At 44.3% G+C, this 544,854-nt stretch overlaps 6 protein-coding genes and 1 long non-coding RNA gene across 24 annotated transcripts; 5 read left to right on the top strand and 2 right to left on the bottom strand.

The window, feature by feature from the left end:
* Window positions 1-1,852: 1,852 nt before the first annotated feature.
* SEC22B (SEC22 homolog B, vesicle trafficking protein) lies at window positions 1,853-9,044 on the bottom strand. The gene is made up of 5 exons (XM_053397291.1): window positions 8,894-9,044; window positions 8,205-8,314; window positions 7,871-8,031; window positions 6,898-7,044; window positions 1,853-3,302 (listed from the first exon to the last, which is right to left on the bottom strand). Exons 1-5 carry the CDS (start codon window positions 8,966-8,968, stop codon window positions 3,148-3,150), a joined length of 648 nt encoding a protein of 215 aa, XP_053253266.1. The 5' UTR covers window positions 8,969-9,044; the 3' UTR covers window positions 1,853-3,147.
* Window positions 9,045-11,678: 2,634 nt separating this feature from the next.
* PACS2 (phosphofurin acidic cluster sorting protein 2) lies at window positions 11,679-57,940 on the top strand. Of its 6 annotated transcripts, none has more exons than XM_053397274.1 (25): window positions 11,679-11,827; window positions 13,515-13,602; window positions 15,467-15,556; window positions 16,959-17,084; window positions 17,345-17,507; window positions 18,071-18,144; window positions 18,823-18,879; window positions 21,710-21,769; window positions 25,144-25,301; window positions 26,195-26,285; window positions 26,992-27,066; window positions 28,875-28,993; window positions 31,730-31,862; window positions 32,850-32,954; window positions 35,331-35,437; window positions 39,784-39,938; window positions 41,282-41,392; window positions 42,462-42,570; window positions 44,513-44,545; window positions 49,621-49,663; window positions 50,670-50,712; window positions 54,083-54,218; window positions 54,899-55,125; window positions 56,526-56,639; window positions 57,615-57,940. In XM_053397274.1, exons 1-25 carry the CDS (start codon window positions 11,694-11,696, stop codon window positions 57,725-57,727), a joined length of 2,664 nt encoding a protein of 887 aa, XP_053253249.1. In that variant the 5' UTR covers window positions 11,679-11,693; the 3' UTR covers window positions 57,728-57,940. The 6 variants fall into 6 exon arrangements, with proteins under 6 accessions (XP_053253249.1, XP_053253248.1, XP_053253253.1 ...); XM_053397273.1 differs by having other exon boundaries at window positions 18,823-18,903; XM_053397278.1 differs by lacking the exon at window positions 44,513-44,545.
* Window positions 57,941-67,013: 9,073 nt separating this feature from the next.
* MTA1 (metastasis associated 1) lies at window positions 67,014-132,636 on the top strand. 6 transcript variants are annotated; one of them, XR_008331636.1, is made up of 20 exons: window positions 67,014-67,244; window positions 81,201-81,268; window positions 83,136-83,229; window positions 88,363-88,489; window positions 88,624-88,687; window positions 90,769-90,886; window positions 93,111-93,213; window positions 98,516-98,615; window positions 99,499-99,687; window positions 101,921-101,995; window positions 104,109-104,167; window positions 107,784-107,899; window positions 110,811-110,962; window positions 111,098-111,287; window positions 112,117-112,206; window positions 112,931-113,083; window positions 115,159-115,194; window positions 121,876-121,945; window positions 122,065-122,096; window positions 130,064-130,216. XR_008331636.1 is itself a non-coding variant. In XM_053397279.1 (20 exons), exons 1-20 carry the CDS (start codon window positions 67,217-67,219, stop codon window positions 132,170-132,172), a joined length of 2,085 nt encoding a protein of 694 aa, XP_053253254.1. In that variant the 5' UTR covers window positions 67,014-67,216; the 3' UTR covers window positions 132,173-132,636. The 6 variants fall into 6 exon arrangements, 5 of the variants coding, with proteins under 5 accessions (XP_053253254.1, XP_053253258.1, XP_053253259.1 ...); XM_053397279.1 differs by lacking the exon at window positions 121,876-121,945 and adding an exon at window positions 132,034-132,636 and having other exon boundaries at window positions 130,064-130,215; XM_053397283.1 differs by lacking the exons at window positions 121,876-121,945; window positions 122,065-122,096 and adding an exon at window positions 132,034-132,073 and having other exon boundaries at window positions 130,064-130,215.
* LOC128417989 (uncharacterized) lies at window positions 103,035-103,360 on the top strand. The gene is made up of 2 exons (XR_008331637.1): window positions 103,035-103,080; window positions 103,174-103,360. It is a non-coding gene; the product is annotated as an uncharacterized LOC128417989 (long non-coding RNA).
* A 26,326-nt stretch (window positions 132,637-158,962) lies between the features above and the next one.
* Window positions 158,963-439,615, top strand: ENOX1 (ecto-NOX disulfide-thiol exchanger 1). 5 transcript variants are annotated; one of them, XM_053397287.1, is made up of 17 exons: window positions 158,965-159,081; window positions 236,096-236,199; window positions 301,310-301,392; window positions 331,705-331,819; window positions 332,299-332,433; window positions 354,040-354,213; window positions 355,345-355,551; window positions 361,299-361,532; window positions 368,901-369,113; window positions 380,504-380,610; window positions 389,666-389,786; window positions 411,572-411,756; window positions 420,668-420,775; window positions 426,211-426,270; window positions 433,566-433,668; window positions 435,450-435,535; window positions 438,721-439,615. In XM_053397287.1, exons 4-17 carry the CDS (start codon window positions 331,810-331,812, stop codon window positions 438,850-438,852), a joined length of 1,875 nt encoding a protein of 624 aa, XP_053253262.1. In that variant the 5' UTR covers window positions 158,965-159,081; window positions 236,096-236,199; window positions 301,310-301,392; window positions 331,705-331,809; the 3' UTR covers window positions 438,853-439,615. The 5 variants fall into 5 exon arrangements, with proteins under 5 accessions (XP_053253264.1, XP_053253262.1, XP_053253260.1 ...); XM_053397285.1 differs by having other exon boundaries at window positions 332,296-332,433; XM_053397286.1 differs by lacking the exon at window positions 236,096-236,199 and having other exon boundaries at window positions 332,296-332,433.
* Window positions 439,616-459,191: 19,576 nt separating this feature from the next.
* On the bottom strand, window positions 459,192-478,345 carry DNAJC15 (DnaJ heat shock protein family (Hsp40) member C15). Of its 2 annotated transcripts, none has more exons than XM_053397271.1 (6): window positions 478,160-478,345; window positions 469,536-469,587; window positions 468,826-468,899; window positions 466,919-466,995; window positions 463,961-464,031; window positions 459,192-459,442 (listed from the first exon to the last, which is right to left on the bottom strand). In XM_053397271.1, exons 1-6 carry the CDS (start codon window positions 478,253-478,255, stop codon window positions 459,372-459,374), a joined length of 441 nt encoding a protein of 146 aa, XP_053253246.1. In that variant the 5' UTR covers window positions 478,256-478,345; the 3' UTR covers window positions 459,192-459,371. The 2 variants fall into 2 exon arrangements, with proteins under 2 accessions (XP_053253246.1, XP_053253247.1); XM_053397272.1 differs by lacking the exon at window positions 478,160-478,345 and adding an exon at window positions 477,719-477,742.
* Window positions 478,346-479,117: 772 nt separating this feature from the next.
* EPSTI1 (epithelial stromal interaction 1) lies at window positions 479,118-516,408 on the top strand. 3 transcript variants are annotated; one of them, XM_053397267.1, is made up of 12 exons: window positions 479,118-479,311; window positions 494,157-494,215; window positions 495,689-495,772; window positions 497,955-498,028; window positions 498,533-498,616; window positions 500,204-500,277; window positions 507,073-507,166; window positions 507,328-507,411; window positions 508,673-508,746; window positions 509,800-509,902; window positions 513,495-513,543; window positions 515,979-516,408. In XM_053397267.1, exons 1-11 carry the CDS (start codon window positions 479,133-479,135, stop codon window positions 513,510-513,512), a joined length of 927 nt encoding a protein of 308 aa, XP_053253242.1. In that variant the 5' UTR covers window positions 479,118-479,132; the 3' UTR covers window positions 513,513-513,543; window positions 515,979-516,408. The 3 variants fall into 3 exon arrangements, with proteins under 3 accessions (XP_053253242.1, XP_053253244.1, XP_053253243.1); XM_053397269.1 differs by having other exon boundaries at window positions 479,266-479,483; XM_053397268.1 differs by lacking the exon at window positions 479,118-479,311 and adding an exon at window positions 485,115-485,309.
* The last annotated feature ends 28,446 nt before the right edge of the window (window positions 516,409-544,854 follow it).

Raw genomic sequence — 544,854 nt, 5'->3', positions numbered from 1 at the left:
TGCGCGCTCGCAGCTCTCTGCCCCTACCTGGCTCACTCACTCTATCTCACTGCAGTGCTGGCTGTGAGAATCCGATCCGAGCTGCCGGGTCGCCGCCCACTGTGGAGGGGGACCTGCCCTGGCCTGCTCTAAAGGGGATCTATGGGGACCCTGGCCTGCTCTATAGGGGGATCTATGGGGGCCCTGCTGTAAAGGGGGATCTATAAGAACCCTGCTCTAAATGGGATCTATGCAGTGGCGTAGCGTGGGGGGTGCAGGGGGGGCCGGCCGCACCGGGCGCAACATCTGGGGGTTAGGGCAAATCCACGGGTTAGGGGGCGCAAATTACTTGCCTTGCCCCGGGTGCTGACAACCCACGCTACGCCACTGGCTGGCAGCTACACTGGCCAATCTGAAGGCACACTGAATTTCCTCTGCAGCCATGGCATCGCAGCCATGGACAGCAAGGCTGGCGAGCACATTGCGGGGCTTCATCCGGAGCTTGGTGCACCTGATGGCCCCGCGCCCGGGAAAGCTCTCCCAGAAACGAGAGGCGCTGCCACCGCCATCAGCTCCCAACTGCTGCCAGGAAGTAGGAAAGCAGGGGGAGGGGAAGAGAGAAGCCCCCCCTCTGCCGGTGTGTGTGTGTGTGTGTGTGCACATGTGCCTGTGTGCAGTCCAACCTGCCAGAAGATTTGAGGGGCAGTGAGCTGGCCTGCTGGTAGAAAAAGTTTGCTGACCCCTGGTCTTAGGGACTCCACTCGATTTGTGAAGGGCTTGTTCCTTAGCCTTTTCTTCTTCCAAAGATGTCCCGCCAGGCATCTGGCACGGATTTTTACTCTCCAATGCTCTCTCACAAATATGTATAGCCACAAAGCAGAAGAGGTTTAGTACCAGTTTGCGTTCTCCTAGATGGGCGAGCTTCTCAGGTATGGGGGTGTTAGGGGAGGGTTAGTACCTCTGGTGGGGAATACGCTGTGCTCCTTCTGGGGTAGTTTGTCCACCTTTGGTCTGTACCCTGCACTCACCTCTCACCCCTAGAGGCTGTGAGCATGCAACAGCGGCCACACCTTGGGAACAGCTTCGACTGGCCATCTAAAGCAGGTGAGGGTAGCTGATGGGTCCCAAACCCTCAGTGACTTAGGGACATCCCCTGCATGCAAAGACAGGCTCCAGAAGAATGAGTGGACCAGACCAACAGTGGGTCCAACGGTCAAGAAGGTGGTTACTGCACTGTGCTGTAGAGTGAAATGAGAGGCAGATGGGGCTTCTCAGTGAAAATGTAGTATAGGGAAATAAGCATCCCCTCCCTCTATTCATCCAAGTCATTTATAAAGATGTTGAACAGCACAGGGCCAAAGGCAGAGTCCTATGACACCCTACTTGAGATTCTTCTTCCATTGATGCAGTCGTGAATGAGGGATGTTTGGGAATCCATCTAACCGTGGTATTATTCAAATTACATTTTACTAGCTTGTCAGCAAGGATATCCCAGGAGACTTTGGCTTGTTCTCAACAAAGTCATTGCATGAATGGAATTCATTCTACTCATACAATGGAATTCCCCCTCTCTATTCTCCCCCTGCATGCATATATGCAGTCAGTCAGTCAGTCAGTCAGTCAATCAATCAATCAATCAATCAATCAGTCAATCAATCCACATACATACATACATACACACACACATGGCCTGGAGCAGGTTTGGGGATGGAGCAGGGAGGGTGAATTCCATTACTTCAGACATGTAAGTACTTTAGCTGGATCCAATGTCCACTACAATATTCCCATGAGCTACCAAACTACTATCAAAAAAGGGTGGTTATATGTATCTGCTTGAGCTTCAAAACTTCAAATTAAAAATTGTTCGATAAAATGCTGTGAATTCACCTTTTATTTTTAAGAGAGAGCTGTAATAATGCGCTTGCCAATTGAAATAAATAAAACCAATTTTCTTGTCATTATCTCTGATGGAAACATAGTATGTGGTGTTCTGCTCTTCAACTCCTTTTCTCTTCCCCTTGCAAATACTCAGGCAGGCTGCCTGAGAACACATGGGAGATTAGTTCTACTATCTCCTTATTTGAGATTCGCTCTTAAGACACATCTGAAAATACTTTTCACACTGCATGATAGCATCCCTCTGAGTCAACAGTCCTCAGACACAGATACCAGAGTTCAGGACACTAACAGTATCTGCTCCACAGCTTTGCTATACAGAAGTGGGAAATAGACAAAGATACAGTGTAGAAGAGACTGACAAAGGAGCTTAATTTTTCAAAGCACAGACTGTCAAGAATTCAGGAAGAGACCTGCTCTTCTTCAGCCCTTTCGTGTGCCACGAGATCCAAATAGTAGGTTGTCTTACAGACTGCACAAAGCAAAAGAAATAGTGACATTTGTGGGAGAGAGGAAAAACCCAACAAGCAGGAGACGCCAAGCCCCTCCCTGTAAAATATGCAGAGAATGTGGAACTTGCTGTTGGTTTTAAAAACATAGATTTATCTGAAATGAAAATGAATTACGTGCTTGTAATTTAATTCTGTGACAACTATTTCAACATTATACTTAGGACTTAATGAAGTCTGCTGAAGCAGAATTTCTTATCTACTTTCTAAATCAATGGTGTAATGATTCAATATATCTAACAATAATGAAGTCTACTGAAGGAGAATTTCCTATCTGTTTAAGAAATTAATGGTGTAATGTCAGTATGTCGGAAGTACAGTAAAGACTCAGCCTTTAAACAGGAATTTCTGCACAAGTAGCAAGATCCAGACCCTTAAGAAAATATTACTAGCACCAGGAATGTTCATTAGAGTCCCTTTACTATGAGGGCTGGGATCATTTACAGGGAGAGGGGGGTGTCTACTGCAGCATCAACGCGAAAGCTGAGAATCAGCCTGATAAGCCAACTCAGGACTTCCCTCTCACATTAGGGATGGAAATCGTGCTGCTAGTGGGATGGACAAATTTCATGTCTTCTAAGTGCAAAAGAAAATCCAGGAAGTTTTGACATTTGGGAATTAAGATTCACCGGAAAGTAGCAGCAATTCTCACTATACAGTCATCCCATTTGGGGCTTCTAATGTACATTCCGGTCATCTTGGCATCTTGCAACTATGCATTTGCTGTGTTACTAGCTGTCCCTCTTTGGTGCCTGGAAACCCCTCAAAGCCACCAGAACCTCACATAGACAATCAACATGATAAAGAACACGGCAACAGCAGCGAGCTTGGCATAGGTGGAACGCATGTTCAAATATTTTGCATCCTGGCGATATTTCTTCGACAAACTGGACAGATTGTTTGCCTTGGAATCCAAAGCTGTTTCAAAAGAACAAATAATAAGACACTTTAGTATTTGTAGGTGTGCAGTTATGTATTTATATCGCATTGCCATATATTCATGATATGTTTCAAATTAAAGGCCCAAACCTACTGGCTTCAGTCTGACCTAAGAGCAGACTTTTTCATTTTCCTTGCTGGAAAAAATTACAGGAGGATGACAGTTTCTGTCTAGCACCCAGTGTCTATTATCTGCTGTTAATCAAAAAGTTTGCTTTTCATTATAGAAAGTGGCTTACATTTATTCCAGCAGCCACCCTTCCTCTGAAAAGTCTTTCTGGAGGGATGTGGGAAGAACGTAGGAGGGGACATGGGGGGGGGCTGCCCATAGTCAGGTTTGGATTCTAAGGTAAGTAAAGGAAGTTCACAAAAGGGATGTGTCTTCTCCCATCCTTCCTCTATTGATTTGAAGGAGGCTCCCACCCCACTTTCTGCAAAGGTTTTCAGAGGGGTCACAAGCAGCTGCAAGTGGGGAATGGGAGGGAAACTGCCCTTCCATTTATTCCCGTAGGTTAATGTATCTTAGGACCCAAGCAAGAGTTTATTAAAAACTTCTCATTGGTTTCTAGAACTCTGACGTTGTGGCGATAAGGTGGTGGAAGTACTAGCTGAGAAACTGAGGCGCTGCCTGGGAAGTCATGGAATCCAGAAGCTGCTATGGGCAGGATGAATGAGGACTGAGCGAAACCATCTTCCCCTGCAACTTTTGAACTGTGTTACAGCAAAGATATCGTCGATATGTGATGTGTATGTTTCTTTCAAAAGTGTCCCAATCAATAGCTAATACTGTTAGTCACTGTTCTGAGTTTATTATTCCCCACCAGCTCTGGTGTATCATTTTTAACGTGTAAACTGAATGCAAACTGTGCATCCTAAACTCATGTCAGAAGCATGCAAATCTGCATTCTTTCTCTGCAATGCAACCCTCTGAATAAACCAGTCAAGTTTTTTTCTGAATCAATGGATGTCTGCCTATGTAGTTTTTTCAACTCTGGCTCCGGCCTGGTGGAACGCTCTGTCTCATGACACCAGGGCCCTGCAGGATCTGATTTCTTTCCGCAGGGCCTGTAAGACAGAGTTGTTCTGCCTGGCCTTTGGCTTGGAGCCAATTTGATTCCCTCCCTCCCTCCCTCTCTTTCTTTTTTCTTTTCCTTCTCCTCCTGCAATGAGGCTACATTTTAATATTTTAATGTTCCATTATTTTAATGTTGTATTTTAATTTTGTTTTTAAGTTGTAATCATTCTTCTTGTTTTTATTATTGCTTGTAAGCCGCTCTGAGCCCGGCCTTGGCTGGGGAGGGCGGGGTATAAATAAAAAAATTATTATTATTATTATTATTATTATTATTATTATTATTATTATGTAACAGCCTATGCATCTGACATTTATGAGGACCTCAGGCTGCTCCCTACCCTTTCTGAAACTGCTTGCAAACAATGCCCCCTCACAGACTTTCAGTTCTTGTATTCTGTGGGATACATGTCCCAAATATTTATATACCAAGATCTAACTACTGCCAATAACTCATCACCTGCTCATGGCCTCCCCTGCTGCCGCCACCACCCAGCCCCTTCTTTCCCTGTGCCCTTGGAAGCAAGCCCCACTTCTCCATTAAAGAGAAGCTGGACACACATATTATGGGCACAGCAAGTGGAAGAACAGTTTGTCAGACTTTCAACAACTGCCCTGAATTCTACAATAATGTACCTCCCACATTTTGGGTCTGGGGTGGGACATGTAATGGCAAACTGCATAAGTTCACATCTAAACTGCTCAGTTGCTGCTCAAACAAAAGAGGAAGCAAGAAATTTTGAAAAGTATGAAGCAAAAGCTACAGAGGTAGAGAAGCAGAAGCTACAGAGGTGGAGCTCCATCACAGAGAAGAAAGGTGCTATACCATTTGCCCAAGTGATGGGTCTACGCAACCACTGCCAAGTTAGGCATGGTTCCAGGCCAGGTTCCATTGCTGAAGCAATGAGGTATGAAGATACCTACCATACACAAGCCAGCTTTTTCAACATACAATTGAGATGGACATTCTGCCTGCTTTGGCTTTAGGGCAAAAATCAGAAAAGGCAGATCTCTGTTCTGAGGATCTTATAATTTAAGCATGATGAGCAAAAGAAAAAAAGATGAAGAATGGGATATGCAATGGTAACAAGCTAAAGAAGATACATATATTTAGGCCTAATTGAACTGGGAATAAGGGATGAGCAATATGACGAAGGATTTGGAAACCAAGCCTTATGAAGAATGGTTGAGGGAGCTGGGTAGGTTTAGCCTGCAAAAGAGGAGACTGAGGAGATAGGATAGCCATTTTCAAATAACTAAAGAACTGCCACATGGAAGATGGAGCAAGCTTGTTTTCTCCTGCTCCAAAGGGTAGGCCCTGAACAAGAAAGGAGATTCTGACTAAACATCAGGAAGAGCTTTCTGATGGGAAGAGCTGTTTGCCAGTGGAACCCACCTCGAAGGGTGGTGGACTCTCCTTCACTGGATGTTTTTAAGCAGATGTTGGATGGCCATCTGTCATGGATGTTTTAGCTGATATTCCTGAACTGCAGGGGGTTGGACTAGATGACCCTCAGGGTCCCCTCCAATTCTATGATTCTATGATTTAAAGATAAAGAAATAAGTAGTAACACCCAGGTGTTATGGGGGAGAGTTCAAGGTACAAGGGATTGTGAAAGAACAGAAGAGTAGGAGACTTTAAGATGCTATAAGAGTGCAGTCAAGTTTGGGGAAGATCATAGGGCACAACATGTCATTGACTAAGGGCTTAACACTAGTACAGGGCAAAGCTGTAGGGTGATTTAATTCTAAGGAAAAGAATAAAGATCTGTTGAATGGGGAAGGAGATGAGAAACCAGAGCAGAGATGACTGCTGGAGCACCACTAACAGAGTTTTGGGGAACAGGGGTCAACAGGTTTTTGCCTGGCCAAGGCTGGAAATTGTCATGCTTGCTATGGTGCATGACATGATAGAAATGATTCCTAGTATTCTACTACACACTTCAAGCAAGTTTCCAGGGGACTTAATAAAGCAAAGCAAATCAGAATAAAAGCAGTTAACATATACAGATAATGCTGTAGAAGCAGGAAAAAATATGTAAGAGCAGCATAAAATCATGAGTAAATATAAAACAAGTATAAACAAACATTTATGAAGCCTGGATATATTAAAAAGTGTTCACATTTATTTATTTTATTTATGTCCCACCCTTTACCAAAAAATCACAGCGCAAGCCACAAAATGGGGGGGGGGGAGCCTACATAAAAAATTGAATATTTATGACATGACATCAAAGCAACATCAGAGCTGGAACACATTCCATCTTAGAGCACCACAAGGGAGAAAGTAGCCACTTACTGCAATTCCAATGGTGTGGGCCCCCGTAATAAAGCATCTGTTGAATATCTTAATGTAGGGAAAGCGCATGTGCAGACAGGGTGTGTTATATTGCACAAAGCAGCTTGCCACAGCTTCCCCCGTTCCTACTGCATAGGCTACAATCGCACCTGATCATCCCATAAAAAGGCAGAGCAGTCTTGTGCGTGCAACAGTCACCGTACCTGAAAGTGCCTCGCCTCGTTGTAGAACTTCTTCAATGTTAGCTACCATGATTCTCTGTACATCCTGCAACTCTGTGTTGATGGAGCCAAGGTTTCTTCTTGCACGACTGTCAATATATAGTTTCTTGGTTTTCTGGATATAAGTATCTGAAACAAGAGGTAGCTGCTCATGAATTAGTCTCTCTTCCCTTCAGTGTCCAACAGCTAATTTATGTCTTTTATTTATCAGTTCCACACATGTGGCCAGTCTTGGTTGTCCATCAATTGTCCTTTTTGGTGGCAATTTTCATTGTGACAGTGGCATTCAGGGAGAGGAGGTTTAACCCTTGTATTCACAATCATGGTCCTAATGAAAATTGGCTCCCCAAGACTGTTAGCTCCATTGGCATGCTTTAGAGCATTTTCTTCTAAAGGTAATAATAGGGTGGGATGGGAATTGTCACTGTGGTAACAGTTGGGAAAGGTTAAATCTACTCTCCCTGTGCATTGAGATACTTATGAAAATTGGAACTCACATTCACCTATTGCTAAATAGGTGTTTTTGTGTAACACAGGTGTGCAACTTAATGATGGTTGCAGCATCACATGTAATAATAGTCCATAATTTTCCTATCAAGGTTGAGCAACCATGGTGGCAAGCATTCAGAAACTCTCACTGGTCCTAAGTACAAGAGTGTTTATAAGAGATGACACAGATCACCCAAGAACAAAGAATGTCAGAGTCCACTGTATTTGTGTGAGAGAAAGGGATATTTGCATAATCTGACCTGATATTCTGTAAAGATTCTGGGAGGATCCAGTCTCCGGGGTCTTTTTAGAGGACAGCAATTATTATTTTTTAAAGGACTGTGCTAATGCAAGAAACTTTCCAGGAGGGAGAACTAGGGATGGCACAAGGAGAAGCCGCCGTGAGGACTACTAAAGGAACCTTGCAGGCAGGCCTTTGCCTGATGAGGAAGGGGAAGAACCTCACCAAACTCAATGAAAGAATAGGGCCTGGACACCGTTGGGACCTTCTTTCCATGCTGCTCATCGAATTCTGAGTGCAAATCTTCCAGGTATGCAAAGGCCAGCTTTTTGGGGAAGGCAGCTTCACACAACACCAGGTAACACACCCCTCTCTCAATGATGTAACTGCAAAAGAAGAGGCAACAGGTCGGATGTTAGCTTGACAGCAAACCAACTTCCATCTTTCCCAAATTTTCCCTAAAGACACAGAGCAATCATCTTCTCTAGCAACCCCTAATCCAGCATATGGTCTACAACTCTCTACTGAGCCTTTGCACCGGAGTCTTTGTTGTACTTACTGAAAAGTCATGGCTCCTGCTTCCAAGGTGCACCTGGTCGGAGACTGTTCATTGAGCTTCCGGAACAGCTGTTTGGCTTGGCTCTGGTACTGCTGCAGGTCTCTACCAGACTACAAAACAACACAAATCTTTAATGCAAAGCTCCAACAGGCTGACAAAGCACTGGCCTTTGCTCAGAGCAAAGTGTCAGTCACTGAGCCAATAGGAACTGGGTCAAGAATAACCAAACCCAAATGCTTTCCCTTCTGCTGCTGCTACTAGACTGTTTCCTTTATACAACAATATAAAAGGCACCCAGCTGGACCCCCGAAATTTCAGCTCAGGATTCCCAGCCCCCACAATGTGTTCTTCTAAGAAAGCAAAATATTCAGAGAGGAGAAGGAAGGCAGGCGGGCTGTCACTGCCTGCCTCATCTCTTAGATGGGGAGTGGGGGCGGGCTCTTGCGGTGGGGGGTGGGAAGAGAAGCAGATTCATCCGGCCCTGGAGGGCCATTCTCGGCCGGGCCCGCTCGGCAACCGCGGACCTCCCAGGCAGGCCTGGCGGGGAGCCCCGAGTCCGACATCTCCAGCGGACCGACGGAGGCGGCGCCTTTGGAGCCAGGATCGCGAGGCCTCCTGCTTCCGAGTAGCCGCGCCCGGAGTCCCGGGAGCAGGAGGTGGAGGCCTGGCTTGGCCTGGCCGCCGCTCACCTGCTCGTCTTCCTGCATGGACGCGGCCAGAGGAAGCCCGTCGGCCACCCGCGCGATGACGGTGAGGAGCACCATGGCCGCCTGCCTCGCACCCGCGGCTGCCGCTGCGCCACGGCCCACACAGCGGAGCTGGCCGGAAGGCGAAAGGGAACTTCCGGGTTCGTGGGGGGAAATGCTCCGGCCCACTTCCGTTCCAGTGGGTTTAAAGGCCCGGGCGGAACGCCGCGCCCCCGGAGCTCGGGTTCCGCTGCTGCCCTCCCGCTTCCCTGTGGCCGTCGGCTTCTCCGTGGCGCCGGGGAAAGGACGGCGCGCACGGCCCACAGCGCTCTGCGTGGGGAGCCGCGGAACTCCCTGCTGCAGCAGCGCGGGGCTGGGCTGGGAAGCGGCCGGAGGGAGCAGCCGAAAGCAGGCGGGTCGCGGGGAGGGAGCATAGCTGTCAATTTACAGATTTGAAAATAAGGGACCAGCAGCCAAAATAAGGGGTTTTGCTTGGCTTATACAGAAATCCGCCACTGATGGAGCCATGCTGCTTTGGCTGCCACTGACTGTGTTTTGCAGGGGGTTGGACTAGATGATCCTAAGGGTCTACAACTCCGACCAAAGAAGAGTGGCAGACAAAACTGATGAACGACGTCGAGATGGCAAAGCTTACAGGCAGAATTAGAAACCGGGAAGAGGACCTCTTTAATAAAGAATGGGGCAAGTTTATCATTTAGTTGAAAAGCCATTGCCAAGCGTTACATACATTGGTAGGATTGACAGAAAACTTGTAGTAAAAATTTGAACTATGGATGGACAAAGGATTTATAAAAATAGAGTTATGAAAGGGATGCAGAGGGGGAAATCACTACATTAAGATGCTGCACTGGTTGGAGGGGATGCTGTGCAGCACGTAGGGGCTGCCGTCGTCCTGGCGCGAGGAGTTCCATCGGCACTTCCCCGCCCAAGAGAGAGGGAGAGAGAGAGACTCTCGCCCACGCCGCCCGCGAGCCCGGCATGAGGCGGTTGCGGCGCTGATGCGGCCGCTGAAGCACTGCCCTTCTGCGTCCCTCCCCATCCCCTCCTCTTCCTCCTCCCTCAGGCCACCTCCTCAGCCGCCGCCGCCGCCACCGGCTTCCCCTGGTAGCGCTGCGGAAGTCTCGCAAGAGAGGGGCTGCCTGCCCGCCCGCCGCCACCCGTCTCCTCCACCCTTGAGGGGGAAAAGGGAGAGACGGAGACATGGCAGCTCGTGTGCACGCTCTCTCACAGTGGAGGACCCTGAGCCGCTGCTTCCCTCCTGAGCCGGGCGAGCATGAAACCCGGGAAATTCAAGGGACATCATCAATAAGCGACAGCAGCGGGACACGGCACTGGGATAAGGGAGTTTCCCGCCAAATAAGGGACGGTTGACAGCTATGGGAGGGAGGCGGCTCGGCAAGCGGCGGGGACGAGGCGCCTGTAACCCGCCTGGGGTGTCTGCCAGGGGAAAAGGCGGCGTACAAATAAAGATGTGCTTTGAGCAGACATAAGCCGAGGGGCCCTTTGCTCCGGCCAAAGGGCCACTCAGACCAGCCTCCTGTCCGCTGAGCAGATGCCCCAAGTGGGGAACCCTCGAGCATAGCTGTCAACGTTTCCGTTTTTTTAAAGGGAAATCCCCTTATTCCAAATAGGATTCCTCGCAAGAAAAGGGAAAAGCTGACAGCTGTGCCCTTGAGCAGGATCCGGGCGGGAGAGCGACCCTCGCCTCCTTGGACTCCAGCAAGCCGTCTTCGGAAGCACCTCCAATAAAGGCAGGGCGCAGCCTCCGTCGGGGCTGGCAGCCGCCCACAGGCCTCTCTCGCCACCGCCGCCACGAAGCTGTCGGACCCTCTCCGAAAGCCACCTGGGGGAAACTTGAAGGAAGAATCGGCGCTCCCTCCAGGGAACCGCGCTGGCCACTTTTAAAGGGCGCAAAAGACACGTCGTGGGTGTTTAGCACTTCGCAGGTGCGTGCAGTGGAGAGGATGAACGGGAAACCCGCTTCCTCCTTGGACAGGAGGCAGCAAAGAGTTGGCATTTTTGCTGCAAAAATCGGATGCATGCAAAGAATTCCGTTTCAGCAAGATCCGGCGCTCGGTGGTGCAGAGTTGCGCTCGCTTTTCCTAGATGGAAGAGGCAGCCCTTGGCTGAACCTTCACGCGGCGCTTAAAACTCGCGCATGTCTTTGGAAAACCGTTAAAAGGATATGCAATGAAATTCAACCAAGGGGAAGCGAGGAAGCCACTTAACAATGTTAATAAGTGTAATTTTTAACAAGGCTATGATTTATGTTTGTTTGTCTTATGTGTTTGTTTATAATGTTGTGAAAACCAATAATTTTTTTTGGAAAAAAATAAATAAAACTTGCGGGTGTGTTTTCCAGTTTAGAGTGCTTTTATGTTTTTATTTGTTTTGCACGACATACAATACGGGGAAGCCAAGGAAGCCGGGCACCTGAGCTCCCCGAGTGCAAAACCAAAGGCAGCATCGGGGCGGCGTTTGCGACTCCCTTCCTGCATCCCTCAAGGGCATCTCGCAGGGGAGCGAGATCCAGCAGCAGCAGCAGCAGTCCCTCTGCTCCTCTGGCACTGCGGCGGAACCAGCGCCGCCGCCCGCCTCCCTCCCTCCCTCCCTCCCGTCTCGGAGGGGGCTCTCTTGTGACGTCACCCTCCCGGCGCCCCTCCCCCCGCGGCCGGTCACGCGCGTCCCGGGCGAAGGTCCGCGGCTGCTGCGCCGGCGCGGAAGGGCCGTGGCGGCCGGAGAGGCGAGCCGCTCGCTGCATCCCCCCGGCCAGGACCCAGCCATGGCGGCCGAAGCGCGCGGGCGTCCGGGCAGCCCCCCGGGCGGGGTGGTGGCGGCGCCGCCGGGCGGCCCGCTGCCCATGAACCTGTTCGCGGCCTGGGAGGTGGACGGCTCCGGCCCCAGCTGCGTCCCCAGGTGAGTCCCGCCTCCCCGGCCCTCGCCCCGTCGGGGCTCCGCCTTCCGGGATGCTCGCGGGCCGGCGCGGTGGTCGTGTGAACGCAGCCGGGCGCGGCGCCTTACGGGGATCCCCTGGGGGAAAAGCCCGGGACTGGCAGCCTGGGGCTTTGAAGCCTTCCTGGCTCTTTGCATTTCAAGGCAAACTGCTGCTGACACCGGCAGAGGCCTCCTTCGGAAAGCAAAGAGCCCTTTTTGTCCGGCTGCAGAAGGGAGAACGAGGCTTGCTCTGGCCTCCCCCGCTGCTGCCATTTATATAGCGAAAAAAGGCAGCATGTCAGCAGCTGCGTTCACGGCAGTTCAGGTGACATGTAGTTTGGCCCGCAGACCAAGAGCGAGGCGCGCTCTCCTGCTGCTGCCGCCTTTCTGGCTGCTCTCCGGTCTGTGCATGGGGAAGATCTCCCGGTGCGGCAATAGGAAACTACCCTTGATTGCTTTGAAACTGGTATGAAATTCGACTGTCCCCCTGGAGGTCCCTGAAGCAGCTCATTTCAAACTTAGCTCCTCCTCTTTGGGAAAATGCACCTTTTCCTTTTTCCCCCAAAATTTTTTTTATTGGTTTTCACAACATTATAAACAAACAAATAAGACAAACAAACATAAATCATAACCTTATTGAAAATTAAAATAACCTTGTTAAGTGACTTCCTCGCTTCCCCTTGGTTGAATTTCATTGCATATCCTTTTAGCGGTTTTCCAAATCACAGTTCTTGTAAAATTTAACTTAAACATTAACATCCTTAGATCTTCGCATTATGAAATTAAACATATTAATTCGACACTTAACATAAATCATGGGGAAATGCACCTTTTGAGGAGATGCACCATCAGGGACAACCCGCTCTATGGCTACCTCCGGCATCGCCGTTGGTGACCACAGCGAGTGCTGCTTCTCTGCCTCTCGCTTCTGGAAGGACTGGCCTCCTGTCATGGTCCTTATTGCTCCTCTCCTTTCTCATCTAGATGGTGAGTGAGGTTCGGTTCGTGTGACTAAGCCATCATTGTCAGCTAGCCAAAAATAGTGGCCATTCATAATAGAGGTGACCCAGGTGACATAGTGCTTGTTGTTGTTGTTGTTGTTTAGTCGTTTAGTCGTGTCCGACTCTTCGTGACCCCATGGACCAGAGCACGCCAGGCACCTCTGTCCTCCACTACCTCCCGCAGTTTGGTCAATCTCATGCTGGTAACCTCGAAAACACTATCCAACCATCTCGTCCTCTGTCGCCCCCTTCTCCTTGTGCCCTCCATCTTTCCCAGCATCAGTGTCTTTCATGGTTCTTACATTCCAGGTTCCTTGGACATTAAAAAAAAAACCTTCTGGAAAAAAATACCTTTCTGAGTCAATAAGCCTAGCAGGCATGGAACAAGAAGGGATCAGGACCTGGTTGAGGAAGCAGGGATAAATGGATGATAGAGAAATCTGTGCTTTTTAGCTCTTTCAGAAACAGTCTAGAGTTAGGGGTGGTCAGTGCAGTAACCCTGTTTGCTGATGATATTAAATCGTGAAATTGATTTTTAATTTTGGCCCAATTCCCCAATCCCTAAGTTATTATCCCTAAGTTATATAACTCAGTTATTTTCCCTAAGTTATCCCTAAGTTATTTCCCTAAGTTATTATCACAGGTTTTGTTTCGTTTTTAATTTGCAGGTTGTGCAGCTTGACTTTGAAGAAACTGATTGTATTGAAAGAATTGGATAAAGATCTCATTTCTGTGGTAATTGCAGTCAAAATGCAGGTAATGCAAGCCTCGCTAGGTATAATAGGCTAATGAGGTGCTTTACAATTCAGCTTGCTAATATACTATTTATTGGGAGTTGTGTTATTTATTAGTGAGAAAAAATGGTTTCATTAATATAGGTAAAGGTAAAGGGACGCCTGACCATTAGGTCCAGTCATGACCTACTCTGGGGTTGCGGCACTCATCTCACTTTATTGGCCGAGGGAGCCGGCGTACAGCTTCCGGGTCATGTGGCCAGCATGACTAAGACGCTTCTGGCGAACCAGAGCAGTGCATGGAAACACCATTTACCTTCCCGCCGGAGCGGTACCTATTTATCTACTTGCACTTTGATGTGCTTTCGAACTGCTAGGTTGGCAGGAGCAGGGACCGAGCAACGGGAGCTCACCCTGTCGCGGGGATTCGAACCGCCGACCTTCTGATCGGCAAGTCCTAGACTCTGTGGTTTAACCCACAGCGCCAATCACATACCCCATGGTATATTCATTAATATACCGTGCTACAAATTGGGTACTGAGAAATCTATTGATACAGAATTGATGCTAATTTATATCATTGCCTTTTGGAAATTGTACATCTTAATTCTTGAAACAAAGTTGTTCACATAATCTTCACTAGGTGTTATGCCGTTCATGAACGGAACGATCAGGAACGTCTTTACCCGGGAGTGCAAGAGGTGCGGGGCACCCACTGCCAAAGCTCTTAACTATCTACCTGTTATGAAATAATAAATAATTTTGATCAAACTAGAAAAATAAAATACATATATACCTAGGTATTACCGAAATGTATACCTACTGTTTCACTAAAGGACTTTCAACTTTGTGTGCTCACTTACCAAAGACGTGTCGCACCAGTGGTGGTGTTTGTCATTCACAACGGTGGCGCTTCTCAGACTCAACGAGGGCGCTTTTCATTCTCAACGGCGCCGTGCACGCAAAATTAACTAAATTTGGGGGCGCTGGGCGGATCTTTGCACCCCACCAGCACATATGCTAAAGACAGCCCTGGTGACGCTGTGGTCTAAACCACTGAGCCTCTTGGGCAGGCATAGGCATGTTTTGGGACTACAACTCCCATGATCCCTAGTTAACAGGACCAGTGGTCAGGGATGATGGGAATTGCAGTCCCAAAAGCATCTAGAGGGCTGAGTTTGCCTATGCCTGCTCTTGGGATTGCGGATCGGAAGGTCAGCGGTTCGAATCCCCGCGGTGGGGTGCGCTCCCGTTGCTCTGTCCCAGCTCCTGCCAACCTAGCAGTTCGAAAGCATGCCAGTGCAAGTAGCCAAGTTACAGGGAACCAGGCAGAGGGCCTTCTCGGTAGTGGCACCCGTCCTGTGGAACACCCTCCCACCAGATGTCAAAGAGAACAACAACTACCAGACTTTTAGAAGACATCTGAAGGCAACTCTCTTTAGGGAAGCTTTTAATGTTTGATGCATTACTGTATTTTAATATTTTGTTGGAAGCCGCCCAGAGTGGCTGGGGAAGCCCAGCCAGATGGGTGGGGTATTATTATTATTATTAATAATAATAATAATAGTAGTAGTAGATAAATAGGTACCACTGTTGTGGGAAGGTAAATGGTGTTTCTGTGTGCTCTGGCCCTCGATAGCCCAGTAATTGCATTAAGTTGGACATTAGTCTGTGGGAAGAGTGGGGGGGGGGTCAGTGCCTCTGCAGCTGTTGTGGGTCTCCTTCAGAAGCCCAAGCCAGTATGGCGAATAGTCACGGACAGTGGAAGAGGTCATCAAACAACAGCTGGAAGCCGCCGTTGCCCTTCCCTGGTCTGTAGTGACACTTTCTACAAATCTGTAATTATTGACTAACAATAGCTGATCTGTTTTCCTTTTTCTGTGCAGGGTTCAAAACGAATATTGCGGTCTCATGAAATTATGCTGCATTCTAGTGGGCACGTAGAAACAGAACTTGCTCTGAGCTTTTCCCTGCAGGTAATATAGGAATCCTTAATATTTCCCTCCTGCCCCTTACTGTAAGCAACTTAATTTAGGACATATTTTTAAAAACCGAAATGAAAAAAAGACTCGTTGCTTCATCTGATTTCCCACGGCATTGTAGAGGTGGAAGAGACTAGAAGCTTGCCTTGGGATAGGTAGGGTGTTGTGGAAGAATTAAGAGCAGGGGTTCCAGCAGGCTAAAATCCAGACAAATATTCGAATAGGCAACCCTTCCAAACAGCCTACCAGTTTAAGAATAATAATAATAACTAGCAGTGGCAAAGTTTTTATCGGTGGTTGCAAGATCAAATGAGCCCTATATTCTAAACAAAATGCTTGTTAGATAAGGAAGGGTGGGATGTAAATGTAATTAATAAATTAGTGAACTAATTTATCATCCAGTCTGATCAGGATACAAAGTACTCTGTCTATAGGAGAGTGGGATCCACTTTTTTTATTTCTTTATAGGTGGAGAACCAGCTTTCATTTATGGCTGCTGATTCATCTCCCAACCTCTTCCATCAAATTTCTGTGCAGTATTATTTAGCAGCACTATATCCCAGTAGCTGTGGTTCGATATGGTACAAAACCAGCCAATAAAAGTAACAATATGTTGCTTTTTCAAGAGATTCTGTGTTTTAGGCTTGTTCCTTGCCCAATTCTTCTTTCTGTGAAGTCTAGTAAAGTCTAGTGTCATTCATCTCAGGGTTCTTAGAGGCCACTTGACAGAAGGTGCTTCCTTGAGAAGGTGACGTTAATATCCTCCTGTTTATGCAGCCTAGGACCCTCGTACTTATGAGACTGCCTCTCCTGGTATGTCCCGCAGAGGACCCTAAGGTCCATGAATAATAATAGCTTGAAGGTCCCGGGCCCTAAGGAAGCCAGACTATCCTCCTCCAGGGCCAGGGCTTTTTCAGTGCCGACTCTGACCCGGTGGAATGCTCTGTCTCATGAGACCAGGGCCCTGCAGGACTTGATCTCCTTCCACAGGGCCTGTAAGACAGAGCTATTCCACCTGGGCTTCAATTTGAATTAGCCTGATCCTCTCTTCCCTTTTCCCTTTCCTCTTCTATGAAGAAACCCTTTCTGGGACCCCACATTTAAATTCTTCCCTGGTTTCCTTGCTGACCCTAGTAGGACCAACTTGGCCAATTAGCCCTAGTATGACCCCTGAATTTTAGAATTTTATTGATATTGATGCTGCATTTTATGTTGTATTTTATGCTGTTTTATACTGTTTTTAAGTCACATTTTAATCAATGGTTTTATTTGCTGTTAGCCGCCCTGAGCCCAGTTTTTAAACTGGGAAGGGCGGGGTATAAATAAATTATTATTATTATTATTATTATTATTATTATTATTATTACTATTAAACCTTTACATGTTTTATTTGCAGTATCCTCATTTCTTGAAAAGAGAAGGCAACAAACTTCAGATCATGCTGCAGAGGAGGAAACGGTATAAAAACAGAACAATTCTGGGCTACAAAACTTTGGCAATGGGATCTGTGAACATGGTGGAGGTAGGTGCCTCTCTGTATAGGTCACTAATATAAAGGGTGTTAACATACTTTTTTCTGGTCTTCTGTAAGGTTGCATTGCAAAAGCATTGCTAAGGTTCTTTCAGATGTTGTGTTTATCTCTGACCGATAGCGGACTTGTAGGGACTTGGGGACTTGGGCCGTAAAAGCCAACCCCAGTTTTCTGACGACAAACATAAAGTGGGTAAGAAATAGGGTGTTAACTTGTAAGCACGCTCTCTCTCAGACATTGTGTCTTGTAGGTGTTGCAGCACCCGAAAGAAGGAGGCCAAGTTTTGAACCTTTTCAGCAGCATCAAGGAAACTGCCGTCAAAGTAGCAGAGATCTGGATCTTCTCACTGTCCAGCCAACCAATAGACCAAGAAGATAGTGCTATACACATGAGCCAGAAAATCAAGTCTGCAGGTATCTCCAGAACTGTAAAAGTCCATGCTAATATCCATCTTTTCCGCTTTCTGTTAAACAATATTTCTTTTAAGTCAAGATGTCTCAGAATCTTTCATTTCTTTTCCCCACAAAAAGTCCAAGATAGGTTCCATAATTGTTATTGTTATTGCTTAATGTCAACCATATTTTTTCTTTGGACTTCCTCTTTTGTATTTGCAATTGTATCCCAATCTCCTTCTCTAGGACCTTCCATTTTCAAGAGAGAGTATCATAACTTTAGTAGCATCATTCTCTGAATTCAGTCCAAATTGTACGCAGACTGCTTTCACTCTGCTAGAACTGAGTAAAGGCCAGGATCGAAGTTTCCCCAAAACTTCCCCCCCCCCAACTCTTGCAGTTCCTGACTTTGCCGTCTTCAGATGGTTTTAATAAGAAGATTAAAACCAGAAGACTAGAAAACAGCAACTGTGAAATTGCCATAACGGCCCTTGCAGTTTTCTTCCTGGTTTGCCTTTAAACCAATGTGCAGTTGTTTTTAGTAAGAGCATAATCCAATTGCTTCTGTATTCTTCTTCTTTCAGACAACTATTCCGAAGAGGAATATGAAAGCTTCTCTTCAGAACAAGAAGCCAGTGATGATGCAGTTCAGGGACAGGTATTGTCTAAGCAAATAAGCCCTTTGTAATTATCTTAAAATTCATAAATGCAAGGGAGTGGACCTGATTATTTCATTCATTCATTTTATTCAAAACATTTAGCCACTTCATAGCCTACTAGAGCAGCTTCAAAGAGAAACTGAAGGACTTATTAGGATTTCCCAGCCCACAAGATGTTGGATCCAAATGGTTTTCTTATGACTTGGGGAAATTTTTCTTGTCCCTCGTTGCTGGCAATCCTTTGAAATCCCTAGTCCACTCCTTCAGTTGGTCATTGATGCTGCTTGATGGTTGATTCTGAGGAAGTTGATCCTCTGAACCACCCTCAAAGAAGCAACCTGGAACAGGGTCTCCAATAAAGATCTGAAGGTCTTGCTAGGTTCCTCCGGTCAATATCCAGAAGATATCGAGGTGCTGAGCTTTAAAGGGGTTTATGTCAAAACCAGCACTTTGAATTGGGCTCGTAGCTGCCGCTGGTGTGGTAACAGAATTAGTGTTGTAGGATCTGTTTGCCTTAAATCTGTTAACAGTTGGGACAGCTTAGTGTATGTTTGCATACATTTTAATTAATTAAAAAACCGCTTGCAAGGCATTCCATCTGCCTTGATGTTGTAACACCCCTATTCCCCTCATTTGACCTTTGTTGATGATCATAACAAACGTTTCTTTTTCTTCAGGATTTGGACGATGATGAGTATGAGTTGGGGAAACCAAAGAAGCAGTGGAGATCGATAGTAAGAACAGCATCCATAACCAGGGTTGGTGGAAATTAATTTTACTAACATTGATGTGGATTGGGACCAAGTGTCTGCCCAGAATGAAAGAGTGGACTAGATATGGCATGAGGTTTGGACGAATACAAAGCCACAGTAGTTGTATTCATATTTTTGTTTTGTCATGCTTTGTTGTGAACCGCTTTGAGTGTAATGCATACAGAACAGAATTATCACAAGTAATAAGCAGCTAAAAGTGACTCGGGTGGTTACATGCAAGGCAGGGGAGTAATGTAAGCAGAGGAAACCTTTGTTTTGGTGGACTGAGATTGCCTTTTTGTTCTGACCTTCTTCCAAGGAGCCCAAGAGGGCATACAAAAATTGCCCCCTCTCATTTGATCTGCCATTGCCTTGAAGGGGGGCTAGGTCGGAGCGATTGACCCAAGGTCATTTGGGGTGCTTCATAGCCAAGTCTGATAATTTGAGGCACATGTCGTGTCCTGCTTTAATAATAATAATAATAATAATAATAATAATAATAATAATAATAATAAATAAAAAAATTCTTGTTTAGGTTTCCCCAGCCACTCTGGGCAGCTTCCAACAAAATATTAAAATACAATAGTCTATAAAACATTAAAAGCTTCCCTGAACGGGGCTGTCTTCAGATGTGTTCTAAAAGTCTGGTAGTTGTTTTTCTCTTTGACATCTGGTGGGAGGGCGTTCCACAGGGCGGGAGCCACTACCGAGAAGGCCCTCTGCCTGGTTCCCTGTAACTTGGCTTCTCGCAGCGAGGGAACCGCCAGAAGGCCCTCGGTACTGGGGTAGCACAGCTACGCCTCTGGAAATTTTTATTAAACATGAGCCTGATTCAGTAATAGCTTCCTCCTTCCGAAGAGTATGGAGATAACAAGGTGTCTATAGGGCACATTCAGGGGAGCATTCAGCGTTCCAAACAAGCGTTTTTGAGCTTAGGTCAGTGGGCTTGATGAGACTTGGCTCACACTTTGACACATCTGGATACATGCACCAGGGAGACAACACACTACTGGCTTGTGCCCTGGATTTGAAGCACAGACCTCCAGCCTGGAAAAACAAAACAAAAACATGACTGTTCTCACAGGCTAGAGTTTCTTCTGCAACCATGCTACTTCTGGTACCTTAAGACTGGATCTTGGACTTGGGGGAAAGAGAAATCCCCCATGATGTATTTGATTAATATCTGTTCCTACAGCCGAGTGGCTTAGGGCAGGGCCGGATTTAGGTTTGATGAGGCCCTCAGCTACTGAAGGTAATGGAGCCCTTTATATGTCCAGCTGTCCTTTGTCAACAACAAATTGTCGCTTTTTTGTGTTGAATATATGCTATATGGTAATTTATGGACCTAATAGGTATCTAAAGCCATTTGCACATAACAAATAGGAGCCTACACAACACAAAACACTGTTGCTGTATGTAGGTTTTATTTTATTTGTTTTTTATCTTATATTTTGGAAATGTACATCCAGTTTTTTTCATTTAATTTTTTTGGGGGGCCCCAAGAGAGTGGGGCCCTAAGCTATAGCTTGTTTTGCTTATACGTAAATCCGGCACTGGCTTAGGGAGCTGTTGTGTTGCATTTGCTGTATGGGTTCAAGTTAGGATCTCCTTCTTTTATGCCTTTGACATAAGTCCTGCCTCTTGCTTCCCAACTACATTCTATCTATACCAAGAGCCACAAGTGTTTCTGTACTCTGTATATGCCTCTGGCTGCCCTTGTTGCATGGCCCCCCCCCCCGGAGGCTTGACAAGAGTATTTCTCACCCAGGTACATCTTAAATCTTTGTCCCTGGCGGGATTTGTGTTCTTTATACAGGGCCCCTGGCAAGGGAGCTGTGTGGCTGATCCATTGTGTTGAATCCTCTTCCTCCTCCCATACACATTGCTAGCAGGCTAGCATTTATATTTATGTGCACTCCAATTGTTTTGGAATTTATTTATTGATTATTTGGGGTAGACACTCAGACATCTAGAGGGATAACTTAGTGCCATGTCCCCATGCAAAAATACAACCTATATTCTTCAGACATCATCTATGTGCCATGGATTGCAGATTTTGTTGTAGAGTCAGTTTGTGGAAAACCGTGTTCTGATGAAAAAGACTCTGTTTTCTGTAATTACTTTGTTTTTAATCCTGTGTTAAGAGTCAAAAAAAAACAAAAAAAGTTAAAGATTTGTGTTAATGGAGCTGGCTTTGGATGAAATGCAGAGCTAACTGTTCCTAACAAACTAATACAACATTAGACCTCTGTTAGACATTTCTAGTGGCAAAGAGTTCTAGGGTTGAATATACGTGATTGGAGATCAGGAGTGAGAAGAGCTCATTGGCTTCTCGGCAAAAAAGTGAAAAAAAGAGTTACTTATCAGGAATTATTTAATCCTATTCCACTAAAACTGCAAAGTGAATGGTGGAATCCAAGCACAAACAAATAGCAAAACAAGGGAGATTGTGCTAGACCTCTGTGGGCTTGTCCTCAGGCCTCCAGGGCAATGAGTGGCCAGCTATGTCATTGCACTAGAGGAATATGAGACATCTCTGCCAACACAGAGACATCAGTTTGCACGCTCTTTCCAGTATGGATCTGGAACTGGCTGTCCTAGCTGAACCGGAAATTCTGGCCCAATTCCTAGTTGGGATGGAATTTAAACAGTCCCTCAGATGAATGAGCAACAGCCGTGGCCTGCCTTTTGTAAGCTATTTGCACTTATTGACTGAGAATAAATGGTGCATGGTTTGTCGTGGCGCTGTGCTTCGACACACAGAGATTGTGTGCTTTAGTGTTGTATTGATTGCAGTCATTTACCTTTACAGCAGCAAAACTTCAAGCAAAAAGTAGTGGCCCTCTTGAGACGATTTAAAGTATCTGACGAGGTAAGCTGTCTGTCGTTGCTGTCTCCAGCAACTTCCTTAAATTCTGCATGGGTTTTGCATTATCCATCAGGCTAAGGGCACTTTCGTCAGAAACGCAGAACCTCTTTTCGCAGCAGGGATTGGAAACCATTATCATCTCAAGGGCTGAATTTCTTCTTGGGGACCGTGATGGGCAGGGATGGAGGCAAAAGCAAATGCCGCGACAGATGTGACTCTTGTTTTTGCACAATAGGCTGCATTCAGCTGGGCATTTCTGCGCACACCCCCATGCATTCATCCTTCATTCCAGCCAAGGAATGGAACTTGAGGAAGCTGTGCCGTGTGACCTGGGCAAAGTTCCAAGTGCCAGATAAAGAGGCTTTAGTCTCTGGGGCTGAGGTTCTGCACTCCCGAGGTTTTACACCAAGGCAAATGGTGTAAATGTACCCCCTAGTTTACCTGTCTGATTTTAATGATCTGGCAAATACTGTCTTTTGCATATGAAACTTTGTTAGCCTTCTACAAGTGCATTAATGTCATTGCCGAAACTGAATGGTCTGAGTAACCTTCTGTACTTAGGTCTCTTCTAAACTGCAATAGGATAACAGGGGAAACTTAAGAGCACAAAAACATTATTTTTGTATAATGTGAGTGATCAGTGTTTTTGAAACATTCAGCCACTTATAAATTATTTTTAATAAATAAAATATAATGGCCGAGGTGCCATTTACCAACTTACTGTTTCATGTGAAAGCACCTTAATTCTTTTATGAACTTTAGCAGTCTCCCTGTCCTGCTTTCTTGGTAGGGGTGAACTTGACTTCCATTGAAATCAATGAAACATCATGATAGATCTGTCCCATTGATTTCAGTGGGACCTGAGTCCAGGTAACGTAGCCTGGCTCTCGCCTCTGTTTCTGTAAAATGTCCTAAGTTATTTTGCCTGAAATTTACGCGGGTACCAATGCATGCGCGTCTCTGCCCCTGTATGTCTAATAAGGTAGAATCTGTCACACACATCCTTCTATTTTGCGAATTTTATAGTGAAGAGCGAGTTCAACTTATTTTGCCGCTTTTATCAAAATTTATACCCCTACAACATTATTTGGAATCCTCCCCCGAAATTCTACGAAAATACCTTCTGGAAGATTCCTCAAGCTCAATATCATATGAGGTGGCCAAATTTTGCACTTTAGTAATCAGGAAGCGTAAATCTCCTCTGTTGAATGGCACACTGTGAAGTTCCCTTGTGTAATCCTTTTTCTTTTTCTTTTCTGATGTTGTTGTTGATTTCTTTTTGTTTGATCTTGTGGTGTTTAGTGTCACTGGCTTTTGCCGTAATAAAACTTGAACTTGTTATTTTGCCTGTATCTCGCACAACAAAATATGGCCCCTGGTAACTTCTGAAAGTAACTTCTGCCCAGTCTTCTGCCTCTCATAAAAAACAACCCTGTTATTTGTAACACTTGCTTAAGGCAGAACTTGTTTTCTTGCCCAACAGATATGCCCGATGTACTTACCAAGACAACAAAGTAATTTGTGCAATTACCTGAGGGCGGGGATCATATAAAACAAAGAATAAACCTTTGGAGCAAAAATTCTTTTGAAAACGATGATGCCATTTCCTGCAAAATAAGTTTGGGCAGTGTACAGATATTAAAAAGGACAACAATCAATATCATTGTAAACTTGGAAAATGAATTATAAAACCCGTTCCTGCATATAGTTACACAATTTGTGCTTGGAGAACAGTATCTCCCTGGTACTTCGCAAGCTGTATCAAGATTGCACAAGCAAATGATCACATCTTGGTGGCAACGCCAGTTTTGTTTCATTTAGCTTCTTAGACTCACAAAAAATGTCTCTATACCCACTTACCACTCAAACAGAATTTATTCTGACAGTGCAAAGGCTGCAGCCATCACCTCAAATGTGAACTTTGAAATAGGCTGTCTGGAATTGCCAATAGATCAGAGGGTATCCAGTTTTATTAGGAAAGGTGCCATTTGTAATCTGAAAGGTTTTTCTACGGACACCACCAAATGGACACCAAGTGGGGATCTCATTATGTTCCCACTTCAATTAAGGCACAAAAAATGTCTCCACTTCTGGAGGCTTCTGTGTTGCCTCTTAAGTGACATTTTGCCTCCTGCTGAAAGGTAAAACAATCATGCAACGCGACACAAAGAACAATAAAAAGGGCAAGAAACAGATACCAAAACTCACAGTAAAACATAGCCAGCATGGTGTCCTAGTGTCTCCTCTCGCAGGAATACAGATGGAATCTTCTCCAGTGGACACTGGGAGACCATCAAGGCCTGGGCAAGAGCTGGCTCACTGACAGGAAAGAATGATTTGCTGGACAACATGCCTTCACTGTTGTACTTCTGAAAACTCCCCATATGAGGGGTCTAAATCTCACAGGGAGCCTATACCACTTTTAAATCGTTATACACAATGCTTTGTTCCTAGAAAAAAGGTGCTGATATTCTGGGCAGTTGCCTTGGCTGAAAAATTTCCTCCAGGCCAGGAAAAACAATTACATGTAAGACAATTACATGTTTTATTGGAACTTCATTAAGATCTTGGCATACAGTTATTCCATGATGCATGATAATTAAATGACTTGCTGCAATGCCATACCTTTTTTCTGTGCTCTCAGTACCTTACTGCCTGGATTTGGGAAGGAAGCATTGGGCTCCAGGATCCTGTCAGAGCCTCGTGCCTACTTCCCCAAGCCTGGGAAGTGTTTGACCGGCTTAGGGAAGGAGGTGCGAAGCTCTGCCGGGGTCTGAGAGCCCTCCCACCAATCAGACGGTTGGCGGTTCGAATCGCCATGACAGGGTGAGCTCCATTGCTTGGTCCCTGCTCCTGCCAACCTAGCAGTTCAAAAGCACGAAGTGCAAGTAGATCAATAGGTACCGCTCCAGCGGGAAGGTAAACAGCGTTTCTGTGTGCTGCTCTGGTTCGCCAGAAGCAGCTTAGTCATGCTGGCCACATGACCCAGAAGCTGTACGCCGGCTCCCTCGGCCAATAAAGTGAGATGAGCACCGCAACCCCAGAGTCGTCCGCGACTGGACCCAATGGTCAGGGGTCCCTTTACCTTTACTATGCATGCTTTTAAATAAATAAATATAAGTGGAGAAGGCTCCCTGCTGCAGAAGATCAGCACCAACATGAGAAAAGCAGTTGAGCTGAGCAACGAGAATGCAACAGAGAGGCAGAACTTGGTCTCTTCATACAGTTCTAATTTTGTGTGTATGGACTTGTGCAGAGGGCCTAGATATAAATACTTGAGTGCAGTTAATGACCGAGATGCTATTTGCATTTCAAGGGAAGCCTCCATTTATGCTGCTGATAACACACTTTTATGCTGCTTGTGCTTTTCTGTCTAGGTTTTGGATTCTGAGCAGGATCCAGCTGACCATGTCCCAGAAGTAGAAGAAGACCTAGACCTTCTCTATGATACACTTGATATAGAAAACCCTAGTGACAGCGGCCCTGACATGGAAGATGATGACAGTGTCCTCAGTACTCCTAAGCCAAAGCTAAAGTAAGAAGAGATTTTGATGGCAGCTTCTCGAACCGACAGTCTGTTAGGATGAGAGATGCTGGGGCAGCTCTGGGGGAAAATAATAATAATAATAATAATAATAATAATAATAATAATAATAATATTTATTATTTATACCCCACCCATCTGGCTGAGTTTCCCCAGCCACTCTGGGCGGCTCCCAATCAAGTATTAAAAACAATACAGCGTTAAATATTAAAAACTTCCCTGAACAGGGCTGCCTTCAGATGTCTTTTAAAGCTAGGATAGCTGCTTATTTCCTTCACATCTGCTGGGAGGGCGTTCCACAAGGCGGGCGCCACTACCGAGAAGGCCCTCTGCCTGGTTCCCTGTAACCTTACTTCTCGCAATGAGGGAACCGCCAGAAGGCCCTTGGTGCTGGATCTCAGTGTCTGGGCTGAACCATGGGGGTGGAGACGCTCCTTCAGGTATACAGGACCGAGGCCGTTTAGGACTTTAAAGGTCAGCACCAACACTTTGAATTGTGCTCGGAAATGTACTGGGAGCCAATGCAGATCTCTCAGGACCGGTGTTATGTGGTCCCGGCGGCCACTCCCAGTCACCAGCCTAGCTTCCGCATTCTGGATTAATTGCAGTTTCCGGGTCACCTTCAAAGGTAGTCCCACGTAGAGCGCATTGCAGTAGTCCAAGCGAAAGGGGGGTGGACTGTGTTTTGGTACCTGCCTGCTTGGTCAAACGGCTATTTGGGCAGCAGTTTTGCACATGAGGGAGGGAGAGATCTTGGGAAGGATTGACAGCAGCCTCTCACATTTTGGCACACGGTTTCTAGAGGTTTCTATAGCATTGGCCATGTTTTGGAGCTCCTAGCATAAAACAACAACATTACGATGTCCTTTGTTTTCTTGCTATAGACCTTACTTTGAAGGAATGTCACATTCAAGCTCTCAAGCAGAAATTGGAAGCCTCCACAGCGTCAGAAACCAGAGAGAGCCACCCAGTCCTGTAAGTGCATGAAATAAGTGCATAAAAATAATTGAAATCAACTGATAATCACAAATGCATTGCCATTTCTTAGTAAAGGGGTTGTGAGTCAAGTATGGCAGTTTTATACAGTGGATGCTCGGGTTGCGAATGTGATCCGTGCGGGAGGCACGTTCGCAACCTGCAGCGTTTGCAACCTGCAACGCCACACCTGCGCACGCGCAGGTTGCGATTCGGTGCTTCTGCGCATGCGCAAAGCGCAATTTAGTGTTTCTGCGCATACGTGAGCGCCGAAACCCGGAAGTAACCCGTTCCAGTACCTCCAGGTTCGGCGTGGTGCGCAACCCCAAAACGCGCAACCTGAAGTGTCTGTAAGCCAAGGTATGACTGTAAATCTATGGATTTGCCTTAACCAGAGATACTTGCTGTTTGAAGGGGGTTTCACCCAAGGGGAATTGTGAATGGTAGTTCTATCTGGAGAAGATAATTCTCTGCTGCTTTTCACTCATGTTTGACAGACCATGCTATAGAACTGCATTGTTCAACAGAAAATGCAGCATTTTATGGGGAAAATGTGGATTATTCCATTTCAGTCATATTCTCTAGCAAGAACTTGCTCCTGGGTAGTGTTTGTTTGCAATGTTGCTGTAATGCTACCTCAGGACTAGCCAGTCTCAGGAGCAGTGTGGTGTGTGCTCCTTGTTTTACTCACTCTTGTACAAAACAGGTTGAAGTGCCTGAAGAGGACAAGAATATTGGAAGCAGACAACCAGCAGACAGCGTCTCTGACACCGTGTCTTATGTAAGTGCAATTGCCTTTTTATCATTCAGGCAGGGATCGCTAGAGTGAAATGCAGAAAGATTTTACAGCCATATAGAACTTCAGGGTCATTTGGCAAAACGGATAACAACTTCTGTTCTAATCTTTCTGTTTTTAGGGGATTCGTTTTGAATTGGTGCCTGTTTTTTTGTTTTTGTTTTTTTTAAAATCTCTGCCCAAGTATACTGCATTTTCTCCTTTCTTGGAATCTCTGTTTTTGGAAACCTTACATCCTTTATAGGCCACAATTTGAATATTTAAAAAAGAACAACCACTATCAGCCTAAAGCCCAGGTACACATTCCATTCAGGTGTTTGGTAGATAGTCAGCTGGGAACTGGGATGGTGTGTCTATTTTACGTAGGAAAGGTTTGTTGGAGATAGAAGCGTTTTGATGGAGATGTTTTTAATGGACCTTTGAGAGGTGATTGCACTGTTGAGCTATGGGTAGAAGGTTGTTTTTACTGTTTTTAACTTGAGTGTTTTAAATTCAGGGTTGGTATTGTTTTACTTGAAAAATGCACCTGGGGTAAGAGTTGCTGAGGAGGGGGGGCAACTGATGTAGTTCAGGGCAGGGGGGAGGCAAGGTTTAGAAATTGGGGCAAGCCAGGTTATATGTAGGGCTGCCTCTGAAGATGGTTCAGAAACATCGGCTGGTGCTGAATTCGGCGGCCAGGTTGCTCACCAGGGCAAGACAGTTTGAGAATATTACACCAGTCCTGGTCCGGCCGCACTGGCTGCTGATTGGTTTCTGTGCCCAATTCAAAGTGCTGGTTTTGACCTATAAGGTCTTGAGTGGCTCAGGGCCGCAATACCTCAAGGACCTCCTCTTCTCCTTATAAACCGACCCAGACTCTGATCATCATCTGAGGCCCTTCTTCATGTGCCTCCTCCATGAGAAGTCTAGAAGGTGGCAACACAAGGACAGGCCTTTTCTGTGGTGGCTCCCCCTCTGCCCTCTCTGGGGAGGCTTGCCTGCCAACCTTCACTGTACATCTTTAGGCGCCAGATGTAAACGTTCCTCATCTACCAGGCCTTTGGCTGATTAACACCCTACGGCCTTTTAAATGTGTGTGGGAGCGGGGGGTTATTATTTTGTTTTTTGACTATTTATTTTTGCTTTTCTCCTGTATTTTTATCTTGTGAATTGCCCTGAGATCTTTGGATTAAGGGCGGTACATAAATTTTACTCCTGCTATGACTACTGCTACTACTGCTAGTAGATGGGAATGGAGTGGGGTTGGTTTATGGGGTTAGAAAGAGGAAGTAAAATGTGCCATTGAGAATGCTTTGACCTGCTGAGAGTGGAGGTATGTATGAGCTTTGTGGGTGGGTTGATTTGGGTTGAGGCAGGAAGAGGTGGAAAGTAGTGAGAATGTGAAGTAGAGATCTGGCTGAGTAATGTTTGGTACATTTGGGTTCTGCTGGGTATAGCAGCAGCTGCAGAGAGTTTGTTATCCAGTGCCCAGCTTGTCAAATACCATGTGCCTTTGCAACACTGGAGACCTGGGATAGAATGAGGTCTCTGTTGGCGTATAGACTACAGCAGAAACATAGGCCAAAGTGGCTGTTTTACAGTTCACATTGAAGCCAGGCCAACTGGGGGCTTCATAGAATCTATGCTACTATTTGGGATAGATCCATAGCTAATGGATTGCTTGATGTTTTGCACTGGTCTGGCTATGGTCATGGACTGACTTTTATTTATTGGCACTTTTTATTATTATACATGCTGGCAGAGCACAAAGGCTTTCACAGAACATCCACTCCAATGTAATTTGTTGTCTGCAGGAAAATAAACAACAAGAAGACGTAGAAACTGAACTCTTTCCCCTGGATAGCTTCATGGGAAAGGCTCCACTAATTGGCAGGATGACAAAGACAGAATCTCTCATAATTCCTTCCAGCAGGTAACCTGTCTATAAGCTGCAACATCAGCTCCGAAACTTACCTTGTTTGTAAATATGCAACTTGAGACAGATGAGCTTTTAACTTGTGGCATCTGAACATCGTTTTGCATGCTTTCAGTCCCCATGTTTTGTTCCAGAATTCATGCACCTTGGTGACCATTCCACTTTCTTACCCAATTTTTTAAAAATGTGACTCCAAGTAAGCTTGCAAAATAATATTTAATAGCACCACCAGTATAGTGATTAATTAAAGAGACAAAAGTTATACCTAAACAATGAAATGGACATGGCAGAAATATACTGACAGTTGAGCATCCGCAAACTGAGTTGTGGCACTTTCCTTTTTCTTTCAGTATTGAGATTTGTGGAGCTATCAATGATTTATACCTCAGCTGAAACTCTTTCATTTGTTCCAGTTCCTTCCGCAAGTAATACAGGGTGTTCCAAATCTGTAGAGCAAATTGTGGGGTTGCCAACAGTGAGGAGGAAGAGGAGGAGAGGAAGAGAAAGTCCTGTTGTTTAAGCAGGAGGACACCATAGGATGTCACCGCTTGTGCTTTTCTAAAATTTGACCCCACCAAACTACTGCATTCCTAATTCTGATGCACCTTGGCTGATAGATTGACTTATCCAGGTAGACATAGATTTTTCCTAATGAGGTAGCCACTTCTGAGAAGACTCTGGGGACACCTCTCACAAGGCACTTTGTTTGAGGTCTTTTCCTATGCTCTGAAGGCATGTTAGCCACTGCCTTTTTCCATTAGAGGTTCATTTTGTTATAAAGAGAGATGTTTCCTTTTGGTAGTGGTGCCCCAGTTATGGAGTGCCCCCCTCCCAAGGTGTCAGGCAAAGACTTCTTTATTCACTTCGAATTCCCTAATTCAAAACAGTTTTACTTTCTAAAACATTTTTACTTAAGTATCTGAACTGTGAGGGACGCAGGTGGCACTGTGGGTTAAACCACAGAGCCTAGGACTTGCCGATCAGAAGGTCGGCAGTTCGAATCCCCGCAACAGGATGAACTCCCGTTGCTTGGTCCCTGCTCCTGCCAACTTAGCAGTTCAAAAGCACGTCAAAGTGCAAGTAGATAAATAGGTACCGCTCCGGTAGGAAGGTAAACGGCGTTTCCGTGTGCTGCTCTGGTTCGCCAGAAGCGGCTTAGTCATGCTGGCCACATGACCCGGAAGCTGTACGCCGGCTCCCTCGGCCAGTAAAGCGAGATGAGCGCCGCAATCCCAGAGTCGGTCACGACTGGACCTAATGGTCAGGGGTCCCTTTACCTTTATTTGAACTGTAACTTTAAAAGAGACTTTGGCTGATCAATGTTTTTAGTTTTGTCCTTATCTTATGATAATAGAATCATGGAATTGTAGAGTTGGAAGGTGTGGTGGTTTGAGTATGCTGTTCGCAATAAGCACTCTCTGCTCGCTCAGAGAGATATTTACAGTTCTTTATTTTACATATGTACAAGCAGCACAGTACAATCATACATCCGAATCCTCCGGTTCAGATTTGGGGAGTGGTCTTCTCCTGCTTCTCCTCCAACAAAGGAGGCGGGGGAGCTTCATGGGACGTCTCTGATCCTTGCGCTTTAACCCTCTCCTTTCCTATGCCAAAGGCATAGGCTCCTGAGCTTCCTGTGCGGTGCTGGGGCTCTGCTTCAGCATCGGAGAGCCTTGCCTCCTCCTGGCTCTCCCCCTCTTCCCCTTCTGTCATTTCCCAACCATTTCCTTCTGACTGTTCCCACTCTGACTCTTCTTCTCTCCCCCCCCCCGACTCTAAGGCGTCCCTTGGCCTGTGACAGAAGGGACCCCAGGGGAACATCTAGTCCAACGCCCTGCAATGTAGGAATCTCAGCTAAAGCATCCATGACAGATGGCCATCCGACCTCTGCTTAGAAGCCTCCAAGGAAGGAGAGTCCACAATCTCTCAAGGGAGCCCATTCCATGGTCAAACAGCTCTTACTGTCAGAAAGTTCTTCCTGATGTTTAGTCAGAATCTCCTTTCTTGTAACTTGAAGCCATGGGTTCGAGTCCAACCTTCCGGAGCAGGAGAACATGTGCTTGCTCCATTTTCCATGTGACAGCCCTTTAGATATTTGAAAATGGCTATCATACCTCCTCTCCGTCTCCTCTTTACCAGGCTATATATGCCCAGTTCCCTAAATTGTTACTCATTTAGATTTATAGCAATATTTGTGTGGTTGTGTTTAATTTGGAAATGGTTTTTTTAAATATGCTGTTGTTGATTTGTTAGCTGCTTTGTGCTTCATTCAGTTACAGTGGTACCTCGGGTTAAGAACTTAATTCGTTCCAGAGGTCCGTTCTTAACCTGAAAAGGTTCTTAACCTGAAGCGTGCTTTCACTAATGGGGCCTCCCACTGCCGCTGTGCCGCTGGCGCGCGATTTCCGTTCTTATCCTGGGGCAAAGTTCTTAACCTGGAGCAACCACTTCCTGGTTAGTGGAGTTTGTAACCTGAAGCGTCTGTAACCCGAAGCGTCTGTAACCCGAAGTGTCTGTAACACGAAGCATCTGTAACCTGATGTACCACTGTATTAGGCAGGATAGAGTTTTAAAAGATAAATAAAAAAAAATGCACTTTAATCTGCTGGTAAGTTAAAAAACCAACAACCAACATTGATATTTCCTGCTGGCCCAGGAAAGTTGTAATACAGTGAGCAGCATGTGTGCCGTTTTGGTTTTCTTGATAAAGGTCCCCATGTTCTCCTTTGGCAGATCGGAAGCGAAGCATATGGGACGCAGAGGGAGAAGCACATCTCTGAAGGAAAGGCAGCCGGCGAAGCAGCAGAATGAGAGAGCCAACAGCCTGGACAACGAACGCTCTCCAGGAACCAGGCATCGCTTGCAGGTGAAATGGGCTGTTCAGTGCCAAGGGGGCATCCTCCTTCGCATGTATGGTGCTTCTGGGGGCATGCTGCGAAACCATCTCAAAGCTTTGTCATAATTTTGGAGGGGATCCCAAATTTTGGGGTTTGGAGTTAGTAACAGCTCCCATCATGTGCACCAGAACGTGCAATAAAGATTCTCTATTTTTTAGGAATATTTTATATATATATATATATGTGTGTGTGTGTTTTATATATATATGTGTGTGTGTATATATTTTATATATGTATAAAATGTGTGTATATGTTTTATATATATATATATATATGTGTATATATATATATGTGTGTGTGTGTGTATGTATGTATGTATATATGCTCAACACACAACAAAAGAGACAAAATAAACCAGAATGAAAGTACCACCAGTCTCACCTTACAGAGAGAAATAATTAATATTATAAAATCATTAAACTGTTTTTAGCTGGGGCAATCAGAATAAGAATAAGATCCACTATTTGACTACTGATTCAAAACCCTAAAATGTATTTTATATAATAAACTTTTTGTTTCTGTTCTTTTGTATATTGTACTGTTGTTTTATTGCTATGGCCGATGGCTGACGCAAATAAAGATTCATTCATTGCTTCCTTCCTTCATTCAAAAGAGGCTATATGAGATCTAAATGGAACCCCAGCCAGTAACTCATATTTTGGACCAGCTGAAGTTTCCAAGTCATCTTCAATAATCCCTTGATCCTCAGCAAGTCAGGAATTGGCAACTCTATGGACAAGTGGCAAAACAGTGTGCTTAGACGTTTAAGTCAAGCCAATTATTTTGGGTTCGCTTCATATTTGACATCACTTCATAGATGTCCTAGCTTAATGGGCTGAAGAAAAACACATAAGATTGTGGGAGTGATTTAGACTGAACATTTATTTAAATAGCTGGGTAATAGATCTTGTTCCAATAAATCAGGAATCTTAAGGGCTGCTTTCATTTATTTACAGATCCCTAGGAAAACTGTGTACGACCAGTTGAATCACATCTTGATCTCAGATGATCAGCTGCCAGAAAATATCATTCTGATTAATACCTCCGACTGGCAAGGACAGGTAAGGAGATTTGTAGTGATAAGTACACGGTCATTTTAGCTTAAACCACAAAGGGCCACCTGCAGACAGACCCCTAAATCAGGCATACGCAAACTCTGGCCCTCCAGATGTTTTGGAACTACAATTCTCATCATCCCTAGCTAGCAGGACCCAGTAGTCAGGGATGATGGGAATTGTAGTCTCAAAACATCTGGAGGGCCGGAGTTTGCCTATGCCTGCCCTAAATGTTCCAGTCCCCAGATCATTTGGTTGCATCCTAGATTTGTATGAGGGCTTTGCAATACTGGCAATTTTACTTTCAGTCCCTTGCGAAATAGAATTTCCCCGTTTCATGCTGCCGAATTTGTCCCTTCTGGTTAGTCACCGAAGTTCTTGTTGCAATTTTTTGGTTCCATGCGCATCAGTACATTTACAGGGCAATCCTAACCATTCCTACTCAGAAGCAAGCCCTTCTGAATTCAGTAGATATTACTCTCAGGTAAGTGGGGTTAGGATTGCAGCTGCACATTCGTTGAACTTAATTTACCACCCATGTGTTGCCCATTCGTGGCGCTTCTATTGCAGCACTTCTAAGGCAGGCACCTCGGATGTTCACTATCCCGAGTAGTCTGGTGGTTTTGCCAACTTGGGTGCTTTACTGCTCACTAGATCATTTATGCACAAATTTAATAGTACCAGTCACAAATTTGGTCCGCCCAAGCTGGGTTTGGTTCATTATGTAAAAAGTACTTTACATATTTTTTTTGGTCACAAAATTTGCATCCGCTTTTGGACAGTGTTCAAACCCACGGAGGGTCCCGAACCTGGAATCGCAGGGAAATCTGATTTCAGTAGGTGTGAAACTTATCTAGCTCTCACCAAATGAAGAAACTTCAGGAACATAACACAAAGGAAGACTCTCAACCGGGGTCAGCAACCATTTTCAGCCGTGGGCCAGTCCACCATCCCTCAGACCATGTGGGAGGCCGGACTATATTTTTTTTTTTGGGGGGGGGAAACGAACGAATTCCTATGCCCCACAAATAACCCAGAGATGCATTTTAAATAAAAGGACACATTCTACTTGTTATGTACTCACCCTGGGCCAGCAGGGGGATACTGTAGATAGTTTTCACTCAGGTCCACATATGCAAATAAGGGATTGAAAGTGACGTTCAGTGATTGGATAGTTCCAGAAAATGGTTACTATTGCGTTGTAGTGGAGCTCTATATAAGCAGGCTGGCTGAACCCATCAATTCAGTTCTGTTCTGGCCTCTGAATAAACAAGAGCTGTTTGAAGAATCGCTGTGTTGTCTGATATGTTCACCCACAACTTAACACTACTCATGTAAAAACCACGCTGATTCCCAGACCATCCGCGGGCCGGATTGAGAAGGCGATTGGGCCGCACCCGGCCCACAGGCCTTAGGTTGCCTCTCCCTGCTCTCAACAATAATAGGGCAGAGATAGTCACTGATATTCTTTAATCGTTAATAAGTATAAAAACATTAAAGTCAGATTTGCTCGCTCACCTGAACTATAATGCACTTAACTGCTTGGTTCTCTGTGCTACGTTGCCCCTCCCCCCCCACACCTGGACACAATTTTGAAATACAGAGCTGTGCTTTGAAATAAAGTTACGGGGCATTCTTGTCCTCACAACATATTTTGCTGCGCTTAACAGATACCCCCACTCAATGGCATCCAGTGTTTCTTCTTTCGCAGAGTTCCTTAGAGCTAGGACCCAAAGCAGTGGATTCAAATTACAAGAAACATTGGCGGGGGGGGAGGAATTCCTGACAGTAAGAGCTGTTTCACAGTGGAACTCTCCTTCCTTGGAGGCTTTTAGGCAGAGCTTGGATGGCCACCTATTAGGGATTATTTAGTTGTGGTGTAGTGGTTAAGAGCGGTAGTCTCATAATCTGGTGAACCGGGTTCGCGTCTCCGCTCCTCCACATGCAGCTGCTGGATAACCTTGGGCCAGTCACACTTCTCTGAAGTCTCTCAGCCCCACTCACCTCACAGAGTGTTTGTTATAGGAGAGGAAGGGAAAGGAGAATGTTAGCCGCTTTGAGACTCCTTCGGGTAGTGATAAAGCGGGATACCAAATCCAAACTCTTCCTCTTCTAAATTACCCCAGGGTCCCTTCCAACTCTACAGTTCTTGGATTCCAGGAGACCTTAACGAACCCCAACAATTTTCTCAAGCTAGTTTGCTTGAAGGATTGTTGGCCACTGCGGCCATGTTTGAATCAATTTATGTTAATAAAATACAGTGTAAATTGCCTGGGGTGTTTTTAAAAAAGGACAGTGCAGAGATAACTAAAATAAATCAACAATGCATTAAAAATATATATAGAAGGTCCTTTTTTTTACAGACTTGTATATCATTCTCAGTTTCTTTCAGATATCTTGCAAAAGCATGGCCTTCCAATCGTCTGCACGTGCTCCTCTGCAGATATCCAGGCAGCTTTCAGCACCATTGTCTCTAGAATACAGAGATAGTAAGTTCTTTTTTTTAAAAAAAAAAAGATGTGTGTGTGTGTGCATGTGTATTTATATACATCCTCCCTCCCTCCAGATATACACACCCCCTGCCAAGGCCTTCTGCTGTGTCCCAGACTATTGTGCATGGCCCCCCCAGAGCTGCCCTAAGTTTTATTGCCGGTAAAAAATAAGGCCACAAATCTTGTCCCTAATGAGAATTTGAGTTGACTTTCCCTGATGAAGTCTAGCAAGAGAGATGTTTTTTTCTAAAACCACTTCACTATTTTACCAATATGTTTAAGTTGACAAGCGAAAGTTTTTACAATGCGTCTGTCTGAGACATAAAACTGACTTTTCTATAAAGGCAGATGGGTGAAGCCAACCGCAGATGTTTAGGGAGGGAAGGCGAGGCTCAGGAGAGATTCTGCAGTTGACACTATCACCAAGGCAGCTCTCTTTAAACGTCCATAAAAATGGCAAAAGTAGTTTCCCCCCCAAATAGGTTTCGTCTTAAACAATTGCAGACGCGGCAAATAAAGAGCTAACTTGTAATATATCAGTGGTTCAGTGCTCATTTCTTCTCTTTCCAAAATAGATTTTATCTTCAACAATTGCAAACGTAATAAAGAGTCCACTTGCAGTAGTCCTTATATCACCATCCTGTTCATTGTTTTATCAGCGGAGATGCTGGCAGATAACCGTGTCATAGAGGGATGCTCACTGAGGAAGCTGGGCACTCAAAATAATGAATGACCCAGCCTCCCTACAAACTGAAAGACAGATGAAACACATTCCCATAAATTTGCTAGCTATAAGCACCAGGCTGTGTGGCACCCCACTGCTTTTACTGCTTGAATCCAAAATTACTTCTCTCAGTATCCATTTTCTGTGTTGCCCTCTGGAGGAATGCATCCCCCCCTTTTAATTGTTTGTATTTCCATATAAAGAGCCTGAAACTTGGTTTAAAACATGCCGTTGTAAGCTAATGTCCTCCCCAGTAGCTTCCTAATCTCCTGGTGAGATACCATTATGTATTGAGTTGAAGCCTGCTTGTAACATCTGTATAAAGACAACTCTTGATAGATGGCTGTTTTCTGGGACGAGCGTAAGTGGCAAGCTGAGCTTCCGCAGCACATAACCCCCAACAGCCCCAACACATCCTTTGCTGTCACAGCAAACTGTGGCCGTGGCACAGGCACTTTCGTGGCCATCCCACCCAGAATGACTTGCTCTGAGAAAGGCCCCTTTAGCTTCTTCCAAACCAAAGAGCCTAGGACTTGCTGATCAGAAGGTTGGCGGTTCGAATCCCCGCGACGGGGTGAGCTCCCGTTGCTCGGTCCCTGCTCCTGCCCACCTAGCAGTTCGAGAGCACATCAAAATGCAAGTAGATAAATAGGTACCGCTCCGGTGGGAAGGTAAAAGGCGTTTCCGTGCGCTGCTCTGGTTCGCCAGAAGTGGCTTAGTCATGTTGGCCACATGACCCGGAAGCTGTACGCTGGCTCCCTCGGCCAATAAAGCGAGACGAGCGCCGCAACCCCAGAGTTGGCCACGACTGGACCTTATGGTCAGGGGCCCCTTTACCTTTACCTAGATCAAAGGAGGGAGGGGGCACAGGGTTCATTGGCAGGGGTGCATTGCCGCCCTTCCAGCAACAAAGAAGCAGAAAACTCAAAGTTTTCATTTCTACACTGCCACCACTGCCATGAAGAGGAAAGGTGGCAGAGGCAGGAGGAGATGAAGGGGGTGTGGCTCAGTGTCACGGCTTTGGGAAAGTGTTGCATTCCAAAAGCAAGGAAGGATCGGACTCTGATTAATAAAATACACACGAGGCTTGGCCAGCAAGACTCTGGGAGGCAGTGTGATTAATAATCCTCCGTCCACCCCTTGGCCCAGGTCGTTTTATTCACAAAAGAACTTTTTACACAGTGTTCATAAGAACCAATCAGATGTCCTCTGAGCATTTAAAAAACCCCCACGTGGGACAAAGTCAGATCACAAGAAATCCTCTTAACTACAAAGAAACTATTTCCTACTTGAGCATGCATACATAGTTCAGAGTAAATAAAATAGAAATCAAGGAGGAAGGAGGAATGCTTTTAGCAAACTCCGGAGGTCATAAACAGCAGTAAACAGGAGAAGGAAGGACAGGTAGTATTTACCATCTCCCTGTGAACTCTCTTCTTGGCCCTTAGATTAACAAACTAAAGAAAGGTACAGTGGTACCTCAGGTTAAGTACTTAATTCGTTCCGGAGGTCTGTTCTTAACCTGAAACTGTTCTTAACCTGAAGCACCACTTTAGCTAATGGGGCCTCCTGCTGCTGCTGCCGCGCCGCCGGAGCACGATTTCTGTTCTCATCCTGAAGCAAAGTTCTTAACCTGAAGCACCATTTCTGGGTTAGCAGAGTCTGTAACCTGAAGCATAGGTAACCTGAAGCTTATGTAACCTGAGGTACCAATGTACATCAAAGAAGCTACCTTCTATCTTTATGGCCCAGGATGCCTGGTGAAGCAACCGGCAACTGGTCTGTGTTTAGAATGCTTATACGTGCCTGTCAGGCGTAGAGAAAGCAAATGGCAGAGGTGCAGAGGTTTGTGGGAATTGATCAGAAATTGTTGTCAATCAATCAAACCCAGTCACCGCAATGCTTTCATTGCCGACACAATGGCTTGCTCCATATTTAATAATTCCTCATAGTAATCCCACCTGACCCCCCCAGGAAAGCTGTTCCTCCCCTGGTTGCAGCAACAGCAGAGAAAAGAATGTAGAGTCCTTTTTAATGAGTTTATTCATTCAGAATAGTGAGAGACAAAATAAGGTGGTAAGCCTGGACAATGGCGTTGCTCCAACTGGGCTCCTCCTCCCTCCTTCCTAGCAACAGCATCTCCCCTTATAGAGGCCGTTCGTGGCCATATGTCTCTGATTTCTTCCTTCTGGAACTCTTAACAAACGCCGCATTCTGGGAGAAGGGGGGTTAGAAATACTCTCCAGTGATAACGTGTCAGCTGGCTGCCCTGCCTCTGTCTCCCCGCCCTTCTTCTAACACTTCCCAACTCTTTGGTTCATCTGTCTCTGAGCTGTGACTTTCCTCCAACCCCTCAACCCCCTGCTGTAAATCAAAGCTGCATTCCTCTTCTGCAGTGCCAGGACAAGGAGTGTGTGTGTGTGTGTGTGTGTGTTTGTGTGTGCCCCATGCCTCCTCCGTCTCCCGCTCTTGAGTCCATTCCCTGAAACTCAGGCAGTGCGACCGCTTGTTAGATTTTTGTTATGCCACTGGGCAGTTTTTAGAGTCACAAGACTCTGTTTACATTCCAGACTGTTGGAAGTCTCACGTTAGACGGATGTTGATGTTACTGGTTTCCTGTTTCTTTGTTCCAGTTGTTCACTGACTCTCACAGAGAGCAGATGCATATTCTTTTCTGTCCTGCGTAGTTAGAAAGAAACGTAGCGATGTAGCATATATTTCTCGCCCTTCTGCTGTTTGGATACTCTGCGTAATGGGGAAGCGTGCCTGAAGCCTCATTAAAGGCTTAGGTCGTTAACCACTGTCAGAGGAGAGCCTCGATGGATTTCGAAGTACGTCGTGGAGGAGAGCCATTTGAGCTCGGTCGCAACGGAAGCTCCAACACCGCTTAGGCCACCCTTGGCTGTAACTCGGTCAATGCTCTGTATGCAAAAGGTCCCAGGTTCAATCTGAAACCCCAGAGAGTCACCGGTGAGCTGGAAGGATCGGTTTTGTAACCTGGTCTAAGGGAGGTTCCTAATACTGGCAATTACATAGGAAGCCTCCTTAGGAGAAGTCAGCCCATTGGTCCATCCCGGCAGTGGCTCTCCAGGGTTTCAATCCAATGATATTTCCGACCCTACCTGGAGGTGCCAGGGGTAGAATTTGGAACCTTCTGCATGCAAAGCACTGATGGTGCCGAAGGTGACTTGCATACAAAATTAAGATTGTTGTGGACTGTCTGATTAATCATAACTTTCTTACAGTTGGAACAAAAACATAGCAAAAAGAAGCAAGCAAACCAAAAAAACAGCAAGCATGCCACTGTTCCTATCTTTTTAAACAAACCTCCTGTCCTTTGACTAAAGAAAATGGGAGTCACGTGAATGATTCTCTTCTGGTTCATAAGCTGCGTTCTCAGGCTGATGTAACTCACTTTCTAAGAGACCAAAGCACAAATTTGGAAGCCCCTTGTTTAAATCTGCGCTCTGGTAGGAAGTCACTGAGTGCCTACTTGCTTTCAGTCTTGACCTTCTGTCATGAGTATGTACTTACAGTTAGGTTAATAATGTACGTGGTACAAAATACCCATCAATCTCTGGATTTTATTTAAAAGCAGTAATGTTCCCTCTCTCTTCAGCTGCAACTGCAATTCTCAGCCTCCCAATCCAATTAAAATTGCAATTGCGGGAGCCCAGAATTACCTCAGTGCTGTGCTGAGGCTCTTTGTAGAACAACTGTCTCACAAAACCCCAGACTGGCTCAGCTACATGAGATTTCTTATCATACCAGTAGGTAAGCAAGCTTTTCTGTCCTTTCTTCTTCCTTTGAATTAACCTCTTTCTCACTGCATCACAACACAGGAACTGTTTGTCTGTTCAAGTTGTGTTGTCTGCTCTGGTTATAATGCTCTTGTACAGGGTTGCTGGATATTAAATATAGCAATGGCAGCCTCTAGAATACCAGCACTTTCCTATCACTCCCTTTCCAAACTTTGTGGCAGAATGAGAAGGATAGCTAGCAGTCAGAGCTTCAGCTGGAGTGGAGGTTATTTATAGTTCCTTCCAGTGTGCATTGCAAATTGGAACTGAATCTAAGCAAGACAGACGTGCTATAAGTGGACTGTTCCAGTGTGCAGGAGTTGGCAGAATGACCTGTTCTTAATGGGGCCACACACCTCTTGAAGGGACAGGTCCATAGTCTGGCATGCTCCTGGAACCATGATTGTTCCTTGAGGGCCAGCTGGCCTCAGTGGTTAGGAGTGCCTGTGCTGATGTGCCAACCACTGCCATTTCTGCATAGGGATAGCCTGGGCTTGGTTACTTGGGCTGTGCTAACATCTAAGCTGGACTACTGTAATTCACTTTACATGGATCTGCCCTTGACGACATCTGGAAATTGCAGCTAGTGGAATCTCAATAGGGGCAACAGGCCGCAAGCATATAATGCTGTACAGTGGTGCCCCGCAAGACGAATGCCTCGCAAGACGGAAAACCCGCTAGACGAAAGGGTTTTCCGTTTTGGAGGTGCTTCGCAAAACGAATTTCCTATGGGCTTGCTTCGCAAGACGAAAATGTCTTGCGAGTTCCTGCAGGGTTTTTTTCTCCCCCCCCCCTTTTCCCAAGCCGCCAAGCTGCTTATCAGCTGACCCGCTAAGCCGCTTATCAGCTGATCCGCTAAGCCGCTAATAGCGCTAATCCGCTAAGCCGCTAATGGGCTTGCTTCGCAAGACGAAAAAACCGCTAGACGAAGAGAATCGCGGAACAGATTCTTTTCGTCTTGCGAGGCACCACTGTAGTAATCTGACGTCTCCCAACACCAGGGAAGATTTTTATTATGTAACAAAGTTGTATATAATAAGGAGAGTCCTGCTTTATTTCCTACCTTTGTTTCTACCGCCTTGTTTGTGACCACTTACTTTCCATTTTAAAAACACTAAGAATGTCTCACAACCCAGAAGAGGAAGAAGAAACTGAATTTCAGCGGCTTTTCACAATTTTGAGCACATCTTCACCCTGAAGGCAATAAGTTGGGATTTCCTTTCTTCTGAGCACTAAAGGGGTATAGACGTAATATATTCTGGACTGCTAATGTGCATCTGCCATACAGAACGGATTTATTTTTTGTGTTATTTACAGGTTGTCATCCGGTGGCAAAGTATCTGGGTTCCGTTGATTGTCAGTATAACTACTTCTTCCAAGATTTGTCCTGGAAAGATTTATTTAACAGACTTGAAGCACAAAATGCTGGTAAGGCTGTCTTAATACTTATTTGCATAAGGTTGCCTGAATTGATAACTTTGAAAAAGAATAATTGTTTACTGGAGGGCATTGCCGCTAATACCTGCTGTGTCCCATTAGTGGCAATGCCCTCCGGTGCCTCTGGAAAAGAGGAAATTTCCTTGCCACAAATTTCTATCTCCAGAGGATGCCAGAGGGCATTTCCTCCCTTCATGTTCTGGGGGTGCTTCTTTCCTGTCTATGCCAGTTGATGATGGGTGGTCCTCCATGGTTCTGCAGTTTTTTTGTTTCAGTTGCAGCATTTGGAGGGAAGCTGCCTTCTGCTGCCAAGGGGGTCTGGGCAGCGAAGAAGCAGCATTGCCTACTGAGCCTACTCATTAGTGGCAATGCCCTAAGGCATCCTCTGAAAACAGAATCTCACAGTAAGGCAATTTTTGTGCTTTGCTTTCTGAGTCTTCTACCTTCCCAGTTTCCAATGTCCGTTCGTAACAGCACTGGAGGCATCAAAGATACGCTGCTTCCTTCCCATAATTCCACAGCTTTCCACAAATTCGGTTTGATTCTCCTTGAGATGCAGAATATTGTATTCAGCTGTTGAATTTTACTTTTAGAGTCTAATAGTATCTCAAGTCCTCACACCTGGAGCTGGGAGAAGGTAGCCGTGGTTGGTATCTTCCATTCTACCCTGTTAAATTCGGGTAACAGATGCCATGTCACGGCACTCTTAAGCTGGTACAGAGAAAATAAGGCTGTTGGAGGTGACGTGGCCATATTATTTTAAAAAGTAAATGTGAAAAAGAGCTTTATTTGAGGAAAAAATGCTCTATGGATGTGTTGTATACAAAGATCAAAACAGTCATCGCCATGATGCCCTCCTTATGACTCTGACTGGTTGTTGTTGGAAACAGAAAAGTTGGGAGTAGGTAGATTCAGCAAGCAGTTCTTGCTACTCTGGGCTCCTTCGGGAGGAAGGGTGGGGTATCAATTGGGTGGATGAATGGATGGATGGACTTGCAGTTCCTTCCAAATGCATGGCAAATGGTCGTTGTGCTTCTTTTTCTCTCTCTCTCTGTTTCAGTCCAGGAATCACCTGATATTGTCTCCAGAATAACTCAGTACCTAGTGGGAGCAAACTGTGCCCACCAGTTGCCCATTGCAGAAGCCATGTTGACATACAAGCAGAAAAGGTACATTTTTATGAAAAAGCAACTTCTCCTTGGTAGCCAGGAAATCCGGGCAGCTGGACGACATTTTCCAAGTCGGATAAGCCAGTCAATAGCACTTTTGATAATAATCAATTCAAAGCAAAGTACTGCTTGCGGAAATATTTGTACTTTGAATGCAGCCCAAGTGATGTTACAGAAAGGCAGCTAGGTCCTTTTACAGTGGTACCTCGGGTTACAGACGCTTCAGGTTACAGACGCTTCAGGTTGCAGACTCCGCTAACCCAGAAATAGTACCTCGGGTTAAGAACTTTGCTTCAGGAAGAGAACAGAAATCCCGCGGCAGCAGCAGGAGGCCCCATTAGCTAAAGTGGTACCTTAGGTTAAGAACAGTTTCAGATTAAGAACGTACCTTCGGAATGAATTAACCTGAGGTACCAATGTATTGGCTTGGTAGTGTGGGAATCTCAGCATCGCCATTTTGTGCCATCTGTATAACATGAAGAGCTTTTCAGCTGCGCGACGCATGTGATTCCAGGCTTCTCATGTTACTTTAACAACACTGGAAGGTGCAGCGCTGCTGGATGTAACTATATTACACAGCCTCAAAAATTAGAGAAGCTTCACTTCCTTGGAAATTGATAGCATGCCTCCCCGCCCCCCAAACAAAGAGTAAAGCTTAACATAAGGGGGGGGGAAAGAATCCAAAAAGCCTGGTGTAGAAAATCAAAGGCAACAAGCATTGCATTACAGGGTTTAGACTCAATGGCCCTAGGAGTCCCTTAAAATCTACACAATTCTACGATTCCATAAGCACATCAGACAATGCAAATCCATTCAGGATTGTCTAACGTTTGAAAAGGTGAATTATCATTGCTACCTTTAACTTCTGGCGGTTCCCTCACGAGAAGTGAGGTTACAGGGCCTCCTCGGTAGTGGCGCCCGCCCTGTGGAATGCCCTCCCATCAGATGTCAAGGAAATAAGCAGCTATCCTATTATTAAAAGACATCTGAAGGCATCCCTGTTTAGGGAAGTTTTTAATGTTTAATGCTGTATTGTGTTTTTAATATTCGATTGGGAGCAGAGTGGCTGGGGAAACTCAGCCAGATGGGTGGGGTATAAATAATAAATTATTATTATTTATGATCTAAAAACGGTTTAGTAGTTAACGCAATTGGGAAAGGTGCTTGCCTACCAAAGGTCTGACCGCAGTCTCTCTCATCTATCCAAAAGCTGGCCATTCCTGCTTGTCCTTATCAAGGTGGGAGGTGCCTATCACTCAGCAGAATGGGACTTGCAGCAGTGCTGAGTTTCCCCACACTACCATGATCATGTGAGATGGGACCACATGAGAGTAGCTGACACTGCAGCTTCTCTCCACGCACTGCCCCCCCCCCGAAAGAACTGGGTTCATGTCAGAATGGGGAGGACCAGCAACATGGCAGCTTCTTCTCCAACGTGGCCCAAGGCGGCTGTCAGAGGCTTAATGCTGTCCAGCTGTCCAGCTGGCTCCCAGCCAGTTCCAAACTATTTGATTTATTTGACAAAGTTCAAATGTACATCTCCAGCGTTTCAATTAGCGCCCTTCCCCTTGTTGCGCAGTTGCCGCCTCTAAACTTTCTTCCTTTTCCGCACCCAGCATGGAAGTCTGCGAAAACTCCTCCCCTGACTTCCTCTGTGTACAGAATGACTTATTCCAGGTTTATCCTTCTCCCCCTCTACGTCAGACCCACTGTCAGACGATAAGCTGCTGATAATCTCTTTAGGCTCTCTATAACTGCTGGTTTCTGTCCTTTCATCTTTTCCCGTTTTCCTCTCCCTGACAGCGGCTGCCATAGCAGTGGAAAGTTAAGGAGGGTTGGCTCTGCTGTGGGCTTTCAACCCACTGGGATCCAGGGTTAACGTTTTATTTGTCTCCAAAAGTATAGTAATTTATTTATTTTTCTTTTGATTGCTTCTGAAAAGGAAAAAGAACTTTCATTTTGAATTTAATATAAGGTACTTGTCTGTCTAGATCACTCTCTTGTTATCCTATACATATTTTTTCCTTTGCTGGTCTTTCACCACCTTCATGGTATTTATAAGGCTGGAATGTTCAATTTGTATTATATATATATATATATACACGCAATTTGCTGCTTTTGACATTATTTGAAGAGGCAGAATACATTGTCCAAAAGAATCAAGAGTAAAGGCATTTACTCAAGAATGACCTCTACAAATACAGAACAGATGGTTGCCGTAAAGTTTGTATAGGTCATTCCGTAAGTTAGTGCTAACGCACTTCAATGCTGGCTGGCTGGTTATTTAGCTCAGCAAGTTCTGAAATAGCCCATACAACTTTTTTCCAATTCACATACCCCCTCCCTCTCTGCATATGCTATAGCAATTACGGTAAGGAGGCTGGTATGGCTAGGACCGTTCTGCATGCTGCTTAGCTTGCCCTCTTTGTTCTACATAAGGTGTTTGGAAGTTGCATTTCTCTGGAAAGCAGTGGCCATGGAAACTCCAAAATCATCAGCTCCTTGTCTCATTGGTGGACATTAGCCTAAATGCTGGGGATGAAGAGGTTGGCACCTGCTTATTTTTTGCTTTAGGAATTGCTATGCTATTATCCTGTAGTAATAATGGTTTTGTTTCATCTTCACTTTAGCAATATTAAATTGATTTGTTTCCCCCCCCCCCAATTTTTTTATTGATTTTCACAAAATTATAAACACACTAACAAACAAAAATCATAACCTTATTAAAACTAATCTTGTTAACATTGTTAAGTGACTTCCTCGTATCCCCCTGGTTGAATTTCAATGCATATCATTTTAACGGTTTTCCAAATCCAAATTTCTTATAAACTTAACTTAATCACTTAACATCATTCTTTCTTCCCAATTCAGCATTAAACATGTTAATTCATCACATTACTTATTTAGATCCTAAGCCTAACTGGTAATTGCAAGCTTTTTCCGATTAATTTAACTTAACGTATTTAACTAAATAATCATTAAATTTCGTCCATTCTTCCTGGTACTCCTCCTCGTTCTGGTTGCGGACTCTTCCGGTCAGGTCGGCTAGCTCCGAAAAGTCCATCATCTTCATCTGCCATTCCTCTACTGTTGGTACTTCTTGCGTTTTCCACTTCTTAGCTAGTAAAATTCGAGCAGCAGTTGTGGCATACAAAAATAATTTAACATCTTTCTTGGGCAATTCCAAACCTGTTATTCCAAGAAGAAAGGCCTCTGGTTTCTTAATAAATGTATATTTCAACATTTTTTTCAATTCATTATAAATCTTTTCCCAGAAGTCTTTCACCTTGGGGCAGGTCCACCACGTGATAAAAAAGTTCCTTCTTTTTCTTTACATTTCCAACATAGATTATCACAGTTATGATAAATCTTTGCTAGTTTAACCAGAGTCAAATACCATCTATACATCATTTTCATTATATTTTCCTTTAACATTGTACATGCAGTGAACTTGACCCCTTTCTTCCACAATCTTCCCCAATTCTCAAACATTATGTTGTGTCCTACATCTCTTACCCAATCTATCATCACTGATTTAACTTGTTCATCCTTTGTATGCCACTCCAACAGTAACTTATACATTTTAGACAGATTTTTAACTTTAGTATCCAACAACTCCGTCTCCAACTTAGATTTTTCAGAAGCAAAACCATTTTTCTTATCTAGTTTATACAATTCATTAATCTGGTAGTAATGTAACCAATTTAACTTATCTTTAACTTGATCAAATCGTTTTAGCTTGTATCCTTCTTTATCCTCCAATAATAAATCTGAATATCTCAACCATTTGGTATCCATATTTAACTTTTTCTGCGCCTTCGCCTCCATTGGTGAAAGCCATCTGGGCGTCTTCCTTTCTAAAAGATCTTTATATTTTATCCAAACATTGTACAACGATTTCCTAATTACATGATTTTTAAATGCATTATGGGCCTTTACCTTATCATACCATAAATATGCATGCCATCCAAATACATTATCAAATCCCTCCAGATCTAAGCAATATTAAATTGATTTGGAAGAGAGATAGAATTTTCCCAAATACCTTTCACAATTGGACTTTATCCATCCCTTTTTGGTATACATTCAGAACTCCAGAAACAAGAATGAAGCCTGGGAAATCTTTCTGTTGGAAAATTCCAGCTTGTATTGGCTTGAATGGTTTTTTTTTTGGAAGTCCGTATTATTAGGCAACGAAAGCAAATGTGGAAATGAAAAAAAGCAAAGTCTTGAAAAAGGTGGGGACATAGTCACTGTAGACAAATCTGGAGCTGTCATGGGGCATTTATTCATATTAAACGGACCATAAATGGAACATTATTCTGTTCCAGTTCAGTTAAATGATCCGAATGACTCCATGATAGTAAGTGTGCTCACATTGCCGCATCAAAATATTTATATATAGAGGGAAAACACCACCCTCCATGTTATTGTATTTATTAATGTCCTAGCAGATACGCTAGGTTTTTTTCTTGCCCCAAGTAAAGTCTATCAGTGGTTTTGGACACGCTATAATTACTTAGGTCCATTTTGAGTAGAATATTTTTAAAAAGGAATAATATTTTTGGAAGTGTCGTGATCTTATCTGTTGCCGTCTTTCCCATCCATGCTTTCCATAGAAATGTAATTTCAACGAGTGTGGATACGACTGTGTTTGTGTGTCACACTCAGAGCGTAACAGTCCCAAATAAGCCACTCTGTTAGTAATAGTATGTGAAGCAAAGTTGGTGCAATTTTACTAGTTCAGGATTATGTAAGGACTTGGTACAAAAATGATAGCCATTTCAAAGAATGTTAGGGTGTATTAAGAATGATTTCACAGGGCCTTGTTTTCTGCCCCAAGCAACTGCTGTATCTGAGCTGAGCTCTCTCATGAGCACTTTAATTTCTCTTTAGACCTTCCCTTTTCCTTTGGGGCTTTCCCAATTTCTTATGTGGCCAAAGGCAAGCAACTTCAAATCTACATGGGCCTTGAACCGAACTAGTGCAAGGGCAGAAAATTCTACAAGACAGCAATAAACTGGGAGTAGGCCAGTGAGACTCAGTAGAACTTCCTTCCAGAACTTCCTTCTGAGTAACTCTGCATAGGATTACTCCGCCAGTGTATTTGGGATTTTCAGTTTCTTTTATTGCATTCTTTCAGTCAGCCTTAATGACCTGAGGGATTGAAAAAGAGAAACATTTTTAGAGTTCTTTAGTACATCAGTATATGTGAACGCTTTCCCAAGCAGTTTCCCAACAATCTCTGTGCTGCTGACTGACCATAGCTGCCAACTTTTCCTTTTTTAAAATTCCCTTATTCTGAATAGGATTCCTCGCAAGAAAAGGGAAAAGTTGACAGCTATGTGACTGACTCAAATCCCTGCCTCCTTTCCTTCCTTCTCCATTCTTGGTCATGGCAAAAACCAACCAAAACACTGTTGCATGAACTGCGCATGTGTTATGCGGAAGCTTCCTTCTGTCTGTTTGGGAGTACTGTATATGGTGATGAGTTCAGGTGCTTGGAAGAGGAAGAGTCCCTGGAAAATCTAATGTGGCATTTTAATACTTTTGAGTTAATTCCGCTTGAAATCCAACCAACCTACTTCCTTGGGTTCGGTCCATTTCAGCATCTGATAAATTGGACTCTTAAGGCCCTAAGATGAATTTTTTAGTTTTCCAGACTGTCATCCCTATGTAGGGACTCAAATGCTCTGAACTATGCTTAAGTTTGAAAGCAGAGGCACTAGTGAGGGTATAGGAGACTCCAAGTAAAAATGAAGAAAGATGAAGAAATTTCCTTGGATAATTCAGCCATTTGAGCAGGATTTGAGTACAAGCGTCCAGCAACTGGCATTCAGAAGCACACCGTCTCCAAATGTTCAAAACTTACATTTCACACTTCACTTCCTTCCTTTTTGTCATAATATGTTGTTGATCCCAAGTGAAAGGCTTTCTCACTGGCTTGGTTTGACAATATACCCCCTGCTTCTCAAAAACGCTTCATTTGGAACAAACCTTTGGTTGCAGTGAAAGAAGCCATTTTGAGCATGTGTTGGTTTGCCCCTGACTGGAGCAAACTCTGGCAGTTCTTTCACAACCTGGCAGTAAAAGCTATCCATTATAAAAAAAAGTGATGAATGGGAGTGTAAGCTTTAGATAAATATGCTGTGCACTTGCTGCAATTTTTAAAAGCTGCCTTAAGTGGAGATACATGATCTGGACACATGGACTGGATGGGAATTTTGTGTTATTAGGTTACCTGAAGGATTGCCTCTCCTCATATAAACCTTTCCAGACTCTTATGTTCATTCTCCGAGGCCCTTCTTTGTGTGCCTCCTCCACATGATGTCTGGAAGGTGGCAACACGAGACAGGGCCTTTTCTGTAGTGGCTCCCCACTTGTGGAATGAATGCTTTCCCCAGGAAGGCTCGCTGGGCACCTTCATTATTTATATTTTAGGTACCTGGGGAAAATGTTCCTCTTCATCCAGGACTTGGGCTGATTAATATTCTACAGCCTTTAAAATGTGTCTGTGGGAAGGTTTGGGGTGGGGTTCTTTCTTCTCTTGTTTTTCTTTCAAAACTTGTGTTTTTATATTTTATTTTACTCTGTAAACTGCCCTGAGATCTTGTGATAAAGGGCAGTATATGAATATAATAAGTAAAATACAATAAAATAAGTAAATGGTACCTAGTTTTACATCGCGAAATGCATAATATTTGCAATTCAACATAATCTGCATATACTGTTAGTCACCTCTTTTATATATTATTTGAATAAATTCTCTCTTTATGTTAAATCATGTTGCTCTAACTACGCAAGTGTCAAAGTAAGGACAAGTGTGCTGTTTTTATGAGTGTAGGGTGTGTCTGCGCATGCTTGTGTGCACATGTCCGTGTGCCGGCTAAATTTCATTCTGCATGGGTTTGCAGCAGAAGAATTATTCTGGGCGTATAGAGAAGTCTATGCTTGCATGTTTTTTTGCAACCACTGCATGCTTGATAGTAACAATAAGAAAATTTCCAGCTTCTGGCTTTTGAAATGATCATGATTCTCTGATCTTTTTAGCCCAGATGAAGAATCTGCTCAGAAGTTCATCCCTTTTGTTGGAGTGAGTAGTATTTTTTTCCATTAAGAACTCTGACAAATTTTCATCCCCAAATATTTTCATGGTGAAAAGTGTGCTTTCAGAGATTAGAACAAACACCCCCAAATCCCAGTCTTTCATTTTTCCACATTTTTTTATGCCACATTTTTTACGTCCACAATCTGTGGCAGCAGCACAATTTTTAACAAATCCGAAGATGACGTTTTCCTTCTCAATCATAGATCATGTTAGTTGATATCCTGATGTTGTGGAGCTACATAGTCAATCATACAGTGGTACCTTGGGTTACATACGCTTCAGGTTACATCCGCTTCAGGTTACAGACTCCCCTAACCCAGAAATAGTCCTTCAGGTTAAGAACTTTGCTTCAGGATGAGAACAGAAATTGTGCTCCGGCGGTGCGGCAGCAGCAGGAGGCCCCATTAGCTAAAGTGGTGCTTCAGGTAAAGAACAGTTTCAGGTTAAGTATGGACCTCTGGAACGAATTAAGTACTTAACCCGAGGTACCACTGTATTTGGTATATTATGCAACCAAAGCTCTTTTGCCCTCACTCTGAAACTCTGATCCAGTTCTACATGCACATGCACACATTGAACCTTGCGTCCCATTAAGAGCAATTGCAATATTTCCTTGGATACTTCAGGTCTGATCCTTCCCATTTACTGTACTATGCTCTGACCTCAGCACTGGTAACCAAATTTATTTTACTTTTTTATTTATTGAATTCGTATACTGCCCTTCACCTGAAGATTGCAACACTGAAATTCAAAATGAAAACACAAAATACAGAATAAAACAAAAACAAACCGGTAGTATCCCACCTCCCACAAAACAGTTAACTTTAGCCTGATTAGCAAGTCAGTGGGGGCACATTTCCCACCCCCAAAACACTTCTCTTTTGAGTTCCCCTCAGCAACAAAGTCAGCTGCTTTTCAATGGGTACAGGGAACTGATTAAACTGCCATTGCAGAGCTAATAATTCTATGTAAAATGTTTTTCTTCCTCCAGGTGGTAAAAGTTGGAATAGTTGAACAGTCCTCTGCAACTTCAGGTAATAAAAACTTTTAACGATGTTGTAATTTCTCACTAAAGCATGGCATGGACGTTGGAGGCCGGTAATCTGACTATAGTCCAAGCGATCTGAAATATACTTGGAGTCGAGAGTGGATTTCATGCTCTTTATTCAGCTCATAGCGGTGAGGAGGAATGGAAGTTCCCCCACAATATCTGTTTTATATGCATTGTTTACACAATGGGCTGCACGTGATTGGCTAATTCCAGGATTCTCCTGTAGGCCAATCAGGTTGTGGATTCACTTCCACCTGGAGCTGGATTGGGTGGCTCCTGCGGACCAATCAGACTGCTGCATTTTGTATCCTATTCAACTCAATACATAACACGATGCCAGATGTCTGTTTTTCAATTGTATTTTATAATAGTGCCCCAACAGAAGTATATTGTCCAAATCAAGGGAAGCAATAGTCTTGGCTCTGTTCTGCGACCAGTTCTGAGCAGCACAGTTGAAGAAGGATCTTGACAAGCTGGAAGGTGTGCAGATGCGGGAGTTCTACTGCCTTGGCAAGAGGATCCTTGGTCCCCATCAGAGCATCACATCTCCCTCCCTAAGCCGGGCAAAAGCTTCCCGGGCTTTGGGAAGGAGGCACCAGGCTTTAATGCTTTAATACTCTAATTTACCTTGAACATTTAGGGGACTAGCGTAGTCTCCCTAGTCCACTGACCTCACTCCATTGCATGCTCACAAGGTCTTTCAGCTTCCGAGCACAATTCAAAGTGTTGGTGCTGACCTTTAAAGCCCTAAACGGCCTCGGTCCTGTATACCTGAAGGAGCGTCTCCACCCCCATCGTTCAGCCCGGACACTGCGATCCAGCGCCGAGGGCCTTCTGGCGGTTCCCTTACTGCAAGAAGCCAAGTTACAGGGAACCAGGCAGAGGGCCTTCTCGGTAGTGGCGCCCTCCCTGTGGAACGCCCTCCCACCAGATGTCAAAGAGAACAACAACTACCAGACTTTTAGAAGACACCTGTTCAGGGAAGCTTTTAAAGTTTGATGTATTATGGTATTTTAATATTTTGTTGGAAGCCACCCAGAGTGGCTGGGTAAGCCCAGCCAGATGGGTGGGATATAAACAATAAATTATTATTATTATTATTATTATTATTATTATTATTATTATTATTATTATTATTAAAATAGGTGACCCCTCACCATTAGGTCCAGTCGTGACCGACTCTGGGATAGTCCTTTGCTACAGGTTGATGCTGTTGTCTGGCAGTATCATTTTTTTATCCACATGGCTCTCCGTAGACCCCTGACTAACTTCCTCTCAGCAGTAGCCGTCCCCCTCAGACCCTGTGCTGATGCAGAGCACACAGCAAAACATACACAAAAGCAAAGCCTCCAAACAGCTCAGGCAAGCAAGCATCTCTTCTCCAAAAGACTCAAGCTCACTCTTCCACTAATCCCTCACAAACATCCTCAAGGAAATCAAAATGAATGGAGGCTGAATGCTCACTGCCACAGAACCACCCTGAAAACCAATCAGAAGGAATGCTCAATAAAGACAATATAATTTAACCTCCATGTCAGCTTTGTGTGAGCAAATTGGGATCAAAGCTCTGGAGGAGCCCCTACATCAGCAAAGCTAAATCAGGGATTTCTTACCATTTATCTCATTCCTTTGGAAAAATACACTAACCTGACTTGTGAGTAATTTGGGAGGGTATAACTTCATTTTCATTATAAGCTTTCTTATTCACATTAGTTTTCTTTCCCCCTCTCTCGGTGTGTTGTAATATGTGTACTTCAACTTCAATCGAATATTGAAAAGATATTCATAAAAGGATTGTGGAAAATTACAAAATTTACATTTTTAAATAAATTGCTACTCCATTTTTCTACTTCTCCCAGCCTGATCTAGATCCTCTGAATTCTTCTGCCATTGTCAATATTACAGTATTACTACTACGACTATCATCACTCATAATAATAAAGTATAATATTATATACTAATTACTTAATAAGTGCCTAACATTTTCTAAGTGCTTAGCTAATATTAAGATAGCTCATTCTCACAAGCTTATTTTATAACAGGCATGATAGCAAAAGGAGAGAGGAGAAAAAAGTGAGCACCGCAGCAGCTTCATCTTCCCTGGCCCAGAGAAAGGAGGATGGGCTCTCCTTGAGGGGTGGGCTGCAGGGTAACTGGTGGCTGAAGCCAGCTGCTCTTTCTGAGGCAGAAGGGTCCTCTCCTGCTCGTCCTTCTCTGGCTGAGGGACGGGGCAGTGCTGGCTTCCACCTTTCTGCGATGTGTCATTTTATTTGCTCCTTTGTAATATCTTAAAGCCATGGTTTTCCCGGTAGTGATGTATGGAAGTGAGAGCTGGACCATAAAGAAGGCTGATCGCCGAAGAATGGATGCTTTTGAATTATGGTGCTGGAGGAGACTCTTGAGAGTCCCATGGACTGCAAGAAGATCAAACGCATCCATTCTTAAGGAAATTAGCCCTGAGTGCTCACTGGAAGGACAGATCCTGAAGCAGAGGCTTCAATACTTTGGCCACCTCATGAGAAGAGAAGACTCCCTAGAAAAGACCCTGATGTTGGGAAAGATGGAGGGCACAAGGAGAAGGGGACGACAGAGGATGAGATGGTTGGACAGTGTTCTCGAAGCTACAAACATGAGTCTGACCACACTGCGGGAGGCAGTGGAAGACAGGAGTGCCTGGCATGCTCTGGTCCATGGGGTCACGAAGAGTCGGACACAACTATATGACGAAACAACAACAATATCTGTTACTCAGCTGGTAGCACCTCAGAATCTTAATCTCATGGTTGTGGGTCCAAGCCTCACATTGGGCAAAAAGATTCCTGTTTTGCAGGGGCTAAATTATCCTTCCAATATTACAATTCCGTTCCTCTACGAAGACAAAGGAAATTAGTATCTCAGTAACTTTTATCTATATTTCCCCCTCCATTTTGCTTTAGAACCTTCCTCGTCGTTATTCCACTTGTATTTTATTCCCCATTTTTAAAAATTAAACTCATGTTCCTCCTTGTAATAGTTCCAGGTGATTGATCTGCAATGACTGTAACCATAACTGATGCAGTCCTCAGTTTTGCCTCTAGGAAAGTAAGCCGGGCTACTAATTGCACCTACTTACCGTGGCCGGATCCTTCCCTTAGGTCTGCCAGGCACAGAGGTTTTCCATGCTACTTTTATTCTAACTTTTGTCTTTGGAGGGGCCGAAGCTTTGTTTCTCTGCATCTCTTGTTCTGCTGATATGTCCGTCGCATCTCACCTGCCTTCTTTCCATCTATCCTGTAAAGGTCATTGTTTCCCATATGATGCTTAAAGTGGTCTTTGTTGTCTGCAGACTAACCATTTGAATCCTGTTTTTAAAGGTGACTCGGATGATGCTGCACCCTGCAGTTCAAGTGTCCTTTCCTCAACCCCACCTTCTGTGTCTCCTGCTGTGAAGGAATCTTCTCCCACCCCACCCTCCTCCCCATCGGTCACAGGCACCTTGGCTTCCTCCAGGTAAAACACCTTCTCCCCTTTTCTCTCTCTTCTATTACGAAATACGGAAGAAGAAGTAAAACCCCTTTATATGAGGACCTTGAATTGCCAGTTTATCCTCGTGATTTGCTCATATTCTGTTTCATCTCAGCCTATTCAACACCTTTCTGAAAATTAAATCCCCCCCCCAAAGCATTTAGTTGGAATCTGTTTTTAAACAAAGTTGAAATTACATAAATAGATCTGTCCTGTTAAGTTCTATTTAAGATGGTCTACATATTAGATAGGAAGTGGTCCAACTGAACAATATGCTATATGTTGCTTCTTACACTGTTTTTGAAGACAGATGTGTACCTGCAAGTCACACTCAGTTCTGAAGAGGCCTCAAACTCTGATTCCAAGGTGCCTCAGGCCAAAGACACACCTGGCACAAGATTCTTGAGGAGGCTCTAATATTGAGTTGTCATTTGGGTCTCAAGTTACATTATCTATTTTCAAATATGTGTGCCTGAGTTCTTTATAGTTACGTGAGAAGTCTTTTGACTGCAGCCGTGCAACCAAGACACTTGAAAGGTAGATCACAGTGTCAAATACTAAGCACTGTTCCAAGAATGCTTTTCAATTGGTATCCGTATTTCTCACCTGGGCTCTCAGGGACTGTCACAGCTTACAAATGATAGTATTTTCCTAACGTATTTCAGCTGTGGCCTTGGTATGGAACTGATGGGTCTTCAGGTGGATTACTGGATTGCAACTCATCCTACGGAGAAGAGGAGAGACTCCGAAAAAAAGGACCCCTCTTCTGCCAAAAACACTCTGAAATGCACTTTTCGGTCTCTCCAGGTCAGCCGGCTGCCTACGAGTGGGGATGCCATTTCCACTCCAACGATGTCAATGACGGTTGTCACAAAGGAAAAGAACAAAAAAGGTGCAGAAAAGGGATGCTTCTTGGCTATTGCGACATATGTTCTATTGCTTAACACTAGCATTTTTCAGTAGTGAAATATTCCTGGAGGTCGAACTCACCGACTTTGTTAGTGTGTGAGATACATTTACTTGCACTAGAGTTTCCAATTAATTTTAGCGTGCCTTTCTGTCTTGCGAGGCTGTTCTGGCTGCTCTAAATCTAGCTCAAGCTAGGACCAGTTACTTCACATGTGGAAACTGATAATAGTGTAAACTTCATTTTCTCATGTTGGAGTGGCATGTTAGCATTTGTATCTACCGTCCAATGAGCATAGGAATTCACCTTGAGCTTTTCCCCTGTGGTTAAGAGTGGAAATAGAGCTACAGTGAATTTGTACTGTCATTCCCTCCTTTAAAAATAGTATAAACAAGACATTACAGGTGCTTGGGTAATTGTGGCCAACTGGCACACCAGCCTTACCTGGAGGAAGGAGCTTTGTGCCACACTTCAGTGCTGTAGACATCATGCTTTAAGAGCTCGAACCTTTAGGACAGGAGTGGAAAACCCTTTCAAATCCAGGGACCACATCTTTTTTTCTGGCCACACCCTGTGGGCCAAATTTGACAGGTGGGTGATAGGGGGAAGTACAAGTTGAATGTGAAAGGAGAACAGGAGAAGATGCAGGTGATGGGTAAACATACTTTGAGAGGCACAAGGGTAGGTGGGAAGGAAAAATATAAAAGAAAAACCCTCTGCTTAGAGCAGGCATAGCCAAACTCGGCCCTCCAGATGTTTTGGGACTACAATTCCCATCCTCCCTGACCACTGGTCCTGCTAGCTAGGGATCATGGGAGTTGTAGTCCCAAAACATCTGGAGGGCTGAGTTTGCCTATGCCTGGCTTAGAGCTTCTGGATCAGTGGATTTTGTCTCAAATGTGGGCTGGGGAGGTCACAATATCTCCAGAGCCAGCGTAGATATCAATAGAAAATGTCAATAATTATACCAAACTCTGCCACCATTTTGTGACTGGCTTTGCCCCTGTAGCACCATTATGTGACTGGTGGGCTTCAGCAATTTTCAGCCATCTCAAGTGGGCCCTGCCGGTAGAAAGTTTGAGATGCCCTAGCAGAAACCAGATCTGTCCAGGCACCTCTCCACTTGGCGTGCAATGAGCATGCACACGACTGCTGGTGCGTGTGCCATTTTTGATGCCGAAAGGGGGCAGGGTGGACTGGACTTGGGCATGTCCTGCTGGTGCATGCGGCGGCCAGGAATGGAGCCCCCATGTAAGCAGGGATTCCTTTGTACTGTAAAAGTTCCCGTTAATTCCCAGCCTTCTGGAACTTAAGATGTTCACTCAGGACAGAGGACACCGAAAGATGGTGCTGCTGTGTTTACATATCTGCTTCATTTCCTCTAGTGATGTTTCTGCCTAAGAAAGTGAAAGACAAAGACTTTGATTCTAAGAGTCAGTGCATAGAGGGGATCAGCCGGTTGATTTGCACAGCGAAGCATCAGCAGACTATGTTGCAGGGTAAGTGCACGTTATCCAGTGCTACGACTGCCAGTCTGCTTTTGGACATCCTCCTTAGTTCATTCTTTATCTCTTGTGTTTACGGGTTTAGTTCCTTTGCAGAGCAAGCTAGAATGAAGTTCAGCTTTAGGCCCAGATTCTCCGACCAAATCCAGAACACCCCCATTTGAAGAGAAGGGGTCATCACTTGCCTCTTTCCTCCTTGTGCCTGTGATTGTTTTCACACAGTCTGTATTAGTGTTTCCCAACCTTTTTATGGCCGTGGCCCCAGGTGGTGCTGTGGTCTAAACCACTGAGCCTCTTGGGCTTGTTGATCGGAAGGTTGGCGGTTTGAATCCCCACGATAGGGTGAGCTCCCGTTGCTCGGTCCCTGCTCCTGCCAACTTAGCAGTTCAAAAGCATGCCAGTGCAAGTAGATAAATAGGGACCACTGTGGCGGGAAGGTAAACGGCATTTCCGTGTGCTCTGGCACTCGTGACCCGTTGCACCAGAAGCGGTTTAGTCATGCTGGCCACATGACCTGGAAAGCTGTCTGTGGACAAATGCCAGCTCCCTCAGCCTGAAAGCGAGCTCCCGTTGCTCGGTCCCTGCTCCTGCCAACCTAGCAGTTCGAAATCACGTCAAAGTGAAAGTAGATAAATAGGTACCATTCCGGCGGGAAGGTAAACAGTGTTTCTGTGCGCTGCTCTGGTTTCATCAGAAGTGGCTTAGTCATGCTGGCCACATGACCCGGAAAAACTGTCTGCAGACAAACATAGGCTCCCTCGACCAGTAAAGCGAGATGAGCGCCGCAACCCCAGAGTCTTAACTGTCAGGAGTCCTTTACCTTTTTAGGGAAGGGTTTTTGCAATGTATCTGGATGAATTTTGATGCATTTATTTTTATGGCAAGGAGAAATTGCTGGGGTGTAAGTTGAAACCAGGTCCCCAAGCACCTCTGTCCTAATCACCTTTCTTTGTTTATCTCCTGCTGCAGTGCTTATTGATGGAGTGGAGTGGAACGACGTGAAGTTCTTCCAGCTAGCAGCACAGTGGTCTTCCCATGTCAAGCATTTTCCCATCTGCATATTTGGGCATTCCAAATCCTAACAGAGCAGGAATTATGGGACAGTTCTGCAAGCCACAACACATGAGTACCAGCTGTTTGTGCTCTCTTACTTACGTGCTTGGATAACAGCTCAGATACGCTTCTGTTTGTTCTTCTGTTGTCTGCAAGGGAAGGATAGTACTTAAAACCTCAGCAATTCAATATTAAGTCTAGCCAGCCATCTAAGATACTTGCAAGAGCCCTTAATAATTATTTTTTAAACCCAAGAGTAACTTGCTTATTAACGTAGAACCCGATTAGATGGAGAGTGGGAGCATGCTTGTGAAATTTTCCAAATTCAGCTGGAGAGTAACTTCCAGGGTGCCCTTCCTTAGCACTCATCCAGCCTCCCTTCGCCCAAATTACTCCCTGCATTCAACACAACTTCTCCATCTAGGACCTCTGATCTACGCCTCCTCATCACCACTGCTTGTCACCATGATCATTATGAGTACCAGAATTAAAATCCCTGATAGACCTAGGCAATTTCATTTTTCCCAAGGGAAAAGAAAGAGAAGGTGTGAGGGTGTGTGTGTCAGATTTTCCTCACTTTCTCTTACCAGCAACACCCCCCTCCCCCAGTAGCATCAGAAGGTCCAGTTTCATTGAAAGCAGGAGAAATTTCAGAGGAATGCTGGACTGAATGGGTGGAAAGGAAGAATTGGGGCAACTTGGAAGCTAAATAATGGGTATCAGATTGGCTGATAAAATCATCCAAGTTACTTTTTATTTCTGGGGAAATCACTTGTATCTCTTCTGAACCAATCCAATATGAGGGTGCCCATTTTGACAACTTTTTTGTGTTAAAATAAATGCTAACCCCTAAATTTTACATAGAAGCAAAATTGTTAAAATCATTCTCTCTTTGTCCCAGAATGGACAGCCTGCCACAATTGATTGCAAATTGCTGCTCATGCAAGTGACAGACCTTCTAACTGTGATTATGTAATCTGATTCCCCCCACCCCCAAACTCGTGGCTATCTGGCTTGTGGTAGAGCACTTTTCGAAACATAAATTATGAACGTTATTTAGAAATGTAGTACTGCCTATATCAGCAATATTTAAAAGCCGCCCAATTTCCGTCTGGGAACTTCCGATGCAATTACCAGCATGTAGAATACCAGTTTGGGGCTCGGTGTGTCTAGCAATTTGCACTTACTAATGTTGACCCGTTAATGTGAGATAATGTTTGCAAACATTATGTTGTCACGAAAGAGAAGAAAAGAGAGTGCCCGGGAGACAGAGCTGGTGCTCAGCATGGTGAATAGGACTTATTTCAGCACTATAGCAATGTCTGCACCTACAGAATAGCACAGTCCTGCAGATACTCCACACTAGTTCCTTATCCTCTTGCAGAATTTTGGCCATATTCCCCCTTCCCTCTAGGACCGCCTACAAGACTTTCTTTGTGCACACCATTAAACTAGAGTGCATAGATCACTTTGGAGAATGTGCCCCAAATGTCCTTCCACTGTTCCCTGCTTCTGGTGGCAAATGAGTTTTGAGCTCCCAATGAGATACTTCTGTCTGTGGTGTTGGGCAGGTGGCAGGGAAAGATACTATTGCAGGGGCCTAAGTCTTTGCAAAAAGGGACGCGGGTGGCGCTGTGGGTTAAACCACAGAGCCTAGGGCTTGCCGATCAGAAGGTCGGCAGTTCGAATCCCCACAACGGGGTGAGCTCCCGTTGCTCAGTCCCTGCTCGTGCCAACCTAGCAGTTCGAAAGCACGTCAAAGTGCAAGTAGATAAATAGGTACTGCTCTGGCAGGAAGGTAAACGGCGTTTCCATGCGCTGCTCTGGTTCGCCAGAAGCGGCTTAGTCATGCTGGCCACATGACCCGGAAGCTGTACGCCGGCTCCCTTGGCCAATAAAGCGAGATGAGCACCACAACCTGAGAGTCGTCCGCGACTGGATCTAACGGTCAGGGGTCCCTTTACCTTTACCTTTAAGTCTTGGCAAGAAAGGTCTTCCCCCAAACACTGGTGTGTTTCTGTGTGTTGGGCAGAGGGGTGATAAAATTATTGTACTACAGACAAGTACCCAGATCATAGGAAGATTTCTGTGAGATTTTCCTTGGCCACAAAGTCTCCACAGTTTCATTTTATCATTTGATCCATTTCCTTACTGTTCAAAGTTGGGTCTGCAAGTTGTTCAGTATCGGCCCAACTCTGTATAGCCCTGAATCACCCAGAAAAGGAGCCAAAAGACAAAATTGTTGGTAGAGCCCAGCAATAATGAGTAGCCAGGCAGATGAACCATCTGAAAACTTCCAGAAGGTTTGGGTGCCTTGTCAGTTCTCTCTTCCCTTGCCCCCAGGCTGCAGGTTTGGGCTCATTTGGCATAACTTTCATAATAATAATAATAATAATAATAATAATAATAATAATAATAATAATTTATTATTTATACCCCGCCCATCTGGCTGGGCCTCCCCAGCCACTCTGGGCGGCTTCCATAAAAACCCAAAATACAGTAAAATATCACACGTTAAAAACTTCCCTGAACAGGGCTGCCTTAAGATGTCTTCTGAATGTCAGGTAGTTGTTTATCGCTTTGACATCTGATGGGAGGGCGTTCCACAGGGCGGGTGCCACTACCGAGAAGGCCCTTTGCCTGGTTCCCTGTAGCTTTGCTTCTCGCAATGAGGGAACCGCCAGAAGGCCCTCAGCGCTGGACCTCAGCGTCCGGGCAGAATGATGGGGGTGGAGACGCTCCTTCAAGTATACTGGACCGAGGCCGTTTAGGGCTTTAAAGGTCAGCACCAACACTTTGAATTATGCTTGGAAACGTACTGGGAGCCAATGTAGGTCTTTCAAGACCAGTGTTATATGGTCTCGGCGGCCGCCCCCAGTCACCAGTCTAGCTGCCGCATTCTGGATTAGTTGTAGTTTCCGAGTCACTTTCAAAGGTAGCCCCACGTAGAGCGCATTGCAGTAGTCCAAGCGGGAGATAACCAGAGCATGCACCACTCTGGGGAGACAGTCTGCAGGCAGGTAGGGTCTCAGCCTGCGTACCAGATGGAGCTGGTAAACAGCTGCCCTGGACACAGATTTGACCTGTGCCTCCATGGACAGCTGTGAGTCCAAAATGACTCCCAGGCTGCGCACCTGGTCCTTCAGGGGCACAGTTACCCCATTCAGGACAAACAATAATTCTGTTGAAGATCCCTGCAATGCCACTCTTGTATGGTGTGCTGATGTGTGTGTGTCCTGAGATGTCTGCTACAGGCATATGTTCAATTTATTTATTTTTTATTTCTCTTATTGTTTGTTCTTATTTTTGGAAGGTGAGGAACCTAAGGCTTGGGGACTGCGTATGGCCCTCCAGTCCAGTCTAGTTCTTGGGCCTTTCCCTGGGCCAACCCCTTTCCCCAGACTGCACCCCTCGCTTATCTCTCCTGGAATATTTTTGCCCCATTGGAATGTGTCCTCGAACTCTGCCAGGGTGGGAGAGGTGTGTGGAGGGGGGGGCATCTGTAGAAATTGGCCGGCTGTACAGTTGCATCTGTTGCTTTCTCCATCTCTGGCCCCACTCACTGCGATATGTGGCCCCCCAGAAGGCTGCCCCTAAGGAAAGGTAGCCCTCAAGCTGAAAAAAGTGTTCCCCACTCGTTCTTTACACGATTGCTTCAATTTGTGCTGCACTTTGGGAATGTGGCACGGCCTTTCCATAAAGTTTTGTGAGAGAGCAACCCTTGACTTTTCTTAGAAGGCAAGTCCAATCCAAGGTGATTTAAGCTTGCTGCTTGCTCTAAGATAGATTCCAGCATTGCCTTGGGGAAAATGAACACAAGCACACACACATTTCTGATTGGACAAAGCAGCCCTTTAAAGGAAGTTGCTTGGTTTCCTCCTTCGGTCCTCCTTCATGCTTGTCCAACCACAATGATAAAAGCACATTTCATATTCTGTGTCTACTTCACCAAGCTCTGGACTGGCCAGCAGTGGTTGAAATATTCTTTGCTATAAATGGGTGTAATTAAATTTTCTATCCATTATACATAGAGACTAATTCCAGTGTGTCTAGGACAGGGGTCAGCAAACTTTTTCAACAGGGGGCCGGTCCACTGTCCCTCAGACCATGTGGGGGGCCGGACTGTATTTTGAAAAAAAAAAAATGAACGAATTCCTATGCCCCACAAATAACCTAGAGGTGCATTTTTAAATAAAAGCACACATTCTACTCATGTAAAAACACCAGGCAGGCCCCACAAATAACCCAGAGATGTGTTTTAAATAAAAGGGCACATTCTACTCATGGAAAAACATGCTGATTCACGGGCTGGATTGAGAAGGCGATTGGGCCGGATCTGGCCCCCGGGCCTTAGTTTGCCTACCCCGGTCTAGGACTTCCACACACCTCGTGGCAACTATTTTGTGCTCCTATTGGGTGGATTTTGACTTGCTCACACACTTCAGAAGCCACCAACAGCAATGTGTTTTATCACATTTACAATAAAGTACTAGGCCTGGATTGCTTTATGCTATATCCATGCTATGAGACAATGTGACTTTGTCCTGAGTTAACTGCTCAAACAGTTGCAAACTGAGGTGTTGGTAGCAATAGCGTTGTATCATAGATGCCTCTCTTGCCATGTTTGGTTTGAGGCACTCGGGAAAGTTTGTAACCAGAAAACATCAGAACTGGTAATGGTTGCTTTTCTTAAGGAAAAGAACTTTGTTCTTAAAAACAGATGCTGTTGGAGGTCTTCGGGGCTACTCTCTTGCACCTCGAGTTCTTCCATCTGAAGCCGTGTGTACTCTCATTGACTCCGCCACCAGTGTGCTCCCACTGCTGGTTTGTGAATCCATGAACACACGTTAGCCACAACTGGCATCTATGCTATAGTTTATTGAGAAATACTGTGTTTTGATGTGTTTCCCGCCAAACCAGCTTCCATCAGATTTGAAAATGTAAGTCATACGAAGATATCCACACATCCTCTCTGCCCACTGGGAACCTGGGTGCGCACCAATCTGTACTGATGTGTTCAACAATTTGCAAATGCAATTTGAAACACAGTCAGGGGGTGGGGAAACCCCCCTTACATCTACAACTGATGGTGGATATGTTACTAAAGAAACTATTGCTTGTTGCCTAAAATTAATGTTACTGAATATTTTTGATGATACCAATGTAAATATAGTCAAAATAATTGGTCTTATATATGAACTTGGAAGCACAAATAGTAATAGCAACTGGATGGAAAACAGCCCAATATCTTATATGGGACTCTTTGTACCATTCGCTCTGGAATATAGCTATAATGGAGAAAATCATGCATAATTTGACAACAAGGACTAAAAACTATAGACACTTTTTATATGATTTACCAGTCCTTTATGACATATACAGTGAAACCATCATTTTCAAAACCACCTTGGCAAAACTGGACTAGACTTGATGATCTGATAAAGTTGATAGTCATTACTTGGACTTCGTTATTTTAATTCATGTTCGACTACGCATTCTACGTGCCTGCTTTATTTTTAATCTTTTAATTTTTGTCTGTTATAATTGTTTCTGTTTTATATATATATTGTAAAATGAAATAATAATAAAAACTTTATCCCCCCCCAAATGATGGTAGATTTGACTGTAATAAAGGCTGTGTAGATATTACCAGCTTAAAACGCAGAGGGATCACCCCCCCACGGTAAATTTCAAATCACATTTGTTGTTTAGATATCAGCATAGTTTGATGTGCTTCCATGTTGCCCATTGTATTTTCACGCTACATCCAGCTGGTTTCTCCACCCCTGCAACCCACCCACCATTTTCATTCATGAAGCTGTCATCTGTGCATGCACACAGGTTGACGTTAGCCATGTAAGACCACCCACCTGTAAGAAAGGCAGTGTGTAAATGTACACACCTCAGCTTGTTTTCAATTCAGATTAAAACTGGTTTGGCAGGAAATGCATCAAACTGCTGTATTTCTCGATATATCTCTTGCATTTCATAGCCGTTTGGCCCCACTGATTACTGGATAAAATTATGAACATGTTACCCATTTAGTTCCTATTTTCAAATCACCCCTTTTTCTCAAAACTGCTACTCAAGCAGTAGCTTATCAGTCCTTTGAGCAAGAATAGGAAGTGGAGTCTAATGATGGAGGGACCTTAGATCTGGCAACTTAGCTCAGTGCTTCTTTCAGTAAGCAAGCAGTTTGTGGATAGTGTTTGTGCAGAGTGACCTTTCAGACAAGGAAAAATGAAGGAATGTTGTCCATTTATATGTATTTTTAACAGTCCATCTCTTTCATTATACGGTTAGTTTGTTTTTAAATCAATACTGTAAGTGTACATAGCCTTTTTGGAATAAACTGCAATGTACACTACTTTGTGAAATATTTTATGGTACTAATGCCATACTAATAAAATTGGATTGGAAAGCACATACCTATCCTGTCTCTTGCTTTGCAATGACACCCCTCCCGCTTTCTGCCTCAATGACATTTGGATCTTGTATGTCAATATTTGGGTGAAAATTTAAATATTTTAGTTAGTACTAAAGGAGCGCGCACACACAACTAATAGAAAAGAATATATGGAGATAGTTTCCATTTCTGCATCACTATCTGCTTCCTTCAGTTTAGGTGCTGCATGATCCAAAACTGCCAACATTTCATCAATTTGGTCTGAAGCTTCTAGGTATTCCTCATTTCTTTTTTCCAACATATTCCTCTGTCTCATTTTCTTCATCTTCATCAAACATTGATCTGATCATTTTTAATTGTTCAGCCATCAACTGTTTAACTATACCAACCATCACTGGTTGATCCAAAAGTACATTTGTCATATGGGATGCTTTTAATATTCTGGATATTATTAGCCACTCAATCCACCTTGATGTTTCCCCCTTAAAATCACAGGTGCGGTTGCGCTCTCTCAGAACAGACAAATTCCTTTCTCATGGTTAAGGATGGTTGCTTAACTTTTGATTTCACCTGTTCTTTAGTGGCAGGAAACAAAAACAAAAGGATTAAAGATGAAAGAGTTTCTATCTGTTTTATTTTTTTTTAAAGAATATTTATTAAATTTTCCAATTTTTTAAACAAACAAACAAAAACAGAACAAACAAAAACATTAAAAAAGACATAAAGTTCATAAATCATACTTTTAAATAACAAATTTCTCAGACCTCCTCATACTTCTCCTCCTTGTATCCCAGTTAAGGTTATTTGTTCAGCAAATCCTTCATTTAAAGCATTACAGCTAATAACATTACCTTATTTTTCAAACCCTTTTTCCCCATCTATGTTCCTTTATATCATTACAGCTAGAAACCACTCGAGTTTCTATCTGTTTTAATCTTTCTTGTCCACTATAAATCAAGCCTTCTGCTTTGCTTTAGACACTTTAACAATTAGTTTCCTTTCTATTTTCTCAACAGCAGCAGCACACGGGCCAGTGTTTCCGTATCACCATTTCTGCATGGACATGTTTGATTATGAAATGGGGTTCCCTGACTGCTGAAGGAAGCACCTTCAGTTGTGCACTCAAGAAAACTCTTCCATCTTTAGAATTGTTAGATCCTGTAGATAAGATGGCATAGTTTGAGGGGGACTACTTTGAAAAGGGTCATACAAGGGATGTAGTTTTTTCATTGCAGGAAAGCATACTGTTGCCCACCACCCCAATCTCTGAGCTGTGAGATTCCAGGGGTTCCAGGTGCCCACCCACCCAATGTTCAATTTCCTAGGAATGAAGGGCAGTGGAGACTGTAGTGCCTTTAGGATATGTGGCTTACTTACACACATATGCACATCCTGAGCCTACGCTGGAAGGGCTCACAGCTTTAACTCCCCATATGGTCTTGCTTCTCCCATAGTCATACCTCGTTACGTTCGGTTCAGGTTACATCTTTTCAGGTTGCGTCCCGCGGTGACCCAGAAGGAACGGGTTACTTCCGGGTTTCGCCACTCGTGCATGCGCAGAAGTGGCAAATCGTGACCTGCACACACGCAGACGCGGGTTGCGTTCTGCTCATGTGAACGGGGCTCCGGAACGGATCCTGTTCGCAACCAGAGGTACCACTGTATATGCACAGCTTCGGATTGCAGCGGAAATCATGCATGGCTCTTCGTCTCAGGCTTCTGCCTGCCTCCTGCTTTTAGCCCAGCTCATCCACACCTCAGCTCTGGCCTTTGTCCTCCTAACTACCAGCCTCCTAACTACCACCCACCCATTTGCCCCCCAGCACAAAGCATCCTCCTTTCTTAGACTAAGGGTCCCGTAAAGTCACCCAGAAAAGTGGCTCCTTTGCCAATGGAATCCTTCCCCACCCCAGCCCAAACTCACCACCTTACATTTATGTATTGCACCCCACTGCTTTCCTGTGAATCAAGCACAACTTGAGAGACAAGGCTCGATGCCTAAATGCAGACCAAATGGAACACTTTTAATACCCAACGGTGTAATTTTTTAATATGCAAGTCGTCTGTTTTTTAAGCTTTTTGTACACCGCTTAGAGATGTTGTAAACATATTAAGCAGTATAGAAATTAAATAATCAAATAGCTAAGTGTCACGATCCAGGCTGTTTTTGGAAAACAGAGGTAAGGCAAGTGCTTTTTTTCCTGGAGGGACGCAGGGGTACGCACACCCCTAAACATTTTGTTAATCTATTAAAACAAAAAAATTTTTTTCCTTCCAGTAGCACCTTAAAGACCAACTAAGTTAGTTCTTGGTATGAGCTTTCGTGTGCATGCACACTTCTTCAGATACATGTACATGCATGCACATGAAAGCTCATACCAAGAACTAACTTAGTTGGTCTTTAAGGTGCTACTGGAAGGAAAAAAAATTTTTGTTTTGACTATGGCAGACCAACACGGCTACCTATCTGTAACTTAATCTATTAAGTTTGGCCTCATTGAGGGGCAATATTTCAATATGAGTAGGAAAATGAGAATAACCCTAAACATTTTTTAAAGAAAAAAACCCCTGGGCGAGGCCATCTTGGAAACATCAAGCAATCTTCCAAAACACATCCTGGTTCCAAGGACATTTGCCTAGGCCCTCGGGAGCGTGCATGGGGTTTCCATGGGCCTCAGCCCACCTCAGGACCCCATAAGTAACTGAGAGAGGGGGAGGCTTGGCCTTCGAAAGTGGCCTTTTGCCGGGGAAGACCCTCGAGCGGCAAGGGGCCGGCCACGAACCCTTTCCCCCCGGGAAGACGCCCTTCCCACGGCATGAGGACCGGGAAGGGTGGCTGGGGGCAACCGAAGGCGCCCCGCGGGGCGACATTCCTGGTCTCTTGGCAGCGAAGCGCCTTCCCGAGCCGGCCTGGCGGGGAGGGCCTGGCGGCGTCGGCGGGCTCCTCCCAGGCCCCTTCCCCCTCCTCCCGACTGGTCTCCTCCCTCTTCCCCGGTCTCCATTTTCCAGAGGATCCGGCGCCGACGGCAGCGCAAGCAGCCGAGGCAGCGGCGGCACCGGCAGCAGCGGAGGCTTCAGCATCACCGTCGGCGCCTGCCGGGCCTTCCCCGCTATGGCTGCCAACATGTACCGCGTCGGAGGTGAGGCCGGCGCCTTGCTCCCCCGACTCTCGCGCCGGGGCCTGGCGGGCGCGCCCTCGAGGGAGGCCGGCGGCGGGGTGGGGGGCTTCCCGAGGCGAGGCCCGAGATGCTGCCGCGAAGGGAACCGAGGGAGAGGCAGCCAGAGGGGGCGCCGGCTCCTCGCTTGCATCCCCCGGGCCGGTGCGAGGGATTGGGAGCTCCGCCACCCCGGGGAGAGCGGGGAAGGAAACGCTGCCTGCCCGCGCTGGTTGTCCTTTCTGGGTAGGGTCCGTGTCAAGCCGAGAGAGGGAAGGTGAAGAAATGCGGGGAGTAGGTCCAGAAGGACCTGGCTCCGTCTTCCCTGGGCATCGCCTGCAAGAGGGGCCAGCAGGCGACCGGCAAGCTGCAAGGCAACCCCACTGGCTCCTTCTTGGCTCCCTCGCCTGCCAACCTGCCCTTGCAGAGCTCCAGACCCCCCAGTCCATAATATAGGTAAAAGGTAAAGGGACCCCTGACCATTAGGTCCAGTCGTAACCGACTCTGGGGTTGTGGCACTCATCTCGCTTTATTGGCCGAGGGAGCCGGCGTACAGCTTCCAGGTCATGTGGCCAGCATGGCTAAGCCGCTTCTGGCAAACCAGAGCAGCGCACGGAAACGCCGTTTACCTTCCCGCCGGAGCGGTACCTATTGATATACTTGCACTTTGATGTGCTTTCGAAGTGCTAGGTTGGCAGGGACCGAGCAATGGGAGCTCACCCCGCCACGGGGATTCGAACCGCCAACCTTCTGATCGGCAAGCCCTAGGCTCTGTGGTTTAAATACGTTTCAGGATAAGTATTTTCGGGTTTCGCTCCGCGGTGACCCGGAAGTAACGGAGCGTGTTACTTCCGGGTTTCACCACTCGCGCATGTGCAGACAGTCAAAATGACCTCATGCGCAGAAGCGGCGAAACGTGACACACGTCGCGTCTTATGTTCCGTTCGGGATGCGCACGGGGCTCCAGAACGGATCCCGTTCGCATCCTGAGGTACCACTGTATTGTGCTCGGGGTGAGATGGCATGGGAGACAGAGGCAGCTGCTCTTCGCAACCCGCCAACTTGCCTGCTTTCCTAGGCGTGCTTCTTCTTTGGTGATCACTCGTGGTCGTCCATAAACACGGTTTTAACAATGAGTCCGTAAGTGACTGTGGAGGGCAGTTCTGGATCCACATGTCCTTCCACAGTTGGGGACATTGGTTTCCGGGCAGGAGTTGATCACGGTGAGGGTTTGCCAAGCGTGCTTTCCTCTTAGCACGTTTCACCCTTGTGTCCTGAGTTCGAGTGTCTTCAAAGCTCGTGACACCTTTGGTAAAGGTCCAGCGAAGTTGATGTTGAAGTGCAGGCAGCCTTTGCCCTGCACCTGTGGCCCTTGGAGGAGGTTGGGTGAGGTGCAGAGTTGGTAGCGTTGTGCATGACCCCCAGAGCAGGGGGCCCAAAGCAAAGGGCTCACACAAGTGCAGCCTTGGGGAGGGGGGGGGTACTACACATTAGCAACAAGTTTCCTGCACCCACACGAATATACCAGACATCGTTGACGCCCTGTTTCATTTTTCCACATATGCGTGGGCGTTGTAGACAAGGGTATCTGACTAGCAGTGGGAGCCTAAGCAAGGCTCCTCAAAAACTAGTCCTGTTGAATTCAATGGGGTTTTCTCCCAGGTAAGTGGGGTTCAGATTGCAGCATCAGTCACACACTGTGTAGATCCACTGTAGATAAACAGGGTTAAATTACACACATCAAAAGTCCATTGATTTTTATGGGTCTGCTCTGTGTATGAGTTAGTCCAGGGGTCTGCAACCTGCGGCTCCGGAGCCGCATGTGGCTCTTTTACACCTTTGCCGCGGCTCCAGGGCAGATACTAGCAAGGGGAGGAGGCGCATTGTGCGCCCCGACACTCCCCACTGTGGCGGGCGCTGTACTGGCATGTACGCTGGTCACTGTTTTGAAGGGGAGTGAAGAACACACACACACAAAAAGGTAACTTGCTAATTTAACGTTTATTTCTATGAGGAGGAGTAATTCTGAGGGGTCAAACAAAGAAATAATAAAAAAGTGACAAAAAAGTTATTTTTATAATGACGAGTTTTGTGGCTCCCAGTTTTTTTTTCTTCGGAAACGGGTCCAAGTGGCTCTTTTTGTCTTGAAGGTTGCAGACCCCTGAGTTAGTCAGATAACATCCAGGGCCTTTTTTGTAGTGGGACCAAGGCAGGGATTGCCCTGCAAGAAGCTGGCCATATTGCTGCTCACCTATTTAGGTAGTGCTTTAGAAATTAGAATTTTGACTGCTGCTGGCTTCTACATCAAGGTATTCAACTAAGTTTTACTGAGAGCAGATCCACTGAAATGGCCATGACTAATTTGGATCCATTAATTTCAATGTATCTACTCAGAGTAAAAGTTAGTTTACCTGGCTTGAGAGCACTACATGTGAAAAGGATCTAGGAGTCTTGGTTGACCACAAACTTGACATGAGCCAACAGTGTGACGCGGCAGCTAAAAAAGCCAATGCAATTCTGGGCTGCATCAATAGGAGTATAGCATCTAGATCAAGGGAAGTAATAGTGCCACTGTATTCTGCTCTGGTCAGACCTCACCTGGAGTACTGTGTCCAGTTCTGGGCACCACAGTTCAAGAAGGACATTGACAAACTGGAACGTGTCCAGAGGAGGGCAACCAAAATGGTCAAAGGCCTGGAAACGATGCCTTATGAGGAACGGCTAAGGGAGCTGGGCATGTTTAGCCTGGAGAAGAGGAGGTTAAGGGGTGATATGATAGCCATGTTCAAATATATAAAAGGATGTCACATAGAGGAGGGAGAAAGGTTGTTTTCTGCTGCTCCAGAGAAGCGGACACGGAGCAATGGATCCAAACTACAAGAAAGAAGATTCCACCTAAACATTAGGAAGAACTTCCTGACAGTAAGAGCTGTTCGACAGTGGAATTTGCTGCCAAGGAGTGTGGTGGAGTCTCCTTCTTTGGAGGTCTTTAAGCAGAGGCTTGACAACCATATGTCAGGAGTGCTCTGATGGTGTTTCCTGCTTGGCAGGGGGTTGGACTCGATGGCCCTTGTGGTCTCTTCCAACTCTATGATTCTATGATTCTATGATTCTATGATTCTACCTTTTGCTTTGATTAGTTATTAGCGGTTTGTTAAATTTTATACTTTTTTCTCTTTAGAAAACTGTGTTTTAAAAGATTTTTTAAAGAAATGTCATTTCCCTAGTTAGAGAATATCTATTTGAAGGAGTGTGAGAGATCAACCTGTTGTTAGCATAAGAGTTTTCCTGTAATACATACTGGAGGCAGACCCTGACTTGAAATTGTTTTGGGATGCAGCCAGAACATTGACTTTTGAGACCTGCTTTATGGCCCAGTGTCTGTTGAGACGCTTGCTTTTTTGCAGTCAGGTAGAGAAAGCAAAGTAGGTGTGGCTGGAACTCTTATCCTGCTTTTGTCTTCTTTCATTCCTTTCATATTATCTGCTTTCATTCTGTTCTGACAATCTGTTGCATTTGTTTATTTGTTTGTTTAGTATTTATATGCCACTTAATCATTAGCATCTCTAAGCGGTGTACATAAAATTACAAAAAAGTGTGTTGGTTTTATGGTAATTGTTGAGGGTGTATGAGTGGGAATGCTGCTGAACTGTGATTCTTTAATTTTATTCATTTACATCCTGCCTCACTACCAGCATGGCTCACAGTTAGGTTTGTCATATTCTAGTTCTCCAGATCCTGGCAGCTTGATTTATATATTATGTAAATCAAGTGAGGAGTTGGGAAATTATGCTGATTTTCTACTCCAGAGTACTCCTTCCAAACTTGTTTTATAACAAGGAAACAGATCATTTGGCTTATTTTTGGATATATCTTGCAGGTGAGAACGAGGGCTGGGCGATAGCTGGCTTTCAACATTGCGATATATCACCACCCAAACATTGTTTTTTAGTGATATATCACAATGTCTGAAACATGGAACTGTGTATGGTGTGTGTGAAGTTTGGGCGAAGGAGCAGTCATTGGAGAACATGTGGGTGGTGTGGTGGAGATCCTGCGAAGAAGCAGTCAAGGAGATTAACAGGTATGGGCTATGTGTACTGTGGATTCCTCCCCTTGCTTGCGTTTGGAGGGCAAACTCCTTCCACTCCTCCTTAGACAGAAGAAATCCAACTTCACTGCCTTCATTGCATCTCCTAGGAGCCACCCACTGGAGCTGTTCTGTATGATCCAGAGGTTGATTACTCCTGACTAGGGGGGTGAACCTCTGGAGCACACGGTAACTAGCTGTAACTGAATGGCTAAACATTTCAATGATAAAGTTGCTCGGTTCTGCAGTGATTTAGATGCTGCTATTGTAACAGTACCAGCTGAGATGTCCAATGCAATGTCGAGTCTGGTGTTGTGGGATCATTTCAGTTGATGTGGGCTGAAGATGTGGACAGAATACTTTAAGTGATGTGCTTGATCACCTGCTCATCAGATCCTTTTCCAATCTGGTTTATTAAAGCTACCCAGGGTCAGGTGGCTGAATTGGAGACTGCTGCTCAGCTATCCCACCCTAGACCCAACAGAGTAACAACTATAGACCAGTCGCCAACACCCCTTTCTTGGCAAAGGTGGTGGAGAGGGTAGTTGCAGAGCAACATCAGGTATTCCTGGAAGAGACTGATTATCTCCACCCCAATCGTTCTACCTGGACACTGAGGTCCAGTGCCGAGGGCCTTCTCGGTAGTGGCACCTACCCTGTGGAACGCCCTCCCACCAGATGTCAAAGAGAACAACAACTACCAGACTTTTAGAAGACATCTGAAGGCAGCCCTGTTTAGGGAAGCTTTTAATGTTTGATGGATTACTGTATTTTAGTATTTTGTTGGAAGCTGCCCAGAGTGGCTGGGGAAGCCCAGCCAGATGGGCAGGGTATAAATAATAAATTATTATTGTTATTATTATTTATTATTGGCATTCTGGGTTCAAACCTGGTTTTGGAACTGAAACAGCCTTGGATGACCTTTATCGTGAGAGGGACAAGGGGAGTGCGACCCTATTACTTCTGCTTGATCTCTCAGTGACTTTTGATACCATCAACCATGGTATCCTCCTGCATTGGCTTAGTGAGATGAATATCTGAGGCACTCTTTTACAGTAGTTCTGTCCCTGTCTTCAAGGCGGTTTCCAGAGAGGTGCATTGGTGAGTGTTCCTTGGCCCCCTGGCATTTGTGCTGTGGGGTTCTGTAGGGTACTGTTTTCTTTCCAGAGCTATTTAATATCTGTATGAAGCTGTTGCGTGTAGTCCTTAGGAGTTTTGGAGGGAGGTGTCACCAGTATGCTGATGACATGCAACTCTACTTCTCCGTAACAACCACATCAGGAGACACTGTGGAAGCTTTGGGCCGGTGTCTGGACGCAGTGATGGACTGGATGAGGACCAATGAACTGTGCTTGAATCTTGGGAAGACAGGCTCTTTGGGTGGGTGGTTCCCATGTTTGGACAATTGGCAAGTTACCTGTTTTGGATGAAGTTGCACTCCCTCTGAAGAAGCAAGTGCATAGCTTGGGGGTACTCCTGTAGACATCTTTGTCACTAAAGGCCCAAGTGTCCTCTGTGGTTAGGAGATCTTTTACCAGCTTCCTGTGGTTCACCCAACTATGGCCGTTCCTGGACAGGGATGGTCTGACCACTGTAGCTCATACATTGGTAGCCTCCAGGCTAGATTACTGTAATGATGTCTGTGTAGGGTTACTCTTGGGTCTGGTTTGGAATGCTGCAGCCAGAATGCTGTTGGGACTTTTGGTCAAGAACGTGTGACACCATTGTTAAAAAAGCTGCATGGGATGCCCATGTGTTGCCAAGCCAGGTCCAGGGTTCTTGTTTTGATTTTCAAAGCCTTGGACAACTTGGGCCCAGAATATGTTAGGGATCTCCTGAACCTTTATATTCCAGGTTGACCACGGAGATCACCTGTAGGAGCATCTTGGGTGAAGTGGTGAGGCTCATTTGACAACGAGAAATCAAGTCTTTGGTCCATTTCTGTGGAATGCCCTGCCAGTATAGATTCAGTGGGCACCTTCTGTGCCAGTTCATGTCTGCTGAAAACTTTTCTGTTCCTCCAGTCCTATGCTGGCAGTTAAGAGCACCCCCCCATGGTCTATTTAATTTCTTTTACTTTTAAACTTCTCTTTTTAACTTCTTATGAAGCTATTGTTTGGTTTCATGTTTTTATACTGTTGTAAACTGCTGTGATATATTTTTTATGATACAGCAGTATATAAATATTTAAATAAATAAATAAATACTATAAATAAAACTTTTAAGCGCGAGGCAAAAACATTCCTCTTCTCCCAGGCCTTAGGTAATTAAACAAACTATGGCCTTTTAAACTGTGTGATTTTGTGTATGCGTATGAGGGTTATTGCTTTGCTTGCTATTATGTTACACATTTTTGTGTTTCTACACTGTAAACCGCCCTGTGATTCCCAATTGAAACTTGATATATAAATTTAATAAATAATAATAAAATGATATACTGGTGAAATCACCCCATGTAAATTGTTGCCATTAAGAGGAATGCAGATGAATAAAGTTCAGGATTCCCCGACAAATGTGTTTACTGCAGAGTAATTGTAGCATGTGTTTTATTTATTCAGGTGCTTCTGCCCTGGTCTTCAAAGCTAAAAGCCTTCACAAGGTGACTTTGAATATTAAGCTACTATAAATGCAATGCAAAGCAATAAAAATTCAGGATAGAAAACAATTGCAGTAAAAACAGCTGTTTAAAATAGAAAAAGAAGACAGCCAAAAGGTCTTTTGAAGACCATACTTAAAAACCACGAGGGAGGGGGCTTTGACAGATCTGCTGTAGAGTGAGTTCCACAATAGCAGTGCTACCACCAAGAAGGTCCTGCCTTCAGTGTATCTCCCCAGTCCCTGTTTTTGTCCTTCAAACTTTCAGAGACATCCTAACATTTTCTTGATGACATTTTTCTTTGTGTTGCAATGACAGCTTGTGGAGTAGACCAGGTGCAAGAGCAAGCACTTAAAAGTCTCTTCTCTCATGTTCAGTTACTTCAGCTGAGATGTGCATTTTTTGATGTGTGTTCCACAAGAACAAGGCAATCACCTCACCTTCCTCCAAGCATTTGGCAGAGCTATACTCCTATATGATCACTGCAGATGGTGACAGCAGCCACGAAATTAAAAGACGCCTGCTTCTTGGGAGAAAAGCAATGACAAACCTAGACAGCATCTTAAAAAGTAGAGACATTACCTTGCCAACAAAGGTCCGTATAGTAAAAGCTATGGTTTTCCCAGTAGTGATGTATGGAAGTGAAAGGTGGACCATAAAGAAGGCTGATCGCCAAAGGATTGATGCTTTTGAATTATGGTGCTGGAGGAGACTCTTGAGAGTCCCATGGACTGCAAGAAGATCAAACCTCTCCATTCTGAAGGGAATCAGCCCTGAGTGCTCACTGGAAGGACAGATCCTGAAGCTGAGGCTCCAATACTTTGGCCACCTCATGAAAAGAGAAGACTCCCTGGAAAAAATGTTGGGAAAGATGGAGGGCACAAGGAGAAGGGGACGACAGAGGACGAGATGGTTGGACAGTGTTCTCGAAGCTACCAGCATGAGTTTGACCAAACTGCGGGAGGCAGTGGAGGACAGAGGTGCCTGGCGTGCTCTGGTCCAGGGGGTCACGAAGAGTCGGACACAACTAAACGACTAAACAACAACAACATACTCCTATATAGTTGGAAGATGTAGTGGCTGGGGAAACCCAGTCAGATGGGCGGGGAAGAAGAAGAAGAAGAAGAAGAAGAAGAAGAAGAAGAAGAAGAAGAAGAAGAAGGCCTCAATTGGCTGATTTCAAAGCTGCACCCCTATCTGGACAGGGATAACCTAACTTCCGTTGTCTATGCTCTGGATTACTGCAACACATTAGAAGTGGGACTGTCTCTGAAGATGGTTCAGAAACTTCACCTGGTGCAGAATTCAATGACCAGGTTGCTCCCAGGGCAAGACGGTTTGAGCATATTACACCAAACCTGGCCTGACTCTGATTCCAAGCCCAATTCAAAGTGCTGGTTTTGATCTATAAAGCCTTAAATGGCTCAGCACTGGAATACCTCAAGGACTGCTATAAACCAAACTGGACTCTGCAATCATCATCTGAGACCTTTCTTTCTCCTCCTCCACAAGAGGTCCAGAACGTGGACATGAGAATGGGCCTTTTGTGTGGTGGCTTTCTGTTTATGGAATGCTCTCCCAGGGAGACTCATCTGGTGCTTTTGTTATGTAACTTTAGACACCAGGCACAAATATTCCTCCTCTCCCAGACCTTTGGATGATAGTGAGGAAGTAGAAGAACAGGTGAATTCTGGTATATAGAACTCTATAACTAGTATTTGAGTTTACTTTTTTCTTACTCCCACCCCATCCTTTTTTCCTTTTATGTAGTGTCTTTTGGATTGTAAGATTGAGGACAGGGGCTTTTTTATTAATCCGTAAGATGCTCTGGGAAACTTCTCAGATGTGGAGTGGGATAAAAATGCTTTAAATAGATAAGTAAAATAAAGTTCCTTTGTCTAAGATTTGTAAGGTGACTGTAATACTTTGAACAAAGAGGGGAGTGCATTTAGAATTAGTAGTTAGAATTTATACACTCTTTTGTTCTACTTAGGCATGTAATTTTCAACACTCAATATTCTGATAAAGTTTTATGTCAATTTGTAATAAATTTCTTTTTATTGCTATCTGTGATGAATATGTCAGATTATTCTTTGTAGACGGCTTAGAGGCTTTCTCTCAAGTAAGTGGTATATAAATTTGGTTAAATAACTTTATATCCATGACCGGTAATACAGTTCTGACAGTATTATTATCCCCATATTGCAGGTGTGGGGCTGACCGGTTGACAGACAGCTAGACATTTTCCGCAGAAAGTCACCTTACGCATCAAAGGCAAGATTTCATGTGGATGTCTGTGGATCTTTTATCTTGCTCCCAGAGACAGCCAGGCAGCCCCTGTTTCAAAAGAACACTTCACTCAGTACATATAAATTGAAAACTTTATTTACTCTCACAGCTAACACCACCATAAACACCACATTTATAAGTAATGATTCCTGATTTCTTTCTAACTTTCCAGCACTAGACAGATTTAAATTTTTGGTCTCTCTCCAGTCCTTTCTGTGAGGACAATCGCTTTACAGCACGCTAATGGTCTGGTCAGGAACAAATTGACAGAATTTCAGCTACCCACTGTCTTCTGATTTCCTTTGTGCTCAGATTCCTGCATTTACCTGAGAGAATTCCATAGGAGTTACTTCTGAGTAGGTGCAGTTAGGATTGCAGCTTTGGTCCATTTGTTGACCTGTCTACTCTAGCAGAACATGGGTTATCTTGAGAGCGTTTTGTATGATGAGGTTGCAGGTACAAGAGAGCATTCCAATGGTTGAATCTGGAAGTTTAAGCCTTGATAGTGTGTCAGGCCTAGCCGCAGCCATTGTCATATCTTTCTCTGAAGGTTTATCTGCAACTGGTGTAACCTCTCTGTATCTTGTACATGTACAAGATCTCTTGAAGAAGATTTATTGCTCAGATAAGCCTTGGCGTCCAGCCCGCTTCGGCTGCGCAGCTACCAGCCAGGCCTCCGGACTTCAAAGGGCCACATTCCGATGCTCTGAGCAAACGCAGAGTTAAGCAGCGGTCAGAGAAAGCTGCAAACTCAAGTGCTTTCTTCAGTGTGCTTAAATAAATTCCACTTAGGATATTAGCAGCTAGAAGCAGTTTTTATTTACAGCAGACTATCCATTGTCGAACAGCATCGTGAAAACACGTCCACTCTCCTCAAAAGCGAAAGTAGAGAAAAAGAACAAAGGCTGGAGAGTCTCGGAAATGACGCAGAATCTCCCCCCTCCCAAATTGTAGGCAGGGCGTACACTCTGAGCTGTTTAACCCTGTAAGCTCAGGTTCTCCTCCCATCTCTTTCCCCTGCCACGGGGGGCAGGAAAGAGGGCGTGTGTTCTTCTCACACTGAGAAGGATCGCCTATTGCGACCTAGCCTGGATCTTGCTGGGGAATGCAGCCAGGGAGGTCAACAGGAGAGCAAGCTGGTTGCCTGGGAGAGTTGCAGTTTCTCCTGATATGGGCTTGATTTCCGACAGTTTTGAGTCCAGGATCCGTTCCGGAGCCCTAGACACTCAACGAAAGGGATGTTCAACAAAGCGCTGCTCTGCGCGCACACGCGGAACAGTTTGTGCTTCTGCGCATGCGCGAAGTGCGATTTAGTGCTTCTGCACATGCGCGAGCGGCAAACCTGGAAGTAACCTGTTCTGGTATTTCTGGATTTGCTGCGGACGTTCGCTGAAATGGACAGTCGACGGGGTGAAGGTTCGTAGAGGTATTACTGTATCTAAAACGCACAAAGTTAAATAAGTTCATACTGTAGTAACAAGTTTTTTTTATGGATCAGCACTCCCGGAGGAAATTAATTTAGAAAAATTAATTTAAACTTCTCCATTTCTCTTATGGCTAATTCTGTATAAAACCACAAGCTATATCATCAACATCATTTTATTTGTATGTCGCCTTTCCATAGTTAAAACAATGCTCAAGGCGACTTACAACATGACAAGATTTACATAATTACCAACATAACAAAAATCATAAACAGTAAACAAAACACATCAAAAGGTACGCAACCAAATGGAAAACAATTTCCACATAAATCATAACATCTAAAACTAAAAATACATCTAAAACCATATAAGCATGGCATGCACAGCAAACAAACACAGCAACTTCTTTATTCAGGGATCTCCTCATACACTACAGTGTAGAGGATTTCTTCAACAGCTGCACTTAGACTCACCTATTTGTTGCTTGCTTGCAGGGCTGTCCCAAAACATTTTGCTGCCTGAGGCAAAGGACAAGATGGCAACTCTCCCATTCTAGTCACAAAAGCTGACCTGACTGGTAGCTGAACATGACTTCAACACTGACAACACTACTGCATGATTTCCCCCCCTGTTTTCCCCCCCCCAAACAGCTTTGGGGAAAAACTGGGGAAAAAACTGCCCCCCCCCAGTTTTTTCCAGGCCTTCCCATCTCTAACTGCACCTAAGGGCAGTTTCAGATGTAGCAGCAGAGGCCACCTACCACACAAAGATTGGGGGGGAGGGCTTCCTGTTGATATATGCTACCTGAGGTGGTTGCCTCATTTTGCCTAAGGATAGGGCTGTGACACTGATTGCCTGGTTTTGGAAGCTTTTGGGACTTACTGATGCATAAGTGACCAAAATGAGCTAAATGATTTAGAATGGAATAATGAAAGCATTATAGTCAAACAGCAGGTTGGACATCTGAAGGGGTGTGCAGCTTTTTGAAACCTTTTGGGCACCTAGCACATCACAGTGGTACCTCGCAAGACGAATGCCTCGCAAGACGAAAAACGCGCAAGACGAAAGGGTTTTTCGTTTTTTGCGATGCTTCGCAAGACGATTTTCCCTATGGGCTTGCTTCGCAAGACGAAAACGTCTTGCGAGTTTGTTCCCTTTTTTCTTAAAGCCGCTTGAAGAGGCGCAGTTGCGATGGACCGTGCTTCGCAAGACGAAAAACATCGCAAGACGAAAAGACTTGCGGAACGAATTAATTTCGTCTTGCGAGGCACCACTGTATTTTCTTAATCTACCATTGTGTTCTACAGCATTCCTATCTCCTGCTTAAATTGTTCTGTTGTCCTTTATTATTTACTGTTTGAAAGAATGCTTAAGGCACTTGCGTGTAAACCTCCCCACCCTGGTAACTTTTCATTGCATGTTAGTTTTCTTAATGTAATCTTTGTGGCAATTTGTAAACTTTTGATACCCCTTAGTATGTGGCAGTGTTAGATATTTGCACACTGCAGGCATGTTCTGTGCAGTTTGTCCTGCAATTGAATACATGCCAGTGGTTTTGATGTCTATTATAGCCAGTTTCCATGGAATTATAGCATTGACCCTTAGGCTCTTGGGCATTACGGTCACAGGTGAATGTTTTCTTGTAACTTGGATGCATGAGCTGCCACTAGGCATGTGGCATGTCTTTACATCAGATATGTAATGAGACTTAAAAAAATGATGACCTATTCCTTTTTTTAAAGGCCCTTTTATTACAAATTGATATACCGTATTTTTCCGTGTATAAGACTAGGTTGTTAACCAAAAAGTTGGGTTTAAAATTGGGGCTCGTCTTACACACTGGTAGTGCTGAGGGGTGTTTTCTTAATTTGGAGTCCCCCCAAATGTACATGGGGGCGTCTTATACACGGAAAAATATGTCTGGCTTACTGTTCATGGTTTGTTTAAACCAGGGTTGAGGAACCAGTGAGGAGGGGAGAAATAAAGTTGTCTTTTGAAAACATTGCAAGTAGCTGTTGTTTGCAAAATACACCTTTTGCAAACAGCTTTCAAAAATTCGCTCCACCCCTGTAAAATGGGGCGATGGGACAATTTTTGCCAAAGGGAGAAGTCTGGTGTGCAGGCAATGCTTTCAAAGGGCAGTCTTCTTTTGAAGCCTGATCTTGCTGGCATCTCAAAGAGACAGATTCACAAAGGCTTTGGGGAGTCTCTCACACCAACTCCATACCACCCTGCCTTTGAGATGGCAGTGGGATTAGTTTTAAAAGGGAAACAGGCGAGGAGCTCACTGTATTCTCAAAGGTTGGCAGAACCCTTCAGGAGTTCCCTCCCTTCTCTTTTAAATCTCCCCTCTCCCCATAATCTTTGTTCACAAACTACTGTATTTTTCCATGTATAAGACTAGGTCCCCCTCCCCAAATATGTCAAAACTCAGTGGGCGTCTTATACACGGATAGTGCCTAGGATGGACTGGCGATTGGTTGTTGCCCCCAAAATATGGGGCGTCTTATGCGTGGGGGCATCTTATAGATGGAAAAATATGGTAATTTAATCTCTCACCTTTCGATCCATTCCTGGAATCATCCTCTAAAACCCACACATCTGTATGGGTTATTATTATTTATTATAAGTATTTTTATATGGTCTGTCAATGATATTCCCATAGCAGTATGCAAAAGCAATCTGCAGCAGGTTTTTTATTTATTAAAAAAATGATTTATGCTGAGTTGTTCTCTGCCAACAATGGTTTTTGACCTGGCAAATGGGCAAAAGTGTCCGTCTGAGTGAGAAGGGTGGAATTTTGAGCCCTCCTTTGCTGTCAAAGCATTCATGCAGACTGGCTGCTGTTTCTCTTAAGTGATTTCGCTGCCTAACTATTGTGGGAGGACCAGAAGTGGGCAGGTCCAAGCTAAGTTGCCTGTAGACCAGAATTGATGAGGGCGGGAGCAATTTGGGGAGGATTAAACCACAGAGCCTAGGACTTGCCGATCAGAAGGTCGGCAGTTCGAATCCCCACAATGGGGTGAGCTCCCGTTGCTCGGTCCCTGCTCCTGCCAACCTAGCAGTTCGAAAGCACGTCAAAGTGCAAGTAGATAAATAGGTACCGCTCCGGTGGGAAGGTAAACGGCGTTTCCGTGCGCTGCTCTGGTTCGCCAGAAGCGGCTTAGTCATGCTGGCCACATGACCCAGAAGCTGTACGCCGGCTCCCTCGGCCAATAAAGCGAGATGAGCGCCGCAACCCCAGAGTCGGTCACGACTGGACCTAATGGTCAGGGGTCCCTTTACCTTTACCTTTATGGGCTGGAATGGATTTGATGTGTCATTACTGCCTGAGCCCATGGGGAGTGAGTGATGCATAAGTATTGGGAGTGGGGATGATATCACTGCATTTGATGATGGCACAAACAAGTGATCTTTAAAGGTGGTGTGAATGTGTGTCGCTGGGAGGGGGTGGGTAAAAAAAATGTAGTCATTTTTTCTTATTTATAAGCTTTAGGTGTCTAAAACTTGTACTTCAAGATTGGTTTTTCCCCCCTCCCCAGATTATGTCTACTTTGAAAACTCTTCAAGTAATCCATATTTGATAAGGAGAATAGAAGAACTCAATAAGGTAAAAAATATATCAGTGCACTCAGTGACTTTTGAAGGTATTGGCGGTACTTGCTAGTTCTGCTAACAGTTTTTATAATTTTCAGCTAACTCTCAATTACCTTTTTGTAAAGTGATAGAATTAAGAAAAATATTGAAATAGGGGGTCAGCACATGGAAGGAAGAAGCAGGCAAACTGTCCCTAACCCATCCCCACTAATCCCCCTGGCTCACCACCCACTATTCTGCCACATAGCACAAAACTTCCAGATAAAAACCTGGCAAACCAAAGGCTTATGCCGCCTAGCAGACTTTTACAAAAATAACAAACCCACATTGACACAAGAAATACAAGACAAACTAGGAGACACCCAGACACCCTGGCCAACACACCACCAATTACATGCCTTTTTAAACAATACAGTAGTGCAGTGGTGTCCAAACTTTTTTCAAAGAGGGCCAGATTTGATGAAATGAAGGGCCATGGGGGCCAACCAAAGTTGTTAACCTTTTTTTAGGATTGAAGTTGTTGAGGTTTTTTTGGGGATTTTACCCTAGGAAATAAACTGCCACAGGGGCTGGATTAAACTGACCGGCAGGCTGGATTAGGCCCCCAAAACGGACTTTGGACATACCTGCAGTAGTGAAGTCAGCATCAGCTAGACCCATGACAATCTTTGAAAACCTCCTCCTAGCAGCAAAGGGACACGGCAAGGGGATGGTATCCACAATATACAAAATACTGCTCCAAAATCCCACAAAACCCATCGACATAATCAAAAAACAATGGGAGGATGACATAGACCCCACCCAATGGACTAGAATGTGGTCTAAACCTCCCTTTAAATCTATCTCGGCTAAAAGGAAAGAACTCAGATTGTACCTAACACAAGGGAAACTAGTGCTGATATGCTCAGGAGCCTCACCAAAATGCTGGAGAGGTTGTGCCTCCACAGCACATACCTCCCCATGTGGTGGGATTGTCCTGAAATCCAAAATCTTCTGGACATCAGTCATGCAAGGAATATGCAAATAACTTTGTGGCTGCTTTGGGGGTATGCATTGACTTATTTTGAAGTGTCTGCCACATTTAAAAATGTTTCCCATTCATTTCACTTGGACATGCTGCTCAGTGTCCCTTATAGGAATATGAACAGCTATAGCTGTATATGATTATACTTGGGCATTAAGATAATGTAATAGAATTTTAAAATTAAGTATGAAATAATTGCATAAATATAAAAAGTCCATAGTGCCGACTCAGATATATGACAAAAGCTTGCTTTAAGTAAATCCTGTTCATAGACAGTCCTATAAATAGCCCTGTACAATGGTATACATAGTATAAATATTATATCAATTTCATTGAAAACTGGCCATTTGTGTGATTCTTAGTGCCTTTTATAATTTCATAATGATTAATCGAAATGAGTAATTGAAGCAACCAAAACAAGAGGTTACCGGACAGCATGGATAACTGTAGGAAGGCTATAACTGTCTAGATCAGGTTGAAGTTAATGTGTCTGATTTCCCCCAGAGCTGATCTCTAGGTTTTTATTCGAAAATTGACTTAAGATCTATAGTAGCAGAATATAGTTTGATGTTTAGAATATTACATCGGATCTTTTTTCTTCACTCACTAATGATTGTGTGTACTAATATGCAAAGAAAAATAATCAAAATGAAATCATTTGGTTGCTAAGTACATTATAAATTGAGTATTATAAAATTTGCATTCTGCTTCATTTTGGTTTTTAGTATTGGTGTTCTGTGGTGTAGTTAGTAATAAAGCATTTATATACCTACCATTTAAGCCACATTTAAATACCTACCCTTTAAGCTTCTCACCTGAAATTAAATTTTTATTATTATTTTGCTCCCTATGACAGACAGCCAATGGAAACGTAGAAGCAAAAGTGGTGTGTTTCTATAGACGGAGGGACATCTCAAGCACATTAATTGTACTGGCTGACAAACATGCAAGTAAGCTTTCTATATTATTAACTTAAATGATAAACTGTTGACTTAGTTTTAAATAACATGCTAAAGGGAGCTGCTGGGTGGAACGCAGTGTTGTGCTCTTCCAATTGTTTTGTCTGCACAAATGTTTAAGCATGCCAGACAGAATGATTCCCCCCTCCCCACTCCTTGTGTACCATCCTGGGGTGAAGGGAAGTTCTCTTTCTGCACATAAGTTCTTTTACTGCACATAACTGTGGCTTTATGTGAATGGGAAGTATTGCTTCTTTTCTCTGGCATTCTGGGAAGTCTCGCTTATATTCTTTTCTCTGTTTCTGCACACACTGTACAAACTTGTTCCAAACACCAAGACATTCCTTCCTTCCTTGCTCAGTTCATCTTAAGTTCATGATGACCTGTTCTCAATGCATAGCTGACCACATCTACAGAACTTGATTATTATATTCTTTCATGTTATGATCAATCATTAGTAATTGTTTTATGCTATATCAATCTTTAGTTATAATTAATTAGGAGGTTCCATGGTTGCCTAGTCCCAACCTCGTTTCCCAGCCTTTAATCTATCGATGATTAATGTTCACATGTAATTCCCACCTCTCACATGTAATTCCCGCCTTGTACTTATGTTAACCAATCAGCAACAAGTTTCTTTGTGTTTGTATCAACCAATCAGCCACAAGCACACCTGTGGCAATGCTTGTTAATACTCAATAAAAGTGAGACGCCTGGGGCTTGCCCAGTCAGACGCCTCATGTGACACCTACCTCTCGTCTGCCGTGTTTTTCATTCCTACACTGGGGGGTCTCTCAGAGACTCTGAGATTACATCCACAAGCTCCCTTGGGTGCAGCTCATTAGGCCTTGGAGATTTGAATTCATTTAAAGTAGCTGGGTGTTCCCTTCCCACCTCTATTCCTGTCTTGGGCTGCAGCTCCTTCCTTCCATCATTTATTCTGTTATCACCAGATGGGCATTGCTTTCCTTTTGGGTGAAGACAGAGGCAAAGTAGGTGTTGAGCAGTTATCTGTTACCCAATAGCATTTCTTCACCTTTTCCACTACAGAGGACCTGCTACTTGCTTGTTTTTCATCCTGCTTCAAACATAGCTGAAGAAACCTTTGTTTTTAACTTCTGTTGCAAGTCAGAGTTCATTCTGAGCTTTGGCCTGCCTGACATTCCCCCTGCAACTGTTGGCTACTTGCATATACTCCTCCTTTGTGATTTTTCCTTTCTTCCATTTCTTATAGATGCCATTCTTAACTCTCAGCTCATCTGTAAACTCCTTATGCAGCCACACCAGTTTTCTAGATGCCTTCCACTTTTCTTTCTTGTTGGATTTTTTTGCCTTTTTGCCTTCAATATTTCACCTTTAATAAATCCCCATCCAGCTTGGACTTCCTTCTCTTTGAGTATTTCCGACTATGGGATCTCACCCAGTAGTTCCTTAAGCTTTCTGAAATCGGCCTTAAAGTCCAGAGTGCATATCAAACTACCCTCAGCTTTCCCTTGGCTTTGTATAATGAGACCCAGGAGAACATGATCACTTTCTCCCAAGGCTTCCAGCACTTCCTCTTCATCAATCAGTTCTTCTCTGTTGATGAGGACCAGGTCCAAGATAGATGATCGCCTTGTTGCTTCTTCAACCCTCGGGAAATGAAATTGTCAGTGAGACAATGGAGGAATTTGTCAGACCCTACATTCTTGGCAGAGTTGAGTTCCAACAGATCATGGGGAAGTTGAAGTCTCCCATTACTAACATGTATCTCCTTTTTGAATGCTTGGTAATCTGCTCTAGGAAGACATCATCCAAACCTTCAGTCTGTCTTGGTGGTCTATAGCAGACACCTACAGTAATGTCACTGTTGTTTCTCTCTTCTGAAATGTTCACCATTATGCTCTCAGTCTGCCTTCCATGCTCCAAGTCTTGGATCTCTTCACATCCTTTACATATAATGCTACTCCTCCCTTCCTGTTTGGTCTATTCCTTTTGATAGGTTATACCCATCTCAATTTCCATATTCCTGCTAAACTGACGGGACTTGCTTCTGAGTAAACTTGCATGGGGTTAGACTGTGCATGTATAGATCTGTTACAGTGTCTACATGTCTGACAGCTTGGTGCCACAGCAGCTGCAATGAAGCTGTAGGCAACTATTATGCTTTCAATAAGTCCTAGAAAAAGTGGTGAAATAGGATTTCTGTTGAAAGTGGTTGGGCTCTAGGCCTTAGCAGCTGCTTGATTATGTCAACATCTGATGCCTCCTCTGGTGTAGTGAATGACATCAACCTTTTGGGCATGTCCTAGCCCAGTAACCATGAGACCAAGGTGGTTCACAAATTATGCAGTGAGTTCACTAATTCTGTTTTCTTTGCATCCTGTGATGGGATGATGAGCTGCTTGTGCGTAAAATTCCTAGTCCCTCAGAGTTTGGCTAAGTCCACAAACCTCTGTCTGTGACGGAGCTCCTTAAGCATGGCTCCGTCAGTCGCTTGTAGCATCAGACAGTGGGCGTTTACGGAACTTCTTCCAGCATAAAAGTTCCTTAACGGAAACGCGTCTTCTGGACTCTCGGCGTGACAGTTTCCGGCGAGGAGTGGGTGTCCCTATGGGAGGTCCTGAAACCTCCCCACTGTTTTCGCTTGAAGTGTCTCTGAGCCCTCCCTCCGACTCACTTTCCCTTGGAGCTCCTCCTCTCCCCCTGCTGGTCCCCTCCTCAGCTGATAAGTCTCTCTCAGCCTCTGTGAGCCCTTTCACCTCCTGTTTCTCCGATGGCAGTTCCCTGACATCCACCTCCCCTCCAGGGCCCCCTTCACCACCTCCCCTCCCCTCCTCTGCGGGAGGCGAGGGAGCAAAACCCCTGAAAGAACCTCCCTCCTCTTCCGAAGTCTCGAACACTTCCCTCCACCGGTTGCTGTTTCTGGTTTCTAAGTACTCCTCCTCATCGGAGTCTATTCCTTCTTCCAACTCCGATTCCCTGAATCCTTCCAGTTCCTCTTCCTCGTCGGTGGTGCCAAAGTACTCCCTCCGGAACCTCGCTACTGACTGAGGTTTCCTGGGGAACCTTTGGTGGAACGTTTCGATCAAGATCTCGTCATTGACCTCCTCTGCCGTCACCCAGGCGTTTTCCGACTCCGGTTCCCCTTCCCACGCGACCAAATACTCCACCTGATTACCTTTCCACCTGGAGTCGATGATTTCCGCCACATGGTTGCTGCTTTCCCTTTCTTCTAAGACTGGCCCCCGTGTGGAGACCCCTTCACCTTCCCCCCTATACGGTGACAATAATGACCTGTGGAATACTGGGTGCAGTTTCATGTGGTTCGGTAACCGGAGTCTGAAAGCCACTGGGTTGACCTGTTGAATGACCTCAAATGGTCCCAATCTTTTGGGTCTCAATTTCTTGCAACCCCCCTTGAACGGCAACCCTTGGGTTGACAGCCACACCTGACTCCCCACCCTAATGGTTTCACCTTCCCTTCTGCTCTTGTCTGCCTGCCTCTTATATTCTTCTTTGGCCCTTTCTAAGTTGAGTTGGAGTTGACGATGGATCGCTTCCATTTCTTCTACAAAATGTTCGGCGGCCGGGACACTCCATCTCTCCCCTCCTCCCCCTGGAAACGCCCTGGGGTGGCACCCATAATTAGCCAAAAAGGGGCTCATCCCGGTGGACACATTCTCCGCATTATTGTAGGCAAATTCCGCTAGCGCCAACTTTTCGACCCAATCGTTCTCTCTGTCATTGACATAACACCTCAGGTATTGTTGGAGGATACCGTTTGCTCTCTCCGCCTGCCCGTTGGTCTCAGGGTGCCTGGCAGTCGAAAAATTGACCTCTACGTGCAGCAAGCTCATGAGCTTCCTCCAGAACCTGGACGTGAACTGTTTCCCTCAGTCTGAGACCACCCTCAAGGGGGCGCCATGCAGCCTAAAAATATGTTCTACAAACAATTTAGCTGTCTCTTCCGCCGTGACTGCATGTGAGCAAGCTACAAAGTGGCCCATCTTAGTTAACAGGTCTACTACGACCAGTATGGCGGTTTTCCCCTTGGATTTCGGCAGATCAGTCATAAAATCTATCGATACCGCCTCCCACGGTCGTTCTGGTGTGGGTAACGGTTCTAATAACCCCGCTGGTGCCCGCCTTTCTCCTTTGGCTCTCTGGCATTGGTCACACCCTCTTACATACTCCCGTACATCCTCCCTCACCTTGGGCCACCAAAATTCCCTGGTAACCAACCACATGGTCTTGTGTTGCCCAAAATGCCCCGCTGTGGGGTTGTCGTGCAGCTGTTTGAGTACTCTCCCTCTCAATTCCCCTTCGGGTATATATAGTGCCCCTTTGTAATACAATGCCCCGTTTCTTTCTTCAAAACCTCTGGGGTCTTCTCCCTCTCTCCTTAAACCTCTGAGCTTATTCTGGGCGTATTCATCATTCACCGTTCCCTCTACCAGTTCCCTTTGCCCCACCCAGGCCGCCCCACACACCCAGCGGTCCTCTGGGATGATATGTCTCTCTTCGGGTGCTCCCCCCCCTCCAAATATTCAGGTTTGCGTGAGAGAGCATCCGCTCTGACGTTTTCTGGACCTGGCACATAGCAAATTTCAAAATGGAATTTGGAGAACTCCTGTGCCCACCTCACTTGTCGTTGGTTGAGCACTCGTGCCGTTCTCCAATACTCTAAATTCTTGTGGTCCGTGCACACTTGCACCTTATGTTGTGCACCAATTAGTAAGTGTCTCCATCTCTGGAACGCTTCGTGAATGGCGAGTAGTTCTCGGTCATATACGGTGTAGTTCCTCTCGGATTTGTTTAGCTTACGCTCCTCTCCCCCTGCTGGTCCCCTCCTCAGCTGATAAGTCTCTCTCAGCCTCTGTGAGCCCTTTCACCTCCTGTTTCTCCGATGGCAGTTCCCTGACACATCCCTAGCGTGCACATGCAAATCATGACCTGAAGCAGGATATAACAGGGTTGCATCTTTAAAAAAAATAAAGTTGGCTATATAGCAGTGTTCTGTTACAAGAATGATCTGATGCTATGCTGGGTAGTTAAATTTAAATGTAAAAATTTCATCTGGCAGTGCATTGAAGTACTATTTCAACCATCTTCACAGATTAATGTTATTTCATCTTCAACTAGGAGAAATGGAAGAAGAGATGGAAAACCCAGAAAAGATTGATTTACCAGAGAAACAGAAACATCAACTGCGACACCGAGAACTGTTTCTCTCACGTCAATTGGAATCCTTACCAGCCACTCATATTAGGTGTGGACTGAATAATTAAGTAGAATTTTCGTGTAATGATTTTTAATAAACCTAAGAACATATTTGTATTTTACGTAATGCAGGCATTCCAAATGCCCTTTTTTCTCATCTTATTTTTCTTCCTTTTTTTTTAGAGGGAAATGCAGTGTTACACTCTTAAATGAAACAGAATCCCTTAAATCCTATCTGGAACGTGAGGTAGGCACACATATACGAAACTGAAAATATTCAAGTTGTTTTGCCACACTTGCTTAGAGCAGTTGTCCGATGTTTTTTCAAAGGTAAAGGACCCTTGACAGTTAAGCCCAGTTGCGAACGACTCTGGGGTTGCGGTGCTCATCTCACTTTACTGGCCAAGGGAGCTGAAGGTTGTCCGCAAACAGTTTTCCTGGGTCATGTGGCCAGCATGACTAAGCCACTTCTGGTGAAACCAGAGCAGTGCATAGAAATGCCGTTTACCTTCCTGCCAGAATGGTACCTATTGATCTACTTGAACTTTGACGTGCTTTCGAACTGCTAGGTTGGCAGGAGCTGGGACCAAGCAACAGGAGCTCACCCTGTCGTGGGGATTTGAACCGCCAACCTTCTGATCAGCAAGCCCTAGGCTCAGGACCAAATGGCATGATCCACCTTCCTCCTTGATTTCCTGGTTCGTAGCACTTTGCTGTGGCATCCAAACTGCACCAACTGTGGCGTGTGCAAATCATAGCTTGCCTCTAAACCAGAGTTAGAAACAATGGTTTGAAGGTGGCTTCTGCCTTTCTAAAAAAGCAAACCATAGTTTGTTCGATTCAGATGTAATGGCAAACCGTGGTTTGTTTCAAACCAGGAAGTTGTGGCGGAGCACAATGTGCAGTGGCTTCTGGGAGCACAATGACCAAGTCATGCTCTACAATAATGCTTTGAAGTGGGACAATATTATCACCATCTTGGGATCATACTATGAAGAACTACCACCTAAATCACAGGTGGGCATGGTTGGGACTAAAGTTCTCTATTTAGTGTATTTCACTTTTTTGTAAAATATACAATTCTAAGATACTACTTTCGTCTTTTCTGAGGCTTCAGGAGCTGTGACGGGGCTTCTGTAAACGTTTAGACTCCCATGCAGTTTGTTTCGGCATAACTTCTTAGTGCTGCATATGAAGGCAATTCTTTAAATAGTATATTTGGCAATTCATGAACATCTCTGGTATATTTGGTATATTCATAAACATCTCTTAGAAATCAGTCTGCAAATGGAGTGATGTGGTCTCCTAGGTACGTTAACTTAAAGGTGAGGCTTCATGAGGGAGGAAGTTCTCTTAAGATGAAAAAGTGAGCAAGGTTGACGCCTTGTCTAGAAGTGAGAGGGATTTTTCCATAACACAAAGTGGAAATACGAAGTGATCAGAGGTAGGGGACACAATGTAGAAGGGACAGAGTTAAGGAGCAAATGAGAGGTTGTCTGCAAAACTGAATAAGGATCTTTAGTGCCAAGTGCAAAACGAGTGCCAAAATGTCATGGCAAATCCTAACCTGAAGAAATGGAAAAGAACAAGCTGTTGATTAGGTGCCAAATAGAAGTGTGTGCCTATGTTGGCAAATGGAGCAAGTCTCGAAGTGTTTGTATCCTACTGCTTCTCCCCATAAATGAGAGTCAATTTAATTCATTGATGATAGTAGCTAGGCATGCTTGCCCAAGCATGCTTTGCACAACCACCCGTAGACTGAAGTTTGAGGAACCAAGTAATGGAGAAGCAAGCTCAGGGGAGCCAGCAGGACTGTGTAACCCCACAATATTCTGCAATTTTTCTGCCATTAAGTGCCAGCAATCTGTTACATTTCGCGTCGAGTAGAGCTCATCGTTTTTGGTCAAATGATTTTCTGGTGCCTAGCAAATCTAAACTCCTCCTGTCAACACTCTTATCTCATTCACCCATTGAGATTGCACAGCTATATCTAGCTGACTCCAAAAAGGAACAGGTAGCATTTCTGAGAATGCTATCTTGGAGAGCCTGGATTGGAACATCCTGCCTAGCAACTTAAATTTTACTTTCACAATACACACCTGCATTTCCCAATGTATTTGGTGCACATTGCTGTCTCCTTCCTAAAATGATAATTTGTAAAAGGTAATTTTAATTTTTTTCATGAGTACATACTTTATATGCATTTGATTTCTCACCACCAGGTTTTCTGTTCCCATTTGCTGGTGCAAAAATTGTTAGGCGTGGCTCTATACTCATGATTCAAGTTGTTGGGAATGCTATAATTTTTACTTCCCTTCCTGTCCCCAGGACTTCTTTTTTTATTCACTAGTATACGATCCACAGCAGAAGACTCTTCTAGCTGATAAAGGAGAAATCAGAGTTGGAAACAAATACCAGGCCGATGTAACAGACTTACTGAAAGAAGGTAATTTCATTTCTGATTTCTGCATGAATCCATAAAGAATTCATGTTGTGTTGTAGAAGGTTTTGGAAACTGTTGGGTTCTAAGGTTTTTGTTTGAGGAACTGCAGAATGCTTTCACAGCCTCTATATCAAATGATGTGTTACACTAACTAGTCCTTTCATGCTGTCTAAACGTGCATAGGTTCTGTAATGGTAATTGATCTTGGTTTACCTCTGTTAAAATATTTTTATAGTGTTTTTCTAAAATGTTTCACAGCAGCTTCCAGCATTTTAAAATAATTCCAGAATAAGAAACACAGACATTTAAAATTCAAATTCAACTTTACACTAAGCTTAAATCTGAAAAATTCAGAATAAATTATATGGAACACTCTTAAAAAAAACACTTTTGGACTGGAGGACATTCAGTTAATAGGATGGCACCTCCCACTGGACAGGATATGCAGCTCTTCCGGGGGAGGAGCCATCCCACCCTCCAGATCTTCCCTCCCTCTAGTCAGGTCAGTTGGGTCCTATGTTCTAGGCCAGGGGTTGGCAACCTGCGGCTCCGGAGCCGCATGTGGCTCTTTTACACCTTTGCTGCGGCTCCGGGGCGGATACTAGCGAGGGGAGGAGGCGCGTTGTGCGCCCCGACACTCCCCACTGTGGCGGGCGCTGTACTGGCTGTGACGTCACATGGGGGCGGTGCGTGCGTTAGTCACGCACCGTCCCGACGTCACCTTCCTGCCCGCCCGCCCGCTACATTGTAAGGGGCATGTACGCTGGTCACTGCATTGAAAGGGGGCATGTACACTGGTCACTGTTTTGAAGGGGAGTGAAGAACACACACACCCAAAAAGGTAACTTGTTAATTTAATGTTTATTTCTATGAGGAGGAGTAATTCTGAGGGGTCAAACAAATAATAAAAAAGTGACAAAAAAGTTATTTTTATAATGACGAGTTTTGCGGCTCCCAGTTTTTTTTTCTTCGGAAACGGGTCCAAGTGGCTCTTTTTGTCTTAAAGGTTGCAGACCCCTGTTCTAGGCAGAACTTAGCATTTGTTCACTCTTTGAAATGGTTTTTGTTTTGTTTTTACCCTTTTTCTGCCTTGCCTTAAATCCTCTTCTGTGTATGTCATTTATCTGTCTTGATCTAAATAAATAATAATATAATACAGCCATACCTCGGGTTAAAGTTGCTTCGGGATAAGTATTTTCGGGTTGCGCGCTGCAGTGACCTGCAAGTAACGGAGTGCGTTACTTCCAGGTTTTGCTGCTCGCCCATGCGCAGATGGTCAAAATGACGTCACGCGCATGCACGGAAACGGCAAATCGCAACATGCACAGACGCAGGTTGCGTTTGCTTCTGGATGTGAACGGGGCTCTGGAATGGATCCCGTTCGCGTCCAGAGGTACCACTGTAATAATAATATCATCATTGTTAGGTTAAAGAAAGGTGTCCTTTCTTTAGCTTCCTTTTCCTGTAAGTCTGCAAATCTTGTGGCTTTCTTTTTCTTTTTCCTGGCACCTTTTACCAGCATGAGACTTTCTGGTGGCACCTAGCACCCGGGGCTCACAGGCAATGGAGCTATCACAGAGAGTTCGCTAACTCAGCCTTCCTGCCAAGAGGGTTCTTTTGACTTCTCCCCTCTTGTGTTATTAGCCAGCAGTTTTTGTGAATGAGGGGAGGACATGACACATCACAGTCTTAAATTCATCTCTGCTACACAAGAGGGGACGAGAGAGACAAATCAGTAACACTCCGGCACTCTCCCTCTCGGAGAACTTTACTATTCTGCAAAGTTCATTGCTCCAATGCTTGCCTTTGTTGTCGTTCTCCTTGTCAGGCTGGAGTGGGATCTCATTTAAGAGATCAGCAGGTGTGATCAGCTTTTTGTGTGTGTGTGGGAGCTGCCATGTTTTGTTCACTTTGAGCAGGAGATACCTAATGGTTCTGTATTTCCAAAGCTTCTGTATACATGTGAATTAAGTGGCTTCTTTGGGGAAATGGGGCTGGCATATGAAGTGCTGAATGGTTGGATGTGTACTTTTCACTCATGTTATTCTGCGGGAAGTAAACTCTTCTTGGCAATACTACAAAAGAGACAACCGTAGCATTTTTCACCATTGAATGTTAAATGTTTTCTGTAGTTTCCAAGATTTGTGGAAGGCAAACTCCTCATCAGTACGCTATTTGTTTTGCCAGATTGCCTAGATAAACCCTTTTTTTATTTGAATTTGTTTAGGTGAAGATGATGGCAGAGACCAATCAAAACTTGAAACAAAAGTTTGGGAAGCATTTAATCCACTAATAGACAAACAGATAGATCAGTTCCTTGTAGTAGCACGGTAAGGAGAAAAACATCACAATTTGCGTCTTAATCTGGTTATTCCCCCGCTTTCTGATTATACTGTTCCCCTAAACAAATGCTTGCTGTTTGTCAAACAAAATGTTTTGTTTGCCGTTGCATCATTATGGTAATTATAATCTTAATGTTTATATACCATTGTTTTGGGATTGAGTCATTCATTAGCAATGATTCGGTTTGCTAGTAAAGCAGATAATTCACTGATCTCTTCCACTGTGTCCCCAAATGTTCAGTAAGTTTGCACAAGGGCTGTCTGCATACTAAGGCCATGTCCTGATCGTTGATGATATAGTCAACATTAATAATGTCTTCATTGCAAGCTTTTTGGAAGTTGTTACTGAGTTTAAAATGTATGGCTTGTAGCACTTGCATGCATCAGATTGGGTGGTGCGGATACTGCCCACATGGAGGAATTAATATAGGTATAGTGGTAGGTAACAAACATTGCAAATGATACTTGACTGAAGGAAGCAAGTTTTCATTCTTCAGCTTGCTGCTGTTCTAAAACCGTTTGTGAATGGAAATCCTCACAATAGCAAATATTTGCTCTGACCTTTCCTGATTCCATTGATTTGAAAGACTGATAGTGGTTTTTCTGTATCCTTCATGCAAGTGTGAACATTCAGTTAGCAATAGTTTTCAGGTGTGTGGCATATGAAATAATTAGAAGGAAAGGAGATGGGAGCTGCAGTCAGGCCTGAGACAAGGAAGTAGCATATAGATGTAAAGCAAGATGTTTGGAGAACTGTCTTGAGGGCATTCATCTGATACAGCTCTCCTGTCCCTTGTTGTTGAGTTCTGTCATTGGCTTTATAGAGCATTGTCCTTGTATGGCATGAGATTGATATGTGCTTTGAAGAGCTTGGGCATCATGAGCATCACAGAGTTCCTTGGAGGAAAACAAACAAATGTTAGCAAATGGTACTTGGACAGAAAAGTGTATTCATCAGTTGCTAGTACCTTTTTTGGATTCCCTGATGGCAATTCAACTTGCTCTAGGCATAGGCCTCTAGTAAGGTTTAAACATGCGACAGGTGCCTTATTCCACATTTAGGCACTGATTTTGTATATTCTCACTTCTTAAACTGTGATTTTCTTCAGGTTTCAAGCTCATGAAAACGAATTTCATCAACTTGGGGGAGAACTAAATGTGCATATGAGGTTACATGAGATAAATAAGCAGAGGTCCTCCTTTTTCCTCTGGTAGTGGTAAACAAAAAGGTCAAGGTGTACATCCTGTACAGAACTCATTGCCACAAGCAGTGAATGTCAGAGAAGTCATTTTGCCACTCCAGCAAGTAGTGTGTATAAGCCATCATACTGGAAGACAAGATGACGGTTTTGAATTAAAATTTTGGTCAATATTTCAATCCGCCACCCGGGTTAGAAACCAATGTTGTATGAACTAAGGTGATAGTCATACTGGATTCAAAGAATTTATGGTCACGTTACACAATTCTTCATTATTACATAACCAAAAGATGTGCAAAATTGCTACATCAGTTGTGTTCTGTTTTCAGATTACTTTGACATGAAAACCTCAGATGGAGCTGATAAAAGACTCACACTTAAGCAAATGTTTCGGTGGAGCTGCTGGCAGCATGGAGTCCAGCAAAGCAGAGGAGGTAACGACTTGTAATCTACGAACCTACATCAAAACATAAATATGCCTGCTAGAAATGTGCAGGTAGGCAATCATTTAACACAGGACAGTTGCTGAATTTGGCACATTTCTGGCATTCCGATTCTCATGCTAGTTATTCATCCCTGATAAAGCACAGAGTATATTGACTTCACTCGTGCGTTCTTCCTCAAGTTATGGAAGCAGTATGAAAATCAATGGGAGATGCAGCAAGAGTTCTTTAGCCGCATTCCTTCTTGTTTTGCAGACATCATTTCTAAATGCAACAGCTTTGTTGCATTGATTCATTGTTCGATAGCATCAGAATCTCATTCTTTGCTTGGACTGAGCAGCCACACAATGAAGTTATCAAAATATGCCATGCATAGTGGTGCAATACTACTTTCAAAATATCGGTGTAATCTCTTCTGAAAAGAATAGAAGTTTGGAAGTGGCAGAGATCTGACCAATCTCACACAATACAATACAGGCAACACCCAATTTGTGCGGGGGTTGCGTTCCAGGTCATTGTGTGCAGTGGCAGAGACTTACAACCCACCCCATTCTGGTCCCGCCCCCTTTTCCTGCCACTTCTGGGTTTGCGGTGATGCGCATGTGCACGGTTGCGCATGCTTTGAACGCGCTCAAAACGGTTGTTGCCTGTACAATGCCGGATTAGTCACTATGGCACTGCTGTTGTCTGAGGCAGTTGTTTCATATCATACAATGGCTGCCCAAGTGGGATTCCAGCTGGATGACTGTGAGAGTGTTTGTTTTGAGCTCATTTGATATATATATATATTTAAAATGTTGCAATTGACTCAGCAGTCCTAACGGCTGGGTATTGAGCATATTTGCCTTATCTTCTTTTAAATTAACACAAAAGGGTTTTATTTTGTTGGGAGCTGTCCAGAGTGGCATATAAATAACCGACATTAATTAATTAAAATTAATCTCTATTAACTGCAAGATACAAGTTTCTGGCTGGGAGTCCATAGTCGTGCAGAGACTTTTGGAGTTTTAAGTTGTGAAAACCAATATAGCACCCGGATATTCATCATCTCAATAACTTTTCTGGCTTACCCTGAGGATGAGCTAAGCACCTAGATTTTGAATAAAATAGGTAAGGGTCCACCCTCTCTTCCACCCTGAAGTAAGAGGACATTGAAGGACAGAGCGGAAGAGCCTGAGGCTATGAGAAAAGCACTTCAGAGAAGCCCTCTGTGTGTATAACCTGGAGTCGCGGGTCTTACTATACAAGGGTACAAGAAACAGGGAGCACCACTTGTATCTGAAAATGTTTCACATGTTAGACAATGAAGACAAAATAAAATTACGAGCTTCCTCCCCTGAGGGATGAAGTAGCTGGCAATGAACGTACACCTCAATCTTTAGCCGCCAGTCTTGTCTATATTGACTACAGGGGTGCAGCGCAAGAGGCTAATTGGGGATAATGTGTCATTAATCTGGCCACGGAGATGGCTTTGGCTGAAAACGCACCAGCTACTGGTAGGATGCAAGCAGTGGAGCGAAGGGAGCTATTAGATGATCTCATGTTAAAACAGGTGAATGAGCTGGCAAAGTGCCATACTCAAGAGAATGAGACTTCCCTACCTAGAGTGGATCAGAGGGAGGAGAAAGACATTCACTTACTAATTCAATGGACCAAGTATATCACAAAGGAAGAGGAAGCATAAGAATGTATTCAATATACTGGATGAAAATTCTAGAAGAGTGTCAAAAGCCTGTAAGGAAGTGTGGCACCAAAAAAAGGAATAAAGTCTCTATATATGGTCAACATACCTCTGTCTCTCCCCCAGCAAAAGTTGATAAGGAAACGGCAATGCAAGATCCCTGGTTTGGTGTTTGAAAAGGGCATAGAATTGAGAACTATCTCAACCGCTGTCACAGCCGTCAAGTCTACAATATTACTCTGATTGGGATTTACAGCTAATATGTCAAAATAGGGCTTTTGTATCTACCCAAAACAAAGTGAGCTGCTCTCCCAGAGTGAACAGAATCTTGTCTAATCGATATATCACAACCAGCAATCACTGGCTTATATATGACTATCCAAGTGGTGGTGTTCTGCTTGCACAACTTTCCTATTTCTCACAGTTTGGAAGATTAGTAGCAGAAGAATTGTATTTATTTGGTGCTTAAACAGTGGTTGCCGTGAAGCGTTTGCTTTTCAAGGGATGTCTAACACCTTCATCTTTCAAGTACATTGTTCAGACTGTACAGACTTTCAGTGTAAAATAGCCCCGTTAGCTCACGTCTTCTTGCACAATCTCCACATGCAGATAAAAACATACAACTTCTACTTCTTCCTCCTGCCTTGTTTAGGATGATAATGTGCCTCAGCAGCTATTAGATCTCATTCTTCTCTGTCAACTGGTATTGCACTGAATGATTAAAATGACTCATATTCAAATGACATTTTAAACTGAGCTGCTGGAGGTAGCTAGATATGCTTGTGCTTTTTTCACTTGATGATGAAGAAAGGGTTTCACTTTCAACTTGTATCTTGTATGAATTTCTTAGTGATCTCTAAATGTGCGTAAAATAATTGTAGCAAAACCACTGGCCATTGAGGCTTCTGGAATGTTGCACTGTTGGATTAAAACACTGTGAAAGTTGATGGAAAATACATTTATGGGAAGTGTTGATTTCAGCAGCTGTCCTTTGTTAAACAGATTCCTAGTTTTCATTAGTACAATTCCAGCAGGTATGCTGAGGCTGGTGGTTGACTGTGAGCGTACTTCACTGACACCATTATGCATGTTGTAGATTCTGAGTCGTAGCTCCCACGGTTCACTGGACTCAGCGATGCTACATGACACATGGCGTTTGCTTAAGAGTGGTGAGGGCAAGTTTTGTATTGACAACCTGCATTTCAATGTTTTCCTTCTGAGGGAATCTCAAATAGAATAAAGTTGATGTAGCAAATTTCCATCCTTTTGGGGTATGCAAAAATGAATAATAAAAAACATTTGCAGCAGCCATCTGTGAACCCAGTATAGCTGTGGTGATGGACACGATGGGTCTTCTTGGTTCCTACAATGTTGACTTTGTCATCTAAATAAGTTCCTAACCTGATGAGGGAGTGAGCTGAAACATGGCATTTGTGACATCTGTCTTAGATTCCGGTACACACACTACCTATTTCCCCCTGATAAAGGTAGACAGTTTTCTGCGATGACAAAATTGAGAGGGGGTGGGCAATGGTCACTACTATGTCTGGGGAAACTGTGTATTATCATTGAAGTCAATGAAAATGTAACAAAAATGCTTTTTTTCCTCGTACAAATAAATGATACATACCAAATTGTTTTTGAAAGTGCTTGCTGTAAACTTGGCCAGGGCACAGCCTGACTCCCTCCCTCGGCAATCTTCGCGGAGCTCTGGCCCAATGGTGGCCAGTGGCTTGAATTTAATTAATTTTATAATGAATGATTTTAGAGTATTGTTTGTGTTGTACTTTTGTATTGTTTTATTGTTGTTAGCCGCCCTGAGCCCAGCTTCGGCTGGGGAGGGCGGGATATAAATAAAATTTATTATTATTATTATTATTATTATTATTATTATTATTATTATTACTTTCTTCGCTTTGTGTGTGTTTTCTTGCACGGAAAGACAACCTTCTCTTCATTTTTTTTAGCTCTGTGGGTACATTTGCTCGCGCTCTAGACTGCAGCAGTTCTGTTCGGCAGCCAAGCTTACACATGAGTGCTGCGGCAGCATCTAGGGATATCACACTGGTAAGAATTTAAGAAAATAAATCCTAATGCTGGATTTTCAGTTAAAAGTAATACCTCTATAGCATAATGGCAAAAAGAGAGTAATGTATCAGATTGAAAACACTGGAAGAGTCCTGAAGCATTTTACATTGGTGTCGTTTGTGTGCTTAAGAGACAGTTCAGTTAGGAGCCAATTGGAGCTGTGAATCTATAACAAACAAAAAAAATCTAGGATGTACATGGTAAATTTTAAGCTCGTGATCATTTACAATGCTTAATTAAATGATTTGTATGACTGATGTGGAGTTTATTAATTGGGAAGGGGTTTCCTGTACCAGTTCAACAGAATTTAACCCCTACTCATTGGTGTTCACCGGGTGGTTAAATCCTGTCCAGTTGGGCAGTTCAGTGCAAACCATTGAACCACTGCTCCAGTGAAGGTTTCTTCCTTAGTTTAAGCAATACCTTGCCCATGTTAAAACAAGGGGGGGGGAGCTTTGTTTTAGCAGCAACTTTGGAGTCCTGACCAGATGTCATTGTGACATTGGGTGATTTCCCCACCCACCTGTCAAAATTTGGCCTGGTAAGGATTTGGCCTGTGGAGCCAAAAATATTCCTCATGCCAGCATTAGAGGATGATGATGATGATGATGATGATGATGATGATAATAATAATAATATATTCCTTCCAGTAGCATTACCCTGCCCATCTGTCGGGGTTTTCCCAGCTACTCTGGGTGGCTTACAGCATATATAAAAACATAATAAAACATCAAACAGCCCCCTGATATGTATCAGTCCCCTAGTTTCATTCATAGCTTTTTATTTTGAAATGTGTTGCATTTTTTTATGTATTGGGAACTTCTTCTTTTTTTACACTTTGTATTTGGTTTGTTTTATGTAGTTCCATGCCATGGATACTTTGCACAAAAACATCTATGACATTTCCAAGGCAATTTCTGCCCTTGTGCCCCAGGGTGGGCCTGTCTTGTGCAGGGATGAGATGGAGGAATGGTCTGCTTCTGAGGCAAATCTCTTTGAAGAAGCCCTTGAAAAATATGGAAAGGATTTTACTGATATTCAGCAAGATTTTGTAAGTAGGCAAACGGCATTGCACATCTAGAAAATCACGACAGCATTCTCCAGTTAAAGAAATTAGGGCAGTATTCATCTAAAGAAGTGTGTAAGCAGAACATCTTCCATTTGTGCAGTGGCAAATTCGCTTCCCCATGTGTCCCATGCCATTTCCAAATTGCTGCTATAGTTTAGGGATACTGAGTTACATGCTTGGGGGATAAGCCGAATGCTGTGGACGTAGCGCATCTTGATTTAAGTAAGGCTTTTGACAACGTCTCCCATGATATTCTTGCAAGGAAGTTGGTAAAATGTGAGCTTGACAATGTAACCCTTAGGTAGATTTGTAGCTGGTTGACTGACTTAACCCAAAGACTACTCATTAATGGTTCATCCTCATCCTGAAAAAAAGTTAGAAGTAGGGTGCTGCAGGGTTCTGTCCTGGGTCCATTGTTGTTCAACGTCTTTATAAATGACTTGAAGGAAGGATTTGAGGGGCTGCTCATCGAATTTGCAGATGACACCAGACTGGGAGGGGTAGTTAATGTCACAGAAGACAGAATCATAATTCAAAATTACCTTAACAGATTGGAGAACTAGGCCCAAACTAACAGAATGAGTTTCACTAGGGACAAATGTAAGCGTCTGCACTTAGGAAGGAAGAATCAGCTGTACAAATATAAGATGGAAGACTCCTGGCTTACCAGTAGTACATATGAAAAGGATATAGGGACCACAAGCTTAGCATGAGTCAACAGTGTGATGCAGCAGCAAAGAAAGCTAATGCCATTCTAGGCTGCATCAACAGAAGTCTAGTGTCCAGATCAAGGGAAGTAATAATACCACTCTATTCTCCCTTGGTCAGACCACACTTGAGATACTGTGTCCAATTCTGAGCACCACAATTTAACTCAGAGAATCCTAAAATCCCCCTGCAATGCAGGAATCTCAACTAAAGCATCCATGACAACCTCTGTTTAGAAACCTCCAAAGAAGGAGAAGTTTGTCTCACCATCTTCTGGAAGGTGTGCAGAGGAGGGCGGCCAAGATGATCAAGGGTCTGGAAACAGTTGAAGGAGCTGGATATGTTTTGCCTAGAAAAGAGGAGATTGAGAGGAGGTATGAGAGCCATCCTCAAATATCTAAAGGGCTGTCACATGGAAGATGGAGCTAGTTTGTTTTCTCCTGCTCTGGAGGGTAGGACTCCGACCAATGGCTTCAAGGTACAAGAAACGACTGAACATCAGGAAAAACTTTCTGACAGTAAGAAGAAGAAGAAGAAGAAGAAGAAGAAGAAGAAGAAGAAGAAGAAGAAGAGGAGGAGGAGTTTGGATTTGATATCCCGCTTTATCACTACCCGAAGGAGTCTCAAAGCAGCTAACATTCTCCTTTCCCTTCCTCCCCCACAACAAACACTCTGTGAGGTGAGTGGGGCTGAGAGACTTCAAAGAAATGTGACTGGCCCAAGGTCACCCAGCAGCTGCATGTGGAGGAGCGGAGACACGGACCCGGTTCACCAGATTACGAGTCCACTGCTCTTAACCACTGTACCACACTGGCTCTCAGTTGGTGTCCGACAGTGGAAAGGCCTTCCTAGGGAGATGGTGGACTCTCCTTCCTTGGAGGTTTTTAAACAGAGGTTGGATGGCCATCTATCAGGCATGCTTTAGTTGAGATTCCTGCATTGCAGAGGGTTGGACCAGATGAACCTCGGGGTCATTTCCAGCTCTTAAGATTTTAGGATTCTATGAGTTCTGGTACCATTTTCCCAGCTGGAAATGCATTGTGAAAAGCCAATGGTGATCAAGGCTTTAAAGGTTTAGTCTTAGGAGGCTGGAACAGATTAGACATTGTACTTGTTTCTAACATCATCTAGAACATTGTACCTGAGGCATGTTGGAAATCATACGACTACGTGTGAGATGCAGCCCACAGGGCCTCCATACTGGGACTGACACCACCCCAGTTTGGCTCTGCAGTACATCCTTGCACAGCAACTAGGTTGATAAAAACAGCTTTTACTGGTGTTTTTTAAGCCTAATTGATGCATGGGGAAAGTGAAGGGGGAACACAAAGCTAGATAAAGAAGAGTTAACTCACTTCTGCAACATCTAGCTTTGTGGCAGTTGGGTAGCTATGTGCTTGGGAACTTCTGAGTTCTCACTTTTTGCTATTAAAGTCTTTTGTTCCCAGGATGTTGTAGATTTGACACCTCATGGGCTTTTTTTGGTTTTGTTTATATGTGTTCTTAGCTTCCATGGAAGTCCTTAACCAGCATAATTGAGTACTACTATATGTGGAAAACAACAGATCGATATGTTCAACAGGTAAGAACAATGTAGTTACATTTCTCAAAACAGATGCTTCTAACTTCTAATTGCAATCTATTGTAGTAGTCATTATAATCCTATATACTCAGTTTTGCTGACATTTGATGAATGATTAGAAACTTGTAACTCCTTTTTGAGTGGGTGAACATGACTGGCAGATGTCTCATTAAGGTGGGGGATGTCTGGATTGACTTTGGGTGGAACTCTCCAACTCAGAGATCTCTTCTGGAAAAAGCATAGGAGGATCATTTGCCACTGAGACTAACAAAAAACTATTGTGTTCAGTATGTTTTTAATTAGCTGTTTCTTACCTATTTTCTTATTATTGAAACATTGCAATGGAATTCGATATTTTCCCACTGTCTTAGCAGATAAATTATTTGAAGTCTTATGGTTACATGTGTCTTTAGGAACATGCATATACCGTATTTTTTGCGCTACAATATGCACTTTTCCCCTCCTAAAAAGTAAGGGGAAATCTGTGTGCATCTTATGGAGCGAATGCAGGCTGCATTGCTTTCGCTGAAGCCAGAATAGCAAGAGGGATAGCCGCGCAAAGCCTCTTCAACAACATTTGAGTCAGAATGTTTTTTTTCTTGTTTTCCTCCTCTAAAAACTAGGTGCGTCTTATAGAGCGAAAAATACGGTATACAGTGGTGCCTCGCAAGACGAAATTAATTCGTTCCGCAAGTTTTTTCTTCTTGCGAGTTTTTCGTCTTGCGAAGCACGGTTTCCCATAGGAATGCATTGAAAATCAATTAATGCGTTCCTATGGAGACCGCTTGCCAGGCTGGCGGTGCGGAGAAGGGCTTTTCCCCCCACCGCAAGCCTTCAGGACAGGTACGGGAACAGAGGGGAAGGCGCGCAGCGCTTCTCCTCTGTTCCCGGGGCTTGCGGTGGGAGGAGGGTTTTTCCTCCCTACCGCCAACATTCAGCATTCTGAATGTTGGCGGTGGGAAGGAAAACCCTCCTCCCACCGCAAGTCTTCAGGACAGCCATCCGAAGGCTGGCGCGGGGAGAAGGTCTCTCCGCCCCACCGCCAGCCGTCGGAGGAGCCTTCCGAAGCCTGGCGGCGGGAGGAGGTCTCTCCGCCCCACTGCCAGCCTTCGGAGCAGCCTTCCAAAGACTGGCGGCGGGAGGAGGTCTCTCCGCCCCACCGCCAGCCTTCGGAGGAGGTCCGAGGACAGTGGGGAAGACGCGCTGCGCTTCCCCGCTGTCCCGGAGATTTCCCTATGGGCTTTCGTCTTGCGAAGGAAGCCCATAGGGAAATTCGTTTTGCGAAGCGCCTCCAAAACGGAAAACCCTTTCGTCTAGCAGGTTTTCCGTCTTGCGAGGCGTTCGTCTTGCGGGGCACCACTGTACCTGATCTACACATGAACCCCCAAGCACAGTGTAGTGTCATGGTTAGAGTGTTGGACCTGGGAGACCAGGGTTTGAATCCCCACTCAGTCATGAAGCTCACTGGGTGACCCTGGGCCAGTCACCATCTCTTAGCCTAACCTACATCACATTGTTGTGAGGATGAAATCATAGAATTGTGGAGTTTGAAGGGTCATCTAGTCCAACCCCCTGCAATGCAGGGGTCTCAAATGAAGCATCCCTGACAGATGGCCATCCAACCTCTGCTTAAAAACCTCCAAGGAAGGAGAGTCCACAAGCTCCAGAGGGAGACAGTTCCACTGTCAAGCAGCTCTTAATATCAGAAAGTTCTTCCTGATGTTTAGTCAGAGTCTCCATTCTTGTAACTTCTACCTCCTGTGATCTTCCATGTATTGCCTTAACTAAGTGGTGTGCAATTGGTTCAGTTTCTTTGCAGGGCTCTAGCCATGATTGAAATCTGTTGCTTTAATTTCTTATGGTATGAATTCATTTCTTTAATGTACTGATTAATATTTTCAGCCCTGCTGATCAGTAATATTCAGAAACTACTTTATAAATCCATGGTGCTAACATAAAGGGATGAACTGCAGCCCTTGTTTCCTCAAGGTGAATTGACTTTTTGTATACCTAGAGAGGTATTTGTTGATGACAGGGAAAATGTATCAGATTTAGTTATAATTTATATGGATTGCTTTTATGTTCTAATTTTATTTTATTGTATTGTATTCAGAAAAGGTTGAAAGCTGCAGAAGCAGAAAGCAAGCTAAAGCAAGTATATATTCCTAATTAGTAAGTGCCTGTTATTATTATATATTTACAGATGGAATGAAAACATTATAGCCATTCTTACTTGTCTTGCAAACTTATGCATCTGAATAAGATGTTACATTCTTTAACAGGGCAATCCAATGCATGCCTACTCTGAAGCAAGTCTTATTTTCTTCAAGGGATCTTAGTCCCATGGATGTGTGTACAGGACCGCAGCATAAATTTTGTAATGTTTGTTTCTGCTAAAAAGCTACACTTGTCTCAAAACCTCAACCAAAACAGCTTTGATTCTCCTATAGATCCCAGTATGGATTGTACATATGCAGGTTATCATCTCTTGTGAGACATTGTATTTGTTCTGTACTAAATCAAAAATGAAGCTTTGGTTAGAGAGAGGAAAAGAATTTTTTGATCCATTGCTGTATATGGGTGAGGGTGTCTTCATCCCGTCCCAGATGTGCACAGGGATGGGCTGTGTTTGCAACAGTGGCTTCACATTTTAAACCACTAATGTGAACATTCTATTAGAGATTCAGGTAGGTGGCCGTGTTGGTCTGACGCAGTTGAAATAAAATAAAAAAATAAGAAAATTGTCCAGTAGCGCCTTAGAGACCAACTAAGTTTGTTCTGGGTAGGCACACTTCTTCAGATACCCGAAGAAGTGTATCTGAAGAAATATGCATGCACACGAAAGCTTATACCCAGAAAAAACTTACTGTATTTTTTGCCCTATAGCACGCACTTTTCCCCCTCCAAAAATGAAGGGGAAATGTGTGTGCGTCCTATGGGGCGAATGTACGCTTTCGCTGAAGCCTGGAGAGCGAGAGGGGTCGGTGCGCACCGACCCCTCTCGCTCTCCAGGCTTCAGGAAGCTATCTGCAAGCCTTGGGAGCCCGGCACGGACAGCAGCCTGCAGCCCGAAACTCGGGGAGCAGAGCGCACCCCGGGCTTTGGGCAGCTATCCGCAAGCCTTGGGAGCCTGGTGCGACTTCCTGCTGGGCTCCCAAGGCTTGCGGACAGCAGCCTGCAGCCCGAAGCCTGGGGCGCGCTGAGCAGCATGCCCCGGGCTTCGGGCAGATATCCACAAGCCTGGGGAGACCTGCGGGAGTTCCTGCCGGGCTCCCAAGGCTTGCGGATAGCAGCCTGTTCTGGGGGCTGGGGTCGGGGAAAGCTCGGGCTTCCCCCACCCCAGCCCCGCGCCTGGGGGGGAAATAATTCCCCCCCTTTATTCCCCCCCCCCAAAAAAACTAGGTGCGCCCTATGGGCCGGTGCGTCCTATAGGGCAAAAAATACGGTAGTTGGTCTCTAAGGTGCTACTGGACAATTTTTTTATACTATTAGAGAAGAGCATAAGGAAGGACTGCTCTTCTCTCGCTCTCGCTTACTCTCATGCAGGGCTGCAAAGGCAGACACCAGCCACAAGCTCTTGACCTTTGGGAAGGGAAAAGAGGAAGAACTAAGCAGGGAAATAACTCGGAAGGGGAAAAGGTATCTGGCACGTTCGGGCTGTTACAGGTTCAGACATTGAATACATTAGAAAAGAATGGAGTGGCTCTAGAACGATGGTTTCCAAACACACAAAGGTTGTTTTAAAAAAGCCTAGTCCTCCATGAATTTGTCTAATCCTCTTTTAAAACCAAGTTGGTGGTCAGTTCCATAGTTTAACTAGGTGCTGCGCAAAGAAGTATTCATGTCAAGCTCACTGATCAGTAGTTACCTGGTTCTTCTTTCCCCCCTTTTTGAAGATGGCTCAGCGCCCAGGGAATTGGTGGTAGGACACTGAGGAGAGGTCATAGGGAGAGACTTGGGGGGAGGAGCTGGACGTTGAAGGAGCAACAGGGTTTAGTGGGCAGGAAGAGACAGGGAGCAGCAGTTCAGACTCCGAGGCTGAAGCAGAGGAGGGAAGTCAAGAGGCTGCAGAAGAATCCATGGAGTCTCCCTCTCCTGCTGTGACAAGCTCCCCTTCCCCTTGGTATCCCAAGAACACACAGAATGAGGAGGAGGGCAGAACAGAGGCCAGAGGTGCACAGAAGCAGCTTGAGACTGCTTGGGAAACATCTGGGAGAGGAGGAGCCTTAGAAAGGATGGAAGGCAGGAACCTTCAGTCCTGGCAGCTGCTCCATAGGGGCAGCTGGGGAGCGTTGCTGAGTTTTATGCCGTTTCCTTGAATAAAGCGTCAACTTCACTGACAGCAGAGCCGTGTCTTTTGTACTGACCTTTGTCTTTTTTTAAAAAAATAATATTTATTAAAGTTTCAGAAAAAAATTACAAAAATAAGGAAAAACAAAAAACAAAAAATACAAAGTGCAGAAAAAGTAAAAACAGTTAAAAAGAAATCCATCTTTCCATAACTTATCTTTCATTTACTTATTTCCTTGACCTCCTCACACCTCCCTTTTTTGTATTCTAGATCAATTGATTGTTTCAGCAAGTCCTTTCCATTCTTGTGTTTATCTTATTAATTTACCTTAATATATTGTAACTTTACATTCTGACCTGTTAACAATCCATTCTTCCTTAACCCTATATAACATTACTGCAAAAACCACATTGCTTCATTCCAACATCCTTTTAACATTCCTTAATTTTACAGTGTTTCTGTAGATAGTCTTTAAATTTCTTCCAATCTTCTTCTACTGACTCTTCTCCCTGGTCTCGGATTCTGCCAGTCATTTCCGCCAGTTCCATATAGTGTCCTGACCTTTTGTCTGACTCCAGCCCTGACAGTTATTGCTATTATTGCTTCAAAACTAAAACTCAAATTCAGGAATGAAGATAGCTATTGGTTTTTCTGTAAATTGTTGATCTTCTGTCGCTCCTTGAAAAACGGATCATGTATTTAATATGCTATAATGTAGCATTGGTGCAATGTTTACTATTTATTTCTTTATTGCATTTATTTATATCCCACTCTTCAGAACATAAATCTTTCCAAGCCAGGTTGTAAGAAGCATTAAACATTTTTTTTTTAAAAAGCACAAATAATGAAAAGCCAATAGAATCATTTCCAAAGTACAAAGTAGAACTCCTGGAAGGGAGGACATTTGCATTTTGTGAAGAACAAATAAAGTTTGATAAAAACAAACAAACAAATGTGATACATTGTTTTGCTGAGATGTAGATGAAAATTCAGTAATGCCTGTGGAACTTTAAACCATGCCTGTGCAAGTTTAAACTGCACGTATAGCTTTTAGACACCTGTTACTTCTCAATTATGTAGTTCTTAAACCGTTTAGCACTAAGAGATTTGACTGGGGGATTGACAGTTTCATTTTGCAGAAGAGGAGGGGGACTGGGTACACTACATTCTTCTCTAAGTTAGTGAAAATATTTTATGTTAGAACTACTGTATTAGAAATGGGAGATAGTCAATATTTATTTACCATGTCTGAAGTATCAGAAGGTTGCATGTTCCCTTGGTTGTTGGCATCCGTCTGTCTCAGGAGACAGTGGAAGTGTGTGCCTTAGGTGGTGAAGTCAACCCATTGGAGAGTTACAGCACCTGCTGTGGCTGTATAGGCCGATAACAGGAGAGACATGTTTTGTTACAGCTAGGGCAGGTGAAGGCGTCTGGTGGTGCTGATGGCATTTCTTCCCATAAACTAACCACCCATTTCCTGTTTTTCATTTCTTTAAGTAACAAACCAAACCCCAACCAGATCAATGTTAATAATATCAAGCCAGGAGTGGTAAATGGTACAGGAGTTCAGACACAGAACATGGGAACAGGACGAGCCTGCGAAAGCTGCTATAGTAAGTGATTTGTGAATGTAGCCCTGTGTGCAAGAAAAAGAAGCCCATGAGGGGATGCAAGTCCAGTCTTATGTGCCCTTGTCTTTTTAGAGTAGACACATACAGTCATACCTTGGAAGTCGAACAGAATCTGTTCCAGAAATCTGTTTGACTTCCAAAACGTTTGGAAACCAAAGTGCGGCTTCTGATTGGCTGCAGGAAGCTCCTGCAGCCAATCGGAAGCCGCAGAAGCCCCGTCAGACGTTCGGGTTCGAAAGAAAGTTCGCAAACCGGAACACTCACTTTCAGGTTTATGGCGCCCGGGAGCCAAAACGTCCGAATACCAAGGTGTTTGGGATCCAAGGTTCGACTATATTTTAAATCTGTGACTCAGGGCCAAACACTTACCACCTCCCCTATTGTCCTGCTTCCTGGAGAAGCCTGGCTTGTTGACTGTGCCACGTTGCTAAGAGAAGCACCACTAGGACAGGAAGTGGTTGTATGATATGGGGCTGGTCCTATCACCATGTCCCCTGGCATCATTTGGTGCAGTAATGGAGGAGACTAAGGACAGGGGGGTTGCCACCTGAAGCCAGGAGAAAGACCACACTCAGACATCCCAGAAGGAAGAGGAAGCTGAAGATGCTAGAATCCCAGCATATCTATACCCTCAAAGCAAGCCTGGCAGGTGCAGATTCCTCTTAGGGAGAGCATATGGAGATTTCTAAATTTGACATATCTGGGACCTGAACTGAACTGGCAACCCTTATCACAGAATAGGTAAAGGTAAAGGGACCCCTGACCATTAGGTCCAGTCGTGGCAGCGCTCATCTCGCTTTATTGGCCGAGGGAGCCGGCGTACAGCTTCCGGGTCATGTGGCCAGCATGACTAAGCTGCTTCTGGCAAACCAGAGCAGCGCATGGAAACGCCATTTACCTTCCCGCCGGAGTGGTACCTATTTATCTACTTGCACTTTGACTTACTTTCGAACTGCTAGGTTGGCAAGAGCTGGGACCGAGCAACAGGAGCTCACCCTGTCGTGGGGATTCGAACCGCCGACCTTCTGATCGGCAAGTCCTAGGCTCTGTGGTTTAACCCACAGCGCCACCCGTGTCCCGTTAGTATGACAGAATACTATCAAGTTATTGATAATGAGAGGATACTGAATGAAAAGGAGGTGTTACTTAGGAGCAAAGCTTTGGCATAATTTCTTAACTTGTTTAGTTTCATTTATATGTATTTCTTAACCTAGAGTGGATCACAAAGTGTCCACAGGGGAATACATAATCTAAATCAGTAGGGCTTGGTCAAAATTGGGTCAGGAGTGGACAGACAGTTCAAACAATGTTTAACTTGACAAACAAGCACAATACTCCTGCTTTTGTTTCGTGAAGCATCCTTCTGCTTCCCTTTCTCACTCCCTTTTGCTGAGGAGCTATAGCAGGCTTTTGACCTCTGTACATGAGATTCTCAGGTCAGGGTTCCTTACTCCATTGCCCAGGCTAGACACTGAAAGATTTCCCAGCCCATTGTCCCATTTTATACCATGGGGTGGTTTTTAAAAAGAAAGGAAAATTATCCCACCTCTTAATGCTCTCAAGTGCTCACTCTTGCCATAGAGCAGCTAGTCCAGGTTTTAAAAAAAACACACAGCCAAAACCACACCCATTGTGTCACTGCTGAATTATTTGCTTCATTGATAATTATCTGAGGTGATAGATGCGCCTTTAGAAGTAATATTGATTTATCCCAGCACAGACCTTCCAGACGGTGGTGCCACGACTCCACAGTGAACATTGCCTTCAAATTATAGAATTGGTGCAATTATCTTGCAAATAATTATTAATGGTATGGTTGCTCACCTTCTGTTCTTATCTCGCCAATACTATGAAATAGCTTCTAATCTCTTTATATACCAGTTTGCTGAGTAAACTCACAAGGCGAGTAGTGCGAAGAAGGTAATCTTCCAGAGCATTATGCTAAAAATAAGGCAGTCCTATGGAGGCCGTACTTTCTCACTTCTTGTTTTGAAAGTCAGTAATCCTTTTTTGTTATTAAAAAGGAAGCACTGCAGAAAACATTGTTCTTTGTTTCACATAATGAAGCTGTGTGGTTACTGGTCTTGACTGGTTCTTCTAGTTTTCGTAGAAGATTGAGCCATAAATTTATTTGCTAGACTGCTGCATCTACACAACGCAGTGCCACAAAGTCTCTCCAGCTTTCCATGTAGCCGTGGGAATAATAATAATAATAATAATAATAATAATAATAATAGTAAATTATTTCTACCCTGCCCATCTGCCTGAGTTTCCCCAGCCACTCTGGGCGGCTCCCAGTCAAGTGTTAAAAACACAATACAGCATTAAATATTAAAAACTTTCCCTAAACAGGGCTGTCTTCAGATGTCTTTTGAAAATAGGATAGCTGCTTATTTCCTTGACGTCTGATGGGAGGGCGTTCCACAGGGCGGGCGCCACTACCAAGAAGTCTTGTTCCCTGTAACCTCACTTCTTGCAGTGAGGGAACTGCCAGAAGGCCCTCGGCGCTGGGAAGAGCCTTCTGAAGACCAATGCAGTTTGTCCTGCAGGTATGGGGGCGGGCAGGGAGTATTGCTAGTCAACCCGGGAAAGATGCAGATGGCACAGATTGAGCAAAAACAGTTGCAGAAACTGATCCCCATTTCCAGAACAAGCTTAAACGTATCATTTTCTAAATGTGCTATTAAAATTAAGATATTAGTATGTTTCTGAACATGGCAAAGTACTTTTCCTATTATAACACAAAAGTAAGCCTTTCTTGCCATATACTGTAAAAGCAAGCTGCTGTCATATATTGGAAAGCTAGGTTGTTTATCTTTTGCAGTGGCAAAGAGTCTCAACAGATACGGCATGCAAAGGAGTCCTAACTGATATCTGCTTTTGCTGTTCCCAGTGACACAGTCTCACCAGTGGTATTCTTGGGGTCCCCCGAACATGCAGTGTCGTCTGTGTGCATCTTGCTGGACCTACTGGAAGAAATACGGAGGCTTGAAAATGCCAACACGGCTAGATGGAGAACGGCCGGGGCCAAATCGAAACAATTTGGTAGGCACATTCACCATATTCCGTTAGTAAATCAATCCGCAGTTCACCACTGTGGTTTCTTAGGCCAAAAACAAAAAGATGAGGCAAGGTTTAAGGTGGACCAAGGCTCCTCCTCACAAATTTTCCTTTTCCCAGAGTCCTCACAGTGGACCCTTAAGGAACAATGGGAGCCCCAAGTTTGCCATGAAAACGCGACAAGCTTTCTATCTCCATACCACAAAGCTGACCAGACTCGCCAGACGATTATGCAGGGACATCTTGCGTCCGTGGCACGCGGCACGGCACCCTCATATGCCTATCAACAGTGGAGCAATCAAAGCCGAATGTGAGTCTTTCTCGTCATAATTGCATGATGTCAGCTTACATGCCTGACAAGAGTTTATGCTATCAGAATTGTGGTAGGAGTTGAGTTGAGGGAAATGGGATCTAAAGAAATCAGGCAAACTCTCTGACTCTCTTGACCTCTCTATGGTTGAGAGCAACTTGGGTAGCAGAAGGAAGAAAAATAGGGGAGAGAGTAAAATAGCTTGTCAAGCCGTTATAACGCTATAATATGCTCACAATTGGCGCTGGCAGCCCTGTAGCACAGCAGTGAAAGATCAGGGGGTAGGTGAAGAAAACTCCTCAGTTTGTCCTCACCAAGCCAGTTTGTCCTCACCAAGCCTGCAGAGAGCCAGTGTGGTGTAGTGGTTAAGAGCAGTGGACTCGTAATCTGGTGAACCGGGTTCGCTTCCCCGCTCCTCCACATTCAGCTGCTGGGTGACCTTGGGCTAGTCACACTAGCCTAGAAGTCTCTCAGCCCCACTCACCTCACAGAGTGTTTGTTGTGGGGGAGGAAGGAAAAGGAGAATGTTAGCCGCTTTGAGACTCCTTCGGGTAGTGATAAAGCGGGATATCAAATCCAAACTCTTCTTCTTCTAAAAGTACATTGCAAGCTGGGCAAGAGTACTTTTGTTAAGGGCTGGGAATATTCTCCCAACATTGTGATTCAGGCCTAATTTGTATTAAATAATATTTTTTGTGCATTCCTTTTGTAGATTTCCTTTACATTGAAATGCTTCAGAAAACTCTGGCTTTGGTGTCGAAAAGGTTGTTTGTTAGGTTTTTTTGTTAGCATGTAAATGAAGTCTTATTTGTTCCAATATTGTCTTCAGGTGCATCTCGTTTACCAGAAGCTTCAGAAGATTTGTTGCTATTAAAACATGTTGTCAGAAAACCTTTAGAAGCAGTACTTCGGTATCTAGGTAAATAGACTGCTGACTCCTATACATGCATTTTGGTGACTTCAAGTATAATATTATTCGCTAGCAAAAAGTGCCATATTTGACAGGCAGAAGAGGGTTAACCCAGTGTCCCTTCCCATGCTACCAACTCTGTTTCACCAGCTAATTCTGCCCACACCACAACATTGGCCCTAATTTTAATTTTCTGCAAAGGAATAAACGACATTTCGCTTGTACTGTATAGGAGAAAGTCATGGGATGCCCATAATATACAGATTGCACCTTACCACTATTGATCCCAGTCACTAAGCCAGCAGCCCTTGTTTGCATGTTCCCTGGGTTGGTGCTTTTTCTTGCCTGTGCTAGATGGAACAGAATGTCAGAATATAAATATCATACAAATAGAAGGATATGAGTGACAATGAGAGAGAGAGAACCACAGGCAAAGAAACACAGATCTTGGAAGGACACCCTTGTTTTCAAAAGCTTTATTTCTCTCCTTAATATCTGCACATGAGGATGTCTCTTTCTTGGCCTAATGGTCTATGCGCTGCTTCTAAGGCAACTGTAGGGTCTGAATCCTGATTCAGCCTCTTTCACCTGCTTACATATTTTGTTCTTTTTTAAAATGCGGCACCCCTCTTCTTCCTGCTTTATTCATGACTGGGTCAGAGTTGGGTTTAAACAAAGGAGTCTGTCACTGTCCTTTGTAATACGCTCCTAATATGCTGTTCTCACCATACAGAATCTCATCCCTGCTCTCTGAAACCTGATCCTGCTAAGAGTTTGTCTGGCTCCCTCAACAGTGTGCCTTGTGCTAAGTTTACGCCGGTGATTAACAATGGATCTCCAACGATCTTGGGAAAAAGAAACTACGAACAACAAAATGGGATGGATGGTAAGTATTTTCTGGTGCTAACGTGTTGCCAGTGTTTGCAGGTTAATTTTTAAGTCTGCAGGACTAATTGTCTTGGTGGCTTTTCATTTTCAGTGTTGCTAATACTGCTTTTGTCAGAACTGTTTAAAACTTATTTTCTGTTTGAAAAACGTGTTCTTCCCATTTGCTATTGCCAGATAGTGCTTCAGAGCTTTCCTCTTTTTGAATATATAGAAATAGCTATAGCTTATGCACCCTTAAATACCATGGCTTCTGATCTTTAAAATCTAGCCTAGGATTGTTTAATTCATCAGAGAAGAAACAAGGTTAGTAGTGTGGAGAAAGAGAGCACCCAGCACACTTAGACTTCATTGTTCTGATAGTAGTTGAGAACCCTTTTCTTCTGGAAAAAAATGTGTTGCTTTTAACTATATACAATTTGTCTTAACTAAAATATGAAGATGGGAAGAAACTTATGTCTAGAACAATGTCCCACAAAACATGGAGTACTGACTCCTTTACACAAACATCAATGTGCCTCCCCTTATTTGCTGGTGGCTGCTTTTAGCATGATCTGCTTGCAGGTGTTACAGAGCAGTTGCATGAGAATGCTCTGGCCAAACAGGCTTGAGTGGCCAGGATTGCTTGGCCAGACCCCCAAAGGGGGGCACACATACTCAGGTATGTAATACGCAGCACAATTTTGTGGGTTTGACTAGTGTCGAACATTGCGAATGCTTTAAAGTAATCTGCAATAGTTCTAAGAGAAATACTGTAGTGGACTCTGCCCTGACGTGCAGCGGGGGGGAGATGCCACGGAAAGCAATTTTAATGTGTAAGTTTGTTACATTGATTGATTGATTGATTTATAGATTGATGAATCACTTGATAAAATTGATTGCTAAAACACCCCAAAACTATTTAACATCCAAAACCTATATTAAATCAAGTCCAATACAGACTAGGATAAAAAACTGCTTAAAAACTTCGTTGAAAAAGTTAGCCATCCAATGGAAGTTGCTAAAAAGATTAAGTCAGTTGTTACGCATAGCGAAGCAAAATTCAGCTGAATTCTTTTCATGGAATTGTAGAGTTGGAAGGGACCCCGAGGGTCATATATTCCAACCCCCTGCAATGCAGGAATCTCAACTGAAGCATCCCTGGCAGATGGCCATCCAACCTCTGCTTAAAAACCTTCAAGGAAGGAGTGTCCACCACCTTCCCAAGGGAGACCATTCCACTGTCAGATAGCTCTTACTGTCAGAAAGTTTTTCCTGATGTGTAGCTGGAATTTCCTTTCTTGTACCTTGAAGCCACTGGTTTGGATCCTACCCTCCAGAGCAGGAGAAAACAATCTTGCTCCATCTTCCATGTGACAGCCCTTTAGATATTTTAAGATAGCTATCGTATCTCCTCCCAGTATCTTCTTTTCCAGGCTAAACATACCCAGCTCCCTCAACTGTCCCTCATAAGGCTTGGTTCACAGACCCTTGATCTTCTTGGTCGCCCTCCTCTGCAACACTCACCACAAAATTTCCAGTTACTTAATGTGGAAGGACGCGGGTGGCGCTGTGGTCTAAACCACTGAGCCTAGGGCTTGCCTATCAGATGTTTGGCGGTTCGAATCTCTGCGATGGGGTGAGCTCCCGTTGCTCGGTCCCAGCTCCTGCCCACCTAGCAGTTTGAAAGCATGTCAGAGTACAAGGAGATAAATAGGTACCACAGTGGCAGGAAGGTAAACGGTGTTTCCGTGTGCTGCTCTGGTTTTGCCAGAAGTGGCTGAAAACTGTCTGCGGACAAATATCGGCTCCCTTGGCCAGTAAAGTGAGATGAGCGGCGCAAATCCAGAGTCGTTTGCGACTGGACTTAACTGTCAGGGGTCCTTTACCTTTACCTTTAAGAATGTGGAAGTTGTTGAACGTTTTGCCCCCCAACCATACAACCATAGCTTCTGCTCTCCTAGATGTGCTATCCTGTTAATTTTTTTTGAGAAAGCAAGCAAACACCTGCACAGATAACATGTCATTTGTTTAAGTTAAGCTTTTGAAATAATGCAATTCTGATTGTTGATCTCTATGTTCACTGTGTTCTACCAGGCCCCGTGAAGAAGCGCCTTTTGATGCCAAGCAAGGGTAAGATTACGGAGTTGTTCTCGGCTTGTGCTTGGACAGTGTAACCTTTTCTCGATTCATCCGCTGACTTTTCAAGTTTGCTTCTTTGTGCTTGTGACCACCCATTTCGTATTGTGTGTACATGTTGTTTTTGTGACTTCTAAATACATCGCCTCCCTTCATAGTTTCCCATGCGGTATTAACCCACCATTATCAGTTTAACTGCAGCTGATAAAAATATCCCGATTTAGCAACCCTTCTGACGTATGTTTGAGTTTTGGAAGGTCTCTAGAGGAAGGGTTTTTCATGATTAGAGAGCAGCCACCCAAACCTTCGCTGTACACAACCTTTTGCACAGAGGTGGGGAACTGTTTTTTCGACTGAGGGCCACATTGCCCCAGTTGAAAGCTGTTGGGGGCCTGACCTGGATCCAAAGTGGACAGGGCCAGACACGGGCATTATCACATGCTGCTAACACACAACCAAATGTGTACACGCACATGCAATCTTAACATATGCACAGACATGCACAGTTAATATTGGGCTGCATCTTCTCCCCTGCTCCTACTACAGGTTTTTTAAAACCCTCCTACTGAAGCCAAGAGGAGTCATTCCCTCCCAAAAAGAATCTTAAATATGGAGCAGTGGGGTCTAAATGTAAAACCTAAATGTGGAGCAGGGTGGAGAGGGCGGTTGCAGATGCAGAGATAAAGTTTAACCCTTCCTTACCCAGCTGCAACTTTCCCAGTGCCACCTCTCACTTAAGCTTCAATGGTAGGTTTTTAAAAGCCTGACTGTGGTGCCAAGATAAGGAGGCTTTGGGCTGTATCTGGCACACGAGACTGGTCGTTCATCACGCCTGCTGTAGTTTCTTGGGAGATGTGGTAGCTTCAGGCAGCAGTGATATTTTCTGCCAAAATTATTTAAGACTTTATAGGTGAAGAGCAGCAACTTGAATTTTGTCCAGAAGAAAACCTGTATAGGTGGAATTCTTCCTTGGGTGACTGTTCTGAGCAAAAGGGTGATATGTACATTTCAAAATAAAGAGTCTTGCAAGAGGATAGCCACGCTTGTCTGTTGCAGGACGGTTTGGCAAACCTATTATAGCACAAGCTGCCATGGATTCCAGTGTACTTCGCCTGATGCATGAAGATTCATCCTCAGCTGGCAGGAATATGTGCATATAGGTGTAGAAAAAATGTACAAAAAGAATAGTAAGCATTAATTAAGCTTCCATTATTAACAGCTTTAATCAGCAACTAAGCTGACATTCCTTGGTGACTCCTCTTGGTATGACGTCTCAGAAGAAGTCTTCAGGTCTGTCTGTCAAGAGTGTGTTGTGGTAGTAAAGCCTCAAGAACAAGCAGTACGAAGCGTAATTGTTTTTGCCAATAGGCAGCGTATGGCATAATTGCAACCCGATGATGCAGTAGCCCTATAAGGCTGAGAAAGGCATTGACTAGGAAAGGGATTGCTTCTCACTTTAGGTTGGAATAGAATACACTCATCATGATTACCTCATTCGTGCCTCGATTCTGTTTCACTGACTAAATGAGGAGGGAGATGAACAATGTCTCATAGAATCATAGAACTGGAGAGCTGGAAGGGAGCCTGGGGTCATCTAGTCCAACCCACTGCAAGGCAGGAATCTCCGCTAAAGCATCCAACCTCTGCTTGAAAACCTCCGAGGAAGGAGAGCCCACCACCTTCCGAGGGAAGTCCGTTCCACTGTTGAACAGCTCTTACCATCAGAAAATTCTTCCTGGTGTTTAGTCGGAATCTCCTTTCTTGTAACCTGAATCCACTGGTTCAGGTCCTACCCTCCAGAGCAGGAGAAAACAAGTTTGCTCTTCTATGAGAGTCAGTGTGGTGTAGTGGTTAAGAGCGGTAGACTCGTAATCTGGTGAACCGGGTTCGCTTCCCCGCTCCTCCACATGCAGCTGCTGGGTGACCTTGGGCCAGTCACACTTCTCTGAAGTCTCTCAGCCCCACTCACCTCACAAAGTGTTTGTTGTGGGGCAGGATGGGAAAGGAGAATGTTAGCCGCTTTGAGACTCCTTCGGGTAGTGATAAAGCGGGATATCATATCCAGACTCTTCTTCTCCTCTTCTTCTATGTGACAGCCTTTGAGATATTTGAAGATGACTGTCCCATCTCCTCTCAATCTCCTCTTATCTTATCTTGAATTGCATAAACTCATTTTTTAAACTTTAGCCACCTTTTGTGTGGGAGGGATATGCAACATTAAAACTCAACATTAGTTTTAAAAGAATTAATTAGAAATTTATGCGTGCACACAGTATCACAAAATATCAATCGCATAGAGGAATAGCGCTAAAATAATAAAACGGAAAGAGCAATCAATTAAATTCTTTGAGCAGGTGTCTCTTTGACATCTGAAGGCCTTGGTCCAAGTTCCACGATCGAAGAAGATACCGTGGGCATCTACTAGGAGCAGAGAAGTTAGACAAGCTTTATTCTTTACAGTTCAAGATCCACGCCTGATGGACTTTGGGAGGTCATTTTGCATTGTGGGGGCCTTACAAAAAACGGAGCCAGCTCCTAGTAGCTGCTCACCATCGATTCCTCAGCCGTGGATGGACCTACGGGGGAGAATATTTGAATGAGAGATCCTTAAGATACCCAGATGCCAAGTTTAGGGCTTTAAATTTCAAAACCAGAACTTTGAATTGAGTCTCTTTCTAAAGGGTAGTTTCTGATGCCATCTTCATTTAATTTTACTCCTTCCACCATCAAATTTTGTAGTCGAATGCCTTCTGCATATGCTAGGCATGAAATGAGGTTACCTCCAGAAAAAAATGGAGTTTTGTATACTTAAGTGTTGCCACCAGTATGTGAAAAACAGAAAGACCCAAAATGGCCTGACAAAGTTCCCTGTTTCTGTAACCAATGGAACATTGAGGGCAGCTGAGTATATTCATTTCTTTATTTCATTTATTTTATTAATTTCTATACTGCCCATCATCTGAGGATCACAGGGCGGTTTACAGTATCAGTTGTGGGAAGCCCAGTAACAGAGTTACTGGCAAAACCAGCCCCTCATAGTTCAACTGATTATAGCAGAAATTGGGGGTTGTCCAGTAGCATAATTTAGGACTAGCCTGTAAGGGAGTGCAAGGGAGCCCCAGCTAAAAATGCACACTCTCACCTTGGCAGCAAAGCATAAAGGAAAACAGGAAGCAGCAGAAAAAAACGTTTAAAGTTGGTGGGAGTTTAGCAGCCGGAAAAGGAGGCAAGGGCAGTACAAGATGTTCTGGAACATAATTTGGGGCCATCCCATCCCATCTGGGCAGCAGGATCTACAGGGACGGCACTTATGCCCCCCCAGGGAACACATTGCCTTTCACCACTGCTGTGGCAGAGGCAGCTGTGATGCTCTTCTTGAAGGCTGGATCTGCGGCCTCTGCTGCTGCCACGCACAGGCGCACCAGCACTGCAGTGGCCATCCTGTGTCCCGTGCCTGAGCTGTGGTGAGATAATTGGGAGAAGGGGCAAGATGGCACAGGCTCACTGAGGCTCCAGCCAATACTGGAGCTTAAGCAAGGTGGAAGGTACTGTTACAAAGGAGGAGGAGGCTAGAGCCGAGCGGGGCCAGGATCTATCGCTGCTGAGCCTCTTTCCCTTCCCCTCCCAACCAGAAGAGCTGCTTCAGTTCCGAAGACAGATTTTACTTCCACAGTCAAGACAAAGGCTGCCTCTTGAAGAGACTTAGATACGTTCAGCCCGGGGAAGAAATTTGAGCTGCACATGCACTGGCAGGTTTGGGGTAGGGAGAAGAGTCTTAGGTGAAAAGCAAAGTTCCCCGGGAGATTCATAAGGGGCGAGGCAGTTCTAAGATAGCCTGGTTCCAGGCAGTTTATGTTTTGGTCAGCATTCTGGCTTCGCCTGCATTCAACCGTTTGAGCAGTGGGCATTGTCTTTGCACATGCTTGGGTCTTATACATTGTACTTCTCTCTCCTGGGGCCACCAGAAGTCCCTGAATTGTTGTTGTTGATGGATTGTTCTGTACACTCTGAAATGCCGCTCCATTTTTGGAGCAATCCATCAGCACACCAAGAGATGTCAAAATCTGCCCAAGGAACTCTGTTCAGTCCACGTTGTTTGATCTAGCCACTAGAGGACAACTTGCTTAACACGGAGCTGTAGCGTGTGTGGGTTTATCAGAATGTTGTCCATGTTGTAAAACGTGAACTGCTGGAACACTTAAGAGGAGTTACGGAGGCCTAGCAGCCTGAGCGTGCATTTGAAGTGGCCGTAGCAGGTTTGGAAGGCCATTTTTCACTCACCATCATGCTCCTGTGATCTAAATCAGTGTATATGGCGGCAGGATGTTAACTGGTCAAACAACTGTTGGATGAGAGGCAGCCTGTGGTCTTCTTTAGTGCCTGATGCAGAGATGTAAATCTCCGGATTTGCTCTTGCTGCTGGAGATATCCTTGTGTGAGATGCTAAGGATCTGATGAACTCCTCCTGTCCAGAATGGGGCTGTATCACCAGCCAAACATCACAATATAGTGACACATTGGGAGGTTGAAAAGTGGAGGAACAAGCTGCATTGGCTCTGGCACCTTGTTAATTCTCCTTGACCTCTCAGTTGGTTTTTGATACCATCAGCCATTGTTTACTTCTGGAAGCTGTCTGAGTTGGGGATAGTGGTTTCCAGTGGTTCTGGTCCTATTTGGATGGTCGTTCCCAGAGAGTGATGCTTGGGGAGTGCTCTTCAGCCCCATGGAGCCTTCAAGGTGGAGGTCCTCAGGGCTCAGTTTTATCCCCCATGCTGTTTAACATCTGCATGAAACTGCTGAGAGGGGTTATCTGGAATTTGGTATGGCAGTGGAGTTTTCTTGCCTCAGCAATGGACTGGATGAGAGCCAATGAAACTCAATCCGGATAACACAGAGGCACTGCGGGTGGTTCCCTAGACCAGATGGCTGGGAGATTGCCTGCTCTTGATGGGGTTTCCCTCTGAAGGAGCAGGTATGTGGCTTGGGGGTCCTCAGTGGTGTTGCATGCCTTCCATCAGCTTTGGCTGGTAGCCCAGCTGCACCCCTGTCTGGACAGGGACAGCCTAAGTTCTGTTGTCTATGCTCTGGTACCGTAACCTCTAGGTTGGATTACTGTAATATGTGACACATAGGGCTGCCTCTGAAGACAGTTCAGAAACTTCAGCTGGTGCAGAACTTGGCAGCCAGGTTGCGCACCAGGGCAAGACGGTTTCAGCATATAACCCCAATCCTAGCCTGACTGCACTGGCTACCAGTTAGTTTCTGGGCTGGTTTTGACCTATATAGCCTTTGACCACTATACCTCTAGGACCGCCTCTCCCCATATGAACTGACCCAGACCCTGAGATCCTCCTCTGAGGCCCTTCTTCGTGTGCCTCCTCCACATGAGGTCTGGAGGGCGGCAACACAAGAACGGGGTCTTTTCTGCAGTGGCTCCTTGTTTGCGGAAAGGTCTCCTCAGGGAGGTTCATCTGGCACATTCGGTATATATCTTTAGGTACCAGGCAAAACCATTCCTCTTCAGCCAGGCCTTTGGCTGATTAATAATCTACAGCCTTTAAAATGTGTTTATGGGAGGGGGAGTTTTTGTTTTGTTTTAACTATTTATGTTGTGCTTTTATTTTGTGAACCACCCTGAGATCTTTCGATGAAGTGCTGTACAGTGGTACCTCAGGTTACATACGCTTCAGGTTACAGACTCCGCTAACCCAGAAATAGTGCTTCAGGTTAAGAACTTTGCTTCAGGATAAGAACAGAAATCGGGCTCCGGCGGCGCGGCAGCAGCAGGAGGCTCCATTAGCTAAAGTGGTGCTTCAGGTTAAGAACAGTTTCAGGTTTCCGGTTAAGAACAGACCTTAAATACTTAACCTGAGGTACCACTGTATATAAATCTAATAAACAAATGCATGCATACTTATATACATAAATAACTGTAGCTGTGGAGAACTGCTACTTCATTGGCCCCCAGAGCATCTCACAAGACACTGTTAGAAAAGGGATGCTGGACTAAATAGATCTGATTCAGAGGTGGGACGGGCGTATATTTGAATCAGTTGGTAGGTTGCTATGTGACTTGCCGTAAATTGGCAAGGCTCCCAATTCTTTGACAAAAGCAAAAACAGAAAGGCTCCGAGTGAAACCAGGAATGGATTGTTGTGTGAAAGGAATATGAACTCAGTTCTGGTACTAAACACCTTCCTTATGCGCAAGACACAGGCTGAAACACAGTAAAGATTTCTGCTCCACTCCCCAAACTTTTTTTTTTAGAAGTAGGTTAATTCTTCACCGATAAACCACATATAAAACTGATTTTATGTCCAACCAAGAGAGAGAAAACTATTTTTAAGAGGGCAGGAGTTGGATTATTAATTCAGATCCCTCATTTAACGATGCCTCAGAGACAATGGCTCAATGCCTGCCTCCTTTTGAGGCTGCCTTGCAAATAGCAGGATTTTCCCAATGTTTCCCAGAGGAAAATGTCAGTCTCTGTTAAGCTGAGCTGAGCCAAACCTCAGCGTGTCAGATAACTAATGGTAGGCAGGCTGGTTGGTTGGCCGGCCAGGTAAGGAAGCCAATAAGTGCTTTCCTATAACTACTGCACACTTTCTCCTGCTGCTTTCATTGCCATTAATAAAGATGGACAGTATATTTAAATATTTTTGCAATTATTTTTAGATCACTTAAGGAGCTAATCTCATACATTTACCAAAGAAAGCAAATGTGAAAGCGTTTCCTGTTTTGGAAAGTGAGTCATTTTCAAACATTAGTCATGCTGTTTTTATTTTTGTGCTTTCTTTCTTTTTATTTTTCTCTTTGGAAAAGCAATGGTGTCTTACGAGCTCTATTCTCTTTCCTGTTTGTTAGGTCTGCCCAACCACGGACAAACCAGACAAATGGTAAGAGAATGTTCATCTAAAAAAAGATACAGTAGACCACCATCCCAAGCAGAAAGCTCTAAGGCAGGGGTAGCCAATGTCGTGCCCTCCACTTGTTGCTGGACTACAACTCCCATCAGCCCTAGCCACCATGGTGAATGGTCAGGGATGATAGGAGTTGTAGTCCAACCTCTTGAGGGTATCCCATTGGCTACCTCTGCTCTTAAGGTGCATTTCTGCCACTGCTTTTCTTAGCTCTTACTGCATTCTTTTTTTAATTAAAAATGGCTCTGTCTATTAAAACAAGGAAGGAACCAAATAAACAAGGAAGGGACCAAATAAAATGATACACTAAAATGGATAAACACCTTTTGTTTGACGAGATCTTTTTACCTAGAAAACTTTTATGAAAGTGATTGATGTCAGTGCCTGGGCAAAGTGTTCAGCCCACATATTTTTTGTACGTTTTGCAGGGGGGATGCCCCTCTCCAAAGATTGTATTAATTTTTATAGAGTGGGTGATTCTAATTTTGCAGGGGAGGGGGGATCTTATCTTTAAAATCAAGGTGACCAAGGCTTTGTTGGGAAACTGTGTACATGCAGCTACTCACACAGAGTCAATTAAAGTTTGGCAGACAGCCAGAAGGCAATCTGAAGGAGTAAGTCTGCCTGGTGATAACAGAGGCATGGAGACAGCTCCCTGATTGGTCAAGCTCTCTCAAGGAAGTGATAAATGGCCTACTAACTGGATGTGTTCAGTGTTCAGAGGTTCAGTGGTTCAGTGTGTCAGTGAGTGTAGGAGTTGTGAGTCATGTATGAGAGAGCTAGCAAAAGATCCGTGTTCTGTTCCTGTAAATAGTCCACTGTATATAATAAACACCTAACTATAAGTTCCTGGTTCCTGCTTCGTCTATCCTGTCTGCAGCCAAGTTGCCAATTGCTTCTGTGGATTCTGCGTGTACTCTGCTAGGTTTGGCTAAGGTCCTGCAACTAGTCAGAAAGTTGCGAAACACCCAATAGGTTTTGCCAATAGGCTTTTCTTCCTTCCACTAACAATAAAAAGCCTTTGCCACCATTTCAAGCAGTGGCAGCCCAGTGTCATTCCTAAATAAGAATTCCCAGGAAATTACCATATTTTTGCTCTATAAGACTCACTTTTTCCCTCCTAAAAAGTAAGGGGAAATGTGTGTGCGTCTTATGGAGCAAATGCAGGCTGCGCAGCTATCCCAGAAGCCAGAACAGCAAGAGGGATTGCTGCTTTCACTGCGCAGCGATCCCTCTTGCTGTTCTGGCTTCTGAGATTCAGAATATTTTTCTTCTTGTTTTCCTTCTCCAAAAACTAGGTGCGTCTTATGGTCTTATAGAGAGAAAAATACAGTATATTATGACGTAGAGCTTGCTCACCCATAACACTAAGGCAAACCATGGATTAACACAAATGCACGGGTTCACGGCCTCTTTATTCGTTCTCTGGTCCTTGCCACTGCTGCATTGCTGTTGACTAAGCTGTGGTTTGACTTAGTGTGTCATTTGAACCCCGAACCAGAAATACTGGATGTTAGTTAAAAAGGAGAAAAATACCTAATATGGATTTGGGTTACTTAATAAAATACTAGAAAGAGGAGATTTGCCTAAATCCTGGAAACCCGACAGAGTAGTTGTGCTGCTCCAACTGAGAAAGGATTTAGGCTCAGAAAGACCCATAAGCTTAATTAACCAGGAAATCAGCAGTATTGATAGCTAGGTTTAAGTCCATAGCTAATTATTTATCAGAAGAGGAGGCACTTAGCAGATTCTGTGAGACAGGTGTTAAAATTTATTTGCAGCCAGCAGATCATTATAACATTTTTAACAATTAACAATAACATCAGTAAAAAGTCACATTAATACAACTGAATTACACAGAATTATAATACTGAAAAATATATGTATCAAGCAACCTTAATAGATCAAATAAGGATGGCCATATTAAAAAAACCTTGCCGCTTGTCTCATGACTGACACATTGGAGCCCTGAAGGAAAGTGATCATAAGAGTCAAAGCAGATACAAGGGTTGGGCTGTAAAATAGGATATATTAGGTCTCCTAGCCACTTGATAAAAACTACAGGAAAAAAGGACATGAATGCTACCCCAACATTGTTACAAGGGAAACATCTATTGTTCACTGAGGTTTTATTGTATCTGCTGTCTAATAAATTAGAAGGGAGGGCATTCAGCCTTGGCACAGAGAAAGCTTTCCTATAATTCAGGGGAATTTTTTTAGGGGAAGTATGGTAACCCCAATGAGCAGGGTCTCTACACAGTAGTTTTTAGTTTTTTCATAGAACTGTGGAGTTGGAAGAGACCACTAGGGTCATCCAGTCCAACCCTTGGAAGCTCTTGAAAACCTATATCCAAAATCCTCTGTTTAACCACTGATTTGGCACCCTTCAGGTCAGGGGTCAGCAAACTTTTTCAGCAGGGGGCCGGTCCACTGTCCCTCAGTCCTTGTGGGGGGCCGGACTATATTTGGGTGGGGGGGAATGAACGAATTCCTATGCCCCACAAATAACCCAGAGATGCATTTTAAATAAAAGCACACATTCTACTCATGTAAAAACACCAGGCAGGCCCCACAAGTAACCCAGAGGTGCATTTTAAATAAAAGGACACATTCTACTCATGTAAAAACACACTGATTCCCGGACCATCCGCGGGCCAGATTTAGAAGGTGATTGGGCCGGATCCAGCCCCCTGGCCTTAGTTTGCCTACCCATGCTTTATGTTCATGGTCAACAGGTCAGATGGTTATAGATCTGTTGAGGTGAAGGTGTTAAACATCATTCTCATACAAGGCCAGTATCGGTATTCTCACTGAATCCCTATAAAGACTTTGGCAAGGTGCAATGGGCCTTCCTACATAAACCACTGGCCGAGATAAATTTTGGAGCCAAATTTATGATTTTGGTGAACCAGGTGTCTTCACCATAAGATGGAGTTTGTGCCTATGGCTTGGGTTTCCAACCACTATGTCTCACTAGAGGCAGCAGGAAAATGTCTCCCTTGTTTGTTATTGACTTTGTTATTGACTATGGTGGTGGAGGTTTTAGGAGAAGCAATTTACAGATCAAAGGAAAAGCTCACAGTGTCAGTATCTTTGCAGAGCCTGCCCTGAGCAATCTGAAAGAGGAAATTAAGGAACCTGAAAATCCTCTGTCGGGATTTTAGCCTCACAGCAGGTCTAGATGCAAACGAAGATAAATCAAATCTGTTTCAGCACCCCATGAGCTGAAGTTGGTGAACTTTGGAAACATTCAGGGCTACAAATACAACAGCATTCTCAAGTTTTAGGGAATAAATCTCATTGTGGGTTTCAAACAGCTGGAAAAAGGAAATAAAATATTGATCCAATAATGGAATAAAATAACTCTTTCGTAATAGAGGAAGATTACTACCACCAAAATTACATTACAGTGGTACTTTGAGTTACAAACACCTCAGGTTACAAACGCTTCAGGTTATAAACTCAGGTAACCTGGAACAGTTACCTTGAGTTGAGAACTTTGTCCCAGGATGAGAACGGAAATCGTGCCGGCGGCAGCAAGAGGCCCCATTAGCGAAAGCATGCCTCTAGTTAAGAACAGTTTCAGCTTAAGAACGGACCTCCGAAACGAATTAAGTTTGTAACTAGAGGTACCACTGTATTGCCAAAAGTTATTTTCCTGTTTCATACACTACTGATTGAAATTTACTCTGACAGGCCTTTGCTGCTTTTTTAATTTTTAATTAACCAGCCACTTTAATTAGCTGTATTTTTTTCCCTAAATGATGTTGTATGTTTTGATGTTGAACACCACCCCAATATTTTGTGATTTTGCGTTATAGACATGCTTTTATAAATAAAAAAAAAATTTTTTTCTAGGATGTGATTAAAAGTGGAAAGGAAAGCTTATGGAGTTTAGTAATTCTGGCAAAAGGTCCAGATTTTGTGTGTGTGTGTGTGTGTGTGAGAGAGAGAGAGAGAGAGAGAGAGAGAGAGAGAGAGAGAGAGAGATGCATATGAGCTGCATCCACCTATAACAGTTTACCTGGGATTGGGGAATGATCTCATTTGTTATTAGACAGCAACAATGCTGTTGGCAGTTTGGGCAGGACTGGGAAATCACTGCTGACTTTCCACATCAAACATGAGGTTGTCAGGTGCACTCCCTCTAATTTTGTGTAATGCACATTTGTGGCTGGTATCCACAGCACTTTCTCAAAATTTGAAGTGTGTCCACAAGTCCAAAAAGGTTGGCAACCCTTGGAGTATACTACTCAGGTGGTTATTAAGCCTAATTTAGAATCATAATTACGTCACATGAGTCTCCGTGGAGCTCACTTTCCTTCTTTGAAAACTATCCCTTTTATGTCTTTCAAGGATTAAAAATTCCTTTTTGAATTCTGGGGAAGGAAGTGATTGATAGGGATTTTACCACTGCTTGTCTCATCATTACTTCCTTTTTCAGACTATCCTCAATTCATCCATGCACATAAATCTCAATATTTGGGCTAGGCTGCACACAGAATCGGAGATCAACATGTGAGGAACCAACCTATTTCTGAAGCTAGACTAATGGAACTAATGTGAGAAAGGCAAATTGGTTTCAAAAAGTAGCAGACACACAAAGTATTTGCCACAAGTGGCGCATGATGCCCACATACATTATTTGAGCATTTTGTATTTATTCCATGAGGGCCAAGAGTGTGTCACCTTTCCAAAGACCCAACCTTTTGAAAACAGTATGGGAATCCAATATTTGGGTTAAAGCTGGGAGAGATAAGACTCGGAGCAATCTGCCCATACAAATCGCATCAGCCAGAAATTGGCGCATGGACCACCTCTATGAAATTGCATTACGTGAATGGAACATGTCTTTTGTGCTGAAGAGGGTATAGAATCAGAGAATCTTTCACTGCTGGGCTTGTCCACTAGGTCAAGCTGTCATCGAGCGAATATTACAGCCAGATCCAATGTTTGCACTCCTTTTCTGAACTCTGACAAACAGTTCTTTCATAATAATTTTGTGTTAATGATGTTAGCAACTACTTGCAGGGACTCCTTGTCCCCCTCCTTGCATTTGCGCATCCTGTTATTCCTGTGAATAACAGTTATTTTTGTGAATTTGTATTTTATTTATTTGTTAACATTCTTATATTACATCAGTAAACGTTGTCATATTACATTGCAGGACTTACTATAATATAATTTCCAACATGTATACAAAAATTATATACAAATTTTATATACCTAGAAAGAGAATGAAACAAAAAAAGAAAAAAGAAAAAAAAACAAAGAGAAAAAACAAAAACAAATCCCCCCCCAAATCATATACCGTATTTTTCACTCTATAAGACGCACCAGACCACAAGACGCACCTAGTTTTTGGAGGAGGAAAACAAGAAAAAAAATATTCTGAATCTCAGAAGCCAGAACAGCAAGAGGGATCGCTGCGCAGTGAAAGCAGCAATTCCTCTTGCTGTTCTGGCTTCTGGGATAGCTGCACGGCCTGCATTCGCTCCATAAGACGCACACACATGTCCCCTTACTTTTTAGGAGGGAAAAAGTGAGTCTTATAGAGCAAAAAATTACGGGGCATACCAACACACTAGACTTCCTGTCTATCCCGTTGTATATTCCTTTTTTACAAATGAATGTACTCTTATTGTATATTTCTTTACATTTTATCTAATACATTGCTATATCAATATGCGCTCTTAGTCTTATTTCTCAACTCAGTCTCACTCCAACGTCAATCAAATGCTAGCATAGATAGCGAACCTTTACTGTATTTTTGAACATATGTTTTATATCTATCCCACTTTTCCATAATTTTTTGTTCTGAATTGCCCCTCAGGGTATTTGTTAACTGCTCCATTTCAGCAAATTCTTGTAGCTTGTAATGCCAGTCTGTTATTGTCGGGGCTTCTTGTTCCTTCCACCCCTTTGCCACCAAAGTCTGAGCTGCGGCCGTTGCATATAAGAACACCTCCCTAAAGGCCTTCGGGATGTCCCTGCCAACAATGCTTAACATCATCTCGAATCCTGACTCTTGTCCTCTGTGGCATTAGTTGCTCCTCATTTTAAAAGTCTTACTCCTCTTCTACAGGGGGCGCCCCCCAGCTCTTCCGACCAATAAGATCTAGAATCAGTTGGCCAGGTTGATTCCCTCTCCCAGGTGGGCATCTCAAAAACCATTTTTGCATTAGCCTGGCTTAAAGAAATGGCGGGGTACATTAGAGCCTTTCTTCACAGTTGTGACCTTAGATGTGACACCCCCAACTATGAAATGTGTCAATGCTGTAATTTCAACACCCAACCATGTTTTTATTTCCACCAGCTTTTAAATCTTCTGTATTTTGCTTATTACAGACATACAGCTTTTAAATCTTCTGTATGTTGCTTATAACAGGACGCGGGTGGCGCTGTGGGTAAAAGCCTCAGCGCCTAGGGCTTGCCGATCGTCAGGTCAGCAATTCGAATCCCCGCGGCGGGGTGTGCTCCCGTCGTTCGGTCCCAGCACCTGCCAACCTAGCAGTTCGAAAGCACCCCTGGGTGCAAGTAGATAAATAGGGACCGCTTACTGGCGGGAAGGTAAACGGCGTTCCGTGTGTTGTGCTGGCTCGCCAGATGCAGCTTTGTCACACTGGCCACGTGACCCGGAAGTGTCTCCGGACAGCGCTGGCTCCCGGCCTATAGAGTGAGATGGGCGCACAACCCCAGAGTCTGTCAAGACTGGCCCGTACGGGCAGGGGTACCTTTACCTTTATGTTGCTTATATGTTGAATGGTGTTTGTTTTCTGTGCTGCCGACTACTTTTATAAAGGTGTGCAGCAGTCTCTTAATCTCTGGGTCATAGATTCAATCCCCAAGTTGGGCAAAAGATTCCTACATTTAAGGGGTTGCGATCGTCGTGGTCCCTTCCAACTCTCAATTCTGTGATTCTATGCCAGGAGGGCACGATGTCTCTATGATGCTACCTATTCTTTTGCTGCTACTTTTTTGCTTGTGCTTTGCTTTGCTTTGCTTTGCTTTGCTAAACTGTCCTGGGAACATGATGAAGACATATTGAGTACCCTTCAACACCCAGCGTGAGAGCCAGTGTGGTGTAGTGGTTAAGAGCGGTAGTCTCGTAATCTGGGGAACCGGGTTCGCGTCTCCGCTCCTCCACATGCAGCTGCTGGGTGACCTTGGGCCAGTCACACTTCTCTGAAGTCTCTCAGCCCCACTCACCTCACAGAGTGTTCGTTGTGGGGGAGGAAGGGAAAGGAGAATGTTAGCCGCTTTGAGACTCCTTAAAGGGAGTGAAAGGCGGGATATCAAATCCAAACTCTTCTTCTTCTTCTTCTCCTTCAAACTACCCTTCAAATGAAAAAAATAATGTGGATAAAAACAAAAAAAAACAGAGAAAGGGAAAGGAAGAGGCAGAGTCCTCTCTCAAAGGTAGCTCTTTAATGCTTGTCACCCACAGATAGTGCTGGACCCTCCCAACCCCCCCCCTTATATAGGGTCTCTGCTCCAGTACAGTCAGGAGAAATTGGACCCCTCCAACTGCTAATGCTCTGTCTCCTGTCAGGGATATCTCACATGATACTGGATGTTCCCCTGCCTCCCATCAGAGCAGGAATTTACAGCAAGAAAAGTTCTCATTTTCTGTCCATTTAAGAGATACAGTGGTATCTCTGGTTGAAACGGGATCCATTACAGAGGCCCGTTCGCAACATGAAAAGAGCGCAACCCGCAGCGACATTGCGATTCGCCGCTTCTGCACATGCGCGTGACATCATTTTGCGCTTCCGTGCATGCGCGAGTGGCGAAACCCTTTCCGGTACTTGCGGGTCGCTGCGGGACATAACCTGAAAGAACGTAACATGAAGCAAATGTAACGAGGTATGACTGTACTTGTTCCTAAAGTGGTTTCTGCAGGGACCCATAACGTTTTTGTTGTTCTTTATGTATTGCGTTAGGGACCAAGTCGAAACTTGCTACTCAATGGGAAATCATACCAAACAAAAGTCCGGTTAATCCGTGGTGGAACCATGTTTCCAGTGAAAAGGAAGAGGATGAACTGGATTGACGCTCCTGACGATGTTTTCTACATGGCCACCGAGGAAACCAGGTAGCATGTGCACTTCAGTAAGAGTCCGTTCTGTGATTCTATTAAGAGCGATCAAATGTAATGTACAATTGGTTGATGACTGAGCTTCTGAAAAGATAGAGCAAGATTGAAATGAATCAATAGTTTCTTTTTTGAAAAAAATAGACCTGGTGAAATGGCCGTCTTCAACCAAAAGTTGAGTCCTCCTTAGCCTGCTGTGCTGAATTTACCACTTACAGGCGAAACTCGAAAAATTAGAATATCGTGGAAAAGTTCCTTTATTTCAGTAATTCAACTTAAAAGGTGAAACTAATATATGAGATAGACTCATGACATGCAAAGCGAGATATGTCAAGCCTTTATTTGTTATAATTGCGATGATTATGGCGTACAGCTGATGAAAACCCCAAATTAACAATCTCAAAAAATTTAGAATATTGTGAAAAGGTGCAGTAGCTATTCAATCCATAACACCTGCAATGGGTTCCTGAGCCTTGAAATGGTCTCTCAGTCTGGTTCAGTCGGAAGCACAATCATAGGGAAGGCTGCTGACCTGACAGTTGTGCAGAAAGCCATCATTGAGACCCTCCATAAGGAGGGAAAGCCTCAAAAGGTAATTGCAGAAGAAGTTGGATGTTTCCAAAGTGCTGTAACGAAGCACATTAATGGAGGGTCTCAGTGATGGCTTTCTGCACAACTGTCAGGTCAGCAGCCTTCCCCATAATTGTTCTTCCTACTGAACCAGACTGAGTTCATGACAGATGTACATCCAACCTCTGCTTAAAAACCTCCAGTAAAGTTTTACGAAACATACTTTAGCAAGCAAGGAAAGTTAAATGAGAATTGGATAGTAAAACACATGTAATATAATACATAAAACACATAACTAAGTGGCACATGTTGTGAGGCCAGACACACAGGTTTTCATGAGTTGGGAAGCTTTTAATGCAAACTTAGCTGTATTGAACATAACAGGCTTATCCATGCTAGACAGCAGATCTTTCATTTTGTCAATGTCACTAAGGATGGCAATCGGCTCTAAGAATTTCTTTAATAATTTGCCATTGGAATTCAATACAGCTTTCAGCAGAACATTGCTGCAGAAGACAGAATTGGGATTCAAGTTGACCTTAACGGTTTGAAGAACTGAGCCCAAACTAACCAATAGAATTTCAATAGGAACATCTGTAAGGTTCTGCCCTTAGGCAGGAAGAACCAGATGCACAAATATAGAATGGGGGACATCTGGCTTGCCAGTAGTACATGTGAAAAGGATCTAGGGCTTAACTGAGTTAACTGATGCAGCAGCCAAAAAAGTACCATATTTTTTGCTCTATAAGACTCACTTTTTCCCTCCTAAAAAGTAAGGGGAAATGTGTGTGCGTCTTATGGAGCGAATGCAGGCTGCACAGCTATCCCAGAAGCCAGAACAGCAAGAGGGATTGCTGCTTTTCTTATTTTCCTCCTCCAAAAACTAGGTGTGTCTTGTGGTCTGGTGCATCTTATAGAGTGAAAAATACGGTAAATGCTATTCTAGGCTGTATCAACAGAAGTCTAGTGTCCAGATCAAGGGAAGTAATAGCACTACTTTTTTTAGGACCCACCCTATTTTTGTGATTATAGGTTGTTTTAAGCTGCTTTTAATGCTGTATTTTAAATTATTGTAACCCGCCTTAGGGTGAAAAGTGGAGAATAAATTAAAATAATAATAGAACAAAGGAAACAGCATGTTTATACAGCCCCCCAACTGAACAGATCTTGAAGCAACTGATAAAAACGGGAAAAGAAAGTTGCAAGTATCTAGTCTCGTGACAAGGTTTTCTTTTCATTCTCTCCCAGGAAAATCCGGAAGTTGCTTTCTTTCTCTGAAGCAAGACAAGCTGCAAGACGGCCTTACAAGCCTATTGTCCTCTGGCCAGTAACAGGTTTACATCTACAGCAGCCTGAGAATGATGAGCCAATAATCATTGAGGACTAAAACGAACCTGACTAGCCCTTGAAACACTGATGGAGTTGCCAGAGAACTTTTCCCAACTCCCACATACTGTGCTGTAAGTTCTGTGGCCACAGAATGGGAATCCGCTGCTGATGAATGAGAAGGAACAAAACTACGCCAAGGCGGAAGTTGGGCCTGCTCTGATTCTTGATGGCCACAGATGACACACACCCGCTCTTTCTCCTTTAGCAGATTTTCTTTTGCTTGTAGTTTATTCTGCTCTTTTTGTAAGCAAGTGGGAAGCAATTTAAATGTAACTTATTGGAGACACGGATATTCCGCATATTCTGTTTTTCTCTTTTCGTAAAGCAAGACCCTCCATTTTATGAGACGGTTGTGTCGTGTTCGTGTGTTTCTGTCAACAGTACCATTTTGTGTTTATTTCTTTGTAGATAAAAGTGCCAATGTGTGTCTGTTACACCTGGAAATATAGGATTTAGAAACCAGCTACAGGTTTGGTGGGCTTTTTGCTCCTGGTTCCTTTTGGTTTTAGGAAACTTGTGGCAGTTTTGCCTCTACATGGACGCATGACAGGGAGTTCCAATGGACAGTAGGAGTATTCTGCTACAAGGGGCCCCCTGTGCATTTAAAGCTGTCCCTCATCCTAAGTAGGAATATTATTCTTGATCTCTCTGCGGTTTCATGTATAGCATGGGTAGGCAACCTAAGGCCCGGGGGCCGGATCCTGCCCAATCGCCTTCTCAATCCGGCCCATGGACGGTCTGGGAATCAGCGTGTTTCTACATGAGTAGAATGTGTCCTTTTATTTAAAATGCATCTCCGGGTTATTTGCGGGGCCTGCCTGGTGTTTTTACATGAGTAGAATGTGTGCTTTTATTTAAAACACATCTCTGGGTTATTTGTGGGGCATAGGAATTCATTCATTCCCCCCCCCCAAATATAGTGCAGCCCCCCACAAGATCTGAGGGACAGTGGACCGGCCCCCTGCTGAAAAAGTTTGCTGACCCCTGATGTATAGGATTGATTGCAGTCACAACAGCAGCCACACAGGGAAATCTAGGGGGAATCTCTTGTCATTATGGGTTTTTTTTAGTCTATTTTGCGGGTAAAAAGGTAAAGGTAAAGGTACCCCTGCCCGTACGGGCCAGTCTTGACAGACTCTGGGGTTGTGCGCCCATCTCACTTAAGAGGCCAGGGGCCAGCACTGTCCGCAGACACTTCCGGGTCACGTGGCCAGCGTGACAAAGCTGCATCTGGCAAGCTAGCGCAGCACACGGAACGCTGTTTACCTTCCCGCCAGTAAGCGGTCCCTATTTATCTACTTGCACCCGGGGGTGCTTTCGAACTGCTAGGTTGGCAGGCGCTGGGACTGAGCAATGGGAGCGCACCCCGCCGCGGGGATTCGAACCGCCGACCTTTCGATCGGCAAGCCCTAGCCGCTGAGGCTTTTACCCACAGCGCCACCCGCGTCCCTTTTATTTTTTATTTTTTTGCGGGTAGGGAGTTAATTATGGAGCCTTTACTTTTAAGTTGAGAAATACAGTGGTACCTCGGGTTAAGTACTTAATTCGTTCTGGAGGTCCATACTTAACCTGAAACTGTTCTTAACCTGAAGCACCACTTTAGCTAATGGGGCCTCCTGCTGCTGCTGCACCGCCGGAGCACAATTTCTGTTCTTATCCTGAAGCAAAGTTCTTAACCTGAAGCACTATTTCTGGGTTAGCGGAGTCTGTAACCTGAAGCGTATGTAACCTGAGGTACCACTGTACCTCACTTTCTGTGTTCCAGTATTTTCCCCAGCATGGCTGCAATATAGCAGGCATTATTTAAGTGCCCTGGTTATAGGGACCTGGTTTCCATCTTGGAGAGTCACTGCCATTCTCCAGCAATTTTGGGTTATGTTTGGAAAGTTTTCTTCCCAGCAAGAATGATACTAAGGTTTCCTCTCAGCTTGTCTTGCTGACAGGCAATATCTGGCTATATCAATTTGAATTTTACTTCAGCATCTCATTTAATTTGTGGGAGAAATGCATGCTTTCAGGCAGGGACTCATTCCATACTTGTTTGTACACTGACCCAAATCCTGGACAGAAAAGAGTTTTTTTGAGGAGAGAAGGCCTTCAACTCCAGCTGGAGCTTTCAGGACTTGGCTTCTCCCTTCTTCACCAAAGTTACCAACAACTGCTATATTTAATAGATCTGGACCTCAGTGGTTTTACATCCAGAATATAAGGTGTTCCTCCTCTGAAGGAGCCGGCATCTCTCTCCTTTGAAAGCCTGTGAACATTTCTAGTGAACCCTCTCCCTACATCATTATATGAACCAGAAAGACAGCTCTGACTTTTTTCTATAAAATTATACAAGATTAATTTAAATCTAAGCCAAATCTCACTGTGCTAGAATTTCTGCCCATGACTTGTTAAGCATCCCCGCCACATATGGAGAACATTTGCAGGAGGAGCATTATACTTCTTACAAATAAATTGTGTTACAGGAAACTTGTTGAGCCTCATGGGCACAAAACCAAATAGATTTCAAAATGTAACATAAAATTCAGTCATACTTTAAAAGGTTTTAACATATATACATAAAGAAATAAAAGAAAATCCTTAAAACACATACCCAAAATTTAAGTTGTCACAGATGTCATCAAATTTTTTAAAATTCGTGAATTATTCAGAGAAAGAACACAGACAAAACTCGGATCAGGGCCAGGCCAGGATATCTGCATTTAACCAAGCAAAATGCCGTACTCACTTTACCATACTACAGTAATCTTGCTTGTCACAGACCCTAATAATTGTGTTAGGTTATTGTTTATTCTTTGTTATGTACCTTGGAAAATCAATAAAAAGAGTTTCAAAAAAGAAGACAAATTTATACTTGGAAATATTAAAACTAGAGCAAAGTCTCTTCACCTGAGCTTGTCTGTTTCCCTGGCACATCCCCCTCAACTGTCAGTTGTGATGGTCAAATAAATCATAGATCTGCATATCTATACCTTCAGGTATAGGGCGGTATTTAAATTAAATATCTTCATGGTATCAACAGTTGAATACTTCCATCCACTGATGAATTAATATTCTTAATGCCTCCAAAGTAATATTTATCATAATCCATGTGAGAAGAAATCCTGAATCAATTAACCACTTACTTGATTTTGTATCACAGTTATTTAAAGTTAGACTCTTCCCGTGCAAAAGAAAATTGCTTATTTTGATTCCCTTGGGATTTGGTTGCTTTAGTGAAGGGGATTTTGCTGGGTTTGGGGCTTCACAACAATTGGATATATGTCCTCCTTCATTACATCTGAAACAAATAAGTTTCGGATGGAGCCTTGGCTTTTTTCTGAAACTGGGTTTTTCGTTCCTTTCTCAAACGAACAATGACATCAGTTAGGGTTACTTTTGCCTTTGTTACTCCAAAAAGTAGCAGACTCTCAGTACATCATCCACTTTAAAATCTGCTTGTTCCAGTTCCTCAGTAATGGCTAGGAACTCATGATTGTTAGTCTTTCTTGGACTCAAGCTTTAATTTGAATAGTTCCTTCGAGCTGGATGAGAATGTGTGCTTGTAAATACGAAAGACTGGTAAATTGTCAGTCATCTCGGTAGCAGTATCGCAATGTTTAGCGTGGACCATCTGGGTGTCTGAAAAGCTATCCAAATTAATAGACGCTGCTATGTCATTCTGCTGTTCCCATTTTATTAATTCTGCACCAGCTCTAGGCTTCTCTTCCTCGATGCAAGCTATAATGCCTCTTACTTTCATAATGGTTTCCAACCTGTTCCATTGAGTAAAATTACTCTAAGCAGTCTGCAGCTTTGAGCAGCAACAAGATTTTGGCTGTCTTATCGTAAAAAGAGACACTTCTAAAAAAATCTCCAACAAAGAAAAACAAACTTCTGCCTACTGCAGAAGAGGGAGAAAAATCTTTCTCCACTCTAAAAAACCAAGTTTTTAAATTCCTTCAACAAGCTGAAATCCTGCATAATATTCCTCACTAGAATCTCAACAAAATATTCCACATTCTGAGCCCATAACCTGTGTAGTTATTTGATTGGTTTAGTAAAGAAGAATTTGCTGGATCCCTAGATCCAAATGTAAGGCAGAATACTCTCCGGTAAGAGAAAGCCCCAGGAGAGGTTTTAAAGCAAAACATGCAGCAAAGCATTTAAAGACCCTTTAAATATCCTGTTGTAATGCACTTTTTAAATTGTTCATCACTAAAGGTGAGGGGGCGTAACCTAGCTAAGTCTAGGAAAACAGCTTACTCTATGGTCTTAACCCCTTCATGCATTAACTAGAGCTAAGCATGCTGAATGAGGCTTCCCACATAACCTTCCTAAAAGCCAGGAACTCTGGAGACCAACACACCCTGCGTTTCTGAGACAGTTACCTTATAAATTGCAGTGTAAAAGCAGCCCAAACTCCCTAAGCATCCCATATCTCAGAAGAGTGTGCTGGACTTTCACAACACTGGTCTGAAACTTTCAATAGCATGGACTCCATGCGTCTCGGCACAAGGGGATTCCAGAACCCTGAGGTTGGCAGGCACACACACACACACACACACACAATGCAGTGGTCAGATTAGGAAACTATATTGAAAAAAGTAGGGTGGAAGCAGGCAGAAGATTGGAACAAGACTACGCAATAAACCAGAGCCCTGTGGCTCTAAAACTGGACTAATCCTAGCCTATTCATTACAATATAGCTGTTTGGTTTACTCATAATCAGCAAAGATGGCCAGCTCCGTCGAAAGTCTGGTCTGGATTCCAGACGCTGGGAGGGATCAATCAAGGCTCTCTACCACTCTCTTTGGACCCTTGACCCTTGTTGGAGAGTGGGAGACCAGAGCTCAGGTCCTGCCCATCTCTCAGCTATGGGGTGTGTGGATATGATATGTCCAGTCTCTTTGTTTTCAAAAGAACTTTGCTTTCAAAGACATATAACTGAGAAGAACATATCTACAATCTCCTGCTTATTCACTTTGTTCCTTATAGAGAGCACAGGTTTCTTCCTAGACAGATCATACCGCCCTCGGAAGCATCCAGGGAAACCTCTCTCAGCAGCCATTCTCCTCACATAGGCGCACCCAGACGGAAGAAACAGAAAAAGCTGATAAAAACGACAGTTCCTGGAATAAGAGTCACAACAGAATGGAATGCCTCTCTCATGTGACTCAGCCAATCACATGAGAGAGCTACTGCCAAAGGAAAAACGCCATGCGAAAAAATGCACAGCAATTCAATAGAAGCAAACATTCCTATTTCAGGAAATTATTATCCTAAAAAAGTGGGCATTTGAAGAGCCTGTTTTGCATTTGGAGTTATGTGACAAGCTGGCTTAGAGAAAGCACTGGAAGATCAGGGTCTTTCTTTGCAGCCTGGATGAGATCTATGCCCCTTCTGACCCTCTTTATAGTGTGGGATTGCAACAGCCTCCTTTTTTGAGGTGCTGAGTAGGAACATTTTGGAGAGCACAACTTGTACTTGGAGCACCTTTTTGCTTACTTCACAATGTAGCACTCATAGCTGTCAAGCGTCCCTTATTTGGAGGGACAGTCCCTTATCCTAGCGCAATGTCCCGCTGCTGTCCCTTATTGATGGATGTCCCTTAAATTTCCTGGGTTTCAAAGGCAGCAGCTCCTCTCCCTCCCTCCCTGCCGGCCAGGGAGGAGGGAGGCTCCAACTGTGTTGCTTGGCTGCTCGGCCCGCCCCCCTCCGGCCTCCTCTCACCAGCCTCGGCCAACCATAGAGAAAGCAGTTCAGAGAGAGGAGGAAGAGGAGGAGGCGGAGGCGCAGAGGAGGAGGCGGAGGGCAGGCGTTCCAAGGGCTACAAGGGAAGGACCGCAAGCGCTTCTCCCATAATTTGTAGTGGTAGACTAGCATAGATGATCTGATCTGCGGGTTTACTTCGGGCGCTATTTCCCCCCCTTCCTCCCGCCCCGCCTGATGGAACTGAGAGCTGCAGATGGAGCATGAGAGAAAAGATACAGAACTGCAGCAGCATCTTTGTAGCTTGGACTTCGTTTTGCGTGAAAAGTGGTTGCTGCTTGTAGTTATTTAATTGCAGTGTTTCATCAGCTGGTGTCTTGAGCAGCAACCTCTGGAAACGAAGGGCTAAAAACTGGCACTGCTCTCCAAAATTATCTGGTCCCTTTTAACTGGTTGACTAAAATCCCTTATTTTGGCTGCTGGTCCCTTATCTTCAAGGCTGCTGGTCCCTTATTTTCAAATCTGTAAGTTGACAGCTATGGTAGTACTACAGTTCTTGTTTGGCTGTTCTGGTCTGTTTGGCATATTGTACAGGCTGGTGATGGAAATCAAGATATTTGTTGAGTATTATCCTGAGGTGTTTCTGGGTTGGGGGCACTCAGGAGTTATCACCCAAAGCGGGTGACTTTAACCCTAATCTTGACACTTGACACCTAAGCCTGATCCTGACCTCTCATCCTCATAGCTTGACCACTAACCACTGTCTCCTGACCCTAACCTTAACCCTGTCCCCTTGACCCTGACCCAAACCATAACCATAAACCCTAAGCTTGTTCCTGACCTCTAAATCTAACCTGAACCATGACCCTTGAACCCTAACCTTTAACCCCTAACCCCCAGATCCTGACCCTAACATTGCAGTTGGTGTCTCAGATATTAAGCTGATGGTATATGAGTTTCTCAACTCCAAAGTTTACTGCTTATTTATAGCTGTTTGCCTTCCCATTTAATTTGCATAGTCCATATGACATTACCCTCAAACATGCTGCTTTATTGGGTAAATTCAAGTTTACCCAATAAAGGGACAATGCAATAAGGTGGGGAAATCTGGGGTGACAGATTATTTCAATGTTTTGGAAGGATAGTTTATCACTTTTTGCTATTCCTCTTTTCATACCTACTGCTTCCTCAGTGCTTTCATTTCTTTTTCAGCCTGCTCATAACTATTTCAGGGTCATGGTTAGATAGATAGATAGATAGATAGATAGATAGATAGATAGATAGATAGATAGATAGACAGACAGAAAGAAAGAAAGAAAGAAAGAAAGAAAGATAGATGATAGATAGATAGATAGATAGATAGATGATAGATAGATAGATGATAGAAAGAAAGATAGATGATAGATGATAGATGATAGATGATAGATAGATAGATAGATAGATAGATGATAGATAGATAGATAGATAGATAGATAGATAGATAGATGATAGAAAGAAAGATAGATGATAGATGATAGATGATAGATAGATAGATAGATGATAGATAGATAGATGATAGATGATAGATGGATAGATGATAGATAGATAGATAGATAGATAGATAGATAGATATAGATAGATAGATAGATAGATAGATAGATAGATAGATAGATAGATAGATATAGATAGATAGATATGAGATTTCTTTAATCCCTCAGATTTGCACAAAACCAGAAAACTGCCAAGGTGTGGGGTGATTATTTATATTAATTTGCATACCGCCCTGTGCCCATAAATCTCAGCTGGGCCCCGAACATTTGTAAGAAACAAGGGGTGTTCACAGTTATCTACACACAGGACCCATTGATACTTAATTGGCTTAAAATAACGCACAAGTGAGAAAGTGGGGAGAAGCACAGAAGGGAACACCTACTGGCAATGCAAGGGGAAATGGGCAAAGCTCCTCCTCCTCTAATCTTCTTCTTCTTCTTCTTCTTCTTCTTCTTCTTCTTCTTCTTCTTCTGAATTGTAAAGAAAGAAAAAGTTTTGCTGTTGCAATTTGTATCTTGGGCAACAGATGGCAGTGTTGTGTTGTAATGCTTCTGAGTTATTGTGGAGGGATTAAATATCCCTTTCAAATCAGTACAGGCAGGATTTTTGGATTTGTGGTTTTTGCATCCTTATAATGTTTGAAATGCTAGCATTTTTGCATTGTACTTTTTTGAGGGGGGAAGGATTTTTTAATTGTAATTTTTGGAAGTTGTTTTTTTTTTTGAGGGAGGTTGGGGGTTTTGATTTTTAAAATGGCTAATAGCAATTCAGTTGTTGATGAAAGCCCCAAATTGCCTAAGGTAACCCAAGGCAATTGCAGCGCAGAAGATGGGGGGGTGGGAGCAGCTTTGACAGACTATATATTTTAGAACACATTAAGAAAGCAAAATCCAGTGAAGGTAAGGCCTCAAAATTCTGGGAGCAGCAGAACAAATGAGCAGTGTCTATCTGTCATTCTTAGATAATATCACAGACACCACCCAAAGAAGGTGAGACAGTTGTTCAGATGTACCAAAACTTAGAAAAAGCATATGGATTCTCCAGCAAGTGTTCACATGGTATCTGTGTGAGAGATTTATATTATCTGAAGCTTGAATCCAAGAAATATTGTAAGGTAAGGTAAAAGGCCCAATCAACTTCTCAATCCAGCCTGCGGACGGTCAGGGGAATCAGCGTGTTTTTACATGAGTAGAATGTGTGCTTTTATTTAAAATGCCCCTCTGGGTTATTTGTGGAGCATAGGAATTTGTTCATATTTTTTTTTCAAAATATAGTCCAGCCCACCACAAGGTCTGAGGGACGGTGGACCTGCGTACGGCTGAAAATGGTGGCTGACCCCTGGTCTATGGGGTGCGGCACTCATCCTGCTTTTCAGGCCGAGGGAGCCGGTGTTTGTTCACAGACAGTTTTCCGGGTCATGTGGCCAGCATGACTAAACCGCTTCTGGTGCAACAGGACACCGTGATGGAAAGCAGAGCGCATAGAAATGCTGTTTACCCTCCCGCCGCAGTGGTACCTATTTATCTACTTGCACCGGTGTGCTTTCGAACTGCTAGGTTGGCAGGAGCTGAGACAAAGCAACGGGTAGCTCACCCCGTTGTCGGGATTCAAACCGCCGACCTTCAGATCAGCAAGCCCAAGAGGCTCAGTGGTTCAGACCACAGCGTCACCCACGCCCCTTAAGAAACATTGTGATGAACATGTGACACAGTTCCTGATTGTTATTAAAAAGCTAGACATTTCAGAATACAAAATGGATGAGGAACACAACATTTGTTATCTACTAGGATCCCTAGGACATAAATTTAATATGTTTACAGCTCGCATGGACACTTTACTAAATTTATCACTCGATTATGTCAATGGACACCTGAGGGGAGAATGTGTGGAAAGGAGAGCACATTGTCCAATTAGGAACAATTCTCCACACAGGAGTCATTCCTAACTTATCCTTTTGTTTGGTGCAAGGCAGGGCTGGCCCAAGAACTTTTGCTGCCTGAAGTGAACCAGAAATGCCCCCCTCACCTGTTATTCAGACATAGCTGTCAACTTACAGATTTGAAAATAAGGGACCAGCAGCCTTGAAAATAAGGGACCGGCAGCCAAAATAAGGGACGTGCAGCCTCACCTGTTCCAGGCACTCCAGTCTTCCTGTCCTCCTGCAGTCTGGTCAAACTCATGCTGGTAGCTTCGAGAACACTGTCCAACCAACTTTGTAACCAGAGGTTCAACTGAATAGAATCTGAATCACATGCACCACAAGGCCTATGCAGCCTCAACTTAAGATGGCTCCCCGGCCTGGCTTTGCACTGCAAAGTTTGCAGCAGCACGTGCAACAAAATGGCGTCCAGCATTCAAAACCCCCTCAGCTTGCATTAACTAGCCACACACAAGGCATGCAAGCTCCACCCCCCCAGTCATTCTTAGACTTCTTATTGGGTGAGCAACACAGCCAAGCAACACAGTTGGAGCCTCCCTCCTCCCTGGCCAGCAGGGAGGGAGGGAGAGGAGCTGCTTCCTTTGAAATTTAAGGGACATCATTTAAGGGACATTTAAGGGACATCCATCAATAAGGGACAGCAGCAGGACATGGCGCTGGAATAAGGGACTGTCCCTTCAATTAAGGGACACTTGACAGCTATGTATTCAGATATAGACTGCCCCTGAACATAGGGGTTCTATTTCAGCTAGGCCGTTTAACAGCCCTTGCTAGACAACTATGTGTCTGCATGCCTCTTGCCTCCTTTTAAAGCCGTTTGACCTAGCGGCCAAATCTTTGCAGTTGAAGGTAGACAGATGCCCGTTGGCCTGCACAGGACCTCCTCTGCCCGTCCCGCATGGAAGAGCCACCCCCTGTGTCTTGAAGGACTGAGGACTAGCCACGTGGTTGGGAGTCTTGGGTTGTTAAAAGCCCAGTCCCCCTCAATCTGGTCCACCTTGAAGGGGGTCCGCCATGCCTTCTAGCAAAGTCGGCAGCATGAATTGGGGGGTGTGTGTGTGAGCTGGGCTGAGATTGCAGGCAGACAGACAGGGCACAGTGGGTCTCTGATTTTTATTTTTAGGGGCGGGCTTCATGACTCCACATGCATCCCTCTCCAAGTCCACAACCTCCCTCCAGCCCTTCGGCTCCTGCTCCCCTGCCTTCCTCCATCCATCCCGTCACCAGCAAGGCTGCCTTGCCCCAGGCAGGACCGCTATGGGGAGTTTTGTGGCCGGCTCCTCAGCTGCCGGGCTCACTGTGGGGGCTGCCACTTCCCCTGTGAAATACAGTGGTACCTCGGGTTAAGTACTTAATTCGTTCTGGAGGTCCGTTCTTAACCTGAAGCTGTTCTTAACGTGAAGCACCACTTTAGCTAATGGGGCCTCCTGCTGCTGCTGCACCGCCGCAGCACAATTTCTGTTCTCATCCTGAAGCAAAGTTCTTAATCCGAGGTATTATTTCTGGGTTAGCGGAGTCTGTAACCTAAAGCGTATGTAACCCGAGATACCACTGTATACTCGGAGTCGAGTGTGGATTTCATGCTCTTTATCCAGCTCAGAGTAGTGAGGAATGGAAGTTCCCCCGAAATGTCTGCTTTATATACATTATTTACACAATCGGCCCCATGTGACTGGCTAATTCTGGGATTCTCCTGTAGGCCAATCAGGTTGCGGATTCACTTCCACCCGGAGTTGGATTGGCTGGCTCCTGCGAACCAATCAGACTGCTGCATTCTGAATCCTATTGTTCTAGGACTCTAGGACCAATCAGACTGCTGCATTTTGGATCCTATTCAACTCAGTACATAACACCCTGCATCCCTCTCAGCCTGGCCAGGTAGCAGCTGAGCACAAGACAAGAAGTGCAACCGCAGTGGGGCTCCACCTGCCTGGAGCAGAGTGACAGGTCCCAAGACCAATAATGGCTGAGCAGGCAGACGTACCCGGCCCCACACAGCCAATCTGTGCCTGGGGGGTGGGAGTTCCTCAACTGGGCCTCAACCCCTTCCTTGTGCCCAGGTGTGCAAAGGAACCTCCTGTGAGAAGGTGTCAGAGTCTGTCTACTTAGCTCCACCCCAAAAAACATTCCTGAAGGTGCAAATAATAGTATAATCGGACTGTTTAACTGCTGGTTTTTATTTCTTGGGTGGTGGGGGGGATGTTTTCAAATTTTGACATAAATCCAGCAGGAGAAATTAAATAAAAAAATGAGAAGTTTTGCAATGCTATTTTAGTTTTTTCTGGTGCATTTCCTTTTGACTTTTAAATCTAGACCCGTTCTCAAAACTGAGCAACATTGAGCATCTTAACCATAATAAAAGACAGAAGTTTGTTACAACATAATTAAAAGAGATAGTAAACCGCAAATGAACCTGAACGGAAACATTGCATTCTAATAATTGCTAGATTAAAATGCCATTTCTTTGCATTAATTACCTTGTTATTCATGCCACGGTTCAGAAATATGCTTTGTATTTTTTTTGTTTTTTTATTCTTCTGTTTCAGCCTTCCAATATGTAATACCAGTATTTGTTTAGCCTATATTTTATAAACTATTGCCTTAGGTAACTGACCTTATTTTCTAACATCCTCGTTTTACTTTGTAATCTTCCTGTTTATACATTTTTACTTGCATTTTAATAAAACACCAAAAGATGCTTGAACTCAGCAACTAAATTTAAAACTAATTATCATCCTGATGATTCTTTATAACAATTCAGGAGTAATTAGCTACAGTAGTGGGTAGTATGTGAGATGCTTGGTACTTTAGTGGGAAAGAATAATGTAATAAAAAAAGGATTTAGAGGTCCCACTCTGTACAAGATTCACATAAGGCAAATCCCACTTCTTAGTGGTCCTGTAAGCAACAGTAATTTCGCTGTTTAACAGCTATTTGTTCCCCCAGGACATATTCTGACATTATTTCCTACCTAGCCCCCCCGAGATCTACAGAGGAAGGGTGGTATACAACTTATATAATAACAACATTTATCATTAATTCTGTTGGGAGCCGTCCGAAGTGGCTGGGGAAACCCGGCCAGATGGGCGGGGTATAAATAATAAAATATATTATTATAACAACAATAATATTTTAATTTCTAGACGAGGAGCAACTTTGGCTTTTCCCATTTGCATCAATAGGTTGGGATTGAGGGGTGCATGGCTGTCGCATTTCCACACTGCCCATCCTTGACTGGACTTGCAAGGCTCAGATCTTGGGAGGGTGGCATGAGGAAGGTGCAACAGTCATGCCGCTCAGGGCTTGTGCTGTTCAAGTGGCGACGGGCTCTTTTCTTCCAAACACCTTCCCCTTTTTGCCTACTTAAAGCTTCTTTAATAAACATCTTTAACTTGGCTATCAAAGGGACCGTTTCCCCCTCACATGGACCTGGACCCTTTGGCTTCATGCTACAGTAAAGGTAAAGGGACCCCTGACCATTAGGTCCAGTCGTGGCTGACTCTGGGGTTGCGGCGATCATCTCGCTTTACTGGCCAAGGGAGCCGGCGTACAGCTTCCGGGTCATGTGGCCAGCTTGACTAAGCCGCTTCTGGTGAACCAGAGCAGTGCACGGAAACGCCGTTTACCTTCCCGCCGGAGTGGTACCTATTGATCTACTTGCACTTTGACGTGCTTTCGAACTGCTAGATTGGCAGGAGCAGGGACCAAGCAATGGGAGTGCACCCGGTCACGGGGATTCGAACCGCGACCTTCTGATTGGCAAGCCCTAGGCTCTGTGGTTTAGACCACAGCACCACCCGTGTCCCAGTAAAGGTAAAGGGACCCCTGACCATTAGGTCCAGTCATGGCCGACTCTGGGGTTGTGGCGCTCATCTCGCTTTATTGGCCAAGGGAGCCGGCGTACAGCTTCTGGGTCATGTGGCCAGCATGACTAAGCCGCTTCTGGAGAACCAGAGCAGTGCATGAAAACACTGCCGGGGCGGTACTACATGTGTGTAAAAGAGATTTGACAAAGGAAATCAAGCTTCCCCAGGGAGCGGTAGGAATGGGAAGAATGCTCCCTCATCCTGAGAACTAAAATAAATACCTCGGAGCCTTGAGAACTGCCCTCAACTCAGGGTTAGAGCAAAAGGAGGGCTGGGACAGCAAACTTCAGTTTCGGGACACCAGAGCTGTTCCTGGTCCCTGTTCCTCTTTTACAACACACACTTGGTACTTTTAGGTATTTTGGATTCACAGGCTATTCACTCTGCTCCTGCCCCATTCCTCTCCTTTTCATGATGTCTTTATGACGTTTTGGGGCTACTTGCAGGTTTGGCACTGTGCGCATGTGCATGATTGCACATTGTTCAGATGCACCTAAACTGGGAGTTGCCTGTATTCCGTTTCAGAAGGCAAATAAGGGATTAAGCTGAGGAGACTGTGGTTTCACCACAACTCTATCTGTCATAATATGTCTCCCTGTTGCTCTCATACGCCTTCATCTCAACTGAAGACAGACGTTGTGTACATCCATTCAAGGAGTGATGGGGATCGATTCAAGCTGGCACATTTCCATGCCAAGACCAAAGTATGGATGGCAGGTTCTTAACTGCAAGATGTGTTGTTTTTGTTGTTTGCAGATATTGCAGCCTTGACAGTGCACCCTGAGGAAGCTCTACAGAGACTCATCAATTATTTTGCCCAAGCTTGCATGGAACTCAGCCTCACCATCAGCGTAAAAAAGACCAATATCTTGGGTCAGGACACCACCAGCACCCCATGTTTCACCACTGGTGACCACATGCCTGAGGTGGTAGATGATTTTGCCTGTCTGGGCTCCACCATAACCAGCAACCTCTGCATTGATGCTGAGCTGGACAAGCATATTGTTCAGGCAGGTACAGCAATGGTTCGCCTCTCTGAAAGGTTATGGAATGCTAATGACCAACACCACAATAATAATAATAATAAATTTTATTTATATCCCGCCCTCCCCAGCCGAAGCCGGGCTCAGGGCGGCTAACAACAATAAAACAGTACAAAAGTACAGCACAAACAGCACTCTAAAATCATTCATTATAAAATTAATTAAATTCAGGCCACTGGCCACCATTGGGCCAGAGCTCCACGAAGATTGCCGAGGGAGGGAGTCAGGCTGTGCCCTGGCCAAAGGCCTGGCGGAACAGCTCTGTCTTGCAGGCCCTGCGGAAAGATGTCAAGTCCCGCAGGGCCCTAGTCTCTTGTGACAGAGTGTTCCACCAGGTCGGAGCCACAGCCGAAAAAGCCCTGGCTCTAGTTGAGGCCAGCCTAACTTCTCTGTGGCCTGGGACCTTCAAGATGTTTTTATTTGAAGACCGTAAGTTTCTCTGTGGGGCATACCAGGAGAGGCGGTCCTGTAGGTACGAAGATCCTAGGCCGTATAGGGCTTTAAAGGTTAAAACCAGCACCTTAAACCTGATCCTGTACTCCACTGGGAGCCAGTGCAGCTGGTATAGCACTGGGTGAATGTGATCTCACAGAGAAGACCCCGTAAGGAGTCTCGCTGCAGCATTCTGCACCCGCTGGAGTTTCTGGGTCAGTCTCAAGGGCAGCCCCACGTAGAGCGAGTTACAATAATCCAGTCTGGAGGTGACCGTCGCGTGGATCACAGTGGCTAGGTCAGGGCGAGAGAGGTAAGGAGCCAACTGCTTAGCTTGGCGGAGATGAAAAAATGCCGCCTTTGTTATAGCTGCAATCTGCGCCTCCATGGAGAGGGAGGTATCGAAGATTACACCCAAACTCTTAACGGACGGTGCTGGCACTAATTGCACCCCCTCAAGAGATGGGAGTTGCCCCCCCCCAACCCATATCGTCCCGTCCCAGCCACAGGACCTCTGTCTTTGAAGGATTTAACTTCAACCGGCTCCCACGTAACCATCCAGCCACAGCTTCCAAACATCTGGTCAGTGTGTCTGGGGCCGAGTCAGGATGGCCATCCATCAACAGATAGAGTTGGGTGTCATCGGCATACTGATGGCAACCCAGCCCAAAACTCTGGACAAGCTGGGAGAGGGGGCGCATAAAGATGTTGAAAAGCATCGGGGGAGTATCGCACCCTGAGGTACTCCACACACCAAGGAGTGGCGCGATGACAATTCCCCCCCAAGCGCCACCCTCTGTCCCCGACCAGAGAGAAACGAGCGCAGCCATTGAAGGACTGTGCCCTGGATCCCCACGTCGGCAAGGCGGTGGTCCAGAAGTTCGTGATCGACCATGTCGAAAGCTGCTGACAGATCTAGAAGAATCAGCAGCCCCGACCCGCCTCGATCCAGCTGTCTACGAAGATCATCTGTTAGGGCAACCAGAGCCGTCTCGGTCCCATGACCAGCGAGGAAGCCGGACTGGAATGGATCCAGAGCCGATGTTTCATCCAAAAACCCACCAAGCTGTTCAGCAACCACTCTCTCAATCACCTTACCCAGGAACGGAAGTTCTACCAAGCCTATTAATTGAACATGCTGCTTTATGGAAGTGAATTGTGGGCAACTTGTATATGCCTCAATGCCTTCCATATGTGCTGTGTCAGGAAGATTTTGGGCACCATATGACAGGACAGAGTCTCAAACAAGAAGGAAGCAGGTGGCCTGGAGAATTCTTGATGGACTAGAGATTGCTATAAAGGAATGGGTAAAAGTGCCATTGTGTTATGATCTTTTTATGATTTGTTTTAAATGTCCTCATTAACTTTTATGGTATTCTTTTACACGTCTATGATGAGATGCCTCTTTCTAAGGGGAGGGTGATGTTATGAGTTTGTGGGCTGGGACTAGATCCCCTTAAATGTGTTATGATTTAGTAAAAGTTAGAATTAGTCAATGTTTGATCAAACTTTGCCAAACACAGAAACCTCCTGGATTTAGTTGACACCCACTCTTTATAGGGAAGGCATCCGAGGATGAGCCATCATAACGGACGGTGCTGCACATGTTCTTGTGGAAGAACACAATCATCTTGTGGAGCTTAGGTGGGCATCCTATCTAGTTGAGCAGTGTGAAGAGTCATTTTCGTCTGACGAGGTCAAAGGTCTTCATCAGGTCTATGAATGCAATAGATAAGGGGTGTCTCTCTGCTCTTTGCATTTCGCCTGCAGCTGGAACAGTGAGAAAATCATGTCAATTGTTGACCTCTGGGCCCTAAAGCCACAATGTGAATTGGGATAGACCGTGTCAGCAAGTGACTGTAATCTGTTGAGAACTACACAGGCAAAGGCTTTCCCCATGGATTCCACAGTAGTTGTTACAGTCGTGGCGGTCACCTTTGTTCTTGTAGAGGGTCACAATGATGGAGTTGAGTGTGTCTTGTTGCATGGATCCTGTTTCCCCAAACTGCTAGAGGTGCTCATGAAGGGATGTTATGAGGAAGAAACTGAGGCTGACTTTCAGTTCTTCTGTTGCGATTCTGTTCTTTCCTGGGATTTCACCACATGCCTGAGAGTTGATGGCATTGTCAAGTTAGGTAGATACATCCAGCTCTTCTAAGACAGGCAAAGTCTGGATGCTGTGATGAAGACCATGGTTTCCCACAAGGACTGTTCTTGATAGTGCTCTGCCCATCACTTCATCTGCTTGCTGATGTCTGTAATGATCTCTCCAGACAAGGTTTTGGGAGGTAGAGTTTTTCTGACTCTTGGTCCAAAGGCTTTCTTCATACCTTTGTACATTTTGCAAGTGCTGCCAGGGTCAGCAGCAAGTTGAATGACACAGCTTTGGCCAGTAGTCACTGGCACATCATCTGGCAATCTGCTGGACATCCCTTCTTTCATATGGCAGCAAGTGTCTTCTCACAAGGCATACACCTGTAGTTCACAAGAGCCTCCATGTCCTCAAACCAGCTGGGGATCTGCTGCTCTCTTTTGCCCAAAGAGTTCAAAGCTGTGTTGTAGGTTTCCTCTTTGAGGTGATTCCACCTTGCTTTGATGCTGCCTCTGGGGCAGTTCAGTAGAGTTTGTTCAACAGAATCACAGAACTGTTTACAATGTTCAGGTATGACTGTTCTGGCAGTGCTGATTCGAGGCTGCCACTTTCTGCTTTGTGGGTCCTCTTTGGCTGGAGAAGGGTCTTGCTCGCCACCAGGGAGTGATCCATGTCATAGTTGGTGGCCTGTCCCTGCAGCCCTGCCTCCACCTTGCTTACTGAGGTTGTGTGGCAGCAGCTTCTGGTGAGATCATGTGAGAGTCCCACAAGCTCTTGCCAGAAGCCGCTGCTTCGCTGGCAGCAGGGGTAGTTGGGGTGCCCTACAAGGGCATTTCTTTGTGGGATTCTGCCACCAGGGTGAAATGGGCCCTGCTTGTGATGATACTTTCTGCAGACTAGTGGGAGGTAGAAAGTTTACCTGAGAAGACTTTATTCCGCCTTCTTATTCCCCACGGCTACAGAATTGCCTGCTAGTAATGGTTTTGTCCGTGCATGTGTGTGTAAATAACAACATGGCTTATTTATACTGTAATTCCCTGGCCTACTTGACAAGTGGATTAAGAAGGAAATGAATGAGAAATTAAGTATCTCCAAATGTCCAGCCCTTCCCCAAGCCCATGTAGGATGCTAAATGAAATCAGTCTGTTAGTTTTATACTTAGCAATTTGGCTTGGCTAAGTTCCTCAGGAAAGATAATAGTCTGATGAAGCAGGAAACTAAAAACAAAAACCTGAATGTGGAAGTTCAAGTAAGCAAAATTAAATGCAGTGAAATCATTAATTTATGTACCGCTGTAACACCTGCACCCCCAGAAATAAAGACATTGGTAATTAAAGTCTCATCTCCCCAAGACAGCAGAAATCAACTAAATAAGTGGTAATTTATCACTCATCCCTCCAGGTGCCCTGAATCTGCAGGGGGTGGGGTGGGGAGAGCTGTGAATTAACACTGGACAGAATCGGTGCTGAGTACGAGTTTGTTGTCGTTTAGTCGTTTAGTCGTGTCTGACTCTTCGTGACCCCCTGGACCAGAGCACGCCAGGCACTCCTGTCTTCCACTGCCTCCCGCAGTTTGGTCAGACTCATGTTTGTAGCTTCGAGAACACCGTCCAACCATCTCGTCCTCTGTCGTCCCCTTCTCCTTGTGTCCTCAATCTTTCCCAACATCAGGGTCTTTTCTAGGGCGTCTTCTCTTCTCATGAGGTGGCCAAAGTATTGGAGCCTCAGCTTCAGGATCTGTCCTTCCAGTGAGCACTCAGGGCTGATTTCCTTCAGAATGGAGAGGTTTGATCTTCTTGCAGTCCATGGGACTCTCAAGAGTCTCCTCCAGCACCATAATTCAAAAGCATCAATTCTTCAGCGATCAGCCTTCTTTATGGTCCAGCTCCCACTTCCATACATCACTACTGGGAAAACCATGGCTTTAACTATACAGACCTTTGTTGGCAAGGTGATGTCTCTGCTTTTTAAGATACTGTCTAAGTTTGCCATCGCCTTTCTCCCAAGGAGCAGGTGTCTTTTAATTTCGTGACTGCTGTCACCATCTGCAGTGATCATGGAGCCCAGGAAAGTAAAATCTCTCACTGCCTCCATTTCTTCCCCTTCTACTTGCCAGGAGGTGATGGGACCAGTGGCCATGATCTTCGTTTTTTTGATGTTGAGCTTAAGACCATATTTTGCGCTCTCATCTTTCACCCTCATTAAAAGGTTCTTTAATTCCTCCTCACTTTCTGCCATCAAGGTTGTGTCATCTGCATATCTGTGGTTGTTGATAGTTCTTCCGGCAATCTTCATTCCGGCTAGGGATTCATCCAGCCCAGCCTTTCGCATGATGAATTCTGCATATAAGTTAAATAACCAGGGAGACAATATACAGCCTTGTCGTACTCCTTTCCCAATTTTGAATGAATCAGTTGTTCCATATCCAGTTCTAACTGTAGCTTCTTGTCCCACATAGAGATTTCTCAGGAGACAGATGAGTACGAGTTACTTGTGGGTAAACAGTATAAGGTAAAGGTAAAGGACCCCTGGATGGTTAAGTCCAGTCAAAGGTGACTATGGGGTTGCGGCGCTCATTTCGCTTTCAGGCCGAGGGAGCCGGCCTTTGTCCACAGACAGCTTTCCGGGTCATGTGGCCAGCAGGACTAAACTGCATCTGGCACAATGGGACACTGTGACAGAAACCAGAGCACATGGAAATGCCATTTACCTTCCCGCCGCAGCGGTACCTATTTATCTACAGTGGTACCTCGGGTTACATACGCTTCAGGTTACAGACACTTCAGATTACAGATTCCGCTAACCCAGAAATATTACCTCGGGTTAAGAACTTTGCTTCAGGATGAGAAGAGAAATTGTGCAGCGGCGGCGCAGTGGCAGCAGGAGGCCCCATTAGCTAAAGTGGTGCTTCAGGTTAAGAACAGTTTCAGGTTAAGAACGGACCTCCGGAATGAATTAAGTACTGTACCTGAGGTACCACTGTACTTGGTGTGCTTTCAAACTGCTAGGTTGGCAGAAGCTGGGAGAGGGCAACGGGAGCTCAGCCTGTCACGGGGATTTGAACTGCCGACCTTCCCAAGAAGCTCAGTGGTTTAGACCACAGTGTCACCTGCATTCCTGTAAACATTATAGGACCATCTTGTCCACAGGGAAGGGCACTGATGGAGAATATGGTGCTATTTTGAGTTGTATAAAGGAGCCGCCTCTTTAATCCCACAAACAGCTCATTGCAACATCTCAGCAGCACGTAGCAGTCCTAGTGTGGAAGCAACTTATATGTCCCATGGTTATTATGACTTATACATATTCCTATAGATTTATGTCTTCCATCAATAAAATGTCCCCCCAGGAGACAGCTGCTTTTCAGCTGAATATATCACTATTTATAGCATATCATTGTTTACTGTTGCAATCACATTCCTACAGTAATTATTGCGGCAGGTTTCTTTTTCTTTATTTTGCAGTGGAAGACGGGAACATAATTCCGAACAGGGGACAAAGCACCGATGTTGATCTTCACGTTTTAGCAGTTCTGAAAGTGAGGGGAAGAGATGTACAGTGGAAGTTCAGAACTTATTGTTGCTTGCATAATGAAAGCTATAGTTCTTACTGTGTGTGTGTGTGTGTGTGTGTGTGTGTGTGTGTAAAAAGAAAGACAAAACTCAGGAAAAAGGTGGGGAAAGTAAAGCTGTTGGTGTATCAGCATGCGCTGTGCATAATGAGCAAAATTTAAATCATGACATTAAAACGTTCTCTGACAAGCTGTCAAGATTATTACTAATTATTATGAGCACACCGTGTCTAAAAGCAGCTAAGTAGTTTGCAGGCAAACATACATTCAAAACATCTCAGCAATCTGAAGAAAGGGAATGGGCGCTGTTACAAAAACACACACAACTACTTTGATTTTGATGAATCAAAATTCCTTTTGGACAAACATGCAGCTTCAAGGATCTGAGCAGACAACTTAGCAACTCTCCTTTTCTTATAATTCTGCTGGCTGTAGAGGCCCTTTTTCTAGTGCCCTATCCACTCACTGTTCTTTCTGTCTCCTTCCCCTTGTTGACCATGAACATGCTGTGGCTTTTGCTAAGACAGGATCTGCATTAATCAGGGTATGGTGTGACTCTGCCACTTCCATTCTGTTTGGGCTTCAGCCGTCAGTATTTCTGCCTTTGGGTTAGTGCTTACTCTTTATCGTCCCAAGACTGCACTCGTGGGGCAGGGGAGAATAAGTTGATTCTCTTGGCATGGACAGGGTCACACGATTTTGCTATTCTTTTTTTTTCTTGGTCCATCTTGCCCGCTCTCATGTCCAACTTGCTCAAGACCTGAATTTCTTTTTTTTCTCTTTGCTAGTGCAACATTATGACTCACAATGTTCCACTAGTGCTACTGACCCGGTTCACTTTTTGCATTGCACGGAGGGCTATGGGATCAAGGCACTGGTGATTCGAAGGGCTAGTTAGCTGAAATAAATTATCTTTCTATCTCTTCATTGCTGGAATATGTAGAGCAGTTGAAGATATTAGACAAACATCGATATCAAGGCACATTACCACAGGAATAAGAGTTCACCAAAGAAAATGTGGAACTTTGTTGTTATAAGTGAATGATTCAGGTCTGCTATTTTCTTGGCGCTATACTTAGTTCCACAAACACTTGCTTGATTTTGAAGAAGGAGCAATTGATTTTACAGTTAATTTAAGTATGTCTCACATCTTTTGGAATGCTTGATATAAAGTTATATTCTGGTGTGTATTAGCAGGACAGGGTATATGGTTAAGTTGTGTCTGATTATTTTTTCTGGTACAAAGAAAATGAATTTGCATGTCTAGTAGCAATTGTGCTTTGTTTTCAAAAATCAATTATTCAACTTGTCCCCCCTTTAAACAGATGACTGTAAATGGATGAAAACTGACGTGAGTCTTTCTGTCCTGCACCAATTCACCTTGTTTCTGACAAAGAAATGCCAAAATGAAGATTAAGTAGGTCCCATTGTGCCTTTTCCCTCCGGAGCATAAGCAGTTAACTCACACACCTTAAAGCAATGAATTAGGTTTGAACGCTTTGCCCTTTACATGGATGTCCTTGAGTTGCTCAGTGTAATTTGTGTCAGTACTGTTCCGTTGTCACTGCACCAACTGAAGCCGTGACACGTAGCTCTGCCAGCCAGCCAGAGGGAAAAGCCACACACAGAGGCAAGACAAGCCAGTATGACTTAAATCAGGCAACCCAGTAGCATGAAAATTACTTTGGTTGCAGAAGGGTGGGGGTATAAATCAGTTACCCAAAATGTGAGCAACTTTTCTGGCTATGTTTTAATAATGCTATAATACTAAATCTACCCTCTCCCTGCAAAATACCTAATGGGAATACAAAACTTAAGTATTATAATGCTCTACCAAATAAGCCATCACATAACCATAAAAAAGCACATTATGGATTCAACACAATGATCACAAGTTGTGCCAATAACCGACATAAAATATTACTGCAGACATGCATAACTTGTGGTGCCTCCTTTTTGGAAAACTAGATGTTGTATAGTCAAGAGAACCTGTAAAACTTTCCCCCCTCCTCCCATTAAAATAGCACGACACCTATGAATATACTCCTAACCAGTGGTGATAAGAACATACATATCTTGAACTTTAATATGCTGCTTTAATCTCCTTTTTTTTTTAAGTTCAGAATGAGTCTTGTCATCCAGACTTTCTGCTGGGCACAGTTTGTATTATGCTGTTGCCACTCACCCCAATCTCTGAGCTGTGTGAGATCCCAGGGGTTACAGGCACTTACCTAGGGTTCAGGGACACAGGTGGCGCTGTGGGTTAAACCACAGAGCCTGGGGCTTGCCGATCAGAAGGTCGGCGGTTTGAATCCCTGCGACGGGGTGAGCTCCCGTTGCTCGGTCCCAGCTCTTACCAACCTAGCAGTTCGAAAACACATCAAAGTCCAAGTAGATAAATAGGTACCGCTCCAGTGGGAAGGTAAACAGTGTTTCCGTGCGCTGCTCCGGTTCGCCAGAAGTGGCTTAGTCCTGCTGGCCACATGACCCGGAAGCTGTACGCCAGCTCCCTCAGCCAATAAAGCGAGATGAGCACCGCAACCCCAGAGTCGGCCACAACTGGACCTAATGGTCAGGGGTCCCTTTACCTTTACCTAGGGTTCAGTTTCCTTGGAAATATCACAATATATATCACAATATATGGGTCATTGACACACATTGTATATACAGTACAACCTGAGCCTACGATGGAGGGGCTCACAGCACTGACACAAAATCAAGCATGCCTCTCACTCTCCTGCCTGCTTCTTGCCAAGCACAACGGCACACACACCCCTCTGGTTTTTATTTTTCTCACTACCAACCGGGTGAGGGAGGGGCCCCACCACTTTGGCACCAGGCAACTGCCTTTCTAATACTAAGGACCCACACTTAGGGCCATTACCAAGAAGCTGGCCTGTCGACTTGAACAATTGAATCCCCCATTAGATTTTAACCCTTGCTGGATCCAGGAATTAGAAGGGACTTGGGTATCACACAGGACACGGGTGGCGCTGTGGGTTAAACCACAGAGCCTAGGACTTGCCGATCAGAAGGTTGGTGGTTCTAATCCCAGTGACGGGGTGAGCTACTGTTGCTCGGTCCCTGCTCCTGCCAACCTAGCAGTTCAAAAGCCCATCAAAGTGCAAGTAGATAAATAGGTACCACTCCGGCGGGAAGGTAAATGGCGTTTCCGTGCACTGCTCTGGTTTGCCAGAAGTGGCTTAGTCATGCTGGCCACATGACCCGGAAGCTGTACACCGGCTCCCTCGGCTAATAAAGTGAGATGAGTGCCACAGCCCCAGAGTTGTCCACGACTGGACCTAATGGTCAGGGGTCCCTTTACCTTTACTTGGGTATCGCACAGCCTAACTGCCCCCAACAACCTCAGAGCAACACACACACACACACTTTCATTATACAGTCCAAGGATAAGTATCACTTTGTCAGAACAAGGTGAATTGGTGCAGGACAGAAAGACTCATGTCAGTTTTCATCCATTTACAGTCATCCGTTAAAAGGGGGGGGGGACAAGTTGAATAATTGATTTTTGAAAACAAGGCGCAATTGCTACTAGACATGCAAATTCATTTTCTCTTTTTTTTTAAGAATATTTATTAAGATTTTCAATTTTTTATACAAACAAAAAACAAACAATTTTTTTTTAAAAAAGACATATAGTTCAAAATACAATCTTTTCAATAACATATTTCTCTGACCTCCTCATACCCCCCCTTCTTGTATTCCCTTTTAAATTCTTTGTTCAGCAAATCCTTACCTTAAAGCATTACAGCTTATAATATCACCTTATTTTCTATCCAAACCCTTTTTTTTATCCATATTCCTTTATATCATTACAGCTAGAAACCACTCAATTTCAATCCAACATCATTCAGCATTCCTTAATTTTACAATATTTCTGTAAATAGTCCTTAAATTTTTTCCAATCTTCTTCTGCCGACTCTTCTCCCTGGTCACGGATTCTGCTCGTCATTTCTGCCAATCCCATACAGTCAATCAGTTGACAAATTCATTTTCTCTGTACCAGAAAAAATAATCATACACAACTTAAGCAAATACCCTGTTCTGCTAATACACACCAGAATATAACTCCTCCGTAGTTTGCAGTTCTTTTACAGTGGTACCTCGGGTTAAGTACTTAATTCGTTCCGGAGGTCCGTTCTTAACCTGAAACTGTTCTTAACCTGAAGCACCACTTTAGCTAATGGGGCCTCCTGCTGCCGCCGTGCCGCCGGAGCACGATTTCTGTTCCCATCCTGAAGCAAAGTTCTTAACCTGAAGCACTATTTCTGGGTTAGTCTGTAACCTGAAGCGTATGTAACCTGAGGTACCACTATATTGGTGTCAAGTACTCTTGAGAAACTAAAATATTAGCCACAACATGGATGAGCAACAAAACTGTGGATGAGCAACAAAATTATCATGAAGTGGGAGTATAGATAAGATGATATGGCAAAGAGCAATATTGGAGAGAGCAAAGCGTGTCCTTCACGCAGTTAACAACGAATCCTGGCAGCTGACTTATTTGAACATAAGCATCTTACAACTTCCTTGGCATTTATCTTCCCTTTCTTGTTCCCTTTTTCTTTCTGGACGTATAAATGAACGTGGGAGAGACCTTACAATACCAGTCAACACAGCAATCCACCAATGAATCAGTTTTTAATTCCACAAACTTAAATGGAGATTGTCGTTTGGAAAAGGAGAGAGATATTATTTATCGCTGCTTCAGCCCAAGAAGCTTTGTTTCCCAGCTGTTTATCTGCTCATGGTGTCTTGAAATGTGCTCTGCTTTGAGATCCTTTTATTGTGCGCAGGCCTGAGACTGCCAGACGGGAAGGAGCCAGAAGAGGGGCAGGCAGATTCTTCTGCACTCATCGCCATCTCAGCCCTTTCCCCCCTTACTCCCTGTGGGATCACACCGCCAGACTTCCAGGATCCCTCCCTCGGTGCCTCATCTATAATTTAAGACATGATTTACACTGTAGCTCAGCCAACAGAACCCAGAGCATCTTTCACCTTGCTTAGTAGCTAATGAAGCCTTACTTTCTCTTTGTTGCTGTGGTTCTGCTCGGCTACATTGGCCACGGAGTGCCTGGCTTTTATGCAAAGACTAAGCAAAATGCCAAGAGTCTGTATTAAGGAAATACAAAGTAGGAAGACTCAAAACAATCTTGAAGACTAAGTGGTATCAAAGAAAATATCAGAGTGCTTCCTGACCCTCACTCTTCTGCTTCCTGCTCTATTAAAGCATCACCCAGGTCATTCTTGCAAGGTCTCTGCATCTGCTACTGAGTGAACTACGGTACCTCCTTCTCCCCAGCCTGCCCCTTCACTATTCTTACTATTGCTTTCCCAAACCTGGTGCTCTCTGTAGGATTAGGACTACTGCTTGCATGAGAAGTTTTTAATGTCTGATGCTGTATCGTTTTTAATATTCAGTTGGAAGCCGCCCAGAGTGGCTGGGGAAACCCAGCCAGATGGGTGGGGTATAAATAAATTATTATTATTATTATTATTATTATTATTATTATCCAAAACTCTGGGAGGCAGGGCTGGATTAACCATTAGGCAAAATAAGCCCATGCTTAGGTCATCAAAGGAAAGGGGGCAACGTATAAATGTTCCATTGCCAGATCTACCATGGACCATACGGTGCAGATGAACAAAAATAAACATTATTTATACAAATATACAAAAATAAACACTTTCCATCTTGCTGTAGGTTTTGTTTCATTTTAAAAAATTATTTTATTTTATGGCTTGTGGTTGTTTATGTTTTGAATTCGATATATATGAGGGCACCAAAATCTTGTAAGTGCCATTGGCCTCTAAATGTCTTAATCCGGCCCTGTTAGGAGGGCTCCAAATTGGGGAGGGCTGCTTTACTAACTTCAGCTATTGAGATTGCAAGGGCGTGGGGTTCCATCTTTGGAAAGGACTGTTGCTGGGGAGGGAACCGGGGAGCAACTCCCAAGGCAGCTTGTTACCCCAAGATTTTGCGTGCGCCTCACCTGCCCCCTGGGCAGACGGGAGGGCTGGAGATCAGCTTCCTGCAACCTGGCGACTGCCCGGCGGGGAGTTCTAGCCAAACCATCCGGCCGCCTCCCGGGTACCGGAGCCCGGACGGGGAGCGCACGCCAGGGGGAGCCGCGCGCTCGTCTTGGGCGGCCTTTTCCCCACATCCCTTCCCCTCGGCGCCCCGTATGCTGTGTCGCTCTCTCGTTCCTCCCTAAATCCAAGCCCGTTTGCTCCCTTCTCCTTCCACAAACGAGGCAGGGAGTTTTTCTCTGCGCCCCCGACGCATTTCCAGCCCGATGCCGAGCGGGGGATGCTCGCCTCCCGCAACCCAGGTGCGCGCCTCGACGGCTGCCCCTCCTCTCCGCCTGAAAGTGCGCGGCGGCGGCGCGCAAGTCCCTCCCCACCGCCCCGCCCCGGCTGCGCGGACTCGCCGGGGCTCCTTTGTGTGCGCTTGGCCGCCGCGCCGGAATTTCGCCCCGCTCCCTGGCAGACGGCGAGCCGGAGAGGGAGGGAGGGAGGGAGCGGGGCCGCCGCGGCTCCTCCTCCGGCTCCTTCGCCCAGCCTCCTGCTCCGCCGACCGCCTGCCTGCCTGCCCGGCCGCCCGCGCTGCCGCCGCCGCCGCCTCCACGCGCGTCGCCGGAGCCTGGCGGGCGGCTGCTCGGCTCCTGGTCGCCGGATCCCGGAGGCGCCGCGCCCCGAGGGGGACCCTGCGCGCAGGTAAGGGCGAGGGGCGGCCGGGTGGGCGAGCGGCATCGTGCCGCGGCGGCATCCCGCCTCGCCCGCCGGGGATGCTGCTGCTACCGGGCGGGTGACGGGGCGGGCGCCTTGCGCGGGGACAGGCGGAGGCAGCGCGCCCGGCAGCCTCTCTGCGCCGGGAAGGCAGGCGGCCAGGCGGGCAGCAGGCCGGGCCGGGCAGCTCTCCGCGCGCAGGGGCGGCCCGACCCCGGACGGGAGCCTCTGGCTGGCTCTCCGCGTCCCTTGCGCGCCTGCCTGCGCCCGGGCGTCTCCAAAAGTTTCTTCTCTCGCACGCTCCGCTCCGAGCTTGCCGTGCGCCCCTGTGCGCGCAGCGGAGGCGTCCGAGGTGCCCGAGCTCTTGCGCGCTAGGAGGCACAGTCCCGGGAAGGGCTCCTGCGCTGCGCAACCGGTGGCGCCGCCGGGCTGCTCGGTCGCTTGCCTTGGGTGGCGAGAGAGGGCGCCGCACCTGCCCGGCAGAAGCAGGCGGCTCGGGTCCGGAGGAGGAGAGGTCCGGGCTCGGGGAGGAGAACCCGACGGGGGCATCTTCTCCCCCTCGAGCCCAGTCTTCGCTTGCGGAAGGTTCTAGGCTCTGTTCTGTGCAGCTCAAGTTCGACAGTCCTTGGATGCGGGGCGAGGAAACATTATTGGAACTGTTGCCCATCAAAATAGACCATCCTGGGCTAGACGACCTGACCTGCTAGAAAACAGCTTGCTCAGTTTGGGTGTTCTCCGGGCTTCCAGAAAGCAGTGTTTTAGGGCTGCAGCCAGTACATTGGATGATTGTCTAATCTGGAATAATGTAGGAACATGGAAAGAGAGAATCTGCAGGACACATAAGGAGGCACTTCCTCCATTTCTTCCCCTTTCTTGGAAAGATGCCCAGGGGGCTGGATGGCAATTGCTTGGCTTCAAGAAAGAACATCTGAATTTTGGGGCTGAAAGACTTGCACAACCCTCTGCTATTTGAGCTCTCTTTAAAATTACTTTGTGGTTTTTATTTTTTAAAGGTTACGTATGTGCACCCCTGCACGTCATAGCTTTGTTTTGCTTTGTTTAGAAAATGCTTTGTTTAGAAAAGGCGTTATTTGTTTCCCCCTCTTAGATTAGATTGCAGCAATAAAAACCTAAAGTACTAAGTATTCATAACAGGAAAAAGCCTTTGAAATGGCAAGAAAAGTGCCTGGCAGGCAGCTCCAGAAATTATAGGTTTCGTTGGAGTGGAGCTCTTTCTGAAAGTTGGGAGGTGAGCAAGCTGGGTTACACTTTCTTTGGATGTGCTGAGAGGGCTCTAAGCTCCCTAGTAGAGCACCTGCCTTGCATGTAAAGGGCCCTGTGAATCCGTATCATGTCTGATTAAATGATGATGAGATAGCTGGGTTAAGAAGAAATCTCTACCGGAGACCAGATAACACTTTCCTTTTGAAAGTAGACAATGTTGGGCAATGGACCAGCTGTCTGGCCGTGTGGTGGGCTTATTATGTTGTTAAACCCTAACGTGTAGTCTTCTCCTCTAAAGGAGACCCTATGAGACTCTAAAGTCCCATTGAAGCTGGTGCGCCTAATGTCCTGATCCTAAAGCAACTGTTGCCAAATAAATGCTTAAAGCCGGCAGACTTGTGCAAGATTCTAAATAATAATGTTATTCTGCCCTTGCAGAATAAAGAAGATCTGGCCAACCATATCCTTATGGACAACATGCTAGCAGGACATAAAGACAACCATGCTCCCCTGCTGTTATTTCCCAACAACTGGTGTTCGGAGGCATGTTGCCTCTGATCCTGCAGGTGGCACATAGACATCATAACCAGTAGCCCCTCGTGTACTTTTTCATCATGAATTTGCCCAGTACTTTGTCGGTGGCCATCCTCACAACGTGTGACAAAGCATTCCCCAAGTAGGTGTTGTGTGGGCAGCTCTTCCCTTGTCTGTCCTGAATGTCCAACCTTTTAGCTTTACTGCTTATATTGTATGAGAGAGAAAGAGAAAGGAAAGCACTTTCTAGCTGCTTCTGCTCCTCCCCTCCCCTTTCTTGTCTTTTTGCTAAACCCCAAACCCCTAAACATTGCAAGCTTTCCTGGAAGGGCAGTTCTTTTCCATGGAGATTGTACTTTCCCTCCTCTACTGGACAACATTTTGCATCTTTTGAGGATCAATGTTCTAAGGAACTCAAATTTAGGTAGAACGCTTTAACCAGCTATAAGCTCAAGAAAATCTCTGCTTGGCATTGTTATCATTTTCTGTGTGATATTTGCCATCGTGTGGGTAAAACTCTACACTGCTGATCAGGAGCGGGCAGGTGTCCCATTTTGCCACTTGAAGTGACATGGGAAAGTGCCACCACCACTGGTGGGGAAGTGGCGCTGCCATCAGCGCTCCAATTTCCAGTGAGCTCTCGCACACCGCTCCCAAAATTGCCGCTGATGTTGGCACCATTTCTCTAGTGGTGGTGGGGGCAGTAGGGAAAGGTGGGGTGCCCACAAGTGACCCTCAGGGCCTTTTTGGGCAGCCCTTGGCAAATTTTGGCACCCTCCCCAGTGATGGCCAAACTTGGCCCTCCAGCTGTCTTTGGACTGCAACTCCCATCATCCCTAGTTAACAGGACCATTGGTCAGGGATGATGGGAATTGTAGTCAGCTGGAGGGCTGAGTTATTAACTTACTGGTTCTGCTTCACACACTCTCGACCTCACCCATCAAGTTTTGACTCCATTGTAGACTGTATCACTGCCTTGTTTGATATAATTATTTGGTCAGTTGTGGTTGGGAATGTTGACCAATCTAAATGGCATATTCTGTGGATGCTGTTTCACATCCAGTGTTGACCACTGTCTTGATGCTGGCTGAATTGCTTATCTTATTTGATGCCTACTGAACATGAAACTGTTGAGAGTGCTCAAAACTAAACACAGCAACTTGCATTTTCAGCAGGCTTGTATTTCATACTTGTATCATGCATTCATTTATATGTAACATAGTGTGTTTATAAGGAATAATAGAAAGCAATAAAAGGTTTGTGCCATGCAAGGGAAAGAAGAATGCCGTTTCCTTGGACAAGTTAGGAAAAGAGATATATTGGCTCTTTAAAAATGTATTGCTGTTGGTTTCAGTGACCTTACTTCCAGATATTTCTGAGCTTCCCGGTTACATTTCCAGCTCCAGGGAATTATCAAGATCTTATTTAGCTTACGATTTTAATAATGTTGCCCCATCTTTCCTCACCCGCCTCCTTCAGTGACCCTGTGTTGAGTTTTAGAAAGAATCATTGCCAGGCAAGCTGGGCGATAGTTCACAGGATGAGGTAATAGTATCTTGTTTCTTAGTAACCACCCACTGAGCTCAGAAAGCCGAACAATGCAAGGTGAAGCCCACCCTCCTCCTCGCCGAGTATGAGATTTCCAAAGTCAAAGCTCATCCTCACTGGACTGAACAAAATTGGCTGAAGCAAAATGATGCAGGGAACTTAGTGCCACAATTAAACAGCAAAAACTTCAGCTCGTTAAAGCTCAGTCCATAATCAAAGTGTCAGATTCAAAGCTTGAAACGTAAACATATGCAGAGTTTTATGTTTTTCTCCAGCCCTGCACATGGAAACAGAATCAACACTGTGCGTACGCATGGGAGATTCATGTATTATAATAACATTTGTATTTAAAAACAAACTGAAGTTTCAGCTCAGTAGAAGGAATTTATTTACTACCTGCGGAAGTGAAGTATATGTACATTGGAAATTCATAACATGCATTCTGTCCCTGTTACCAGGTGCCGGTTTATTTACAACGGTGTTGTGTTCTGCTTTCTTTTCGGTATACCCCTCCGGCACCCTCTATGTTAGCCCCTGTCACAAACTCTGTGTGTCCCTGTAATCCTGTCTCTCCATTCTCCTTCCCCTGCCTTGGAGCTGTGGTTAATACTTCAAACCTGGTACACATCTTCTACACATTTGTGGGTGCATCTTTCTTTGGTACTTCCGTGTGCGTGGCCTGCATTGGGTGTAGAGGGGGGGGCGCTCCCATTTCTTCTCCTTGAACCTGGGCCCTCTTACGATACAATATGATAATCTTTATTGTCATTGTCCCATACAGAACAACAAAATTGAAAAAATAAATAAGTCTACCTAAGACATTCAAAACCAACAAGCCTGCTATCCCAGCTATCCCAACCTGGTTAGCCCCCTAAAAACTCTGATACCCCATTTTTGAAAATACAATATACTCCCATAGAGTCTACCTTACACTGCATTTAAAACCAAAATCGCATTTAGATAGAAACTGTTTCTCAGATGGCTAGTCCTAGTCTTTATAACCCTGTACCTTCTTCCAGAAGCCAGAAGCTGAAAGAGAACTATGAGTCCACCTTGCTGCCCATAGATCCAGCCTTCCGAAGGGGCTGGTTGGAGCAGGGGTCAGCAACCTTTTTCAGCCATGGGCTGGTCCACTGTCCCTCAGACCATGTGGTCAGCCAGACTATATTTTATGGGGAAAAAGAACAAATTCCTATGCCCCACAAATAACACAGAGATGCATTTTAAATAAAAGCACACATTCTACTTACGTAAAAACACCAGGCAGGCCCCACAAATAACCCAGAGACGCATTTTAAATAAGAGGACACATTCTCCTCAAGTAAAAACACGCTGATTCCTGGACCGTCCGTGGGCCAGATTGAGAAGGCGATTGGGCCGCATCTGGCCCCCGGGCCTTAGGTTGCCTACCCCTGGGTTGGAGCGAGAGAGGCATTTGGGGTCGCATCCGGTCCCCCCCACTTTAAATGTTAGGGTCTGGTTTGGCTCCTGCTTTAGTCGGTGCTAAAACTCCAACAGGAGGAGACTTTGATCCTGAACCATGCAGTCATTTGATATAAATCATCTGTTTTCATTCTTTTATGTCTGAGGCTTGAGATACTAACCAGAAAAATGTTTCTTGGCACTGGGCTGTAGGTTAACTTCACATGCATTTAATGTGCATTGCTATTGATCATGAAGAACAAAGGCAGGCATTTCATACTATGTCCTGTCAATCAAGCCCAGCAGCTGAGTTTTCTGGTTGCCAATTTGCAGCTGCTTAATGGCCCTGAGACTGTAACCTTCTTCTGTAACCTTGTGCTTGCAAGCGGAGCTGCTTGTTTAAGCAGCGCTAGAAATTCCCCAGGCGTCTTTTGCGACTTGCATGGGTCCAGTCGCGACTGTGGGGGGGGGGATCTCTGGATGGCCATGTTGGCGACAGACATCTCCACCTGGCTGACCCCTCCAGCTTTCTTAAGCAGGTAAGCAGAAGAGTTTATTTATAGCATTTATATCCCACCTTTTTCTCCAGGGAGTACATGGTTCAGTGGGTCTCCTCTGAGTAAAACAACACTCTTTACTTTTATCAGAATTGGAACTGTGCCTTCTGTTCTGATGTCTGAATAGCTGTCCCAGGAGTCTGCCGTTCAGTAATCACACAGTTGAAAGTTGGAGTCAACTCTTTATTAGCAAAACCACAATCTCCACAGACTTGGTGGAGTGTCAGGCCTAATGAGCAGAGCAGCTCGTTCCTGGTGATCTTACTCCATGAAAGTCAGTGGCCGAGACTGAAAGTCCCCTCTTCCTCAGCACCTGCCAATTTAGAGGTAGAGCTTTACACGCCGCTTGAGCCAGCTGCTGCCAGGGAGACATTGCTTCTAAAACCCACCATTGAAGGGAGAAGATGTTCCAGAGCTGGAGGCATCTGGACGCTCTCTCCCTTCCATGGTGAGTGGTCCATTCTGAAGAGCTGAGTGCCTCTCATGGCTGCCTCTGTGCTGCCTAGTCGTCCTTCAGTTTTCTGCATGCTGAAGAATTGGCCTGTGCCACTGGGTGTCTTATCCACAAGAGGGACCGAACTCTTAAGGAGTGCTGCATTTGCTTGGACTAAGCCACCACTGGAGCGAGATGCCTGCATTGCAGGATTAACAGGGTCCCTTCCAGCTCTCTAATTCTATGATTCAGTCTGTTTTTGACCCCAGAAATACCTCTTCTGCATCTCTCCTGCGTCACTTTATTTGATGAAAAGGGGGGGGGGGGGAACAAGCACGGTGTTTTCACTATGCTGTTAACATTTCACCTCAGATCCATAGATGATTTAACTCAGTGACTGTTAAGCAGCATAGAGGTGGGCAGGGGTGGCAACTTGAGTAAAATATTGGGGGGGGGCAGGTAAGCTGCACCTCATGTAATTGATCACATGACATGGTGCATGCACACCATTTCAATCGCAATGCCACCCAGTCTGGCTGTGGCAACCCAAGTGAGATTCATATTCTAGCATTTTCTTTTTCCTGTCTTCTTCTTATGTCTGTTCTTTCCAATGAGATCTTTCCAGTGATCTCTCCAATGAAAGTATAGCCTCTCACACCACAACCTCCACTGGTTACAAGTTTCTCACCAACCCTTGAAATATTCTACCTGAAGGAGTGTCTTTCCCTCATCACTCAGCCCGGACACTGAGGTCCAGCGCTGAGGGCCTTCTGGTGGTTCCCTCACTGCGAGGTTACAGGGAACCAGGCAGAGGGCCTTCTCGGTAGTGGCACCCGCCCTGTGGAACGCCCTCCCATTAGATGTCAAGGAAATAAACAACTATCTGACTTTTAGAAGACACCTGAAGGCAGCCCTGTTCAGGGAAGTTTTTCAATGTTTGATGTTTTATCGCTTTATTATTATTATTATTTATTATGTTGGGAGCTGCCCAGAGTGGCTGGGGAAACCCAGCCAGATGGGCATGGTATAAATAATAAACTATCATCATCAGCACCACCATCATAAGTTGGACTGCAGTGGTCCAACTTCATTTGCTCCATGGAAAACCATGAGCAGGACCAGCTTACAGATGCCCCATGTTGGACCCCAGCAGAAACCTAGCCCTTATTCCCTGCCTGCTGCAGTCAGTCACTTAGGCAAGTGTGCCGTGTTGGTGAGGAGCAACAGCTCCTTGCTCATCTGCTTTCCCTCCCCCTTGGTGTGGAGGATGTGGAGCTGCTGCCACAGGTGATGGCATGGTGCTGACTGCAGGGGCTATTGAGTCCTTGTTGCCGCTCAGAGAGACTCCAATGGCAACGGAAGCTCTTCAGACTTGTAGTGCCTGATGAACCTGATGCTAGTCCTGAACGCTAGGTCTCTGGGAAATAGTCCGCATGTTGAAGGACAACTTCTGCACGTCTCAGATGATGCCACTGCCAGAGTTTCAGCTTAATAAAAGAAACAAGCATGGTATTCTACACAAGTAGAGGTGGATCCGTTATGCTAGTTTTAACAGTTTTGCTCTTTTACATTTCCCACAAAATCCTTCAGGTATCGGGATGCCGAGTAATGATGAAACCAAGGAAATAATGGGCCGCATGCTGCTGTGATGGCCTCATCAATTGATTGAAATTATTGAATGTTTTTGCTGCAGCAAAAAAGGGATCCAGTATAAAAGGATGGGCAGCTGTTTCATGTGGCAACACCCTGCTTTCCTGTATACACAAAAGCATGTACAATGTCAGGTATAAAATGCAGTGTTTTCTTTATGGAGCAGCCACACATTTTCCTACATGAAGGAATAACACATGACCTGGCCTTGATACAGTGTTAGAAACTCAGATATAGAAGCTAATTGCAAAATGGCACCGTAAATCTAAATCACGGTCACCACAACAGTATGTCTAGGCACCATTTTTACTATTATTATTATTATTATTAATTATTATTATTATTTTCATTTCTATTCTGCTTTATATTTTAAAGAAAAAAATATCAAGGCGGTTTACAACACATTAAAACACCAGATTCAAGCTTCGAGGAAAATATTTGAGCTCCTTCTGCTTTCCCCATATTGATTTACCTGCTCAATTTATATAGCTGCCCCATAGTACTCTCAGAAGCCAGGGTGGTGTATTGGTGAGAGTGTCAGACTAGAAACTGGGAGATCAGGGTTCAAGGCCCCACTCTGTCATGACACTCACTGGGGGACCTTGGGCCAGTCACAGCCTCTTAACCTACTTTACAGGGTCGTTGTAGGGATTAACTGAGGAGGGGGTCAACCATGTACTCCCTGGAGAAAAAGGTGGGATATAAATGCAATATAAATAAGATCTTCTGCTTACCTGCTTAAGAAAGCTGGAGAGGCCACCAGAGATCTCCAGGTGGTTGTAATTGGACCCATGCCAGTCGCAAATTGTGCCTGACGCCTGGGAAATTTTGAGCAGTGCTCTGATAATAGCTCAGAAAGAGTGATCTAGACCTATGGCCCAACGGAGGACCGAGCAGAGGAAGAACCAGCAGTGACTATGTCAGACTCTCAGTCTCCTTTGAACCTTTGCTCAGTTAACAGCACCCTTTTGAGATAATGAATCTCCAGCCCTTTCTGGCTCAGCACCTGATCTAGTTTCAGCTCGGACTCAGGTTCCAGCCACTACACCAGCCGTGGCTTGGTACATGATTAAAAAATGGGGATCAAAAGCATTACAGTAATTCAGCCTGGAAGTTCCCAGAACATGGATCACTGTGCTCAGAGTCTTCCTACCCATGAAAGGTCTCAACCGAAGCTCATAAGAAATGCTGTGCGACTACTTCTGGGTCAGGGGAGTGCCACTCCATCCAGAACAGGTAACACACCAACTTCCTGGATCTTGGAACCACCAACATACAGTGCCCTAGTTTCTCACTATTCATCCTCAGTAGGGGTACTCATGTTTCTGTGAGTAGAACAGGCTTAACAACATTTTGCTATATTAATTAAATCCAAATATAAGATAATGGAAGTGGTTTAGCAGAACCATTCTTCAAAATTTGCAGTACACAAAGACAACTCTGAACGCCTTTCAGAGATGCCGCTTTTTCAATTAACTCTGTGTGCCATGATGAACACTCAAAATCTTCGGTGAATAATGTGTGACACACGTGACTCTGTAGCCACGATCTCTTGGATGAGTGGCTCACTGTAATGAACGCTGTTCATCTAGGGAGGAGGCACATTTATCTGTCTAAACAGAAAGAGGGGCCGTAACTCTTGTTGACACGTGCTGCACAGAGCAAAGTTGTGACACCAGTCAAGCAGTGGCTCAATGCCAGGATATAAATATAATCAGTGCGGAGCTATAATTTGCATTTCTCGCTCCTTGATGAGAATGCCACTCAATAAGTCCTCGTTCTTGTGAACAATGTGCCTATGATTGCAGTCTCCTTTCCTGGAATCTATGCTTCCTTGTCTGTTACCATGAGACATGAGCCCTAAGGGACTTGGGTTGGGAGCCTCTTCATTGAAGAGAGGCCAGCAAACCTGTACATCCAGACAGTGGTACCTTGGGTTAAGTACTTAATTCGTTCTAGAGGTCTGTTCTTAACCTGAAACTGTTCTTAACCTGAAAACCACTTTAGCTAATGGGACCGGAGCACGATTTCTGTTCTCATCCTGAAGCAAAGTTCTTAACCTGAAGCACTATTTCTGGGTTAGCAGAGTCTGTAACCTGAAGCATATGTAACCTGAAGCATATGTAACCCGAGGTACCACTGTACAGCTGTTGTACCACTCTGTTCCATAACTGCTCAATCATACGGCACTCTCAATAACTTGAGCTAAAGTGTTGCCACTATTCTCAAGTGGAGAGAGGTTCACTTTGTTGTTATTTCACATTAAAAGGTAAAGGTAAAGGACCCCTGACAGTTAAGTCCAGTCACGGACGACTCTGGGGTTGTGGCGCTCATCTCGCTTTACTGGCTGAGGGAGCCGACGTTTGTCCGCAGACAGTTTTTCGGGGTCAGGTGGCCAGCATGACTAAGCCGCTTCTGGCGAAACCAGAGCAGCGCACGGAAATGCCATTTACCTTCCCACTGGAGTGGTTCCTATTGATCTACTTGCTCTTTGACGTGCTTTTGAACTGCTAGGTTGGCAGGAGCTGGGACTGAGCAACGGGAGCTCACCCCGTCATGGGGATTCGAACCACCAACCTTCTAATCGGCAAGCCCAGAGGTTCAGTTGTTTACACCACAGCGCCACCCGCGTCCCGTGTTCACATTAACTGCAATTGACTCTCCCATGGATGGGAAAACAGCTTTTGGGGGGGGGGAGGTGAGTTTTGGGGAACAAAAGGCAGAAAGGGAAATAGTTAAATAACACTCCTCCCTACCATTCTCTTGCAACCTTGAGGATGTTTTTCATTTTTTAAAAATTGTGAACAGTAAAAAAAAGCAAAACACCCTCCTTTGTACGAAAGAAATTGTACAAGGGAGCGTCATGTGTAGTTTGGCCCCGAGTTGAAATGTTAACAAGATTCCTCCACCCTCCCTTGAAACCCATTTAAAAGTTATTTCATAAAGATTGTTTAACTAATTGGCTTAACAGACAACATCTGATCCTGATAAATGGGCCATTGGCAGGTGATAGAACTGTTACTGCTGCACAACATAAAATGGTTTTATAACCCCTTAATTGGCAGGCCTTTTAATTTAGGCTGCGCTGGTATTTCTCCCCATATCTTCTTGTGCGCTATGGGGTGTGTGCTCATGGGGCGTGGTGATGCTGCTTCCATAGAGCTAAAGACCGAAGGTGTGAGGTGGGGATGCAGATCTGTAGACTTGGGGCAAGAGCCATTGCAACTACATTAGGCATTGGGTCAAAGAAGTAGAACTCAGTTTAGTTGAGGGTCACTGCAGCATGCCTTAGAACAGGCACCCCCAAACTCGGCCCTCCAGCTGTCTTGAGACTACAACTCCCATCATCCCAGTTAACAGGACCAGTGGTCAGGGATGATGGGAATTGTAGTCCCAAAACATCTGGAGGGCCGAGTTGGGGGATGCCTGCCTTAGAAAGTAGGAATAAAGCTATAATCCTGTGCACCAATCCTTAGATTGGGAAGTAAGCACCACTGAAATTAGTTGTACTTGCTTCTTAGAAAACATACTAAGGTTTGGGCTCCACAGGATGGCATTTCTGACCCGTTTATTGTTTTAAAATGCACATAACTCCTTGAAATTTGCACTCACAGCTATTGTAACATGACCTTTTTTATTCCAAACCTCAATGAAGATGCCGCCCTTTCCCATGTGTATCGTGTTCCTGTCTTCCTTTTTTTCTTAACATGCACATGATTACTAGTCAATTTAGCCACCGTCGGTACATTTCTGTTCCTCTCCTTTCATAGTTGCCATAAAGTTTTGCCCTTGTGAAAATGATATATGAAATAATATTCCTATGCTTTAGCTTAATTTTTTCACAACTGATAGCAAAAACAACAATGGGTCCATTTTTAAAATTAAAATTAAATCAAAACCAATAATCCAATAATTTTTGAGAGCTTGCAAGTCCAAAACTTTGACTCTACTGGACGTGGCTTGTACGCTATGTCCATGTCAGTTTGGTGCTTCATGTATCAATGCTTGGTGCATCTCCTAGAAAGTGCTTTGGGGAACCCCTAAACCTCTCAGGGGTTTGTCTCACCTGTGCTTTCTGGACTTGCCACTGCTGACCTTCCTTGCTATACTTCCTTGGTGCCATTCACACACCTGCTCCCAGAGAGTGGAATTCAAATAAGCACTGCTTGCAGCAGACCCACTAAGTTAGGTCAGGTCATTTAAGTGGGTCTGCTCCCAAGAACATCTTCGTTGAATACCACCCAGTGTTTCAGTTTGTTGTTTCTTCCTCTCTCTGGTTAGTGGAGCTCAAGAAGGCTAAACGGCCTTATTGTGTAGAGACCAGAGCGCACGGCATTCAGGGAGGCATTTATTATGATAGATGGCTGTGTAAATTGTTGAACAGGGAAAGGAAAACAAAGGGAGATGTCGACAAGGCTTAATTATAACCATTTAGTTCCTCCAGTGTTTGAAGAAGCTCCTAATATTTCTGAAGATCTGTGATGTGTTCCTGCTAGGTGCTGCAGAAGACCATGGGGTTAAAAGACATTCTCACCTTTGTATGGACTTTCTCAATGACCACAACTTACATTACATTTGCTGTTGCCAACAAAGGTCCGTATAGTTAAAGCCATGGTTTTCCCAGTAGTGATGTATGGAAGTGAGAGCTGGACCATAAAGAAGGCTGATTGCCAAAGAATTGATGCTTTTGAATTCTGGTGCTGGAGGAGACTCTTGAGAGTCACATGGACTGCAAGAAGATCAAACCTATCCATTCTGAAGGAAATCAGCCCTGAGTGCTCACTGGAAGGACAGATCCTGAAGCTGAGGCTCCAATACTTTGGCCATCTCATGAGAAGAGAAGACTCCCTGGAAAAGACCCTGATGTTGGGAAAGATGGAGGGCACAAGGAGAAGGGGACGACAGAGGACGAGATGGTTGGACAGTGTTCTCGAAGCTACCAGCATGAGTTTGACCAGACTGTGGGAGGCAGTGGAAGACAGGAGTGCCTGGCGTGCTCTGGTCCATGGGGTCACGAAGAGTCGGACACGACTAAATGACTAAACAACAACAACAACTAATGGACCTATTTATGCCGAAGTGACTAACGATGTGGACGTCATGTATGGGCAAGATCCACCTAATGTACCCCATCAGTGGAAGACCTGCACAAGGGGGCTTCTTCCCTCTCCTCTCCTCACCCCCCCCCAAATTGGCTCTGGCAGGGAACAGTGCATCAAGGCTCTTTCCATGTGGCAAGCTGATGTGCTTGCGCAGACAAAATGTTCCACCTTCTGTGATTAGCTTGGATGGACCTTTTTTTTTAAAAAAAGGTTTTGAATTGTATATTAAAGTGATGCTTTGCTGGGACTTAAATTTTTATAAACTTAGCTTGCTTCTGCTCATCGTCAGTTACACTGGTTTCACGCTGTTCAGCCCAATGTGTCTGATATCTCAGGAGGAGATTGAAAAAGCTAAGCTGTTTGCAGGCACAAATATAGCAAGCCCGTAACTTCTGCGAATTGAGCCTCAAGCCAAAATCTTCTACCACAGTTAAGAATCAGAAATTCTGGTGATGATGATGATGATAATTCATTATTTACACCCTGCCCATCTGGCTGGGTTTCCCCAGCCACTCTGGGCGGCTCCCAACAGAATAATAATAATAATAATAATAATAATAATAATAATAATAAAGCGATAAAACATCAAACATTAAAAATGTCCCTAAACAGGGTTGCCTTCAGATGTGTTTTAAAAGAAGGATAGTTGTTTATTTCCTTGGCATCTGGTGGGAGGGTGTTCCACAGGGCAGGCGCCACTACCGAGAAGGCCCTCTGCCTGGTTCCCTGTAATCTCACTTCTCACAGTGAGGGAACCACCAGAAGGCCCTCAAAGCTGGACCTCAGTGTCCTGGCTGAACAATGGGGGTGGAGACGCTACTTCAGGTATACTGGGCCGAGGCCGTATATTTGGCTGGCCAACTTTTGTTTGTAATGCCCTAGTTTGGTTTATACTGGTGTGATCCAAAACACATGGAAGTTAAGCCCGTTTATTCAATAGTAGGGAGCACTCAGGCAAGTGAGAATGGTCTGTTGAGTTTGCACCCTTTCAGACCCCGAACTGGTGTGGAACAAATGCACCTGTGACTGTTACTTCATTTTGCAGCTGTCGCCTCCTTTTGCAGCGTTTGGGAGTGTTTTCGGGCTATTTTCAACAAACCTGAAATGGTGACAAGAGAGAGGCCTTTGCCGTGGTGGTTATTCGCTTATGGAATTCTCTCCCCAAAAAGACTTGCCCTGGCACTGCCATCTGTTCATTGCCAGGAAAATGGCCTTTGGGTGACTTCTGGCATCTGTTCTGCTGCTGCTGCTATCTGATCAGTCTTAAAGGTTATCGTGTTGTCACTGTTTTGCCTTACTTAAGGATTACAATTCTGCAGCTTGCCTCTTTGAGGAGGGCAGTGTTATTACCTGAACAAGGTATTACAGAAACTTAAAACAAACAAACACCTGGTGGTCTTTGGAATAAAGCATTGTAACGTGGTTTTAAATGTTTTTGCTTTTTCCCTGGGCGAAACCAAATTAGTACTTGGTGTAATTAACGCATAGTAAATCATCTCCACGCCAGGAAAAAAAAACCCGTAGTTTTTATTCCCCAAGAAACCAATTTCATGTCTTACTGTTCATGTGTTCAAAAATAGCTTCCCTGTTCGCTCAAGATGCTTGTGCAATGTTTCGCGAAGGGCACTTCAAATCCAGCATAGAAGTGACTCGTAGACTTGTGGAGCAGGGGACCGGGGAGGACTTTTTCGACTTGATGGACTAAATTTGACACTTGGGTGAGACTGGTGCTGTTCGCCTTCCAAAACCCCTTTCGCTCCAACCTTAAAAGGGAAGTGGGAGGAGGCTTGCAAAGTCCCCGAGACTGGGAACATAAAGGCAATCTCCTCCCTCGGTTGCCTCCGTTGAGTGATCCTACTGGGAACAGGATTGCACAGCCAAGGCAGTCCGTGTCCACTGATGAAGGCTGATGGGTGGGTTTGCATGGTGCTGGGAAAATGGCCTGATGGGCCAAAAAGGACCTCTCTGGCACCATGAGCTAGAAAGGCAATGGGGACGGGCACCTGGTTAGCTACCCAATATTCTGATGAGCATTGGGTAGCTAACCAGGTGCCTGTCCCCATTGCCTTCCTAGCTCAATATTAGCTACCCAATATTCTGATGAGCGGGACGCGGGTGGCGCTGTGGGTTAAACCACAGAGCCTAGGACTTGCCGATCAGAAGGTTGGCGGTTCGAATCCCCGCGACGGGGTGATCTCCCGTTGCTCTGTCCCAGCTCCTGCCAACCTAGCAGTTTGAAAGCACATCAAAGTGCAAGTAGATAAATAGGTACCGCTCCGGCGGGAAGGTAAATGGCGTTTCCGTGCACTGTTCTGGTTCGCCAGAAGCGGCTTAGTCATGCTGGCCACATGACCCGGAAGCTGTACACCAGCTCCCTTGGCCAATAAAGCGAGATGAGCGCCACAACCCCAGAGTCGTCCGTGACTGGACCTAATGGTCAGGGGTCCCTTTACCCTTTACTTATTCTGATGAGCATAATGTATTCTGGTTGTCTCCTCCCTGCAGTACTGTTGTACCCAGCTGTCCCCACTGCTTACCACTCTCCCACCTGTCCAGCCGCACTCTGCGCTCCCCTGTTGCCGCTCCTACCCTCTTGCACTCTCTGTCTGTCTCCACTGCCATTGGACGCTGCTCAGTGTCTAAGCAAGTCGTAACACATGGCTTAAATGCCGCACATAAACAAAAGCCTCTTGCTTATTCTGCCGCACTTCCAACAAACTAAACATTAGTTTTGATCTCTTGTGAATTATTTACCCTCTGTGCAGAATCCTAAGTGGGGTTTCCTTCAGTGAGGCAACATCAGAAAAGTTCTGCCTTGTCTTGTGTCCAGAACATGTGTGTTTTTGCGCTACTTGCGCTCTTATTTTCGGAGGGAATTGCTTCTTCCTGCAGGGGACTGCAAGCTGTCACTCTCCCTATGCAAAGTCATACTGCTTTTCGCCTACTACGTGCAATACCCCAGTTTTCTTGTGTCGGAGCAAAAAAGAGTGGGTTGCAAGTTATGTGATGTGTGAAATAATAAGCAGTTTTTTTTTAAAAAAAAGAAAATATAGCATGCTTAAAAAAAAGTCAGGACATTTTGCTATATTTGGAAAGACTCTTTTTGTTTTTGTCTTAAACTTTTTTTATCAGTAAAACTGTTAAATAGAACTGAATGTTGACATGAAGGGTAAGGGGGAAAGTGAAGTTGCATTTGGAGAAAATGGAGTTTTCCTCCAAATAAGTTGGGTAAACAACACCACTTCCATTTTCCCCCTCCTGAAAAAGCTGTGATCTTATCTCTGTAATTGAAAATAATCCTCCAAAGGCACTTTTTAACTAGAGTTACACAATCGCCTTTTAAATCAACTGTTATCTCCCACTGAATTTCACCGCAAATGCTACTGCTTGCACTTGGGACTTGTAGAACAAGCCAGGCCCAGCGACCGAAACAGGTAAAATCCTTGCGCTAGACATAGCGCCTCTTCCCAGTCCTGGAGTGTAGACAAATTGTTTTGCCGGCGTTGCCGTTATACGTTGAATTTATGTCAGCATATCTTAATTGCTAGTTCTTGCCAGGCAGAAACACACGGAACTCTTCAGTCTGATATAGATTTTTTGTGTGCTTTGTAAGATTTTAGTTAGAAAGGCAGTACTGAGTCCTAGAACATCCAAAAGTTTTATTGGTTTCTTTGACTCTGATATAACTTGTGAATGTTCATCCACGTCCCAAACACTTTGCGTTCCCTGGAAATACCGTATTTTTCTGTGTATAAGACTACACCTATTTATTTTAATCCATAATTAAGAAATTAAGTTGTTTAGCTTTTTTGGGGGGTTGGGGGAGGTCACTTCCGCCAATCGCTCACCCGCCTGCCCGCCACTGCCGATCGCTTGCCACAGCCACTGCTGATCGCACACCTCGCCGCAGCCGCCCATTGTCTGCCTGCCTCACCACAGCTGCCAGTCGCCTGCCCGATTGCCGCAGCCACAGCCAATCGCCAGCAGGCCTTGCTGCAGCCACCAATCACCCGCCCAATCGCCACTGCCAATCTCCTGCTTGCTGCTGCCATTAATCGCACACCCTCCCCTCTGCATTCACTATCTGTGTATAAGACGACACCCAATTTTTGCCTTTTTTGTTAAAGCAAGAAGCATCGTCTTATACATGGAAAAATACGGTAGTTTGTTAGGGTGGCATTCACACAAGGAGCTGATGATTTCCATGAGTTTTTCAGACCGGTGGGTTTGGCCCCCTTAATTCTGAGGGATAACTTTAAATCTCCATGGGAAGGAGAGATAGTGGAGGAAGTGCAGAAGTGCGGGTTGTCCTCCCTTTATATAGAGTCCATGACGTATAGCCACGCAAAGGCGGTGATCGCTCAAAGATTAAGGGATATTGCCAGGCAGGAGGACATAGCCCGTGTGAAACCTGGGTTGTTTCTGGGGGAGCAGTTGTATCGGGCTGCTCCAGCTCGCTACCTGGCAGATATCCACTACGTGGAACACCGCAGACTATTTACTGCGGCTAGGCTGAATGTTCTTGACTCGGCGGTTCTGAAGGGAAGATATGGAGGAGTCCCATATGACCAGAGATTATGCCACTGTGCATTGGGTGAGGTAGAATCCACAGAGCACATTTTACTGAGCTGTCCCATTTACAACGATTTAAGACAGTACCTTATAACTCCACACTTACCCCAGCTCAGTTCCCGACAAAGAGGAAAGCAGACAGCATATCTGCTAAATAAGTCTTCTGGGAAAACAACTTTGTCAGTGGCTAAATTCCTTTTCCTGGCACTCAAGTGTCGGAAACGAATAACTGATTGCTTTGATGTGGGTTATCTGTGAGAGGTCTAGTACTGTGGCCCTACCTTATTTATGTACCCCTATGATGTTATAGTTTATAATTATTGTGTAATGTTTTATTTCTGACTATCGGTTGAATAAAGGAAATTGATTGATTGATTTCCATGAGTTCCATGGGAATTTTTCTAATCCATGCTGTGTCCGTTCTCTCGCCCTCTATGGTTTCTTCCTGAAACTGGTGCAGCCAACCAACAAAAGACAAAGGAAGAACTGATTTGTCCTGCTCCTCCATTTGTACAATCTCTCTTCCTCCCTCCATGGTTTCTGCCCAAAATTGCTGCTGCCAACCAGCAAAACACAAACAAGTGTGGAAGTGGGCAAACTGGCTGTTCAGATATTTGAATCAGCCAGACTGGATTCACTTAACATGCAGCGATTGCTATGTGTCGGTGTTAGAACCTCTTGCTTCTCTTCTGTTTTTCTCTTTGGTAAAATAATAGAAGTGATCCCATAAATAGTGGCTGACTGGCAATGAAGGTGTGAAGCTAAAGCTGTTCCTACTTATAGAGTAGGCCCACTGTAGTTAATGAACATAACTTAGAGAATGTTCGCAACAGCAGTCTTCCTTCTACCCTGGACAGCCTGAGACAGCAGGACCTGCCACTCCAAACTTCCTGGATCCCTTGTTAGGATATTTCTTACTCCACTTGTTTCCATGTCTTAGGAACCTGGTTGTAATCAACTGCTGAGTTAGGGCCACAGTAGATGTGATACTGCAGAAATCCATGAAGAGGTTATTTTTCAGATTTTGGAATTCCATTGCATTCTGTTTCTATTGCACGCTGTGCTGAGCTTTGTCCTCTGTCGCCTGTGTCGCTGAGAACTCTTGCGCTCTCGGTCATTTGTTCTCAATACCCAGAGATGTAGTAAAATTTCCAAAGGTAGGATTCTAACCGTGTTATCTTGGTATGACTGCTGCAGAGTGCAGATCTGGCTGCCTTGGACTGTGGTAAAAATGAATGATTGTCAAGACGTGTTCTTTAGCCATTCATGAAACTGCAGATCAGAGGCCTTCTGTTTTATGATACTGGCGGATAGGCTCACATTCTCGGTGATGGTTGCATCTATTGCAATCGCCTGTTGGAATGAAAAGTGGGGAAACCTATTGGGTGCTTTATTCAAGATGAAGTCTTCTCCCCAGGATCTAATTTTAAAAAGAAAATGCTTACCTAGTGGCCTTGGCTTCATGGGGAGTGCTACTTCCTGATTTTCTGAGCTGAGGTGCTCAAAGGAAGACATGCCTGCAATGTTGTTTACATGCAGTGGCGTAGCGTGGGGGGTGCCAGGGGTGCCGGCCGCACCGGGCGCAACATCTGGGGGGGGCGCAAGTCCAGAGGGCCCAGCCGCGTCGTGCCCTCGGCCCGCCCCTATTGTCAGAGCGGCCGGCCAGCCTCCGCCTGCTCCTACCTTGCCCACCCGAGGACTGCGGCAGCGCCCGCCCCTGTGGCCACCTACCCTCGTCTCGCCCATTGGCTTGCCTCCCTCGGCCCCGCCTCTCTCCGATGGCCGCGGGGGTGTCCTGCTCGGCGCCGGCGCCTTTTTTCAGGAGGTAGGGAGGCTGGACGGGGAGGTGGGGTCGGAAGCGGGCAGAGAAGGAGGGGAGCTCGTAGCCAAAAGGGCTGCGCCGGCCGGCAAAGGGCCGGGGAAAGTTTGGAGAGGAGAAACGCACCGTCATGATTTCCCGGTGGAAGCGGCAGGATTAGGGATGGCGAAGCGTAATTACGCACGAATTTCGCTGGGTGAGAGCTTCGGGGATCGATCGGCGGAAATGGGAATCAATTGGAATATGAGAAAGAGAGAGAGAGAGGGACCATCATTCATAGGCATAGATTTGTAGGGTTAGGGGGCGCAAATCCACGGGTTAGGGGGCGCAAATTACTTGCCTTGCCCCGGGTGCTGACAACCCACGCTATGCCGCTGTTTACATGTGCTTGGGAGGAACATGTGTTTGGGATGGAGGGACATGCATGATATTACCCCAATTTCAGTGATTGTAGGATGCAGAGACCTGGCCATGGCGGACGAGTACATTTCCGAGCACAATTCAAAGTGTTGGTGTTGACCTTTAAAGCCCTAAACGGCCTTGGCCCTTATACCTGAAGGAGCATCTCCACCCCCATCATTCTGCCCGGACGCTGAGGTCCAGCGCCGAGGGCCTTCTGGCAGTTCCCTCACTGTGAGAAACAAAGTTACAGGGAACCAGGCAGAGGGCCTTCTCGGTGGTGGCACCTGCCCTCTGGAACGCCTTCCCATCAGATGTCAAAGAGAACAACAACTACCAGACTTTTAGAAGACATCTGAAGGCAGCCCTGTTCAGGGAAGCTTTAAATATTTTATGAATCATTGTATTTTAATATTCTGCTGGAAGCCGCCCAGAGTGGCTGGGGAAACCCAGCCAGATGGGCGAGGTATAAGTAATAAATTATTATCATTATTATAAATTGCCATGGAAGAGGAGGCTATTTATACATTGCTTTTTGCCCCTATCCAAAGGCAGGTTTCCTGGGTACTCATCTCCTTGTGCACTCATCTGCTGTGCATTCCGTTGCTCGACAACAAATTGGTGCATAATAACCCCCCCATGATTTGATTATGGATGAGGATACTGATCTGGCATGTATTATTGAGACCTGGGTGGCTGAGCTTGGAGAAGTTGAGCTGACCCAGCTGTGCCCACTCATGCTCAACGTGGCATCAGATCTGTGATCTGTAGAAAGTCCAGCTGTATCCCTAGGAAGCCTCTCTATCTTGGAGCTGGCTGCTATTGTGTTGTGGTAAAAAGGTAAAGGGACCCCTGGGACCATTAGGTCCAGTCACGGACGACTCTGGGGTTGTAGCGCTCATCTCACTTTATTGGCCGAGGGAGCCGGCGTACAGCTTCCGGGTCATGTGGCCAGCATGACTAAGCCACTTCTGGCAAACCAGAGCAGCGCACAGAAGCGCCATTTACCTTCCCGCCAGAGCGGTACCTATTTATCTACTTGCACTTTGATGTGCTTTCGAACTGCTAAGTTGGCAGGAGCAGGGACCGAGCAACAGGAGCTCACCTCGTCACGGGGATTTGAACCAGCGACCTTCTGATCGGCAAGTCCTAGGCTCTGTGGTTTAACCCACAGCGCCACCCGCGTCCCCTATGTTGTGGTAGTTCCTTTGAAATGCTTCATGGGAAATGATTGATAAATGAAATAAAGATTAAATAATGTGAGCTTCCTGAATAGAGATCAGGGAATTATCCGAGGCTCAGCTCTTGTGAAGCCAAAAGGAAGGTCTCATGAAGTACCTTTAATTTATGTGCATCTTTTGCAGATCTGTGAGCTTTTAACTTGGATTCTGGAAAGGGTGGCATAAAACCTTCCCTCATAAAAAGAGAGAGAAACTTGCTCCTTTTTTTGTTAGTACTTCTGTACAAATAAGCCTGGGTAAGGCCAGCCAATGAGACTTCCCTTAACATGAGAATTATGTACCAGTGAAATCCTAAGGTGTGGTGTTTGGGCTTTTGTGACTGGGTTAAGGAAGGAGAAACTATGTAGGAAAATGCATTTGAGCGCCTACATTTTGAGAGGTTCTTTCTTTACTTTTCGTGCAGTTGTATTTTGAAAGACAACACGATCAGATTCAAAGTTGCATTTTTGAAGGCTCAATGTATTCATCTTAGACGGGGAAAAATATTAAAGATGCCCATTTCTTCTTTATTTTTGCATGTTGCATACGGCAGATGGTTGAATTATCCCAGAATGTCTTTCTTTTGATTTTTCTCTGCAAAAGGTCACTGGTGTGTGGGTCATTGTTTTTAATCCTTTTAAATACCGAGCTTGTAACAAACAAACAAAGTTCAAGTCAGGCAAGCAGTTTTTAAATTCAGAGCAAGCTACAGAAATGCTAGGAGTAATCTTTTGTGCCAGTCATTCATAAATTACAATTAAGTAGTATATACGGTATAACCCCCTCAAAATTAGACTAATCACACTGGGTAGTTTAGCACCATGGAGAGTGATTTCATGACTGAATATGGGTTCAAGGTTGAGGTTAGATTCCTTTTATTAGGCCTCAAGCCTATTTTGGCAGGAGCTGATTTCTTAATGTATGAAAGGAATGAATATCTTTTAATTTAATAATGAAAAAGTACTGAAGGCTTCAGAGTCAGCACTGATAACTCCTTTGTTACAAGCGTAATTAAATGTGAACTGACTGCTGTTTGTCCTCTGTGAAGCTCTGAAGTAGTAAGAAATGCCATTTCAGCGGTCATCGGTTTAGAGGACAAATGTGGTCATTTAAGTCTGTTCCTGGTGTGCTCTGGTCCATGGGTTCACGAAGAGCTGGACACGACTAAACGACTAAACAGCAACAACAACAAGTCTGTTCCACCATAGCCATCCACTTTAATCCTTACTTAAAACAATTCCAATGATATTGACTAGTATTTCAATGGACACATGCAGTCCACAATTATTATTATTTTTAAAGTGAACATCATCACCATGTTTAATGTGGAAATATAGTCAGCTAAGTTTAACTCAAGAGTAGACCACTGAAATGAATGATACTGACTAAATTGGGTTTGTTAATTTCTGTAGGTCTATTCTGAGTAAAACCTCCTTGAATAACACCTCGTGTATATTGTACCCAAACATGGAATCTATTTTCTGTAAAAGTCCTCATAGGTTTACAGCTGCGCCAGACATTTTTGCTGATTTTAGGGTTTTGAATGCAGATATTGTCTTTCCTTACCAGTCCTGCACCTGCAATTGACAACAACCAGGAGGTCTATTTGATGTTAAAATACAATTGTCCGTCTTTGGGGTTGCACGGGCCTTATGTTCTTATATTGACACCATCTCCCCAAGGAAGGAGATTGACACTTGTGGTCCTTTTTTTGTAAATGGAAAATGCCTCTCTCATCCCGTCTCTCTTCCTGTGCATTTCCAACTTCTCTGTTGAATTTGTAGGTAATTTTTAATTAAATAGAACACACACACACCCTAATGTTCGAAATTAGTCCAGCACCAGGTTCATTTTGCAACTGAGGATTCCCTGATTGCCAGCACTTCCAGAAGTCTTGTTGCATTATATGGTGACTGACCGAGACTCAAGATCAGGAATAAAATCGCCACTGCTGACCTCTGAGGAAGCAGGAGGAGAAATGTCTCCCTGCCCAACTCCCAAGAGAGATTGATGCTGCGTCTGGCCGGCTGAGAGGTGATGTGGGGCAGGCCGCCTGTCAGCTGGCCTTGCAGATCAGGCAGGCGGGAAGCCAGCATTCTGCAATGCAAAGTACAAGGCTGCTTCCTGCTTGCTGATCTGCAAGGCCAGCCGATAGGTGGTGTGTGGCACGAGGGCTCTCATATATGTGTGTGTGTGTCTATATGTGTGTGTGTGTGTGTGTGTGTGTGTGTATATGTATATATATATATATGTGTGTGTGTGTGTGTGTGTGTATGTATATGTATATATATATATATATATGTGTGTGTGTGTGTGTGCGTGTGTGTGTGTATATATATATATATGTATAAATATATATGTATGTATATATATATATATACACATATACATATATGTGTATATACCGTATTTTTCCCTCTATAACACGCACCCGACCATAACACGCACGTAGTTTTTAGAGGAGGAAAATCCGTAGGCATGCCACCCGTAGGCATTCCCTCCATAACACGCACAGACATTTCCCCTTACTTTCTAGGAGGAAAAAAGTGAGTGTTATGGTGAAAAAAATACGGTATATATATGTGTGTGTATATGTATATAGATATGTGTGTGTATATATATATATGTGTGTGTGCGTATATATATATATATATAGATAGATAGATAGATACGTCTGTGTGTAGACACACACACACACACACACACACACACACACCATTTCCAACAATCATTTAACATAACTTCTTATCTTATATAACTCCTCCTTAGTTTGCAGTTCTTGTACCTCGGGTTAAGTACTTAATTCATTCCGGAGGTCCATTCTTAACCTGAAACTATTCTAAACCTGAAGCACCACTTTAGCTAATGGGGCCTCCCACTGCTGCTGCGCCGCCAGAACACGGTTTCTGTTCTCATCCTGAAGCAAAGTTCTTAACCTGAAGCACTGTTTCTGGGTTAGCTGAGTCGGTAACCTGAAGCGTATGTAACCCGAGGTACCACTCAACAATATTTTAGACTTCCATCAACAACCTCTGAAGATTTTCCCATCTTTATCACTTGTTCTGCATTTCTTAATTTCTCTATTACTTTTAATTGTCATGAACTAATAATTCTTTTCATAGTCTTCCTTGCAATATTTCACAAAACCCTCCTTACAGAACTTCTTGCAATCCTACTAGTGTAATCTGTTTATTACAATTGCTTTTCAAATAGTTCAAATATTCACTCCAGTCCTCTAAGAATCTCTGATCTCGTAGGTTTCGAATCCTTCCTGTTAATTTATCCAATTCTGCACAGTCCATTAGTTTCATTTGCCATTTTTCTCTCGTTGGTAATTCTTCTTGCTTCCATTTTTGTGCCAATAATATTCTTGGCAAGAGGGCTCTCAAGCAGCTCTGAAGCCTGCGATCCAGGGAAGCAGGAAAAGATCTTCTAAAATGGAGTGGAATTCAGTTTACCCCTCTACAATTGGAGAGGCTAAGTGAAGGAAAGGAAACAGTGAACATGAAAGAAACCAGATGGGAGGGAAAGGCAAGTGCCTGACATTTCCGAAGGGCGAGACGATTCCCCGTTGACTTGCAAAGAGCTTGCCTAGGTGCAAAGATCAGGGCCTCTTGCCCTTTCGCCTTTTTCTAGAGACCCAGCATCACAAAAGCAGGAGCCAAGCCACGCTGATCGCCTGATGGCGAAAAAGAAACATCTTACTTTGCTGATGGGAAATCTCCCTTCCCTCAAGCTTCGGGAAAGCGACTTACTCGCGGACAAAGAGTGTGTGTGTGTTTTAAAAATATTGCATCTCTGTGAGAGCCTCTGTACAATCATCTCCAAAGCAAAGCTTGGCTTTCCAAGCACTTCCAAGGTGATTTCCCCCCCTCTCCACAAGAAGCACCGCGGCTTTGCAGATTGGGCAGACAGGAAGCTTGCCTTCATATTGCACTCAAAAGACGCCATGGATCCAATAGTAGAAAAACAACCCATTTCTAGTGTGAAAGTAACCTTAGGGCAGTGTTAATAATTTATTCTCTATATAAATATTTGCACATATGTACAGAACACATGGGAAGACCTTCCTGGTGAAATTGATTTATGTACAAGCACACAGATAACCGCATTAGTCCACAGGAATGCTTGTTACTACTGTTGAGGAATTGACGATGGTCCGGAGGAATGGTCTCAGGCTGGAAGATTTAAGTGCTGCAAATGCAATTAATTTGTGGTGAAAGGATGTTGCTACAGGACATATTAGAATACCGGACTTAACAATAAAGAGTAGAGTATTTTTGAAAACGGAAGTATTTTATTTACAGTGGTACCTCTAGATACGAACGGGATCCGTTCCGGAGCCCTGTTCGCATCTAGAGGTAAACGTAACTAGCGACGGCGCGTCTGCGCACGCATGCGTTGCTTTTAGCCGCTTGTGCGCATGAGGTCATTTTGACCGTCTGCACATGCACACGCTCTGTTACTTCCGGGTTGCCGAGGAGCGCAACTCAAACGTGCTCAACTCGAAGCATATTTAACCCGAGGTATGACTGTATTTATTTGTTAAATGTATGTACCGCCCTTCATCATAAGATCTCAGGGTGATTCACAGAAGTATAGTCCCAAGATCTTTATTGCATAAACAAATTTAAACATGCAAGTTCAAATCTAGCCCAATAATTTACATACTTATACTATATATGCACACATATACGTATATGTCAGGGGCTCAGGAGCAGAAGCACAGGGGAGAGAGGAAATGGAGAGCGAAGGGGAGGAATCCGAGGGGAGCGTAGGGGAGTATGGCAGTGACCCGAGAGATTCCATGAGCTTCTCCAGCGAATCAGAAGATTCCCAGGAGGGGGTGCCTATGGTAAGGGCAAGGGGGATCCCAGGGGGGACGCACCAGAAGCAGGGGGCCAGCGGGGACTCCCAAGGCAGCAGCGGGGGATCAGGACCAGCTTCCCCACCAGAGCGCAGTGGGGGGGAAGAGTCACATGTGTCAGGGCCAGCCTCTCCTCCAGCAGGGAGAGAAGATGAGTCAGGGCTGACCACGCCTCCATCGGAAAGTGGGGAAACGGAGGGGAGGTCAGTTCCAGCTAGCCTCCCCGAAGGGGGGAGCAGTGACAGCAGCAGTGTAACGGTCAGAAGGAAGGTGGCAGGCTGGGCGCGCGCGCCAAGTTCAAATGTACAGGCGCGCGGGACAACAGGAAACCCGGATTGGGAGCCAGGTCCTAAAGCCCGACGGAGGGAGGGGGAAGAGTCAGGGGACTCAGCATCAGAGGAGTCTAGGAAGGGAGAGACCCCGACGGGCAGGCGGACCCAGAGGAGGAAAGAACAAAGGAGGAGGTGGAGCAAGGCTAGAATCTTAAACTGGTGTCAGGGGGGAGGAGATTCAGATGGAGCTTCGGCGGTCTAGGGTTTGAGATGTAGTGCCGCACGCTGCGGCTGTGGAAGTGAAACTGAACTTCAATAAAGACTTTTATACTAAACAACGAAGCAGCGTTGGTCCTTGGTGAGCTGGGACCTCGGGCGGCTCTGACAGTATACATATATGTATACATGCCGGTATTTCTTGGAAAAATCTGGGAGAGAGAGAGAGGAGATCCCAGCAGACTTTAGGGATGCCAAAAGTATAAATCTTTTTTTTAAAAGGTGATGGTACAGATTGCAATTGAGTTCCAGGATGAATTCCACCGTGGCGTCTCCAGGCGGGGCTGGAAGAGAGCCCTGCCTGAAATCTTGGGCAGCTGCTGCCAGTCAGTGTAGACAGAACAGTGGTACCTCGGGTTACATACGCTTCAGGTTACATACGCTTCAGGTTACAGACTCCGCTAACCCAGAAATAGTGCTTCAGGTTAAGAACTTTGCTTCAGGATGAGAACAGAAATCATGCTCCAGCGGTGCGGCAGCAGCAGGAGGCCCCATTAGCTAAAGTGGTGCTTCAGATTAAGAACAGTTTCAGGTTAAGAACGGACCTCTGGAACGAATTAAGTACTTAACCCGAGGTACCACTGTAATAACAACAACAACAACAACAACAACAACAACAACAACAACAACAACAACAACAATTTATTTATACCCCGCCCATCTGGCTGGGTTTCCCCAGCCACTCAGCAGCTCCCAACAGAAAATTAATAATAATAATAGTAATAATAATAATGAAGCGATGAAACATCAAACATTAAAAACTTCCCTAAACAGGTCTGCCTTCAGATGTCTTCTAAAAGCCAGATACAATCGTACCTCCGCTTACGTATCCCTCAAGGTATGTAAACTTTGGGATGCAAATGCAGCAAACCTGAAAGAATTTTTTTGGGTTTCGCCGTGCACGCATGCGCAGAAGTGGTCCTCCAGTTGCAAATTCATCGGGATGCGGCCGGACCTCTGGAACGGATCCCTTTTGCAATTGTAGGTACCACTGTAGTTGTTTATTTCTTTGACATCTGATGGGACGCCATTCCACAGGGCGGGCGCCACTACTGAGAAGGCCCTGAGCTGTACCTACCCCAACTATTACTACTGCTATGGCGGCATCAAACCTATTTGAACACTTGTCTGGCTGCAGTTTGCAGGGGCCTCTCTTGTGCTGCAACAACGCAAACCGCTTTAAAGGCACGCAGTGTAGCAGTACTTGCTGCCTGTGGAGCTTACAATTAACTTTGTCCCCTGCACAGGGGCAGCTGTTAATATTTGTTTTCTTTTCTCTTTGATTCTTGCCAAAGAAGTTTTGACTTCACGCTTACAAAAATATATATATATTTAAGCTATTATGTGGATTTTTGTTCTTAACCACACATCAGATTTCCAATACAGAATTTGGAGAGTAATTATGTGATGTTCACGCTGTGGCGTGGGTTTCTTATCTCCTTGCCCCAACTCCAGAGCAACCAGCGGGTTTTCTGCTTTGACACAGGCAGGCAGCAACCAGAAGCCATGTCCCTGGGCACCAGCCGCTAGCAGGGTGGCTCAGAAGCAGGGTGGATTTGATTTAAATCAAATCAATTTAAATCACGATTTAAATCATGATTTAAATCACTAGTCAGTAAGACTTGATTTAATTTTTTTTTTTACAGAAAGACTCATTCTTGCTGGTATAATCTTAATATTTACAACCAGAGGAAGGTTTCATTTTTGGAATATTAAATTTTCAGAGTAGTTTTTTACAGTTATATCAAAAATTACTGATTTGGTTATACTGTTAGAAATACATAGACAGAGAATTATGAAATTACTGTGAGGTTTATTAGTTAACTGTTTATATTTGGACAACTTTTCTGCTGTACTTTATTGGAAGGAGAAAAACAATCATTTTCTTAATAACAATTTAAGCAATTTATTTAACTAAAGCAATAACATTATTGCATATGCACCCATGTTTGTTAACTGATTGAAAAACAAATCCTTATTTCCTGATGAATAGCCTTTGGACTATAATGTAACTTAAATAGAAAGCTATCTTTAGAAAGATTTTTCCTCCAAAAGCATTTTATATTAAAAATCTGATTTAAATTTTAAAAAATCTGATTTTTTTATTTAAAAAACCCCCCATAGATTTTTATCCACCCTGCTCAGAAGCAGCGGAAGATGCCTTGTATGTGCTCACTAGCATGGCCAGTAGGTGGGGGTCCCACTGGGTCCCAGACATCTGTGGGGCGTCCCATGGAGGAAGCACTGAGACAGAAGAGCAGAGAGCAAGGTGAGATATCTGGGGCACCCCAACAAAAGCCGGCGAGGGGGACAAAGTAAGATTCCTTGTGGAAGTGTCACAACTATTTCTAAAATGTCTGTTGCTTTTAAGTGCGGCAGTTCTTGGCTTTCCAGTTATATTATCCTCAGTAAGTACACCATAGATCTTAGACAGTAGTCGTTTTAGCACTGGACTGTGAGGTCATTCTTTTTTATATATAATCAAGTTAGATTCCTGTTTGTTACATATGTCACTGAGGTTTTTAAGATACAGTATCTTATCTGAAAATGCTTATTAAAATAAATGTCCATGTCCTCCCATTTTATTACAGATTTCACCGTATTGCAGAATTTGATTAATGCTGGGGAAACCCAATGCTATTAAGAACCAAATATCATTATCACTGAGGAAATGCCTTCAGATCATATTTCTTTTTGTAAAAAGCAATGACATTAAAGGCAAAAACTTAGAACTTGCTGTGTGTGGCTTAGTGTAGCATACTCTTGATTAATAGGGTTTTTATTCAGCTGGCTAAACCTTTGGAGAACTGTTATGGCAGAACTATAATCAAGTAGTAGCATGTTAGCAGCTCCACAGGACTGGAGGATATTCCCAAAGCATCACCCTCTGGGATCAACCATCCAAGTGGGAACGGAACCACCACAAATCAGTGCCACCTACACCCAACTCAGACAGCCTCTCCAGAAGGACACCATGTCTCTCTCCCAACAGAAGTCATCATACATGGTGACCAAAGCAGTTTCTGTGCCAAAACCAGGCACAGATGCCTGATTTAAATGGATCTAGAACAGGGGTCGGGCGGGATGCAGGATGAGCTGTGGTCTAAACCACAGAGCCTAGGGCTTGCCGATCAGAAGGTCGGCGGTTCGAATCCCCGCAACAGGGTGAGCTCCCGTTGCTCGGTCCCTGCTCCTGCCAACCTAGCAGTTCGAAAGCACGTCAAAGGGCAAGTAGATAAATAGGTACCACTCCGGCGGGAAGGTAAACGGCGTTTCCTGGCGCTGCTCTGGTTTGCCAGAAGTGGCTTAGTCATGCTGGCCACATGATCCGGAAGCTGTACGCCGGCTCCCTCGGCCAGTAAAGTGACATGAGCGCTGCAACCCCAGAGTCGTCCACGACTGGACCTAATGGTCAGGGGTCCCTTTACCTTTACCTTTAGAACAGGGGTCAGCAGCCTTTTTCAGCCATGGGCCGGTCCACCGTCCCTCAGACCTTGTGGGGGGCCGGACTATATTTTGAAAAAAGAAATGAACGAATTCCTATGCCCCACAAATAGCCCAGAGATTCATTTTAAATAAAAGCACACATTCTACTCATGTAAAAACACCAGGCAGGCCCCGCAAACAACCCAGAGATGCATTTTAAATAAAAGGACACATTCTGCTCATGTAAAAACACGCTGATTCCCAGACCGTCCGTGGGCTGGATTGAGAAGGCGATGAGGCCGCATCCAGCCCCCAGGCCTTAGTTTGCCTACCTCTGATCTAGAAAATCAGTTTCTGAAGGTCACCAGTGGAGATGTCAGCCTATCAGAAAAAGGGAAATAGTTTTAAAAATAGGTTCAGGTTGGTAGCTGTGTTGGTCTGACGCAGTCAAATAAAAATAAAAAATTTTCCGGTAGCAACTTAGTTGGGCTTGAAGGTGCTACTGGGCAATTTTTAAATTTTAAAAATAGGTTTTTGTTAGGTTTGCAAAAGAAACAGTCCATGCAGCCCTGCTAATTGCAGTGGATCTGATAGTCAAAGGGAAAATTGCCTCTTTTCAACAACGTATAGGAGACTTCTTCCATACATCAAGTCCCACCACTGGTCCACTTAACCGCGTACTACTGTTTCTAACTGACGGTGTTCTTCAGGGTCTTTCCCAGCCCTGCTAACTGAGTTCTGTTTTACTAGCAATTCCAGTGACTGCCCCTAGGACCCTTCTGCGTTCAGAGGACACTTGGGTCCCAGATTCCTTCCTCAAGGGGGGCAGTTGCCATGAGACTGGTGTCTGGATCTTGCCGAACCATTTAGTAACAGCAGCTTGTTCTTTGCATGCACACCTGCAGTCAGCTTGACAGAGAGCATCACTGCTGCGTTAGGCAATATTGCTGCTTTTATTGTCTAGGGACAGTAAAAACTTTGGACCAACTTGTGTTGATTTAGACGTTTGTGGATCTGTGGGGCTCTTCAAAGGTGCAGTTGAACAAAATGCCCAGTGCACGCTGCAAAATCTAAAAATGATGAGTACCTTTGATTAATTGAGTTGTACTCTTGCTTGGAAGCTGATTGTAATAGGAGCTGGGCATGGCTGAGTGGCTTCTTCATTTTGGTTTTATTTCTGCTAAATAAATCCTCATACGGTGTATTATGCCATGTGTTGTTCATCTGAGGTTGTATTTACCTAATTTTAAGACCTGCTAAGGAACAGATGATTGTTGTTATGTCCTGATATGTAAAACTGTTAAGTCGTGGGTGAACATATCAGACGACACAGCGATTCTTCAAACAGCTCTTGTTTATTCACAGGCCAGAACAGAACTGAACTGAAGGGTTCAGCCGGCCTGCTTATATAGAGCTCCACTACAACGCAACTGTAACACTTTCTGTAACTATCCAATCACTGAACGTCACTTTCAATCCCTTATTTGCATATGTGGACCTGAGTGAAAACTATCTACAGTATCCCCCTGCTGGCCCAGGGTGAGAACTTCAGTACATAACAAAAACCACAGAATTCAAAGAGGGTGTACTTTCTTTTTCCCAAAGCTGCATACGACAGTTCCAATTTGGAGGGCCCAACCATAGTGCTTGGGGACTGGAATTCAAACAGTGAAATGCCCAGGTTCTCCATAATCATTCTGGCGCAAGCATTTCTGAGTTCCAAAATCATTTCTAGTAAATTGAATGTTCTAGCAATCTTTTTTTTTTTTTAAATAAGTTTCTTCATTTGAAGAGGAACCGGTTCATGAATATTAAGAATCTGGCACATGACATTCAAACAGCCTCCAACAGGTTTTCACCTAAAACAGGGTTGACCAGAGGGTTGATTCCAGTACTGGGACAAGATCAATGAACTGGGAAACAGAAATTAAAATGATCCTGAAAATATCTTCAGATGAATTTGCAAGATTTTGGATTTCCACAGGATAAGCACTGTGTTCATCCTTCTATCCTGGGACATGGGTGGTGCTGTGGTCTAAACCACTGAGCCTCTTGGGCTTGCCGATCAGAAGATTGGTGGTTTGAATCCCCGTGATGGGGTGAGCTCCTGTTGCTCTGTCCCAGCCTCTGCCAACCTAGCAGTTTGAAAGCACACCAGTGCAAGTAGATAAATAGGTACTGCTGCGGCAGGAAGGTAAATGGCATTTCTGTGCATTCTGGCACTCGTCACGGTGTCCCGTTGTGCCAGAAGCGATTTAGTCATGCTGGGCACATGACCTGGAAAGCTGTCTGTGGACAAACGCCGGCTCCCCCTAGGCCTGAATGCAAGATGAGTGCTGCATCCCATAGTCACCTTTGACTGGACTTAACCATCCAGGGGTTCTTTACCTTTACCTTCATCCTTCTATGAAAATATGGGCCACAAAATAGAGACTTTTAATCATCTTACATAAACCCAGAAAATTGAGGTCAGTGTAAGATAAAAGTTGGCAATTAGGACCGATAATTAGCCTGCAAGTTATCTTGCTGTTGCATATTATGTGAGCGTCCAAAAGTGTAATGCGTGATTTTTTTACATATATGCTGCAATCCTTGGGCAATATGGGGTAAGCTAAGGACAGCATGTCAGATATAATTCTCATCCTTAAGTCTGATTCTGCCTGCTGTTGTGGATTTGTCAGACCTTTAATACAAGTATTGTGCTTTTTGAATTTTAAAGCATTTTTTTATTAGGTAAAATCTGCTACTAAAAGACAGTCTTTGCCTTCTGTGTATTTTAAAGTTACATTTTTCACATTAAAGAAAACGATTGGCATGGTACAACGATCACAAAAAACAATTTTAGTGTCCTTTCATTTTTGACAAATACTACAACGTGTCTTGTTGGTTGCAAGTTCGGTGGAAATAATCAGTTGGATCAACTTGTATCTGTGTAGCTCTGTTTCATTAAAGGTCAACCTTTTTACCAGATAATAATCTTAAATGTCAAAATCGCATATAAGTGTTGAGTATTACCTAGATTTCAGTATCTGGCTGAATGAATTTTGAAAACTGTCCTAGCCTCTTTGGAAAACGTCTACCATGCTACAATGAATAAGAACTTTCCAGGACATAAATCGTGGCATGCCATGTGTAATTCCTATGTATCAATTAAATTGTAAAATGTGGTACATCTTACATTGAAGACCAGCGCTCAGATGTGCTTCTAAATTCATATTAGAGAGATTTGCAAATAAATTTACCCTCCAGTTACCACTGAAGGATAATAGCAGGTCTGCCTCTATGGGCCAAACTAGACTTGATGATGCTTTGGCTGTCAACCAGATATTGCATCTCATCTCTGTTGAACTTCACACCTCTGGTCAAGTATTTGTGTATACGGCCTAGGACCCTCGTACCTACGGGACCGCCTCTCCTGGTATGTCCCACGGAGGAACTTACGATCTTCAAACAAAAACATCTTGGAAGTCCCAGGCCACAGAGAGGTTAGGCTGGCCTCAACCAGAGCCAGGGCTTTTTCGGCCATGGCTCCGATCTGGTGGAACGCTCTGCCACAAGAGACTAGGGCCCTGCGGGACTTGACATCTTTCCGCAGGGCCTGCAAGACAGAGCTGTTCCACCAAGCCTTTGGCCAGGGCACAGCCTGACTCCCTCCTTTGGCAATCTTCACAGAACTCTAGCCCAATGGTTGCCATCAATTTGATTTGAACTAATTTTATAATGAAATGATTTTAGAATGTTGTATTATTTTATTCTTGTTAGCCACCCTGAGCCCGGCTTCGGCTGGGGAGGGCGGGATATAAATAAATAAAAAATTATTATTATTATTATTATTATGATGATGATGATGATGATGATGTCATGCTCTATGCTGTCTTGTCTGCAGCAGCTACGATCACCTGCTATGATGTGGACACCCAGGATGTCTCCAGCAACCCCAAAATTATTCTGCAGGAAGACCTCAGTGGCCGATTAAATGCCGAAAGGGAGCAGATTTAAAACCACAATGCTCCGATGGTGTGTTCACCATACATAATTCAGCTGCCTGATGTATTGGACTGGGGGCCATTTGAGAGAGACCCTTGGTTGTGTGTTGAGGTCCCCTAGCCGCCCTCCAAGTAAATCACAATTCACACACAGATTCTTGTTTAAGGTTTTTGGCATAATTTTGGCCACAACTTTATTAAAATACATAATGTGGGTGTTTGCTTAGGCATTGGTTACGACTATCTGTCCCCGTCCAGGGACAGAACTGACTTCCGCAACCCTGTGAAAGTCAGTAAGGGAAAACATTTTGGGGAGAGAATGGAGCTGGGTGCCAGACCCTCACCTCTCCCTGAATGCTCCCAGGGGCTCTTGCGTGGCCCCAGCCCCTTGACAGGGGTTCGGACAAGAGCGTGGCGAGCCCCTGGATTCCTATAACGGAATTCCCTTGCAGCAGCAGCATTGGAGGGGCAAGCACAGCCAATCCTTACCTCTCCACTAACCAATTTTTAACCAATGCCTAACCACAACCTTACAAGTTGTGACGATTTGCTACACAGTAAGCAAAAACCAAATGGCACCAGCCAATCTGCCAAATGGACAAAATTCCTACCAGGCCCCTGCCCCAAAAGCAGACGATCCCACAACAGACCCAAATTAGGGAGGGTGGGTGGGTGACCCGATGCACGCAGCGAAAGAGAACGCACCATACTGCGTGCAAGAATATACAGTGGTACCTCGGTTTAAGTACTTAATTCGTTACAGAGGTCCGTTCTTAACCTGAAACTGTTCTTAACCTGAAGCACCACTTTAGCTAATGGGGCCTCCTCCTGCTGCCGTGCCGCTGGAGCACGATTTCTGTTCTCATCTGAAGCAAAGTTATTAACCTGAAGCACTATTTCTGAGTTAGCGGAGTCCGTAACCTGAAGCGTATGTAACCTGAAGAGTATGTAACCCGAGGTACCACTGTATAACCTATGGGCCATCTCACAAATTGGTAACATCAAAATCTCCCCAACAACCCAAAATAACCCAATCACAGTCATGGCCATCTAAACGATCCCACCCAGGAACCAAAAGGGGGTGTCCTGCTAGACCCCACCGCAACACGTGCTCTCCATGAAGGAGAACACGCTTTGTCAGAGGATAGGGCTGGATGATACCTGAAGTAAATAAGGTGGAGAGGAAGAAGCAGCTGAGATACATTGCCCAGCCGTATCTGCTCTCTCCATATCGGCCCCGCGATAGCCAGGCATCCTCATGGCAGGGTTCCCAGCCCCCGCCGTGCACAACACAGCACAGCACACTCTTCAAGGCAGGTCTTCAACCTCCCGGCAGCCAGCCAGCCAGCCCTCTGCAGCCAGCCAAGCAGACAACCAGCAACACTGTCAGCAGGCTGTGCCGCTCCTTACCCTGCAACTCCCCGCTTGGGGACCGTCCACAGGATCGTGCCCTGCTCAGAGAGGCACTGCTGGCCTTCCCGGGCAGTGCCCCTGCCTGGAGCTATCAGCCCTGGCCCACATCAAAGTCATAGCTGTCAACTTACAGATTTGAAAATATGGGACCAGCAGCCTCGAAAATAAGGGATCAGCAGCCAAAAAAATGGATTTTCCAAGCACAGGTATGTTCAACATCTGAGCCCCTCCGAGCCAAAGGCAGAAAGCCCAGCCAGCAGCCAAACGAAGCCTCAAGCGGTGGTTCCCACAACACAGCAACCCGGCAAAGGGGATGCAGCAAGGAAAACCACCGTCACCTCTCTGCTGGGAAGCGCTGAGCAAAGGTGAGTCCCCAGGCAACGCGGCCGATTTGATCAGCACAAGGCATGCAAGCTCCACCCCCCAGTCGTTCTTAGACTCCCTATTGAATGAGCAACGCAGCCAAGCAACACAGTTGGAGCCTCCCTCCTCCATGGCCGGTAGGGAGGGAGAGGAGCTGCTTCCTTTGAAACCCGGGAAATTTAAGGGACATCATCAATAAGGGGCAGCAGTGGGACACGGCGCTGGGATAAGGGACTTTCCTGCCAAATAAGAGACGGTTGACAGCTATGATCAAAGTCTGACCCTTGTCACTTGCACAGCCACTGGGAGCCACCCTCTGGAGCACCAGCCCCTGTCCGTTTAAGACCCTGGGGTACAGCCCCCACCTTGCAGTGATCAGAGGTGAGGACGAGAGACTTGAGCACAAGAGCAGCCTCTCTTCCCCCTTGTGATTCCCAGAAACTAAATCTCAAATTCTGTAGACTATTAATTTGAAAGACAAAATCAAATGTGACTTGAGTGTTTAAACATTTAGCCCAATTGATTACTGATAGGCCTACTGTCCATTTGCATTCAAGTATGGCAATTTTGGCTGGCTGGTGGATCAGGAGGAAAATAAACTGATGTCTGGCTAATCCATAAATTTTGAAATTTTAGGCACTTAACAAATTAATGAGGCGAGACAAATGCAGCATCTTTAGACTTACACGCTATTAAGAAACTCTTACCCAGATTAGAATTTCATTAATTGTCAATTCAGCAAGACCTTCTTAAATCAAGCTGTTTCTAGCCTCCTGAAGAATAAGCCTCAATAAAGAAAAGTCACTGAGAATTATGTAAGCAGCAAAGCAATTTCCATGGTAGAACATTCCTTGGGTCCGAATCTTCCAGACCTCCTGACCTTTCAGACCCGCAAGGGCGTTTTTATTGTGTCAATAGACTGTGCCAAAAAGTATCCCATTCTGAACTCAGATCAGAAAAAGGAGAGGCAATCACATGCAACTACATAAATTACATTCAATTGCACTGCAATAAGGGTTCCCAAATTTTTTACCCCCAGGGCTCACTTGCATAGCTGTCAACCGTCCCTTATTTGGCGGGAAAGCCCCTTATCCCAGCGCTGTGTCCCGCTGCTGTCCCTTATTGAATTTCCTTAAATTCCCCAGGTTTCAAAGGAAGCAGCTCCTCTCCCTCCCTCCCTGCCGGCCAGGGAGGAGGGAGGCTCCAACTGTGTTGCTTGGCTGCATTGCTCATCCAATAGGGAGTCTAAGAACGACTGGGGGGTGGAGCTTGCATGCCTCGTGCTGATCAAATCGGCCGCGTTGCCTGGGGACTCACCTTTGCTCAGCGCTTCCCAGCAGAGAGGTGACGGTGGTTTTCCTTGCTGCATCCCCTTTGCCAGGTTGCTGCGCTGTGGGAACCACCACTTGAGGCTTCGTTTGGCTGCTGGTTGACTAAAACCCCTTATTTTGGCTGCTGATCCCTTATTTTTGAGGCTGCTGGTCCCTTATTTTCAAATCTGTAAGTTGACAGCTATGCTCACTTGAAATGGCTGAAAATTACTGAGAGCCACCAGTCACAAAATGCTGCTGCAAGGACAGAACCACCCATAAAATGGAGGCAGACCCAGGCGAAGTTTGGCATAATCAGCTACTAATTACATATACAATTTTCTACCAATATCTAATCCATCTTTGGAAATTGCGTACGGATGCTTATTTAACCATCACCAGTTTTTGGAAAGAATTACATTTATATTGAAAGTAATTAGGGGACAGGCAAAGAATGATTACTTTGTAGGAGAGTGGTACGATTTCCACCCCCACCGTTGTCAACGATAAAACTCATTATTTCTCTCCTTCAGATTATATGTGGGGCTGTATGTTTTGAAGTAAACTACTTTTCTCATAGATGTGCTATCTTTGGGTATACATTATGAGCCGCGTGTAAACTGTTATTCTACCGTACATGGGGATATCATTTCAGAACCCAGAGTGTCTGGAGGAATCCAGGTCCAAATGTCTTGTTCCCTCAACAACAGCAACAAAAATTCTGCAGTGGATCAGAGTGACATCCAGGAAAATATTTCAGATTCAAATGGCCAAATTTTAGCATTCAATTTTAACAAATAAAATTGAATGCTGGTTAAAATAGAATAACTAAAATCCACCAACTGGCTAATAATGGCACGTTCCTATTATTTAAGCCCTAGCTTCTATGTTATTAAGATATTACAGTGGTACCTCAGGTTAAGTACTTAATTCATTCCGGAGGTCCGTTCTTAACCTGAAACTGTTCTTAACCTGAAGCACCACTTTAGCTAATGGGGCCTCCTGCTGCCGCCGCGCCGCCAGAGCACAATTTTTGTTCTCATCCTGAAGCAAAGTTCTTAACCTGAAGCACTATTTCTGGGTTAGCGGAGTCTGTAACCTGAAGCGTATGTAACCTGAGGTACCACTGTACATGCTTCTTAAATGAAGACCTAGGTGTCAACTCCATGGGGCTGGGGTGTTCTCAGCTCCCTCATCCCCATAAGTTGGGATGGAGCTGAGCTCCCCCAGTCTTGAGGGGTTGGACCTTGCTGGGCCTCCCTGTTGTGGTGCTGGGCATTGCCAGGCCTTGCGGCCTCCTCCCACTGCATATGATGGGCTCCCCCAATGTTTGGTGGAACTCAGCATGCTTGAAGATAATTTTTTAGCCAAGATAATTACTGACATCACTTTCTACTGATGTCTAATCCATTTCTGGAAAATACTTATGACTGCTCCTTTAACGACTGTCAGATTCTGGAAAGATTTAAAGGGTGCCATGTTGGACGTGGGAGAGTCTGGGGGTTAGCTTTAGTGGGAAAACTTGCATATAAATTGAAAGTAATTAGGGGACAAGCAAAGAATGATTATTTTGCTACTTACCTTCATTGGAGGCTTCTAAGCAGAGGATCGTGCTTTAGTTGAGACTCCTGCATTGCGGTGAGTGGACAAGGTCCCTTCCAACTCTACAAGTCTATGGTTCTACTGCGTAAGGAACAATGGGACATCCTTGTGATACTTGGAACCAAAGAGTTGGTTGTGGGGGATAACTTCATGTTGCAAGGGGTTATTAGGGTTTTTTTTGTTACTATGGTTATGTGTTTTTGTGTTCTTTACATTGAAAACTGCCCCGTGATCCTCGGATGAAGGGCAGTATAGAAATAAAATAAAATTGTTATGTACTGAAGTTCTCACCCTGGGCCAGCAGGGGGATACTGTAGATAGTTTTCACTCAGGTCCACATATGCAAATAGGGGATTGAAAGTGACGTTCAGTGATTGGATAGTTACAGAAAATGGTTACAGTTGCGTTGTAGTGGAGCTCTATATAAGCAGGCTGGCTGAACCCTTCAGTTCAGTTCTGTTCTGGCCTGTGAATAAATAAGAGCTGTTTGAAGAATCGCTGTGTCGTCTGATATGGTCACCCACAACTTAACAAAAATAATAAGGTATGTGCCTGTGTTTATTATTCTCATTGTGTTAAAAGAGGGGGATAGACCTTTGCTTGTGGATATGATGCAGAAGAGAGAAGTGGAAGCAGAGCTTTGAGTTATACAGCATTGTTTGGTGCAGATACAAAGGATGACAGGTTCCAAAGAGCCCAATTTCTGCAAGAGGATGGGGAGTTTTTCAATGCCTGCCAAGTCACTGCTGAGGTTGATAAGCAAAAGATAAAAGTTGTTACCTGCAAATCTGAGACCGTACTGTGCTCCAAAACAGAATGTGGCTTATGAGAGACTTATGTTCTTCTCCAAAGATCAAACGAAAGCATTTATCTTTATGTCACAGATTTAGAGATGCTTGTACAAATTTGTTTTGGGAGCAAAAGAGACTCTGAATCCATGTAAACATACATTGGTTTGGTCTAGAAGTTGCCACTTGACTCATTATCTCTGTTTCACATAGAGAGGGCTAAGGCTGAGAAGGCGAATTGCCCAGGTTGTCCCACTGAAGCAGTGACTCCGTTGGGGTTTGAACCCAGATCTGATTGTTTATTCCTGTTATCGAACACAGCATTTGGATGATCCGTCTCAAGCAGAGTGGTTTCCCTTCAACATGCAGAGCTTTTATTGATTCCTCTTTCCCCAGGGGCTCTTTCCAAAAGCTTGGGCTTAGTTCACCCAAAGTGATTTATTAAGAACCAGCATGATTTGGTCAGAAAGATTTATTGAGAGATAATCTGATAGCAAATGACATCTATTTCGAGTAGTACAAGAATGGTTTTGTCGTGCTGCTGTGTTTGCCCTGGGCCTTTAAGCATTTTATAAACTCTCAAGATAGTTATCTCTTGCTCCTTCATTTATTATAAATGTGGGTATTTGTTCCACACTTTGATTTCTGGTTGTAGAATTTAGCACACACAAACCAATAGGGGGTTGGGGTTTTTTCCTTTTGAAAACATGTTGAGGCTGTTCTAGGAAAGATGTCTTTCTTCTGGACCAGGGTGTGAGGAGGCTGTGGTCCTCCACATGTTGCTGAAGAGCATCTCCTATCAAGCACACTCAGCAGGGCTGATGGCACCTGGAGGGCCATGATTCTCCCGTCTTAGAGAATTATGACAAAATATATTAGCGTCAAAATTACCTTTCATTGGACTTATGTCAGCAGAATAATCTGTGGCTATGGTGCAAATTTGGTAAGTCCTTCATACATTATGGGGGTTATAGCTGCTGGGAGATTTATTTATTTTTTGCAAAAAATTTATTAGTTTTTACAATATCAACGACAAACAAAAACATAAAACAAACAAAACATAACAAACATAAATCATAACCTTATTGAAAATAACAGTTATTTACTTTGTAGAACGACTTCCTCGTTTCCCCTTAGTTGAATTTCATTGCATATCCTTATAACGCTTTTCCAACTCCCAATTTTAATACCCTTTAAATTAAACATTAACATCTTTAAATCTTCTCCTTCTTGTATTAAACATATTATTTTATCAGTTAACATAAATACAATCCTAAGCCCATTAAGTATCTGGAGGCTATTTCCAGTTATTTTAGCTTAACAAATTTAGCTAAATAATCATTAAATTTCTTCCATTCTTCGTGGTGTTCCTCCTCCTTCTGGTCGCGGACTCTTCCAGTTAGATCGGCTAGCTCCATAAAATCCATCATCTTCATCTGCTGGGAGAAAATTTTGGAAACTCGTTTAGAAAGAAATCTCAAAGTAGAGCTCACACCTCTTTTAGCAAATCTTGGAGGAGCGTATCGTATCCTGAAGTGAACAGTTGCCTTCCCACTTGTCTTAAATCAAGCTAGCTACTTGTTACCTTCACCTGCCTCTCAGTTTTCCTTCTCTCCTCCCGCCTTCCTATTCCCTCAGCACATTTTCTGCCCCCTTGTCTCTCCTCTATCCCAGCAAACACCAGCTCCACTCATTCTGAGTTTTAAGCTTTCCCCCGTCCCTTTACTCAGTCTGTTTACTGCTTTCTCACTTCCAAATGATCTCACTTTTGACCGATAGCAGCCACTGAGAGAACAAGGAAGGCACTGTCCCGGGTTAGGAAACTGCTCATGGTCATAGAGGTGGAGCCTAAGGAGCTTGCCCTGCTTCCTGCATGAGAAGACAGGCTCTGGTGGATTGAGCAGAGAAGACCACTTGTGGGTCAAACAGTGAAGAAGGTGATTTCTGCACCTTCACTGGAAAGGAGGGCAAATGGGGCTTGTGAACCTGGGAAGGTTGCCACCAAGGTTGCCACTGATCCTAAACGTAAAGGGACCCCTGACCATTAGGGCCAGTCATGGACGACTCTGGGGTTGCGGCGCTCATCTTGCTTTACTGGCTGTGGGAGCCGGCATACAGCTTCCGGTCATGTGGCCAGCATGACTAAGCCACTTCTGGCGAACCAGAGAAGCACACAGAGTGGTACCTTCCCGCCAGAGCGGTACCTATTTATCTACTTGCACTTTGACGTTCTTTCGAACTGCTAGGTGGGCAGGAGCAGGGACCAAGCAATGGGAGCTCACCCCGTCATAGGGATTCGAACCGCCAACCTTCTGATGGGCAAGTCCTAGGCTCTGTGGTTTAACCCAGGGATAGCCTAACTAATGTTGTCTATGCTCTGGTAACCTCCAGGTGAGATTACTGCAATGCATTAAACGTAGGGCTGTCTGTGAGGGCATCTGAGAGCCTTCAGCTGGTGTATAATTCAGTGGCCAGGTTGGCTCACCAGGGCAAGATGGTTTGAGCATATTACACCCATCCTGACCCAACTGCACTGGCTGCCAGTTTGCTTCCGGGCCCAATTCAAAGTGCTGGTTTTGACCTATAAAGCCTTAAACGGCATGGGACTGCAGTACCTCAAGGATTGCCTCTCTCTGTATGAACTGACCCGGACCCTGAGATCATCCTCTGAAGTCCTTCTTTGTGTGCCTCCTCCATGAGAGAGCTAGAGGGTGGCAACATGAGAACGGGCCTTCTCTGCAGTGGCTCCTCATTTGTGGAAGGCGTTTTATGTCCTTTTAAATGTCTTTGTGGGAGTGGGGTTATTGGTTTGTTTTTGAATTCATTTTATTGTGCTTTATGTCTCATTTTGTATTTTTCTGTTGTGAACCACCCTGTGGTCTTTGTTATGTATTGAAGTTCTCACCTTGGCCAACAGGAGTATCGTGTGTGTGTGTATAGTTTTCACTCAGGTCCACGCCAGTTACTTTAGGCGGGAAACCCTGGGTTGTTGTTGCTACAATGCTGACAGCCGGCTGCCTATAAAAGCAGGCCGGCTGAGCTGTTTGCTGTTCAGTTTTGTTCTGGCCTGTGAATAAACAAGGGCTGTTTGAAGAATCGCTGTGTCGTCTGATATGTTCAGCCACAACTTAATAGTCTTAATAGCAGCAGCAGCAGCAGCAGCAGCAGCAATAATAATAATAATAATAATAATAATAATAGATGGTCTGGGAAGGGAAGGATGTTTAATTGCTGAAACAGGGAAAAGGCAAGGCAGCCAAATGACAAAACAGTGACAATTTCAACAAAACCCTTGTATCCACCTGCATTTCACAGCAGCGGCACTTAGATTTGTGCGTCTGTCTCTCCTTGAATTATCTTCATTGTCTGATACGAGTATGGGGCACTTCAGATTCCCCTCAAACCCTCAAAATGATGGGGGAAGTGATTAAAAACTCATTGACAACAAGGAGCGGTTTTCTACACAACAACAATTTTATTTATTCTCAGCCTTCACCTCACCCCCAATGAGACAGAAAGTAGCTTCCTGGTAAAAATAAGAACCACTGAAAACATAGAATAAACCAATTTAAAAACTAATAAACATATACAGTGGTACCACGGGTTACATACGCTTCAGGTTACAAACGCTTCAGGCTACACACTCAGCTAACCTAGAAATAGTGCTTCAGGTTAAGAACTTTACTTCAGGATAAGAACAGAAATTGGGCTTCGGCAGCGCAGCGGCAGCAAGCGGTCCCATTAGCTAAAGTGGTGCTTCAGGTTAAGAACAGTTTCAGGTTAAGTATGGACCTCCGGAACGAATTAAGTACTTAACCTGAGGTACCACTGTATCTTCTAACACATCTGTTAAAACTATGCCAATAATTACAATAAAAGCAGCATGGCACCAGCCTTTTCATTAAAAGCATTTGTTTCCCAAGAGCCCGTTGGAGCAAGAAAATCTTCAGCTGCCAGCAGAAGAACAGTGAGGAGGGAGCCAGTCTTATGTGCTCTAGGGAGGGAGTTCCAAAGTCCGGGAGCAGCCACTGAGAAGGCCCTCTCCAAAACTGGCTTTTGCATTTCCCAAATCAGTGATTTGACAGTAACATCTACGTTAGCTTGGTTTGATATAATGGCCCACTTCTATGCGTGCAAAGAGCGCAGGAGAGGCTCAGAGAAGTAGCTGTGTCATGTCTGAAGATGCCCTAGGTCAGAGTCAGCCAAGGCTGCATGTCCATAGACTGCAGTAACTATGGCAACGCAAATGTAGAAGTTCACCAAGCTGCAGAGATCACAAATATGGAGAGCTGAAACCTAAGACAGCCCTGCTAATGCTTCTTGCTCCCATGACATCTTGTGGGCGGTGTCAGCTCCCATGATAAATTGGCCCTGACCCTTGCCACAGACCTCATGGATTAGATTCCAGTAATATATGATGGTGTGACAGTAGAAGCAGAGGACGGCTGGTGGATCTGAGAGACCGTTTGTGATGCAGAAGCTACTGGTATCTAAAATGCTCTCGCAAGTAGATTCTTAATAATATGAATACAGGCTAAATCTGGGGTCATTGCTGGGACCGAGCACGTGTTGCGGTGGGGGATACAAGTCACCCCATTGTTGCTGGGCGGATTTAAGGAGGGACCCAGGCAGTGAATTGGTTAATTGGGTCGCTGGGGAGAACTGGCCATCTTCTGTCACTTCAGGCAGACAGATCTTATAGTATTGATTAGTTTTCCAATGGGTCTGCAGCCTGGACCCCACAGCTGCAAGAGACTTTGGAATTGGAGGCGAGAACGGTAAGGTGGGGAGAACTGCTTGTTGCCAATTTTGAAGGAGGGGTCAGAGGTTTTAAATATTGGTCGCCCAACTTTCGGCGTCCTCTTGGGCTGCAGGCACCAGATCACCCGCCCACCCTCACTGTATGGGGGGGGGGGTTGTTTGCTTGACCTTGCTATGCCTGTCATGGGGTTGTATGCTTTGAGGCAGGGGCCTGGTAGGATTTTGTCCATTTGGCTGTTTGGCTGGTGCCATTTGGTTTTTGCCTACTGCGTAGCAAATCGTCACAACTTGCAAGGTTGGTGGTTAGGCATTGGCTAAAATTGGTTGCTGGAGGGGTAAGTGCCTACCCCTCCAATGGTGGTGCGGAAAGGGAATTCCATTAAAGGAATCCAGGGGCTTGCCATTCTTTTTGTGCTTGTCCCTGGCATCGGACTTGGGCCGTGCAAGCCCCCAGGAGCATGCGGGTGAGAAGTGAGGGACTGAGGCCCAGCTTCATTTTCTCCCCAATATTGTTTTCCCTGACTGGCTTTCGCCGGAATCTGGAAGTCAGTTCTGTCCCCTGGGCAAGGACAGATAGTCAGAACCAATGCCTAAGCAACCACTCACTTGGGTGTATTTAAATAAAGTTGTGGCCAAAATTGTGCCAAAAACCCAATCCAAAATTGATGTGTGATGTGTGAGTTATTGGGGGGTGGCTTGGGGACCTCGACACGCAAATAATATCTTCCGTCTCTCAGCACCAATCTGGAGCTGACCATGGTTGCTTTTAAATGAAATTTAAAATGTGGAAAGATCCTACCACATATCTCTTGTGTCATGTGTACATTGGCCAGAAAGGCAAAAGGAAATAGTTCCATTGGAAGGTATTTGAGAAATAGCTGGTAGAACAAAATCCAGGATGTGATAACATTTCAAAACAATATTCTAACCACCAGCGTGCTCCAATGCATTTTTAAAATCCTAGTAGCTTACAAAAACTAATCTTGCAATGTGCCAAAGTAATTAAACCAAAGTAAATAATCTCCAGTGTTCTTATTCCCCACAGAAATTGTTTAATATCTTATCTTTCAAAGCGGGTTTCCTGTTTATTCATGATGTCGGTGAAAAAGGTTCTTCAGTATGCAAGGAACAAATCTTGTTCCAACAGGGCAAGAATGTCTCTATAAACCATTCTTGGGTGACTAGTTCGCTTTGAGAATTGCCTTACCTCCAAGGATACTGTTGGCAGGGACAGGCAAAGGCAAAGGAGCCTGGCCCACTGGGCAGAAACTTATTTTGTGCAAGTTCCATGGAAAAGAATGGGGCTGAGCCACACTTTTGTGCTGCTGCCACTCATATCTGTGGAGCTTGTGCCAGAAATTGCCCATCCTTTTGGCACATATTCCCAAGGCCAACATTGAATGCCTTACCCCAACACCCATGGATCAGTACTGGTACAAAAATGTATAAGGTTCTACTCAACTTGTGGTAGCAATTGTCTGTCAGTGAATAGCTATATTTATGATGTTTAACTTTTTTGTTTTGTTTTTATTTTTGTTTTTCTCCACTCTGCCTTGCAGCCCATAAAGAACTCCCAAGTTTAGGTGGGAAATTATACAGCAATGAAGTGTACAGATGTCCATTGAAACAAAACCAGTTAAAATAATTCATAAGACAACATCATCATCATCATTACTATTAGTAGTAGCAGTAGTAAACCTCAACCAACTCTATGGATGTAACTGAAAATCAGATCTGATTCTTATTCAAGTATCTAAAAGAGAAGAATTTCTTTCAACTTGGATAATATTTTCAAGTAGTCACATACATTATTTTGTTGGAATTTGCACAATAATACTATAAAGTAGGCCGGTATTATCATGCAGCATATTTTTTTTTTTTGGGGGGGCGCAGTGTCATAGGAAAGGGACTCTAACCTACCAAAGGCATTCATAGTGGAGGTGAGTCTCAAATCAGCAAAGCGTGTTCTCCTTCATGGAAAGCATGGGTTGCTGTGGGGTTAACAAGACACCTAGCTGTTGCTAGGCGGGTTAGTTTGGATGGCCACCATTGTGATTGGGCTCCTCTTGATGTTGGGGAGAGATTGATGTTGCAAATTATTGATTGACAGCCTTAGGTTATATATTCTATGTGCGCAGTGTTGAGCTTCCTCTTTTTGCTGCGCACATCGGATCACCCTCCCACCTTCCCTAATTTTAGGGCTTTTGTGTTTGACCTTGTGTCAGGGAACTGCCATCTGAGACTAAGGAGGTGAAAGGGCTCATGGAGGGTGAGAGAGACCATTCAGCGGAGGAGGGGACCAGCAGGGGGAGAAGTGGAGTTCCAAGGGAAAGTGAGTCGGAGGGAGGGCTCAGAGACACTTCAAGCGGGAGCAGCGGGGAGTTTTCAGGACCTCCTGTAGGGACACCCACTCCTCGGCGGAAACTGTCACGCCGAGAGTCCAGAAGACGCGTTTCCGTTAAGGAGCTTTTATGCTGGAAGAAGTTCCGTAAACGCCCACTGTCCGATTCAACGAGCGATTGATGGAGTCATGTTTAAGGAGCTCCATCACAGACAGAGGTTTGGGGACTTAGCCAAACTCTGAGGGATTAGGATTTTACGCACAAGCAGCTCATCATCCCATCATAGCAATCGGACAGTCCCTGAAAGCAGCTTGTGCAGAGAGGCATCATGAGTAACCCAGCCGGAGCCGGAGGAGCAGCAGGAGCTGGAGAGGGTCCAAGCCTGGAAGAAAGGTACAGAGTGTTGGAACTCCAGCTAGCAATGCAAACGGCGAGGCTAGAAGAAAGGAGGGCGCAGGATGCAGAAAAGGCGAAAGGCGCTACACTAGCAAGAAAGATGCCAGGAATGGTGCAGAAGTTTGGGGGGGACCCCAGGAACTACCAAGCCTTTAGGACAGAGATGCAGTATGCTCTTGAACTGCAGTTTAATGACTTTCCCGACGAGGCATCGAGAGTGGCGTTTGTGATTGGCCATCTCGAAGGAGGGGCGAGAGATTGGGTCAGACCCCTGATGGCAGGGAATAGTGACATGCTGAAGGACGCGAGGAAGTTTTTTCGCGCCATGGATTTGATGTTTTCCAGCGAGATCGAACAGGGGCTGGTGCGCAGACAATTGATGGCGTGCAAACAGGGGAGCCGATCGGTTCGTGAGTACTGGACTGAGTTTACAATGTTGATACATAGATTGGGGTGGGACCTTTCGGCGGAACCCATTCAAATGCTCTTTGAAAAGGGGCTTTCTTCGGCGGTGAAAGATGAACTTTCCCGGGCGCCCAGGGCGGAGTCTATGGACCAGCTGACCAAATCAGCGCTGACCATTGGAGCACGCCAGGAGGCAAGAGCCTTGGAGAAGCGGGAGGGGAAAGGAGAGCGTTGGAGGGATTTCCGCATTCCAGAGATTCCAGAACCAAGTTTCCCGCCAGGAGAGCCGATGGAAGTTGGAACAGCGCGCGCGCGCGCAGTTTCAAATCCCAGTGAAGGGAGGAAGAAGGAGGGAAAGAGCGCCAAGAAATGTTATCTCTGCCAGCAGCCAGGTCACTTTGCCAGAGTCTGCCCGCAAAGAAAGGAATGGCAAGGGATGGCTGGAGCTGTTGGGGGGAAGGAGGAGGAAGTCCAGGAGCCAGTAAAAGCCAACGCCTGTCTGCCTCTGTCAGGGCACTGCAGACAGGCCAAGGAGCAGTAAAAGTGCCCACTCCGGAACCTCCAAGACCAGCCCTAGTAATAGAGGTGTTGCTAGAGCTGGCAAACGGATACCCACTAAAGACTAAGGCGCTGCTGGACTCAGGCAGCTCCTGTAATTTTATGAGCAAGGAGTTTGCAGCTGAACACCAGATACAGACACTCCCTTTAAGCAACCCCCTGCAGGTCACCACGATCGATGGGAGGGAGCTGCTGGGAGGAGAAGTCAGCCTACAAACCGTCCCAATGGTTATGAGGGTGGCCAGGCACACTGAGAGGATAGCGTTCAATGTAGCCACCCTGGGAGGGGCTCCAGTCATTTTGGGAATGAGCTGGCTAGCGTTGCATGACCCGCTAGTGGGCTGGCATCAGAGAGTGGTCTCCTTTGGGTCAGCACATTGTCTGGAACACTGCAGAGAGGGAAAGGTGCCAGAAGGGGCAAAAGCCTCTCTAGCAGGGACGGAAGTGGCGGACAAAGGGAAGGTGCCCAAACAATACGCTGACCTGAGCAAGGTCTTCAGTGAAAGGGAAGCAGATAAATTACCACCGCACAGAGACTTTGACTGCCAAATTAATCTGGTCCCTGGGGCCCAGCTCCCCGTGGGCAAGCTGTACGCCATGTCAGACAGGGAAATGCAGGAGTTAAGGGAGTTTATTGATAAAAACCTGAAGAGGGGCTTCATCAGAGAGTCCAGAGCGGTGGGGGGGAGCCCAGTGTTTTTTGTGGACAAAAAAAACACGGATAAACCGAGATTGGTCGTGGACTACCGGGCCCTAAATGCCGTGTCAGAACCAGTGACTTTCCCCATGCCCAGGATTGATGACATTTTGACCAGGGTGAGGAAGGGAAAGATATTCACGAAACTGGACCTGAGAGGAGCATACAACCTGATACGAATAAAGAAGGGGGATGAATGGAAAACCACCATGTTCACCCCTTTGGGGGCGTTTGAATATCTCGTTATGCCATTCGGATTACAATCAGGCTCCGCCTGTTTTCAATCGCTCATGAACCACGTACTGGGACCTTTGCTCTACAAGAATTGCGTGGCCTTCCTCGATGACGTGCTGATATATTCAGAGAATGAGGAGCAGCATGTAAAGGATGTCAGGGAAGTGCTGAGCCAGCTGCAAGCAAACCAGTTGTGGGTGAAATTGGAGAAGTGTCAGTTCCACACCAAGGAGGTGGAATTCCTGGGGTACCGCTTATCAGACAAGGGATTAGCCATGGATCCAGGGAAGGTCCAGGCGGTGCTGGAATGGAAGACACCGAAAACGAAAAAAGATGTGCAAAGGTTCTTAGGGTTTGGGAACTTTTACCGTAAATTCATCAAGAACTTTGCCCACTTAACGGCTCCCATCACGGACTGTCTAAGCAGCAAGAAGAAATTCGTTTGGACGGCGGAGGCGGAGCATGCTTTTGAGGAATTGAAAAGGGCATTCGCTTCGGAAGAACAGCTCCTGCATGTGGATTTACAAAAACCCATGAGAGTGGAAACTGATGCCTCAGACCGGGCGGTGGGGGCGGTGCTGCTTCAGCCAGGGAGCAATAAGTCGGAATGGAGACCGTGTGCCTTCTTTTCGCGTAAGCTGAACAAATCCGAGAGGAACTACACGGTATATGACCGAGAACTACTCGCCATTCACGAAGCGTTCCGGAGATGGAGACACTTACTAATTGGCGCACAACATAAGGTGCAAGTGTGTACGGACCACAAGAATTTGGAGTATTGGAGAACGGCACGGGTGCTCAACCAACGACAAGTGAGATGGGCCCAGGAGTTCTCCAAATTCCATTTTGAAATTTGCTATGTGCCAGGTCCAGAAAACATCAGAGCGGACGCTCTCTCTCGCAAACCTGAATATTTGGAGGGGGAGGGAGCGCCGGAAGAGAGACATATTATCCCAGAGGACCACTGGGTGTGTGGTGCGGCCTGGGTGGGGCAAAGAGAACTGGTAGAGGGAACGGTAAATGATGAGTACGCCCAGGACAAGCTCAGAGGTCTAAGGAGAGAGGGAGAAGACCCCGGGGGTTTTGAAGAAAGAAACGGGGCATTGTATTACAGAGGGGCGCTATATATACCCGAAGGGGAATTGAGGGGGAGAGTACTCAAACAGCTGCACGACAATCCCACAGCGGGGCATTTTGGGCAACACAAGACCATGTGGTTGGTGACCAGGGAGTTTTGGTGGCCCAAGGTGAGGGAGGATGTACGGGAGTATGTGAGAAGGTGTGACCAATGCCAGAGAGCCAAAGGAGAAAGGCGGGCACCAGCGGGGTTATTAGAACCGTTACCCACACCAGAACGACCGTGGGAGGCGGTGTCGATAGATTTTATGACTGATCTGCCCAAATCCCAGGGGAAAACCGCCATACTAGTCGTAGTAGACCTGTTAACTAAGATGGGTCACTTTGTAGCTTGCTCACATGCAGTCACGGCGGAAGAAACAGCGAAATTGTTTGTAGAACATATTTTCAGACTGCATGGCGCCCCCTTGAGGGTGGTTTCCGACAGAGGGAAACAGTTCACGTCCAGATTCTGGAGGAAACTTATGAGCTTATTGCACGTAGAGGTCAACTTTTCGACTGCCAGGCACCCTGAGACCAATGGGCAGGCGGAGAGAGCAAACGGTATTCTCCAACAATACCTGAGGTGTTATGTCAATGACAGAGAGAACGATTGGGTCGAAAAGTTGGCACTAGCGGAATTTGCTTACAATAATGCTGAGAATGTGTCCACCGGGATGAGCCCCTTTTTGGCTAATTATGGGTGCCACCCCAGGGCGTTTCCAGGGGAAGGAGGGGAAAGATGGAGTGTTCCGGCCGCGGAACTTTTTGTAGAAGAAATGGAAGCGATCCATCGTCAACTCCAACTCAACTTAGAAAGGGCCAAGGAAGAATATAAGAGGCAGGCAGACAAGAGCAGAAGGGAAGGTGAAACAATTAGGGTGGGGAGTCGGGTCTGGCTATCAACCCAAGGGTTGCCGTTCAAGGGGGGTTGCAAGAAATTGAGACCCAAAAGATTGGGACCATTTGAGGTCATCCAACAGGTCAACCCAGTGGCGTTCAGACTCCGGTTACCGAACCACATGAAACTGCACCCAGTATTCCACAGGTCATTACTGTCACCATACAGGGGGGAAGGTGAAGGGGTATCCACACGGGGGCCAGCCATAGAAGAAAGGGAAAGCCGCAACCATGTGGCGGAAATCATCGACTCCAGGTGGAAGGGTAATCAGGTGGAGTATTTGGTCGCGTGGGAAGGGGAACCGGAGTCGGAAAACACCTGGGTGAAGGCAGAGGAGGTCCGTGACGAGATCTTGATCGAAACGTTCCACCAAAGGTTCCCCAGGAAACCTCAGCCAGTAGCGAGGTTTCGGAGGGAGTACTTTGGCACCACCGACGATGAGGAGGAACTGGAGGGATTCAGGGAATCGGAGTTGGAAGGAGGAACAGACTCCGATGAGGAGGAGTACTTGGAAACCGGAGACAGCAAAAGGTGGAGGGAAGTGTTCGAAACTTCGGAAGATGAGGGAGGTTCCTTCAGGGGTTTTGCTCCCTCGCCTCCCGCAGAGGAGGGGAGGGAAGGGGGTGAAGGGGGCCCTGGAGGGGAGGTGGATGTCAGGGAACTGCCATCTGAGACTAAGGAGGTGAAAGGGCTCATGGAGGGTGAGAGAGACCATTCAGCGGAGGAGGGGACCAGCAGGGGGAGAAGTGGAGTTCCAAGGGAAAGTGAGTCGGAGGGAGGGCTCAGAGACACTTCAAGCGGGAGCAGCGGGGAGATTTCAGGACCTCCTGTAGGGACACCCACTCCTCGGCGGAAACTGTCACGCCGAGAGTCCAGAAGACGCGTTTCCGTTAAGGAGCTTTTATGCTGGAAGAAGTTCCGTAAACGCCCACTGTCCGATTCAACGAGCGATTGATGGAGTCATGTTTAAGGAGCTCCATCACAGACAGAGGTTTGGGGACTTAGCCAAACTCTGAGGGATTAGGATTTTACGCACAAGCAGCTCATCATCCCATCACACCTTGCTATGCCTGTCATGGGGTCATCTGCTTTTGGGGCAGGGGCCTGGTCAGAATGTTGTACATTTGGCTGATTGGTTGGTGCCATTTGGTTTTTTGCCTACTGCGTAGCAAATTGTCACAACTTGTAAGGTTGCGGTTAGGCATTGGTTTTAGAAAATTGGTTGGTGGAGGGGTAAGGATTGGCTGTGCCTGCTCCTCCAATACTGCTGCTGCTGCAAGGGAAATCCGTTAACGGAATCCAGGGGTTCACTATGCTTTTGTCCAAATCCCTGGCAAGGGGCTAGGGCCACGCAAGAGCATCTGGGAGCATCTGGGGAGAGGTGAGGGTCTGGCACCCAGCTCCATTCTCTCCCCAAAAATGTTTTCCCTTACTGACTTTCACAGGGTTGCGGATGTCAGTTCTGTCCCTGATAGTCGTAACCAATGCCTAAGCAACCACTGACATTTTGTATTTTAATAAAGTTGTGGCCAAACTATGCCAAAGACCTTAAACAAAATTCCTGTGTGTAGTGTGAATTTATTCAAGGGTGGCTTGGGGACCTTGACACACAACTTACTAATTCATACTTCAGCCTCTTATTCACTAATCCATACATCCCATCTCATGCTAGGACCTTGAGCCTTACAATAGTAAAAAAGGCCTGACATGACACCGACTTATCGCCTGGAGAAATGTGGCAGTGTGAAAATTAAGAATATATAAAATCAGTTTAAATGTACGTAATTAATGTATTTGGGGAAATAAAGGTGGCTTTTTGAACCCAAACCAACTTCTGCTTGTGAGGGACCCCCCTTCTTGCCCAGAGGTACAAAGGGGGAGGGAGGGAAAACGGGGCTGCAGTATAAATAGAGGTGGGGACCAAATAGATGCTGTCTTTAGGGGTGGGCAGCAGGTGACTGGAAAGATATGGCTGCAGTGACAATTGTGGCAATGGGCTGCCCTGTGGGTTGCCATGCAACCTTCTGCCCATAGCTGTCAACTTACAGATTTGAAAATAAGGGACCAGCAGCCTCAAAAATAAGGGATCAGCAGCCAAAGTAAGTGATTTTAGTCAACCAGCTGAAATACGAAGTTAAAAGGGACCAGATAATTTGGGAGAGCAGCGCAGGTTTTTAGCCCTTTGTTTCCAGAGGTTGCTGCTCAAGACACCAGCTGATGAAACACTGCAATTAAATAACTACAAGCAGCAACCACTTTTCACGCAAAACGAAGTCCAAGCTACAAAGATGCTGCTGCAGTTCTGTATCTTTTCTCTCGTGCTCCATCTGCAGCTCTCAGTTCCATCAGGCGGGGCGGGAGGAAGGGGGGGGAAAATAGCGCCCGAAGTAAACCCGCATCTATGCTAGTCTACTACTACAAATCTATGGGAGAAGCGGTTGCGGTCCTTCCCTTATAGCCCTTGGAACACCTGCCCACGCCTCTGCTGCCTCCTCTTCCTCCTCTCTCTGAACTGCTTTCTCTATGGTTGCCCTCGCTCTCCTCTCAAGGCTCCTCATCAATTCATAGACCATGCCAGGCTGCCCATCTCATTCGGGTCCTTCAGCGGCACAGCTGCAGTACGGCCTGGCAGGAGCGGGAGCGGCAGTGACGGGCAGAGGGGAGGCCCCAGGCAGAGACGCTCAGTTCGGCGGCCGTGAGGAGGATGGTGGCAGAAGGGCCCGAGGCTCCCGCCAGTCCCGGCAGGGAGGGGCTCCCAGGGGCTGAGGCTGGTGAGAGGAGGCCGGAGGGGGGCGGGCTGGGCAGCCAAGCAACACAGTTGGAGCCTCCCTCCTCCCTGGCCAGCAGGGAGGGAGGGAGAGGAGCTGCTTCCTTTGAAACCCAGGAAATTTAAGGGACATCTTCAATAAGGGACAGCAGCGGGACACGATGTTGGGATAAGGAGTTTCCCGCCAAATAAGGGACGGTTGACAGCTATGCTTCTGCCCCTCCTGAGCCACGTGGCTCATTCTTGTCATCTTCATTGAGGAGGTTTTTACAAGCCATAACTCTGGCCCTTTGCGATGTGCGAAAATAAAAGCTGCTACGTAGACCTTGACTGAGTCTGACTGGAGCTGCCAGTTTTCTTTCTGTGAGCATTTCAAGAGAAAGAGCTTTCACTTTCTCGTGAGGCTGTTTTCGCTGCTGAATTTGCGGTTTGTGGACAGCAGTAGTTTGTCATAGAGGGAGTGAGTGGAGATGAGGAGCCGGAAAATGAACCTGTGTTTTGCTATTGTCAGCTGTTGTGTCTGGTCAGCGGCAATGCAATAATGCGTAATGGCTGCAGAGAGCAGCCCTTGTGGGCTCCAGTCCTCCTGCCTTTGAAACAGCAGATTTGGGGGCTGGGAAGGAGGGCATGGTAAACAGCAGGGAAGATGGCTTTGGGGTACGCGGGAAACAGACAACCTTCTCAAGAGGCTATTTAAAATGGTCGGTTCTAGACCAGCTTTTTTCCATCTTCTTCTTTAAATTGACCCATTCTTTTAATACTGCAGAAATAGCAGAACCAAATAATCATCTGAAGACAAGTGAAGCAAATGGATTTCTGGCAGCTTAAAGTGTATAGATTCTTATTTTTTATATATATACTACTTGGAAGTTTGAGACTTCGGAATTTGAAATTTCCAAGTCTGTACATCTTGATGAAGCTTGTAACTTTGGCTGGTTTGTGTCCACTGGTACATCTCTGTGTATGATCATTTGAAACCGCCATGTTACTAAAGCAATATTGCATTTCCTGGATCCAGGAAGCAAGAGAGTGCTGTTTGTGGCAAGGAGGCAAACAGGAGAGAGGGAGGGTAAGAGGAGAGACTTTTAATCCCCGTCACCTACAGCTGCCCCCTCCCTCCTGCTAGCCTTGAGCCTCTCACCATTGGGCAAGCCAGCCCCGTCTAGTGACTGCTGTACCTGCTGCCAATCTAAGTCTCCTGGCAGCAGCAGCAGCTACAAGTTCATGAATCAACACCAGCACCTTCAGTTTGAACTAGTAGCCTTTAGACCACGGGTAGGCAAACTAAGGCCCGGGGGCCAGATCCGGCCCAATCGCCTTCTCAATCCGGCCTGTGGATGGTCCAGGAATCAGTGTGTTTTGACATGAGTAGAATGTGCCCTTTTATTTAAAATGCATCTCTGGGTTATTTGTGGGGCATAGGAATTCGTTCATTTCCCCCCCAAAAATATAGTCCAGTCCCCCACAAGGTCTGAGGGACAGTGGACCGGCCCCCTGCTAAAAAGTTTGCTGATCCCTGCTTTAGACAGCACTGTTGCAAATTCTGGTGCTTGGATATAAGATGCTCTGCATAGCTTGATCTTAGGGACCCACCTGCCCTGTTAGGAATCAGTTTGCATCAGTTGCAACAATGAAGCATCCCTGTAAGTCAGGCTTTCCCAAACTTGGGTCGCCAGCTGTTTTTTGGACTACAGTTCCCATCATCCCCGACCACTGGTCCTGCTGGCTTGGGATGATGGGAGTTGTAGTCCCCTAACAGCCGGAGACCCAAGTTTGGGAAACCCATTTTAGAGCTTTCATTTGTGGGGCTTGACAACAGTCAAGTCTCCTGAGGCATGAACGACTGTTGCTGCTTCTGCATCCTTTCCATGTGCTATGGTCATTTCCTCGCTTTCCCTGTATTTTGCAGTTGTGAGATTCCCCCCTCTCCTCCTAGGTTTCGCATGCATTGGACACACTTGCTATTTGGTCAGCATAGCAGGAATGTATGCTAGCATAGTGCAGTTGCTGGGTGGGGGCTTGCCAGAGTCAGGCCTACCATTAGGCAGACTGGGGCAGTCACTGCAGGTGGCCGATGGTTGGAATCACAAGTGGTGCTCCCTAGGCATTCTGCTTTGTTTGTGGGCAGAGCTGTGTTCTACAAGGTCTGCCTTTTGCCCTGTGAACTAGACTGCTGCATTCAGGTGTTGTGGAGCACACTCCCTTTGCTACTGTTGGAAGAAATGATGGCCAGTCCAGTTAGCTTCTGCAAATGGGGAATGGTAGTGGGAGCTGCCTTTGCCTTAGGTCAGGGGTCATCAACCTTTATCAGCCATGGGCCAGTCCACCGTCCCTCAGCCCATGTGGTGGGCCGGACTATATTTTGGAAAAAAATATGAACGAATTCCTATGCCCCACAAATAACCCAGAGATGCATTCTAAATAAAAACACACATTCTGTTGTTGTTGTTTAGTCATTTAGTCGTGTCCGACTCTTCGTGACCCCATGGACCAGAGCACGCCAGGCACTCCCATCTTCCACTGCCTCCCACAGTTTGGTCAAACTCATGTTACTAGCTTCGAGAACACTGTCCCACCATCTCGTCCTCTGTCGTCCCCTTCTCCTTGTGCCCTCCATCTTTCCCAGCATCAGGGTCTTTTCCAGGGAGTCTTCTCTTCTCATGAGGTGGCCAAAGTACTGTAGCCTCAGCTTCAGGATCTGTCCTTCCAGTGAGCACTCCATTTCCTTCAGAATGGATCGGTTTGATCTTCTTGCAGTCCATGGGACTCTCAAGAGTCTCCTCCAGCACCATAATTCAAAAGCATCCATTCTTCGGTGATCAGCCTTCTTTATGGTCCAGCTCTCACTTCCATACATCACTACTGGAAAAACCATAGCTTTAACTATACGGATTCTACTCATGTAGAAACATCAGGCAGGCCCCACAAATAACCCAGAGATGCATTTTAAATAAAAGGACACATTCTACTCATGCAAAAACACGCCTATTCCCGGACTGTCTGTGGGCAGGATTGAGAAGGCAATTGGGCCGGATCCGGCCCCCGGGCCTTAGGTTGCCTAGCCCTGCCTTAGGCAGCAAAACATCATGGTCTGCCCCTGGAGCTCACTTGTCTTTGCTGTGATATTAAGATGTGTTGATTATTGTATTTCTTGGCTCATTCATCACCCTTTTGATTAATCTGACTTGCTTGAATTGCACAGCAGTTATTGGAAGCAACAGAGGTGGTGAATCATTGAAATGTCTTTTGCAATTGTTTTATGCACTTTCAAGGACAATAAATTTGATTGAACCCCCACCCACCTACCACCACAACATACACAGTTATTAGATCCCATTTTAGAAAGAACATTAAAACATGACAAACAATATCAACAACTTCAGAAAGATTAATTTTTGTAAAAAAATTATCAGGTTTCTGAATGCCTCTACCCATTGTAAAGGCCTCAGATCGCCCATAGCAAGTTCTTTAACGTCTCAAAAAGATACAGCCAGCTATGTTGTATCTTCCCCTCTTGATCTTCCTTCTTTTTTTCTTCTGTATACCTTTGCCTTCAACACATTGTATAAAAATTTTGCATAAACTATTTTACAGATATTATCTGCATCTGTATCCACTAATTTATCATTTCCTAATAATCTTACAATGTATTTATCTCTTGTTTTGACTTTATTGTTGTCTAATTTCCCCTGGAAAACTGCTCATTCTGTACATGTAAACCAAAATGTTCTGATATTAATTTTTCTTCAAAATAAATAGAAAAGGTACTTACAAAAAAGGAATATTCCCATAGGAAATAATGGAAATTGTCAGCTCGTTATGCGAATGCTTGTCTGACGAATGATTTCCTGGGAACGCCTTGTGTCAGGAAAGTGAGACTTAGAGAAGTTGTGGACACTGATGCAGGATACAAAATACCTAGATGTAATAGCTGGGCCTCACCTTCCCTCTCCTCCTCCTCCTTCCTCCAGATGTTAAGCAACTGGCCTGTGAAGGGAGTTGTGAAAATGAGGTGATTAATCTTTTAGGAAACATTGTAGTGTATAGGAGCTTTTATGACTTGCATGTTGTGTGGGTGTAGAGTATTTGCTAAAAGAAAAAGAACTTTACACTCCGCCATATATCCCAGTGACTTAGGACCGCAAACCGTATTGGAACATTATCTTTCCCCAAGATTACCTTGTTTCTTACCCTCCCTAATTCTGTCCTTCCATTTTGACTGATTTAAAATATTGGAAGTATAAAAGTACAATATATATCATATTTTTCGCTCCATAAGACACACCTGACCGTAAGACGTACCTAGTTTTTAGAGGAGGAAAACAAGAAAAAAAATATTCTGAACGAAACAGTGGATGTATGATTTTTGTGGTTCATGCTATGGCCACAGACATGTGATTTGATGGTGAGTTTGGGGTAGCCCAATGCAAAAATCCTGAGAATCCGTGTGGATCCGTGCTTTGTAACCACGTTTTTGCGCCATTGCGGCACCACGCAACAGTGGATGCCTGATTTTTTTGGTGCAGGCTGTAGCCATGGACATGCTATTTGATCTGATGGTGAATTTGGGGTGACCCAATGCAAAAATCCTGAGAGGTCCCTCACAAACAACAGAAAGACCCATGGGATGTGAACATTCATTTTGTTAATCATTTTGAGGTTTTTCTTTACAACAAGCAGTATATAAACTAATAAAATAAATGAAAATATACTCTAATGTACTCAAAAGGCATATAGAAAAGAGAATAAACACTGATGCAGATAAGACAATAAACAATACATGACAGAACAACTGTTGTGGATCCATTTCAACTAATGCATCTTTTTCAAATATGATGCTGTCGATAATGGAGCTTCCAGAATCCAACGAAACATCATTGTAGAGCTAGGGAAGAGGTTAGCCTGTTCTCATATCTATTTCGAATCCACCCTATCTTTGAATCCATAACCCAAGCTCCGTTGGGTGGGCCCTGCCTTCCAGGAACCCCTGGGAATAGAAATTCAAGGTAAGAATTCCCATTTTCTCTCAGAGATTCCTGAAGGGCATCACTGAGAGTGTCTAGGGCTATCACATCTTGAACGTGCCCAATCTAGTCTGATTTCAGAAGATAAGCAGGTTCAGGCCTGGATAGTAGTTCACAGTAAGAATTTCCATTTTGTTTGTTAGGGAAAATATTACGACCTGTATCAAACAGGTGTTGGAACGAGAACTCTCTCCCTTCCTTGGCCCCAGAATTGCCTATAAAGCATTGGCCTTTAGGGTGCCATCGTTTGGCAAGACCACCTGAGTTGAGTGGCTTAGGATACAGCCAGCGTCAAGTCCCCATCCCCAGCTCAGCCGGATACACCAATGTACCGTATTTTTCGCTCTATAAGACACACCAGACCACAAGACGCACCTAGTTTTTGTGGGAATGTTCTGGGGTGCAGGAGAAGATATATTGTGAGATTATATCCTTATCCAACTTGTGCTAACAAGTTCCCAAAATATCAGCAGAGTTTATAGACATTCCCCTTCAAGTTCGCAACGGTAACGTGTGCACAGGTTCGCTAGAACCTCTATAATAATTACTCTGGTAATTTCCCCTTTGTTCCCTCTTAAAATACAAGACACAACACAGTCTTTATAAAAGTATAAAAGAGTTTACTCACGTTCTGTTCACAATATGATCCCAGAAGGCACACAGGCTTAAAAAAGGTAAAATACATTTAGAATCTATCTTGTAGCAAGATAGTCCTTATCTCCTCTCTTGGCTGGGAGCCAAGAGAGCATCCTTAGATGTTTCCTCATGGAAGGAAGATGGCAGAGAGAGATGGCAGAGAGAGAGAGATGGCTGCCTGCCCTGTGCTTTTGTCATTTACCTGCACAGGTGAGGCCACACCCACCTCTGGTCACATGCGGAGGACGTCCGTCCCCAGGAAGTTTACCTGCTTGCTGGACAGACATCCCTCCCCATGTTCTAACATGTACACTCTAGGAATGTTGTCATTGACTGCTCCTGTGTTTACATCCCACAGTTTTAGTAGGAGGAAAACAAGAAAAAAAATATTCTGAATCTCAGAAGCCAGAACAGCAAGAGGGATCGCTGCACAGTGAAAGCAGCAATCCCTCTTGCTGTTCTGGCTTCTGGGATAGCTGCGCAGCCTGCATTCGCTCCATAAGACGCACACACATTTCCCCTTACTTTTTAGGAGGGAAAAAGTGAGTCTTATAGAGCAAAAAATATGGTCATTTGCTCAACTGGAGCTCAGCAGATGGAACTGAAGACGTCTGGGCTGAGGTAAGTTTCACAGAAGGGTTGTTCTGGGATCATGGTGAGAGCAGGATCAAAGATGGGGGACTTTGGCTGGACCCTAAGCCCATGTACCTCAATAACACCCCCGCCATATTGCTTTCCTTAGAGTTAATTGGATGCACAGTTGAAATTACAGAGATTACAGCATTTAGCCACCACTTAGTAAGCCTAAACACGGTTTATTTTCACTTCTCCTTGTGATAACTTCAGAAACCACTTGCAAAATGAATTAGTTTCCATTTCCCAGACTATATAATAGAAGGGTATGTCAAGCTCACTTTCTAAATGTCCTCATTCCCTGCCCATTGTAATTAAATTTTAAAAATTAATAAGAGTATTAGTGCAAGAAACCTAGTGCATCAATCCTTTCATCCTTTTCTTGAATTGCTTCGGAAGATATATGTAAGAACGTATTTTTTTTGGTTTCTAAATCTGGATGAAGGAAGTAGAACCGATGCACACAGCCAAAAGGAACGCCTTTAATTATGCACAGATGGTCCCATTATTTCCATTAAAAACGTGTTTCAGATTTCTTATTCCATGCAGTCCAGCAGACAGAACAGCACTGTCAAATCTGTTACTTTCATATATTTAGATATTAATAAATGGAGAAGGTAAATCTAAGACTGGATATGGAATATGTGGCACTTGAGAAACAGTGCAGTGCACATGCTACTATACATGTGTCGTCTGCTGAAATAACCTCCTACGTGGAAACATAAAAACGGGCTAAATAATAATAACCAGGGCTTTTTCTGGGAGTACAGTACTGGCACCTTTCTAGGAGAAAGCACCAATAATAACAATCATTTTGTATAACAGCATTATTATACCTTTAGTTTTATTTTCCATTCTTTTCCTCATGCTCCCCAGCATGGATTTTGCCTTTCCTGCTGCTGCCACATGCTGGGTTGCCTTCATTTCCGCCCTCCCCATCAACCTGCCGTGATCAGTGGCTACTTCTGTGGGAACCATGTTTGTCTTTCTCGCTTGCCTTGTTCACATACAGTGGTACCTCAGGTTACATACGCTTCAGGTTACATACGCTTCAGGTTACAGACTCTGCTAACCCAGAAATATTACCTCGAGTTAAGAACTTTGCTTCAGGATGAGAACAGAAATCATGCTCCGGCTGTGCGGCGGCACCGGGAGGCCCCATTAGCTAAAGTGGTGCTTCAGGTTAAGAACAGTTTCAGGTTAAGAACAGACCTCAGGAACGAATTAAGTACTTAACCCGAGGTACCACTGTATAGAGGTGGGGGGAGTCTGTTTTCTTTTATATACATTTTTATTGGGGTTTTTTTTTCATATCATTTCCAACAATCACATAACTTCTTATCTTATACATTGTTTTAGACTTCCGTCAATAACCTCTGATAATTTTCTGTTCTTTATCACTTATTCTTCATTTCTTAATATATCTATTACTCTTAATTATCATCAACTAATAATTCTCCCCATAGCCTTTCTTGCAATATTTCATATAGTCCTCCTTACAAAATGTCTTGCTGTCCTACTAGCGTAGTCTGTTCATTACAGTTACTTTTCAAATAGTTCATATATTTACTCCAGTCTTCTAAGAATCTCTGGTCCCGCAAGTTTCGAATCCTTCCTGTTAATTTATCTAATTCTGCATAGTCCATTAATTTCATCCGCCATTCTTCTTTTGTCAGTAATTCCATTTTTGTGCCAATAATATTTTTGCTGCTGCCATTGCATATAAAACCAACTTACAATCCTGTCTATTAATATCGTCTCCTACAATGCCAAGTAAAAATGCTTCTGGTTTCTTAATAAATGTATATTTCAACATCTTTTTCATCTCGTTATACATCATTTCCCAGAAGTTTTTCACTTTTTTACATTCCCACCACATGTGATAGAAAGTTCCTTCCTTTTCTTTACATTTCCAAGATTTATTACTTGTTTTATACATTGTAACTTATTTCACAGGGGTGATATACCACCTATACATAATTTTCATCACATTCTCTTTCAAAGAATTGTAGGGGGGAGTCTGTTTTCTTGCACCAAAAGTGGGCATCAGAGAGCTCCCTTTTCTCACCTTAGCACATTCTGCCACTTTTGGCCCCTAATCTGGATTCGTGCCATTATCAGAGCCGAGCTGGGAAGAAAAGCCACTGGAACAATGGATCTCAGAAAGGAAAGCGGGAGGGCTGATCTCTCCTCATCCATGCACAACCTTTCTTCAATAAAATTAACCACCCTCCCCCATGTCCTTGAACAGGACAAAATGGTCAGTTAACAAATGTAGCTGCCTCCTCATATTTTTTGAGGCCCTTTCTTCCACAGAGCGTAAGGAGTTTTGTATAGATGTCCTGTCCTGAGGAGCAGTTTCCTCTTAGTGCTTTTCTTGACACTCATTGGCATTTGAGCTCCGTGAAGCTTAAGCAAAAATCATGATCAATACCTGTACGACCCGAGGTCATTTTTCTCTCTCGTACTGCTATTTGTATGAGAAGAAAGAGCAACAGTGCAATGTTGTACTTTCAACAACCAATTGACTATTTTTTTAAACATTGTGGTTGTGGCAAGCTTTTCATAACATAGTTTGCAGTCCTTAAGAGTTAGAGGAGTGTGTTTGCTAGTAACCCTGTTTCATTGCTTCCTCCTTTCTGAAGAGTGTAGATAGGACCAGGCAACTCTGTGTAGCGCTAAGGGCTACACCAGTAATATGCAGCCGTTATCAGCAAGACCAGGGTGATACATCACCGGGGTGGCAGATGACTCCATTGTGGCAAACTGTCCATATTGTGCTAGATTTTCAAAAGGCAGTTTAGCTGCCAAAATGGCCAACCTAAACTCGGTGCTGTCTTGCTCCTTGTGGTTTAATTGGACAAATTCCATTAAATCACTCAGAAGCCTCTAGCTTCTGATTTTCACAAAAAGGCCCACGATGGACAGTCAAGTAAGAGGTCTTTATAGTTTTGGAATTTGTTCCTGTTCAGAATTTTCCTAACCTGAGTATTTTTGAGTGAAGGTTCATTCTAATAAACCTTAAGTTTCCTAGACATAAAATAATTCTGTTAATGAAATTATTGGGGGGGCTATTGGGTTGTTGTTTTTTATTTTTATTATGTATTTTGTGGTTTTATATCTTGGTATATAAATTCAATTAATAATAATAATAATAGTAATAATAATAATATCTGCTACATTTGTTTTAAAATGATGGGAAACTATGCACATATAATTACAGTATATAAAATGTGTTAGGGAGTGCCTAGTTTAAAACCATAGATTCCTCAATACAATTAATTACTATCTTCTGCTATCCATTCGCATTCTTACTAATTAGTAAGTGCTTTAGGTGGCATAAGTTTCTAGTTGATTTCATTTCCTCTTAAATATTTGGGTTTTGGATTATTTTCTCTCCAGATGCATTAGTCTGGCTTTCCAAAGCTGAATTTTTCTTCCAGTTATTCTCTTGCTTCGCACCATTACATGGTTGGTTTAAAATGTGATTACTCCAATTCCTTTAGTTTGTGGCCTCCTTCAAAAGGCATTACAGTTAAGTAGAAAGTGTGAACATACTTTGGAAATATTGTAAACTTATTTCTTCAACTATCACCAAAGTGAAATTGTTGCTTAAGTCTACTGGGAATATTTGCCATGTCCAGCATTGGAGCTGTGTTGGGCCATTCTGAAATCAGGGACCTTGTGACAACGGCCCAAATATGCTTAGGTTCTTTTTGTGTGTTGGGTGTTGAGGTTTTGCTTTTCTGGAGTTGCTGTTACATAAACACTGGTGACTTGTTCCTGCCCTTTGGTTTTCATTTTCCTGCTGTTGCAAGGGATTGTAACACCCTTGCAAATATGTCTGCAAAATCTCCTGGCCTGCCTACCACACATATCAGTGTGAGTCATTTGACAACAGGCTGAAAGGAGAAAAAGAGTCTAATTTATTCCCGTTTATCGTAACTTCCATGCCTGACCATCTAGAAGCAATTGATAAGCCAAGGGTGAGTGTGTTTATTATTCACACTAGGGAAAGCACAAATGATTTTTTCTTGCCTCAAACTTGATGCTTGGTTTTATAATATATTTCTGCCCTCCTTACTGACTCTTGCACCATAATATTTAATTCTGCATATGCCACTTCTTCCAGGAATTAAGGCTACAAGTACTTTTCTCTCTTGATAATCAGCCATAAAACAGAGTTAAACAGCATGTCTGAAAAGTAACACTGTAGTTTGCAGAGAATTGTAGCTCTGTGATGTCAACACCCTTAACAAACTACAGTTCCCATGATCTTTTGGGGGAAGCCATGACTGTTAACATGGCATAAGAGTACTTTACATGTACAATGTGGATGTGATCCAGTGCTCTGTGGCCCCTAGCCAAGGTCTTTTTTCCTACTACTGTGTGTTTATACTAAATATTGCATTATATGTCTCCTGACACACACAGAGAGATATCTATTAGATAACACCTTCCAGGAAAAATATGTCAAAGTTACTGCTTGGTGACAGTAATACAGCCATTTTGCATTTTTGAAGCAAGAAATTTCCCTCAAAATTTTAAGGTAGTCATACTGGTGGAATTTATTCTCCAACCTCCTGAAGTATTGAAACTTCTATCAGAGCTTTCTTACGGAATTGCAGTTACAGCATTTCATTTATCTTCGCCTACTAAGTTTACTCTGGGAGATGTTAACAAGTGTGGTTCACAACATAAAAATACACAAAAGTACATAATAAAACAAAAACCAACACAGATTCACAACATTTATCTGTTGAAATTGTACTCGGTTCAATCTTCCTATCTAATGTGTCCACTTGTTGCAGTGGGGGGACTTTTGTTAAATTTGGCTCACATACCATTAGTGTAGCCCAGTTTGTAGAATTCAGAGGCAGCAAGAAAAAGGAAGTAGAATGGCTGTTCCCACTGAAGAATAGTTTGTTTCAGGTGTGCAGTCAGGTAGACCAGGGGTCAGCAAACTTACCACGCTACGGGCCGGTGTCTCCAGCAGCAATCGCACGGCGGGCCGGAGGGCGGGGGAGCACATGCCCATACGTGTAAGCACACGCTATTTCTGGTGCACTTCCGGGTCGGAGGAGCACTGGAAATAGCTTGTGCGCATGTGCGCAGGCCTCCTCCGACCCGGATGTGCATAACGCTTGTGCATGCGCACAAGCTATTTCCGGTGCTCCTCTGACCCAGAAGTGGGCAGCCACGCAGCGCAGCGTCGGTAAGAGCGGGTGGCGGCAGCAGGCGGCGGGGGTCGCCACGGACCGGATAAACGAGTCCCTCAGGCCTTAGTTTGGAGACCTCTGAGGTAGACCATTGGAGGTTAAAGCTGCAACACCTACAGACATTCCTAGTTTTTCCAGAAAGAGGTCTGCATAACCTGAAAGCATTAAAATGTAAATGACTGAAATTTCCCAGTATAAGATGGAAGGGCACACAACCCACCAGTATGTTTTCCTCTTCGGCCTCAATAAAATGAGCAACTCTTGCTTCTTTCAGTGAAGCTGAGGCATGAGACGTTCCTGGAGAATTGTCTGCAAGCATCTCCCCAAGTTAACTCAGACATCTGGAGGTGAATTTAGGCCAACTTACAAACCCATGTGGAAAACATCTGCTGCGCTTTCTCTCTTGGCAACTGTTTATGCCATTGTCTCTTGCTCTGAAAAGTCTTGGCTGTGCCTGCACCATATATTTAAGGCACACGACTTCCCCTAAGGAATTCTAGGAGCTGTGGATTGTATTCTTTGAGAAGGGTAAGCTGTCAAGAGGTATAGAGGCAGCACCCTCCTGTCTTTCATGCAGATTTTGATGACATACTGTCAGGGAACTGCCATCGGAAGAACAGGAGGTGAAAGGGCTCACAGAGGTTGGGAGAGACTTATCAGCTGAGGAGGGAACCAGCAGGGGGAGAGAAGGAGCTCCAAGGGAAAGTGAGTCGGAGGGATGGCTCAGAGACACTTCCAGCGAAAACAGTGGGGAGGTTTCAGGACCTCCTATAGGGACACCCACTCCTCGCCGGAAACTGTCGCGCTGAGAGTCCAGAAGGCGCGTTTCCGTTAAGGAGTTTTTATGCTGGAAGAAATTCCGTAAACGCCCACTGTCGGATTCTACCAGCGACTGACGGAGCCATGCTTAAGGAGCTCCGTTACAGACAGAGGTTTGTGGACTTAGCCAAACTCTGAGGGACTAGGAATTTCACGCACAAGCAGCTCATCATCTCATCACACATACATACACTGCATTGATTTCCTTAAATATTCTATATTACAGTAATGTACCATAAAATATGTATTAATGCAATGATCTTTTCTTTGCAAATAAAAGTCAGCCTTTTCTTTAGAAATAAAACAACAACTAAGGGCAGAGAACAGCTTCTACATGTTCACTTCCTGCCTGTGACTGTAGTGAAATGCTTATAATCTTCCCTTCTAGGAGACTAAAATACTGGTTCACTCTTTTGTGTAATGAAATTATCTTGAGAAAACCAACAAGCTTTATTTCAGAAACAAATTGGATTGCTGTATCTCTATAGATTTCCTCCTAAGTCTGTTCCTTACTGAAGTGGTCCCAGGCATTTTCTATAATCTAGCAATTTGCATACATTCATTAAGCTAAGTGACGGGGGCATTTGAAGAGGTTTTTGTTTGGTGCCTTACTGCATCTTTCTGCCAAGCAGTGTTTAAAGGATGTGGCCTTCAATTTGCCAGCATTTATTTTAAAAGTCCAGTAGAGGCGCTTGATAGTTGAACATTAGAGAACTGGCGCAGCATAGTGGACTAAGAGACGGAGCTATGCATTAGAAAGCTCTTGGTCTGCATCGGACCTCTGCATGTTCCGGCTAGACGGCTTATGGCAAGCTGCTTATTTATCCTCAGACTCCAAACTTCACTTTGGAGATAGTAAGGTGAAGGTAAAGGTACCCCTGACCATTAGGTTCAGTCGTGACCGACTCTGGGGTTGCGGCGCTCATCTTGCTTTATTGGCCGAGGGAGCAGGCGTACAGCTTCCGGGTCATGTGGCCAGCATGACTAAGCCGCTACTGGTGAACCAGAACAGCGCACGGAAACGCCGTTTACCTTCCCACTGGAGTGGTACCTATTTATCTACTTCACTTTGACGTGCTTTCGAACTGCTAGGTTGGCAGGAGCAGGGACCAAGCAACGGGAGCTCACCCTGTTGCGGGGATTCGAACCACCGACCTTCAGATCGGCAGGTCCTAGGCTCTGTGGTTTAACTAACAGCGCCACCCGCGTCCCTTTTGGAGATAATACTCACCTTCTATACATGGTTTTATGAAGCATTTGGAGCACTGGAAAGCACGATGCAAATAGAGCTTTTAGAAATATTTGTTTAGAAATGGAGAAGAACATTAAGTCTCAGCCGGTTTCATGCCTAGCTGGCATGCCAACCACCTAGTTGTTTGCTCACAACGGGAGACCTCCTGGCAGCTGCATCCAGTTCAAGTGGCCTCGTTCTTCCACAGACTCTTTGGTTGAAACACTTCTTCACCCAGCATATAGTTCAACTGGAATTTGCTACCATACAAGGCAGTGATGTCCCTCAACTTGAGTGGCTTTAAAAGAGCCTTGGACAAATTCATGGAGGATGCTGTTGCTGGAAGTGTGCTTCTGAATACCACAGGAGCTTTTGCACTCGGGTCCTGCTTTTGAGCTTTCCATAGGTATCTGGTTGGCCACTGTGAGAACAAGATGTTGAGTGAGATGGGCACCAGCCTGCTCCATCGGGCTCTTCCTGTTATGTACTGAAGTTCTCACCCTGGGCCAGCAGGGGGATACTGTAGATAGCTATGCAGATAAGGGATTGAAAGTGACGTTCAGTGATTGGATAGTTTTAGAAAGTTGTTACAGTAAAGTTGTACTGGAGCTCTATATAAGCAGGCTGGCTGAACCCTTCAGTTCAGTTCTGTCCTGGCCTGTGAATAAACAAGAGCTGTTTGAAGAATCGCTGTGTCGTCTGATATCAGTCTCAGTCAGTTTTATTGCACATAGCCAAAGGCTGCCGCAATGTACACAGAATTATTTGACAATTAAAAGAAAATATACTGAATTGATAAAAAAAGACTTAAAACATTTATATTATTAAAACATTATGTACTCTAAACAAAGCTATAAAAATACCCCAATGTACAAATAAAAACATTAAACTATAAAATTCATAAGCTAAAATCATCACATGGTCACTAATGTTAAAAACAATATCAATTAATACAGTGTGCAATTTATACTCAGAGTGTGGTGACAAAGATAGAGCATAGCCTGAGGTAGATAGATAGGATCAAATAAATTCATCACCTTTACAGTTAATGGCTACCTTGGCTATATAATTTGCTCTCATTTTCCTAGCAGCAGTTGCAAAAAGTGCTACCCGCCAGGTCACATACTTATCTGTGTCTGCAAGGAGATATAAAATCATGTCAAGGGGGTTCTGGCCAGGGGACCCTGTGTCGTCTGATATGTTCACCCACAACATAACACTCACATTGGTTGTAGCTAGCATGGCCAGCTGAATCCCCAAAGTGCTTCCAATTTGGCCCATGATAAAGTTTTCCCCACTTTCAGCAATGCAGTGATTTTCTAGTGGTCTTAATGACCCAGGGTTTATAAAGCTGCTTGCAGAATAAAACCAATTAATACTTAACAAAATGGTTTGTTTTTTATTCCTACTCGTATCTCACTCTATCCCCAGGGCTCAGAGTGATTAGCATGGACAAACATGTTTCCCCATGTTCAAAGATGAGGCCGTGGACTCTGCAGAAGTCGGGTGGGGGAGACAATTTCTTCTGCATTAACTCTACTTTCCCAGAGGACTCAGCACAAGAAAAGCCCATCTGACCGCCATGTCCCCAGCTTGAGAAAGCCATGCTGCCATCATGTTTCCACACCCTCGTGTTCCCACTGGAACCCTTTTCAAGGCTTGTGTGTGTGGACCATGCTGAATAGTAATCTAAAATCAATCTAATACCCTTGTGCCCTGAATCTTCAGCATATCTGAGATGTATCTGAGATGCTGCCTGCAAGCTAAAGAGGAGGGATTGACCTGAGAAATAGGCATGAAAAGACATGTTTGTGCTGGGGGAAAAATCTGGCCAGCCTAACTATTATTGCTACTATTATTATTTTATTATTTCCCGCCCTTCACCTTAAGGACCCAGGTCAAGTTACAAGATGGCAAGCAATTTAAAACAACTAGCAACAATAAAAAAATAAGATAGGCCCTAAAAACATGCACATTGAGTGTCAAAAGCCACTTAAGAGACTGTTGTAGTTAAGGGGTATATAAATTGCTTAAATAAATCCTTGGTGAATTGAGGAGTGTCAATGAACAAAGGGCAAAGGTTTGTGGCTCCCAGTGAGGGACTCCATTGATTCTCAGAAACCAAATAGCTACCGCACGGCTGAGCTTTTCTGTAGGCAAATGCCTTTCTGCTTTTCATGTTTACTTCAATGGAATTCTCTTTGTAGTCCTTATATTTCTCATCTGTGAAGTTCTGTCACTGTGGGGATTCTATAAAAGGTGCCACAAGGTATTCTGTCGTTTTTGTTTCTCTCTGTGACAGTTTCTGAATGTTGATCTGAATTCAACATTAAACCTGGGGAAATGGTAAGCAGGCATATGGGTTTTATCATCATTGAAGTACAGTCTCAGATTTGTGTTCGCAGTGACTGAGCATAGAAGTATAAACTGGGGAGGAAGATAATTTGTAAGCACAGCACCACTGAATGTCTGGTAGCTCCTGGAATGTTTTCTAGCCTTGGTAGCTCTAAGGAAGTGTCCCATCCCCCCCAAATTAGATCAAGATTTGTGGAGCCTTGGGGGTCAAATAACTTTTCACTCATGCCTACATGCACCATTTTGCACTCAACCACTGCAGATATGGACTGTACGCACATAAAAAAAATAAGTTGGAATTGGCATGCCCAGTTCTATAGCTAGGATCAGACCAGAGGGGCATTTTTTCCTGATTGCCCCCACCCAGTGTCACAGAAGCTGAGTGAAGAGGGTAAAAAATGGGAAACAATTATTTCAGATACTTTTGGCTTTGGCAGGTTAACCCTGTCCACCATTTGACCTTATCCCGTATTTGAAGAATCTTGTCTCTTTCCATCATTGTCAGGTGGCTGGTGGGGCAGAGAACATTGACAATATGGCGCAGTGGAGGAGGCCCAGAGTGAAACTGCTCTGTATAGATCCTCTAAGGCACTGTATTTTTCACATACTCTAGGGTGGTGTTATAATAGAGGGCAGCTTGAATTTTGGTCCACAAAACAGGCACAATTTTAAATGTGTAGTTTTCTATCCTTTATTCAAAAGCAACATTTCATTCCCTCTTTTAATAACTTTTCAGTTGTCTTTGCGAAAGGCTGGAATGTTGTTATATTATTGGGTGGTAAAGCTAAATGAATAACTACAGGGAGCTTTGTGCAGGACATATGTGAGGTGATTTGGTTCAAATCCAGATTTGGATTTGGTGCTTGGTAAATCAGCCCCCACCCCAGATCTGAGGTGCTTCATAGGTTGGCTCAATTCCTCTCATCAGTCTGAGCCCATGTCTTCCTCCATCCATTCATTTCCTTTCCTTTTGACAGAAGTGGATGAAATTTGTAGGCATGTTAGAACCTCTAGAATAGATATAGCCTGTTCAATTACCAGCAAATAGATCCAGGATGTTTGTGCTCAACACATTTAAATTAATTTTTTAAAAAAGAGAAGCCTCTCTAACATTTTGGGGCAGAATTAGATGAAATTTGTGGGCATGAATTGTGGGAAATTTCAGAAAGATGCCTGTAGTGGTTTTCCCACATGGATCATCATTATAGTTTTTGGGATCTGCTCAATTGCACCCTTTCATTACTGGGAAATTAAACTTTAGCTTTAACTCTTGTTTTATTTTGACAAAAATGGATGAAATTTGCAGGATAGCTGCAGTGTTTCTTCTGCAAGCTTTTTAGGGTGCTTAAACAAAGGTTCACTTTCAGACAAATTTCCCACAAAACAATGTAGGAGCACCTGGGGCTATTTGTCTGAAAGTAGCATGAGAGAAGGTACCCTTAGGTATGCAGTCAAATAGCTCCAGGGGCTTGGAAGTTTCTAGGAAACTTGACCTGTCAGTCACAATAGAGATTTCACATTGACCTCTACCCACCCTGTCCTGGTATCTTCCTTAGGCTTAAAGGAGACCAAGTATTTTGCTCTTTGAAAACTGTCCCTGTCCTCAAAGCACTGGGATTGGTACGTGCTGGTAAAACCATCCCTTCTGGTTACAAGCTAGACCTGTCAGTCACAAAAGAGGCCCCTCCCACTCCTGATCCTCCTTAAGGCAGAGTTGTACATTTTGAGTTGGCAAACTTCTTACATCTCCACATTTCCTAGCCTTAACAGTTAAACTGAGAAACATCATTTCACTATTCACATAGGCTTGTCTAAAGCTTTTTTTATTTCAAAAGAAAAAGTCGGGATCACCGGGGCTGCAAAGTGCTCGGGGGTTTCTGCCACAACACATACCTGGCCTGTACAGATTAGCCCCATTTTGTAGAAGTCCCAAATCTTCCCAAGGCGCCCCACCTTTGTTCATTATTTAGGATTCATATCAATCTTTTGCACACCTAATATGTAGCAAATAAGGAAGAAGAGATGTTGCAGACCGGCTTGGATTGAGTAGGCTCAGTGGGCTCAATGGACTTACCCAAGTGTAATGGAGTGTGTGAATGTCCCCGCCACTATTTGTACTTGATGTACAACATGTTCTGCTGTAAGAAAGGATGAAGCGCAAGGAGAGATTATCCAGTCTTTTTAATTCAAAAAGGATTTTAGGATCTAAGTAGCTTCCCCTCTCCCCACTTAGATCTAAAGAACAGGTGGATTTGATCACATTCATTTGATCTCTAGGAGCTTAAAAGGGCCAAGAGTTTAGGAGGAATGGATTATTTGTAAGAAAAGACTAGAGTCAACCAGACGAAATCTGAGATTAGGTTTGTTCGTCTTTAATAATATCATTTATATTTCACCTTTCATCTTGCTCTCAGAGATCATTGGAGTAGGAATGTATCTGGTTTTTTTAAATGGGAAAATAAGTGGAATAGAGAACTTATCAGGAAAGGTAGTTAGCTTCAGTCATTCTTAGATTCAGCTACTAGCTGTCCCCTGTTTGGCACCTCAAAAAACTGAAGTTGGATTGTCATGTTTTCCTCCTCAGGCAGTCCCAAATCAAGGGATGTAGCTATTGTTGTTTTTTTGGGGGGGGGGGGGAGAGCCTATTTATTTTGAATTACCAATTTATTTTGAGGAGGATCTATAGGAAATATGAAACTTACGTTGGCATCATTGAACTACCTAAATCTGGATCAGTTTTCTTTCCTCACCTCCCAGATTTGTTTAACAACATCATTCTGGGCAAAGACAATCACAGAGATCTTGCCCAAAACTCACCTTGTGGTTATCCCAGATCCAAATAAGAGCCTGGAATCTCAGGATGACGTTAGTGTTAGGTTAATTTGTAGCTTGTTGACTTGACTCAACCCAAAGAGTTCCTTATCACCCTGGAGAAATGTGGTCAGAATACTGCCTGTCCATTTCCTACCAGGGGCAGAGACTTTTTGTTACTGAAAGCTTAAAATCTGGACCATTTCATGCCCTAAAAGGATGCATGTGCCTGAAATCTCAGCAAAATCTGATTATTTGGGGGAGCGCTGAATTGTCAGAGTGTCCAGATAGTTCCTATTCCCAAACGTTTGGCAGAAGATTTGTAACAGAGTTTGAGCAGAACAATTGAACCCTATGGGCTACCGTACATCCTCTGGAGGATTGGGAAAAGGGATGTGTTGTACAAAAGATAACAATCATGAATGCATTTCTTTTCTAAGCTTTAAAAATATGTTTTTAGCAAATTTCCAGACATTTGAAAGCCACTGGCTTTATGCAGTGGCTGAACTGATGTGAAGCTATATGTGGGTGGATTTCGTGGGGACAGGTTTATTTAAATTCAGAAAATAAGATACTTTCCATCATCTCAGCATTGTCAGCCAGGTAAAAATTAACTCAATTATTTATCAGTCATATATCTGCTAATGAGTCCTGACAGTCTAAATTGACTCTCTGTCAGGAACTCTGTCGCCAACTATTTTGTAATACCAGCAATTACCCCAGAAGGACGTAGTCACTTTAGTCTTTATAAATGTAAAGCAAATGCTTTTTTATTTTTGTAATGCTTTCAATTCTAGGCTGCTATCAATTTAATTACATTTAATTAGTTTGACAATAAAGAGCCACTGTCTTAATTCCCCAGCCTGGTTCTTGAAATTCTATTCCTAAGAGAAATGGCTCAGGCTGCTGATTAACAGCTGAATAGGTTTTTGCGTGGGATAGTGGATGTGGAGCCCACTCTTCATGGCTGCCATCTCATTGTTCCACAACTAACATAACAAAAGCAAAAGTCTCTGTATTCTTGCGTCCCGCACGCACTACACATTTTCTCCAAAAGCTATTGATTACTAGTGTGAGATGGGCACTTTGCAATATGCTAAATTTGAAGGTAGTGATGTATGGAAGTGAAAGCTGGACCATAAAGAAGGCTGACCGCCGAAAAATTGATGCTTTTGAATTATGGTGCTGGAGGAGACTCTTGATAGTCCCATGGACTGCAAGAAGATCAAACGTCTCCATTCTGAAGGAAATCAGCCCTGAGTGCTCACTGGAATGACGGATCCTGAAGCTGAGGCTCCAGTACTTTGGCCACCTCATGAGAAGAGAAGACTCCCTGGAAAAGACCCTGATGTGGGGAAAGATGGAGGGCACAAGGAGAAGGGGATGACAGAGGACGAGATGGTTGGACAGTGATCTTGAAGCTATTAGCATGAGTTTGACCAAACTGCGGGAGGCAGTGGAGGACAGGAGTGCCTGGCGTGCTCTGGTCCATGGGGTCACGAAGAGTCGGACACGACTAAACGACGAAACAACAAAACAACATAATCAATAAAAGAGTTTAAACTAAAATAATGTTCTAAAATCATGCCGAAAAACTAGGATACAGGGAAAGGGGGCGGGGGATAGCTTGCTGAATAAGACAAGAACAGAGCTAAGGCTCTAGTCCCATGGAAGGAAGGTAACCAGAAGGGCAAAATGGTCAGGCACGAGGCCAGTCCAGACGTTTGGCTGTAGGGGGTGAAAGTGGTACCCAAAGGAAAAGGGAAGCCAACAAGAGCCACTTACTCTAGGACGAGAAGGTGAGGTGGTCAGAAGAAGAAGAAGGGAGTTTGTAGAGCTTTGTAAAAGTTCCAAGAATCAGAAGAAAAGAGGAAATGGCGAGGATAAATGTTTCATTTTGACAATGAGTTGCTGTGGATAGTGAGGGAAGGAGAATGTGAGATTTGGGACTGAGGCGCCCAAGGAAGAAGAGAAGACCATTGCGTGGGGAAGAGAGAGAAGTGGTCTCCTCAGGAAATGGGGACATGACTGAGCTTAACAGCAAACGCTAGGGGAAAGGGAGAAGAAAAAGTGGGGATTTGGCCAGTTGATGGACTTGCCAGAGAGGGGAGATTTAATAATACAACCAGTGAATGGTAGAATTGGAAGGGACTAACCACCTGTAATGCAGGAATCTCTACTAAAGCATCCGTGACAGATGGCCACCCATCCTTTGCAAAAAAAACCCTCAAATGAAGGAGAGTCCATCGCCTACTGAAGTTGTCCATTCTACTGTTGACCATCAGGAAGTTCTCATGATGTTTAGTCAGAATCCCTTTCTTGTAACTTGAAGCCATGGGTTCAGGTCCTACCCTCCAGAGCAGGAGAAAACAAGCTTTCTCCATCTTCCACATGGCAGCTCTTTAGATATTTGAAGATGGCTATCATATATCCTCTCTTCCAGGCTAAACATACCCAACTCCCCCAACTGTTCCTCTGTGGCTTGGTTTCCAGACCCATGATCATCTTGGTTGCCCAGTTTTCCTTTTCTGTGAGGTCAGAGAGAGAGGAAAGAGTGATATTTTAGGTGATCATATTTTGGCTTAACGTTTCCAGAAAGGAGTCTAATGCTCTTTTGTTTACTTTAAATTTACAAATGATAATGGAAGATAGCATAGATTTGATGGGTATTAGTAAGAGGGTATATTAATTATAATTGATCCTCTACAGAGCCATGTGGCGGGGTGAGGGGTTAGCACAAGGAAAAAATGGCCAGCACCTGTTTTATTAAAACACAGGACTTATACATAAAGAGCCCCAGTAGCAGAGTTAAAATCCCTTTTGTTAGGCAGATTTACTGAAGCATTGGAGTTAGTTTTTAAATCTTCTTTTGATAACGTTCCAGTTCCTGAAGGCAGCTGGCTGCCTTTCCCCCTTTTTCAATAAAACAGACCACAGGCTGCAAGGTTAGTTTAAAACGCTTTACTCACAGTTATTAGGTTTCTGACTTACATTTTCCTTAATAGCAGTGATAAGAAATGTATGTAAATGTCCTTGTTAAAAATGTAGCAAAAGCTGCCTCTAAAACATATCTAAAGCAGAGAAAGCTATGTTAAGGCATGTCTGCTCTGTTCCAATGTTGCTTCAGAGAGATTGGAGGGACCAAGAAAAAGTCCCACTTCTTCCCCAAAGTTGAGTGTGACCTAGGCGAGTGTTCTCCTGAAATTTACAGCTCTGTAGTCCTTAACCCCTTCATTTACTAACTAGCAGAAGCATGCATTGTTTGTTTGCCAGGCAATCTTCTACAAGATTCACGTTGAAGGAGACAGTAAGCAATGGATTCACCAGGAGCGATTGCAACTCAACTTGTTTGGAGATGCCTGTGTGGACTCTTGTAGCGGGAGGGGTAGCTGAGATTTTATTATGATTTTATATGTCCAATTTTTTTATTCAGGGTCTCTGGGGAGAGTCACAACAAAGGACTTATGCAGAGGTAAACAAAAGTATAAACTCAACCACCTTAATGATAGGCACATAAATACAGTCATACCTCAGGTTGAATGTGCTTCAGGTTGAGCGCTTTCGGGTTGCGCTCCACAGCAACCCGGAAGTAACGAAGCGCGTTACTTCTGGGTTTCACTGCTTGTGCATGTGCAGACGCTCAAAATGATGTCACACGCATGTGCAGAAGCTGCAAAACACGACCCATGCATGCGCAGACGCGCCGTCGCATCTTACGTTCCATTCGGGATGCGAATGGGGCTGCGGAACAGATCCCGTTCGCATCCCGAGGTACCACTGTATGTGCATAGCAGCTGGAGGCCGAGGAGAGGACAGAGGGTGAAGAACTGAGAGCTGGGCCTTTTCCTATCCTCTGGAACACCTGGGAAACTCAACAAACCTGCTTACCTGGGTGTAGAGAGGACAGCTGAGTGGGACATAGTGGGGGGGGGGCAGCCTGAGGAAGGACCACCCACCTTGGGCCTGCCCATAGAAGGCAAGTTTCCAGGAACTCTTGTCGTTGTGAGACTTTTGTGGGTGAGCTGAGAGCTTGTTTGGACCCTGGTGGCTGAGAGGGAAGGTGTGTCAGAAGGAAAATGAATTGAGATTGGGATAGAGATAGGCAATTTTGTTTTACTGTAACATTTTTATATGTAACTATATTTTTTAAATATTTTACTTAAGTTGTTGGTTGTTTCTTCAGCTTTTTGTACACTGCTTGGGGAGATATTTTTAAAATATATTAAGCAGTATAGAAATTAAGCAATCAAAAATAATCAATCAATATATAAGGGGTTTACATAAGTGACCCAAAGAACTAAACCGGGGCACTGTCAGTGCAAAGCCAGTCCCAGCAGAATCTCTCCGCTGGCTCACTCTCAACACTAGCAGGTCTCCCTGAACCTTGATCTTGCTGTCAGCTGCAGAGAGAAAATTGTCTCTGTTCATTCACCTCAGCTCTACAGCAGTCTTCTCAAAATGGCTGCCTGTGCCAAAAGCTCTGTAAAAATAATAATAATGGAAATTTTCAGACCCCTTATATCAGAATGCCCCTGTGAAGTTTGCATCAAAAACTGGGCTTGATTTTGGGCCACTGCATATTGGACATAATTTCCAAGAATCTGATAATTTCCATATTAGTTTATGGTGAGGAAGGTAGCATCATAATAATACAAAAAAGGGAGTTAGTCACTTTAGGCGAATATTGCACATGCCAAAGAGAAAGTATCTTGCAGTGGCAGTAGGAGTTAATTTCATTCTCATCACGAGAGTACTCAGAGGGAATAGCGCCTTGCCTTAGCTCCTGTGTTATTTCCAATAAATATGGAAATAATGTCTCAGTACTTCAACCTGTTTGGAGATCTCATGGGAAATATCACAAGATTACGTGATGAGTTTGAAATTAATCCATGGAACACACTCTAGTCCTGTTTCTATGTTTGCTTGCCGGGGACAGTAAATACCTTTGTCCAAACTTGGCATTGCACTTTGCCTACAATAAGGGTATTTATTTACATAAATAATGGAAAAGTAGAAGATGTAGCTTTACAAAATCAAAGGACAACATCACATGGCAGTGTCCTGGTTTTATTTCTCTACTTAGGTAGCTTTGTTACTACATTGGCCAGCCTTTGTTTTTAAAGAGCTATTCCTGATTTGTTGGTTATTTCTAAGGTTGTGTGTATGTGTGTTTCACGACAAATGAATAAGAACTATAGGAGAAAAGAGAGAGAGAGAGGTTTTTGTATGAATAAATGCTTCCAGGAGGTGATGGTATCTGTTCCTGTGTTGTTTCTGGTCTCACTTTTCTTAAGAAATGTTCTTTTTATTTCAGGTTTCACTGAAATCTTGGGTGGTTTCTCTTGCTGAATACAAAAATATATCTTGCTGAAAGTAACTGGCTGAGAAATATCTTCACCTTAGAGCCAGCATTGAAAAGTAAGTGGTCAGAATTATTCCTTCCAGTGATGGCATTTAATATATTCGTACTGTTGCTGTTGTCACCAGCATTGTGAAGTGTGTATCTGTTTCAAAGCACAGTAGTTATGCCCTTTTGAGTAAATGGCTCTATGTTGTTTGACAGAAAAATGAGGTATAAGTTTTTACAACCATCACCACCACTCCCACCCCACCAAAAACATTTTTGCTTGCTTACAGGAGGCCTTGCTCAAGGTCATGGCACTGGACACCAGTCAGGCTGGCAAAAATTAACCCCTCCCTCTCCCCTTTATGTTCGGAGGACTGTGGAAAGCTTGGTTCATTTGTTCATGTTGGGTGAGAATGCCCTTATGTTACGAACTTTTGGGATAGAGTATTCTCCATGATATCTGCAACTGCAGGCCAACCCCTTTCACCAAATCCTGCCTTCGCCCAACTATCTTTGGACATAGACTTAGTCTCCACCTTGTGCCCCAATGAACTAGTAGGCTTCCTGCTGACCGCAGCACAATTAGCGATTGCTCAACAATGGAAGAACTAGACTGAAATACCCTTGAAGGTATGGGAAAATAGATAAACTAACAGGAAGGATTCGAAACCGGCGAGACCAGAAATTCACGGAAGACTGGAGTAAATTTACGGACTATTTGAAAAGTAATTGTGAAGAACAGACGACGTTTGTAGGGTTGCAAGAAGTTTTGTGAAGAGTATTATTAGAAGTATTGTAAAAATGGACAAGGGGGAGGATGATTTGTTAAGAGATGTAAAGGCAATATAAAGTTAAGAAATGCATAAGAAGTGGTTAAAACGGTGGATCATCAGAGGTGCTGATGGAAGTCTTAAAAGATTGTATAAGTGATAAGGTTTGTGGTACATTTTGTAATTTATATGTTCAAATTAATAAAAAATATTATAAAAAAAGAAGGTATGGGAAAATAATATCTGGGTTACAGCAATGTCTGAGCATCTCATCAGAGACAGGAGGGCAATTGAAAGGCATAACGAATAGGGACACCTTCCAAGAAACGTGGACCCAATTTTTTATTATCTTAATGGCCAAAATCAAGACCTTCTTATCCCAAGTGCTCAATATTCTCAATGGAGGGGTTACTTAAAGTAATACGTTTGAATGCTGAATGTGTATGTCCAGAGACAATGGATAAAACAAACACTGCTGGATAAGTGTTGTATTTGTGTAAAAACCAGGACAAAATTGTTTAACCACCACCACCTCTTAATGGAAGATGCACATTGTGAAAAATGGTTTTGAACAACTACATAATGTTTCCAGGGTTTTAGTATCTTATGGTTGAAATAGCCAGAAAAGTAGAAAAAAATGTGGCTGGTTTTGAGTGAATTCTTTGCCGCAGAACGGCTTGCAGTCGTGGTTTTGCTCAGTTCCCTCTTCTTGTGTATTCTAATTTGTCCTCCCAAGCATTTTTATGCCAGGCTGCCTTGTATGTTCATCTCAACAACAATAGCATTTTGGAGTGAAAAGGGAACCGTGCTTGTTTCCCCATTATAGCAAAAAGATTAAAGGAAAATCTATGCATATTCTCCCCAATCAAATTTGAGTCTTCTGTCTGTAGGAAACAGACATTCTGTTACAAATGGGGTAAAACCATGTTGAATTGCACAGATAAAAACATCTCTGCAAAAAATGGATCTTGTGAATAAGGTTGCAGTTCTCCTAGTTCAGCTTCATGTGCTATATGTGGTTGTCTCCCATACTTTTGCAAACAGAAGATTATTTAGAGCAGAAAGAAACCCAAAAGTGAATGAAAAGGCAGGGATTGACGGCCTCTTTGGAAAGCCTGCAAGAACAGGTTATTTTTAGTTGTTGACAGCTTTCAGATGCCTTTAGGGTGCTGTAGGGAAGAGGAAGACCAAATGTGCCAAGGAGCCATGGATCTATGTTGCAGAGAAACAGATTTAGGGTGGCAGCGAGAAAATACTGCATGTTAAAATGAAAACAGAATGTACTATGCAAGGTTGCAAATGGGAATGGCACATTTTATTTTTAGTAATTAAAAAACTTAAGATTTTGTTTTCTGATTAGTTTTAGTGAATAATGAAAACTAGCATATGTTTTTAAATAAAGGGGCTGCACAGAACTATAGTTCAGTAGTGGGGGCAGCACTTGGGTCTGGCTGCGCATGTTGGTCAGCTCTTATTCATTGCATTTTGCTCGTTCTTTCCCACATTTTAGCGTGTCCCAAAATGGTACCTGTGACTGTCAGGCAGGCAGGGAGCGCACCAGCTGTTCCCACATTTGGGGCAGGAGCTCCCCGCCCCAGTCCCTACAAGACAAACTGCTGGCCAACTATCTCTGCTTTGCCTAGTAAGCTGGCGTGTCGAGGTCCCCAGGGCCACCCCAATAACTCACACATCACACAGAAATTTTGTTTAAGGGTTTTGGCATAATTTTGGCCACAACTTTATTAAAATGTGAGTGGTTGCTTAGGCATTGGTTGCGACTATCTGCCACCCCATGGGGACAGACTGACATTCCGCACGCCTGCGAAAGTCAGAAAAGAGGAATACACTTGGGGGTAGCGACGGAACAGGGAACCTGCCCTCAGCCCTCCCCAAATGCAACCAGGGGCTCTTGCGTGGCCCTAGCCCCTTGACAGGGTTCAGACAAAAGCAACAGTGAGCCCCTGTATTCCTTTAACGGAATCCCTTGCAGCAGCAGCATTAGAGGGGCAGGCACAGCCAATCTATGCCCCTCAACCAACCAAACCATAAACCAATGCCTAACCGCAACCTTACAAGTTGTGACGATTTGCTATGCAGTAGGCAAAAACCAAATAGCACCAGCCAATCAGCCAGATGGACAAAATTCCTACCGGGCCCCTGCCCCAAGAGCAGACAACCCAGGCATAGTAAGGTCAAAGCGAACAACCCTAAATATAGGGAGGGGGGACGGGCAATCCGATGCACGGGCGAAAAGAGGAAGCTCTATGCCTCGTGCAGGGAGTTTTAGCATTTCTGGCTGTCAATCAACAAATGGCAACATTAACTTCTTCCCAACAACAAGGGAAGCCCAATCACATCACTGGCCAACGATCACTTAGCCCGCCCCACAACTTTGGATTGTCCTGTCGGCCCCCACCGCAACACGTGCTCTCCATGAAGGAGAACACGCTATCTCAAAACTAAGCAGGTCAAGGAATTTTTCTGGCCCTCCATTCTCTGCCTCACCTGTGAATTCACAGGATAAACAACTCAGGCCTCTTATACCTGGAAGACCACCACCTTCCATACAGACCCTCCCGGGTATTAAGATTGGCAGAGGGCACCCACATGGTTGTTCCACTACCCTCAGGTGCTCAGTTTGGGGGGCAGTAGAGGACATTCTCTGTGGCTGCCCCTAAGCTGTGGAACTCCCTCCCCACAGAGATACACCAGGCATTTCAATATAAAGCTGTCGCCGAACGCTGAAGACACACACACCTCTTTGCTCTGGCTTTTGACCCTTGAGATGTATATTTTAGGACCTGCCTTATTTCTGGTTTTTTATTTTTATTTTTTATTGATACAGCAAGAAAAGAAAAAAGAGAAAACACAAATACCAAATTACACACAGGAATAACAGTAGATACTGAATTTTCTTAACAAACAATAAGGCATAAATTGGTCTTAACACTAAAGACCCAACCTCCCGTCTGTTCCATATTTTGATTTCATATAACTTATTGCCAGTACACACTTTTATCATTATAAAACTTTTTCTTCATATATCTTAATTCTTATATCTGCCCTGCAACTATTACTGAAGTTCCTCAAATGCTGCAACCGAATTTAAACTACTATATTATATTTCAAATATTCTTTGAAAACCTCCCGTTTTGAAACAAATTCCTGTTTTGATTTATTCTTTATTTTTTCCAATAGACCGTCTAATTCTGCATATTCTGTCAGCTTTTGGATCCAGTCTTGCAATCTTGTATAGAGGGAATTTCATTAACTCTTATTTCGTTTCCGAGCACAATTCAAAGTGTTGGTGCTGACCTTTAAAGCCCTAAACGGCTTCGGTCCAGTATACCTGAAGGAGCATCTCCACCCCCATCATTCTGCCCGGACGCTGAGGTCCAGCGCTGAGGGCCTTCTGGCGGTTCCCTCATTGCGAGAAGCAAAGCTACAGGGAACCAGGCAGAGGGCCTTCTCGGTAGTGGCGCCCGCCCTGTGGAACGCCCTTCCAACAGATGTCAAAGCGATAAACAACTACCTGACATTCAGAAGACATCTGAAGGCAGCCCTGTTTAGGGAAGTTTTTAACGTGTGATATTTTACTGTATTTTTGGTTTCTATGGAAGCCGCCCAGAGTGGCTGGGGAGGCCCAGCCAGATGGGCGGGGTATAAATAATAAATTATTATTATTATTATTATTATTATTATTATTATTATTATTCTGTTTTTAACATGGTGTTTAATGGTTGCAACCTGCCCTGGGACCCTGGGGTGGAAGGTGAAGGATGGGAAATCACCGTGTCCTTCCTCTTCCTTTACTGTAGGCAACAATTTTGTTGAAGGAATTAGGCACCTGCTCCACTTTTTCAATGATGTGTATTAAACAGACATCGTTTCTCCCATCGTGTTTGGCTTGGCTGTAATAAATTGCAGACAAAGAAAGGGAATGGTAATGAAGCCATGTGAGTGCTGTGGCTTTAGCTGGAAGGGAAGGCCAGCTTCTGTAGCCTGGAGAATGATGGCCCAGGCAGGTGGTGACCTGGGACCAGACTCCCCTACTAGCATAGAGCTTGCTGGCTAATTACTTGTTTTGTGTACATCCCATTCTTCCTGCCGAGGGCAACGTCGTTTTCCCTTCTCTTTGGCCTACCTTACGGTGTGTAAGCTGAAGGAGGCGGAAACAATTCCTGCTTTCAGCCTTCGTCCACACCAGTATTATTTATTGCACTGTACATCGGGGTCTGAATAGTGTTGCTGAAGAAAGAGATGATTATATAGGATGTCATTGTCAGCATGTCTACAAGGTCAGTGTGTCAGCTCATTATTAAAGGAAATTAAGGATAACAATAAAGGGACACGGGTGGCGCTGTGGGTTAAACCACAGAGCCTAGGACTTGCCGATCAGAAGGTCGGCGGTTTGAATCCCCGCGGCGGGGTGAGCTCCCGTTGCTCGGTCCCAGCTCCTGCCAACCTAGCAGTTTGAAAGCACGTCAAAGTGCAAGTAGATAAATAGGTACCACTCCTGCGGGAAGGTAAACGGCGTTTCCGTGTGCTGTTCTGGTTTGCCAGAAGCTGCTTAATCATGCTGGCCACATGACCTGGAAGCTGTACGCCAGCTCCCTTGGCCAATAAAGCGAGATGAGTGCCACAACCCCAGAGTCAGTCACAACTGGACCTAATAGTCAGGAGTCCCTTTACCTTTACTTAAGGATAACAATGAGCAGCAAGTCCAGATGAGTCCACTTTCATAGGCCTTGGAGAGGATCCAAAGGAGCGATAAGCTCATGCAAGTAAAATCATGCATGCAAGCCATGGGCATCATAATTAACACAAAACTGTGTTGTTGTTGTTTGGTGCTATTTTAGTGCCCTGAGTGCAAACAATGTAGTACACATCTGTTGAAAAGATGTTAGTGATACCACTCTTGAATTTTCATACTTTTCCGTCTTGCAGGCCAATCTTACAATAATAATAATAATAATAAAATTTTATTTATATCCTGCCCTCCCCAGCCGAAGCCAGGCTCAGAGCACCTTGGGGGTTCAGTTGGGCTCCCCTGGTTCTTTCCCCCAAACCACACCTGCCAGCCCATTACCTGACATCATTGGTGATGTCAGATTATGGGCAGGATGACAGGGTTTAATCCTGCATGGGCTACACTGCCCAGTTCTCAGCTGGGAACAGGACCATGCAGCCTAGGATTTCATCTCTGCTCATCAGAGGAGGAGAGGCTCGTTCAAAGTGTCACTTTAGGTCAGCCACTGAGCTTCCAATGTTTGCAAAGTGTCATTTGAACTATCCTCTTCCTCCCCCACCCCTTTGCAAGGGGACTTTGCAAAACAATGGAGGGGTGTTTGACAGGTGGGCAAGCCAGTCCCACAACTGCCTCCGGACCTGGAGGAGGAATGCACTCTGCATGTGCTCAGGAGCGCATCTTGGTGCCGCCCACTCACCGGCATTGTTTTTTTTTAAAAAATATTTTTATTAAAGGTTTCTTGGTTTACACAGTTATGCTCAATGTCTCTTTTTTCAAGTTACATTTTCCATAGGTCACTTTCTTTTGTTGAGACATTAGGGTTACATTAGGAAGAGGTGGAGGGGGGGAAGGTGAGTGGGAGTGGGGTCGGGAGGCGATGTTTCTAATTTGCTTAATGTATGTGTGGGGTTTTGTGTCAGCGTCGTTTGTGCGGGTTCTCTTGGCTATTCGCTTGTGTTCCTTTGGTGGTGAGAGAAGTTGGGGTTGGCCTCGGGTGCGGTTGCTTGTTTGTGATTGGCTGTGGTGAACTTTGTTTTCATGTGTGAGTGGGTGTTTTTGAATCAGGTTCGCCATATTGATTCGTATGCTGTTACTCGCCGGCGTCGTTGGTGAGCAGCAGCCATTCGATTGGCCCATCCCCACAGAGCTCCCAGGCAGCGTGCACCACACGCTGTGGCCTGTCATCCAAGGCCAGGTTGGCCGCGCATGTGGAGCGCCGGGCAGGCGGCACACAGCTCACCCTCCAGCTGCTCCAGTGCAGCCGCCCAGTGCGCCATCACCAGCAGTGCTGAGCTGGGCGCCAGGCAGGCTTGCCAAGCAACGGCTGAAGCCCCGTGACACGCCCGTCATGATGCCCATGACCCGCTGCCCACCCGCTGGCCTCTCCGTCCATGGCCACACCGGGTTTACCTCAGCGCACAGGCGGCAAGGCTTCCTGCAGCCAATCCGAAGCCATGCCAGCACCGTGGAAGTCAGTCCCTGCACGGCGAGGCGTCTGTGGCTTCTTTGCAAGGAAACGCTGTGTCGTGTTGGTTTAGCTCAGCGCAGGGACTGACCAAGCGGGTGGCAGGGTCCGCGGGCCGGATTTACGAGCCTGGTGGGCCACATCCAGCCCCCGGGCCATAGTTTGCCGACCCCTGCTCTAGTATTACTGTAGTCTTGGCACATGCACCCATTTACTGGCCTTGTTGTGCCCCTCATGTCCCAGCTTTTGCAATGGACCCCTTTGTCAGGGCACCATCTGGCTTCAGAGTAATCTGGCTGAATTCCCAAAGGGTCAAAATTTTGATAAATGTGAAGAGCTGTCCACTCTGTGGGTACTTCTACAGACTACAGGAAACATTCGCTGGCTGTGAATTCATTCCACACCTCCCACAGTTCTGCAGACTGAATTTTAATAGCGGAGATGTTCAAAGCCCTGAGCTGACCTCGTTGAGACATAACGGGTATATACTGAAACCTCATTATAGTGGAATCATCAGGGAAGTAAAGAAATCTAGTTTCAGATATTTCTTGTTCTGCCCTTTGCGATAAAGGGGTGGGGGTGGGGACTGAGTAATAAGATTCTAGCAGAATTGTGTTCTGGCTGCAATGTTTTCTCTGCATGTCTTGGTTTTTTAAGGCCTTTTAAAAAGGTCCTGTGGAAATAAGCATTTCGTGTTCAGCAGTTTCCCTTGATGTGATCTTCTGGTGGAGTTCTGGTGTGTCTTGCATTGCAGGCCACATTTACTTTGGGGGGAAAAATCCTTTCCCTAAAGGTATTTTCCATGACAAGGATTGCATCAGTTTAGAAATAAGAAACCATACTTAAGCACGCAGTCCAGTTATTGGGGGTGCTTTTGCAGCGCTCTTCTATGCAGGCCTGTGGTTTTTCTAAATTTGTTTTTGTTTTGATAAAGATATGTATCCCAGTCACCATTTTGAAAAAGTCAGAGGCAGAAACGGATTCCATACTGCTTTGGATAGAACGGAGACACACTTAAACTGAAAAATACAATATATTGTGATCCTTAATGGTATTGGCATCAGGTAGAAAGAATCAAAATTGATTAAAAAAATAATATTGGGCTTGCCTCACAATAGGGGAGGGGGCATAACTTATTAGTAGGGGACATATTTCACAAGTAGAAGGTCCCAGATCCAATCCCTGTGATCTACAGGCAGGGCTGAGAGAGATCCCTGTCTGAAATTATTGAGGCAGATGAACTAAAGGACTTACTTGGTATCAGATAGCTTAATAGTAGCACCCTAATCCCTTCGATTGGAAATAAGGTTGTCCCTACCAGTACAGTCATACCTCGGGTTAAATATGCTTCAGGTTGAGCGTTTTCAGGTTACGCTCCGTGGCAACCCAGAAGTAACGGAACATGTTACTTTCGGGTTTCGCCGCTCGCGCATGCGCAGACACTCAAAATGACGTCATGTGCATGCGCAGAAGTGGCAAATCACGACCTGCGCACGCGCGGTCGTGGATTGCATTCTACTCAGGATGCAAACGGGGCTCTGGAACGGATCCCGTTCGCATCCAGAGGTACCATTGTACTTACATTTCAATGGCAATGGAAGGTGTGCTCCGTGTCCCCACCCCGGTCTTTGGGGATGAACAGGACAACAAGGCTGAATGACTCCCATAGGAGGAAGCTATCTCAGACTGAGTTGGGTCCATCTATCTTAGCACTGTCCACATTGAATGGAAGAGCCTGTCCAGGATTTCAGGCCGGGCTCAATCCTGCATGCAGAACAGATGGTCTCCTAAGCTTTGGGCCTCACCAGATTCCAAGATGTTCTAATTCTGCGGTGTAATATATTTTAATCCTATTTTTAAATTGTTGCATCGGGATTTGATATGATTATTTATACACTTTAAAATTTCTCTCTTCTCCCAGGGATTTGATGAATTCAGAACTGATGAATTCTGGTTGATAGCCTATTGGATGAAATGTTCTTGCTGCTGACCTTTTTGTTGTTTTTTCTGCTGTGTTGGTTCATTGTATTTTTTATTGGGATATATTTTATGTGTGTTAATCTTTTTTTAACAGACTGCTGTCTGTAATGAGGCAAATGAATAAATTAATATACTGCCCTAAGATCTATATAGCTGAAGCCTTCCATCATCCCTAGTTAACAGGACCAGTGGTCAGGAATGATGGGAATTGTAGTCCCATAACTGCTGGAGTGCCAAGTTTTGCTATCACTGCCTGAAGGGCAGTCTAGGAATAAAATGAAATAATCTTCTGCCTATAATAATTAAAACCAAGATAAAATTATCCTTGAGGCATGTGACTGAAGGACAACACTGACAAGATTGGCTGTTTTTAAACAATCTTAACTTTTAAAAAACACTTTGCAGCTAGACTAGTATCCAAATTTAACTGTCCTCTAATTCATATACAAGCTGATTAAAACAACTGTTGGCATAAAGGTACACACACCATTGTCCCATACAAGATACAAATATCCAGAAAGGCTTCCTGCAGTACATCTGGTTTTCTAATCTGTTGGCTACTTTTCAGATTTGGATGAAAAAGCCCATACGGCTAACTATGATAATTAAATCCTCTCTCAGACAGCTCAACTAATATTTCACACAATAGCAGCAGTGTAAAAACCCTGGTAATTCCCAGACCTGGTCATGTAATTGGATTAAAAATCTTGTTAATTATTATTATTTTTGAAAGCAGCTGCTTTTTGAAGTTTGGTGCCTTCTGGTGACTGCTGTTACCCTTTCCCTTCCTGCTAATGCAAATAGCCAAGAAGTATTACAGCTTCCTCTGAGTTCTCACACCCACATTTCAGTTTGGATAGCTATATTATCCAAACAGCTGCACCTCTTTAATTTTCCACGCTAATTCAGCTGAACAGAGCAGGGTGGACACAAGAGTAATGTTTAACAAACAATGACCAGACTCAACATGAAAGTATTGGCATGCTCTTCCACAGCCCCCTTTTAATAAGTTTTTCACATGAGAACCTCATGTACCTATCTAAATCTCTTAAGTGGACTTTTTTAACCTTTGACTCTTTTCCTTAGAGGATTGGGGACAAAGAACGCTCCAGTAGCCCTTAACAGCAACAATTTGTTGCATAAGCATTTCTGAGATGTTACATCACTAGAAACTCCCTTTTCAGCTGTTGTTCTTCAGTTTGTGGGTTCTGTTTCCCAGAAATAGTGAAAAAACTTCCCAGGCTGGAGGCCCTCTGTGAGTTTGTCTTAAAGCAGCAGTCAAATCTACCACAGTGTCAGGGGCTGGCTGGACACTGAAGAGCGGTGGCTGGATATTGAGAAGAGGGCACCAGGAGAAGCAGGGGTGGAGACTGACATGGAAGACGGGATCTTGAAGAGGGAGAAGCAGAAGCACACAGAAGCTGAGGTTGGGAAGATGGAATCTGTGTTGCTGCAACTGCCTCATCAGATGCGCATCTAGGGGTAGCTGAGAGACGTAGGACTGATAGACTGAAGCCTTTCCCTGACTTGTAAGTGTACTTTTCCCTATAAAGAGTTAATTCCTTTCTCTCAACATCGCTTGTCTGACAGCGCTAGGACAAACAGGTATCTGAAGCTCCTGAAGGTTCAAGAAGGACCAACAGGGTGTCTTCTTCCTCTCTCTTGAGATAACAAATCCATCCCATTTGTGTCCCGCCTTTTCTCCACGGGGCTCACTGAGACATTTATGGGGAGTTATTCCCCTTCATCCTCACAATGGCCATCTAAGGTAGACAAGATAGAGACACGTCAGCCAGAGAGTAGAGAAGTAGTGTATGACCATATGACTTAGATTTTGGATGTCAAGGAGATGAGTAATTATATAACATTTAGGAAACATCTGAAGGCAGCCCTATATAGGGAAGTTTTTTAAGATTTATTGTTTTGCTATGCTTTTATATATGCTGGAAGCTGCCCAGAGTGGCTGGGGCAACCCAGTAAGATGGGTGGGGTACAAATTCTAATTCTTCTTCTTCTTCTTCTTCTTCTTCTTCTTCTTCTTCTTCTTCTTCTTCTTCTTTTTCTTCTTCTTCTTCTTCTTCTTCTTCTTCTTCTTCTTCTTCTTCTTTTTCTTCTTCTTCTTCTTCTTCTTCTTCTTTTTCTTCTTCTTCTTCTTCTTCTTCTTCTTCTTCTTCTTCTTCTTTTTCTTCTTCTTCTTCTTCTTCTTCTTCTTCTTCTTTTTCTTCTTCTTCTTCTTCTTTTTCTTCTTCTTCTTCTTCTTCTTCTTCTCTTCCTCTTCCTTTTCCTCTTCCTCTTCCCCTTCTTCTTCATTCTGACCCAGATTACTACCATGGTGTGATCTTTTGATAAGCGAATGATTCTGTTCCCCTTTTAAAAATGGCAATAACAAGCCTAATAACTTGTGAGGCTTGTGATTGTAAAATGAACAGTAGTGGTTCGAAAATGAATAGTAGTGTAGTTCTGAATAGAATAGTAGTTCTGAATTAGGCCACTTGTACCATTCGGCAGTAAATAAGATCCTTTCTTTTAACTATTTTAACATGTTTGGAGTAGTGTGAAATCTATTTTGCATTTAAGTGGTTCATTTTGCGGCTGATTTTAATTGGGACACATTAAGACAGTAGCAAGATGGCTCTTAAGAAACCATCTGGAAAAGGTACGCCCAGCCCTTCCTTTGACATCTGTTTAGTGGCTGGGGGAGGGACATCAGCATGTCAATCTACCAACCCCACAAAGGCTGGTTTCCATCTCTTTTGTTACGTGCAGCAACAGTTCTGAATTCACCAGGAACAGAACTTAAGAAGAAGTGGAGGTGGGAAGAGAAGATAAAATATAAGAACAATATGTAGAATATGAGGGAAATGAGAAATGTGAACAATTTCATTTTTTTATATAAAGTGCTTTTTCCCATAGATCTAATATCTGGAACTGGTTTCACAGCAGTGAGAAATGTGTTGGCATTTATCCATCTTTGTGGAATGATGAATCTGCACTGTCCCTTCTGGAAGGTTTTATTGGTTTCAGCTTCATTTCCTCTGGTGAACAAAGAGGCTGAACCTGGACTTAAAGGCTTGCCGTAAGAAAGTCACCTCTATAATTCCTGTGGATAAATCATGAGAGGCACTTACGTTCTTGTCTTCAAACTTGTCCCAGAGCTGTAGAAACAAATAGTCACGGGTTTGTGTGCTGCCCCAGGGTTTGTGATGTCCCAGTAACCAAGACTTCCCTGCTCAGTGAAATCTGTGTCAAAACCTCATGGATTACGTTTGCAAATATCCTTAAATCGACTCTTTTGGTGTGCCATAGCTCTTCTGATTGCTAGATATCACAATATAACACAAAGGGGGGCTAATCAGGAGCCTGAGACAGCTCCAAGCCAATTTTGTTGCCCCCTAAGATTTGGGAAACAGGAGCAAAAGGGTTTTCTAAAAAGTAGACACAGTGGTGCATTGGAAAGAAGGCACCAATTTCCTCCTTCTAGGTCATCAAATTGATAATCTGATGAGTAGAAAGAGGGAAATAATCCCCACTCCTCAGCTAATTTGTATGGATCAGCTGAGAAGGGGGACTGTGTGTTGCACGTGTGTGCGTGCGTGCATGCACAAATGTGCAAGAGAGTACAGGAAGCTGCACCCCCTTTTTGCTATCCCCACTGTAAAGCATTCTCCTGCTAGGAATCACCTTCGTTCCAAGATGGTACACATGTAGAATTACTACTAATAGACCACTATCCATTCGTATTACTGATACAGTTAACATCAGTGCACACATCTTGAATTAAACAGGTAAGTTAATATAAGCCCTCTAGATATCCAAATAGGGATCCACATGAAACCATCCTGAAGGAATGGGTTTCCCAAAACTGACTGTGCAAGCAGTTTTAAACTGCACCAAAATCCCTATTTTTCCTTAGCTAAAATGCATAAACTTGAGCCATTGAGCAAATGCATAACAAGAACACAGCTCTCTCCTTTATCAGTTTGTGACGTCAAGGATGACCCTGACTGTACCAGTAGAACAGAGAAAACATGTTTGTGCCTTATCTTATGTTCTGACCACAAAGACGCACAGACCCAATCTGGGAACAGCGCCAGAAGCGTGTTCTCGGAGATGATGACCTCAGTAGGAAGAGGAAGAGACTTTTATGGTCAGAAGTACAGGAAGGAATTCCCTTTTATGGTTAAGAATACCAAAGCAAGAACATATGTGATGTCAACCTGCGTACATAGGCTGACGTGGTTGGATTCCTGGGGAAGGAGGGAGAGGGTGCCTGGAGTATATATATACCGCATGAAACTTCTCATTTCTTTGGACTTGCTGTGGACTCACCACGCAAGTGCCTTCTGCTATCCGGAGAGCAGAATAAACTCTTTCTTGGAATCAACCTCAGTGTCATTTGACTTCCTTCCTCCTGTCCCGGAGCAACGCAGACCCAATTGGTGAACTCCAATAAGGCTACAATCCTATTTTGGGATGCAGCCAGGGCTGTGAGGCCCTCAGGCTGTTCTGTAATAGATGATGGGTATTGATCCTCACAGGCTCAAAAGTATAAATCTCTTGGCCACCATAGGTTATCTGTCTATCTCGGAAGACAAACCATTGGAGAGTTGCAGAGCTTACTGTGGCTGTACAGGAGAGACATGTTTTGTTGCAGCTGGGGCAGGTGAAGGTGCTTGGATTCAGTCATCTGCAAGGGATTCCCAGCCTCCATGTCATGTTTGCAAGCATCTTTGTAACAGAGAATTGGTCTGCCAACGGGCCTCGTGCTTGAAGCCATAAAGCATAAAGGTAAAGGGACCCCTGACCATTAGGGCCAGTCGTGACCGACTCTGGGGTTGCGGTGCTCATCTCGCTTTATTGGCCAAGGGAGCCGGCGTACAGCTTCCGGGTCATGTGGCCAGCATGACTAAGCCACTTCTGGCGAACCAGAGCAGTGCACAGAAACACCATTTACCTTCCCACCAGAGCGGTACCTATTTATCTACTTGCACTTTGACGTGCTTTTGAACTGCTAGGTTGGCAGGAGCAGGGACTGAGCAACGGGAGCTCACCCCGTCGCGGGGATTCGAACTGCCAACCTTCTGATCTGCAAGTCCTAGGCTCTGTGGTTTAACCCACAGCACCACCCGCATCCCTTTTCTCATAAAGCATATCCTTGGGGAATTGGCCACCATAATGGTTTACAAAATCCACTTTCGTTGCCCACCTGCTAATGCTCATATTGCAGGGATACAATTTAAAAGTACGCAAACATATGCAAATAAAAAGGATTTCGCTAATACCAAATTGATGTGTGAAACAACTTCAGACCAAAAGCAATTTATCGCATCGTGCCTCAAAGAGGAATCCTCAGTGCTATAGCACTGCGGAGTTTAATATATTCAAAATATTAATTTTTGATGAATCAATCTCAATTTCAGGTCCATGGAAATATTCTGAAGCAACTTGCCATTGTTTGGGCTGTATAACACCTTCTAATTCTCTGTTCCACATTTCTCTAAGTTCTTTACCAATGTCCATTGGACATTTACAGACTGTAGTTATTCGTTTTGTTTTCTGTAAGGATCCAATAATCTCTCCAACAGAATAGAATCACCCAAAGCAAATGGGCTGTAAATAGACGCCGGCAGATGTTTGTAACTGAATATATTGCCATTCCGCACTCATTGGAAATTGATACTTAAGCTATGGAAAAAGAAATGATAAAAAACTTGGTTCACTCCAGAATGGTTTAAAATATGCCAACTTTGCAACACACTAGCTGGTCTTGCACCTAGATTAACACCTAGCTTTTTGTATATACATAAACATGAGCTCTACATTTGAACTTTCACCTCCTAAAGAAAAGGGAGGGAAAGCTCTTGAGCCTTACTTTTAAAAAATTGGCGATGCTGGAGATTGAATCTAGAGCCTGCTGCAGACCAAAGTTGTTTTCTGTCACTAGGCTATGGCCCCATGGGATCGAGCTGCGTTTATGTGAATGGCTATAAATATTTAAAAACCCAACCAAATTTTATTGGTTTACCTATTAGCCTGAGGCAAATATGATTGTCATAATGGTGGACTATGTGTTTTCTTTTCTTAATTGTTTTTTCACAGTAAAACTGTTTGAGAGTCTGCTTTAGCATAATGGGAAATGGCTTTGTGTGAAACAGATAATTCATGGCACTGGGGCACTGGAAGAAAATTCTGCATCTCTCTTTCGCGGCGCATAGAGAGTAGCTTTCCTTTTTATGCGAGACAGCAATGAAAATGTTAAGCAAGATTAAATAGCTGCAATATGGTGAGTGGAATGGCTGTCAGATTGTTTCTGAAGGGTACCAAGGTGGATGCTCAAGCCAGAAATAATGCTTTCTTCATTATCTCCTCCTGTTTTGTACTATGACCAAATAAAGCTGTTTCTATTCTATGGCAAATATTTTGTAGCACAGCTACAAAATTAACTACATTTTGTGATCTATTTTTTACATACATAATGCTCAAATTCAACTGATATTGCCCACACATTTTCAAGTGTATATTTGCTGCTAGAATGGATAGATCAGGCATGGCCAAACTCGGCCCTCCAGATGTTTTGGGACTACAACTCCCATGATCCCTAGCTAACAGGACCAGTGGTCAGGGATGATGGGAATTGTAGTCCCAAAACATCTGGAGGGCTGAGGTTGCCTAGGCCTGGGATAGATACAGTGGTACCTCAGGTTAAGAACTTAATTCGTTCTGGAGGTCTGTTCTTAACCTGAAACTGTTCTTAACCTGAAGCACCACTTTAGCTAATGGGGCCTCCCTCTGCTGCCACGCCGCCGGAGCACAATTTCTGTTCTCATCCTGAAGCAAAGTTCTTAACCTGAGGTACTATTTCTGGGCTAGCGGAGTCTGTAACCTGAAGCGTCTGTAAGCTGAGGTACTACTGTACTTGATTTTAAAAGAAAGAAAAAGCGGTGGCTCTCAGGAATCTGAATTCTGTTCCCAGTGGGAGCAGTTTGGAGTCCCTCCTGACCCATGGCTAATAGAAGTGAGGTCTGACTTGACTTAGCAAATACAGAAGCCTGCAAATAACCTTCATAGCGCCGCTGTGCATTCCTCCTGGATGTGTTCCACTGCGTTCCACTTGAATTTCAAGACAGGCACTCCTGCGAGTGCCACCTTGGTGGCAAATGCCCAGCAGCAGAGATGCTAATTCGCAGGCATTTCATCCGTCATTTCAAAGGAGAGGTCACTCAGATAAGAAAAATGAACAGCATGCTGTAGGCAGAGCTGTGACATTCGATGAGTCCTTGTCACTGGGACCCATTAGCATGCACGTTGGTGTGGGTTCTGTCTGAGCATTGCTTGACCCAGGCAGTGAGCCTTTCACGCAAGTGATGTAGCAACTAATACCATTCAAGCTGTGTGTGTTTTTCCCCCCTTTGGAGCAATGCTTGTGTACGTGTTTAAACCTCTCTTCGCTTGTGCGCCTCTTAGAATAAGCAGATAACGGTGTTAAGATGCAGAAGTAACGGAATGACTCAGTCGTATCTGTAATGAGGATGGTGTAATATTTTCTTGTCCCCAAGGCATGAATTGATTGCATATGTCAACTGGAAACCTTTTCTCTAAGGGATACCTGGATAATTATCTTTAGCAGCTGCCAGCACTTGGATTCCACGAGGACTCAAACAAGCCACAGCGGATTGAACCTGCCTTGACATCACCGTTGCCACAGTGCAAACCACAGCAAGGGCTGCAGCCGAAGGACTGGAACTTTTTCTTTCCCCAATACAAAGGCCAAATGTTATGCATGCATCTTTCCTTCCCCGACATTCCTTAAACAAAGAAGACAGCCAGAAAATCTCTGCTGGAGATCCAGCCCAGCATCCTGTTAGCAACAATAGCCAACCAGATGGTTTTTGGAGGGTTTATGAGCAGAGCATGAAGGCAGCAACCCTCCACTGCTGTTTGTCTCCTAGCAACTGACATTTAGTGGCACATTGGCTTGGAGCACCGAGGCCTTATTTACCTGTCATGTCTAATAGCCCTTGATAGACATCTCCTCCTCTTCCTTCAATTTCTGTCATGCCCCTTTGAAGCCATCTAACAGCGTCCACCACTATTTCTTCTGGTAGCAAATTCCACAGGTTAACTAAGTGCTCTGTGAAGAAATCTCTTTTTAATTTGCCAACCAATTTCATTTGGATAACCCCACATTTTAACATTATAAGAGGCAAAAAAAAAAAAAATTCACTTCCTCCTCCTCGTGCATCATTCTATAAAGCTTTTGCAGAAGACAAGCCTTGGATGCTGGCAAGAAGACCTGAAAAGTAGCAGCGGCCAAGGAAAGGGGCTGCTTAACCCTTTCCCTCCCTTCCATTGTCCTGCTCAGTCTTTACATTTGCTGCTCCACATCTTCCTCCAGGGATAAAAGAAAATATCAGAACAGGAAAATCTCTGTTCTATAGGAGAAAATAAGTTTGGTCAGATGAACAACGGGGGTGGGGGGAGGTCAGGAGGATTAAGCCATCCCTCGCATTGCTGAGAGCCAGTGTGGTGTAGTGGTTAAGAGCGGTAGACTCCTAATCTGGGGAACCGGGTTCGCGTCTCCACTCCTCCACATGCAGCTGCTGGGTGACCTTGGGCCAGTCACACTTCTTTGAAGTCTCTCAGCCCCACTCACCTCACAGAGTGTTTGTTGTGGGGGAGGAAGGGAAAGGAGAATGTTAGCCGCTTTGAGACTCCTTAAAGGGAGTGAAAGGCGGGATATCAAATCCAAACTCTTCTTCTTCTGAGCTCATTCTGAGCTTGGGCCCACCTGACCTTCTGTTTGCAATTTTTGGCTGCTAATGTACACTCCTCCTTTGGGATTTCTCCTTTCTTCCATTTCTTATACATGCCCTTCTTAAATCTCAGCTCATCATACAGCCTCACTGGTTTCTTTAGGTGGCTCCCACGCTTCTTTTATTACTGGAATTGTCTGCATATGTGCCTTCAATATTTCACTTTTAAGAAACTCCCATCCATCTTGCACTCCCTTCTCTTCGAATATTTCTGACCATGTAGCTCCTTAAGCTTTTTGAAACCAGCTTTCTTAAACTCCAGAGTGTATGTCCTCAGCTTTCCATTGCCTCTGTATCATGAGATTCCTCCTAAGTTTCTGAGAACTTCCACTTTGTTGTTCACTTCCTCCCTGTTAGTGAGGACCAAGCCCCCTTGTTGCTTTCCCCACCTTCTGGGAAATGAAATTGTCAGAGGGGCAATAGAGAAATTTCTTGGCAGAGTTTCAACAGGTATCGGGGACGTTGAAGTCTCCCATGACTACTATATCTCTCCTTTTTGAATGTTTGGTAATCTGCTCTAGGAAGGCATCATCCGAGCCTCTGAGGTGATGGAACTGTACTGTATTCATAATGACGGTGGGTGTCAGGTGAAAGACTGGACTACGGCTTTGGAGGTTTTGTGGGCTCAAAGTCTTGCAAACACTACATCCCACTTTGCCCAACAGAGGAGTCTTTGCTCTGGACAAATTTGCATGTGGTTGTTCAGAATACAGTGGTACCTCGGGTTAAGAACTTAATTTGTTCTGGAGGTCCGTTCTTAACCTGAAACTGTTCTTAACCTGAAGACCACTTTAGCTAATGAGGCCTCCTGCTGCCGCCACATTATATCTGTTCTCATCTTGAAGCAAAGTTCTTAGCCTGAGGTACTATTTCTGGGTTAGCGGAGTCTGTAACCTGAAGCGTCTGTAACCTGAGGTACCACTGTATGTGCAAAGGCAGTCTTGAGAGCATGAATGCAAGTATACATGCAAAGCTGAGCTTCTTCCTGATTTTTTTCTGCTACAAGGGGCGGGAAAGTTTACTGATATTGGAAAGACCAATCAGTGCACTCACAAGACTATTTTGAGTTTCATTGAACTAAAAGCCGACAAGTGCCATGGCTAGAAAGAAATGTTTACTTCTTTTGATATGTTATATGTTTGAAAATGCACTCTAAGATGCGTGCCGTAGGCATTTCAAAGAGAATATATGGAATATAATTGAGGAGGCATTCCTTTTATCCTTTTCAGTTGTGCATGTATATGCTTCTCATGCATCAAAACAATTTCTGAAGGCCTATTCAGGCAGGAGGTTTTGCCTTTGTGTTTTCTGCCGTTGGCCCTAACATGATTCCGAATGCTTATTCTGGTGGCGGCAGGGTGGGGGTGGGGAACCATCGTGCCAAATTCTGAATGTTGTTGTTGTTTAGTCATTTAGTCGTGTCCGACTCTTCGTGACCCCATGGACCAGAGCACGCCAGGCACTTCTGTCTTCCACTGCCTCCCGCAGTTTGGTTAAACTCATGCTGGTAGCTTCGAGAACACTGTCCAACCATCTCGTCCTCTGTCGCCCCCTTCTCCTTGTGCCCTCCATCCTTCCCAACATCAGGGTCTTTTCCAGGGAGTCTTCTCTTCTTATGAGGTGGCCCAAAGTATTGGAGCCACAGCTTCACGATCTGTCCTTCCAGTGAGCACTCAGGGCTGATTTCCTTCAGAATGGAGAGGTTTGATCTTCTTGCAGTCCATGGGACTCTCAAGAGTCTCCTCCAGCACCATAATTCAAAAAATTCTGAATACTGGCCCCAAGATGGTTACGTTATTCCCATAATGTCACCAGATGTACTGATCCATGGGTCACACTTACGTAATGCTGCTCCTGGATTTAGTAAAACTGGGGAAGAAGGGCAAAATTCTGTAAGACTCTAGCACAGATCTCTGTGTGCTCAGCTCTTTGGTGCACAGCTGAACTGTGGCAATTCCACCCAAATCACCATTTCCTCTGCCCAGTCCTGGATTTGCGTATAATCTAAACAAGCTATAGTTTAGGGCCCCACTCCCTTTGGGGCCCCCCCAAAAAAAATTAAAGGAAAAAACCTGGATGTACATTTCCAAAATATAAGATAAAAAACAAATAAAATAAAACCTACATACAGCAACAGTGTTTTGTGTTGTGTAGTCTCCTATGATGTAAATAATGGCCCCCGCCTGCTAGCCTGCTCCCTAAAATATCACTGGTTTGCTCATTTCTATATATAGAATGCCTACATTCTGCATGGACTGGTTGCATGGCAACGTCTGCAAATGGCTTGAGATACCTATTAGGTCCATAAATTACCATATAGCATATGTTCAACACAAAAACAAGGACAATTTGTTGTTGACAAAGGGCAGCTGGACATATACAGTGGTACCTCAGGTTAAGAACTTAATTCATTCTAAAGGTCCGTTCTTAACCTGAAACTGTTCTTAACCTGAGATACCAGTTTAGCTAATGGGGCCTGCCGCTGCCACTGCGCTGCTGCCGCACGATTTCTGTTCTCATCCTGAAGCAAAGTTCTTAACCCAAGGTACTATTTCTGGGTTAGCGCAGTCTGTAACCTGAAGCGTCTGTAACCCGAGGTACCACTGTAAAGGGCCCCTTTACCCTCAGTAGCTTAGGGCCTCCTCAAACCTAAATCCAGCCCTGCTTCTGCTTCTTCCAATGCATAATTAGTTACCTGTTAATAACTCTACACCACACATTTCCATAGTATATGATATCCAGCTATTGTGTACATAAACTCAAACCCTGCAGAATGCACAAAGACACCCTTGTGTGGAATGGGTTATGAACAAATGTTGGAGCACTGCCTTCTCTGGGATGTCCCCACTTGCTCGTTCTGTGAATTTGCCCTCTTTTGAAGCTAATCTTGGTTTCAGAGAAGTCTTCTTGGTTTCCTTCCACTTTGTTGGTCCTTGTTTGTTTTCTTTCTGTTCCTTCAGATGGATTCACTTTGTTTCATGCATTCTACCAGGTGACTGGCTTTCAGCAATGCAAGGTTTGCATTTAGGCTTTTTTTGGGGGGAGGGCCGTTTCCTCTGATCCTAGTTTGTAACTGTCAGAACAATCTTCTTGAGGGGGTTGAGAGTATAAGAGAAAAAAGAATTGCGTACCTTTCCAACATTGCTCCGATGAAAATAGGGACATCCTAAGGAAAAGTGGGATCAAATAAGAAACCGGAACGGCTTCTCTAAATCAGGGACATCCCTGGAAAATAGGGACACTTGGATGGTCTGGAATTGATTTTTATTTTAATAGACCATAAAAACAAATGGAACACCTCCTGGAGCTTCTGACTTGGAGGGAAATATTAGTTTCCACTATTTTTTCAAGCAGTTCCTTCCCCCTGAGGTTGTGGTTTTTATGTTCTTAAGAGTTCTTTTTTTCCTTTTTTATTCATTCATTTTGTGTGAGCTAATTGTTTAAATTAGGGTATATTAAAAGAAAATGCAGTAGAACTATTTTTTAAAAAATCTGTTGTACATCTCAGTGAAATATTTCTTATGCACAGGATAGCCCTTGGTATTTTTTCTAGTGAATACCGTTGCTCCAACATATCACGGTAGAGAAGAATGGCACATGGCCCCATCCAAGATGGAGGCTTTAATCATGGGCTGGTAGAGTACGGACTCTTCCAACAAGTGCTACCTGGCCATTTGGCAGAAGCTTGGCAGGTGACACTTAGCCAATTAAATTTTATTGCTTTTCAAAGTTATTAACAAATTAACATCAAATCAAATTTAATGCAAATTAAATTCCGTGATGTTTCTCTTCCCACCCTTACTTCCTACTCCTTGTCACATTGTTGTTTTTTAGTCATTCAGTCATGTCCGACTCTTCGTGACCCCATGGACCAGAGCACGCCAGGCACTCCTGTCTTCCACTGCCTCCCGCAGTTTGGTCAGACTCCTGTTTGTAGCTTCGAGAACACCGTCCCACCATCTCGTCCTCTGTCGTCCCCTTCTCCTTGTGCCCTCCATCTTTCCCAACATCAGGGTCTTTTCCAGGAAGTCTTCTCTTCTCATGAGGTGGCCAAAGTATTGGAGCCTCAACTTCAGGATCTGTCCTTCCAATGAGCACTCAGGGCTGATTTCCTTCAGAATGGATAGGTTTGGTCTTCTTGCAGTCCATGGGACTCTCAAGAGTTTCCTCCAGCACCATAATTCAAAAGCATCAATTCTTCGGTGATCAACCTTCTTTATGGTCCAGCTCTCACTTCCATACATTACTACTGGGAAAACCATAGCTTTAACTATATGGACCTTTGTTGGCAAGGTGATGTCTCTGCTTTTTAAGATGCTGTCTAGGTTTGTCATTGCTTTTCTCCCAAGAAGCAGGCGTCTTTTAATCTCATGACTGCTGTCACCATCTGCAGTGATCATGGAGTCCAAGAAAGTAAAATCTCTCACTGCCTCCATTTCTTCCCCTTCCATTTGCCAGGAGGTGATGGGCCCTTGTCACATACTTTTCTTAATTTCAATTCAATACTTAAAACATTTTAACATTTTATCATTAATCTCCACCACTTCTTCATTCCCCATCAGCTGTACATATACCGTTTTCTGCTTAGACTTTTACTTAACTCTAACATATTTCCAAAATGTCAGCTAGAGTTACTCTCCACTTTGTCAGCCCACAAAAATCGTTAGTTATAAATCAATAATTGCACAAATACAACTTATCCCTCCTGCCGTTTTCCTTGCGCAAAAGTCTTGACAGGTGATAGTAAATAAGAAATTAGTCTAAGTGTGCCTTTTAGCAGCACCAACTAGAGCGATATCTTGGTCAGGATAACCTGGCCATGGTAGTCAGCTCAACAGCTTTGCCAAAACAAAAAAGCTCAACACCTTTTCTGCCCGGATATTCGCTGTTTGAAATACGGCAACCCTATCTGTGTGGGGCTGTCCTTGCCTCTGATCTGGAAGCTCCAGCTAGTGCAGGATGCGGCAGATGGGCTACCCCAGATGGCTGGCAGCATGTAGCAGCCTTGCTAAAACATAGGCCCATATGTCACCAGGACAGGTTGAAGGTTCTTGTATTAATATACAATAAAAGTCCCTGAACAACTTCAGTCCAGGATACTTCCTGAGCCCTTATCCTGCAGCTTGATCACTGATATCGATAATCCGCAGGAGCACTGTAACTTACCCCCCCACCACACTCACCCCCCTTTCTCAACTAATAGTCAGTCACTTTATTGCACATAGCCAATGGCTGTCGCGATGTACACAGAATCATTCAACAATTAAAAGAAAATATTGGATTGGTACAAAAAACTTAAAACACATATATTATCAAGACATTATCTACTCTAAACAGAGCTATAAAAGTATCTTAATATACAAGTTGACATTAAACAATAAAATTTATAAGCTAAAATTATCACATGGCCACTAATATATTAAAAATAATGTTAATTAATATAATGCATTTCTCAACCAGAAGTTGAGCATTTAGTACCACCACTCCCATGCTGTAGAATATTCTTCCTGCAGAGATTCATGAATACTTTTTGTGTGTGTTGACAGGCCTATTCAGGGGTTTAATCTTTTTAACAACCTGCATTGTTTTTAATGGTATTTTATCTCTTTTGTAAATCATTTTGAACACTGCCCTGGGATTTTTTTTAACGAGAGATGGTCCATAAATATATATTTTTTAAGATAAACAGCCTACTTCACAGCATTACTTCAATGACATAAAAAGCTAATATTGTTAAACACTCTGTATGCTGGAAAACCCTATAGAAATTATTGTTCATTTCAGCTGGTCCCAGATTTTGCAGCAGTCCACAAAAGGATTTCTTTTCTAAGAGTTCCTTGAGCAAGGTCCTGACAACTACTAGTTTAGGAGTCGCTGTCACTGTGCATTCTAGAAATCTTTCCATGAACAGACCGCACATTCCGGGGCCTTATCAGCCAAGAGAGGCATCGATCCAATTTGCAGGTTACAGCCTGATTCTCTGTAAGCACTTGGAATGTCTGACTGAGTGACACTTGCTGAACTTGGCACAATAATGCACTTTCTCTGTCAAGCTTTTTCTGCACTGAGTTTAAGTAAGCAAACCCTTTAAAATCCAAGTGTCACTACAGCTGGAGGACAGTCTTTTGTTTTATTAACCAGGACATAGCTGCTTGTTCCTGCCTGATGCTTCCATCATACTATATTCACTGCTTTACAATCCAGTGTGGTGTAGTGGTTAAGAGCAGTGGACTTGTAATCTGGTGAACTGGGTTCGCTTCCCTGCTCCTCCACATGCAGCTGCTGGGTGACCTTGGGCCAGTCACACTTCTCTGAAGTCTCTCAGCCCCACTCACCTCACAGACTGTTTGTTGTGGGGGAGGAAGGGAAAGGAGATTGTTAGCCTCTTTGAGACTCCTTAAGGGGAGTGAAAGGCGGGATATCAAGTCCACACTCCTCCTCCTCCTCCTCCTCTTCTTCTTCTTTGTAGGTTGCCATTAGAATCTGCCCCCCAACTTGTGTAATAACACACATTTAGCTCAAACAAATTTGATGATTCCTCTTTTATATTTTGTTGTTGTTTTGTTGTTTAGTCATTTAGTCATCTCCGGCTCTTCGTGACCCCATGGACCAGAGCACACCAGGCACTCCTGCCTTCCTTTTATATTTACCTGCCTTTAAACCCACTTTCATATTCAAACAAAATTTGGGGTCCAATTGGAAACCACAATTTAAGAAGGATGTTGACTGGAATGTGTGCAGAGGAAAGCGACCAAGGTGATCAGGGGTCTGGAAACAAAGCCTTATGAGGAAAGGTGGAAGGAGATGGGTATTTTTAGCCTGGAAAAGAGGATACAGTGGTACCTCTGGTTACTTACTTAATTCGTTCTGAAGGTCTGTTCTTAACCTGAAACTTAACCTGAAACTGTTCTTAACCTGAAGCACCACTTTAGCTAATGGGGCCTCCCGCTGCTGCCGGAGCACGATTTGTGTTCTCACCCTGAAGCAAAGTTCTAAACCCGAGGTACTATTTCTGTGTTAGCGGAGTCTGTAACCTGAAGCATCTGTAACCCGAGGTACCACTGTACTGTGAGGAAATAGGATAGCCATCTTCAAATATCTCAAGGGGTGTCACATGGAAGAGGGAACAAGCTTGTTTTCTCCTGCTCTGGAGGCTAGGACTCGAACCAATCAAATTATAAGAAAGGAGATTCCGACTAAACATCAGGAAAATCTTTCTGACAGTAAGAGCTGTTCAACAGTGGAACAGTCTCCCTCAGGAGGTTGTGGACTCTCCTTCCTTGGAGGTTTTTAAACAGAAGTTGGGTGGCCATCTGTCATAGATGCTTTAGTTGAGATTCCTGCATTGCAGGAAGTTGGACTAGATGATTCTCAAAGTCCCTTCCAACTCTACAATTCCATGATTCTACAAAATCTTAATTTGTTTTTGTGTTACCTATTAAAATGTTTTGTTCATTTCCCTGCAATGTCAATAAAAGGGGTGTGTGCCTTTTGTTTGAAAGCCTCTTTGTGGTTAAGTAAGAACAGAGACATCATAGTGTGACAAGCCATCGACTGTTTCCATTACGGATGGAATTTCAGTTGCCACAAAACGCTGTGTTTTTTCAAAAGCACTTCTACTTTTTCCCATCTATGATATCTGCAGGGATGCGGGTGACGCTGTGGGTAAAACCTCAGTGCCTAGGACTTGCCGATTGCATGGTCGGCGGTTCGAATCCCCGCGGTGGGGTGCGCTCCCGTCGTTCGGTCCCAGCGCCTGCCAACCTAGCAGTTCGAAAGCACCCCCGGGTGCAAGTAGATAAATAGGGACTGCTTACCAGCGGGAAGGTAAACAGCGTTCCGTGTGCTGTGCTGGCTCGCCAGATGCAGCTTGTCACGCTGGCTACGTGACCCAGAAGTGTCTGCGGACAGCGCTGGCTCCCGGCCTATAGAGTGAGATGAGCGCACAACCCTAGAGTCTGGCAAGACTGCCCGTACGGGCAGGGGTACCTTTACCTTTACCTTATGATATCTGCAGCAAACAGGATGTCATCTGCTAGCTCCATTGACACAGGCTTGTGCATATTTACTGCCTTGCTCATTGAGAATGTGTTATGTTGCTGAACTGAACTTCTGCTCTCTCTCTTCCCATTTCCCCTTTTTTGCCAATGATTCAAAATGCTCACCTGTCTAGCATGTGTTTTGTGCTTCGAGTTTCCCTTTGTAAACCAATTAGGTCTTTGCAATTTAAATGGTGTTTTATTTGCCAATGGGGAAGTATCTTCCTTGCTGGAATAAGGTTTTCTTCATCCTGGAACTGCTGCTTGATATAATGATTTATTAAGGTACTAGGAGAAATATTGATCTGGCTAATAGCTTCTTCCTCGCTGCATAATGTTTTACATTTTACTCAACTGAAAGGGCCCCATATTCCTTCTCTCATCCTCTGATTGACCATAAATGTTCTGGCCTTTCCCCCAGCAATTATCACAGTTACCAAAGAGGTAGGTAAAAGTCAAGTATCTGTAGGCTAAATTAAAAGCGTCAGCACATCCAAATAATGTCCTTTGTAAGATTAAATAATGTTTCTATAGCATTCAAAAAAAGAAGATGTTGCTTTAGAAATTGCCGTATTTTTCGCTCTATTGGACACACCAGACTGTAAGACGCACCTAGTTTTTGGAGGAGGAATATTCTGAATCTCAGAAGCCAGAACAGCAAGAGGGATTGCTGCGCAGTGAAAGCAGCAATCCCTCTTGCTGTTCTGGCTTCTGGGATAGCTGCGCAGCCTGCATTCGCTCCATAAGACGCACACACATTTCTCCTTACTTTTTAGGAGGGAAAAAGTGAGTCTTATAGAGCAAAAAATACGGTACCTTAGCACTAGAAGGTGTACCAGTGCAGAATGAGGCCTTGGCAGGGATGCCTGGAAAAGAGCTTCGTAGGCAGAGATCTGAAAATCTCTTTCACTCCAAGAAGCAGCTATGTGCTCAAGTCAGTATGCTGGCTCAAGACTGTTCAAGATGTTTAAGAAGATTTATGCTAATCAAACTTTGGTCTACAAATCCTTGCTGCTTCCCCAGTTTTCAGAAAATTGCTGGTTGGCAAGTCATTATGAGGAGGCTCAATTCTTAAGAGAGAGCCAGTGTGGTGTAGTGGTTAAGAGCGGTAGTCTTGTAATCCGGGGAACCGGGTTCGCGTCTCTGCTCCTCCACATGCAGCTGCTGGGTGACCTTGGGCCAGTCACACTTCGTTGAAGTCTCTCAGCCCCACTCACCTCACAGAGTGTTTGTTGTGGGGGAGGAAGGGAAAGGAGAATGTTAGCCACTTTGAGACTCCTTAAAGGGAGTGAAAGGCGGGATATCAAATCCAAACTCTTTTTCTTCTTCTTAAATCTACACAAGAAATTAATTTGGGGAGTTTAGGAAGTGAACTATAGGATTAGAGGTTCAAACCACCCCTCTGTTTCCTAAGGACCAAAGTGTACATTACATGCAACTTTGGGAAAGGTTTGTTTTGGGCAGAGGAATGTGGTATTTCCTGCTGACCATTAGTCCGCTCCAAATTCATTTCCCCGACATGCCTGACACCTCTTGGCACGGGGAGTGGGGACAACTGGGGTGTGTGTGGCGATTTGAAATTGGAAAAATGTCCCATTGGGAAAGTATGGGACCTTGGAAGATAAAGGTAGTACAGTAGGACCCCTGACCATTAGGTCCAGTCGTGGCCGACTCTGGGGTTGCGGTGCTCATCTCGCTTTATTGGCCGAGGGAGCCGGCGTACAGCTTCCAGGTCATGTGGCCAGCATGACTAAGCCGCTTCTGGCAAACCAGAGCAGTGCACGGAAACGCCGTTTACCTTCCCGCCGGAGCAGTACCTATTTATCTACTTGCACTTTGATGTGCTTTCAAACTGCTAGGTTGGCAGGAGCAGGGACCGAGCAACGGGAGCTCACCCCGTCGTGGGGATTCGAACTTTCCTAGGCTCTGTGGTTTAACCCACAGCGCCACCTGCGTCCCAAAGGTAGTACAGTAAGGTAAAGGTAAAGGTACCCCTGCCCGACAGGGCCAGTCGTGACCGACTCTAGGGTTGCACGCTCATCTTGCTCAAGAGGCCAGGAGCCGGCGCTGTCCGAAGACACTTCCGGGTCACGTGGCCAGCGTGACGAAGCTGCATCTGGCGAGCCAGCACCAGCGCCGCACACAGAAACGGCGTTTACCTTCCCGCTATAAAGCGGTCCCTATTTATCTACTTGCACTTAGGGGTGCTTTTGAACTGCTAGGTTGGCAGGAGCTGGGACCGAACGACGGGAGCTCACCCCGCCGCGGGGATTCGAACCGCCGACCTTACGATCAGCAAGTCCTAGGCACTGAGGTTTTACCCACAGTGCCACCCGCGTCCCTCTACAGTAAATTACATGTACAGTACAGTACATGTATATAAATAAAGTAAGTCTATATATACTGTAGGACAAGCTGAGCCTGGGAGCTAACCAGGGTGCTGAAACAATCAACAACCAGGAATGGGGTTGGTTGGAATTAAGTACAGTATGGTGTGTTTGTCCACATTCTGTAAATGAAACTCAATTCCTTTTTCTTCAGTAAGTACTTTGGCAATTTGTAATAAATAATTTTCTTTTGAAAATATTGATTTGGTTCCAGTTACACTTTAAAATTGTTGCTGAGTCTCAAAAGGACCATTCAGAGCTGTGTTTTATTGGGGAGTGGATTGAAGCTCTGAACAGGCATGGGGTCCACAGTCACGTGGGCTCATGAGTAGCTTATCTGCAGCTGGTGGCCTCCTTAAAAGGGCTTCTGCCTGGGGTCATTTGGCAGACCCACAGCCCTTTGAAGCCTTTTCTCACTTCTGGTTTTAACCCACTGTCATTCCAGACAGTAATACCAGCCACTTGCCAAACTTGTTGGTTTTTTGATGTTCTGCCTCAGTTACATTTGACCTGACTTGGAATAGTTTCATTTTTTTGTAAAGCTCACAGGAAGAAAATCTAATGAACAAGTCCCTGCAGGGTGATGTGATCTAAATCAAATTCTTCCTCTGAGTGCTTCCTGTGGACCACAGTCAGATATTACTTCCCCCAAAATATTGGGTAATGTTGGTTTTAAAAAGCAGAGGACAAGCAGTGAGTACTGGGACATAAATAAATATTAAAAGTAGATATATTGGCAGTTGTGATCATATTTCCCATGTGCCCAATGCATAGTTGCCTAGTATATTAACTTTTATTTTTGAAAAGTTATTATTGTGGGGAAAGTTACGGTGCAACAGGTCTCCCTATATGCAGACACATCGGAGTGTGTGTGCATTGGGTTAAGGCTGCAATTTTAACCCTACTGGGAGGAAGCCCCATTGACTTCAGTGGGATTTATTCCTTAGTATGCATGGATGGGTTTGCACTGTAAGTCAATAGCTTCCCAGGGAAGAAAAAACAAACCACACCACTCCAGGCTAATCCTGTGAAAACAAGCAGCTCACATGCCTCTGTTTTGCTGCTCCATTCTGACTTCTCAATATGGATGATTGTCAGCTGCCTTCAGTTTGTATCTCACCTGCAAGAGGACAGAAGCCTGATGGGCTTCTACACCTTTACCGGAAGGAGGCAAATAGCAGCTGCTACACATTGGTGCATGTTGTCTAAAATGTTGTTAGGAGCTTCTGCTTTTAAATAAAACAAACACTGAGAAATGCTGTCCAGGCTGCCCAAAATCTGACCTAAAGAATCTATTGAAAAGTCTCTCTGTTCAGTGCCTTAGAAATTTATTTTTCCCTCCCTTTGAGTTTTGTGTTATTTACCATTAATCCAGACAGAGAATTCTGTGTAATTCAGAACTGCATATGTCACCAATGAATTTTCGTTTAGCCTAATGTAGTTTCAATATCTTTGGATATTTTATAATGGATTTACACAGCTACCTGGGATTTTTTTTTAAGGTAGTTTGGAGACTGTCCACAAGCCCATTTGGGCTTTTAAATTTTAGGTCATTTTGGCATATATCTAATGTTTTAATTGCTGTTTAACAAATATCCGCTTGGCTTTATTTGGAAGGCGTATTCAGAGACGTATGAAATTTTGCCATGTCCCATCTTCTTGGTTCTTAAATAACCCTTTGGACATGAGGTAAACAACAGTGGCAAACAAAGGAAGCTGTAAATCTTCCTGAGCTAAGTCTGGTGTTCCTAATTGCTTCAAGGTAAAATCAGGCTTTTCTCTGCTGTTCATAGTTGACCTAGCAAAAGATCACTTAATTTTTCTATTAAGACTGAGTGTGGCATAGATTTTTGTTGTTCCTAGCAATTTTTTAATGGACCTAAGCAGCCAAGAAGGCTTTTAGGCAGGTATGTTCTAGCCCAAAGGCCTTTGAGATTAGCTTTTAATGCATTCAGCACATAACCTTCCGCATGACATTTCGATTTCTGTTAAGTACAGCAAGCGTTCAGAGGTGAGGCTTGTCTCTCTGCAAACTATTCAATACTCTAAGCAGTCAAAGATATCAGACTATGGGCACAACTAGCTATGCTTCTGTTCAGCTCATATTTATTTCAATGGGACTTGTGCAAGAGAATTTCACAGAGACAAATGTTCAGTTGTCTTGCTTTGTGAAACCTTTAGAAAGCAAGGGCTTAGCCACACTTACTTTCCAGGCATAGTCTGCGCTTCAAAGTTCCGTGTCTGAGCATTTTATTTTGTTTATTTTTTGCCTCAGAGCTTTCCCCATGAAAACACAGTCTTTAAAGCTCAATCAGAGTAAACAGCAACCTGCAGAAAACTTGAGTGAACATTTGCGCTGATTAAGCTTTTCAGAGTAGGTTTTCATGAGGAAAGGAGCTTTTGAACATGGATCTGTGCCTGGAAAAAGTTCAGCAAAAGGTCAGTGTGGAAAAGCCCCAAGTGATGTCCTGTGAATTTCAAATGCAATTGGGGAACAGGGGTGGGGTGCTAGTATTTTCAAACTGTGATGCTTGCTTCATTCTGTATTATAGTTAGAGACTTTGGAGGACTATATAAATAGGCTTGTTGGGTATCCTGATAAGCTAGAAAACATGGCGGAAATTAGCTGTCTTCCACTGTGTCAGGCCACTAGCACATTGGTCCGGATAGTATCTCGTGTGACTGGCAGCAGCTGCCAGATTCTTTCAGTTGTGCTGCCAGGGGCTAAAGCAGACATTTAGCACACAAAACAGGCTTCTGCTACCAAGCTATGGCTTGCTCCCCACTCTCTAGATTCTGTCTTTTTCCCATTTTCTTTTGGCATTAGGTGGTGTCACACACACCCATTTCCCAGTTCATCTTAATTTTTTTTTTTAATTTTTATTTAAAATGTTTTTTTTTATTTAGCCCTTCATTCTTTTTGATTTCACAGTATTGTTGTTGTTGTTTAGTTGTCTTAGTCGTGTTCGACTCTCCGTGATCCCATGAACCAGAGCATGCCTTGGAAACTCTCACTTTTGCTCAAAGCTTCTCCTTTTTTATGTCCATGGAGTTTTCTTGGCAAAATACTGGAGTGGTTTGCCAGTTCCTTCTCCAGGTGGATCACATTTAGTCTAAACTCTCGGCTATGACCTGTCCGTCTTGGGTGGCCCTGCACGGCATAGCTCATAGCTTCTCTGTGTTCTTCAAGCCCCTTCGCCACGACAAGGCAGTGATCCATGAAGGGGTCACAGTATCATACAATTATATATATATATATTCCAACAGATTAAAATGCCTTTGTAACCAAATGCATTTTAGCCTAGTACAGGGGTCAGCAACCTTTTTCAGCTGTGGGCCGGTCCACCGTCCCTCAGACCATGTGGTGGGCTGGACTATATTTTGAAAATAATAATAGTGAACGAATTCCTATGCCCCACAAATAACCCAGAGATGCATTTTAAATTAAAGGACACATTCTACTCATGTAAAAACACGCTGTCCGCGGGCTGGATTGAGAAGGCGATTGGGCCGCATCCTGCCCACTGGCCTTAGGTTGCCTACCCCTATCCTAGTCCTATAAATCTGAACTGTTCTCTTGGGAAGATGTTCTGTAGCTGGAACAGAAACCCTCCAGCTATTGAATGCTGCCAATAAAGGAGGTTTCTCGATAAAGTCTTCAGCAGAAGATGTCAAAGCATTGATATGGGGAGAGGCACTCGTGGGGCATCTTGAATTGGGCCCAGAAACAAGCAAGTCAGTCAATTTAATTCTTTCAAATTGTAGACCTGGCTGTCGTAGTCAACTTGCCGGGACCTGCATTTTGCAACAGGTCTTTAGTGGCAGCACCATCTACAACATAGACAAGATACCAAAGTAGGAGGTTACAGGAGCATGGCTCATCAGGGCCAGATTGTCCCTCTCCAGGGGTGGTTGAAGCTTGCTAAAGGCACTCCAAGCCACTGACAGATCCTGGACGTCTGTTAATAAAACTGGAGGAGTACTCTCAAACTCTGTTCTTTCACAGGCAGCACAGTCACTTCTAAAGCAAGACATGGATCAGTTTCCTGGACTTGTGCTGCAGTGCCTCTGTTTCGTCAAGGTTCAGTTTCCTTTATTAGCCGTCATCCAGCTCAATACAGCATCCAGTCAGAGCTCCAGTATCCCCATAGCCTTACCTGATTCAGATTGTAAGGAGAAACAAAGATGGTGGACAAGGCCAGTTTCTTGGCAGGGTCGCCATATTCCAAGGATACTGCCCCACTCTTCACCTGTATACTTGCTGCCAAGCCCCATAGCAGTAACTTCAAACAATTCCCCCCCAAGTGCGGGCATTGTGCTCAAAAGTCAAAGCAGGGTCGGCCTACCTACCTGTAGAAATAGAAGCACCTGTCTTTTATAATATGTCTTTATAATATGGCACCATCATTGGCTGATTGGGACCCGATCCCAGACCAGCTGTTTTGCATTGGCAGCAGTAGAAGGAACATGGGGTGCAAGTCAGGCCTCAGGTGCAGAAATGAGCAGTCTAATGATGTTCACAAGAATATAACAAAGCTTTATCTTCCTGAAGATGAAGGTGAAGTAGAAGAGTTTCTGGCCCAAAAAAAAGGAAGGTGTTTTAATATTGTTTGGGAATTTTAAGTATGGAAACAGTGCATTCTACACATGTGTATGCTGATGCTGTCTGTTGCTTTAAGCAGTGTTAGAAACAGATATGAAAGCTAGGAGCTAAATGGTACCTTAAACCTACGTTATGGGCACAACAACGGAATGGCTAGGCGCGCTTTTTTAATAACAAGAATACAAAGCTGAAAATGAATGAACTGCAGCTAAAATATTATGTTCATTTTTCACATGGTCTAGTCCTTCCCCTGCCCACCCATCTAATATTCTTAAGAGGGTCTCTTCTCCAGTCTTCAGAGGGTAGCTGGAAGTGGGGAGGCAGAAAAAGGCCCTCCTTTCCTTCTACTCTGCAGTTTTAATCTGAAATCTTAGGTGCAGAACTATGCCCAAAGCTCAGAAACTGCTCGTGCTAATGAAATTCCCTGTCGCAAAATGCACCTAGAATAATATGAGTTTCGAACACTGGTTTTAAGTACAGTGGTACCTTGGGTTAAGAACTTAATTTGTTCCAGAGGTCCGTTCTTAACCTGAAAGTGTTCTTAATCTGAGGCACCACTTTAGCTAATGGGGTCTCTTGCTGCCACTGCACCGCCGCCACGCGATTTCTCTCCTCATCCTGAAGCAAAGTTCTTAACCCGAGGTACTATTTCTGGGTTAGCAGAGTCTGTAACCTGAAGCGGCTGTAACCAGAGGTACCACTGTACTTCAGTACCAACGGCATAATTTGTTTTCTAATTGCACACTAAAAAAAAAACGGAGTGAGATTTTCATGTGAAATCTTGGCTGTTTCATGGGGAAGAGCAGGAGGAGGGCACCATTACTGAGCAACAAATGAAGCGCAGCGGTAGAATACAGGGCAATAAACCAGTTCAGCCTTCTTCAGCTTTTTCTACCTCTGCCTGTCTTCATACAAAGCATGTTCTCCTTCATGGAGAGCACAGGTTGCGGTGGGGTTCACAAGACACCTTGCTGTTGCCGGGCAGGTTAGTTTGGATGTCCACCATTGTGATTGGGCTCCTCTTGTTGTTGGGGAGAGTTAGATGTTGCCAATTATTGATTGACAGCCTTAGGTTATATATTCTCTGCGCGCAGCGTTGAGCTTCCTCTTTTCGCTGCGCGCATCGGATCACCCTCCCACCTTCCCTAATTTTAGGGCTTTTGCGTTTGACCTTGCTATGCCTGTCATGGGGTCGTCTGCTTTTGGGGCAGGGGCCTGGTGGGAATTTTGTCCATTTGGCTGATTGGTTGGTGCCATTTGGTTTTTTGCCTACTGTGTAGCAAATCGTCACAACTTGTAAGGTTGCGGTTAGGCATTGGTTTTATGAATTGGTTGGTGGAGGGGTAAGGATTGGCTGTGCCTGCTCCTCCAATACTGCTGCTGCTGCAAAGGAATTCCATTAAAGGAATCCAGGGGCTCGCCATGCTTTTGTCCGCACCCCTTTCAAGGGGGCTAGGGCCACGCAAGAGCCCCTGGGAGCATTTGGGGAGAGGTGAGGGTCTGGCACCCAGCTCCATTTTCTTCCCAAAAATGTTTTCCCTTACTGACTTTGCAGGTTTATCAGTTCTGTCCCTGGGCAGGGACAGATAGTTGCAACCAATGCCTAAGCAACCACTCACATTTTGTATTTTAATAAAGTTGTGGCCAAAATTATGCCAAAGACCTTAAACAAAAATTCCTGTGTGAAGTGTGAATTCATTTGGGGGTGGCTTGGGGACCTCAATATGCAATACACGTGCCCTGCTTCCTAGTTTCCAAGCACACGGGCCCTGCTCCACACTGTTAATGTGGACTCGGACCACCTTTGGCCTGTGCAGTTCTACAGCAGGTAGCAGAGAAACAATGACATTAATTAGTCAGAGATCTTATAACCGAATCTTAGATTTATATGATTCACGTAATCCCATGCATTCATGTGATTGATGTAATCACAGCAGGCTAAATTACACAGCCTTCTTTAAAAGCAGCAGGGAGCCAGCAGTCTGAGTAGCAGACCTTTAACTATGGTTGAGACCAGATATTATTTAAAGTAGATATATACAAATGCCAAAAAAAATATTACTTTTTTCCCCATTGGAAAGGCTATAAAATGCATATTGGTCTCTAGCCCCATTCATCAATGTCTTTATAGTGTAATTACAAATCCTGTGAATGTTGGGATCACTAAATTGAAATACAGAGAGGAGTTTGGAAAATGGTGCCATGTCAGCACTGTTAGTGCAATAAATATGAGCCACAAAGTAAACGCAGACTTTGAAGCTGCCTAAGCAGGCGTCATTTTTCTTTTTTCTTGACATATGGTTCTCTGCCCCCTTTCTTTATCATTTCAAGGTTATATTATGTCTCAGTTTCGGAGAGTTGAGGAATTACCACAGACCAAGGGGGATTTTTCCCCCTTTTGTTTTGCAGCTATTCTAAGCTTTATTTCTGCTCCAGATTGCTCCAGTAATCCCTATCAATGTGTTGTCATCTCTCAACTTATAGTTGACAGGTAGACGTATGAAGCAAGGAGGAGGATCACCTTCTGCCAGAGGTCATGGCTATCACTGCAGAGAGAAATAGGTGGTTGTTGTTTTCCAAAGCAGGCATCCTGCATGTAGCTCTCTTCAGCTAAGCCCTTTATCCTGTAGTGTAGCTGCTCCAAAGGGTGGTATAATTTTGCTCCACCCTGTTGCTTCAGGCCCTTTTCTCTCTAAACTGAGAGGCCCAGCACTCTTCCAGGATTGGTGCCTGGTCAGAAGGCAGGTTCCTGAGCAAGGGAGATGCAGGGAGCAGCTACACTGCTTCTTTTCCCCATGTGGCCTTTTCTCCTAGAAGTTAGGACCTACCCTCCATTTTGTATATGAACAAGGAAGGCACGTGAACTCCAGAAATCTAGGTTGACTCATACAAAATTAGGCACAGATTTTGGGCACAAATTTGGGCCCAACTTCATTTGGAATCTTGGCCATCTTTATTGTAAACATTCACTAAACTGACAGGGCTCAAAATTGGCAGGGTTGAGGGTGAAGAATGGGCAGAACGATAGACAAACACTTCCCTTCCTGTGCTGCTTTTCAATGGACTACAGTGGTACCTCGGGTTAAGTACTTAATTCGTTCCAGAGGTCTGTTCATAACCTGAAACTGTTCTTAACCTGAAGCACCACTTTAGCTAATGGGGCCTCCCACTGCCGCCGCGCCACCGGAGCACGATTTCTGTTCTCATCCTGAAGCAAAGTTCTTAACCCGAGGTAATATTTCTGGGTTAGCGGAGTCTGTCACTTGAAGCGTTTGTAACCTGAAGCGTATGAAACCTGAGGTACCACTGTACTAGCAAAATGTCAATCCTTATAACAGATCAGGAAGAGAAGGGCGCAAAGTTTTGTTTCCAGTTCCAGTTTTGCTTTTCTTTTCTCTTTCTGGCAGGGGTATGTTTTCCTTATTATGGGGAGCCGCCGGCATAGCAGAACTTACCATGGAGCCAACTAAAACAATCAGTTCTTATTCGCCTAGTCCTGCCTTTCATCTGCTTAGCCCTGGCCAGGTTTGAGTTTCTTGACTCTGTTACGAAAAAGGAGCAATGCAGCAGCGAGCTCCAGATGGCTGGAAAGCCAAACAGGATGTTGATGTTTGGGACTGTTCCGTGGGAACTGAGGAACAGTCTATTCACTGTACTGAGCAGCGGATGTTAGCTCAGAGTGTCATCTGACCTGTACTGGAAGTACAGGGGAGGAGTTTTTCTCTCTCTGCTGTTGGTGTTAAGAGAGTGCAGACACGTTTCTCTGTACTGCTGGAAGGACAGAAATAAAGGCATGTAAATACATTTCTGTCTGTCTCCTTCCCCTCCCTGGGGATGGCAGGGGAGGAGTGGTGTGTTCTTCTCACGTTAGAGGAGGATTGCCGATTGAGACCTCGCCTGATCTTGCCGGGAGTCGCAGACGGGGAGGTCAACAAGGAACTCAAGCCGGGTGCCTGGAGAGTGGCCAATTCCTCTGACTAGGCTTGATTCCTACAGACTCATGCTAGAGGAGCCCTGTTCAGAAGTTTGTTTTATATAGAGAAAAGTGCATGAAGGGGGAGTTGGAATTGCATTTCCAGGTCCCACTCTTCCATATTTCCCTGTAACTCCGTCACAGACAGCTTTATGCACAGACTCTGTGCGTCCAAATCGGACCCAATGGATACCCATAGAGGCTCAGCACAGAAAGGACCATGAATGTGTGGAGTTGAGAGGGCAGAGCCAGTATGTGATGTTCTGATTTCCCCTTCCATATAAATATTCATAACTACAGTGGTACCTCAGGTTAAGAACTTAATTCTTTCCGGAGGTTCGTTCTTAACCTGAAACTGTTCTTAACCTGAAGCACCACTTTAGCTAATGGGGCCTCCCGCTGCCGCATCACTGCTGCCGCACGATTTCTGTTCTCATCCTGAAGCAAGGTTCTTAACCCGAGGTACTACAGTGGTACCTCGGGTTAAGTACTTAATTTGTTCCGGAGGTCTGTTCTTAACCTGAAACTGTTCTTAACCTGAAGCACCACTTTAGCTAATGGGGCCTCCTGCTGCTGCCATGCCACCGGAGAACCATTTCTGTTCTCATCCTGGAGCAAAGTTCTTAACCTGAAGCACTATATCTGGGTTAGCAGAGTCTGTAACCTGAAGCGTATGTAACCTGAAGCGTATGTAACCCGAGGTACCACTGTATTTCTGGGTTAGCAGAGTCTGTAACCTGAAGCGTCTGTAACCCGAGGTACCACTGTACAAGGATGAAACATCTGCATAGAGTTGGTATACAGGACCCAATGGTTTCGGTTTTTCTAATATTGCAAAACACTGACTGTTATTTATTTGATGTATCTGTTTATGTGGGGACTGATAGGGAGAAGCTGTAGGTATGTGGGAAAGAGGGGCGAGTTCAGCTCTACCCCCCCCCTTTGCCATGTCTGGCTTCTTCCTAGCAATGGTTTCAGTCAAGAGACTGACCCTTTTGCTACCAATTTCCATGGTTGGCATTTGATGGGAAACTGCATTTGAGTTAGCCAGTTCAGTTTTCAGGGGTGGTTGTTTTTTTTTTTGTCTCCCTCTGAAACCTACAAAAAATTCTAGACCAAATATGTCAGCACGGCACTAGGATTAACCAAGTATCTGCTTCCTGGAATTTGGCTTAAAAGGTCAAAAAGAAATGCATTGTTACCCCATATCTGCTAATTACATGCAAAGGCAAACTCAAATCAGCTTTTCTCCATGTGATCTGTCATTCAAGAGTGCATTACAGCTGATTTGGAATTACTGTATTTTCACGAAAGGCCTGTGCAGGTCAAAGTAATTGGCAAGCTTTGCTGCCTGGAAAAGCTGGGAGGTCAGGGACTGTCAGCAGTTAAGAAATATATGGTTCTGGAGGAAGAAGCATTGTTCCTTGAAAATCTTTTGGGTGCATGAAAGTAAATTGCTCCTTTCCCATTCCTTATATCTCTTCATTCTTGCACAGCCCTGGCATTAATTCTAAAAATACCTTCAGTGTCTTTCAGGCCTTATCCCTTTAGCCAGCTAAGAGTGCCATGTTCAGGAAGGGCACATTTTCAGAATCCTTCTGAATAGAAAACTGGCAGTGGAAATATTTTATTCCCCCCACTCAGTCTAATTTTAGGTCTGTCGGTGTTGTTGTTTTTCAAATCACCTGGGATTCAACCTAGTCAGTAGAGACAAAACCACATTTTCTCATTAGACCTTTTAACAAAGGCCTTTCGCTTCCCAAACTTTTGTCTGGACAAAAGTAAGTAAATAAGAGTTGGAATAAATAAACAGTTGCAATTAGGCTCTTTCAAATACAGTGGTACCTCGGGTTACATATGCTTCAGGTTAAATACGCTTCAGGTTACAGACTCAGCTAACCCAGAAATAGTACCTTGGGTTAAGAACTTTGCTTTAGGATGAGAACAGAAATCGTGCTCTGGCGGCGCGGCGGCAGCAGGAGACCCCATTAGCTAAAGTGGTGCTTCAGGTTAAGAACAGTTTCAGGTTAAGAACGGACCTCCAGAACGAATTAAGTTCTTAACCCGAGGTACCACCGTAAGTTGTTGGTGGACAGTTGGGAATAAACAGGACAGTCACGTAAAAGAGAATAGTCATCACCTTCATGATGGAACAGTAATATTATTATTATTATTATTAATAATAATAATATAATATATTTATACCCTGCCCATCTGGCTGGGTTTCCCCAGCCACTCTGGGCGGCTCCCAACAGAATATTAAAAATAGAATCAAACATTAAAAACTTCCCTAAACAGGGCTGCCTTCAGATGTCAGATAGTTGTTTATTTCCTTGACATCTGATGGGAGGGCGTTCCACAGGGCAGGCACCACTACCGAGAAGGCCCTCTGCCTGGTTCCCTGTAACCTCACTTCTCACGGGGAGGGAACCGCCAGAATGCCCTCGGTGCTGGACTTCAGTGTCCAAGCTGAATGATGGGGATGGAGACATTCCTTCAGGTATAGTGGGCCGAGGCTGTTTAGGGCTTTAAAGGTCAACACCAGGGGTCGGCAATGTGCGGCCCATGGGCCGGATGCGGCCCATGAAGACCATTTTACCAGCCCACAAGCCGCCCCCAAACCAAGCTAAAACTAAAGTGAAGCATTCCTTAGTGTTCATTGTGCCCCAATACTGAAAAAAAACAGTAAGTTTATTTGTAATACATTGTTTTTGACATAAGGGACAGTTGTTGCCAGCTGAAATGGTTTGCCTTTTAAATGCTGTCATTTTAAGGAAGGCAGAAAGCAATTACTTTTTTCTCCTGTAAGCAATGACCTGCACCAGCTCATTTAGGCAATTGACACCTCTGCAGACAACATAAAGACCACCTTATACTTTACACAGCAAATGAGTTTGGATTTTTCAGTGAGCCAGAACATTTGAAGGGCTGGTATTCGCTGGGAGCCACTTCATAGTTATTAAAAATGGCAGCTGAATTTTTTACAATGTCATTTGTAAATCAAGGTGGAGTTGCACAGGGCATGTTGTGAGGGTGTAAACCTGAGATTTACTTAGTTTATGCTGATAAAGATAGCATGGGTCAACAAAATACAACAGAATATGGCTGTCTAGGGTGCTTTGAACTTCTGTACAATGACCAGATAGCTGAATTGAATCACTTTTTGTTTCTGGACTAAAACTGAACCTGGACCGTTATTTGATTAATTTAATTTAGTCTGAACCAAAGAAGAAATCTGGTTGTCGGTTTAGAGTGTAGGATTGACAATACTAATGAGATGCAAAAATCTTTGTGGCCACCCAGAAGGAATGATGAGCACATAAACCTGATATCCGGATAGGCCTTTCATGGCGTATTGTCCTTTGCTTTTGTACTCTCTCCTCTGGGAATTCGCAGGCAGGAGAGAGGCTTGTGGGTTTAAGGCTGCATTTCAGAATAGCAGACTTAGCTCCCGTTGCTTGGTCCCAGCTCCTGCCAACCTAGCAGTTCGAAAGCACCTCAAAGTGCAAGTAGATAAATAGGTACCACCCCGTCGGGAAGGTAAACGGCATTTCCGTGCGCTGCTCTGGTTCGCCAGAAGCGGCTCAGTCATGCTGGCCACATGACCCGGAAGCTGTACGCCAGTTCCCTCAGTCAGTAAAGCAAGATGAGTGCCGCAACCCCAGATTCGGCTACGACTGGACCTAATCGTCAGGGGTCCCTTTACCTTTATAAACTACCTGGTAGTGGAAGGGGGTGGGTAGGTAATATTACTGTGCACAATAGGTTGTCTTCCCCATAGCATCTCTGTAGCCATCGAAATTGTGGCAAAAACCTTTTCTTCCTATTGCAAGTGGTGTGTTTGTGTATGTATGCAACATATGTATGCACACTATATGCAGTTCCTTGCAGACAGGGGGTGGCATTGGTGATAGCTGATCCTGCTGAGGGCAACAGTTTTCCAGTTACCTAATTCTGAAGAAAAAGAGCTCCATGTGACTTGCCCATTCTGCTTCGACAAATCTGCATCTTGATATGCACAGTAGTTACATTTTCCCACCTGATTTGGAGCGTAACCAATTTTGGTGCAGTCAGGGCCGGATTTAGGTTTGATGAGGCCCTACTGAAGGTAATGGGCCCTTTATATGTCCAGCTGTCCTTTGTCAACAACAAATTGTCACTGTTTTTTGTGTTGAATATATGCTATATAGGAATTACGGACCTAATAGGTATCTAAAGCCATTTGCAGATGTTGCCGTGCAACCAATCCATGCAGAATGTAGGAACCCGATATATAGAAATGAGCAAACCAGTGATACTTTAGGGAACAGGCTAGCAGGCGGGGCCCATTAGTTATATCATAGGAGCCTACACAACACAAAACACTGTTGCTGTATGTAGATTTTATTTTATTTTATCTTGTATTTTGGAAATGCACATCCAGGGTTTCTTCCTTTAATTTTTTTGGGGGGCCCCAAGAGAGTGGGGCCCTAAGCTATAGCTTGTTTAGCTTATATGTAAATCCGGCACTGGGTACAATCGTACCTTGGAAGCTGAATGGAATCTGTTCCGGAAGTCCATTTGACTTCCAAAACGTTCGACTTTCAACGCGTGGCTTCTGATTGGCTGCAGGAGCTCCTGCAGCCAATCGGAAGCTGTGGAAGCCCCACCAGATGTTCGGCTTCCGAAAGAATGTTCGCAAACCGGAACACTCACTTCCGGGTTTGCGGTGTTCGGGACCTTAAACATTTGACTGCTAAGACGTTCGTCAACCAGGGTTCGACTGTATTTAAAACCAATTTCTGACCTGAACACAATAAAAGTGGAGCAGTTAACTTGAACTGAATTCCAAAATATAGTTGCTTTACCTTGATTGCTGAAAAGGGGAAAGTGTGATCTTTTTATTTTTTATTCTTCTGCATGTCTTTCATGCTCAGGCACCAGATAAGGTGGACACTATTTTTTCTTATGGGACTCTTTGATCCCACAAAACAGGGAGCTTATTAAACCCCCAAACTGCTTGGGTTTCTCCCCTCCACAGTTCTTTTTACCAATATTTCCTCCACAATCCAATATTTAGAAATGTTTAGCCAAGGATCTAAATGGCAGCATAAATATATGTCTCTGATCACCACAGGACGATAAACGCATCAAGTGGCCTTTAAAAGGCGATTTAACATCCAGCAATTTACAGCTCCAATAAGGTAATGTTCCAGGGACTACGAGGTCCAAAAAGCAAAATTGTAAAACTTGATTTAAGGGAGGAAATAAATAGTATCTCTTCTGAAGCATCAGTCTCTGAAATGGCAAGGCGAGGGGTGGAGGTGGGCTACGTCAGCAAAAAGGCAGGAAATCAATCAGCTTTCAATATGGTGGTCGATGGGGAGTCAGATGCTTACATAGACAAAAACCAAAAAGCGCTAGCCTCGGACTGGGCAATTGCTCCAGCCCCCTTAGAAAGACGATTTGGCACACTACTGGCAGACCTTAAGGAAATCTCCAAAACAGCTAATGAAGCTATGAACTGAAAATCAGTCTGAAATTCAGTTTCTTCAAAAGGCAACTGATGACCAATCACTTAAGCCAGAAGAAAAATTGGATGGAGGCAGGCAGAAAAACCTTAAACTTAATGGTTTACCTGGAGAAGTGGAAGGGGGAAGATAATGGTTTCATTTAAAACCGACTGGCTACTGACCTTGACACACAATGTTCGAGTGGATTTAGCGTGGACCCCTAGAATCCCAATTACTAAAAGCAGAGCAGGTGAGGTCCCAAGGGACATTGTGATGCAGTTTGAGCACTCCAGGCTCAACGATACAGTCTTCAAAGCCCTTAGGAATATCCGGAATATAAAATATAATGATTCCACAACTGAAATCTTCCAAGATATTAGCCTTGCTACACTCAGCAGGAGTCTGAGAATGTAAAAACGTCCATATATTCTGGACCAAGGGGGTCTTTGATATCATTGCTAAAACCATTAAACACCCTCTCTCGCAAAATCCAGTGTTAGCCTTGCTTTCATTTAACATAGATTCTGACCTCACTATTCAACATAAATATTTAGTTTTCTTTCTACTGACGGCTATCTCAGAGTGACTAACTGGGCTTAGAAGGGTAGCGGAAGGTGTTAGAAAGAGGGGTACCTTTGTTGAAACCTGGGCTCCTTTATTTTCATATGTAAGGCAAGAAGATAACAATTATCTCTCGCCTACTCAAATTTGTATATGGAGAGGCTATATTGAAGGTTAATGTCTTAAGAATACGTTTGAAATGACACTACAAACTGAATGCAATTTTTTGGTGGAGATTGTGTTATATAACTAGACTTGTACCCAGTTATTGTTGTGAAAAGTTTTATTATTTTGGACAATAATTTTTTTTTTAAAAAAAGGGTTTAGAAAACACAGTAACTTGCATTGGAAGCCACACCCCTGCATTAAGCTCACAACAATAAGAAAATATATTTCCAGTGGTTGAACTAAGTGGTTGTTGATCTTTTCTATAAAAAGCAATTTAGTTAGCACAGTTTTTTAAAATTGTTTTGGCCATTACAGAATATAAAAATCTGCAAGCAAAAACTGAAAAAGAACTATTGGCAACTACTTTTCATATGTTTAATGTGTTTTCTGTATCTCTCTGCAATTAATTCTGGCAGACTCCCCTTGCCTCTGTGCTGCTGTTTCTTTGAGTCCCTTCTACTGCAGTATTTTCTGCTGTCTGCCCTCTCATGCCTGGAACCTATGACATTTTTCTGGAATTGATATTAGGCGAACAAATTAGCCCACACAGATTAGTTCAAGAGCCCCGTCACTGTTTTCTCTCCCCTGGCCTTGATAAGGAAACCAATTAAAAGCCATGAAGCATGTTTAACGACAGTGCTAAATGGGCCACATCACAAATTAAAAATTCACCATGTACAGAGAAAGTTATTTACCGTGGTTTGCTTAAGAAAATAGTAGCCATTATTTTTATTCCTGCTTTTAAGGGCCACAACCAGGAACTGAGACAAATAAAAGTGGGAGAACCATGTTTATCACCTTACCTCATAGCTGTCAAGAGTCCCTTATTTGGCGGGACAGTCCCTTATCCCAGCGCCATGTCCCGCTGCTGTCCCTTATTGATGATGTCCTTTAAATAAGCTACTGAAGGTAATGGGGCCCTTTCTATGTCCAGCTGTCCTTTGTCAACAACAAATTGCTGCTGTTTTTTTGTGTTGTATATATAAAGGTAAAGGTAAAGGTACCCCTGCCCGTACGGGCCAGTCTTGACAGACTCTGGGGTTGTGCGCCCATCTCACTTAAGAGGCCAGGGGCCAGCGCTGTCCGGAGACACTTCTGGGTCACGTGGCCAGCGTGACAAAGCTGCATCTGGCGAGCCAGCGCAGCACACGGAAACGCCGTTTACCTTCCCGCTAGTAAGCGGTCCCTATTTATCTACTTGCACCCGGGAGTGCTTTCGAACTGCTAGGTTGGCAGGCGCTGGGACCGAGCAACGGGAGCGCACCCTGCCGCGGGGATTCGAACCGCCGACCTTTCGATCGGCAAACCCAAGGCGCTGAGGCTTTTACACACAGCGCCACCCACGTCCCTAATGTTGTATATATGCTATATGGTAATTTATGGACCTAATAAGTATCTAAAGCCATTTGCACGCAACAAAATATGTATTTTATCAAAGTAATTGTTGATCCCTTATTTTGGCTGCTGATCCCTTATTTTTGAGGCTGCTGGTCCCTTATTTTCAAATCTGTAAGTTGACAGCTATACCTTACCTGCATGACCTGCCATTTCCCCTCCGGATTTCTTCCCAAGAAGCCCACGTGACTGATAGACTGCAATTGCAGACTGTCAGGCAGGAATACCTTACCACCCATTGCACTTTGCTCTTCCCCAGTTTTTCTGTGCCAGATATTGAAAGGGATCGATAACTTTCCAACCTTCAATTCTGCCAGTCTCTCAGCAGCGACTCTCGCTGATATATTTATTCACTTCTCAATTTATTTTATATGCAACTTTTCTCCCATTGTAGAACCCAAGGCAGCTCACAGCATAGACAAAAACAGGGGATTCCACTCACCCACCCATGGCTTTGCCATCCCGCGGGCAGAGACCAAGAGCTCCAAAAGGAATGGTTTGGGGCTGGCTCAAATGGGGAGTGGCTCCAGCTGATGGGGGAGGGATGTATCCAGGTGGATTATGGAAGGCTGTGTAGAACAGGAAAGAGTGTGGCTTTGAGATTTTTGGAGAAACATTTATTATTATTATTACTTGGTAGGGTGTGCCCATGGTGGCACTGTGGGTTAAACCACAGAGCCTAGGGCTTGCCGATCAGAAGGTTGGCGGTTCAAATCCCCGCGACGGGGTGAGCTCCCATTGTTCGGTCCCTGCTCCTGCCAACCTAGCAGTTCGAAAGCACGTCAAAGTGCAAGAAGATAAATAGGTACCGCTCCAGTGGGAAGGTAAACGGCGTTTCCATGCACTGCTCTGGTGCGCCAGAAGCGGCTTAGTCCTGCTGGCCACATGACCTGGAAGCTGTACGCCGGCTCCCTCAGCCAGTAAAGTGAGATGAGCGCCGCAACCCCAGAGTTGGTCACGACTGGACCTAATGGTCAGGGGTCCCTTTACCTTTAGGGTATGCCCTGGGTGCCTTAATTCTCACTGTGTTGGAAAATAGAGAGTTTTTTCGGTGGACAAGGGAGTTCCAATTTATTATCTGCCTCTCAGAGTTAACCAGTACAGTAATACCTCCATGAACGTCCTCCTCATCTAGCGTCCATTCTGGCGAACGTCCGCAGCAAACCCAGAAGTACCGGAATGTGTTTCTTCCAGCTTTGCCGCTCGCGCATGCGCAGAAGCGCAAACCGCTCCGTACATGTGCGCAGACGCGGCACTTTGCCCTGCGTCCTTTTCGGCTAGTGGCCGGGGCTCCGGAACGGATCCCGGTCGCAAAACAAGGTACCACTGTAGTATCATTTGGGTCAATGGTTTCTCTATAAATCTATTCCAACCCGGTCTTTACCAATTGATAATCCTGTTGATTAGTAGCTCAGTTTTGCAGTAGCAAATGTGGTTACAATCACAAGCAAAAGAGGAGTCTGATCTCGTGTGGGAGATATGCAATCAAATCTAACAAAGCATCTTCTTGCTAGTTAGCATCTGAAGGGGTTAAGACCATAGAACCTATTGCTTATAGGCAGACTCGGACCATAGGAACATAATTGTAGAGAAGGCTCTCTGTGATGTCATTTCTCCTCCTCTCCTGGGAGGGAAGAAGTAAAATAAGTATTTCCTCTTCTTTCTCTCTCCACCCCATCCCCTTCAACAAGCCATGCAGACTGATGTCTGTCCGCTTGCTGCAGCATCAGGTATATGCCTGAAGCGGTTTTTGCTGTAAACACAAATCTGTTACCGGCATTTACTAATAATGCTGTTGCTGCTAAGGACAAATGCTTGACTGTGTGTAAGCTACCATATTTTTCGCTCCATAAGGCGCACCGGACCATAAGGTGCACCTAGTTTTTAGAGGGGGAAATCAAGAAAAAAAAATCTTATTCCCCGCCCCCAGCCCCAAAGAGCAGCGGACAGGCTGCACGCAGCCTGTCTGCTTCTCCCAGAGCTGCTGGGGCTACCGGAGGAAGCCCAGGTTCCCCCCCCAGCCCCAAAGAGCAAAGAAGTCAAGACAGTGAGCGGGATCCATCCCGCTGGCTGTCTTGGCTTCCTCTTTAGCCACTTGCAACCTCTCCAGCCGGGAGAGGCTGCATGGGGCTAAAGAAGCCATAGGCGCGGGCAGCCTCTCCCTGCCGGAGAGGTTGTGCGTGGCTAAAGAAGAAGCTTGGCTTGTGCCATAGCCGTGCGCAGCCCCTCCAGCTGGGAGAGGTTGCGCGCGGCTATGGCAGAAGCCAAGACAGCGAGTGGGATGGATCCTGCTCGCTGTCTTGGCTTCTGCCATAGCTGTGTGCAACCTCTCCCTGCCGGAGGGGCTGCGCGTGGCTAAAGAAGCCAAGACAGTGAGCGGGATGGATCACATTTCCCCTTAATTTTTGGAGGGGGAAAAGTGTGTCCTATAGAGCGAAAAATACGGTATATGTTTTAAACTTACTTTTCAGTCTGTAGCCTACTTCTTTGATAAATGGGGTGACAAAGGGGGAGACCAGTCTAACTGCTAACTGCGATGCTTTCAGTTAAACTGCTTAAGATGGGATTTCGACTTCGCTTAGCCCCCTGCTTTTAAATGCAAACTGTAAGCTGATTCTTTTGTCTGTTAACCCGCATACATGGATCTGTAAGAGGGATAAAAAAAACCATCATCTCAGACATGCGAAGCGAGAAGAGGAGAGGATCGAACTGTAATAGTCAACACTGCACTTTGGTCAAATCCTCACCTTTTTGAAAGAGCTTTGATCTCAAATTTAGAGAAGGCGAATGGAAAATTTTATCATTTGAAATGTGTCAGAAAAAGGGCCCTGCAGTTCCTTCTGCAATTCCTGAGATGATCAAAGAGATATTTTTAAAAAGACACAAACGAAGGCCCATTGCAGGCTGAGGCCCATTCTCTGTGATGTGGTAAACCTGTGGTGAGCAAAGCAGCTTATGGAGAACATGGAGGCACTCGTCTTTTTGATGTGCATATTTCTAGCCAGGACTTAGATAGGAAGCTTTGATTCTCCACCTCCTGCCACTTCCAGGAGAATCCTCAGAGCATCATTGTACACTTACATCAGAATATACTGGCCAGGGCTGTTGCTTCAAGAGCTCCGGCACCCTCCTGACTGGCAAGCTTCTTCAGGGCTTGTCCTTCATCCTGCTTCCTGGTACCTAGTTTCTTCATGTTCCACCAATCTCCCGACGCACCACTGGGACTCTTCATCACAGACTCTGACTCTATAGTCCCATTATTATTACCCCCAAGCACTGCGGGTGGTGCTGTGGGTTAAACCACAGAGCCTAGGACTTGCCCATCAGAAGGTCAGCTGTTCGAACCCCCGCGACGGGGTGAGCTCCCGTTGCTCGGTCCCTGCTCCTCCCAACCTAGCAGTTCAAATGCACGTCAAAGTGCAAGTAGATAAATAGGTACCGCTCTGGAGGGGAGGTAAAGGGCGTTTCCGTGTGCTGCTCTGGTTCACCAGAAGCGGCTTAGTCATGCTGGCCACATGACCTGGAAGCTGTCTGTGGACAAACGCCAGCTCCCTCGGCCAATAAAACGAGATGAGCGCCGCAACCCCAGAGTCGATCACGACTGGACCTAATGGTCAGGGGTCCCTTTACCTTTACCTTTACCTTAACCTTACTGCGTGCTTCCTCCTTCAAATCCCATTTCTTCCACCTTCAGATCCCGTTTCTCCTCACATTTCTCACCATCTCTATTCCCCTGTGTTGCTCACTCCATAAGTGGAATGGAATGCATCCCAGCAGCTCCTCTCCTGCTTCTCTCTGCTTTCCTCTTCCTGATTCCTAATCAAGGTCGTACCTCTCTCTTAGCTCTTCTACAAGGTCGTACCTCTTCTACTATTTCAATACTTTTTTATTGGGTTTTTGATAATTTTATACATATAAAACAAAACCATTTCAAACATTAGAATACAAGGTTCTTTTGAACCTCTAGACCTCCTTCCCTACCTCCATGGGTTCCATGTTTAAGTTAACTGCATCTTTTACCTTTATCCATCTATTATATAACCACAATTCCCATAGCCTCCTCTTATCTTTCTGGTTACCTGCCGCCAGCAAGACCTTGTTTCTTGCAAGTGGGGTTTCCTAGGGCCTCCCAGAGACACAACACAATCACTGCTGCCTCTTCACAAGGTTTACTGCAGGGGTAGGCAACCTGAGGCCCAGGGGCTGGATCCGGCCCAATCGCCTTCTAAATCCGGCCTGCGGATGGGCCGGGAATCAGTGTGTTTTTACATGAGTAGAATGTGTGCTTTTATTTAAAATGCATCTCTGGGTTATTTGTGGGGCATAGGAATTCACCCCCCCCCCAAGAAAAATATAGAGTCCGGCCCCCCACAAGGTCTGAGGGACAGTGGACCGGCCCCCTTCTGAAAAAGTTTGCTGACCCCTGAATAAAATGGTTGAATGAAATTATTTCAGAAATAAAGGAGCGCTCTTTCAGATTCCCCAGATTTTTGAAGAACCACACTTCCCAGGTTTTTCAACCACACACAGAAACATGAATCATGTGGAATATGGGAGCAGTGTGTGCTTTAAGAATCTGCCGGGACTGTCATGTTCCCTGACCTTGACCCACACTCAAGCACAGAATTGGGCACTGATTAAAGCAGGGGTAGTCAACCTTTTTTGGGACGCGGGTGGTGCTGTGGGTAAAACCTCAGTGCCTAGGACTTGCCAATCGTATGGTCGGGGGTTCGAATCCCTGCGGCGGGGTGAGCTCTTGTCTTTCGGTCCCAGCTCCTGCCCACCTAGCAGTTCGAAAGCACCCCCGGGTGCAAGTAGATAAATAGGTACCGCTTTATAGCGGGAAGGTAAACGGCGTTTCCGTGTGCAGCGCTGGTGCTGGCTCGCCAGAAGCAGCTTCGTCACGCTGGCCACGTGACCCGGAAGTGTTTCCGGACATCGCTGGCTCCCGGCCTCTTAAGTGAGATGGGCGCACAACCCTAGAGTCGGACACGACTGGCCCGTACGGGGAGGGGTACTTTTACCTTTTTAGTCAACCTTTTTATACTTCCCGCCACTAATGCATCTTTCTTGATAGTAAAATTTCCTTACTGCCCACCAGTGCTCAATGGAAGGAGGATTCAGCTTGTGCTGTAGAACCCCCTCCCGCCCACCTAGAATCCTGAAATGCCCAGTAATGGGCTATAGGGACCAGATTGACAACCCCTGGATTAAAGGGACCCTCTGGAAGGGTCCCTGCTTCCCACTCCAAGTCCTTCCAGTCCAGAGGACATTGCTTTACTCCTCAAATTTGGAAGACTTGCTCACAGAGTAAGGCCCCATCACCCCCATGCTGCTAGTAATGTTTAAATGTTTAAACACATGTTTGAAAACACACCGTATAACCTAAAACCTCCTTGTTATTTAAAACTCTCCATTTCCCCCCTGACCCTTAAGAAACTTGAGCAATTTACTCGTCAACTAAATATTTAAATATAAAAAGGTGAATAAAACACACATCTTTTCTGCTAGACAAAATGTTTATAGTTCCATGGCTCTATAAGACATGGATATGGAGATTGGTTTATTTTGCTATATTTCTGCGATTGCTGGCGGCTGCCTTGAACATGTCTTGTCAGAAGGATGGGAAACAGGTTTAACTTAATAACTAATAAGTTAAAGTACACCTCTCTTGGAGATATTTCTGTTAGATCACTGTCCTCCTGAGGGATGGATGTGCAGGTGTACCTGAATGGAATGAAAGATTGAGTTCTTGGGAGGGAGGGATGAGTGTGTTTGTGTGTGCAAGAGAGAGAAAGTATAATAGTGTTTAGCTTAGTTTTAGATGTTATGTTGTTAATATTGTTTTATAGATTATAATTTTTTAAATGAGGATTTGTTAATTATATAGTAGGACTTGTGCTGTTATTGTGATGTATAGCCTATTTTTTTAGTTGCTGGTTCACTAATAGTGTTTCATAGAATGCAATTATTTTATTGATGTTTAGTTAATTATATTATATGATCTATGCTGTACTTGTGGTGTTTTGTCAGGTTATTGTTTTTAAGTTACTTTGGGATTCATGTGAATGGAAAGTGGCGTATAAGTGCAATCAATCAATCAATCAATCAATCAACCAACCAGACACAAACATTTAAGTAAAGGCAATGGCCAGTTTGTTCCTGACCCCTGCACATTCACAAGCCCACTCCGCCCTGTTACACCCCATTTTGCCCCCCCACCTTACCACCACATCTGTCCCGCCCTCTTTTCCAGCCACTTCTGGCTCGCCGCAGTGCGCATGTGCGTGATCCCACGTCAATTGGACATGCGTAAATCGGTTGCCTATACTTAACTACTTTCAAGGGATGGGTGGTCTCCTGTGGAGACAGAAGGGACAGGATCCTACCATTCTTCCATAAGGCTCTCCCACAAACTAGAAGGCCAGTTTGGGACAGTGTCTAGGGTGATTCATTCACACTTTAAAAACATGTATTTTAGCAGTTCTGCATCTCCATTCTTTCTATCAATCAGTTATATAGAACCTACAGCTGCTACATAATAAGCATTCTTAAGCATGCTTTCTACTTAAATTTAACATAAAAAGGATTGGGAGTTTTGTTCACTTCAAAGGAGTTATTCTGACAAAGGCCTGAAAACTGAATTTGTGAATCAAAAAAAGCTCCCCAGTGTCTTTCTCCCTATTTCGAATGCAAAGCAGTGCGATAGAGCTGATATTGTGACAATCCTCAAACCTTTTCCTTCAAAAGGAAGTCAAAGGGAACTATTCTAGAGTAAGAATTTAGAGGATTGCTGCCTAAAGCAGTTAAACTTACTCTGTGATGAAAAAGAATTTAGATTAGCATAAAAGCAAGTAAATGTTTAAGCAACCCAAGGAAACCTTGGGTACAACTGTATCTGCAGTGTCTCATTATAAAGCCCTAGTGAAAGAAATATAAGAAATATAAATGCACATTCTCTCTTATCTTGAACTCCGTTTAGCTTTTTCCCAAAGACCCATCAAGACTCTGTTGACACAGACAGCGTTCCTTCTTTATCTGGCAAAAATATAAGACTCACAGAGCAATACTTGCAATACTCCCACTACATCTGAACTACTGGAGCAAGTCAAGCTACAGTGACTTTTGCTTGTAGCAATGACATGATGGATGTTTGCTTGACCCTCTCCCAATGCATTGAAGGAATGCATGGAGAAGCTGAGGTTTGCCCTGCCTTCTGCCACTGCCACCTGAACATGTCATACTGCCCACCAGTTGGATCATGTGAAGATGCAACTGTGTCTGCACAGTTCTCCGTAACAGGGGAGCACCATCAAACGCACTTTCAGTGTGTAACGGGGAGGGAGGTGTTCCAGTAAACCAGGGGTCAGCAACCTTTTTCAGCCATGGGCCGGTCCGCCGTCCCTCAGACCATGTGGTGGGCCGGACTATATTTTGGGGGGGGAAATGAACAAATTCCTATGTATTTGGAATCCTGCCTCTTAGTGACACAAGTCTGTCCTTCACAGCTGTTTATTTCTGTTCAAACTGCAGATGCAGTGCAGATAGAAGATGTGGATTTTGTTCATTATTTCATATCATTGAAATTATTCCGTAGAATGCGGTTTAAAAGCTGCTACTATTGCATCTATGATGAGTTACTTCCAAGTGTCTATAGAGAAATAATAATAATAATAATAATAATAATAATAATAATAATAATAATTTATTTGTACCCCGCCCATCTGGCTGAGTCTCCCCAGCCACTCTGGGCGGCTTCCAACAAAGATTTAAAATACATTAAAATGTCACACATTAAAAGCTTCCCTAAACAGGGCTGCCTTCAGAGGTCTTCTAAAAGTCTGGTAGTTGTTGTTCTCTTTGACATCTGATGGGAGGGTGTTCGACAGGAAGGGCACCACTACCGAGAAGGCCCTCTGCCTGGGTCCCTGTAGCTTTGCTTCTCACAGTGAGGGAACCGCCAGAAGGCCCTCGGCGCGGGACCTCAGTAGAACGATGAGGGTGGAGACGCTCCTTCAGGTATACTGGGCCGAGGCCGTTTAGGGCTTTAAAGGTCAGCACCAACACTTTCAAATGTGCTTGGAAACATACTAGGAGCCAACGTAGGTCTTTCAAGACCAGTGTTATGTGGTCTCGGCGGCCGCTCCCAGTCACCAGTCTGGCTGCCACATTCTGGATTAGTTGTAGTTTCCGGGTCGCCTTCAAAGGTAGCCCCACGTAGAGTGCATTGCAGTAGTCCAAGCAGGAGATAACCAGAGCGGGCACCACTCTGATGAGACAGTCTGTGGGCAGGGAGGGTCTCAGCCTGCGTCCCAGATGGAGCTGGTAGACAGCTGCCCTGGACACAGTAATGACCTGCGCCTCCATGGACAGCTGTAAGTCCAAAATGACTCCCAGGCTGCGTACCTGGTCCTTCAAGGGCACAGTTACCCCATTCAGGACCAGGGAGTCCTCCACACCCGCCCGCTCCCTGTCCCCCCAAAACAGTACTTCTGTCCAGCTAGCACCCTCGTCCTCAATTTTTGCCTGTATTCTCACTGAAATAAGGTGGTTAAATGTGAATATTGTGTTCAGCTTACTTCCGTTTTACTTTCAAAATTTGCATGGTTGGAGGAATTGCCAGATGAGGCTGGTTCAAATTCTTACATTGTTAGAGGATTGTCATTTGTAATCGGGTGGCTCTTCCACTCTCATTATTCAACAGCTAAACGGGTGGAACTTGAAGTCTCAGACAAGTGGTAGAATGAAAAATCAATTACCAAGTGAAAAAATGCTTTGGTTGTTTCCCAGTCAACGTTGCAAAGAAGTTTTGGTGAAATGTCACACATCAGATATTCCATCTGCACTGAAAATAGGGCATGTTTTCTTGGCCAAGTGTAATAATTGAAAGTATCCTGCATTTTTTTAATCGCTTGCCTTTTTCTTCCCTGTCTGCCATGTACATGTAACATACTCCAAATGACTTAATTGCATTAGAAGATGCGTTCTGCATTAGGCAGCAGCCTGTGGCCTTTCATTGAAGAGAGACCCACAAAGAGCACATTTATTGCAGTTATAACGCCATGAATTACAACTGCCGGTACTGGACCAGGGGTGTGAGGATTTGTTATGTTAGAACCAGCTAGTGTCCCTCCTCTCAGATTTTGCCAGTGCTCTCACCAAAGGGATGTGGTTTTGCTTTACTATTAAAGTTTACTTTATAGCTTTAGCTGGAGAAGATATTTGAAGCCAATGCATTTCCAAACCTGGCCATTTAATTCCCTGATGCAGCCAGAATATTCAAAATGTCTTACGTAAGAGACAGGCACTTTCATAGCTGTTAAACGTCAAGTGGGGAGGGGAGTCTTCCAGTTTTCTTACCTCCAAGAGTTGGTGAAATTCACTCTCACTCCCTGTAGCAACTTTAATGTTCTGGGTTCACCACTGTGTAGTATTCACTTAATCCTCAGAGACTGCAAAACTGAGAAAGACCAAGTGCTTTCTGTTGCTTTTACTGCTCAGTCGAAGTCCCTATCAGTGAAATAGACATATGGTAATCTCCTCCAGTGTCCTGCATATGTGATAATGCGCTAGAATGATCATTCCCAGCCAGAGGGGCTGTTCCATAAATTGATGTCAATAGGTGTTTGTGTTCTCAATGAATGGGGAAGGCTGCAGTAGTGCTAAGTGGAACATGATCTAGAACGTGGGTGGAAAGCCGCACATTTGTAAACAGTCCATAGTTTAGCATATGAGACTAGGTGGACAAGGAGGGTAATAAGAGATCATTATTTATTGTAAAAGGGACGTGGGTGGCCCTGTGGGTTAAACCACAGAGCCTAGGACTTGCCAATCAGAAGGAGACGGTTCGAATCCCTGCAACGGGGTGAGCTCCCGTTGCTCGGTCCCTGCTCCTGCCCACCTAGCAGTTTGAAAGCACGCCAGTGCAATTAGATAAATAGGTACCACTCCTGCGGGAAGGTAAACGGCATTTCCGTGCACTGCTCTGGTTCGCCAGAAGTGGCTTAGTCATGCTGGCCACATGACCCGGAAGCTGCACGCCAGCTCCCTCGGCCAATAAAGTGAGATGAGCACCGCAACCCCAGAGTCGGTCACGACTGGACCTAATGGTCAGGGGTCCCTTTACCTTTATTTATTGTAAAGAAGAAAATAATGCTCAGGTGAAAGAGCTTAGGGCAGCTTTGGTTGATTTATGAAGCCATGTGAAATCCAATTGGCCACTTTGCAGAGTCCGCCTGGTTCTGCAGTACCTTCCAATGGCCACCCACATTGCAAGCACCTAAGAATAAGCCACAAGCACCTCCCTCTTTTGGCCAACCGCCATAGTTGTGCAGGAGGTAATGTTGGCTGCCAGAACCTGCACCATGAATACTGTAGTGCAGCCAGTGGAGGTGAAACGACGGCCCTTCGTGGGGTGACTACGGTAATCCAGAATGCGGCAACAAGACTGGTGACTGGGGGCGGCCACCGAGACCACATAACACCGGTCTTGAAAGACCTACATTGGCTCCCAGTATGTTTCCGAGCACAATTCAAAGTGTTGGTGTTGACCTTTAAAGCCCTAAACGGCCTCGGCCCAGTATACCTGAAGGAGCGTCTCCACCCCCATCATTCTGCCTGGACACTGAGGTCCAGCACCGAGGGCCTTCTGGTGGTTCCCTCACTGCGAGAAGCCAAGTTACAGGGAACCAGACAGAGGGCCTTCTCAGTAGTGGCGCCCACCCTGTGAAACGCCCTCCCATCAGATGTCAAAGAGATAAACAACTACCTGACATTCAGAAGACATCTTAAGGCAGCCCTGTTCAGGGAAGTTTTTAATGTATGACATATTAGTGTATTTTTGGTCTTTGTGGAAGCTGCCCAGAGTGGCTGGGGAAACCTAGCCAGATGGGCGGGGTACAAATAATAAATTATTATTATTATTATTATTATTATTATTATTATTATTATTATTGGTCTCTAAACTCCCCTCAGCCCCAGCCAGCAGGGTCAATGGCCAGGAGTATTGGGAGATACAATCCACAATGTCCGATAGGCCACAGAAGATCCACTTCTGCTTCATTGCATGCTGAGATTTGAGTCTGGGGAAAAATATTTGTGCGACATCTGGAGTGCAACTATAGAGGATGACTGGAAGCAATGGGCTTTGAAGTATTTGGCAACACTTGCGCAAATTAAATCTGCATCATAGGGGGCCAAGGGAATCAAGGAGAAACAAAAGCCCATTTCTCTGTGCTCAAACACCCACACCCATACACCCACACCCTCCACACCTCCACACACCCCCACTGTTTGCACATTGATCTTTCTCGTGGTTTCAGCCCCTATTATTGTACACAAGAAGATCAAACCGATCCATTCTGAAGGAAATCAGCCCTGAGTGCTCACTGGAAGGACAGATCCTGAAGCTGAGGCTCCAAGACTTTGGCCGCCTCATGAGAAGAGAAGACTCCCTGGAAAAGACTCTGATGTTGGGAAAGATGGAGGGCACAAGGAGAAGGGGACGACAGAGGACGAGATGGTTGGACAGTGTTCTTAAAGCTACGAACATGAGTTTGACCGAACTGCGGGAGGCAGTGGAAGACAGGAGTGCCTGGCGTGCTCTGGTCCATGGGGTCACGAAGAGTCGGACACGACTCAACGACTAAACAACAACAACAATTGTACACAAGGAAATAGAAGTTCTAAAGTAGGGAGAGAACATAGGGCTCGTTCACACTTCCATTCCTAGAAACCATGGGTCCATGTGGTTTTCCGCTTGACCCACACTTTCTAGACACGAGTCCAAGCAGTTTCCCCCTTGCCCCACTCCTTTCCCAGGGAAAACCCCGCTTTTTAGCTCTAAATTGGAGCAAACATCAATCTGGAGAGAACCCGCATTGCCATTTGCTCCGACTGAGTGCTCAAGAGCTCTTTTCCCTGGAGAAAGCGGCGCTGCACAAAGAAGTGTGCATAAGCACTAACTTGAGAAGCACTTCAAACAGAGTTCTCTTAAAGTTGTCCCACTCAGCCTATTAGTATGTATTAATTTTTGGTGCGACTTTTAAACTTACCTCATTATAATAATTGCTCTGCCTAATGTGCTGGGAGATCACTGGATTTTCATATTATTGTTCAGACCAGGGTACTACCTGCAGCCATTTGACTTGTTTGCATGATGCTCTGCTGATGTTTTTACATCAAATTCTTGGGTGGTTTTGGATTGGATCCCTTCCAGCTGATTTCTTGGATGCCAGCAAGCAAGAGGTGGTCTTGACCCCTCCATGTCAGTCCTACTCTGTCCAAAGCCAGAAAGAAAAGGTTGCAGTGTGTTGGGGTGTGTGTGTGTGTGTGGAGAGAAAACCTGAAGTAGTTTTCCAGGTACAGTGGTACCTCGGGTTAAGAACTTAATTCGTTCTGGAGGTCCGTTCTTAACCTGAAACTGTTCTTAACCTGAGGTACCACTTTAGCTAATGGGGCCTTCTGCTGCCGCCGCCGCACAATTTCTGACCTCACCCTGAAGCAAAGTTCTTAACCCAAGGTACTGTTTCTGGGTTAGTGGAGTCTGTAACCTGAAGCGTCTGTAATCCCAGCATTAGGGGATGATTAGAGTCTGCCTCTGCCTCTGTTTGTGTCAGTCACCTCTGTGCTCAAGTCATGGGCTTCCCATAAGCATCTGTTTGGGCACCATAAGAACAGGTTGGGACATGGGCCTGATCCATCAGGCACTTATCATAGTCCCATGTTCTTATGAGCTTTGTGGCACCACATACCGTATTTTTCGCTTCATAAGGTGCACATGACCATAAGATGCACCTAGTTTTTAGAGGAGGAAAACAAGGAAAAAAATATTCTGAACGAAACAGTGGGTGTATGATTTTTGTGGTTCATGCTGTGGCCACAGACATGATATGTGATTTGACGGTGAGTTTGGGGTAGCCCAATGCAAAAATCCCGAGAATCCATGGGGATCCGTGCTTTGTAACCACGTTTTTGCGCCATCGTGGCCCCACGAAACAGTGGATGTGTGTGGGTTTTTTGGTGCAGGCTGTAGCCATGGACGTGCTATGTGATCTGATGGTGAATTTGGGGTGACCCAATGCAAAAATCCTGAGGATCCATGGGCTTTTACCTCCCCCCTTCCAGGCAGCCTCCTTTATCTCCCTTATCTCCCTCCTGATCGCTTAGCGACCAGCTGCTTCCTTTCAACACTCCCTTCCCTCTTGTTTGCCTTAAGTGTCTTTTCCTTAGCTGGAGCAGTTTTTTGCTCCTCCTTTTCTTCTAATTTCTCTCCTCATTGCTTTAGTCTTCCTGTCTCCTCTCCTTGCAAGTTCGCTGTCTTTACCTCCCTGCTCCCAGGCAGCCTCCTTTATCTCCAGCGTCCCTGTCAGGGAACTGCCATCTGAGACGCAGGAGGTGAAGGGGCTCACGGAGGGTGAGAGAGACCATTCAGCTGAGGAGGGGACCAGCAGGGGGAGAAGTGGAGTTCCAAGGGAAAGTGAGTCGGAGGGAGGGCTCAGAGACACTTCGAGCGAAAATAGTGGGGAGGTTTCAGGACCTCCTGTAGGGACACCCACTCCTCGCCGGAAACTGTCACGCCGAGAGTCCAGAAGACGCGTTTCCGTTAAGGAGCTTTTATGCTGGAAGAAGTTCCGTAAACGCCCACTGTCCGATTCAACGAGCGACTGATGGAGCCATGCTTAAGGAGCTCCGTCACAGACAGAGGTTTGTGGACTTAGCCAAACTCTGAGGGACTAGGATTTTACGCACAAGCAGCTCACCATCCCATCACACTCCCTTATCTCCCTCCCTGATCGCTTGCCCATTAGCAGCTTTGTTTCAACACCTCTTTCCCTCTTTCAAAAAAAAAAGAAGAAGAAAAAAGAGCATGATCTGCTTTTCGCCCCTGGGCAATTCAGCTCCAGGGACCACGCATTTGCTCCATAAGACGCACAGACATTTCCCCTTACTTTTTAGGAAGAAAAAAGTGTGTCTTACGGAGCGAAAAATACGGTAACTCTTTGGCAGTGGTGATAGATATACCAAGTGCCCCCTCCACACATAACCACCTCAGAAGTCCTCGAAACTCTGAGTCTGTGTGTCTCTGGTTTACCAACTGCACAATGTCACTTCCATGACGCCACCTGAGTGAAATGCACATGGAGAAGTTCTGGGTTCCCCAGCAATCTTCCTTCTGTGTGGCAAATGTCATCTCGCCTCCGTTGGCATCACTCGAGTCCTCGCCAGTAAGAATGGTGGCTGGGTGGGCATGACCCATACTATGCAGGCTGTAATCTCTGGTCTCTGTTTGGCCGCAGTTCAGAAGTAACTTTCCTTCACTCGCAGCCTTTATGAAATGTACATTGTTTTATGTCCAACAACCATCCTTTGTACACAGCAATGAATGATCTGTATATGTGCACAAACTTAGGAAGTAGTTTGCTAAAATTAACATTTAGGAGGCAGGCATCACTAGTTATTTCACACGTTATTAACTTATATTACAATTCAAATAAGCTTACAGCTGGCAAAAGGAAGTCTCTTTTGTAAAGTGATCTCAAACATAATAGGCTTAATCAGAGATAAATTAAATTAAGCAGCCATGCATACTACAGCATATTAGCACTGAGTAGGTATTAAATACACTTTCTGCTATCAGTTGCACAAGCGAGGATTGTAAGCAAACAGAAGATAACAGGCTCCAGTAAATAAAGTTTGTTAGGGAAGCCCTATTCCTGACAACACCTTTTCTCTTTTCTTCTTCTCAATATGTAGCAGGGTCTTTGCAACTAATACCGATGCTCCCTTGTATCTCCAGCTATGCCCGAACTTCACTCCCAGGCAATTAGCCAAAAGCAGAGCAGACAGAACTAATGAATACCTAGACAACAGATGTTCAGCATGTTTCCTGAATGGGGACTTTTTCCAAATCAGTTTTTTAAAATGCATGAACGAGTCATAGCTACTGATGTGGAAGATGATCATGGCAATTTGCAATTGTTCTAAAACGGGACTTAATGATTAAGCCTTTGCAATGCAAATAGTCCTAGGGGTTGGGAGATCCCCTTTATGGATCCGTCCTCAAATCCAAGCCATGGCTGCTTCCATGTGAAGCTGCTGCCATCTGAATTGGTTTATCACTCCCAGCATGGTGCGTTTGGCCAAGCACTGCAGCCCTCTAGACGGCCTTTGCTATGATTTCTTCTTTTAACAAGAGCTGCCAGAGATGGAACACGGGACCTTTTGTGTTCTATGGGCCACAGGGTTATTAGCTTATTGTGTCTGCTGTGGACAAGCTTCACAGATCTAAATATGCTACTCCAAATGATAAGGATTTATAGATTTAGGCCATTGTGACTACTGGCAACTCCTAGTTTGCGTGGGAGTTGCGTTCTGTCACACGGTGCATGTCGATGGGGCTGGTATAAGCCTGCCCCATTCTGCCCCCTTCCAAGGCCGAAAACAGTTTGTGTATTGGTGGTTGTGTGTGTGCTGGGTCCACACACACGAGCCTTGCCTGTATTGTTGTTGTTGTTTAGTCGTTTAGTCGTGTCCGACTCTTCGTGACCCCATGGACCAGAGCACGTCAGGCACTCCTGTCTTCCACTGCCTCCCGCAGTTTGGTCAAACTCATGCTAGTAGCTTCGAGAACACTGTCCAACCATCTCGTCATCTGTCATCCCCTTCTCCTTGTGCCCTCCATCTTTCCCAACATCAGGGTCTTTTCCAGGGAGTCTTCTTTTCTCATGAGGTGGCCAAAGTATTGGAGCCTCAGCTTCAGGATCTGTCCTTCCAGTGAGCACTCAGGGCTGATTTGATTAAGAATGGAGAGGTTTGATCTCCTTGCAGTCCATGAGACTCTCAAGAGTCTTCTCCAGCACCATAATTCAAAATTGCCTGTATTACGGACTGTTAAAGAATCATAGAATTGTAGAGTTGGAATGGACACCAATGGTCATGTAGCTGAACCCCTTGCAAGGGGCAGAGGAAGAGGGGTACAGTGGGGTGGACTGGCCCAGGTGTCACCACTGAGGGTGTGTGTGACAAAATGCTGGGCAGCATTCACTGTGGGGCCTGCAGCATGCCCGAAGAGGATTAAAATGGGGAGGCAATGCTGATACAATGGCTGTCCTCCTCTCTGTGACATTTCACAGGGTAGGGGGCACTGACATCTCAGGTGCAGAGCAATCGCCACAGATGCTGATGGAGACAGCAATAGCATCTCCTTGCTTAGTTAAAGCATCTTTTTGTGAGAAAGAATGAGACATAGCATCAGTCAGGCCTTCCTGACAGGAAAAATGCATGTGTGGCAGGATTCAGGCAGCTTGCCTTGCTCATTCATGCATCTCTTGGAAACCTATCAGTTGTGCATTGAGAGCTGCTAAAAGTTCCTGAACGTGACCTTAAAATCTTTGGAAATCATCTGACATTCTGTTGCGTTGTGCACACTTAAAGCTCAGTGTAAGGTGACAAGAGCATTAAGCTGCCCACAGAGCAAACTGTGTAAGTAATCTTTTATCTGTGCTGAGCCACAGGTACAATAATTGGAAAATTAAAGTGCCTGTGAACTATGCAACATTTTGAAATGATTAATGAAGTCAAAGCTATGCAACTATTTCTGTCAACATGCACTTCAGACAACATGCACTTCAGAAAACTGTAGAGAAAGGGTAGCATTCTGTTTCGCACTTATTTGCCTTGAAAATTCCCCACTTAAAATTATTCACAAACACTTAGATTATTTAACTGGTGACCTGCCTTATTTCACCCTAATGTAGAAGGAAACCCTAGCAATGCTAATTACAGTATATCAGCTGTCGATGTTACAGAGTAAAAGTCAAATCACCAGTCATTTTTGCATGGACTGCTTAGTACTGTGGCAACAACAGATCAAACAATGTGAAACAAGACGGTTCTGGGACACCATTAAATACTTCCATTAAATACTGGTGAAATATTTTGGCCCACCCACCCACAATACTGTGTTGTTACTGTATATTATTAATTAATAATATATGGCAAATTTAAATACAGTGGTACCTTGGGTTAAGTACTTAATTCGTTCCGGAGGTTTTTACTTAACCTGAAGCTGGTCTTAACCTGAAGCACCACTTTAGCTAATGGGGCCTCCTGGTGCTGCCGCGCCGCCAGAGCACGATTTCTGTTCTCATCCTGAAGCAAAGTTCTTAACCTGAGGTACTATTTCTGGGTTAGCGGAGTCTGTAACCTGAAGCGTATGTAACCTGAGGTACCACTGTAAATAAATCTGTCACAAGGGGGCCAGTAGGACGTTGATTTCCACACTGAAATTTCTTCATGATCCAGGAAAGGTCCTAAAACAGATAATGGAACAGCTGGTCTGTGAGCACTTAAAAAGGATGCTGTGATTATTAAGTCCTAGAATGCATTTCTCAAAAACAGTCATGCCAGACAAGTCATCTTTCTTTCTTTCTTTCTTTTTGATAGAGAAACAAGTTTGGTGGATCAGGGGAATGTTGATTCCAGTAAGGGTTTTGACAAATTTCCCATGATATTCTTGTGGAGGAGGATGTAAAATGTGGGCTGGATGACGTAGCTGTTAGATGGATTTGTAACTGGTTGAATGACTGGACCCAAAGAGAGCTCATTAATGGTTCCTCGTCATCCTGGCAAATCTGACAAGTGGGGTGCTGCAGGGTTCTGACCTGGGTCAGTTGCTGTTCGACGTCTTTATAAACGACTTGGGTTAAGGAAGTGAGCGGGTGCTCATCCAATTTGCAGATGACACCAAACTGGGAGGGGTAGCCAATGCCATGGAAGACATAATTGGGATTCACGTTGACCTTAATAGATTGGAGAACTTATCCAGAACTAGCAAAAGGAATTTCAGTAGGCACAAATGTCAGGATCTACACTTAGTAAGGATAAACCAACTGCACAAATATAATAATAATAATAATAATAATAATAATAATAATAATAATAATAATAATTTATTTATACCCCGCCCATCTAGGCTTCCCCAGCCACTCTGGGCGGCTTCCCAAAAAATATTAAAATACTGTGAAACATCAAACATTAAAAGCTTCCCTAAACAGGGCTGCCTTCAGATGTCTTCTAAAAGTCTGGTAGTTGTTGTTCTCTTTGACATCTGGTGGGAGGGCGTTCCACAGGGTAGGTGCCACTACCGAGAAGGTCCTCTGCCTGGTTCCCTGTAACTTGGCTTCTCGCAGTGAGGGAACCGCCAGAAGGCCCTCAGTGCTGGACCTCAGTGTCTGGGCAGAACAATGGGGGTGAGCGTATTAAGATGTGGGACTCCTGGCTTACCAATAGTACATGTGAAAATGATCTAGGGGTGTTAGTAGGCCACCAGCTTAGCATGAATCAACAGTGTGACGGAAAAAGATAAAGGTAAAGGGACCCCTGACAGTTAGTTCCAGTCACAGACAACTGGGGTTGTGACGCTCCTCTCGCTTTATTGGCTGAGGGAGCTGGCGTACAGCTTCCGGGTCATGTGGCCAGCATGACTAAGCCGCTTCTGGCGAACCAGGGCAGCGCATGGAAACACCGTTTACCTTCCCGCCGGAGTGGTACCTATTTATCTCCTTGCACTTTGACGTGCTTTTGAACTGCTAGGTTGGCAGGAGCAGGGACCGAGCAACGGGAGCTCACCCCATTGTGGGGATTTGAACCTCCAACCTTGTGATCGGAAATGCATTAGCAAAAAAGCTAGTGCTGTTCTAGGCTACATCAACAGAAGTGTAGTGTCCAAATTGAGGGAAGGAATGGTACCGCTCTATTCTGTCTTGGTCAGACCACACCTGGAGTACTGTGTCCAGTTCTGGGCGCCTCAATTTAAGAAGGATATTGACAAGCTGGAACATGTGCAGAGGAGGGCAACCAAGATGATCAAGGGTCTGGAATCTAAGCCTCATCAGGAACAGTTGTGGGAGCTGCATATGTTTACCCTGGAGAAGAAGAGACTGAGAGTAGATAGGGTAGCCATCTTCAAATAACTAAAGGGGTGTCTCATGGATGATGGAGCAAGCTTGTCTTCTCCTGCTCTGGATGGTAGGACCCGAACCAATGGATCCAACATACAAGAAAAGAGTTTCTGACAAAACACCAGGATGTACTTTCTGACAACAAGAGCTGTTCAACAGTGGAACAGTCTCTCTTGGGAGGTGATGGACTCTCCTTCCTTGGAGGTTTTTAAGCAGAGGTTAGATGGCCATCTGTCAGGGATGCTTCAGTTGAGATTCCTGCATTGCAGGGGGTTGGACTAAATGACCCTTGAGATCCCTTCCAACACTACAATTCTATGGCTATAAAACTGGCTTAAGTAGATTCTTGCAGCAGTTGTACTGATCAGATGCTAACAGTCTCCAAAGCCCATTATATGAATTCATTAAGTACTGTTAATGTACAATGCAGCACAAGATATTCAAGGCAGAGGCTGAGAGTGTTTATATAACAGTCTTTTAATAGCCGGAATAACATACAAGACGTGTTTTAAGGTCGTAAGGTTCTGTTATTTCCTTGAATACTGTCCTCTTTCAAAAAGCAAAGAAGCAACCCCCGACTGCATGTACAGAATGTTAATTTCAGCCTCAGTTTCACTCGCATTATTGAGCCTCCCCCCTCCCTCTCTGCCCCCGGGCCTTAATTTGTTTGAGGGCTCAGCTAGTATTCATAAAGCAAAGAAAAAGAGTTTAAGTAGCTCTAAAGGAAAAAAAATCCATATTAGGGCTATATCCTTATTAGGCCAACCATACAAGTGTTCGAGTTCCCCAATACCCAGACTAGATGTTTAAGAAAAATGGCCAGGGGAGGGGCGAAAAAGGCTGCTAACGATAGCTGGATTTAGTAAGCCATCTCTGTCTATCTGGTAACTTGGATTTTGGGAAGAGTTTGTAGGCATTCAGATGAGATGCTTGCAGGTTTCATGACTGATCTTCCATGCACATTTACTGCAGCCAGCTTTTACTAGCCTCTGTCCTTAGGCGATACAACTTTGCTAAGTGGAGAACAGGAATAAAGAGAAACTAGGCAGCCCTTAGATAAAGAGAGGCGGAAGGCAGCACAGGTTTTAAAAAGCCCATTTTGAACACGACTGCAGTTGTACTCACTCTTCACTCGACCGCCGCTAAGGAGCTACTCGATGAATTACTTTTAGATTTACCTTTTCCACTTTTCCATTTAACCCTCTTGGTTTATTGGACCGTAGCAATGTCTGGTGACATTATCCATAACCTCCGACATTCCTCAGATGAAAATGGGGACATTCTGTTCTTCATCAGTGAGAGTGACGATAATAATAGGGTGAAGCACAGCAGAAGCCTGGCACCCTTTTGGGGGGAGACAGAGGAAGGAGATGAACCCATGTTTTGAAACCTCTTCAGCATTCACCCATTTTATTCTTTATTTTGGGGTAGGTAGAGCAACCACCCACACAGGACGACACTGGAAAGCAGTTATTCATGACAAATCTCCTTAGATTTCCCTCTTCAACTCAGCAGGAAACTGAGATATTTCTTTCACAGTTAACTCTTTAAATGCTTATTGTAGAATGTTTTCTTTGCCTCTATAGTTAACATTATACAACCCAGATCAAGGCTTTAAAGCAGGCATAGGCGAACTCGGCCCTCCAGATGTTTTGGGACTACAACTCCCATCATCCCTAGCTAACAGGACCAGTGGTCAGGGATGATGGGAGTTGTGGTCCCAAAACATCTGGAGGGCCAAGTTTGCCTGTGCCTGCTTTAAAGAGAAGGATTTAGGATTTTCCCAATAAACCTAACATTTGTATCTTTTTCTTTTCCCATAGATGCTGCAATTGCAAATCCAAAGACTGCACTCATCCCAAAAGAATGCCCAGTTTTCACGGCCAAAAGGAAAAAATCTGAGTAGGTAGGTACTGTGTAATGTTTCTGGAACATTCCGTGGAAGAGCCCCAGGCAAGGGAAGAGAGTAATAAAGAACAAGAGGAATTCCTTCAAAGCAGGTTGTGTGTAGGGAGGAAAGGAGGGAAATAGGGAATTTATGCAGCCTAAGAAATCTAACTCTGGTCTGCAATGTTAACCGGTGTGGCTGCATAAGGAGCTTACAGATGAGCTGAGATTTAATAAGGGCATGTATAAGAAATGGAAGAAAGGGGAAATCGCAAAGGAGGAGTATACACAAGTAGCCAACAGTTGCAGGGTGAAGGTCAGGCTGGCTGAAGCTCAGAATGAGCTCAGGCTTGCAAGAGATGTCAAAAATAATAATAAAGGTTTCTTTGGCCGTGTCTGAAGTAAGAGGAAGAGTAGGCAAGTGGAGAAGACGGAGTAATTCTATTGGGTAACAGAGAGAAGGCAGAACCTCCTTTGCCTCTGTCTTCACCCAAAAGGAAAACAATGTCCAACCCGGTGATAACAGAATAAATGATGCAGTGAGGGAGCTGGTAAGGTGTTGTTGTTTAGTTGTTTAGTCCTGTCCGACTCTTTGTGACCCCATGGACCAGAGCACGCCAGGCGCTCCTGTCTTCCACTGCCTCTCGCAGTTTGGTCAGACTCATGCTGGTCGCTTCAAGAACACTGTCCAACCATCTCATCCTCTGTCGTCCCCTTCTCCTTGTGCCCTCCATCTTTCCCAACATCAGGGTCTTTTCCAGGGAGTCTTCTTTTCTCATGAGGTGGCCAAAGTATTGGAGCCTCAGCTTCAGGATCTGTCCTTCCAATGAGCACTCAGGGCTGATTTCCTTCAGAATGGATAGGTTTGATCTTCTTGCAGTCCATGGGACTCTCAAGAGTCTCTTCCAGCACCATAATTCAAAAGCATCAGTTCTTCGGCGATTAGCCTTCTTTATGGTCCAGCTTTCACTTCCATACATCACTCCTGGGAAAACCATAGCTTTTACTATACGGATCTTTGTTGGCAAGGTGATGTCTCTACTTTTTAAGATGCTGTCTAGGTTTGTCATTGCTTTCCTCCCAAGAAGCAGGCGTCTTAATTTCATGGCTGCTGTCACCATCTGTAGTGATCATGGAAACCAAGAAAGTAAAATCTCTTACTGCCTCCATTTCTTCCCCTTCTATTTGCCAGGAGGTGATGGGCCCAGTGGCCATGATCTTCGTTTTTTTGATGTTGAGTTTCAGACCATATTTTGCGCTCTCCTCTTTCACCCTCATTAAAAGGTTCTTTAATTCCTCCTCACTTTCTGCCATCAAGGTTGTGTCATCTGCATATCTGAGGTTGTTGAAGTTTTCATTAAAATAAAAAGAGGTCCGGAGTAAATTAATGCTCCTATTCAACTGGGTTTTGTTTGGAGCGGGTTGTGAGACAAGGTTTTCAGTGTGAAAACATGAGAGTGCTCCAGAAATAATGATTCGTTTTCTAAAAAACAGCTATCTTTACTAAAACAGCCTCAGCCTAAAAAGTGGGCCTGTGTTACTTCCACAGCCTGTTGGTAGCAGTGTTTAAAATAATGCTGTTCAGAACATAGTGCTGTGTGAGCAAGAGACATACTATACAAATGAAAATAACCTGCCAGAACAGTGATCCTGAAAACATAGCCTCATAGTTCTTTCCGTACTGTCACCAAACTGTAAGTGGAATAAAACAAATCTCATGGATTTAAAAGGTCTGGGTTGCTCCTTGATATTTTCCTCATCTTTACTTGTCAGTTTCTCCCTAGCTTTTTTCTAAAACCTCTCTTATATACCAGCATTATTCTTAAAGCCAACACATTGCATTACTGCCCTTGCAGGACAGATGAGATTATCTCTCACAATTTCATACCAAAAAAAAGTAGATTTCCGTTGTTCAGACCATTCATCCTCCTCTTGTTTTCGATGTCTGTTCTTAAAATATTAGTTCACTCTTTGTTTTCATTCACTGACACATAAACACACCTTTGTGTATAATTTGCTTTCCTTTCATCAAGAAATCCATCTCAAATCTATACCACTTTTATGTTAGGATTGGCATTTGCCACTTCCAGATATCTATGTCTCTTTGCAACTGATGTTGCATTTTAAGCCCTTTGACAGAGCCAGCTCTTTTCATTTGCTGGCTGACAGCTCCTCCAGTTCCAGATGTCACAGATGTATGTGGGTTGTAGGACTGATACCATTGCAGGGAAGATTTCTGTCATCCTCCACAGCCATGGCCAGTGACAAGAGATATGCAGCACACACTTTCTGTAAATGGAGGGCACACATTGTGGTGAGACCTGGAAAACCGACACCCTGTGTTGTGGGTGGGTACAATTGGTCAGCCACAACACTCGATTGGCAAGTCCCTCAAAGCTGGGTGCAATCTGGCCAATGGGACGCAATCCAAACGGTTTGAGGGACCCATGCACGTGACCCAGAGCTTCCTCTTTCGGCTCGTGCATTCGGAACACCCACCCACCTCTCCCTACTTTTAGGGCTTTGTGCTTGACCTTGCTATGCCGTCGTGTGTCGTTGGGGCACAGCAGGAATTTCCCCCACTTGGCTGATTGGCTGGTGGCATTTGGGTTTCACCTGCCGCGTAGCAAATCGTCACAACTTGTAAGGTTGTGGGTAGGCGCTGGTTCAAGTGATAGGGATGGGGGAACACTCTCGCCATCCCTATGTGAAGGGTATTCCATTAAAGGAATCCAGGGACTTGATGGTTTTGTCAACCCCTGAGAGGGGGTTGTGCCCATGCCTGAGTCCAGGGGGACATTTGGGTGGCGGAGTTAGCCTGTTCCCGGCTTTCCGCTTATCTGGGTGTTCACCCTTGGCTGACCTATGCTGGAACTTTGGGTCAGCGCTACCTGCATGGCAGGGAGCTAGTCAAACCAGAGCCTATGCAACCAGTCACTTTCTGTAATCAATAAAGTTGTGGCCAAAATTTGAGTCATGTGTGAATTTATTTAGGGGAGAGGTTTCTGGGTCTGAACACACAAAGGTTCCATGTGAATCTGCCATATACATTGTTTATGTCAAAATATACATATATATACCGCTTGGTTGCAGGAAACCTCAAAGTGGTTTAGAGAACGCAACTCAACTGCTGATGGGGAAATGCTGTTATTGTTCAGTGCCAACATTAATGAAGAGTTTAAACAAATGCAAACCCAAATGTGGGCAATTCAAACAAGAAAGGAAAGTGGGAGGCATCTAAAGAAATTGGTGTGGCTGCATAAGGAGCTTATGGATAAGTTGAGATTTAAGAAGGGCATATATGAGAAATGGAAGAAAGGAGAAATCACAAAGGATATCACAAAAGAAAAACAGTGCCCAGTGTGGTGAAAACAGAATAAACAATGCAAGGAGGGACCTGCAGCCCAAGATAAGAAAAGAATCAGTAAGGGAAGACCCACCTACTTTGAATGAATTCAAACCTCCAGAGTATATTGATCCAAGGGTACTAAATGAGCTTGCGGATGTAATCTCAGAACCTCTGTCTATAATCTTTGAGAATTCTTGGAGAACTGGTGAGGTCCCTATAGACTGGAGACGGGCAAATGTTGCTCCCATCTTCAAAAAGGGGGGGAAAGAAGACCTAGGTATCTACCGACCGGTGAGCTAGACATCGATACCAGAAAAGCTCATAGAACAGATAATTCAACAGGTGGTCTGTGAGCACTTGGAAAAAGATGTTGTGATTACACTGGTACCTCAGGTACCAATTAATTCATACCTACTTAATTCCTTCCGGAGGTCCGTTCTTAACCTGAAACTGTTCTTAACCTGAAGCACCACTTTAGCTAATGGGGCCCTTCTGCTGCCGCTGCGCCACCACCGCACGATTTCTGTTCTCATCCTTAAGCAAAGTTCTTAACCCGAAGTACTATATCTGGGTTAGCGGAGTCTGTAACCTGAAGCGTATGTAACCTGAAGAGTATGTAACCCGAGGTACCACTGTACTGAGACCCAGCATGGGTTTCTCAAAAACAAGTCATGCCAGAAAAATCTCATTCCTTTTTCTCATTTCCTGCACCTATTGGCCTCCTACTCTGCCACATGCCTGCTGTGTACCTACCTACCTGCTGCCATGTGTCCGCCCACAGTTGCCTGTGAACCTAGGAAGCAGGCATGTTGGTGGCACATAGTAGAGGAGGATGTGGTGGTGATGGGGGACATTTTCTGTTTTGCCTCTAGTGGCAAAACATCTTGGGCTGGCACTGATCCATTCCCACCCCACCCCACCCCCACCCCACTCCCCCTCTCTCAATATTTATGACCATGGGATCTCCCTCAATAGTTCTTTAAGCTTTTTGAAATCAGACTTCTTAAAGTCCAGAGTGCACATCTGAGTACACTCAACTTGCCCTTTGCACTGTACAGTGGTACCTCGCAAGACGAAATTAATTCGTTCCGTGAGATTTTTCTTCTTGCGAGTTTTTTGTCTTGCGAAGCATGGTTTCCCATAGGAATGCATTGAAAAATCAATTAATGCGTTCCTATGGAAACCGCTTGCCGGGCTGGCTGTGCGGAGAAGGGCTTTTCTCCCCACCGCAAGCCTTCAAGACAGGTCCGGGAACAGAGGGGAAGGCGCGCAGCGCTTCTCCTCTGTTCCCGGGGCTTGCGCTGGGAGGAGGGTTTTTCCTCCCCACCGCCAACATTCAGAACAGCATTCTGAATGTTGGCGGTGGGGAGGAAAGACCTCCTCCCACCGCAAGCCTTCAGGACAGGTCCGGGGACAGAGGGGAAGGCGCACAGTGCTTCTCCTCTGTTCCCGGGGCTTGCGGTGGGAGGAGGGTTTTTCCTCCCCACCACCAACATTCAGAACAGCATTCTGAATGTTGGCGGTGGGGAGGAAAGACCTCCTCCCACCGCAAGCCTTCAGGACAGGTCCGGGGACAGAGGGGAAGGCGCGCAGCGCTTCTCCTCTGTTCCCGGGGCTTGCGGTGGGAGGAGGGTTTTTCCTCCCCACCACCAACATTCAGAACAGCATTCTGAATGTTGGCGGTGGGGAGGAAAACCCTCCTTCCACCGCAAGTCTTCAAGACAGGTCCGGGAACAGAGGAGAAGGCGCGCAGCGCTTCCCCGCTGTCCCCGGAGATTTCCCTATGGGCTTTCGTCTTGCGAAGCAAGCCCATAGGGAAATTCGTCTTGCGAAGCCACTAAAAAATCGGAAAACCCTTTCGTCTTGCGGGGTTTTCGTTTAGCGAGGCATTCGTCTTGCGGGGCACCACTGTAGAATGAATCTCAAGAGGACATAATCACTTCCTGCCAAGGTTCCCACTACTTCCACCTCACTGATCAGTTCTTTCCTATTGGTGAGCATCAGATGCAAGAGAATCAATCCACTCGTTGTTTCTTTCAATTTCTGGGGAATGAAATTGTCAGAATGGCAGTTGAGGAATTTGTTAGGCTTCTCAATCTTGATGGAGTTTGAGATCCAACAGATATCAGGGTAGTTGAAGTGAAGTCCCCCATGACTACTGTATCTCCTTTTTGAATGTTTGGTAATCTGCTCAAGGAAGGCAGTCATACTCCCATAATGAAGTCACTGTTGTTTCCCTCCCTCACAATTTTTACACCAGTGCTCTGTGTTCTGTGCTGCAAACCATGGGTCTCTACATATGTATACACATCCTTCCTGTTGGTATACCTTCTGAATAGATTATACCGCTCAATTACTACCCTCCAGTCTTATCCCACCAGGTTTGTAATGCCTACTAGATCATATTTGCCATCCTGTGTTCAAGAGATCAAGTTTGTCTTGCTTATTTCCCATGCTCTGTGCATCAGTATAGAGACAACTGAAACAATGTGTCATTCCTTCCAGCTGTTTCCTTCTTGTTTTTTACTGCCCATTAGGAGGTTCCTTTGACAAGACCTCAGTTTCCCGTACATCAGTGAAGTTATTGCCCCCAGTACTTAGTGCCCCCCTGTGCTCTGAAATATTGTTTTATTGGCTTTCATCTCCAGGAGTTGCCTCCTCAAAGATAAACTACTTTTTCAACTTATTTCTAGCTTTGCAATTTTGAGAATTTACCCCAATTAGCTTTTGCAATCTTTGAGTAAATACTTCAGGTTTGAATCTGTGGGTAAAGCATTGAAGCAGTTTGTGGGATGTCATTTTCCTCTATTGCTTCAAATTCAGGGTTTATGAAAAGTAGGCTATTGTGAAAAATAGCTATATTTTATCAGCTTTTAATGTGTTCTTAAAAAAACACTGATCTACCGAAAGGTCAACAATGTTTGATAGCAGAATCTTAAAAGAAAAGAGTGTTATCCCAAGGTAGTTAACACAAAAAACTGAACCCCCTTTGTGTTTTATAGTTTAAACTGTAGAAATTATACAGTTAAGGAATTCATTAATCCAACTTTCTATCAGATGATTGTTGATTAACATAGGCTCATTCTTCCCATAGTAACTGAAAGACAAAGGGGGCACTCTCTTGAAAGGATTAAATAGATGTGATATATTTTAATCTCCAGAAAGGATTGCTTAGATTAGAGAACATTGGTTCTTCCCTCAAGCTGGCTCTACTGCTCTTCAGAAGTTGATAAGGTATCATTGAAATAACAAATAATATTGAATTCACGCTTTATAAACTGAGATTGCACATTAGCAGGGGAATGGATCTGAATAACATTTAATCCATCTCCCCTATTCTCACATGTAGTAGTAGTAGTAGTAGTAGTAGTAGTAGTAATTTTATTATTTATATCCCGCCCATCTGGTTGGGTTTCTCCAGCCACTCTGGGTGGCTTACAGCATATATAAAAACATAATAAAACATCAAACAGAAGCGGCAAATCATGACCCGCAAACGCGCAGACGTGGGTTGCGTTCTGCTCGGGATGCGAACGGGGCTCCAGAATGGATCCCGTTCACATCCAGAGGTACCACTGTAACAGAAATACACTCAAGGGCATCACAACTGTGCCTGATAAGATTAAGATAAGATGATAAGATATAAGATAAGATAAGATAAGATGATAAGATATTCTCCATCCCACTAACACATTTAAAAGGCTGTAAAACATTAATTGGGACGCGGGTGGCGCTGTGGGTTAAACCACAGAGCCTAGGACTTGCCGATTCGAAGGTCGGCGGTTCGAATCCCGGCGACGGGGTGAGCTCCCGTTGCTCGGTCCCTGCTTCTGCCAGCCTAGCAGTTCGAAAGCACGTCAAAGTGCAAGTAGATAAATGGGTACCGCTCCTGCGGGAAGGTCAACGGCGTTTCTGTGCGCTGCTCTGGTTCGCCAAAAGCAGCTTAGTCATGCTGGCCACATGACCCGGAAGCTGTACACTGGCTCCCTCGGCCAATAAAGCGAGATGAGCACTGCAACCCCAGAGTCGGCCACGACTAGACCTAATGGTCAGGGGTCCCTTTACCTTTTAAAACGTTAAACATCCAAATGGCTGCTTGAAGAGAAACGTAATGAAGGTGTCAGGAAAAGCGTTGCACCAACAGGGGGCCACCACAGAAAATGCCATTCTTGTGCTGACATCCTCCAGACCTCTAATGAGAGAGGCATCCAAAGAAGGAGCAGCTGGATCTGGTCCACCTGTTCAAGAACCTTGCCCAAGAAGGAGAGATCAGCAACTGGCCAGTAGTTACCGGTACTTAGATTTTCCAAATCTAGGGAGTGGTTCTTAAGGAGTGGTCTTATCCCTGCCTCCTTCAAGGAAGCAGAGACCACCCCTCTTGCAGGGAAGCATCAATCACCTCCCTGGCCCAGTTAGCTGTCCCTCCCTGCTAGCTTTTATCAGACAAAGGGGCAAGGGTTCAGAGCGCATCCTCAAGCCTATCAGCTCATTCTCTTACAGAAAGGTAGCCGTGTTGGTCTGCCATAGTCAAAACAAAATTTTTTTTTCCTTCCAGTAGCACCTTAAAGACCAACTAAGTTAGTTCTTGGTATGAGCTTTCGTGTGCATGCACACTTCTTCAGATACACTTGAAACAGAAGTTGCCAGAATGTCCTGGGAGATTGAAGTGTTCTCCTACTGGTTTCTCTGTCTTGTGATTCTTGATGTCCGATTTGTGTCCGTTTATTCTTTGGCGTAAGGTTTGGCCAGTTTGTCCAATATAGAGAGCTGAAGGACACTGTTGGCATTTGATGGCATATACAATGTTAGACGATGAGCAATTAAATAGTCCCGAGATGGTATGTGTGATGTTGTTGGGGCCAGTAATGGTGTTGTCCGGGTGTATGTGGCAGCAAAGTTGGCATCTGGGTTTATTGCAGGCTCTGGTGCCAGTGTCCGTGTTACGTCTGGTTGTAGTATTATTGTGGGTTAGGAGTTGTTTAAGATTGGGTGGCTGAAGAAGTGTGCATGCACACGAAAGCTCATACCAAGAACTAACTTAGTTGGTCTTTAAGGTGCTACTGTAAGGAAAAAAATTTTTTTTTTTTGTTTTAGTTCATTCTCTGTTATTGTTTCAGGATCATCTGCACAGAAACAGAGAAGCTGTAATAAAGCAGCCCTTTTTCATGGAACTCCTGAACTGGAACTGATGAAAATACTTGGGAAAAGGTAGAATTTTAAGTAAATAACTGTCACAATTGCATCTTGACAGTGCATTAAATGTTCTTTTTGTGCTTTTCACATTTCATTTATGGTGTACACTTATCTGATTGCCTTAGGTTACCTGTAGGTGGCATATATTAATGTCCCAGCGAAATTTCTGCACGAAGAATTTTTTTGGAAAAGAAAATGTCTTGCTTCAAAAAGTAAACATGCAAATCAGTGGAATGCATGCAAAGTCCTATATTTTTAGTTTCCTGATGTGAATTTGTTATATTGCGACCAGGGACAAAGCAAGTCTGGTCTGGGGCTATTAATTTGTGTAGGAAAATTTTTTAGGCAGTTAGCCAAGATTGATGTGAATATCTTGTAGTCTTGGTTTATTAATGAGATTGGGCGGTATGAAAAGTCCTATATTTTTGTAAACATAATTTTTTTATTTTTGTAAACAGAATTTTGTAAACAGAATTTATTCAAGCTACAATGTATGAAATGTGACTGAACACCCATGCTCCTCTCCTAGGATTTGTTGACAGACATAGTTTGAAATGCAAACATAAATACTTGAAACTGGTTCTCCCCCCAAAAAACCCAACACTGAATTCCTGTGAACATTTTATTGAGTGTAAGCGCAATTGTTTCAGTGAGACTGCCTAAAAATTTATATATGAATGAGCCATGAGATACTGAGAATTCCTGATTCTGTCCCACTTAAATAGTTTCACATAGAATCATAGAATTGTAAAGTTTTTTCTTTACAAAGTTGTTGCGGACGTATAACAGGATATTTATTAATGTGGCGCAGCTGCACACCTTACCACTCTTTCTTAATATGACCTTGGGAAGAATTCTATACGGTCATACCTCAGGCTGAAGTAGTTTCAAGTTAAGTATTTTTGGGTTGCGCTCCATAGCACCCCGGAAGTGACGGAGCACATTACTTCTGGGTTTCGCGCTCGCACATGCGCAGGCGCTCAAAATGGCATGCGCATGCGCGGAAGCGGCAAAATGCGACCCGTGCACACACAGACACACAGTTGTGTCTTACGTTTACTTCAGGATGCAAACAGGGCTCTGGAACGGATCCCATTTGTATCCAGAGGTACCACTGTACAGTCATACCTCTTGTTATGTTTGGTTCAGGTTACGTCTTTTCAGGTTGCGTCCCACGGCGGCCCGGAAGTAACGAGTTAGTTCCGGGTTTCGCCCCTCGTGCATATGCAGACGCTCAGAATGACATCACGCGCATGTGCAGAAGCGGCGAATTGCAACCCGCGGACGCGGGTTGCGTTCTGCTTATGATGCGAACGGGGCTCCGGAACAGATCCCGTTCACAACCAGAGGCACCACTGTATTAAGATCCACTGGGATGAGCGGGGTTAGGATGCAGCAGTTCTGCAGCTGAGCTCCTTCTTTATTGGATCAACCAGAGATATTCTGGATGTTGCCCCATCCCATCCCAGCTGGGATCCCAAGCCTGTTCACCTGAGTCACATGAACTGGGACCACAGCCAAAATTAAGCTAGCCAAAAGGGTGGTGTTCCTTGAGCACTGTTTTAAAGGCTTGCTTTTGCCCTCTGCCAGGCTTAAACTGACTCAGCCAGCCGTCGCCCGGCTCTTTAATGGAGTTTGGATATGCTGGCTTTATTTATGCTGGCTTGCTTTACGCCAGCTTCTTGTGTATAGGATTGCTGCCTTAATGTGCTACACAGCTAAAGATGCAGGGTTACTGTAATGGAATTGTGAGACCGAAAAAGACGCTCAGCCATTTACAGGTCTTTAAAGCTAACTATGCGTTACATAAAGGTCCGTATAGTTAAAGCTATGGTTGGACCATAAAGAAGGCTGATTGCTGAAGAATTGATGCTTTTGAATTATGGTGCTGGAGGAGACTCTTGAGAGTCCCATGGACTGCAAGAAGATCAAACCTATCCATTCTGAAGGAAATCAGACCTGAGTGCTCACTGGAAGGACAGAACATGAAGCTGAGGCTCCAATACTTTGGTCACCTCATGAGAAGAGAAGACTCCCTGGAAAAGACCCTGATGTTGGGAAAGAAGGAGGGTCCAAGGAGAAGGGGACAACAGAGGACGAGATGGTTGGACCGTTTTCTCGAAGCTACCAGCATGGGTTTGACCAAACTGTGGGAGGCAGTGGAAGACAGGAGTGCCTGGCGTGCTCTGGTCCATGGGGTCACGAAGAGTCGGACACGACTAAACAACTAAACAACAACAACATGTTTTACATGTGTGGGACACGGGTAGTGCTGTGGTCTAAACTACTGAACCTAGGGTTTGCCAATCAGATGGTCAGCGGTTCGAATCCCTGTGACAGGGTGAGCTCCCGTTGCTCTGTCCCTGCTCCTGCGAACCTAGCAGTTCAAAAGCACATCAATAGGTACCACTCCGGCAGGAAGGTAAACGGCGTTTCCGTGCGCTGCTCTGGTTTCTCCAGAAGCAGCTTAGTCATGCTGGCCACATGACCCGGAAAAACAGTCTGCGGACAAACGTCGGCTCCCTCAGCCAGTAAAGCGAGATGAGGGCCGCAACCCCAGAGTCATCCGCGACTGGACTTAGCTGTCGGGGTCCTTTACCTTTTTTATGCATTACATGTACCCACATACAGAGCCCCTTTAGGGAGCTCTTTAAAAAAGGGCCATAGGAAGCTGAGAAGGAGGGCTTAATGCCTGTAGGACATTTCTTCTAGGGAAAATTGCTTAAGAAGCTGTCTTTTTTGTTCTGCTGAAGGCAGAAAAATAGCCCAGAAGGAAAGAGTTAAGGAAATGTCAATCCTACCAGTGCTCTGCTCAGGATTCCAGTCTTCATTTGCTACTTTGCAAGAAACAAAACCAAAAGGAAGCCAGCCAGCGCTTCTGTGCATACATGTGCTTAATTTAAAACATAACTTGAGGAAGCTGCCTTCGCTCTCTCTTTACTAAACGTTTCTTTCCTAAATGTGACTGGGGCTAGATCTACATTGATCTGTAAAAACACTTAAAAAAACCCCCGTAATATCACTCTCAATGCAATTTTCCATTGATGATGGATTGCTGCTCTACAGTGCCCCCTGGTGCCACATTTTTATAAAGCATTTTAACGTTATAACTGACCAGTGTAGATTATTCCTAGGTAGAATCTCATTAGTCAAGGGGAGTAGAGTCCTCCAGATGTTGTTTTACCTCAAATCCCACCTGTCCCCACTACCAGTTGACCAGGGATGATGAGAACTGGGGTCCAGCAAAATATGGAGGGCACCATGTTGAGAAATGTTGCCCCAGACGCTTTTGCCTCCCTTCACCAATTGTTTAAAAAAATGGGTCATGTAAAACATGAACAAAATGCTGTGTATGATTTGAATATTATTATGGTGAAATTTCTTGATTATGTACTTGTGTAGTGCATAATTTTTATTTCCCCCCTCCAAATCTCTGATATTGAAAATTTACCCCTTTTATCGCCCTGCCCTCCAGCTCTTTGCTCAAGTTTGTTTCAGGCAAATTATTGTTCGTAGTCATCACTTGTAGAGCAGGATAAATGTACTAGCCAAGAAACTAGCCAGTTTCTTTCAAACAAATGCATTTGTCATGGGGTGATTGTTGCGTTACAGCTTCTACATCCTGCACAATCTTTTTTGAGCGATCACACAAATGGACACAGTAAAAATAAATTGCGTGCATATATTGCGTGAGTTCAGTTTGGTGCCGAACGTTTTATACAGGTGGAAACGGAGCAGGGGGGAATTTAAAATGGGGATGGGTTTGGTGTTGTCTCCGTATTCTTACAGAATTTCTAGGTTTTTAAAGAAAATATACAATAGCATTTGTTCTTGCATTATGTAGTCAGGCCTCAAATAATTGAGGGCCTGAGGAGGAGTTGCATCCTGCTCATCTCTTTCAATATGCTGAAAATTGGAATTACTGTTTACCGTCTTTTTCGCACCATAGGACGCACTTTTTCCCCTCCAAAAATGAAGGGGAAATGTGTGTGCGTCCTATGGTGCGAATGCAGGCTTTCGCTGAAGCCTGGAGAGCGAGAGGCATCGGTGCGCACCGACCCCTCTCGCTCTCCAGGCTTCAGGAAGCTATCCGCAAGCCTTGCAAGCCCGGCGGGAGTTCCCGCGGGCTCACAAGGCTTGCGGGCAGCAGCCTGCAGCCCCGGCGAGTGTCCGCAAGCCTTGCGCGGCCGGCGGGAGGTCCCGCCGAGCGCGTGAGGCTTGGGGCGGCAGCCTGCCGCCCGAAGCACGGGGAGCCCTCCGGAGGGCTCCCCGTGCTTCGGGCGAGTGTCTGCAAGCCTCGCGCGCCCGGCGGGAGGTCCCGACGAGCGCGCGAGGCTTGGGGCGGCAGCCTGCAGCCCGAAGCATGCGGAGCCCTCCGGAGGGTGCCCCGTGCTTCGGGCAGGTGTGCGCAAGGCTTGGGGCGGCAGCCGCGGCTGGGGGGGGGAATAATTTTTTTTTATTCATTTCCCCCCCAAAAAAACGAGGTGCGTCCTATGGGCCGGTGCGCCCTATAGAACGAAAAATACGGTATTTCTCATGCTGGGCTGCTGTTCTTCTTCCCTTTCCTTGGACTGATTCCTTCTTGTGTGCATTTCTGAGCTTTCTCCGGAGTCCTTCTTGCTGACTTCCTCAGTGCCCACACATTTTCATTTCCTTCTCTCTCACTTCCTCTTACTCCCCCCCCCCCCCCGTAAAATGTTAAACCCCAGGGGGCCCAAGCCTGTTTTTTTATCATCAACCCATCCAAAGACTCTTCTTTCTTCTATCTAACTTATCTATATTTATAAGGTTACTTCTTCTCAAAGGCAAATTTGCGTCTGGCTAATGCCTTTCCTCAGCAGTCTTTCGGAAGCAATGATAAATAGTGCGCCGTGTTAAACCTCCTGCTGATCTTCAATGGTTGCTGTTTTGTCAGCCTTTAGGTTGCAAGCAATGAAGGATAAAGGATGGACATGAGGTTTCTAGGCAGATAATCTGATAATCTGAATAACTGCATTGGGGCCCTGGTAACACATTGAAATCCTGATTTATCAGTGAAGCAAACACAGTTCTGAGAGTTAAGAGCCAGTCCTGTGCATGCTCACTCTGAAGTAAGAACCACTGGTTTTGGTGAGACTGTTGTAAACAAAAAATGCCCTTTTCCCTTATGGGGTATCCAAGAGCCCATATAGAGTCCTTACATAGGTTCCCTATTGGTAGGGGAGAATAACAGAGGCCAACCAGAGAATATTGAGAAGCAAAGCAGCTAGTAAGCTTGATCTTTATTGATCTGTTGCAACAGGGTGCTCTCCTCACACGCAGGAAAGGAGGAGGACCCAGAAAAATGGTGTGCAAGGCCTTATAAAGACTTTTTGAAATTGCCACCCTGTAGATCAAGACCATAGGGACGCGGGTGGCGCTGTGGGTAAAAGCCTCAGCGCCTAGGGCTTGCCGATCGAAAGGTCGGCGGTTCGAATCCCTGCGGCGGGGTGCGCTCCCGTTGTTCGGTCCCAGCGCCTGCCAACCTAGCAGTTCGAAAGCACTCCCGGGTGCAAGTAGATAAATAGGGACCGCTTACTAGTGGGAAGGTAAACGGCGTTTCCGTGTGCGGCTCTGGCTCGCCAGAGCAGCGATGTCACACTGGCCACGTGACCCGGAAGTGTCTCCGGACAGCGCTGGCCCCCGGCCTCTTGAGTGAGATGTGCGCACAACCCTAGAGTCTGTCAAGACTGGCCCGTACGGGCAGGGGTACCTTTACCTTTACCTTTAGATCAAGACCACCCCTCAGATATATCATACCTACATCACAGAAAAGGCGGTCTAAACAGAAATTTAAATGTTGTTTTTCTCTTGTCCTTGTTTATCTCCTGTCTGGCAGGTTACTTGATTGGATTTCTTGGGTAGCCTGGCCAGTCTTACTTAGTTCCTGGGCCAGGTCACAGGCTCACACCCTATTCAAACACCCTTAAGACAGGATTTGTGAAGGAAAAGACAATGGGGAGGCTTTTCCATTTTGACCTTGCAGAGAAAAGATTTGGTCAGTTTAGGAATCAAAATGGTTCCAGGTTGGCCTTCCTGTGCTGATCTATGTATGTGCTTGGTTGGTACACTTATGAACATTACCATATATCTAAGACCATAAAATTCCTATCACAAGACTCACTCTAGAATTGAAATCTAGCAGTGAGAGGCTTCTTCCATCTGATGTATATTTCTCTGTTGCCTACCGTAACTAGGCATTTGCGGATAAAATCATTTGCATCAATTGTGGTCAGTAAAAATGCAAGGATGTATTCCTTGTAAGATTTCTGTAAGAATCTGGAGCTGGGGGACTTGTCCTCAGAGGCGTACCTAGTGGTTGGCGAAACCAACCCCCACTGGGGGCGCAGACCCAAGGGGTGTGTGTGTGCAAAAAATCACCCATCAAAAAATAAGGGACTTATTGATTCTGTGTTACATGCCCCTCCCCAAAAGTAATAAATAACCTTCCCATGTTTACAAGATTTTGTACTCTTATGTAGAATTTTTGGACTTCTCCTAGAGCAAAGCACCATTTATCCAGCCTGGAGTCAACAAGAAAAAGTGAGATTGTCTAATGGGGAGGAGGAGAGTCCCTGCAGCCTTTTGCTCCTTCCTTGGGTTTTGGGACTCCAGCAAGCAAAGTACCGTAGCTCTGGGAAGAGTTAAGGGGAAGGGGAGATGAAGGAAGCAGCAGCAGCACCAGATCCGTAACCCTATACTTGGGGAGTGGGTGGCGGGTGCGGGGGGGGGGCACATTCAGCCCACAGGGCAGGGGAAGCAGCAACTACTGTGGCTGGCAGAGTTGCAAGGCTGCCTTGCCTTTGCTGCAAAAGGAGCCCCTGCCTTTGAGGGGGAGGTGGTCTAAGAAGGTTATCAGCTGAGAACTCACAAGCAGGGCATCCCCTGGGTTCCTCCTTCTACAATTGGGTGAGCAGCATGTGTGCCTCTCTCTCTCTCTCTCTCTCTCTCTCTCTCTGTGTGTGTGTGTGTGTGTGAGCATGTGTAAGAGAGGAAATGGCGAGGATTTCTCCATCCCATAATCTACACGCCACACATTTTAGGCAGTTTGCAAAAAGGGATGGAGAAGTATTTATTTCATCATTTACCACATATCTCTTCCAAAGAGATCAAGGTGGTTGGTGCACATGGTTCTCCTCCTACCCATTTTGTCCTCACAACAACCCTGTGAGGTATAGGTTAGGCTGAGAGATGGTGAGTACAGTCATACCTCGGGTTACAGACGCTTCAGGTTGCATTTTTTCGGGTTACGGACTGCCAAAAGTACCAGAATAGGTTATTTCCAGGTTTTGGCAGTCGCGCATGCGCAGAAGCGCTAAATTGCACTTTGCGCATGCGCAGAAGAGCCAAATCGCAACCCGTGCTTGCACAGACGGGTTGCGAACATGCATCCTCCACGGATCACGTTCGCAACCCGAGCGTCCACTGTATCTCCAAATTCACCCAGTGAATTTCATGGCTGAGTGGGGATTTGAACCCTGTGATCTCCTGGATCCCTAGTCCATCATTCTCATCCGTTCTGTAGATGAATGAGCCAGTGGAGATTTTTTGCAGCTTTTGAATAGTTCGGAATAGTTTTCTGAAAGAAAGAGCAAGCTGTTTTTAAAGAGAGCCAAAGTCCATCTTGGACGCAGCAAAGGCATATGCTTATGTAGGAATCTGCTTCTCCAACTGTGGGCAGGTCCACCCTGGGGTTGTGGTGCACCTGGATGGCGAGTTTGAAGTTTGATGGGTCAGATCCTGACACAAGAAGTGCTTTGTTCGCCACCCCACTAGATGGGTAGATTGAATGCCCACTGGCTGTGGACTCTCAGTGATTCACATTGAATTTCGGGAGATGGCTAAACATTTACTATCCCATCATTCTAGTTCGATTTATGTAAAAAGTAATGCAAAGAGAAAGTAATACTCTTTTGTTATTACGGTTTCTGATACTGTTGTAAATAAAAATCTGCCCTTTTCCCTTATGGGGTATCCAAGAGCCCATATAGAGTCCTTACATAGGTTCCCTATTGGTAGGAGAAAATAACAGAGGCCAACCAGAAAATATTGAGAAGCAAAGCAGCTAGTAAGCTTGCTCTTTATTGATCTGTTGCAACAGGGTGCTCCCCTCACCGGCAGGAGAGGAGGAACCCAGAAAAATGGTGCGCAAGGCCTTATAAAGACTTTTGAAATTCCCATCCTGTAGACCAAGACCACCCCCAGAAACATTATACATACATCACAGAAGGAGTGTAACCTAAGACCACCCCTCAGATACATCACAGAAAAGGTGGTCTTGAAACAGAAATTTCAATATTGTTTTTCTCTTGTCCTTGTTTATTTCCTGTCTGGCGGGTTACTTGATTGGATTGCCTGAGGAGCCTGGCCAGTCTTTTGTAGTGATAAATACTTATTCAAACACCCTTAAGACAGGATTTGTGAAGGAAAGAGACAATGGGGAGGCTTTTCCACTTTGACCATGCAGAGAAACATTTGCTCAGTTTAGGAATCAAAATGGTTCCAGGTTGGCCTTCTTGTGCCAATCTATGTACGTGCGGTTATGAACATTGCCATACATCTAAGACCATAAAGTTCCTATCACAATACACAGAATTAGGAGTGGGTTGTCGAGAGTCTCCTCTGTTTAACTTCTAATTCAGAACTACCCCAGCGCACGGATTTTGGCATGCAGCAACTGTTGCTGTTTCTGAATCCGAGGGACCTTGAAGCTTAGAGGAGGAGAGGGCAGAACAAAATATTTGAAAATTGTTGTATTATACCATTACCTAATATCAATTACAAAATGCCCAAAGCTCATCACTTGAAGAAATCTTTACTAATCAACATGTCCTTAGAAAATAGACAGGTCAAGTGCTACCTGAGTATTGCTAGGTAACAGACTTGACATTTTTCTTCGTCTTGTGGCAGTTAAGGAGAGAAATGCTTAAAATACCATTTAAGTTGCTCCCTGTAGCGTAATTACAGCCTTTTCAGTAAGTGAAGTAATTTTTAAATTATAGATTAGTCCAGTCATTTAATTTGATGGGAACAATTGTGGTTAATTTTACAATTCCTTATGCTACCAAAACAGTGACAAAAATGGTTTTGTATCTGCCTGCCTTTGCTCTAAAATGTCTATTAAAACAGGTGGTTGGTTGTGTTTTTTTTTTTCCAAATTAGAAAAAGACAAAACTTACTTTTGTTGAACAAACTTCTTAAGAAAGATAAATGCAGGGAACACAGATCAAAAAAATGCATCTCATTCTGCTAGTACAGACTTGAGAATATGCAGGTAAAGCCATCTTGGAAATTTTGAAACGCTTTAACAAAAGGATTTGTGGGATGTGTGTGTTTGCTGTGTAGCACCTCCTATCGAAGACAAACACTGAGTGGTAATCCTTCTTTCTATTTGCCAATCTTATTTATTTATAAAAGTATTAATATATCACAAACTCATCTAGAAAACATCTAGATGGTATGCAGCCTATATAAAACTACAATAACCATAAAAGCAGAAAATGGGATAAGGAACTGGCCAGTTACATAAAATTCAACTGACTTAAAAGGTCTTTTGCAGTCAGATGTACAGGTGATCTATCCATAGTGGGCAAAAGCCAACAAGAATACAAATATGCTGTCAAATCTGCAGTTTTGTAATGCTGGTTTCAGTAGTGTTGAAAACTCCTCATAATCGTTGAATCCAATGTATATAGGTGTTTTTAAATCAATACGTTAATAGATTATCTGTTGTGGAATATCCTTTTCTAAATGCTGTTTGTTCATTGGGTTGATATTCATCTAATTCTTATTAATTTCTTGGTTAGTAATTATTTTGGTTAGCAATTTGTGTATATGCAACAAGAGGCTTATTCTTCTAGAGTCATTGGAGACTGAGCGCTTGTCTTTTGCCCAGTGGCGTAGCGTGGGTTGTCAGCACCCGGGGCAAGGCAAGTAATTTGCGCCCCCTAACCCGTGGATTTTAGCACTCGAGTGTGAGCGCGCCCCCCCAGATGTTGCGGCCGGTGCGGCCGGCCCCCCCTGCACCCCCCACGCTACGCCACTGGGGCTGGGGGCGAGCGAAGGAGCCAAGGACCCCCCCCAAAGGCTCAGCAGGAATTTATTAAATTTATTATTTGCGGAGCCCCCGTGGGCCGAGGCAGCCGAAGCCCCCTCCCCTCGGGCGCCTCCCCGCCCCCTCCTCTCCTTGGGCTGTAGGTGGAGCCCGCGCTCTGAGGCGCTCCAGATCCGGGCTTGGTGAGCGCCTCTCCTCCTCCCAGCCGGGTCCAGGGGCTTCCAGCCGCGCTCCGTCCTCGCCCCCCCCCCCCCGCGGCTGAGACTTGCGCTGAGAGCCGGAGCCAGTGGCGCCCCCTTCCGCCGGGAGACCCTCACCCGTCCGCCGGCTTCGTCTGGGAGGGTTTTGGGGAGGGCAGGGCGCGTTGAGGCCCCTCGGAGCTCTCCTCCCTTCCAGTCGGCAGAAGCAGCCGCCGCCTGTGGCTGGGCCGAGGGGATGGCGGCGGGGTGCGGAGGCTGCCCGTGCCCGGCCAGGCTTCGGTGGCGGCGTTGGCGCTGCTGCAGCGGCTGCTCCTCCTGCGAGCAGTGAGTGGAGTGCAGCTGCAGCGGCGGCGGGGGGCGCGCGCGCTAGGGCGCAAGGCTGGCGGTGGCGGCGGGGAGCCCGGCGGAGGAAGGAACTTGTCCCTTCCCTCTGGACTCGCGCCCCCCCCAGATGTTGCGCCCGGTGCGGCCGGCACCCCTGGCACCCCCCACGCTACGCCTCTGCTTTTGCCCATACTCCATACACCATCTGGAGCTTTTGCATTTTCTCCCCCTGGTTTCATTCTGAAAGTAAAAGCTCATTACAGATTGATTCTGAGTTATGCCTTTGTTTGCCTAGTTGAAAATAGATGTAAGTGGCCCCAGCAATGGGGTTGTATCCGCACTTGCCCAGTGATATTGTGGATGGGCATATACCAAAATCTTCTTCATTCACCTGGGGCATGGACAACAATGGAAAGGCATGGGTAACAATCAAGGAAGGGTTTTCAAATGCTTATCAAGTAACCACACACACCCTTGCGGATGGCAAGTTCTAGAACAGGGGTCAGCAAACTTACCGCGCCTCGGGCCAGTGTCTCCAGCGCTGATCGCGTGGCGGGCTGGAGGGCGGGGGAGCGCATGCCCATATGCGTGCGCACACGCTATTTCCGGCGCACTTCTGGGTCAGAGGAGCACCGGAAATAGCTTGTGCGCATGTGCACAGGCATCCTCCGACCAGGATGTGTACCGGAAACAACGCTTGCGCATGTGCACAACACTTGGGCATGCGCATAACACTTGCACATGCGCACAAGCTATTTCCGGTGCTCCTCCGACCCAGAAGTGGGCAGCCGCGCAGCACAGCGCTGGTAAGAGCGGGCGATGGCAGCGGGCGGCGGGGGTCGCTGTGGGCCGGATAAATGAGCCCCTCGGGCCTTATCTGGCCCGCGGGCCTTAGTTTGGGGACCCCTGTTCTAGAATCTAGACTGAAGGCAACTTGTTGAAGATCATCCTGAACGGTTCTGCATTGAGAAAAGCAGTGTTTTTGCTCTACAAAAGGATTAAAATATGCACAGAGACGGATTTGCATCCCGGAGCTGTGCTCCTTTTCTGTTTCACCTGTCTCATAGAATTGTAGAGTTGGAATGGAGACCAAGAGTCACCTAGTCCAACCCCCTTCAAAGGATGAATCTCAACCAAAATGTCCATGGCAGACGACCACCCAGCCTCTGCTTAATAGCCTCCAAGGGAGTAGAGCTCGCCACCTGAGAGAGACATTTCCACTGTGTAACAGCCAGACGTGCTATTTGGCGGGCTGGGGAATCACCCCCCAAATTTTCAAGGAAAACTAAGAGACTTTATGATGTATAAGATCCAGTCATGGATCTCCTAACATTTTAGTTTTGTTTCAAAGCAGCTACAGAGTGTTCCACTTCTGACTGCAGCAGTGGCTGTAGGTGAGAAATTGTTTCACCCTTTCTTGTTGTGCTGTTTTCCTTTCCTGCAGGGAAGGGGGCAAGAGTACACACACATCCTTATACGGTTAATAGCGGCTTTTGTGAAGGGGTATTTAACTGGGAGAAAGGCAGCAGAGGACTGGTTAAAATACCCCCTGCCAAAGGCAGCCTCTCCCAATAGCTGCCTTTTGTAAAATAATATTTTTTATATATAAAATCAACAACCACTTATTTCACATATAGTTTGACCCTGAATCTGGAGAGAGGGAGGAGGGTAGAACAAGCATTCATAAAAGTAGAGGTTTCTCCCTGGTCTTCAATGTGTGTGCGCACACTTGAGACTCCCAACCCCTGTTGTTTTCCTCCTTCTCCCTCCCTAGCAAAATCTGCTTTTGGATGCTACCTGTGTCTGTTCAGTGAGTCAACTAATGGCAGGTGCCTCCTTTGTAGGCTGAATGCTCGAAAGAATAGGCTACGAATTTGCCGTGTCTATTTTACTCTTCAGGAATCAATTGCAGCAGTAGCGGTAACCTCGTGAGGTGAAGGTGATACTGAAATGAAACTGTTGTTCCCCTTCCGAATTGCCATCTGCTTCTCTTATGGTACATTGAATTTCTGTTCTGCGTCTCAATTTAATTACAGTACATTTAACACAAACATGACCTGGTTCAAACAGATATTGTAGGCTTTTACACCCCGCAGCATCTCTACCTGCCCTGTAGCACAGCCTAACGCTTTCCCAACTCCTTGCACATTTTTCAGACAGTTTGCATGTACAGTGATACCTCTGGTTGCGAACAGGATCCGTTCCGGAGGCCCATTCGCAACGTGAAAAGCCCACAACCTGAAGCGCCATATCTGCGCAGCGCGATTTGGCGCTTGTGCGCATGCGCAAAGCGTGATTTAGCGCTGCGGCGCATGCACGAGCGGCGAAACCCGGGTGTAACCCTTTCTGGTACTTCCGGATCACCGTGGGACAGAATCTGAAAAAATGTAACATGAAGCAAATGTAACATGAGGTATGACTACAAGCACTGGCAGAGGAAGGGGACGGGGGGGGCGGGCTGCCCCATGTGCCATCAATGAGGGGGGTGACAAAATGCAACTCGACACTGCCTGTGGAACCGAGCACGGCTGAGTTTCATCGTGATGCGTCCCCTTCCCAGCGACCAGCCAGGCTCTCCCTGCCCGTCCTGTCCATGTCCCGCCCTTGCCTCATGAGCAGCAGAACAGCTTTGAGCATAGCTGTCAACCGTCCCTTATTTGGCGGGAAAGTCCCTTATCCCAGCACCGTGTCCCGCTGCTTTCCCTTATTGATGATGTTCCTTAAATTTCCCGGGTTTCAAAGGCAGCAGCTCCTCTCCCTCCCTCCCTGTCGGCCAGGGAGGAGGGAGGCTCCAACTGTGTTGCTTTGCTGTGTTGCTCACCCAATAAGGAGTCTAAGAACGACTGGGGGCTGGAGCTTGCATGCCTTGTGCCAGTCACATTGGCCGTGTTGCCTGGGGACTCGTCTTTGCTCAGCGCTTCCCAGTGGAGAGGTGATGGTGGTTTTTCTTGCTGCATCCCCTTTGCTGGGTTGCTGCGCTGTGGGAACCACCACTTGAGGCTTCGTTTGGCTGCTGGTTGACTAAAATCCCTTATTTTGGCTGCTGATCCCTTATTTTCGAGGCTGCTGGTCCCTTATTTTCAAATCTGTAAGTTGACAGCTATGGCTTTGAGTGCGGCTGCACGCACACACTGAGGGGGTGACATTCAGCACGCCGCCTGCCCATGACTCCCAAGCCTACCCCAAGCTGTCGGTGGAAGGCGGGGAGCTGCGCTGCTTTGCTGGTGGCCTTCCCCTCTTCCCCCTTCGTTTTGACAGCCCGGGGGAGGCTTGAGAGTCGCGGGCGGGCTGCGCGCCGTTGCCCCCGCACTCCCGGGCTGCTGGAGGAGGGCAGAGCGCGGCTTTCTTTGGTGGGGGGAGGGAGGGAGGGGGAGAAGGCAGGATCTACATCAAATAGCTGCCTGCACAGCTTTCTTTGATGGGGGTGGTGGAGGGAGGAAGGTGGAATTTCCATGTGGGAGGGTGAGAAAAAAAATTCCACGCCGGGTACCATCTGACCTTGCTATGCCACTGTGTACAAGGGGCTGAATCGGTGGATTGTAAGAGCTCAAGAGAGCCCTGTTGGGATGGCCCTTCTAGTTTGTCAGCAGATTCTGCCCAAGGGCAACTGCTGTTTGTGATTCAGAAGTGAGAAGCACATTTTGGGGGGGTAAAGACTACGCAGGTACAGAAGACTATCCGTGTACAGCAAGAATTACCATACAGCAGCAGCACATAGCGAGCCTACTTTTGAGCGTCAAGCACAGGACTAGCCTACTTAAAGCATATGAAAACCTCAGCTGCATAGCTAGCCTACGCAAAGTCTGATTAGCTACTGTATTTTTTGCTCTATAAGACTCACTTTTTCTCTCCTAAAAAGTAAGGGGGAATGTGTGTGTGTCTTATGGAGCGAATGCAGGCTGCGCAGCTATCCCAGAAGCCAGGAACAGCAAGAGGGATCGCCGCTTTCACTGCACAGTGATCCCTCTTGCTTTTCTGGCTTCTGGGATTCAGAATATTTTTTTTCTTATTTTCCTCCTCCAAAAACTAGGTGCGTTTTATGGTCTGGTGCGTCTTATAGAGCGAAAAATACAGTAAGTCTGGTTACCATTTGGAGGTGTGCACACATAATAGTACAGGAAGAAACAAAGGCTAAGAGGGTAAAGCTAAGCCCTCCTGTTGGAGTACCCTCGTCTCACCAGTGTGCCCAACTTTGGTTCATGGGATGTCAGGCAAATGTAGGCCCAGTAACAGCAGCCTGAGCAAACTGTAAAATGAAAAGTAATGATTTTTTTAAAAACACAGATTTTGTCTGAGAAGACAGAAGCTTTGCACGCTTATGTAAAAGGCATACCAAGAAGATAAGCACTGAGCTACTGAGAGCTTTGCAGCTGGGTTGCTTGCCATTGACAGCTGAGAAATGCCTTTTTATGTTAGCTAGACAATTGCTCTTGGGAGATGCCTCTGTGGCAGAAAGTGAGAAGGTGCTGCAGGGAACACATAACAGGATCCTTCATGTGATATGCAGATCCGGCTGCTGAGTAAACACTTCGCAGGAGAGACAGCAAGAGGTACCTTAAATCACTGAATAAAGTTCCAGAGATTTTTGATTTTTAAAAAAATCATACCCAGGAATAGGAAAAATACAGACAACTCGTGAGTCCCTCCTCTCCATTTTTAAATTAAGTTTTAGCCTAAGCTTTTAACTGTGATTCACTGTTGGATGACTTGTCCTTTACTTCAGCTAATTTTCTCTGGCGATGGATAAACATTGCTGGGTTTTGTTTTGTTTCTGGAGCATTCAGAAGAATTTTGAGAAATAAAAAGGACTGCTTGGCTCAGGACAGAAAAGTGAGATTTGAGGCAGTTGTGAAATTTTACTTAGTTCTTAGAGCACAGTAACATCCAGATCTCAGGATTGTAGCCTTGAAAATTTACTATTTTGAGCTTCACTACAAACTCAAAAACATTTGACAGCAACATGTAGAGTTCTACTTAATTTATTCATCCTGATGCAGGTATATGCTACTGATCATGCAAGTGTGCACTACTGCAAGTCCTGCATTGCAGAGTATAATGCCCCCGTTCATTCCTTAATTTTTTAAAAATGCAAATCAACCATATTTCAAATAGAGTATGCATTCTTAAAGAGAGAGAATGAAAGTATGCTTGCCCTTACCTGGCACAGTGGTGTTGCAGACTGGTGCTGCCAGCCCAACACAACCCAATGATGGGTGCCCCTTTGGGCAGCAGCCACAAGCTATCAGAGAATAGAGTGGTACTATTAGTATTGTTATTATTACTATTATTAATCTGGCCTAGGAAGGCATCGTCCAAGCCTTCAGTCTTTCTTGGAGGTCTATAGCAGACCCTCACAGTAAGGTCTCTGTTGTTTCCCTCTCCTGTAATTTTTACCTATATACTCTTGATCTGCCTTCCATGTTCCAGGTCTTGGATCTCTTCACAAGTGTATTCATCCTTTACATATAGTGCGACTCCTCCTCCCTTCCTGTTTGATCTATTCCTTTGGAACATTCCACTCATGAGTTTCATCTCACTAGTTTTCAGTAATGTCTACTAAATCATATTTGCCATCCTGTATTAAAAGCTCTAATTTGTCTTGCTTGTTTCCCATTCTCTGTGCATTAGTATAGAGACAACTGAAACCAAGAGTCATTTTTTCCAACTGCTTTCTTCTTGTAGTTTCCTGCCTTTTAGCAGGTTTCTGGAGCACCACCTCAGTTTTCTGTGCATCAGTGAAGCTCTTATCCCCAGTACCAAGTTTTCCCATGTCTCCTTACCCCTTAGGATTCAGTTTAAAGCTCTCCTGATCAGGTTTGTGAGACTCATAGCAAGCACAGTATTGCCACCCACTGTGAGGTGCAACCCATCTCTTACCAGGAGTCCTTCCTTTCCCTTCTGTTTTTTAACAGAGGCTTTTGTATGTATTGTATTTGGAACGCTAAAGAGAGAAACCAAAATGTTTATTTCATATTCAAAAGGAATCAAAACATAAATCCAGCTACTGGTGATGCAAAATGATACAGCTATTTTCCCCGACAGGTGACAATAACCACCTGACAGTTCTTCTATTCCAGTGCTATGTTTTCTGCAATCATATTTATTCATAGCTGTTCCATCCAGAATTTCCACCTCTGGATTGGGACCCATGACGATAAGTAAGATGAACATGTGAATGCCATCCATGGGCACAGCATTGCTTCCAGTGGCCTGTTTATCTGGTGCACAAGTGAAACTGGATTGTGGCAAGTGTGTTCTGTTTGTTTTGTGTCAAATCGGTATTTGACATGCTTGGCTTGGGTTATATTAGTTACTGTAGGTATGCCATTAGCCCAGAATTTTCGAAATCTTGATGGAAAACATACATGTAAAGAGACACAAATGTACATGGCAAAGCCCCTGGTGGTTTCTATTCCAAAATTATTGTTTCAAGAGAGTTTGGGGTGAGTGAGGGAAATGTGTTTTTCTCTCTGGGTTCTGTTCAGACTTCTTGTCTGTTAAATGAGAAAACAGTATAATTTATTCAATGAGCATCCTTTACCTTCAAGATTGGAGAGTGATGCACATTTTAGAACCAACTTCTAGGCAGAATGAAAAATGGAGACATAGTTATTGAGATATGGTGGCATTTTGTATATGTGCAACGACGGGATCTGGTTTTTTTTTTTTTTATCACCAGCACAGCGGCCAGCAGGCTTGCAAACTTACTTCCCTCTGGGTGATGATTTTGTACTGCATATGCTTTTGTTATCACTATACTGGACTTTCATAATGCATCATGTTATGGAATTCCAAATTGTGCTATTTTTAGATGCAGGTTTAGTCTGACTGCAGCTGCCAGCATGATAAAATAAAAATAAAAAGAGCCGCACATTTGACGCATCTTAAGCGCATCCACCAATTAACAGTGACCAGGATTTAGTTTAAAATAGTGCTGGAATAATATTTAAAGGAGCACTCAAGGCAGCAGCTATTTATCTTGCAGGTTGTTGTTTTGAGACTTTTTATGTCTTCCTGTGTTCTGCTTCTTGAAGGAAGTTTGACTTACATCTACATTATCAGTGCTTTATTCAGAAACTGGGGCAGGGATACAGCATGTTGGGCTTTGCTGGAATTGAGAATAACACATCAACACATAACTTGCTGAGAACTAAATTGCTATTTTGTCTCTGGAATTATGAACACTCTCTATAGATGGTGCATACCTGTTGCCTACATTACAATATTGGCAAAAACTGTATAGCCCTGTGCTTAGCTAGGCCATCGGGGGTAGGTTGAGCTTTCGCGAGTCATAATGATAATGATTCTCTGGCAAATTGATGCATGCTACTTGCAAATGGAACATGGTTAGAAGCTATTTCCCTGGGGATGCCATGATGGACAAAAACTGCTCTCAGCTTTGCCACTTCCAATCTGAATCTTATCCCTCAAGGGCCAATAATGAGGTGAGTGGAGACCCAAAGATTGGCTCATTCCTAAATCAAAGACGCTGTTAGGTGGTGAGTTAAGGGAGCCAGAACCTCAGGATGTTTGCGCTGGGCTCCAGATCAATCCTCTCGTCTCCCATTTTGCATTTATACACTTTGTTTAACAGGGCAGGTGGGTGCTATACAAAGCCACTTGCCATCTTAATTTGCCCAGAGGTACTTCGTTTAGATTTAGTATGTACATAAGCAGCAGTTGTTGCCGATAGATTACAGGCAGGCAGAGGCCCCAATCCACATATACTATACTGGCCCCAGAAAATCTTGTTGATACCTCAGCAAGCTGCCAGCAAGAGCCAGTTTCTTTTTCTTTTTAATCTCTGAAAGCCTGAACTAAATTGGTGGGTGAAATTTTGTTCATGGTCCTGTGCCCAGAATCATTTGAGTACCCATAAATGTCCTCACCCTGGAAAACTCAGAATATTCCCTTTTCACTTTATTAAGGAGACTTTCTGGATTCACACTGGGCTTGCCAACTCTCAGCCAAGAGCTCAAAAGTGTGGCCACCTGCTGGTCTTCTGGCCTGTTGAAGTAATACGGAGGTGGATGGGTGAATTGAGCGACCGAGGCCTTGGCTTGTGGTTGTCAGCTGACACAGTCCCGTTGAGTCTTCATTTCATCCTGAGAGCTTTGGTTGAAGCCTTTGCTTTCTATAAAAAACCAGCAAGGTAAAAGCTGTGAACTGCGCCGCATTTCTAGCTACAGGCCAAATGCTTTATTCATAATGCTGCAGAACGTTTGTTTAAAGAGTAACTAACACACTGTTTGTGACTCTTGTCCTAAAACAGAACATGCTGTTGGCTTATGGTGGTTACATTCTACAGTGTGTTCCCCTTGCAGGCATGCTGATGCAGATTTAGTTTTCTGCCACAAAGAGGAATATAGGTACCTAATTTACAAAGGTTCGTCATTCTTTACTTCAAGGCTGACCACTCACCTTTGCTAGGGATCATTTACCCTAAGCCCAGACATCAGCTCAGCAGCGACTGGGGACACATTGACTCGGCTGGGTTGTAATTTTGAACCTTGCTCTTTCCCTAACAATAGGATCTGTACAGCACAAATTTAGGTAAGCATGACATTACACATGTGCAGAGTGTCATTATCTCCATACTGAAGATCATTTGTTACTCTCTGCACATCTGTGGTCCGAGAAAGAGCTTCTGCGTAAGAGAATTCAAGTACGATTTTCAGACAAGATTGACTCTGTCCCTCTTATTTAGAAAAACGCCCGTTTATGTTCAGTGGCACTTACTCCCAAGAAAGTGTGCATAGAATTGGTTGGTGGATGATAATAAAAAGCTTGATGTCCCCACCACAAACCTAGCCTTTGGTCCTGAAACAAAAACCAGTGGGACTGATAAATTAAAAATACAATGGCAGGATTAGGTTTTCAGGACAGCACTCTGAAAGTAGGAATCTAAGGCTGCAATCCTCAGCACACAGGTGTGACCGAATTCAATATAATGGAGCTTACCACAGAGTCAATACATACAGGGATTGGACTGAACTTTCAGGCAAAAGATCGGCTTGCTTAATTATTCCATTGAAATCAACAGGAGTTGAAATGCTTTAATTGATATCAAGGTCACCTCTTTTTCTGCCCCAGCCCTGTAAGTTTGACTCTGGGGAGGTTCAAAGGCATCTATGTGAGCAAATGCAGCTTCACTGACTTCGTTTAGGCTGCAGGTGAAGAATGTGTGTGGATCTGGTTTTTCACTGAAATGGTGCATTTGAGGAGACACTTGAAGGAAAAGAAAAATGTGTAACAGTAGCTGCAAGTTGGTATTTTGGAGAATGGAGTGAAAAATAAATAAATCTTCTCCTGAATTGAACTTCCAAGAACTTTCTTTTGACAGACTGGGGATGAGAATCCCTTTGAGGATGCAGATCCATTGATCCCAATCCACTTCTATCAAACCGATCTTGTTGCTTTTAAAAAGCCCTGCTATAGAGTGGGACTTGCAGCCAAGGCCGTCTTAATCATATCCGGCACCGTGGTGCAAAGATTCCTCTGGCGCCCGCCCGGCAACTCGCAAAACAAGGGAGGAGGCGGTGGAAAATGTCCTCTGCCTCCCCCACCGCCTCGATCCCTGGTGTGGTGGCGGTGATCAAGCAGGAAAACGTGCTGGCGGACATGCTCTCCGGCGTTGGGGCGCCCAAGAAGGCAGCCCGGGAAGGCTGTGTGCCACCTTTGTGGTGTAGTGGTATAGTGTGGTGTAGTGGTTAAGAGCGGGAGACTCGTAATCTGGGGAACTGGGTTCGCGTCTCCGCTCCTCCACATGCAGCTGCTGGGTGACCTTGGGCCAGTCACACTTCTCTGAAGTCTCTCAGCCCCACTCACCTCACAGAGTGTTTGTTGTGGAGGAGGAAGGGAAAGGAGAATGTTAGCCGCTTTGAGACTCCTTCGGGTAGTGATAAAGCAGGATATCAAATCCAAACTCCTCCTCTTCTTCTTCTTCTTCCGCCAGGATGCAGAGGCTTGGGAGGGAAGCAGCTTCCACTCTGAGCCTCTGCGGGGATCGCTCTCCACCTGCGGAGACTTGGGGAGGAAGCTGCACGTCCGCCAGCCATATAGTTGGCAGGGAGCAGCTGGCAGACGTGCAGGGAAAGGGGAGGCTGCTGGCAAAGCCATTCAGCTCCCCACTGGCTAGGGTGCCCCTGAGAGGCCGGCGCCCTGGCGTGACACACCACTGAGACCAATGGGAAAGACTGCTCTGCTAGGAGCCAGATCCTATGAATGCTTACCCAGCTGCAAGTCCTACTGAGTTGAAAGGGATTGGCAGCCTGATCCTATGCAGGCTTACTCGGAAGTAAATTCAAAGGGATTGCAGCTTGATCCTAGTTCAACTCCACACTGTTTCACAGGTCCCTTCCACTGCTGCCTCCTCCCTCCCGCCCCCATCAACCGCTGCTCCGGAGGAAGGAGAGCTCGGAGCCTGGTCTGCCGCCCCTCTCTGATCTGCCGCTGAAGTGTCCACCTCAGCCAGGCCTATGGTACAGCCGGCTCTGCACCACACCCTTTCTTCCAGGGCTTAAGACCTGCCAGGCTCAGTAGTAAAGCTGGATGGGACCCAGCTGAGCAGGGATGCGGGAGATACTCCAGTGTTAAATGCCGTGGGCTTTACAACTGGATGCAGATGCCCGGGACTGCACTGTGCAGGTTTTGATGCAATACAAATATCATTACGATGCCAGCGTATTTAAAAAGAAACTGGCCGTCGGTCAATTGTGTGGCATCCCATCCTCAACTCTAAAGGATGTTAAAAGTTATCCCAAGGTGGTTTTCCCTGCCTCCCTCCCCCCTTACTGTGCTTAGCAGGCAACAGTTTTCTTCAAGCTTTCAGTATCAATTAATATTTAACTTTAAAAAAAAATTCATTTGTAGCCTCAAGTCCGCCCATCCAGTGTAAGCCAGCTCGCTAAGGCGGCTGTGCAGGTGCTGATAAGACGTAAACTGCTGAGAGGTTGCTCAGCCCAGAGGCTGCGCATTAAACAAGTTATTATATAGCACTATTTGTTCTGTTCTCAGGCAGCAAAGTAGGGTGGGTGGGGGCTGTTGCCTTAACATCCTTTCTGATGCCTTCGAAAGGTGCGTGGTCAAAACTGCTCTGGAGACCCAACTTGCACTGGAAGGTGGATTGCCCATCACAATCTGCCTTGAAGAGATATTTTAAAGCAGTATTTAAATTGTTTCTTTTTCTTCCAGAGCATATCCATTCCAGGGATGAAGAGCGCTTACATTTCAAGATGTTAAAACAGTAGCAGGTGAAGAAGTGAAAGTGGAACAAGCTGAAGAAAACCTTCTAGAACCATGGCCACAGGTGAATGCCTCCATGTGATCATCAGTGGTGTTTTGTGTTTGATTTTATTCATTGCCTCAGCGCTGGATTTCAGCGTTTCTGCTCTTAATCAGAATGGGCTATCTCCCTGAGATTTGCCATCTTGACCTGGCTCTTTCTTCCTGGCACCTTGCTAATGTCTTTATTTTGGTGCGAAACTGAAAAGCATTCTAAATTGGTTATTCTTGCAAATGCATCAATGTCCTTGGGATTTTGTTTCCATAGGAACCTTTGCCCTTATTGGATTAGGTTTCTTTGTGCACTGGTTTTTGTTGGTTGGCTGCTGTGCTGCAAGTTTCCCCACAGATGATCAGGAGAGAATGACTAACAAGAAGTCCTAAAAGCCCTACGCTGCAGCAGTCGGACAGATTATTATTTTTGTTTTTTGCTAATTTTCAGTTTGTCATCCTTGATTCTTTGATTATGAACTAAGAAGGTGTTTTTACCCCCTCCTGCAGCAGCAGATGGTGTGGGCAGCATAGCTATAGATACCTCGCAACTTAACATGTCAGTCACTGAGCCAGCAGCCTGGGCAACTGCAATGAATAACCTGGGGATGGTTCCAGTGGGACTGGCTGGACAACAGCTGGTGACGGGTAAGATTTTCATTGAGATCTGTTGCACTGGTTTGTGGATTTTTTTAGAACCCTAAGATAAATGTCTAATTGTTTTCTGAAGGTGCATGCTTCTTTTTTCAGTGTGCTTCTGGAACACAAGGCATAGGTTCCCTTTCTTAATATTGTGAAGAAAGTGTTTAATCTCTTGGTATTAACAGCCATCTAATCCACGAGACATCTTAAAGTTGGTGGAAGCTGACAAAAGCCCTTGGGGAAATTTGAATCTTTAAAGCCTCCAAATAATCTCTAAGACCTGTTCTGCATTGAATCCGAAAGAGAAGCCTCATAACAGATATATTTAACATTTTTAAAAGCTACCTCCCCACCCCCACATGGAAGCCTTTGCTAATATTCTGCCAAGGAGCAGCATGGGAAATTGGCTAAAAGCTTCTGCAGAGAGAGGATGAGCATTGTTAGGCTGACACAAGAAAGTACAGCTATAAATAGAGACGTTATAAAAATCTGAATCCCAGATACCTGCCTACAGCATCAGGTGAGTGGACCTGAGAAAGAAACCCTTTTCTTATTCACTCTTCACTGAGACCTTTTTCATCACACGGTAGCCTCTGTAGCTTGACATTCCACTAGTGTCTTCTGCAGGAAACACGAGGGAGGTTGAAATCTCTCGACCGACAGCAGTCCCATAATGGGTTCCTGCAGCACTCACCTCTCTCCCTGCACACATTCCCGTACTTGGCATTGCACACGTCCCCTTTATACTTCGTGCATTTACTGCAATACACCTTGGCTCTTTTAACATCCCCAGACTGCATGACTTCAGTTGTGAAGTGCTTTTGAGTTTCCAGTAAAGGGCAATCAGAAGGAAGATTTTCATTTCTGGCTCTCTGACTGCTTATGAATGGGTTTGGGTTCACTGGGAGAAGAATGAGAAGATCAGGTTCTTGTCCCACTAGCATCTCCAAGTGACAAAGCTCTTGGGTACCAGGCCTGGGAAAACACTCCTGTCTTACACTTTCATAAAGGTAAAGGTACCCCTGCCTGTACGGGCCAGTCGTGTCCGACTCTGGGGTTGCGCGCCCATCTCGCTTAAGAGGCCGGGGGCCAGCGCTGTCCGCAGACACTTCCGGGTCACGTGGCCAGCGTGACAAGCTGCATCTGGCGAGCCAGCGCAGCACACGGAAACGCCGTTTACCTTCCCGCTAGTAAGCGGTCCCTATTTATCTACTTGCACTTGACGTGCTTTCGAACTGCTAGGTTGGCAGGCGCTGGGACCGAGCAGCGGGAGCGCACCCCGCCACGGGGATTCGAACCGCCGACCTGACGATCGGCAAGTCCTAGGCACTGAGGTTTTACCCACAGCGCCACCCGCGTCCCTACACTTTCATAGAATCATAGAATTGTAGAGTTGGGGTCACCTACTGCTGATGGCCATCCAACCTCTGCTTAGAAACCTCCAATAAAGGAGAGTCCATCACCTCCCAAGGAAGACCGTTCCACTTTTGTGGCGTTTGCCCGTTCTTTTGGAAATGTCTGTACAGGGGGAGAGAAAGGGTTAATAGGTAGACCAATAGAAAAGCCCAGAGGCGGAGCCTACCTGTTTTAAAAAAGGCTTAGCCAGAGGTTTAGACAGCTGGGGGGAAAGCAGTTGGGAAAGGAGTTGGAAGACAGATGGAAATAGAGAGACAGTTAGACAGGTGGTTCTTGTGTGAAGGGAGGTAGAAGTGTTAGAGACAGGATAAAATAAGACTAAGAGGGTAAAGGGTAACAGCGTTTCGAATGCATTTAAAGTTTATTTGTGTTTGCAATAAACTACAATCTTCGTTGTTAACTTGAGAACCAGACTAAGTGTTTTACCGGGGAGAACCTGGTTGGTGGCAGCAGATTAGTGGTGTACGGGTCAATAGTCCGTGAAACGACCGGGGGCTCCGTACGACTGTCAAACAGCTCTTACTGTCAGAAAGTACGTCCTGATGTTTAGTCGAAATCTCCCTTCTAGCCTCTGGAGCAGGAGAAAACAAGCTTGCTCCCTCTGCCATGTGGCAGCCCTAGAGATATTTGAAGATGGTTATCCTATCTCCTCTCAGTCTCCTCTTCTCCAGGCTAAACATACCCAGCTCCCTCAACTGCTCCTGATGAGGCTTAGATTCCAGAGCCTTGGTCATCTTTTGGCTGCCCTCCTCTGCACATATTCCAGCTTGTCAACATCCTTCTTAAATTGCGGTGCCCGGAACAGGACACAATACTCCAGGTGTGGTCAGAACCAAGGCAGAACAGAATTGCTGGGGAAACCCAGCCAGATGGGTGGGGTATAAATAATAAATTCATCATCATTACTTCCTCTCTTATCCAGAATCCAGAAGTACAATCTCTTATCCAGAAGTCCACACAGTTGATTGTTCATGCTAAGCTATGGTTTAGCTTAGACTTAAATTCAAACAAGTCGATGCATAAGGTTTATTTTTAAGAGTAGACTGATATAGCCAGAGGGTGAGACCAGAGAAGGAAATATTTTCAAAGTCATTCAATGGGTTGCTTCCAAGATTCTGCTTTAACAGTTGCTTGGATTTGTTGCTCTGGAATTATTGTTATTTATTTATAAAATAGCTGCGTATTGCTGTTCATAAAAGATATCAGAGCTGTTTACAACAATCATACATAAAACCCTACAATAAGAATGATATAAAAAATTAAGAACAGAGATCAACTATTACAGAAGGATATTTTCTTAACTATACGGACAAAGGTCCGTATAGATAAAGCAATGGTTTTCCCAGTAGTGATGTATGGAAGTGAGAGCTGGACCATAAAGAAGACTGATCGCCAAAGAATTGATGCTTTTGAATTATGGTGCTGGAGGTGACTCTTGAGAGTCCCATGGACTGCAAGAAGATCAAACCTTTCCATTCTGAAGGAAATCAGCCCTGAGTGCTCACTGGAAGGACAGATCCTGAAGCTGAGGCTCCAGTACTTTGGCCACCTCATGAGAAGAGAAGACTCCCTGGGAAAGACCCTGATGTTGGGAAAGATGGAGGGCACAAGGAGAAGGGGACGACAGAGGACGAGATGGTTGGATAGTGTTGTCGAAGCTACCAGCATGAGTCTGACCAAACTGCGGGAGGTAGTGGAGGACAGAGGTGCCTGGCGTGCTCTGGTCCATGGGGTCACGAAGAGTCGGACATGACTAAACGACTAAACAACAACAATTTTCTTAGTTGGCAGCATGAGTTTGGTACCACAGAAAGGTTTTCAATAGGTGCTTAAAGATTCAAACAGAAGGTGCCCGATGAATCTCTATTGGCAGAGCATTCCACAGGATTGGGCCAATGGCACTAAAGGCTCAGTTTCTTTTACTTTTTTATTGAAAAGAAAATTACAAACTGAACACCCGCCTCCCTCTCCTGTCCCACAACCCAAAGGCATAGCTCAGATGCAAACAATAATAGTTTCTACAAGCACTAAAGTGAGGAGAGCCTGAGTGTTGCTCATATAGAAAAATGCTAATATAACCAGATATTATGGAAAGTAGCTTAGTTTCTTGTTCCTGTCGTATGAGTCTTGCCATCTTGAAAGATGTTCAACAATGCTTCTGCAGATGACCTCCACATTTGAGCCGAGATAGAATGGTTTAGGTGTTCCCTAAAGTACCCTGGACCTAAGTTGTGCAGGAATTGGTCTGTTAATACAAAGACCTGGAACCTGACTCGGTATTAGATGAGCAGCCGGTACAAAAGTTTTAACTGTTGTGTCACACTTTGCCAGCCCCCATTAGCATTCTGCGTCAGCTGGAGCCTCTGAACCAGGCCCAAGGGCAGCCCCACATAGAAACCATGGCAGTAATCGAAGCTTGGGGCATAGCTGTCAACCGTCCCTTATTTGGCGGGAAACTCCCTTATCGCAGCGCCGTGTCCCGCTGCTGTCCCTTATTGATGATGTCCCTTAAATTTCCCAGGTTTCAAAGGAAGCAGCTCCTCTCCCTCCCTCCCAGCCAGCCAGCCAGAGAGGAGGGAGGCTCCAACTGTGTTGCTTGGCTGCGTTGCTCACCCAATAAGAAGTCTAAGAACGACTGGGGGGTGGAGCTTGCATGCCTTGTGCCGATCAAATCGGCCATGTTGCCTGGGGACTCACCTTTGCTCAGCGCTTCCCAGCGGAGAGGAGACAGTGGTTTCCTTGCTGCATCCCCTTTGCCGGGTTGCTGCAATGTGGGTACCACCACTTGAGGCTTCGTTTGGCTGCTGGGCTGGCTGGGCTTTCTGCCTTTGGTCCGGGAGCTGGTTGACTAAAATCCCTTATTTTGGCTGCCGGTCCCTTATTTTCGAGGTTGCTGGTCCCTTATTTTCAAATCTGTAAGTTGACAGCTATGGCTTGGGGTTCCCGATACATGGACTGCAGTGGTCAGGCTGTTCAACCTATCTGAGAAAGAATGGACTTCTGAAATTGTATTTACTGGTCTTTTAGGGTTGTATCCAATTAATTCGTTGCACTCGCAGAATGACTTTCATTTGTGTGGTGGAAGTTCTCCTGCCCTTGCATATCCCAAATCTGTCCTGGGGTTTTCCCCAACCCTCCAAAGTTTGATGTTTGCAGTGAGAATGTGAGGAGAAGAGAATGGGAAGTTGTCTTGTGCAAACACAAGTCGTTTTGCGAGAACCATGTCTTTATTAGACTCGGCCCCTAATTTTTTTCAGTTCAGGGTGTTTGATTCAGTAATAATTTAAGTGCTATATTTTGAAAGTAACAATCCAGAAGTGAGCATGGTGTGGTGATTATAATACATGTCCCATTCAAAAATTAATGTTTCATGATATTGAAATTCTTGACCCTGGGTCTGGGATTTATTGCTAGTTAATTGTAGACAGTGGGTTAGTTTGTGCAATTGTCTAGTTCTCAATGAGTCGATAAATTTGTTTCTGGGCAGAACCACTTCAGGCATGGGTGTAGCCAGGATTTTTGTTAGGGGAGACAGGCCTTTGGGGGGGTTATTTATGGGGGGGAAGCTACCCCTCCCTGCCCCCCCTTGACTACGCCCATGACTTCAGGTGAGGGCTCACTTGAACATTTTCTCCCTGGATACTATTCTATTTGTCCACCTAAAAACTACTAAAATAATATCAAGTTAAAAGCACAGGAAATGGGGCAGCTAAGGCAGAAGTAAGTAACTGAAACAGCGTGTGTGGTGAAATGTTGAGAGGCACAAGCAATGTTAGAATTCCTGCCCCATGATTGCAGTCATGGGATTGTTGTCTGTCACATGACAGTATATGTTTTGACTCCACAGAGTGGGAAGTGATGGAGACAGGATGTTTGTGTTTCTGTGTTCCGTGAAGTGGGACTATTGTCCTTTGTTCTTTCTCTTTGCTGTCTGATGCTAGAGAGAGAGGGAGGCATGTTGCAGTGCTCCGTGCGTGTTTATATGTAAATAAAGTAGATTAGCCAAAATGCTGAGTTGCTGAGGTCTGTTACGCAAGCTGCGCAAACTCTGCGGATCCCTAAGTGTGCCAGTGTCTGTTGGTATCGGTCGCTGTGATGTTCAGGCTGAAGAAAGCTTTTGAAGCTCCCGAACGATCGACATGGAGGGAGGGAACATGCCAGTCGGGCATGTGTCTCTGCCAGGGTCCTACTCGAGTGTAGGCTGAGCTCCTGACAAGCAAAAGGCATGTTCCTGAAGTTCCAAACATGGTCTGGTGTTCTATCCAAACTAAGTCTTCAAGAATTAGAGGATGAGGCAAACAAAGACCGCTTTAGAGAAAAATTGGTGTGTTTGAACCCTTCATGCCACACACATGCAGACTCAAATCCTTAAAAAGACATTCAGCCAGAAGGGTTTTGAAAGTGTTTATTGCAGCTGATCACCTGGTTCCATAACAACATAATGGTGGTGTAAAATTGTGCCCATATCATGATACCCAGCTAAGCCATACTCTGAGTAGATCCATTAAAATCAATTTTATAGGACAAAATAAACTCTAACACCACATACGTAATGTCTGGAATGATGACTGTCACCTCTTCTGTAGTCATAATTCGCAATGAGGATTAAAATCCCCACTTCATCCATAAATAGTCATTAAAAGGAACCACTGCCTGCCCTGTATGATCACGTATTAGGGGATAATTCTTCTGTGTTACATGTTTTCCACCCATTTGGATGTACATTTAAAGTTTTTGTCTGCCAGCCTCTGTCGATGCAGCAGTAGCTTGATCACTATATAGCCTACAAGGGGAACTCTATGAACAATGGAAAGGCTTTAAAATGGCGTGCAACTTCTGGTTTGTTTTTCTATAGCGCTCTTGGGACATAGTTTGCTTGGCCTTGATGGCGAATCAATTTCCAGCACTGCTAGCCTTCCAGGACTCAAAGTACCCTATATAATTCCTTATTTATTAGTGCTGTAAAATTGGATTTTACATCTAAGCAAATGTCAAGGTTTTAAATGGTAGCAAAGTTTCCGATTGTATAGAATCTCTTTTGCTATTTGCTCTGTCGGTTGCTTTCTTCTTTATGTCGCCTACCCTCTGAAGTTGCCACACATTTAGTAGTCAGTGTATGCAGTTTAATGCTAGAATATGATTTAGACAACGCATAGTTCCTTAACGATGTAGTTCTTAGAACTGTTAAACGCTGATCAGTATATTGTGCCTAAAATTAGGGTTGCATCGATTAAGTTTTATTAAATGGAGATTAATGAGTCTAAGTTAGGTAAAGGTAAAGGGACCCCTGACCATTAGGTCCAGTCGTGGCCGACTCTGGGGTTGCGGCGTTCATCTTGCTTTACTGGCCAAGGGAGCCGGCATACAGCTTCTGGGTCATGTGGCCAGCAGGACTAAGCCGCTTCTGGAGAACCAGAGCAGCGCACGGAAACGCCGGAGCGGTACCTATTTATCTACTTGCGCTTTGACATGCTTTCGAACTGCTCCTACCTTCCCATAGGAGCGGTACCTATTTATCTACTTGCACTGGTGTGCTTTTGAACTGCTAGGTTGGCAGGAGCAGGGACCGAGCGACGGGAGCTCACCCCATCGTGGGGATTCGAACCGCCGACCTTCTGATCGGCAAGTCCTAGGCTTTGTGGTTTAACCCACAGCGCCACCCACGTGCCTAAGTTACCTATGTCCATTAATTTCCATGTGTCTACTCTGAGTAGGACTAGTGTTAGCTACAACCCTGGCTTACACACAGTTTGATGTTGTTGTTCTAAATTAACTTCAGTGGCTGAAACATTTTCTGGCAGGTGGCCGTCTGCCATGGATGTTTTAGCATTCCTACATTGCATGGGGTTGGACTAGATGACTCTCAAGTCCCCTTCCAAATCTGCAATTCTGTGAATGATCGAAGTAATAAAAAATATTTGACGCACATTTTTGTTAAATATTAAGATTTATTTCCTTAGGCTTCATAGTTGTATAGGCTTCATCAGGCATTCAGCTGAACACGTGAACCAAGTGTGGGCCAGGGCCAGGGTCAGTGCCGGACTTACGTATAAGCTAAGCAAGCTATAGCTTAGCGCCCCACTCTCTTGGGGGCCCCCTAAAAAATTAAAGGAAAAAAAAACCTGAATGTACATTTCCAAAATATAAGATAAAAAACAAATAAAATAAAACCTACATGCAGCAACTGTGTTTGTGTTGTGGTGGCTCCTATGATGTAAGTAATGGGCCCCGCCTGCTACCCTACTCCCTATAATATCACTAGTTTGCTCATTTCTATATATAGGATGCCTACATTCTGCAGGGACTGGTTGCATGGCAACATGTGCAAATGGCTTTAGATACCGATGAGGTCCATAAATTCCCATAGAGCATATATTTAACACAAAAACAGCGACGATTTGTTGTTGACAAAGGACAGCTGGACATATAAAGGGCCCCATTACCTTCAGTAGCTTAGGGCCTCATCAAACCTAAATCCAGCCCTGGCAAGGGTAGACACCCAAATCCTGCCCTCCATGTTCTCTTCCATGCCATGCCCCACCTCATTGCTGGCATTCCCCATGATGCACATGGAAGGTCTGTAAGCAGGTTCGCTTTGTGTTTGCTTGAGCAGAAGTAGACCAGCTTTACCTGCTGAGGTTGATTTGAGCACATCATTGGATAACATAAGTGTTAAGTTGTGGGTGAACATATCAGACGACACAGCGATTCTTCAAACAGCTCTTGTTTATTCAGAGGCCAGAACAGAACTGATCTGAAGGGTTCAGCCAGCCTGCTTATATAAAACTCCAGTACAACGTAACTGTAACAACTTTCTGTAAGTATCCAATCACTGAACGTCACTTTCAATCCCTTATTTGCATATGTGGACCTGAACTATCTACAGTATCCCCCTGCTGGCCCAGGGTGAGAACTTCAGTACATAACAGTAAGGCCAAGGAGAAGGCAAAGAAGAAACTTATTTGTTGTGCCCACAGGTCTTCTCCAGAGAGGTCTGTTGTAGCCCAACACTATGGGTCTTTTGGAGATATATTAAGATGGTTTTGTTGCGAAGCTAGTTTAATAATTTGTGTAGAAAAGCAGGTGCTGACAAGTGTTTTTCGATAGCGATTTATACATCCATGAGGAAAGTCTTCTAACCCAACAGCAGCTGAAACCCAATTTGGATTATATCAACCACTCTCCCAAATCTGTCCTAGTGAAAACTGCTGAGACGTCGTTGCTCCTAGATTTTCCACATGGTTTCCTGCTTGTTTTTTGCTTGAAAACAAGCATTTTAAATAAGCAAATATCCTTATATACTTGCAACAAATTGCGCACACGTGCTTCACTGGCACGAAATCATGAAATCCTTTTAACTCTAATGATGTTACTCTTGTTTCCTGTACTTCTAATTCTGTTTCAGCAATGTCATCTGAGTTTTTGTTTGGCCTTCCACTCATTTGTATACATTATGTGAGGAACAAAAGGAACCCTCCAAAGCATTTTTATTTCACTTGTAATCCTTTTACAGTTGGGAAATGGCTATCCTTTGTTTGCCTCTTCTTGGAGTGCCGATCCACTCTACAGAGCTGAGGAGAACATGTGTTTTTGGGTGTCACAGTCACAGTATGAAAAGCATAACTTGGTTTGGTTTTTCATAATCAAAAGAACTGGTTTTAAAAAAAGCATGTGCTGGCTCTTTAACCTCTTCCCAAGATGGAAGAAACCAACTTGCTATTTATACAAATAGGAAGTTTAAAACCACAAAAGAGCAAGCCGATGCTCTGATTTAATAGCAGCCAGGAGGCACTCTAGCAATGCTCAAGGGTTTTGCTATGTCTCTTGGGGGGTTTCTTTACTATTATCTTGGAAGCAGCAGAGCCCATCTGCCACAGCACAACAAACAGCTTTTGAACCCTTTTCTCTCTTTCGAAAGAAGCCTGTTACGTGTCTCTGCTGTTTAAGTAACGAAAGAGAAGTCAGTTGCGCATTTCTAGCTAGAATCTTCGTTGTAAACCTTTTTGTCGCTCTTGCAGAGACCCTGGTGGCCAAGCCATTTGCTCCAGGATTCTCTCAAACTACTACACTACTCTCTGTCCACCCCTCACCCCTGTGGCAAGAGGAGTACATTTACTCAGCTCATTGGTTGCTAAGTGCAGAAAATAGAATCAAATTCCGAGCTCTGTACTAAAAAAGACATTTGCTGGGTGGGTGTGTATGTCTGTGCTTTCTCTCAGTTCCACTTTAAAGACTCGAGTGCTGAAGGAAGCACAGCTGTTAAGACACTGTTGTTACCTGTGTGAAACCTTGCTCAGAAATTTTATTATTTATTATTTGTTTACGAATGAATGAATGATAGCAGGGACATAGAAGTCCTGTTCTAGCAATAGGGGAACTTATTATAGGAGAACTTATTATTTTCGCCTCTGTAGAAATAGAATTCTTGGTTGCATTATTTATTAATGTTAATATTATTTATTAAATTACTGTACACCCATCCTTCCTCCAAAGATCAGAGGATGGATAACAATAGAAAAACACAAAAATATATAAAGTAGTAATAAACAAAAACAACAACATCCTGGGAACTTCCGGGGAGGAAGACAGTGGATTAGTCATTGACCGCTGACACTTCTGTCAGCAGAAATAATTACGCAGTGATCAAAAGCAACCAAGGCATAAATCTTGATTGTCAAAGCTCCCTTTTGAGATAAGTGGGGCATCATGGATTAACCTCTTATGCTCAGAAGAAGACATTCATCAGGATACAGTATAATGGCCAACAAGAAATGGGACTGGAGTATATGGAATTGGGTGTGGAGATATAACAAATAATTATGGACTACCACACTGTTGGGATTTGTTGGAACCCTTGTAGAGAAATTCATAATACTGGGTCAGATAAGAACTATGATTGACATTTAATGATAATAAAAAATGAAGAGCTTCTTTTGGACTTTTTTGGGGGGGAAGGTAGATGCAAAAGGACTGGGAATGAAGATTGAAAAACCTTCGTCTAGCAGATGGAGAAAGAGCTGGACAATAGTACAGCCAGATGTTATCTTGGAGTGCATATTCTGAACATTTTGAATAATTGTTACATACATAATTGGCAGACAGAGAATTGGCAGCCCTTCTTATTTCTTTTTCATTAATTCCTTTTCTATCTTCCTTTTCTATGATTTTCCTTTATACTTACGTTTTGTTTTGTAAATTGAAGTTCTCTATCTTGGAATAAGGAAGATAACATCCATCGTCAACAGTTTTATGCTCCCATTGTGAGTTTAACTCATATGTGAGGTTTCTAATTGTTAACCCTTTAGGACATTAAGGAAATAAGAGAGCAGGCTAAAAATTGTATGCTCTAGTGGAAAGCTGCAAATTGGTTGCAGATTTTGTCATTGTGATGATTTTTCACAATACTTGGGTTCATCATCTTACTGACATATACTTTAAGTCTTTTACATGCAGAATTCAGGAAAGTGTCATGATGAACCTCAGGCAGTATTTTGGAGAAAATACTGCTCACCAGCTTGGTGGAATATATGTATTTTTAAGTGTTTCAAATAATGAAACACTTCAGTCACACTTCTGTTTCTGTTTCACATCTTCATATATGCTTTATTTTATTCCTATTCTTGCTTTCAAACTACCCTTTTCTTTTCTTTTTGTAATTGTGCTAATAAGATGCATGTAGATCAGCTTAGTTTTGATTACCATAAATTCAAAATGGCAACCATTTTTGCATTTATTGTGAACACAAAAAATTGGAAACTCTTAAAATGTAACAAATCCTTAGGTAAAAATATAGTACGTTTATATGTATATGTATATTTATATATGTAACAGTCGTATTAAATTGACGAAATGTTGAAACCCTACCCCTCTGAAAACCCTAAACGGTGATTCCTTATACGGGTACAATTCACGTTAAATATATATTGGTCAACTTCCAGAACATAGATTGCCACTGGGAGCAAATCTACACCTGCAGAGGCCTTCCTTGGTACCTGTGGGGTCCTCTGTCCCCCCCCCATCAAATTAGGCTCAAAAGAAGCCCCTTTCAAGTCTAATTGTGGGGGGGGGGACAATTTCGGGAGGAGGTCACAGCTGGGGAGGGTGAGTTCTTTGAAAATGTCCCAGTGCCTCAATTAGGCTTCAAAGAAACCTTCTGTTGGTTATATTACATCATAGATTTACATGCAGAAATGTATGCAATGGCCCCCACTGCAATTAAACTTGAAAGAAGCCAAGGTCTACTCTTGACTACAGCTCAGGGTCATAGCTGTCAACTGTCCCTTATTTGGTGGGAAACTCCCTTATCCCAGCGCTGTGTCCCGCTGCTGTCCCTTATTGATGAGGTCCCTTAAATTTCCCGGGTTTCAAAGGAAGCAGCTCCTCTCCCTCCCTCCCTGCCGGCCAGGGAGGAGGGAGGCTTCAACTGTGTTGCTTGGCTGCATTGCTCACTCAATAAGAAGTCTAAGAACGACTGGGGGGTGGAGCTTGCATGCCTTGTGCCGATCAAATCGGCCATGTTGCCTGGGGACTCGCCTTTGCTCAGCGCTTCCCAGCGGAGAGGTGACAGTGGTTTCCTTGCTGCATCCCCTTTGCTGGGTTGCTCCGCTGTGGGAACCACCACTTGAGGCTTCGTTTGGCTGCTGGCTGGGCTTTCTGCCTTTGGCTCAGAAGTTGAACATACCTGTGGTTGGAAAATCCCTTATTTTGGCTGCTGATCTCTTATTTTCGAGGCTGCTGGTCCCTTATTTTCAAATCTGAAAGTTGACCGCTATGCTCAGGGTTAGAGAGGAGAGTGCTTCACCATGCCAAGCCAAGTCCAGAGTGGAACGAAGCAGCTGTGATCCTGCACATTAATGAACTTACTTCCAATGTATGGTCAAACTCTGTTAGAAAGGGTTGCAACATTGCACTCCCTGGCCAGCTTTTGGCCTGTCTGGTTAAAAAGCTGAAAGTCAGTAGATACTGTTTACTTATCTTGCTGTGTATAGATCGGGTCATCTTCTTTGTTTAGGGATTAATTTTGCTGTTTAAAATTGTATTTTATTGATATAGTTTTTTATTAAATATTTTAAAGATTTCTGTCCTGTCTTCCTATAAATATGCTAATTATCCTTTCTGAGCCACTTAGAGCATCTGGGAAATAAGTCTTTAATATTTTAAATGAAAATAAAGACTTATTGAAGCATTTTTATTATTATTACAAATAAATTAAAAAGGCATCCTTATGCAACAAGACAAATATGACAATACTCATAAGTGACACAAATACATTTTTCTTTAAAAGAATTGTTGGCCAAATGAAACCTCTGTGACATAATTTGGTTTAATCTTTTTTTATATAAAAATGGTATTAGTAATTGTATTATAAATTGGTATTGTTATAATGAGGCTACTATTGGATTGTAATTGAAAACTAATAAAAATTATTATTAAGAAATCTTTTTTTAAAGTGGCTAATAGTTTTTTGTTGCTCATAAAATCAGCACGTTATTGAAATCACTGCCAAAGTGAATCATATATAAAAGTTTCAGAACCAACGGGATGACAAATAATACTTTTTATATCAAATTATTATGCGTTGTAGTCCTGGGGGATGATGAAGACAGACAAGTAGGGAGGTTACCAAAATGAAAGAAAAGAGGAACATTCTAACAGCAGTTTAGAACATCGAAGAAATAATTAAGTAGAAGATGTATCAACATGCTGCAATCCAATCAGGATGACTGCTCATTGATGTATAACCTCCCCACAAAAAAGATCAGAATTAATGCTCAATAAAGACTGAATATAATTTAACCTCCATGTATGCTTTGAGTGGGCAAATCAGAATGACTGCTCAATAAATAGGTTGTCTGGAGGAGCCCGAAGTCTGGATTTAGCAGTTACTGACAGAGAGCTAAACATATTTTAAACCTTAGCATCACAGCTGTGTTCTTCAAAATATTCTGTTCTGTTTTAAAGGTAAAAGATTTTCCTTCTGTGAATAATGAATAATGAAACCATTTGTTGTTGGAACATCTAACTGCTGCATTTTAAAGAGGTGATTTTTCTGCTGTATGGCTTACTTTTAAATCCCATTGCAGAACCTAAAAACGAACTTCAAGTGAGCCATTTCTCATTTTTATAGATATTTATCAGTTTTTCTATATCTATGCAAATTTTAAAAAATCTTTTGTGTGTGAACAATGTAGAATATGTACATTCCCAGGCCAAGTTTGTTAAGGTGGTGAAGTAACTTCTTCTGTGGGTCTTTCCTTGCCTACACAAGTGTCTTCTCCTTGCTGGCCTTATCTTCTGTTCTCAAATGCCTCACTTTGCTTGTGAGCTGGCCAGTGTTGGCTAAAGTCCTTCCAGTTGCAGATTTGGTCCATTGTCAACACCAGTCTGGGAGATGAAGAGGAAGCTGAGGTGGCAACTGAGTCTTGATTGTGTGTTCCTTGTGTTGAATGCTAGTGATTGCTTGGGGATTCTCCTGGTACGCTTTCTAAATGAGCCTGGAGAGGTGGTGTTGAGTCTAGGATTTTGGGTTTCCAGATTCACTGCTGTGAAATTGCTACATCCCTGTCAAGTCCTTCTCTGGCAGCCATTGATTAGTCCCAAAACATAAAAGATCACGTGTGGAATTCATGTTTCTGCCCTTCTGAAGTCATTCAAGTGAACAGTGTGGTTGTTTCCTGCAGAAGCAAAGAGCTCATTTGCTTGGTGAATGTAGAAGATTCCAGTGCCATACTTTGTGTACCACTAAGGCAGCATATCTAAGAGCTGCAATGTATCACCTAGAGATACCACCAGCTGGCTTAACACATACCCTCCAAGTGTCCTTATTTTCCAGGGACAGTCCTGGATTTACTAATGCTATCCCAGCTTCTAATTTTATCATGGAACGTCCCTATTTCCTCTGCCAGTGCTGCCACCACAAAGCTCAGTGTCATGGTCCGGTTCACGGGCGATCGAAGTCCCGGCAGGGGACGTCAGGACTGGGGGCAAGATGGGGTGGGAGCAGGAATGAGGGTCCAGAAGCCAGGAGTCAGGAAGCCAAGAGTCCAAGGGTCAGAGAGCCGGGAGTCAAGAAGCCAAGGGTCTGAGGGTCAGGAAGCAAGGAGTCACGAAGTCAAAGGTCCGAGGATCAAGAAGCCGAGGTTCAAGGATCAGGAAGCAAGAAGCCAAATGCAGCAAGGCAGGAAGCGTGTTGCTGTGGCAAAGAGCCGAAGGGAAATGCTGACCTTATATCCCTTCCCAGCTCTTGCCTCCAGGTGCTGTGAGTTACCAACCGGCCTCAACTGTGAGGCCGCGCCTTGCCTCTTCAGAACAAACTTAGGAAGGCCCCAGTCCTGCAAAGTCCTATTGGTCACAGGGCCTGGTTCCTGCACGCACAGTCAGTGCTTGTTCTGAGCTGCAGCGTTGGCAGTTGCAAGGGAGCAGGTGACTCTCCATGGCCATTGCTGCCAGCCTCTTGGGAGCCAGTGTGGTGTAGTGGTTAAGAGCGGTAGACTCGTAATCTGGGGAACCGGGTGTTATGTACTGAAGTTCTCACTCTGGGCCAGCAGGGGGATACTGTAGATAGTTATGCAAATGAAGGATCGAAAGTGATGTTCAGTGATTGGATAGTTTTAGAAAGTTGTTACAGTAACGTGGTACTGGAGCTCTATATAAGCAGGCTGACTGAGCCCTTCAGTTCAGTTCTGTCCTGGCCTGTGAATAAACAAGAGCTGTTTGAAGAATCGCTGTGTCGTCTGATATGTTCACCCACAACTTAACACCGGGTTCGCGTCTCCGCTCCTCCACATGCAGCTGCTGGGTGACCTTGGGCTAGTCATACTTCTTGAAATCTCTCAGCCCCACTCACCTCACAGAGTGTTTGTTGTGGGGGAGGAAGGGAAAGGAGAATGTTAGCCGCTTTGAGACTCCTTCGGGTAGTGATAAAACGGGATATCAAATCCAAACTCTTCTCTTCTTCTCTTCTTCCCTTGGGCAGCTCATAGTGGCTGCTGGAGAGCGGGCGAGGAGGAGAGGCTGCCAGCGCTGAGGCCCAGTCCCGTGTGATGTGCCGGTTTTGAGGGGCACGCAGAGGGCAGGACCACCTTGCACCCACATCTAATCACTGCTTCTGGAATCTGGCCTTTGGACTAGACTGCTTGCCCTCCATCTCATCTGCTCGCCAGCTCCTGTTTCTGAAACCTGACCTTTTCTCTTGTCTTTAACTGTGCTGCTTGCCTCTGACTCATCTGCTCATTCGCTTTCACCTCTGAAACCTTGACACTTGCCTTTCTTTTTCTTTTGTAATTAATTTTTATTCAATTTCCAATATGCATTCCATCCATGTTTAACATCCACTTCTAACATATACATCTTTTAGACTTCCCTCAGCCTGTCTGACAGTTTTCCATATTATCACGATTACTCACATTTATTAAATTTATATTGCGCTTTAACAATCTTAATCTTATCATATCTTTTAAGCAACATTTCTATCATCATTTTCACAGAGCTTCTTGAAAGCCAACAAGCGTTAATTGCTCCTCACATATATTTTTGATATACTCTGTAAATTTATTCCAGTCCTCGGTGAATCTCTGGTCGCGTTGGTTCCAGATTTTCCCTGTTAATTTGTCCATTTCTGCATAATCCATCAGTTTCATTCTCCATTCTTCCCTCGTCGGCATTTCTTCCTGTTTCCATTTCTGGGCCATCAAAATTCTAGCTGCTGTCACTGCATACCTAAATAACTTCACATCCTTCTTTTTAATTTCATTCCCTAATATTCCTAATAAAAATGCTTCTGGTTTCTTAACAAAGTATATTTCAACATTTTCTTCATCTCGTTATAAATCATTTCCCAGAAGCCTTTCACTTTCTTACACTCCCACCACATGTGATAAAATGTTCCTTCTTTTTCCTGACATTTCCAACATTTATTACTGATTTTATACATCTTACCAAGTTTCACTGGTGTTACATACCATCTATACATCATTTTCATAACATTTTCTTTTATTGTAGTGCATGCAGTGAATTTCATTCCTTCTTTCCACAATTTTATCCACTCATCAAATTGTAGACACTTGCCTTTCTGGGACTACACTTCTCTGGCTTGTTCCCAACTGACATCGGGTCTCTGGTCATGGAGTACTCACCTCTGGCAGAGCATGGCACATTGTGGTGCAGATGTGAGTCTAAAGCTGGGTTGTCTAGCCTGCCTCTGTGCATAGATATCTCGTGCTGGATTGAGTTGAAAGGCTGACTGTAGCCAAGGAGATGGGAGAAGGGTGTGGTTTTTTAGATGATTGTGTTGGATGCTGAGAGATGAAGCTTGGGAGAACCAGCTCTGCCAGGAATTGCTGCCTCTCACTCATTGTCAACTTTTAAAAGATAAAGCAGATATGTACCGTATTTTTCGCTCTATAAGACGCACCAGACCACAAGACACACCCAGTTTTTGGAGGAGGAAAACAAGAAAAAAAATATTCTGAATCTCAGAAGCCAGAACAGCAAGAGGGATCGCTGCACAGTGAAAGCAGCAATCCCTCTTGCTGTTCTGGCTTCTGGGATAGCTGTGCAGCCTGCATTCGCTCCATAAGACGCACACACATTTCCCCTTACTTTTTAGGAGGGAGAAAGTGAGTCTTATAGAGCAGAAAATACGGTATATAATTTCACATTGCAGCAGAATTTCTCAGCAGAGGCTGGTTCTGAAGAGATTGCTCATCACTTCCCACTTCTTGAAAAAGATGAAACAAAGCACTGAATCACATTGCTGTGGAATATCTGAATCATGTTGCTGTGGAATATCTGCCTGATCTATTAAAAGCATCCCCTCCGCCTGCAGATAATTGGGGAGAAGTAATCTAGAATTTTACCTCAACTCAAAAACTTTAAATTGATGCAGGTTTTCCAAACTCTCAAGAAACACCAAATTAAATGTCTTCACATCAAGAAAGAGTAACAGTTGCTAAAGAAAACAATTTACCATCTGGAAGCCGAGTCGGTTTCCTTTGTGTGTTATTTTCGAATAGAACATCCAGAGACAAAAATGTATTGTCAGTACCAGCAAGGCTGAGAATTTCACCATATGTTAACGTCTCACTCAAAGGAAAAGGAAGCAGCTCTCATTATTTTGCTGCTTACTCAAGATGCATTTTTAAAAATTATTGATGGAGAAAGGCAAACATGGGGAAAGAATTAAGAAAAGATGTGGAACTTATAATTAGACCAAACAACAGATAGAATCAAAACTTGCTCATTCTGAATTTTGCTCTTAAGTGTGCCCAATTCTACAAATTGGTCTCCAAACTGGTTTCCTTCCAGATGTTTTGCTTCAACTCCCTCAACATGGCCAATTGCCAGAGGTGATGCAGTTGCAGTCCAAAATCATATCTGGATGGCACCTGTCTGAGGATGGCTAGACTAGAAGGTATTCTGTTTCCTTGATCAGCTGGTATTCATGAGACCATAGCAGGAGTTTAGGTCCTAGGCAGCTGGGTGCTCCATAATAAGCCACAGACCAAAGCAAACTACCGTATTTTTCACTCTATAGGACACACTGGACCATAGGACACACCTTGTTTTAGAGGGGGAGAACAAGAAAAAAAATTTCTCCCCCTCTCTGCTCAGCGCCCCTTCAGCGAAGTGGCAGGAGAAATGGAGCCCCTTCCATTTCTCCTCCCGCTTGGCTGAAGGGGCGGTGCGCAGCTCTCCCTCTCTGCTGAAGCCAGGAGAGTCTTGCTCTCCTGGCTTCAGCGAAAGGAACCTGAAGGCTCTGGAGTGCAGCAGGAACTCGCGCTGCGCTTTGAAGGCTTCAGGCGGCTATCCCTGAAGCCTGGAGAGCGAGAGGGGTCGGTGCGCACTGACCTCTCTCGCTCTCCAGGCTTCAGCGAAAGCAACATGAAGCCAAGGAGCGCGGAGGGAACGCTCCCTCTGCGCTTTGGAGGCTTCACGTTGCTATCGCTGAAGCCAAGGAGCCTGCATTCGCTCCATAGGATGCACACACATTTCCCCTTAATTTCTGGAGGGGAAAAAGTGCGTCCTATAGAGCAAAAAAATATGGTATATGCACGGGGGAAGCAGTGAAAATTAGGCTTAATGCAACCACCTGTTGACAATGGCGACTTTTTTACTTGGGTTCAGATAACAGGTGTGCCATACAGTTCAGCCAAACCTAAACAGTTGTGAACCCCATCAATTTCAAAGGGAGCGATTAGCATTTGCCGAAATCTCCCACAATTCAGTAGGACAAGAAAAGTGTTTGCTTTTGGCTGCATTGTGTCCTGTGTGAGCGGTGTGTCACTTAAGAAAAGTGGACTTGTGAATATCTGCTTGCGTTAATGGAAATAAAAAGTATGTACACTGAGTCCTTTCAAATATAATGGAGTCCTTGTTACTATTTTGCTTAGAAGACTCACTTTTCAATGGAGAATGTCATGTTTCATTTTTAAACCTGAATGAGGTTTGTGGCATCAAGGAAGGTTCATAAACATAGAATCGTAGCGTTGGCTCAGCCAGAGATCTCCCGGATCCTAACTTGCTTATTTTGGCTGATCTCATGTTAGGGTTGTGCCCCCCCCCACTTTTTGTAAACAACAACCTTAGGTTTTAAAATATGAATGTACAAGTATAAATGCTCACTTCCAAAATGTATTCTAAGGCTTTTCAGAGATACTACATTATAGGAAAGAACACTGTCATGTGGTTTCAGGACAAGGCATAGTTTTTATTTTCAAGCTTGTCGTTTATTAGTTCAGCCACAACTCCCAGGCTGCCAAACCCTGGATTTTTCATGTTAACATTAAAAATTGCTGCATTGTGATCTGAAAGCTTTTGGGAATGCCCAAACAACTCGCCATTGCCTCTGAATAATTGATGGTATCAAATTGCTGCAAAATGTTGCCAGCAGAAGGATCCGAAAGGATTGTTTCTTAAGAAACAAGCAAGTTTAATTTTTCTAAACCCACCCCCAACAAAGAAAGGGCTCATGAAGTTGCCTTTATAGTATTCAAAAATATCTGCTGTTTTATGTTTCATCGTCGTATAATTTTTGCTGCTTCACCTTTGTAATGTTGGGGGGGGGAGAGAGGGGTGAACTTGGTGAACTATCCTGCAGAGTTGTTCTGTGTTATCTGGAGGCTGGTTTCTCCTAACCAGATGGCTAAACACTTTGCAGATAAAGCTCCTCAGATGCCGCTGTTCTAACAGTGCCAGCCGAGGTGTCTTAACGCAACGTCAAGCCCATTGTTGTCGGATCAGTTCCAGTTCATGCAGCCTTAGGATGTGGACAGGATATTTGCAGCGATGTATCCAACCACATGCTCATTGGATTCTTATCTTTCCTGGCTTATTGAAGCTGGCCTAGATGGTGTGAATGGGTCAGAAGAATGGTAAATGGATACTTGCAATGATAGAGTGGTACCCACTGTTCTTAAAAAGGTGGTTGTGCATCCACTTCTCAAAAGGCCCACTCTAGACACCCAGTGAAGTGTAAGAAGGCGGGTGGGTGTGAGGGACTCCCTGGTCCTGAATGGGGTAACTGTGCCCCTGAAGGACCAGGTGCGCAGCCTGGGAGTCATTTTGGACTCACAGCTGTCCATGGAGGCGCAGGTCAATTCGGTGTCCAGGGCAGCTGTCTACCAGCTCCACCTGGTACGCAGGCTGAGACCCTACCTGCCTGCAGACTGTCTTGCCAGAGTGGTGCATGCTCTAGTTATCTCCCGCTTGGACTACTGCAACGCGCTCTACGTGGGGCTACCTTTGAAGGTGACCCGGAAACTGCAATTAATCCAGAATGCGGAAGCTAGACTGGTGACTGGGAGTGGCCGCCGGGACCACATAACACCGGTCCTGAGAGATCTGCATTGGCTCCCAGTACGTTTCCGAGCACAATTCAAAGTGTTGGTGCTGACCTTTAAAGCCCTAAACGGCCTCGGTCCTGTATACCTGAAGGAGCGTCTCCACCCCCATCGTTCAGCCCGGACACTGAGGTCCAGCGCCGAGGGCCTCCTGGCGGATCCCTCATTGCGAGAAGTGAGGTTACAGGGAACCAGACAGAGGGCCTTCTCGGTAGTGGCACCCACCCTGTGGAACACCCTCCCCTCAGATGTGAAGGAAATAAACAGTTATCCTATTTTTAAAAGACATCTGAAGGCAGCCCTGTTTAGGGAAGCTTTTAATATTTAATGCTGTACTGTTTTTAACATTTGATTGGGAGCCGACGAGAGTGGCTGGGGAGACTCAGCCAGGTGGGCGGGGTATAAATAATAAATTATTATTATTATTCTAGACTGGTCACCAACACCCCTTTCTTGGCAAAGGTGGCAGAGAGGCTTGTCGTAGGGTGAGAAGCCTCTGGGACCTCATGACCAGGACAGGGCTGTTTGCAAGGGTTTGGTGGAGGTGACTGTGCCTTTGGATCAAGGCTGGTTGCTTATCTGAGCTGTTTGTGTGGGGTGGGAAAAGATATAGATCACCTGCTTGCTTTTGTGACTTTTAAACTCTTGCTAGGGAGTTAGCACCATGCAGCTGCAGACCTCAGAACACTCTGAGGTGGGTTTGGAAGGTACAGTGTACAGATTCCTACCATTCCCCAGAGGGGGCAGAGACGAGTGGCGGTGGTAGGTGACACCCTACTGAGCGAGATAGAGGCACCAGTGTGCCGAGGAAAGAAGATGTCCTGGGAGATGTGCCATCTTCCAGGTGCAAAGATTCATGACGTGACAGAGAAGATGCCAAGTCTTATACACAACCCCTTCCTTCTGATTCATGTGGGTACAAGCGATACTGACAGAGATTATCCATCTAAACTTTTAATTAAAGCAGCCTTACAGTGCAGGATACGGTTTAGCTGGACGTTTTCCCACATAGGCACCAGTGAAATGAATTCAGCTTGTACAAGAGTAGCGCCATTTTTTTACACAGCCGTCAAGAATTTCACAGAACCGTACCATTAATTGTACTATCCAGTACTACCCTAAATTTATATACTCTTTCCTTCTTCCCGCATATTTGGGTTTTCTCCCCCACCCCCCAACCTCTGCCTCAGTGCTTGGCTGAAAGGCCGAGGGGGGTTAATGTGAGGTTTAGGTTTTGGGTGCATGTGAGCAAACAATGATTTCTTAACAATACATCTAAAGCAAGATGATCTCCGCAAGAAGGCCAAAAGTCATTTCAAAGGGGCTAAAGCAAATATTTTATTTTCTACGTTTGCAGATTCAATTTGTGTACGAGGCTTTGATCCAAACATCAACATGCTCACCGGAATAACTCCGGTTAACCCCATGTTGTCAAGTATGGGATTAGTAGCCCAGTCGCCACCAGCAGAGGTGCCTCTCATCAAAGAAATAATTCACTGCAAAAGCTGCACGCTCTTCCCTCCAAATCCAAGTAAGTGTGCTTCGTTAATTTAATTAATGCTCCAAATCATTAGTCCAGTTCAGGCTGTCCTAATCAGTTTTTACCCAAGGTAACAATGGCAATTTAGTTATCCCTTCACTTAGTGTTTCCACAGGGAATAAGACATCACAATTTGGATAACATGAGGCAAACTTCCTTCCTTCCTTCCTTCCTTCCTTCCTTCCTTCCTTCCTTCCTTCCTTCCTTCCTTCCTTCCTCCCCTTAGCACAGCTCTGATATATTAGCATCCCACAACATAGGGAGCTTTCACTTTATACAGTGGTACCTCGGGTTAAGTACTTAATTCGTTCCGGAGGTCCGTTCTTAACCTGAAACTGTTCCTAACCTGAAGCACCACTTTAGCTAATGGAGCCTCCCGCTGCCGCCACACCGCCGGAACACAATTTCTGCTCTCATCCTGAAGCAAAGTTCTTAACCCGAGGTACTATTTCTGGGTTAGTGGAGCCTGTAACCTGAAGTGTATGTAACCTGAAGCGTATGTAACCCGAGGTACCACTGTACCTTGGTCTATGTAGCTCAGGGCTGCCAGCATCTCTCCAGGGCTTCACAAACCAGGGGACACTCCCAGTCCTACCTGGAGATTGAAGCTGGCTTCTGCACACCAAGCAGATGTTCTGCCACTGAGCTGAAACTTCTCTGCAGGTCCAATATTTGCCCCAGTCCCCGTCTAGGGGATCCTTCCTCGCTTGTTGCTGCAGCCACAGGTTCAGTCTTCACCCCCTTTTAGTAGACTCTCCCCCCCCCCGCCAGGTTTTTTGTGATAGGACTTTTATGTGATAGGTTTTGTGTCATTTTGATTTTTTTTTTTACCTTTTGTTCATTGTGCTGATCTTCACCTGAACAAAAAAAAAATGCTTTGATTAACTGAGAGCTGATAAAGTAAACAGCGCTGAGCACATAATTCCCATCTTAATGGCAGAAATCTGTGGTGTCAGCTGATTAATATTTTAATACCCAAATAAGTTCTGTGAGGACTTGATCTGATTAGATGCCTTTCTGATTATTCAATGTTAAACTTTTATTTAAGCAATTTATTTTATGTCTGAAATGAATTATGGGGCTGAATAAGAAAGCAAGTGAGAACTTTAATTTTTCTCTTAGATCTTCCGCCACCTTCAACAAGAGAGAGGCCACCTGGATGTAAAACTGTGTTTGTTGGAGGATTACCAGAAAACGCTACTGAGGAGATTATTCAGGAAGTCTTTGAGCAGTGCGGTGACATCACAGCAATTCGGAAAAGCAAGAAGAATTTTTGTCATATTCGTTTTGCTGAAGAGTTCATGGTCGATAAAGCCATTTACCTTTCTGGTATTTGTCACATTCTTTAATGGGTTTTCTTTGCGGCTTCTCATTTGCATTTTGCGATGTTGATTTGCTGTTATGTTCTTTAACCTTTATCGTAGCAAGTGTTTGCAAAGCTCAGGAGTTTGGGACAGAAACTGCAAGGGCACAGTCACAATTCCTCTATCCCTAATGTATGGTATTCCTCTTAATTCCAGGTGTGAAGGGGGCTGTTTCACAGGATTCTGTGAGCACAGGATGCTTGACTCGAGGGACCATTCACCTGATCTGCTGGAGCCATTCCTATGGTCTTGTTCCTGTGTTCACCAGAACTTTCCCCTGTTTTCTTCTGCTCTGTGATAATTCAGTAGAGAAGACAGGCTCCCCAAACGGTGCCAAAAACAATTGTTTCATATAGGGTTTTTATATATGGTACTGGCCCTATTCAGTCAGGACAGCTGGTTTTGATATCAGTAGCCTGTCCTGAATTCTTTATAAACAGCCGAGTCCCAATCAAAACTTACCTGACTTACTGAAAATGGCTAAGTCAAATATATCTCTCAATCGGTCTTCTGTGTTCTTAGCCGATGGATTTCCTAATTCTAGGAGAGGATGCGGGCAATGCAAAGTATTTTTAAAATATGGGAATAGGCAGAATCTTTACAGCTGCAGTTGCAAAGGGCATCTAAGGATATCGCCCATTTGAGCAGGCATAAAAATCGCCGTGTAGACGATGGATCAGAACTGAGTCATTGATGCAAGTGGATAAACCAGGCACGCTAATGAGCAAGATCAGAAGAGACGAGGCTGTAAACATGGGGTATAAATATATCACTTTGGGATATGTCCATCCGTACTTAATGTGCACATCTGTGGTTGTGTTATTACACAGGTAATGACCCCAGTGTAAGACCTGGTTTGCACGTGCAGCAAAATGAATGGGAATGAGGTAAAAGTGAGTCAAATGGACTGTACCACTTCAGACACTACATTAATAATAATAATAATAATAATAATAATAATAATAATAATAATATACATTTATTGCCAGTGTACAACCTGTGTACAATGAAATTAACCAAGCCTCCCTCCCTACCCCAGACAAACACTCAATCTCATTGCACTCTGTGTGCTTGTCACACAACACACCAACCACAAAAGTCAGTTGCACTATATTATTTTCCATTCAGCAGCCTAACAGCCCACGGATAGAAACTGTTTTTTAGCCTGTTGGTACGACTGGCTATACTTCTATATCTCCTGCCTGAAGGTAGAGGATTAAAGAGCTGCTGGCTGGGGTGTGAATCGCCCCTGAGAATTTTTCTTGCTCTCCTAAGGCATCGATCCCTTGCGATGTCATCTAGCAGGCTCAGGGGACAGCCGATGATATCATGTGCTGTGTTCACCACCCTCTGTAAAGACTTTCTGTCCGTGGCTGTCAAGCCAATGTACCACACTGTGATACAATATGAGAGGACACCTCCTATTGTGGACCGGTCGAAGGAAGTCATCAATTGTTGTTTAACATTGTTCTTTCTCAAGACCCTGAGGAAATGGAGTCTCTGTTGGGCCTTCCTAACCACCTGAGTTATATTGTTTTTCCAAGTGAGGTCTTCACTAAGGTAAACTCCCAGGAATTTAAAGGAAGAGACTCTCTCCACACAACCCGCTCCTGATACACAACGGGGCTAGTTCCCCTCTCTTCCTCTGAAAGTCCAACACCATCTCCTTTGGGATGCTCCTCACACTGTACATGCAAACCAGGTCCTACAATGGAATCATGAGGAGAACCCCTCATAACCTATGTGAAGATCCCAAACTGTTACTGCATCGTATTATGCTAGTATACTCATTCCACCGTATCTCAAACAATACCAGAAAGAGGAAAATAGCTTTGTATTTACTGGGTCTCCTCCCAGGCTTAATTTTCGTAAAATAATGTAGCAAAGTTCTAGCTTCTAGTGTGACAGAGAAGCTGCCGTGGGTTCGGCAGATGCTTTGTTTTAATTGCACTGAATTACTGTTTTTCCTAGATGATCTTTATTATGTTTTCAAACATAAAACATTCTGAAGAGTGTAATTTTTCAAGACTGTAATAGACAAGAGACATAAAAATAGAATACATAAGTTATTGCGACTACAGTCTTCATGTTACATGAGGATACAGCTCTGTTGCTGTTGTTTACAGTATAAAGGTGGATCACACACCAGTCCCAGATATGCTCTGCTCGCAGTAGTCCCACACACTCCATTGAGGTTTCTGATGTAAACAGGGCCACATGGATTGAGTTCTCACTACTTCATTTACTTGCCAATTTTTGCCATCATATGTAGGGGGGAAATAATTTTTAAAAATGAAGTACTTGGCTTGCTCCATCTTCCATGTGATAGCCCTTTCAGTATTTGAAGATGGCTCTCATATCTCCTGTCAGTCTCCTCTTTTCCAGGCTAAACATACCCAGCTCCTTCAATTGTATTGGTTTCTAGACCCTTGATCATCTTGGTCGCCCTCCTTTGCACACCTTGCCGCTTGTCAACATCCTTCTTAAACTGTGGTGCCCAGAATTTGACACAATATTCCAGGTGTGGTCTGACCAAGGCAGAATAGAACGGTACTATTACTTCCCTTGATCCGGACATTAGGCTTTGGTTGATGCAGCCTAGAATATCCCTAGCTTTTTTGCTGCTGCATCGGAAGGTTGACTCGTGTTAAGCTTGTGGTCCACCAAGACCCCTAGATCCTTTTCACATGTAAGCCAGGTGGTCCTCGTCTTATTTTAGTGTATTTGGTTCTTCCTGCCTAAGTGCAGAACCTTACATTTGTCCCTACTGAATTTCATTTTGTTAGTTTGCGCCCAGTTATCCAATCTGTTAAGGTCATTTTGAATTCTGATTCTGTCTTCTGTGGCATTAGCTACCCCTCTCAGTTTGGTGTCATCTGTAAATTGGATGAGCATCCTCTCAGTTCCTTCATCCAAATTGTTTATGAAGACGTTGAACAACAACGGGCCCAGGACAGAACCCTGCAGCACCCCACTTGTCACTTTCCCCCAAGATAATGAGGAATCATTAATGAGTACTCTTTGGGTTTGGTCAGTCAACCAGCTACAAATCCACCTAACAGTTACCTCTTCCAGACCACATTTTACCACCTTCCTCAAAAGAATATCATGGGGGACTTTGGGGGACTTTGTTAAAAGCCTTACTGAAATCAAGATACACTATGTCCACAGCATTCCCCTGCTCCACCAAGCTAGTAACTCCATCAATAAAAATAAAAATAAAATGAGATTCAGCTGACATGAGGTATTTTTGAGAAACCCATGCAGTACATACATTGATGCAGAAGATTTTAAAGGTTAACATTTCATTGAAGACAGAACTTTTCCTGGTAGGAATAATGGAAATACAATTAGAAAAGGACCATGGAACATTATTTCAATATATGATCACAGCAGCAAGACTTATATACACAAAAGTAGAAGGGTTCATCATTACCTACCATGGAGGAGTTGACATGTTTAATTACAGAAAAATAAATGTTGATATTTACTAAAGATTGGAAACCTCTTATGGACTTTTTGCATGAAAAAGAAAAAGAACTTGTTGTATCTGGGTTCTAGGAAGAAAATAGAAAGTGGAATCGTTGGTTGTTACATTGGAGTGGGTGATTAGAATATATAGCTGGCAAAGAATCAGAAGTTCTCGTTTTTTTCTCTTTTCCAATTTTTATTTATTTCTCTTTTTTCTTCTTTTCCACTTCTTGGTTTGCATTTTATGTAGATTAGGTTTTTTATCTTTGATATATTAAAAAGATACTGGGTATTTGATAATTAACTTTTGTATATCTTTTTTCAAACTTTAATAAAATATATGGGGGGATAAGCAAAGACTGATAAGTAAGCTATTAGGCAGCAATAAAAAGTTCATTTTAACCAGGGATGTCAGTTTATTGTGGAGTTGTTGCTGCTCCTGAAGGCAAGTTTTATGCAGCATCCACATGTTTTCCTCATTAAAATGTTGTACCGTACTGTTTTCCCATTAAAACCAGTACTGTTTCCACAAAAAACCCTACAAGTTTTTTATATATATATATATATATATATATATATATATATATATATATATATATATGTATGTATATGTATATGTATATTCCCGGTAAGTGGTGAATCTGAGTTAAAGATGTGGCATTTTGATGAGGACGTTGTGTGGATGATGCAAAAACTTGCATGAGTGTGCAACACCAAGTCCGCAATAAACTGCTATGTGGAAGCACAGGGAGCACATTCACAATATCAGTCTGTTTTCCTCTATTATTGACAGCACATTTGGCTAAACAAAAATGTTATGTGCCTTCAAAATGCAGATGGGTGCATTTCTTTATTTAAGCCATTGTTAACCATTTTTTAGTCCAATGCAGGGTTTCCCAAACTTGGGGTCCAGCTGTTTTTGGACTACAGTTTCCATCTTCCCTGACCACTGATCTTGCTAGCTAGGGATGATGGTGTTGGGGTTTTCCATTCCACCTTAAGTTGCAGACGTGTGAGATTGTTACATGTCACATGTCTGTTTACATTCCAGCACAGTTTGCTGGAAACTTCCGCTGTGTATTGCTTTTGCTTTTGACTCTCTCTCTGAGGAGACGGAAAGAGAGACAGCATGTTTCTTTGTCCTGATTTATGCTTAATAAATCCGTAGCTTGTTAGTATGTTTCCACAAGCCTCACGCCTCTTCTGTTTGCACAGTTTGCTCTGCTGATAAAGTGTGCTCAGGCTCTGAAGCCTGAGTCGCTGATTTACGTCACACCTGAGGTCGGGGGATCGTCACGGCTGGAAGGGCATGATCCAGCTGGGGGCTAGCCAGCTAGCTTCTCAACCCCCGAAGGATGCCGGCAGATGGGAGTTGTAGTCCAACAACAGCTGGAGACCCAAGTTTGGGAAACCCTGGTCTAATAGTTACAAATAGCAATAAGAGGGCAGGCCCCGCTCTCAAGTTAACAGTCTAAAATATGACATAAATGTTGAAATATACTCGGAGTGGATTTCATGCTCTTTATTCAGCTCATAGTGGTGAGGAGCAATGAAAGTCCTCCCAAAGTATCTGCTTTATATACATTATTTACACAATGGGCTGCATGTGATTGGCTAATTCCGGAATTCTCCTGTAGGCCAATCAGGTTGTGGATTCACTTCCATCTGGAGCTGGATCATGCCCTGGATTGGGTGGCTCCTGCAGACCAATCATACTGCTGCATTGTTCTAGGACCAATCAGACTGCTGCATCTTGGATCCTATTGTTCTAGGACCAATCAGCCTGCTGCATCTTGGATCCTATTGTTCTAGGACCAATCAGACTGCTGCATCTTGGATCCTGTTGTTCTAGGACCAATCAGACTGCTGCATTTTGGATCCTATTCAGCTCAGTACATAACAAATGAGAAAAGGTGCTGAGAGAGAGGAGGAGGTGAGAGAGCGGAGGAGGGAGACAGCAAACTCAGACAATGGGTTTCACATATGGAGTATTTGTAGCAGCCAGTTCAAGGAGTGAAGCAGCTAAGCTAGCTGAGAGGGCCTACAACCCTCTCTTCCTCTTTTTATATCTGGATGGAGTGCTTTTGGCTTCTTGTTTTCCACATAATGAAACCACCGTTTTAATAGGCAGGCTTCAAGCAAACCAGCAAGCATAAATGTTAACTCATTGATACGATTCGACGCATATGGACATAAATAAAGGAAAGGAGACCTGACGTGGTTTTTGCTTGTTGTTTCCAGGTTATCGCATGAGATTAGGATCTAGTACGGACAAGAAAGATTCAGGCCGACTTCATGTTGATTTTGCACAGGCAAGAGATGACTTTTATGAATGGGAATGTAAGCAGCGGATGCTGGCTCGAGAGGAGCGTCACAGGCGCAAAATGGAAGAAGATCGGATGCGGCCCCCATCTCCACCCGCCATAATGCATTATTCGGAACACGAAGCAACTTTGCTGGCAGAAAAACTGAAAGGTAACGAGACGTTTCCCAGCCATGTTATCGGAAGGTTGATAAATCTACAACTCTGTCACAATAAGTTGTGTGCATATTAATGGGTAACAAAGCAGGTCTCACTCTTAACTTCCCTATACCTGTTCAGGTGTGATAGTGCAGGCTGTAAGGTAAAGGTAAAGGGACCCCTGACCATTAGGTCCAGTCGTGACCGACTCTGGGGTTGCGGCGCTCATCTCGCTTTATTGGCCGAGGGAACTAGCGTACAGCTTCCGGGTCATGTGGCCAGCATGACTAAGCCGCTTCTGGCGAACCAGAGCAGCGCACGGAAACGCCGTTCATCTTCCCGCCGGAGTGGTACCTATTTATCTACTTACACTTTGACGTGCTTTCAAACTGCTAGGTTGGCAGGAGCAGGGACCATGCTACGGGAGCTCACCCCGTCGCGGGGATTCAAACCGCCGACCTTCTGATCGGCATGTCCTAGGCTCTGTGGTTTAACCCACAGCGCCACCCACATTCCTAGTGCAGGCTGTAGCCTGTAGCAAAAGAGGCAGGCATACCAAACAAGACACTCTGCCTCCTCTCTCTCTCCACTGCTGCCACATGGGTCTCTCTCAATGTGTGTGTGTGTGTGTGTGTGTGTGTTTGTGTTTTAAAAAATATGTCTAGGAACAAACATTTAACCAAATGCATGTACCGTACTTTTCTGTGTATAGGACGATGTTTTGTTTTTTTAAAATTATGTAAAAAATTGGGGTCATCTTATACACAGATAGTGCATAGAGGGGATGTGGGATTGGTTGCTGCTGCGAGCCAGAGATTGTCAGCGGTTACTGGGTGTGTTATTGGTGGCTGCAGCAAGGGATGGTTTTGATTGGCTGCTGCAGTTGGGCGGGCGATTGGCGGTCAGTTGGGTGAGCGAATTTTGGCAATCCCCCCTAAAAAAAAGCTCAACAACTCTGGGCAATCCTTCCTGCAAAAAGCTCAGCAACCCCATTTTCTTAATGTGGAGTCCCGAAAAATAGGACTTATACAGGGTATGTGTGTGTGTTATACATGGAGAAATACGGTACATGTGCTTAAAAATAATGGCAATGTATTTTCCTTTCACACATGATATCCTGAATGCACTTAGGGGTGAATAATGCAAAGACAGTCAAGATGTTTGTAACAGTTCTTGTTTATTATATGCTATCTATTGTAAAATTACATAGAATGAAATAAAAATATAAGAATAAGAAGAATAAGAATAACAACTAAAAATGCACACATGGTGGGTAGGTGTAAGATAATTAACTGCTCAGCTTCCAGATTCTTTTATCCGTCACTGTTGTTCACAACGTGGGAGGCAGTTGGGTTCATCCCACAAAGGATTCACTGCTGTCCTCCTCCTCCTCCTCCTCCTCGGTTGCTGATTTCAAATACTGTTAAAAATCACACAGCACCTAAGCAGTATGGTACCATTTCTACAACAGACAGAAAAACGTTACATGGTCTGCCAAGTCCCTCAGCAATTTTCAAGTGGTCTCTGGTGGAAAAAAGTTTGGGAACCGATGCTAAGCTCATACAGAGCAAGAGGCATTGTCCAGGGTCACGCGGCCAGTGAGATGGCTGCAATAGGGGATACCATCTTGATAAATGCGCAGTGCCAACTTTGTAGGCAAAAAGGACCAATGGGTTGGTTCATATTTGTGTGTTCAGACCCAGAAAGCTCCCCCCTAAATAAATTCACACATGACTCAAATTTTTGGTTTGGTTTTTGGCAGAATTTAGGCCACAACTTTATTGATTACAGAAAGTGTCTGGTTGCATAGGCTTTGGTTCGACTAGCTCCCTGCCATGCAGGTAGCGCTGACCCAGGGCACCAGCATAGGTCAGCCAAGGGTGAACACCCGGATAAGCGGAAAGCCGGGAACAGGCTATCTCCACCACCCAAATGTCTCAGGCATGGGCACAACCCCCTCACAGGGGTTGACCAAACCATCAAGTCCCTGGATTCCTTTAATGGAATACCCTTCACATAGGGATGGTGAGAGCATTCTCCCATCCCTATCACCTGAACCAGAGCCTATCTGCAACCTTACAAGTTGTGACGATCTGCTTTGTGGCAGGCGAAACCCCAATGGCAACAGCCAATCAGCCAATTGGGGAAAATTCCTGCCGTGCCCCTGTCCCAACGACACACTACGGCATAGCAAGGTCAAGCACAAAGCCCTAAAAGTAGGGAGAGGTGGGCGGGTGTTCCGAATGCATGTGCCAAAAGAGGAAGCTCTGGGTCACGTGCATAAATAGGTCCTTCGAACCGTTTGGACTGCGTCCCATTGGCCAGATTGCACCCAGCTTCGAGGGCCCTACCAATCGGGTGTTGTGGCTGACCAATCGTACCCACCCACAACACAGGGCGTCGGTTTCCAGGTCCCACAGCAATATATGCCCTCTTTAAGGGAGGACCTGATTTTGGTAGCGCCTCCGCAGCCCCTGCCCCAGAAGGGCTGCTGTTATTCTACTGATTTTGGCGGCTATGCAAAGATGTTGGATCTCATACATACAGCTTCTCTGAGTGTCTCCCAGCAGTCACCCCTCTCAAGATGGTGGGGGGTTGCAACATGAGAGCTTTATCTGCAGATTTGAAGACCTGAGGTTCAAACATTTGAACAGATACTTTACATTGGACACCCAGATGGTTGACTTTCATCAGCTGATGGCATTCAAATATATAAATCATGACTTTCAAGACAAGTCTGTGTTGCAAGGTTTTAATGGCACTTCCCATAAGTATGTGTATGCTTGAGTAATTGACACGCTGCCGTCAGTGCAATAATTTCCTCTAAAATATACTGTACAGTTGGAGAAGAATGACTTTTTTAATATAAGAAAGTGCTCCAGTATACTAAACAACAACAAAAAGATCAGTTATGCAAATCAATTATACCTAAGAGCATTTATATAAGCAACAAAGCATTATATTTTTTTATTTTCATTCCTCTGAAGTAATATTTTTGAACGGTGTCAGCTTGACTCTGAAGGAAAGGCTGCAAAAGGCTGGAAACCAAGCCCAGCTTTTAAATTGGATTCTATTATTTGCGTTCCATAAGATATCTCCAGCAGACAAAAAATAAATTTACTGCCAGGGATCCAGGTGAACTTACAGACGCTTAGGAGGAGGTCTGCGTTCTATTTTCAACGAAGATAATTATTTCAGCATGTAAGCCACTGGGCAGTCGGCTCATCAATTTAGGAAGCAAGGAGTGAAGATGAAATTAGGATTTTAAAAATAACCCGTAGAGAGGGCATTATGTTAGGTAATGTAGTTGAGCTGTGAATAATTTCCCTCTAGCACTTGTTAAATTGTTAGCAACTTGTATCTCCTAATTACAGAACCAATGAAGATTTTTCTCCTTGTACAGAACCGTCAATTAACTGTTAATAGGCTTGCAGGCCCATGCAGCTTGCTGGTGATGTGAGCCTAGATTTTCCTGTGAGCCCTCAGAGAATTTCCCCAACCCTGCAATGTTGCACACACAATTGCAGCCCAGCTCAGCAACAACAAATGCTGTTTCCATCCAATTAAATGGTTTTGCAACTGTGGAAACTTTGTTACCTATTTAGTGATGATTATATATTTTTTAAAATATCTCATTTTTTAATAAACAGTTGTCTCTTGTATGTTACTACTGAGTGTCCTATAGTGGAATAAGAAATGTATGGAATTATATAGTGGAATTATATAGTGGAATAAGAAATGTGTGGAATTATATAGTGGAATTATGTGTGGAATTATATAGTGGAATAAGGAATGTGTGGAATGTGTGGAATTATATGATATATATATATATATATATATATATATATATATATATATATATATTTTATTAATTTCAACATGCCAATTATTATACATTCCACAGAACTTCACATCTTATACAATCTTTTTGGACTTCCATCAGCACCACTGATGATCCACCATTTCTTCTGCATTTCTTAAATTCCTATTGCCTTTAATTGTCTTAACTCACAATCCACCTCTTTAACCATTTTTGCAATAATTCAAATAATTTACCTCACAAAACTTCTTGCAAACCGACAAACGTAATCTGGTCGTCACAATTACTTTTCAAATAGTCTGTAAATGTACACCAGTCTTCTGTGAATCTCTGGTCCCGCAGGTTTCGAATTCTTCCGGTTAGTTTATCCAATTCTTCATCGTCCATCAATTTCATCCTCCATTCTTCTTTTGTCGGTAATTCTTCTTGCTTCCATTTTTGTGCCAATAATATTCTTGCTGCCGTCATTGCATATAAAAACAACTTACAATCCTTTCTGTTTATATCATCTCCTACAATGCCAAGTAAAAATGCTTCTGGTTTCTTAATGAAGAAATGTGTGGAATTTTTAATATGTTGACTTTTGAAACGTCAGTGGAGTGACAATTCTTATTTAAAAGTCTACTGCAGAATTAGAGTTCTCTTATTAATTTACAGGGATGGAGCTGGACAGAAACACGCAAAAGATGTGCTCTTTTGTTCAGACCCCTTTCCACCCTTCTCTGCCTTTTAGTCTGCAGCCTTCAGGTTGTTCCTGCAAAGACCAACTTGATTGGAAAGCGTTGTATAATAAAGATACCTATTATAATAATAAACATCACATTTTCGGTTCGCTTTAACCTCATTTCCAGCTTAATTTCCTCAGTTTACGTGTTACTCTGTGCAGCAAATGTCACATGAGAATAACATTTGCTGAATTTTTGGTTTTGAGAAAGAAAAAGCAGCTTTAGAAGGCTGCAATTTCAAGTGATGTAGTGGTTCGACTCATTCCATATTGGCTATGTTTCCCTTTAAAATGGCGGCGTCCCTGTTTTCTTTCCTTGGGCTCCAGATGAGGAGGGGCAAATGGCGAGGTAGAACAAGGCATTTATGAGGAATACAAAGCTGCCGTCACTCCGTGTCGCTTTACTCCATTTTCCTTTGAAAATGGAATGGAATGTTTGAGGTATTGCTACCATGTGGGAGCTCCTCCCTCCAGATGGGTGCATGAGGCAGTGGTGCAAGGAACATAGGAAGCTGTCTTGAGCCAAGTCAGACTCTTGGTCTGTATTGTCAGAGGCCCTCCAGTGTGGTGTAGTGGTTAAGAGCAGTAGACTCGTAATCTGGTGAACCGGATTCGCATCTCCACATCTCCGCTCCTCCACATGCAACTGCTGGGTGACCTTGGGCTAGTCATACTTCTCTGAAGTCTCTCAGCCCCACTCGCCTCACAGAGTGTTTGTTATGGGGGAGGAAGGGAAAGGAGAATGTTAGCCGCTTTGAGACTCCTTCGGGTAGTGATAAAGCGGGATATCAAATCCAAACTCTTCTTCTTCTTCTCCAGGATAGGGTTGCCACCCATCCCTTAAAAACAGGATTGCCCCGTTTTTGAACATCAGCGTCCCCTGTCCTATTTGGGATGCTTTTTGTCCCATTTTCAAAGTCATGAAAAAAAGTTGCCTGGTCCACCTTTATCTATCTCATCCTGGCAGGGTTGAAGTAATGGGACAGGAAGTTACAGCTAGTCCTAGTTTTCCATTGAATGTCCAAATTACCTTTCCTGTTGGTACCAGTGTGCTCAGTTGGTCCGAACTTAAAAATGGAAAGCGTAATGCTGGTGGTCAACAAAAGAGGTTTAAAGACTGTCTCAAGGCAAATCTAAAAAAAATGTAGTATAAACACCGACAACTGGGAAACACTGGCCTGTGAGCACTCCAGTTAGAGAACAGCCTTTACCAAAGGTGCCATGGGCTTTGAAGACATTCGAACTCAGGACACAAGGGAGAAACGTCCTAAGAGGAAGGTAAAGGGACCCCTGACCGTTGCGTCCAGTCGCAGACGACTCTGGGGTTGTGGCATTCATCTCACTTTATTGGCCGAGGGAGCCGGCGTACAGCTTCCGAGTCATGTGGCCAGCATGACTATGCCGCCTCTGGTGAACCAGAGCAGCGCACGGAAACGGTGTTTACCTTCCTGCTGGAGCGGTACCTATTGATCTACTTGCACTTTGACGTGCTTTCGAACTGGTAGGTTGGCAGGAGCTGGGACTGAGCAACAGGGGCTCACCCCGTCATGGGGATTCAAACCGCCGACCTTCTGATCGGCAAGTCCTAGGCTCTGTGGTTTAGACCACAGCACCACCCAGTACGCAAATCCACACCGTGATCAACTCCCGGCCCGGAAACCAATGTTCCCACTGTGGAAGGATGTGTGGATCCAGAATTGGCCACCACAGTCACTTATGGACTCATTGTTAAAACCATGTTTATGAAAGACAATCTTACTCAGCTACAAGTGATCACCAAAGAAGAAGAAGAAGAAGCTCGGTTTGTAAAACCAGGCTTTCAATTTGTGCTAAATTGTTCTCCTTGTTATTTTAAAAAAATGAAATATTTGTGGAATTAAATATTTAAATGAAAAAGTGATTTAGTCAAGTTAAAAATGTGTTAAAATAGCCCCACTTCCTTTCTGATCAACACCGATTTAGTACCATGTTAATTTCCCCCACCCCCTGCAAATATTTTAATTAGCACTGGAACACTTTTTTTGCCCACCTTTTAAAATAAGCTATTAAAGCCAAGTGATTATTCAGTGGCACCTAAATAAGATGTCCTTAGCACAAATTAAAGAACCAAATTATGAAAGGCAATTGAAAACATTGATTAAAAAGCTCAGAATTGTCCCTTCCCAGTGCACATGCCAATGTCATGCTCATTAGTGAAGATAGCAGCATACGCACACACACAAAATTACCCCCCCCCCCCAGGAAAATCAATTACGATTTGGCAGCCCAAGACATTTGGGCACCTGAGGTGAACCACAAATTGCTGCCCGCTCCCCACCAGGGAAGAAGGGGTGAATGAACAAGGGAAAAATAAATATCTTTATTAAGATCTGATGCCCCTGTGGATCCTGCTGCCTGAGTTGGTTGCCTCATCTTGTCTCATGGGTGGGCAGACTCTGGCTCAGAGCTACAAGGCTGAAAGGCTTCAGGGTCAAAGCACTTGGTCACTGAAAGCGCTATAGACAAGATAAATTAATAGTTTACATTTAAATGATTCTTCATCTTACTCTACTGTGAGCAGGGAGAGCCTTAAAAATCCTTATCATATAATTATTCCCAGAGCGAAGCTGCTTCATATTGCTTTATTGGATGAAAATTCAAGCCACAACATTTTACAAGACTCATAGTAATTAGGACTTTGGATGACAATTTATAAAGTTTTATGTTAGGGCGTTAAGTGAAGTCTAGTGTAAGAAACACCATAAATGTTATTTATGAGACGATTAATTCATAAGGGCAGAAGTGTATTCATAGCACAAAGTATGTAATCGTAATTTAAACTTCTTGAATTGATTGTAGATGACAGCAAATTTTCAGAAGCTATTACAGTGCTGCTTACCTGGATCGAGAGGGGAGAGGTGAATCGTCGGACGGCCAACCAGTTCTATTCCATGGTGCAGTCGGCAAATAGCCACATCCGCCGACTCATGAACGAAAAGGCAACTCACGAACAAGAAATGGAGCTAGCCAAGGAGAATTTCAAAAATGCCTTAACGGGGATCCTCACTCAATGTAAGTAACACCCCATAGTCTTCTGGTGGTAGTGGTGGGGTGTTAGGTAATCGGTGTTGTTGTTGTAACCCTGAGGGTAAGTAGTTTTGATATAGTCCCTTTCACTGTGGAAGATCAAGGACCATTCATAAGATTTTACTTCTCAAGGTGAGCAACGTTATCTCAGTGGCGCTGTTGTCGTTTGTCAGTAAACTCGAAGCAATGGGAAGTGTAAGGAGACTGACCGGGCAATTCCTCTGTCATCTGCTGTGAGCAAGCCCAATTATTTTTGCATTGAGATTCATCTGATAGCATCTTGGAGTCTTGTAGGAAGTGGCACTTGTTTTCACTCTTTTGGGAGGGGATTGTAACTAGACAAACAATAAAAAGATGTCTAGCTCTAGGAAACAAGAGTACATCCAGGCCACAGAAAACCCAGCCGCCTTTACTGAGCATCTCAGCTGAGGCCCAGCTGCTCTCTTTGCCCTCAAACAGCAGAAGGACCTCATGTTCTGAGCAGAAGCAGACGATGGTACGACAAAACGGTACCCTATTTCAGAGGAGGTGGAAGCCGTCCCAGTTTACCTGTCAAAGCAGGTCTCACCTGATTCCTGTGGATGTGATTTGTTTTAACTGTTTTGTATTGTAAATTGTTGTCACCTGCTTAGGGATTTGCTGGTGAAGAGCAGGTGGTATTATTATTATTATTATTATTATCAGCAACAACAACATGATATTTTATATATATTGGGGATCCTTATAGATTGCCAGGTGGCAGAAAAATCTGATAAATAAATTGGCAGTACGAATTCTGCCTTGTGTGCAACAATTAATTATCCAAAGGGTTTGTGTGTGTAAAATATAATCAGTTCCATAACCTTAATGGGCCTTCCTCATAAAAAATAATCAGAATAATTTCTTGGCTGATTCTTTTCTCGTTTTTGTAATAAAAAGTACTTCCTGCCCCTTTAGTTATGAACATTAAAGCCAACTTTTATTTTACTTAGACCATGTGGAAAATAGCTTGGATCCAGTAAACTGGTAGACAAATCACCTCCGTCAAAGCTTCTCAGTTATCCCAGCATGGAGTCGCCTTTTCAGAGTAGCAGAGGTTAATCCCCTGTTTCCACTGTTCCCCCCACAGAGAAAATGTGATAACCAAGATTTACCGTATTTACTAGAGTCTAATGCGCCATCAAATCTAATGCGCATCTCAATTTTCAGAAACTTGAAACCAAAAAGAGAGAGTATTTGCTGGTGAATGTAAATGTGCCATCAAATTGAATGTGCACCTTAATTTTCGCAACATAATTTGGCCAAAAAAGGTGAGCATTAGATTCGAGTAAATACAGTATAACTTAGCTATCATTAGTCACCACATAATTATCTCTGTCGGCAGAGTGTCGACAAGAGGTGTCTAGTGTGCCACCTTCCCTCCCTGAAAGTCCCCCCAAGCCTATTAAGTGTGCCATATCACCAGTGTAAGGCATCGTCCAGAGTTTTACTAAAAGGTTGCCTGTCTTCAAGAAGCTCATAGTCTGAAGGACATAGCCGGACAAGGGGAGTGGCTATACATTATTTCTTTCAAAAGAATGATGAATATGTGTTAATGTATTTACTAATCAGTATTTAATTAATTTAGCAATCAGTAATTAATCTTTCTTAGGTTAATTATCTGTAACTTCAACCTTGGTATGGTTTAGAACAGCGTAGAATTTGTTTTTCCTCTACCAGACCCCTTTTCTTGAAGCTTGGCCTTTGTTAGCTAGGCCGAATGGGTACAATAAAGTACAATAAAAACAAAATAATAAAGATTGAAAACGTTTTATATCTAGACTCTACCTGCTTTCTTTAGTGTGTTGGTTAGGTGTTAGATTCTTATTCCCTTTTTTAAATGTAACATGGGAGTTTAATGGTCTTGCTGTGTTTGAGATTTATCTTATGGGAAGGGTGTCTTCAAAGCCTTGTGTGACACCCGCCCGCCCACTGCTTTTGTTGTAAAATGGAGCACATTTTGTGTTGAAAGCATTCCCCAAAGATTTTCCTGGGGACATCCGATACTCCTCTCTCTTTCCTCATTATCCTGTTCTTCCAAAGTGTAACAAGAACCGCCACTTCATTTCTGGTTGGAGATGCTTCTGAATTATTGATCTCAATCCTCAGAACATGGGACGGTACATGTTTTGTTATGGAGTCTGAGGCAGATGGAAGGGAAAGTATTCCCCAGATATCACAGAGCTATCTTTGCCATTGTGCTTTCTCATTCCATGAAAAGCCAATGCAGAGAACAAGCTGTATCAACGGATCAGAACAGTTCGTGCAAATACCTTGGAGTGGTGGGTTAGTCTGTGAGCCAGAACTCTGATATTGGGCTGACTGGTGCCAAGCAGAGATGAAACAATGTTTTTTCTTCTAAAAGCTTATTGCCTTTATAAATATGCATGCTGGATTTCTATAACTTTCAACTTTATGAGGTGCTCATTTGTATTCGAGCCAAATAGCTAACTATCCGTCAGTTTCCCAGTTATTTGTTGGGTGCAGGGCACTGGCAATTTTAGGGCACAGTGAAATCTTGTTGAAATCTGGGTCCTGGTTGACAGATTAGGCTCTTGCAAGATCCGAGGAGTGTCCGTTTACTCACTTGAGTAATGATCCAATTGCTAGGTAGATGGAATTGCATGAATATTCCCAAGAAAAAATGGTAGTCATCGGTCTCTGCCCATTGAGCCCTCCTGCCAGCCTTTCCCTTGAAAAAGAGCATTGGAAGGGGAGCACCCCACAAGAGTCCAACACTACCTCTCTCCCACCCCCTGGCAAACCGGGTCTTTCCCAATGGAGTGCACCCTATTTGACTCTGCTGCTTAAAATCCAACAGATTGGGCACCCATTAGGCCTGGGCAATCTATCGATATATCGCTCAGAAACGGTATGAGGACCGGGATGTCGGCTTCACTCAGCGGTATATCGCTGGTGAAACCGCCACAGCTCCTCTGCTAGCAGCGTCCACTGGAGGGACTCAAGAGTTCCTGACTATCCCCCCACTCTCCACCTCCTTCTCTCTTTCTGTCAATCAACTGCATTGCACACAACCTGGTCCAGACTGCAGCAGGCTTGATGAGTTTTGCAGGGGTTCCAAATGATAGCAATTATTATTATTATTATTATTATTATTATTATTATTATTATTATTATTTTATTTATTAAATTTGTATACCACCCTTCATCCACAGATCTCAGGGCAGTTCACAACATAAAAATACAATATGAAAGCACAAAACGCATGATAAAAGCAATAACAAACAAACCAAAACCCTTTCCCTCCCATTTCTTTCTCTGGCCTCCACTAATGCCAGCAGATTCTCATAGCCATATGCTGTTTGCACAAGAATCTCTGCACATTCACCTAGTTCCCAGAGAGTTGGGAAATTTAGAAGTTGGGCCAAGCAACAAGAGATTGAGAAACGCTGACTGCACTGCAATATTGTGTCACTTCACCAGTGGATAATTGTAGACTTGGGACTTAAGATTTCCACACACTCTGTCACCAAATAATCTCTGTTGCAAAGCCGTGTTCTTTGGAAAACATCACCCATTCTGCTCCAAAGCTGGCCTGCAGACACCAACTCATTAATTATCGTATCTCACCTTGACTGCTATAATTCTTTCTGCCAATTCGGTTGTCAGGCTTCAGCTTTTTCAGAACTCAGCTGCCAGCTTCTGACTAGGATCAGATTGGCGGTGTAAATCCCCACTTTCATGGGATCTGAACCTGGGCTGCCATGGAAAAATGAACCTGAGACTTCACGAGGCGAACGACATCCGGACATTACCGCCGGCCTCCACTCTCTGATCAGAGCCCCATTTCTGACCAGGGCTTGGTCAGAGCTCAAAGCAAAGTATAGTGGCTCTGTGCCTCCTTCCCTCAACTGTCTGTTAGTTAGAAAGACAAAAGGCCAGAATGGAGAACTGAATTATGTGAGCTGGATACAAAAGCTACAGGCTGGGAAGGCAGAGAGAGAGAGAGTTGGAGAGATGCCTGATTTCTGCTGGAACCCAAGGCTGTGAGCTTGGGAGAAGCAAGACCCTCTGGCTCAGGTTGTATATATGTGTAAATAAACCATTGATCCTAAAGACGTCACCATCCCTGCTGTACCTCATCACAAAGGAAACACAGACCCTGAGTAAGCACCTGGAACCACTGGAATCTGGCACTGCTCAGAGATTGGGGTGGCATGCAATGGTATCTTGAAAAGGGCTTGCTTTAGGTTTAAACCACAGTTGACAGTGGCAACCATCTTTTGTTCACTCACTTCCCCATTCACATATAAAGAAATTGGAGGAGAGATACGTCTTCTTCCTTTTTATAAGAATATGCAGGCCCTGTGCTCTATCACGGAAGGTTCCTTTTCCTCAGCCCAACTCGCTTCTGGTAAATTTCCTGAGGTGAGTGTTCCTCTCGTCAGCTTGGAGGAAGAATTGAAGTGCGAACGGACAAGGCTCCTTTTAACCAGAAAAGGCGGGGGTAGAGTTAACCACCCAGACAGAGCTGCAGCTTCCATCAATCTAGGGTTATCTGTTTCTGAAGGAATGCAAGAAACCTGCCATAGCCTGGTCTATACATGGCGCTGGCTATTCCAAATGCCTCTCTGCTAGAGCTATCCATTGGTGCTGAATGGTGGCAAACCATGGTGAGGTAATATAGGGGAGGATTTATTTACACATGCATCTAAGCCTGTGATGGAGGGGTTAAGATCATTAACACCCCCCAAGAGGGTATTGCTTCTTGCCACAGCCTTGGATTCAAACAGAAATCAATCACAACTCCCTCCCTCTCTCTCTCTCTCTCTCTCTCTGGTTTCCCAGCCTGCATAATTCTTCCAGCTTCTAGTTCACCCATCTCCCTTCTCAACTGTGGCCTTTGTCTTTCTAACTACCACCCACTTGCATCTGGCACCAAGCCACCATCTTTGTTCCATTACTGGCTCACCAGGTAGCCAGGCATTAGAAATGTCTCAGCATACAACCTGCCTACCCCCCAACAAGCCTTTCACAATACAGTTGTGTATTGTGTATTTCCATTTATCCATACAATTTACAGGAAATACAGTGGTTTTCATGAGAACATATTCTTGCATCTTCTATCTTCTCAGGATACTTTAAGGGGGGAATTGCCTTTCAGTGCTTCCGTTATTGACAGCGAGACAAAATGTTGCATCTGGCTAATGAAAATTTTATATGACGTTAGATTAATCAACAGATGCTTGTTGATGAATATTTAACCATGCTTATTGCATAGCACTTCTGCTGAATGATGCTGCCCCTCCGCCATTCTCATTAAGACTCATTATCCCCTTTTCCCTTCTGAAGCTTGCATTCGTGTACGCATCACTGTTTTCCTTGCCCAGAAACCCTTGAGATCTCTTACTGGTTCAAGATGGGTGTTGCTTCCTTCAAATACGCCAGTTTCCCCCCTCATAACACAATATATTCTGTGAGTCACAATCCAGCTTGTGAGGCACGACTTGAGGAAACGAGTGAGGGGAATCCATTTTTTCTCTTTTAGGCTTAATGGCTTTATTGGCAACATGAGGGCGAAATGCTAATAAAGAAGAAGAAGAGGTCTCCTTTTAAGCATTCTTCTAATAAAGTAATGCATTGATGCCGTGATGTGTGCATTCAAAATGCATGGGAGATGCCAAAGTCAGCAGTCCCCTCAAGACATCTCTTATCTCAGTCAAGGCATGGCTGGACCTTGACTTCTCCCCAACTGCTGAAACTTTTCATTCCTCCTTATCCTTGTGTGAAGTTCTTCATTAAAATCACATGTTGCTATTGTTCTGATATGCTTGGAACTGAAACAGCTGCTAGAGATCAAAGTGGTCTTTAGAATAGAAAATAAATCATAATGATATAGACCCTTTCAACCCAGCACTGATGTGCAGGGTGTTCTATAAAAAGCATTCTCTGTAACACGATGGGCATTTTGCAAAAATCTTAGGCAGTAACATCAGAGGCAGCCTTTTTCCGGCAGTCTTGGGGGATCCACGTGAGAAGGCTGCAAATGCATTCATTCGGTGATCTCTTATTATTTGTCATATTTGCCAGCATTCCTCTCGCTGTGGATGTATCCGAAGCAATATCAGAAAATAGCGTAATCTGATTTTAGAAGTGAAAACAAACACAAAATGCTTGAGCGATTCCGTTCCTTCATGCTCTGGTCGATATCATGTTGTGAAGCCATCAGTACGTGGTACCTTCCTGCAAGGCTCAACTACCAGCCTGCCAAACCTTTAGAGCAGGGGTTGGCAACCTAAGGCCCTGGGGCCGGATGCAGCCCAATTGCCTTATAAATTTGGCCCGCGGACAGTCCAGGAATCAGTGTGCTTTTACCTGAGTAGAATGTGTCCTTTTATTTAAAATGCATCTCTGGGTTATTTGTGGGGCATAGGAATTCGTTCTTTGCCCCCCCTTCAAAATATAGTCTGGCCCCCCCACATGGTCTGAAGGTAGACCTGCCCACGGCTAAAAAAGGTTGCTGACCCCTGCTTTAGAAAATGCCCACCAGGCCCAGGCCCAGTTTAACACTGCCAACAACATTGGCCCTTGCAGAAGTGGCGGAGAGGGAAACAAATTAAAATTACATGAAGGCAGGACTAATGCCTCTGTTTGCATTAGTATGATCTTTAAACCAGGTGTCAGTGCTGGTAAGGACACTCTGCAGCCCCCAACAGGCTGGCACTGGCAGTGAAATTTGCAGAGCACAAGAAATAGTAAGTCTCTTCCCCTGTTCATTGCAATCAAGCCTCAGTTTCGGTTGCTGCAGGGATTTTCTCTCAGCTGCAAGAGCCTTTTGCATGATTTCCAACTCTCTCCGGATCTCAGTGCAAATGAGATAGCTCTGTTACACTGGGGCATGTTGAATTTTTCAGCTTTCAAATTCCAGAAAAGAGAGGTGCCAAAGGGTTGCAACTTGACTTGGGATTTCAAAGTATTTTTTGTTAAATTAATATAATTTAGTTTTGGTTGGTAAAGGACTACATAAAAATACTGACTTTTAAACATTTTTGTGGAATTTCTAATAATTTTAAACTTGTTCGTGAAAAAAATTATGTAAAATTGCATAAAAATCATTAGAAATGATTGCCAAGTACCTGCAGTTATCTTATATATTAATACTTTTTTATTTTTATATATTATGCATATTTTATATTAAATTGCATATAACACACACACACAAACACACACATGAACTTGCTTTCACTGAAGGCCAGAAGACAGTTTCTACTGGACCACATCAGATTGGCTTGCCAGACCTGCCAGGGTGTAATAGACAAGTCAAAAAGCACAAGTGTCAAGAAGACAGGAGAAGGTGGTTTTCTGAATGTAAGCAGAGAAGGAAGCGAGCAGGATGCTTCAGTGCCATCAAATGTAATAATTTTCTATGCTGATGACAATGAAGAACAAATAGCTGATGCCCAAGATAGAAATGATGGAAGTTATGAATTGGCTTTAAGAAAACCAAGAACGCCTTCCATAAAAAGGCAAACGCAATACAAATACATAATGTTGCTGTGCAGAGCATCAGATATAGTGTTGGCCTCTGTGCTACAGCTGCCGTAATCACAGCCTCTTTTATGGATGCTGGCTTGATCACTGAAGAAGGCAAGAGACTTGTAGCTGATCACAATAAAGTCAAGAAAAAGTTATGATACCCCTGGATCAAGACTTTGATGATCTTTGTCAGAAGCGTGAAGTTGACAGCATCTTCTTTGATGACGGCACATCATCTCAGAACAGCATTGTTCTGTGTGCTGTGAGCCAGGTGGAAGATACCTCTCTCTACCTCTTCCCTCTAGAGCAGCGGTTCTCAACCTGTGGGTCCCCAGATATTGTTGGACTCCAACTCCCATCATCCCTGAGCTCTGGCCTTTCTAGCTAGGGGTGATGGGAGTTGTAGTCCAACAACATCTGGGGACCCACAGGTTGAGAAAGGCTGCTCTAGAGAAAGGCTCAAAGAGAGAAAAACCACCTGACGTTATTGCCAATAATCTTGTAGATTTCATGAAGAAGGGCATTGATAAGCACCTGTAGGCCGTTGGAGGTGATTCTACCAATGTTTACACTGGCTGGGAGGGTGGAGCCGTGCATTGGGTAGAGGTCAAGCTTGGTCATAAGCCGTTCTGGTTAGTTTGTGCCCTCAACACCAACAGGTAACATTGGCAAGGTGCTAGACGCAGCTACAGACCTTGAAATTGATCATTCGCCAAATCAGAGAGCGAATAATAATAATAATAATAATAATAATAATAATAATAATAATAATAATTTATTTATACCCCGCCCATCTAGCTGGGCTTCCCCAGCCACTCTGGGCGGCTTCCCAAAAAATATTAAAATACTGTAATACATCAAACATTAAAAGCTTCCCTAAATAGGGCTGCCTTCAGATGTCTTCTAAAAGTCTGGTAGTTGTTGTTCTCTTTGACATCTGGTGGGAGGGCATTCCACAGGGAGGGCGCCACTACCGAGAAGGCCCTCTGCCTGGTCCCTGTAACTTGGCTTCTCACAGTGAGGGAACTGCCAGAAGGCCCTTGGTGCTGGACCTCAGTGGTCTGGGTAGAACGATGGGGGTGGAGACGATCCTTCAGATATACTGGACCGAGGCCGTTTAGGGCTTTAAAGGTCAGCACCAACACTTTGAATTGTGCTCGGAAACGTACTGGGAGCCAATGTAGACCGGTGTCTTTCAAGACCGGTGTTATATGGCCTCAGTGGCCGCTCCCAGTCACCAGTCTAGCTGCCGCATTCTGGATTAGTTTCTGGGTCACCTTCAAAGGTAGCCCCACATAGAGCACATTGCAGTAGTCCAAGCGGGAGATAACCAGAGTATGCACCACTCTGGCGAGGCAGTCCGCAATCAGATAGGGTCTCAGCCTGCATACCAGATGGAGCTGGTAAACAGCTGCCCTGGACACGGATTTGACCTGTGCCTCCATGGACAGCTGTGAGTCCAGAATGACTCCCAGTGAATTCTTGCTTCACTGAGTTTCATGTAACATGTTTGACATGCCTGAAGGCAATTCCAAACCAGGTTGTGAAGGACATGGCTTAAGTTCCATACAAAATTCTGCGAGTACAGAAGTGCTGCTTCCTTGGAGCAAGTCTCATTGAAGTCAGTAGGGCTCACTTCTAAGAGGACATACCTCTTAGACGTGCGGGTGGAAGTACATGTAATCTTATGCTTGTTCAGCATTTAGATTCACACTTCATATTTGACAAAATGTATCATAAATGAATTCCTTTTCACATGATTTTATTTTTTTGAAAAATTCTGTATAAGGTTTGATTTGTGGTTGGTTTATTCTAATATATGAAAAATTGGGGGAAATGAAATTCTTTTGGTCTAGTGCCTGAGGCATGGGTTGAATTGCACATTTCTATACGGTAAGGCAAGGTATCCAGTTTTAAATTCAGCTCCATAGTGTGGGGTCAGTACTATTTGTAGTTACTTCTCACAGATAGTGGAACTCACTAACATTTGCATTAAAAATTGCTCTCTGCACAGCTGAGAATTAGTGGGTTGTCTTTTCAGCAGATGACTATTCTGGTTTCATTAGAAAAAATTGCATATTTTTTCACAACCAGAAGTTTGGCCACTACATGTTGCCAAGCAACTCTCTTCAGGGCAAACATGGAAACAACCATCTGTCTATGGTAATTAAAATACTGCAGTATTTTATTTTTCTACTTTCATGCATTGAAATCTTTGAGTGATCACAGAAGTATTTATAATTAATTCTAACACCTGTAGAAAAGAGCTCTCAGCCATTTTCATAATCAGAAACTTCAAAGTTCAAGGGTTTCAGCAGAAGAATCATAATGTTCCAACTTGAACATTTCCGGTCGGAAAATGGTAGAATATCATTTCCTTGCATCTTCAGGAATATTTTCTGCTTGAATCTTCTGTCACTAATTAATTACACACAGATTGTTGATTAAGTTTAGTGCTCTTTGCACTTACGATAGACAAAACAGAATTATGTCTGGAATCTAAATCTCCTTATTAATAAACTAGATCCCTTAATAACAACCTTTCCATATTTTCCTATACTTCCAGTTTAATTCAATAAAGCTGTGAAATAAATACAGGCCACTAAAGCAGCTAAATGCACTGTACCAAACACTGAAAAGTGTTGCTTTTTTGTTTTATTTGTTTTATTTTTACTCCGTGTTGCAATCAAATGATCTCCAAGACTGCTTGCAACGCATTGCAGCAAAGCTAAAAGCTACCCAGCAACACCCTGACCAATGGATGAGGCCAGACTTCTCCCATTGGCCCACCATGCAGGGGCTGGCCAAGCCCACAGTTACCTGGTAGGTGGGGCCGCAAACTCCGTCCACCTGTTGGGAAGGGGTGAGCAGGAATTTCTGCTTCTTCACTCGCCGATAGATGGAGCCAGGTTGGTCTCCCCCTTGCTACTGGTGTTCTTCTTGGGAAACAGGGGTTTAAGTCTCCCAGGAGCCCTCCATGCCCTGGTCAGACTGTGCTTCCCTGCAGCTCCAGGCAACTGACAATTGGAGCTGAGCCTTCTTTCTGGCTGCAGCAGATGGGGAGTCATTTGACCAATGGCTGCAGCTACAGGTAGTCTGCCTATTGCTATAATGTTCTTCCTGGAAGAGGGAGGGGTGCAACTTCCCCGGTTAGTGGTAGAAGCCAGAGTGTCTTTCACCTCACTTCCGAAGTCCCAGGGCAACTCACACTTTTGTCTGTGAGATCATTTTGCTCCCCTGGCCGTCAGGTTTGACATTCCAGAATTTGATTTGCAGCAGCACATTTGCTTGGCAGTCACAACGTTTCTTCTCTGGAAAATTAAAATATGATTTGAAAGCTCTGCTGTCCCCGTGTCTGCAAATACCCCTCACGTTTAACTCTTAATGGATGTGTGTATCCCTAAATCCAACTCATAGTGCTGCAGTGTGCAGCTTCATTGTATGGAATGATCACTTTGGTTCCTGTGTTAAGTAAGATGCTCACAAAAAGTGAGAAGCTATTCTTTAAATGGACAGGTAACATCCAGGTGAGAGGTAATGTCACGAGGTGGTTTCTGTGGCCTAGGCTCAGGCGGCAGCCTGGAAAACATCTGTTTAGAGTATAGTCAGAGAAAATGCATGCTTATCTTTCAGTAATCTGTGTACAATTTGTGTAGACTAAGTTATGGAGACAGACATGAAGGGGGACACCTCCAACAATTCTGAAATGTAAGTACAGAAAGACACTTGATTGGATGGATATCGGTGATGTCGTATCAGCAGTGACATCATCCATAGACTCCTAGTGTCTTTGCTTTTGCCTTTCTCTAGTGCTCACAACATAAATTGCTTGTCTTGTTTGACTTCCTTGTTCACCAAAGTTGAGCAGATTGTGGCCGTTTTCAACGCCTCTACCAGACAAAAAGCTTGGGACCATTTCTCGAAAGCTCAGCGCAAGAACATAGACATTTGGCGAAAGCACTCTGAGGTGGGTGAATTTCTTCTCTTTTATCCATCATTTCATAGCCTGGACTAAAGCAAGTGGGGAAGCAAGTTTGTCTCCAGTTGGTTGTGTTGCATTCAGCAATATCTAATTGCTGCAATTTTAGAGAAAAGTAATTAAGAACTGGCTATACAACCTCTTAAGAGAGTATCTGTGGGTCCCATTCACCTCTGTAATGATGTAAGTTGAAATAAAACTACAGTTTTATTTCCTTCAAGAAGCCTGAACTGCCTGGAGGAGCATATTTACCACACCAAAACACTGAAATGATGGAATTAGCCAGGCCACTTTAAAATTATTGCTTTATCTCTGCCCATCATTTACAGGTATATTGAAATTTTATTCTATTACTGAAAAGTGTTGTGACAAAACAGTTTTCTCATTTCTCATTACTTTCCATATTAAAATGGTTTTCCTGTTGAGATATATCCAGATTTCTTAATAATTAGTCTAGACAAAACGAAGGACCTGTCAGGTCTGGGGGTGGTTGCTCTTGAGTAACCAGGCAGAACCCTGACCTGTCTTTTACAGGTTTTATTGGTGCAAACTATTTACAGTTTCAAACCCCACAAGTTCATGTCCGTCTCAGTCACTTGCAGATTCCGGGAGTGCCCCTTTCCGGTTTCCCCCCCAGCATAAGAACTTAGACACCCCAAATCTCTGCCTCCCCTCCTTACGTTTCACCCCTCTGTGCAAGCAGGGTGACGGAAGCAGCGTGTGTGTCTCCTGGCTGAGCCTTTGAGCCCTCCCTTCACCCGGCTACCCCTCTCCCCCTCAGCTCCAGGGAAGGTGTGGCTTTCTCCCCTGCCGGACAAGGAGCTGCTTCTCAGAATCACCAGAGGCTCTCTGTATCTCTCTGCCTCCCTCCCGCATTCCAATGGCAGTCCCCTGACAGGACCCACCTCCCATTTATTTTCTGACAAAATAAAAATAAATCATTTGCTTTGGCCACAACCTAATGAGCTATTTTAGGTTCACCCACGGCCCTAATACTATAGAAAATTTCAAACTTTGTTTCTTTAAGAAGTAGCCTGGCAAGGTTGCATTAAAATGTTTTGTGGTGGGGTTTTCTGTTTTTTTTTTGCCAAACTTAGAAAGCAACAAGATTTTCTAGCATCCAGGTAACAGGAGAGACCGGCTTCCTTTTCTCTGCAACAACTCAGCTACCGTTTTCAAGTAGGGTTGAAAAAAAATGCTGACTGGTTTGGGGGAGCTTCCTCTGTCCCAGAAGGTAGAGCTAATTTTCCTAACTAATTCAAGTTAGCTTTCCTAATCAATCAATTAATTAAACACCTGCAAACTGGGTAGGACCATACACAGAAATAGAGGCTGTTCATAGCACTAGCTCACTAAAGTAAAATTCAGCTGGTTGGCCTGTCTGCTCATTGTTTTCCTGGGCTGCTCCCTGGGAGTAGCATCATGGCAAGGATGAACCTGGCTTACCTGAGGCCAGATACCTGAGCAGCAAGCATGCTTAAGGTAGTAAAGAGAGAGGAGAGGCAGCAAATGGGTGAGAAGGAGAAGTCACACCAGCTGGCTGCCTTTACTCGCTTTACCTTTGCCCAGCCCTGCTCTCCTTGAGTCAAACGCTGCAGCCAACATCCTCCCAACACGGCACGTAACTTATGGTTACCAGATTTTTTTCAATGAATCCAAGGACCCCTTTTATTTTTTTTGAAGCTGAGTAGCAACAGGGAGTGAGTAGTGGGGATGGTGAGGCAAAAGACCCTGGGCCCAAGCGCACATGCATATTGTATAAAGGTGCAAAGCCCTTTTTTCGCACCCTGTGAAACATAAATGCGAAGAGTTTTTAAAAAACTGGCAATGGCTGCCTGCCCGCAACTCCCGAGCCTCCCCCTTCCCCTTTGCTCTGACTAATTGGGGGAGGCTCGGGAGTTGCGGGCGGGTGGCTGCTGTCCAGTTTTTTAAAAACTCTGCGCATTTATGTTTCACAGGGTTAAAAGAAGGGCTTTGCGCCTTGTCTGGCAGAGAAACCGTGTGCCCTGCACACCTCCTGGGCAATGGCCGCCCGGCCACGACTTCCAAGCCTCCTCCAATCTGTCAAACCAAAGGGGGAAGGAGATCTGTACCGCTGGACGTCCCCGGTTCCCCTTCGGCAGTGGCGGCAGCAGCGAACAGCTCCTGAAGCCAGCCAGAGCCAACTGCGCTACCAGGCTGGCTCCGGGCTGCTGAGACTGCCGCTGCCACATTTCCTGGGGACAGATTTGCAAATCTGGGGACATTCTGGGGACAGAATTTGTCCGGGGACAGGTTTGCAAATCTAGGGACTGTCCCCGGCAACCGGGGACATCTGGCAACCCTAACATAACTGCCTTCTCACCTGCCCTTGGATGAGCAGTAACCATTAGTTGTGGGGGAATACAGCTTGACAGTTAGCAACAGAGGAATTGTAGAAAGCCTTCAGATTTTGGACAGATTAATCTCTATCGCAAGGCTTTGGAAAGAGCAGGGTTATTCTGCCACACTCCAGGGGATGTTCTTAGGGACTAGTGAGAAGAGGCACACACCTCTTAGCAAAACACCCACCCAGGAGAACAGGGGGTAAAGGCAGGGCACAGTTTAGACAAGCCAAGAGAATCCGTCTAGATTGAAAGTGTGAACCAGAGGCAAGGGAGTTCCAGTAAGGTACGAAAGCTAGCACCAAAAGCCAGAAACTCCTTTTATTTCCAGAAAATGAGAGGCTCTGGAAGGAGACCCTCTGTACTCTTCCCCCCTTGACCACACCCTAACCACAATGGCTGGTAGTGAAGGAGTTTTGGAGGTTTCTTATTCATAAGCCACAGAAATACTCTGGGTCTGTAGGCACATGCTGTGTTGTTGTTCTTTGGCCTTGGCCCAGGATTTTCGGTGCTAGTCTTCTCAGGGTCTAAGGGGTGGCACCTCAAGGGGATCTCAGCACTGGTTTCCAGGGACGCCGCTTGCTCTTCAGGGTCCTTGACCTGCAGAGTGTCTGGTTGGTCCTCCGAGGACCCAGTGTCTGGTATCATGTCAGGATACCTTCTCAGCTCGGGTCACCTGGGACTTGCTTTGTATGAAATGATGTGTAATCTTCATACAAGATTATGTATGGGAGGATAAAGTGAGAGAATCAGCAAGTCAGCAAAAGTGTCTGTTTCCTCCGTTGCTCTTAGAGAGGGACTAGGTCCTTGAACCTATCATGCAAATGTGGCCCAACACAAACCACAGTGCTTAAAAATAGGGATGAGGGCGAGGACCCACACAGAAGCTCCCTCCTCAATGCCCCCAGGTGTGTCAACTCTACCCACCCAGTCCCTGTGTTGAGCGGGAAAGGTCTCAGCTTGAAAGCAAGTAGAATCCTCCACATGATTGTGGGCCCCAGTGAACCCTCCTATCATTTGGAGGGTTCTACTTGCATTCAACAGAACCTAAGTAAAACCCTCCTGCAGCTCTTTCCAGTTGAACATGGGAAGGTCAGGCTCAACATGCGCAGGGATGCTGGCGGGTGGCACTCGTTCTGTGCTCATGCCCACGACCTCACTTTAAGCAGTTGCACATTCAGGCAAACATGGCTTCAGTTTCTTACACAACATTCTCAGCACGCAGGTTGTTTCCTGCTTTCTGAGGTAATCTGCCTCGTGCTGTGATCTGTGGGGGCTTGGAATCATGTGTGACTGGTTGTTGCTTGGAGGTAGGGGGTTTTAAGGGACATGGGACAACTATGCACCTTCAGAAAGTGTTTTCTGGGTGCATCCAGGCTTTGCCTTGGGAGTGGAATCTGCCTGGGCACACACTGAATCCACATCCTGACCCTTCCCTAGGCACCAGAATTTCAAGAGGTGACCACCCTATTCACCAGGCCAAATGTTTTGGTTGCCAATGTGTACTGGGCACCTGAGTTTTTGTCTCTCTCGTCCCCTATACTAAATTATTATTATTATTATTATTATTATTATTATTATTATTATTATTATTATTATTTATACCCCGCCCTCCCTGGTCAGAGCCGGGCTCAGGGCGGCTAACACCAAATATTAATTACAATAAAACCTAATAGAAACAACAACAACAAACAGTTAATTAAAATAGGGCCTAAAATACAGCTTAAAATGCAGCCTCGTTTTAGTAGTAGCCCGTAAATGAAGACCATAAAGGGAGGAAACATCAGATATTCACCCAAGCCAGCTATCCATGCTGGTCCTACATGGGCCAGCAAAAAAACCAAGGGAAAATTTATATACCAAATCCCATATAAGGGGTCAGAGTGAGTCTAAGCCGAAGGCCAGGCGGAACAGCTCCGTCTTGCAGGCCCTGCAGAAAGATGTCAAATTCCGCAGGGCCCTAGTCTCTTGTGACAGAGCATTCCACCACATCAGGGCCAGTGCTGAAAAGGCCCTGGCCCTAGTTGAAACCAGTCTAACCTTCTTGAGGCTTGGGCATACCAGGAGAGGCGGCCCCGTAGGTACAGAATGATTTGTTATTGAAACCCAAGTTCACGTGCAGCATGGCTGCTCATGGGGGGTGGGTGGGAAGTAGACGAACTAAAATCATATGGAGTAAGACTAAGCATATTTTTTCTGAAACCAAAAGCCACAGAAATGAGTGGGTCTCCCATTGAACCTTGGCATTAATTGAAGAATTAAAGACCGTATCTGCATTCACACAGAGAGCCATGCACAGAACGTTCACACCTTTGTTGAAAGGAAGACGGTCTTCAGTTTAAAAATGTAACTTACCTGTTCAGCCATGTGCACCATTGAACTATAACTGTCAAATAAACTTAGGACTGCAAAAGTGATTCTGTCCCCTGTAGAAATGTATTTTCAGAGGATAAGAAATCTGGAACTATTGTGAGCAAACAGCACTGTCACCAAACTTTGTTTAAATGGTCATGGTTCTTTTGCTTTAAATTCAGTATAGAACGCTATGAGACTTTTTTTTGGTAAAGTAAGTACCACAATGTTTGTTTCTTCTCCTTTAAATCTTTTGACTAGTATACATCAATTTGCTTAGCACTCTGTTAGTTCAGCATGTCAGTTATTAACATCACAGTCCTCTTAATGTTTCCTTGCCTAACAACAAAAAAGTTTAGAAGGTAAGATGCGTTTATTTAATTATTTTATAATATATTTGTAAAAGAAGTGTTGCATGTTTAGAGCTTGAAAAGGAATAAAATTATGCTGTGATCTAAATCATTTGGGTAACATTTTAAGTGCCCATTAACAAATGCTAAATTGAACAGTGGATGCAACAAACGAATGAATAAACGGATCCCTTATTATCTCTGCTGTTATGGTGCATATCAAATGGCTTCCTCATAATGGGGTCCTTCATATATAACGGTAGCCTTGATTTATTGGCAAGGGTAGCACTAAGAATTCATACAAGGGGCAACAATGGCATCAGATTTTGTTGATCTGGAAGCTGCTAGTTGTTGCTTTTCTAATCTGCCACAGATATATAAACTATGAAGTTTGTTTGCTTTACATATTAGCTGCATTGGCAATATTCAAGAGGGAATTAATTTGTTCGCATCCGAATTTTTCATGCGGCAAAATGCACTGAAAAAGTCTTTCGAGTAATGTAAATCTACAAAACATCTTTGCTTAGTTAACAATGATGATTCTCCTGTCTTTTGTTGCTGTGTTATCTGAAAGCAATACAGAGTTTTTTTGGGGAGGATACCACCTTAGGAGGAGCCTGTGGTTTGGATCCCACAGCAAGAGCAGAAAGCCACTGGGTTTGCATGCTTGGGAAGCTGGTAGTTTATCTTCTGCTCTGAAGCGATCTCTGACGTTCTGCTTTTCAGAGGGTACTGGGAGTTTGAAGAAAGGTGGGGCAGTGATCCTCGCCCAACAAACAAAACTGCCTTCCAGTTGCTCAGTGGGATCTTTTCATCACAGCCAATCTCTCCAAGTCAATATTTACGTTTCTTTTAGGTGACTTCTTGCCTTTCTGGTGTATTGGAAGAGACCCTGTTCATTTTGCTTTCCCCTTCTTTATCCTTGACATAAATGTTTCATGGTCCGATCTGGTGACCAGCTGTTCCACCCAGGCACATAATTGACATGGTTCCCAGCTGACAACCCAGCCAGAAGCCAGGGGGGATCTGGAGCTAACCTTCATTGGTCTCGATTCAGAACCTCGAATTATGTGATGCCAGCATATTGTTTTGGTATTCGGCTGCATTAAATAATTCCTTATTTTTGTTCTAACTTCATCACATATATTACCTCCTAATTGGACTTCTTTCTGGGTTCAAGGACATACTTTTGACATGTCATATGTCCCTTCCCAAAACACCGTATCACAAACTGAGCAGGCCCTCAGTGGTAACAGGAGCTTGCTATGTGGCAGGGAAATGCCAGCCTGTTTGTCAGGATACCTTTGACCTGGGATGTAGAGCAAATGATTTGCATGCAAGTAATTCCAGGTTCAGGGACGCGGGTGGCGCTGTGGGTTAAACCACAGAGCCTAGGACTTGCCGATCAGAAGGTCGGCAGTTCAAATCCCCGCGACGGGGTGAACTCCTGTTGCTCGGTCCCTGCTCCTGCCAACCTAGCAGCTTGAAAGCACGTCAAAGTGCAAGTAGATAAATAGGTACTGCTCCAGCGGGAAGGTAAATGGCGTTTCTGTGCGCTGCTCTGGTTTGCCAGAAGTGGCTCCCTTGGCCAATAAACGAGATGAGCACCACAACCCCAGAGTCGATCACGACTGGACCTAATGGTCAGGGGTCCCTTTACCTTTACCTAATTCCAGGTTCAAAACCTGGCATCTCTAGTTAAATAATTTCTGAATAGCAATGACCCTTACATAAGACTTTGGAAAGCTGCTGCCATCCGAGGAGGCAATACAGGGTTAGACGGAGCATTTTTTCTCATTCAGGACGAGGTAGCTTCATTTTGTTAACCCCTAGGGGAGGGCTCATAACTCGGGAATAGGGCAAACCTTTGCATACAAAATATTCACTCCCCTTCATATCCACTTAACTGCTCATAGGCCGCAGATTTGAGAAAGGCCCATGGTCTGAGACTTGTTGTTGCCAGTCAGAGTTGGCAGCCCTGCCTAAGTGGATCACTTGTCTAAGTGTAAAGACAGCTTCATATTTTCACTAGACTGATTCCTCTTGGGCACATAGTATTCGTTGAGTAGTTATGTGAATCCAGCACTTAATGAATCTGGTTCCCTATGATGGCCACATCCATTCTTAAGAATACGTTTTAACAATATGCCTATCACGATGCAGATATCGGTGCGTTATTCCTAAAGGCCCTTCCACAACTCTCTCTGACTGTTGTTTGTGCATCTTAGAATACAACGGTGGTTCATCGCAGCAGAGATAGTTAAGCTGCTGCCCTCCAGATATTGCTAGACTGCAGCTGAACAACATCTTTGACTATTGGCCATGCTGGGGGGCCACAGTTGGCCCAGCCCTTCCTTGGGCCCCCCACTTTCTGTTTTTACAGTGCCAGAAACATTCTGCACCATCCAAGTATTTTTATGTAAAACATACATCAATCCACGTCTGAGCCTTTGCGGTGATTACTACTCACACCTTCGCTATAATGGGTTAGATTTATTGATGAAGCCTGGGTGCGTCTCCCAGAAGAATTCTCTCAGCTTCTCATTAAGGAATAAATAGCATGTTCTTTCGGTAACATTTATCCCCTGAAAGTGACTTCTCTTCCTTGTTCCAAAGATTTCAGACCACCTCTGTGGGAATTGGGCTCTTTGTTGATAGAAAAATTAGCTGTCGGCTGACTGAAAAGCGCTTCACTAATCACTGGGCTTGCATCCTTGTGTTGCACCTGACAGTATTATTAGGATAAAATAGAATTCCCTCAATCTTCCTTTTGCTGCTGTTAAGGAAGGCAACCATTACACATGCTCTTATGCTTTTCTGTGAGAACAAAAGTGATCTGAGCTTTTCTAAAGCCATACATTTGCTGACTGCATTCCCTGCCAGCCTTTCCTCCCAGCAACATCTCTGCTCAATCAATCCCGCATTTATTCCAACCCCTTTCGGCGATATTGGCTGTTCAACCTCACATTTATTCCATAAATGCACACATTTCTGCAGAGGATTAGGGGCTCCATCTTTCTACTTACGGCGCACTATAATCTGTCTGATACGGACAAAATTTTAGAGATGCATTATGTGGAGGGTAGGATCCTGCTTTCTCAGTATGGAGAGCATACAAAATAGGTGAGGCAGTATCTCTTATTGGAGCACCTTCTGTCAAAAGACAATGGAAACTTTCACATTGCTCAGAACTACCAAATACGACCCTAGTATTCAACACAGAATCTGGAACTAATATCCCAAGGATCTGAAATCTGTAAGCTTCAGGAGGACTAGGATACAGTTTACTAAATAGGTAGTGGTAATTCTCCCACTCTGGCTACCAGTACTTGTTTAACTTCTTTTATAACTCAGAACAGATTGTTGGTTATTTGGCTAAGGACCCTAAGATTTCTGGTGCAGAATCCCAGAACCCTTGGTTTGATGGACAGCAAAGTCAGTTACTATGAACAGGCACAATACACACACACAAACAAACGAACAAAAGTTGAAAGTGCGGCAAAGTATTTGGCATAGAGCAATTTTCCCTCCCACGGCACTCCTGGTGTATGCCCATCACAGACCATCAGCTGTCACTCTGAAGAGATTGGCTTGTGCCCAATATACTTGTGGCAGGAAAACTATTCAAATAGCTTTTACTCATCATTTAACTGAAGTGCTTTAAACGTATTTATATGTTTATGTTATAATTGATTTTTATATTAAGATGTATTATTGTTTCGTGTAACATTCTGAGATCTTCTTGAAAAAATATAAAATTAGCTGACTGCCATTTCACACTACAAAACATAAAATGACAAAATGAAAAATTACCACTTAAAACCACATATCAATGTGTGTGTCTCAATCTAAATCACTTTTAAATCCTTCAGTGTTTTTTTGGTTTTTTTTAAGGGTCTTGTCCTGTTTATAATCGATGAGCTGTCCAAGAAACCAGTATAACTCACCAAGTGAGGTTTGGGTCTTTGTCATTTTTAGGAACTCAGGAATGCTCACAGTGAACAACTGATGGGGATCCGGCGGGAGGAAGAAATGGAAATGTCTGATGAGGACAGCACTGACAATCTCAGTAGTAAAAAACTAAGAGTGGATGAATCAGGTAAAGCGGCAAACCCTCACCTTTACATTTCTTGCAATATCAAAGGGATCTATTCAAATTGTAAATGCTGTTTCTGCTGCAATCGTGGTGTGCTAATACTGTTGAGAGGAGCCACCAGCACCTTCCACAGGCCAGAAAATATGACGGTCACAATGTATTTGTCAAACCCTGACCTTTCAGCTACACGAACTGGCACCAGACTTTTACCCCTCAGCAAAAGTCTGTCGAAACAACAGGTAAAGGATTCCACTTTCTGAGAACATTTGCGCATGATTATATAGCTAATTAAGAGGAGGGCAAAGTAGAAAATGGACTCTGGGACAGCCTATTGATTTGTGAGGAAATGTTTGTGGGAAGTGCCTTAATGGTAATCGTTCCTCAGGTTCCTGCACATTTGCCCTGTTATCAGCTTAACGACTTGGGAGAGATGCATCAATACTGAGCCTTCCATCTTTCTACCCTAAAAGACAATTCCTTGCCAGAAAGTGATTTTGTGCCTTCAAATCAGAGCTGGGCTGTATATGTGATATGTCCAAAAGTGCAGTTCTGTGATCCCTAGGAGGGTGGCCTAAGAACAGGTTGGACCTCTCTTTCAGATGTCAGAGCCTCCCTTCCTACAACCTTCTCTGAAGTTCTGGACTAACCAATATTAAGAGTTCTAACACTGGGATGCCCCCAAAGGGAGAGCGTTGAGGTTGTGCCAGTAAACAGTGAGTCTCCGGGAGGCCTTAAGTAGAAGAGTTTGGATTTGATATCCCGCTTTTCACTCCCTTTAAGGAGTCTCAAAGCTGCTAACATTCTCCTTCCCTTCCTCCCCCACAACAAACACACTGTGAGGTGAGTGGGGCTGAGAGACTTCAGAGAAGTGTGACCAGCCCAAGGTCACCCAGCAGCTGCATGTGGAGGAGCGGAGATGCGAACCCGGTTCCCCAGATTACAAGACTACCGCTCTTAACCACTACACCACACTGGCTCTCAAGTCATTGTCCCATGGCACGCTGGCTAAGCATGGGAGAGATTTCGGCACACCCCTTCCCGAATTGCTCCCTCCCTATCCGCATATATATCACTCTGCACAATCATTTTAGGATGGCCCTGCAAAACAAGGCATTGCACTGTTGCTTAAAAACAACAATTGACCCTTGCGAAATGAAAAACAATCTCCAATGAGACCTTCATTTGAGGCTCACGTGCAATGCAATCTCCATCAGCATCTTATGCCTGCAGCTGGGTAGTTGTGCTGGGATGGGTGTTGAGTTTTGGGGTGGGTGGGGTTTTTTTTTTTTTTTTGCCTTTCTGATTCATTTTCTGTTGTTTGCATTTAGTCTTTCCTCTGAAGAACTTTAGTCTTCTAATACTTCTGTAAGTAGATTAAGCAGAGAGTTTGAGATTTGCCCAGGGCTTTTCAGAGAACATCTTAACTCAGCAGGTATATAGATTCTATTAATAATAATAATAATAACCCTGTGTTTCCCACCTGAAATCCATGCCCTTGGTGGTGGTGACGTGGTTAAGATCAGCAAGTGCCCATTGGAAAGTTATCACTTGATTCCCACTTTTATTTAAACTAAATAAATACTATCCCTTAGTTTAAAACATACTTGGCTCACCAAGTTAAGGGAGCTGAAAGCAGATGTGAGAGAAGCCTACTTGGCCTGGTTCCTTTGTGACCAAGATTTCAAACCTAGATAGCAAATTATATTTTTGTTTCCCCTAGTTGCGTGTCGAGGTCCCCAAGCCACCCCTCAAAAATAATTCACAAATCACACGTAATTTTAGTTTAAGGTTTTGGGCACTCCCTCACTGCGAGAAGCCAAGTTACAGGGAACCAGGCAGAGGGCCTTCTCGGTAGTGGCGCCCTCCCTGTGGAACGCCCTCCCACCAGATGTCAAAGAGAACAACAACTACCAGACTTTTAGAAGACATCTGAAGGCAGCCCTGTTTAGGGATGCTTTTAATGTTTGATGTATCACAGTATTTTAATATTCTTTTGGAAGCCGCCCAGAGTGGCTGGGGAGGCTCAGCCAGATGGGCGGGGTATAAATAATAAAATTATTATTATTATTATTATTATTATTATTATTATTATTATTATTATTATTATTTTGGCCACAACTTTATTAAAATACAAAATCTGTGAGTGGTTGCTTAGACATTGGTTATGACTATCTGTCCCCCCGCCTGGGACAGAACTGACATTCCGAATTCCATCGGAAGGCAGTGAAGGGAAAACAATGTTGGGGATCAGTTGAGCTGAGCGTCAGTCCCTCACCGCTCACTCAACCAGCTCCCCAAGGCTTGCCGGCCCTGGTCCCATTTCAGGGATTGGACGAAATTGTGGCAAGCCCCAGGATTCCTTTAACGGAATTCCCTTCCAGCACCATTGGAGGGGCAGGCACAGCCTATCCTGACCCCTCCACCACCAGCTTTTTATAACCAATGCCTAACCGCAACCTTACAAGTTGTGACAAATTGCTAAGTAGTAGGCAAAAACCAAATGGCACCAGCCAATCAGCCAAATAGCAAAATTCCTACTAGGCCCCTGCACCAAGGCAGACGACCCCATGACAGGCAAAGCGAGGTCAACCAGAACACAGGGCGGGCGGGCGGGTGATCCGATGCACTCTGCGAAAGAGAAAGCAAAAGGCAGAGTGCCCCAATATTTAAAGACTATGGTCCCTCCCACCCAATTTGTTATATGCAATTTGCCCCAGCAACCCGGTCAGCCAATCGTTGCGCCAGGCAATACCCATTAACCTGCCTGGCAACAGAGGGCTGGCTTGGCGGCCCACACTGCAACACGCACTCTCATTTTATGGAGAACACGCTTTACCATTAGAGCTCATCCACACTTCCTTTTGTGTCGCCCTTTCTAGGCACAGGTCCAGGATTTCCAGGTCTGTGTCCAAGCAGATTTTTCTTTTTTGCCTTGCTGCTTTCCTGTTGGCAGCCCGCCGGAAACCTGATTGCTGTTTGCTCTGATTCAGCAGTAAAACCCAGATTTTCCCGGAGATTATAGCAGCAGAAAATGAAGAAGAAATGCTCAGACACGGACCTGGAATGAGCCCTAAGATAAGCTTAACTGTATATTTGACAGGTCTCTAACTGAGGTACATCCATATGGCTCAAATTGAATTCATTTTTAATTTTATACTTGCAGTCACTTCATATTCTAGGAGAGAAGCAGAACAAAACTATATTTTTTTAAAAAGTGAGAGCAAAATTGCTCTTCCTAAGCAAGCAGAAACAAAATAAGTATGGGATTATATTCATTGTAGAACTAACTACAGAAGAATATTCAGGCACGATAAAAATATGCTGTATTGCTGCAGTTCAGGGATCTCCTACAACTGAGTTTAGGTTTTTTCCTAATCCCCTGGGCACCACGCACGAATCATCTCCATGCCGCACCTTCTCTACATTTGTAAAGTTGAAATCCTAACTGATGATAACAGAAAAATGTAGACCGAAATGGAACTGGGAACCTGGACCTCAGTTCAGAAGAACCTGAGGAATCCCATCTCTGAGTAAATCATATCATAACGTGTTCTGCAGTACTATCATCTTGTATCGAATCTTGAGATTTATTATCTGATCACAACAGCTTTTACCAGTCAACTGAGACAAGTTTGTCTCATTATTACTTGATAACCTTCGCCCCCAACTGAATTTGCTCTTAGGCATTGACAATCCTAACAGCTGTTTGCCCCATCTTATTACCACATGGAACACAGGTTTATTGGATGAGATCCTAAAGTCCTTTGTTATCTCTCACACAGCTTATGTTCCCTATCGTGTTTTTAATATTCTGTTGGGAGCCGCCCAGAGTGGCTGGGGAAACCCAGCCAGGTGGGTGGGGTATAAATAATAAATTGTTGTTGTTTGTGGTTGGGGGAGAGCAAGAAAGAGGCTATATCTTTTCCCCTCTGGACTTCCCCTCACCTTCTGTCTTCAAATGTTAGATGCCCGTTCAGTTGCGCTAGGTGCAGAGCCTTGGGGGCACCTCAGGGAGCGTCGCTACTATGATATAGAATGGAAGGTGAGATGTAGGGGACACCAGATTTTGTCATTGCACAGGGCACCACTGAAATTGGAGACCCCAAAGTCCTGAACCCCCTTTCCCCCACGTTTCAGGCAAGCTAGTCACATTTCCCCTCTGTTTCTGAATAGCTCATCATTCTCATTCTTCAAAGAGTTTTATATGTTTGAAAATATTCATGAGGTAATTGGGAGAAGGCTGCTTCTCGGTTGTCACAAGGCCCTTCCAGTAAGACCTGTGCACTCCCTCTCTGACCACAAACTGGTTTCTCTTCGGCTTCAAGCAAAGATTGAATGTCTGATCCAAATGGGCTGTGAGTGTGGTGCTAGAAGAACTATATTTAGAATGTAGATTTCATATTCATTCTGCATGAGCATTTCTAGGGCATCATGCAAGCAGTTCATGGTGTGGACATCTTTTCTGAAAGGATTTGTCCTTCATTGGGCAACGTGTTTGCTGCTCCTTTCATTGCAGAGTTCTTGATTTTCTCCTTCAGTTCATATCACCTTGTTTGTTGTTATGCCACACAGTTAACCTTTACTGGTCCTTGACTGATTTACTTAAAGATTCAGGTATCTGTTCTGTGCTGGGTCACTAATCTAGACCTAGGACAGCTATTTAGGTTGGCCCTAAGGCCATTTCGGGACGCAGGTGGCACTGTGGGTTAAACCACAGAGCCTAGGACTTGCTGATCAGAAGGTCGGCGGTTCTAATCCCTGCGACGGGGTGAGCTCCCGTTGCTCAGTCCCTGCTCCTGCCAACCTAGCAGTTCGAAAGCAGAAAGTGCAAGTAGATAAATAGGTACCACTCCGGCGGGAAGGTAAATGGCATTTCCGTGCGCTGCTCTGGTTCGCCAGAAGCGGCTTAGTCATGCTGGCCACATGACCCGGAAGCTGAACGCTGGCTCCCTCGGCCAATAAAGCGAGATGAGCGCCGCAACCCCAGAGTCAGTCACGCCTGGACCTAATGGTCAGGGCTCCCTTTACCTTTACCTAAGGCCATTTCACCTGAGACAGGAAAAAGTCAGGTCTCCCAGCTTGCCAACATGTCTCTTCTGTAATTTTATTTGGAGGAGGAGAGATCTCTGTGTTACCCTTGGGAAGCCTAAACTCTGGGGGCCATGTATAGCTGTAGCTGCTGCCAGACAACTGTCTTCTACATATTTGCATGCACGTGTCTCCCTTTGAAAGTTACACAAAAGGTGGGACTTGTTCCATTGTGGAAAAGACAGGGATTATCTTGTCTGCAACAACAGAACAGTCCTTACCATAGTAAAGGCATAAAGAATGCCAGGTATAATATAATTTGTATTTGTTTAGAAAAGCAAGATAATGTGCCGTAACAATGGGTTATTTGAGATGCATTCATCTATTTGGGGGGACGATGACCCAGTTGACCATTCTTTCTAGATTTGCTTTCTTTCATTGCACATGGAGCCATCTGGTTTGCAGAACAGAGATTCATAAATAGTTGGTCCTGATTTAGCAGCAGCGGATTGGATATTTTTTTGTGGGTGGGTTTCCAAAATGTGCCCACAATGCAGCAGCTTCTAAAGAGCTACGGGTATTCATTTGTAGGTTTGGAGCTGCAAGTCGGAGGTGATTCCCAGAGGGGAAACATCCCATTTGTCTTTTTTCATTTCCACCAACGGCATGTACTTAGCTAAAATGGTGATTGTCATAACAGAAATTCCGCCTCATTTGCATTGCTGCTGATAGAGAGTGGAATGAAAAACAAAAGTGGCTGCTTGCATAGAAGACTTTGTTTAAAAAGAGAAAGAGAAAAGAATGGGCCACCGACCAAATTAATTTATATAAAAAGGGAAAATTAAGGCCTGGCTACAGAAGCAATTATTCTGGAAGGAAGAAAGTCACGCCAGCCATAAAAACTGTAGATCAAATACCATCTTGTAGGATCTCGCTCCTCTACCTTTTGGCACTGAGAGCAAAGATCTGGAAGTAAGAGACCCTGAAAGTAATTTTAAGAATTATTGAAGTGCAGCTGTGTGCAGGCAGCTAGCTGGAAAGATTGTTACCCCTAGGATATATTTCTAATTTCCCATGTCGTAGAAGGGTAGTATTCTTATGTTCCTAATGTAGCAGAGGCACACGGAGGTCGTCTATTACAGCTCCAATAAGTGAAATGCTTTAGCAGAAAAATGGTATTAAATTGGGGAGGGTTTTTCTAACAGAAGGCCACAAAATGAAGAGCCGAGAGCATCACTGGCCATGAGCTTGCTTGACCACTGTCAAATATTTTGGGATAAGCCCCTGGGTTATTTTATTATGTTCAGAGCTTGGCTGTCGGGTGAAAAGTGGCTACATGCAGGTATCAACAAATCATCATCAGTTCAAAGTCGACAGAAAAAAATTGTATGAGTTTTGCAATAACAGTAATAATAAATCCCCTGACGTAATGTATTTGTGTGGGGTATTTTCCCTAAATAGAGGCACGACTTTACATAATTTAATGCATTTTTGTATGCTATGTTTGGGTCACAAATGTCAGATGATAACTGCATCACCCCTGTTTTTTTCACTATATTAAGGAAGCCAAGTTTCTTCCTTGGCCAACATCATAAGTAGATATGTGGGTTTGTTTTTCCATTTCTGCTGTTCAGCATGGTTGCATTAGCCTTTTATTAAACGAAGGGGCATCTGGCTTAGACCTAACTATAGGCTGCACTATCTTTTCTACATGGTTCACTGACAGCAGAAGGAGAGAGAGAGAGAGAGAGAGAGAGAGAGAGAGAGAGAGAGATGTGCCCATCCATAAAGAGTGGGTGAATGTATGAGGCTGCCTTAGACTGAGTTCTACTGGCATGTAATGTCTCCTGAATGGTACAGCTCTCCAAGATCTGAGATGGGGGGTGGCTTTCCCAGGAAATTGCAGAATGCACAAAGAAGTATACATTACGTACAAAAGAGACTCGAAACTTTTGATTCCTGAGAATGCTTTCTGAGATTCCTTCACCTGCATATGCCAAGGACTGAACCTATGACTTTCTATAGGACTTGTGTATTCTACGTTTGTGGTTCCTCCCCATGGAACACAACAGAGAATACAATCTAAAACATGCAGGGTCCAGCCTGCTTAGATTTTGTACTCTGGCTACTAATCTTGGACTCTTGAACCTTGGTCCTTTATCTTGGATGATTTCTTGCCAACACCATGCATAATGCATCATTTTATTTGCATGCTGCCTTTCCATACTTCAAACCACGTTCAAGGTGGCCTACAATCTGAAAAAATTACAAACATCGCAAAAGTGGTGTTGTTTAGTCGTTTAGTCGTGTCCGACTATTTGTGACCCCATGGACCAGAGCACGCCAGGCACTCCTGTCTTCCACTGCCTCCCGCAGTTTGGTCAAACTCATGTTCGTAGCTTTGAGAACACTGTCCAACCATCTCGTCCTCTGTCGTCTCCTTCTCCTTGTGCCCTCCATCTTTCCCAACATCAGGGTCTTTCCCAGGGAGTCTTCTCTTCTCATGAGGTGGCCAAAGTATTGGAGCCTCAGCTTCATGATCTGTCCTTCCAGTGAGGACTCAGGGCTGATTTCCTTCAGAATGGAGAGGTTTGATCTTCTTGCAGTCCATGGGACTCTCAAGAGTCTCCTCCAGCACCATAATTCAAAAGCATCAATTCTTCGGCGATCAGCCTTCTTTATGGTCCAGCTCTCACTTTCATACATTACTATTGGGAAAACCATAGCTTTAACTATCTGGACCTTTGTCGGCAAGGTGATGTCTCTGCTTTTTAAGATGCTGTCTAGGTTTGTCATTGGTTTTCTCCCAAGAAGCAGGTGTCTTTTAATTTTGTGACTGCTGTCACCATCTGCAGTGATCATGGAATCGCAAAAGTAGTCACAAACAATAAATAAAATGCACCAAAAAGTACACAATGACCCCCGCCCCTAAAAATACCCCAGTCCAAGAGTCTGTTCAGCAGCCTCAGCTTTTGCAGCTGAAGTCAGTCAGAGCCTATGGGAAAATGGAACTTCCAGGACTCACAGCCAAGATGGTCAAGCATCTCTATAAGATATTGAACCTCCTACCGTTAAAAGTTTCAATGTTTGAAGAGGCTGGTGGACATGGCTCAGTCTGGGACCAAACAACCTCTACTTCAACCATCCCTGATGTGGTCCAACCCAGTCACAGATGTCTAAGACAGGGACTTGGGTTCTCCTTTCTTCCCTCAGAAGTTCTGAGACCTCCAGCCAAGTGCAGGGAGAACACCAGTTCATGCACCCATATCTAGTCCTATCATCAATTGCCAGTTGGTGTTCCAGGCTAGAGCAAAGGCCTTCTAGAACCTCCTCTGACTTTTCTGTGGGGTGGAAGGAGGCTGCCCCAGGTGTCCCTTCAGGAAAGGGAAGTGCTGTAGGCCCTGTTAGTAGCTAAGCCCTCTTCAGGCATTCACCTGCCCCACCCCACCCCTTAGAACTAAATGAGGCAGAGGGCAAGTCATGCTCTCTCAAACTGCATTCCCATTGCTCAGCCACATCAACTTCCATGAGTCGGAAGGGTAACTGGAGGAGTTGTACTGGGAACCTGATCTCCTCTTTGGGCTCCCCATATGATTTATAACCCTGCCCAGTTAGGTTCTGCATTGTGCCGGGAGCTTACATGGGTAGAGCAGACTTTAATCCAGCAAATGGCTCAAAAATTACTCAAGGGAAATTATTCATCAACTATAAATAACGGAGATTGATGGATTGATATTCAGGGAGCTCACAGGTTGGGGGCAATGTTCTGGTTCAGAAGGTTAAAGAAAGAGAAAGAGGCTTGGCTATTTTTTTTTTAAAAAAAGGTTCCGCTCTAAGAAGAACTGACAGAAAAAACGAGGGTAGAAGAGGAAACATATGTGATAACTGGGGGATAGATGAATATAAAATTATAAAGTTTGAGATCCTAAAACAGGCATGTCCAAAGTCTGTTTCAGGGGCCTAGTGCGGTTGGTTTAATCTGGCCACTGTGGCAGTTTATATCCTGGGGTAAAATTCCCCCCCAAATCTCCACAACTTCAATCTTAAAGAAAAAAAGGTCAACAACTTTGGTTGGCCCTTTGGTCAGCCCTCACGGCCCTTCACTTCATCAAATCTGGCCCTCTTTGAAAAAAGCTTGGACACCACTGAAGAAAGAGAGTAGCGAGACAGAGTATAGGCTTTAGAACAGCAGGAGCCTAAATGAAATAGGAGATAAAGGAGGAAATTGAGATTTTTGGCAGTGCTAAAACAGTTGCTTTGAAATGTTTTTTATTGAAGGTGTTAAGAAATGTGGGAGTGGCCCCTGACTAAAATGATTTCAACAAGGGACATCCTGTTTTGGGGCAGGGAATCAGACTGCATCATCCATCCAACTGCGGGATCCTTCTAATCCACTCAGAAATGCAAAAACCCTCCAGTAGAAAGTTGTCATAGTTTGGCAGGCTGTTTTAGGACTAATTCTAATACTTTTCATGGTCAGTCAGTGACTGCTTACATATAGAAAATGAGCATTAGCTTGCATTATTCATTCAAGATTGCAGGATCCAGGAGAGAAAATAGCAGCTACTTCACTTCTCTCTGGTTGTGTTGCGCTGGGCCAAGTCATGGTTTAACTTCATGTGTCATCTGAGCCAAGACTCCCAGTTTAGATCCTGGACAAACCACAAGTTGGAAATCGCAGAACACAGAGCTTGCTTACAGCTCAGGGTCCGTCTGGAGAGAGCTAAACCTGGGTTTGGATGGCACATTGAGCCAGCACAGCAGCAAAATCACCAGGGAGGAACAAAGCAGACACAATCTCCACTCCCAGAACTCACATGCTTGTTCATTCACGTTAAGCTGTGGTTTCGCTTAGTGGAACACGTGAACCAAACCAATGGGAGTTTCATTTGAGAGTAAGTTATTAATGTTAAATAACTTCTGTGCGGGCAGCTACAAAATAGCTGACTTAAGGCATCTGGTCTGCTAAATGTGGATATATTTAACATTCCGAGCTGAAAGAGAACATCTGTGGGAAACTGCTCAGTTTGTAATTTGAGTGTTATAAGATGGATGCATTCATATATGAATCATATTTATGAACGTTGGCAATATTACGAGCAGAATCAAAAAGGAATCTCAGACTTGGCTCATGAGTTCTTATGAACTAACATTACAAGTTGAATCTATTCTGAGGAGTATCTCCATATTCAGAATTTGGTTATTGGACTATAAATGGTTAGTTTCTGTCTAACTTTTCATTGTTCCTTTATTTTTTGCCATGTAGGTGTTATAAAACCATTTTATAAAACAACAACCCAGCTTGTCCATATTGAATGACAATTTGGGTGGCAGTGGCAAAAAAATATTTTTTAAGAAGAAATAGAAGAAGAGAAGAACAGGACACTATCTTGATAGGGATGTGAATTGCTACTTCCCCAGTGATCAGATTGATCATTTCATGAGTAGGGAGGGGGCAAGAATCAGCTGAGGAGGAGGTGCTCTGTGCAACCGAAAGGGTGTGGCCCTTGGCGAGTGAACCTGGCCCTCAGGTCAAAGGGGGCTAGGCATCCTTGCTTTGAAATTGGGCACTCTTTGTTGCAAGGTACATATCACAAAGCAGGCAAGGGACACAAAGCACACAAGATATTTAGGGCAAAGCAGGAGACGTCTCTTCAGTGAAGAGCTTTTGTTGTGTAGCAAAGTTCCTGACTTCAGCATATCAAAGGACACCGTCATACTTCAATTCATCACAGCAATGAAAGGTTTATTAACCTTATTCTTGTTTTTTTAAAGAAAGGGAGAAAGAAAATGGAACTTTCAATGAGACATATTTAATAAGGGCTTTGGAAAAATTGACGGCCTAACTGCAAACTGTATTGAGACGCCTGTGGTGCTTTGATGCCTTTGAACTGCCAGGAAAGCCATTATCTAGATTACATTTTATTATGTTTTCTGGTTTTTCATCCTGATAAGGTTTAATGCAGGATCATTACATATGAGAATAGATTTAATCCTGTTTTCTTAGCAGGCTTTAAGGACACCAAGGGGATTATTCATATAATAAGATGCAAGGTTGCTATGGAAAACTCTATAGCAACCCAACATCTTCACAAAAGCAAGCAGCCACTTGTGACAGCAATCTAAATTTACATTTATTTTAGTGTCATTTTTATCGACACTCTTAGTCTCTCATTTTGACAAGATGCTAAAATATATTTTGGTGCCTTTGCTTGAACAAAATTAACACTGTAGTACTGGAATAGAAACAGTTCATAAAAATATTGGGAAATAATAATAATAACAACAGTAGTTTAGCAAAATAAAATTCTAAACTAACATAAAAAATGCTTTAGAAAATATTGCTACTTTTTCACAAGTATTATCATTTATTATTTACCTTGCAGTAATATACTTCATAATGAAGTGTGATGTAATAGTCAGAAAACATGCTACTAAATGTTTGTGCTGGCTAAATTGCCTGGCATCAGTGGCATCAATGCATACGGTTTGAAATTAAGAGGCCCTGGTAGTTAAATACTGAATACTTATAGCTAATAATACATCAAGGCTCAGGACAGAGGTGCAACAGATCACATCAGCAAGGCATGCTCTATCTAAAATTAAGCACTGATTTTCAAGGTATGAAAAAGTGACTTACTTTGACAGAATGCCCTAATTAAATGGCTTGCTTCTTATACCATGAGCAGTGTGTGGCAAAATATTTTAATGAGGAAATGAATTGTAATAGATTTTATGCACTTCTGAAATATATGGTTTCTAGCTGTATTCCAAGTTAATATCCAGCTGTTCCCCATTATGCTAGGTGATGTTTTCCCAGTACTCAACCCCAGACATCCCAAGTTAATTCATTCTCCTTTCCACACAAAAAGTCCAAAAGGGATTCTCCAGTTGTTATTATTGTGAAATGTTAAGAATAGTCTTCCTCCAGTCCAGTATGTCGAATTTATCTCCAAAAAAATCCAGCATCCATTATTAGCATAATAATCCATAGTTATTTTCTAGTTGTATGTTAATTAATTCCTACCCAATTCCATATCTTCCAATCATTTTTTATGTTGGCCATGATTTCCCATCCTAATTTAACAGGAGAGAATGAGAAAAATGAGGCTCCTCTTTCTATTTATTCCATTATTTTTCCAAGAGTACCACTATCACTTCACTCTAAATTGTGTGCAGAATCCTTTCTCTCTCAGTTCTATCTCTGCCATCTCAAAATGGTCAATGGTTTCATTATCATCCCCTCCATTTCATCATCTGCTGCCTCCCGTTTTACTATTCCACTCTCATGTTCTGGCAGATCTTGATCAGTACACACCCACACACACCCTCCGCAAAGGCTCTGTGTATTCTTTGGTCTGGTCTTTCTCTGATCAATTTCCATTCACCATTTTATTCGTCTTGGCTCTGAGCTCTTTCAATTGCTCATCCAATAATTGTTGCACAATACCAACAATCAGTGGTGTGTTTTGTTAGTTCGTTAACAGTCTCCACCTTGAAAACTTGCATCTATCTCTTTCAGAAATGCCTTCTTTCCACGGATGAAGTTTCATTTTTGCCAGCACTGCACAAAAGGAACGGAGAGTTAAAAGTAATAGAAAATGAAGATTCTTAAGAACCAGAACTCCCTTATCCATTTATAATCTTTCTAATTCAGAAACAATTAGAATAAGCTTTTTGCTTTATTTTTCAGTCTGTTTGTTAATGCCTCTTCTTATGCCAGCAGTCAGTTTGCATTCCAGTTGAACTATTAATTGGCAGACCAATCACCACAGTCGTAATTCATCCCAATCTCCGAAGTAATTAAAAGAAGGGAAGTTTAGCTGACCTGATGGCCTGAGGCTATTCAGGGCTATTATGTGGTGTCTGGGCATGATGGTGGTTCGGGAGGGAGAAATGGTTTCCACTGAATGGAAACCTTCAACGGCGCAGACTCATACCACCCAACTTACCATTGATGGGAATGTGCCTGGCTCCAGTAAACAAACTAGTGGTCACCCATGTTAAACTTCCTTTGAATTCCTGCCCTTACCCACCCCACCCCTGGCATGATGTAGGCTGAAAGGCGTAGGGAGGGTGCCTGTGGCTGTCCCAAAATGGCCTGCTGGGCCAAATAGGGAGGTCTGCTGGGGCAATATTGCTCTGTGGGGCAGAGGTTCCCCACCCCTGTTGTAGGGGGGGGGGGCGTTGAAGCCGAAAGTGCAGTGACTCTGCTAGAAGGCAGACCAGTGCACTTCTGTCTGAAGGCCAAAATGGGCCGGGCATTATTTCAGGCATGTCCAAAGTCCATTTTGGGGGCCTAATCTGGCCCGCCAGGAGGTTTAATCCGGCCCCTGTGGCAGTTTATTTCCTGGGGTAAAATCTTAAAAAAAACACCTCTGCAACTTCAATCTTTAAAAAGCCTCAACAACTATGGTCGGTCCTTTGGTCGGCCCTCACGGCCCTTCACTTCATCAAATCTGGCCCTCTTTGAAAAAAGTTTGGACACCACTGCATTATTTGATTTCTCTTTTTGTTAAAAGCAGCTATAGGGGATATCATACTAGACTGGGACTGGGACACAGGCTGTGGGAATTAAACTCCCCCCTTCCCAGTGCCATTTCTCTAATTTTATTCACCCTTCAAAGCTGCTGTTTGACCAAGGCCAGAATATCTGTGGTGCAACTGGAGCAATTGTTTTTTTATTAGGATGGTTTGTCTTATTACTGCACTTCATAAGCTTTTTTAGCTGAAAAGCTCTTGTCTATTGCAGTTGTATAGTATACAAAAAAAATAAAATACTGATGCTTCAGGACAGTGGAGTTTCCTCTCGCCCCTGGTGGCTACAAGCCTAAAATAACTCCTTAGGAATCAACTGCCTGGGCACACTAACCTGAGCATAAGCTCAATTGAACACAAGTGGGATTTATGCATCTGGAACATGCAGTCATCAGGCCAGATTCAGATTGGTTCAAGCCTTGAGGCTATACTCATTTGGGAGGGGGCAGAAGAACATGACTCTGTATCGTACAAAGATGCATCGCTCCCGTAAAAGGAACCATATTATTATTATCATTTATTTATTAGTTCATCAATTAAATCTCCACGCTATCCTTCATCTGAAGATCACAGGCCACTTTATTGTAAAGGGCAGTTTACAGTATGGCACACGATTTCTAGCCGTTTTATGCTCCCTTAGCTATCTTCACAACAGGAGAGGAGGTGAGGAAAAACAGAGATGACTTAAGTGAAAGAAAGTTTAATCTGTGTAATGACACAAGTTCAGAGTATTTTGGTTTTTGTTTATTAAAGTTGGCAAAATGCTGCTTCCTGGTGTTTTGCTGAGAGTTGTGAAACTCTGCCAGCTCAAGAATATTTTAATGTAGTCCACAAAAGCTTATGCTGTAATTAATTAGTCTTTAGACTTGCTATATGGCACCTTTTGGGGGAAGAAAGGGGCCCTCTTTGGGTAAATGCCCCAGGGCCCCCAACCATTGTGATCTGACTTAGCATTTGACTCCCTGGAGAAAACATACATTTGAAGGTGGAAATGTGTCCGGCTTTACAGAGGATAGTCCTCTGTTAGAAGGTGATCTGCATTTAGTGTCGTTTCAAGGGAAATGATGCTAAGAAGGGAATTTGCCCGTCTACCGTTTGTACCAGGACAAGCCAAGCAGGCAGCCGAGGGCACCTGGTCACAGTTTCTTCTCCTACCGTATCTCCCCCTTTGGCCAATGGGAGCTGTCACCCAAAAGATCTGGAAGGCACCAGCTTGGAGAAACCTGACTTAGAGGAAGGCGTTTCTGGTTTTCAGGGCATTTTATCTTTTTATCTCTGTCCTGGCAGCAGGAAAAAAAAAAGAGAGAGGTGAATTTGGGCCTCTGGTGTGCCTTAATGTAATTTTAGAACTGCATATGCCCTAGCCCAGGGGTGCTCAAACTTTTTTGAAAGAGGGCCAGATTTGATGAAGTGAACATGCGTGAGGGCCGACCAAGAAATAAACTGTCACAGGTGCCAGATTAGGCCCCCAAAACGGACTTTGGACATGCTGGCCCTATCCATATTTGAGAACAGCTCTTAAATCCTCTAAAGAGTCCACCATGACTTGAGATGACGGGAGGCTGTGCCTTTGTTGTGCTCTCCCTCTATCGCTCTCTGTGCCTCTATTCCTTCCATCCCTCTAAATCAGTGGTTGCATTTGGTGGCCCAGGGAGTTTGCCTATCCCAACCAGGGGGTCTGCGGCACCATTCACATAGCAATAGCTACCATAGAGAAATCAAGAATGTCAAAAGTAGGGGGTCCACGGCTTGGCTTTTGAAAAACAGGGGGTTCAAGGACCCTGACTGTTAGGTCCAGTCGCGGACGACTCTGGGGTTGCGGTGCTCATCTCGCTTTACTGGCCAAGGGAGCCAACGTTTGTCCACATTTTTTCCGGGTCCTGCAGCCAGCATGACTGAGCCGCTTCTGGCGAAACCAGAACAGCGCACGGAAACGCCGTTTACCTTCCCGCCGTGCAGTACCTATTGATCTACTTGCACTTTGATGTGCTTTCAAACTGCTAGGTTGGCAGGACTTAGCTAATTGGGAACCACCGCTCTAAAGCACACAAACACACACCCCTTAAGACCTTTTAATTCTGCATATGTTCTTAAGAATCTGCTGTTCTTTCCCCCTTAATAAATATTTCCTCCCCCCACCCTTCTCTTTAAAAATATTTGAATAATTTTATGTGATTTTAGTATTTAAAAAAAATGTTCCGGGAGTCTCCAGGGTATTGTTTGGTCTCGTAAAATACCCTAAACACCAACTGTTAGGTAGGCATGCATGTAAATATGGCCTGGATCAAAAGCACTGCATCATTTGAGATGTGGGGGGCTCTGCTATTTAGAGGGGGGGGATTAAAATCCCAGAAGACCTCGGGCATGTCTAAAGCAGCATTTTAGATCTTCGCCTTTGGTTTCAATCTAGGTAAAATTGGTTGAGCTGAAGTCCCATTCAAGTGGAACAGAAGTTTTCCCACGGCAACTATTTTCAGCTCCTTAAGAAAGCTTCCCACACAGTTGGAGATTTATGGGTTTAAGACAACAGAAACATAATAATTAAAACAAAATACACTATAGGCTTTTTTTAAAAATTCACTCCATTATTAATCACCTCATGAGATGGCCCCAAACTGCTCCATTTCTCAGCTGAAGAGAGGCAAAGCACTTTATGTTTGATTAATGGCACTTGAGAACTTGAGGAAAATGTTCATGTAATTTCTGGGTGAGAATAAAACATTACGATATGATGAATTAACCTTCTAAAGAAATTGTTTAAAATCATGCCAACAAATGTGGGAAATCTTTCTTTCACTGTCTCTCTCTCTTTTTAACCAACCACAGAAAATTATATCAATTATAAGGAACTAATGTTTCCATACTTTACAAAAGATATTCTCAAGTAATTTTATTATTCCAAAATGTCTATTCTTCTCCAAGCGTAACTTCAAAAAAAGTAAGCAGGGCAACAGGGAAGGAAACTAAAGGCACTTCCAGGCCCTTGCTATATTTGAGGGGTTGAGATTCAATTGTATACCAACCAATTCAGATTGCACAATTAAAGGGCCTTCCAGACTGGTATTTCACTGTGGCACATTAGAGTTAGTTGTGGATATATACTGATTAATAAATTATTCCATGATGTGTCCCTAACACAACCACATTATTCCTGTCATATAGCATATAGCACAAAAAATGCAGGACAAAAAAAACCCCAATAGTGTTGGTGGTATGACTTGTTACAGGATTTCAGCAGGAAATTACAGGATATGGACTGACTAAAAATGAAGCAATTATATGCCTGCCCCAACACATTTGCAGGCACAAATAATATTGAAAGTGGGGTTGTATATGACTGCCCTGATCCCACTGTGACCACAAATAATCATGAATGTGCAATAGAAAGAATGTCTACAGGGGCCGAAATTGGATTTGGTGCTCTTGTGCAACAAACTGGACTTTTTGCAGTACAGAAAGTGATGGGAAAGTGCATGAGAAAGTGTGGGATAACAATGAGGAATACGGGTGATCAAAAAATTAAATTTAATTCAAAAGAGTGACAAAGTTAACCAGGAATTTCAGAATGCATCCGTGGTTTTTTGAATTCTTTTCTCTTTACAGTACCTCATCTTCTATATAACATTTGTACCTGGGCAGGACATCTATGACCTGTTGTTGTACATTATGCAGTACTCATCTTGGCACTGTAGATTGATGGCCTCTTCTGACACCATGTTGCACGACATTATGACATTGTGTCCTTTGTTGAGACGGCGATGGTATATTACAGTGTCATCTCTGTAGTCACTATAAATATTTATGCGTGTCAGCTTCTGAACATCTCCTCTTGGCTCTTTTCTCATATTTTTGTGTTGATAACACCTGCTTCAGCTTACTCCTTTTTGATGGGCTGGCTCTGATGGGGCATTTGCAAATATTATTTTACTCTGGTTCAGGTTATCATACATTTTAATACACATGCATGTATATTTCTGAGTGGAGACTACTAAACTCAGGATTAAAACTTGTTAATTTCCCTGTCTTTCTATGAATATTTCATTGGCAGGATCTCAGTCCCAATAAGAGCGCCCGGGGATTCAGACTTGATGGCAATTCCTGCTCCTGCTCCATCTCTCCTGGGTGCCTGAGAGATCAGTGTAGCTATAGGGTGTGCATCACTCGGGTGTCTCAATCTGTCCTTGGGGTCCCCTGAATTAGCTGACCTCTGCCCTTTATCTCACAAGCCCTACCCCTCTCCTCCCCTTGTGAGCCAGTGTGCTAACCTGCCCCCATCCCCCCTTCAACTCCTTCCAAAACTGGAAGTCCTTGAGAAATTGCCTGCTGCTAATGAATTGCGATGGTGAGGAATTAATTTGAATCCCTCATACTAACCTATGTATGTCACCACATCCTATTAGCATTGCTTCCCTGAACTGTGATCACTGCTTACAGCTTCTGTTGTGAAAGTAATTTGAAGGGTGGCTCACAAATATCTTCCTGTGCTGCTTTGTGTTCCAGGCAATTATTTTCTACCAATACTTCCGGGGATGTAAAACTGGTAACCATTAATAGCAACGTATCCCTTTGTTTTGATTTTCTTTCTAATAAGAAAGCTTGTTGGCCATATTCAGCATGTTTAACAAAGAAAGTTGATGTCATTCATCATGATGTTTCTGGATCCGTGCTTAGCCACAAGGTTCAGGCTTCCAGGACCTCACATGGGGCCTCGGAACAAAATAAAAACAAATCTCACATATGGCCCTAGGGGCATGATAGCATGATATGGAATACAGTCGTACCTCGGAAGTCGAATGGAATCTGTTCCGGAAGTTCAACTTCCAAAACTTTTGGAAACCAAGGCATGGCTTCCGATTGGCTGTAGGAAGCTTCTGCAGCCAATTGGAAACTGTCCCGGACGTTCATGTTCCAAAGAATGTTCGCAAACCAGAACACTCCCTTCTGGGTTTGCAGCGCTCGGGAGCCAAAACGTTTGACTCACAAGGCGTTCGGGATCCAAGGTACGACCGTATACAGGTTTTATCTGTATGTTGTTGATGATTATTTTACTGTTTTATGCACATCTAAAGATTTTATTTTTATTATTGAGCAGTTTACTGCATTCCTTAATTGAATAAACGTTGGTCTGCATGCTCCTCTGACTGGAAAGGAAAATAGACATTGGGAAGCAGATAGGCTGAAGGGCCAAGAAGAGAAAGATATTAGGAGGTAGAAGAGCCAGGGAAGAGGTACCCACAAAGCAGGAGTAGCTAAGAGAAGGAAAAGTAAGCAACTTATTTTAACATGCCACCCTAATCTCCGCTGAGCGTCTGCACAAGATTCCAGGAGGTTCCAGACTCTCACTCAGGATTGGGAAATTGAGGCACAGTGGAGACTAGCATCTTTAAGAAATATGGTTTATTTACACATATTTACTACACCTAAAGCCTTCCATGGAGCAGGTGCAGAACCCCCCAAGATTGTCTCTCATCGCTGCTTCCATAGCTCCAGCGGCCAGTCCTGCTCCCGGGTCTCTCAGGGCAGCTTCCTCCAGGCAGCACCACATGAAGTTGTTGTCCTTTCTCCTCCCCTTCCCAGCAAACTTTGTAGAAAACAGCTCCTCCCCATCTGTCCACTTGTGAGCGTCTCGCTAAGCTGCTGCACTTGGTTTTGGAGTTTCCCTATGGAAGCAAGTGGGTGGAGCCATCCTGCCAACACCAGACCTACTGCTTCTTACCTTGATGGGTCTGAGCTGGTGGTGAGGTCATCTCCACGTGACCTGCCCTGCAGGAGCCCTAGGTTGGTAGGCACTGCTCCCACCAGTGCAATTGTCCTGCCCCAGCCCTTTGCAAGTAAGCAGCAGAGAGGCTGGTGTCATGGAAGCAGTTGCATGTGTCTTTTGTGTCCCACTAGCACATACCACCTGCTTTCAGGCGTGCCTGCAAACCCTTCCCAGTTTGTCGTAAGAAATACTTCAGCATTCAGCTTTATGGTTCTGCAAGGGGAAATGGACTCTTTTCCGAAGTATGTTCCCATGCCTTTTGAAGTTCATGCTGCATATAATTTACATATACTGCTCCTGTCAGATGACAATTAAAGATTCCATAATATAGAACGTGAAAATTACGCCATCACTGGCATGAATCAATAACGTGCCCTTACTTATGGAATTGTTTGCGGTTATGAATTTGATTACAGCTGTTTTATAGTGATGTGAATTCACAACAGTACCAGAATAAATAATATACAATATTTATTTACTAAGCCAAACAGTCCTTGATGTTGGCAAGAGGAAAGTTTTTTTCTGGAGGAGCGTAGCAATGTCCCTAAAATGCTAGATAACACATTTGCTGCCCTGTCTATATTTATGCTCAAATAATTTATTTAAATAATGTTGCTGCTGCGATCTTTATAGCTTCCTGCATTTTGCTACACAAATTTCAGTCTACACTGCAGACGGTGCAATTCATTTGCTAAATGTAATTTCCATCTCTGCATACTAATCGATTTCCTCACAAACACCTGCTATCTGTTATGATAATAAAGCTGCCATTCTAAATTGAAAAGGGGCCAAATGCAGCTTCCTAAGGAAATGACTTAAGTGTCTTTCAATGCTACTAATGCAGTAATGCTTCTGTAGTGCCAACATTTTTTTCCAGAGCATTTGCATTTTATATCACTTGGTTCTGTTCCATAATTTCTCTGTCTATGCATAGCCCAATGCTGAGGAAAGAATCCAAAGGGAAAAATCTTAGTTTTCATCTGCAGGCTTTCACTCTAGTACTGACCCGCACTGTGTGTGCAAATCGGAAACAAGGGCACGTTTCTTGGAGACTGGATACTGACCAGAAAATCGAGATATGCATATCCCCCAACTGCTGTTGGAGATTAGGCATATTGTGCACATTCTCCATGAGGTCTGGGGAATGTGCACAACGGCTGGTTGTTATGCACATTAACCGCTCACATTATTCTCAACATATATGTGTATAGGGCTGTTTTGCAGAAGATAGAGAGACTTATTTTGTTGCTGTTTTTGTTGCTTCAGAGGGCAAGATTAGAGCCAATGAATGGAAACTTCAGGAAAGCAGATTTCAGATCAACATTAAGAGAAACTCTCTAAATTAAGAACTTTTCAGTAGTAGAATGGACTGCCTCAAGAGGTGGTGTGTAAGCAGAGGCTGGACACTCATCTGTCAAGGATACTGTAGTTGCATCCTGCAGCACAGATCCTGCACTGAGCAAGGGTTTTGACTAGATGATCTCCTTGCTTGCTTCCAACTCTATGGTTCTATTATTTTCCCCAAAGATAGAATAGAAATTATCAATCAATGTCATTTTGGGAAATGTTTTGTTAACTTGTACAGCGGAAACCTGCTGAAAGTTTAACCTGTGTTCATAGCTATTGTCTATTTTTCTATTGTCTATTTTTGCTATTGTCTATTTTTCTAGCGAAAGAGGTACATGAACACCTCCCTTGTTCTCTTATAATGGCAATGGCACTCACCTGTGAGGTGCCAGAACTGAGCTCCACTGAGCTCCAGCTGGAAAAAACCCTTCCTATTGCATAATTCTCTGGTTATCTTTCAGTTTTGTGCTTGAGGTGTGTGGATGGGGTGGAGATGTCCCTCCACGTAACCCAAAACGCTTTTACCGGCACCCTCCTAGAGAGGGATATTGGGTTCAGCCCTCCAGCATTGAGCCCCATGTTCCACCTGCCAAACGTTGAGGCGGGACAAAGTATCGCAAACCATGCTGCAAAGATCCTGAGCCAATCCAAGTGGGGCTTGAAGTCACCACCAATCAGCTGATCAGTGCTGACTTCAAGCACCACTGGGACCAATAAGTGATTAGGAGCTCCCGAGTGGAACCAATCCCAGTGGAGATTGCATTTGGCACCAAATATAATATACGCCAGCCCCACTTTCCAAAGAACAATTCGGAACACCTTTTGAGGTTCTCAGTTGCAGAGGAAGAAAATAATGCAGAAAAGCAGGCCTAAACCATGGTTTGCCTGGTGTATGCTTGAAAGCTCATACCGGAGTTTGAGTTCTAATCTGTGGTTGACAAAACCAGTTCTGTTGTGATGTCTGAATTAAGCTTCTTTCATGGTGCCCATCTGTGTTCCGCTGCAAATTGGCTTATCTAAGATTATCTGCTGGCCTGCCAAGCAAATAAATTTCTAGTTATCTGTTGAATGCAATCCCATTATATTAACTACCAGAGTGTTTCCCTTCTTTCAGCCTTAGCTGCTCAAGCTTATGCACTTAAGGAAGAGAACGACAGTCTCCGATGGCAACTGGATGCTTACCGAAATGAAGTTGAACTCCTGAAACAAGAGAAAGGGCAGCTCTTTCGAACAGAAGAAAGTTTGACAAAGGACCAGCAGTTGCAGTTCTTGCAGCAAACGTTACAAGGCATGCAGCAGGTATTCCTTTACCAGAGGTCTGAACTGTTTTTAAAATAATCCTCCCAAACTGACGCATACTGGGGGGGCATACGTGCAATTGAGAGCAGTCACCAGAAAGCCCCCGCCAAATTTGGTGCAGTGCTCTGGAAGAGAACTGATTATTACTCCTGTAACCCAAACAATAGGATGTGGGTGGCACTGTGGTCTAAACCACAGAGCCTAAGGCTTGCTGATTGGAAGGTCGGCGGTTCGAATCCCCGTGACGGGGTGAGCTCCCGTTGCTCAGTCCCTGCTCCTGCCAACCTAGCAATTTGAAAGCACGTCAAAGTGCAAGTAGATAAATAGGTACCGCTCCAGCAGGAAGGTAAACGGCGTTTCTGTGCACTGCTCTGATTCGCCAGAAGCAGCTTTGTCATGCTGGCCACATGAGCCGGAAGCTGTCTGCGGACAAACGCTGGCTCCCTCGGCCTATAGAGTGAGATGAGCGCACAACCTCAGAGTCGTCCATGACTGGACCTAATGGTCAGGGGTACCTTTACCTTTAACCCAAACAATGGAGAAGCTGAGTGTGCTCATTATTTAAAATTTAACACATAAAAATTAAAAAAAAAGAACCTTAAAAAATTATCTGCCTTTTCTTTTCTTTTCTTTTCTTTCAATATGTGTATGTTCCCCTCTGGGGTACAGGGAGTGTGCATTCACAAACTAAGATTTTAAAATGAAGGGGTGTAAAGCGTAATTAAATGCCAGGGCGATATTTCAAAAGAGGAAATAGAATGGCTGATATTTATCCATCTGTACATGTTCTCAGACACGTTTTTTGAAACTACATGAATTCTGCCGTTGGAGCTGTGCAGCAGAAAGCACCAAGTCACTAAAATAAAGGTGCAGAGAAAAGAATTCAAAATTGCTCAAGCATTGGAGAGTGTATTCCTAGTTGTTTGTGAACGTGGAAGAAGTAACCAACAAATGCCCATTGACACTTGTTGTCCTCCCATTCTGTGTGGCAATTTAAAGTACAATGGGTGGCCTAATAGGTGGAGAATTGTGCTTTACTAGGAACAAAATAATGCTTGAGTATGAGGGAAATGAGATATCCCTACAACCAAGTTCCAGCTGGGAAAAATGCATTTGTATTCCTCTGCCATTTTAATTCCTCTGCAACTGCTGGGATAAGGATGTTTGTATCTACTTCAGCTGCACATAAGGACTGCACATTATTTCTGCAATTATCTAATCTTTTGGAAAAGCCCTCTGTCTGAGGAAGAAGCCTATCAGCGAAAATAAGTGCATTTTTTTCTGTTGAAAAATAAGATAAATATGACAAAACTGGTTTATTTGCAAGCTACTGCTACAGTTCTTCTTTTCTCTCTCTTTTCTTTTCAAGATTTCTTCCCACATTTAAAGGACTAGGCAATCAAAAATTGTATTATCATTTTTTCCCCTTGGGTATAAAAATGGCAACCCTTGCAACTGATATTGTCTGGAAATGAAAATCCATTTGATTTAAGGGCAGTTCAGGCGTTGCACTTATACTTTTTTGAGATAATTCTCCTCATAGAGCTACGTTACAGTTTAATTTCACACCCAGTGTGAGATCTCTAACAAACAAATGGAAATAATGTCCTGTATCCATGGTAACAAATGAGATATGCTTTACCTGATCTCATGATGGAACTGAATGAGGAAACTACAGAATTTAGCTCTGAAAAAAGCATTCGAGACTTATCTGAGCTATTCCCTTGACCTTAAAAACAGGTATTCCATCCAGCTCACATCTAAATTAGGAGCAAATTGTTTTTGGCATCTGTCTCAAGAGAGAATAGAGGAATGTGCCTTCAGGGTGTAAAGTCAAACTGCTGTAGCTGTAGAAGCCAATACGGGAGAGGCATGTTTTGTTGAGTCTGGGGCAGGTGAAGGCGTCCAGTTTCGCTGGTGCAGAACAAAATTTGCAGCAGAAGGTCCCATACTACTATTTTTATTTACGGCTATTAGCCCATAAAATATATACAGACATAAAAACACAGAGGCATAAAAACCGATATATCCGACAACAGAAGGTGAACACCACGATGCAAGGGTGGGTCATTGAGCAGAGCCAAATGACAGCTTGGGGCCAGGAGAGTTCCAAGGGACGGTTAACAGGAAAAGAAAAACTGAAGACGAGATCCGACATGCACTCTCATCATAACAGTCCGATTAGTTTTGATGTTTTTGTTGTTTTTTGGTGGTTTTTGTGTGTGAGATAACCGCATTCAGGAATCTCGCCACCTGCAGAGTTACAGAAGGATCTGTATCCTGCAAAAGCAGTGCGGCGTGTAACTCAACAGGCCTGCCAACCAAGCGCAGTAAAGCAGGACCCAGGAATTTAGTCCTGGCTATGCTATGTAGGGGACAGTTGAACATTATATGTGGAAGAGATTCAACAGTTTTCCCGTCACACACGCATAGTGGAGACACCAAACCCTTGGAAAATCTGTGGCTCAGCAGGTTCGATGGAAAGACATTGAACCTTGCACGAATAAATGCAAGTCGGTGTGGTACTGATGAAAGAGATGACATATATGATGGAAGGCCAAGTGGTGGGGTTATTCCGTGATACCTGGGGGAGCAGACACCCCCACCCCTGGCGAGGTTGTGTTGATTTTCAATGTCTGCTAATCTTTGTTCAATAAGGCTTTTGGCTGAGCGTAGGTTCATCTTTAAGGTCCCATAACCCCTGTGCTTTCACAGATAGTTATTATTCCTTATTACCCAAATTGTGGTCACAAAGTTCAGGTAAAGTCAAATCGCCACTGCATGAAATTCAGCACCTCCTCTTTGACCCCAGCCTTCTACCACCAAACTTCTCTTTCTCAGCCATCCCCTTTCCCAAAACTGTACAGTCCCTTCTGGTTGGGTTTGTTTCTGTTTTTCTCCCCGTCTTCTCTGTGCATATTCTTCTCTAGGATATTCTGCTTCCGCTCTAACAGGCTCCTTCCGTCTCCTTGTCCCTTCCACAGCCCACATTTTCAAAGAAATGTATGGAGTGTCTGTGCTGAATCAGACTCTGGCTTGGGGCTTTGTCTTCCTTAGGGGTCAACCTGTTGCCCCAAGCTCACAAGAAAACATAGTACTAATTCCTGCAGTTTTCCGCAAAGTTTTTTTCTGCCCCTACTGCCTTTTCCTCCTTCCCTGCCAACACAACATGCCTAATCCATCCCCTTGCCCTTGAATGAGTTTTTCACCTGTGCATGGGACATTGCATTGCAAACTAAACTGGGTTCTCAAAAAAGAGTCATCTGCGCTGCTCAATATGATAAATTTATAGAAAGATTGTCCTTTTGGAAACGAAATGTGGATTATAATATCCCACTCTTTAACTCCCTCTAAAGGTAACTTTGCAAAGGTGGGGAGGGGAGAATATACGGGGGCTTTTATAAGTTTTTATTTTTCCTTTCCCATTTTGCAAAAAGTCTAAATAAGAATAAGAGTGCTTTTAAAAGAATGGCATTAAGGAGAAAATAATAGTGGCTGGGCTCTGTGAATGGATCTGTAAGCTAAATGGATTGTGGGAGTTGTAATGGGATACGGAGATTATTGCCTCCCGGTTTCTGATTCATATCATGCTCAGGGAAACAGGATTCAAGAGAGCTGACTCACCTGAATGAGGCTTTCAAGGACTGGTTTAAGAACCTGATGGCAAGCTTTTCATTTAGTGTCCATTTGTAATGGCTTTCGAGAGAGAGAGTGAGAGAGAGAGACAATATAAGGTTGCAGTTTTCTATATCTCATATCGTTACTCCAAAAACTGGGAGCAAATCTCAAAATGTAATGTGGAGTTTTGTTTTGCTACTGAGTAGCTGGTTATATATATTATTATTGTTATTTTTAAACCCAGTTACCATTTCCCTCTCTAATCGGATCATTTCACATGAGGTGTCATCTGTAACCTGACAGTTATTAAGATTCTCAGGTTCTGTAGTTCAGGGGAAAAAACCTTAAAACACCAGTGACAAAAAATGGCAACGAATCATTCAGTATGGATTGCAGAATATTTCCAGAATAAATGTTGCTTCAGCAGCACATACACTAAAATTGGAATGATACCGAGAAAATTAGCAGGCTAAATGTCATGCAGGGTTCTGGAAAGGGAAAATGCATTATATTCTAAGATGTTGTGTTATTCTGGTGTAAGAGATACACATTTCAAGCCAGAGTTGGCAGATAGGCGTTTCTTGAATTGGGGCAGGAATGAGGCAGCAATAGCAGAGCAACTTAGGGACGCGGGTGGCGCTGTGGGTTAAACCACAGAGCCTAGGACTTGCCGATCAGAAGGTCGGCGGTTTGAATCCCCGCGACGGGGTGAGCTCCTGTTGCTCGGTCCCTGCTCCTGACAACCTAGCAGTTTGAAAGCACGTCAAAGTGCAAGTAGATAAATAGGTACCGCTCTGGTGGGAAGCTAAACGGCATTTCTGTGCGCTGCTCTGGTTCACCAGAAGCAGCTTAGTCCTGCTGGCCACATGACCCGGAAGCTGTCTGCGGACAAACGTTGGCTCCCTCGGCCAATAAAGCGTGATGAGCGCCGGAACCCCAGAGTCAGTCACGACTGGACCTAATGGTCAGGGGTCCCTTTACCTTTACCTAGCAGAGCAACTTACTGTCATGATGTTTACTGGACTCATATGTGAGCCCTGGATTTAAATCAGGTGAATGGAGTCCATAGGGGCGGGGTGAATTGAGATAACACAGGATAAGGCAGATTGGCAATAAGGTATATTATTATTACTTATTCAATCTGCACACTGCTTTTCATCCTAAAATCACAAGGTGGCCCACAACATAAAAAATACAAGTCGAGAACACAAAACACATCATCAAAATAGGAACAAAAATAAACCAATAACCCCCTCCCAGAAACACATTTAAAAGGATATATATTGAGGATGAGGCAGGTGTTCTCTTGACCATAGATACTCACAACTTTTTTTATCAATGCATTGTCAGGTTGTGACCTCACTTATTTTATATATGCTAATAATTTAATACAGTGGTTCTACAGCTGTCGTCTAGGACTGCTGGTGGTTCACGGTTCATTTCAGGTCCTTGAAACTGTGCTGAGAATATTGGAGGAGAAAAATTCTGTGGCATGTCCACATTAAGTATTCATATTTATTTTTAATTATATTTATACTGCTTCTAAGTGGACTCTGGAGGCTCTCGCAAGATTTCAGATGTGCCCCCCCCCCCCCCGAGATCTCATGAGAACCTCCCAAAACCCAGTAAGCAAGCCTGAGCGCTTAAAAGCTCTCTGCCTTGCTTGGGGCAGGGGTGGGGGTGGTAAGAACCATTCAGCATTCCAGCTCTGAAATAAAAGAAACAATAAAATGCCATTAAAAATTATGGCATCTAGCACTGCCATTACAGTTACTAGAACAGGCGGGAAAAATTCTTAAGTCTGCTGCAACACTTGAAAATTTTCAGTTGGTTCATTGGGTGGGGGGAGTTTGGGAACCTCAGATGTATTGATATACGGCGTTGTGGGTTAAACCACAGAGCCTAGGACTTGCCAATCAGAAGGTTAGTGGTTCGAATCCCCGCGACGGGGTGAGCTCCCGTTGCTTGGTCCCAGCTCCTGCCAACCTAGCAGTTCGAAAGCACGCCCAAAAGTGCAAGTAGATAAATAGGTACCACTCTGGCGGGAAGGTAAATGGCGTTTATGTGCGCTGCTCTGGTTGCGCCAGAAGTGGCTTACTTATGCTGGCCACATGACCCAGAAAAACTATCTGCAGACAAATGTTGGCTCCCTCGGCCAGTAAAGCGAGATGAGCGCCACAACCCCAGAGTCATTCGCGACTGGACTTAACTGTCAGGGGTCCTTTACCTTTTACATACCACACAGTATACCACAAAATCTCAGAATCCTGTGTTTAATATATATTAGCGGGAGGGTGCCCTTGTGTCTTTCATTGAGGCTGGTCTGAAAGGGACACTGCAGATGGCAGGGAGAGAAACGTTGGTTTGTATTTAAAGAATTTGCCTAGTTCTGGGCAGCTGCAAACCATAGTATGCCACCAGTTCAATGAAATATTCTTGAGAATGGCAAGGCCTGCTATTGAATCAGTAGGGTATGCAAGAGTAATTCAGATGTACCTGATCCAGTTCACCCCAAAACCCCTGATTACCTTTATTCGGTTGTAGCTTCCTATATAAGTGGATTGTGTTTGCTCATTATGCGTACCAATTATCAGATGAACTTACACATTCTCGTGTTTAGAGAGGATAAGACATTGTGGCAGGGTGCTACTAGCAACAATTCACACAATCCTACATTGCCCTTTGGAATTTGTGTGCGCTTGAGAGCATTTCGTGGGTGTTAGCATTCTGGGCCATGCTGACAATATTCATTGCAGAGGCTTGAGCAACCCAGCTTTTGTCTATAGTGCTTTCTATATTTAATGCTTCAGAAACGCTCAAGATTGGTTTTGAGATGGTGATTTTTCTGTGGTGTATTTATGAGATCTGAGACATGGGATGATGGTTGCAGGAAGAGAACGAGCGCAGGGTTTCAAGAAATCAGCTAAACTGACTATCAGCAGAGATAATTTTATAATTTCTAAGTGCTATTTTCACCCTTTTGAATTACTCTGTAAATGACAGCAGAGACTTGGGGGGGGGTCCTATTCATCTTAGAACCCCATCGCAAGAGCTTTAGCTCTAACAAGGCTCATTCAATCTACCCATCCTGTGGCGGCATCCAGGATCTACAGGTTACAGCCCCCAATCGTGATTTGCTTTGCTTCTTTCCGCCCTTTTCCTCCCCCCATCTGCACTTCATTTGAGCATTGGGGAGAACATTAGTATTGCAGCACCCCCTAATCAGCTGCACATTCACCAAAGGTTGAGTTCCAGTGAGATCGTTGGGGATTACTTCTCAGTAAACCAGCACAGGATAATTTAAGTAACTTGAGAATTGTCCGTCTTTGACCAAATACTTCACAATACATTAAAATAAAAAACATTAAGATGCTTCATGGTTCCATATTCTGTGAACCGCCCTGAGAACTGCAGGTATAGGGTGGTATCTAAATTCAAATAATAATAATAATAGTAGTTGAAGGCAGTGGATTTTGCTTTCACTTCACTATTTGTAACAATTGTCCACTCATTAATAGGTTTGAAGCTGACCTTTCCAACAGCTTATCTAAAGGAAGTGGTGTTGGGGGGTGAGTGTTTGGACCCCTGGGTTCTCACTTGTGGGTGTCTCAGAGCTCCATCCTCTCCCCAATGCTTTTTAACATCTACAGTGGTACCTCGGGTTACATACGCTTCAGGTTACAGACTCCACTAACCCAGAAATAGTACCTTGGGATAAGACCTTTGCTTCAGGATGAGAACAGAAGTCGTGCTCCGGCGGTGCGGCAGCAGCAGGAGGCCCCATTAGCTAAAGTGGTGCTTCAGGTTAAGAACAGTTTCAGGTTAAGAACGGGCCTCCGGAACGAATTAAGTACTTAACCCGAGGTACCACTGTATATGATACTGCTGGGAGAGATCATCAGGTGGGTTGGGCTGGGTGCTCACCAGTATGCGGATGATACTCAGCTCTACCCAATGCCATTTTTCTAGAAAAAGAGGCCCCAGAGCTCACCATTATTCTCTTAGAATGGCAATGGTGCCCACCTGAGAGGCGCTGGAGCTGAGCTCCGGTGAGCTCCTACTGAAAAAAGCCCAAGTTCTACCTTTCTTTAAAATTGGAACCAGTGAAGGTCCTATGTGAGGGTGTTGAGGATGGATGGCGGCTAAAAGATTGAGGTTGAATCCCAACAAGACAGAAGTACTGTTTTGGGGGGCCAGTGGATGTGGGGTACTCCCTAGTCCTGAATTGGGTAACTGTGCCCCTGAAGGACCAGGTGTGCAGCCTTGGGGTCAATTTGGACTCATAGCTGTCCATGGATGCACAGGTCAACCTGTGTCCAGGGCAGCTGTCTACAAGATCCATCTGTTACTCTGGCTAAGGCCCTACTTGCCTGTGCACTGTCTCGCCAGCATAGTACATACACTGGTTCTCTCCTGCTTGGGCTATTGCAATGCGCTCTACGTGGGGCTACCTTTGAAGGTCACTCGGAAACCACAACTAATCCAGAATGCCGCTGCCAGACTGGTGACTGGGAGCAGCCACTGGGACCACATAACATCTGTCCTAAAAGGTCTACCAGGGAAGAATTTAAATGTGGGGTCCTAGAAAGGGTTTCTTCATAGAAGAGGAAAGGGGAAAGGGAAGAGAGGATCAGGCTAATTCCAGTTGAAGGCCAGGCGGAATAGCTCTGTCTTACAGGCCCTGCGGAAGGAGATCAAGTCCTTCAGGGCCCTAGTCTTGTGGGACAGAGCATTCCACCAGGTCGGAGCCGTCACTGAAAAAGCCCTGGCCCTTGTGGAGGATAAGCTATTATTATTCATGGACCTTAGGGTCCTCTGCGGGACATACCAGGAGAGGCGGTCCTGAATGTTGTATTTCAGATGCAATTGATGCATTTCAGATTATGGCTTTGGGCAGAATGATGTGGCTGTGGCCCAGTGACTAATTATTTTAAAGGACTGCATTAGTAAATTATTTAGGGGCTGGAGTGTTTACCTCGGTATTATTAAAACCAGAGTGTCTACAAATAAGGCTTTGGCTCAGATGGATGTGACAGCTTCTCTGCAGATGGCATATCCAACCAAGAGTTTGTGTTCTAATGTGTGGTTAAGCTATTTGTTACATTAAGAGAAGTGCATTTCTCTGCTGAGTGGCAGAAAATGCAGACAGAGATAATTTATGTCTTGTTCAGCTTAGACACAACAGTCACAGCAATAAAAACAGAAAACGAACCGTGTTGCTTGCATGAGACTCTGCAATCGTGAATATTTAGCATCAGTAATCAGAAACATCTTTTTTATTTTTCCCGTGCAGCAATTGTTGAAAATCCAGGAAGAATTAAACAATAAAAAGTCAGAACTTGAGCAAGCAAAAGAAGATCACACGCACACCCAGACGATACTGAAAATTCTCCAGGACCAGGTGAGTGTGAGCTGTATTAGCAGAGTTGGGTTCATTGTGCCTCGGTACTGAAAACTTGGCCCAGTAGCATTTGAAATTAGTGCAACACGGATTTCATTGTCTCTCTCTTGTTAATCACATACGATCCATGTTTGCATATGTAACTGGTTTTAAAGGAGCACACAGTAGAGTTGAAGAAGACAGTGTCAAGGCATAATGGAGCCCTGCCTCTGTGGCAGCGGGAGATCTTTAATCTCATCCCTTGTAGCACATTTTCCTCCGCACAGATACCAGCAATGCCTGAGTGTTTTTCTATCTGAAGACAAATGGATTTGGGGAAAGCTAAATATGCCGGAAAAGCAAACGTATTTCAAATAAAACAGCCATTTCTTTGAAGACCAGTAGCGGGTAAAATGAGTTTAGCATCTCCTGTCTCATTCATGCAGATGCATGCGCGCAGGAGAGTGAATCATGATGACAGCAAAAGATCCCCAGTGTTTCTCTACACTTCCCCAACAGTGGCAGGAAGCAAGCCTCTTATAAACTTAAGGATTCCGTTGGATACAGTTTTCTTTGACGCTGTATGATGCTGAAAAGCATGGTCCAGTGTGAGACACTTAAGTCTGTAATAAGGGGATAACCTAATGATTCTGGAATAAAGTATTGGAAACAGTTACGTACAGTGGTACCTCGGGTTACAGACGCTTCAGGTTACAGACACTTCAGGTTACAGACTCCGCTAACCCAGAAATAGTACCTCAGGTTAAGAACTTTGCTTCAGGATGAGAACAGAAATTGCGTGGCGGCGGCAGTGGGAGGCCCCATTAGCTAAAGTGGTACCTCAGGTTAAGAACAGATTCAGGTTAAGAACAGACTTCCAGAAAGAATTAAGTTCTTAACCTGAGGTACCACTGTACCATGTTCATGTGCTATATTAGTGTTTTAAGTTTAAAGGGACCCCTGACCATTTGGTGCAGTCGTGACCGACTCTGGGGTTGCGGCGCTCATCTCGCTTTATTGGCCGAGGGAGCCGGTGTACAGCTTCCGGGTCATGTGGCCAGCATGACTAAGCCGCTTCTGGCGAACCAGAGCAGCAGACGGAAAAGCCGTTTACCTTCCTGCCGGAGTGGTACCTATTTATCTACTTGCACTTTGACGTGCTTTTGAACTGCTAGGTTGGCAGGAGCTGGGACTGAGCAACGGGAGCTTACCCCGTTGCAGGGATTCGAATCGCCGACCTTCTGATCGGCAAGCCCTAGGCTCAGTGGTTTAGACCACAGCGCCACCCGCATCCCTGTTTTAAGTTTAGAAGTGCTTATATTGTCAAGATTGCCATTGTCCATATTCTTTTCTCTCTCCAAGACGGTCAGACTAGCCAGGGAAGGGATAGCCTGCCATGTGTATAAATGTGTCTGCCCCACCCTAAATCTGGGTGACAGGTATTTTAAAAAACAAAAACAAAATGTGCCCCCTTCAGGCAGCTTTCACTAGTCTTGCCCACTTCCATTATCTGAGCCATGCCGGAAGAAATATGTGTGGGGTGACAAGAGTCCAGGAAGGTACATTGTGGAAGAGAAAAGGTTCAGCACATTCGGTGGTCAGTAATGGATCCCACCCACTGCTTTAGGGTGGGGACCAAATATGGCTGCCTGGTTCACAAAGACTCAACAGAAATCCCTCATTTTATGCCGGGAAGAGGTAGTCATTTGGAAAAGGCGTTTTGGCGAGCAATGAAAGGCAGCTGCGTCTTTGCCAGTTTGGTGCCAGAACTCAGGCTACTGATTACTTGCAGCCTCGCAGAAGCCAAACAACATTTACCCGGCAACCATGTCCCTTGCATGGAAGGGCCTCTATTTCCCAGCGTAAAATCCAACTCAAGTTTGTCCTGTCACCTTTCGAGCCCTTTGCTGCACACATTAAACTTTTAGATGATACACTCTGTGATGTACAAGAAAGGTCCCATAATCAAAAATATTGTAATTTAATATCATCCTCAATCTTTATTACGGTCCAGAGACCCAACAAATCGTTACAAAGCAATGCACAATTCATACAGCTTACCTCCAGGTTAAACAAGCATTTTGTTCAAAAGATAGGAATCATTGGTTCTTGCAACCACCGATAAAAACTTTGCAATTCTAATGTTCTAGCATTTGTCTGGTCTTCCAATAGGAACCTGACATAGCGAGCCTCTGATTTTCCCGGGAAAGGTACCAGCAAGGGTAATATCAGTTCAGCCCTGGCTTGCTCATATTTTGCACAGTGCAGCAAAATATGTTTTATGGAATCGATGTCTTGAGCACATGAGCAAAGTCTTTTCCTTTCCTTTCCTGAGATATTCCTTTCCTGAGATTTTCAAGTTTTGTGTCCCAACCCCAGGGGGAAACACATGCCAATGTCCCTCCCCAGAGGAGAGGATGGCAACCCCTAAACATTCTTCTCCTGGCTTGTTAATCTGAAATCAATGTAAGTTGTTCGTTGCAGGTGTTGAAGTCTTAAGTGGGTCAACACAAATCTTGCACTGAACAATGTAACAAGAGCTCTGCAAGGTGTGTTGCCTATTTCCAAAGCTTGAGGAAAGAGAGGACAGATTCTTTAAGACAGCAAGGAAGGCCAGCAACTGGAAGGAGGCAACCTCATTGCCTCACGATATAGCTGTGGTTTCAGGCAAGTTATAATTGGTCAACTGAGCAATTGCCTGCATAGAAAAGGGCTGGGAATTAAACATTATGTCATTGTAGTTGGAGCCATTTTAACTGGAGCTGATAAAGCTTTGTAATTTTGGAATCTAATTGAAGTTAATTCATTCTTGATTATCAAGAGATTAAGCAGCTGCCTGAATTAAACAAGGGACCATGTTTGATAACTTGCCTTAATGACGCAGCCGAGGACTTTCACACGTGCTCTCAGCAAGGCTTAGTGGACTCTTGCAAAGACGCCGTTCCTAATACTGAAATCTGAGCATCTGCAGCGATGAACTTTTTTTTACTATCTAATATTCCACAGATTTAGGCAGGGGCATTCTTGCACATATTTAACTTCAGGGTATGCAATATTTTTTAATTGTTATCCATTCATTCTCAATTGTTTTGTAATCCGTTGGTTAAAACCACATTCATTATACAATCCATTTGTTAGAATAAACAGTCTGGGGGTAAGTATTGATCCAGCACTGAAGTGCCTTTTCTTTTCTTTGGTTAATATGCCAGCTGGGACCTTTTTGGGATGGAGACAGCTTGGCCAACTGTCTAGACTACTGCAATGCATTGTACATGGGGCCACCTATATAAATGGTCCAGAAACTGACATTGGTCCAGAACAGGGATTCAAGATTATTACCGTATTTTTCGCTCTATAAGACGTACCAGACCACAAGACGCACCTAGGTTTTGGAGGAGGAAAACAAGAAAAAATATATTCTGAATCTCAGAAGCCAGAACAGCAGGAGGGATCGCTGCGCAGTGAAAGCAGCAATCCCTCTTGCTGTTCTGGCTTCTGGGATAGCTGCGTAGACTGCATTCACCCCATAAGACGCACACACATTTCCCCTTACTTTTTAGGAGGGGAAAAGTGAGTCTTATAGAGCAAAAAATACGGTAGCTGGGATGGGTGTTTTGACTATATGGCACTTGTGCTTTTCACCAGCATTGGCTCCCAGTTGATTACTAGACTGCCACCTAATTTAAGCTGCTGAAAAACCTTAAATCCCTAAACGACTTGAGACCAGGTTACCTGAAAGGGCATGTTCTCCCATATATACTTACCCAAACTTAATACTGTTTTTGGAGGCCCTGCAGAGGCAATCCTAATAGCCCCAAGATGGGCTGGACATTTTTAGTATGCAGACCTAGTGAAGCTGGTGGCTGGGAAGCATTTCTCCACCTCCGCATCCAGCACCAGATTCCACACTTCCTGAAACTGACCACTTGAGGACTGAGAAGGAGCTGCTAGCCCATCAGGTCACAAGGTTGGCCTCCAGGAGAACTCTAACTGGATTTACCAGCTTATCTGGTAGTAGCAGCAGCTAGGGAGGCTGACCACCTAGATATTCTGCAGGATGGACAAGCAGCACTGGCAGAGGAAGAGGAGTGTGGGGCGAGCACACCGCCCCCGGCAGCCTGATCCCAGTGGGGTGCCATCACGGCTGCCTCCCGCCTGCGCTGGGCACCACGCCCCCGGGACGCATGCCAGCCCCGCCCCCACCTGCTCTCCGCCACTGACTAGAAGTAGGTCTTTAGCCAACTAGAGAGAAAAACAATATACAAAATCACAAAATCTCCCTCATCCATGACCATTGGCCGTGCTGGCTGGGGATGCTGGAGTCCAGCAGTACAGTGGTACCTCAGTTTACAGATGCTTCAGGATACAGACGCTTCAGGTTACAGACTCTGCTAACCCAGAAATAGTACCTCGGGTTAAGAACTTTGCTTCAGGATGAGAACAGAAATCGTGCTCCGGCGGTGCGGCGGCAGCGGGAGGCCCCATTAGCTAAAGTGGTGCTTCAGGTTAAGAACAGTTTCAGGTTAAGAACGGACCTCCGGAATGAATTAAGTACTTAACCCGAGGTACCACTGTATCTGGAAGGCTACAACATCCCCATCTCTGCCCTATTGCCTTCCCTGAATGGCTACCCTGCTTCCGTGGTGTGGTGTTGCGTTTTCTTTTATACAGTGGTACCTTGGGTTAAGAACTTAATTTGTTCCAGAGGTCCATTCTTAACCTGAAACTGTTCTTAACCTGAGGTACCACTTTAGCTAATGTGGTCTCCCACTGCCGCTGCGCCACCGCCACACAATTTCTGTTCTCATCCTGAAGCAAAGTTCTTAACCCGGGATACTATTTCTGGGTTAGCGGAGTCTGTAACCTGAAGCGTCTGTAAACCGAAGTACCACTGTACTCAGAAAGATTTCCCTCTCTCGCTTTCTCTCTCAACATCTTGTAGTCACACGGAATCTGAGAGATCATTCTTGTTGCAACCGTTTGGGATCTAAATGAGCTGCTCTTTCTTCCTGCAGATGCTTCCTTGAGAAGCACGTCAGCCTTTTGAACCAGCCAAAATATATTGCTCAAAAGTAATCATTAGCTAACTGCAATTTAGCAAGCAGCAACTTGCAACCACAGCAAAGTTTCAAATTAACAGCAACAGGAATGGAAAATGCAATCATTTATTACTCATAAAAGCCAATTTTACATACTTTTTATGCCCTGAGACTGCTTTCTAATCTTATTATTTAAAAAATAATGATCCTGTCTTAGAATTTGCTTCCTTTTATTGTTTTTATTTTCAGCTAACCTATTAGCTTCAAACTAGTTCCAGCAAAAGTTGAAACTATATGTTCCATCTGTTTTGCTCATTGGGAGCCTTATAAAAAACAGTGCTCCAAATAAATCAACAATAAGTATGTGAAATACTCCAGTAAAAAAAAAAAATTTTTTTTATTTTTTTGTCTTCACAGTTAAAAAAAAACACCAAGGAGTTTGCAGAAACTAATGGTCGTGATGAATCTCAGGCAAATGTAGGTACAACTTTGTATTTCTTTGTCAAGATCCTATGCTTACTATTTGCATTCTGAAATAAAAGTAACTGCATTGAGTTAATAGCTAGGGAAATATCTGCCTTTCCTTGGAATCACTTCCAAGCATGCTTATTTCAAGACAAATGAACTGAATTTCCCAATCTGCCTTTTGGAATTAACACGTCTCTGGTAAGAAATGGCTGGCCTGCTTTGTAGCATTCATCACAACAAAGCTTTCTTGTTTTTCACTACTGAAAAATGTATGGGACCTAGAAGAATTGTGAAAAATGGAAAAAACCAAAAACCTGCAGCTTTCAACAATGAGTTTTCAGAATCCTAAGGTTTGCTCTTTAATTCTCGCACCTCCCAAAGCAGCTTTCTAGACCTCATAGTAGCAGTGAAGTTTCAGGGCCTAGTTACATTTTAATGATTCTGTTAAAGGTAAAGGGACCCCTGACCATTAGGTCCAGTCGTGGCCGACTCTGGGGTTGCGGCACTCATCTCGCTTTATTGGCCGAGGGAGCCGGCGTACAGCTTCCGGGTCATGTGGCCAGCATGACGAAGCCGCTTCTGGCGAACCAGAGCAGCACATAGAAACATCGTTTACCTTTCCGCAGGAGCAGCACCTATTTATTTACTTGCACTTTGATGTGCTTTCGAACTGCTAGGTTGGCAGGAGCAGGGACTGAACAACAGGAGCTCACGCCGTCATGGAGATTCGAACCGCCGACCTTCTGATCGGCAAGTCCTAGGCTCTGTGGTTTAACCCACATTCTTTCACAACTTTCTCAGGGCAGTTTACAATAATGCAGTAAAAACAATAATATAGTAATGGAATACAGGCAAGAACACTTACAAATCTAAAGCAACAAATGGCAGAGCAGAAAATGGCTTGTGGAAGCCATTGAGAGCAGAGATGTGATGGGATGTCTTCCCCTTTAATGGCTGCTTCTCCATTCTAAATCCCTCTCCCCAAATCTACCTTTCCCAGGAAAAGGATTGATTTTGTTACATATAGATGCAACATGCAGTCCTACCCTTAAAATTGGTGTGCTAAAGACCTTGAGCTGAGCTGCTTGCCATCCTTACCTGATTTTCTGCGCAGGGCGATTCCTGCTTCCTGTTTCCTCCTTCAGCTGCTCCCCATGTGGCAAGGACTGAGGAAAGCAAGAGTGAAAACGATTGCCATTCTCTTCCAGGAGACTCTGTCCGTGCTTGTCAGCAAGTCACAGATGAACATGATAGCTCTGCGGTAGCACCCACAGTCCCTGAGGGAGACAGAAAATCTGGCCACCTCAAACCCTTCATCCTCTGCTTGTAGGGATGATGATGATGATGGCTTATTTATTTATACCCCGCCCGTGTGGCTGGGTTTCCCCAGCCACTCTGGGCAGCTCCCAACAGAATATTAAAGATAGAATCAAACATGAAAAACTTCCCTAAACAGGGTTGCCTTCAGATGTCTTCTAAAAGACAGTTGTTTATTTCCTTGACATCTGATGGGAGGGCGTTCCACAGGGAGGGTGCCACTACCGAGAAGGCCCTCTGCCTGGTTCCCTGTAACCTCACTTCTCGCAGTGAGGGAACCCCCAGAAGGCCCTCAGAGCTGGACCTCACTTTCCGGGCTGAACGATGGGAGTGGAGACGCTCCTTCAGGTCTCCCTTCATCTAGGAGCTGGGAAGAAGAGGGCTGTGGGCCCGGGGCACACTCTCTCTCCTGCTTAGCTCCACAGCATTTTCTGCCTTTGCACTCTAAAGAGAAATTGCTTTGTTGCAGATTTGGAAGTGGTTCCAGAGGACTATAACTGAGAAATAGGGGACATAGGCTCCAATAATAATATTAATAATAAATAATGCTGAAGGTTTCATTTGCTGCAGTAATGAGCATCACTGATGGATGAGAGCCCTGTAAAGAGCATTTCAAGATTAATACTTCTTCTAAAATGGTGGTTAGTTAATATGCAACAGTGACTTTTGGGGGGAAAGCTTTCAAAAGTACATTTATTACTAAGGAAAGTTTACAGTTCTTTCCCCCTTGAGGCTAGTCTCTAAATCTGAGCAGATCAAAATGCCCTGAGAGGGAAGGATTTGGTGGCTCGTGCTTGGTTATTAGTGGTCTCTGATGCATTTAATGGGATTAGTACCTATTTGATACAGTTGACAAGTTGGATTTAGCAAATACCCTCATATTCAGCGCAAGATCCGTGTGGTGTTGGCAAAGAAATGCAGAGATGCCTGTCCCATATTTTAAAATATCTGTGAGAGGGTGTTACTTAAACTAGTATAAAGAAGTGCATTCCAGACAGGGCTGACAGCCAAACTGTCATCGTGTGCACAACAAAGATGCACTGCAAGAAATGCTGATCTCTTAGCGTTGCTGTGCAGAAAATAATCCTCCTCAGGACCCGTGAAGCTCCTCCTAGCTTGGAGCTGGCCTTGGTAAGCATCTTTGCAGGGGAATCATCCTTGTTCCTTTTCCTGTTTAAAAAAATAAAATAAGATTGCAGGCAAATGAGACAGGCTTCTTTAGGGAAGCACATAGTTGTCAGGGGAGATGCTATTGCCCTCTCGTTTCTGCTGGACCGATTTGCTCCATTACCCTACCCCGAAGTCAAGTCAAAGTGGAAAGGGAAATGGTTTGTATGTCCTTCCCTTATTTGGTGGTTGTTTGGTGCTGAGAGCCAGCAGAGCAACATCTCAGAGCAGACAAATCTTTAAAAATGTAGTATAAACACTAACAACTGGGAAACACTGGCCTGCGAGTGCTCCAGTTGGAGAACAGCCTTTACCAAAGGTGTCATGGGCTTTGAAGACACTCAAACTCAGGAGGCAAGGGAGAAACGTGCTAAGAGGAAGGCATGCTTGGCAAATCCACATCGTGATCAACTCCCACCTGGAAACCAATGTCCCCAACTGTGGAAGGAAGTGTGGATCCAGAATTGGCCTCCCCAGTCATTTACGGACTCATTGTTAAAACCGTGTTGATGGAAGACAATTTTACTCAGCTACGAGGGATCACCAAAGAAGAAGAAGAAGCTCCCCAGATATTGTTGGATCCCAGTCCTCCTCAGTCACAACCAACATGGCCATTTGGCCATTTTAGTCAGACAGTATGAGAGGCCACCTTGACTGAGAGATTTTAGTATATAGCAAAGGGCTGTGGGTACAGGAAGTTCTGCCTCTTTCTCTTCTTGCCTTTGGTGCCAGAGTTTTTCATTTGATATAAAAATCCTTCATCTAGACTATTTCATGCTCTATTTGTTTTGTTTCATGATCAATTTTGACATCTGTAGTTTTAGATTAGAGTGTTGTGGTGGTTCTGGTTCCCCGTGATGAGAGACAAGGAACAGATAAAAGAATAATAAGGGTTAGGGTTAGGGTCCCTTCACGGCCTAGGACCCTCGTACTTACGGGACCGCCTCTCCCGGTCTGCCCCACGGAGGACCTTAAGGTCCATAAACAGCAACACCCTAGAGGTCCCGGGTCCTAAGGAAGTTAGATTGGCTTCAACCAGAGCCAGGGCCTTTTCAGCACTGGCTCCGGCCTGGTGGAACGCTCTGTCTCATGAGACCAGGGCCCTGCAGGATCTGATTTCTTTCCGCAGGGCCTGTAAGACAGAGTTGTTCCACCTGGCCTTTGGCTTGGAGTCAATTTGATTCCCTCCCCCTCTTTCTTTTTCCTTTCTCCTCCTGCGATGAGGCTGCATTTTAATATTTTAATAGTTGTATTTTAATCTTGTTTTTAAGTTGTATTCATTCAACTTGTTTTTATTATTGCTTGTTAGCCGCCCTGAGCCCGGCCTTGGCTGGGGAGGGCGGGGTATAAATAATAATAATTATTATTATTATTATTATTATTATTATTATTATTATTATTATTATCATTTCTACCTTCATTTTCACACCACAGGTTCTGGCAAGGTGGAACATTGATAAGGCAAAACTAAAACGTTTGCTAGTTTGAGAGTAATTTCTAAAACATGCTAGGTATAAATGTGGAGGCTCTGGCAATGATCATGGTTCTCAGAGAAGCCACACGATGAATTAAGTCAATCTGGGCATGAGCTGGTTGTGTTGGAGACTTTGATCCAGTCGGCTCACGTTGTGACCCATCGAGCCCAACACTGCCCAGCAGCCATATAGGTAAAGGTAAAGGGACCCCTGACCATTAGGTCCAGTTGCGGACGACTCTGGGGTTGTGGCGCTCATCTCGCTTTATTGGCCAAGGGAGCCAGCATACAGCTTCTGGGTCATGTGGCCAGCATGACTAAGCCACTTCTGGCGAACCAGAGCAGCGCACGGAAACACCGTTTACCTTCCCACCGAAGCGGTACCTATTTATCTACCTGCACTTTGACGTGCTTTCGAACTGCTAGGTGGGCAGGAGCAGGGACTGAGCAACAGGAGCTCACCCCATTGCGGGGATTCGAACCGCCGACCTTCTGATCGGCAAGTCCTAGGCTCTGTGATTTAACTCACAGCGCCACCTGCGTCCCATATAGTGACCGGCAAAATGCTTAACTACTGCCATGTTCTTTGCAGTCCAAGCTGGGGGGAAGGGTCGGGTGCAGGGTGTTGCAACTGTGATGTAGTGAATTGAGCAGAACGGAAGGCAAGAGGTGGGGGGGGCACTGAATTTTGGCCTTGCACAGGGTGCCACTGAAATTTGAGACCCAGGTCCGCCCCTCTTCCTCATACAGCCACACTGGTTTCTTTAGATGCCTCCCACTTTTCTTTCTTGTGTGCATTTGGGCCTTCGATATTTCACCTTTAATAAACTCCCACCCAACTTGGATTGCCTTTTCTTTGATTATTTCTGACCAGATTGAGATATCCTGTGTTTGGGCAATAATTTTTACAATGCAGTCTATAACTTAGAGATTTATAGAGATGCCTATGAATTAGAGATTTCCTGCCCTTTTATAGTACTACAGTTCCCAAGATGCTGTAAACAGCAGCCTTGCAAGCTAAACAAGTTTCAAAACTGTTGTTTTTTTTTAAATGTAATATAGACTATCCTAAACATCAACATTGATTTCTTCTTAACCTGTTGATTCTGTCGTTACATATATGAGTCATTTTCTTGCAGAAACAGGTTTTGGTAAATGCATTTCTTAACTGAACGCTTTTCAAACAGAGGTGCTATTGTTAACTCAGTTTGTTATGGAATTTTGAAGCTATGACCATCTCTACAAATACAGGTGCTTCAGTGTTTGGGGGGTGTCAGCCCATATTATCTCTGCAGCAAAGGGAGCAAAGACAGATAGGTTCCCTTGAACAACTCTTATTTATTTTAATGGTGTGCAAAATAACTTCCCCGTGGATTGGGCTCAGTGTATGGTAATGCTGCGTCCGTGAGCAGCAGAGGAACAGGAACGGGGTTCTTTGCTTGCCTCTGCTGCGTATTATTCATAACAGAGCAAGAATAACTTAAGTTCAAGGTTCTGCCTGACAGTTGTGAAGCTATTTCACGAATGGCTGGCCAGCTGCATATGGAAATATTGGTTCCAGCTAGCTGCTTTTCACATCGTTTGAAGCAGCTTCTCACCCGTTGCCTTCTGCAGCAAGGAAAGCTAAACAGAAGGGGACTCTCAGGCCTCCTGGAGTGGATCTCAGGCCCCTGTGATGTTGCTCTGCTGGCATGTCTGCGCCAGTAACCAACCCCCCAAAGAGCACATGTAGGAGAAATTGCAAAGCACAAGGGGCAGGTCATGTTGCTGCTTACCTTTAACGCCCTAAATGGCCTTGGTCCTGTATACCTGAAGGAGCGTGTCCACCCCCATCGTTCTGCCCGGATGCTGAGATCCAGCGCCGAGGGCCTTCTGGGGGTTCCCTCCCTGCGAAAAGCCAAGTTACAGGGAACCAGGCAGAGGGCCTTCTCAGTAGTGGCACCTGCCCTGTGGAACGCCCTCCCGGCAGATGTCAAGGAAATAAACAACTATCCGATTTTTAGAAGACATCTGAAGGCAGCCCTGTTTAGGGAAGTTTTTAATGTCTGGTGCTGTATTGTTTTTAATATTCAGTTGGAAGCCGCCCAGAGTGGCTGGGGAAACCCAGCCAGATGGGTGAGGTATCAATAATAAATTATTATTATTATTATTATTATTATTATTATTATTATTATTATTATTGCTACTTCATACTCCATTTGAGGATGGCTTGGCTGCAGTGGCTCCTTGTTCTTAGTGTAGCTCCAATTGCAGCTGCTTAAGCCAAGGGTGCAGATCATCCAGCCCATAGGTCAGTCTTGGCCTGCTAGGGAGTCCAATTTGACCTGCCAGGCTATTTTCCCCAAACCAGGCTCACCAGTCCATCAGCTGATGACATGGGTGACATCAGTGGATGGGGGCAATGCAGGATTCCTGCATTGGCTGTGCACACTGTTGCCTCAGCCAAGGCAGCAGGATTTCAGGGTTGCCAACAAAGGTCCGTATAGTTAAAGCTGTGGTTTTCCCAGTAGTGATGTATGGAAGTGAGAGCTGGACCATAAAGAAGGCTGATCGCCGATAATTGATGCTTTTGAATTATGGTGCTGGAAGAGACTCTTGAGAGTCCCATGGACTGCAAGAAGATCAAACCTATCCATTCTGAAGGAAATCAGCCCTGAGTGCTCACTGGAAGGACAGATCATGAAGCTGAGGCTCCAGTACTTTGCCCACCTCCTGAGAAGAGAAGACTCCCTGGAAAAGACCCTGATGTTGGGAAAGATGGAGGGCACAAGGAGAAGGGGGCGACAGAGGACGAGATGGTTGGACAGTGTTCTCGAAGCTACCAGCATGAGTCTGACCAAACTGCGGGAGGCAGTGGAAGACAGGAGTGCCTGGCGTGCTCTGGTCTATGGGGTCACGAAGAGTCGGACACGACTAAACGACTAAACAACAACGACAACAAAATAATCTGCATTGTTTTGCTGCTGCAAGAGCAATGCATGAGACAAATTGAATTACATTATTTTTACTTGCCTTGATTGTGAAATCATCCATGGTAATCTTGAGGTCTTAGCTAAATTTGCTGAGGAAGGTAGCAAATCCTAAAGAGACAATTACACAATCTGGACCTTTTCCTTCCTCACCTCCAAGGAAGAAAGAAAAAGAAGAGACAAAGCTGACCTAGTTTGCAATTGGGAACAGAGAGCTTCCGGAAACAGATCAATAACTTATAATTATCTTTCCTGTAGTTGTAAATTAAAGTAATGATCTTTTTTTATTGAGATGAAAAATGCCAGCAATACTTATTGAAATGGATAAATCCTACATAAGCACCTCTTTTATTTAGTTTTGTTTGTAAACTTTATAGGAAATCAATGTGTTGACGGTACCAGTGGTCAGCCAAGACAGAGAAAAAAATCCTGAGAAGCGAAGCCAGCCACTAAAATCAGAAAAAGAGGCACTGTTGATAGGTAAGGTGACCTGGGCGCCATTTCTGAATCATAACATCGCCTGCAGCAAACCTGGGGTGGCTGTGCAGGAATTAGCGGCCTTGAAACCGTGTCTTATTGTGTGAGAGATAAAGAATGTCATTGTGAACAGATACATTTGGTGAATAACACTGCAAATGAAAGCATTGTTGCAACATTAAGCATAAGTGTAAAAGAATTAGATCAGTAGAAATGGCACAATCAGTGCAGAGGTTGCAGGCGTGTCCTAATAGTTTGATTCACCCATTGCTTTTTTAAAAAGGATAAGTATACCCTGCAGCAGCAGCAGTACAGGTTTCAGTGCAGACTGGGCAAATGAAAAATGACAGCAGAATAGTTTTGCTTCCTTCCTTCTTTCGTTTCCTTTCCTTTCCTTCTGCATATACCCTTTGGCTTCTCAAACACGACCTGTCCCTGGCTCTTTTAGATTTTAAAAAAGGTGGGTTAAGCACCACAAAATGCTTGTGCATACCTAAAACTTGTTCTACTGACTCTGTTAGGTAAAGGTAAAGGGACCCCTGACCATTAGGTCCAGTCGTGACTGACTCTGGGGTTGCGGCACTCATCTCGCTTTATTGGCCGAGGGAGCCGGCGTACAGCTTCTGGGTCATGTGGCCAGCATGACTAAGACACTTCTGGCGAACCAGAGCAGCGCACGGAAATGCCGTTTACCTTCCCACTGGAGCGGTACCTATTTATCTACTTGCACTTTGACGTGCTTTCGAACTGCTAGGTTGGCAGGAGCAGGGACTGAGCAACGGGAGCTCACCCTGTCGCGGGGATTCAACCTTCTGATCGGCAAGTCCTAGGCTCTGTGATTTAACCCACAGCGCCACTGACTCTGTTACCAGTGCTCAAGAGTTGAGGTCCTCTCTCTTCTTCACCAACTTGCCCGTACAACATCCCTTTGTATGTCCTCAGCAGTTTGGAGCCAGACAGAATAGGTGCACATGCATTCACAAGAAATCCAGAAGAAAACCAGTTTGTGTCAGAGAGATCCCAGCATTTTGGCCACAGAACCAAATGTCAGATAATTCAGGAAGAGTAGCCATTTTAGTCTGAGGCAACATCATGACAATAATCTGGTGGCACCTAAAAGATGCAACTAGATTTTATGTTGACTGAGCTTGTATCATTTGATGTGGAGAAAGAGAAAGGCAGACAGAGGAAGTCTCTGGACGAAAGCACACACTACCAGCTTCTTCTGGTAAGATGTGATTCTTTTTCTTTTTCTTTACTAAGGAATAAGTAATACAAATAAGACAGACAAAATGGGTAGTTTTAAAATGGAAAAATAGAAACCCGCCTGGAAAAAATGTTTCTGTTTGCCCACTAATCTGGATTAAACACAATCCATGCTGAAATTATTAGAGCAATTCAAGACAGTGCAATTTTGGATGCATTTGGTATCCAACATTTTCATGACAAGAACAACTGAAGAAGAAAATGCACAATATTCTCATTTCCATGCCTACAATTTTTTTATTGGCAAATTAAGCATTAAACTGAGAGCTGAAACGAATGCCTCCAGAAAGTATTTGCTGTGAAATTTTCCCCTTCATCTTGGTCAGCTGGTGGGGAACTGTAGTCAATGTTGAAAAGTGAGTGATTGCTTTTAAATGTGGTCGTCCTAATTGTTTAGCAAATATAAGTGACCTAATTTTAGTAAGAAGCAGGCATGGTCATATTCAAACCTTCTTTTGTTTTGCCATGTTCTGTTTTGCCTAAGGAAATGTTCAAGTTTTGTGTTTGTTTTAATACAGGTATCATCTCTACCTTCCTTCACGTCCATCCTTTTGGAGCTAATATAGAATATCTTTGGTCTTATATGCAGCAGTTGGATTCCAGGGTAAATTGAATTCACTATTATCAGTTTTGGGGTTATAGAAATATAAGATTGTGTGTAACTGTGTGGAGCAGATGCAAGACAGAGGCAGAAATCCTAGCCATTCTTGATCAAAGAACTGTCCAAAAGATGTATTGAGTCCCATTCTCTACTGTTTTTGCTGTAAAAGCAAATTGATTAATGGGTACCCTTACATACATAGCCAGGAGCACCATTAAGATGATTCAATCTGTCTACACAGTCCAGCCAAACATTTGTCACAGCTGCCCAGTGAACTTGCCCCTAGGGCAGGGGTCTGCAACCTTTAAGACAAAAAGAGCCACTTGGACCCGTTTCCGAAGGAAAAAAAACTTGGAGCCGCAAAACTCGTCATTATAAAAATAACTTTTTTGTCACTTTTTATTATTATTTCTTTGTTTGACCCCTCAGAATTACTCCTCCTCATAGAAATAAACGTTAAATTAACAAGTTACCTTTTTGGGTGTGTGTGTTCTTCACTCCACTTCAAAACAGTGACCAGCGCACATGCCCCCTTTCAATGCAGTGACCAGTGTACATGCCCCTTACAATGTAGCGGGCGGGCGGGAAGGTGACGTCGGGATGGTGCGTGACTAACGCACGCACCGCCCCCATGCGACGTCACAGCCAGTACAGCGCCCGCCACAGTGGGGAGTGTTGGGGCGCACAATGCGCCTCCTCCCCTCGCTAGTATCTGCCCCGGAGCCGCGGCAAAGGTGTAAAAGAGCCACATGCGGCTCCGGAGCTGCGGGTTGCAGACTCCTGCCCTAGGGGGATGAGCCACACTACCTGCTGAAGGGAAGGGAGAAACCCCCCAGCAGCTGCCTCTCCCAGTCTGGCCATTTTGCCACTGTCTGTTTTAACAGGTGTGGCCAACATGGTGCCATGCTGATGCTGTGAAGCACAACTCCCATCAGTTTCAGCCAGTATGGGCAATGCTCAGGGGTTGTGGGAGTTGTGCTCCAAAGCAATTGGATGGCACCATGTTGGCTAGTCCTGTTAGACTCAAGTTAGGTAAGATTTGACTACCAAAAGTGTTACCAGGATATCTGTTGCTCCACACCCTTCAGACACCAACCTAATTTAGATATGTGCTTCCAAGCAGGAATAGCTTTCCCCACTGTTACCATGACAGGGATTTTAAACCCATCCCTAGTTCATTCACAGATGAATGCCAAGTGAGCCAGTGTGGTGTGGTGGTTAAGAGCGGTAGTCTCGTAATCTGGTGAACCGGGTTCGCGTCTCCGCTCCTCCACATGCAGCTGCTGGGTGACCTTGGGCCAGTCACACTTCTCTGAAGTCTCTCAGCCCCACTCACCTCACAGAGTGTTTGTTGTGGGGGAGGAAGGGAAAGGAGATTGTTAGCCGCTTTGAGACTCCTTCAGGTAGTGATAAAGCGGGATATCAAATCCAAACTCTTCTTCTTCTTCTTCCCTGCACTGTTTGCTGCTGTTGTGACAGGTGCAAAATATGTGCATTTCACAACAAAATAAAAGCGGAGGTGCAGCCATTAAGCCCTGGCAGAACCGGCAAATGTCACGAAAGCTTTTGAACAGTGTTCTCCTGCCAGGAATCTCTGAGCGTTCAGGCTAGGACAGCCAGAAAAAGGTTCCCATGTGTCAGAGGCAGCAAACGTGGCTACAAGGTCCCTTTCAACCTTACTCAAAATTAAGGTGTAATGCACCAGAGTAATATCTGCGCTGGGTGATTTGCAGAACTGCCCACCTCTCTGCATGAATTCTTCAGAGGGCATTAAAGGAGGGCAGATGAGAGAATGTCAGTGATGCAAACAGAGTTCTGCCTCAGCCATTATGGCAAGGGTCCCCAACTTCTCTGGGTTCAGGCGTACCTGGAAATCTATGAATTGTGACGGTGATATATCTAATTAGAGCCACACAAAGGGCAGTCCCGTTCTCACATTGCCACCCTCCGGACCTCTTGAGGAGGTACATGGAGAAGGGTCTCAGATGACGATTGCAGAGTCTGGGTGGGTGCATACGGTTCATTGATCTGACTGCTCATGAATGCAGTTCTGCTACTCTCAGCTGCCCAAAGGTACTTAATCTCTTAAACTCCAGTGGGTGCAGAATGCTGCAGCGAGGCTCCTCACGGGGTCTCTGCCATGGGAGCATATTTACCCAGTGCTTTTCCAGCTGCACTGGCTCCCGGTGGAGTACAGGGTCAGATTTAAGGTGCTGCTTTTGACCTTCAAAGCCCTTCACAGCCTAGGACCCACGTACCTACGGGACCGCCTCTCCCGGTATGCCCCATGGAGAGCCTCAAGGTCCATAAATAGCAACACCCTATTGGTCCCAGGCCCTAAGGAAGTTAGATTAGCTTCAACCAGAGCCAGGGCCTTTTCAACACTGGCTCCGGCCTGGTGGAACGCTCTGCCTCATGAGACCAGGGAGCTGCAGGATCTGCTTTATTTCCGCAGGGCCTGTAAGACAGAGTTGTTCCGCCTGGCCTTTGGCTTGGAGCCAATTTGATTCCCTCCCTCTCTCTCTTTTTTCTTTTCCTTCTCCTCCTGCGATGAGGCTACATTTTAATATTTTAATGTTTCAATATTTTAATGTTGTATTTTAATTTTGTTTTTAAGTTGTACTCATTCAACTTGTTTTTATTATTGCTTGTAAGCCGCTCTGAGCCCGGCCTTGGCTGGGGAGGGCGGGGTATAAATAAAAATTATTATTATTATTATTATTATTATTATTATTATTATTATTATTAAACTATTTTGCCTGTTCTCCCAAACACACCTGGTCAGTGGTGGGAGCAGCCAACAGCAACTTGTAGAGAGAAGAGAGGAATGAAGTCTGTTCCTCACCACCAGCACCTGAAAAGCACAGTGGCCTTTGAAATTTGTATGCTTCCCAAGGACTACTGCAAATGTTTTCATCTGATCTGCGGAAGATTTGGGGGCTTCAACCCTTGCCTCTTGTCTGAGGCCGGTTTTCATGACCTCTGAAGTTCTTATTCAGCGTTCTGTAGACATCTCTAAGAGAAATACAAGAGATATCCCTTAATTACTGGGTGGGGGAGACGTATCAATTAATGGCATAAATTGCCCTAGACAAATGATGATGAGAACCCACCCCTGGCAGAATCTGAGCATATCCATCAATTATTTGAGATCACAAGTGTTTGCTGTGTTTTCTTCCTTTTCCTAGATCTCTGCAAATGAAATCGAAATGCTTTTGATGAGGCTTCCGCGCATGTTTAAGCAGGAGTTTTCTGGAGTAGGAGCAACACTGGAGAAGAGATGGAAGTTCTGTGCCTTTGAAGGGATTAAAACGACTTGACTGTGGACGGGAATGGAACTGTGTCGGGGGGAGACTGGTGGACATGGCAAGGGCGAGCGGAAGTATTAAAGGGCAACCCTTAGGTTTGGCATACACATTCCCAGAGTGCTCCAAGCCTGGTTTTAGTTGCATTTGTGATGTCCTCTTGTGAAAATGTAGTTGTGTGCCAGTTCCAATAAAAAAGGGGAGGGGGGAACAAGACTTCTGAAATGTGACAGTTCTGTTTCCTATGAAAACTCAAAATTAGCTCACTGAGCAAATGAGAAGAATTTTCGGTTACTAAGCTCAGCGATATAAATGTAATATGTAGTAGATCTTCCTCAAGTTCCATTCCTGAGAGTCTTTCTGTTTAGTAAGAATACAAAAGTGATTTCACAGTAAGAGAAAGTATACCAAAAGCAAACTTGAAAATGTGTCTCAACGGTTATTGTATTTTGTAAATTAAGTTATCTCCTGTACCAGGGACTTTTGCCTTATTGCTAGAGGCCTGAAAAAAAATATGTGATTGGATTCCTTGAGAATGCTTTATCCAAAATATTATTTTTCTATTGTAACTATTCTCCGTTCTAAGTTCATTTAACATAGATTGCATATCGATTTTCATAAACATGTAAATAACGGAGGAAGTCAGTGTTATTGTATTGTATTTGGTATGTAACATTCAGGGTTATTGCATCCAAAAATAAGTATCCAGTTGCATTACTGTTATGGATTTTATAGCAAATATATTAATTTTTCCCAATAAATAGGACTTCTACCATAATGGCTTTTTCACGAGCTGTTATTTGATCCCATCTTATTAAAAATCCCAGTTCAGTGTAATATCATTGCTGTCTTTCTGCTGCAGCAGAAGTCAGAGATCCCATTCATTCTGATGCTGTGTGTTAGACGTCTGTGTTCTAGTAGGGACAGAATAAAGTAATGTGAGACTGGATCCATGGACTGAGAATGGTCACCAAAGGAGCCTTTCACATTACCTGTTTTTTGCTGAAATGAACAAATTCTATCTTATCTACCATCCATCATTCATTTAATTTATATGATGCCCTTCATCCGAGGATTACAGGGCAATTTACAGCATAGAAACACACAAATACATAACATAATAACAGGACAATAACCCACCCGTCCCCACAGTTTAAAAGGCCATGGATGGTTTAATCAGCCAAATACCTAAGTTGCTTTAAAACTTCATCATCCAGATTTCCTTTTTAACTTAAAAAACACAATATGAAGCATATACATTGCCACATTGTGCAGGATATCTAGAAGACCATCAATAGTTGTTTATAGCCTTTTCAAAGTAGGCTGAAGAAATATATTTGTTGTCTTAAAGTAAGAATTGTCTTTTTCTGAAAGCATAGTGTATTAGAATATTCTATTCAGAGAGAGAGAAAGAGAGAGTGAAGTCTCACTGAAAGGCAGAACCTTGTTTTGCAAAAATAATTAGAAGTGAAAGACCCCCCCTTCCCTCAGTGGATTGTTACAAAAGGTCTGCAAACATGTTTGTTTATGGTAATTTCCATGTTAAAATTATAGGGAACAACTTATGACAGGCAGTTACATCGGTTTCTCGTTGCAATTATGACAGTGGAGGGATGTGTTAGTTTCTATTTTGAAAAATGTCCATATGGAAAATTTACTGCATTTTGGCCTCACACATTTGGAAACACCTGCATGTGGCAACCCCACGGCTGGACTCGGCTCATTATTTCTTATTTTAATCAGCAAAGGGGGGGGGGGGACGACTATGTTTCAGTGGCAAGAGACAGCAAAAAAATTTACACTACAGGCATATTTGCTGAAATGATGCCAGGTGGTAGCTGAGAATCAGCAGAAGAGTGACGGTGTTTTCATTTTCTTTTCTTCTTTTTTTTTGGCAATGTGCAGTTTGGAAGCTGAAGTCTTATTTGTGTGCAGAACATGTGCCATGCGGTATAAGAACACAAGGCGCACTTCTTGTCCCCACCACCTCATGCTACCATCTGCTGTAGCTACAATAAAATATCTGTTTTATTGGACTCCCATTGCCATGGAACCACGGGAACCGCCCGTTTCCAAATATATTTATTTCCACCCATGAAGGAGAAAGGGAAGCGTTACTGTGATGGGAGATTTCTACAGTACAAAAATGCAGAGGAAACTTCCACTTCCCCAGTGACTTCCCATCAAGTATTTAGTGAGCCACAATATTGTGAAATCAGCTCTCAGTATCCCTCCAGGCCTACTTAACCTGATCTATTTTGCATCTGAGGAAACAGCATGGGTGGGCTCGTTCCATATTGCTTGCTCTCAATGTGAGGGGGGAAGGAAACTGGAGGAAAAAGAATGCCAAGACATGGCTAAAAAGCAACACGGGCAGCTGGTGTAGTCTATGTGCCAAGACGATGAGGTACAATCAGCTCACCCCTGGCTCACATATTGCCCACCTGGTCTTAGGCAAACCACTTTCAGCACAACAACTCCCGTCTGCAGCGCAAGTCTCCTCCACCTGCTCAAGGTGTGCTGGGCCTGTGTCAGGCATTTCGGAAGAGATGCTTGCTTAGCAGAGTCACGCACGCACCTGCCCTGTTCCTGCCTCTCAGTGTGAAGCCTTAGGTCACAAGGGATTCACTTTTGCCGCTTACCCCCAGGACCGAGGAGAGAACAAAAAGCACCAGGGAAGTTCCTCTTCAGAGAAAAAAAGTTTTATTGAGATCTGTGCACAGAGGTGGCCAGTGGGATCGTTCCCAAAAGACTGGCCCATAGATACAAATAAGCAAGCATCTTTATACCTGAGAGCCTGCCCATCTCTTTCCACCTCTTCAAATTCTCCAATTAGCTGGCAAGATAGTGCTTATTACCTAATATGGCATATGGCTATCTGGCCAGCTAAGCCCCCCTCCTTCCCTTGTTCGTGTGTTCTTCTCTTGCGTTACTGCAGCAGAGAGCATGTGCAGAAAGCAGCTCCTGGCTTGCAGAGCGTAAGCAATTGCAAACAGGAAGCAGCTCCTGGCTTGCAGAGCTCAAGCCGAAAGCATAAAAACAGGAACCATGTCTGGCCTCTGATGGTAACAACAGTTTCGGTTTTAGCCAACTGTCTCCTTTGCAACTGCTCCCGACTGCGGTTTCTGTCAACTGCCTCCCTCGCACCACTAAAAATAAGTTTAGGCACAGATAATATTGAGTTTAACCCTTCCTTCTCCCTTCAAGTGCTGAGCCAAGAACTACTGGGATCACAGACAAAACGGCTTATTTATAGATTGACTTGAAATACTTTATTGTCACTTGTACAACTTGTATACAGTGAGATTACACGATTGGGAGCTCAGAGCCACAGTGTATGAATGTGCCGCCATCTTGGAAGACAAACGGACTATAAAAGTAATGGTTATTTTATTAACTGTCATGGTCGCCCTGAAATCTCCGTTTCAAAAGAGAGAAACTAGTGGTGCTCAGAACCCCCTACTTGAAGCAACAAGCAAAACACACACACACACAAAACCAATAAAAAACAAAGGCGTAAGCACACACACACCCTCTTAAAAACAACAACGGAAGGAGCAAGATGTCTGGTGTTACCATGTTGGAAACCCCAAGTTAAAATCCTAAGACTTTATCAAATAAGGGAATCACTGTGGAGTGGAGAGCTCCTATGTCCCCTTTATGTGGCTGGATCCTTTGGGCCTTTGCTCCAATCTGGAACCCGGTCAGGTTCTGACACACATTCCAAACCATCCCTCGAATCTTACACAAATGCTGAGTTTCAATAGGTTTATTCCTCGGCACAGAGGAAGCTGCTGGGGTCAGACTATTTGAGCATTCGCTTTGGCTGGCTAAGGCCCTCCCTTACCCTGAACAAATGGAGATAATTTTTCCTTGCTAGCTTGCTCCCAATTTACAGTATTTTAAGAAGAGTTTGTTCTGCTCATGGTTTTATTTCATCCATTTCATACAGGTAAAAGAGGGGAAATAATGGGCCTCATGTCAAACTGCTTAGTCCGAAGTAAAATAACTTACTTTCATCTTCTCTGGGAGTTTCTGACCCAACTCCATAAATCCCTTCTTGCACCCATTACCTCCCAGTCTAGCAAGACTCATGTAAGACCTTCAGCTGCTTGTTCTCCTCTGCGTCAGGTGCCTTTAATTAGTTTGTTATGTAATTTGTTTTCCTGGAACTCTTATGAGTAAAATTAATTGCAAAGGAGGGAGGATCATCTTATCAACCCACATAGTAAAATAAGTAAAATATGTATAATGACAATGTTCCATGTACAACACATTTACATGCAAATGGCCACCCATATAATTTACAAAGAAAGCCAGAAGCCAGCGATTGCAAGGAGAAACCCATAAACAGGGATATAAATTCACAACATGAATTAGCCCAGAAAGATGAAAGGCAACTTGCAGGCGGTTATTTAACTCCTGAGAGATGAGCAGCTACCAGCTCACCGGCATATAGATTTGCATCCTGATTTCTCCTATGTGAAGGGGCAGAGGGAGTTCAGCCCAGCGCATGTGGCTCTCACTCTGACAGCAGCCACAGAAAACATCTTCGGTCTTAACACAGATTGTTGGCATCAGAGAACTGCGTTTCCCAGTTATTACAACACTCTTATTACATCCGTGCAATCTCATCCTGCCGGCCTCGCACATTTGCATAACGAGGAACGTCAGATATCCAAATCTTAAGAGACAGTTTCAAGTCAGCAAATTCTGTGGTTTGCTTTTTTTCTTGTGGGGTGTGTGCGTGGAGAGACAGATATGCTGAGCACCGCAGCATGTGCGTGTATGTAGCAGAAGACACGCTATGGACCTTGTATGGATGGTTCCAGAAATATGCTTATGGACAAGTACACCAGCAATGAGGATTCAGGGCAAGCCCAAGGCAATCTTTCTAATCTCTTGGTCTATTTGTGAAATTTTGGCAACATGATCACAGTGAGTATAACTGACAGCGAACAGAGTTCTGTGGTTTTGCATCAGTTGACGTCCTGGTCACGCTGTTGTGAAACATTTTGTAACCAAGCTACTGTCTGAAGTGGTGAAAATATTTGTTTCTAAATAGGCAAGAGTTGGTATAATTCAAAACTTTGCACCAAGGAAAGTTGGTCACCCAGCTGTTTTGTATCTGGCAGAATTAGGTCCCTCATGACAACTGAGAAAGCATCATTGAGCTGAGAGTAGGATGGGAAAAGTGACAGTCACTGAAGCCAAAGGTCAGCACAAAAATATTTTAAAAATTGGCGCAAATACAAAATATCAGGGGCAAGACAACCAAAATATACTTACTTAGATTGGTCACCTCAGCACGATACAAGCAACAGATAGTGCCCAACGGAAATCCTCTCTCTTGCAGATTTATTCAGAAGCTTTTATAGGCATTGCATAATTGTAAGATATGTATTTGTCCAAGTCAGCCAACACAAAGCAGATCTTATCAGAATCAGATAATTAAACATTGCCATGAATCAGACTCCTAAAACATTTTTTTCTAGGAACCTGACAAAAAGGACAGGATACTACACAATGGACTGCTACTGTATCGTGTCCACAGTCACAAAAGTATCATTCTAGCTGTATACATCCTTACATCTGCTGTCTGCGTATATGTACTGGAAATGTCTGGAAATGCAGTTTTCAGGTGTGGAAGGTCATCTCCTCTAAGTAACATTGTGGGGCATCATCAGCCCAAAACAATGGCTAATGTGAAGCAGGAGGGAGGGGACAGGAAGTGTTAAAAAAAAGGACATGTGCATTTATGTCTGCAACTGGCTGGCTAAGGAAGCCAAGATGGAGATGGACTCAGAGGAGGAAAGGATAAAGCCCTGCTGCTGGATGGATTTTTGATGCCGTTCAACTCAATGTCTCTTCAAGTAACACCAGCTTGCTTCTTGTGTTGCTCCCTTCATTTGTTACAACAAAACAACAATGGAGTTGATTTCCAGTCCTTGGAAGTAGAAGCTATAATAAACCTGCTAATCGTTTAGGTGCCACAAGACTTTCTGCCATCTTATTGAAATTTTCGTTAGCTTCTTTCTTTGCATCCCTCAAAAAAATTTCTTTACGTGAAAATGTATAGCAATTCTAGCCTCAGGTCTTAATAACTTTATTGACTGTGTGGAGAGTTTCTTCAACAGCTCCAGTTTTTCAACAGAACATTTTATGCTGGTGAGAGAGGATCCCCACAGCACAACTTCAATTTCCCCGCTTTGGGTCCCATAAACAGCTCTTCAGACACCCCTGAAAAATGCCCTGAGTCATTCTGAAACATTTGCTTCCTTCACAGGCCCTTGCTTGCTCCACCTGAGTAGCAACTTCCTCTTCTTCCATTGCCTGCAAAACCCAAACCGCAGTGACTATCGTTGGCAAAGATATGGCAATCCTGAGGCACAATGGCCTCCAGACCCAATTAGGAGAACAAGAATCCCGTGAGCGATCAATTAGAGAACCTGCAGATGCAAACAACCTGGCAGCCGTAAATCCCTCCATTTAAAGGCAGCTGCTGTGTTTTAATTTTTTGTGTATCATAAAAAATACAAAGAAATGGATCTAATATTGATCTGGCTTAAGGGGTGAAGGCTGGTTCAATTGAAGAGTAATGAGAAACTCATTTGAACTCAAGTGGGTGTTTTTTCACGTTCTTCCTTTGCAAGCAATATTTACATAGCAGTGTTCGTAGGACTGGCAAGGAGTAAAGACTATCTACAGGACTATCTACAAGAAGATCAAACCTATCCATTCTTAAGGAAAACAGCCCTGAGTGCTCACTGACTGGAAGGACAGATCGTGAAGCTGAGGCTCCAATACTTTGGCCATCTCATGAGAAGAGAAGACTCCTTGGAAAAGACCCTGATGTTGGAAAAGATGGAGGGCACAAGGAGAAGGGGACGACAGAGGACGAGATGGTTGGACAGTGTTCTCGAAGCTACCAGCATGAGTTTGACCAAACTGCGGGAGGCAGAGGAAGACAGGAGTGCCTGGCGTGCTCTGATCCATGGGATCACAAAGAGTCGGACACGACTAAACGACTAAACAACAACAACAGGAGGGTAGATAACACAGCGACATTGTGAGTTGGCTGGCTTGATCACAGTCCCACGTTATGTCATCTCCATGAGTCGCTCAAACACATGCAGCTTCTAAAACCCGTGGAGAGTGGAGACCAGTGAACGCGCTCTGCTGCAGACATTACTCCTCCATCCATGGGAGTTGGCAGGAACCATGCAAGTGTGTGGAACTAGGAACCCCATTCTCACTCTCCCTCATCGAGAGAAGGGTTTAGGGTGCCTGCATAGAGCTTCTGTCTCTCTTTCCGAATGTGTTGCTATGGAAGTGTGATTCCCTCCCTTTCTTATAAGGGAAATGGGAATTCGAACCGAACATCCAGCACTGCCACTTCTTCTGAGCCAGTGTGGTGTAGCGGTTAAGAGTAGTGGACTCATAATCTGGGGAACCGGGTTCGCGTCTCTGCTCCTCCACATGCAGCTGCTGGGTGACCTTGGGCTAGTCACACTTCTCTGAAGTCTCTCAGCCCCACTCACCTCACAGAGTGTTTGTTGTGGGGGAGGAAGGGAAAGGAGAATGTTAGCCGCTTTGAGACTCCTTTGGGTAGTGATAAAGTGGGATATCAAATCCAAACTCTTCTTCTTCTTCTGCATCATGGTGATTCAACTCCTACCAGCTTCCGTGACTTTCTTGATTCAACCCCTAATCTAAATGTTCTCCCTAATCTAAATGGCACGACCGTCCTCCATCCCAAAGCACACATTAATTTGTATGAAAGAACTGTCACTGCCAATTGCATCTGACTGAGGTTCTCTGGCCTTGTTTGATTTTAGTGAATTCTCAGGTGCATGGGAGATCTCAAGGCCTCAGCAGTTTGTGGAGCCCCTCCATGGGTCCCCAACCGCACCTCCTGCAGGCAAGGCTCAAATCCAGCATGCTCATTAACACTATCCACGGACAGATAAACCAAACAGCATCAATGCCTGAAGTGAATAAAGGACACAGAATGGGGCGAGCAAACAGAAAAAAGCAGCATGTGGGAAAATCACAAATGTTAAACAGTAGCACCAAGCAAAGCTGGGGTTTTTAAAAACTGTTCATACTCTGTTTTACAATTCCATCCACTTTTAATGAGGGTGAACTTCTGCAGGAAATGTGGCAAAAACATTTTTTAAAAACCTTGCCATCACCATCAAGCCAATTATTTTTTAAAATGGTAAAAGTAAAAACAAAACCCTCAGTTTATTTTACAAAAAAGAGACTCACTGTCTGTCCAGTGGAGCTCACTCACACAAACAGTGAAATAATGAAACTACAAAGCTGGCCCAGAGCTTTGCTAGTGTGCAGGTGTGGCCTTCAAGGAAACAGATCTGAGCATGCCCAGAACAGACGTATTGGTTCCTGGGTCTATCAGGATTGTCATCATGACAACAGGAGGCCGGGGAGAACTGCTAAGAGACAGTAGCTCCATTAAGCAAGGGTGGAAAAATTTGTGGCTATCCAGACATTCTTAAATTACAACCCCACCATCCCTGACTGTTGGCCATGCCAGCTGGAGCTGATGAGAACTGAAATTCAACAACATCTGGAGGGCCACAGGCTCCTCGTTCCTGCTGTAAATAATGCCTCATACTAGGGGCACACAGCAGCAGTTTTCATATTTCCTAGAGATGATTTAATTTTTTAGAATTCAACACACGGGATAACAAACTAACGGAGACTTTGCCAACTCAGCAAATCCCTCCCAGCAGGACCAGGAGGAGATTTTATTCTGCTCCGTTTTACTTGAGATGTTGTCATAGTCTCAAAATCCTTCCAACTGATTTCCCTTGGGACTTTTAGAACTTGTAATCCTCTTTATCTAGCTCCACTCTAATTACTTCTGTTATATATTAGAAATTAGGTTGTGGTTTGAAATGGACATTTTTTTGGTCAACTGCTCTGAATTAAATGGGAAGAAAATATGGCTTCGTTCTAGCTTCTCTGCAGAACACCAGGGGGCACAAAATGCTAAACTGTCAATTGGCCAGCTGCCGTCACCCACCCACTTTTTCTGTTTGTGAATTGATAAGGTTGTGGGAAGCCCCCAAATGGAGAGAAGACTGAAGCGTTTAAACCAAAACCCTTAATCATCTTGGTCTGTGTGAAATTATTTTATATATTGCATTTATTTATTGATTTTATTTCATGAAATTATACACCCCTTGTTTGTAAAATCCTCAAAGCGGGTTACCAAGAAACAAAACAAAACCCACACACATACACACACTAAAATTCAGAATGGCAGGAACATGGCTGTAATGAGTGTAGCAAACTGAACATGGGCTCCTTGTCTTCACTGCAGGGGCCTTGGTATGGAGACCTTTCATGCCAAAATCCTCCCCGCTTCCATCCCATGCAACCAGATAATGTTTCTCTGTGTGGTGGGGCATGAATTCAATTCAGTTTGCATTAAAACAATATGGGAACTTAAGCACAGCCATGCTTTGACATTCACACTTCTCCGAATTTTGCAATGCAGTTCTGGAACCAAACAATGTTTACAGAAATGCCTAATTAAGGGGGAAGTGTAAATAAAAATGAACAATTGAATGAAACTTAACGGTATACAAACATGTGCTTATTAGGAGAAATTCACATTAAAATGCTGATGGATTCTGTAAGGATTTTTTTTAAAGGAGATTACTGCAGGTATGTGGACGACAATTAAAGATTGGAAAAATGAGAAATTAAGAAAACCTAAATTAACAGATGCACCTGCCCCTCGTTTCAGAGAAGTGCGTGTGCTGAAAGTCCCATGTCCAGCCTCTCAAATCTCTGTCTCATTTCTGACAGTCTGGAGAGAGTTGGCACCTGGCATCTTCTCTGTCCTTATCCATGTGTCAATGGTCCTTTCAGTACGGTCACACAAACTTGCTGCCACCCCCAGCACCAACATGCAAACCACGCTGCTAGTTCCTAGAGGACTGGAAAAACTCTTGTACACCTGTAAAGCCTGCAGTAATAGCTTTGATTTAATAGAATCAGGAGCTGGAAAGGAGAATTTGCTGTTGCTGGTGGCTGCCGCAAATGTCCCTTGTCGGAAGGACAGGTCACAAGCTTAACTTAATAACTAAGAAGTACACCTTACTTGGAGGTCATGAATGAGATATTTGGAGGAGGAAGTGTGTGTGTGTGTGTGTGTGTGTACATAATTGTGTTAAGCTTATTTTTAGTTGCTCTTTTCTCAATACCATTTTATACTTTTACATGCTTTGTTGCTGATTCATTAATAATATAATAGGATTTATGCTGTAATTGTGATGTATAAACTATTTTTAGTTGCTGGTTTGCCAGTAGTGTTTTTATACATGGCAATTGCTTTATTGTTGTTTCGTTAATTATATTATATGATTTGTGCTGCACTTGTGATGTTTTCCTAAGTTATTGTTATTTATTGTTTGTAAGCTGCTTTGGGATTCATGTGAAGAGAAAGCAGCATATGAAGTCCAGGACCCTTGTACTTACGGGACCACCTCTCCCGGTATGCCATACGGAGGACCTTAAGGTCCATAAATAGCAACACCCTAGTGGTCCCGGGCCCTAAGGAAGTTAGATTAACCTCAACCAGGGCCAGGGCCTTTTCAACACTGGCTCCGGCCTGGTGGAACGCTCTGTCTCATGACACCAGGGCCCTGCAGGATCTGATTTCTTTCCGCAGGGCCTGTAAGACAGAGTTGTTCCGCCTGGCCTTTGGCTTGGAGCCAATTTGATTCCCTCCCCCTCTTTCTTTTTTCCTTTCTCCTCCTGTGATGAGGCTGCATTTTAATGTTGTATTTTAATCTTGTTTTTAAGTTGTATTCATTCAACTTGTTTTTATTATTGCTTGTTAGCCGCCCTGAGCCCGGCCTTGGCTGGGGAGGGCAGGGTATAAGTAAATTTTATTATTATTATTATTATTATTATTAATAATAATAATAATAACCAACTCCTTTGCTACAACCTGTTCTGCATAAAAACATTCCATCTATTTATGGGTTCAGTTCCACTGGAAGAAGCCTGGTAACCTCGGGTTACGTATGCAGCAGGAGGCCCCATTAGCTAAAGTGGTGCTTCCGGTTAAGAACAGTTTCAGGTTAACAACGGACCTCCGGAACGAATTAAGTTCTTAACCCGAGGTACCACTGTACATCGTTTCCTTAGAAATCCCCACCTAGGCTCCTCTTTGCAGTCTTTCAATAATGAAATATGAAGGTTTATTTTAGGCTTTCATATCTTACGGAGCTGCTGCCTTCTTTTCTGAGCTGGTTGCCTTTTGAGATTTCCTTCCTATTTCTGCCTATGTACCCATAACTCATCCTGGTCTTCTCCAGATCTTGGGGGACCGCCCTTCAGCAGCACCCTGGGTGCCAATTGTCACGGTGGAGGAGGGTTTTTGTTTTGTTTTATTTAATTTATTTATTTTATACCGCCCTTCAGCTGAGGATCACAGGGCAGTCTACAGTCTAAAAGCACAAGAATGCTATGGCACAGTAACAAAAAGGCCATAGATTGTTTAATTGTTGTTGTTGTTTAGTCGTTTAGTCGTGTCCGCCTCTTCGTGACCCCATGGACCAGAGAACGCCAGGCGCTCCTGTCTTACACTGCCTCCCGCAGTTTGGTCAGACTCATGCTGGTAGCTTCGAGAACACTGTCCAACCATCTCGTCCTCTGCCGTCCCCTTCTCCTTGTGCCCTACATCTTTCCCAACATCAGGGTCTTCTCCAGGGAGTCTTCTCTTCTCACGAGGTGGCCAAAGTATTGGAGCCTCAACTTCAGGATCTGTCCTTCCAGTGAGCACTCAGGGCTGATTTCCTTCAGAATGGAGAGGTTTGATCTTCTTGCAGTCCATGGGACTCTCAAGAGTCTCTTCCAGCACCAGAATTCAAAGGCATCAATTCTTCAGCGATCAGCCTTCTTGATGGTCCAGCTTTCACTTCCATACATCACTACTGGGAAAACCATAGCTTTTACTATATGGACCTTATTGTTTAATTAGCCAAAGGCTAAATAAGTGGCTTCTTTTTGCCGGGTACCTAAGGATATGTAACAAACACACCAGGCAAACCTCTCTTGGGAGGTTACAAGCCTACAAGTTGTAGCCCCAGAAAATCTGGAAGGCACCAGGCTGACAAAAGCCATTGTTTCTGAAAATGAACAGTTATGGTCTCAAGTGATTTCTGGAAGTAGTGTTGACCTTTACAATGAAAAGAACTTTACCCATGACTTTGTATCTCTGTATCTATCTATCTATGTCTATATTTATCTTCTAGCTGCTAAATATTTCCCCCATGGAACTAGTCATTTGTACTCCCCTCTTTTTAAATGTCTCGTAGTGATATAAATGGTTTGTTTATCATTAACAAAAGCAATAAACCTCTCAAGAATTGGTTGTTGACAAACACACTGCCATTCTGTTTAATATTCAGTAGCAAGTCCTAAGTGCTGAAAATCACCAATTTATTGCAGATTATTGCCTGCATACATTTCAGAAGCAAATGCAGATCATTAGAGCCTACAAGATAAAGTTTAAAATTTAAAAAAGCTAACTAAAGCTACTGATTTTCACTGAGCCAACTAGTGACATGCATTTTTTTTTAATTTGAATGTTAAATGAAGCTTTGTTCATTTAAGGATTGCTGTTATCTACAAAAAATAAGCTCTAACCCCTTCCCATTTTTCTTCAGCGGTAGAGAAAACAGTTATGCATTTTAAAATGGGTGAAGACTTCACATCTATGTGTGTGTTTATATATGCATATATCACAAGAGAAGCATACATCTCTGCAGTATGTTAGTGAATTGCACTTACTTCAATAGCAAAAATATATTCTGATGGATTGTGCCATGGATACCACCTTTTTTTGCAATGAATGGCAGGGACCTTCCTCACCATAGCAACTAAGCTTATCTCCAAAGAACGTTAGTCTCCTGCATTAGCAATTTTACATCCTTAAATATAAGAAGCAGTTGCATGGCATTTGGCTAGATTATATTGTTTAATATATATATACAGTGGTACCTCAGGTTAAGTACTTAATTCGCTCCGGAGGTCCGTTCTTAACCTGAAACTGTTCTTAACCTGAAGCACCGCTTTAGCTAATGGGGCCTCCTGCTGCTGCCACACCGCCGGAGCACGATTTCTGTTCTCATCCTGAAGCAAAGTTCTTAACCTGAAGCACTATTTCTGGGTTAGCAGAGTCTGTAACCTGAAGCGTATGTAACCTGAAGCGTATGTAACCCGAGGTACCACTGTAAATATATATAAAATATAGTGTGTGTGTGTTTTTTCTCTCTCCAGCACTTACTAATGAAAAACTGAAAAATACGATGAGATAATTGAAGAGCTAAGAACATACAAATCACACCACCCCATCATTAATGGGGGGGGGGATGGAGGAACAGAGGCCTTCTCTCACTCTGATACTCTCTTTTCCACATCTGATCTCCCTGTTGTTGAGAACATTTGCTAAGTGTCTGACTTTTTTTTTTTTAAAAAAAGGCTGTGAGCGGGGAGGAAAGCAGGAGGAGAAAAGATGAAAGACTGCAGAATTTCTCCTGATTGGCATATCTCATTTCGCATGGCCTCTGTCCTTGTGCACGCAAATCTGAATAAACCTTTATGGTTCACGCTGCCAGAAAGCTTCCGTTGCTCCAGAAGTTCCCAATTACCTAAATACTGTGGACCTCCAGTTTTTCAAAAGCCAACCATTGACTCCCTACTATTGCTATCTCTTTGGCAGTATTTGTTATGTGACGTTGCTCCCCTCCGCCCCCCCCCCGGGGACCACTGAACCAAATGCTTTTCAACTCTGGCTCCGGTCTGGTGGAACGCTCTGCCTCATGAGATCAGGGCCCTGCAGGATCTGCTTTCTTTCCGCAGGGCCTGCAAGACAGAGTTGTTCCGCCTGGCCTTTGGCTTGGAGCCAATTTGATTCCCTCCTTCTCTTTCTTTTTTCTTTTCCTTCTCCTCCTGCGAGGAGCCTACATTTTAATATTTTAATGTTTCAATATTTTAATGTTGTATTTTAATTTTGATTTTAAGTTGTAATCATTCTTCTTGTTTTTATTATTGCTTGTAAGCCGCTCTGAGCCCGGCCTTGGCTGGGGAGGGCGGGGTATAAATAAAAATTATTATTATTATTATTATTATTATTATGAACACCCGTTGGGAACCAGTGCGTTAAAAGAAGCTTGCAGACAAGCACGGCAGGCCTTGTCCCATCATCCACTGTAATCTCAGTAAATGTCCAAAGGGCCATGGATGGAGGGCAGGAAGTTTCTCTTGTTCTTTTTGCCCTGATGTTTCCTCTCTCGGAAGCCGCACATCAAGGCACAGAACAAAAACTGGGAGATAATTGGGGGGGGGGGCGGTTGAGTTTGGCGAAAGCCCCACTCAATGCCATCATGTGGCTGTGTGCTCCTTTGTGGCAGAGCACATCTTTCCACCCCAGCAATTGGGGGGGGGAGTTGATTTCTTTATTTCCTTTCTTATACCCCCCAAGCATCCCAATGTAATGTGCTTTTTCTTAATCAGCTGAAATGGTGCTTACTAGGTATCTATGTATCTCGATTTTCCTGTAGCTAGTCTTTCTTTCTTTTATTTTGGCAATCATTTGTAGCCAAGTAAGGTTGTTTTCCATAAACACAGTTTTAACAATGAGTCTGTAAGTGACCGTGGAGGCCAATTCTGGATCCACACGTCCTTCCACAGTGGGGACATTGGTTTCTGGGCGGGAGTTGATCACGGTGCGGATTTGCCAATCGTGCCTTCCTCTTAGCACATTTCTCCCTTGCGTCCTGAGTTCGAGTGTCTTCAAAGCCCGTGACACCTTTGGTAAAGGCTGTTCTCCAACTGGAGCGCTCGCAGGCCAGTGTTTCCCAGTTGTCAGTGTTTATACTACATTTTTTTAGATTTGCCTTGAGACAGACTTTAAACCTCTTTTGTTGACCACCAGCATTACGCTTTCCATTTTTAAGTTCGGAATAGAGTAGTTGCTTTGGAAGACGATAATCAGGCATCCACACAACATGACCAGTCCAACAAAGTTGATGTTGAAGAATCATTGCTTTGACACTGGTGATCTTTGCTTCTTCCAGTACAGTGGTACCTCAGGTTACATACCCTTCAGGTTACATACACTTCAGGTTACGGACTCCGCTAACCCAGAAATAGTACCTTGGGTTAAGAACTTTGCTTCAGGATGAGAACAGAAATTGCGTGGTAGCTAAAGTGGTGCTTCAGGTTAAGAACAGTTTCAGCTTAAGAATGGACCTCTGGAACGAATTAAGTACTTAACCCGAGGTACCACTGTACGCTGATATTAGTTCGCCTGTCTTCCCAAGTGATGTGTAAAAAATTTCGGAGGAGTTGGAGATGGCGTTTATAAGTGGTCCATGTTTCACAAGCATACAGTAAGGTTGCTAGTACAATAGCTTTGTAAACAAGCATTTTGGTTTCCCTGCGAATGTCCCGGTCCTCAAACACTCTGCACTTCAGTCGGGAGAAAGCCGCACTCGCAGAGCTCAGACGATGCTGGATTTCGGCATCAGTGTTGGCCCTTGTGGAAAGATAACTGCCTAGGTAGGAGAAGTGATCGACAGTCTATAAATGGACTAAATAAAGCAAGTAATGAAATGCACCTTCATGTCAGTAACTGCAAAGCAGCTACAGGAATGTATGAATGCAGATTGCTTCAGGACCTACCAATGCTATCCATATGTTCCTCTGGTCAAAACGTGTTAAATCAATTGGAATACACGCAGCACCTCCTCCAGCCTTGGTTTGTAATGATATCCAGCCTGAAAGGGATGGGGCATTCTGGTAACATCTGCAGAATGGTGCTTATTATTACGTAGGTGGGTAGGTAACCTCGACTGGCTAGACGCAGCGCAAAAAACAAAAGCCTAATTGTGTGTCAACAACATACATAGGTTGCAATTGAGCATGAAAACTACTTGCAGATGTTACATCTTGCCGCCTTCACACCTGGTTTGCAGCAGCCTACAAATTCCCAGGGCCTTTGCTGAAGTGCTGTCTTCATGCTAGAAACGGCGTTTCAACACTCCGTGGAGAACACAATCAAGAAAAAGCAGCACCCTGCCTTACTCCCAAGATCCAAGGAGCCCTTCAGCTGTTGAAAACTTTTGTATACAGGGAAAATGTAGTATCAATTCATCTATTTAGGTTCATCTGGGCAGGTGTTTTTCTCCCTTTTAACGTATCAGCACAAGCCACATTTGGGCCCTTTGGTTCTCATCCCCGCCACCAGAACTGGATCTGCAATTCTTCATGTTAAAATCATGAAGAGAGCCAGCTTGGTGTAGTGGTTAAGAGCGGTGGACTCGTAATCTGGTGAACCGGGTTCGCTTCCCCGCTCCTCCACATTCAGCTGCTGGGTGACCTTGGGCCAGTCACACTAGCCTAGAAGTCTCTCAGCCCCACTCACCTCACAGAGTGTTTGTTGTGGGGGAGGAATGGAAAAGGAGAATGTTAGCCGCTTTGAGACTCCTTCGGGTAGTGATAAAGCGGGATATCAAATCCAAACTCTTCTTCATGTTAAAATCCTGAAATTCTTCCACTGGAAAATGTGAATTAAGAGGGCATGCAGAGGGTCAAGTGGGGAGGCCTCTGTTGGTGCAGACAAGTCTCCTTAAGGATGCTGCTGTTGGGAATTCCATTCCACCCTTTGCTGCAGATATGTGGATTGTTGCATGTCACATGTCACAGATTGCTGGTGTGAGCAGAACTTCCGCTCCATATTGCTTTTGTTTCAGTCTCTCTCCAAGAAGATGGCAAGGAGAGAAGCCATGTTTTCTTTGTCCTGATTTATGTATAATACAGTGGTAGCTCGGGTTAAGAATTTACCATATTTTTCGCTCTATAAGATGCACCAGACCACAAGACGCACCTAGTTTTTGGAGGAGGAAAACAAGAAAAGAAAAAATTCTGAATCTCAGAAGCCAGCAAGAGGGATTGCTGCGCAGCGATCCCTCTTGCTATTCTGGCTTCTGGGATAGCTGTGCAGCCTGCATTCGCTCCATAAGACACACACACATTTCCCCTTACTTTTTAGGAGGGAAAAAGTGAGTCTTATAGAGCAAAAAATACGGTAATTCATTCTGGAGGTCTGTTCTTAACCTGAAACTATTCTTAACCTGAGGTACCACTTTAGCTAATGGGGCCTCCTGCTGCCGCCATGCTGCCCCCACACAATTTCTGCTCTCATCCTGAAGCAAAGTTCTTAACCCGAGGTGCTATTTCTGGGGTAGCGGAGTCTGTAACTGTCAGTGTTTGTAAAAAGCAAAAAAGGTTCTGACCTCCCTTTGTCGCCTCAGCCTGGTCCTCGGACCCTTGTCGGCATAAAGGAGTCCACGAGAAAAATATCCTTGCAGATTACTTTCTGCTTTTATTATTAAAAGTCTTTCTGCAAAAGCGACTGACCAACTATACACATCAACACTACCAGCTTTCACTAACCAACCAACCAACGCAACCAACAAACTAACATTTCTCACTCTATATATACAACCCGGCCCAGGCCGCTGACTCATGCTGACCCAGCTTTTTTAAGCATTAAAGAAACAGTGGCCATTTTAGCAGTGACAGTAACCTGAAATGTCTGTAACCTGAAGCATATGTACCCCGACGTACCACTGTAAATGCGTAGTTTAGTACCATGTCCACACCTCAAGCCTCATCTGCTGTGCAGTTTACACTGCTGAGTAATGTGTGCTCAAGCCTGCTCTGCAGCTTGAGTCACAGATGCACATCAGGGAGGATGACTGATGGCTCTCTGCAGCGGCAAGGCTGAGAGGGGAGACACTCCAGCTGGGGCCAAGCCAGCTGGCTTTTCATCCCCCTGTTCCGACAGCTGGGGACATCACCTCTAGGTGAAAATGTTTCTGTGAATGCAGAATAAAAGCCAAGGAGGAACCACTCACCTTCCCTAATGTCTCATCAGATTGCTGTTTCTCCTAGTCTAGTGGAGAAGCTGCATTCATGGAAGCACCCTTTGGCCGTCCCTAATGAGAATACCAGAATCTGCCAATCCTGGTTTCTCTCTTTCCCATTTCCCCCGTTCTTCACATTTCTTCATATTTGTGGATTTTCTTTTAAAGTGCTGATGGAAATTTGTCAGCATTTTAGTGCCAATTTCTCCAGATATAGAAATTTGGAAAGGAGGCTTTGCCTAATGTATACATTTTTGCAATTTCTCCCGATGTTAAGTGCATTATATTTCATGTTTACAACTATATGCATTTTATGCACACTTTCCCCTAACACACACATTTTGTACAGATTATTTGGTTGGAGAAGTGAGTCACACAAGATGGATACGTGCAAATTTTGGAGGATACCCGTGTTTCACTATGTTTATTGTTTCAGAAAGTGCAAATCAGGTAGGTTCACATTAATATCCAGCCCAAATCTAATTTATCCTCAAGATCTAGCAATGGGTAATAAAGTTTCCTGCAACACAGTTTGCCCATTTCTCTCCATCTTCCTGCAAAGCCACAGTTGTTGTGGGGATGGATGAGAGACAACACACAGGTCACAAAGGGTGGCGTTTTATATGAACAACATTTTCCTTAGGATACTCAGGAATTCTTTGTAACTTGCAAATAAGTTGGTGTGGAAAGGGTGCCTTGAATGCTGCAAGTCTGAAAACCTTTACTCCACTGTGTTGCACTGCTAAACCCATGTCTCCCCTGTGTTTTCTGCCATGTTATCAGAAAAATAAGTACTGTAAGCTTCCTAGCTGAAAAACAAGGGGAAAGAGCTTTCAACTATTCTTCACAAGCTGCTATTGCAAAATAAAGTAGCCCTCTCTCCTGGCATCCAAAATATGACCATCCAAAATATGTATGTGCATTATGCATCTGGGAACCATACAGAAAATATAAAAAAACTGGGAAAAGCGTGAGCAAAGCAACCTGAAGGCACATATGCCAGGAGGCAGATAAGCTTCCTTGACCCTGTTAAGTATCCCTCTAGGAGCTAGAGGGACCCCTGGCTGGCAAAGTGTTAAGGTCAGTTAGCAGGTGTGCAAGTTCAGCAGCAGTGTGAAGAGGCCACTCTGCCCAACAAAATCCTAATCCCAAAAACAATTATGGTGGTAGAAAGCCAACAGGGTGTGGGCAGGGGCAGCCTGGGATGTTTTGCTGCTGTAGGCAAAATGCCCCTTGCAGATCTGCCCCTGCCATCATGAACACAGAGTTCGGGAAGTTTAGGAAACTGCAGAATTTGTTGGGGTTTTTAAGGCTATATTCTCTACCATCAAGATCAGCAGCTCTTTTTTAAACAGAATCTGGGTGGCCAACAATTAAGGGAAGAGCTTTGCTCAGTTAAAATATATATATTTAAAAATATTACTATGCCTATTGAGTGTTTTCCTGCTCTGTGCTATATGGAATTGGGCAATAACCAACTCTGGGAAGCAGCTTATCAAGATGTTTTAGACTATTATCATTTTCCAGAACTGAGCTCTGCTTTGACCTTGAACAGGTGTCAACTAAGAGGTTGTCTCTTCTGGGTAGACTCCAGAAGGAACCTGCAACCCATTAGAAACACCAATTTTCTCTCTTGGTATCCAAGCTTGAGAATAGAGCATTTCAGAGCTAGTTAGCTGATCAAACTCACCAGCTTCCCTAAGAAATGACTTTAGTGAGCTGCGTTTCCAAAAGCTGCCCATTGCAGTCTTGGATGGCTGCTACAAGGTCCTGGATGCAGACAGACTTTGCATTTGTGGTCAACCTCAGTTGGAAAACATCACACATTGTTAGTCTGCTGGAGTGAACACAGGTTTCAGACAGCAGTATCTATATCGCTTTCTGAAGCCTTTGTTCACTCCAGCAGGCAGGCACATCCCAGCAGAAACCGTCGGTTTCTTCTGAGTGATAACAATACCTTCTTGACACACAAAGTGGCACTCTATGTACTGGCTGCAAAAACAAAACCAGGAAAAAGGAGTTAGATAACATCACTATAAATTGTTGTGGTGATTCAGAAGTTCTATTTGAAATCAAGCTAGATTTGGCTTTCTCAGTTTCTCTGGTAACCTCTCTTACATCATGGATGCTGGCTCATCAATGTTGGATGTTGTTTTATTGGTAAGGTTGCTGCAGGTTTACTACGGACTTTGGCTTGAATAATAAGCTTATATTGTATTGCATTATCTCATAGGGGAGGTCTTCCTCACCCGGGCTGCCATTGCTGATGTCTCTCACTGTTTTGGCTCCTAGAGGCAGATGCAAGGGCTGGGGTGTGTGTGTGTGTGCGGGGTTATTACCCATGCAAATATACTTCCTACAAGAACGGCACATGTGAGGTTTCTAATACTGAAAGTGAATTTTATTATTAAGTGCTTGAAATTACAAATTCAACTTTCTGAATACACTGTAGCTGAAGATCAGATCCAACATTAGCACCCAACACAAAACAGAAAGCTGTTTTACTGGAGTAAGCTGCATGATGTACGATGCTCCCTAACGAAACAGAATCCTGGAGCCTTAATGTTTACTGCTTGATTCCAACAAATCTTTTGCTTCATTGATTTTCGTTGCCAAGTAAGGAGAGCCACCTAAATAAAGAGAAGAGAGAATAAAGTGAAGACTACATAATGCTGGATTTAACAGTAAGCCTACTCCACAGTTATGGAAAGTAAATTTCACATGTCATCTCACCAAGTTTCATTAACTTTCTAACAAGAAATTGACACAAGTATCATAATGAACCACAATCCTAAGGGCAATCAAACTGCTTTTTCTGACGGCGCAATTCTATCCGTGTCTACTTGGAAGTAAATTCCATTAGAGTCCACTAGGGTTCAACTTGCTCCCAGGTATAGTATAGCATTTCAGGTTAAGACACAAGACAACTGGCTTCCCTAAATCTATTGACTGGCTAATGTCTCGTTTTGTTAGGCAGTGGGTTCTCTGGAATATCCACAAGCAAAAATTTGGAGTGATGCAATTCAGAGCCTTCTCAGTGGTGGCACACCATTTGTGAAACCCTTCCCAGTGCGGCCTACCTGGTGCCAACACACTTTCAGCACCAGACAAGATGTTGTGTTTTCCCAGGCTTCTTAATAAGCTGCTTGTGTTTCATCTTAGCCGACCCAAAACTTCTGCTGAAGAGCAATATCGACATCTTTTCAATGAATGAATGAAGTGAAGCACTGATTTCTTCAAAGTCATTCCAGGCCAGTGCTGGGCTTTGAAGTCTATGTCAGGGCTGAGGAACATTTAGAACCCGAGGGCCATATTCTCTCATGGGCAGCCTTTCAGGGGCCGCATGCCAGTGGCGGGCAGAGCCATGGATGAGGCTCTTCACCAGGCCCTGAAGTTCCCCACTCCTGACCTAGAGGCAAGGAAACACTGCTCTCCATCATAAGAAAGTTAGGATTGCTTTCCCAAGATCAATTCCACAAGGACAGATATATCGTTGTGCAGTAACAGCATCAAATCCTCAGACCACAGGCAGATTAAGGTACCGCACCATGTTTAATTTATTTTTGACAGCATGCTTTGAAGGAAACTCCAGCAGGAATATTTTAACGTAGAATCATTAGGTGTGCACTGCAAACATGCCCCATTTTTCAGTTAAGGCACAGGCATACCAGCCAAATGCATCACATTAATGTTGTTAGGCACAGAATACTGCCTTCTTCTTCCCTGTCCTCAACGCTGCCACTGCTTTCCAGTCCATCTAACAATCTGATTACAGTTCAGCAGCCTCGATGTTTGTTTTTTTCACTCTCCTCGAGTGCCAACCATCTGCCTCCTGCCACTGAAAATAACAACCAAAGGTCTGTTGTCAAGAGCTCACTGTGCAGCAACAAACACCTAGATGTTTTTCTGGGACAATGTGCTTTCCACTGCAGAACGTTATAAACAACCTTTTCTAAGCATCTGCTCGGAGGAATCACATACAATGGAAATTCCAGCTACAGATTACCATGCTACGAGAACCCTGCACTTGGTTCCCTTCTTTTTATAGTTTTTAATCCATGTGCTGACCCCTCTGCATTTAGGGTCTGGAGGGAAGGAAGGAGCAAAGTTGTGCAATGCTCCACAAATATAGGCCCCTGCATAGAATAAACACCATCTGAAGCATGATGCCGCTGGATACATGAAACCTTGCATGGGCAAAGACATTTTGTACACCCCACATCTTGTATAACATTACGTTAGCATCAGAGAAGCAGGAAGACAAGTGGGAAAGATACAAGACACTCTGCAGCACTTTCGCAGCAGGAATCTGAGCATGCACACAACAAAATCCTAACATGCATACTGAAGTGAAGTCCATAGTGCCTTTACACCATTTAACAGGAACAGAAAAAAACCACAAATAATTAGTACATGTCGACAGGATACAGCTTCTCAAAGTGAGGTGTCTAGGTCACCTTTGGTTAATGTGGGGAGGGAGAGGGGGCTAGAAAATTGGGCGGATGTTGCTATACAGGTGGGCTAAGGGAAAGAAGAGAAAAACAAGTGAAAGACGAGGAAGGAAACTATGCTCTGGTGAGGTGGAAGTGGGGTATCTTGTGGGTAAAAGGAGAACCCTGAAGCCCCAAACTCTGAAGAGGGGCAGGGAGTGCTGCATTGCACATGCTCCTGATAAGGATCTCGACAAACAGGAACAGAAATACCTGGTAGATAAAAAACATATCATGGAATATGGATGTAACAGCAGCAACACTTGTGATTCTTTGATACTGTATTATGTTCTCCCATCAGGAGATTTTACCGTAGTCACTAATCAATATATTTTTATCTGTGTCTAGGAGCGTGTAAATATGTACGCCAGAAACTTGCCCCAACGTTTATTCAGGTATATAATGCCTGAATACACAATATTAATCCGCCAGGGCAAGGCTGTAAATTGGCTGGCCTCAAATCTCATTGCTGAAAGTGCAGTAACTGGGAGAATCCCAAGCAGATGATGTTCCTTATCTGTGTTAGCCTTGGAATCACTAAAGAGCAGCATATAGCTTACACAGCATAGAGATTATTGCCACAGCCTCTCAAAATGTCCCATGCAGGGACATATTACAACTGGCTATAATACGGCCTCCGTCAGAGGATAATAGGCATGGAGACAGAGCAAAAATACAAACTAGGCCACAGATATGAAAACATGATATGATCTACATTTGTCAGCTGTGTATTTTCAACTCTTCTAATATTTGAATCTAATGTTATTTCACCTGTTGTGATTGCTTTTTCAAAGCAAACCTCCATTAAGGAAATTGGCATTGTGCAAGACATTGTACCTGCAACATTCCCACGGCTGCTCTTGGAGCTGCCATAGCTTCTGCTGTGACAATGATTGATGTCTAGGAAGTTGACTGATGCCAGCAGAAGTGTCTTAGTCAAGGCCCACCCCCTAAAAATTATCAGAATGAGCTTGACCTCTTGTGGGAAACTGGAATGGAAAAATCCCATGAAGGTCGCTTGGACAACTAAAACTTCACGCTGAGCCAAGACATCTGATATATATCCAGCCCTTTTATGTCTTGAATGATGGATGGGCTAGGTGAAACGGAAGGAAGGATTGCACCCGGTGCAGTCTCAAAAGCATTCTGCACATGTGTAAGTGGGTGCTGGGGAGCCATTAGAGTACTGTGCTATAGCAACTCCCCCTTCACTGCAGCTGAACTGCAAACCTCTTCCCTTTGCCCGTGACTCTCCAAGGTGATAAGCAGCAGTGTTTTGACCACAGAATTACACTTCGTTTGCTTCCATTATTGTCTCGTTCCTGCATCTACAGAGTAAATCCAATTTTATTGATTTATTTAACGAATAAATTACTATTAAAAAGAGGGGCAGGAAGAAAGAAGAAATGGTGTGCTCCACACCTTTCACCTTAATGAGGTCAGGATTAATTTTATACTCCTGAAATGAGAAGGAATAAACTATAAATCTGTCAACGAGATATAAAAGTCTTCACTTCCCCCCTTTTGGCTTTTTAAATACTGTGCAACTCTATACCATCTGTTGTATCAAAGTACAAACAGCAACGAACATATGGGCTTTCCTTCTCAACCAGCTGTAGTGTAGTTAAAGTTATAATAAGAGCTTTTTGGGGAGATACATACATTAAAAACCTGGCTAGTTAAAACATCTGTGCCTGGTTTTATAGTTTTTAAGAGCGCTAAAATCTAGTACATACATTTGTATGACATTCTGCTCAAAAATGTGTTTGTCTATTTATGGCTGCACATACTCTGTTCATATAGACATGGATTTTTGCAGCTTCATGGTTAATGTTTCCCCTTCTTCAAAAGCGAGCTACTTCACACAGTGGTTCTTCATGCTGTGTTTGACAGCTACTTAGTTTGTGATCAAGTGTTGTTGTTTAGTCGTTTAGTCGTGACCGACTCTTCGTGACCCCATGGACCAGAGCACGCCAGGCACTCCTGTCTTCCACTGCCTCCCGCAGTTTGGTCAGACTCATGTTTGTAGCTTCGAGAACGCTGTCCAACCATCTCATCCTCTGTCATTCCCTTCTTCTTGTGCCCTCAATCTTTCCCAACATCAGGGTCTTTCCCAGGGAGTCTTCTCTTCTCATGAGGTGGCCAAAGTATTGGAGCCTCAGCTTCAGGATCTGTCCTTCCAGTGAGCACTCAGGGCTGATTTCCTTCAGAATGGATAGGTTTGATCTTCTTGCAGTCCATGGGACTCTCAAGAGTCTCCTCCAGCACCATAATTCAAAAGCATCAATTCTTCTGCGATCAGCCTTCTTTATGGTCCAGCTCTCACTTCCATACATCACTACTGGGAAAACCATGGCTTTAACTATACGGACCTTTGTTGGTAAGGTAATGTCTCTGCTTTTTAAGATGCTGTCTAGGTTTGCCATCGCCTTTCTCCCAAGGATCAAGTAAATGACCCCAAAGGCAGCTATACATTCCTTCCTTTGGATCATAGAGACCAGATGCAAATCTGTCTCATACTGCAGGCAACACTTCCAAGATATGTCTTGAAATGCACTGCAGCGAATTTGTGAAGTTAGTGATTAGTGTTTTGCTTCATACACATGTGAAGAGAGAAGTTCTACCTATCAACTAATATTTATGAAACTCAAAGCTTACCTTTATCAGGGTGATTCAAAAGCATGATTCGTCTGTGAGCATTTCTAATCTTGGCCTTCCCAGCGGATGGACTGTAAAGATAAATTTAGAGTGTTTACCATAAATAAAGATTCCTGCAGGCTCTAAATTAGCAAAATTGTTTTCTTCTGATAAACAACATCTAGAGGTAGTTACAGGTAGGTAGCCGTGTTGATCTGCTGTAGTCGAAACAAAAACAAAAAACAAAAAAATCCTTCCAGTAGCACCTTAGAGACCAACTAAGTTTGTTCTTGGTATAAGCTTTCGTGTGCATACACACTTCTTGAGATATCAAAGTATCTGAAGAAGTGTGCATGCACACAAAAGCTCATACCAAGAACAAACTTAGTTGGTCTCTAAGGTGCTACTGGAAGGATTTTTTTAAAATTTTGTTTCAACATCTAGAGGTATTTGCCATCTGGTGGGGAAGCGACAGTATTACATCCTTGAAGAATGAAGTTTCAAAGTAATCCATAGCTTTGCGTTTTGGGGATCTTTTGAGAGTGGTCTACAAGCATTTACACACGAGTATTCACCTGTGCTGATCAGTGGTACGAGACTCCTGCAAGCAGTGCCAACAGTCAAAACACATGGCACTGACAGAAAGCGTCTTGCTGAAGCATGAGATGGAGAAATCCCCTCCTAGTGGTGCAGCAATAAAACTGCTAGCACATTTGCAAAGCTAAGCAGGGTTTCAAATTGGATGGGGGACTGCATGTTGAGATTCCTGCATTGCAGAGGGTTGGACAAGTCTACCCTAGGTATGCCTTCCAACTCTTACCATTCAGTGGAGAGAGTGGACTATCAAATCAGGCTGTAAGAGCACATTTTTTTCCCAACAGGTCCACCAGCCTGGGCACTGCTGTGTTGCAGCAGCCCTGTTGGGAATATCCAGCCCAGAGATCTATGGAAGGGCCTCATCCCCTTTGTCTGTTGTTTGGATAGCTGCTGTTTGTGGGGGGCAACTGCTGTGTCCTCTTCAGTGAGGCCATCACAAAGTTTACTCCAATCTATTTGTCAGAGCTCATGTTTGCGGAAGAGTAGCCTGGCTGGGGACGCAGGTGGCGCTGTGGGTTAAACCACAGAGCCTAGGACTTGCTGATCAGAAGGTCGGTGGTTCGAATCCCCATGACGGGGTGAGCTCCCGTTGCTCGGTCCCTGCTCCTGCCAACCTGGCAGTTTGAAAGCACCTCAAAGTGCAAGTAGATAAATAGGTACTGCTCCAGCGGGTAGGTAAACGGCGTTTCCGTGCGCTGCTCTGGTTCGCCAGAAGCAGCTTAGTCATGCTGGCCACATGACCCAGAAGCTGTATGCCGGCTCCCTTGGCCAATAAAGCGAGATGAGCGCCGCAACCCCAGAGTCGGTCACAACCTGCCTTGTGAATTTCAGAGAAAATCCTTTACCTTTACCTTTACCTGGACGGCCTCGGTCCAGTATACCTGAAGGAGCGTCTCCACCCCCATCATTCTGCCCGGACGCTGAGGTCCAGCGCTGAGGGCCTTCTGGTGGTTCCCTCATTGCGAGAAGCAAAGCTACAGGGAACCAGGCAGAGGGCCTTCTCGGTAGTGGCGCCCGCCCTGTGGAACGCCCTTCCAGCAGATGTCAAAGCGATAAACAACTACCTGACATTCAGAAGACATCTTAAGGCAGCCCTGTTCAGGGAAGTTTTTAACGTGTGATATTTTACTGTATTTTTGGTTTTTATGGAAGCCGCCCAGAATGGCTGGGGAGGCCCAGCCAGATGGGCGGGGTATAAATAAATTATTATTATTATTATTATTATTATTATTATTATTATTATTACCTTTAGCATGGCTGGGAGTAGGGCTGACGCCCACAAATCCAGGTCTACATGCCTGGTGTGTGGGAGACTGAGTGCTTGTTATAATGTAATTCTGCTTGTAGGCCATGGGGCCGTGTACCGTATTTTTCGCTCTATAACACGCACCAGACCATAACACGCACATAGTTTTTGGAGGAGGAAAACAAGAAAAAAAATATTCTAAACGAAATAGTGATATATGATTTTTGTGGTTCATGCTGTGGCCGCAGACATGTGATCTGACAGTGAGTTTGGAGTAGCCCAATGCAAAAATCCTGAGGATCCATGTGGATCCATGCTTTGTAACCACAGAGGAGGCAAGGAAGGGGAACCATGGATCCTCTGCTCATGACTGCAGCAGATCCCCCCCCCCCCCGCCACCCACAGGCATTCGCTCCATAACACGCACAGACATTTCCCCTTACTTTCTAGGAGGAAAAAAGTGAGTGTTATGGTGCAAAAAATACGGTAGTTTAATGAACTGAGCAGAGTGAGTGATCATGGGCTTGGGGGAGGAAGTTGGAAGGCTGCTTGGCAGGGCTGGCCTATCAGGTAAAATATTGAGGGGTGGGAGGGGGAGGGAATGGGTCACATGCGCTGCCGGGGGGAGGAAATGTCCCCAAATGACTGGTTGATCCATACAGAGGCTACACACTCAGTCTACACAGGACTCCTTCTGACTAGCTCATGTGCACAAAGCATAGATTTTAAGTCATCCAAGTTCTGAATCATGTAGCATTAAACATGTGCAAAACTGCAGAAGTATAACTGAATGTGCCACTTAAAACTGTTCTTAATACGGGAGAATCGGTATCCAAATTTGCTAATTTCCCCCTTCCATCTTCATCCTTTCTGTACTGTTCAACTTAGTATAAGCCACTTTTTTATTTTGTAAGCTACTTTGAATTTATTGGCAGAAGTATACAAGTATATAAAGGTAAATAAATACCAAGAGTTCTTTCAACGCAGCAAACTGGGTAATTTTTGGAGGCCACTTCTTTTAGTGCTTTGTATCCTTAATAAAACTACTGGATAAGATGGCCCTACCCCACATTTCACACCACTTTTCTTTCAGGCTTTGGCACAGAATAGATTCTGTTTCAATGCAAAACACTTACCTTGTGCCTAAAATAAGACTAGCTTCTCGGTGATTCATTTTCTGTTCGAATCCGCCTTTATAATAGGAAGAAAGATTCTGTATGGGAGAGACAAGATGAAGTAATTTGATCTGTGTGTGAGGTATAATGACCTTGATTCAATTTTGTAGCTAGGGCAAAAAGTGGCAGCTAGGCAACTCAACGTTTTGTCTTGCTGCAGTCGCACGGCATTGCTCTCAAACGAGCTGCACTGCCTACCAATAACCGATTGGGCCAAGTTTGAGGTTTTGGTCCTCACCTGTAAAGCCCTAACACAGGCATAGGCAACCTCAGCCCTCCAGATGTATTGGGACTACAACTCCCATGATCCCTAGCTAACAGGACCAGTGGTCAGGGATGATGGGAATTGTAGTCCCAAAACATCTGGAAGGCTGAGGTTGCCTATGCCGGCCCTAACAGTTTGGGAGCAGGTGATGTATGGGAGCATCTTCACCTCTCTTGTCCTACTCAAGTGTTACAATCAGAGGAAGATGCTTTTCTGTGATGGCACCCTTCTTAATAAATCACCTCCCTTCTGAGCTCAGGCAGGTGCCAACACTGATGAAGTTTTGATGCCTACTAAGAATATATCTATGTCCCCAGGACTTTACAAGTGTTTAATTCCAACAGACTGTTTATGTTTCACCTCTGCCCTGTGTATATTGATTTTAATGTGAATAGTATATTTTATACATACTCTGCCTCCAGACTGATGTGGCAAGTGGTATGGAATCATACTTAGAAGGGACCCCGAGAGTCATCTAGTCCAACCCCTGCAATGCAGGAATCTCAACTAAAGCATCTCTGCCTCCAACCTCTGCTTTAAAAAGATCAGATTTGGTTTTGAAATATGATCAATGGAACAAGACTTTTGCTGTTGCTAGAGGAGATAAAATCATATTGTATCAACTGTATAGTCATATTTGACACAATAGCTGAGAGAAAAAAGTAAGTCATAAGGTCTCTTTGAAGTTTTCAAAAATGATTCTTAACTCCTAAGTCTTAAAGTATTAGTAGGGTGCTCTTTCCTACGTTTTGTGTGATTCTGAATATATTGAACTTCTATTTAAAGCTGTAGCTTTAATACTGATCAAAGTCCCTTTGAATCTAATTTCATTTGCATTGAGGGATCAAAAGATTTCCTCCAAGCGAACTAGTTGATCTGGAACCTGATTTATACAACTAAACTCACTAAAACTGGAAATTGGAAGGATGCACTTATTCGCTCTGTAGAAATGCGTAGGAATTACGCATAGTAATGATTTACTATCTCAATCCATTATTTGAATGCACAATTTTAAAAAAGATATGATTGGCAAGACCTAGGGAAAACATGTGTGCACAGAACCAAAAGAAAGGGGGAAAGTTAATATGGAAGACATGAAATGGATAGTTGAACTAAAATGTTCGTTTTTCTTAAAACTTAATTCTGCTTTTTACGCCTGTCCTCTTCCCTTTTCTAAACAAGCGTCTTAAAATTGGCTATTGCCTGCAAGACTCAAGGAGATACTGTCATGCTCATCTGCCCTAGACCCTTTGGCTTAATGCTACATGAGGTATAAGTGGGATTTGACAGAAGAAAGCTAACTACTTTGGATTCTAGTGAAGGACAAGTAGGCTGGCTGCTTGCCTTGCACCCCCAGGCTTCACTTCCACCCAGGACTGGAATAAATGTAAAGGAAATGTGGTAACCATATACCTGAGAGTCCCTTGACTGCCTGGCCAACCCAGACTTACAGCCGTGGTGGGACAGGAAGTGAATGAGTCCCTGTTCTGTTATTGTAGTCATCACCTAGTTGGGTCAGGGTTAGGTATACTTATCCTGCAACGTTATCTCTGTCTCTCTCAAGCTTCTAATCTCACCAGAGAGACCTGAGCTCTAAACTTACAGCAGCTGAAATTTTCCTTGCTGTTTCTGTGATTACTTGTTCTAGTGGTTTCCAGAGCTGGAATGCATAACGACCTATAAAATATTGAAACAAAAGGCAATTTAACATCTGTTCATCTGCTAAGCAAGCATGCAGCAACAGTAATTTCTGCAAGAAAACAGAGAAGAACCCAATTTTTCATCTCATTTGTCTGAAGGTCCAAATTGTTGCCCTTTCCTGATTCAAAACGTTCCCTGAGTGGCTGCTTTTGGAGGCAAGCCCAGCAATGCGCCACGATGAGCTGGCAGGCACACCTCTCATTTATAGCATCACCAGGAAAGCTGTCTTTTAAGAGAATCATTAGGAATAGCAAAATTCTTAGGTTAATAAGCAAGTCTTTTATAAACCTGCCTTGTGAATTTCAGGGGAAATCTTTCTATTCAAATTTATTTCCTTGGTCTGGAAGCCCCCTGCTTAGGATACTGGAGAGTCACTGGTAGCTAGAGTAAGCAATCCAGGGCCCAGCGGGTCCATTATAAATATAGAAAATATAAAATATTACAATATAAAAAGAAGTTCAAGTCCTTTTCTCAATAAAACACGTTCCATTACTATTCAGTTTGTCTTAAGAAATGCAGTAATGGGTGACACATTTGTTTCTAAACACACACACACACACACACACACACACACACACACACACACAATGTCTCTCACCCCACCAAACTTACCAGCAAAAGCAATGGCTGCAACACCAAGGCCAATACTTATCATAGATCGAGCCTGTTTAAAATAATAACATAATACAATTATATAGGAATGTATTAAGTTGGAACTAGTCAAGCTGGCAATACATATAACAAACCGTGGAGGAAAATTCAAAAGGAGTCCAAGTAATTTTAAATACTGACACCAGATTTATAGGTGTCAATATTTAGTATTTTAATATGTTATACTTAATAGGTTTTCTAAGGCACAGTACATACAGCCCTGCCCATAGCTCACTAGGCAACTTCCTTTCCTTTCCCCACAAAATCTTCCCTGCAGCACTATCTCAAGCCTGATGTAACTGGATTTTCAGCAGACTGAACCACACCTCTCACTTCCAGCCAGTGTTAGAAATTTCCCAGGCGCCAGGTGCTTTTTGCGACTGACAAGGGTCCAATTGGGACTACATGGAGATCTCTGGTTGACAGGTTGGCGACAGACATCTCCCTCTGGCTGGCCTCTCCAGCTTTCTTAAGCAGGTCAGCAGCAGAGCTTATTTATTGCATTTATATCCCATCTTTTTCTCCAAGGAATACAGTGGTACCTCGGGTTACACACGCTTCAGGTTACAGACTCCGCTAACCCAGAAATAATGCTTCAGGTTAAGAACTTTGCTTCAGGATAAGAATAGAAATCGGGCTCTGGCGGCGCGGTGGCAGCAGGAGGCCCCATTAGCTAAAGTGGTGCTTCAGGTTAAGAACAGCTTCAGGTTAATTCGTTATTATAATTATATTTTTATATAATAATATATAATTATTATATTTAATAATATAATATTATTAAATTAATTTAAATTATTAAATAAAATAATAATAATAATGTAAAATAAATATATAAACATATATAATTATATAATATAATAAAATAATAATATGTATTATAATTATAATTCAGGTTAAGCCGACCTCCGGAACGAATTAAGTACTTAACCCGAGGTACCACTGTACATGGTCGCCCCCCGCCCCACTTAATCTTTACAACGACCCTGAAAGGTAAGCTACGAGGTTGCTACTGACTCTAAGGCATAGCTGTCAACTTTTCCCTCTTTTAAAGGGAAATCCCCATATTCCGAATAGGATTCCTCGCAAGAGAAGGGAAAAGTTGACAGCTATGCTCTAAGGTCACCCAGTGAGCTTCATGACAGAATGGGGGTTTGAACCCTGATCTCCTCGTCCGACACTCTCACCGCTACACCTCCTGGCTCCCTGTAGTCCTTCTGCTATGGAGCAGCTATATAAACTGAGCAGTTAATAAATATGGGGAAAGCAAAATGTCACTTTGTGAAAGATCTGAAATATTTCCCTTGAAGCTTGAATTTGTTTTATTCCAGATTGCTCTATTTGATGTTTTAATGTGTTGGAAACCGCTGTGATATTTTTTTCTTTAAAATATAAAGCAGTATAGAAACCTAGAAACGAATGATAAATTTCACAGTTTAAAAAAAGCACTTGGACATTACACCGTGGCAACTGCAACCTAGGTTTAAGGCACCATTTGGCAATTAGCTTATACACCTGAGTTTCTGCTTTCAGCAATTTCCATACTTTGGGAAACATGGAACCATGATGGTTTATTACCAAGATTCTACACATTTTATTTTACTTTCAGACCACTCTTCAACCTGCATATCACAAAATATAAACATTAGATTTAACAGGATTAAAAACACTGCATCCAACCATTAAAAAATAAGCAGGCTTAGGGTTGCACACATACCCAATGCCTGGGTTAATAATATGTGTTTTAAGCTGCCACTGAGAAATCATTGATGAGGGATAAAATTGTACCTCCAAAATGGTGGAACATCTACATATGAGGTGCCACCATAAAGAAGACCGTATCCTGAATCACCATAATATCAGCTATACCCATTGGTAGGATATGGCTTCCCCTGAAGATAGCAAGGCTGGGATTGGCAGATTGGAGAGGCATTCATGTACAGTCGTACCTTGGTTGACGAACAGAATGCGTTCCGGGAGTCCATTCAACTCCTGGAACCATTCAAAAATCAAGGTGCGGTTTCCGATTGGCTGCAGGAAGTTCCAATTGGAAGCCACGGAAGCTGCATCGGACATTCAGCTTCTGAAAATTGTTCAAAACCAGAACACTCACTTCCGGTTTTCGATCATTTGGGAGCTAAAATGTTTGGCAACTAAGCCGTTCGTCAACCAAGGTATGACTGTACTTTGTTTCTCAACACACCAGCAAAAGTAATAGTTGCAACACCAACACGAGTGGTGATGAAGTCGTTCAGGGCTTTATACATTAAGATCAACACCCTGAATTGGCCCAGTAGTCCCGTTTGTTGTACTGTTCAAAGCACTTGTGGCTGCATTCTGCACCAGCTGCAGCTTCCAGACCCTATTCCAGGATGGGTCCACATAGCCTGTGTTAAGTGTCATCTAGCTGGGAGGTTATTAAGCCATGAATAACTGCAGCCACGTTACTCTAGTCCAGGAAGGGCTATAGCTGGCAAGCCTGATGCAGCAAGAAATAGGCCCTTCAGCACCAAATCCATCCGGGCCTCAAATAACAAAGCCTCCCATTTTCAAGTTCAGTCCTGTTATTTCAACGGGAGCACAACTCTATCAAGAACACTATATTACCGCAATGCAGTGTGCTCTATATCGGGCTGCCCTTGAGGTTACTGCAAAATTCAACAGCTTGACTGCTCACTGGGGCAGTATACAGTGGTACCTTTGGGTTAAGAACCTAATTTGTTCTGGAGGTCTGTTCTTAACCTGAAACTGTTCTTAACCTGAAGCACCACTTTAGCTAATGGGGGCCCTGCTGCCACCACCGCACGATTTCTGTTCTCAACCCGAAGCAAAGTTCTTAACCCGAGGTAATATTTCTGGGTTAGCGGAGTCTGTAACCTGAAGGGTATGTAACCCGAAGTACCACGGTATCACCATCGTATTATGTTGCTACTGACAGAATTGCTTTGGCTGTCTATTCTCTACCAGATTAGTTTCAAGGTGCTGTTATTGGTGTACAAAGCCCTACATGGCCCATGACCATGCTAATATCTACAAGATGGGTTGACTATGTAGGGGTAAGACCATCACCACATTCCACATTCCAACCCATTAGGAGCGCCATTGCACACAATTGCATCCAATGTTGGAACGGGACCTTTAGTGCAGCCGCAACCACCTTTTCGCACTGCTAAAGACATTCCTCTTTCAACCAGCCTTCTAAATGAAGATCTTTTCCCTAGTTGCTGTCTGCACTGGATTTGAAGTGACTTTATGTATGTGCTGTTACTTTAAATTGTATCAATTGTTTTTTAAAATTGCTCTTATATGCAGTTGACCCACCATCAAAGGCAAAATCTTGCAAAGTCAGGAATACCCAGAACTTAAAGGTCTACTGCCAGTAAGAACTATAAAACCATTTATGTATCCCCAGTGGTGTTTCCACAAACTGCAGTTGAGAAATCTTGCTATAAACATGGATTCAATGAGCAATGCAAGGTCACATTTAAAACAATTTTTAAAGTGTTCAGTGACAGCAAGACCCAGCCCAAATCCTATAGCACTATTCAATTATTTTCTTGCCATATGTCTAATTTCCGCATCGCTTGCTTCTGCATAAAGAGATTTAAGGTTTTTGTATCATCCACACATACAGTTGCTGAACATTTACAGCTGCATATTCTTGCATGGCAGGGGATTGGACTAGATGATCGTCAGGGTCCCTTCCAACTCTACAATTCTCTCTCTGATGCACTAATAATATTGATTTCACAGAAAATAAAATTGTTAAGACTTCCTTTTCCTAGTCACATGTAAATAAATAACATGTGAAACTATCAATAAAGGTACTCAGTACTGTTCTAAGCTAAAATGCAAAAGAGCTTTAAAGGTGCTGCACTTAATTTCATTGAAGTAAATTGTAACTTTTCTCTATAAACTTGTGAAATGGTAGTACAGTAACACTTTCCAGTATGCAGATCTTTAAAACAGGAAATTCTAACAAACTTCATCTCACCTGTTAACGTGGCTAGACTTTATGGCCCTGCATAGAGTGAATATGCTGTACTGATTCAGCGCTTGCTTTCATTCCCTAAGAAATCACATTAATATTCTTTAACACCCCAGCAGATGCACCACTTCAAGTGATTACAGTTCGCTGTTGGAATTCTTGTCATGTTTTGCCTGGTTACAAAAACCTAACTCATCATTTTCAAGACTAATTCTTTCCACTTGTATGGCATCTTTAATCTAAACCTCTTGAAGCAGTTTACAAACATTAATTCTTACAATAAGAGACACAAGATAATTAGATTGTTCATTTTGCTAATGGGAAAAGGCTATGTTTGTTGCCCCTGACCTCCAATCTATGCCAGAAGAAAACAGGTACTTTGTGTTAAGTGATCAAGAGGTTCATAGTATATTAGTACAAAACTAAAACAGATAACAGAAGTTGATCAGGAAGGGACTGGTGGTTAAGTGGCTCAATATGGCAGCAAGCAACTAAAGTAAATGTCATTTAGGTTTCTGACCCGCTCTATTGCTCTCTGCAATGAAAGAATGACATGGATCCCAACCCTGCAATTAAAATGTTTACATAATACACATTTTTACATAACACACATACAATCTCCAAGCCTACCATGACGTTTCATTTTGATATATTCCTACATAAATCATGCAGTCTCATTGGAGCAGTGTTAGAAACTCAGATATGTAAGCTATTTGCCAAATGGCCCCTTAAAGCTAGGTTACAGGTGCAACAAAGGAATGCCTAGTCGCCATTTCCCCCCCAAGATTACAAAGCAAAAAATGAATTTTGTATATTGTCAACGTTTTAATATATTTTACAATTCAGTCACACATTTTACCAATTACAGTAATTTTTTTTGAAATGTGAATTAATGCATAATTCACATCAGTGACACATTTTTAATATCATATTTTAAATACCAATTGTTAACTGGATACCACATAAATAAATGGGGCTCAGCCACAGCAATAGTGGCCAACAATAAGTATTTATAAATACCAGTATGTATATCTATATATACTCTTAACCCAATATGTCGCAGCTTCAGCAAGTACTGCAGTCACAGTTAAATTTGCCTAGTAAATCAAAATTATTGGAAGAACGGGCCTAACAGCACAATTCTAATCATTTCTAAATAGAAATAGATGTTACTGAATTCAAAAAGGCTTACTCTCAGACAAATGGGATTGTGATTCATTATTTTTGAGCAGTCTCTCCAGCAGCATGCTTTCGATTTGCAAGATAGCAGTGGAAAACTAACTATGTAAATGTTAATTCATTTTGCAGACCTTCCTTTTAATATCCAGAATTTGAGAATCTCTTAAAACATAAAAAGATTAATGTAAGCACTACCCTCCCTCTCTCCCTTGATGGCTGCCGTGTCCACTAAGTAATGTTTTATTGTGTAAATACAACTAATGGGGCTCCAGTATTAGGGACTCATCACAATAAAACAACAAGGAGATGTCAGACCTATGACACTGTAGCCTAAGCGAAACAAACATTTGTAGGTTACAGTTGCCTTTATCAGATGCATACAGCAGTCTGACAAAGTGGGCTGCTTAAGTCTTTAAAATGCCATAGTATTAATTTGCAAGAAAGGCTGGTATACAAACTTAATATAAATTTATATAATGTAATATAACATGACTATCCCTCAAAATGCCCATTTTGTATTTACGCTTTTCCATCAGCTTATCAGCTGTGACAGAAAGATATGTAACATGTTCTAGGTAACTTTCTTTGTATAGGAATGCCATCTTTTTCCTGGCGAGCACCTATGGCTGCAGCATATGTAGATCAGGTATAAATTCAACTGGTGATGCTTATTTTATCACCATATGTCTGAAATGGGGAGGTTCCAGCAATATGACCTCTGCCGGTCATCAAGCTGTCACAGGTACAGAAATCCTGTCATTAATATGTTGTAACTGGGTAGGAGCTTGTTTCTCAATTAAGAACAAAACCAGTTGCTTTAATATATTTAACTATGTTAAATGTGTAGGAGGAAGAAATCAGAAGTGCAAAACTGGACTGCAGAATAGAAGAACTGGCTTCAGAAATGGGTTGGGCAGGTGAAAGCAAGCTTAGTAACTGAATGGTGTAAAAGGCAAAATATTTGTATGAGAAACCAGAGGGTTTCTGCTGTGGTGTATTTATTGTAATTAACGATGTTTTAATAGATTATATAGATATGCTGTTCTACTTATATTATTGTTTAACTGCTTCCTAATGATTGCTCCCCCCCCCCCCCCGTTTTTAGCTGTTTCTATTTTATCTGTAAGTCACTCTGAGTTCCTATCTGGGGGTAAAAGCAGGATATAAACATATAACAAAACTTACATCTATCTGGCCACTGGAGCAAATACCAAAGCCTCACAAGCCAATCTTGTTAAGAACCGGCGCTATATATCTCTAGTTAACAAAGCGAAAGAACATTTCCACTTTTCTTCTCGCCTATCTGCACAAATCAGTGTGCCCTGTGGCACGATGGGTTGACAGGTGTAAGCACCCTATAGAAATACTCTTATGTTTCCATGAAGTCGTGGAAATTCGCCTAAGGAACTGCCAACACCAGAAACCCCAAATGGAGAAGGTGCCCAGATGCTTGCAACGCTCATTGGCCAGAATCGGGTGGCAAAGTTGGGAAGAACCCCCCCCATTCCCCCCTAGCACCAGCTTGGGTGTAGGGCAGGGATAGGCAACCTAAGGCCCGGGGACCGGATGCGGCCCAATTGCCTTCTCAATCCGGTCCGCTGACGGTCCGGGAATCAGCGTGTTTTTACATGAGTAGAATATGTGCTTTTATTTCAAATGCATCTCTGGGTTATTTGTGGGGCATAGGAATTTGTTCATTCCCCCCCCCCAAAAAAAAATACAGTCCAGCCCCCCACATGGTCTGAGGGACGGTGGACTGGCCCACGGCTTAAAAAGGTTGCTGACCCCTGGAATAAGCAATGGTCAGCAGCTGCAAGAGACAAGCCCCGAATGTTGATAGGCATGTGAGCACAAGTGACTATGAGAGCGCATGTGAGAGAAGGGTTCTCCTAGTGTCCTTCCCTCAGACTCCTTTCCCCTGTTGGGGGAGAACACAGAGCAAGTGCAGTGGTTGTTTGTGCTGCTCCGACTGTCTTCCTGCAATACCAAAAGCACCGTGACTGTGTCCTCCATGCCATGCCGCTTGTTCTGCTGGTCTCCTGTACCTTTTTTAAGCTGCAGGGTGCAAATCAACTAACATTTTGCTTCCTTTCCGATTCACTCTCTCTGTAGCTCATCTCAGCCATCTTCCAGGTAGGCTTCTCCATGAATGACTTGTCCACTACCTCATCCCAGCAGGGCTCAGGGTCTGCTCTCAGCCCTTGAGCAAATGCCAGCCTCCCTCACACTGCAGGCATAATGGACACACACCATCCCAACCTCCAAGCAGGGGAAGATTCCAAGAGTTCCAGGCACATACCCAGGGTTTGCGTTCCCCTTGGAATTGGGGACAGTGGAGTAGAATGTGTACAGTGGTACCTCGGGTTAAGTACTTAATTTGTTCCGGAGGTCCGTTCTTAACCTGAAACTATTCTTAACCTGAAGCACCACTTTAGCTAATGGGGCCTCCTGCTGCCACCGAAGCACGATTTTTGTTCTCATCCTGATGCAAAGTTCTGAAGCAAAGAGCCAGTGTGGTGTAGTGGTTAAGAGCGATAGTCTCGTAATCTGGGGAACCGGGTTCAGGTCTCCGCTCCTCCACATGCGGCTGCTGGGTGACCTTGGGCCAGTCACACTTCTCTGAAGTCTCTCAGCCCCACTCACCTCACAGAGTGTTTGTTGTGGGGGAGGAAGGGAAAGGAGAATGTTAGCCGCTTTGAGACTCCTTCGGGTAGTTATAAAGCGGGATATCAAATCCAAACTCTTCTTCTTCTTCACCTGAAGCACTATTTCTGGGTTAGCGGAGTCTGTAACCTGAAGCTTATGTAACCTGAAGCGTATGTAACCCGAGGTACTATTGTACTCTTATTCAAAATGCATCTCGGGGTTATTTGTGGGGCACAGGAATTCGTTTTTGTTTGTATTTTTTCAAAATATAGTCCGGCCCCCCACATGGTCTGAGGGACGGTGGACCGGCCCACGGCTGGAAAAGGTTGCTGACCCCTGGCATAGGGCAGGGGGGTCTCCGCACAGGCCCTGCACTCCTTTCTCTCTCTCTCGGCCTTCTGAGGAGGTGGGCTTCCTCCCATGAGACTTTGGGGAGCTGGGGGGGGGGTTCCTTTTTCGAAAGGGCTTCAGTTTAACGGCCGACCCGCCGCCTGAGTCGAAGACGCTGGAGGAGGAGCTGCAGGCCGCCGCTTCTCGCCCCTCGAGCACCAGCGGGGTCTGCAAGGGCGACGGCGGGTCCTGCGCCCCCCAAGAAGGACGAGGCGCGACAGAGAAAGGAAGGCCAGGACGAGGCCTCCCTACTGCGCAGGCGCGGCGGAGGGACGTCGCCATGGCGACAGCCGGGCGCTCGAGTGGGCGCCCAACGCCCGCTAGGCCGCAGGGTGCGTGCGCACGCCTCTGAGCCACCCCCCTCACCGTATCCGATTCAACTCACCAGCCCCTCGTTCGTGCCGGGCCCGCCGCCGCTGCCGCCCTTGTACTCGGCGTAGCGAAGGCGCTCTCCCTCCGAGGCGCCCTTCGCGCTCTCCATCGCGGTCAGGCAAAGCGAAATGGAGAAAGCTGTGGCGGCTACGGGGCGCCGCGAGGGACAAACTCGGAGCGTCTCTCTTCGCTTTTGCCCTCCCATGGCCGGGGAAGCTGCGCTGAGCATGCGCGAAGGCCGTCAGCCGCCTCGAGCCCCTGCTGGGAGAAAGGCGGCGTGTAAATGAAATACGCAGTCGAAACAAAATTTAAAAATTCCAGTAGCACCTTAGAGATCAACTAAGTTTGTTATTGGTATGAGCTTCCATGTGCATGCACACTTCTTCAGATACACATTTCATGTGCATGCACACAAAAGCTCATACCAATAACAATAAGGTGCTACTGGAAGGAATTTTTAAAATTTTGTTTCAAGTGCGGCAGAGCAACTCAGCTACCTACTTGTAATGAAATACGTAGTTATCTTGGGGATTTTAGTGCTCTGGGTTAGCTGCTGGCAACCCTACAAAAGAGATGCAAGAAATGAATTAAGTCATTCTGCGCTAGGTGCTTAGCATGGGACTGATAAATGCTCACTCCGTTTTTCAGGAGGCGTTCACATGGTATCAAATCTGTGTTCTGGATTTTCCTGGTGTTTCTTCCCCCAGCCCCTGTAATGACCCAGCTCGAAAAGGCCTGCCATGAAGGCTAGGGGACCCTTCTGAGTTGTAAGACAACCTTGCCATCTTGCTAGACACCTCCCAGTCTGCTGAGTTTACCATAAACACCTATTTACTTCTGATCCAAAGCAAACCTTGTCTTTCTAATGGTATGCAATGGACAAAAATCCAGTAAGCGCACTTAAATTAACAAATGCTTTCAAACTAATTAAATAATCACTGAATGGTCAGCTGAATTTACCCTTCCCCCTCACCACCACAGAAGTTATGTCATGCCACTGGTATGAATGGAATATCGCAAGAAGTTCGCACAATACCTCCCAAGATTGTGGAAAGCATCTTACAGTTTTACCTGAAGAGCAATTATTGGATAATGCTGGGAGCCACTCATTGACAGAAACTTCCAAACAGAATGTTGGGCTCTGGGAAGGCGGCAGTTGGGACAGGTGAGCCAGAGAAGCTCAGTGATGTGCTTTGTATGTTGCCAAATCTGGCAGCAACCTGTGGACTGCTTGTATAAGTGCAACAGATGTCGAGTAAAAGGCCTCAGCCTCGGTTGGTGCCTTTGCGCACAAAAACAAAGAAAGATCCCAACGTGAAGAAAGGCCACAAAATGGGGTGAGTTTTGACTTGCCACACAAATGCCAACACAACAAAAGAACCCGTGAGTTTGTTGTGTTTATGATAAAGGCTTAGGCGCATGCCTCCCTCAGTATGCAATGCAGAGTCCAAAAATTTCCCTCAGCTCAATTCAGAAAGATTCGAGCCAGTGTGGTGTAGTGGTTAAGAGCGGTAGACTCGTAATCTGGGGAACCGGGTTTGATTCCCTGCTCCTCCACATGCAGCTGCTGGGTGACCTTGGGCCAGTCACACTTCTCTGAAGTCTCTCAGCCCCACTCACCTCACAGAGTGTTTGTTGTGGGGGAGGAAGGGAAAGGAGAATGTTAGCCACTTTGAGACTCCTTCAGGTAGTGATAAAGCAGGATATCAAATCCAAACTCTTTTTCTTCTTCTTTGATGCTATGGACTTTATTTCATTTCTCAGAGCAGTTTCAAGAGTTCTCACCTGGGTTGTAAGGTTGGTGCAGAGACACTAAACCTTAGGGCTGGATTCAACTGACCGGTCCCACACCAAGACTTCAGCTAGTGCAACAGGACTTCTCCCCCTGATGCCCCCAAATTGTCTTAAAGGTAAAGGTAAAGGAACCCCTCACTATTAGGTCTAGTCGTGACTGACTCTGGGGTTGCGGTGCTCATCTCGCTTTATTGGCCGAGGGAGCCGGCGTACAGCTTCCAGGTCATGTGGCCAGCATGACTAAGCTGCTTCTGGCGAACCAGAGCAGCACACGGAAACGCCGTTTACCTTCCCGCCGGAGTGGTACCTATTTATCTACTTGCACTCTGATGTGCTTTTGAACTGCTAGCTTGGCAGGAGCAGGGGCTGAGCAACGGGAGCTCACCCCATCACGGTGATTCAAACTGCCGACCTTCTCATCAGCAAGTCCTAGGCTCTGTGATTTAACCCACAGTGCCACCCACTTAGGGGGAGATTATTATGTTGGGCAAGCTCAATTGTAATATGTTTTATACTGCTTTTTGTTGTTGTATTTTACATTGTTGGGAACCACCCTGGGATCTTCTGGCTGCATTTGCTCTGCACCCACCCCACAGTGCCTGCCGTTGTGTGTAATGTTGTACCTCCTTTTGCGTCCCGGATCCCGACGAAAGGGGCGCTCGACAAAGTGCCGCTCTGCGCATACACGAAGCACGATTGGCAAGCCCGAAGTAACCTGTTCTGGTACTTCCGGGTTTGCCACAGACGTTGGACGAAATGGACCCTAAACAGGGCGGACTCAAAATGAGGTACCACTGTAGAGCCATCTGGATTTTAGATCTGGATGGTAGACAACATCCATGTAAAATGTCTGCAGCAAACAAGAGAAATCACTAGCCCAAATATAGAGAAGAAATGTAGAGAAGAAAAGAGTGGTTGGGGAAACCCAGCCAGATGGGCGGGGTATAAATAATGATGATGATGATGATGATGATGATGATAATAAAATGTCTACTTGGTTGTATGTGTTGTTTGCACAGCTCATAGCCATTGAGAGTTTTATTTAGAACAAGGGGCTAATATGAGTTTGCGCCTGAAAAGGGAACATATTTCAGAGGCCATTTTCTGTTATTAGTTTAGTCACTTGAGCACGAGACTCTGAAGCCCAGGGTTGTGGGTGCAAGCCCCACATTGGGCAAAAGACTCCTGCATTGCAGGGGTTTAGACTAGATGGCCCCTCCTAGTCCCTTCCAACTCTACGGTTCTGTGATTCTGAGTTCTGCACGATGATCTACAGAAGAACTCCAGAAATAACTGCTGGGACAAACCGTACTTTACAGGTTTGCAGGAGAACATCTAGTGAAAATGGTGCTTAGGAATAAACCTAGCCATTACAAGATGGACAGGTTCATAGTCTGAACCAGAACATCTCTAATGTCAATTGAAAAGAACTACGGTATATTTCCCTGACTGAAGAAGCTGTTTTCCCTATTGCCCAACAACCACACCTATTTCTGGATTTATTTGTTACATTTTAATCCTACTCTGTCCTCCCAGGTGTTTAGGATGGGCATATAGTGTCTTCGCCCCCTTTTAACCCTCAGAACAACATTGTGAGGCTAGGATGAGTAGCCCAAGGTCACTAGGGAATACCTAGATTTCAAATCCTATATTCAATAGGATTCAAGTCCAATAGTTACCCACTACAGCACCACTACTTGTACAACATATTTAGGGTAGGGGACTAGACCCAACAGTAGCAGATTCGTGTGCCAGAATTTGCCCATGGATTTCTTATAAAGGGGGTGATTCAAAGATCAGCAGGAGAGGAAGGAGAGCTGAATTCTACCCCTGTTGAATTTCTACACTCCTGCTGCTTCTCTCTGGCTGTCATCTTTTGAGGCTCCAGTTCTGAAAGTAACCCACAGCAGAAGAAAAATGGATAGGGAAAACCAGGAGGGGGGGTATACAAAGCGCTCAGTTCCCCCTTCCTGCCTGCCCAATCTGTGCTTTAAGTTACTTCTCCAACTTTATATGGAATTGGTGCAAACTGCATACTGAAACAAATGCTGTGTACCATCTAGTTTTGCCCTTAAGGTCTCCTTTCTTAAGCAGGATTGCCACACACATCGCTCTTCTGTGTGGGGTGGGAGCCCCCCCCAACAATTATGGGGTTCTGTATGCCAGAAAGAGCAGCAGACCACCATGACTTCTATTTCCATGCCAGAAAAGTCCCCACCATAAATTCTTTCTGTGGTGTGGCTATTAAAAGCACAGGGGGAAAAAGACGTCACCTGAATTATTCCAGAGAAATGTGTTTGCATACAGCAGTCTAGAAAATTGCAAGCCGTTTTCAGAGTGTGTTCTGGGACATTCCTATTGACTTCAGTGGGGCCAAACTGTATTTGCAGCAGAAATTATGTGGGTGAACTTCTCCTGGCTGGGAGATAAGCGGAGGGAAAAGACTTGCCTGCTCTGCGTCAGGCTGTTGTTAAAGGCACAAAGCAGGCCCAGTGGTTTAACGCTGTGGGTTAAACCACAGAGCCTAGGACTTGCCGATCAGAAGGTCGGCAGTTCGAATCCCCGCGACGAGGTGAGCTCCCATTGCTCGGTCCCTGCTCCTGCCAACCTAGCAGTTCGAAAGCACGTCAAAGTGCAAGTAGATAAATAGGTGGGAAGGTAAACAGCATTTCCATGCGCTGCTCTGGTTCGCCAGAAGCGGCTTAGTCATGCTGGCCACATGACCCGGAAGCTGTACGCTGGCTTCCTCGGCCAATAAAGCGACATGAGCGCTGCAAGCCCAGAGTCCGAGACTGGACCTAATGGTCAGGGGTTCCTTTACCTTTACCTTTTTAGGCCCAGGAAAGCAAAAGGAAAGGCTGGAAACCTTGGAACTGGCAAAGGCCTTACCAGGTAACCATTTCCAGGTAACCTTCCCATACATACTGCCCTGCACGGCTTGGCTCTGGCAAAGTGAATGTCCTTTCCCTGTCATGCCTACTAGGCAGGTTTGCTCAGAAGTGCCCCGCAGCATCTAGTCCCCCCCTTAATTCTCCCACATTGGGGCTACAGTCGTCAACCCACATTCTAGGGCGCAAGGGACCATAGCTGTCAACTTTCAGATTTGAAAATAAGGGATCAGCAGCCTCACCTGTCCCGGGGAGAGTCTACGGGATATCTAACAATCCGTGATAGCAGCGGGAAGTGGCGCTGAAATAAGGGAATTTCCCACAAAGAAAGGGAAGGTTGACAGCTCTGCGAGGGACTCGCAGAACCCGCACCAGAGGACCGTGCCAATAGGATTGTTCCCTGAGCTGCCACTTGCAACTCACAAGAACGCTGGTCCCAGTCAATAGGCAGTGTGTCTCAATGAGCACAGTGGGGTGCATATGGGGCTCGTCCTGCCCCTCTTGTGCCGCACAGTGCCGGGAGAGAATTTGGAGAGGCAGAGCTGAGGAAAGTGGCACCTGCCAAGGGGCTGGGCCTTGCTTGCCTCCTCTTTGGGTGGATGTGGTGGGGAGCCCTCCTTGGTCCCTGAGCTTCCTCTGTGTGGAGGCAGCACGCAGGCCTTACATCACCAGCCCAGCGACGCCTGCCCAACAGTGAATCCTGTTGCATTGCATGGCGCTTGTTGTTGTTTAGTCGTTTAGTCGTGTCTGACTCTTCTTGACCCCCTGGACCAGAGCACGCCAGGCACTCCTGTCTTCCACTGCCTCCCACAGTTTGGTCAAACTCATGCTGGTAGCTTCGAGAACACTGTTCAACCATCTCGTCCTCTGTCGTCCCCTTCTCCTTGTGCCCTCCATCTTTCCCAGGGTCTTTTCCAGGGAGTCTTCTCTTTTCATGAGGTTGCCAAAGTATTGGAGCCTCAGCTTCAGGATCTGTCCTTCCAGTGAGCGCTCAGGGCTGATTTCCTTAAGAATGGAGAGGTTTGATCTTCTTGCAGTCCATGGGACTCTCAAGAGTCTCCTCCATAATTCAAAAGCATCAATTCTTCGGCGATCAGCCTTCTTGATGGTCCAGCTCTCACTTCCATACATCACTACTGGGAAAACCATAGCTTTAACTTTACGGACCTTTGTCGGCAAGGTGATGTCTCGGCTTTTTAAGATGCTGTCTAGGTTTGTCATTGCTTTTCTCCCAAGATGCAGGCGTCTTTTAATTTCGTGACTGCTGTCACCATCTGCAGTGATCACGGAGCCCAAGAAAGTAAAATCTCTCAATGCCTCCATTTCTTTCCCTTCTATTTGCCCAGTGGCCATGATCTTCATTTTTTTGATGTTGAGCTTCAGACCATATTTTGCGCTCTCCTCTTTCACCCTCATGAAAAGGTTCTTTAATTCCTCCTCACTTTCTGCCATCAAGGTTGTGTCATCTGCATATCTGAGGTTGTTGATATTTCTTCCGGCAATCTTAATTCCGGCTTGGGATTCATCCAGCCCAGCCTTTCGCATGATGAATTCTGCATGTAAGTTAAATAAGCAGGGAGACAATATACAGCCTTGTTGTGCTTCTTTCCCAATCAGCTCCATATCCAGTTCTAACTGTAGCTTCTTGTCCCACGTAGAGATTTCTCAGGAGACAGATGAGGTGATCAGGCACTCCCATTTCTTTAAGAACTTGCCATAGTTTGCTGTGGTCGACACAGTCAAAGGCTTTTGCATAGTCAATGAAGCAGAAGTACAGTGGTACCTCGGGTTAAGTACTTAATTCATTCCGCAGGTCTGTACTTAACCTGAAACTGTTCTTAACCTGAAGCACCACTTTAGCTAATGGGGCCTCCTGCTGCTGCCGCGCCGCCGGAGCACGATTTCTGTTTTCATCCTGAAGCAAAGTTCTTAACCTAAAGCACTATTTCTGGGTTAGCGGAGTCTGTAACCTGAAGCGTATGTAACCAGAGGTACCACTGTAGATGTCTTTCTGGAACTCTCTAGCTTTCTCCACAATCCAGCGCATGTTTGCATGGCGCTTACTCGCAAGTAAGTGGGATCCGGGCTGGCCCTGCAACCGAGCATGCTCAGCGGGGGCGGCCCCGCGCATTTGGGCCCCGGGGGGGGTGACTCCATCCTTCATGGAGATCACCTGTGTCCCGCGGCAGGTGAGGCGAGGGGGCGTGTGTTCGAGGGCGGGGCGTGTCTTGGCGGGGAAAGCGAAAGTAAAGCGCCTGCGGCAAACTTTCGATTTCGTTTCCTGCGGCTGGGCGAGGGAGCTGCTGTTCTGGGCGCGCGTGTATCCGCCAGCGGAGTCCTTGCAGCCCGAGCCATGAGCTGGACGCATTCGGCCTCTCCGTCTCCCTTGCCAAGGGGCGCCTCGCCGGGCGACGCCTCTGCCGGCCCCCGGGATGGGGGCGCTTCGGGGCCGGAGGGCAAGCAGGAGCAGCGGCCGCAGCAGTAAGTAGCCCGGGCGCCGTCAAACTCCCCCGTCTGAAATAATAAAAAGGAAAGATAAGCAGAGCCGTCTCATTCCAGTGACCCATTTCGTCCCGTATTAGGATCTATTTCTTGCTTTATTTCTTTTTAAAAATAATTTCTTACTGAAGACTTTCTTGGTTTGCAAAAGTACATGCGTTGCTTCTCTTTTCAGGTTGTGTTTTCCACCGGTCAGTTGCATTCATGGCGATTGTATTGCATTGTATATTTCTTGCTTTCTCTGAAGCTCATTATTCTCTTCCCTTCATTTCAATAGGGACCCCAGTAATGTCCTTCGGCCCTTGTTTCCTATCCACTCTCGACTTGTTCCCAGTGGGTGGCATATATTCGTTTATTTATTTAGTGTAGCGCTACTTCGTTGTAGTGTATCAAACTCTAGTATTAGCCTGCACAGGCCTGTCATTAAGAAACCTAGTTGTCGACTGCCAAATAATATATTTCAAGAACCTCTTTGTGGTCATAGAAGCTTTTGGGTTGAATTTGTAAAGTATCTGGATAAAAGGGCCCTTACAAAGTCCATTAAACTACTGCGGTTTTCAAAGTATGCTGCTATCTAATGCGAATGATGCTAACAAGGTCTTGTTACTGTACTACCAGCCCTATTATAATACAGTTTGTGCACAATTCCACTTCTCCCTCACTTAGAAAGCATGGTTCCCAGCAGTTTACCATTTGTCCCAAAGCTCTCCCTGGAAAAACCTGTCATTTTCCGCTGAAGTGGAGCGGATGGCGATCCATTGAAACCCGGTTGACATTTTCTCCAGTTCAGTGGGGGCCTTCCCTGTGAGAAAGCAGCAGGACAACGATTGAGGTTGAATTCTGACAAGACAGAAGTACTGTTTTTGGGGGACAGGGGGCGGGTGGGTGTGGGGGATTCCCTGGTCCTGAATGGGGTAACTGTGCCCCTGAAGGACCAGGTGCGCAGCCTGGGAGTCATTCTGGACTCACAGCTGTCCATGGAGGTGCAGGTTAATTCGGTATGCAGGCTAAGACCCTACCTGCCCACGGACTGTCTCGCCAGAGTGGTGCATGCTCTAGTTATCTCGCGCTTGGACTACTGCAACACGCTCTACGTGGGGCTACCTTTGAAGGTGACCCGGAAACTGCAATTAATCCAGAATGCAGCAGCTAGACTGGTGACTGGAAGTGCCTGCCGGGACCACATCACACCGGTCCTGAGAGATTTGCATTGGCTCCCAGTATGTTTCCGAGCACAATTCAAAGTGTTGGTGCTGACCTTTAAAGCCCTAAACGGCCTCGGTCCTGTATACCTGAAGGAGCGTCTCCACCCCCATCGTTCAGCCCAAACACTGAGATCCAGCGCCGAGGGCCTTCTGGCAGTTCCCTCATTGCGAGAAGTGAGGTTACAGGGAACCAGACAGAGGGCCTTCTCGGTAGTGGCACCCATCCTGTGGAACACCCTTCCTTCAGATGTGAAGGAAATAAGCAGCTATCCTATCTTTAAAAGACATCTGAAGGCAGCCCTGTTCAGGGAAGTTTTTAATATTTAATGCTGTAATGTTTTTAACACTTGATTGGGAGCCGCCCAGAGTGGCTGGGGAAACTCAGCCAGATGGCGGGGTATAAATAATAAATTATTATTATTATATATTAAGTGTGGTTGAGCCCTAACTGGCATGTTCCTGAGTCTTTAGGAGTCATTTGTGGGAAGCAGCCAACCTGTTCCTACAGGTATGGAGAGAAAACCAAACAGCAGGTCTGGTCAAAACTTCTGTCTCCACTGAAGGCGGCCAACTCTTATGAGCAAAGCATGTAAAACCTACTTTGGTGTAGCGTGTAGACATTTCTCATCTTGCAAAGGGGAGTTTGGGAAGCTTTGCAAGACCACGCCCTACCTAGAAACTTTATTGAGTCATGCTCTGGAAAACTCCCATGGCTACGTAGCAGGAAGTAAAAATAGGAAGTGTTTAGTAAATCCACTAGCTCAGTTTGTTGTGGCATTTCCAGTACTCAGTTTTTTAGAAACTTGAATACAACATTAATTGTCTCTTAGGACGCGGGTGGCGCTGTGGGTTAAACCACAGAGCCTAGGGCTTGCCGATCAGAAGGTCGGCGGTTCGAAACCCTGCGACGGGGTGAGCTCCCATTGCTCGGTCCCAGCTCCTGCCAACCTAGCAGTTCAAAAGCACGTCAAAGTGCAAGTAGATAAATAGGTACCGCTCCAACGGGAAGGTAAACGGCATTTCCGTGTGCTGCTCTGGTTCGCCAGAAGCAGCTTAGTCATGCTGGCCACATGAAGCTGTATGCCGGCTCCCTCGGCCAATAAAGCGAGATGAGCGTCGCAACCCCAGAGTCGGTCACGACTGGACCTAGTGGTCAGGGGTCCCTTTACCCTTTACCTTTTAGGTGCAACTACTCAGTCCTTGTGTGTTGCTGTTTTCGAATACATTCCGAAATCAAGACAATCCACAAAATTGGAACAGCAAAATGCACTCTGCTTGTTAGCTCAGCTTTTGGTTAATTGGAATTGGGTTTTGAATAAACTATTGGGGGCTTTTCACTAATCAGTTCATGATCTGATCACCACCTCCCTCAAGCACTCCAACAGCATTATTCTGAAGTCTAATGTAGACAAAATGAGAGTGCCGTTATCATAGCTGCCAATGCGTACTTTAAAAGGCTGCATGGGGCTCCAAACTGGATAAATGAGGGCTGCAGTACTGAGAGTTTATGTGAGAATCATTTTTCTCCATGTAATTTCGCTTAATCTCTTTCCCTGAGCTGCTTTTTGCCCTGCTGAGTTATTGGGAGTCTTCTGGACCCATCCAACTGGGTCCTAAGAAGAAGCTGTTTCCCTAAGAGTTTGATTGTTTCCGCTGCAGCGTGAGCAGCATGGGAACCTAGGATGTATTGTTTGTAGTCAATGATGAGCATAGCTTCCTGCAGAAATGCCCTACCAATTCAAAACAGGCTTGTATTAAAAAACAAAAATGTACAGTGGTACCTCAGGTACTTAATTCGTTCCGGAGGTCCGTACTTAACCTGAAGCTGCTCTTAACCTGAAGCACCACTTTAGCTAATGGGGCCTCCTGCTGCTGCCGTGCCCCCTAAGCACAATTTCGGTTCTCATCCTGAAGCAAAGTTCTTAACCTGAAGCACTATTACTGGATTAGCGGAGTCTGTAACCTGAAGCTTATGTAACCTGAGGTACCACTGTATTTGAAAGCTATTTCTTAGTAAAGGTAAAGGGACCCCTGACCATTAGGTCCAGTCATGGCCGACTCTGGGGTTGTGGCGCTCATCTCGCTTTACTGGCTGAGGGAGCCGGTGTACAGCTTCCGGGTCATGTGGCCAGCATGACTAAGCTGCTTCTGGCGAATCAGAGCAGCACACAGAAACGCCGTTTACCTTCCCGCCAGAGCAGTACCTATTTATCTACTTGCACTTTGACGTGCTTTTGAACTGCTAGGTTGGCAGGAGCAGGGACTGAGCAACGGGAGCTCACCCCATCACGGGGATTCAAACCACGACCTTCTGATCGGCAAGTCCTAGGCTCTGTGGTTTAACCCACAGCGCCACCCGCATCCCTAAGCTACTTCTTACATTATTACAAAATGTGCAATCCACCCTTTGTCCGTATCGGTATCGGGGCACAGTGCCACAAACAAAATAACCAAACCTCAGAAATGGAATTTCACAAGCAGAACAAATTAAGACCGCTAAAACTATCAACAGCCCAGCTGGGTTAAGCAATCAAAACTAAAACTCTGAAAATGTATGGATGAGGAAGTATCCCAATGCGACAGAGTTGGTGCCAGTCAGACCACTTGGAGGAGAAAGCAGTCTATACCCAGAGTGCCATTACCCATCAGGTTCTCTCATGTGTTGCCACGTAATGGATTTCCATAGATGGTGGAAGCTGAAGAAGATGCCACTCCTCAGCCCCAGACGAAAGGCGCAGGCAGGCTAGAATAGGGAGAGGGGGTCCTTGATGAGTGTTGTCTGAGGCTTTAACATGCACCTTCAATTGGTCCAGGAAGTGAACAGGCAGACAATGGAGTAATTCTTCTAGAATTGGTGTCCTGTTGTTGTATCTGACTGAATTGATTAAAAACGCAGCAATGGCAGCCCCACGGGCAGTGCGTTAAAGTAAGGCAGCTGGGAAATGACCAGAGCACAAGATACAGTGGTACCTCGGGTTACATACGCTTCAGGTTACAGACTCCGCTAACCCAGAAATATTACCTCAGGTTAAGAACTTTGCTTCAGGATGAGAACAGAAATCGCGCAGCGGTGGCGCAGCGGCAGCGGGAGGCCCCATTAGCTAAAGTGGTACCTCAGGTTAAGAACAGTTTCAGGTTAAGAATGGACCTCTGGAACGAATTAAGTACTTAACCCGAGGTACCACTGTACTGTGGCCAAACACTCTCTGTCCAGAAATGGTCCTAACGGGAACCATCTGAAGCCAAAAGAAGGCCACAAAATACATTTTCATCCCTAGGGACAATGTTGGATCCAGGAGTCCTCACAAGTTATGTAGATGCTCCCTGAGAGAGACGGCAGTCCTATCGAGAACAGGCAGGGCTCCTAAATCTCAGGTTGGAGAACTATCTCCGTTTTGTCAGTATTTGGTTTCCTGGTCTCCCACTTAAACCAGTAGAGCCCACAGTCCAGAACCCCCAGGTCAGGTAAGTGCGGTTTTGAGGTGGCAGTGGGTAGGGTTGGGAGAGCCGGAGCTGCTTTTTTGCTGTTGCCAGTGCTGGGTCCGGTGGCAGCCTGGGCCTGACTCTGCAATGCGCAGGGTGCAATCCACCCCAGCGCCTAGCGCATCAGGGTCTTCGGATGTTGCCAAGGGGCGCAGGGCCCGTTGGCAGTGTTGGCCAGCTCTGCAAGGGGTGGGGTCGTCTGGTGCTGCTGACATGCACCTAGTAAATAACAAAGTGTCTACTCAGAAGAATGATGTTGTTGTTTAGTCTTTTAGTCATGTCCGACTCTTCGTGACCCCCTGGACCAGAGCACTCCAAGCACTCCTGTCTTCCACTGCCTCCCGCAGTTTGGTCAAACTCATGTTCGTATCTTCGAGAACACTGTCCCACCATCTCGTCCTCTGTCGTCCCCTTCTCCTTGTGCCCTCCATCTTTCCCAACACATCAGGGTCTTTTCCAGGGAGTCTTCTCTTCTCATGAGGTGGCCAAAGTATTGGAGCCTCAGCTTCAGGATCTGTCCTTCCAGTGAGCACTCAGGGCTGATTTCCTTAAGAGTGGATAGGTTTGATCTTCTTGCAGTCCATGGGACTCTCAAGAGTCTCCTCCAGCACCATAATTCAAAAGCATCAATTCTTTGGCGATCAGCCTTCTTTATGGTCCAGCTCTCACTTCCATATATCACTACTGGGAAAACCATGGCTTTAACTATATGGACCAGAAGAAAGCCGCACTGAATTCAGTGGGTCTTACTCCCAGGTCTATCGGGTTTTATCTATGCCAGGCTTCCTCAACCTCGGCCCTCCAGATGTTTTGAGACTACACTTCCCATTATCCCTGACCACTGGTCCTGCTAGCTAGGGATCATGGGAGTTGTAGGCCAAAAACATCTGGAGGGCCGAGGTTGAGGAAGCCTGATCTAGGCAGCCAGGGCTCCTTCAGATGACAAGATCTTTTTCCAGCATGTCAGTGAGGACCACTTGCTTTTTAAAATTCTCCCATATATACAGAACTCCCTGTGCACCTTCCTGGGAGGTTTTTAAGCAGAGGCTAGATGGCCTTCTGTCATGGATGCTTTAGCTGAGTTTCCTACATTGCAGGGGGCTGCACTAGAAAGATTACCTTTGGGGTCCCTTCCAGTTCCATGATTCTGTTTTTCTGCTTTAACATTATTTCATTATGTTCCTATCATTTTATGTGATTGTATTTTGTATAAATTATAGAAGTATAAATAAAACATCTCCTATTTACAAGCAAAGCATTTAAATAGCTACCTTTCTACCTTTCTACAGGATTTTTCTTGGGGGGAAGGCAGAACCTCAGATTTGTATTGACTTTTTTCTTATTGGGGGGCAGCTGCCCCCCTGCCTCCCCTTGACTACGTCCATGGGTGCCACAGGAAGGAAACAAAGTCAGAAGGGGGCCACATTCAGAAAAAGGTTGTGGGTAAACATATCAGACGACACAGCGATTCTTCAAACAGCTCTTGTTTATTCACAGGCCAGAACAGGACTGAACGGAAGGGTTCAGCCAGCCTGCTTATATAGAGCTCCACTACAACGCAACTGTAACAACTTTCTGTAACTATCCAGTCACTGAACATCACTTTCAATCCCTTATTTGCATATGTGGACCTGAGTGAAAACTATACAGTATCCCCCTGCTGGCCCAGGGTGAGAACTTCAGTACATAACAGAAACACTGATGTACACAGATCAGATGCAAGCTGATATTGATAGTTTCTTACAGCAACTCTCTAATGAAAGCTTTAAGAACAGTCAGCCTGAGAAGCGACCGCTTGCATTTCTGCAGGGCGCAGAAATTACATAATTAGGTTGTACAGATGTTAAAATCCATTTGCTACACGTTCATGTGCCTAATTAACTGAAAACATGTCATATAGAAAAGGGTCAGCAAGAGACGTATTGTGCGAAAATGCAGCAGTTTTGCAACAAAGGTAAATTAGGTCAAACTGCCACATTGCATTTTTAATCCCCCCCACCGAACTCAGAATATTGCTGAGTTTAGATGCACTATATGTTATCATCACTCTCTAATGATGTACAATAAACAGGGATATCATACTAAAAAAGGAAATTAGGGTGTGTGCAGTCTAGTCTTTGGGTATCTCTTTAATTCTCTGCTAGTGTTTGGCAACTCTTTCCTCCTGTGCTCCAACTTATAAATCACTTTGGCTTCTCCTTTCCTTACAGGTGTCATTGCTATTCTTGCTGACTTGCAGAGCTGTCATACAAAGTGTTAAATGTATTTGGATCTTGCCTTGACAGATTGTGTAGAAGGGCTCTTGTTCCCAGGCGGTGTTCTGTAAGCGTCTCACAGAACTGAGCGAAGGCCTCTGTCTGCATAATAAAATAAGATTTGTTGCCTTTTCCCCGTGTGCTGACATTTCCTGTGTATGCCACAACTTTCTCATATCTAAAAATAAAATGGTAGAATCTATCTTTTGCTATTACCAAAAGCTACACAAGCCTTTAACTTTGATGCCAAGGAAATGAAATGAGAATCTGGCCGGGCTGTGACAGAGTTCTGCTACTGCGCTTGGCAGCAGACATTACGATTATGATCTAGGAAGTTTTGTCCTGGGAAATAAAAATACATCCTTCCAACTTCAGAAGTGTCTGTAAGGACACATTCACCACTCGTCTTCCTCTGTAGCAGGGAGAAGGCAGCATAACTTCAGGTAGGGTGGTGGCAGCGGTGAAGGAAAAATTTTGTTTTCTGTGCAAAGTACCAGAGAGGTTAGAATAGGTAAGGAAGCAAATAGAAGCACTAGGGCAGCCATTCTGAAGATGCTTAAGTTCATATTCTTCTGATAAATACAATAATAATAATAATAATAATAATAATAATAATAATTTATTATATTATATATTATAATATTATATTTATACCCCGTCCATCTGGCTGAGTTTCCCCAGCCACTCTGGGCGGCTCCCAATCAGTGTTAAAAACAGTACAGCGTTACATACATAATTAAAAGAAATACGAACGAACTATTTATATATTACTTACTATAATTATTTATGGCCTGTGTTTCAGGATAATGCTTCCAAGGCAATATACAATTAAATTGATCCCAAGTGAGTCTTTTTTCTTTTCTTTAGGGCTTCTCTTTCTGGAGTTTTCTTTCAGATTTATTTAGCTTCATACATTTCGGGAGAGAAGCAGCTGTGTCTTTTCATAGCTGGCAAAATGAAACTATGGATGGTATTGAGCTGTGTCTGTGTACACATTAATGGCTTAAATGTTGAAGTAATTTACCTTCTCCCTCTGAATTTCAATTCACATTTGCCCTTTGCTGTACACACCAGAGAGGGGTTGGGGATGTCATCACCCAACAAGCATTGCCTGCTTGGTTTTCCTGCCCCTGCAATGCGCGCACACACAGAACCCCTGTTTGTGAAGGTGTCACCTGTGAATGCTCATTCATCTGAACGTGCACAATGATTCTCTCAAATGCACACACCAGATTCAACATGAGAATGTGGCCCAACTTTTCTAGTTGCATTGAAGCAGGTTTGAAGAAAAACACAGCAAATACCAGTGGTTATCTAGAACTTCACCCCTCCAGCTTTTTGAGACTACAATTCCCATCATCCCTGAACACTGGTCCTGTTAGCTAGGGATGGTGGGAATTGTAGTTCCAAAACATGTGGAGGGCTGGAGTTTGCCTTTGCCTGATCTAGACACTACAAAATTGATATGGATTGTAGGTAACGTGTAAATATGGCTTCAAAAATAGTGGGAGTGCATTGGATAGCAATGTGTACTCTATGTGTACCCATGTTTTTACTCAGAGGAGACCCACTGAAATTAATGAGCATGACTAAGTTATGCCCATTAATTTCAGTAATTCTACTATAAAACATTGGTTTTTTACTTTTATGAAATATGGTTGCCATATTTCATAGCAACCATCACCATTATTTTCCATTGAGGGGAAAGACTGGATCTGTGCAAGAAATAGTTTTGGAGGGTGGCATATGAATGTCCTTGTCTCAAATGAAATAAATACAATTAAAAATCTACAACAATCTAAAGACACATCTAGTGAATGCTAGATAGTAATGTATTTTCTCTCTCTCCCTCCCGTGTCTCTTCTTCCAACCTGCAACCTCTCTAGTCTGGGTGCCTTTGCTGTGATTCCTCCAAATCCAGTAAGGAGGAATCAGTTACAGAAAAGTAAGTACGTAATCCTGTTGACGAACCTCTTCATAGCGTATCAGTTCCTGGGTTGTATGTTGCCTTTGTGGGCAGGAATAGACACTTGCTCACAAGTCTTCCTTCTTGCTGACAAGTCCTGAGAAGAGGGTGGGTGTCGCTAATCTAGAAAGTTGCAGATGATGTATGAAAATGCCTCAAACCATCTGGGCTAGATTAGTAAATGGTAACAGGCAGCTCCTTATGCTTCAGTTTTAACAAAGTGCACCTGCTAATTGGTGTGCTCAATAGCTTTTTTCAGGACACGGATGGCGCTGTAGTCTAAACCACTGAGCCTCTTGGGCTTGCCGATCAGAAGGTCGGTGGTTTGAATCCCCTTGATGGGGTGAGCTCCCATTGCTCGGTCCCAACTCCTGTCAACATAGCAGTTTAAAAGCACGTTAAAGTGCAAGTAGATAAATAGGTACCGCTCCAGTGGGAAGGTAAATGATGTTTCCATGCACGGCTCTGGATTCTGTGTTCCCTTGTGCCAGAAGCGGCTTAGTCATGCTGGCCACATGACCCGGAAAAACTGTCAGCGGACAAATGCCGGCTCCCCCAGCCTATAGAGCGAAATGAGCGCTGCACCCCCAGAGTCGTCTGCGACTGGACTTAACTGCCAGGGGTCCTTTAAAGGTAAAGGGACCCCTGACCATTAGGTCGTAGCCGACTCTGGGGTTGCGGCGCTCATCTCGCTTTATTGGCTGAGGGAGCCGGCGTACAGCTTCCGGGTCATGTGGCCAGCATGACTAAGCCTCTTCTAGCAAACCAGAGCAGCGCACGGAAATGCCGTTTACCTTCCCACCGGAGGGGGTCCTTTACCTTTACCTTTTTATAGCTTTTTTCAGCTAGAGAATATTTTTATTGGGCAACTCAAACGTTATTAAAGTAAAAACAAACATATGGCCTTTTCAATTCAATTGCACGTGGGTGGATCTGATGAGATCGTTCTGTTCTGTCTTGAAAGTATGATGAGGACTACAACCTCACTTCTGCATTTTGTATATCCACTGAAATATCGACTGAATTGGATCTCACTCCTTTCACTTCTGCAAAACCTCTGCCCCTGTGGTCAGGGTATCATGGCGGACTTCAGCTATTACAGTGTAATCCTACAAATGTGTCGTTGGAAGCAAGCCTACACCTTGCAAGTGGCCTAAAGTTCACTTTTGCAAATTATAGTGCCCTGTAGAAGTCATGGGCGTCGATGGGTTGCAGAGCCTTGCTCTCCAGGGCCGGCCCACCCACAAGGCAAGTTGGAGTGACTGCCTCAAGCAGCAGAAGCCCCTGTGGGCACCTTGCCACCAGCGCGGTGACACATTCCCATTTTGCCTCAAGCAGCACTTGAGTCCACCATTAACCTTGTGAGACATGTGGGGGCCATTTATTTTCTGCCTGGCCTGATACCTTTTCCTTGCAGTATTTTGACTCTTTGCTTCACTTACCATATTTCAGTTGCTACCAAAGAGTTGGAAGACCTGGAGAAATGGAAGGAACGGCACAGGCCGGGGCTAATTACCTTGACACCCCAGAAACTGGGTAAGCGAACAAGTGGGGGAAAGGGAAATACATTTGAGATGCTGTGTTTTTCTGGGCTTATTTTGAAGAATTCCGATTGTTTCCCACTGTTCAATTGTTGTGAGAATTAAAACTTCCTCTCTTTGGGGAAATGGAAGCTTCAGTGGCCAGATCATCAGGCTTCTATAACTTTGAAGCTTTATATCACACACTTGGTAACCTTGAACAAATAGTGTAGGAATTCCCATAATTATTGAAATATTCCACTTCCACAGCTGACACCCAGGCAGGCAGCTCCAGTGTCTAGCTGATCTACAAAGCCAGGGATAAAAGCAAATAAGATGACAGAACTCATTGTCTCTTCCGTAATGGAGTCCCAAGCAATAACTAGCATGGGTTTATAAATAGTTTGTGCCTGAAAAACATGATTGGAACTGTTTATCACTTTGCGTTAAGTGATTGTGGCCATGTTAGCATTTTGCCCTGAGTCAACCATGTAATGTACTTCATAAACTTACCTGGAATATCAAAATTTCACTATTGAATAGCTTGAATAAACTGATGGAAGTGATGGAAAATAGCAATGATGTGTTGAGTAGAGGCAGAAGCCCAGAATATCTGCTCCAAACATTGACTAAGCAATAGTCGGGTTGCTTCCACACGAGAGCTCTTCAGTGCTGCAGAGGCATTCTGCTGGAAGCAGAATTTAATACTGTATAGTGCTACATTATGCCTCCTGGAACCTTCATTTCCATTAGCAGTGTCCTTTCTCATGCCTAGGGACGCGGGTGGCGCTGTGGGTTAAACCACAGAGCCTAGGACTTGCCGATCAGAAGGTCGGCAATTCGAATCCCTGTGACAGGGTGAGCTCCTGTTGCTCGGTCCCTGCTCCTGCCAACCTAGCAGTTCAAAAGCACGTCAAAGTGCAAATAGATAAATAGGGACCGCTCCGGCGGGAAGGTAAACGGCGTTTTCGTGCGCTGCTCTGGTTCACCAGAAGTGGCTTAGTCATGCTGGCCACATGACCCGGAAGCTGTACGCTGGCTCCCTCGGCCAATAAAGCAAGATGAGTACCACAACCCCAGAGTCGGTGACGACTGGACCTAATGGTCAGGGGTCCCTTTACCTTTACTTCTCATGCCTAAGATCTACGCCAGGGGTGGCCTGAAGTGATGGACATGAGGCAGGAGTTGATAATGCAGGTGAGCTGTGCACAGGTGAGCTGCAAGCAAGCTGCCGGCCAGCTCTGTGGAGGCTCCTTTTATTGACACAATATGCCAACCCAGGCAGATACATTTTGGGCTGTGACCTTTACACATCTTCCAGTCCCAGGATCGTGGGGGTGGTACAAAGTTATTTTGGCACCTGTTTCCACCGCGTCATTTTCCCCTTGCACAATGTATGACTAAAGAGACAAAGGTCTCAGAGACAAAGGTTACAGAAAGGACACCGTAGACTACTGAGACCGCAAAAGGTTAGACAGAAGGCATGATGTTCAGACAGCTGTGGCTTTATCTGTGAAGGGGAGTGTGCTCTGCACCCCAAGGTCACACATGCATCCGTACAGCAGCCAGCTCTCAAGAGACTGCGTTCTACTCACAGAGTTAAAAACTGGCAATGATCAACCCCATTTTAAGGGGAGCAAAAGTTTCTGAGCTTCTTTGGGGGGTGATTGATCTGATTGATCTACCTGTTGGACGTGCCTGATCTACGCCATTCAACAAAGGCCTCTTCCAGCATTAAGGAATAGTTTCCTGTCTTTAATGTTTACTTGTTTTACTAGGGGTGGGGGGTAGTGGTGAATAGCCTCTGCCATGAGCAGCCTTCAAAACTTCCCCAGTGTCTGTCCTGGGGTGGGGCTTGCAAAAACTGGGGAAGAAAAAAGGGCAAGAAACTCAGAAATTAAAAGTAATCGCCTTGCAGAACAATACAGGGTTAAACATCATCTCCCTCTCCCAAACTAATGGATAGTGCTATGTAGAGAATTAAATATATTGTCATAGGTGGTGTTTAGTCTCCCTGTTGACTTTCACTGGGGATGTCCTGGATACATCCCTGCATCTGCAAGTTTTTTTGTAGCCATAACCATTGTGTCAGCAATGAATCCCTCAGCTAGCTTACAATGTAGTTTAATGCTACCTCTGATAATGCCATTTTGTTGAGAGTGAACTTCAGAACAGATGATGCATTTTTGTATTTATAGGTGGAAGAATATCGGAGGCCGAAGTGAGGCAGAAACAGCAACTTGAGCACATCCAATCTAAATACCAGCAAAAGGTCAGGCAGGATGCGACTGTCAGTTCCTTGGTCACAGCATGGAACCAGGAGATGAATTTGTTGCCGTACCTTAACTTTTTTATTTTTTTGTAAAGGAAACAAGTGCATGGAAACACTGGTCACAAGAGGATAAAATTCTGAAGCAGAAATTTCTGAACTCAATAATTATCCTTTATTTTTTTATTTTACAAGATTCCTTAACTGCTGTTTACCACAAGGCCCCAGGGTGTGTCTATGTCTGTTAAAAAACAAATAAAGCTGTTACAGCCATAAAATACTCTATTTACTCGAATCTAGTGCTCACCATTTTTTGGCCAAATTACGTTGCGAAAATGAAGGTGCACATTGGATTCGATAGCACGTTTACGTTTGCCAGCAAATACTTTTTTTGGTTTCGAGGTTCTGTTTGTCAGTTTCCTCCCTGAAATGTGAGAAGGGTAAAAGTTAGCTTGCAGGTGTCTGGTCTGTAAAGTGACAGAACTTTCTCTCTCTCTCTCCTTGTAGCTGAAGAAAGAAGAATATGAAAGACGCAAAAGAGAAGCTGAAGAAGCTGACATTTTAAAAATGAAAATGATCCAGAGAGAGAAAGTAAGAAGACCCACTCAGGCCATTTTAACATTTTCCCCCCTCATGTACCCCTTGCAAATGGGCGTGTGGGTGTGCCCTTCAAGCAAACTGATGCTACTTGATAGAAATATACTTGTAATTACTTGCCAGGACGCGGGTGGCGCTGTGATCTAAACCACAGAGCCTAGGGCTTGTCGATCAGAAGGTTGGCGGTTCAAATCCCCGCAATGGGTTGAGCTCCTGTTGCTTGGTCCTTCTCCTGCCAACCTAGCAGTTCAAAAGCACATCAAAGTGCAAGTAAATAAATAGGTACCACTCCGGCGGGAAGGTAAACGGCGTTTTTGTGTGCTGCTCTGGTTTGCCAGAAGCGGCTTGGTCATGCTGGCCACATGACCTGGAAGCTGTGTGCAGACAAACGCCGGCTCCCTCGGCCAGTAAAGCGAGATGAGCACCGCAACCACAGAGTCATCCGCGACTGGACCTAACAGTCAAGTAATTTTTGATATAACTGTAAAAACTACTCTGAAAATTTATTATTCCAAAAATGAAACCTTCCTCTGGTTGTAAATATTAAGATTATACCAGCAAGAATGAGTCTTTCTGTAGAAAAGAAAAGAAAAAAGATTTAAATCAAGTCTTACTGACTAGTGATTTAAATCGTGATTTAAATCAAATCCACCCTGGAAGAAAGTCAACTTTAAGCCATGGTTTATGACCCAGGGAAGATCCCTAAAGTATCCATAGTTAAAATTAACCATGGTTTTGCCTTTGCACAGAATATCAAACCATTATTAATTGAAAAGCTTCCAATATCCTCAGCAGCCGGAGGGAATGTAGGATCGATACTAAACTAAACCATCAGCGCTGAGTCCAAAGCTGACCAGCATCCCACAAACTGCTAGGAATGAAACCCTGGTACTTTTAATGAGGTTGCCCCTTGTGAATTGTGTCAGGGGGTGGGGGAATAAATCACTGTTACACTTGTACATTTTTTCATTGTCCTGTGTGTCTGGTTTTAAACAGGCCCTCAAATGAGAGCAGGTGTAATAGTTAGCATCTGCCCAGATCCCTACTTGGCTATGAAGCCTGCTAGGCTACTCATAAGTTTGAGATTTAAGAATAAAACAGAGAAGAAGCCATGTATGCCACCCCGAGCCCATTGGGGAAAAGGCAGGATAAAAATGCATGAAATAAATAAAATATATTAACTAGTACAGTGGTACCTCGGATTATATACGCTTCAGGATACACACTCTGCTAACCTAGAAATAGTGCTTCAGGTTAAGAACTTTGCTTCAGGATAAGAACAGAAATTGGGCTCTGGCGGCACGGCGGCAGCAGGAGGCCCCATTAGCTAAAGTGGTGCTTCAGGTTAAGAACAGTTTCAGGTTAAGAACGGACCTCCAGAATGAATTAAGCACTTAACCCGAGGTACCACTGTAATAAGGGACAAGAAGATTGCAGAAAAATACAGCTGCAGAGAATCAAGATTAACTTTATATCTTTGGACCTTCTCTCGGCATGTGTGTGTTTAGCTTCTGGCTGACCTCTGTTAATTATTTTTTACCTGCTGAGATGACACCTTGTTTTGATGCCTTCCTATTATAGGCCAACAAGCTTGAAGAAAAACAAAGGCAACAAGAATGGCAAAGACATTGGATGTTTGCTGAAGACCACTGCTTGTAAGTTGAGCTTTGCCTTCAGTCTGAAAGGTGATGCTTTTTGCTTCCTGTGCCCAGACAACTTGCCACCAATTCCTGATAACAAGCAAACAATATCCTTCAGTTCTTTTTCTTTTTTTTAAAATATAATTTTTATTAATTTTTACATATTATTTATCATTCATACAACAGAACTTCGCATCTTATACAATCTTTTTGGACTTCCATCAGCCCCTCTGATGGTCTTCCGTTCTTATCACTTATTCTGCATTTCTTAAGTTCCTATCGCCTTTAATTATCTTAACTAACAGTCCCCCTCATTACCTTTTTTTTTGCAATATTTCAAATAATCCACCTTACAAAACTTCTCGCAAACCTACAAGCGTAATATGATCATCACAATTCCTCTCCAAATAGTCCGTAAATTTATGCCAGTCTTCTGTGAATCTCTGGTCCCGCAGATTTCAAATTCTTCCTGTTAATTTATCTAATTCTGCATAGCCCATCAGTTTCATCCTCCATTCTTCTTTTGTCGGTAATTCTTCTTGTTTCCAATTTTGTGCCAGTAATATTCTTGCTGCCGTCATTGCATATAGAAATAATTTACAGCCCTTTCTTTTTATATCATCTCCTACAATGCCAAGTAAAAATGTTTCTGGTTTCTTAATAAAAATATCCTTCAGTTCTGGCAGTGTCCTTTTGGATTCAGGCTCCTATGCTATAGCTGAACAGTCCCTTCCCCTTTTCCTTGTTGCATGACATTTCACTTGGCGCAGTGAGATGTGTGACCTACTGTTCTCCTTCAGGGTAGGCTAGCTTCTCTAAAGCATGGATCACCATATGGTTCCTGTCGACACAATGGCACCTGAGGTCTTGCCCAGTTCCTATGAAGGCTCTGACCCCACATCTGCTCCCTGGTCCCTTGATGATGAGGTGGGGAAGATGGTTAGCTTTTTAATAGAGCGGAAGGGGGACGTTGGAAGAGCGACATTATTTCCTGCTTCCTCTTTCAGTTCTATGTGCTTTTCAAGGCTTAGATTAATTTTACAGGATCTGATTCTCAGCATCCCCTGCTATAAATAAATTGTTGCAAACTAACACAAGGCATCAGAAAGGTAGCTATGTCCTCTTGCAGAATCTTGGAAGTGGATAAAAGGGTCCTTGAAGTTTATGATGGACAGAGTGCAGTACTGCATTTTTCTAGTAAGATAAGAAAGATAAGGTCATTGACAGATCCTTGGGGTGGTTCATCTACAGTCCCTGAACAGGTTGGAATATGTTTTAGCTTATTATTTTCAAGGTTATTTCTTCTGACACTAAAACAGGTTCTAAATTTTTGAACTGTATCCAGCTTGTGGAATAAATTACACATTTTTAAAATTACTGCACTGCCGAAACATTTTTTTTTTAAAAAAATTGGGAAATATTCAGAAGAGAGAGTTATAGACTTTATCCATATGAATATATAATCAGAGACTGCTACAACAGAATAACCATCCAGGACCTGTCTCTGAATATAAAATGCCATTCATCACTCAGAATTATCAAACCTATTACGAGCAAATAAAAGTTGATGATTGAAGAGCATTCTTTGTTAAGAACTCCATAAACAAAAATAAAAATCTGTCTAATTATAAACATGAATCAAACTTAATTTTAATAATATGACTGTCCCATTAGGGTAATAAAATCAAAGGGAACGTTTGAGAATTGTTCTAATATTAAAACAGATTCTCATCCCATTAGATGGAGCAGTTTTTTCATTCGCTGTAAATTTCTATTTTAGCTACAGCAAATAAACAGTTCTCCCTATTTGTAGGAATCAAACTAAGAACCAAGGGCAGATGATTTTCATGTCTGCTGGAGTTATTGAAAGTTCTGTCTTTTTGCAAAGAGGTTTTGATGATTAAGAGATACAGGCCTGATAGATTCACAGGTGACCTCTTTTGAATATTCCAAATGGGCTCCCAAAGGGTGTTGGCAGCAAATTGCATCTTTAATTATGAAACCATGTTGCCAAAGGACTTGAATTTTTCAGTAACTCCGCTGTCCACAAAAATCATTTGCCTCCAGTGCTTGGCAATATCACAATAAATCTGGAAATGTTGGGGGTTGCATTTGTGTAATTTGAATAGGTGTAAAGTGTCCTCTATAGGTAAAGGTAAAGGGACCCCTGACCATTAGGTCCAGTCGTGACCGACTCTGGGGTTGCGGTGCTCATCTTGCTTTATTGGCCGAGGGAGCTGGCGTACAGCTTCCGGGTCATGTGGCCAGCATGACTAAGCCGCTTCTGGCAAACCAGAGCAGCACATGGAAACGCCGTTTACCTTCCCACCGGAGCGATACCTCTTTATCTACTTGCACTTTGACGTGCTTTCGAACTGCTAGGTTGGCAGGAGCAGGGACTGAGCAACGGGAGCTCACCCCGTCATGGGGATTCGAACCGCCAACCTTCTGATCGGCAAGTCCTAGGCTCTGTGGTTTAACCCACAGTGCCACCCACGTCCTCTATAGAACACCTTAAAATCTTGTTCCCTAAGAGCAGTGACTATACACAGAGTGCTTAACTTCCTCATTGGAAACAAGTTTCTGCATTTGTTAAAGTTAGTCCTTTCTCAGTCATTTTCCAATAGAAAAATTCAGGGGCATGTGTGGAGAGGAGAATGCAGGCCAGTTCCACTGCACCGCTCAAACTCCTTGCACTAGGGGAAGTGTCTAGTTGGATAGCAACTGAGGCTTAACCCTGTTCCACTCTCGGCAGTGCAACCTACAGCTGTGCAGAGCCTCTTTGATTGCTCAGCGTAGATCTTGAACTCCAAACTTTTTAGCTACCGTATTTTTCGCTCTATAAGACGCACTTCCCCCTCCTAAAAAGTAAGGGGAACTCTGTGTCCGTCTTATGGAGAAATGCAGGCTTCATGCGGCTATCCCAGAAGCCAGAACAGCAAGAGGGATCGTCGCGCAAAGCTTCTTCAGGGCAGGGGGAGCCTTCCTCCCACTACCCTGAAGAGGCTTCACGTTGCTTTCGCTGAAGCTAGAACAGCAAGAGGGATCGCTGTGCAACGATCCCTCTTGCTGTTCTGGCTTCTGGGATTCAGAATATTTTTTTTCTTGTTTTCCTCCTCCAAACCTAGGTGCGTCTTATGGTCTGGTGCATCTTATAGAGCGAAAAATACGGTACTTTGTCTGACCATTTATTGTCATTATTTAAAGCCTCCCCACTACAGTCAATAGTGTGAATCCACTGCAAATGGAAATATCAGCTTGTTTCCCCTGTATGGCAGAGGTCCTTTCCAGAAGTACTAGATGTGGTGGTCAAACTATCTCTTGCAGTATGGCAGGAGGCAGAGGGTCCCTATAACTCTCCATCTGCTGTGTATGTTTAATATTCTGCTGACCATCTGGTTTTAGTAGAACTTTGCCAAAATGTCGCAAGGGTCTGGTGTCTTCAAATGTAGGATATGAACCTTGCCAATGGAGATCTTCTAAAATTGTCTATCCACGTAACTATTCCATGTCGTAGAATTGATTACTTACAATTCAAAATAGGAATGCCTTAGGAGCAGGGCTTTTTTTCAGCCGGAGTTCGCAGGAGCTCGGCAGCTCCTGCACCTCTCAGGTGGGTGCCATTGCCATTCTAAGGGAATGAGGGAGGAGTTCATAGTGAGCTCCGGCACCTCTTTTTCTGTAAAAATGGCACTGCTGAGGAGGAATGGAGCCATTGCCGATCTCGCTGCTTTGTGGCTGTTGCTAAACGGCTGAAAACCCATTTCCTCCCCTGAAGCCGTCTCATTGTGTCAGCACTTTAAACCTTTCTAAGGAGGTCTGCTTGCTGCTATGCCCAGTTTTGTTTTTGCCACGATTATTTGGGCATGGTCAAGTATTGATGGCTAACCAGCAGAAAACTAGGCTTCTGTAGGCAACCTCTTGAGCATCCTAATGAAGGCAGTTTGAATGCCTGTGAGGGCGCTTTCTAATTGTACCCATTAATCTGCCCATTCAAGCTGGCTGAAAATGTAGGAGCAGATTGCCCACACAGATGGGGAACCCAGGATGGCTTGCATGAGTCAAAACCCCTGCAATATACACTTCATGGCTGTAATTTCCTATGCGCTATGGGATTTATGTCAACTGTTTCAAAATAATAAATGAAATCTTGATGCCTGAAATTGCCTCCAGCAACACACTAATAGGTTAGTGTAAAAATCAGGTAGGCAAGCAGAGAAGCCAAGTCTGCCAGCCAAGAAAGAGACATGAAATAACATTAAGGTATTGGCAATAAAAAAAAGCTGATTGGAAAAGTTAATGAGAACTGAAATAAGATGATGCCGTGAAATTTTCTATTGATCTTTTTCTGCCTACTTGCTATCAAGGAAAATAAGGTTAGATTACCAGATACTTGCACCGTTTATCAAAATTCTATCTCTCTGTGTATTCATTCCACTCTTGAGGAGAGAGAGAAATGAGTGTTGGGCACTGGGGGCCTCTGTTTAGTGACTTGATCTCCATCTTCAGGTTCTGTAAAGGGCCAGATGAATTATTTTGGGGGTTTAGAGAAAATCAAAATAATAAGGTTTTTTTAAAAAAGCGTCCTGTTATGTACTGAAGTTCTCACCCTGGGCCAGCAGGGGGATACTGTAGATAGTTCAGGTATGCAAATAAGGGATTGAAAGTGACGTTCAGTGATTGGCTAGTTACAGAAAATGGTTACTGTTGCGTTCTAGTGGAGCTCTATATAAGCAGGCTGGCTGAACCCTTCCGTTCAGTTCTGTTCTGGCCTGTGAATAAACAAGAGCTGTTTGAAGAATCGCTGTGTCGTCTGATAGGTTCACCCACAACTTAACACATCCCTTATAAGAAATGAAAGCAGGACATTGTTCTGACAGTGATTCAACAATTCTATCATCTCCCTAGGACATGATGAAAACGAGAGAGCAGAATCTCATTGGTAAACTGGAGACATCTCAGCCTAGATCTCTAAATGACTTCACTCAGCTGTTTCATGTAGATGTTCTTGCTGAGATTTGTTCTCCCCCCAAACTGGAGCTACCTGAGCATGGTCAGAAAAAGAAGCCCTCTGTGTTGCATTGCTTCCCAATTCATTTTCAGGAACTTGATAGCTAACAAGCAAAAGTCAAATGAGGCTACATTTTAATATTTTAATGTTCTATTTTAATTTTGTTTTTAAGTTGTAATCATTCAACTTGTTTTTATTATTGCTTGTAAGCCGCTCTGAGCCCGGCCTTGGCTGGGGAGGGCGGGGTATAAATAAAAAAAAATAATAATAATAATAATAATAATTATTATTATTATTATTATTAAGTTGTCTTGTAACCATTGCACGCCTTTAAGCCTTTGTGGGCAATGTTTTATGCATAGTCCCCCAGAATCTGTCTTCCAAATGCTGCAGGAGTTTTCATTGCACCTCTTTTGCAGCATTTAGTTAATTTTGGGTGGTATTCAACTCAGTTATGTCTATAAATTTGAATCGGTTGACTAAATTGAATACCACCCCATATTTTTGTATTCATTTTAGTTATGGCCATCTTTCTGAAAATTGCCCTTGGAATATAATTCAAGGATGATATAAAAATTCATTTTTTATTTCTCTTGAGCAACAGGGAAGCCACCCAGCTTAGTCTGCCACAACTTTAACTAACTTTAGATGAGCAGGTTTGGATGAAATGCAAGACAATTGCAGCTGCACGTCCTATGTTTTCTGTGGTTGAGTGTGAGGAATATAATTCGGCTTCTGCTATATCCAAGATGGAAAAACACCTCGGATACGTGGTTCCACTTGTTTTAGTATGGCTAATGATAGCTTGCATTCAAGCTGTCCTTGACCCATATTAAGGGGTAATTCAAAATAGAACGGACTGTTTAGATGGATCAGAGAAATGGGAAGGTGGGAGAACCTGTGAGAATTTTCAGGCTATTGGACAAAATGAACGGCCTTGTTTGGAGACAAGTGGAAACTACTGCCTGCTGAATGGCAGAGTGGAGAGAATGGAGAACAGGACTTACTAAGTGTCCAGTGGGTCCTTCTGGTTCAGCATGTAATCCAAATGGAGGTGTGGGGTTGTCTGCCTGTAAGCTCAAGAACAAAACTTGGTTCAGCTTATGGTTTGTCTAGAGCAGTGTTTCTCAACCTGTGGGTCCCCAGATGTTGTTGGACTACAACTCCCATCATTCCTAGCCAGCATGACCAGTAGTCAGAGATGATGGGAGTTGTAGTCTAACAACATCTGGGGACCCACAGGTTGAGAACTGCTGGTCTAGAGTGAGACAAACCATGAGGCTGGCTTCAAATGGCGTGCTAAGCCAAACTATGGTTTAGCTCATAGCTGCTGCTGCAGCAGCAGGACTGCGGGAAGAGCACAGCTCCGGTGTGGTCATGCTAAACCATGGTTTGGCTTAGTGTTACATGCAGACCAGCTCAGCGCGAGAGAAGTTAGCTGGAGAAGAGAGATTTGGGTTGAGAAATCAGAGTGGTTTCTACATGGCAGGGATAGAAAGAACAAGGAACAGACTATATTGTAATTTTATGTTGTGAACTGCCCTGAGATTGATGAATGATGGGTGATATACAACTTTAATAAATAATAATAAAGCACCTTGCTGACAGCTAAGTAAGCAGTTTCTTTTTTAATTGGCTATTTTTTTTTGGCATCTAAATTTCTGGACTCTTTTTGATCTTTAGTTCTGCTTGCTATTTCTTGGTCCTCTTGCAGATCTATCTACAATCCAGGGTCTGATAAAATGCATAATCCTAACACCCTGAAAGCTCTGACAGCCATATTTGTATCCATCTTACAGAAAAAACACTGAATTGTTGCACAGATTGGATGTAAGTCCATTCAACAGAACACCTTGTCCAACGAACCACCATAATCTCCAGCCTACATCCTGGGTAAATGCTTTACGTGAATTTCTTTTGTTTAGCAAGTGTGGATTGTCCTTTCTGTTTTGAAAACCATAAGGCCTGCAAATTACATAAACATGGTGTCAAGGTCTAAATTCTAGATAGTTATTAATGTATATCTTTTTTGCATATTATTTACTTTGCAACAGACCAGGAGCCAGTCATACAAGAAAATGCAAAGAGAAGAAGAAAACAGGAAACTTCAGCAGATGAAGGAAGAGCAGCGAAGAAAGGTGAAGAACAGCAGCAATCATAGAACAAGCTTTTTCCATAGCTTATTCTACAGCTGTTCCCTTGTTTTGCCTCATGGCTTCTTAAAGACGAACAAATTTATGATGGCATAAGCTTTCGTGGATCTTGTGGAGTCCACTTCATTAAATGCAGGAAATAGTCTCCTGAATTGCAGGTGTAAACCAGGTTGGAGAGGTTTGCAAACAGTGAGGTAACAGGGATAACTTCGAAGGATCCTTGTGCAGCAAGCTTCAAACACTGTACAGTGGTACCTCGGGTTACATACGCTTCAGGTTACATACGCTTCAGGTTACAACCTCCACTAACCCAGAAATAGTGCTTCAGGTTAAGAACTTTGCTTCAGGATGAGAACAGAAATCGTGCTCCTGCAGCACGGCGGCAGCAGGAGGCCCCATTAGCTAAAGTAGTGCTTCAGGTTAAGAACAGTTTCAGGTTAAGTATGGACCTCCGGAATGAATTAAGTACTTAACCCGAGGTACTACTGTATAGAGGACATCTTGGGGATCTGTTTTCCAACTATGATGTTTTTAATTTGTTAATTAAATTTGTATACCGCCCATCCTCTGAAGATTGCAGAGTGGTTCACAACATAGAAATACAAAATGAGAACACAGAATACATAACGAAACAAAAACAAGCTAATAGCGGCCGCCTCCCACAAACAAATTTATAAGGCTATAGAATGTCAATTAGCCAAAGGCCTGGTTATAGAGGAATGTTTTCGCTCCGCACCTAAAGATATGTAATGAAGGTGCCAGGCAAGTCTACACTTTTAAAGGTATTATCTGCCAAGCTATTTAAAAAAGAAAAAAGAAATGTGGTTAGTGTTGCACATTTAACCAAGCCATGTAGGTCTAGTTTTGCTTCCGGGAGAAAACATCAACTTGCATACTTTTACCACATTTTTGAAATCCAGAGGTGATTACTTCTCGTATTGGAGGGCAAGTGCCGAGTTCCGTACCATAGAATTACAACTGTTTCCCCTAAAGTTTTTACTGTGCCTGAAGCATTGGAGAAGCCCTCCTTCCATGGAGACCCTTGCCAATGCTTCTGTGACGGTTGAGAACACTAATTTGCGTACCAGTGATAACTTAACAATAGTGGAACCGGTTGTGTTGGTGTGGCTTGGCAGGGCCTTTGATAGTGAAGTATAATGCTAGTTTATTATCACAGGGTAATTGCCTGTTGCGTTCTGCATGACTGTTAAACGTTGACTCACAGGTTTTTGCTTTTTATTGTCAGGCTGAATTGTTGGAGCTTAAGAAAAGGGAAGAGGAGAGAATAAGAATGAAAGCACAACAGAATGAGCAGAGGAGGTAAAATTGGTGGAAGGAAGCCTGTGACTTGACGTGTGAAACATTTTTTAGGTTTGAATTCAGATGCCAGTTTTTATGTATGCTTCATGTAAAATGACAATTGGTTACAGTTCTGTAGAGCACAGGAGTGCTTTGTGGACCAAACAGCAGGATATAAATGTTGTTGTTTTAAAATCTTCTGAATAAGCTGCATTAATCTTTTTCCCATACCAAAGCTTCCAAGCCTTTTGCCGTGTCTCATGTGAAGTGTGTAGGAAATCTGGTGGAATGCATTGCCCAAAAATGTCCATCACTTTTATTCTAAACAAATATAATGGGTCCCTCCCAGCGATATTTCTTGACTCCGAAGGAGACTTAAGTGTTTAATCTTTTGGTTTTTGTTATGTACTGAGTTGAATAGGATCCAAACTGCAGCAGTCTGATTGGTCCTAGAACAATAGGATTCAGAATGCAGCAGTCTGATTGGTCCTAGAACAATGCAGCAGTATGATTGGTTGGCAGGAACCACCCAATCATGCTCCAGATAGAAGTGAATCCACAACCTGATTGGCTTACAGTAGAATTCCGGAATTAGCCAATCATGTGCAGCCCATTGTGTAAATAATGTATATAAAGCAGATACTTTGAAGGGACTTTCATTCATTCCTCCTCACCACTATGAGCTGAATAAAGAGCATGAAATCACTTTGCGACTCTGAGTATATTTCAGTTTTCATTTAAGTTAAGAGAATTCATGCAACTAACTCAAGCAGTGCTTCATATTACAGTGTACCACTGGATTTTTAAAAATCAGGTTCTGCATTGATTTTAAAAAAAGCAAGGTTGGGTAATCAGTGAGTATCAAAAGCCCTGTTGTAAAAAGTTGCCATTCTAGCCTTGGAAAATGAGGAAGCTGGGGTTTTTAATCAAATATAGTCTTCAGGCTCAAAAGTTATCTGCGCAATTGGCTGTTGTCATGAAAAGCAAAGCAAATTTCTGTACTGAATTCAATTTCATAATCTCTGCCTTTTGCAAGATTCTGTTAATGTTCATTTCCTCATTTCTATTTCTAAGGGTGAATAATGACTTTCTGGACAGACTACAAAACAATAGTCAGCCAGGTGGCGTGTACCAATCTGGATGTCTTGGGAATATGCCTTTTATTGCTGACAGCTGGGTAAGTAACAAACCTCATATTTCAAAATCCTGAAGAAGAAAAACAGTGAGGTGTTTTTAAAAAGTCACGCTACCTGAATAGCCTGTGTTAGTAATGTTCACTGTCTGGTGTGGGCATGGAGCCAGGCTGATGAATATAAATTCAACAATCGCTTTCGAGGAGAAAGGAACGGGACTTAAAACAAGCTTATCTAAACACAAAATGACAGCTGCCCACTTCTGCAGAGTTTAGATTGCCTTGAATGTTCTGTTTTATCACTCCTTCTGTATACCACAACAGAAAGGGATCTTGAGAAAATGTGTTTATCTGCGGAGGCAGAAATAATAGCTCATATATAAGCATGGCAAGCAATACAGTCTGTTCAACCTCTAAATATAAAATGTTTAGAAGTTGTTTAAGGGAGGAACATTTGGTGCTCTACTGTCGTAGCTCCTGCTATTTTCACCTGCTCCGAGTAGTACAGGCTGTTGGGGGGGGGCAGAAGAACTAAAATGCAGGTGCCAAATTCTCCTTTGAGGACTGAGAAATAGGGGGAATTTAATAGTTGTGACCTTGATGGCCCCTGTCCGCACGCTGGCATTTGCCTCTGCGTACCTACTGCTGACACCAGGCCTGCACACAGCTCCAAATAAAGTGTTTTGTCTTTATTCCAAACGTGCCGTACTGCGTCCCTGTCGATCTTAGAGGTACATTTGCTCAGAAGCATGTCTTTCCACCTCACAGTCTTACCTTTGAGCCCCAAAGAAGATTATCTTCATGACTGAAGGGGCTCCTGTTTTTCCTGTAGCATTCTTGAAATGGCTTGTGGAGAAATCGTTCATTTCTGAAGTCATACCTCGGGTTACAGACGCTTCAGGTTGCGTTTTTTTGGAGTTATGGACCACCGAAACCCGAAAGTAGTGGAACGGGTTACTTCCGGGTTTCAGTGGTTGCACATGCGCAGAAGCGCCGAATCGCAACCTGCGTGTGTGCAGACGTGCAGCTGCAGGTTGCGAACGCTGCGGGTTGTGAACGTGCATCCCGCACGGATCACGTTCGCAACCTGAGCGACCACTGTATTTTGTTTTAAAGGACGGTATAAAGCAGGGGGTCAGCAACCTTTTTCCGCTGTGGGCCGGTCCACCGACCCTCAGACCATGTGGTGGGCTGCACTATATTTTTTTGGGGGGGGATGAACGAATTCCTATGCCCCACAAATAACCCAGAGATGCATTTTAAATAAAAGGACACATTCTACTCATGTAAAAACACGCTGATTCCCGGACCGTCCGCAGGCCAGATTTAGAAGGCTGCCTACCCCTGGTATAAAGGAATGCACACACTTGAACACTGAGGGTTAACTGACTGCAAACTTTCTGCTGAGAGATCGGAGGAATCAGCATGCGGGCTGCAGGTTTAACTGACCTTACAGCATTGTCAGCAATGGGATTGACTTTGCTGTCCCTGTGGATTGAAAGCTGTTGAGTTGTCATTTCAGCATCACCGCTGCAGGAAGGAAAGAACAAGTATAAGCACCAGATACTGGAGAATTTTAGATAAAAGGTTTTTTTTGCAGTGTATTAGTGTATGAGAGCTGGACCATAAAGAAGGCTGATCGCTGAAGAATTGATGCTTTTGAATTATGGTGCTGGAGAAGACTCTTGAGAGTCCCATGGACTGCAAGAAGATCAAATGCATCCATTCTTAAGGAAATCAGCCCTGAGTGCTCACTGGAAGGACAGATCGTGAAGCTGAGGCTCCAGTACTTTGGCCACCTCATGAGAAGAGAAGACTCCCTGGAGAAGACACTGATGCTGGGAAAGATGGAGGGCACAAGGAGAAGGGGGCGACAGAGGACGAGATGGTTAGATAGTGTTTTTGAGGTTACCAGCATGAGTTTGACCAAACTGCGGGAGGCAGTGGAGGACAGAGGTGCCTGGCGTGCTCTGGTCCATGGGGTCACGAAGAGTCGGACACGACTAAATGACTAAACAACAACAACATTAGGAGACAATTAAAAAAAACACTCATGGCGTAATAAAATCACAGAGACGAGTGAACACAATCCTAGATGTATATAGTAGTGTTTGGATGGTAGAAATTAGTGTTTGGGGAGATCATCGGACCAGAAAGGCAGCGGAATGTCTGGAGTTTGTCTAAGCAGAACAAGGATGGGCGAGAAAAGCCACCAAGTAGCAGCAACTTTGTCTGATTTTATTCTTCTTTACAAAGTCTGCTTCGCTGCGTCAACTCCCGGTTCTTTCTCCAGCCTCTTCCCCTCTTCTCATCCAGCTGCGGCAGGACTTACTTTTAGAGGCAGGCACCAAATTGCGCAGAGAACTCTTACAAAATGTATCCTAAGATGGAATCTCCCTCCTTGGGGTTTTTAAAGCAGAGTTTGGGTATGTTGAATTTGATAGCACTGAAGTCACTGCTCCCACTTGGTTCAACAACTATTCAATTTCTTGCCAGGTCCTGAGTGCCGCTTAATCTTAAATCCAGGGTTTCTGGCCCTTTGCTTGGTTTCACGGCCTATTGTTCTGTTGTTGTTGTTTAGTCATTTAGTCGTGTCTGACTCTTCGTGACCCCATGGACCAGAGCATGCCAGGCACTCCTGTCTTCCACTGCCTCCCGCAGTTTGGTCAAACTCATTCTGGTAGCTTCGAGAACACTATCCAACCATCTCATCCTCTGTCGTCCCCTTCTCCTTGTGCCCTCCATCTTTCCCAACATCAGGGTCTTTTCCAGGGAGTCTTCTCTTCTCATGAGGTGGCCAAAGTATTGGAGCCTCAGCTTCAGGATCTGTCCTTCCAGTGAGCACTGAGGGCTGATTTCCTTCAGAATGGATAGGTTTGATCATCTTGCAGTCCATGGGACTCTCAAGAGTCTCCTCCAGCACCATAATTCAAAAGCATCAATTCTTTGGCAATCAGCCTTCTTTATGGTCCAGCTCTCACTTCCATACATCACTACTGGGAAAACCATGGCTTTAACTATACAGACCTTTGTTGGCAAGGTGATGTCTCTGCTTTTTAAGATGCTGTCTATCTAGAAATTTTGCCTCTTAGTTGTTGCTGGAGCATGCAAAGCTAAGTGAAGACACTGCAACACTTCTCCTTTGTGTGACTCCTTCATTTCATCATCCATTTAAAGATCACTCTGGGGATTTTAGTCGAGGGGGATGAGGGTACAACTGCTGTACTGAATTACTCTTGGATCTCAGTATTGCCACCCAGAGTGATTCTGTGGCAGTGTTTGCCCCTTCTGGGATTTCTAACTTGTTAGACTCCATATCCTCTTTGTTGCACACCCTTCCCTGGCTCTCCTCTGCAGTTTGCAACCAGAGATAACTGTGATCCATTGGTTCTCCCCATTCCACCAGGTTTCGGTCATGCCTTCCAGATCTCTGCACTCCTTTAAAACCATGCACCCCAATTCACCTGCGCTGGTTCAGGGGCATCCAGTATTAGCGCACATGCATTTTACTCTGTAGCACTTTGACCTCTTCCGTATTATTTCCTTGCACCTTTATTCCCCCTACCCCCCCCCTTTGTAACTAGTTGTTGTGCCACAGCATAAGAATGTACTAATATATCATGATTTTTTATAACAGCCTGAACATTTCCAGTAAAAATTGATCTACAGAACCCAAACTACAGAAGGTAAGTGGGGGGTTTTTCCTCCTCTCAAAATGGAACTAGATTTGTATTAAAACATTACGTTGGCTGCATGAATTTCCTATATATATATATATGTTGACGCGGGTGGCACTGTGGGTTAAACCACAGAGCCTAGGACTTGCCGATCAGAAGGTCGGCGGTTTGAATCCCTGCGACGGGGTGAGCTCCCGTTGCTCGGTCCCTGCTCCTGCCAACCTAGCAGTTTGAAAGCACGTCAAAGTGCAAGTAGATCAATAGGTACCACTCCGGTGGGAAGGTAAACGGCGTTTCCGTGTGCTGCTCTGGTTCTCCAGAAGCAGCTTAGTCATGCTGGCCACATGACCCGGAATCTGTACACCGACTCCCTTGGCCAATAAAGTGAGATGAGCGCCGCAACCCCAGAGTCGGCCACGACTGGACCTAATGGTTAGGGGTCCCTTATATAAAAGTTAGGCAGCTTGCCTCCAGGTATGTGAATGAGAGGTGTTCTTACAGGTATATGGCTTCGCTGTATGGGCTTGCAGGCCTACACTTGTTGCCAGCAATACTGCCCTGTATGCAGGGACTCATACAGCTCACCCACACTTATGGTTGTCCCGTGACTTCTTCTATTTGTCCCGTAAACTCAGTGTTTGCTGCTGAATTGGAAAAGGCCTCAATCCATAGAAAACCCATGTTGGAGACACAGTGGCACTGCCCCTCTCTGATGCTGCGGTCCTCACCCAGATACAGGCTCCAGTGGGTGAATGTCCCGGGCAGCAATCGGGGAACGCAACACTCCTGGATCAAGGGGGATAGTAGTCCTGCTCTGTTCTGCCTTGTTCAGACCACACCTGGAATCCCGTGTTCTGTTCTGGGCACCACAATTTAAGGAGGATATTGACAAGCGGGAAGGTGTGCAGAGGAGGGCAACCAAGATGGCTAAGGGTCTGGAAACGGAGACTTGATGAGGGATGGTTGAGGGAACTAGAGACAAGGAGACCGAGAGGAGATAGGATAGCCATCTTCAAATATCTGAAGGGCTGCCACATGGAGGAAGGAGCAAGCTTGCTTTCTCCTGCTTCAGAGGGTTGGAGTCGAACCAATGGCTTAAAGTTACAAGACAGGAGATTTCGACTAATTATCAAGAAGAACAGCAAGAGCTGTTCAGCAGTAGAATGCGCTCACTTGTGAAGTTGTGGGCTCTCCTTCCTTAGAAGTTTTTAAGCAAAAGTTGGGTGGGCATCTGTCAGGGATGCTTTAGTCAGGGTGGATTTTATTTTAATCACTAATCAGTAAGACTTGATTTAAATCAATTTTACAGAAAGGTTCAACCTTGCTGGCATCCTCTGAATATTTACAATCAGCTGAAGGCTTCATGTTTGGAATAATAAACTTTCAGAGTAGTTTTTGCAGTTATATCAAAAATTACTGATTTGACTATACGATCAGAAATACATAGACAGATAATTAGGAAGTTATTGTTTATTATTTGGACAGCTTTTCTGCTGTACTTTACTGGAAGGAGAAAAATAATCGTTTCCTTAATAACAGTTTAAACAATTTATTTAACTAAAACAATAACAACATAGCATATGTATCCAGGTTTGTTAACCGATGTGGTTAAACGAGTGTGGATGAGCCTTAACAGCCTGGAGGGCTGAAGGATGCCGAGGAGGAGAAGCCCGGGTCTTAAAATGGACACACTGCCAGAGTTTTCATTTATCAGAGACAGGAAGCATACATTGCTGTTGATCAACTGTAGATTTTGGAGTTCTTTCTTTTTACTTTTTTCAACAATAGTCTTTGGACCAATACTAGTACAGTGGTACCTCGGGTTAAGTACTTAATTCGTTCCAGAGGTCTGTTCTTAACCTGAAACTGTTCTTAACCTGAAGCACCATTTTAGCTAATGGGGCCTCCCGCTGCCACTGCACCACCGAAACATAATTTCTGTTCTCATCCTGAAGCAAAGTTCTTAACCCGAGGTACTATTTCTGGGTTAGCGGAGTCTGTAACCTGAAGCGTATGTAACCCAAGGTACCACTGTACCTTGGTTAGCAACCGTTTTGGATTACAACCACGTCAAACCTGGAAGTGCATGTCCCTTTTTTGTATTACAACCATTATTATTATTATTATTATTATTATTATTATTATTATTATTTATTATTACAATCCATTTTTTTTAGCCTTGGGTTACAACCTGTTTTGGTTTACAACCAGACCACCAGAACGGATTATGATTGTAAAGCAAGGTACCACTGTACTTTGGTGCCTTATATTTAGTATGAAATACATTTTGAATTAGATGTTTCTTCTGCTGTCCTTTGACTAGAAAGGGTATTATATACTTCTCCCATCTCAAACACGGAAAGCTTCAAGCTTTCCTCCCCCATTCAGCTTTAGGTTGTTGTTTTTCTGAACATGATAGCACTAATTCCAACTTCATCTTACAGGATTCCAGGCATATTATCTTGGAGAAATTATCTTGGAAAAAGCTTCAGGGATCTATTCTTCCTCTGCCTGCACATCTTTCATCACTTTTTTTTTAGCCTTGCTGGTTTGACCTGCTGTCTTTCCTCTCCAGCTTATGAGTATTTCAAGCTATTGATTATGGTGCTGCTATTAAATCTCAAAGAAATTGTTTCTCTCACAGCTTGTCTTGCTTGTTGTGGCAGTTTCTCATCTCTCATAAGTTTTATGTCCATTTACTCTTGACTAGCACACCATCTGAGCTGCAGAAACCTGGCAGTTCCAACATGTGTGTACATGCTCATTTTTAATGTCACTGAGAGAAAAAGTATTTTTTATATTGTGTGTTGTAACTGGTTTTAATTTGAAACTCCTCTAATGTGCAAAAACATAATAAAATATTACATAAATAAATTAACAGTGCCATGGCCATTTGTACAAACCTGATACCTTTTTGATGTTTTGTGTCTTGTTGGGGAAAACCTTAGAAGAAGAACTCCAAAAATGTTTATTTAGCAGTCCCATGGGGAAAACTAGGGACACGGGTGGCGCTGTGGGTTAAACCACAGAGCCTAGGACTTGCCGATCAGAAGGTCGGCGGTTCGAATCCCCTCGACGGGTTGAGCTCCCGTTGCTCGGTCCCTGCTCCTGCCAACCTAGCAGTTCGAAAGCACGTCAAAGTACAAGTAGATAAATAGGTACCACTCCTGCGGGAAGGTAAACGGTGTTTCCATGCGCTGCTCTGGTTTCGCCAGAAGTGGCTTAGTCATGCTGGTCACATGACCCGGAAGCTGTACGCTGGCTCCCTCGGTCAATAAAGCAAGATGAGCACCGCAACCCCAGAGTCGGCCATGACTGGACCTAATGGTCAGGGGTCCCTTTATGGGAAAAACAATACTGGACAAATGTTGTGAGGAAAGCTTAAATGGCTGATAGAAATATTGTTAGGCTAAGCTAAGAAATAGAGAACTATAAATACAGGGGAGAAGAATTTAGATGATGTAATAGCTAAGATACCTCAAGCTGAGGTATAAAAACATAATAAAACATTACACATTAAAAAGTGCTCCTATACAGGGCTGCCTTCAGATGTCTTCTAAAGTTTATATAGTTGCTCATCTCCTTAACATCTGCTGGGAGGGTGTTCCACAGGGAGGACGCCACTACCCTCTGCCTGGTTTTCTATAGCTTCATTTCTCACAATGAGGGAACCACCAGAAGACCCTTGGAAGATGACCTCAGTGAGGTTGAGTGATGGGGGTAGAGATGGTGGGCCGAGGCCATTTAGCGCATTAAAAGTCAGTACCAACACTTTGAAATGTACTGAGAGCCAGTGAAGATCCTTTAGGACTGGTGTTACATGGCCCCAGTGTCCGCTCCCAGTCACCAATCTAGCTGCTGCATTCTGGATTACTTGTAGTTTCTGGGCTACCTTCACAGGTAGCCCCACATAGAGCACATTACAGTTGTCCAAGCGGGAGATAATTAGAGCATGTACCCCTCTGGCAAGACAGTGCGCAGGCAGGTAGGGTCTCAGCTGGCATACCAAATGAAGCTGGTAGACAGCTGCCCTGGACACAGAATTAACCTGTGCCTCCATAGACAGCTGTGAGCCCAGAATGACTCCCAGGCTGTACAGCTAGTCCAGGCTTCCTCAACCTCAGCCCTCCAGAAGTTTTTGGCCTGCAACTCCCATGATCCCTAGCTAGCAGGACCAGTGGTCAAGGATGATGGGAATTGTAGTCTCAAAACATCTGGAGGGCCGAGGTTGAGGAAACCTGAGCTAGTCCTTTAGGAGCACAGTTACCCCATTCAGGACCAGGGAATCCCCCACACATGCCCACCCCCTGTTCCCCAGAAACAGTACTTCTGTCCTGTTGGGTTTCAACCTCAATCTTGAAGCCACCAATCCATCCTCCAACTGCCTCAACACACTCACACGGGACATTCACCGCCTTCACTGGTTCCAATTTAAACAAGAGGTGGAGCTGGGTATCATCCGCATACTGGTGAACACCCAGCCCAAACCCCCTGATGATAACAGTCATAACATGATAGGGCCAAGAAGGCAGGGAATGCTAGAAAGACACAAATTGTTCATGAGCCTCTTCCATGCCATAAGCCTTTCCTAACCTTGGCTCCCCAGATTGTATTGGACTACTACTCCCATCATGCCTAGCTCACAGGCTCAGTGGTCAGGGATGATGGGAATTGTAGTCAAACAGCATCTGAGCACCCAAGCTGGGAGATGCTGCCATAATGGGATTCTCCTGGACAAGGAATTTTGAGATAAGTCAAATGAAAATGTTAATGATATACACAACACATATACTCACCTGGAACGAGATTACGCCTTACTGGACAGCAGGAGCTCCTGGCTTGGCAAAAGTCTTGCAAATTGGCTTGCCAGGGCAGCATGCCAACTTGATGTTGAAGGTGGTAGACCATTAGATATTAACTGATATTACTGATATTAGGGACGCGGGTGGCACTGTGGGTTAAACCACAGAGCCTAGGACTTGCTGTACGCCAGCTCCCTCGGCCAATAAAGTGAGATGAGCACCGCAACCCCAGAGTCGGTCACAACTGGACCTAATGGTCAGGGGTCCCTTACCTTTTTACTGATATTAACTTTTGGTATATTTATTTTTATGTGGAAATTGTTCAGTTTGTATTTATAATGGTCCTAGAGGTCTTGTTAAACGCGATCAGACAAAATAGACTAATTAAAGGGGTGACAGTAGGTCAGAATGAATATAAAGTTAAAGCCTTTGCCGATGATCTGGTTATAACGATGGAAGAACCAAGGGAAAGTGTTAAAGAAGTATTGGAGGAGATTGAACAATTTGGAAATGTGGCCGGGTTTAGATTGAATAAGAAAAAAAACTAAAATAATGGTTAAAAATATGGAGCATAACACGATAGAAATAATGCAACAACAGACAGAGATAGAGGTGGTGAAGAAAGTAAAATACTTAGGAATTTGGTTAACTCCTAAAAATATCGACCTGTTCCAGAATAACTATGTACATGTGTGGAAAGGAATAAGGAATGACCTGGAGGTGTGGGGTAGAATGAAACTGTCCTTTTGGGGCAGAATCTCTACGATAAAGATGAACGTGCTTCCAAAGATGTTATTTTTATTTCAGACTATCCCCATTATCAAGGGGGTAGGGATTTTTAAGGATTGGCAAAGAGTGATTTCAAGGTATATTTGACAGGGCAAGAAGCCAAGAATAAAATATAAATTATTAACAGATGTGAAAGAAAGAGGAGGCTTCGCCCTGCCAGATATGAAATTATATTACGAAGCAGCATGCCTTTGCTGGTTAAAGGAATGGATTAAACTGAAAATATGGAATTATTGGACCTTGAAGGTTTCGATAACAGATTCGGTTGGCACGCTTACCTATGGTGTGACAAGAAGAAAGTTCATAAAGGATTTGGGAACCACATTCTCAGGAGTTCATTAATAGAAGTATGGGACAGGTATAAAAATCTTCTGGAACCAAGAGTTCCACCTTGGCTATCTCCGTTAGAGGTTATGTGTGTAAAGAAAATTAATATGAGAGGGAAATGGGCTACTTATGGAGAACTAATAACTAAAGAAGGAGGAAAGTAGAAACCAAAACCATATGAACAAGTTAAAGATTACGTGTATGATTGGTTGCATTATTTTCAGGTAAATGAAATGTTCAGAAAAGATATAAAGGAAAGTGGTTATGCAGAAAAAGACTCAAAGTTCCAAACAGATATAATAAATAATGAATATAAAATTTTGTCAAAAATATATAAGATACTGTTAGAATGGTGTACGAAAGATGAAGAGGTTAAATCGGTAATGATACAATGGGCCAAAGATTTTGGATATAATATAATATTCAATTTGAAGATTGGGAAAAATTATGGAAGGAAAATTTAAAATTTACTGCATGCATGGGGTTGAAGGAAAATGTTATGAAAATGTTTTATAGATGGTACATTACACCGGTAAAACTTACAAAAATGTATAAAACATGTAATAAGTGTTGGAAATGTAAAGAAAAAGAGGGAACGTTTTACCATATGTGGTGGGAATGTAAGAAAGTGAAGCGTTTCTGGGAAGCGATATATAATGAATTGAAAAAGATGTTAAAATATACTTTTGTTAAGAAACCAGAAGTTTTTCTTTTAGGGATCACAGGAAAAGAAATAAGAAGAAAAGACTGTAAATTATTCCAGTATGCAGTTACTGCAGCAAGAATTTTATTGGCCCAGAAATGGAAACAAGAGGAAATACCGACGATTCAAGAATGGAGAATGAAATTGACAGACTATGCGGAACTGGATAAATTGACTGGGAAAATAAGATATGTTCGAAACCAAAAGTTAATCGAAGATTGGGGAAAGTTTGTAGATTATCTGAAAAATGTATGTGATGTGCAAACAACGCTAGTGGGGTTTCAAGAAGCACTGTAAAAGTTTAAGAGGTATTGTCAAAAAGAAATAGAAAAGGAAGGGAAGACAAATGGCAATGCAATTAAGGGAATGCGTATTGAAGAGTAATTACGGATGATTACCAGAGAAACTGAAGGAAGTCCGAAAAGAGTAATTTGTTAAAATTTGTTAAAATTTGGATAAGATTGTATTGGAAAATTAATAAAAAATTATATATATAAAAAGGAAATTGTTCACTTTGGCTATGTAGTTTTTAATGTGTTTTATTTATTTTTATGACTACTTTGCTCTGTTTGTAGTTATGTAAATCTCTTCATATTGTCAGCCGCCTTGAGCGGTTTTAACTGTGGATACAAATAAAATGATGATGATTATGATGATGATGAGAATAGGCCGTGTGCATTGAATAAGAATGAGAATAGGCCGTGTGCATTCTTATATTGCTCATAAGAATTGTATTAATGAACATCAGAGTGAACAAAGCATTAAAAAGATATTTTGTGTCTGTCTGATCTTGGGTCTGTAAAAGGAATGCATGTGGCGATTGGCAGCTGTATAACATCTTTTAGTACAATCAGGCTATTTAGTGATCAGTAACCTCTGGAGAAGTTAAATCAAGGAGCGATTCACCTGCTGCAATGGGGCAGGGGATTCCCTTCTCAGGGTTCCTTGAGACTGCGACTATTTTGTGCGACAGGTTCAAGCATAGGCCAGAAATGACCGGTTTGCTCAAAGTGTTCTGTCACCCTAGTGCAACAAATCCCCCTTTTTAATTTTAATTTTTTTAAGTGGACATTTTGCGTTTTGATAAGAGATGTGGAAATGGATAAAGTATTGATGGGAAGACATAAGCGCCTCACAAGCAAATTGAGATGAATAGCAAATAAATCAGAATGAACACTCAAGAAAGACTAGACACAGTTCCATCTCTGAATGCAAATCTGGACGAATGGCCAGAGAAGAGGTCATCTGGAAGAATGTTCAGTTTTACTTTGTAGCAAATGTAAAAGGTGAAGGTAAAGGTACCCCTGCCCGTACGGGCCAGTCTTGACAGACTCTAGGGTTGTGCGCTCATCTCACTCTAGAGGCCGGGGGCCAGCGCTGTCCGCAGACACTTCCGGGTCACGTGGCCAGTGTGACGAAGCTGCTCTGGCGAACCGGCACCTGAGCAGCACACAGAAACGCCGTTTACCTTCCCGCTATAAAGCAGTACCTATTTATCTACTTGCACTTAAGGGTGCTTTCGAACTGCTAGGTGGGCAGGAGCTGGGACCGAACGACGGGAGCTCACCCCACCACGGGGATTCGAACCGCTGACCATGCGATCGGCAAGTCCTAGGCACTGAGGTTTTACCCACAGCGCCACCCGCGTCCCCTTGTAGCAAATGTAGGGTTGCTATATTTCAGAAAGTGAAAATCTGGACAGAAAAGTCGTTGAGCTTTCTTTGCAAAATCTTGGGGAGAAAATGAAGTTTTTGTGTTTTTAAGGGAAATCGCCAAAAATTACACTGCAAACATGGGTTGCCAGACGTCCAGATTTTCCTGGACATTTCAGCCAGTGATTTCTGCCCAGACACAGCTTCCGACGGCCAATTGCCAACTATGTCTGATCTTAAGTTGTGGGTGAACATATCAGACGACACAGCGATTCTTCAAACAGCTCTTGTTTATTCCGAGGCCAGAACAGAACTGAACTGAAGGGCTCAATCAGCCTGCTTATATAGAGCTCCAGTACAACGTTACTGTAGCAACTTTCTAAAACTATCCAATCACTGAACGTCACTTTCAATCCTTCATTTGCATAACTATCTACAGTATCCCCCTGCTGGCCCAGGGTGAGAACTTCAGTACATAACATCCGGGAAAATCCAGATGTATGGCAACCCTCAGCAAATGTGTTTCTTCCGGCAAAGAAAAGTACGGGGGCTGGGAATGAGTTTCCAGAAGAGAAGCCGCATTTCTAGAATGCCACTGAACTGTTTGATGTTCAGTAGGTAATGGAATAAAATTCCACAAGTACAAATTGCAAGTGATTTTTTAAAAAAAGAAATCTCAAGTCTCCTTCAGCTTCACCTTTTAAAAATGTGGAACTGTGATTCATTTCCTTTTTAAATGCCTTGTCTGGTAAAATGCATTGGTATTCCCTCCCTTCTCTGTCTTGTACAAGAGCCAGGCAATAGGGAGAGCTGGAATTGGAAATGCTTTCCCCTTAAACTTAACCTGCCGCATCATTAAAAATGGCCCTTAGGTTCTCATTAGGTGCAGTGAGGATTCAAAGCAAATTCCTTATAAGCTCTGGATACCTTTGGCACCCTCTAGTGCCATTGAGGCAATTGTACACCTGTCGTTTTAAATGTGTGTCTGAGAAGCTGGTCTGGGTTGAAGGCTCAAAACTGGAGGCTTGCAGACAGAGAGATGGTGCTGATTTTAAAATGAAATGCAATTTTGCTTTGGTATTTAAAGGCTTCATAAGACCCTTCATGTGATGAGCGGTCCCTGCTGCATGGAAACTTACCAATGCGGAACTTGTCTAGTCTTCCAAGGCTAGTAATAAATTTTATCAGTACAGTCATACCTCGAGTTGAATGTGCTTCGGGTTGAGCGCGTTCAAGTTGCACTTCGCATGCATGATCGTGCGCACACAGTGCCGAACCCAGAAGTGACTGAAAATGTCACGAAAAAAGTCATGAAAAGGGCAGAACAGCGTGGGCCACGCTAATACATGCTCCGGTGACACATGCGCCAGGAACGGAACTCCTGCACAAAATGGTCATTGACTGTATTCAGAGAATACAGAGTCTACAGATGGTTTCCAGTTGTTTCCTTCTGCTAGGTGATATTTTCCCAGTCTTCGGACCCAGACATCTTAAGTTCATTCATCTTCCCTTCCACACAAAATGTATAAGAGGCGTTCTCCAATTATTATTATTATCGGTAAATGTCAACCATAGTGTTCCTCCAGTACAGCATAATAACGACTTTACATCCAGCATTGAGAAACAACAACGCCTTCATCTTTCTTCATACAGAAGTCTCTGTTGTGGTTATATATTAAAACAGCAACCCATAGCTATTTGCTTCTTGTATATTCATTGATTCACTCCCAGTTTGATACCTTCCAATCCCATTTCCTGCTGCCTGTGATTTTCTGTCTTAAATTGGAAAAATGATTCCCTTCCATTTCTGCTTCTTCCATTCTTTTTCCAGGAGTGCCCTCAATTTGAAGAGCTGTCCAGTTCAAGCCTAAAGGTAAAGGGACCCCTGACCATTAGGTCCAATCATGGCCGACTCTGGGGTTGCGGTGCTCATCTCGCTTTACAGGCCGAGGGAGCCAGCGTACAGCTTCCGGGTCATGTGGCTAGCATGACTAAGCCGCTTCTGGCGAACCAGAGCAGCGCACGGAAATGCCATTTACCTTTCCACTGGAGTGGTACCTATTTATCTACTTGCACTTTGACGTGCTTTCGAACTGCTAGGTTGGCAGGAGCAGGGACCAAGCAATGGGAGCTCACCCCGTTGAAGGGATTCGAACCGCCGACCTTCTGATCTGCAAGTCCTAGGCTCTGTGGTTTAACCCACAGTGCCACCCCTGTCCCAGTTCAAGCCTAGTTTAGAGATAAACAAGAGGGGCATTCAAGCTGCCCATTCACAGTGACTGAGAGGCACAAAGCACATCTGGTCACAGGCTTCCCACTATGGCTGAGATACATTTCCATTTAAATGATAGTATTTTTTTTTAAGTATACCTATAGCATATGCAAAGTTCAGAAAAAATTGGACCCTCTCATTTCTCAATGCACACAAGGCCACTCTGCGTGAAAATTAGCAGTACAAAACTATAAGTTTTCCATGTAGAGATGACCTCAGGTATTGCCTTTTTGCAAATTCCACAAAATGTGTTTTAATTCAGGCTTTTTATAGCAGCATCCCACTTCAGTTGTGCATCACTTGACCTTGCATGCGAAGACGGGGAGTAACAGGTCAAGTCTCCTGCAAGGAGAGTTGAATACTGATTTGTCTAACCCACTTTTGCTTTGCTATGCTGATGACACAACCTTGATGGCAGAAAGTGAGGAGGAATTAAAGAACCTTTTAATGAGGGTGAAAGAGAAAAGAGCAAAATATGGTCTGAAGCTCAAAATCTAAGATCATGGCCACTGGTCCCATCACCTCCTGGCAAATAGAAGGGGAAGAAATGGAGGCAGTGAGAGATTTTACTTTCTTGGGCTCCATGATCACTGCAGATGGTGACAGCATTCATGAAATTAAAAGACACCTGCTTCTTGGGAGAAAAGCAATGACAAACCTAGACAGCATCTTAAAAAGTAGAGACATCAGCTTGCCAACAAAGGTCCGTATAGTTAAAGCTATGGTTTCCCCAGCAGTGATGTATGGAAGTGAGATCTGGACCATAAAGAAGGCTGATTGCCAAAGAATTGATGCTTTTGAATTATGGTGCTGGATGAGACTCTTGAGAGTCCCATGGACTGCAAGAAGATCAAACCTATCCATTCTGAAGGAAATCAGCCCTGAGTGCTCACTGGAAGGACAGATCGTGAAGCTGAGGCTCCAATACTTTGGCCACCTCATGAGAAGAGAAGACTCCCTGGAAAAGACCCTGATGTTGGGAAAGATGGAGGGCACAAGGAGAAGGGGACGACAGAGGACGAGATGGTTGGATAGTGTTCTCGAAGCTACAAACATGAGTCTGACCAAACTGTGGGAGGCAGTGGAAGACAGGAGTGGCTGGTGTGCTCTGGTCCATGGGGTCACGAAGAGTCGGACACAACTAAGCAACAACATCCTTTGCTCATTTTTTATTTTTTTATTTTGGACTCCACCACAATAGCAGCAGCAATTTCACCATGGAGCTATAATCAATGTGGAAAAGGAGAAAGAGCAGAGAAGCTGTGAAGCTGTCAAGGACCTCTGTGAAAAGTTCAAGGTGTGTGAGCAAAATAATAACTAAAGCTAATGGAAATATGATCTTAAAAATTGGGTTCGGTATCACAGTGTGACCACACCTGTCAGTGCCAGATTTACATACAGGCTGAGCAGGCTGCAGCCCAGGGCCCAGGGTTTCATAATCTAGGGGAACCTCAGCCTCTTGTCTTTAAAAAACCCCCACAAAAAACAAACACTTATGCAACCTGCAACAAAATGTTCCCCTGTGTAGTGCATCAACTCATTCATGCATCTACCAGAGTTAAGCATGTTGGTTATATGAGGCTGATTTATCCCACGTGTTCATCAAGTTGTTTGGGAGAACCTACTCCCCACTTTTAGGGGCTTAAAAAAATTTTTTTGTGGGGCAGTGGCACCTTTGCAACTTTGAGATTTACTCAAGCCTGCAGATAGCTGCTTCGAGTGCCTAGATGCAGTGCCGGATTTACGTATAAACTAAACAAGCTACAGTTTAGGGCCCCACTTTTTTTGGGGCCCCCAAAATTTAAAGGAAAAATAAACCTAGATATACATTCCCAAAAAAACCACCATTAATATACTTCTTCTTAATTGTATTTCAGTTCAACAATTACTTTGGTAAAATACATATTTTGTTATGCGCAAATGGCTTTAGATACCTATTAGGTCCATAAATTACCATATAGCATATATTCAACACAAAAAAATAGCGACAATTTGTTGTTGACAAAGGACAGCTGAACATATAAAGAGCCCCATTACCTTCAGTAGCTTAGGGCCTCATCAAACCTAAATCTGGCCCTGCCTAGATACAGTAGCACCAGTTTGACAAGAAGCAATGGCACTCGCCTCCTGAATAGAGTCAATAAGGTGAAATGCTGAGATGGGAACAAGTATAGCTGAATTTTTAGGGACACGGGTGGTGCTGTGGGTTAAACCACAGAGCGTAGGACTTGCCGATCAAAAGGTTGGCGGTTCAAATCCCCGCAATGGGGTGAGCTCCCATTGCTCGGTCCCTGCTCCTGCCAACCTAGCCGTTCAAAAGCACATCAAAGTGCAAGTAGATAAATAGGTACCGCTCCAGCGGGAAGGTAAACGGCATTTCCGTGCGCTGCTCTGGTTCGCCAGAAGCGGCTTAGTCCTGCTGGCCACATGACCCGGAAGCTGTACGCCAGCTCCCCCGGCCAATAAAGCGAGATGGGCGCCGCAACCCCAGAGTTGGTCATGACTGGACCTAATGGTCAGGGGTCCCTTTACCTTTACCTATAGCTGAATTTAAAGGGTTCACGGGGACTGTAGGTTGTCACTAGGCTTCTGCCATTATAGCAAAACGTGCATCCTCCACTTTCAAGCAATTGCATGAGTTTGACCTACTTGGTGCTTGGACATAAAAGATGTATACCAAGATCCTACTTAGCTTGTGATGTCCCTTATATACATTGCACTCTGCCTGCATTTCTGCTCTTTCAGAAAATAGTGCCAAAAAGATGGCTATTTTAAGTGCTTTTTTCTGGGAGGGTGCAGGGGTATGCATACCCCTTAACGTTTTGTGACTCTAAGTTTGGCCTCATTGAGGGGCAGTATTTCAATATGAGTAGGAAAATGAGAGTACCCCTAAACATTATTTTAGAGGGGGGAAGCACTGGCTATTTTCAACATTTGCAACTTGGTGCATGAGAAAGAAATGGTGCTGTGCTCCCGCATTTCTGCCCTGAGCAAAAGTCTTTTGCTTTCTTTCCAAGATTCTCTGCCATATTTTAGTTCTCGTTTAGAAAGGCTCTTTGCATGTCTGCTTATCTATAAAGAGTTCTGCTCAATGGCGTTTCAGCAGGCGATGAACTGACCGCAGCAGGAAACGCCAATACATTAAAAGGAAAGGAAACTCAGATGTTATACAGCAACTGCTTCATTCGCTCCCCCTCTTCCCGCATTAATTTCTCATTCAGTCTTTTGACGGTTAAAGCACTGATATTTTAAAAGCTAGCCACATTTTTATAAACAAAAACTTACCTCCTTATTTTCCCAGTTCTCATAAAGAATAGTCTCTCTTCCTTGTGGTTTTCGGGATATCAGCCAGGGTTCTCTTTAGCCACCCCTTCTATCAGTTCACTGTTTTCACTAGTTTAAGACTCAAAGGTGATAACATAATCTGGAATTGTGAAAAGGGGAACAAAAATACAGGTAAGTAACAAATAATGAAACTCCTTATACAGCCAAGGACATAGAACTTTACAAAATTATGTGCTTTTATGCTTCAATTTGTCATAATTTATATGCTTCCCACATCTCAAAATTATCTTTTTGGAGAAGGATCCATACCATCAGCTCAAGCCCCTAGGTTGTTTGCGATTCACTATACAGTGGTACTTCTGGATGCAAATGGGATCCGTTCCAGAGCCCCGTTCACATCCTGAAGCGAACGCAACCCACGACTGCACATGTCACAATTCGCTGCTTCCACGCATGCGCGTGACATCATTTTGAGTGTCTGCGCATGCGCGAGCGGCGAAACCCAGAAGTAACGTGCTCTGTTACTTCTGGGTCGCCGTGGAGCGTAACCTGAAAACGCTCAACCTGAAGCACATTTAACCCGAGGTATGACTGTATGGGTAATTGCAAAGCATTTCATGGGGGGGGGAAGAATAGTACTAATTAAACAACAATTTCTGGTTGTGAGGAGAAGCCCTTGTGCAGTTCAACACCCCCCCCCGCCGCCCCACATGTGCTCAGTAGTGAAGCTTTGCAAAGCCTTTTCCTTGAGGGGAAGCCTTTGCAGAGCCTTAAGTCGCTGCTCCTCATCGCAGGGGTAGCAGCAGGGTCCTCAGGTGAGAAAACATCTTGGGCCACCCCTGCCATGGTGGGGCAACTGCAAGCATTCTTGGATGGCGCAGATTATTTAGATCCATTCCAATCTGGCCACAAAAAACTCTTTGCAGAGAGTGGGGTGGAATTCACACACACACAGACACAGTGAAAATGCTTTCTAAAAAATGTTTTGAAAAATACATTGAATTTGGCATAGCTCACTCTTGCCCTCTAATGTCACATTTGTGTATTGCACTTTACAACACATTTGAAATGTTTCATTTGCAGCTGTATAGCTGAGTCCTGGACAGGGGAAGTGCAAGTTTGCTCTCGATCTCTTGTCAGCATTTGATACCATTTAGTATGATATCCTCCGGGAATGGCTCCGGGGAAATGGGAATTAGTGACATTGTATCACAGTGGTTCCAATCCTACCTTTAGGACCAAGTCTCTGGCAGCTACATTAGTAGAAGTCCTCTTTCCCAACCCTGTGTCCTTCCGGAATGCCCAATATTGGATTGGCATACTCACAGCTATTTATATACCTTATTACCGGTATATTCTGCCTCCTTCCACATTCAAGTGGCTATTAAAAGAAACCTAAAAGCAAAATAATCATTATACAGCTTTTAAGGACAAATAGGAGACCCAATTGATTTATTCTAGGGTATTCTTCTCCTTTATTTGGGTTCTGCAATGGGCTCTCGAAGCATTGCACATGGAATATTTAGGTTGCACAGGTACAGCTAAGTACCTTCTTAAAGAACAAACAATCTTAAAAATGAGGCAGACTTGAATGTGACCAGGTGTTTTTAGAAGGAAACTGGCTCCAATCTGTGGGATGTGAAACTCAAGAGCAGTCAAGTACAACATTCCTAGAGTGAACATGTTTACACGTGGGGAGGAACGTTTGTCCAGCCAGCAGGTAAACTTCCTGTTGCCTTCTGGGCTGGGACAGATTTCCTCTGCATGTGACTAGAGGTGGGCGTGGCCTCACCTGTGCAGGTAATGACAAAAGCACAGGGCAGGGCAGCCATCTCTCTCTTTGACTACATTCATCGAAGAAGCAACATCTTCCAGCCAAGAGAGGACAAAGGGACTGTCTCCTTATGAGATAGTTTTCGGGTGTATGTTACTTTTCTAAGCAAAGTCTGCCTTCTGGGATCCGATTGTGAACAGAATGTGAGTAAACTCTTTTTGTACTTTTATAGAAGACTGTGTCGTGTCTTATCTTTTATGAGGGAATAAGGGGGAAATACCAGGACAGTTATTATAGAGGCTTTAGCGAGCCTGAGCAAATGCATCCGCTGCAAGTTTAAAAAGGGGAATGTTACTCTGCTAAATTGTGACCTTGTTTACACAAGTTGGAAAGGCTATAATCAAGCAATATATCCTCTCCTGCATCCCTGAACATTCCCACACAATTGTCTATGGAAAGGGGAAATTAGCACAAATCAGTCAACAGAGATATTGGGTCATGTCTGTTTGAATCGAATGCTTTTTAAAAAGCTCAGAAGAGGCTGCTCTGATTTCTGAATTAGAGAATTAAAACTCGGGGGGGGGGGTCACTACCCAATAAGCCATGTCCTGTGCTACTTTATATAGCTACACAAAGCCTTGACCTGAAAGCCTGGGATTAGGAAAGGTATAAAATGTAAATCTCTTTGACTTTAGTGGAAAATCAGAATTCTATTAACAGCTCAGAGTAATTTTAGAAGTTTTACATATTGGATAATGCCACCTCCAGAAACCATCATATGAAATGACTGCAGTGCCTCGTCCAATTTGCCTGTGAGTTACTCTCTTCCTCCAGAACGGGGCTGTGAGATCTGTGGCTTTCAGGTGTCATTCGTCTCCAAATCCCATCAACCCCTGCAAAACCAGTGGCCAGGGGGATGGGAGTTGGAGACCAGCAACATTGTGGGGGGACGATGACACACAAAATTCACCACCTGGGATCTAGAGGTAGTGGATAAGGGCACCATCTTTCTCTCAGAATTATGAACTGCATTTATAGAAACCTTAGCAACAATTATGGGATATGTTAATGACATCGTAGGTGTTACCGTTGGCTCCCTGTAAGTTTCTCTGTCCTGTGTGCTGATATGCTGCAGACAGAGTAATTTGTTGCTGTTGCTTAGTTGTGTCCGACTCTTCGTGACCCCCTGGACCAGAGCACACCAGGCACTCCTGTCTTCCACTGCCTCCTGCAGTTTGGTCAAACTTATGTTGGTAGCTTCGAGAACACTGTCCAACCACCTCGCCCTCTGTCGTCCCCTTCTCCTTGTGCCCTCAATCTTTCCCAACATCAGGGTCTTTTCCAGGGAGTCTTCTCGTCTCATGAGGTGGTCAAAGTATTCGAGCCTCAGCTTCAGGATCTGTCCTTCCAGTGAGCACTCAGGGCTGATTTCTTTAAAAATGGATAGGTTTGATCAATGGTACATATTTAACGTTGGTGTTATGTACTAAGCTTGGATCCTAGAACAATAGGCAGGTAGGATCGTAGAATGCAACAACCGATTGGCCTGCAGGAGAAGACCAATCAGGCTCCAGGAGGAAGTTAATCAGCCTATTAGGCTGGTAGGATCGTAGAGTGCAACAACTGATTGGTCTGCAGGAGAAGACCAATCAGGCTCCAGGAGAGAAGCAGAATCAGCCAATCAGACAGGACTCATTGTGTAAATAATGTATATAAAAGCCTGAGGTTTGGGGGGAAATTCAATCACTGTTTTACAAGCTGCAATAAAGAGCATGAAATCACTGCAGGACTCCGAGTATATTTCAGTTATCCTTTCAAGTAATCAAAGCACTTCAACTGCATTATCTTGCTGTAGTCCTTACAACTGGGACGGTGGTATTTTTATCTATTTATTTTAATTTTTGTCATGTATTTCGTATTTTCATACTGTCAACTGCCCTGTGATCTTTGGATGAAGGGTGGTTTATAAATTTAATAAATACTAACGAGTCTTATGGTATTTCAGTATTATAGTCCCACATTTTACAGATTGGAAGGTTGAGGCTGAAAGAGTGTAGTTTCTGTACAACCACCTAGTTGTACAGAATTCCTGTGGGGACTTATTCAAAACAAGGGCTTTGCAATTTGTAGCTCAGTCTCTCAGTCACTACTATAGTATGGGCAGCTCCCCACTTATGTGGGGCTTACGTTCCAGGCCCCTGCGAGCATAAGAAAAATGTGCATAAGTCCTTGTGACTCACAAGGAAACCCTCCCCAGAGCCCAAAGAGGACTACAGGCTCTGGGGAGGGTCTCCTCGTGAGTTACAAGGACTTTCCCACTCTCTCCTGCCACTTCTGGGATCCTGGCACCGCATGATTGCGATGTCACATGCAAGTAAGGAGTTGCCTGTAGACCAACTCTCTGAAATGCTCCTTGCCAAAGTTACAGTGATGTGCTGAAATTTCAGGTCACAGCATTAAGGAATCCATGATACTGACCAGGATCGAAAGAACAATTAAACTAGTTTGACTCACTGCATTGGATTTGTATTTGTGTTTGTCAGACGGCAGCCCGCTGTAGTGAATGATAAGCTACGGGGGAATTGTCTGCAGAAAGAACAAATGTCAATAATGTCAGCGAATGTATATCTGTAAAGCAGAAGGTTTGGTGGTTTGATTCCACCTCAAATGGCTGTGGGCACGTTTCCTGCATTGCCCACAATGACACTACAGTTCCTTCCAATGCTACAATTCTATGAGCCTTTGGATAAGCCTAAAATATATCCTGAATATATCACAACTTACTCTGCAATCCTGCACACACTCACTTCAGAATCAGCCCCAATTAAGACAATGGGACTTACTTCTGAGTAAACATGCATTGGATTGCACTGTTAATAAGATGAGGCAGTGAGAGACTTTTAAAAATACTGGGACTTTTAACAAGAGATGATATTTCTTGCCTTGGATTTTGATCAGATATCCAAAGGATCCATTAGCCACTGTTTCACGAAATCATCTAAGACTTGAAAATATGGTGAGAATTGGAATTCTCATGATTCAGAAATGTCAAGTCAGAACATTCTTCCTGTCTGAAAGAAAACCCTGTTTATAGTCCAGTCATTGCTAATATATATATTTGTGTATAAACTGAAACAATGGCAGACCATATTGAATATTCATTTGGAAGGCTATTCATTTGGAAGGCTTAGTTTAAGTACCTCAAAGAGGTATATTGAAAGGCCCGCTAGCAATGCCAAATTTAAATCTATATTACCAGGTGGCTTGGTGGGTGTCTGTGAAAGCTTAGTTAAATCCTGAACGGAATAGGATTGTTATTCTTTTGGAACAAGAAGTATCAAATATTTGCTTTGAAATATCTCACTTGGCTTGATAAATAAAAGTGTACTCTCGGCTCAGTGAAATATAATAGTAAGCCCAATCATGGAAACCTGGAATAAATAAGCATTTTTTAATATTCTACATACATATAAATTCACTTTGTAATTCGCTTAAAGAGCTACCCAAATTGTTAGGGTACTTTGACATAACCAGTGTGGTGTAGTAGTTAAGAGCGGTAGACTCGTAATCTGGTGAACCGGGTTCGCTTCCCCGCTCCTCCACATGCAGCTGCTGGGTGACCTTGGGCCAGTCACACTTCTCTGAAGTCTCTCAGCCTCACTCACCTCACAGAGTGTTTGTTGTGGGGGAGGAAGGGAAAGGAGAATGTTAGCCGCTTTGAGACTCCTTAAAGGTAAAGGTGTTAGGATATTTCCGTTCCACCTTAAAAGGGAGCAGGATGTTTGTATAACAGCCTGCATAAGTTCCTGTCTCACAGGATGTTTATGTTGTAAGTTCCTTTCGTTTTTCGGCTGTTTTTGCCTGAGCAGTCGGAGCAGACGGTCATGCCTTCTTTGTTCTGACCAACGCCTAATAAACTGTAAATATGCATGTTCTGCTCTCATGCTGTGCAACTTCTGTTGTGTGAATTCTGCTGATAGAGTGTGCACAAGTCCAAGAATGTGGCTATCTTTTCTTGAGGCTTCGTGTCGCTATAATTGCTAGATACTGCGTGACTAAGGGAGGTCGATGGATCGTCCGGCACCGAGCTTGGGGGCTCAGATGGACTTTATCTCCCTGGCAGTATCCCAACAAAAGGGACCCCTGACCATTAGGTCCAGTCGTGGCCGACTCTGGGGTTGCGCGCTCATCTCACTTTATTGGCCGAGGGAGCCGGCGTACAGCTTCCAGGTCATGTGGCCAGCATGACTAAGCCGCGTCTGGCAAACCAGAGCAGCGCACGGAAACACCGTTTACCTTCCCGCCGGAGCAGTACCTATTTATCTACTTGCACTTTGACGTGCTTTCAAACTGCTAGGTTGACAGGAGCAGGGACCGAGTAATGGGAGCTCACCCCATCACGGGGATTCGAACCGCCGACCTTCTGATCTGCAAGTCCTAGGCTCTGTGGTTTAACCCACAGCGCCACCTGCATCCCTTAAGACTCCTTAGGGTAGTGATAAAGCGGGATATCAAATCCAAACTCCTCTTCTTCTTCATCATCATAACCTGGAGAGCTTAAACAAGGCATGTTCCCATCCAAGGCACTGTGATTTTATTAGGAGGAAATATTTGAAAATGGGGAAATTAGAGCAGTGCTCGTTAAAAACCTATAGTAGAAGCTAGTGCAGTTGATACAAACATGGCCAAGCAATGCACTGTTTCCTGCTTCTGAATACAATCAATGAAATCACCTTCCGTGATGATTCTCTGGTTTGCTGGAGCTGTGTGCCTGGCAAGAACATCCTTCTGTGGAACACATGAGTACTTCCTTGCTGGTTCATGAAAAGAAGGGACTACCAAGAGTTGGAGATTATGCACCCCTTTTGCTTAAGCCCTCTAGACAAACAGGTTTGGGCAGAGTAGTGTAATAGAAATGGGTTCCCTCTGCAAAGAGACATTAGGAACTACCTTCAGCTGAATTCGAGAAAACGCAACGGTGGCTTCTGTGTGTGCTTTTCTCTCGGTACAGGTAAAACCTTGTGGAACAATAGCAGCACATGAGAGAAGACGTGTGCGGTTTTTAAAATATTCTGTTCTGGGTTGGCCTTGCTACTCCTTGCAGCGTGTTGTGTTAAGACATCCATGTGAGTGGTGCTTGTACAAGGTGAAGAATGTAAGAAGAACTGCCTTGCTGCAAAGGCCTGGCCAGTCCATCTTGTGTTCTGCTCCCAGATGGAGACAACGGGCCATTCACAGAGCTTGAAGGTAGCTCTCATCCTTCGTTCTTTGCATAAGCACCCAGTATCCAGTACAGTCGTACCTTGGTTTTTGAACAGCTTAGTTCTTAGACATTTTGGCTCCCGAACGCCACAAAACTGGAAGTGAGTGTTCTGGTTTGCGAACTATTCTTAGAAGCCAAACATCCAACGAGGCTTCTGATTGGCTGCAGGAGCTTCCTGCAGCCAATCAGAAGTCACGATTTGGTTTTCAAATGTTTTGGAAGTCGAACGAACTTCTGGAATTGATTTGTTCGACTTCCAAGGCACGACTGTATGCTACTTCTTAGCCTAGAGGTCCTATTGAGCTACTATGACTGAGGGCTCATCTGCGCAGAGGAAATTTTAGGGCAGTGCCCTATATCAATACATTTAATGTGTGTGCATGTGAACACAGCACATTTCGGATCATTTGTTATTTTGCAGAGAGGGAAAGGACCACTCGACTACGAATGAAGAACTATGGGGTATATGTCAGCACAGTTCAGAAGGGCTGCTGTTTATTTCCTAGCTCTGTGTCTTCCCTCACAGAACCCTGCTCCATCCAACAGGTGGCAGTGTCTATTTGGCAATTTTATGTAACATGGAAATTACATGCATATCCTTTACCACAAAGAACTAGTGTACAAGTGAGAGGTGCTGAGCAGAACATTTGCTAAATATTTCTGCAGAGTTTCCAACTGCAAGTCCTTAGAGTCATGTTTTGAAATAATGTGTTTTAGGGGGTTCATGACACTTCTGCAAGAAAGCCTTACAGCAGGAGAAAATTTAGTATTACAGTGGTACCTCGGGTTACAGATGCTTCAAATTACAGACTCCGCTAACCCAGAAATAGTACCTCGGGTTAAGAACTTTGCTTCAGGATCAGAACAGAAATCGCGCGGCGGCAGTGGGAGGCTCCATTAGCTAAAGTGGTACCTCAGGTTAAGAACAGTTTCAGGTTGAGAACGGACCTCCAGAATGAATAAAATTCTTAACCAGAGGTACCACTGTACTAGCCCGTTGCTGAAGATGGGGGTCAAAGGGCCAACTCAGACAAAGCAAGAACAACTCTCTTTGTTTCTTCATGCCTCCCCTGCATCTATAAGGGATATGGAGAGAGTGTGGATTTTCAGAGGTTGCTCCACCAACTCCCGTCATTCTTGACTATTCGCTGTGTCAGCCTTACAGCATCTCTTCAATCCATACCAAAAATACTGTATCCAAAAATATCCACAACTAGAATTGAAGCTCTGGGGCCTGGAGGAAGCTGGAGGACACGCGGGGAAGTGGCTGAGGCTGTGCTACCCCACAGATCAGCTGTTAGGCGGGGAGGCTGAGCAGCGTAAACAAAGCCCTGTTGTGCCTCTGGTCTCTTTGGGACTTCCTCAACCCTCACTGATGTCCTCTTCAGGCTCCTTGTGAGCCACCTGCCATTTCCAGGTTTGAATCTATTTATTTAATTATTTCCAACACCACATGTATTCAAGGTCACACTTGAGTCAATCGCATGTAGTTAAACCCTCACTGAGATAGCTTCTGACCTCCAAAACTTAGGGCTTATCTGCACATCTTCCCCTGCAGGGGAAACTGCTCTTTAGTGCTCAGTCGGAGCAAATGGCCATTTGGGTTTTCTCTAGATTAATATTTGCTCTAATTTAGCGCTAAAGAGCAGGTTTTCCCTTGGAATGGTGTGGGGCAAGGTGGAAACCACTCAGATCCATATCACATGAATTTTCATAATTAACAGGGCTGTTTTGTTTCGTCAAGCCATTGATCCTGGAAACAGTAGCTCCTCGTGACTTCAGAAGAATTACGTATATGAATCTGTAGTGTTCTTTATGCATGCACTTGTTTATTTTTCATCCATTCACCAATACACCAGAAATAAATAAAAACGGTAGCCAGGAAGGATAAAAACTAAGTAGGAAAAGATACCTATATAAGGCATGTGCTTGCTGATTTGAGCTTTGGCTTGCTTGCTTGCATCTAAAAGCTAGAAGTTAAATATAACTGCAGCACAGAAGAATACAAAATTAATGAAATTCTACGGATAAATTTGATAGCATCCAACTTCATTTTAGCTCGCATCATGGAACATTTTCGATTTTTACTAAATGCTTCTGTAAATCAAGGTTCAGTTCAAAGAGACATCCTGATTTAACCTTTTTGAATGAAAATATTTCACTATTATTTTCCATTTAAATTGAGCTAAAGGGATTTATTCTGTAAATCATGTACATGCGCTTTAGTGAACAGACCAATATTGTTTCAATCCGTGGGTTGTTGTGCTTTTTCGACATTGTCTTCTTCCAACATTTGCTCTAATTGTCTCTTTTATCATCAGATCTGCTGCTGCTTTCAATAACTTCTGAAATGGAGTTTATCCGTGCAGCAACTTAAATCATTTGTTTTCTCATTTACTGAGCGCTGACTAGAGACTTCCCATGTGCAATCAGTTGGATTGTTATGAGTTTGTAATGTCCCTGTTTTCTCCCAAGAAAACACAAGGATTTCAAAATAAAACTATTTCCTTCTGGTCTCTGGATAGAACAGTTGGCATTGTGCTGAATGCTTTTCTTCTTTCAGATGTGCTCCATTCAAATGCACATTCTGAAAGGTCATAAGAATCTGCTCGGCAAGAGAGCAGATGAGACTGCGGCTGCCTTGCTCCATCACAAAATCTTGCCGTGGGGTTGCCATGTGTCCTCTTTTTCCAGGACACGTCCTCTTCTTCAGGGGTAAAAATTGAGACAAACTGCATTTATTTGCTTTGAATGGCCATCATAGCATCTTCATTTTTGCTTGTCAGAATATGGCAGCCCTACATACAGAGTGATCCTGTTCAGGATTTCAGCGGCTCCAGTGCCAGATTTACGTATAAGCTAAACAAGCTATAGCTTAGGGCTCCATTCTCTTGGGGGCCCCCAAAAAATTTAAAGGGAAAGAAACCCTGGGTGTACATTTCCAAAATATAAGATAAAAAACAAATAAAATAAAACCTACATACAGCAACAGTGTTTTGTGTTGTGTAGGCTCCTATGATGTAAGTAATGGGCCCCGCCTGCTAGCCTGCTCCCTAAAATATCACTAGTTTGCTCATTTCTATATATAGGGTGCCTACATTCTGCATGAGGACGCAGGGGGCGCTGTGGGTTAAACCACAGAGCCTAGGACTTGCTGATCAGAAGGTTGGAGGTTCGAATCCCCGCGGCGGGGTGAGCTCCCGTTGCTCGGTCCCTGCTCCTGCTAACCTAGCAGTTCAAAAGCACGTCAGAGTGCAAGTAGATAAATAGGTACCGCTCTGGTGGCAAGAAAAATTGATGGACTACGCGGAATTGGCAAAACTGACACACAAACTACGTGAGAAGGATAACTGTGATTTTAAAGATGAATGGGAACCTTTTACGAACTATTTGAAGAAACAACAATACGAATTGGATTCTTTGGCAGGTTTTGAATAAACATTCACAAAATCTTTATTGGTAATATACAGACAGATAAATTGAGGATCTTTACAACTTCATAACATGCAGATAAAAATATGTGTTGAGAAACCAGAGATAGGAGCTGAGGGAAGTCGGGAGGTGGGGATGGGAGGGTGGGCATATGTTCGGGGGGGAGGGGGGAAATGGGGGGGGAAACCATGTGGATTATATATCTTTGTTAAAATTATTGTGTTGAAATACTTAATAATAAAAAATATATAAAAAGAATTACAGCAGTGGTTTGAGGAAGGTCACAGCTCAGAGAATGAATGAATGAATCTTTATTTGTGTCAGCCATCGGCCATAGCAATAAAACAACAATACGGTATACAAAGAATAAAAATTTAAAAGTCAATTATATAAAATACCCATTTTAGGGTTCTGAATCAATAGTCAAACAATAGATCTTATTCTAATTGCTCCAGCTAAAAACCTTGCAGAGACACGCAAACAGAAGAGTTGGGAGGTGTTAGGAGAAGATAATGAGGAGGCAGAGCCAGAACAGCCAGCAAACACGTTATCACTGGAGATTATTTCTAACTCCCCTTCTCCCAGACCCCGGCATTCGTTGAGAGTACAAGAGCAAAGGACTCAGAGACAATTAGCCCCTGGCGGCCACCGTAAGAAGGGCTGTTGGTAGGAAGGGGGGGGAGAGGAGAAACTGACTGCTTTCCTTTGTCTCTCTCTTTTTTTTTTAAATGATATTTATTGGAAAAAAGTTTTTTTTAAAATTTTTTAAAAAAAATTACACACACACAAAGAAAAAACAAGACAGAAAAATAAAAATAAAAAAATAAAACCATCATTCTCAGATTCCCCACTTTCAATACCTTCTTTCTTTGACCTCCTCCTCCTCCCTTTTCTTGTATCCTGATTAATAATAACCGCAGCAAATCCTTTCCTTAATTCATAATATTCTGTCATTACATTACCTTAATCTATTTTCATTTTATCACATAGAAACCTTAAAATTTAAAGCTTAAATCTTATTTTTACCAACTTCTCCTAACCATAACATTCTTACCTAATTCTTTAGACATTTTTACAAGAGCCAAGTAATTTCATTTCAACATTTTTCTAACATTCATTAATTTTATAGAACAATCTTAATTATATATATATATAAAAGAGAAAAACAATCCAATCTTCATCCAGCGTCCCTTCCTCCTGGTCCCAGGCTTTGTCAGTCCTTTTTAACCTATTAATCTAGCACATTAACCTGGTAACCTTATATCCGAGGCCCTCAAGTCTCTTCCATGTCCCTTCCGCAGCTCTTCTTCATATTTTCCTTTCATTCTCGGGAACTCCAGCTTGGTAATGTTTTGGACCCTTTTCAACAAATCAGCCCCTTTTCCATAAACCAGACTGGACTCCATATGGTATTTAAAAACATGTTCCAGATTCCCTCCAAAATTGAGAGCCCCCACAGCTCCAGACATCAGATGGCCCATTGCCAGACTCGAAAAGTCCAAATCTCCCTGTAAAGGGGGGTCTATCCAGCCCCCATTTCCAAACCTAACCAAACTTTATCTTTCCAAGTCTGGTTTTTTCCAAGTTCATTTGTCAACTCCAAAAATTTATGTTCCTGCTGGGCCGCTGCTCCCTCCGTCTCTGGCGCCCAAGATTCAGCAACATCCTCTTCTTTCAGTTGTTCTGTCATGGCACACTCCTGTTTTAGTTCCTGGGTGGGCTCCATATAATTTCCCACTACCTGTTCAAGGGTTCTGGCCACATTAGTCATTAAATCCGTCTTCTGGCTTAACTGATCCAATAGGGCATTTATTTTACAGAAAGCACCCAACAGTGCTTCTGAAGACATTGTCCTGCAAGGTCACAAATCCTTTCCCACGGTTGTAATCTGAGGCGGCTGCAAGCTCCCAGGAATTGGTTACAATTTCACAGTCCCCTCTCTAGGGGGAAAGCTTCTAGTTGTTCTTTCTTTTGATAACAATAGCAACAAAGTTTCATTTTTATGATATTTTGTCCATATTTGTTCTTTTGAAATGCGAAAGGAAACAATGGAATCACTATGTTTCTCTTCTCTTAACTATCTGTCAGAGACATTTGTTTCTGGTCAATGAGCTTCAAATGTCAATTCTGACACCCCGCTCCAGGATCAGGACGGTGGAAAATTACTTTGCTTTAAACTCACTTCTGCAGGTTTAAACAGCCCCAAAAAGATCCCCCTTCTTCTCCTGCTGCCGAAGGGGGGGTTCAGCGATTTTAAATGATGAAAGCCAATCCTTTAAAAGTGATTTTCAAAGCTCTAGTTTGCGTTGTCTTTGCTTTGTTCTGACTACAGGGAAACGGAAGGCTGACTTCCTGTTTAGACCTTCCCGTTTCAGTACCAAATTAGGGTAAATTTTAAGTCCAAATTCCTTTCTATTTCGCCAATTCTTAATTCAAGTCCAATTATTCAGTGTTTCAGTACTCATGGGTGGTTATTTTAGATGCCAAATTGTCCCAGGAAAAAGGCAGCGCTCTCCGGTAACGGCTATACGGCTTCGCTCCGCAGAAAAAGCAATTGACTCACAGCACCGCGCCACTTCCCCCTCGTCGCTTCGGAGCCCGTTAGTGGGTTCCTTTGCGGGTTGGGGGGCGCTAAGGGTGCCTGCCGAGTCCCACGGTCACAGGCTTCATCCGCCTGTGATTTCCAGAAGGGTCCCCGCTTCGCCGTAGCGGAAAAGACCCGTTTCATGCGGAGCTGGTCCCTCCAATTCAGAGGGAGTCCACCATTACCGATGGCGCCACCCCGGAAGTCTCTCGTTGTAATGATTGAATAAACTCATCAGTAAGAAAACAAAAACAAAAAACACATTACAGAAAGAAAACAATATTACATAATAAGCAACACCAACAAGTCAAACATAAAATAACTTTACAACACAACAATAATTGACTTCCCTTCAGCTCGGTTTTGGATTATATTACAAAAGGTTTTTTTCCCTGCAGTTTCACTTTCTTGGTTTCTTTGCGTCGCAAGCGCTATATCGTGCCTACTGTGATTTTTAAATTTTTTACGTCTGTTTCAATATATGTCATGAATTTATTCCATTCATTATTAAACTTTGTGCCTTTTTGGTTTCTAATTTTTTGTGTCATTTTTGCCAATTCTATATATTCAAATAATTTAATTTGCCAGTCTTTTACAGTTGGGATTTTTGATGTCTTCCAATTTTGTGCTATTAATATTCTAGCCGCTACCGTTGCATATTGGAATAAAGTTTGGTCTTCCTTTTTGATTTCTTCTCCAATTATCCCCAAAAGGAAGGCTTCAGGTTTTTTTGAAAAGGTATATTTAAATATTTTTTTTAATTCATTGTAAATGAGTTCCCAAAACTTTTTAATTACCTCACAGGTCCACCACATGTGGTAGAAATTGCCTTCCTTAATTTTACATTTCCAGCAGGTTTTATCTCCATTTTTATACATTTTTTCCAATTTTACAGGTGTAATGTACCACGAACTTCTCTTTGTTTTTCTCTGATTCTTGCTGCCACTGGGGGAGGGGTAGAATTCCCTGAGCCCTGACACCCCTGCAATGCAGAAACTTTCCCCCCGAATGTACAATTGGAATCTCCTTTCCTGTACATATACATATATATATATATATATATATATATATATATATATATATATATATATATATATATATTGGTTTTATAATTTTATTTTGTTCTGTGAACTGCCCTGAGACCTCTGGGTATAGGATGGTATATAAATTCAACAAATAAATAATAAATAAACAATACCCTTCAGAGCATGGGACGCAGGTGGCGCTGTGGGTTAAACCACAGAGCCTAGGACTTGCCGATCAGAAGGTCGGCGGTTTGAATCTCCGCGCGACGGGGTGAGGTCCCGTTGCTCAGTCCCAGCTCCTGCCAATCTAGCAGTTTGAAAGCACGTCAAAATGCAAGTAGATAAATAGGTACCACTCTGGCGGGAAGGTAAACGGCATTTCCGTGCACTGCTCTGGTTTGCCAGAAGCGGCTTAGTCATGCTGGCCACATGAGTCGGAAGCTGTACGCCGGCTCCCTTGGCCAATAAAGCGAGATGAGCGCCACAACCTCAGAGCCGTCCGTGACTGGACCTAATGGTCAGGGGTCCCTTTACCTTTACCCATCTGAAACCAAAGGGGAACATTGGTTCCCAGGTGTGGTTTTTTTAAAAAGCTCCCACACCCCACTACAGAAGCCATCCCAGTTTCTGATTTGATCCTGGAATGTCCCACTTTTCCTTAGGATGTCCCTATTTTCATCAGAGAAATGTTGGAGGGTATGGAGTTATGCAATCCCCGAGTCAAGGAGATAAGTAAGGATACAACCTTTAGAAGACATCTAAAGGTAGCCCTGTATAGGGAAGTTTTTTAAAATGTTTAATTTTTCTATGTTTTTATATATGTTGGAAGCTGCCAACCCAGTCATATGGGTGGGGTATAAAGAATAAAGTTATTATTATGGCATAGGATGACCCTATTTTCATCAGAGAAATGTTAGAGGGTATGGGTGTTACCAATGCATGGACCACTGTGGTCAGTAATGGCTGCAGCTGGTATACCAGCCAAAGTTGATAGAAGGCACTCCTTGTCCCAGAGGTCAACTGGGACTGTAGTGACAAAGATGGATCAAGGAGTTTCCCCAAGATGCAGACTTTTTCCTTCAGAAAGGAATGCAGACCTGGAAGCTGTACGCCGACTCCCTCGTCCAATAAAGTGAGATGAGTGCTGCAACCCGAGTCGGTCACGACTGGACCTAATGGTCAGGGGTCCCTTTTCCTTTACCTTTACCCTCCAGGGCAGGCAAAAACAAACTTGCTCCATCTTCTATGTGACAGCCCTTCAGTTATTTGAAGGTGGCTCTCATATCTCCTCTCCTCTTCTCTGGGCTAAACATACCCAGTTTCTTCAAGAGTTCCTCTTAAGCCATAGTTTCCAGAGCCTTGACCATCTTGGTTGCCCTCCTCTGCACTTGCTCCAGTTTGTCAACATCTTTCTTAAATTGTGGTGCCCAGAAGTGGATACAGTATTCCAAGTGTGGTCTGACCAAGGCAGAATTGTTGTTGTTGTTTAGTCTTTTAGTCATGGCCGACTCTTCGTGACCCCATGGACCAGAGCACGCCAGGCACTCCTGTCTTCCACTGCCTCCCGCAGTTTGGTCAAACTTATGTTTGTAGCTTCGAGAACACTGTCCAACCATCTCGTCCTCTGTCGTCCCCTTCTCCTTGTGCCCTCCATCTTTCCCAACATCAGGGTCTTTTCCAGGGAATCTTCTCTTCTCATGAGGTGGCCAAAGTACTGGAGCCTCAGCTTCAAGATCTGTCCTTCCAGTGAGCACTCAGGGCTGATTTCCTTAAGAATGGATACGTTTGATCTTCTTGCAGCCCATGGGACTCTCAAGAGTCTCCTCCAGCACCATAATTCAAAAGCATCCATTCTTCTGTGATCGGCCTTCTTTATAGTCCAGCTCTCACTTCCATACATCACTACAGGGAAAACCATGGCTTTAACTATACGGATCTTTGTTGGCAAGGTTTCTGCCAACAAAAGCAGAATAGAGTGGTACTATTACTTCCCTTGATCTGGACACTAGACTTCTGTTGATAGGTGTGAAGAGAGCTTGATTTTTATGAGCAAGAGAGCATTCCCACCTCTTGTTGCAGTCAGGAGCGAATGGGTGTGTGTGTGCCAGAGGGGCTGTGGCTGGGGGCAGATTTTTGAGGGGGCACAAAGCAGGTCCCCACCCCCACCCCACAGGTCCCCCAGTGCAGCCCAGCCCAGCCCAGCACTCCTTTCCCAGCGTAAAACTTTTGAGTTTTACAGAATTCCTATTCAGGAGGAATTGGTTGGAGCAAAATGCAAATCTACTTTTAAAAAAGAAGAGCAGGAAGGATGAGGGTGTCAAGTTGGCTTGGCTAGTTAGCGCTTCAAAGCCACTGGAAAACAAAGGAAGTTCATTTGTACGGGCATTTATATGCTAATGTAATTAGGAACAATGCTCTGTTCTTGCCTTTGTTCTGAAATATCATCTTGTTAAGTTCGATGTGCCTCTCATTACGGCTCTCATTTGAGCTGCACACAGTCTTTGTCTATAATCTTACCTTCTCATTCTGCCTGCTTTCTCTCAGTGCTTTTCTCTGTATTAATAAGCCGCCTGAGTCACAAGACAGTTGAGACACGACACTCGGGTTGTCATCAGTGTAGCCCCATTAAAGTAAATATGAACAATTAGGCTGTAGCCCAGGTACTTTGGCTTAACTGCCTCACATATGAATTGGGTTGTAAAACGCCTAATTTAGCACAGCCCATTTTTGTATTTCTTTTTTTTACCAGTTTTGTCCCAAGTACTGTTGTAGGACATGGCTTCTTCTTGTTATTTGCATTTTCTATCACCAGATTATTCAAACAAGCGACATTAGCCAAGATCCACAGAGTGACTTTTTCACTTTCCCCGGTTTTTACACCTGTAATCTCTTTATTTGCTCTTATGTTTTTGGCAAGTACTTCCAAGACCAGAATAAACAATAATGGTGATAATGGGCATCCTTGTCTTGTTCCGTTTTGGATCTTACAATCATCCGTTATCACCTGATTTATAATTAGTTTGGCTTTTTGTTCTGAATAGATTGCTGCTATTGCTTTTAAAAACTTAGGACCGCTTCTGATTTGTTCTAACAGCTTTATCATGAACTTCCAAGAAACATTATCGAAGGCTTTTTCAGTGTCTATAAACATCATTGCCACTTTCTTTTCATTTTTAGCCTCCAAATATTCTATTATAGTCAAAATATTCCTTATATTCTCCTTCATTTGTCTTCCTGGTGGGAACCCAGCTTGATCTTGATATATATATTCATTATTATTTTTTAATCTGTTAGCTAGAATATTTGCAAACAATTTGTAATCGTTATGTAACAAGGGGATAGGCCTATAGTTTTTAATTTGCAGCAAATCTGTGTCTTGTTTTGGAATTACTGTTATATAGGCCTGTTTCCA

Source organism: Podarcis raffonei, chromosome 7, assembly GCF_027172205.1.
Source record: "Podarcis raffonei isolate rPodRaf1 chromosome 7, rPodRaf1.pri, whole genome shotgun sequence".
Classification (NCBI taxonomy): Eukaryota; Metazoa; Chordata; class Lepidosauria; order Squamata; family Lacertidae; genus Podarcis; species Podarcis raffonei.
This window is presented reverse-complemented; position numbering and strand designations above follow the sequence as displayed.

Coding starts and splice junctions, on each gene's coding strand:
- MTA1 (XM_053397279.1), top strand. CDS start 67,217: ATGGCTGCCAACATGTACCGCGTCGGAG. Junction 107,900..110,810: donor AGCCTGCGAAAGCTGCTATA/GTAAGTGATTTG, acceptor TGCTGTTCCCAG/TGACACAGTCTCACCAGTGG. Junction 130,216..132,033: donor ATGGCCACCGAGGAAACCAG/GTAGCATGTGCA, acceptor ATTCTCTCCCAG/GAAAATCCGGAAGTTGCTTT.
- EPSTI1 (XM_053397267.1), top strand. CDS start 479,133: ATGTCATGCCACTGGTATGAATGGAATATCGCAAGAAGTTCGCACAAT. Junction 494,216..495,688: donor GAGGAATCAGTTACAGAAAA/GTAAGTACGTAA, acceptor ACCATATTTCAG/TTGCTACCAAAGAGTTGGAA. Junction 500,278..507,072: donor TTTGCTGAAGACCACTGCTT/GTAAGTTGAGCT, acceptor TCCATCTTACAG/AAAAAACACTGAATTGTTGC.
- SEC22B (XM_053397291.1), bottom strand. CDS start 8,968: ATGGTGCTCCTCACCGTCATCGCGCGGGTGGCCGACGGGCTTCCTCTG. Junction 8,315..8,893: donor CCATGCAGGAAGACGAGCAG/GTGAGCGGCGGC, acceptor GTTGTTTTGTAG/TCTGGTAGAGACCTGCAGCA. Junction 8,032..8,204: donor GCAGGAGCCATGACTTTTCA/GTAAGTACAACA, acceptor CTTCTTTTGCAG/TTACATCATTGAGAGAGGGG.
- ENOX1 (XM_053397286.1), top strand. Junction 361,533..368,900: donor GCTGGCAGAAAAACTGAAAG/GTAACGAGACGT, acceptor AATTGATTGTAG/ATGACAGCAAATTTTCAGAA. Junction 380,611..389,665: donor TTTGGCGAAAGCACTCTGAG/GTGGGTGAATTT, acceptor TGTCATTTTTAG/GAACTCAGGAATGCTCACAG.
- DNAJC15 (XM_053397271.1), bottom strand. CDS start 478,255: ATGGAGAGCGCGAAGGGCGCCTCGGAGGGAGAGCGCCTTCGCTACGCC. Junction 469,588..478,159: donor CCGGCACGAACGAGGGGCTG/GTGAGTTGAATC, acceptor TATTTTAAACAG/GCTCGATCTATGATAAGTAT. Junction 468,900..469,535: donor TGCAGCCATTGCTTTTGCTG/GTAAGTTTGGTG, acceptor AATATTTTATAG/GTCGTTATGCATTCCAGCTC.
- PACS2 (XM_053397273.1), top strand. CDS start 11,694: ATGGCGGCCGAAGCGCGCGGGCGTCCGGGCAGCCCCCCGGGCGGGGTG. Junction 41,393..42,461: donor ACTTGAAGCACAAAATGCTG/GTAAGGCTGTCT, acceptor TCTCTGTTTCAG/TCCAGGAATCACCTGATATT. Junction 42,571..44,512: donor TTGACATACAAGCAGAAAAG/GTACATTTTTAT, acceptor GCTTCTGAAAAG/GAAAAAGAACTTTCATTTTG.